The sequence below is a fragment of the Alligator mississippiensis genome, chromosome 4 (assembly GCF_030867095.1).
Source record: "Alligator mississippiensis isolate rAllMis1 chromosome 4, rAllMis1, whole genome shotgun sequence".
NCBI lineage: Eukaryota > Metazoa > Chordata > Crocodylia > Alligatoridae > Alligator > Alligator mississippiensis.
In genome coordinates, this window is record NC_081827.1 from 114,787,270 (window position 1) to 115,317,473 (window position 530,204).

The following is a 530,204-nucleotide window of genomic DNA, read 5'->3' on the forward strand; positions in this document are numbered from 1 at the left end:
TGGGCTGTGCACATATGGTACCTTATTCCTGAAGTGCAATATTGAAAGTGGACACTAGAGAGCTCTTTCTACCAAATACATGTCACTGGTGGGAGGACAGGATCTTTGAGAGTTGCATTTCAAACATTCTCCTTCAATTTATACAAAACAGCTTTGCTCTTTTCATTTTTATACTGGAAAAATTAACATTCCAGGGCAAAGCCACATTTTACAGTCAGATGAATGGCTGCAGTTGCTGGAAAGCGGTGCAGATTTGTAGGAGTTATAACTCGAGAACTAATTATACAATTTAAAAGATAACAGAGAAAATCAAAGGAACTATGACTGCTGGCCTGGAATTATAATTAGTTTTCATCTGTGTAAAATATATATATATACACACCTAGCATTCAATTTATTATTACTATTATTATTATTATATGGAGTACATCTCCTGTGGAGTCACATATATGTAAATAATAATGTGCCTTCTGTGTGTTTATCTAAATTGTTGGGTTATAGCCTTAGATGCACAGTGAATTCTAAATAGCTTCTCTGCAGTCACTTTGCTGATAACCTTAAGCCTTACAACACACAAGCTATTGCTAAACATTACTCTATTAGCAACTGATACAACAAAATGACTACTGGGCCCACTTTTTTTCATTAGCTGCATTTGAACTAGTTATTCCTCCAATTGCTTTTAGACTATCAATTCTTTATACAGCAGCAAAACAAGATCTCTTATGCTGTCACCATAATACACTCATGCTTCTCAAATACTGATACATGTACCAGTTCTCTTTCTAGATGCTTTAGTGATTTCACATTTAGTCTTCCTGTTTCATTTAGGGATCCATTTAGGGATCCTGCTGTAATTCTGGTCTGTAGGTAGCAATGGCTTGTGTTAAGGTATAAGCATTCCATCTTGTACTCCTATCTGGAAGCTTGACTCGGAGTGCAAATACAGGGAGAACTTAGCTTGCTAGAATACCTAAAGGAGTCAGAAACAGCCAAGGCTCCATTCCATTAGTGAAACTCAGTCAATCTAGAGAAGTCTCCTGTCTCTTCTTAAAAGGTGTAGCAATGGCTGCCACTGAATCCATTCCCAGAGTCTATGCTGCCACAGGACCTGCCAAAGTTATTACCAGGGGAGTATACCTGCAAATCTCCACTGATGTAGTGGAGTGCTACTACATTAAAGTGCTATGCATAATGTCTAGCCTTTGTGATGTATGCTACTCTTTCTTTCTCCTATTCAGCTGTGTGCACTCAAAGAAGAGGGATGGCCGTGTGGTAAAGAAATTGGATGAGGATTCAGGAGATCTGGTGTCCATTCTGGCTATATCACAGTTTTCCTGTGTGACCTTGGGCAAGTTATGTAATCTCTCTGTGCGTCTAGCCCGTATCTGTTAAATGTGGGAAATAATTATTTCCTTCTCCCACCATTTGTCTCTCTCATCCAGATAGATTACAAGCTCAGTGGGTTGGCTTTTCATTCTTACTATGAGTTTGTATAATGTAGAGCAGTGGTTCTCAACCTTTTTTGTACTAGGACCCATTTGTAAACACTAGTGACCAGTCCTGACCCACTGCCCCTCACTCCTGACCTGCAGCCCCCAGCCCCCTGGTGTGTGGGATGGGAGAGAGGGGTGTGAGGCATGGGGAGCCCCAAGCAGCCCCTTGTAGGCTGGAACTCTGCCAGCCTGCAAGGGAAAAGCCACGGTCTCCCACATTTTTCTCCTTTAAAGGAAAATCCATTTTTAAAGTTTGTTTATCCATTTTTAAAGTTTCTCCATGACCCTTTCAGATATTCTTGTGACCCACTTTTGGGTCGCAACCCAAGGGTTGAGAAACGCTGATGTAAAGCACAATGGGTCTCTGATCTCACTAGGGGCCAGTGTTAATAGAGCTGTAGGATGATGGTTTCAAGGAGGACCCATGATCTGATCAGCTTTACCTAGAAAGCCAGCAAATCTATATTCTGAGTTTTGAAGAGACTTTCCTTTTGGGGTAGCCTGAATAATATAAATGACAATGAGAGGGAATATTACACTTAGCTTCCAAAAGCAACAGGTGACAATAATAGCTGAAAACCAAGCCATAATAACAGTCTTACTTTGTTCTTGTCAATGCACAGTCCTTTAAGAAGATACTGCTGGAAGATAGATACAGAGAAACTTCCAGCAGGGAAGAGCTCAGGACAGATCCAGCTGGAGCATTTGTGGAGAGAGGCTCCCTTTTGATTCTTCTGAAATTGATTCCTTATATATACCACAAGGATCTGTTTGAGCCTTTGCTGTGTTAATTCTCTCTCTCTCTCTCTCTCTTTCTCTCATGCGCGCGCGCGCACACACACACACACACACACACACACACACACACACACACACACACACACACACACACACACACACACACACACACACACACACACACACACACACACACACACACACCCTCTGCTGAATGGCATTCATCAACACTTCCTGAGTGACCCTGAGCTTTCAAGAAAGTCCTCTTCCACTCCATGGATGGGATTCTCATAATTACAGAAATGGCAATGATGGCATGCTCAACCACAACTTACAAAACCCTGGCTTTCCTAAAAGCAAGCTCTTAGAAAATTGCATTCTATTATTCCAGCCACTGAAGGCTCATGTTACCTCTAAACAAACTCAGACAGGCACTGTCATCTGTCAGTCACTTTTACAGCACCATAACACTCTGAAAAGTTGGGAGTTATTTAAACACGTTTAACAGAATTTTTCCAAGTCAGTTCTCAGAATATGTGTTTGGTGTTCATTGCCCCTCAAGCGGAATGAGATGAGGCCCCCAAAAAGGCATTAAGAGAAATTTCACAAAGGAAATTAAAACACAGTTCCTATCAAGTAACCTCACATAAGCCATCAGTGCTTTTTACATCGGCACTTGAAACTATGTGACACTTGGAAGAATTAAAATGCTAGCTGTGGCTATAGATTTTTTTTTTCCAAACTACAGTTCAGATCAGTGGTCCAGAGAGTAAATCTTTTGGGAAGTATCCAAGGCCTTAAGAGCTAAGAAACTCTTTCTGGAAACTAAATATAACAGCAGTGCCAATTTAGCTGACAGATGTGGTTATCTCAGTGACGAAGTGTGCTAGAGTCTCATAATCCCCCCTTCTCCAAAAAATCCCCTGCTATTGCTTTATTCATCTCCCAAAAAATATCTTGGAATATGAACTTAAGAAAAATGGCTCATTTAATATCATTTTATAAATCTTTTTTTTTAATGCATCATGATCCATAGACTGTTCTTTTCACCAAGACATAACCCACTGTCAAGTCTGACTAATAACAGTTTATAGACCAGCAGTGAACATAAACCGTCTCAGTGACACGAATACAAACTCGGCAGCTCAGTTTACTGCAGCTTAGAATGGATTAATTTCCCATGTCAGACTCCAGGCTCATGCCAAGAAGACTAGCCCAGTCTTCATGATTTTCTGTTCCTAGCTATAGTCAAACTCAGTCAATATGGAAATATCTAGAAATAGACCCAGCTTTTGCAAAGTGTGGATCTCAACTTCCCCAGAGCTTGAGATTCTGCTTAAGCCTAGCTCTAGTATTAACCAGCCCCTTTTAAAGAATTCAGGAGAGATGATATTCTGTTCCTTGTAGGTTTTTAGACCATCTTCATTACCATAGTATTTGGGCTTCTTCCAGAAATACATTAAGTAACATGACTAAATTTTAGGGGTGTTGGTTGTAGCCATGTTGATCTAAGACTATAGGCAAACAAGGTTCTTTGGGTAAATCTGATATTTTTTATTAGACCAACTAAAATAGTTGGAGAAATTCTTCTTTGTACCTGAAAGTGTGCAAAGAAGAATGTTTAGAACTATTTTAGTTGGTCTAATAAAAAATATCAGATTTACCCAGAGAACCATGTCTGCCTATGACTAAATGTTGCCATTCATGTTCCATTTTTTTTCTCTCATTCTTTCCACCTGAGGAAAAATTATGTATGCAGCAGAGTAGTGTCATTCAGTCATTTATTATTCCTTATACTCTTCTCTGTGCTTGTAGCAAGAGAAGCAAGTCAAGGGTGCTCCTTTTACAGGTAGGGCAGAACATGATGAAGGTCCTCAGATCTTGCAGCTCCCCAGCTCCCAAGAAAGTTCTCTCTTTAGCACAGGGGAGCTTCACCTTATAGTAGAAAGTTCCAAGGTGGCTGAGGAATAGAGTTTTTTACTCTGGCATTCATTCTGGAGATTTAGCCTGTAATATAGATATGCTGAGGCCAGGTCTTTGAGCACCTTGAAAATAAAGATCAAGACCCTGAATATGATGTGGTATTACAGTACATTGGAAACCAGTGTAGAGTGAAGGACAGTTTTGATGTGTAGCTGTAGTATTCTGTACTAGTTGATTTGTCTGAACTTAGAAATTCAAAGGTTGAGTGAAACAGAGGGAAAAAGAGTTGGAGCAGAAATAGATAGGTGACATGAGGTGATAGCCATTGATTTAGGAGGGATTGTACAAGTAGATAGGGAAAAGGTCTAGCAACTGCATTTCTGAGCTGAAAATGATGAGTTTATAAGGAGGGATTTAAACCCTGAGAAAAATTTGTAAAAAAATCCTGTCTCTCTTTGTCTCCCAGGGTTCTTTCAGGCACAGTTGAATAACATGTTTATAGCGTGTTGGTGAATATGTTTTATAACTAATGTAGACAACATAAATTGTGTTGTAACATGTGACAAGGTAGCATCTTGGACACTGAAGGGCCGGCATCACTGGGCTGTAGAGGGAGCCCCGCCTACTTTAGCTCAGGCAGAAGGAGTAACTATCATGATAGAGAGAAAAGGAAGCAAGGTGTTACTCTTAGAAGATCTTCAGTTTGCCTCTCTCTGTTCTCACATAGCTTAATCCACAGAATTGGAATTTGCTTTGCTTAAAACTCATTTTATACTGCAATTTTCATCCTGGCCCAACGTGCAGCTCCCAAGATAAATTCCATATATAATTGGCCCCAATGTGTGGGTTGAATTTCTGATATGCTAGAACTGTTTCATCTAAGAAGCTGCATAAGAGCTTTATTGCTTTAATTTTAACTGATCTATTGACTGCCAGAAAATCTCTCAATCACTTTTGTGAAAACAGCAGTCAGCTTGTGGTAATGCTTGCAGAGGGATAGCAAACATGAATGACAGCTCCCTAATTAATGTGGCATTGGAATTGGGTTTGGTGGTTGTAATTGTGCCTGGAACCATTTTTTAACCTTTTGTTTAAAGCTAGGGTAGAGATATGTATGCTGGTGTCACAGGACTTGCAGCTAGGACCATATGGTAAAGCTATGAGCTGTATCAAGGGATGCTGAAAGACATGGTGTTGTACCTGGGATGTTTGTGCAGCAAAAATGCTAGGCAGCTGAGAGCAGTAAAGACAGACAGTTTCCCTTTACAAAAATAAAGATGAAAAAAGGAATCTGAAAAGGAATGTACTATATTCCTTCTTCAGTAGCTTTTTATGGAAACTGTCACCATACTCATTCTACAATGGCTTGATATAACTTATTCTGCACCGTAGGTTCTAGTACTTTACTAAAATTTACTTTAGCTGTTGTTAAACATAGAGGTGTTTTACATTATTGTCTTGAGAAAAAAACTGATTACACTTAGTGATGATTTGTTTATTAATTATTTTAAGACTTATAATCAAATATTAGAGAAAGATCCTCATTGTTAAGGGATATATTTTAATCATGAGGAGTTCATGTTTTCTTGGTAACTAGAGAGTAAGTGTACACCATGTGTAGGGTCCAACTCAATAGCAGCTAGGGATGACACAAGATCTTATATATATGTCAAAGCAACTTTTGAACAGAGGACTATTGTTGGGTTCCAGGTCAACGATGCCCACAAAGCAACTGTCTTAAGTCCAAACAGGGAATAGCTCTGGGTTTCTGTCTTCTTATTTACACACTTGCAAAAAGGTTGATTGCATTGAGGACTGTATTGTCTGCTATAAAGCTTCAATATCAAGAAAGTTAAACTGATCCAGATCCAGCCTCCATTTGAAAAAGGTCTCCAGTTGTCTCAAGCAATCAGATTCTTTCAGGGAATCCAGTTGCTGATGTTCTCCAGAAATGTGAATTCTAACCACTGATTAAATCTTGGTCAGGGTGTCCTGGCAACCAAAGCGAGTGCTCAATATGCTTTTGACAAATTATCCCTAGCAGTTCTGATCCAGCTTGAGAGCTCTGTAGCAATTACATTTGCGCATGGAAAAACTCATAATGGGGGGCCACTTTTTGATAAGCACAAATGGCAGTGAATGCATACTCTCTGTTGCTTTTCAGTGAAATTTAGGCATCTAACTGCTGTTTGTACCTTTTGAAAACCTTCCTTGAAAATGTGCAAGTTATTTGCATTCTTCTGCGTTGACAATATTCCTGTTAAATCCTCTTCTTACCAGCAAAATTCCTGTTTAGAACAATCCATCACCTTCTTCTGATCTGTATCCAGAAATAGAATTACAGACTGGAAAAAATCAATCAATCCAGGATTGACAGTATGTATTGCAAATAAAGGAAACTGGCCAGTTCGAGAATTTATTCATTCAACCCACAGTAACTTGAACTGGGTTTTTCTTTTGAACTGAAATTGGTTGTTCTGACCCAGTAAAAAAAAAAAGGTATAAAGCCCATTACTGGGTAGTGCTGGAAATCCTTACTTCCTATGAATTTGAATTCAACTAGTATTAAATCAGTAAAAGTTGTATCAAGCTTGGCCAACTTCTAAGTGATTCAAGGCCACACACAATGTGGGCCACACCCACAGGGGCTGCACTAGTGCAGGACACAGGCCTATGGGTTGAATCCCATCCCTTGCTGCACTGCATGCACAGGTGGCACCTCCTGCTGGAACCTGCATACGGATGCCCTCCCCACCCCACTGCACTGCATGCACAGGTAGCACTCCCCTGTACTGTGCGTGGGTGGCCCTCACCTCATTTCCTTCACTGCATTGCACCCATTGACTCCCCCTGCACTATGGACTGCGTCATCCCACCCCTCGGGATAGGAAGAGGTAGCAAAAGCTGAGGGAGGAAGGGGGAACCTAGAAACTCCAGCTATAGCAGCAGCCAGAGCAATAGGGGGTAGTGGCCAGGTAGGGCCTCAAGGGCAACACATTAACCCCTCCTAGGCTGTATGTAGACCATGGGCCACTAGCTGGACAGTCCTGTTGTAGGTGATCAGTATCTTTTATGATTAGATCCTATCTGTGATCAGGTGCTATTAGAGGATTTAATATTCAGGTTTTTGAAAAGATCTTCCAGACTGGAATAAAAACAACCTTTCTCTCAAGGAGAGAGAATACCAGGATTCTGTGAGCTTGAGACCTTGCTTTGTCTTTTGAAAATTTCTGAAGTGCTTCTGGAGAATGCGCACAAGGGATCTAGTGCCACTGACAAGAGAAAAATGCCATTTTTTCTCCTTCTGTAATTTGGCTTTATACATCCTAGTTAAGAATACACAGAGTCTTAAGGAAACTGTTATCAGCTAATTGTTGGCCAGATCCTAGAATGGGCAAATGTACAATGAGGATATGGACCTTAAGCCATATTCTACTTTAATTTCACAAAGGAAAAATGCCATCAGTACAACATCTCTCCTCAACCATTGTACTTAATCTGACTTTTTAAACTCATACAGTAAGTCTGGATAATTCTTTTCCTGATAATTCCATCCATCTCCCCTTGTGCTGATCAATTAGTAGAACCTACTATGTTTCACCTGTGACCACTGTGAGCAATTTCGGTGTGACTGCAGCTAAGGCTCAAACTGGGACTCTTATGGCTCAGAGGCATTGAGAAGTTTTATTTTCCAGACCATCTGAAAGGGTAAATACTCCTAGCTAATGTAGTAATAGCTCTGCTAAGTGTTTTTCAGCTTTGAATAATTTCTCATCAATTATTAATTTTAAGGAATATCTGAAATAGGTGAAAAATCTTAAAATGGGTCAAGGAGGAACCTACTTTTAATTACTAAAGGTAGCAGTTGGAGATGAAGCATGTCCACATGAATCTACCAGTCAGTTCTCATTGTCATCCTCATTGTACTCATATGCCCTTCTTGACAGATGGGAAAATTAGGGGTTTTTTTAATTTTTGAAATGAATATAGGACCCAGTTTAGAAGCCTCTGTGAAGAGTTCTAGTACTATACCGTGAGTTAAATTGAAAATACTACTTTTCCAGTGGAAATCAGAGTACATCAAAGTTTGTCTTGAGGTCACTGGGTTTCTTTATAAATAATTAGTGATGTCTTCTAAGGAAATCAGGATCAGAGAATCAATTACAAGATTACTGAGACTAAGATTAACCCCCACTTGAAATGCTGATGGTAGTTGGCCCCAAATGAAATATGAACTGTCACAGAGTTTGAAGATTTTACAAAAGATAACCCTTTTGCTAGAAACAAACCAGGGATGAAGAAAAAGATCATGACAAGGATTTTTTTAGCCCATCTCATTGAAGTGTTTTGTTACAATTATAGTCTTTCTCCTCACCAAAGCTCTTGTTAATGCCACAATCTAAATTCTAGTCAGCCAGACAAAAGTGTTCTCTTATCTACTTGGTTGAACTGTAGATCACATGATCTGTTTTGTGGCACAGTCTCTCCATGCCTCTTCCAATATAACAGTTAGAGAAGGAACACTTTGAGTAAAGGCAAAACCATGCCAAATTCAGATCCAGTTTTTATAATGTCCCTTCAATTAACTACGTTATGCCCTCTAGTAGCTGGATGGGGTTTGGTGGCCAGCTGATTTTGAAATTGTGCTTAATCACATGCAGCCGACAAGAAGCTGTATGATCTGTTTATCAGTACATATGAGGCACAGAGCCTAATCCCAATGCCAATGAAATGAATTTCAAAACACCTAGTGATTTAAATTAAACCGGAAATAATTTGAATAACTTTTATCTAAATGCCAAATCAATACAAAATTATTTTGCTAGATGCCAAGAAGCTGTAGTCAAGTTTACACATGCACATCCCTAGATAGGATTAGTTGTAAATCCTAAATATGCACACTGCTTATTTCCAATGTGCTTTCTGGCACCTTTTGAAATTTAATAATTAGGTATGCATTAATTTAACTTTTTCCTTTGAATTTACTTCATGTAACCAAAGTGAGAAAACAAGTAAACTCTTCAGAACTTAACTTCTAAACTTTAAACCAAGTTGCTATTTCTATCTTTAAGCTGCTGCCATCTTCAAATGGAATCAGATCAATTAATGTTTTAACACTTTGAACTGTGAGCTGCTTTGTATACACTTCCTTATGTTTTACTCAGTGGAAAGGCTGCTGCTTCCCATTTAAGCAGTAATTAACTCTGCTCAATTAGCACAGCAAGTTTTTGATCATTGCATGTAATTAGTTCCAAGGCCTCAGCACTCTGAGCACTCCCTTATTGAATCAATATTATTTTATATACCTGGTGTGCAATAATTCAAACACAGGTAAACAATCAAGTGGCGATAGAGTTTAAGCTATATATATAATTTTGTTATCTCAGGTACCCTATTTTTGAGAAGTAATTTAGATTTAATTTTCACAGAGCATTACATGAATAGTTACACACACACACACACACACACACACACAATGTGGTGGGTGGGTATATACAGTTTTTCATACTTAACCATGTAAAAGTGATATGTCAGTGGGTATGGGCTCCGTAGCTCTTTCTCAAAGTTGGTGCCTGCTTCCTTATGCTCATCTGCCACGCCTTGATGTGATACAAATAAAGGGAAGCTAACTGTTGGAACAAAAAGGGAAACAGCGTTCTCTCAATGGGTAGTATGTCCTTTTCACAGGGCTCCACCACCCCTACACCCTGTCCTCACCACATCTGCCAGGCCAATACCATGGTCCTTGAGTATAGTCAAGTTTCTAGACTGGTAGCTCATTTGGTCACTGCTACTTATCACCCCTTCTCTGAATGTGGTAGTTGGGGTCCGCTCAATCCTTATGTATACCCCTTTTACTGGTGCACATGCTCCATGAGTCCAGCACCCATTATGGGGTCCTCACACCCTCAGTTGAGGGGTTCTCTTCCTCACTCAATTATTCCCTTGCGCAGGCCTCGTGGATCCAGCCTCCATCCTTGTTGGCCTTTCTTTCGGTGGTGCCCTTCAGCCGGCTTGTGGGTTCCACCAACTGATGCCCCAGTGGGATTTCCCAGCTGCTCCCCACACTTCATGACTTACCCATATTCCAGTCTTGGTGCCAGAGGGTGGAGTGGCCTGGTTTTTCCAACCGACACTTCCTCATTAGCTCTCACTCTGGGTGTCCAACGCTCATCTCAGCTGGAGCTCTGGTTTGTCACTCTCCCAGGCTCTTTCTCTGTGCCTCTGCACAGAACCAGACTGATCTCCCCCAGGAGACTGTGCTTTCCCCCCTCTCGGAATCTTGGGCCTCGGCCCTCTCAGTGTTGAGCCTGCTGGGCCTCTCAGGGGCCAATCATATTGAGCTCCCAACCATGTAATTACCAGCAGTTGGGGATTTCCAGAAGCTGGGGCTCACTTGCACTTCTGGGTTCAGTCCTGGTTGGTGGCAGTGGAAACCCAGTATAACTCTTGGTTAGGTCAGGTGGTGACCCAGGCACACCCAGGGGCTTATTCATTATGGTTGGGGGCCGGCTGTCAGTTGTACCTGGATGAGACCACTGGCAGCAGCAAAACCCTGGTGCAGCTCCTGGGTAAGTGGAGTGGCAAACCTGGTTGTACTCATGGTCCCTCTTGTAACAGGGGCCGGGGAGTGGCTTACTGTTAGTGTATTTTCAACTTTTTGATTGCTCTTGCTTTGCTGACAGTTCACTGACTGGCATTTGGGATTTTAAGAAATAGTCTCCAACTCAGTTCATGATGCCATGATAACTGTAGAATTTTAACTGGGTAAGTCATTTCTTCTCTTTGTGGATGGAGAGAGAGCATTATAGGAGTGCTGGTTTTTCAACAGGTCTTGTTGTTACCGATAGATAGACTTCCTTATACTCTCAATCTCTCCAGCACTCTTTTTGTTTGAGGAAAGAAAGTGAAGATCTTTAGACTAGATAAGTCCAAGATAAGGACTTATCCAGGCCTGAGGAGTCCTGCTTCTTGTGGTTTCTCCTTTGATCGAACTTTGACAAGTCAATGGAGAGGCCACATCGTATTTCAAGAGTCTAATGAGAAACAAAGCAGAGGTGTTATTTCTCTTGGGTGCCTCCAGTTTTCATGTCATTTGCAAGTTGTGGGGTGTTTTCAAATTCCAGAACTCATACTATATTTATTTGAATCCTAGATGGGGGTTTCTGCCCCATTCAACATGAGGATAAAGAAACTTCATCTTGGGTGTGAGTATGAGCCAGGGTTAGGTGATTGTTGAGGCTTCAGCTCTGGCTCTAGCTTCGGGCCCCAGTTCCAGCCCCAACCCTAACCTGGAGGAGATTATGGAGTGCAGGGGGGAGCACTGGGGAGGCAGCAGAATGTGGGGAATGCACAGGCAGCAGGCAGGGGAATGCATGGGAGACCATGCAGTGTGCAGTCTGGGGGAGGGAGGGGAGACTGTTCAGTGGCAAGGGAGCTGCTGCAGCTCTGCCTCCTCCAGTTCTGGCTCTAGCTGCCGCTGTGGCCAGGACAGGAGCTGCTGCCATGGCTGCTGCTTCACTGTGGCTGTAGCTACAGTGTTCCCCATGCTCTGGGCTGGAGCTGCTGCATAGGTTAAGTGGTGGTGGGAGAATCAAATGGCCAGGTTTGGGGAGCCTCAGGCACTGTAGAGGGCAAGTGGCAGTGGGGAAAGGCAGCAGGGGGGGAAAATGCTAGGGGGTGCAGTCACTGGGGGGAAAGTGGCATGGGGCTAAGTTTGGGGGGGGCAACAAGCATGCTCCCTGCCCCCCTGCTGCTACCTTCCTTGCTACTTTGCCCTCTGCTGCTGCCTTCTCCTCTGCAGCAGCTGGTGTGGGGGAGAATGAATTTAAGATGAACCTCCAATAATTTGATTCCATACATGGAAAATTATAACAACTTTATAATTTTCCACACATAGAATCTATTGGGGATCATCTTAAATTGAAGTAGTTTTGGGTTTGGGTAAATATGGTAATATATATTCTGGAAATATCTTTTATTGGACCAACTACATAGCTGGGAAAGATGTTAGACATACTTTCAGAGATTAAATAGATTTCTTAGTTTTCTGCTTTCTGAGAAAAAACATGCACATGTGCAAATACTCCCTCCTCCCATGGGTATACCGCTGCCTGGGAAGTATTTTAATAGGGAACCTTAAAATATTGGTAAACACATCCCTTATCTGAGATAGCTAAAAGATTGCATGTTGGAGAAGATGTAGTGCAACATAGGGTGGCCATTAAAATAATACTTCTGAAAGGAGTGTTTTCAGATGATTCTTAAAAGGAAGAAAGATGGGCTGAAGCAGATGTTTAGGGGAAGCAAGTTCCATGTGCTGGAAGCAGCCACAGCTTTTACCTGCCAGCAACAAAACCATGGTGGGATTGCCTTAAATGACAAATGGTGTCACAGTGCAGGACAAATGGTGTCACAGATATCTGTCCAGGAAGAACTCTTTCAGTGTCCCCCACTTACAATCTCTAGTCAGTGGGAAGAAGAAATCAAAGAAGAAGAGGCTAACAGCATACTGGGCTGTAGGAGTGTTGCCATCAGATAGGGGGAAGTGATTATTCCCCTCTGTTTGGTGCTAGCGAGGTCGTATCTGGAGAACTGTGTCCCTTCTTGGGCTCCCCCCAATACCAAATGGATGTGTACAAATGAGAGAATACAAAAGAGAGCAATGAAAATGGTAAGGGGGCACATGATTTCTGAGGAGAGGCTGAGGGAACTGGGCTAATTTATTCTAGAGAAGAGAAGACTCAGGGGGTATTTAATAGCAGGCTTCAACTACCTGAAGGGGGCTTGAAAGAGGATGCAGCTAGACTGTTCTCAGTGGTGGCAGATGACAGAACAAGGAGACAATGGTCTTAAGTTTCAGCAAAGGAAGTTTTTCCTGATATCTACTTTCTCAGGAGGATAGTGAAGCACTGGAATGGGTTACCCAGAGAGGTGGTGGAATCTCCATCCATGGAGGTTTTTAAGACCCAGGCAGACAAAGCCCTGGCTGGGATGATCTACAGGTTTCTCTCGCCAACCATGGGGGTTAGGTTCCTGAATGTTCCCATGGTTGGCAAAACCATGGTTGGCAAAACTGGCAGGATTAGGGGAGCAGGGGCTGTGGGTGGGGGGTAAGGGGCACTAGCAAGGCTGTGGCAGGGGTGGGGACCAGGAGGGCTGTGGGGGGTATTTTCAGACTGTACCCCCCTTCTCTGAAGTGTGGGTACTCAAAATCATAGTTGGCAAAACCATGGTTGCCAAGGGACACCTGTAGTTCGGGATGGCCCTGCTTTGACTAGACGACCTCCTGGGGGGGGGTCCCTTCCCACCCTCATTTTCTGTGAGTCTAAATCGGGAAGGGTTAACTGCAGCAGAGGCTGCTGCCAGGCCACCTTTGCCCTCCTGGTGGAGAAGAAGGACCTTTTGCAGCCCAGGAGAAGCAGGCCTGGGGCATCCTAGAGCAGTGGGGCTGGCAGGGCCCTCCAGAGCTCCTCTAGTCTAGTCCAACCCCCGGCCCGAGGCAGCAGCAGCACTCTGCAGGATGCTGCCAGGGGAAACACCATGTATTTGGGTCCATGAAGGCAGTTTTCCTTAAGCATTCCTGGGGATAACTGATCTTCTGGCGTGGTTTAGTACCCACTGAGGGGTTGGGGCTTAAAGTCCACTTAATGGAAATAGGAGGCTCCTCCCTGGCTTGCTCCTGCCACCATAAGGCTGAGGGTGAGCGAACAGGACACCCGCCAAAAGACTTTTTGGAAGCATCTGAAGCCCCTGGTAGGGGTGGAGGATGTTTGCCGGTGGTAGGGCCACGCATGATTCTGCACGGACTCACGGATTTGGACTATGACTTGCCTGGGAATGCGAACACATTATTAAAAAAATAAAACAAAACAAAAAAAAATGCTGCGGGGCATGGCTACTTTACCCGGGGCCCTACCGGGCTGGCAGCCTCCCCTTCCCCTCTCGCCCTCGAGGCTCGCCCGCAGCCGCCGCACCGCTCCGTGCCTCAGTTTCCCCGCGCGCGGGCGAGGCGAGGGCGGCCCCCCGCAGCCGGCGCAAGGAGCATGCGTGCGGCGGCGGCGGGGCGGGGAGGAGGCATGGCTGAGGAAGGCGGTGGCGGCTTATGTGCAGCCGGGTGGGCGCAGAGGCGGCAGAGCGCGGGGCGCCTTCCTGCCCCGCACAGCAGCAGCATGGGCCGGGGCCGGGCTCGCCGCGGGCAGCAGCGGGAGGAGGCGGCTGCCCCGCGCCCGGCTGGAGCCCGCCCGGTGCGATGGTGACCGGCGGCTGCCGGGGCAGGGAGCGGGGGCTGCAGCCGCCGCCGCCCCGTCCTGCTCCCGTTGGGCCGGGCCGCGCCGCGCCGCCGCCGCCTCTGCTGCTGCTGGCGCTGCCGGTCGGGCTGGGCGCGCTCTGCTTCGGCAACTCGCTGCGGGGCGAGTTCGTGCACGACGACGTGTGGGCGATCGTCAACAACCCGGACGTGCGCCCGGCCGCGCCGCTGCCCGCCCTCTTCGCCGACGACTTCTGGGGCAAGCGCATGGCCGACAACACCAGCCACAAGTCCTACCGCCCGCTTTGCACCCTCACCTTCAAGTGAGTGCCGGCCGGGGCAGCGGGCCAGCGCCCCCGCTCACAGCACGGTGGCAGCCGAGACCCCTCCGCAGCCAGCTCCCGGGGGACAGCCACAGCCCCTGTCCGCCTCGGGCCAGCAACAAGGAGCCGCCCAGGGAGGTGCTGGGGGAAGAGGGCAGGTTGCCTGCATTGGAGGAGTCCCTTTCAGAGCAGCAGCAAGGATGCCCGGAGGGAGGTGCTGGGGGTTTGGTCCCACTGGAGAAGTTCCCCTCAGAGCAGCAGCAGCAAGGGCCCCGAGGGAAGTGCTGGGCGAAGAGGGCAGGTTACTGCTACAGGACTTCCCCATCAGAGCAGCAGCAAAGATCCCTTGAGAGAGGCTGTGGGGATGAGGGCAGGTTGCTTCCACAGGGGAGTTCCCCTTCTGCAGCATCAAGGATGCCCCGAGGGAGGTGCTGGGGAGAAGAGGGTGGGCTGAGCCCTCCTAAGAGGAGTTCCCCTCAGAGCAGCAGCAAGGATCCTGAGGGAGGTGCTGGGGACAAGAGGGCAGGTTGCTTCTACAGGACTTCCCCATCAGAGCAGCAAAGATCCCTTGAGAGAGGCTGTCCAGGTGGGAGGAGTTCCCCCACTAGTGCAGCAGCAGCAGGAAGGGTGCCCCCCCGGGGGGGGGGGAGGAGAAGAGGACAGGTTGCTCCCACAAGAGGTGTTTTCTTGTAGGCATAACTTGCTTGGACAAATTCTTGGAGGAAAGGGGCATCATCAGCTATTGAGTGCTGGAGAGCTTCTGCCTCAGGACTTCCCAAATTTTCGGTGCTGGAGGCTGCAAGGGACAGAGGAACAGTTGGGGGGGGGGGGGGGGGAAACAACCCTGGGCATACCCGGTTGGCTCCCCTTTTCAGCCTCCACTCCCTGACACAGGGCTGCTAGGGCACAGGGGCTTGCTAGGTGGTCTCCCATCCAAGTAGTAGCCAGCCTCAGAACTGTTTAGCATCTACAGTCTGCTGGTATCGGTGCATTCAGTCTGGTCTGGTTACAGATTAAAAAACCCACTGTCAGCACTCAAGGGCTTCTCTGACTGCCTCGGGTGAAGGGTCTCACACTGGGCATGGTGGACCTATGGTCTGACCTGGTCAATGGCAGTTCTTATTTTGCTTTATGAATGCAGGAGCATGGGTGCTCCTTTGGGTTAGGATTTGGTGGGGAGGGGGAAGGCAAAGCTCTTATTTTTTTCTCTCTCTCTCTCTCTCTCTCTCTCTCTCTCTCTCCTGTGCTGTACGGGTCCTGGATCCTGGACAGCTAGCAGCGAGTGAGCAGCAGGATCTTTTATTTCTTTTTTTTCCTTGGCTGTTCCCCGCAGCGCTCAAACCTGCCAAAAACCAAGCGTGTGACTTAAAAAAAACAACCCACTGAGCACAAAATGAGGTGGGGCTATTCTGGTAAAACAAGCTGAAACCCTGGTGCCACAACATTGTATTCTGTCCTCTTAGCTTCATGATTCAGCATTTTGCATGTAAACAATTTGGAATGTGAAAACCACAGTGGATGTTTACGTGAGACTGTGAGGTAACCTTGGCTGCAAGTGTGGGAGGCTGCCGCTTTTGAGAGGGGCACTGCTAATTTGAGCTGTGTAATCTTTAGCAGGGAACTTTCATTCCCAGGGCTTGATTTTTCTCCAAACATGCTGCTGGAAAGCTCCGAGGAGGGAAAATTGGCTTGGCATAATAATCAGGAGGGTGCTTTCATCATAGGATGTAAGGACATCTGCTTTTGGGGGAGCTAATTGTTATCTCTAAGAGGCAGCTTTGGAGAAACAGCTTTTGTTGGGACTTTAAGGCCTTTTGACAGGTTGCCCTATCGTTGCATGGTATGGGGGTCGTGCAGCACTTTGCATACCCCCCCCCCCCCAAATTTATTTCTTGGCTGCATTTGCCCATTATGTAAGAATAAAATCAAATGTTTTAGAAAGTTCTTTCTCTCTGAATAAATCGGTTGCATTTAATTCCCTAATCGCTCTCTTCTTCCTCTCCCCTATTAAAATCCCCAGTCTCTTTGCTTGAAGTTAGGCAAAAGGAGATGCATTTGATTAATTTCTTCTTTTTGAGGGGAACATATAAGAACAGGTGAGGTTTGCTTGTTTGTTTTTAATAACTAATTAAAGGGCCTGACCCAAATACACTGTCTTATTGCTCACTGTGTCTTCCCGATAGCTGCAAGTCTCATGTCAGTCACTGAATTCCAATGTGGCCTCTTCTGCATTAGGTGTCCCTGGTGTATCATTACACAGAATAGGCAGGGAAGGGAAAAAATAAGGAGAACTGGGCGGCCATGAAGTAATAGATAGATTTCTTACCATCTTGGAAGGGAAAGCTGAGGCTTGCTTGGGAGGAAAAAAAAGAGGAGTGGCAGGCTAAATTACTTTCAGTTCATGTAATTAATCTGAGTCCTATTCCTTTTTTATCAAATTTTAATAAAACCTTGCAATATAAAGCATTTATCATGTTTAAATATTTTAAAAGCTTTTTAAATTGGGAGAGTTATAAAGAATTCTTGTTATGGCTAGGTGCCAATGTACAGGTCACGCTTTACATTAAGATTCCAGTTGTGAATGATGAATAGATTTTTATAAGCCTGTTATAGATATAAGTAGTATGGTTTTTATAAATAATTATAATCATATGAGTGTGTTACTGATGGTTTTAAGCAACTTGCTAGACTTTAACATAAGAGCATACATAAGAACTGCCACATACTGAGTCAGTTCATCAAGCCCAGTCTCCATTCTCACACAGCAGCAGAAGGTGGATGTTAGGAGAATGGAGATAAACGGTGCGTGTTCAGAAGTTTCCACCCCTGCTTCTCTCCCACCAGAGCATTCCAGCATCTAGGGGCTATCACTGTCCTCAAAAACCCTCTCATTTCCCTTCTCTCTCCCCCCCCCGCCCCCCCCCCCCCCCCTGTCTCTCCCAACAGACATGTTTTTCTTCAGGTCAAAAGAATTATAGACCAGAAATACCAGAAACCCCTCTGTGCCCCCTGTTGGGACACTGCTGAAAAGCAATACCAAAGGGTGACCTTCAGTGCACCAAGGTAGTATACCTGTTTCAGGGAGGGTTGCAAGCTTTGTATGGGCTGCAAGCTGGCTGGGCCCTTCTCCTATTCAGGCTCATGCAGCTATGGTGGTGCCTGACTCAGGCCCCAGCTCTCCTCATCTCTGGGCTGCCACTCATTAACCATTTATTAAAACTTCTAATATTTATAAACTCTTTAAATGTAGAACCTTTATATAATGTAAGGCCAACTCATGAATATGAAAGACCCTATTATTTATTGGTGTAGAGAATTGGCACTCAACCTTTTGCCCCTGTAGGCCAGATGAGTGGTGTGGGGCCAGTCTGTGGGCTGGATCAGACCCTACATGTCAGGATTGGGCCCCTTAAAGCTTTGGATGGTGTCAGGCCCTGTGCCACCCCTTCATGTCTAGATTAGGCCCCAAGGCCCCTTGTTGTCCCTGTCCTGACCTGCATGCCGAGCTGAGGCTCTGAGGCCCTGAGTTGCCTCCTCCCGGCCGTATGTACTGGGATTGGACCTTGCATACCTAAACTAGTGCATAGGGCTATGGCCCATGAATCTCCCCAGGGGCCTTCATGGAGCCCAGTTGACATCAATGAGTCCTAGTGAAGCCGGAATTTACATTCACGGGTTAGATTGATGGATTTAGTGTAAATGATAGAAATTAGTGAAATGAGAAAAATGAACTGGAACTTTACCATATACATTTTAGATATTTGAGTCTGAAGAAAAAACCCCATGTTTTTCTCTTTTTAAAACCCAATAAGGATGAGTTCAGGTTGGCCTCTGCCCTCAGCTCTTGTCAAAGTCAGTGGGGAGCTAGTTTGTGAGCAGGATTGGATCCAGAAGTGTCTGTGCCATATTTACGGGAATACAAGATGAGATTTTTTTTCATCAGTCAGCATGGCGAGAAGCAGAAGGCCCTTGTCTTATATTTGTATACAAGGAAACCTCATGAAATACATTGTTTATCATTAAACTGCTGCCAAAAGTAGCATGCACTTATTAATGGAAAGCAACTATGAAGCTGATTAAATGTAGCCATCACTGAGCATGACTTTAAAACACATGGCCCATATTGGGCAAGCATACTTATGGGAACCTACCACAAGGGTAAGTTGGTGCAGCCCATCTGAATAAGATGAATGAGTTGGATGAATGGACTGTAAAAAACCTGGCTGAGTCATTGGGCTCAAAGGGTAATAATGGCACAATGTCTAGTTGGCAGCTGGTATCAAGTGGAGTGCCCTAGATGTTGGTTTTGGGGCATTTTGTTCAATATCTTCATCAATGACCTGGAAAATGGCCCTCAGCAAGTTTGCAGATGACATCAAGCTGTGGGGAGTAGTAGATATGCTGAAGGAGGGTAGGGCTAGGATTCAGAGTGACCTAGACAAATAGGAGGATTAAGCCAAAAGAAATCTGATGAGGTTCAACAAGGACAAATGAATAGTCCCATGCACCGGTACAGGGGACCAACTGGCTATGCAGCAGCTCTGCAGAAAAGGACCTGGGGATTACAGTAGACAACAAGCTGAATATGAGCCAACAATATGCCCTTGTTGCCAAGGAGGCTAATAGCATACTTGGCTGCATCGGTAGGAGTGTTATCAGCAGATAAAGGGAAGTGATTATTCCCCTCTATTTGGCACTAGTGAGGCCGCATCTGGGGTACTGTGTCCAGTTTTGGGTCCCACACTACTGAAAGAATGTAGACAAATTGGAGGGAGTCCAGCGGCAAACAGTGAAAATGGTGAGGTGGCTGGGGGACATGACTTCTAAGAAGAAGCTGAGGGAACTGGGCTTATTTCACCTGGAGAAGAGAAGACTGAGGTGGGATTTAATAGCAGGCTTCAACTACTTCAGGGGTGGTTCCAAAGAGGATGGAGCTAGACAGTGCTCAGTGGTGGCAGGTGACAGAATAAGGAGTAATGGTTTTAAGTTGCAGCAAAGGAAGTAGCTAGGAAAAGCTTTCTCACTAGGAGGGTAGTAAAACACTCGAATAGGTTCCTTTGAGAGGTTATGGAATCTCTGTTCTTGGAGGGTTTTACGACCTGGCTAGACAAAGCCTTGACTGGGATGATCTAGCTGTGGATGATCCTGCTTTGAGCAGGCAGTTGGATCTCCTGAGGATCCCTTCTAATCTTAGTTTTGTACAATTTTCTGTGTGGTAGTGCCTATTGCGTAAGCTACACTTTTACTACTTTTTCACTCCCACAGCTGAGCTGTGCCTTTCTTTCCCATTTCCAGTGATTCCTGTTTCTTCACCAGCCTTAAATGTCTGGAAAGCATCACCAGACAAGGCCCCAAACAGTTCACTCAGCATCCCTCTGTCACCCCCTCTTTCAGCTTATTGCATATTATTAGTGTAGCTCTTCCTGTAGAGAGGAAAAAACAGGCTCATTGCAGCTACTTTACATGAGTAGCCAGAACTCCCAGAATCCTCTGGATGAACCCTAGATTGGCTCAAATAGCTGATGTCCAGTTTTGCACTTAGCCTGGAGACTTAGCAGAGCAAAAAAACAGCAGATAGGGAAAAAGACAGGTCAAGAAGTCCCAGTTAAGGATAACAACAAGAAACCAACCTTAGGGAATTAAGAGCAACGAGTTTGTGGTGTCTAAGCTGGAGACTGTAATTGTAAATATTGTTTAGAAAGATAGAACTGCTTAGAAAAATAAGATAGGGTAGCAATGGTGCCTAGCAACCACCTAGCAACAATGATATTGCACCAAGTCATGAAAGATACAGCAAAGGACAACAAAGTGTCTCTCTCTTGGACTGCGTCCCAAGAAACATCGGGTGATCAAAGCAGACATGGGAACCTGGGAGCCTCACCTCAATGTGGCCAGCTGATTGAGAACTCTTGTTAAACCCATCCCAGATTGTTGCAGCACGGTGAGATTCACTTTAACGCATGTGTAGCATTGCTGCATGTGTGTAGCCAATAAAGCTTTGCTTGATCTTTAATTGGACAGGTGTGCCATGGTGCAATCTGTATAACCTCCCTGGCTCACTGCCACCTCTGAGGGGTAGTAAGTTCTACTCCAACACTGCCGTTCATGAGGTGGAGCTGAACCAGGTTGCCCTGTGCATCATCTCATATAAATTTTTGGAGGATCCCAGGACTCATAACAAGAACACCTGGTTCCATTCATGAGTGGAGGGTAATTAGCACATGGATCCTTTGTGGAGGGGTACCAGGAATACACACACATGCTCAGCTGTGGGGTTACCATTCCTTGAAATGCTGTGCATGCTCCTGGGGCCCAGCCCAATGAATGATATGGTAAATTATGAGCCTTTTGGCTTTGGACTAATATCATGCATAATTTGTAATACAAAATTGTTGCTTAAAATTAGTATTATGGAGTAAATAATTTGCATAAAGGCAAATTACTACAGGTATATTTATTTCAAGGCCTTCATTTTTAAATTTGCTCCTCACCATCCACGTACTGAGGGAGAGCAGGATCTGACAGTAAGGAGAGGGGAAAAAGTTGGAGAGAGGCAGCGGGCAAGGGGGCTACCTGCCTTCTGTCTGACCCTCCAGATTTATTTTCCCAGCTGTAGCAGTTTGAAGGGGAGAAATTCATGGCAAAACTTCAATAATTACATTCTATATCTGGAAAATTAGAACAAATTTATACATTTTCCATATATGGAATCTACTTGTTGGGGGTTGTCTTGTATTTGAGTAATTATGGTATTTCAAAATGATCACTATTCCATGTGAATTCAGAGCCAAAGAGTAAGCCTGTTTCTCAGTGGCTAGGCTGAGCTTGGGAGAATATTTGGCTCTAGAATGAAATCTAGGCCAGCTATATGGCCTCAGTAGCTTGGTTAGATTGGGTGTGTAATTTTTTTTCACTCCCCCTCGCCCCTTGCTGTTGCTCTTCCTCTCCCCTTAGCAGTAGAGCTAAGTGGGAAATGAAAAGATCTGTGCAGCAAAAGATCCTCTGGCTGCAAACAGTGGAAAGGAAGCTCTTGCCAAGCAGCATTCCACTGCAGGTGGATGAAACCAAATGCCATGATAATGACTACTGTGATCTGAAAATGGTCTTAATTGTGGATTTTTTTTTTTTTTGTGAGGGAGGGAGCTGATCTGTCAGTCTCCATCTTGCTCAGCAGAACATCGCTGTTTCCACTCCTTCCTTCTGCAAGAGCAGGGACAGTTTATCTCATCAGCAGTCTAATACTTAATAGAACTGGACTGTGTTAGCAAAATTGAAATGAAAAAAAGCTTCCTAATACTCCCTCTAGAGATTAGAGTCCTGCAATAACACTCTAAAGATGGAATGTAGGGACTAAACTACCCATTCAGCCACAAAATTTTGTCTAAGTGCAAACCATGGTATTTTTGGTGCCCAGGCCCTATGTCCAAGTTATCATTTTTATTCCCCCTCCGGTATACTGCAATTCCATTTATATCCATTATATCCAGTATTCCATTTATATCCCTTATTTTCATTTGTTCTGTGCATGTAGTTTGCATTTTGGATCGTGGTATAGCAAGCTGCAAAACAAATCTCTTGGGATTAAATATGCAGCCTGCATCCTAATATAAAAAAGACATGTTATTTTATCCCTTCTTTATCCTTCACTGGCCCTGCCCCTTTTGTAGCTGTGAAATCAAAAGGAAAGATTTGGGATGCCTATGGACTTTTGAATTGTGATTGAAACAAATGCCATGGTAATGATTACTGTAAGCTGAACATGATCTTTTTTTTTGTTTTTTTTGTGAGGGGGCAGCAGAACTCCACCTGCCTTCTACCACTTAGAAACGTTTTAGGTTTACACTGCTGGAACCCTACAAGGCATGATTCAGTACATCTCAAATTCAGAACTCTTAAATGATACTCCTTGATGCAATCTGTTATAGTGTTAGGCCCAAACAGTTAAACTCAAGAGTAAAAGTTTCTGCTGGATTTCACATCTAATATTAGACAGATTTTAAAACAATTTAAAAAATCCAGGCTATAGTTAATGTACACACTAATATAGCACACAGTAAGTATAATTTGTTCAGGTTATATAAATTGTATGACTATTGAGATCAAACTTGTGTGGCTGGTATCACTAGTACCTTGAGCTTAAAGGAACGTAAGAACAGGCTGTGCGCATTCTTTTTATTGTTTCTGGACATCAAGAAAAAGTCCTACAGTGAATGTAAATTCTTGGATTTTAATAAAAGTTTACATAGCATATTTAATCTGCTGCTGTCCCTCTCCTCCCTATCGTATGTTTCCTGACTTTAATAAACCAAATACAATGGTACAACTGGCTTCTTCACAACACATTTTTCTGTACTTTGTTAGTCACTTAAAAAAAAAAAAAAGCAGAATATTTGATCTGTTAAGAGGCAACCCTTTAGTGCTTAGAAAGGGAGTATTTTGCTATGTCTAATGCTGATGTATATGGCTACTTAAAATATAGCCTCTGAAAACTGCATTTGCGTGTTTACTATGTTTCCACTCTTTAAAAAGAAAAGAAGAAAAAAGTGCTTCAGGGTCCAATGTGTGTGTTTAGCTTTTGGCAATTTTCCCATATAATATGTTCAAATAAATATATATATGAATAGAGATATGGATCTCCATTCGTATATTGTATGTGTTAGCTCTTGCTAATTCTCACATATATAGTAACCTCTTAAAAAGAAAAGTCAGAGTAGAATGTTCCTCCTCATGATGTGGAAGAAGTGGAAGCAGGATGGGGCAACAGGGGAGGCATTCTCATTCTTCCTGAGAAATCAGTGCAATTGGCTAGTTACCTTAGGCGTCTGTACCTTAGGTGTCATGAATGCACAGAGCCTGGGAAAGAAGCAGGAAGAATTGGAAATCCTTGCAGAGTTACAGAACTATGAATTGATTGGAATAACAGAGACTTGGTGGGATAGTTCATATGATGAGCACTGTCATGGATGAGTATAAAATGTTCAGGAAAGACAGGCAGGGGAGAAGAGGAGAAAGAGTTGCATTTCATGTACAAAGCTATATGATTGCTTAGAGCTCCAGTATGAAACTGGAGATAGGTATGTTGAAAGTCTCTGGGTTAGGGTCAGAGAGGACAGCAACAAGGGTGATGTCATGGTTGGGGGTCTGCCATTGACCGCCAGATCAGGAGGAAGTGGTGGATGAGGCTTTCTTCAAACAGCTAGTGGAAATTTCCTGATTGCAGGCCCTGGTTCTCAAGGAGGAGTCCAATCACCCGGACATCTGCTGGGAGGACAATACAGTAGTGAGCAGGCAACCTAGGAAGTTTTTAGAGAATGTTGGGGACAACTTCCTAGTGCAAGTGCTGGAGTGGCCAACTGGGGCTTTGCTCTTCTTGACCTGCTGCTCACAAGCATGGAAGAATTGGTGGGGAATGTAGTAGTAGATGGTGACTTTGGTAGCTGCGACCACAAGATGGTTTAGTTTAGGATTGTGAGGAGAGGAAGGATGGAGAGCAGCAGAGTAAGGACATAGACTTCAGAAAAGCAGACTTCGACTCTCTCAGGGAACTCATGGGCAGGATCCCCTGGGAAGCTAGTCTGAGTGGGAGAGGAGTCCAGGAGAGTTGGCTGTACTTTATGCAAGTACAGTAAGCTGGCCTTACTGAGAGTGCAGGAACAAACCATACCAATGCACAGGAAGACTAGCAAGTACAGCAGAAGACCAGCTTGGCTTAGGAGGGAACTCTTTAGTAAGGTAAATCACAAAATGGAAGCTTATCAGAAGTGGAAACTTGGGTAAACAACTAGGGAGCAGTACAAGAGTATTGCTCGGGCATGCAGGGATGGAGTCAGGAAGGCCAAAGTGCAATTGGAGTTGCAGCTAGCAAGCGATGTGGAGGGTAACAAGAAGGATTTTGACAAGTATGTCAGTAACAAGAGGAGGATCAGGGAAAGTGAGGGGCCCTCATTGAATGGGGGGAGGCAACCTAGTGACAGGATGCAGAAAAAGCTGAAGTACACAATACCTTTTTTACCTCAGTCCTGACAGGCAAGGTCAGGTCCCAGACTACTGTACCTGGCAGCACAGTTTGGGGAGGAGGTGAGCAGCCAACTGTGGCAAAAGAACAGGTTAGGGACTATTTAGAAAATTTGGATGTATACAAGTCTATGTGGCCAGACAGGATGCACGCAAGGATGCTGAGGAGGCTGATGTGATTGCAGAGCCACTGGCCATCATCTTTGAAAACTCATGGAGATCAGGAGAGGTCCTGGATGATTGGAAAAGTGCAAATATACTGCCCATATTTAAGAAGGGGAAAAAGGAGGATCCAGGGAACTACAGACCAGTCTGTCTCACTTCAATCACTGGAAAAATCATGGAGCATGTCCTCAAGAAATCCATTTCTAAGCACTTGGAGAAGAAGAAGGTGATTAGGAACAGTCAGCATGGATTCACCAAGGACAAGTCATGTCTGACCAACCTGATTGCCTTCTATGATGAGATGACTGGCTCTGTGGATGCAGGGAAACCAGTGAATGTGGTGTACCTTGACTTTAGCAAGGCTTTTTGATATGGTCTCCCACAACATTCTCTCAGGCAAGTTAAGGAAGTATGGATTTGATGAATAGACTGCAAGGTGGATAGAAAACTGGCTTGATCATTGGGCTCAGAGGATAGTAGTCAATGACTCGGTGTCTAGATGGCAGCCCATATCAAGTGGAGTGCCCTAGGGGCTGGTCCTGGGGCCAGTTATGTTTGATATCTTCATCAATGACCTGGAAGATGGCATAGAGTGCCCCCTCAGCAAGTTTGCAGATTACAGCAAGCTGGGGGAGTAGTAGATATACTGGAGGGTAGGGTTAGGATTCAGAGAGATCTAGACAAATTGGAGGATTGGGCCAAAAGAAATCTTGTGAGGTTCAATAGGGCCAAGTGCAAGTCCTGCACTTGTGATGGAACAATCCCATGCACTGGTACAGGCTGGGGACCCACTGGCTAAGCAGCAGCTCTGCAGAAAAGGACTTGGTGCTTACAGTGGATAGACAGTAAGCTAAATATGAACCAGCAGTATGCCCTTGTTGCCAAGAGGAGTAATGGCATATTGGGCTGCATTGATAGGAGTGTTGCCAGCAGATCAAGGGAAGTGATTATTCCCCTCTTCTCAGCACTGGTGAGGCCACATCTGGAGTATTGTGTTCAGTTTTGGGCCCCCCACTACAGAAAGGATGTGGACAAATTGGAGAGAGCCCAGTGAAGGGCAACGGAAATGGTTATGAGGAGAGGCTGAGGGAACTGGGCTTATTTAGTTTAGAGAAGAGGAGACTGAGAGGAGACTTAATAGCAGTCTTTAATTACCTGAAGGTGGGTTCCGAAGAGGATGGAGTTAGACTGTTCTCAGTGATGGCAGATGACAGAACAAGGAGCAATGGTCTCAAGTTGCATCAAGGGAAGTTTAGGTTAGATATTAGGAAAAACTTGTGCACTAGGAGGATAGTAAAGTACTGGAACAGGTTACCCAGAAGGGTTGTGGAATCTCCATCCTTGGATGTTTTTAAGACCTGGCTGGACAAAGCCTTGGCTGGGATGATCTAGTTGGGGATGGTCCTGCTTTGAGCAGAGGGGTGGACTAGGTGACCTCCTGAGGTCCTTTCTAACCCTAATTTTCTATGATTCTATAAGCTATATTTGGTCCTGTCTTTAATATCTTGTCTATATAGTCCTTGCTTTATTTTGAGAAGTGTTTTTGACTTACTTTATTTTTCTTTCATTTATTTTACCCTAGATTTATTCTTCCATCCTTTCCTTAAAAGGCTTGGTTTTTGACCAACCCATCCTACCAAGTGAAGAATATGTAGTACTGTTGCTGCTGATGTTTTAAGGCATTACAATGCATTTGTTTTGGACTTCTGTGCCTGAGTTTCTGGTGTGTCTAGTATATTTTTCTTACTACGTTTGCTTTTCACTTGTTATACTTGGCTTCAATATACATTTAAGTGCCATGCTCACCACCAGTCTGATATTGGTAGGCTCAGAATTGAAAGAATTATAAATTATTTCCACTTCTTTTGAAACTTCTAAGGTAATCCTGATCATACAGAATAATTGCAATGTAGTGCTCTGCTACAGGTGTCTTCCATTTCTGATAAATCATTACTCTTTTTTCCTTGAACATGTTTTGTTTTTGGTCCCCTTTCTAATGAGTACAGAACAGCCGGTTGTGACTATATTTCATCTATATTTGGGCTATTCACTTGTATCTCCATTTTGGAATATGCTTTGCTCTCCCACTGTTTATTGTGGAAAACCCTCTATCACTGCAGTATTGCAAGATACTATGAGCTGTATTTCTGTGAATTATAATGTATTCTGAGAGTTGGAGAGTGCAGTGATTAACAGTTTAGTTTAACTTAAATGCTTGCTGTCATTTGTTGTGTGAGAGGTTAGTTGACCATGTTAGTCTGAAGTCAGACAAAAGGCAGAGCAGAGTGGTACTTAGGGCTGCCTATATACATGTTCATTGGCGTTTTAATTCGAATGCATCAGAGCAGACTTGATTAATCACGTCTTCTCTGCACTCCAATTAAAGCACTCTAGCGTCACTGCATTATCACATGTATTAAGCCCCTGCACATTTTAAAAATCATGGGACACTTTATCTAAAACCTCGTTGAATGCGGTTTAGATAAAGTATCCTGTGGCCATTTTTAAATGTGGGGGCTTAATACATATGATGGTGGGGCATTTTGCATTAGAGCAGCTGACCAGGAACTGCTCTAATTAAAATGCTCTCCCCCCCCCCCCCCCAAGTATGTGTGTAGGCAGTCTTGGGGTGTCTTTACATGTGCTCTGGGGTGGGATGAAGGGATGGGGGTTTAGAGTGACTCTTGGGAGCCTCTCTAATTAAAGTGCCTGCAGTGTTTCATGTATTCAGTGATCTGCGCTTCAAAATGGTGGTGGGAATGCTTTAACTAAAGCTCTTTCAATGAGTTTTAGTTAAAGTGCGCCCACTGCCATTTTGAAGCATAGGGATGCTGAATATGTGACACTAAAGCTGCTGGAGCACGCTAATTAGTATGCTTCAGTAGACTCAGTTAATCAAGTCTGATCCAACACGTTTTAATTTGAATGTATCGGAGCAGGCATCTGGCATGTGTATAGGTGCCCTTAGTGACTAATTTGTTTAAAGAGGCAAAAGCTTTTGTAGGTGACAGCCTACTTTGTCTAATAATGTGACTGGATTTGCAGATGGCATGAGTACTAAATAAAAAGGAATAAAGTAATTTAAATGTAATGGATAGAGAGATGAGGAGGAAAGGATAAGGGGAGTTGGCACTGCTGGGAGAGGTGAAGGTGGGTTGAAGAGATCAAAAGGGATAAACAAAGCAGTTAACCTACTGGGGGATGTAGGGGCTATAAAAGCTAGTCCAGGTAATGGTATAAGAACCCAGAATCTCTATTAAGACCATACTTAACATAATCTAGTCTGTGGATTTCTTGTTCTGCAACTTTGCATTCAAGTCGTTTTTTAAAGTGTTGTTTAAGAACAGCTACTTTCGTGATGGAAAGCTGAGGGAGGCTGAGGTGTTGTGCCGTGGGTTCTTAATCTAAAAGGATTAGTACAGCTGCCTCTAGTTATAGAACAACAATGGTCTAGTGACAAAGAAATCATTTGTTTGGTTTATACTGCCTAAATTCTGCTAGACAGAATTGTACTACACTAGAAAATTATAAGTACAGGGTGCTTCTAAAGTAGGAAAGAAAATTGTTGCTTTATTTTATCAATAGTGCAACTGTCCCAGTGCTATCCATGGTGTAAATACTAGTGGAGGTGTTTTCACTACCAAGGGTCTTAATAGCATGTTGGTGACTATAATTGAGTTCTCTCTGGGTTTAGTATTTTAACCATTCTTAGCAGTTATACCAGTGTTAACAGTTGCTGGAGTACAGGCTCACATTATTGTAAACTTTCTGGGAGCTTCTACTGTAGACAACTTCTACTGTGTGCTATAATGAAATCTTGCATTGGATTACCTGATTGACCTTTTTCATATACAGTTTCATGACATTTTATTAAGGCAGTGGGTAGCCCAGAAGAAATTAACTGATCAGTGGCATCACCCGCTAAATTAATATATACAAATGTAAAAATCTGCATGTAAATCTTCATCTATATAATTTTTTTCATCAGGTCTAGGGTGATATAACAAAATTTTCATTAAGTAAAGTGTTATTTGCTGACATAAATTATCATTAGTGTGTTGTGCATTTGTACTTCATACCATGTTATATTTTTGTTAGTCTGTTGAATATAATAAAACAGATTACACTAAACCAGAGCTGCCCAGGGATAATAACAAGGTCTATAAAACCAGAAACTCTCCAATTATGGTTTACAATATTGTTAAATCATAAGAGTTTAAAAAAGGGCTTGAATGGGTTTTGTGTCTAAGTGGATGAAGAACACTGAGGACCAAGGGGTGTTAGTGGTTTTGAGTTTAAAAACTGGAATTTGTGAGATGTCACCATTTGTGGCACTGTCCCTATTTAATATGTCATAATTCAGCAAATGAGTTTTTTCTGTTTAATTTGCTACATGCCTTCAGCATGCAGTATGGGAAAGAAGGACATTTTTGTAAATTCTGGACGGAGCTGTTGGCTAGACACGGAAGTAGAGTGCATCCAGCCTCCTGATTGGTGCTATGTCTGGGTTAGCTGTGGTGTGTAGTCCTTGTTCCCTAGCTATTGCCCTATCAAGCCAGCAGGCAGGGTGTGGATAAAGAAAGGTGGGGAGTAATGACAGAGGCAAAGTAGCTGGCCAGGCATGAGAGGTGAAAGTAGGCTGCATCTGTACAAGTGCTGTAGAAATTTTCTCCTGAGAAAAGTCTTTCTCAGTGCCAGTACAGCAGTCATATGCTGCCTCTTACTCAGGGGTTTGGCCTATAGGCAATTTATAATAATAATAATAATAATAATAATAATAAAACTGATGATTTCACCTGTAAAGCTATAAGGAATCAAGACAACCAATCCTACAGCTCTTTCTTTGCCTGTCAAAAAGCAGTTGAAACACAGTTTTCTAATTTCTTGGGAGCAGAGAGCTGGGAATCGCAGAGCCAGTCAGCGCACAGGCATATTCAAGCAGCTGTGTCTTTGTAGGAGAAAAAGAGTACTGTTGGGGATGAAGATGTCACTCCCCAATGGCCAATGGATTCGTAAAGGACACAGATGTACTGAACCACAATTTTGCAATGGAACTGAAGGGAGAAGTAAATTACAGCCAAAAGTCTGTAGTAGGAGCCCGTATCTAGAAGGCCAACACCCTGTTTTTGAGCTTGGGATGGAGAATAGTAGAGGGAATCTATTTCACCTTGTGGTGATCCCTTGTGTTGTATCCCTCCTATAAGCCGTTGCATAAGTGACCAGTATTTGGTTTCCAAGTGTATTCAGAAAGTTCTGTCTATACTGAATATATTTAGAACTGGTTTATATGCTACTGTGATCAGTTTTTATTATACACGTAAAAATAGCTAAAATGAACTAAGGCAGACAAGGTTCCTTGGGTGAATCTGATATCTTTTATTAGACCAACCAAAATAGTTGGAAAATAGTTATTAAGCAACCTTTCGGGTTCAAAAACCCTTCGTCAGGCTAAGGAAGTTTCAGCAGTTGGTGCGTGCTCTTCCTGGATGGAATGAAAAGTAAAGAAGCCAGCGGTTGGGCTGGTATGCATACAAGACAGGTAGTCAGTGAAAATGTAGACTGAGGAGTCAGTGGGTTCACTGACTTCCTGTCTTGTATGCATACCACCCCAGCGGCTGATTTCTTTACTTTTCATTCCATCCAGGAAGAGCACACACCAACTGCTGAAACTTCCTTAGCCTGACGAAGGGTTTTTGAACCCGAAAGCTTGCTTAATAGCTATTTTCCAACTATTTGGGTTGGTCTAATAAAATATATCAGATTCACCCAAGGAACCTTGTCTGCCTATGTCCTTAGACCAACACGGCTACAACCTACACCCCTGTAAAATGAACTAATATTTTAATATTTACATAGTAAATATTACACAGAGGGTTTGATAGAACCCTCAACATTTGGGTACGAAAATGTTTTTGGAACTCCCCAGTGACAAATTTTCTCACTACAACTTTAAAGTCTGTTCCTGAGAATGTACTTACTACAATCAAAAATCATTATGTAGAATTGTGTGTTTGCACCTTGGACAAGGGAAATAAATGTCCAAATTAAAGGAATACAAACACATACCGTTAACAAAATTTGTTGCAGAAAAGCATGAAACAAAAACAAGAAATTTCAAAGTTTGGGCAGGAACCTTTTTTGTTTTAATTTTCTTTGCACAGATTTGGCAATGGTCTCTGAGCAGTGTGTGACACAACTTACAGATGTTCCAATACTTGAGCACAAAGTGGGGAGCTGAGGCCAGAGTCTCTGTTTGAGCGGTCAGTTAACTTGCAGTCTATTTTTCCTGAAGAAGGGAACAATGCATGCTGGAGAATTCACTGGAAACTTCTTAGCCAAGGAATTCTCTCATTAGGGGTGGCACAGGTGACATTGGCTGCCTCATCATAGAAAATATCAGTATTTTCACCTCATTATAATAGCAGATTACCTTCTCCCCCAAATCTGTTCTGAGGCTGTTTGCTTTTGAACTGTGGTTCAGCACATCAGTAGCTTAGGAACTTTTCTCATGGGGAGAGAGAGGGGTATGACATAGGTGTGTTTCCAAACCACAGGAGGCAGCAGTGTTAGTAACAGCAGGCTGGAGGTGTGATTCTGTTTCCATTTAAATGAATTGCAGAACACCCACTGATCTTAATCAGTTAAGTGCTGTAGGTCTCCAGTAATTTCTGCTCTTTTCTGAATGTTTGATCAAGAAGGGAGAAGGATTCCTCAGCTCTTTAAGGACTGGGCCCCATTCCAACTACATGGGGACAGATCATCATAGGCATAGGCGATGTGGGGGGGTATAGGGGACATGTGCCCCCCCCCCCCCCCCCGATTTCTGTGCTGATGGCAGGGCCAGGGCTGCAGCCTGTTTGGAGCCAGTACCTGGCAGTGGCGGGGGTGGTGGCAGTGGCATGGAGTTGTGCCACTTCCCACCCCCCCACTGTTGATACTTATGTGTCATCTATGATCACAAACGTCCTGAAAAATGTCTCCTGCAGGGTAGGAGAAAGCATGCCTGAGAGCTGACTCTGCACGTGTCTTTGTGTCTTCATTTCCTTGTCTGTCCCCAGACATGCTCATGTGGTCACAGCTTGAGGGGGTGGAGGGGCTGTTGTTACCACGTAAACATTTATGTGGAGGTTCTCTCCAGTTCAGCACTACTCCAAGGTGGGGCTTTTTTGCATTACTGCAGTCCAGTCCCAGGAGTGAAATCATTTGCTTTATCTTGGGGATGCCGGTACTGGACACTTTTCTTGACTGTTAAAGGGGCTTGGCCAAAAGGCTCTGTATCTCTATCTAATTACAGGGCTGTAGATGGCTCACTCTAAAAGAGGTGTGTCAACCACATGGAATTGCTACTGAACCAGGGAATTGGAGGACTGGGCTAGTGGGGAAGGACCTGATGCAGAATCTGGGGCTGTGAGGCCCCATTAGACATGACCGGGGCAGCAGGAGGGGTGAGTGAGGGCTGTGTCCACATAGCACCATGCCCGTTCACCCTGCTGCTTCCATCATTGGCTGTGTTGCTTGCACTTCCTCTGATGCCACTTGCCATACTGCTGGCCCCTACATCACCACTGCCACTTGCCCCATTGCTGCCAAGTACAGATCCAGCCTGTGAGGAGCCATGTAGTCTAGAGCCAGGGGGTGAGTTTTACAACCTGGCTCTAAAAGATATGTATTAGTTCGATTAGTAGCAGTGTACACGATGCAAGACTGGTATTGGCTGAGGTTTTCTGCATGGCTTGGCTCTGATTAGTGGCACAGGGCTTAGGGTTTGGGAATATGGCAGGGAAGAGGGTGGCATATTAATGGCCACTACTCCCCCACCGCCAAATCTGTGGGGGAATCTCATGGGCTGGATGCAATGGCTCTGTAGTCTGCATTTGGCCTGTGGCCTGTCAGTTGAGCACCCCCGGACTAGATGTTCATAATGGTTCCTCTGGCTTTAAAATCTGAGACATTAAACAAAATTCCCAAGGTTGGACCAGTTTACAGTTTGGGAAAATGAGAGGGAGGCCTTACTTCCCCATGCTAGAGGTATTAAGCTTCCAGCTAAATTTTCCCATTCATTTGTGTTAGGAAAGTCCTTACTTCTCATGGCAAAATAATTCTGATGATGAATTTTTGCCTTTATTATTCTTCTTCCTTCTCCTGAGCCACACACAGTGGATACTTCACATTAACACTGTACATTATTACAATCATGCCCATTGACACGAGGAGGGGGAAATGAGGAGGGGGCTAGGCCCAGCTGAGATATGACAGCTTAGGAGGCATGTGGGGGAAGGGGCCAATTTATCTCTTCCTCCCCACCATTCTTTGCCCCCACTCTCCCAGCTGCTGTGCAGTTCCCTGTCATGGGCCTTACGTATCAGACTCTTCTGGACAGATAGCTTGGTAAAGCTCATGTGACTTGGAGGACCACAGATGGAGTTTTAATTGGGTGCAGTCCTATTGCTGCATGCAAGCGCGCGCGCACACACACACACACACACACACGCACACACACGCACACACACAATTGATAGTACAACCACTATTAACATCTCCCAAGATTTCTGGTGCGATTATTTCAGGACAAAAGAATGTCTCCTTCGCCATCACTTGCCCTAATTTGTTATGACAGATAATAGCCTTGGCAGAAAAGAAACAACACTGAGTAAAGCACCTGCACACTTTTACATTTAATGGACCACAAATGATGCTATGTAATGTATACACATGCTTGCTTGTGCTCAGATTTTGCTGTTTAAGGAAAGGGTTATCTTAATAGTGTTTAAAGGGGGAGAGAGAAACACAGGGGAGTAGTCAGACCATTAAGTGAACACTTTTTCTTATTTATCAGCTATTCTAAGTGAACAGCCTTAGCTGAGCTCCCTCATTATAGGACGTTCACACTTCACACTTCACCAGGTGTTCAGTGAGATGGGCAGGAGAAATGTGTGTGGCTTGCTAAAAGGTTAGGCCCTGTTGCAGTTGCTGCACTCAAGGGAGCACAAAGATTTTCATGCCCTGCACCCCTGGGACTTTTGGGTCCCAGCACCAGAACTCTTTCAGAATTGTAATGACATAGAGAGAGGGATGACATGTATCTCATGACAGCTGTGTAGTAGCAGGCATGAGGATTTCAAGGAGGCTGTCCCTTGCAAACAGAAAGGCTTTCTTTTCCCTAGTCATGCAACTTTCCACCATCCCTTCCCTGGTCTGTGCCTCACAGACTTGATGTCATAATTTAGCCTTGGGTAAGCATGGTGGGCTGCTGTAATTTGATTTAGGTGTACTGTTTCCTCTCGTTTATTCTGTGAAAAGTATGTTTCTTTTTCTGTCATTTTGTGATAGCAAGAGTAAGGGAGGGAGGACAGCTCATACCACAAGCCCCGGTGAGTCTTGTAAGGAAAACAGAAATGTCCCTTTTTAAAAGAGTTTTTGATTCATACAAACTGCAATATTGTCCAAATAGTTGCATCATACCATACTTCAGAAGCGAAGGACCAAGTTATACCAAAATTGGTATATCTCCCAAACTCCTCAACCTCAGTGATTGCCCCTCCTCTGAAAAAAAAAACCAATTCTGTGGGATCAAAAAAGTGAATATACAAGTAAGACTCCCTCTTCATTAAAGTTAGATTCACCTGGAAAATGCAGCCTAGGGTAGATTACGTTCTGTCAGCTGTAGGTTGTGCACTCAGAAATTATTTATAAAGAACATAAGATGTTCTGGGCTTCACAGACACACCAATTGTCAATTGATATAGGAAAACTGATATGTTTATATAGTAATAACAAGTCAAGGGCATTGCCACGTTAGTCCATGTATCTATCATAGGAAACTGCAGTTTGAATGTTAGTGAAATCAGATACAGGGATGTTGTGCCTTTTAAGACATGATTTAGTCTACATGCAGAGTATCTGGGCTGGCTTTTATTTGGTGTCCTTTCTTTTCTTTTAAATGTCTGTTTAATGTTCTAATACAGGCGACCCTCGCCATTCGTGGGGGATACGTTCTCATCTCCCCCGCAAATGGTGAAATCTGCGAATAAGGCACTGCCTTAAAAAACACAGTGCCCCCGGCGGCTGGGAGGGGTGGGGGGTATGGCTCTGGTGGCAGTGACAGGAGCCTGGTGGTAGTAGTGGGAGCCCAGTGGCAGCAAGCGCGGAGCTCCTGAGGAGCTCCTGTAAGTGTACAAAGTGTATTTAAAATGCGGGTTTAGCATTCGCGAATATTTGGAACCATGAATGCTGAACCCGTGAATAGCAAGGGTTTCTTGTATTATTTTTGTGGAGGTCTTGAGGCTCCTCCATGACCAGCTGACTGTGACCATTTTATGTAGTGGATTGGAGACGGATCCATTTGTCATCCAAACTGGGGTCAAGCAAAGATGTGTCATTGCCCCAACACAGTTGTCCATTTTTCTGACAGTCATCCTGGTACTCATTAAGAACTGCGTTCCCTCTGGAATTGTTATTGAATACCAAATGAATGGAGGGCTTTTCAAGCTGGGTTATTTTCGCTTGAAGAACAAATTATTCAAAACAACCATCCTTGACTGTCAATATACCAATGACTGTACCATTCTTGTGCATGCTGAGGAAAACTTCCAGTCTATCCTATATCTTTTTGGAGAAACCTACTGAACTTTAGGTCTCTCTTTCAACATTGAGAAGACTAAAATACACTATCAGCCTGCTCCTGGCCATGAATGTGACCCCCCCCCCCCCCCCCCCCGCCAAATTAGCATCAAGGGAAAGACTCTGGAGGTAGTTGAGCACTTTCCCTGCCTTGGTAGCCACCTCCCTCAGAGTGAACATTGATGAGGAGATCCAGTGCACAAGTGCCTCTTTTGAGAAATTGCTTCGTTGCGTCTTTATTCATTGCAGTCTCCAGAAAGACACCAAGATCCAGGTCTACAAAGGAGTCATCCTCCCTACTCTCCTTTATGGATGTGAAAAGTGGGTGACCTACCATCATCTCGAGCCTGGAGAGGTATCTCCAGCCATGCCTCCAGAAAATCCTCCACAGCAAATGGGAAGCTTGTCGCACAAATGGTAGAGAAACCAGTGTTACCAGCACTGAGCTGTGATCTTCAAGCACCAACTTCACAGGGTTGGACAATGTATGTGGATGCCTGATTCTTTGACTCCCAAAACAAGTGCTCTGCTCCCAACTTTGTAATATTTTCTCTGGGCATCATGAGATCTCAGGCCATTACTAAGATACAAGGCATACCTAAGAAAATTGATGCTGACATGAAGAGTTGCGAGGACCTATCTGCTGACCAACTCCAGTTGTGCCACAACCTAACCAAGCAACCGCCTGTTTTGAGGTAAAGTATCTTAGCCTCGAAGCAGAGGAGAGAGAGCAGAGGAAGGAAAAGAGGCAGATACCAATTCCATTTTAGTGTTTGAATTATCCATGCCATAAAACCACTGTATAGCTTAGACCAGGGGCGGGCAAAATATGGCCCGTGGGACCCCTAAAATATTTAGAAAATGTATATTTATCTGCTCCTGCTGCCTGTCAAAGATGGCAGGAGATAGAGGCAGTAGGACCCAGGGGGAGCTGGCAGGATCCAGCAACAAGGCCAGCCCAGCCCTGCCTCCCCCCCCCCCCCCCCAGTCCCCTCCTATCCCTGCTCCCCCCAACTGGAACTCTCTGCCTGCTGCAGGTTTTGGCCTGCTCCAGCACCACATGGCTGCATCACCAGACCATGGGAGCATGGGGCCCACGCTAGTACCCCAGGGCCAGGAGCAGGAGGGAGGGTGTGTGTCCATCCATCCATCTTTGCCATGAGGGAGGGGGAGAGAGAGAGACAGAGAAAAATGATGGAGGGAGAGACTCTGTGTGTGTGTGTGTGTGTGTGTGTGTGTGTGTGTGTGTGTGTGTGTGTGTGTGTGTGTGCGTGCGTGCGTGCGTGTGCATACAGTGAGGGGGGAGAGAGAGAGTGTGTGTGTGTGTATGTTCATAGGGCAAGTCCCACATGCACTCCCCACCATACACAAGCACCCGCACCCCCCCTCGCACTGCTATATACGCAGACCCCTACACCCCATCACACATCCCAGCCACCTTCCCCCCACATACGGCCCCCACAAACCCAATACCCACCCACATCCCACATATCCACACCCACAAGCTCTTTCACTCCACACTCACACACTCCCTCACACCCCGCATAACCACACACTAACAGCCCCCCACAAACCTATCTCCATGCCCTCCCCCACAATATACAAGCGTAAGCTTCAGTTTAAGCTATTTTGCAATCACCTCTGTGTATACTATACAAACACATGTAAATCAGGACAAAAATATTTTTGAAATCAAATTAATGAATGTTGTAGATTTTCAATTCTTTAGAATATAATTTGGTATTTTTCTGGTTCTGAGATGGCAAAACCCCTTGCTGAAAGGAGTACTTCTGGGGGCAAGGGGAGGGACTTGTGGTGGCAAAAGTCAGGGGTTAAGGGGCGGGACTTCCAGTCACAAGATGGTGACCAGGGGGTGGGGCGCCTGTCAAGGGTCATGGCTACCAATGCGGTCCTCGACAGCTTGCCAAAACTCAATAAGTGGCCCTCCACCCGAAATAATTACCCACCCCTGGCTTAGACTGCTGTGGAGGTGCCAGCACTGAAAGACCAGAGTTGTTGCATATCTCATGTTGAACTACTCTTGTTGCTGTAGGACCAGGGTGGGCAAAATACAGCCCATGGGTTGGATCTGGCCCACCAAGGGATTTTGTCTGGCCTGTAGCAGGTCCCTTGGCCCTGCCCGGCTCAAGCATGGAGGGTAGCTCAGGCCATGGTGTGTGCAGCTGGTCCCACTGCCTCTAGGCATGCAGTGGGGCCAGGGCAGCAGCTGGACTCTGCTTCTTAGCAGCCCTGATGGCGGTGGCTTCTTCCAGTTGTCGCTAGTGCCGGACCTGGCCCAACTGCCTGGGCACCCTGGTCCATCTGCTCCGCACCTGCTGGCAGGTAGGGCAGAACCCATGCAGGCAGGGCATGCAGGCAGCTGGATGGGATGGGGATGTGAATGGTCAGGGAGCTGCATCCAGTGGCGGGTGGGGCTGCGTCCTGGATTGCAGGGTGTTGACAGTGCAGATCTGGGGTCCAGGGTGGAGTTGTGATCCAGACCCCGCATGACCCAGTGACAGGCACCAGTTCTATGGGCAAAGGGTTGCACAAGGAGCAGATCACGGCTCTGCTTTGGGTCCTGGCCCCAATCACTGTCCCCCAATTCTGGCCCTGGCCCTGCCTGCCTGTCCCTCTCCTGGATGCAGCTTCCTGCCTATCCACAACCCCATCTTGTCTGCATGCCTGGCCTGTGTAGGTCCTGGCTGGTCTCCTTGCTGGGTAGTAATAGCGTGGGGATGGGGCCTGGCACAGAGCTGCAATCTGCCCTTGCCCATGGAACTGGTGCCTGTCTCAGGGGCATGCAGGGAGCAGATCATGGCAACGCCCTGGGCCCTTCACTGTCAGGGCCCCACAATCTCAGCCCTGGCCCTGTCTGCCCATTCTGCTCCTGGATGCTGCTCCCTGCCTGTCCATGGCCCCATCCCGGCCACCCGGCCCAACGCATAGGGAGTTTTGGTGAGCTGTTGGCGTGGTGGGAGGGTTGCTGACCTGGCCCATGACAGCTCACCAAAACTCCCCAAGTAGTCTTTGGGCCCAAATAATTGCCCACTTCTCCTGTAGGGGGAAATGAAACATCACATAACTACAAGAGGCTTGGCTTGCATCTGTGATGTCAGTCTCTTACTTCTGTGTGGATGAAACTTAACAAATTCAGCCACAAATTTTAAAAGCAAAGTAGGAAAACTAGTTTCTTTTTATTCAGATTTAACCAGATGTTCTGAGCAATTTCCCCTAATTAATCTAACAGCTCTTCATCTAAACTCTGCTTTTTGTCTGGTTGCAGTCTTCTAATGTGTCTAAATGATGTTCTGCCATTACAAGGATTCCATGGTCTGGTTATATTCATTAAGGTTTTGTTTGTTTCCTTACAGGCTAAACATATTACTGGCTGGTATGAACCCATTCTATTTCCATGCAGTGAATGTAATTTTACACTGTCTAGTGACTGTTGTGCTGATGTATACTTGTGACAAAGCTGTATTCAAGGACTGTCGACTTGCCTTTGTCACAGCTCTGTTCTTTGCTGTGCATCCCATTCACACAGAAGCTGTAAGTATATGATCCATAAAACAGAGAGAGAGAAGCTAAAAAGAAATGCATGTTACACTTAAAAATAAAACTTTTAAAGAAATATAGGATATACTATTTGCCATGACTTAATGCAATGCATGCTTTGAATGGTTAACAGCAAAACCACTATCATGTTCATTTGTTCTTAACATCCCCTGTCAGTTATTTTGGAGTTAATACTTGCTATCTTTCTACTGTAGCTCTAACTGTGATTCTCATTAACAACCTAAGCAGAGAGGCTAGAAATACAAACATAGTCCTTCAGTTGGAGGGGAAAAAATGTGAAGCCCCACTGTCTCTCAAAACCAGAATGCTTGGTGAGACATCCGTCCTGCTGAGACATTGGTTCTCCCCATTTTTTCCATAGTCTTTAATTTCTGAACAAAAAAGGGTCCCAAGTTATGCCTAATATAACTTTGCATACGTTCTAAACAAGATAGTAAAAACATTTTCATGTGTGTCATGGGTGTTATATGACTCATGAATTTATTCTCATTGCCTTTTTAATTTAAAAGGTTAGAATAGATTTAGGGAAAGTCTTTCATTTAATAAGCTTCAAAATAAAATTATAGTGTGTTAGCTCCTGTTACTGCTTTGTTACGTTTTTTTCTGCTGTTGGTTATAAGAAACGGCAAAGTATCAAAATCTTACATGCTTTAAAATAACCATTCTAGCAACAGATTTATTTTCATTCTCATGAAGATAAAATAGGTGCTTTTCTCTTTTCAAATGAGAATAAAAGTTCTTATGTTTCTGCATAGACAATTATATGTCTAGTTAAGATACCACCAACATTGTACTTCATTGTACTTGAGCTGTCGTAAATGAGTGAGATTGAAATGACTGAAAAGGCTCAGAATTTTTTAGAAGAGATTACTTTAACAACAAAGAGCCATGAGATTTACAGTTACCTCCTGTGTTGTCTCATGTGAGCTAATCAGCCAAGCTCCCTTAGACAGTACTGTTGTATAAGAGAGATTTTAGAGTAGGCAAGCTTTGCATTTATTTTTGTCTAGCTCAGAACTTGGGGAGTTTAAAGAAAATGCTGGAGCATTGAAGATTGCATAATTAAGTTACCTTAAAAAAGCAAAAGCTTCAAAGGGCTTTAATTTCCTGTATGTGCAGTTTCTAGATCTTTCTGAAGTGGAATGCCAAAAATTTTGTAATATGACTTGTTATAGTGAAAGTTGCCAACAAAGCTTGAAAAAAACACTCATACTCATCAAATTAGTGATTGCAGTTTTTTTTCTGTCTCTGCATTGATTATTATGTGACCTTTGGGTAATAAACTTTATCTTGTTTGGTTTTTTCCCCCTTAGGTAACCGGTATTGTAGGCAGAGCAGATGTCTTAGCTTGTCTACTATTTCTGTTGGCTTTTCTCTCCTATAATAGGTATGGAACTTTGATATTAAATGTTATGAGACATTGGAGGCAGGGTGAAATATGCTCAAACTCTTGACAAGCATATTTCATTTAAAGCTGACAAAACTCCTGCACTCTGCCACTGTACTCTACCACTGTAGTGTGCGCAGTTCATTTAAAGCTGACAAAACCCCTGCACTCTACCACTGTGTGCCTAAAAGAGCTTTTAGTCCTGGCAGTGATTTTTAAAAGAAAGAGCCTGACATTGCAAACCTTTAGATGAATAAACCCATTGAAGCTTACAGCAGTACTCACACCAGTATGGGTTTGCAGCACTGGTCCATAGTTGTTGAGAATATTTTAAACTTTGGTAAAATCTTTGTACACCAAGTGAACAGCAGTAACTTGCATCCTTTTGAAACAAGTACTGCAATTATGAAGCTCACTGAGAATCTTGGATTTTTTCCCCTCCTAACAAAATTAATTTCCTTTGGAGTTGCAGGAATTCTCTGCCTGAACTGCATGGAAAACATAGAGTCATAGAAAATTAGGGTTGGCAGGGACCTCAGGAGGTCATCTAGTCCAACTCCCTGCTCAAAGCAGGACTATCCCCAACTGGATAATTTCAGCTAGGGCTTTGTCAAGCTGGGCCTTAAAAAACCTCCAAGGATGGAGATTCCATCACCTTTCTAGGTAAACTGTTCCAGTGCCTTACCATCCTCCTAGTGAGAGAGTTTTTCCTAATATCCAACCTAAACCACTCTTGCTGCAACTTCAGACCATTGTTCCTTGTTCTGTCATCTGTCACCACTGAGAACAGTCTAGATCCATCCTCTTTGTAACCACCCTTCAGGTAGTTAAAGGCTGTTATTAAGTCCCCTGTCAGCCTTCTCTTCTTTAGATTAAATAAACCCAGTTCCCTCAGCCTCTCCTCAGAAGTCATGCGCCCCAGCCCCCCAAGCATAGTTTTTAGCATAGTGCCTAGTCTCAGAGCTGTTGGCAACAGCAGGGCTTAAATTCATAATTGTCCCAGTATACGTAGAACCTGGCTTAAAGTGCTGGAGGGACGTCTCTTCTGAAATTTCTGTTACATTTAGGAACATGCTAGGTGATGCCATTCTTTATTATGTAATAGAATAATGCCCTCTTCTCTCCCTTGAGTTGTTTGCTATAAAACCTTAGTGCCATTTTTCCAGGAAGTTTAAAAGATTGGTGATGGCCTATGTATGGCCTTCCTCTGTCCCCATGAGTCAAATGTCTTGCACTTTGTAACAGTTAGGATTTGTCTCTGACTTAGGAAGGTGTAGATGGGTGGAAGTTTCACCCCCAGACTGTGAGCGTTCTGTCACTTCTTAGAGAAAATCAGCATGAGCCCAAACTAGTGGAAAGCAAGCATCTTTAATTTTCCTGGTGTCATACCTTCCACTTGTTCTGCCTTCCTCATTTGTCCTTTTTAGTACTTCTTTCATGGATCTTCTGCTTCCCACATTTTTTATGTTCTTTCTTTTAGTTTAATTAATATCCTGTTTTCTAAACCATTCTTAATTTATCAGAAGAAGTTTGAAAAACAGTTTCAATACATGTGGGTAATTCCTTAATATATATATATGTGATCTTCTAAAAATATTTACATGTACTTGGAATATGTGTGAGCACTTTTAATAAATATGAAAATAACTTTTAAAAAGGAACTGAAATCTGTACATCATATTTGCTCTGCAGGAGTGTGGATCAGCTTTATGTTGGGGAACATTTCCCTCCCACTGCCTCTCCCTTCTTCTTGCTGCTTAGTTTGTTTCTTGGGACCTGTGCAGTGCTGGTGAAAGAAACTGGAATCACTGTGTTTGGTGTGTGCTTAGTCTATGACTTCTTTTCCCTTTCCTGCAGTGGTCTCAAACTGTAAGTAACAGTTTCTCAAATATTAACGCCTATATATGTAGAATATATATTAACATGTCTATAACACTATGAATGAAGTTCTGGTCCTGTTGAAGTTAGTGGCACAACTCCCCTTGACTTCAACAGAGCCAGTGTTTCTGTCTGTACTTTATTTTTGTTATGTTTTCGCCTGGTACTCTTCTTGTACAGGTTGAATAGACGAGGTTAACTTCAGGTGGGGAACTGATTTTCTAAAAGCAGCTAATGTTGAAAGGATTTTTGTATTTTATTTTTTGGTTGAATTTTGCCTAGGAATATCAAAATATTTTTAAAACTTATTTGCTAAGCTTTCTGCACTCACAGGAAAAAAAACTAAAAAAAACCCTAAAAAAGTTACCCCTCCAAAACCCCCCCCCAAAACAAACCCTCCTCCCCATTGTTAACCAGTGTGTCACAACGTCATAATTACAGAAGTGTAGTTTGATATAGGTTTTGGTGTTACAGTCAAATTTGATTATTTTTCTGTACTATTTTTAAGTATTATAATTGCTACTTTGGAACTCTTTGGATCCTTCAAGCAGTGCCATTTTTACTTTTCTCCTTTTTTGTAAATTTCCATTTATTAAATAGGTAATCTTTATTAGTTTTTATGTGACTGGAGAAATTAGCAGCTATTTGTACTTACTGAAGAAAAATAAAAAATTTTCAAGCCCCCTTATAAAATCCTCCTAATTATGTCAGTAATTTGGTGCCTCCTTACGTATTAAAGAGAAGGCGGTAATAAAAGAAGCTGCTGTGTCCAGCTTGCCTGCAAACTCTGAGCATGATATATATATATGTGTTATGATGTGTGTATGTATAATGCTTTATGCATTCCTGTACTGCATCTCATATTTCATCTCTTTCCACTCACTTCAATGGGGTTGGATAAAACTTTACAGGAAGCCCTCTGGCTTCTTCCTGTACTCCTAGTAGTTTTAGGGGATGATGCACTAGTAGGGTATTTCTTCTTTTTCTTACCTGCGTTAATTCATGGTTGGCACACTATTTTGTGCAGTTACAGATTCACAGGGAATGGCATAAACCATGCTTGCAGACATGGGCAGATCTAGAATTTTGAAAAGGGGCAGAGGGTGTAGTGCATCATTGCATGTAACACAACACCTATTTTTCACTGGGTAGAAAGAAACTAGAATCTTTGCTAGTATGTTAGGGGCATAGCACTATATTATCCAGTTTAAAATCAAATTGTATTGGAATGTTCAGTAATTTACTATATCATATATTATGTATAAAAACCACAACAAACTTGGGAAAAAATAATCAAAATATGTTGTTTCATTAGTTGCGTAGCCATTGGAATTAAATGTATCTCTCTTTAAGATTTATAAAACTAAATCTAGCAGTCTTGAACTTCACTGAAAATTATTTCCACATCTGAGTTAATATCTTTAGCTAGAGTTAAAAACACTCTACAGGTTCATGGAAATGGCAGCTACATCAGAAGCATCTAACAGACAGCAGAATTTCAAAAGAAAGAATAGCTTGATTAGTTGAACATCAAGACTATTAAAAAAGAGAAAGGGTCTTTAACACACATGGCATGAAGAGTTTAGAAGGAATGAAGTCAATTATAATGAACCATGAAGTCAAGTGACTCCCTCACTGCTGTCTGAATAGAAATGCTGCTGCCACTTTTAGGCAGTTGGTTTTAACTTTGGGTGGACCAGGAATCCAAAGGGAGTGTGACTGCACCCTCCCTGGATCTGTTCCTGCTTTCAGTGATAATATTTCTCATGTGTTATGTGAATTTTCAGGAGCTGAATGGCTAAAAATGATGTGATGGTTTTCTGTGCCTCTTTTCCTTTCCTTCTCCTCACATCCAGTAGTCCCTAAATATTATCGTACTTCAGTGATATTAAAGAATTGTCATATCTAGGCCACTAACCTGATGAGAATGAGGCTCCATGGCCCAGATGTGCTATACTTAGTAGGACTGTGAGAAACTTCGGTCGCTAATTCGATTTGGCAGAAATTAAGCCTGATTCAGCGGCCGAATCTCCAAATCTGAATTGAATCAGGAGACCCTTTAATCTCTCTGAATCGAATCGGAACCCTCCAAACCAATTTGGAGAGATTTGGAAAGATTAGATGATTCAGACATAGACAAAGCTTTAAATGTTTTTTCTACATACCTCAAGGTACCAAGCAGCTCATGAATACTGAGGTGCTGGGGCAGATGGAGCATCCTATGGGAGTGCAGGGGGGTTCCCCCGTGCGCTTGGTAGTAGACCCGGAAGTGGAGTGGAAGCAGTTCCAGTCCACTTCTGGGTCTACCAGGGAGTGCTCATGGGACCCCGCCCCCTGGCTTGGTGACTGGTGCCTCCTGGGTCTGGGGGGGCACCCGGGGTCCCCCTGCAGTCGATTGCTGAGCTGGGCCGCAGGGGGACCCTGGGTGTGTGTGTGTGGGGGGGTCCCCCATGTGCTCAGTGGCGGACCTGAAAGTGGACCAGTAAGTACTTCCGGTCCACTTCTGGGTTCCCTGCTGAGCATGCAGGGGGCCCCCCATGCTCCTGTGGGATGCTCCATCTGCCCCAGCATCGCAGCATTCACAAGTCACACCTGGTACCTCAAGGTATGTAGAAAAAACATTTAAAGCTGTATCTAAGGAGAATTGCTGATTCTCCTTATCAGCATCAAATCTTCAGATCTGAATTCAGCCGAATCAAATTGGGACAGTGATCTGAATCAACAAATTGAATCACTGTCCCCCAGTTTGAGCTGAATCCGAGTTGAATGTGGCCCATTTCGCACACCCCTAATACTTAGATGATGTATTGTGCTCTAGTATAGCAGTGTATGACTATCTATGTGTGACTTTTAAGGGGCAAAAGGGAGGCTGCAGGCTCTCAAGTACTGCCAAGACTTGCTCTCCTATCCCTAAGCTTATGCTTGTTTGAATTGGTTTATTCAGCAAGGCAGCTGCCACAAAATATAACTGTTGTGAAATACACTGCATAATTTCTCCTCCTCTCATGGTCTGGAGGAAAGTTTAATACTACTCATATTCTGTCATCTGAGGTGCTCTTGCTCTTTCATTAGTTACAAATTGCTACTAACTATTTACCTGTGATGCCCAGTATTTGGTCACAACTTGGCACATTGTAGTAAATGAGATTTTATTTTGCATTAAGACATTAATATGTCATGAATTTCCAAGATGCTGCCTTATGATGGAGTAGACATGAAACAAAAGGACCACTTCTTACAAGGTTTTCCTTCCCCTCCCTTTTTTGTGCTTCTCAATTCGTTGACTAATCAGGAGGAATGGCAGGGTCCATCAGAGATTCGCATGGCAGCCTGCGGCTTCTTCATCGGCTTCGCTGCAGATTCCTTTGTCCAGCAGGGAAAATGGAAAGCACCGCTTTGCTCAGAAAGGGACCTGGAATTCATGCCATCCCACATCACCTGAAGAGCAACGGAGTAGCAGCCTTTCTGTCTCAAACAAAGCCATGCGGGCTATTCTTAGGTACTGCACGCCAGCAGCAGTTCCCATTTTTTTAAAACTGAGCATTTAATATCTGTGTTTGTTTTACTCATGCCAAGAAGCACTTTACTTATTTTAGGGAAGAGAAGAATAATATCCGAGATGTGTGAGGAGCCCAGGTGTCTGATAAGGTGCTTCTACCCTGGCAGCTTATGTAGTGGGATGAGTACTTAGTTGTATTTCTAATCCTTCCTTTGCAGCAATTTTGAGAAGAAGTTTAAGGGGCTGTGCTGTTGGTCTGAAATTGGAGAACACTGGCATGCATATTTCCCTCTTAAATTCTAAAATTGGGTGGTGAGTACAGGAACATGGTTCTCCACAGCACTACATTATAAAACACTTCAAATACTAACTGCCACATTCTGCCTTGCTCAAGAATTATGGGAAAGTTGGGGCGGTGGAATAATTGAACAATGTTATATCTGGCAGTTAGTGAAGCTGTCAGTGCAGTCACTATGCCTCTTCTCTTCAAACCAAGTCCTTGCCTTTAACAATGAGCCATGCTTTGATATGGGGCAAGAATTCTACATTACCAATTTTAAGAAAAATGCAGATGCGTTATTGTGGTAATGTTTATCTGTAGGTGCATAATATTTCAAAACTAAGCATCTCAGTTACTGAGAGAGATAATTGATGCTGTCCTATTTAAAGAAGCTTCCATCTTAATACTGTTATTTTAAAATGGTTTGTGTGTAGTGGGGGTAGAATTTCCTTTTCTCAAATTGACAAGATGATGATTCTCCAGTACCTTTTAATTTGTAGGCTAAGACAAAATGGTTTTAAAAGTCTGCTTTCAAAATGTAGCTGTCTCAAGCGTGTCAGTATAAGATGAAAATTAATGAGCAATTTATATAAAGAGTAATTTTGTTTTCTCTAAAAATGCCCTCAAAAATTGGTGATAAGACTTAGATGGCTCCACAGTGCAATGCTGTGTGGATCTTTGGTATCTCCACATGTCACTACTGGCTTTTTAGAATTTTACCCTAAGATTTGAGACATAGGTGTAGAGGTCTGGAGGAGGACTTGGAACATGTAGATCAAGCCAGATGCTTCCAGCAGGTAGTCCCAACATGAGATCATATGTACATTCCTTTCAGCAGCCCACATACAAAGAATATAATTATGGAAGGGCTTTAAAAAGTGGAAAACTGAGGCTATCTCATTGAGGTAGCACCTGCATTATCAGTGCCCATTAACTGTATAGTGCAAGCTTGTGGTATGTTTGACAAATTAAGTTTCTTAGTAATTCTATAGGAGTAATAACTCTAACTTTAGGGAAAGTGACCCTCAGTGAGGGGGAGGGTATTTTCTTGTTGAATGATGAAAAACTCTTCCCATTAGATCTTGTGTCTTACAGTACGACTTATGGTCCACTGCAGTTACCCAAAAGTGGAGTGCTGAAGTCTTTTGTTGTCTGAAGATAATCTGAAAATGTCTTTTCATCTGTTGGTGTGTTTTATGATGCATACATTTACATACGTGGGCTCCTGACAGGACTGTGATAAGCAAACACCTAGTAAGATGCAACTCTTCTGATGCCAGTCTTCAAATACCTGGAGGGTGATTATAACAAGGATGGAGAGAAACTAGTCTCTGTGGTCACAGGGGGTCGGACTAGGAATAATGGTCTTAATTTACAGCAAGGGAAGTTTAGGTTGGACATTAAGGAAACCTTTTTCAGTACAAGGGAGATTAAACGTTGGAAAAAGTTACCCAGAGAGGCTGTGCAACCTCTATCCCTGGATGTTTTTAAGAACAGGTTAGACGGACATTTGCCTGGGCTTGTTTAGACAGGGATGATCCTACTGTGACTAGGGAGCTGGACTAGATGACCTCCTGAGGTCCGTTCCAGGCACAGGCGACAGGTAGGGAGGGCACGTGCCCCTCCTGAGATTGGTCCCTGACTTGGCACTGCTCAGGACAGAGTATTTTTTTTGCTGTGCAGACTGGTAGTGTGTTGGGCAGTTTGCGGGGGGGCACTAAGCTGTGGCACAGTAGTATAGGAGTGGATATGGGGGTTTTGGTTTGGGCCTGCCCACAAATTGTGCCCCTCCAGACTCAGGAGGCACCAGTCACCCCTGCTTCCAGCTCTGCATTTCTGTGATGCTGTTCTCTGAAGCTGTATTAAATATATTAATTAAGTAAATATATTTTTCCATGTAGTAAATGGTATGAATGGAAAGGACTATTGATATGTTATGTTATTTCACAATGTATCTTTCCTTGCCTCCCATCAGATTGTCAAGGCTTCTCTGTTTATATTCTGAGGTGTTTGGGCAAAGCAGCAACTAGTCTGCTTGGACTTCAGGTGGGAAGTTCATTTTAAAATATTTTAATAAAGGCCCCTCTAACCATTTCCTATTGAGAAATTCACTCTGTCATGGTTACAGGTCACATCTGAGTTCTGGATCAGATCGTCTGTTGGTATATGCTGACTTGGCTCTATTGTATGCAAGTCCTCGGAGCAATGATAATGCTTTAAAACAGACTAACAATCACCTGATTGATTTATTTGAAGGACAAAGCTTATGCACCAGACACTAAATGAATGATAGCTTTGAGTCAAAGAAAATAGCAGAATGTATGTGAATTATTAAAGTAGGCTTGTAGCAGTATCCTGGTGTGAGACACTGGGAATGAGAACTCCTGTTCACTTGGAGACTCAAGATAATGGCTTTGTAGAGGAGATGCTATGCTGTCCATGCTTTAAAGAGTGTATCCTGTTTCCCTAAGCAGCCTGGAAACAAGCTGTTTCCACTGTTCAGTCACTAAAAAATGCGTTGCCACAAACAGCTGAACTGTCCTCATGTAGAATTTCTGAAGCCTAGAAGAATGGTTGATGGTACCTCTCATATAGCAGCCCTCATTAGCCTGTCCAGTCCTCCTGTCCAGTCAGTATGCATTATATGTAGTGGGTGGTTTTATGCAAATCATTAACATGGCAAACTATGGAATCTGTTTCACTAACGTGGGGGCAAAATAACCTCATATGCAAGTTAAATTCTATTCTGCAGGTTGATGAGTCTTTATCATTTGCTTCGTCATTCACGTTTGGCTGTCAAAGATGCATTCACCCTTGGTTGTCTTTTGTTTTGGAGGGGATGAGGAGGATTGGTAAACTTTTATAAAGGCCCATTCAGTTCCTTTCTGGTCATAGGTGGAGCTTGTGATGAATCTTGGTCATAGTAGGTCAATGAGCTGTCCAAATGCTCTTCCAGATACCCTTTCTCCAAAGCCTGATGCCCAATGAATTGTAATTGGGTAAGAATAGTTAGGGCACTAAAGTTGGGATCCACTGCTGTTTTTGTCTTCTGTTTTATTCCTGCTATTTCTTTCTTTGCCTCTCTTCATCCTGTGTTTTGTTTGTTCATAATTGTTCTTTTAGGTACTGTGATGCAGGGTATCAACATAGGAAAGTAAATAGATGTGTTTCCCCAGTTCTCATCTCGCCTCATTTCTCTTGCTCACTCTTTCTTATTTCTTTATCCTCTTTTCTCTTTCACTCTTCCTTCAACATTTCTTACCACTCCCTTTTTATCTTTTTCTGTCTTTTATCTTTCCCATACTCATTTTTGGGGGATTCTCCCCTTCCATGTGTGGGAAAGCTTCCACACTCCATTCCATTTTCATATTTGCAAGGAAAGTGGCAGAAGCAAAGCTGTGGTGCTCCATACATGATGGAACTGCTTCAGAGAGAATCTGTCAAGTATGTTTTCCTCAGCTGCTTTTTGAGTGTCTGCACATGGTGAATTAAGTTCGGTATGTACTTATCTCTTTTTAAAAGGGAAAACAGCTCTGATTATGTGATCCTTTTCATCTGGTTGTATGTAAAGCACTTTGGAGCTGAAATACAGTTTTGGTGGCTGTGGTTGGTCAGTTGTCTATTTGATAGCTAACAGTCAACTGGGAAGTAGGCTGGCCTGCTTTGGTGAGGCAGATCTATTACGCTAAGAGGTGTGGGAGAAAGCTCTGGAGGGAGTTACTAGATGCAGCTGTAACTCATTACCTTTCTACATTGTATAATGAATTCCCCTAATGATCATGTATGCAGTTAACTGTGAATTTTCTTCTTCCCCATCACTCTTAACATTACATGCCTACCAAAGCTGGTTGGCATCAGTGATATAGCTCAACTTTATAAATGAGGAATTTTCTATACCAATGGCCCGATTCTCTCTGTCTTTTTAGCCACTTACAGTAGTAGAAACCAAGGGTAAAATGTTTATAAATCAGAACACTAGCATTTTACATCCACATTACAGTAACTCTGCCCTGATGTAAAATGTCTGCATCAGATTAGGGGTAAAAAGGAATTAGTGCTTTTATGGTCATGGGTAGTTGTGTTGTTTGAAGCATTGCAGGTACCTCTGAAGCACCCCAGACAGTGAAGGTACAGATGTCCACACCCAAAGAAGCACTTAAAAAAATGGCTGAAGAGCTTCAGAAGTGGCCCTCAAAAAAGGAGGAACACCTTTTCAAGCACTTTATGAAACATCTTCACCCTTCAGTGGAGCAGAATGGGGATTGCTCTGACCTCCCATATCCTACTGTGCTCTGCACCCCACTCCAGCCCATTCCACCCCTCTCTGGGGGTCAGAGAGCAGGGTGGACAACCAGTGAGTGCTCAGTTGACCTCAGGAACCTCCAGAGGTGAAATGTTGAGTAACATTCTGGGATTTCTGCTGTGAGCCCTCTGGCTGGGGAGTGCTACCACTATATGCCCATGCAGCCATTTTGAAGCACTCTGGTTGGGGCTTCACGCCTGCAAGGCACTGAAGCTTGGCGCTGATACACATTTGAAAGCATGATTTGGAGCACTCTAAATGCATATCTGTCCATATCCTATGGATGCAGACAGAACTGCAGCTCCCAGCTATAACTTAAAATGATTTTTACAAAGCCTTCTGAGTTACAGCATTACCCCAGACCAAACAGAAGTTCACTGTCAGTTCCGGGGGGAGGGAAATCTAGTTGCCAGGTGGGAGCCTTGTAGCCAGGTTCCCGTATCAATGGCCAGGACTTTCTGCCAATGCTCACTGTTTTCAGAGGGGGGAGGGGGGAAAAGGCAGCAGAGGGAGCTCATTCTTGGGGCTCCCCAGCTGGTGCTGAAGGGTGGGGTGGGTGAATTGGACCCCCCCCCACTTCGGGGAAGCTTCAATACACCTGCCCCACCCTCTGGGGGAGCTGAAACCCCCCCCAGACTAAACTCCCTCTGATCCCTTTCCCCCGCACTTCCATCCTGAAAACAGTGACAGGCTGGGAGCTCCACAGACACAAGTTGCAAAAGACTGCATTTTGTAACGTCTGCATTTTGTGAGGGGTCAGATTTTTACCTGATAGGCCATTTTTGAAGCTGTTTGCAGCCGTGCACTTGTGTTTGGTCACAGCTATAAACTGCTTTTTGTGGTCAGATCAGGCAAAAATTTTCACTTCTGTCTGCATCTTATGTTTACTGTCTCTGGAGATGTTTGTGTCTAGAATTTGCTGATTTTCCCGGCACATTTATTATAAAGCTTATTGAAAATATATCTGGTGCTATATGTGACTGTGTAAACTGAACTGTGGGTGAACAAAGAACAGAATGATCCTTTGCAGTCTAACACTCTTGCACTTTCCTCTAAAATGAGCAATACTGTGCCTTTCTCTGAAGTAAAAACATTTTTGAAAGAAATGTCTGTGGTAGATGCTTGGCAATCTTTGCTGATTTTGTTTGTGTTCCAGATTCAGGGTTTATCTGGGGTAACATAAAGGTAGATAGGCTGCTATAAGCATGCCTATATTTAATGAGAATATGTGAATTTGGGACTTCAGCAACTTGTCCAGTGCCTGCTTGTTTGAGGCCTAGTTGAGGTGAAAAATAAATGTGCATCTATAATTTTTGCAATTTGAAAAGACATTGCCAATCCTTAAACACATGAAAAAATGTTTGTTGCCTTTACGTATAACAACTAAGATGACCATGGTTCTCAGACTATGGATCATACACTTCTAGCATATGAAGACCTTGCCAGTCAGATGATACTGGCCTTCTTCATGTTTCCATGTGCTAATCCCATTAAAAGAGAAATAAAATACATTAAACACTTTTCCATCTAAGCAATTTTACTTTCTTTTCTGTTGGTGTATTATGTGACCATGAATGGGGAGGTATACTTGAGAGTGAATCCTTCTATTCAAATGTGCTCTACATTGAAGAAGTTCAACTATCCTTATGGAAAAAATGTTTGTAGGTGGCAGCTTTTTGCAATAATGCAGTTCCATTATATCCCATGTATAGTAAGTGTCTCCTCTGTGTCTCCTCTTGAGTAACTTCTGATTGTGATGACTGAAATGTCTGAAAGTATGTCATTTTTAAAGTTGCTTGTAAAAATGGGATTTGAACTCCTAAGTCTGTTAAGCGTCTTTGAAAAAATTTACTTGTTAATTCATGTTTGGGGTTTGTAACAGGGTGGTCTGGCCCTTTCCAAGGGAGCAGACAGGCCTGTTGTAGAAGCCCAGTTGTAGGTTTTTAACTAATGAGAGACCACAAGCAATTAAAAACCCACAGAAGAAAGCAGTGAGCTAGGGGAAGGAGCAGTTTGTGGGCAGGAGGTGGCCTGGAATCCAGATAAGCTTGCTACTGGGAAGAAGGCATGCTACAGTAGTGGATCAGAGCTAAAGGGCCTTTCCTAGCACCTAGAGATGGTCTAAAAGCTTTGTTTACTGTTTGTTAGTTTGGTCTGAAGGCTATGTTTTGTAGTTAAAGGACTGGCTGAGGAGTTCCCAAGGGAGCAAAGCCAGCCTGCAAGGCAGCAGGCTCACCAACTTGTTTAGAGGGTTGTTTTAAGAAACCCTTAAATCCTGTTTCAGCTATTCTTGGTGATTCAGGAGGTGAAGCTCTTTCCTTAAACTCTGCCCTGCACCATTGTTCAGTGTGATATTAGGGAGTAATATACAGTACTGTCATTTCCCTGTTAACATATGCAAAAGATCACATTGACTTTTGCAAACAAAGAATGAGATGGCTGGTCGATCTTGGGCTCCAGCCAGACAGTGGTCCTTTAAATCTACTCAGTGTATACACTAGCTCCACTCTCAGTGTTAGGGAAACCCAAAGCAAAAGAGTGGTCCAAATTCAGAGAAGTTAGTAAGGGTATGCAAGGGATTTCATCTGATTAATAAAATGGCAGCAGTGTTTCCTTTCCTGTACTACAGAGTATATGTAAAATGGAAAGGCTTTTCCATATTGTGTATCCCAGAGAGAGTTGGGTTGAACTGTGGATTGATATGCTATCCAGAAAAGTACGGTGAGATCAAAATGTATCTTCCTTATAGCTCATTGTCAGTCATCCATCCTGCATTTGAATTGAAACAGGTGTACATCTCCAACATGGAGTAGGAAGGGGTGGGTTGGGGGGACACAAATGCCAATGTACATGATGCTGTGACAGTCTACCAGTTGATAGGATTGTTCTGGCCTTTTCTAAGTCAGTGCTAAAGAGATTTGCAGTCCATATGCAGAAATGGCTTCCTTCAAGTAAGACATGAAATAGCATGAAGCTCTTGCTTAAACTTCTGAAAAAGAAAAAACTTGCTTACTTCTCAGTGTCTGCTTTTGCACAAAAAAGTCACCTTTAAAGAGGCCAAAAGTTATTTCAGCTGTTAAAATAATTCTGCTCACAAGGGAAGGCTTTAAGCTTTAAGGCCTTAAACCAGTAAAATGAACATGTAGATAGCATCTTCCAGTGTGGTATGTGCCAAATATGGACTCACTTGGTGCTAAGAAGCAGAACACTGCACCATGCCAGAAATGCCTGGAGTACCTTCCCTTGGGGCTAACAAACAGAATTTTTTAGAGGGAGGGCTGCTCTTAGAAATGATGGTGGAACTGAAAATGTTCTTTCAGGAAACCACAAAACTGTTCATTCCATGGGCATCCAAAGAATTGGATTTGTAATGATGATGTATTGCACTCAGATGTAAATATATCTCACCTATTCTTAAAACTAGCCCAGAGACTGTATTTTACACCGCTAATTCCAAACACTAATTTCCTCTTAAATATATGAGGCCTAGATATGTTTTTCTATGCAGAAAAAAACTCATCCAACAAAGCTTTGGGCCAATGGATGAATCAACCTTTATTTTAAAAGATACTTGATTCATGATCACTAAGTTTTATCTGGAGATCACGGCTACATTGTATCACTGAGTAAATTTGTTTTGGTTTGTTTAGGATCAGTTCCTAATTTTGTTTTTCTGTTTAAATGCACATACGTATATAAATGTTTTGCCTTTTATGTTTTGGGATTTCTAAAGTTTGTTACAAACAATGTTTTCAATGTCTATAAACTTCGGTGAATAACCAGAGTCAGGTACCTGTTTCTGTGATTTCTTTACATTTCCAGTTTCAGATCCCAGTTCTGTAACTGAATCCAAGCAGGGGGTTGGCTCTTATGGATCCGCTTGTGGGAATGAGTCCTAATTGTCAATAACCAATTTGCCCTGACACTTCTCTGTAAAGAAGTACATTTCAGAGAGCAGCAGAGATGCTGACCCTGCCAAACACTTAAGACTATGCATAACTTTGCACATCTGCCTAGTCCCAGTGAAGTGCATAGGATTATTCATGTGAGCAGAATTTTGCAAGTATTTTTTGCTGGAACTGGACCATTGTGTACAATGGCCATTGTTCATTTTAGTTTGCTGTCCATTTTTAAAACTTGGGGTAGTAGCCCTTTGTGGAGAGAATATTGTGCCTCTGCTCTGTACTTGGTTTCAACAGGTCATTGCATCACAGTTGATGAGAACCTGCTGTGTAACAATTTATGAATGATGCATGTGAAGTTACTCTCACGTGCTGTGAAGTTATTGTCAGTTGGGCCATAAGACTTCCTTGTATTGATCTAGTTTATTAAGGAGCTCTGGAAGATGAGCAAGAAGGTGGCACAATGAATGTGAACTAGTATACTCTAAATAAACTTTTAGAGATGTGTCAGGCTCCAGTCTGAAATGTAAAATCTCTCTTGCCAGGCTTGGAACCTGGAGAATAACAAGATGTTATTGTAATAAAGTAGCCATTGAAATTACTGTGGTACCTAGAGCAGTGGTTCTCAACCTTTTTTGTACCAGGACCCATTTGTAAGCAGTGATGGCCAGTCCCGACCCAGTGCCCCTCACTCCCGATCTGCTGGCCCCAGCCCCCAGGCCCTAGTACTCCAGTGTATGGGGTGGGGGGTGGATGTGTAGGACAGGGTGGGGGGTGTGGGGGGTAGGAGGAGGCTCCAGGAGCCCCATGCAGACTGGAACTCAGCCAGCCTTCAAGGGAAAAGCCACAGTTTCATACGTTTTTCTCCTTTAAAGAAGAATCCATATTTCAAGTTTGTGTGCAACCCTTTCATATACTTTTGCAACCCACTTTTGAGTCGTGACCCACAGGTTGAGAAATGCTGACTGAGAGCATCATGGAGTGTAGTCGTATTACACCCCTTCCTTAGTTCCTGTTTAGCCAATGAGAATTTCCTCCTGCTATATTTACAAAGCAGCTAACATGAAGTAGCAAGTTTCGAAACCTGCAGAAATGTGGATAGAGTTTGTTTTGGAGTGGTTCAGGAGAGGAAAGGTAGATCAATTATGAATAGGTGTTGAAAGGGAGGTACTGACCTAGAGGCCCTGGTGAGGAAATTTGGGAGTTGGGACTTCCTTCAATCCAGAGAATGGTGAGCCTTATGGAAAGACAGGCATGTATGCAGAGTGGCCTATTGTATTAATAATTATTTTCTTTTAAGTGCTCTGGTTCTAAGCAAGCAATAGTTTGCTTGAAAAACTCTTTAAGTACAAATTTGGGGTCTGAGCCCAGGTCATATCACCTGAAGTAACAGCTTAATCACAGTGTAGACTGCAATACAGGGCTGGGTGAAGAAGTGGGAGAACTGTATAACTTCATCCCAAAAGACAGATAACAGCCCAGAATTGAGGGAGGCATGGGTGCCTTCAAAGAGGGCAGGTTGGGTCTGAGGTGTAGTTTTCCTGGTGACAGAGGCATGTTCCCACCATGGTGGGAAACCTTTTTACAGCTCCCTTCCATTGGCACTGCTCTACTTTGAGCCTGACTTAGCAATCACTAAGGCTGCATACAGACATTTGGGGAGGTCAGGGTGAGGTTGATCAGGTTAAAAATAGCCACCTGATCTAACTTAGTTTGCCCAGGTGTGGGCCTTACACTAGTTAGGTGGATCTAAGTGGGAACTGTACAGAAGTTCAGGACAGTTAGATAGGTTTAAAAATGGTCGACCCAATCTAAGTTAACCCTACCTCTGAGGTACACTCAACTTAAATTGGGTTGGCCATTTTTAGACTGATTTAACTGTTCTGACCTTTTGTACAGTCCCAAGCGCAGCCCCAGGGCTGGGAAAGGCCAGCTGCTGACCCCAGCCCCAGGGCTGTGCTTTTTCTACCCCCTTCTTGGCACTGGGTTATTTTTAGCCCTCCTGACCCTTTGCCCCCACCCCCTGATGGACAAGCCCCCCCCCCCCAGCCCACCTAGTCCATCATCCCACAAGCCATTCCCAGTGCTGGTTTTACCAGCATTCACCAGTGCTGGGAGTAAAAAAAGTAAGTCAGGGTGGGGGGGGGGAGGGGTAGACGGGATGGCAGGGTTGGTTCATGGGTGGGGGGGGAAGAGAGCTTTCCCATCTCCCACTGCAGACCCCATGAGCTTCCCTGATCCCGCCAAATCCTCCTGGAACCCCTGTACTCCCCTGTGGATCCCACCTGTCCCCCTGATCCCTTTCACAGACTCTGCTTGCCTCCCTAATTCCTCCATGGACACTCCCTGCCCCCCTGATTCCTACACAGTTCCTGCTTGCCTCCCGCAGACCCTGCTTCCCCTCCCCTGATGATTCACTGAGGCTCCCTGTCAACCCCACCCTGTGGACCCCCCTCCCAATCCCTCCCCGGGGCCTTCCCGGCTCCCCTTATTCTCCAACCCCCCCAGTAGTTCGCCTATCCTGAATTACCTTAGATCGGGTGGCCATTTTTAACTCACTCTAACTTCTCTCTAACTTCCTTGAATGTCTGTATGCAGTCTAATATCCCTCAGTGAGATGTATCTTAAAAGCAGTAAGTCACAGGTCCGATCCAATCTCTGAATACAGTTCTTTGGACTAGCTTTTCACTATGAATCCCTGCAACAAGACTAGCCATTACCACATAGCCACTATTCAGGAAGCAATGATATACTTAGATTACCCTCTGAATCTAGTTGTTCTTTTTCAGCTTCAGAAAATGGTGCATCTTTTTATCATCAGGGTAAAACAACAGGCAGGAATGAATATTAGCATACTCCAGCAAGATGTGAGAGGCAGGATGTTCTTAATTTAAACAAGACTGGGAATCTGGAATGTGCGTGTGTATGTTAAAAGTCTTCACGGCAGAAACTGTCTATTACTTTGCTATGCCTATGTACAGCATAATGGTCTCTCTGAGGTACTTTAATACAAATATTTAATAATGGTTGGTTACTAACTGACGTTTGGCAAAAAACCCCTGAAATCTGGAACCCTTGAAAAGCTGATTTTTGTCATGATAGGATTATTTTGATATAATGATATATTAATATTTGTCTTGCGCGCGTGCGCGTACACACACACACACACGCTCATGACATTGAAGGCTGCCAAATAACATGCTCAAAAGTTAGGATATGCCTGAATTAAGGTCACACAGGCAACTCCTTATGTAGCTGCATTATGATACAGCCTGCAATTATATGATTACATTCTCTTTTTTCCACATGCCCTCCATTTCACACAGTGATAGAATGGATGATGCTTCTCTAATGAGCAGCTATTCATTATTTTGTGTCTTCATTGTTTTACAAATCTGTGGCTCCATGTCTTATATACTGCATGCTTTTAAGGTGTAGTTTTGAACACTGAAGTTATGATTTCCTTCTTCGACTCTTCTGTGCACAAGGAACCTTAATGCCAATATTCCTTAACTCGTTTAATTTTGCAGTCTACAAGTTTGGGTTTAGTTTTGTTCTTGTATATATATTCTCTTAGGCTTCTTAATGAACAAAGTGAAAAAGCATATCCCATATTTATCAACGACCTGGAGTGTACCCTGAACAAGTTTGTAGATGACACCAAGTTGGAGGGGGTAGTAGATATGCTGGAGGGTAGGGCTAGGATTTGGAGAGACCTTGACAACTTGGGGGGTTGGACTAAAAGAAATCTCATGAGGTTCAATAAGGAAAAGTGCAAAGTCCTGCACTTAGGATGGATTGGTCCCATGCCCCAGTACAGGGTGGGGATTGACTGGCTAAGCAATAGCTCTGCAGAAGAGGACCTGGGGGTTACAGTAGACAGTAAGATGAATATGAGCCAACAAGTGTGCCCTTGGTGCAAAGAAGGCTAATAACATATTAGATTGCATTAGTAGGAGTGTTGCCAGCAGATCGAGGGAAGTGATTATTTCCCTCTGTTCTGCACTAGTGAGGCCACATCTGGAGTACTGTGTCCAGTTTTGCACCCCCCCCCCCCCGAAAGGATTGGACAAATTGGAGAAAGTCCAGCAGAGGGCAATGGAAATGGTTAGGAAGGGCTGAGGGAACTGGGCTCATTTAGTCTAGAGAACATAGGATTGAGAGGGGATTTGATAGGAGCTTTCAACTACCTGAATGGTGGTTCTAAAGAGGATGGAGCTAGATTGTTCTTAATGGTGGCAGATAACAGAACAAGGACCAATGGTCTCAAGTTGCAGCAAGGGAAGTTTAGGTTAGATATTAGGAGAAAACTTTATCACTAGGAGGGTAGTAAAACACTGGTACAGGTTAGCCAGAGAGGTTATGGAATCTCCATCCTTGGAGGATTTTACTACCTAGCTAGACAAAGCCTTGGCTGGGATGATCTAGCTGGGGATGGTCCTGCTTTGAACAGGAGGTTGGACTAGATGACCTCCTGAGGTCCCTTCCAACCCTCATTTTCTATGATTCTGTGATCCCGTGGCATCACTTCATCAGCTGAATCACCTGTATACTTCATCAGCAGGGTGGGAACCTTTCAGATCCACCATCTAAACCTCTGCCACTTACATTAATGAAGTAACTTAACAGCAGTATTGGATCATTATCTTCTGTATGGAGTAGCATCATCCTAGAGAGGGATGAGATACACAATTTGCAGTGGTTTTGACACGAGTGGAGTGATGAGACTTGAGAATCTTGCATTCCATTCAGGCTTTGGAAATGAATGTGCTGTAGTAGGCACACACTCTTTGGCTAGTCCCCCAGTACTACAACTTGAACCAGTCTGTTCCAGTACTCTCTCTTCTTCACTCCTTGCTCAGTGAGTTTCATTCTCTACCTTTTGGTTTTTTCCTCCCAGTCACAGTCACTTTGCACAGCAAGTCTTAGTTTCATCTGTCAGGACTTTCATTCCCTGCACTCTCTTCACACTGCCAGACATGGGTCACATTTATTTTCTCTATTCTTACTAGCTCTCAGGCCTAGCCTAGTCTTCCTCCCAAGGGATCCTTAGCCAATCAGTGTGCTCTTTCTGGCTTCTTGTCTGGGTCTCTGCCAGATCCACGTGATCTTTCAGCTAAGTTTTCCAACTTCCTTTCCTCCTCTCTGCTGGTTTCCAGGCTCCCTCTCTGTCCTACCCCCACTCACTCCCTGATCTGAGTTCTAGTATCTGGCTATATATGGGACCTAGAAGAGATGAGAGCAGCAAAACCAAAGTATTTAATTGCTTTATTTGCTTCTTTTAATATTGGTAAGTTATTTTAATTATAAACAAAGCGAGTAAGTATGCCCCTAAGCAGAAAGAGGACAGTATGAAAATCTTCATCCTTAATTTGATGTTGATGAAATATAAAATTCAATAGAATTTGACCCTCCATAGCTAGGTTATTTGAGTTACCTTTTTGGGTAACCACTTTATCTCTCTTTAGAAAGGAAACCTTTTTTTTTTTTTTTAAAGAGAAGAGGTGGTATGTAAGTAACATACCCATTAGTATGAGGTGTGCAGAATCCCAATTTTTCCAAAACAGCAAATGAACTAGATATTTAGGTCTCTTATAGGCCTACATGTTTGAGTTACAAGGCAGGGCAGGAATTGTTAGTTACTTACATATAGATGGCTTCATATTAGCCTTCATATTTCTCAGCTAACTTTTTAAAAGTATCTATAGACCTATAGATGGAAACTAAGCTTGAGGAAAAGTCTCACCCTGAAAAAGAGTATCAGGAGCCAAAATCAGGTATAGAGGATTTTTTTTCTGTTTTCCCTTCCTGAGTGATATTGATCACTCAGGGTAAAATTCATCCATATTCATTTGGAATGCACACGAACTTTATTCTACTCAAGTCCCACATAAACCCTCCAGTTGTAGGCACTTACTGTATACACATCCATCCTGTTCCTTATTTACTAATAGAAAATCTCTGTTCAGTTTTTGTTCCAGGGTTGATTTGTGGGAAATTCCATGTATTTCGATCCTTTTCACAGCATTTACTTTCTTTCCAGGATATAAAGTGATTTTTGAAAAAGGCCTTGTATTTGTTTTCTTTGATCTTTTCTAAAGTAATGAAATCCAAGTATTGAGGAAATGACAGTTGAGAAATGGGGGGAAGTATCCCTGACCACCCAAAAAATAAAGATTAATCAATGGTAAATGGCATCTTTGGGCCACATCTCTGTCCAGTTGTGAATCTTTGCACGCCTATGTTTGTCTATAAGTAGGGACCTATGCAAATTGAGGTGGCAGATGGGTGATTTTGTAGGCCAATCATGGCAACAGCTACCATTTTTCCAGATTTATTGCAGCAGAGCCCCCCCAACCTTCCCCCCGCCACACTTCTGATTGGCCAAAGGGCCCCCAGTGGTCCCACCCCTTGCCGCAGATTGGCAGATGGCCTGAAATTGCAACATAATCCTCCTCAGGTTGCAGCATGCAACAACAAGATTCACAGCTGGACAGAGATGTGGCCCAGAGATGCCTCTGCCTGCTTAAAAGATGGCGCTGAAACCCTGTTGTTTCCCTAACTGGTCCTGGACTGGTGTCACAGGCTCAGCCTCTGATTTGCTCCCTTCCCTCAGCCCCCATGCTCCAAGGCTGCAGGGCTTCCCATCCTTTCCCTCCATTTTTTTGCGGAAAAAGCCTAATTTCACATTTTCAGAAAACAAAAAAACCCAGTAGGTCCCTATATCTAAGCCACCTTTTTATTAAAGCTTTTTGGTTGCCTAACATAGTATTGCACTATTTTGACTCAGAAGAATCCAGATGTAGCTTTCCATTGTGCTAATGTCCGTTACTGTGTAAGCTATTTCATAACTCCCTTGTCTGATAGCCTGCGTAGGTATTGCAGGTGGAGTGTGATGGACTCTGAGGGCTAAACAACATATAATTTTGGATTTCCACTGGATGATTTAAACCAGAAGCCAGCAACCTTTTACAAGTCATGGGCTGGAACAGCCCAGCTCCATTCCAGTGTGGTCTGGGTGGCTCTGGTGGCACATCAGTGACTGGGGACTTTTCCTGTGCCCATGCTGGGGCCAGGTAGCTGAAAGCTGTACCTGTACAGCAGCAGCTTCCCTCAAACTGCCACTCCTTGACTGGTATGGGTGCAGCTTCCAGCTGGCGAGGAACTGCACTGGGACCAGGTGTGGCTCCTAGGTGTCTGGGCCCAGTGCAGGCACAGTTAAAGCTTCTTTGCCACTGACATTTTGCTGAAACCATCTGACCTGTGTTGACTGGAGCTGGGAGGGTGGGGAGAAGTGGCAGCAGCCTGGGTGCAGCCAGAAGCTCTAATGCTGCTTAGCCCCAGCCTGGGCAGAGGCAAAGCCAGCTCTGCAGGCCAGATCCAGTGGCTCTGCAGGTGAGATCCAGTCCAAGGGCCATATGTTGCTGACTCCTGATTTAAATGATCCAACCTTTCGAAAACAAGAAGTGCATTCATCGGATCCACCATAGTTTTAGCCAGACTCAACGGACATGGCATACTTGAGTTTTACTGCAAAGCAGCAGTTGAGACTTGATATTTATTTTAAAAAAGATAAAATCAACCAGTGTTCTTAGTGCCTCTTGTATCAATTTCTGTTTTTATTAGGTATATAGATTCTCCTTTGACTATCCATTTAATCTGCATCTTGATTCAAGGAGGAAGAATAATAAATCCACATTTTAGGCCTCTAATTCCATTGTCCCAATGCCTTCTTTTAGCTAAACACATTAGAAACCCTTAATCCTACTCTAGTTTTGAAAGTGTTGGAACACAGATTTTGCTTGTAATAGCAGATACTTGAAATGCAGCTTTTGCTATCTTTCAAGCAGTTTCCAGATTGTGAATGTCCAGGAAGCTTGTAGTGCAAAAGGGACTCTGGTAAATGCATTCCACATTCCCAAACATCCACATCGAAATTCAGATAATGACCCAAGTGAGCCTTGAAAGACGACGTTTGTGCTCATGCTTTTGGAACACTGCTATCAATTGTTTGCTTTCCAAGTCTGACAGGTCTCTTAGCATCTGGCAGCACTCTGCTTTGCCTTATGAATTCTCATTGCCTGTCACAACTTATTGTAAGACAGCTTAAAAAAAAGCCTTTTATTGAAATATGCTGCGATTAATTTTTAAGCTCATTTGAAGCTAAATTTGACTGTTTTAAGAGAGCAGCATTGCCTATTATCTGAATAACCCCATAACCCCTTGTCCTTCCATCCTAAGGTTACTCTTTGCATAACATAGGGCCTCCATTCTGTGACTCTGCTAGTCTGCTTAAGTCCTTTCTGTTATGACCTAGTAATTCCTTGTCTTTGCAAACCAATTGTAGAGCAAGGTAATATTGAACCTAGAGTGCATGCTCTGTAATGAATTGAATTTGCCTGTTAGTTGCCATGGTCCAGAAACTGAAAAAAAAACCCTTATTTTTTTTAAAGACACCAACAGACTTTTTTGGCAGTACTTTGGAAAAAGGAATCTAAGATCTTTTCCGCCTCTCCCCCAATCTTTTCATTTGTTTTTCTTTACAAAAAGCATACTAATACTCAATACAGATGGCAGAGAGAGAATAATTATCAGTCTAGGGAAACAAAACGATGGCAGTTTTGTTTTCTTTCACTTGTGTTTTCATTAGGCAATGCCATTACATATGCTATATTCACTAAGCACACAAGTAATTTTTGCAGAGATAATTTCACAGCATCACTATCTCTGCAAAATTTCCTTAGCATATTTTGACACTTGATTTAATTTCACTTAACAATAATCTCTGCTTAATCTGTGTATAGTGGCAGTTTCTTTCCCTGCTGTGCCTAGTGATACATCTGGAATTCTGTGAAGTGGAGTTGTTTCCATTTTTATTTTGTTAAACATTTCAATTTATTATTGTTGTACTTTTCTCCCAACCCTTTACTTTCTCTCAGTGCTAATTAAAAGGCATACATATTCTTCCACAAGCTCTCTCAGGTAAATTGCAAACTTTATTTGATATAAGAACGGTGGATTTTCATGTTTAAAAGGCTTTTTATTTGGCTGATGATGGCTTCCAATGCTAGTCTTTCAAGTCTCTCTTTATAGAATAGTAATTTATCTGTTGTCTTTTCCTGATGATGACCTCTGGATTCTTGACCATTATCCTATTAAGAAATACAAGTTGTCTTTCCTGGTCTAGTGTTCAGCACTGCCATGACTCCCTCCTTTGTCTTAAATTGTTCACACAAACCCTTGCATTTGTTCAGACTACCATATTGTTCCAATTATAAGTCAACTCCACATTTTCAGGTTCAATTTCAGGGAAAAATGGCTTTTTCTCTGAATATAAACCAATAATTACAAATAAAAACCTTGAACTGTTATTGCTCTTACAAAATCCTACAGGAGAACCAAATAATCAGGGATAGGACCCAAAGGATTAAATGCACTAAAATAAAAACTGTAGTGAAAAATTGATTTGGTCTTTTTATTGCATTCACAAAAGTACTGCACATACAATAATTAGGATTGTTGAGGGCTAGATTATAGGATGACCCTGAAATGTAAGTAGAATGTAATTTTTATGGGTTTTTTGGAAAGACTGAGAGCAGTGCTCTCCCTGATATTCCTATTCCCCTTTCCCCTCCCCTTCCCCTTCCCCTGTCTTAACCCAGTTGATTGATCTATTTACTAAGCCAGGGTTTCTTTTGCTTCCTGTCCTCTTGTTCCCATGACTCCTGCATCCTTATTTGCAGCCCATCTTAAACAGAAGCAACAGAGGCTGTCTTTGCCCAGACTCTTCTCTCGAAGTGGGAGCTGTGGGTTTGAATCCATTGGGTCTCAGAACACACTTCCCAGTTGGTGCTCTTACCATAAGGCTGTGATGTAAAACATAAGTGGTGATGTGCTAAGCAGTACTTGAGGCAGGAATGCCTGCCCTCAGGAGAAGTCTTGGTGTTCTGGGGTGCTTGTACATATGATGGGGATTTAGTCCTCAGGGTTTTATTCTATACCCCCTAAACTGAAATGGTGGATTTTTAATTGGAACCCACCATTTCAATTTTTCTATTACATTACAGCAATTTTTCCATCACATTTTCATCACATTAGAGCTCAAGGCAGAGGTGGCGAGGGGCCCAATCCTTTTTTTCTGTGGAGCCTGCCTGCCTCTCCCACAGCCAGGGGGTTGAGCTGGCAGCTGCCTCATTGCAATTTGCAGTAGCCCTCAGGTCTATACATCTCAAGCTACAATAATCTCTTGCTCCTTCCTTATCCCAGGTCTTTCATGTGACAGCCTGTTGCATTTCTTTGAACTGACTGCAGGAAAAGACAGCTTTTCAATGTGAATTAGTTAAATGAACAGTATTTCTTCTTTAGCCTGCATATCAAGATAACATAAAAAGGTTCCCATATGACACCCTGACATTAAGAAATAGGGGAGATGTTTTTCTCTCTATGAAAATTGTACCTTTAAAATAGAAGGCACTCTGTATCTTGTTTTCTCCTGCGGAAATCCATTTCCTTATTCTGATGGCTTTAAGTCACTCTATTCTGAGAGCCTAGAGATGCATAATTTAACAAGAACCTTTGATGATATCCCAGACCAAATGAACAATATTCTAACAACAAAATTGTAATATTGCAGCATCCTCTGTTTATAGGGTAGTCAGTCAATTATTAGGTGTGAATAAAGAAATGTGTTTCACAGTGCCTCCAGAATTTTCTGAGCTCACTGATCCATAAACAAGATTATTCCCTAATAGACCTTCAACTCTGCCATTGTCACAGAGTGATGTTCAACTTTGAATTAAATGAAAAATAACCACATTTAAAATTTGCTGCTGGCACAGCTGAAGTTTATAGAGACTGGCAGTACTCTTAACTGTTTTTAAATGATACTCTCCCTCTTATTTTGGGAGGAAATCTTATAAACCCCCCATCATAATCCTTATTATCCTTGTCTCTTGGGTAATAATGACTAGACCTGACTTTTTCAGAGAAAACACTGATAGAATTCTTTGAAGAAATTAATGGTACAGTACAGTAGTCTTACTCCTTAAAACAGCAGCAGCTGAAAGTATTGTGCAGGACTAAATTTGGAACCTGAACTCCAATTCCCAATATTGCCTTGTCACTAGACGGCTAGCAATCTTTTCTTTATTAGCTTTTATAGCTTTATAGCTTTTTCTTTATTAAATGAAAGAGCTCCGGACTGTTGGTATAAATATGTTGTGTTTTGGAATATATGAAGGTTGTAAAGAGCTGAAAATGGATTGGAACCATTTTTAGTACTGGTGGAACTGTCTCTGATGCCACAGATTTTTTTTTTCTAGCATGTTTTGTCAAGTCTAGGTTTAAAGCCAGTAAAAGATATGGCTTGTTAGCTTGTATTTCACAGCTGAATAAGTCTCTGTCGGGAAGTACCATCTTAGAGGGAAGAATGTCACCTACTGAATTGCCAGCAGCCTTATCTGCAACACCTGGGCAGTCATTGGAAGTCTTCCATGAAAGCACTGACCTAACTTGATATTTGGTTTTTGAAATCTGGCTGGTTCATAGCACAAAGCAGTATGTCTGTCTGTAGTTTGTGTGCTTGTGTTCAAGCTCATGCTCTTGCGCTCTGCTCTCTCTCTCCTGTCTCTCTCTCTGTATGTATATATACATGCATGCATGCATATGGTTATAATATATAGTTGTTGTTTTTTTCTTTTGACATGCTGGGACAGTTTTTTAGGTGGTGCAGTTAACCATAGCACCATTGAATGCAGGTTGATTTATACCACTCAAAGATCTGGAAGCAAAAAAAAGTTTTATTTTTTTGAATTTTTTTTGTAAGCTTCTGTCATTATCTCCTTTTTAAGCCTCCCACAAATTAGAGGTGCAGCTTGCATAACCGAGAAGAACAATTATTGTTCCATCACCTAGTAATGAAGCACATGCTTGTGTGGAAAAATCCAAATATGATAAAGTTCAGTAAAAATCACCAAAAAAATTGCCAAAGAATAAGTTCTAGCTCCTTGGAAATCATAAACTGATATTTAATGGGTAGCAAATTTTATTTCTGATACCTTGTTTAAAATGTAGGTCAAGAAGGTACATCTGTGAAAGTTAACTTGCACAGATGAGCTGTATTCTAGTTAAAGTCAAGGGAGATATTCAGTGCAATAAACCACAAACACCTTCCTTCCCTGTCACGAGTTGGGTATCTATCCATCCAATCCTGTATTTGCTATGATGTTTCAGCAGATACCAGGTTAAGGCATAGCTACCCAGATGATCCTGCTGGAGCCAGGTGAGTCCAGGGCTTTTAGCACATCTTGTTTATCTACCCAGCTCCCCAATTACTTTATAATAAGGCTTTGCTCTTCAAAAGTATTCAGTAACTTTGTGTAACCCAGCTTTTTTTTGTGTGGTCACTTGACACTCCTGTGGCTCAGTTCTTAGCAGCTCTCAGAGCACATGGCATTGTAGGCAAAGTTCTTTGAGTAGATGTGATATCTTTTATCAGACCATCTGAGTAGCTGGAAAAGTTCTTAGCAAGTTTTTGGGCACAATCACCCTTCTTCAGGCATAGGAAGCCTCTGCTGTTCTGAGACTCCAAAGAATGAGAGAAGCTGGTGATTGAATATGGCATTGTAGATGCTCAGCACCTGCAAAATTCAAGTCATACAGGTTTTGTGTATGGAATGCAAAGCTGTGGATGTTTTTGAGCACTTAACCTTAATATTTAATGCCCTTTGGAAGAGAACTTTTCTGATGATCACGTCTCACCTCTAGCAGATTTCCACAGTTACCTTGGGAGATGTCATCATCATGATTGCTGAATCACTGCAGCAGAGCAGCTGTTCTCAACTGCTATAGCTCCACTGAAGTTGATACAACTGAGAATCTGCCCCTTTCCTCTCATTCATACAAAATGTTATGCCGAAAAGGGGAGGGTAAAGTAAAGATTTAGTTGTCCATGGTTTTGATGCCTTTCTTCTCTCTTACTTTGGTTGGAGGCTTTTGACATGTACAAGCTGTGACATCAATGTACTTATTATTTTGATTAGTTACTCCCTTTTATATTTAAACATAGATTTTTTTTTAAAGGTTGTGTTAGTGTACTTACAGCCTGGTCTGTTCACTAGCCTTCATAATGGGGATGTTGTGTGCATTCATCAAGAGGAGACTTTTTTTACAAACCAGTATATAAACAATTTGAAAATAGTCTTCCAGCAGTGACTTCTATAAGTAGTATTTCTATTATATGTAGATAGAACTTCCTGGGTCTTTGACTTCAGTTTCCTTCTATTGCAGACAGCACGCCATACAACCTTTTTAAACAGACCAAGGTCTACGTTAAAAGCAGGAAGGGGCGATGGGGGCAGAATCCCAGGTGGAAAGCTGCTTGAACTACTCTAATGGTTGGGATCCTTCCAGTTTCCAACCTAATTTATTCATGGTTAGTTTGTGTGCATTGTTTTTTGGTTAAACATTGTCCCTTTAAGCATGTGTGTCCCTCATGTGCAAACAGTAAGAAAATCAAGCCAGGTACCAAATGAGTTATAACATTGGAATCCAGCAGCAAGCCTTTAAGTGATACGTTCTTATTATATAGTATTGGAAAAAATAGATTACTTCAGTAACTGGGCACAGTAGTACTCTAACATTTTTCTCGGTTAGTGTTTTATGGCCAGACTGCATTGCATGTAAAAAGGGCTGAGTTTCTCAAAAGAAGTTTCTTTGCAGTTGTCAGTACATTAAGAGGAAGAGTAATGTTTGAAGATTGTTTGCTTTTTCTTTGGTCATGTGCCATGAGAATTTCAGCAGATCCAGTAATTTTAAGCTTTGCCTTTTGACCTAGCACCTTTATAGAAAGCAGCAGAGACTGGAAACTAAAATATCAACAACCTGGATTATATAGAGTGAGAAATGTAGTACTAACAGCTTAGAGTATTGAAAAGCTGGCAGAGTGAGAAATGCATCTAAGTTCTATCAATAAAGTGTGTCAAAGGAGTGAAGCAATATAACACCTATTTTTAAAAATCTAGATTCTATATTTTTGGGAGAGAGAGAGGAAAAGCTCAAATGTTATTTCTCTGGTGAAGCAGGGTAATTTAGATTTGTTGGTCCTGATTATAGTTTTACACCAGTGCAAAATCAGTGTAAGTGAGCCCATAATCAGGCGCACATTCCAAAATACCAAGAGATTTCTAAGCTGCTTTAATTCAAGATACTGATTTTCTTTTGCTCTTCTGAAATTCGTGAAGACATTTTTTCATCCCAATGTCAGAACCTTAGGACACTATAATTCTCTCTTTATGCATATGACCTGGGTTTGGTTTACCCATTTGAGGAATCACTTTATCCGTTTCCTTGAAAATATTATATTGGTATAAAAATGACTTAGCTGGTAGGTAAATATTGCAGTTAGAAATTACCTGTTACATTATCTTCTTGTCTTCTTATTGTTATACTTCCTGGCAGAAAGAAGTATTTGAAGAAGTCTGCTAAAAGAACAGAGCAAAGACAGATCAGTCTTGAATAGAATAAAGAATGGTGCCTTTGCCAGTATGGCTTATCTTTTTTGGCAAAGTGATGTAGATGGCTATCACCTTGTTCCCCTGCCCAGCCCCTGGGGAAGGGTAGAGGTTCCTTTACATGCCTTGTAGAACTGAATGTCCTTTCTCTACTTGCCATACTATACCATCCAAAGGATTCTCCCTGTCAATTTTTAGGGTTCCATCAAAGCTGATTCTTAACTGGCTTAGCCTAAACATTATGGCATTTCTGCTGCTCTGTGGCTGAAATATTGCCTCGCTAAGGAGGTTCCTCATCTCCCCCACCCTTCATTGGCAAATTTGGGAAATATTTCCTGCTTTAGGGCACAAGAATCTCTAGGAAAGCATAAAAAGCACATCTTATCAAGGTTACATTTTGAAATAAATTAAGCAACAAGGCTAGAGGGTAAAAGACAAAGGTGTAAAAAGATGCTTTGGACAAAAGGTTCCAAAAGCAACTCCCCTCCCCCCTTATTTAAACAAATGTGGATCCTAAAAATGACTATTACCTGTTCTTTTCCATAGTAAATATAAGGGATATGGTGGAGCCCTTTTAACTTAACAGCTTGCACACAGCTGTAATGGAGTGTTCCTTTGGAATTAGCAGGTAAGTGGCTCCATGTGGGTGTTGGCATCCATTTTTCTCCTGCGTAGCAGTTACTGGTATAACACCCTTCCAGTTCTTGGAGCTGGAAATGTATGACTGACTGGTTTCAGCTTGTATTCTCTTGCTTTCCACCTTCCCCAACTCCATAAAAAAATTACACAGTTCCTGTATGTTAAGAAACAGGGGCCAGACAAGGGCTTAACTCTTTTAGGGAAAGATAGGAGGATAAATCCATGTATTTAATTCATGTTTCCCTTTCTCTGTTAAAAAGCAGTTATAACTCCAGATTACTCAGATCAGACTGAAAGATCTTTACTTCAAATATTTGTCACCCCTTTAAAGAAAGCTTCTTGTCAAGTTTAGCACCTCTTTTGCTTGGTGAATTTTAATATACCAGAGACATCCCCGTTGGATAGGATGAAACAGTCACTTTGTCTTTCTGCTTCGAAACACTGAGCTCTTCAGGTTATTTTTTCCATCTGTGAAATGCTTATCAATTGACATTTACTTGACATGTTTTTTTCCTGTTTTTTTTTGGGGGGGGGGGTATTTTAATGGCTATAAATGTTTGTTTCCTTTTTTTAAGAGTAAATAGGTTCTCACTGTATTTTAGACCTTTGTCTTTTACATTCTAGTCTTGCTGCTTGACTTGTCTCAGAATTTCACCTTGACAGAATGTAATTTCTTAAGTTGTTGCTCAAAACAAGTTAAATTGTCAGTGTAGGTCCCCTGGTTTTCTAGAGGCTCTTTGTGCCCCAAAGTAAGGAAATGTTTCCAAAGGATTGGAATAAATTAATATATGCTATGCCATATTGCAAATAAGTTTTAAATAGCTATTTTTTTACTTTTCAATATTTTAGTGGGCAAGCAGGCTGCAGATGGAAATAATTATGCCACGATAATCAAAGTACTACAGATGAAATGCCCTGATAATGAGGTATAGATAGTAGTTACTAACCACTTTGTTTAATACAGTGCTGGTGGTATACTTTGATGTGGTAATGTAGGTGTTCTGGGAAGGAGCAGGAGGCCCAGAATTGGGAGATCCAGATTCAGTCCTTTCTCCAAGGAATTGATAGGCCAACCCTGAAGAGTGTTATGAAGCAAAATCGTCTTCTAGTTAGAGCACTCTGTGGGATTGTTCAGTTCTGTTTCTGACTCTGTCATTGACTTGCTGTGTGGGTGTGAGTAAGTTCCAGAAACTTTTTAGTGCTCTTTCTTTTTCTAGCCTGCTAACTGGGGACAAACACTTGCCCATCTCTTATTGGTGTTGTGAAGTTCAGTTAATATTTTATAGTGTGTTGAGATCCTTGGATAGCAGTACACATTTTGGCAGTGATCCAGTCTTCCTAGAGAAAGGGCATACACCTCAGCTCTAGAAAAGTCAGAATGGACTCTTGGCTTACAAATACGTAATGGAAAGCAAATTTTTTCTTTCTTTCTTTCTATACATACTGGTTTTTCCTAAACTCTGTTGTCAGAGTCCCTAAGTACATAACTGTGCCACTTGAATAAATAGGGTGTGATGTGTTTTCAGAGTTGGGCATATTCCATGTCCATAGGGAAGCTTAGAGTCTTTTCTCAATACTTTTACTTGTGCTCAACACCAGCTCTAGTAACTGTGACAAGGGCGTCTTCCAGGCCCATTGTTAGTTCTGGCCTGCCCCCATTTCTGAGCAAATCTCCCACTTTGCTCACCTGCCATGCTGTGTTGTTAAATGATTAAGATGTTAAGTAGTCGGGAGGCTGCCCTTCGAATGCCCCAGTTGTAACAGGGCACTGTTTACACACTCCAACCATCCCTTACATGTCCCATGCCTCACAGATGTCTCTGCCAGTGGTTTGCACTGGGTCTTTCTTTATACCAGGGGCAAGCAATTATTTCAGGCAGAGTGTCGCTTACCCAGTTTTGGCAAGCTGCTGAGAGCCGCATGGGTAGCCCCGCCCCTTGACAGGTGCCCCGGCCCCTGGTCACCATCTTGGGACCAATGTCCCAATGTCTTGGGACCAATGTCTCAGGGCAAGCACCGGTGGGGTCCAGAGCGGGGCGCAGGCTGGCAGGGGTCTGTGGAGCTGGGCTGGGCTGGGCTGCACCAGCAGGGAGAGCAGGGAGCTGGCCTGGCTCCATAGAGCCCTTGCTGGCCAGGACCCTGTACCCTTGCTGCACTGCTCTGGGCCCCACTGGCGCTGGCCCCGGGACACCAGTGTGGGTCCTGTGCTCCCGCTCACTCCCAGTGCCCCCCAGCCCCGCGGTATTGACGGGGACAGTGTGCAGCCCCAACCCCCTGCTCCCCAGCAGGGAACAAGCTGGTGCAGAGCATGGGGAAAAGTGGCCCCTTGCCCACCCTGTGGCCCGCGTTCCCTGCTGCAGCCACTTGCAGCCTGTATGGGGCTGTCTTGAGCAGACGCAGGCAGCCCCATGCAGGCTGTGAGCGGCTGCAGCGCGGGGTGCCAGCCACTGGGTGGGTGAGGGGCCGCTTTTCCTCATGCTCAGCACCAGCTTGTAGCCTGCACCCACTGCCAGCCTGGGTCCTGTGCCGGCTCTGGGCTCACCCATTGGGACTGTGCATGGTGGCAGCAGCTGCAGTTCCCCCACTTGCCGTGCTGAGTAGTGTTTGCCACCGCTGCCTCTGGGCTGCCCAGCACGCAAGCTCTGGGTGGGCAGCAGCAGCGCAAACTGCCTGGCGCGGCAAGTGCGGGGGCCGCAGCTGCTGCCTCCATGGAGCAGCCCTGATGGGCGAGCCCAGAGTTGGCACAGGGCCCAGGCTGGCAGCAGGGGCAGGTTACAAGCTGGTGCTGAGTATAGGGGGGAAAAGCGGCCCCTCTTCTGCCCTGTGGCTGGCGCCCTGCACTGCAGCTGCTCACAGCCTGCCTGGGGGTGCTTGTGCCTGCTCAGGACAGCCCTGCATGGGCTGTGAGTGGCTGCAGCAGGAAGCACCAGCCATGGGGCGGGGGAGGGGCTGCTTTTCCCCCCCCCCCATTCAACTTTTCCCCTGGGTCCTCCCCCCCACCCCCTTACCCAAGTTTCCGGCGCAGGGCAGCCACATGGTCCCAGGCCAGAAGTCCCTCCTGGGGTTTCGGGCTGAGGGGGGTGGGGATGGGCAGGCCCTGCTCTTGCGGAAGCCTGTTGGGCTTCCCCTGGGTCCTACTGCCCCTGTTTCCTGTCATTTTTGACAGGAATCAAAGACAGATAAATGTTATTTTTTAAAATTTTGTAGGGGCCCTGTGGGCTGGATAGAATGGCCTCGCAGGCTGGATCCAGCCTGTGGGCCATATTTTGCCTACCCTTGCTTTATATGCACACAAACACGTCATAACCCAATGATTTTAAGTGCCTTGGCACAATGGAATTTTCCCGCCACATGAGAGTCTCTGTGCACACCAAAAGTTTTCTGTTGCAATAGAAAACTCCGGTGCAAAGAGTTCCCGCCATTCGTATGCAAATTTATGTCCTATCATTGGCCGATTCTAAATTATTGCTACGTGGCGGCTAGTGACTGGCTTGTTAGCCGTATAAAATTCTGTGCGACTTCCGCCCAAGTCGGAGAACTTTGAGCACGCTGCAGAGTGACTTAAGAGAATTCCTGACTCGTGGCAGAGCGAATCGATAGCCTGATCAACTATCGATTTTTCTCCCCGTTGCCGAACGCTATCCCTCGACGTACCCCTTTTCCTGCATGCCTGGTTTGTTTACAGATTCGCTGGCCTGGGTTTTTGCCAGCTGGAGCAACTCGTGTAATTATTTAAGCGATTGGACCACCTGCATCGCGGCTACTAGCGGCGTAAGTAAAGCCTTTTTGCAACCAATACGTTTTGTCTGCCTCTCCCTTCACCAGCCCGCCCAACGGCCGAGCAATTTGTAGATCACCTCAAGTCGGCTCCGGCCGTCTGAGACAACACACACATACAAACAAACACGTACTGGGCTCCAAGCCCTCGACCCTCTCATTGGGGCTCTACTGGGCCATACATCCATTGGGGCTCAGGTGGCCACAGCCATGCCTGGCCCTAGGGTCTTGCACCCCCACCTCACCCCCTCACTGGGGCTCTGCTGGGGTCATCCACGCCTTGGGACTTAGATGGCCATAGTCATGCCTGGCCCTAAGGTCATACACCTCCACACTGCCCCTCACTGGGGCTCTACTGGGGTCTGCCACCCTGTCCGGCTCAGGTGGCCATAGCTCTGCCTGGCCCTCTGCCCTGGAGCATTGTAGCCTGTGAGGCTCAGGTGGCCACTGCCATGCCTGGCCCCCTCTCAGGGCCTCTGCAACCACAGGACTAACAAAAAGCTTGGGTGCTGCTCCAGCTCCCTCCTGTGACCTGGGCCCTGCCTCAGGGCTCTTGTGAGCCTGGGCTCCCCCTGTGCAGATTGAACCCTCCAGGGATGCATTATCCCAGATATAATTGCTAACAAGAATAATTGTTTGAGGGAGTTCGCATCTTAAATTCTCCTTCCTGACTCCCAACATTAATGGCATTATGAAATTGTTATTTTGTGTTGGATAAATAAATATATTGCTATGAATTCATTGATGGAGTAGAGTAAATCATTACAAAGGCGCATGCTTGGTGTGATTTTGCAAGGCTATTTCCAATACCATAATTGCTATCTAGTGCAGGGCATGAGCCTCAGTTTGCATGTTAAGGGACATAGATACATGACTGGCTCAACATTCTTTTTTTATCTTGAAGGAAACAGTGGAGTAGAACAGCTTCTGTTTGGTGATTATCTGTAGATGAATCTCCTGATGGAATTGATCTATAAATGAGCCTCTTGTTGATGGAATTCCTTAGCTGTAGATGATCAGGCTTTTTCTTATCATACCTTAGCGGCTCAGTACAGTAATACCTCATGAGTTTTAATCTGTTAAATTTCACATCACAGTAATTTTGGAGTCTGGGTTCTTGCTAGAATAGATGGCTGAAGCTCCTTTAGACTGGCAGTCATAAAGCAAGGGACTTCACCTTATTCAGACTCCAGATTAGCTCTGTCATGGCTGGCTCCCTAGGAGCCTTTAGGAATCACAGCAATAGAAGGGACCTGTAAGATCATAAAGTCCAGTCCCTCACTGTGGGCAGGAAGTTATTGGGCTCAGATGAGCTCAACAAGGTGCCTGTCCAGCCTCACCTTGAACACCTACAAGTGGAGTGATTGTACTGTCTCTGCTGGGAGTGTGTTCCAGATTCTGGTGACCCTTACAGAGAATAAGTTTTTCCTTATGTCCATCTTGAATGTACCCTCTATTCATTTATGCCCATTGGTCCTCATCCTCCCTTGAGGTGCCCTCCTGAATAGTTGCTCTCCTAGTTCTTGATGCTCCCCCTCAACATACTTGTAGGCAGCTATCAAGTCACCAGTCACCCTTCTCTTCCTCAGGCTGAACAGGCTTAGTTCCCGGAGTCTCTCCTCATAGAGCCTACCCTCCATGCCCTAACCAAATTGGTGGCCCTTCTTTGTAACCTCTAAAGCTCATCCAAATCTTTCTTGAAGTGCAGTGCCCAGAACTGGACACAGTACTCCAGCTGAGGCTTCACCAACATGGAATAGAGAGGAAGGAGTACCTCCCTGGATCTATTAGCTTTCTGGCAGCCTCATTGCACTGTTGGCTCATATTCATCTTCCAGTCGATTGTGACCCCCAGGTCTCGTTCAGATGCTGTGACAGCCAGTGGACCACCACCCACCACCCATTGTATAGTTGTGCTGAGGGTTCTTCCTACTCAGGTGAAGGACCTTGCACTTCTCCTTGTTAAACCTCATCTGGTTTCATTCCGCCCATAGATCCAGTCTGACAAAGGTCATCCTGGATCTTTGCTCTATCCTCTAGTTTGCCCACATTTCCCCACAGCTTGGTATTGTCCATGGACTTAATCATTGAGTTTTGCACCCCCCCCCCAAGTCATTAATGAATATATTGAATAGCATGGATCTAAGAACCTCTCCCTGGGGGACACCACTGGAGACGGCCCTCCAGGATGAGGCCATCCCATCAATCACCACTCTCTGGGAGCAGCCTCTAAGCCAGTTGTCCACCTACCTCATTGTAGCCTGGTCTAGCCCAGTACTCTCCAGTTTGTTAGAGAGAATCTCATGGGAGACAGTGTCAAAGGCTTCACTGAAAACTAAGTAGATGATGTCAAACTTGTGCCCTCGTCCAGATGGTTAGTGACCTGGTCGTAGAAGGACACAAGGTTCGTCAGGCATAATTTACCCTCAACAAAGCTGTGCTGGTTGCTTTTTAGCACCCCATCCATTACCAGCTTGTAGTTGGTGGTCTCCTTAACCAACTTTTCAAAGATTTTGCCTAGGACCAAGGTCAGACTGACTGTTCTGTAGTTTGTGGGGTCATACCTCTTCCCTTTCTTAAAGATGAGCACCACATTGACGCTCTTCCAGTCATCTGGGACTGCTCCTGAGTTCCACGACTCTTCAAACAGCTTGGCCAGTGGTGCTGCTATAAGTTCGGCCAGGTCTTTCAGGACTCTCAGGTGCAGGTCGTCTGGCCCAGCAGACTTGAAAATATCTAAGCATTGTAGAAGATCTGTCACCTATTCTGGGCTGATTTCATGTAGGCTGTTAACTTCCCTCTGTTCCCTGGGACTCTGGTCAGGTGAGCAGCCCCTGTTGGATTTCAGGAATACCGACACACAGTATGTATTTACGAGTTCTGCCTTTTCGCAGGCATCAACTGTGGGCTGCCCCTGAGTATTCGGTCCCAATTTTTTTCTTGCCCCTATATATCTGTAGAAGGACTTTTTGTTGTCTTTTATACCAGTTACCAGTTTGATCTCCATGCCTCTCTTAGCTTTCCATATTCATATCTGCAGGGCCTGGTGATACAGGTGTATTCCTCCCTGGTTGCTGAGCCATTCTTCTATTGCATATACACTTATTTTTTCTTTTTCAATAGCTCCCTAATATCCATGGTGAGCCAAGCAGGTCTCCTGGCTCCTTTCCTGTTTTTTGCTCACGTGGGGATGGCTTGTTTTTGAGCCATGAGAATTGTCTCCTTAAGGAAGCACACCAAAATCATCCAATTGCCAATGGCAGAGGGCCTCTCCAATCAGCCTCTTGAGTTTGCCAAAATCTGCCTTTTTGAAATTTAGGACTTTTGTTCTGGTGACTAACTGCCCAGTCTTATGGTGGATGGTGAACCTTATCAGAACCTTACTTTAAACATGTATTTCTGTCTCAGCACTATGTATAGTGCCTTTTTCTTCTGACAAGAGACTAGCTGTCCATACACCTCAGTAATGAGACTACAGAATCTGTTACATTTAAGAGTTTGGCTGTACACTGACCTGTAGTGCCTCAAGTGAAAGGCTCTGGTTTCAGAGCCAATCCTACATGCCTTTCAATCAGCCAACATTAGTTTCTTTATAATAGAGAGCAGGATAACTTTGGGATGACAGTATACCATATGTACTATACTTCCCTACCCAATAAATACCAGATGGAGAGGTGGTTTTCTTTGTTCCAATAGCACTGATTTTTTTTTGTTTAATTTTTATTTTAATAATGTGGGAAGCTTATTCTCTGTGGTTGTCATTAAATAGCACTATGGAATTGCTCTGCTTGTACTTATTCCCAGTAGCTTTTCATTATGATTTTAGTATATTAAGTTCTTTATTTTAATGTGGTGGAAAGAATCTATTGAATTTACAGCCAATCATTTGTGTATATGATAAGTTTACAGGTAAGGGCAAGGGATGTTCTTTTAAGGGTCTGAGGATAATGATGTATTCACACAGAAGCTATAAATATTGGGTGTTCTGGTGAATGCAAGCAATGCTGGTAGGACAGGGACAGCATCCAGCAGGATTTTCCCATTCTTTGTTAAGTGGTGGCAGGGAGTGCTATTAAAAAAAAAAAGACATGGAAGAAGATATACTTCCTGCTATCAAAATCAATGCAAGACCTGATTAAGAATGTCTTGCAATTGAAAGCTTGTCTAAATTTATCCCGGCTACATACTTGGTCCAATAAAAGATATCACCCTAAGAAATCCTTGCCTCTCACATTGAAATCAATGCAATTTTTGCCACAGACATCAATGAAAGCATGACTGAGCCTGTAGTGTTTAGCTTTCCTGTTGTTATGTAGGAGATAGCTGATACTGTCTTTTATGGATGTGTGCTTAAAGAACCAGAGAGTTTCAGGAGGTGAGCTGAAATGAACATAGAGAGAATTTGATATGCTATGCTTTTATGGTATCAGCGATTTGCCCCTTTCCTTTTCAAAGCTGTGATTGAAGACATTAAGATTATTCTGAAGCTGTACAGGTTGCTTACTGGTTCCTGTTACTCATGTGTACATGAACACAGACTTCTTATTAGATGGAAATTGTGGGTGCAATCATGAGCCTGGTTGCCTGCCCAGGCAAAAGAGGAAGGAACCCTAAAGAGCCCTCTTTCCACCGGCTTTGCTTTACTTGCCTTGGAAAATACCAGGTTCTGCCAAGCTACCAGTTGTCTTCCTGCACAGATAATCAGGCAGTGGGCAGAGCCTTAATTCTGTGTGCTGACCATCACACAAGATCTGGTGGAGACTGGGAAAGTATTTTGTTCCAGCAAAAGACCCAGTGTAGACCACTCACCCCAGAGCAAGTCCTCATCTGTTACCTGTTTTGCTTCTGAGTATGGTTGTATGAGTAATAATTGCTTTTTGTCTGCCCTGACTTAAAATAAAATCAGCTTGGATTTAAACCAAGTTGAAAATTATTTTCTTGCTGAATTGAAATGGGAGGGATGGGAGAGTGGGAAGGTTAGTTTGAAACAAATCAAAATGTTTTCATTCTATTCAGACAGCTTCAGCAAAAGAATATACAAATAAAGGGCGAGACTTAGACACCATTCACAAAATTGGGAGTAGCGTGTAATTTCCTCTGTTATTCCATAGCACAGTGGTTAGAACACTCACCTGGGATGTGGGACATCAGTGGTAAATTTTTGTTTTTGTCTGAGGGTTTCTGAATTCCCACTCCAAAAGGAGATACAATAGCTACTGTGCTGTCTAGTAATCAGATATGAGTTGTTCTGTTTCCTGTTGGAACTGCTTCGCTTTATATAAATATTGAAATACTCACGGAGTTAGAAAGAATAGCTCGTGAAGACAGTGGTTAGAGTACAGGCCTGGGAGGTGGTGACAGATTGGTTTAAATTCCTGTTGCAGTTAATTTTATTTATGCTATACAAAATTAAACTGTCAACAGGTGAGACTGAGAGTAATCTACCTCTGAGGAGTCTGTAGCCTGGTGATCAGTGATCTTCTGGGATGCGGGAGATATGGCTTCAAATCCCTCAGGCTGGGGAGGGAATCGAACCTGGCTGTCCCACATCTAAGACAAGTAAACAACTTCTGGGGCTGTTGGGGCAAGGGGAGTATGCCCACCACCTTCCCAGCAGAATCTAGCCCTGAAAAAATATTCAGCCAAAACTATTTGGGAAATTTCCTCCAAATTCACAGGTAGTTTCAATTTGATTGAAGCTATTTGGTAGGGGGAGGGTGGGAGAAGCTTTCTCTAGCTTTACTCTGGAGGCAGCAAAGCTATGCTGATTGTATTCTCCAGATCTACTTGATGGAATAGAAAAATGCATTTGGTGTTGACTGTTTTCATTCCATCCAGGAAGAGCACACACCAACTGCTGAAGCTTCCTTAGCCTGACGAAGGGTTTTTGAACCTGAAAGCTTGCTTAATAACTATTCTCCAACCATTTGGGTTGGTCTAATAAAAGACATCAAATTCACCCAAGGAACCTTGTCTGCCTTTGGTGTTGACTGGTATTTTTTCTTTTTTTAAATTTTTGACACCTCCCCAAAACAAACAACACCCCCCAAACAAGCAAAAATTCCCCAGAATTCTTTTTTCCTCTTAGAGGAATTGGGGCATATTCAGAGTGAGAACCGTGACAAATGAAACCAGGCATCATATTCTGATATCACAAAGCTTCCTAGATCTGAAGGCCCTGATTCTGTAAACTACTGGAATATATGCTGATGCAGCATAGTGAGTAAGAATGCTGCTTTGAACTGGGACCTTTTGACCAATTTATGCCTTCATACTGTAGAATCTGTGTGCCACCTTTAAATGAAGAACAGAAAAGGAGGTTGTGTTTACATTGGTGATTCTCAACTAGAGTACTGTGTACCCCAGGGTGCCTTGAGATCCTTTTGAGGGTACTGCAGAGTGCCACACAATGGTAGCACTCAGGTGAGCAAACGTGATTCTCAAAATAAATCTGGAAATTTCAAATAGGAATTAATAGTGCTAAAAAACATTCTGATCTGTCATGGTGTTTTCTGAATTATTTGCACTGGAAGAATTTCTCTATTCTTTTTCTGTAGTCAAAAAAAGAGCTGGCATTTCCTGAGGGGTACCCTTAGCCAAGGTGAGGTGTATCTTTTGAGTTTTAACAGGTTGAAAACCATGGGTCTATTCCTTAGTCTATTTTTACTTATAGCAGCAACCAGACCCCCACATTTGATGTGTTTGGGAGTAAATGAATAATTTAGTTTTATACTGTGTCTGTAGCTTTCACAGCTTCACCTTCAAATGAAATTTTCCTTGAGCACTGTTCATAAGAAAGTGAAAGCATTTGAAATAGCTGGAATATCTTTTAACTCAGGGGTTGGCAACCCCCAGCACACATGCCAGAGCAGTGCACATGAAGCCATTTTTCTCTACACACCACCGCCAGCCGAGCTGCTGCCAGCCATAGAGCCCGGGCTGCTCCTAGCAGGTGGCTGGGAGGCTGCAAGCCCTGCTGCAGTAGCTACCCAGAGCCTGGGCTGGCCGCAGCCAGGAGGCTGCAAATAGTTGTGCTGGGCTCTGGAGCCCCAGCATCGGCTCTGTATTGCTGGCAGGTGCACTCTGAGCCGCACGTGCATCTGCCAGCACAGAGTTGATGCCGGGGCTCTGGAGGGGGTGGCGTCAGTCTCTTCACGGTGCGGGGTGCTGGGCTCAGCCAAGCTGGGAGGCTCCATCCCTCCCCGTGCTGCCACTGCCACTCACCTGCCCCACGCAGCTAAGCCCACTCTGCTCCTGCCTGCTCTGAGCCCAGCCCTGGCGCAGGCCCTCCACTGGCAAGAGGCTGGCGCTGCCCCTACCGGAAGCACCACACCTTTGTGGGCTCAGCTGTGCAGGGTGGGCAGCAGTGGTGGCATTGGGAGTGGTGGCTACGGGAGGGCCAAGGTGAATATATCCACCCTCATCCCCAGCGCCTCCCCTGGGCAGGGAGCAGCAGCAGTAGCATTGCCCAGGCTCTTACTTGCTGTTGTAGCTGTATCAGAGCCTCTTGGCTTAGGGGAGAGCCCAAGGTGAGAGCAGCAGGGCCAGGGTTGCACTGCTCCCACTCCCTTCCCCTCCCAGCCTGTTGCACTGCCTCTTTCCCGCTGCAGCATGGCCACAGCCCCAGGGCAGAGGGCCCCATGCAGCCCAGAATGACATCCCCACCAGGCAGGAGGCAGCTGGCTGTTGGGTGGGCTCCAGGCCAGGGTCTCCATGGGCCGCACTGCAGCTTGGGTGGCCATTTCTCCAGGGAAGCACAGGGGCTCCAGCAGTCCTGGGGCATCGTCAGGTTGGTCTTTGCTCTGTGGCCTAGCATCCTCCTGCATGCGTGGACATGTGTGTGTGCGTGCTTGTGTGTGTTTGTCTGGTTCTATGAGTGTCTGTCTGTGCATGCACACGTGTATCTGGTTCTGGGTGTGTGTGTATGTGTGAGTGCGCTCTGTGTGCGTGTTTACATGTGTGTTTCTGGTTGTCTGTGTGTGTGGTTGTGTGTGTACATGTGCACATGCGTGCCTGGTTGTCTGGGCTTGTGTGCGTGTCTGGTTTTCTCTCTCTCTCCCCTCTCTTTTTTTTCTCTCTTTTTTTCTTTCTCTTCTCTTTTTTTAATTTTCTTTGTCTTTCCCCCTCTCTCTGCTTGTTTTTCTTCTTTCTCCCTTTCTCTCTCTCTCTTTCATCTCTCAGCACAACATGCTTACAAAAAAAAAGAATATGCAACAAGAAAGGTAGTATATGAAGTTTTATTTATTGTCACTAGGTTTCGAATTTTTAGAAAACCTGGTATTTACTGTAAATAAAAAAAGCAACATTTATGATTATTAACTATATTAATATGCAGTGTGCCCTCCCATGTACCCTGTGCCTTAGTTTTATTTTTCTGACATGCTGGCACTCCAGTACATTACAAAGTAGACATTGCAGGTTTTTTGGCACTCCAGCCAAAAATGTTGCCTACCCCTGTTCTAACTGCTACAATTCTATAATCATTTCCCTCCCAGCTTGTAAAACTGGCTCTTTCCAGTTTATTACCAGCTCCTTTCATTTCAGATTGAAAAAAATAAGGGTCTCCAAGGACCATGTGCTTCCCAACTTGTCTACAGATCGATTGGATCAATTTGCCTCTGTGCATTTCAGCATCTCCATCCTAATTCTGGAGAGAGTCACTCTGGCATGCTGTCAGGTGATTATTTTTAAAGGGCGCACAATAAGTGGAGACTTCTGGGTCTGATCAGGTTATTAAAATAAGCCCATTAGAGGTAAAAAAAAATAAAAAAGGCAGTGGATTATTGGGCTGTAAAAGTACCATTGAATTTGGCAGGTTCTTTTTACCTGAGGTAACCAGCCAGTACGGTAAAGCACTATGCATGGTTTGTTCAAGAGTTTAAGCTTGTGCAGATGATTTGCAGCTTCTTAATGTAAGTTTTATTAAGTTCCTAAGGAATTCCATGTTCATCATCATTGGCTTCTTTTTTTTTTTCACTCTATGTTTACTTTTAAAATACTTATTTTCTGGGTTTGTGAGATGTGTCCTAATGTTATCCTTTTACTGAACTGCCAGTTTAAAAATAAAATGAAAAGCAACATGGATTGAGTGTGCCAGGGAGAGAGAAAATTGCTCGGTACTGTGCACTTACCGCACATCAGTCTCTGTAAAGGGAAGTTGCAGTCCAAGCATCAGCCAGTTTTGTAGTTTCCATTTTACCTTCTACTCAACATTTTTCGAAAATTATAAGAACCAATGCATTGAAGACACTATTGGCAAACAAAATACCTGGTTGGGGGAAGGGAGAATAAAAGGGGATGGGATATATTTTAGACAAAAAAATATTTTTCAAAAAGCCTTTTTTTGGTAAAGTTTTTTTCTTTTTTTGAAAAAAAAATCAGCAGTTTTAAAAATGAACAGTCTTATTTATAGTTGCATGTTTAAATTATATCTTTAAAAATATTGCCTCTACTTAACTTGAGTTTCCGTGAGGTTTATTTTTGTTCAGCTGATGAGTATATCAGCTCTTTTTCTTTTAAATTTGCATTCAGAACCAATAGAAAATGCATGATTGGCATGTAGAACAAGTCTTTATTTCTCCAAGAATGTTTGTAAAATAGCATCTCAGATAACAACTACTTCAGAAATGTAACATTTCATCAATAACTCAAATAGGCAAATAATGACAGCTGTCTGTTTCTAGTCTGGATTGAAAATATAACCTGCAGTGTTTTGACTTTTGTATTCAGCCTGCAAGAGCCCATTTATTGTATTTAATAATAAGTTCAAATTGCATGTATTTTTAACCAAAACACTTTTTTTTCTTATAAAAAGAAAATTGGTCAGTTTCCCATGTGTAAAATCAGACAGAAATTTATGCAATGCCTTTTGGATATGAATTTTTAACCTCTTATACTATAAGTGAAATGCAGGGCTCATGTCCTGGAATCAAATGCAATTTTATGGAATCAAATACAGTTTATTTTTTAAATTTGAATTGAATTGCCATAACACTGAGATGCAAAGAATACTTGCTAGTGTGGTGAATTAAACAAACGTCACCATTTATTTTTGCTAGTCTGCTGGAAACCAAGCAGGTTACACTCTTTCTAATACTTGGTCCCTGCAGAATAGGATATAAATAATTAAAATAGAATAATAGAAAAATAGGGCTGGAAGGGACATCAGGAGGTTACATCTAGTCCAACCCCTGCTCAAGGCAGAATTATCCCTGTCTAAACCATTTCATCCAAGTGTTTGCCTAACCTGCTCTTAAAAACTTCCAAGGAACATTTCATAGCTTTATCTGTTCCAGTGCTTAAGTACCCTCATAATGAGAAAGTTCTTCCTAATACCCATCCTAAATTACTCTTGTTGCTATTTAAGACTTGCATCTTGTCTCGTCTCTTGTGGCCATACAGAATAGTCTATCACCATCCTCTTTTTAAATGCCCTTTATGTATTTGAAGACTGTTATCACGTCACCTAGGTGCAGGCATTCAAGGAAGTTAGATCATGATAAAAATGGTCATCCAATCTAACTTAGCTTGCCCAACTGCGGACCTTACACTTAGATGAACCTAACTAGGGATCTAAGTATGAATTGTACAAAAGTTCAGGAAGTTTAGATCAGTCTGAAAATGGCTGATGTAATCTAAATTAACCCTACCTCCAAGGCAGCGTAACTTTAGATTGGGTCTAGTGAGACTGATCTAACCGAACTTCTGTGCAGTTCCCAGTACATCCTTGGGGCTGGGAAAGTCCAGCTGCTAGTCCCAGCCTCAGGTCTGCACTTTTTCTACCTCCCACTCCTGGCACTCCTCCTTGCACCCCCAGATGGACAACATCCCTCCCTCATGAACCAGCCAAACCCATCCAGCCTGGAAAACTTCCATCCCATAAGCTACTCCTGGTGCTGGTTGTACTGGTGTTTGCCAGTGCTGGGGACTAATCATTAAGAGCTTGTTGATGAAGGAGCTTAGTTTTCTGAATGTTAAGTGTCACTCCCATTTTCTTGTCTGCCTCAGTAAAGACATTGACAATTACCTGAAGATATGCTTCCAAGTGAGCACAGACTACAACATCATCAGTGTACTGGAGCTCAATGATTGAGGTTGGGGTGGTCCTGGTTTTGGCTCAGCGATGGCTGAAATTAAACACCTTACTATCCATTTGGTATTATAGCTCCAGTCCGACTGGAAGCTTGTTGGTGGTCAGATGAAGAATAACAAGGCATCTGGAGCAGATGGAATCCCTGCTGAGATCTTCAAGAAGGGGGCTGATGAGCTTACCTCATAACTCCATACCCTCATCTTAAGGATCTGGAATGATGAGGAAATCGGTTTCTCATCATTGCGCTCTCTTATCCACAAAGCCTGTCTTCTTGTCACAGAAGGAAATTAGGTAGTTTAAGTATGACTTGCTCCTTAAAAATCTATGTTGGCTGTTTCTGTCACTTCTGTTATCCTTTAGGTACATGGAAATAGACTCCTTGATGACATCCTCCAGTATTTTGCTAGGTATCAAGGTTAGACTGATTGGTCTGTAATTCCTGGGGTCCTCCTTTTTTCTAGCCTTCTAGAACCTTACCTGATTTTTCCATGAGTTTTCAAAAATAAAAGCCAATGGCTCTGCAATTATTTCAGTCAACTTCTCAAGTACTTTAGGATGAATCTCATGAGGCCTTATTGTTTTGAAAAATAGCCAGCCTATTTAAATAACCTCTAACCTTTTCTTTCCTTACTCTAGGCTGATAATCTACTCTTTTATCTTTACTCTTTTGACAAATGACCCTTCTTGTTAAAAACTGAAACAAAAAAGATTTATATGCTTCACCCATTCTCTGATTGGTCATCATTAGCTTCTCCTTCCTGTTCAGTAAGGGAGCTACACTTTCCTTTGTCTTCCCTGTACTTCAAACCTATTTATAGAATGCTTTTTTGTTGCCTTTTATATTTCTTGCTAGCTGCATCTCTGTTTGTGCCTTGGCTTTCCCACTTTTGTTGCTACATGTCTGTATACATGCTTAGATATTTGGTTATGCCATCTTTTGAATTGATGTAAGATTTTTAAATTTTAAGTCTTTGGAGAGCCCTTTTTGGCCCAGCCAGTCCATCGCTATTCTCCCTAGCCTTCCTTTAGCAAGGATAACTAAACATTTTTGCAAAGTGGGTTTGCAAATCTCTTGGCTGTGACTCTCAGGCCTATCCTATAAATAGTTTGTTTTTATGTGTGGGTTGTACTATAGCCAGTTGCTTACAGTGTCAGGCAATATTCTTTTGGATTCAGATGACTGCAAGATTTTAGAAAGCTTTAGAATTTGTTTGTGACCAGCTTGTAGGATCTTTCATGTAGAAATGTCAAAAGTTGAGCCCAGTCTGGCCAAAATGGAAGTCTACAAAATTATGATCCCCTTACTTCCCTCCTCCTGGTATAATCATAGGATCTAGCTAAGATGATGAACATTTTTTAAATTGCTTACTGGTGAAATACTATCTAGATATCATATGCATTAAAGAAACATATAACAATTTTTATTTTGATAAGATTGGAACATTTGTGTTTTTGATTTCTGGTAATAAATAAAATAAAGCATAATTAGTATTTTTTAATTCAGCCACGTTCTTACAATTACTTTTTTATTGATATGATTTTGACCATCACTATCTGTGTAGAGATTATGTAGAGAATGCCTGTAAATGAAATTCCTTTTTAGAAGCTAGTAATCTTGTTGCAGATTCTAATTTGTAATTTTTAAAAATATACCTTTTATTATAACATGATGATGATAACGTGATGAAAGAGCTAGAGTGCTTTTAAATTGAAGAACTTGGGAATTATTGGGTATGCGAGTGGGAGAGTGAAAGAGAAAAAAAGATGTTGGAAGTGTATTGTTTGGTTCTTTATGCCAAAAGTAATAACACAAGCAGAGCTGCTTTACAGGGTTAATGATAAAATTTGGGAATTGCTTGTTAGTTTCTAGTTTGTTTGTACACAAGAAAATGAACATGAGCCACCAATGCGATGCCGTAGCTGGCAGAGCTAATCAAGCAAGGCTAAGGATGTCATCCTCCCTCTCTACTCGGCCTTGGTGAGATCGCAGCTCAAGTATTACATCCAGTTCTGGGTGCTGCACTTCAGGAAGGATGCGGAGAAGCTTGAGAAAGTCCAAAGGAGGGTCACATGTGTGATTAGAGGCCTAGAAACCAGGTCACATGGGGAGAGGCTGAAAGGCTTGCAACTGTTCAGCCTGGAGAAGAGAAGACTCAGATGGGACTTGGTTGCAGCCTATAAGTATATCGAGGGCATACATCAGGACCTGGGAAAGCATCTATTCACCAAGGCCCCCCCAGGGGAGGACAAGAAATAGCAGGCACAAGCTGATTGAGGATTGTTTCATGCTAGACCAGGGGTTGGCAACCTCTGGCACATGTGCCAAGCATGGCACACAAGGCCATTTCGCTTGGCATGACACAGCCAGCCCCAGCTCTGGGGAGCTGCTCCCAGCAGGGCTTGTAGCATCCTGGCTGCCGGCTGGCAGCAGCCCGGGCTTCCAGCTGGCAGCAGCTCCCCAGAGCCGGGGCTGGCTGCAGCCGGGAGGCTCCAAACAGCTGTCCCGGCCTCCGGCCTCTGGGCTCTGGCATCAGCTCCACACCGGCGCGTGCACCCACGCGTTGGAGCGGGCAGTGAGGGAGGGGCCTGAGGTAGCACAGCCCCGCTCTCTCCCCTGCTCTTGGCACAGAGGTGATGGCAGGCTTCTGGAGCCCAGCACAGCTATTTGTAACCAGCCCAGGCTCTGGGCAGCTGCAGCAAGCAAGCAGGGGGCAGGCTGCAAACAGCTGCGCCGGGCTTCACAGCTCCGGCATCAGCTCCATGCTGGCGGTGACTGCATGGGCACTTCGGGGTGGACAGCAGGGCAGTGCAGCCTGCCCCACGGTGCCCATGTAGTCACCACCAGCACAGAGCTGATGCCAGAGCTGTGGAGCTTGGCGCAGCTGTTTGCAGCCTGCCCCCTGATTGCTTGCTTGCTAGAGCTGCCCAGAGCTCGGGCTGGCTACGAACAGCTGCGCCGGGCTCCAGAAGCCTGCCATCACCTCTGTGCTGGGAACAGGGGAAAGAGCAGGGCTTCACTGCCTCAGGCCCCTCCCTCACCGCCTGCTCTGATGTGCAGGTGCATGCGCTGGTGCGGAGCTAATGCCGGAGCCCACAGCCCGGCACAGCTAGCTGCAGCCGGCCCTGGCTCTGGGGAGGTGCTGCCAGCTGGGAGCCCGGGCTGCTCCCAGCGGGCATGGGATGCTGCAAGCCCTGCTGGAAGCAGCCTGGGCTCCAGCAGCTACCCAGAGCCAGGGTAGCTGCTAACAGCCACAGAGCCCAGGTTGGGGGGTAGGGGCTTTGGGTGGGGGACATGGGACAGTAAGGCTGGGGGGCAGGGGCTTTGGGTGGGGGCAAGGGGCAATAGGGGTGGGGGACACAGGGCAGCAGGGCTGGAGGGCAGGGGCTTTGGGTGGGGGCAAGGGGCAATAGGGGTGGGGGACACAGGGCAGCAGGGCTGGAGGGCAGGGGCTTTGGGTGGGGGGCAAGGGGCAGTAGGGGTGGGGTCAGGGGCTTTGGGTGGGGGGCACAGGGCGGCAGGGCTGGGGGCCAGGAGATTTGGGTGGGGGGCAAGGGGCACAAGCAGGGCATCCTGCCAGGTACCCCTTGCCCTCATTTTGTTTTTCTGCCATGCCAGCACTCCGGCACCTTCTGAGGTAGGCATTGTGGTGTTTTTCGGCACTCTGGCCAAAAAACGTTGCCTACCCCTGGGCTAGACATGAGGAAACATTTCTTTACAAGTTGAGTGCCGAGGGTTTGGAACAGGCTCCCCGCAGAGGTGGTACAATCATCAAAAAGATCATCACTTGGTGATCTTCAAAAAGCATCTTGATGCCCATTTTGCTGAGGTCATCTGATCCCAGCAGTCTTTCTTGCCCAAGTGCAGGCGGGCTGGACCCGATGATCTGTAAGGCGCCTTCCAGCCCCTAACAACTATGAAACAATTTAAACTAGTTAAATCCAGTATCCATTTACTATGTCTCAGTGAAACTTTGGTAAAGAGTTATGTTTGACCTAAAAGATACAATCTTTTTTTCTAAGAATGAATAAATATCTTTTTATCACCTCCCAGATTAGTAACAGAGTTGTATCTGTCATTTAAAAACAATAAGCCATTACTGAAGCTCTATTAAAAGAGCATAATACTTCCAAACAAGAAATGAGAGGAAATCTGTTTCCATTCATGTTTTGGATATTAAAGAGTATTCACAGGCTGCATTTATTTTCATGTTTTGGATATTAAAGAGTATTCACAGGCTGCTTTATTTAATCTGAAAGAAGCAAGGGAGCATGCTAGATCAGAATGTCAGATTAAATATTTTTTTCCTGTTTAGGAAATTCACTTAATTGCTTTTAAAATAACTTGTAGGTGGGCATTAATTTGATGGAGGAAATGCTTGTGGAAAATGGGCAGGGCCTTGTTTCTAACAATGCAATTGGATGTAATGTCACTATTCCTCTTGTTGGTAACCTTTGTTGGGCATGTCTGGAGCCAAACAATGATTTCCACTGTTATCCCCACCCTACGCTAAATCTGATAAACTGTTCAGAAAAAGTCACACAGACCTTTCTGCTTCTCATATATGACACTGCAATTCTATTTAAAATGACATTACTGTTGTAGTAATGCCCAAAATATGCTACCTACTGTACAGACAAGTCTGCACTATGCCAAATACAAAGGGTTCTCTACCTAAGTACTGCAATACAATAATAACATAGAAAGATGCAGTCCATAACCCACAGAGTTTATAATCTATACAGAGTCCATCAGAGGAGGAGGAAGGGGAGTGCACTAAGATGAATGCACAGCTACTTCTGTGCTGAGCCACTAGTTTGTTTTACAGTCCCCATCTTCATACTCATTTTCAATTCTGTCATTTTTTTTTTTTTAAGTATAACTGTTGTCCATTTTCTTTCAAGGTTTACCAGTTATTAACTCTTGCCTATTACATTTGTGCATTGTCTTTAAACAGACTCCTCCTTTTTACACTAGTCTTAGAGGCCCTGTCTATTTGCTCCTCATTGTGACCCTGTGGGCGCATCTAGACAAAACGCTTACTGCGGATTAGCCTAATAATACTGCACAGTAGTGTGTCACAGCAAAAACCATGCTAAGAGCCAACTGTGCAGTGTTATCAGGCTAATGCGCAGCAAGCATCACTAACTGTGCACTGGCAGTACTGTGCAGTAACTTTAGGTACTGCACATTTAGTACTTTATTAAGGAAGTACTAAACTAAATGCCCAGTATCTAAGGTACATTAATGAACATGTAGATGCACCCAGTGATAAGTAATAAACACAATAGTACATTTGACATGTTTGCAATAAAATGCTTGGATTCTATAGCCCATATTCACAAGGAGATCTTAGGCAGTATTTTTGGCTATTGCTGATGTTGGTTCTCTTTAGATTGAATAAGTCAGTGGTTAGGACATTCATGTAAGATGTAAGGCAGTGATTCTCAGTCAGAGAGCCTTGGCACCCTGGGGTGTCATTAGATCCTTTTAAAGCTGCCATGGTGTCCCACTCAGTGTTAGCACTGTTAGGTGTGCAATACACACCATTCAGAAAATAACCCCGAAACCCCCAAAACAAGTGAAAGCTAAGAGCTGGCATTTCCAATGGTTGCCTTGTATCTAATGAAGGGTGCCTTGAATAGAACAGTTTCAGCTGGGTAGACTGAGAAACAAACACCCCGGAATAGATTTCATAGACGTTAGGGCTGGAAGGGACCTCGGAAGATCATCGAGTCCAGTCGCCTGCCCGAGGGGCAGGAAGTCAGCTGGGGTCATAGGATCCCAGCAAAATAAATATCCAATATCTTTTGAAGGTGTTCAATGTAGGTGCATGAACCACCTCTGGTGGCAGGCTATTCTAGACCTTGGGGGCTCGGACAGTGCAGAAATTCTTTCTTATGTCCAGCCTGAAACGGTCTTGCTGGAGTTTATAACCATTCGACCTTGTCATCCCTTGGGGTGCTCTGGTGAACAATCATTCCCCCAGATCCTGGTGAACACCTCTGATAAACTTATAGGTGGCCATCAAATCGCCCCCGAGCCTGCGCTTTTCCAGGCTAAAGAGTCCCATAGCTCTCAGCCTGTCATCATAAGGTCTGTTTTCCTGACCTCTGATCATGCGCGTGGCTTTTCTCTGGACTCTCAAGCTTTTCCACATCCTTTTTGAATTGAGAAGCCCAAAACTGGATGCGGCACTCCAGCTGTGGCCTCACCAAGGCCAAGTACATTGGGAGAATGACGTCCTGGGATTTGCTTGAGAAGCATCTATGGATGCAAGCCAGTGTTTTGCTTGTTTTATTGGCCGCAGCATCACATTGAAGGCTCATATTCATCTTGTGGTCAATCATGACCCCCAAGTCCCTTTCATCTGTAGTGCTAGCCAGCATAGCACTGCTGAGCCTATAAGGATGCTGCAGGTTTTTTCTCCCAAGGTGGAGAACCTTGCATTTTTCGGTGTTAAACATCAGATTCTCGTCTGCCCATTTCTTGAGCCTGTCAAGGCCAGCCTGGATCGCCCTCCTGTCCTCAGGTGTGGATGCTCTACCCCGAAGTTTAGTATCATCAGCCAACTTGGCCAGTCCGCTTCTGACTCCAATGTCCACATCATTAATGAAGATGTTGAACAATATAGGTCCAAGGACAGAGCCTTGGGGGATCCCACTGGTCACAGGGCACCATGACGATTGACTTCCATCAACCACCACCCTCTGGGTCCAACCACGGAGCCAATTCCCCAGCCTGCGGATCGTGGTGGACCCGAGGCCGCAGTTGGCCAGTTTTGCCAAGAGGTGATCATGGGATACCAGATTGAAGGCTTTTTTGAAGTCAAGATATATGACGTCAATCTCCTCTCCCTTGTCCATGTAATAGGTCACCTGGTCATAAAAGGAGATAAGATGGATCAAGCAAGACCTACCCACAACAAACCCATGCTGGCAGACCTTCAGGATGTTGCTGTCGGCCAGTCTGTTGAAAATGGCCTCTTTAATAATCTTTTCTAAGACCTTCCCTGGGATAGAGGTCAGGCTGATGGGCCTGTATTTTGCCGGATCTGCTTTCCTCCCTTTCTTGAAGATAGGCACCACACTGGCCTTCTTCCAATCTTCAGGCACTTCACCAGAGTGCCAGGAGTTCTCAAAGATCCGTGCCAGGGGCTGAGCTATGATGCTAGACAGCTTCTTGAGTACCCTGGGGTGTAGATTGTCAGGGCCAGCTGACTTGGTGTCCAGCCTCTTAAGGTGTTCCTTCACGAGGTCAGCATTGATGGAGGGCAGGGAATCTCTCTCACCCAGGCCTCCCTCACCCAGGCTCCCGTGTCCCGTAGTGGGCAGGGGCATCCCGTGGGACCAATGAAAGACAGATGCAAAGTACCCATTTAATAGGTTGGCTTTTTCCTGGGCGTCAGTTGTCACTTGTCCCATTTGGTTTAGCAGGGGTCCAATGTTGCCCTTGCTTTTCCTCCAGCTCCCCACATATCTAAAAAAGGACTTTTTATTGTCCTTGATACTTGTAGCTAGTTGGAGTTCCATCGCAGTCTTGGCTTTCCTGGTTTGCTCCCTGCAGGACTGGACCACTGCGGAATATTCCTCCTTGGAGGTGGATCCCATCCTCCATCCTTTGTAGGCCTTTCTTTTTAGCCACAGGAGGTCCGCTAGTTCCCTGGAGAGCCAAAGGGGCTGCTGTGCCCTTTTGCTGCCTTTCCTCTGAGATGGAATAGCATTAGCTTGTGCATCGAGGATCACTCCCTTGAGGAGCAACCACTCTTCCTGAGCTCCCCTCCCCTTGGGGTCGTGGTCCCTTAGGGCCTCACCGACAAGCCTCCTGAGCTTGTCAAAGTCAGCTTTCCTGAAGTTGAGACCTTCTGTATTGCTGACTGACCTGCCAGGTTTACGGCAGACGGTGAAGGTGACCAGCTCGTGGTCGCTGTCACCCAGCTTCCCTTCGATCATTAGGTCGCTGATTAGGTCGTCCCCGGTTGCCAGTACCAGGTCGAGCAGCGCCTTACCTCTCGTTGGCCTGTAGACCTTTTGTATCAGATAGAGGTCATCCACACAGGAGAGGAAGCTTTGTGACTGCTCAGATTTAGCCGAGCGCTCTTCCCATGAGATGTCTGGGTAGTTAAAGTCTCCCATGACAACCATGGACCTGAAGCATGTGGCCTCAGCCAATTCCCTGGAGAACTCCTGGTCAAGATCTTGACTTTGGGTGGGAGGGCTGTAGTAGACTCCCACCATTGTGTCCCCCGTGCCATGTTCCCCATGGATTTTAACCCAGAGGGTGTCCAGCCATCCACCCTGGTCGCCAATGTCGGCTTGCAGGGACACATAGCTCTCCTTGACATAGAGAGCTATGGCCCTGCTCCTTTTGTCTACTTGATCTCTCCTGTACAGGGTATAGCCATTTATACCCATGGTCCAGTCATGGGTGGAGTCCCACCAGGTCTCCGTTATCCCTATGACATTGTCATTTTTAACGTTAAGCAGGAGGACAAGTTCTTCCTGTTTATTCCCCAAGCTCTTGGCATTTGTGTACAGGCAGGCAAGTGTCCCCTTGGTGGCCCTTGCCTTGCCTACCGGTTGTTCCAGGGCTGGGGCAGGAGTGGGTTCCCTTAAATGCCTTGGCCTGCTGGCTTTGCAAGGGTTGCTCAGTGGGCCAGCAGTGGTGGTAGTCCCCCCCATCCCCCAGCGGGCTTAGTTTAAAGCCTGGTGGAACAGTTCAGCCAGTCTGGCTGAGAAGAGCCTCCTCCCCAGTGGAGAGAGGTGGAGGCTGTCCCTTCCCAGCAGCTCCCTGCCTCTCTCACCAAAGAGCAGACTGTGGTCATGGAAGCCAAAGTCTTCCCAATGACACCAGCGCCGCAGTCTTTGGTTAACTACCTGAATCCTCCTCTCCCTCCTCAGCCCATAACCCAAGACTGGGAGGATCAAAGAAAACACCACCTGTGCCCCTGGACCCTTTAGCCCCGCTCCCAAATCTCTGTAGCGCCTCATGACCTGGAAGTGAGTGCTCCGAGCCATGGCATTGGTGCCCACATGGATTAGGAGGTGGTCAGTGGGCTGGAGGGGTTTAGGGATCTTCTCTGCAATGTCTCAGATGTGGGCTTCCGGGAAGCAGCAGACTTCCCGGGCTAAGGGGTCGGAGTGGCAGATTGCCCCCTCAGTCCCCCTCAGGATGGAGTCTCCCATGACAAACACTTTGCGTTTGTCTTGGTGAGAGCAGGGGTGGTAGCTACAGTAGTGCCCATGTTGCCTGTGGGAGCTGGCAACTCAGCAGGCTCTCCTGGGGCTGCAAGAGGTTCATACCTGTTGCCTAGCTCCAGTTGGGCAGGGACCTTGGTGTGGTAGGCCTTGGGGCCCTTGAACACCTTGGTCCAACCCCTGGGCTGGACAGTAAGGGAGGTCCCCAAGTCCTCCCTTGTCCTGGAGGGAGACCGTGGTCTACCCTCCACCTCCTGGGGGAGAAGGGCCTGGCAGTAGGAGTTGATCTCCTGCTCACAGTCCCTGATGGCACGCAGTCTCTGGACTGAGGCCTGGAGATCCTCCAGCTGGCGTGCCAGAGACAACAGGAGGGAGCAGACCCCACAAGGGGAGGTGGCCATGCTCCCAGAGCCTGAAAAAGCGACAAGCAGCCCCCGCAGCCGAGAGCCAGGGGCTTCGTCTGGGTGGAGGCCTCTGTGGTGCCAGGGGGGGTGCTGCAGGCCCTGAAGGGACCCTTGGGTTGTGGCACATGCCCATCTGTGTCACCAGTGGGCTGGCTATGGCTGGGACTGGCTTCCCTAGGGTGGGGGTGCACAGGCGGGGCCTCGGGCATTCCTGCTTGCCCTCCTGTGCGAACTCCATGCTAACTCACACGCCAGGCAGACAAGTACGCCTGTTTGCATGGCCTGTTCGCGAGGCTCCGGTTGCGTGGCTCCCTGGGGGGCTGGGCAAAGTAGGGGCGGGGGCAGGGTGAGACCCCCCTTGGCTCTGGTTTAGCCGCCTCCCTGTGGCTAGGTTGGGGCTAGTCCCTCCCACCAGGGGCCCCACTTACCTCTGGCTGCTGCTGCGGGTCATTGGGGGTGCTCCGTGGCAGTTGGGGGTAACTGAGGCCTTTGGGGAGCGGGGGGCACAGTGGGCTTGCACCCACGCATCTTGCACCACTCCCGGAGCCTGTCTGTCTTATGGAATGCCTTATGGTTAGGGTACTCTTCTGAACTTGGGTCTCCCACCCTTCAGATCCCTGCTGTGTACCAGGTAGAGGCAGTTTTAAGCCCAAATTCACCACATCCAAAGTAAATTAGCTGGGACGCAGCAGCGCTCTGTGATAGAAGCCACACGGATACCTGACAGCTGGGGTTGAGCCACACTGTCCCCTGCCATGCACGGGGGCTGTGCCACAAGGCCAAGAGTGTGGCTGCTGTTGCTGGTAAGCAACAAGGGGGCTGGAGCTGGGTGGGGGGCACGCAGCTAGGGGAGCATCCCTGGGAGGAGTCATGCACAGCCCTGCAGCCCTCCCAGTGGTGCGGGCAGGCCCCTGATCTGCATGCCAGATGACAGGACTGGCCCTGGGTTCAGCCCATGCCAAGCGTCGGGAAAATTGGTGCTGTTGCTGGCCCCAGTTGGCAGCAACAGCATGCTGTCATCCCGTGCACAGATCTGGGGGCCCACACCTCTGGGAGAGCTGCAAGGCTGTTCCAGACTCCTCCCAGAGGGCACAGGCCCCCAGATCTGTGAGCTGGATGACAGGAGGCTGCTGCTGCTGCCTTGGGCCAGTGGCAGCACCAGTCTTCCTGGTGCTGGGTATGGGCTGTGCCCAGCACCAGTCCCAGGTGGTAGCAGCAGCCTCCTGTCATTCAGCACACAGATCGGGAACCTACCGCCCCCCGCACCCCAGGACGAGTCCAGCACAGTTCCGCAGCCCTGTCAGGGATGAGGGCGGGCCCCCAACCTGTGAGCCAGATGACAGGAAGCTGCTGCTGCCAGCTAGGACCTGCGCTGGGTGCAGACCGGGCAGAGCGCTGGGAAGATTTGTGCTGCCGCTGGCCCCAGCCAGCAGTGACAGCATGCTGTCATCCCGCACGTAGATCTGGGGGTCCGCACCTCTTGGAGGGCTGCGGGGCTGTGCCAGACTCCTCCCAGGGGGCACAGACCCCTGGATCTGCGTGCCGGATGACAGGAGGTTGCTGCTGCTGCTGCTGCCTGCGACCACTGCTGGAGCCAAGTAAGCCCGGCTTTGAAAAACAAAAACTTTCAAAACGTTTCAAGTGCCCTTGTTTTATTTCAAAGTGGTTTCGAAGGCTTTTGTTTCATTTCCATTTTGCTGTTTCAAGCTCAAAATGCATCAAAACAGCTTTGAAGTGAAACACCTGGCGAAATTTCACACAGCTCTACTGGCATGCCCTCCCCTATCCCTTATGTGCATTTGCAGCTCCTGTTGCTTGCTTCCTTTTCTTACAGTCAATGCATGGAGGATGGTGAAGGTTCTGTTGCCTGATGGAGTTCCCTGTGGGTGGTGAAGCCAGGCCTCATCTGTCCCTGGTAGTTTTAAGCAGTTTCCGATGGGTGGGGGTGGAGGGCATGGTCCTCTTCCTTGCATCTCTTTATTAAAATACTTCTGTCCTTGCAGCATCGGGCTATTGACAGTGCCCTTGTCCCCCTGCTTTACCTGCAGCAATAATGGATGATCCTGCCTGGAGCAGAGGGTTGGGCTAGATGACCTCATGAGGTCCCTTCCAGCCCGGTTTTTCTATAATTCTGTGATTCTTTGCGTGCCTGTTGTATCCATGGGCTGGATGGCTGAGGAATCTTCCTTTACTAGACTTATTTATTGTTGACATTTTTTTCTTATTCGCTCATTTGTTACCAAATGTGCCCCCCCCCCCAGTGGAGAAGTGATGCCTGCAAAGCGCCATGTGCTTGTTTCAGGCTGCTGAAATACTGAAATATGGATCTGGTTTTGTTTATGAGGTTTTTTTGTACAAAACTTGATTTATATCTTGGAATGTTTCAGTGGTGGTGTAAGTTTAATGCATTAATTCCAGTATATATAAATATATCTTTCCCCTCATGCTGAGCACATTGGGCTTAGTCTAAACAGTTGAGGCATTTCACAGTTATTGCTTTTGAAACTTTCAACAAAATAATAAGGGTATCCCCTTATCGCATAGGTTTTTTTTTCTATTGAGGAGGAACATACTTCCCTCTCCTCCCCGTTTTTGTTGAAAGCTTCACAAGTCCCCTTTTAAAAAGCTTGCTTATGTGTGCCTCAAAAAGGAATGGAGAGATACCCAATTCAGGATTTATCAGATGCCAAGTAACTTGCTTTAAACCCACTGAGATTGAGGTTGCACAGATATAGAGGCAAACTTTGATTCAGTGGTTTATCTGAGTAACAGTAATTCATGTCATAAAGTTCTGTGATAAACAGCCAAAGAATGTAGTGAACTTGGCTGTCTTTGGTGCCATTTACCTTGTCTGTAAATATTTAGTGGAGTTGTTGCTTCACAGTAAGCAACTACAATGAGCCCTTCCTCCCACACCAGTCTCAGAATGCTGTATCTGAGGACTGTCAGTTCAGTTTTGTAGGTTTAAAACACAAAGAGAAAGAAGGTTTCTAAGACTGTCCCTCCTTTGGAGGTATTAGGCCCATCTGCTCATCCTCAGTGGGTTAGATGTAGTAGCACAGTTTCTTTATTTAACCTCAGACAAGTTGGGAAGGCTGAACTCCCTTCTGCCCTGTCTGAGTAGTTCTTCCAGGAACTGTTGAAACTGAATTAGGATTTAGATGGTATTGAATATCAACACCCAAGGGCCTCTGGACTCAACAGGGCTGGCTGCTTTGTTAAACTATGATCTGAATACCTCTCTGCTCCATCCCTCCACAATGCCTGATCGTTTTCCTAGCTCCTGTATCAGTGGTTTTCAACCTTTTTACATTTGCAGACTCCTAAAAAATGTTGAATGGAAGTGCAGACCCCTTTGAATTGTAAGTGGGGATATTCACATACTTTTGATTGATCATAGTCATCTTTCATGGAGCCCTTAAATATAGTTTGTGGACCCCCAGCAGTCCATGGACCACAGGTTGAAAACCAATGTCCTATATACTTGCCCATCCTGGTTCTCTATTGTTCTAGCCCTTCTCCTTGGATACTCCTGCACTATTTGTTGTGTTCTTCTGTACTCTAATTCCTGTAATCTTCTCTCTTCCCCACTAGTATAATTTCCTTTGCTTTCCAGTTAGGCAGCTTCCTGCTTTCTGCATACTGTCTTTTTGCAGACTTCCTATATTGAGAACACAGAAGAAACAGATGCTTTGCTTGTACTACAATAGCCTGTAGTGGCCAGGAGGAACAGTTGTTAAGGGAAAAAAAAAAGTCCCGCTCAGCCTCCGAGACCCAGATTGGAGCATAATCAGTACAGATGGGCTCTTCAGAGCATTAAGATGGGAATGGAAAGAAGGCCTCTGAGCATGTGCAAACTGATATTTTTCAAAGGCTTGTGACTTGTTCAGTTTTTTTAGTCATTGAAACAGCAGCAGGTATATCCCTGGCACCAGGGAAGTCCCCTTGCTACATTTCAGTTTCCTGCTGCAAAGTTTGTCAGTGCTAAAGTTACCCAGTAAAATGGTTCTAACAATTTATTAAGGGTAAAATGGGGAATTTCTCTCTAGGCTTATTGTCAGAAATGACTCAATTGTCTTGCCAGACATTTAAAGAAAGTCAGACTCTGACATGGAAAGTTCTTGGATTGATTAAGTAATATTGATATTTCAAATTAATTTAAACGAGATCTTAATTGTCCTGTTACAAAGGCTCTGCTGTCCATAATGGCTGCTGCTAGATTTCCCCCTTTCATGTGTGTGCAGCGAAGGAATATGATGAACATTTTAAAATGTAGTTGTTGTACCTGATGTTCAGTGATTCGGTGTAAAAACTGGGCATGCTTGGATGAGACCTTTTTCCTCATAACCCTGCTCCCCTGTGTCTGTTCATCATGTCCTAGGAATGTCTGGTATGAAGGGAACCTTTTATTTATCTTTTCACCCACATCTCTGATCTGCTAGTGTTGTTTCTTCTCTCTCTCTGCTTCTGGTTTTCTTCCCCTCTCCTATCTCCCACTTGTGCTCATTGACAGGCTTTTCAAAAAAAGAAACTTATTTGTGGTAATATATTAGTTGTAATTTAGGCCTTTCATGAGAAGGCTGTTTGGATTATGTCTTGTTTTCCATTAGCTGCTGAAATTCTCATTTGATCTTTTGCTAGGAGAGTATCTGGAGGAAACTAGTGTGCACAGTGCCTAAGAACAGTCTATTATAGGGTACTTTGGGGTTGTTTAGGGATGAGTGACCCAATTTCCAGGGGTTTTAGTCCCAAAAGGGCCTCTGAAGCCATTGAGAGTTAGAGGGACCCAGCATCTTTGAATATGGAACACACATTTGGACTTCTTGGTTAAAACTAGTATACAAGTCTTATAGAATCTAATATTGAAATGTTTTTCAGGAATTGAAAACTAAGCAATAATATAATAAAAAAGCCAAAGGATTCTTTTTTAATATGTACATTCTAGATATAATAACTTTAACTGTTCAAGCTGTAATTGAGTGATACAAGTGGTCAGTTTCATTTTCCTAGCTGGATTACTATGCAATTCCTGTATAATCCTGATTTTTCAGAAAGCTCTGAAAAATTTGCCCTTTGAAAATTCAGCCCTTCAAACTCCCAACATTCAAATCACTAATCACTCCTGAAAGTGTAACCCTTGCTTTAACAGAACTGAGTTAAAATAGTTCTGAATGGCATAAAATCTGGACGTATTTCTTTAAATTCTCTTTCTGTTTATCTGCTTGTTTATGTGTGTTGCTGGTGGTTTATATCTAAGTGTCTCCAGAAAGATCAAAAGGAGGATACAACCCGTGCTCTAAAGAAGGTGAAGACTAGTCCTAAAGAGGAAATCAAGAAGGCTTTTCCTTTTAATTCCTCCTCAACATTTGCAGCTGTGATTGATATTTTATTTCCTAGCATACACAGGTACTTTAACCAAGCTGAGAAGCCCAGCTATGTCTGGAATATATTTGCTTATTTTTCTAACTTTTTTTCTTTGGGTTAATCCTTACTTTCTCCCTTGAGGATCTTTTAGAGCTACTCCATGATATCCTATTCATAGTAAAAAAAAAAGTAGGCCCGTTTAAAATACTTCTTTGTGCAAAATTTACTTGGCTTGAAATTTTAAGCAAACATTTGTAGGCAGGAAAGTACTACTGAAAAAAAATCTCTATCTTCCTTTCCAAAAATAAATAAATCTGCATTTTGAAAGGAGGAGTCTAATGGGATTGGATTTAGACTTGATTCTACCAATGAACTAATATTTTTACATCCATCTGAATCAGTCCTTTCTCACTTTAAAAAGAGCCCTCAGAGGTGCATGGTGTCTAAACATTATCAAACTTCAGGTATAAACTCCCAATCCCCATCTGTATACGAATACACTAAGGAGTAGATGGTCTAAGACAGCCTCTGTCACCTAGTAGATGGCCTCATGTCATCTAGCTCACGGGGCTCCCTATAGGTCTGGAAATTTGGTGGCAGGGAAGTGGTGGCACTGTTCCCCCCACTGCTAAATTTCCAGACCCATGGGGAGCCCTAGGCCCTGCACCCTGGATTGGGCCCCCAATCCAAGCATGCAGGGCTATGCAGGGTCAGCATCAAGCCCCAGGGCCCAATCCTACGGCAGGAGGGGGCAATGACAGGCCCCTGGAGCCAATCCCAGCTGAAAGAGATGGTGTCAGGCCCCTGGGATCTAATCCCAGAATTCAGGGGCAGAAGGGGGCAGCACCATGCCCCCAGGACCCAGTCCCAGCATGCAGGGGCAGGAGGGGGTGCTGCTGGGCCTCAGGACCCACTCATGGTGCTTGGGGCAAGGAGGGCATGGTGCCTGGTGTGCAGGACTTGATCTGGCCTGCAGAGTGGCCCCTCCCCAGTCGTCTGGCTTTTGGGGCCAAAATATTGAGCACCTCTGGCCTAGGAACATCTTAAGACAGGGGTAGGCAACCCCCAGCATGGGTGCCAGAGCATGGTACATGAAGGCATTTTGCTTGGGACACATGCCTTGGAGCAGACAGCAGGGAAGGGGCCAGGGCTGTGTTGCCACAACAAGGTTCGGGCACCTTGTGGCTCCCCCGCTGTCCTCTCTTGGCACACCAACATCTTTCCCACTCTGCCCAAAAATGTTGCTGACCTCTGTTTTAAGATATTTATATTTACACTATATTCTCACATTACATATCCTTTTAAAACTTACATAGTCTATATCTATAAAGAGAGTTTATAGAGCTTATAATTTTGCTTTATGTTGTTTTAAAGCAAAATTCTAAAATGTGAGAAATGAATAAAGTAGCCATAGAAAAATCATTACATGCTGCAGCAGGTGCACATAAGCTACCTAGTAACTCTTAAGCAAAATGGTATGTAGTGCTTGGTTTCAGTTCACTATGAGATTTCATGAGAATCAGATCTCTGCCTGATTTTCACCTGACACACTAACGCCACTTACTTAGAACAAACTCGGTATGCACCTTGTTTAAACATTTAATTGCAATTACTTTGCACTTTTCTTTTTTCTTTTTTGGTTTTTCATAATTTAAGCTATAAGTAACTGTATACTATACTATACTATACTATACTATACTATACTATACTCCTTCTGTGTATGCATTAACTATTGAAACAGAAAATCAAAGACAGAATATCTGCCAGCAAGATTTCCACCATTAGCTCACAGCCAATATTAGTAGGTCACCATGAAAGTCAGCAAAGCAGGCAAGTGGTTGTTGAATATTATGAAAATGAAAAAAATCACTTGATACATGATGAATTGAGACTTGGAGAAGTCTCATGATGAATTGATACTGGAGAAGACTAACAGAAGAAGAGTGGGTAAGATGTGAGGATGCTGTTTACACGTGTTTAGAGGATATAGCAATTGTGCAATGAAATTATGTCCAGAGATTGCCAGTTTTTCCAAGATCCATGTTTCAGCCTACATTGAATGTCACTGTTTTTTTACATTGGTGATATGTCATTAGCTTGTTAGTACTGTGATGCAAGACACTTTATTAGCAAGAAAACTAGTGACTACTTCAAAGGATGTTATCCCAATGGCAAAGTAAATCTGCCAGATATACATATGCCAGCTTTCCTTGAGAAACTGATTACCTCAAGTAGTGAGCTTGCAAAGCACTACCATAACATGATCCAAAGCTACAACACCGCAATGGTGTTTGCATCTTTTGGACCAAACATACATATTCTCAAGAAATCCAGGGCCATATTTCTTCAAAATTCATGGAGTTGTGTATCATAGTATTGGATCACTGTATCCACAAAAGAATGAGTATTTGAATTATGGTCAGCTTTTTGTAGTGGACACTGATGAAGCATTTAGTTAAGGACAGAAACTGCACATAAACAGGTATAAGTGACCAGAAACTAGTTCAAATATGTAACACAACAGAATTTCAGTGCACATAAACTGCTTTCAAAATGGCCAAAAACAGTTTAGGATAAACCTGGATGGACATAGTATCAGACTTAAATGATTTAAGTTAAATCTGTTTATTGAACTTCTGTCCCAGGTCTCCTCCAGATTCAAGTTAAGTCACAGTTCCCCAGCATCCTACAGTGCTTTGCATCTCCCCTGCAACCCACCCTTTCACAGGGTGAGCAGGCTCACCTTGGCCCAAGCTGTCTGCTCCAGCCAAACAGTGAGGCTTGCTCTAGTGCCCCTGGCATCTGGCCTGGGCCACTGCAGGCATGTATGGATGCATTTCTAGAATCACAAGTGAATGTCTGTTCATTTGCTTAGTGGTTCAATCTATGCATCTCAGACTAACCTGCAAAGATTGAGTTGATTCAGCCTCAGGCTTTTTGACTGTCTGTACTTAGTCAATGAGAGGATGTCAAGACCAGGAAATGAAGGCCTAAAGCTGCATTTACTACAGCACTTGAACAGAATGCTTGAAAGTTATAATTTATACCTTACAGGTTTACAGAAATCTACAAGAAGTTGAACAGAAAGAAAATGCCAGAGAGTGGTGTTTGTTTGTTGGTTACAATGACAGCACCTGAGATAGAAGATGTTATAATCCAGCAAGGGCATCAGAAGCTGCTGTCTTTTTTTCAGGATTCTGTGGAAATATTTTGAAGCAAATGACTTGAAATCTCTTGATAGATGTATGATAACGTTTAAAAGTATCAAAGTTACTACAGGGTGGTCCATGTTTTTAGGCAGAACCAAAGATTTCAAGGTTTTTTACATTAACTTTATGCACATTTGACACAGAATTTGGCTGAAGATCAACAGGAAAATCCAGAAAGAGCCAAATGTTAACAAGAAAAACTATGGCATGGTGGAAGGAAGAAGAGAAGTTGTGAGAACAAATGAAACGAGCTTTGGTTGGTCAGTGGCATAATGCAGCGGTTTTCAACCTTTTACAACTTGCATCCTGCCTACATAAGGTCAAAAATCCTGGTCCCACCAGTCCACTGGGGGTGGGGAGTCCCCCAGAGGCCAGCCAAAGAGCAGGGGGGGGCGATCAAAGTGCGCAAAAACGAAACCAGAAGTCCCACTTCTGGTTTTGCCACCATGACCCAAGTCCCACCTAGGGGTCCCACTGGTTGAGAAACCATGTATTTGATCACGTTACAACGTGAAGCATTTTTAGCTTTATGCCTTCAGAGAAATTACAATTACCACAAGTTTAGTGTGAAGAAATATTTGAAAGAGAATCTTCGGTATAATGTAAACGTGCAGCCACTATAAACATTTTTAGTGAAAATTTGCTGGGTACCCAGTTGCAACTGAAGAATTTTTTTCTATTATGCTCTTTTGCATTAGGATTTTCAGAGTATTGTAATAATGAACGTTTTACACCAGTCATTGGCTTATAAGTTTGTGTTTTTGCAAGAGATATTAAGGTATGAAAATTGAAAAAAAAATGTTCATTTGGGGTGGGCACCAGCTTTAGGGGAGGTAGGTGCTACAGGCGTTAAATGTTTATAGATTTTTTTGTTTGTTTGTTTTTTTTAATGTGTTCTTGCCTCACTCTACCTGACACATGATGTTAAAACATTTTTTTTCTGCTGTTGTGTTTGTATTTCTTCAGTGTCTGAAGAAACTTGTTGGGAGGCCATGTATAAATAAGACTATTTGTGGCTTATCTGGAAAATGATCACTCTGCAAATTGTGGCAGATCTGCAAATGGTATAGATTATTACAGTTGATAGAACCCTGGTAGTTCTGAGATTCTGGCCCATTATTTTTAAACTCTTGTTGCCTCAGAAGTTAAAGGGAAAACAAAAGCTGTCTGTTCCTCAGAGAAGTTTGTTTTGATTAACACAAAGTCCATCTGGTACCAGCAAAGTTTACATTTCTGTAAACTGCATGGTATTGAATTTTACTAGGCCACCTACCCTGCTGTCTTCAATTATAAAATCTCAGAATGCTCTGATGATGTAATTGATTTCAGGACAAGTTGTACTTTTCAGGAAGCCAAAGCTGCCAAATATCTGTCTTGGCCTCTGTTTGGATCGGGTGCAAGAAATCCTTGAATTATTAAGCATTTCTGAATTTATTGTTTATTATGATTAAGGTTACTTCAGGGAGCATTCCCCTAAGGCTTTTATATGAGAGCAAGTAGCCGATTACATGCTGTATTCTGCCTAGGGGGAAAGTTGGCATGAAGATGAGGTGAAACCTCTGTGCAAAAGTACTTTTTTCACACTTGTTTAGCTGACCTGTGAATCCACATTTTCTGCTCTAATTTTATTTGTTCACCATAAAAATCAGAGAGATCTGCATATTGAAAAGTTTAGCTTATACTTATGCCGAGGAGGAATATTTCTTGCATAGAGTTATTTGCAATATATGGTTTTCATACCTATCTCCTACTCTGACTCCCATCTGTACATGTCAGGGAATGCTGGGGATTTTATATTACATACAAGGAGCAGATGTCAGGAAGCACATTTCTTCTGAATAGTGGGATGTCTTTGGTGTTTGGCAGGGCTGCGTGGATTGCAGATGAACAGAATCCTGACCTGTCACTGACTTGGATTGAAAGACAGCTGCTTTTTACACTACAATACAGTGAAATCTTTCGACAGTAGAAAATGGCTGCATTTATTATGGTGAATATCTTGGTTAACTTGCAAAATAAAAGGCATCATCAGCTTTCTTTTTTAAAGCTGTTTTGAGATCAGACTTAATTCCCTCATATGTGTCTGCAAGCTATAATTTTGCGTCGCATATGATGTAATTTCTGATATGTTCTCTTCTAACATCTATCTGCCTTTCAGTGGAATTTGAGACAGGATCACTGTATTATTCCTTGTCCATTTAAACAATACGAAAATCATCTTCCTACTTAGCTTTCCTGAAACAAGGATTACCATCCATAAGGCATCTAGCTATCACACCATTCCTGTAAAACAACACATGGGCACGTCCCCATGAGTGGGAACGTGTGTTTCCTGGGGACAACTAGTTGCAGCACATATTTGGGCTGGCACTAGAAACCTTACCTGGGGGCTTGGGGGCCTCCCAGGGCCCTAGCAGCAGTGATCCGGGCATGTGGAACAAGGGCAGCAGCCAGAGGGTGTCTCTGGCCAGCCAGGCTCTGGTTTTAGGCATTGCATGCTGCCGCCACATGTGCCACACTGCTTTTTTCTGGTATGAGTTTTTTGGTACCGGGATCTCCTAGTGTCAAAAAACCCTGCTGCCCTGCAAATCAGCAGCACAGTGAATGCCTGCATGTGCAGCTTGCAGCAATGCAGATGGGTCTGTAGTGCCACAAACTACATGTGCGCTCTCATCTGGATGTGCCCTTCATGTTTATATTGCTTATGTGCCATCTTTTTCATTCCAATTGATAGGAAGGGCTGGACAGCTGGATTAAGAATGCAGCAGATTTTCTTTAATAGTTTTCTTTATAGATTCCATAATGAAAGTCTCTTTTAAGGTTGAAAAAAACATATTTCCTAATTGAGTTCTCATGGAAGGAATTTCTCAGCCTCAGTTGTGAAAAGGCAGAAACATGTGGAAAAAAATTAGAAAGCCCAGAAATCAGTGAACTCCTATCATTCAGTCCATCCTGAGGTGCTGTTCTCTCTTTTGCTTGATGGTGAATCTTCTTGGCTGCAACCACAGAGATTTCCTTCTTTTCTATATCAGTTACTACTGAGAAGTAAGATTTTGGGGGCCGATACCAATAGCTGATATTTAAGGAGGCATGTCGGCCGATACTGATCCAATATCCGATACAGCTGCCATTAGGTGGTAAGTCCTGTGCGGGGGGAGGGAAGGGGCGTGGGTGGGCGCAGATCAATGCCCCTCCATGGTGAGGGAGGGGGCAGGGGCAGGTGCTGCCCAGCTGGGGGGGGGGGGGCATGGGATGGAAGCGCAGCTGGTGGGGTGGGGGCAGCTCCTGCTGCTGCTTTCACCCCAGGAGGGCGGGAGTGGGGTGGGTGTGCCTTTGGATTTGCATGGGTTTGGGGTGGGCTGCAACTGCGAGGTGGAGCCAAAGTGAACGCTGCACAGGGTTTTTCTTGCTGGGGGTAGAGCTGTGGTGAAATTTTGGGTGGTTGCAGCCTCCTCCCAGCGCCACTGGAGCCTGCTGTGAGCCCAGCCCCTAGCAAGAAAAGCCCCATGCAGCACTAGCTTTGGCCCCACCCTGCAGCTGCTGCCCGCCCTGCCCCATGCAGATCCGGGGGCACACTGCCCCCCTTCCCCCACCCTCCTGGGGTGCAAGCAACATCGGAAGCTGCCCCCACTCCACGAGTCACGCCTCTGTCCCATGCCTCGCCCCCCCGGCTGGACTGCCCCTGCCCCCTCCCTCCCCCACACCCCTTTCCTCCCCACCCTCCTTCTGATTTACCAGCTAGAGGCAGCTCTCCATTCTGCCAGCTCTGCTCTGTGCTGTGCTGTGGCTACATGCAGCACAGGCATTTATCGGCCAAGTTATCGACCCCAGTGTGCCGATATCTGATATAGACTATTTTCTACATATAGACAATGTATCAGTGCACCTCTGTTTGAGAAGAGTCCAAAGAAGAACCACCCATATGATCAGAGTCTTACATGGCAAGCCCTATGAGGAAAGGCTGAGGGATCTGGGACTTTTCAGCCTGAAGAAAAGAAGGCTGAGAGGGGACCTGGTAGCAGGTTACCACTACACTAGGGGAGTACATCATGGACTCGGTGACCAACTGTTCACCAGGGCACCCAAGGGGAAAACTAGCAGTAATGGCCATAAACTTCTGGAAGACCGATTCAAGCTCAACATTAGGAAAAATTTCTTCACAGTCATGGTGTCCAGACTGTGGAATAAGCTCCCCACCAGGTGTTGCTATCACCTACCGAAGAAATCTTCAAGAGGCGACTAGAGGAGACAAGAGGAGACTAGCCAGTTATCTTGCTGGGGTCACCTGACCCCCAGTTATCTTTCCTGCTTGGTGCAGGTGCCTGGACCCAATGATCTTCCAAGGTCCCTTCCGGCCTTACAGTCTATGAATCTATACGTCTAAATGCTGTGTGATTTTTTTCAGACCGGGTTTGGTAAAGTACTGTCTTAAGGCCTGTTCTGTAGTGGGTCTTTGTGGTCTGCAGTCCTCATGACTTCGTGGTGCACTCATCATTTGCTCCAGTTTTGTGGTGAATCAGTATGTTGCTTCAAGTGCTGGATAGTAACGTGTGTTATTACATTAGACAGGATGAGGGTGTGGCATTTGAGTGCATTTTAATTATACACAATACAGGCCAAAATGTCCAAGTCAATAAGCTTCAAGAGTATGTGGGATGATTTGAAAAGAGAAGAAAGAAAAGACTTAAAACACTAATACTAAATAGGAGGATTTGGGCCTTCCAGTACAGAGCAGATTGGGCAGTTTGCATTTATATCCATTTTCTTCTGCTCATCTTAAAAACACCTGGAATATACCAAAGTAGTATGGACTAACTTACTTCTTTTAAATATAAAAGGAGTAATGTTCTGTGCTATGAAGATCCCATTTTATGCTGTATGCTTGGAGCACAGGTCACCAAAAGTGGACCCCAGTAGTCACCAGGGATCCTGGTTTTCCCTGATCAAAAAAAAAAATCACAAATTCTCTGATAAAAACCTCAAAATCCATTATTAAAATGAAAGGCCCCTCACTTCCCCCCCCCCCCCTCCCCTTGGCCCTGCTTATGCCTCTCACTTCCTTCACAGACCCCCAGCCCTGCTGGTGCCCCTCACTCCCTACCCATAGCCCTTTGCCCTCTCAGCCCTGCTGGAGGGACCAACAGCTGCCAGGGCTACAGGGCCAGGGATCCAGGTCCACAGCCCCCTGTTGTCTTGGCAGCTACTGCAGCAGAACAGAGCATGGAGCCTGACCTTGCTGCCTGCCCACTGTGGGATCAGGTGTTGTGGGGGGGGCAGCTCCCCACCACTGCATGCACTCCTAGGGGGGCAGAGGGAACTCACACTCCACAGATCTGTGTGCAGGGTGGGCATAGGCTGCCCACTTTGGGCTTGGGCTCCTATTGTCCTCCCCCGGGGCCTCCACAGCTCAGCAGGTGCAAGCCGGTGCTGCAGGGAACAATGGGGCCATTCAGGAATCTCCGTACTGCTGCAAGCTCCACACTGCCCTAGTGAGGTGTTCCCTATGTGTGTGGCAGCACTGGGGGTGGTGGCATGGGGTTGTGCCCCTCACTGCTGTTGCACGGGTAGGGGACATGTCACCAGGGCAGTACAGAGCTTACAGCAGCAATGAGATCCCTGTGTGGCCTTGCTGTTCCCTGCAGCACCAGCTCGCACCTGCTGGGCTGCGGAAGCCCTGGGGGAGGACAGCAGGGTGGGAGCCCGAGCCCACAGTGGGTAGCTCGCCCTGCTCCCACCCCACACACAGATCTGGGGGGTACAGGTCCCCTTACCCACCTGGAAGTGCTCAGAGTGGCAGGGAGCCAGTCTCACCACACCTGCCCCTTGTATGAGCCACCTGTGGCTCCATCCCACTCGCCACTGGGGCCCTGCGACCATGCATTGCGGCCCCAAGCCCCATGCACTGCCCGGCTGGGCAGCATTCCCAGCCCTGCCCAACTCCCTCTCTCCCTCCCTATGGAGGCCTCAATCTCCTCCCACCCCACTTACTTGTGGGAGCTGCTCTCCAGGCTGCCTGGTGGCTTTGTGCATATATATGCATATGGTGTCCCCTGCCTGTCTGCCCTCCTACTGCTCCCTCCCAGCCCCTTGCAGGCTGGAACTCTTCCAGCCTGCAAAAAGCTCTTTGCAAAACTGCAAAATCTGAGGGTTTCTCTGGTAAAATGAGTGTAAGCGGGCATCAGCTATCCACCCCTCTTTACCTCAGGACTCGCCTGCCACAACTAAGGAGATGGAAAAAGATATGATGTTAATCCCTGAGGAGAGCGGTGGGAAGCACCAGACCACCCAGGTGGTTGTTTCCACCAAGTGCCTATTTTATTGAACTGGTTACAATGTGGAAGCCCACACTAATTGCCTTATTAACACGGGAGCGGTTGGATAGCCACTTAGTTGATTGCAGCTTCTCTGCTGCTCCAGCCGTGAGCTGGTTGTCCCTGGGACCTATTTTCTGGGGTTGTGCCCCTCAGTCCCCTCTGAGATCTTGCCAGTTGGCTTTCTGGCCCCTGCTTTCAGAGGGGAGCCCCTTCGCCGCTCCTTCCCCAACTGTGGCTGTCTCCACGCTGCTTTGGTCCCATGCCGAGCATCCCTGGGGATTGTCCTCCGGGGGATTGTGTTCCCCACCTCCCCAGAATCCTGCCGGCTGGCCACCAACCCCCATCCCTTCAGTAAGTATCCCCTCGTCTCACCAGTCTGGGGTCTTCCTCGCGCGTTGTCATTTGTAGAATCCTCTGTGCTTTACCAGATCCGCGGTAGCTGCTCTCCTCTCCAGTGCCCTGAGGGCAACTGTTTGATCCCTAGCCCTACCTGTTACATATGGCACTGGCTATTATCACCGTCATCTTCTCCTGGTGTGTCAATCTCCCCCTTGCTGGGTCCCTGCTCCCCTATTCACCTATGCCTAGGATTTCCCTCAGTAACAGGGGTTCTGCCTGGGCCCCTTGTTACAATGAGAAATCTGCATTTTTCTCTGGTAAAGGGGGAAATCCATAGTTTTCTCTGTTTTTTTCCCATGGGAAATGGGAAACCCAGCTCCGTGGTGGTCACAGATGACTGTGGCCTTGCTAGTCATTTCATGTTGTGCTTCCACTTCTGAATATTCACTTTCAGACCATTGCTGAGAGGGAATATGTGGATGTTCGTGATTATTGCTGTTTTGTTGTGCCTAAAGAACTTGATCCTTTTGTAGGAGGGTGGATTCAGTGGTTTTCGGAGGGTTCACTTGCACTTCCCTTTAGCTAAATGGCCCATGCCTGATGTGTTCTCCAGGCACACCCACACGTCAGTGTGACTCCTGGCTGGAGCCACACCAGCATGACAACTCTAGCCAGAGGGTTCACTACATATGCACCCCATAGCTGAAGGGGTGGTCCACTTATACTTCCCCACTCCCTCCTGGATCTGCCCATGCTTTTGTACTATGTACTGAAAAAATCCCCACCAAAAGATTCTGCCACAGGGGCCTAGCCATCTAAAATGAAGCTGTGCTTTCTTCACTTAATTTGACTTTTTAAAAGTTTCATAAAAGATGAAAAATTCATTCCAGACTGGAGCATGTCCAGTCCAGATGTGAAGACTTCATTGGCTACATGCTAAGAAGTCTCTGCTGAAAGTGTGTGATCTGCCTCTTTCCCCATGCCACCTAGCCACATGAGTTTTGGTGGGTTTTCACATGTTCAGGAGAAGGCACTTCCCAGACATACAGACCAACCCACATATTTCAACCCACATATTTCAAAGCATAGGGGTGCAGGAAAAAGGAAAGTTTTCTGCAGTGTTTAACACAGGCAAAGTGAAGTAGCTTTCTCTTAAGTTTGTTCTCGGATACGGCAAAGCAAGTGAAAATGGATTCATCTACTGGAAAGTATTGAGCAACTTTGAATAACTGGTGATGTTATCCACTCTGCTTTTAATAATATAAACACAATGAAATCTTTCATTTTTGCTGATTGAATAAAAGTACCTAAAAAGTTCAGATTTCATGAAATAGTCCAATAGGCAGGAGAGTACCAGACCCTGATCCAAGTCCCTTCAAAGTCCCAGGCAGCTTTTTGATTTACAGCCATACTGGGTATGTTTACACATGTTCCAGGTGTCTACACATATGGGGATTAGGTAGCAGATTTGCACCCAGCTCCCTGCAACCCTGCAATGGGCCTCTGCTGCCACCAGGGGAAGCTCCCTTGCTCAGGGGCTGGCAGGGAGCATTGGGGCAGAAGACAGCTCTCTCCTGGCCCCAGGGGCTGCCTGCTGCTGGGCTCCCTGATCAGCAGCATGGGACTTGGAAAGAGCTGCAGGAGAGGAGCAGGTCCCAGACCCTGGCCCAATCCATCAGTGGGGCAGCTAGCAGCGAGATAAGGGTCTCCCAGCCCAAGCCCGGTGAACATGGAGCTTGGGCTGGGAGATGAGGGTCTCCCCGCAGCAGCCCTGTAACTGCAGAGCTCAGGTTGGGAGATAAGGGTCTCTCAGCCTGAGTTCCATGACTGCAAACCTCAGACTGGGAGATAAGGGTCTGTAAGCAGCAGTCCTGTGACCGCAGAGCTCGGGCTGGTTGATAAGGGTGTCCTGGTCCTCCACTCCTGGCTCATGATGGTGGAGTAGGGACTAGGAGATAAGGATCTCTCAGCCCCTGCTCCCTGATCACAATCTAGGAGCAGGGGACTTCAAGCTCCCTGATGCCAGGGTAGGGGAACATAGTCCCTACCCAGGCTTCTGTGGCAGATCCTGCCCTGGCAGCAGGCAGCTCCCAGGTGCAGGGTGCTATCTCTTGCCCCCTGGTGGATGGCTGATCAGGAACAGATTTTGCTCCAGTCAGGTGTCTACATGAGTGCTCTGGTGCCATTACTAATGCTGAGTAAATTTGCTACTTGCATTTTCAGGTAGCAAATTTACTCGGCATTAGGGAGGTTTACTGCGAAGTAAGCATGTGCACATGTAGACACGCATGCTTACTTTACAGTAAAGTATGCTAATGCGAAGTTAAGCATCTCGTGTAGACACCCCCACTGAAACCTTTCATGCCAGTCTAATCTTTCATGGATGGTGAGCTTTGAGCTTCCTTGCACTGGGAAGTTGCAGCCTGATTAAAATCATTAGGAGTCCAGGGAAATTTGCACCTTGCTGCAATTGCTCCTTGAAGACAGGTCTGACATTTAAGTAGATTTTTCACTTATGTCAACATTTGTAAATAAGTCAACATCAAGAGCCTAAGGTTACTTGGCATTCTATACTTTATATAGCTTACTTATTATGTTTAAGGCATGGCACTTATAAGAAATTGTCTAAAGGGAGTATATTTTCTAGGATGCATCTTCATGGTTTCTGCTGTAGTTAAGCAGCAGAGCCTTTCATGTAGGCTCTGCTGCTACTGCTTTTTTCAATAGTGTGATCTTTTCTTGTTATTTCAGAGGTGACAAGGATCACTAACTTTCTGCTGCAGAAATTTTAAACAAAGAGCCAGAAAGTAAATTTTTTTCTTACATGTTGTGACCTCATTTTGTGGTGTGACTCAAAGGATAAAAGTAATTAGAGGTTTTTGTGCATTGTGGGACTTGAAGAAAAATAAAGATTCAGTACACTAACTATATTAGATACTCAGAAAAGGTGACTCTTCCAGCATGTTGAGTGTTAAGTTATATTTAGGTATCACTACCTGTTTTGTAGTCTTCCTAGATGGCAGATGGTATATATTGTGTATCTCAGTACAAGTAGATTTTGCTGATTTACAAATAGCAAGAGAGGAACCTACACATGTTTGTGTTCTTTGTTATTAATTTTTACTTATCATTTGCAATACTTTCTTCAAAGCATGAAGTTAGGAACAGAAAGACTGGGTACAGACATTACATTTTTATCGGTATAAATGATTAGAAACCAGTTTATATCTGTAACATAACAGAAGTTTGGCACACAAAACTGGTCTATGCTTGTATCAGAACAGAAGTTCAGTGCACATAGACTGCTTAAAAAATGGCAGAACCCAGTCTAAGATTTGCTGTCGCCCCCAACCAAAGGGTGAATGTGTGTTCTGTTCTTTATTGATCTAAACTATGCTGCTTATAGAAAACTGCGCAACTTAGATCAATTCCACCTCGAGCTTTTTGAATTTCTGTGCCTAGCCAAGAAGTGTTACCAATTTTCTCTGGCCTCCAGGTTTGGCAAACTTCATGGTCACCTCTGCTGTATTTACTTCCTTATTTTTCTTTCTCACTAGTAGTATTTCAGTATCAACAATGTTAGCTGTAGGGCCATGCATTTGTGTGTAGTTACTGTCATAGTGACAGTCAGAAATCCATATAGATCAGCAAGCTACAAGCCTGATTTAAATAATTGATTTTTATCAAGTTTCCCATTGTCTATATTTTTTGTTGTTTTTTAAAGAAAGGTATATCCAGAAGCCTTCAAGCAATATCTGTTCTGTTGGGTGAAGTGTAACCTGGTAATAATGATTGAACCATGTCAGTGAAATCTTTGTTCTGAACAAACTGAAAGGGAGAATTTGTTGCATAAGCAAACTGAGCCATCTTTTCATCTATGTTGTCCTGCTGGACTTTGCTGGTCCTGATTATGAACTAATCTATAGTTTTACATGATAATGAGAAAAGTGTCTTTTTGGATACAGGTAATTTACCATCGGAAGTATGTTTAGTTGCAGTACTACTGGTGGTACCAGTAGATGATTCTGGAGTTGCGGACGTTAGATGATGGATGTTCGTACTTCCTTACGTCTAAGGTGGATCCTGAAACAAAATGGTTAAAGAATCACTGAGTGTTATTCAGTGTATTAAAAAAGAGACAGAGATTGTAAATGAAAGATCCTTCTAATAGCAGATGTTTTTAAACCAGTGTTTAGATGACATTTTTTCCAAACTTAGTTCTGTAGGGAAAATATTCAATAAATCATAAAAGTTATCTTCTATTTAAACCCTTTTCTTATCAATATAAAACAGCTTGAAAAATTTACATTTTTATTTTAAAATACATAGATTCAGATTAAACTTTCATTTCTCACAGGATCTCTTTACTTAAGGCTCATATATTTACTTACACTGAGGAATAAAAGTCATTTCAGAAGTGCACAGGTAATGTAAAAATATATAATTGACAAACACTCCCACAAACTACCACATCCATTAGATTTTGTACACACACATTTTGAAATTCATAAGTAATGCACCAAAAATAACTTTCATTATTTTCATAAATGTATCATTTACTAGCATTGCAATCTATGGTAGGCAATCCATAAGAATGGTTCAAAAATAGTAAGTGTACCAATCATTTGATCCCAATGTCTCAGACTTATCCTCATCACCATCTTCAAGTTCATTGCCTTCTGAGGAGCATTTTACATAACGTTGCTTCATTTGGACTACCAGGGCTTGCAGCTCTGTTGCATGGTTTACATTTGGCATGTGTTCCTCTTTTTCCCAATGACACAGAATTTCTTGAAAATATTTCCAGATAGGGTCTTTTTCTTGTAACCTGCAGCCATAGCATTTTTTCCTCTGGTTCCAAGGTGCTGAAATCAAGCCTAGTCTATGCTCCGCAGAATGTTGTTCCTTTTCCTATGCTGTCTTGAGCATGGTGTTGGTCCTTTCTGTTGCTATTGTAACCTCTGACCTTGTGTACTGCAGTATATTAGTTTAGAGATGTGGTGGAACACTTGGGCTAAGTATAGACATTCATAAAACCTGAGGCTGCTAGTCTAACCTGTGTAGGTTGAACTGATTTGCAAGTGAATAGACATTCATTTTTTGACTCTGGAAATGCAACCACGTGCCTGCAGGAGCTCAGGCTAGAGACCAGAGGGTGCTAGAGCGAGCCTTCCCTTTGGCAGTAGCTGCAAGGCTGGAGGGAAGCTGAGTTTGTGTAAGGGTAGGGGTGCATGGCCAGGCCCTGGCAGGCCCACTGAGTATGACTGGGGAGGGATTTAAACCCCCACCCTGGCCTGCAGGGACCTCAGGCAGGGCAGATGTGCACTGGGGTCCCATGTGGGTAGGAGAGGGGAGGCAGGGGGTTTAATTTCCCTCCCTCCCCCTGAGTCTGCTGGCGCACCCCCCTCCACACCTCCTCTCCCTCTGCCCCGCCATCTCTACTCCAATGAGGAAAAGTCTGGCAGGGGTTGCTCTGCCCCTGCCAGGCAGACAGGGCTGTGCCAGCCAGGTTTCCCACCCCCTTGTCAGCCAGCTGTCACCGCTCAGGTTACGGAGCAGAGGGGTGGGGCCAGCCGTGCTCTGCTGGAGCAGACAGCACAGCCCAGTCCAGTCCAGGGCTGCAAAGCATGCTGGGTTGCTGGGGGACTCTGATTTAACTGGAACCAGGAAGGGGTCTGGGACAGAAGTTTCATAAACCAGTTTGACCTAAATCAGTTAGGTCTGATACTACATTCAACCAGGTTTATCTTAAACCAGTTTCAGCCATTTTGAAACTGGTTTATGTGCACTGAACTTCTGTTCTGTTACAGGTTTAAACCAGTTTCTGATCACTTAAACCTGTTCGTGTGTAACTTCTGTCTCTAGCCTTGAAAAGTTAAATGTTTACCTCTCTATATATGCAAGGGAACTCAAAGAAGCCCATTTAACTGAAATACCCAGAACCATTCAGAAGCAGGGGGTTGGTAGTTACTGAGCAGATGGTTGTTTTTCCATGAACTGGAGAGTAAGCCTTCATTATGGATGCAGAATCATAAATATTTATAATTTTGAGAGTTGAGTTAATCAGAGCTCAGGTAAAGAGAAGAAAACAGGAATTTGATACCATCCAGATGGGCTAGTGGATACGCCTGATTAAGGAGTACACATGATGGTGTCTGCTGAAGTCAGAGGCTAGGTTTCAACACCAGGGATGACTTTGCCGATCCTTGCATCCAGTGTTATAGACCCTGCATCCCTTGCATGGTCAAGCCCCTAATACATGAAATATCATGCCATATTTTTAAAGCTTAACCTTAAAAGTTAGATTTTTTTCCCCTCTTCATTCTTATATAGAGAAAATCAACCTTTAACTTTAGAGTTTTTAGAAGAGGCTCATTGACTCAATATATTATTTTATTTAAATTATTTTAATAGATTATACTAAGTTTATGCCTGAGCCTATGCTGTATTAAATTCAGATTTCATTTTAAGATGGTTTATTTTTAAGATGGAAAAATTAATTATGATTTAAATAAAACCAAAACCCCTCAATTTAAATAAATCTATTTTAAAAATTTTTTATCCACCTTGTTTTGAAATAATTATTAGAACTCAGAAAACTCTTCTTTGCTATATTAGAATAATTCTGATACATCAAGTTTGAGCCAATATATGCTGCCTTTAATTTTACTTCCTTAGGGACCAGGGAGACTTGAATGGACCATTTTAGACAAAAGAGAAACGTGTTTTTCAGTCCTTGCAATTAAGGAGTCCAGTGTGTTTGGATACCTTTTTCTGTTAGATATTAAAAACTCTCTGCTGAGTATGTTTAATTCAGGGGTAAATTACTGTGGTTTAGCTTCACTTCCACTGATTAGGAGTGGACAGGTTAAAACATTACAATGGAATGGCTGACATATGCCAATTAGTAGGGCCTCCTGCAATAATTATCATAACAACCAAATGCCTTTTAATGGAAGGGGAGCATGTAAAATCTACAGAAAAGAGATGCTTTAAAGATGCTCAGCTTTGTTACATCATGTTTCCCTGTCTAGTGTTTTAAGCAAAAAGACAGAAACAAGGAACATTACATTTGAATTGTAGTTTAGTACAATTTCTCTGCTTTGGGCAAACCATTCAGTCTTTTTCTTGGTTTCCTTTCAAGGGAGAAGGCATAGCAACTAAGCTGTTTAGGGGTTTTGTGAGGGTTGAGGAGTTGATAGTTATAAAAAGAGCTAGTTGGAGAAAAAAACTGCATTTGTTTGAAGGGATTTTTTATTTGATTTCTTTTTTTCCAATTTAAACAAAAATGGCATTCTAATTGGAAAATGCTTTGAAGATGACAGATGATAGCAATGTACTGTTGCACTTGTTTTAATATTAAATACATTCATTTCAGTAAGGCTGTTACAGCAATGGACCAACAAGTCTTTTTTTTTTCCTTTTAGTGCAAAAATGAAGCAACCTTCCAGTAACTACTTAAGTAAATGTTTGTCCTCTTACATTTCAGCTACCTGACTGCAAATCACAACCAGAATTTCTTGTATACTGCACGGCCATTTTTAAAGAGAGCTGCTTTGGTTATAAGCTATGTAAGTATTCTCCACCCCACCCCCCTTTTTTTTCAAAAGTTGTTTTTAGGTGTAAATTATAACAAGTATTATTCCAAGCAGTAGTATCCCTAAAAAAAGAATCAAAATTGCATGTCTTGATTCACAGTTGCATTTGAAAGACAGGGGAAATTTCAGATAGTAACAGACAAAAATGATGTTTTCCCTCCTCAAGTCCTTTTTCAGTTTGCAAATGTTGTAATAGCAATGTCTTTGCAAGTATTTCACCTCTTTCCTATTCTAAACATAGGGAAAATGTACAGTATACCAGGGTAGCTGGCAAGTATTGACTTTTCAATTGTAATTTGTAAGTTCATGGGCAAAATAAGAAGTGTAACAAAACTCCAGTTCAGAGAACAGTTGATCAGTGCACTGTATCCAGAAGATCAGGTAGCATGGCCTGGTTTGTGTATTGTAGAGCATAATGACCTTGTCAACACCTCTGGGTCAGGTATCCTGTATGAGTGTTGTCCTTGAAACAAGCTGTAAATCAAATTAGCAGTAGTCCTAAATTTGCACAAACAGCATGTGAATAACTAGCTGTAAGATGCTTGCCTATGCATGTATCATACCAGTATTTATGGCCAGATACAGACATTACACTTTGACCTGTATAAGTGATCAGAAACCAGTCTACACCTGTAACAGAACAGAAGTTTGGCGCACACAGACTGGTTTAAAAATGGTGGAACCCAGTCTAAGATTTGTTTCCCCCTCACCTCCCCCCCACCCCCCTATGGCTAATGCGTATTCTGTTTGCTACCTATCTAAACCATGACGTTTATAGAAAGCTGCATAACTTAGATTGATTCCACCTTGGGCTTTCTGAATGGCTGTACCTAGCCTATGTGTATGTGTTATGTATCAGTATATCTGTGTGAAATGAGGCTCAAACTGAAGAAATGGACCTAAAGCTGCAATATTCTCAAAGTAATGGAACTCATTAAGTACATGCTGGGAGAGGGTCTTTTTTAGCAGCTTGATATTCTGTACAAATTCCCAACACCTTCACTTAAAGATTCTGGATTTTCAAATGCAGCATGATATTATTAAAATTAAAAGCAAACTATTCAGTAGATTTTGTTCTTCTCTGTAGGTGCTTCTTGTTTTGTATTTCCGTCTCTGGATAATGGGAGGGTCCATGCCGATGTTCTCAGAACAGGACAATCCAGCTTCGTTTTCACCTTACTTACTAACAAGGTACAGGGCCAATAACGGTACAACGTATTGCATTTGTATTTTGGAAATGATTTTTCAGTCAAAGCATTTCACAGACAGTAAATTAACAGAATTTTTTCCTTAAGTTGGACAAATAACTACATTTTTCCTTGCTTTCTGTGGGAGAGAAAAAAATTGACATTCGTTGAACACTGGAGCCTATTACAGTTTTTATAGGGGTGTTCTGTCTTATATTATACTCTCTTGTTGAAACCAGTAGATTTATCTTCATAGAGAGGGTGAGGTTTACAGCTTAGTGGAAAGGTAAGGGAGGATACAAGTGCCAAGTATTATTTTTTTACTACAACAAAGATTTAACTCAGGGTGGTTCTGGCTGTTAGGGAATGATGATTAATAATGTACTAAACTTGTAGTTTATTTTAGCGGAGTGTGGTGCTGTTGTTTTTCATTGCTGGAATAGCACAGAGAAGCAAAAATATGCAACTATGATTGTTTGTAGTCCTAGAATCAAACCTGGTCTGTGATGCTGTTGATGTTTCATTTCACAAATTAAGTTGGGCCAGGTCAATATTTTGGGCTATGGGGGAGCATTTGTAGTAATGTAGTAAGCAACATTCTTCCTTTTGAGTTGGACTCTATTAGTTCCCTAGAATGGTAGTAGATGATGATTAGCATATAAACTGGAGTTGTGTACATAATTCTTTTTTTTTTTTTTTTTTTTGCTTGGGCACTGAATGGGAAACAAAGAACTCAGGAGGAACTAGCCTGAAATAAACTTTTTTTTGTTTCAGTTTGAACAAAAATTTTCTCCCTTGAGGGGTAGAGTTCCCTGTTTAAATCTCCATTCTGACTCAAGAAGAGAGAGCAGATTTGAACTTGGGTCTTTTAGGTCTAAGGAGAGTGCCATAACTACCTGGGGATAAAGTCTCTCTGCTTTCATCTTTAAATGGATATTTAAAAAACCCATGCAGAGTGGAATAGCAGGAGAAGATGAAAAGAACCCACTCCAGAACACTATGTTGCTTGGTAGTTAGGATGCTCAGGTGGGAAGTAAGGCTTCTGACAGATGTTCACTCTAAGGCCTCTTCCATGCCACACATGCATGGCAGAATGCATGATTTTGGGACGGAGTATTAGATCCCAATTGTACCTTACTTGCCAGTGTAGGGGTAGCCCAGGGTCATGATCTTGGGCTCCTGCACCGGCAAGTTGAAAGCTAGGTGCCCACAGTCACCTGATTGTCAAATCCCCAGCTGGGCAGACCAATAAAACATGGTTTTTATCGGTCCTGGTGCATAGGAACTCTGGGATTTGGCTGCCACAGCCTGGTCTTTGAGTCCCTGTGTGCTGGGATGAGTGAAAACAGCATGTGTCCAACTTCCATCCTTGGAGGTTTTTAAGACAGAGCCTTTGCAGGGATGATATAGTTGGGAATGGTCCTGCTTTGAGCAGGAGGTTGGATTAGATGACCTCCTGAGGTCCCTTCTAACTCTTATTTTCTATGACTCTGTGCATCACCCAGCTGGTCACCCACATGTGGCCATAGGTCAGCCCATCTGGGGTCCCCCTGATCCTGTGGCAGGGTGGATTTGATTTAAATTAAATCTATGTAAATCATGATTCTAATCATGATTTAAATCATTGGCCAGGAAGCCTTGATTTAATCATTGTTTTCTACAAAGAGTGTAGTCTTGTTGTTTGATATAACCTTAATACATTTTATTCACAACTCAGAGAGAGGTGTAGGTTTCATTTTTAGAAGGTACACACTATACATTTTAAAGCAGTGATTTATTTTGATATTTTTTCAGGTTAATTTTGCAGCTACATCAGAAAACTGAATTATGATTTGGTTATTTTATTTACTAAAGCTCATTGATGCAGATATTTATGAAGTCATTGGGAAGTCTATCTCCAATTCATTAAATTAATCATGGATATTTGGGGGATATTTTTACCATGCTGTGTTAGGAGGACATCAAATGAGTAGTGCAGCCATACATTATTAGCTTGGGGTATTATTTTCTTTCTTCTAGATTTCTTCTCATCTTTTACAACCTGGCAAGCCTGCTGCCATGGTAGGTTTTCCCTTCTACCATACCATTCCCTCACTAGATCTCAAATCAATGGAGAGGCTATACTCAGAAATTTATCCCTCAAGACTTCTGAAATATTCTGCTCAAATTCTCTTTTGTTTCTACTGCCCCTCCCTCCTTGCATTTATCTCCAGACTCCTCCTCCTTGCCCAGATCTACTCCACCCCCAACAATCCTCTATTCATTTAACTACTTGAAACTTTGCACTTTTAGAGAGAGGTAAGGGCTTGATGGTATGCACACAAACTTGTAGAGAGACAGTAGGGATGACGGGCAGCTAATAAGGGCTGTTATCTCTCATTTCCATATATTGTTGTTAACAAGGTTGTTATCTCTGGAGATATAAATGTACAGTTTGAGAACTGAAACTAAGCATCAGAGAGATACTTAGTGGGATCTTCTGAGCACTGAGTCCCATTGGGTAGAGTGGTTTTGTTTACTCTTTACTAATCTACTGAGGAGCCTCTGAGAATACTATAAGATTGGGCCCCTAATATAGTCCATGGCCTGTTGTGACCTATTTATAAAACTTTTCTAAAAAGGTTACATAAATATATTGTCCCAATAGTATATAATTAGACGTTATAATCCCTATTCCATGATGATATCTTTGAGATTTAATATATCTTAAATTAAAACTATCTTTATATAAGTTTATTTTTTTTAAAAGCATCTTAACAAAAAAAATCAATAATATGATTAAATAAAAAATCTGATTTAAATAAAAACTCTGATTTTTTTCTATTTTTTATTTTTAAAAATTGTTGGTTTTTATCCACCCTGACCTGTGGCCCTGTCTCTCTGGGTCTTTAAAAATCATGGACACCTATACACATGCAGCAATGCTTCTCTGACGTACTGTAATTACAGTGTGTTGGGAGTGTGGTAATTATCATGCTCCAGCAGACTCCAGTGTCCCATACTGAAAAATGGTGGTGGGGGTGCTTTAACTTAAGCTCATATGAGGTTTAGTTAAAGAGCCCCCACTGCCGTTTTTCAGCTGATACATGTGATGCTCTGTGCTCCTGGAGCACATGTATAAATGCCCCATGTATGCAGTTGGCCTGCATATGCAGCTTTCTGACATCCCTGGTGCTCAGGCTTCTGAATCAGGGGCTGGCCCCTTGATCCCAGGGTCTCCAGGTACCAGCGATGTCCAAAAACCACATGTGCAGCCCAGATGCACACATGGTTTTTAAAGGTTTGGGGTGCAGTGAGTCCAGCATCATGGAGACTATTTTTGATGCTGGGCTGACTGCACCATCCATCTACTTCCAGGAGTTGGCTGGGGATCTGAGATCCTGGGACTGGTTCTCTGCCAGCCTGATTGGGTAGGGGACAGCAGTGTTCTGGACCCTGTGGCTGCCCCATTCTGGATCCTGACTCTCAGTTGAGTGTCAAGATCTGTCATGGGCCAGCCGTAACCAGCTACATGTTCCATTTAAGGTGTGATACAAACAAGCCACAAAATTCTTACACCTTATATATGGAATAACTTTGTGACTTGTTTACTGTATTATCATGCCTTAAATTGACACTAACCTGTGGCCAGGTTATTATTTAAGGTATTAACCTGTTAATCATGTCTTAAATGTTGCATGTCAGGGCCTAAATAAGGTGAATTCAAATCCTCTTAGGAAGAATTTGAGCTGAGGTCTCCCTTTCCCCAGTAAGTGCTCTCACCACAGATTTCTTAGGTACAACAGGAACCATCATCGCATAAGGAAGAGGAGAATCTAGCTCTTCACTCCTTTTGTTAAATCAACACCCCAAGAAACAAAATTTTCCAACCTTTCCAGTGTTGGCACTTTCTGAAACATTGTTTCTTTTGTTTTGGCTAAAGTTTTTCTGTGAATTCAACCTGAATTTGGGAAACAAAAGATTCACCATTTGGCCATCCATAATCTGGAGGAGGAGTTAAGAGGTCTCCCTGTAAATCCAGAAGTGTGAGTTAGACCCCCTGGTTGATTTAGGAGAATGTGACTTAATGATCTCTGGGCTGGTTGGGGATCGAAGGTGGCTGGAAGTGATATCAGATATATTGCTCCTTTGTGTGCGATTGGTTACTGAAATTTGCATGTCTCACCCTAGTGAAAGGTCCCCTAGGATCAGGTGGACCTTTGGAATGTTTGACTAATCAAGAAGCCTTGTTTTAATTGATAAAATAATTTAATGTAAGAAGAAAAATAGGCATGGGGGGTGTTTTGCTTTTCAGGAGAGAATATGGCAGTGGTTGAGAGATTTTTGGTGTCCCAAAGTAAAAGGGTAGCAGTCTTGTGTAATACCAGTTTTCCAAGACTCGTCTGTTGTTCTTAGTTCCTGATGTTAAAACACAGTTGAGACTAGCAGGTTGAGATAAAACTCTTAATTCAACATCTGGAGGGAAACTGAACTGGATCTCATTTGAGAAACTGCTATAATAATGTGTCAACAGCTTCCTATTACCAACAGCACTAAAATTACTTCCAGGGTGCATGTTGGCTAATTTGGAAAGTTTTAAATTGTTGCATATGATATGCATGTACCATTTTTGTTAAAGTAGCTAATAACAGATTCCTTATGTCACTTCATAAGACCGTTGCTGGTTGTCCCTTTTTTTAATATGTTAATGCTAATTATAGGGTGATCCTAACATAAACCAAGCAGGCATGACTCCAGTTTGTTTATTCTGTAACTGCAAATGTTCTGTTGTGTTTCCAATTAGCATCAAAAGCTTCTCAGTCTTTGTATAAAATATTAACATTCACTTATTGATACTAAAGGAACTTCTTGTTTTGTTTTGTGTGACATGGCAGTGAAAGAGGGCTAAGCGACAATACTCAACACTAAGCTTTTCTTTTTATCTGCAAACAGGTGCAAAACAAATAACAGTGGGTTGAGCTTCAGTGCTTTTATGCTAGTTTCCTCTAGCCTGAGACCCAGTACCCATTGTGTTTTTAGCTCATGCTGTGGTTGTCAACAAGGGTACCTGTTAGAATCATGTGTTTGTAGGGTATGTGGTTTGAAGCTGTTCTGGGAGCTGGAACCATCCCCCAGAAATTATTGCATTTCCAAAATATTTTTTTTCCAAATCAAAAATGGGGAATCTGAAATAGAAAAAAAAATCTGAAATGTTTTTGAATATTTGGGAGGCTGGCAAGTTGATTGTCTAGCTTAGGAGCCACGGGAACTGGGCAGTCTGCCCGCTAGGCAGATGGGCACCAGTGCCAGCTGGAAGCCCAAGGATTTTGACAGCTGGGAAGCCTGGGATCTTGTGGAGCCAGCTGACTTGCCTGGTTTTCATCAAAAGCTTTGATAATCAACCCAATGTGCGGAATGTGTTGATTCTGTCAAATTAGCATTTTCCAATGGGACACAGCTTCATCAGAAAAAATTTAATTAGTAAGTGTTTTGGACCATTAGGAACTAGACATGGATCATAACTAATTTCACAGTAGCTTACTGTCTATCATATAGATGGTGTAACTTTTCCAGTCCTGAGCAATTGAAGCATATGCCTTAGCTTAAGTTAAAAGTATATTTCCACTCTTCTAAAGCATGTGAAGCAGATGCATCTGGTAACAGTGATCGTTTGAAATGTTGTAAAAAAATGGAATCAAATGTATTCAATCTCCTGATTTAAGTTACTGCAATTGGTGGCATGTGTAGGGTAAGGTCAGAGTCTGAATGCCTTCATGGGTGTACCTTCCTTGACATTACCATGATAAGCAAAAGAATTTGAAACTTACAGTGAGGTCTGCAAGCTACTCTATTATGAGGGACTGTGGCAGATGTAATCCTAGAATGAGAGAACAGACCTTTTATCTCATTTGCTAAAGCAAAAAATAAAATTCTGGGAATCCAGCTTTTCTTGAAAACTGACTAGAGAATGGAGATTAGACCTTTTGGATCCTAAGCACAGGGTACTATCTCTTTTCTATGAATCACCCTTTATAAGCTTAAAGATCAGGTTCTGGTCTTTGCAAGTTGCTATAACAAGATTTGCTAGAGATAAGCAACTGCAGAACAAGAACCTCTCCCAGATCTCTGATACAGCTTCTTAATTGAGATTAGGATAAAAGTGGAGAAAAAGATGTGATTATGAAGGGTTTGAGAGCTGCATGGGTTCTTTCTGTAAACAGTTAATTGAAGTGCAGTTAGAGTATTAGCAGGCATTCAGCTGTGAATTTCATGCTTCAGACATTCAGCACAATGTTTCTTTTAGATGCTATTCTGGTGAGGGAAAAGAATTAGTGTTCTGAATAAAAATGAATATATATCATCTTAGTAATGTTATATTAAGACTGATCAAAGACATCCAACATTATGTCTCATAGGATCATAGAAAAGTAGGGCTAGAAGGGACCTTGGGAAGTTATCTAGTCCAACCCTTCACTGGAGGCAGGATCATCTCTGTCTAATCTAAGTCATCCTATACAGTGTTTGTCTAACCTATTTTTAAAACGGTACAACCTTCTTGCACAACTACCAAGCACAATTCCCCAAAACACTAAGAATAACTGAAGGTACCACTGGCAAAGCAGGGGGACAGTGGTACTGTTAATGTCCTGTCATTGCAAGGACAAGGAAGTAGCTTGTTAAAATACACCCAAGAAATCCAACACAAAGGACCATGCCCACCCCATACCCATCACTGCCCCTGCAAGAGAAAGCGGTAAGCCTGCCCCCTACTCCTAAATGTGGTGATTGGTCTGATCTTGAGCAGAGGAGCAAAGCCGTCTAACTAAGAACTGTCAGGTTTTAGTCCTAGCAGGAGCATTGGCACACCCCAATTTAAATCCACAGGTAAGCACCCAATGTTCCTGGGTAAAGTGAAAGAAAAAATATGATATCTGTAGCAACAAAAGGGGAAAACATTCCTTTCTGGCCCTTATGGCAACCGCCAAAGCCCAGAAATGTAGAAAAAACCAAACACCCTCCATTCTGCTCTGCAACCTGGAGACAGCAAGCATAATTCCACATGACACACCCTAAATGAAGAACTAGAAGTCCCCATTCAGTCATCTTTTTCTCTCCATAAACTTATTCTAACTCCTTGAATCTTCTTTCCTAACCAAGCCAGTTGTAGAGTTCTGCCTCAGTTTCCTGGCGCTAAGCGTGGTTGTCTCCAGTTTCCATCTGCTCTGGGTTGTGGGACTCAACTTATGATCTCTAAGTGATGTGTGGGGGGGGTGAGGAGGGGAGGGGCGGGGGCTCCTGGGTTTGCAATGGTTTCTTTTCATAGCACACTCCAGGCATAGCTTCTCTTAGATCATCCCTGACCGGTGCTTGTCCATTCTCTCCTTGAAAACCTATACTGAAGCATATTCCACAACTTCCCTATGCAGTCTGTTCCAATGCCTCACTGTTCTAACAGTGAAGTTTTTTCTATTATCCCGTTTAAATTTACTCTGCTGCAATTTGAAGTCATTGCTATGCATCCTACTCTCTGCAGCAATTAAGAAAATACCTCTTCTTTCAGACAGCCCTTCTTTCAGATAGATCATGCCTCTTCTTTCAGACAGCCCTTCAGATATTTAAAGACTGCTATCCTGCCCCTCTCTTAATTCCCTTTTCTGCAAGCTCTACATGCCTGCTTCTTACAACCTCTTCTCATATGGCTTATCTTTCAAGCCCTTTTATCATTTTCCAAGACCTTTATCATTTTTGTTGCCTGCCTTTGGACCCTTTGTAACATCTCCACGTCTTTTAAAAAATGTGGAGCCCAAAACGGTACACAGTACACTAGCTGAGGCCTAATCAGTGCAGAGTAAAGTAGCACTATCACCTCCCATGTCTTACACCTAATGTTCCTATTGATGCAGCACAAAACTGCATCAGCCTTTTCTGAAGCTGCATCATATTCCAGATGCATGTTGAGTCTCTGATTCTCCAAGATCCCAAAGTCTCAAAGAAGTTGGAGAGAGAGCAATTATACTGGTAAGTTCAAAGGAAAAATAAATAAGTGTCCTTTCAAGTATAATGTGGTATTAGTCGCTGCAGGCATCTGCTGCGTGACATCCCAAAACCCGTGTCTTGGGGCTTTGAATTAGCCCTTACTATATTTTTTCTTAACTTGGACATTTAAACCACTACTCCTTTTCTAATATGGTTGCTTTGATAGATAGCACTTATGTGTGGCTGAACTGTGCTCTTTGTAAGCTGGCTTTCTTTATGTGTTAGATAAATGAAAGTTTAACACAGTAGGAAATTCAGAATTGTGAAGAAAAAACTATCAAAAATGATTGACTTTGCTTTTTCATTTGGATTTATGATTTTTTTATGTAAGTAATGTTATGCTTCATCTCTTTTGAAGTTTCAAAGGGAATAGGCTGTTGAGTTGAATGTGGCAGATCTATGCTGAGAAAATACCTTAGAGGATAGGGATAGAAATTACATATAAAACAGTATAAGTGATCAGAGACTGGTTCAAGCCTGTACATAAACTGCTTTCAAAATGGCTGAAACTGGTTTAAGATAAATCTGGATGGATGTAGTATCAGACTTAATGTGTTTAGGTTAAATCGGTTTATTAAACTTGTGTCCCTTCCAGATCCCCTCCAGATTCAAGTTAACTCAGTCTCCCAGCACACAGGGAAGTGTGCTCTAGCACTTCCTGGCATTTGTTTTGGGGCACTGAAGGCATATGGCTGCATTTCCAGAATCAAAAGTAAATGTCTGTTTACTTGCTTATCAGTTCAAGCTTAGACTAACCTGCAAGGATTGAATTGATTCAGCCTCAGGCTTTTTTACTTTCTGTAGTTAGACAAGTCTGGCCAGACAAGGGAAGTCAATGCAGCAATCCCTGTGGGATTTGTACTAGACCTTGTGCTAGTACCCTTGCAGTATACCAACCCTTAATTAAGCATCCATAGCGTTCTGTATCTTTTGTGCACTTTCTGATTTGAAAAACTCTTGCTCCATGCTCTTAGATGTAGTTTTTAAATTCATCTTTGCTTAAATACAGTGCATACAATGGACTTTCAAATACCTTTGGGGTAAGAGAGGAAGAAGCTGTGACATCAAGGACTTCTAGCTTACCCACAGGGGGGCCATCCATTGCGCATATTAAAATTTAAAAATACAATTTCTGTTCCAAAAGGACAGGGCGGAGGGATGCCCAAAAGATTTAAAATACGTTCAATCTAAGATGAACCTGTCTACAGCAGGCTAAAGTACTGAGCATTTCACTTTAATTAAGCTTGCATGGTTTCACGAGCAAACACTGGTTGATGTTGCTATTCTGACATAATGGCTGTTAACAGGTATTTATAATGGGGCCATGGTGGCAATTGAAAAAAAACTGCTGGTTTAATAATCTTGTCTGTGAATGCAAATATCTGGCTACCCAGGGACATCTTTGGAGAGAGTACCATAGCTTAAACATAAATATAAATTTGTTCCCAGCAGTAAAGTGTTTCTTTTTTTTAATGTTTTGCTAATAAGGCGTTAGAGAAAACATCCTGCTCCCTGGACACAATTGTTTTGAACGAATTAATCTAGGTGTTGTTTAGAATTAATTTAGCTTCTATTTGTGTGGGGTGGGTAAAATAATAGCAGTTTTTCTGTTGGTCCAGAGACCAGTTTCTGGGAATGGGCGATCGATATTTTAGTTTTTGCTCAGAGGAACCATCCATTTTTATTCCCCTTTGGTAAACCTAGCCAGTGCTTCGGATTGCAACAACCAAGCTGTAGTTTGGGAAGCTTAGATGCCTTTTGAAGAGAGAGGTAGTTAGCTCTGTTAGTTCAAGGTCAGGCAGAAAGCAGAGTAGATTTGCACATTTCTAGATTAACAAAATTAGAGCTTTCATAAACAGGGAGCTTACTTCAGCATCTGATGAAGCAAGCCCTCTACTTAGGAAAGCTTTGACTTTAGGTAGTCTAGTAGTCCAAATCTGCCTTGCTTTCTGCCATTTAGAATCCATTGTTGTCATGCTCTAGATGGGGAAAATGGATGAGGAGAGCAAATAAATCACAGGTTTTCCATATTGAAATGTTGTTATCAGGCTCAGTTTTTATTGGCAGTTCAATTATTAGAATGTCTCATTTTTCAAGAATCTGCTATTTTCAACTATATAACAGGCAGGTTTAGAAAGAAACTCAAATACTGACAGTTGACAGGTAAACATGTACACGTGTAATTTTCCTTGTTGCGAAGAACGGAAGGGTCACTGTTGTTCACATGTACCTTCTGGAAGCCAGAGGTTGCCATCTTGCAATGCAGTGAGCTATTTTTGCTTGTATAGCTGTAGGTTTCTATATCCAGTGGATTTACTACTATGCTGAGAGGCTGTTTTTTTCCTATGTACAAAAGCTCAGGTGATAAAAGGGACAAGGCAGATCCACTTCTCCCTTCTCTCTCCCAATTTTGAGGGCATTTTGCTCTCCTTCAATGTTTTTGTTCTGTTTTGGACCTTGTCTCATACTAACAATGTAGAATGGGGCCTGAGGAAATGGGTATATCATAGAATCATAGAGAAGCAGAGCTAGAAGGGACCTCTAGGCTAAGAACAGAAGTTACACATAAACTGGTGTAAGTGATCAGAAACTGGTTTAAACCTGTAACAGAACAGAAGTTCAGTGCACATAAACCAGTTTCAAAATGGCCGAAACTGGTTTAAGATAAACCTGGTTGAATGTAGTATATTAGACTTAACTGACTGAGGTCAAACTGGTTTATGGAACTTCTGTCCCAGACCCTTTCCTGGTTTAAGTTAAATCAGAGTCCCCCAGCATCCCAGCATGCTCTGCAGCCCTGGGCTGGGCTGTGCTGCCTGCTCCAGAGAGCAGGGCTGGCTCCACCCCTCTGCTCTCCAGTTGGAGCAGGAGCGGGGGCTGTGGCAGGTGCATGGCCAGATACTGGCTGGGGTCCCTGCAGGCCAGGGTGGGTGTTTAAACCCTTCCGCAATCATACCCATGCCTGCTGGGGCCTGGCCACGCCCCACCCCTCATCCCAGCTTCCCTCCAGCCTTCTGGTCACTGTGGAAGGGAAGGAAGGGTTTGCTCTATCAGCCCCCGGCTTCTGGCCTGAGCCACTGCAGGCATGTGGCTGTATTTCCAAACTAACCTGCATAGATTGAATCCATTCAGGATCAGACTTCTTGAATGTCTGTACTTAGTCCTAGAGGTCATCTAGTCCTGAGGCAGGATCATCATTTGTTTTAATTTAAACAAATGGGACCCTACTCTATGTGCACAGAATATACTGGGTAGACAGAAAACTTTATTTTGCAGTTATCAAGAGCAGTATTCAGGCTGACAGGAAGTGAGAGTAAACCAGTGCACAAGATATAAATGGACTGAAAATGCCCCCAAGAAAGCTCAAGTAAATATACCAGAAATTCAAATACAGTACCCTTAAATAACATCACCTGGTAATAATTGCAGCAGCATGTGTTTTACAACATTATCATGAAGTGGCTCATCGAACACACTTGATTTAGGGCTTTGCACAAGATGGAAATGAGCCCAGAGCTAAAATCAGTTCAGTTTTTAATACATAAGTGAGAAACTCTTGCTCCTATTAAAGAAATTCTTGTCACCATTAGAATGAACTAAAACCATCTTTAGAACCTGGCAATGCACATGAGTTGTTTAAATAAGGAAATTAACAAACTGCAGGGTTTCTTGAAATGGCAACAACTTTCTCTATGTTTCTGTTTCTGATACATCCCTTATGTATTTCCTTCCCTGAGAACCTCTTTTCTTTCCCAGCTCCAGTTAATATAAGTGTTATATAATCATTATTTATTGTCTGTCTCCCAGTTATCTTCCTTTTTAGTGTTCTCTCTAGAGTCAGAATGAGTGAGTGAATGAGTGGCTGAGTTTAGCTATTTTAAAATGGTAATAATCCCACTCCCTCAAGGATATGTAGAAAATCTTGAAAGGCTCAAAATACAAAAGAAAAAAATTAAAAAAGTGTAAATTATTTCCCTAAATCTCATAATTTTAGCCAATCTCATAATTTTCATGAGTTTTGACATTTTGGGTTTAGCTATACTGAAACTGGGGCCATCCCATTTTTGTCAGTCTTCATTGCTGGAGTTGGGAAGAGAGAATCCCTCAAGTATTTTTATATCCTCTCTTGTTTATGGGTTTAAATAGTGATCTTAGATTAGATTTCCTGCACTAAAGGATACAAGACAGGGCAGTAAAAGACACCAGTTCAGATAACCAAAAAATACACTGATCTTTTCTTCAACAGAGTCATTAAACATGTCACCTTTTTAAAAATTTGGTTTGGCTTTTCTTTTTCAAGTGTGGTCCCAAATAAAGTACATGTTAGTAAATCTAAATTAAAGAATTCAAAAACCTGGCTCTATATGGCAAATCAACAGCCTAAATTAAAGGTTGTGGCTCAGTATTTCAGGGCCCCTCTACACTTGCAAGTAAAGGCAGGATGGGATCTAATACACAATCCACACAATCGTGCCTCCTGTCATGCAGCATGTGCACGGTGGGAGGTGTGATTATGGGATTGTGAATCAGATCTCATCATGCCTTATTGTCTGTGCAGGAGGAGCCCAATCCCAGACTCTCCCTGCATCAGCAAGAAGTAAACTCCCATGGCTGGGAGTCCCCTCAGCTGCTGGAGACCACCTGCTGGGATCTCCCACCTGAAGAGGCATACCACACCCCCCCCATGGCTGGAAGACCACAGCTTCTGTGATCTTCCAGCCCCATGGGGTGTTTCTGTGTTTGGGAGATCACAGCAACTGCAGTCTCTCCGCCACAGTGAGGTGTGGGGGCTCCTTTGCTGCTGGGAGACTTGTCAGCTGGGAGCTCCCAGGTTTGGGTTTGCACATTGGCCCTCCCAGCTGGGAGCTCTGATCATGTATTTTGTGGAATAAGTTTGTAGTTTATTCCTTTTTTTTTATCATGCCATTAATTGATTGAATGTGTGGCCAGGTGACCATCTAAGGTGCGATTAATTGGTTGAGTGTAATGTGTAGATGGGGCCTCAGAGATTATGGGGCTGGAAAAGCCATATTTGACAAGTACTGAAACAAGCCATGGTAATTTCCATGGATTTCCATGCTGAGTGTTCAATTTAAAAACTGCAAATGGTGTTAACCAGTGTGAGAAAAAGACTTGTCAACTTGTGAGTGCCAATTAGGAAGCAAATTTCTCCAGGTATCTTCTCAGCATCACAAGTAACACTCCATTTTGTGTGGGATTAACTGCTGAAGAGAGAGAGAGAGAGTTGTAGAGAAAGATGTTTGAAGTAGGTATTTTTTCTCCCTTGAAATTCCAGCAGACGTGAGTAGTTATACAAAGAAGAAGGTGATCAATTTAACATGTATTTAATTGTCAACTAATTAAAAGAAAATAGTTACTGATTACAGGGAGGCCCCTAAAATGTAATTCAGTTTTAGAATGATTCCATGAGATTTCACCTCTTTTTAAAATGTACAAGTTTATTTGTACCTTGTGTCAGCTTCTGAAATATTGTTTTTTTTCAAAAGTTATGTTGACATTGAAACCTCCTTGCATTGAGACCTGCTGTACAGAAGACTTTGTGCTGGATTTACTTACAGATCATCATTCATACATTGTTAATGTGAAATCTCCCAACCTCATTTAAAGTCCAAAAGCAAAAAATAAGAACATTTCAAAATACATTTTAGAGATTTTGTGTTTTATTAAAATCTTGTAGTCTTCCTTCTTTATGAGTCTCAGATCCTGAATATTTTATTTTATTTTTTTTCTTTATAAAGTTCTCTGGAAGATCTTTTGCCTTACTTATCTACCTGTTACATCAGAAAACAATTTTGAATGCTACAAAGGTTTACTAAAAGCCATTTGCTTTTTGTTATTGTAACTGCCTGAGAGAGCACATCTGTAGTAAAGACTAAAGAAACAGATTTTGTCATTCCTGGAAATTTTAGAGCCAGATACTGCAGTAAGCAGCAGGTAGCTTTTTCTGTCAACATGGAACCACCTTGGCTATGTGCGGGTACAGAGATCTGGCTGTAGTTACCTCTTTTGTGAGATCTGTGCCTTTGTTGTTAGATCAGAGAGCTGGGATATATATATACAGGACCTTAGTGCTATTCTTGCAAGTGTCACTTTTTATGGAAGTTACTTCAGCCCTTTTGAAGTGTAGCACCTGCCTACCACAAGGGGATGATTTTAAGTTTAATCAGTGTTCACAAGTCCTTTGGAGATCCACAAGGAAAAGCCACAGTCTAAGGGTCTTGTTACACCTTATGCTATGAGCCACACAATTGTTGATCGGTGTTAGTGCTAGCTTGGTGTTTGGGGCAGTCACATGCACAGTCTAGACAGAAGAACCTTCTCTGACTGTCCCCCACTTGCACCACTGTGACTTGCCACTAGAGGACTGGTGAGCAGAGGCAGGACTAGAAGCTGTAGCTGTGTGTTGCCAGTGAAGGGCTGATGAGCCAGGATAGACTTCTGTTATAAGCAGGGATGTGAGAAATCCTGGGATACTGGAGGATTTCAACCTGGGTGGCACATCTGTGGGGAGTGGCCACACCTTGATGGAACAGGAGATGGGTAGTTCAGATCAGAGATAATCCTGCCCTGGAGTGGTGTAACTTTGAGCCACATAATGAGTGCTTAAAACCACTTAAAGGTATTGTGTGGGCAATCCAGGGGTTAAGAGCTCCAGGAGCTGCCCAAAAGTACCCTGTAACAAGGCCTTAAGTGTCATTATTACCACTATCATACTATCACTATCATACTATTATTTTTTAGCCTTGATTTTTATCCTTTATCGCTGTAGTAATGATTTCTAGCGCTATATTTTATGCAACTGACGGAGGAACATTTAAGACTAGACTTCCAAAATTGAAAGATCATCCAGATTTTGCAGGTCAGAAGCATTACAGATGGAATTCTTGCAACTTAGAAAGGCCTGCTGAAAATCAGAGCCCCATGTATCTTTCTGGGATCCTTGGTTTGTGTTTAAAGGCATGCAATTTTAATGAAGGTTTTCAGGATTGACAACAGGAGAAATAGCCAAAGGTTCTCTAAGTTGGTGTCTAGAGATGTGGACCAGCCAACTATTCTTGGCATATAATGTCTGTAATAGGGTTTAAAATAGCTCACTGCTAGTGGAAGAGTGTATTTAAGAAACACAGTGGTATGACTGTTCATAACTGAACAGAATGGTTGTCCTTTGGTAACCTGCCTCTGGCAATGAACTATGCAGAAAGTTCATGTGGAAGGTGAAAATCATCCAAGCCAAGGGAAAATAGATTAATTTACAAACCCCTCCTAATATGCACATGTCCTGAAGGCTATTTTCCATCATTGATCTGATCTAAGCTTTCCAGTAGAGTGAAGTGCTTTAAATTATATTTGGTCATATATCTATTCAGAATTCCTTTTGATTCTCATTAAACTGCCTCAATTTGCTGTAATAACAAACCCCATATATTTGCTACTTGCTGCATAAAGTTTTATCAAGTCTGATATTATGAGAGTGGATGCAGAAGGGCAACTTATCTGTTTTAACTATATACTTTTGGTATTTTGCCCATCTGTTTAAAGTGTTTTCTCCCTCCATCTTGAAAGGTTACAGACACACATGGTGGTCTGACACGTCTTCCTCATGGGCTGGATACTGAGTATATTGATACACAGGCTGCCCAAAGGGCTTCTTAGCTAATATGCATCACTTTTTTTCTGAAAAATGGTCCCCCTTAAGGCTTTGAGCACACAAAACTACCAAATCCTAGCCACTAGTACAGTATTGAAATATGGCATTATTTATTGATTGATATGAATGGCTTTCATTTAGAAATAAAGCCTTACTTAAAAATAAGGAGTAGAAGGATTTCTAAGCTGACATTAAGTCAAGTGAAAGGTCATGAGCAAATTTTGGAAGCCTTTTCTAATCTTCTGTGGCAGTGATTCTCAACCTTTTCAGACTCCAGGCAGCCCTCAGAAAATGCTAGCTCTTACCTTTCACTTGTTTTTTGACTATGGAAAAAACTATAGCAATTTTTCAGTTGTAAAGAATTTATCTGTGGATTTCCATTTGAAAACTCTAGGTTTGCCTTGTAAGTCATGTGTAGGTGTTTGCACACCTAAGGCCCTCTCTACATGTTACACTTAGGGTGTGATTAACCTAGCCACAAGGGTGCACCACCTGCTGCCAGCCTCTAGCTGACAAGGCTTGTGGTGGTGGCAGCATTCCAGTCCTGCTCTCGTTGTGAGCCTTATTAGCTGCAGGGCTTGCAGCAGGGAGAATGGTGCAGCTGCTGTAAGCTTCATTGGCTACGGGGCTCACAGCAGGGTCAGTGTCAGCAGCTGTGGGACTTTCAGCAGGAGCAGCAAGTCTTGTGAGGTGCAAGGCAGGTAGTAGGGAGACTGCTACTGCAACTGTGAGTCTTGCACTTCCTGAGGCTTGCAGCAGTGGCAGCATTCTTCCCACTGTGAGCTGTGCCCTGATAAAACTTGCAGCGATGGCAGCATCCTCTCCACTGTCCTCTCTGCGAGCCCTGCAGTCCCTGCTGGGAGCCCCACAACTGATGAGGTTCCTCCTGCTGTAAGCCCCACAGCCCATATTGGCTGCGGGGCTTGCTTCAGAGGCATGACAGGGAATGCTGCCCCCTGTCAGCCGTGTGGCTCATAGCCATGGGGGCCGGTGCAGGGAGAGCGCAGGATCATGCAGTACTTACCTGCAGTAAGAAGCAAAGGGATCAAACGCACGATCCCACAATTGCAACTCCTGCACATGTGACATCCCTTCAAAGGATCTCACAGCAACCAAGAGTGCTGTGGCACCCTGGCTGAGTACTGTAGTGTAAAGACTACTAACATGCTTCAGTTCCTTGCACTAAATTAGCACTGTTGCAGCCATAACGTGCTGTAGTAATATATAATCTCAGTAGCTCCCAGATACCCTGCTTACCTAAAATCATTGTTAATTTTGTACAGTATCTTTTGCCTCTTTTCGTAAAATATTGGATGGTGTTCTGCTTTTGTTTTCACAGCAGTGGTGCCTGTATGTAAGGTGTAGATGAAATGAACCTTTCTGTATGTCTTTGTACCTCTTAGGGATCATTTTAACAAACCTGTAAGGTACCATAATAATTGGGTGTTTATACATAACAGCTAGGCAGACACAGGTAAAAAAGTAATACACTTACATAAACTCATGTTTTGTCTACGTGCATGAGTCATCACTTTTTGCTTCTGCATATGGCTTGCCCTAATCTAAAACCAATTAAAGGTTCATAATCCTGAGAATATCACAGTTCTGCTCCATGTCTTTTGTGAGACAGCTCTTGTAAATGTGATTTGAAAGAGCAAAATCTTGCAGGTTTACAGGTAAGCAGGTGCGAAGATCCAGTTCTTTACTTGGATGCGCATGCAGTGTTCCTGTTTAAGTTCATGGAAAGCTTGCCCATGTCCCAGATAGCTGCTCATTCCCTTGCCTATAGTCCCAGTCTCTTCTCTATTGGGATTTTCAAAGTAATAAACATGGGAATCTTTAAAACAGATATATAGAGAGATTTTTTAGCTCTCTTTTGCCATCTGTCTGGTGGCCCCAAAGGTCACAATTGTAGTCAGACATCACTATAGCTATTTTAGGCTCTGTGTGCTTGTACACGTGATGGTCATCATGATGTACACATGATGAAAATGTCATTTGTGTGGCATAATGGCATCACACATTACATGTGTGCCAGTTTTGGGAGTTTTAAATATTTTTGCATTGTTGCAGACTGAACTACATCTGGATGTAGTTTAGTTTGCAGTGTTGCAAAATACAGTGATGCAGCTGTCAGTTTGCCTCCCCAGCTGCATGAGAGGTGGGCAGGCTCCACAGAAAAAAAGGATCGGGCCCTTTGCCGCTTCTGCCTTCTGAAGGCAGAAGCAGCGAGAGATCCGATCCTTTTTGTTTTTGGCAGAGCTTGCCCACCACTCCCGTGGCCAGGGGGCAAGCTGCCAGCAGGCCCAGCAGCCCATTAGCTGTGAGGAGCACCAGTCCTTCCCTCTGTGGCAGTGGCGCCCCCTGGGGTCACCCAGGTGGGCTGCTAGCAGGCAGGGGACTGCCCCAGGTTACAGGTAGCACCTGGCCAGATCCAACTCTTCCCCAAGCCTGCCAGGGCTTCCAGCACCATGTGCACTGTCCCCACTGCCTAGGACTGCCTAGGAACAGGGCAGCACGGGGAAGCAGTAGGAGGGTGGTTGGGTGTGCTGGTGGCTGGAGAAGGTGCCAGGGATGGTGCATGGGACACTAGAAGCCTGCCAATCACAAGCTTCCCCAAAACCCATCCAGACTTCCAGCAACCTGTGCACCATCCCCGCCTCCTTTTCTGGCTGTCAGCACACCCAGCTGCCCTCTTGCCACTGCTCTGCATTGCCCCAGGGGCAAGTCAGCCCATTCCCAGGCTATCCCAGCTGGCAGGAAGGTGGCGGGGACAGTGCACTGGGTACTGGAAGCTCCGGTGGGCTTGAGGAACAGTTGGATCTGGCTGGGTACAGCCTGTGAGCTGAGGGAGCCCCCAGCCCGCTTGCAGCCTGCCCGGACAGCCCTGGGCAGTGCTGCCACAAAGGGAAGGACTGGGATCCCCTGAAGCTCAAGCCCACTCAGCCCACTGGCAGCTCATCCCCCACCCTTGCCCCATCCACAGGAGAGGTGGGCAGGCTCCATGAAAAAAAAAAAAAGGATCAGCCCCTTGCTGCTTCTGCCTTCAGCCAGGTGCCTGCTGAAGGCAGTGAGGGGCACAATCCTTTATTTTTATTTTTTTGGCAAAGCCTGCCCATGGTCAGGGGACAAGCTTCTGGTGGGCTGAGCAGCCCCTTAGCTGTGGGGGCCCCTGGTTCTTCCCTCTGTGGCAGTGGTCACCCCCTTGGGTCACCTGGGTGGGCTGCTAGTGGGCTGGGGGCTGCTCCAGCTCAGAGGCAGCACCTGGCCTGATCCAACTCTTCCCCAAACCTGCCTGCTGGAAGCCACCTGGGTGCTGCTCCCCTGGGTAGGTTTAGGGAACAGTTGGATCGAGCTGGGTGCTGCCTCCGAGCCGGGGCAGCATCTGGCCTGTCCAGGCAGCCCTGTGGGGCACTGCCACTATAGAGGAAAGGACCGGGGCTCCCAGCAGCTCAGGAGCTACTCAGCCTGCTGGCAGCTCGCTCCCTGGCTGCGGGGAGGCTCCAGCTCTGACAAAAAAAAAAGATTGGGCCCTGTGATATAACGTGATAAAGTAATTGAAATGGTGGGTTTCAATTAAAAACCCAGTGTTTCAATTTAGAGGGCATAAAATAAACCTTGGGGATCAAACCCCCGTTGTGTTTAGAAGTGCCCTATGCTACCCAGGGATTTCTCTGTTCCAGGGATAATCCCCAAATAGTCAGTTAAACTAAGTCTAGGGCTGCTTTGCATTATAGGAGCCATGCAACAAACAGCCTTAGAAGACCAATGGGTAATGAGTGTTCTTAAATTAGCATTTAATTCTTTTTATATTAAAAAGTTGCATGGAATTAAAGCAGGCCAAGGTTAATAAATCACTTCACAACATAACTGTCGAATGAAATGCAGGTAGTCCTAAGTCACAAGTTGACACACAAGTCTTATACAAGGATAATTGGTATACAGTTATATGGGACATATACATAATAAATGTTGAAGTTAACCAGTGCATCACAGCATGTCTTATGTTTGCCAGGTGATGTGTTGCTGACTGTCTAGATTTCTTTTTTTCTTATGTATAATAGACAATAGATGACCATGCCTTGATCCGTGTGAAGTCATTCTGCTCACAACAGACAGAAAAGCTAACCTGGAACTGAGAAACTTTCTAAATATTGTATTTCCATTTCACTTTGCAGATTTCTAACTTATTCCTACCTTCTGGCCTTCAATGCTTGGCTTCTGCTGGCACCAATTACTTTATGCTACGATTGGCAGGTCGGGAGTATTCCTTTGATTGAGTCAATATGGGATGCGAGGAATTTAGCCACAATTCTCCTGGTGGTGGTTATGATGTTACTTAGTCTGCATTGCATAACAGCATTCAAGGTAATTAAAAAGTATGCTAAAATCATATCAATTAAATATTGTCTTTATTTCCTAGTCTTTGGAAGAAATGACCAATAAGTACAGACAGAAGTTTTTTTTCCAAAAAAGAATGAAAAGGGTTCCCCCCTCTCATTTCCTATAACTTTCATGACCAAACCCAAAAGATTAAATTCTACTATTAGTTGAATGCATCCAGTTCTCAGTGAATTTTATCCATACCTCTAAGGGTACTGAAACCTAAGAATGGGACACAAAATAAGAAAAAGATCCTAAATGATGTGAAATGATAATGCAGGGCATTTTAAAATGACCTGGCAATCATTATTTAATATAAGCTATACATCCTTTCTACTTGGCTTCACAATTCAGCAATTACAATACAAAAGAAAAATGATTTCACATTGGATTTGTATGGGACAGAGGTGTGGCATAGGTTTAAAAAAAACAGAGATCTTTGGTGATTATGGGCAGCTGCATGGTGGAAAGAAGGGTAGACTAACTAAATAAGATGCATATTGAGCACAAGCTTTCATGAACTCAAGTTCACTTAATCAGGTGCTATGAAAGGATAGAACAGAGCAGTGTATAAAATGAAGTGAATGATCTGAATACAAAAGTTGGCAAAAGAGGGCACGGAAGGAGGGAGTGGGGGGGTTCTGGGTGAGGCATACAAGCAAAGAACCCATAGGAACACAGAGGTCACACAAGCTAATCCTGGTAATAAAATAAGGATGTGTAGTCCCTGTTTAAACCATACTTAACACAGTCCAGTTTGTGCATGATTTCTTGTTCTGCTATTTCCTGTTCAAACTGGTTTTTAAAATGTTTTTGCCTGAGAACAGAAATCCTGAGGTTGGCAATGGAGTGTCCAGGGAGATTAAAGTGGTCTGACATAGGCCTTTGTGCCTTTTTCAGCTACGAGGTATAACTCTGAGTAGAAAAACATAGTTATCTAAGGGGTAGTTCTTTTTTTTTTTTTTTTTTTAAGAAATAAAATGTTCCTTTTCCTTAAGTGTACAGGTCAAAACCATGATATGGTAGTAGACAGTTCTCTTGAATTTGGTTGAAATGTGTGGTTCATGCATAGGCTGTTTCCATCACCAGAGTTTTCTCCGTGCTCTTGGAAAGAGAATTGAACTGATTAAAGCACTGTTGGATAGTTAGGCAATTCATTTGGATTCATTTAACACCACTGAATGCCTGATACAAAGGTGTGAAAACAGCTTCTTTATAGGACAGTGTCTCCTTGTTTATAGGAGAACGTCTCCTGCAATTCTCTTGTTTTTGTTTTTAATAGCTGAAGAGATTGATTTGGAATCAAAATCTTTGGGTAGGATTTTCAGAAGTGCTCAGCTTTGACATAAGACTTCCAAGGCAAGTCATAGAATCATATAATAGTAACTAGGAACTGGTTGAGAATGTGAAGGTGCAGTAGAAGGCAACTTGCATGTCAGTTACTGCAGAATGGTAGAGTTCAAGATTCTAAGGAAGGAAGGAAGGAGAGCAGCAGAATAAAGACACTGAGCATAAGAAAAGCAGGCTTGAACTCAAAGAACGTGTAAGCAGGATCCCTTGGGTGGTAAGTCTAAAGGTAGAAGGGGTCTAGAAGAGCTGGTCGTATTTTAAGAAGGCCTTATTATGGGCACAGGAGTAAACTATCCTGATGTGAAGAAAGAATAGTAAGTGCAACAAGGGGCCAGTCTGGCTAAACAGTGAGCCATTTAGTGAGTTGAAATTAAATCTTACAAAAATTGAAACTTGGCCATGTTACTAGGGGAGAGTATAAGAGTATCACATGGACATGCACAGAGAAAATCAGGAAGGCCAATACATGATTTGAGATTCAACTCAAGGGATGCTAAGGGATGAAAAGGGCAATAAAGGATTCTACAAGTTGGTCTAATAAAAGATATCAGATTTACCTAAAGAACCTTGTCTGCCTATGTTCTTAAACCAGGGGCAGGTAATTATTTTGAGCGGGGGGCAGCTTACTGAGTTTTGGCAAGCTATCAAGGGCCACATGACAGGCAACCGGGGCCAGATAAATATTAATTTTCTAAATGTTTAGGGGCCCTGCGGGCCAGATAGAATGGCCTGGCGAGCTGCATCCAGCCCACAGGCTGCATTTTGCCCACCCCTGCTTTAGACCAACATGGTTACAACCTACACCCCTGAAAAATAAGAGGAAGACTAAGGAAAGGGTAGGTCTCTTACTGAATGCAGAAGGCAATCTAGTAACAGATGATTTCGAGAAAGATGAAATACCACATTTACTCACATACCACATGCACTCCTTCTGAGCTGGAATCAAAGCTTATGCATTCAGTGGTGGCTGCATAGGAGCTATAATGGTTTCTGGGGCTCTGTTTCTTTCCCAGCCACAGAAAGGGAGGGGTAGAGTGCAGTCATCTGCTTGCAGCTAATTTAAGTCTTTCACAGCTGCTTCTGTAATATTTGGTTATGTTGTCATTGTCACCTGTGGGTATGGTCATGGTGTCCCAAGGAGGATGAGTTATGGTGTGAAACAAATAACTGTAGCAGATAAACTTCCTAGAACTAAACTGTCCCATTTTTATTTGTATGTTTCTATCATTTTTTTTAAAGTGAGGAGTGGGAAGGAGCACAGAAAATATAAATTGAATTGTGGGCATAATTTTTTATGATTAGACTCAAAACACATTTTGAATGGGAGAGCAGTGGCTGTTTAATGTGACACGGCTCATTTGTAAGAATACAGACCATTCTTCTACCAGGCAAGTGGCAGGCTGTTGCTGCCTAGTTGCAATCTGTATCTAGCATAAGGCACATCAGGTTATTTCACATTTTTTGTTACATCAAATGTTCTCTTTAAAAAAAAAAATTAAAATGTAAATTCACAGAACTGTTGTTTGCCATTTTTCTCCTTTCATAATATGTTGGAATCAGGAAGCGAGGTTACAGTTTGATTAAGGAATGATTTTAATATTAATAAGGCAAGAGTTACAGTATATGTGCATGCATTCATGTGTGCGCGCGCACACACACACACACACACACACACACAGAGTCTCTTAGTTTTTCATTAATATATACTTCATTTTCCATTAATGCAGCATGGATGTGGGTATACACTCTGGATGTTCATAATATTTTTTTTTTCTTTGGTGCAAGGCATAGAAATATTGCAAAAGACTGGCAACAACAAAGAACTTCAGGCAGGAAATGTTATATTTTGTTTTGAGCAAGGAGGTAGATGGGTATGTGTGCATTCACACAGTGAGTTGTGGATTATATTACATCAAATGCATTTACAGAGTGCATGTATTATTGGACTGATGCCTTCATTATCATCGAATTTTAAATGGGACTAATTTGTTGGTGACATATGATGAAGATAATAACCCTTTTGGAATGTACATGTGCTGCTGATAAAAGATGTTTAAGCCATGCAAGTTGATTGTTTTAATTTCATTTTATAAATACTTTATTTTTAAACCCCAACAGGAACATGAACTGATCACGCCAAGGTTTCTTTTCCCCAGTTTGACATATGCCATGCTTGGAATGCAGCCATGTATTTTATTAGAGTGAGTTTTTACACTGAAAACAGCACAAGTCACAGAGGCAATTGTCCAGTTTTTGATCATTTAGAGCAGTGGTGACCAACCTTTTTGGCTGGCATACCACTAGTTAATAGGTCTGTGCGAAGTGGCTAGTATTCACTTTGGATTCGGATTCAGCTGATTCGGGGAACAGTGATTCGATTTGGTGATTCGAATTGCTGTCCCAAATTGAGTCGGCCAAATCTGATTCAGAGATTCAGTTGCTGCCAGATCAGCCAAATCTCCGAATCACACAGCCCCCATCCCCTGCCCACTCTCCCAGCCCCTCCCGACCCCAGCTCCCGGCTCTTTGAAAAAAAAGCCCCCACTCACTGGCTCCTGCTTGGCGTGGGGGGGAGCGATCTCCACTGCCCTGCACTGTGCAAGGGGCCCCTAGAAGCCCTGAGGCCACTGCAGCAGCTGGTGAGCCCGGGGCTGGGGGAGTGGGCGGGGGTCGGGGGACTCATGACAGAACCCCCCACACAGTGTGGGGCACTGGGGGGTAGTGAGGATTGTGTCCCCTCCCCCCCCCCTTGCTGGGCAGCATCCACTGAGTAGGGGCTTTTTTTGAAATAACTGGGAGCTGGGGCTGAGCATGGCAGCAATGGGGGGGGTACTTGGGGGGACTGGGGGAGCAGGCAGGGAATGGGGCCTGGCAGGGGACCCCCATGGTCCTCTCCCCCCTCTACGAGCATCTCCTCCCCTGCCTCCTACTTACCGGCACGGAGTCCATGTCCAGCTCTCTTCTGCCACCATTGGGGACTGCCTGAATTGCTGAAGCTCTCTGAATCTTTTCCGAATCGATTCGGAGAGTTTCAAATCAATTTGGACCTTCTAATTTGTCTCCTGATTCGATTCGGATTCAGAGATTTGGCCACCGAATCGGGCTGAATCTCCTTCGATTTGAATCAGCACCCAAAGCTTTGCACAGCCCAACTAGCTAAGTCCTGAGCCTCCCCAAGTGCTGCTTTGATCCTCTGATCCCAGAGGCTACCTGATAGAGTTTGTTTCCTGGGGAGCTGGAATGGAGGTAGGGTGCAGGATCTGGCCAAGCAATGCAGAGTTGGGAAAGGACACTGCTGTAAGAGAGGTATCACCAGAGCCAGTATAACCCTTCTTTGGCTCTGCAGTTGCCACAGTTTTTATATAGCAAGTGGGATCTAAAGCCCTGAATTTGGTGGCAGCCTCAGGGCCAGGGAAAGGTTAACCTGGCTTGTGACAGTGATACCTGGCAGCACCTCTCACAAAAGCACCTTCTCCTTTCTGCTTCACTTGAGGCTGGACCGCTGCTTCTTCCATTCCTATGCTTTCTTTTATTGAGCACCCAGGGTATTCATGCTACACACAGCTGCCTGTGCCACCATGCCTCAGGTTGGTCAGCCCTGGTTCAGAGGAATGAGAATCACTACTTCTCTTTCCCTTTTCCTCTGTTTCTGTCCATTGCAACTTTGCTTCCCTGCCTGCATAACAAGGAAATGCATCAGCAAATTCTGTTTCTTAATACCCTCTTTAGTAGCCTTTATTAAGTGGGTCTCCTGTACATGGAAGGTTCCTGCCTGCTTTCTAAGCCTAAAAGGGCACAAAGAGCTATGCAACCAGCAGACAGCTGAGTAAGACTTGCTACTCCATCTCAGATTTTAGATCTGCTGGCACTTTTTTGTTGTTGTTGCAATAAACTGCCTTACTGCACTTGACAGCAAATGACAAGTAACAAATTGTTCCTGAGAGGGCTTGGGAAGGGGCTTGTTTTCTGCAGCACTTTCATTGCTCTCTGATCTCTGACTGAGATTTTTGCGGTGCAACTCTTAGGCCAAGATTTCCAGTAATGACTAGATTTTGGATGTCCAGTTTGGGACTACTTTAATGGAGCTTGATATCCAGCAGATACGTGCCCTGCCTTTTCTGAAAATCAGACCTCTCTTAAGTTGTCTCAGCCTGAGAAGTTGGAATCAACAGTCACTACTGAAAATCTTCACCTCACATTCCCTTCTCCAGTGTAGTGATGGAATCACTATTAGAGTGAAAAAATTTCCAGACAGAGCTACTATAAGTATTTAAGTAACTAAATGAATTATATTAAGCTATTTGAAATCTGTGTGTGTGTGTAGAGAAAGGAGGGGTAGGTTAAAGAGGCCATAAAATACCATTGTCAATACTTAGTTATCCATATCTAAAAAATATATATATCTATTTCAGCTGCTGTTTACTTGGTCTACAGCTGTTTCTGAAAGTTTCTCTTTGTTCCACAGGTCTGCTGTCCTTTCCCTCTCCATGGGCATTTATACATGTCCTGTGGAAGTACGTGTGTGGGGGGGAGTGCTTTAATTAGAGCAGCTCTGAGAGCCACTCTAATTAAAGTGCCCAAAATTTGATGTGTATCAGTGTCCCCGTGCTAAAAAAATGGCGGTAGGGGCGCTTTAAAGCTTGTTGAACAAACTTTAGTTAAAGTGCCCCTGCTGCCATTTTTCAGTGTGGAGATGCTAATACATGTGACACTGGAGTCTGCTGGAGCACTGGAGATTAATTAAATCTGCTCTGACACGCTGTAATTACAGATCGTCAGAGAAGCCTCACTGCACGTGTATAAGTCCCCTAACTGACTATTTTCATGTACATAATGGAGTTGAACAAAAGTTATGTTTTTATCTGATATTTGGTATAGGCTGTATCTGATTCTTTCTCAGGGTATTTTGTGGCCAAAGCCTATCTAACTTCTGTCCCAATTTGATATTTGCTGCTGCTGTTGTTGATATTTGAGATCTGCTATTACGAAACAAATCTGTCTTTTTCCAATGAAAAAGGACAGAAGCAGGAATAAATGTTGTAAGCCCAATGTTAACAACAAAGAAAAGAACTGTTCTACCTTCCAGTTTCAGGGTTAGGTCACTTAGGCTAGGGACAGACATTCAGAAAGCCTGAAGCTAGTCTAACCTGGCTAGGCTGAACCAGTTTCCAACCACACAGACAATCTCTCTGGACTGGGGAAACTCAGGCACATGCCTGTAGTGGCTCAAGCTGGAAGCCAGGGCGGCACTAGAGCAGCCCTCCCTGCTCTTCCACAATGCTGAGCTGAGGGGGGCATGGCCAGGCCCCAGCAGGGCTCTGATTAGGTAGGGGTTTGAACCCCCACCCTGCCTGCAGTCCCAGGCTTTTCCCCACTTGCTGCTCAAGGTGCAGGAGTGTTGCCAGCCTATAGCCCTCAACTAGCACTCTGAGGCAAGGTGTGGCGTGCAGTGCCTGCATCTGTTGATGATAGTTTTTCACTCTCCTTCCCTGCTTCTGTATACATTACTGCCTGCACCAAACTGACAGGCAAGCAAGCCAGGGGAAGAGGGGAGCGGGGAGCTGATAACAGTGTTAATCATACTTATCTCACTGTTTATTGCCCCATTAAGAAAACAGAGAGACATTACCAACTATCTGTTGATTCAGCATGTGGTCTGCTAGCTAATGCCTAGATAAGTTCTCCGCAAGGCAGAGGGGAGGGGGGAATTCTTGCTTAACAGGGAGTGGTGAGGGGGAGGTGGGGAGCAAATGGCTCTTAAACAGCTTTTCCAAGGAAGGACATTAAGCTACCTGTTGCATAGCTCCAAAAAGCCTGTTTGCTTTGGTCATCTCCCACAGCATGGACTGTAGCCAGCATGTGGCCTGCTAGCTAATGCTGAGGTGTCTGTGAGGGATGGGGAATGCCTGCTTAGCACAGAGTTGCGGTGGGGGGAGCAGAAGCCAGGCGGAAGCCTGCAGAGACTGCTGAGCTCCAGCCAGGGAGCAGAGGGGAGGGGCCAGCCCTGCTGTGGAGCATATAGCCCTGCCCAGCCAGAAAGCCTGCTGCCGTGCTGGGGGAGTCTGATTTAACTTAAATCAGGAAGGGGTCTGGGACAGACATTACATAAATTGGTTTGAGCCAAATCAGTTAAGTGTGATACTACATTCAGCCAGGTTTATCTCAGACCAGGCTCAGCCATTTTGAAACTGGTTTATGTGCACTGAAAATCTGTTTTGTTACAGGTTTAAACCAGTTTCTGATCACTTAAACTGGTTTATGTGTAATGTCTGTCCCTAGCCTTACAGGAGGGATGCTGAATTCACTGGCCTGGTTTTAAATTCTCACTATGACAGTAAGGGGAGACAGGTCATCTGCTCCCAAATTGTACCCCATTTTGGAACAATACCAGTTCCCAAATGCTTCAAAGATTCTGCAAGGTGGAGAAGGCTATTTATCAACTATATATATATGACTTTCTGGAAAGCACAGTCCTTTTCATAAAAGCTCCATTTTAAATAAATCCTACTTGAGACAGTCAGTGGCAGGGTACAATTGCGGGGTACAGGTCATTTACCTCCATCTGGTCCTGGAGATGGTCACCAGCAAAAGCACTGCATACAGTACTAGACTTCCCAGCTGAGTTAATTGTGGGGGAGAGGGTTGGGGATAGAATGATTCCTATTGTATTGTCAAGACAACAACTCTTTTATTGGCATGTCACAATTATTCAGTGAGCCTGAAAGGAAAACCCTTTAAGTGTTTGAAATGCCTTTCGACATGGCATTATTAGGTCATTGCTTAATTAGTAATGCTATTAAATTGCAACTGATCTACTTGTAGCTGTAAAACGTCCAGAGCATACAATGGATCAGATTCCACACTCCATGCTGGAGAATTATTGGGTGCAAACCCTGAATAGGATCTAGACCTAGTGAGTTTTGTAGAAGGAAAACTCAGGCAGGTGTTGAGGGCAGTTATTCAGAGCACAAGGAATGTGGACAGTGGTAGTACAGAAACATATAACTGAAAGACCCTGGGGGGATTTAGCATGTCTCATGACTGACTTCATTCCCTCTGCCCTACCAGTGAACTCATCTTGTCTTTAAACTCATGATTAACACTGCCAAAGATACTTTTTTTTGTACCAAAGTTACTAATTCTTGTACCTTATCCTTGTCTGCAGAAGAAACTGTCATGAGATGCTGAAAAGACAGAGCTAAAATATATATGTTTGTTCCTAGCTGGAAAAGAAAGGTGATTTATTTAAGACCAAAAAATCTCTAGTGGCCTGTAGGTTGTTTGTTAGTGAATTTGTCATACTGTTCTGCATGTTATAGCTACATAGGATAGGGTGTGATCTTTTTTAGATTATAAATGCTACATGCAATTAAGGAAAAATATCATGCCCACAGGCGCTGACTCTTATTTTTGCTGGGAGGTGCTAAAATGATGAGCCAGTGGAAAGTTTTATGCATTTCAGGTCACAGCCCTCTTTCCGAAGCAGGCCAGAGCCCCCGGGCCCCCACATACTTGGCATCTCTGATTATGCCATTGTATGTATATGCAATTGTCCATTAACTTTTACTTGAGATATTTAAGGTAGAGCTGGCTATGCCATTTCTCCTTTAAATACGGCAGGACATTTTATACTGAATTATAATGTATCTGTGCTTACCTGTGATTTCTTTCTGGAAATGCCCTTTTATACAGTGGTTTATAAACAGGAAGACAAAGCTGACAGATTCCTCAGTCCCACACACTGTGTTCCCTGGCTCTAAATGTTTAATAAGGTCATAGTCAGGGATTGATTTTTTTATATATATGCTTTTTCTATAGTTTTCACTAGAACTTGCTATGTATCTTCTGTCATGCTATTTACAGTAGACTGCAATTCTGAGACTTCTGCATGACTTCCCTTGTTTGGCATTTCTTTAATAAATCACTGTCTATGGACCTTTCTAGGGAGCAATTACCTTTTAAAATTTTCTCTAGTACTAACAGTACATTTTTTGGGAGTATGTCTAGCAAAATTCTTTTGTCACAACCCCCCAAGAACAATACCAGTTCCCAAATGCTTCAAAGACTCTGCAAGGTGAAGAAGACTATTTATCGACTGCATATATCTGGCTAGCTGGAAACCACAATCATTTTCATAAAAGCTGCATTTAAAATAAATCCTGCTTTCATTTTCTTGAGGGTCCACTTGAATTCCTGACAGCGCTGCTAAGGTCACTACTGCTGTTCTTAATACTTAGCAGTGAGGTTTTTCATGCCTCTTTTGTTGTTAACATTTGCTTCAGGGAGGGAACAATTAAACCTTAAAAGACTCTGCTTAGCTAAAACTGAAGGCAGAGAAAGGAAAAATTCCTCACAGGAACTCTGTATGTCTTGCTGACAGACTTTTAAGAGCATAGAAAACTGCAAGCTGATCAGCTAAGCATCTTTGCTGTTGATGGAAAATACCATAAAAGCCTTGCTGGGGTGTTAGGCATGTCAAGCAGAAAATGCAAGCAAAAGGAGGCATTTTTTGTAAGTAACTGTCAACCTGGCAAAAATACTTTCTTTGCATACCTATTTTTCACCCTCGTGATCATTTGAGCTGAAAGAAAAAGCAGGTTAGGACTGCTTTACTGAGTAGGTACAGCTGAAACTGAAATATTTTGTTAGTTTTCAGACAAACAGATATCCTCAGTACCTCACAAGATGGGCTCTTATCTCCTATAAGATTTTTTTTCATATAGATAAATAATGTTGACATTTTTGCTTTTTTGCACTAAAAATGTTGTTTTGGAGTATGTTTTTTTTTTTTTGCTTTATCCCCTGTGCCTCCTCCCTCTTAGATGCTGCTGCTGTATCCTCTTACAGCACCCTCTGATGGGGAAAAAACCCTTGCATTGCGAAGTCTGTTGGGGAGTAAAAAGATCATTCTTGATGTCATTGGGCTTCAGGTTGTGTACAAACATAGTGCTAAATAAAATGAATTAAGGGAAGATGAGATGGTGATAAGTTTGTTTTTGTTGTTGTTGTGCTTCTCCCCCCCCCCCCCCCCCTTTTTTTTTTCTCAGTTGGTTTGTGATGCACAGCTGGGCTCCAAGGTCTGTCCTATTATTTTTATTATGCTCCTCCTATTACTTGGTGAGTGGTAAAACCCTTGAGAAGCAAATTACCTTCACATATAAAACTAGCATGCTCCAGCCATTGTGCTTTATCTTTGTTCTTTCTTCATGCACTACAGCACCCTACTGCCTCTGAATGAAAAAGGAAGGAGAAAAAACATGAAGGTCAAACATTTTTGTAAATCCTGGAGCCAACTTGTTTTTCCTTTTCCTCTTCAGAATGTGACATGTCTAATTTAAAGTATGCCCACCCTACTGCATGCTGTTAGAGAAGACCATTAAGAAGTGCAATTAGAGGTTTTAGGGATTAAGACAGATCAAGTGAATCCATTGAATCAGAAAGCCACTGGAAAGCCAAATAATGAAGACTTGGATGTGATTAATCACCCTGAGTTTGAACATATCTTCTAGCTAGCTACAAGTATAGTGTCAAACCTGTTTATAAATGGATGGAAAAATGACAGATACTATCTACCAAAAAACCCATGTCTCAGTAAATTAAATTCCTGCTTCTTGCACTGGGTCTCAGAATTGGAAATGCCTTACTTTTTTTTGTTCATTATAAAGAGCCTGATTTTTAAAGATGCTGAGCATCCATGGCTCCTACTGACTTTAGTAGGAGTTGTAACTGCAGAGTCCTTATGTAAATCAAGCCCTAGTTCACATTATGGTAGCATTAATTTTGTTTTCTTTTCTAAAAGCAGAAAATGGATATCATTAGATTAGGTCTTATCATGTATGATCCATCCTGAAGACTTCCAGTGAAGTACTCCCTGGTCAGGCAACTGGTGATGATTTCATAGGCTAGCAATCACTTTCTTGCTCAGGTGTGTGACAAGCATGTGTGCGTTTGTGTGTATCACTGTTTCCAATCCAATGAAACTTTTTTTACTGACATTCTGCAGACTTTTTTTTTTTTACTGACAGTCAAACTTTCACTGACACATGATTTTAATGATAAGTGTTTTATATAATGTAGATGTAATTCTTCTGCCAGGCTCTGCCCTGCTTCCAGGCCTCAGTTAAAAGAGTTGGGTTCAGATCTAGGGGTTTAACTGCAACCACAGTAAAAAAGTAAAAAAGTTTGGTTGTCAGTAAAAAATAGTTTTTAATAAAAAATGTTCTTGGTTTGGTAACCCTGTTTGACTGCAGTAATGGTTTTACACCATGATGCCCACCCCACCCCCAGAGGCCCCCTGCTCACTGACCCTTACACCTTGATGCCCCTGACTGAACTCTGCACTATGCCCCCCAACTTCCAGTCAACCCCTGTTGGACCTCCTTCCCCCTGGTCCTGGCGCAGACCCCTAAAGAAGCCTACCTGCAATCCAGCAGTGTTATAGGCCACTGGTGCTGTGCTCCATCGGAGCTTCGACACTGTATCTAGTTGCTTCCCCCCCCATGGAGTTTTAATCAGCTGCAGCTGCTTAAAGTCTTTTTTGGATTTTATGGATAGGTATTCTTAGCCTGATTTTTAAATTTTTTGTTTTTACTGACTCTTCATAAATTAATGGGCAGCTGAGAACCTGTGGTGTGTATACTAGTAGTGCTGAAGAGCAATAAAGTAGGTTTTCTTTGCTGTTGAATGCTAGGAATGGGACAGACCCTGCTAAACAGTTTAAAGTGCAGTTAAAGCAGTTGAATGGTGACTGTAAAACAGTGCTATGCATCTCCATGTTTCTGACCTTCAGTGACTTAATGTCAGATCTCCTTTCTTCTACCTGTGATGAATATTGGTGTTTTTTTTCAGTGCTTGAAAGAGAGATCTCCAAAGGAAAACCAAGTTGTTGTAGGAACGAGGTATGAGGGAACTATTGAACTGAGGTTGGATATTCAAAGGGCATGGTACTCCTGAAGACACTATCTTTTGGATGAATCAGCTAGGGCAGCCCATGAACTTGGGATAATTACTGTAAGACTTGGGGTAGTTCAGTTTCATTCCCTAGCAAAGTACTAGCTTGAGCAGTTCTACTTTGCCAACAATTTCTGCTGAAATCTCAGTTAAGTGTGTTCTCCTTCTCTATGTACCCCATTTCCTGATCTTTTAATATTATTGCAAGCCAGTCAATATCCTGGATTGAATTTGTCATCCCATTTCTAGGCATCTGAAATGTGTGTGTGGGGTTTTTTTACCCCATTTCTCTTGGAAGTAGTGGGTATTAGCAACTACAGCAGCACAGCTGTGGATTCTTTGTCCCCAGCTGCCTTATCCCAAAGGGAGTTAAAATTGCAGACAGGCTACTTGGATTCTGGCTGTCGGCAAAGGCACAGAGAGTTTACAGCAGCAGAAGAACAGGCATTGAGGACATGTCCTTTCTGTCCTGACATGCCTTCCTTTGCTGCTTGCATCACAGCTGCCAAATGGAGTAGCTATGCTACCTCATCTAGCTTTAGCTTGGCAGAGATCTGCCCAGGAACAGGGATGAATCTTCGGCTGACCTAAGTGCACTGAACACTGCTTATGTACTCATTTAAAGGGAATTTAGCAGGCTAGCAAATCTGACTCTAATTTAATCTTATATGTAGGAGGTGCAGCTAGGCATTTGCAAATCCTACTACTTTGTAATGTGGCAAAATGGGAAGAAATGAGATGCAAACAAGTTAGTATTGACCCAGTGAATTGTGAAGCCAAAAACAGTTGAGAAATGTGATGAATACTGTGCACTATAAGCATATGTGCAGCTCATGAAAGCACTGTCTTTTGGATGAATCAGCTGAGGTAGCCCATCAATTTGGAATATTTTTTGTAAGACTTGTATACAGTCTTGAGGGATGCATGAATAAGAGTCAAGAATGAACTGAAGACTTGCCATATTTATTCAAATCCAAAGCAAGGCAGTTTTCTTGATTTATTGATCTGTTGATATAATTTGGTCTTGGAGTGAGTTGCTGAATTCTCTGCAATTTTGCTAGAGAGAGAGTGAGGAATTTCTGTTCTCCCTATAGGAGAACAGTCTACTTTTAATTTTAAGTGAGTGAAGCTTTGCAGATTCTTTTATTTTAAATCCTTCTTTTGCTAATTTTTTTATTACAACATAAGAGAGACCAACCCTACCAGTGGTACTATTTGGAAATCATACTAATTTAGAACAATCATTCTGAGCATTTCTTTGATTAAAGAAAACTGGCTTGCTGTCAACAAATTAGAGTCTTTGTTAACTCAAAGGTGTAAGAATGTGATGGGTGCCATCCTGGGACAAAGTGAAAGTCTATCTAGTCCAGTATCTTGTCTCCAGCAGTGGCAAGTAGTGGATGTTTTAGAAGAGAATAAAAATGGGGCATGTGTTGAGTGATACATCCCCTGTCATATACTCTGAGCTGCCAGAGGTCAGAGGTTTAGGGCTGTCCTGTGCCTGAGGCTGCATCCCTGACTGTTATGTTTAATAGCTTCAGATGGACATATCCTTCATAAATTGGTCTAAACCCTATTTGAGCTCAGTTATACTGTTTGCCTTGACAATGGCCTTTTGCAATATATTCCATAAGTTAATTATTTATTGCTTAAACATGAACTTCCTTTTTGTTTCTTTTAAACATGCTGCCTGGTAATTTAATCAGATCCTCCTAGTTCTTCTGTTATGAGAGATAGGGAAAAATAGTCCCCTATTTATTTCCCCCCCCATCATTTGTGGTTTTATAGATATCCTACCACCCCTCAGTGAACTGTTTTCCAAACCAAAGAGTCCTAATCTCTTCAGTCTTTCCTTGTATGGAAGATGTTCTATACTCCCAATTGTCTTTCTTGCTTTTCTCTGTATTTTTTCTAGGTTTAATGCATATTTTTCTGAAAAGCAGCAACTGGAACTACATGCAGCATTCAAGATGCGGGCACACCATGGCTTTATATAATGGCATGAGGATATTTTCTGATTTGTTTTCAGTTCCTTTCTTAATGATTCATAGCATTCCATTTGCCTTTTTGATTGCTTCTGTATGTTGAACTAATGTTTTTAAAGACTATCTATGACTTCAAGATTTCTTTTCCCCGCTCTGCATGTTAATGACTAATTTGGAGACCATCACTGTTTGTGACTCTTCACCCTCCACTTTGGATTTGACTGTCCAGAATAATTTTCTGTTATCTGCAGTCTTACCACTTCACCTCCTGATTCCAGGTCATTTACAAATATGTTGCACAGCATAGGTTGCAGCTGAGATCCTTGGGGGACCCTACTGTCCCTCTGCCATCAATTTCTTAAGATCTACAATATTGGTTTCTGAATCTGCTCTCTCAGCTCTATATTTATTTATTCATCAGTAAATATAACAGCTTCTCCTGATGAAGAGAGCCTGAAAGTTGTACCTGCTAAATGCATTTGATAGAAAAAGAGTTAATGGGTGCCTGAGGCTGTAGCCCACTAAAATTGTGGAGAGTTTTGTCATTTACTTCAATGGCCCAGGAAATCACTTGAAGCACATAAGAGCCTTTCGACTTCTTTACCTGTATAATGCATATGGACTTTTTTTCTTTTTCTTTTGCATTTAGGTTTATAAGTATATGTTCATGCCTTAGGGATAGTAACTCTACTTTAAAGCTGGGTACATTACATCCAACCCCTACAACGGAACCACATTTCAAATGACCACCATCTATTTCAAAGGCTTTGGTGGTCTCTTCTCGAGTGTGCCCCATTCACACCAAAACTTGGGCCCTGGCTCAGGATTTGAAACAGCATTTCCAGAAATGAAAAACTAGTGTTGTGATATATCAAGCCATCTAAAGCCATCTACTCTGCTGCATCCCTGTTGGGTTTTTGGGGGCTTTTTTTCTTCTGTCTCTTTTTTCATTGACATTGAAGCTCTCCAGCCAAATAACAAAAGTATAAATGTGCTTCAGTTCCTCTCATGAAAAGGTATGACTGATTCACTTATTTCCTAGTAGAACAATTTAGTAGAAGAGTATAAAGGAGTCTTGACCCCAAGTTTTGCCTTGTAAAGGGAAAGCTTAGATGAAATCATATAACACTGACTAAGATTTTCAGATGTAAAAGCTTTCAGGAAACAGTTCTTAATGGATTATTCGTTGTCAACTGATTTCCTTTAACAGTGCATTGTCGGCTGTCAAACAGCATTTATTTTAGAAGTTAGCAGTTGCTACGATACCTTCACTAGTGTTACCATCCTCTTGGGCATATGTGCTGTGCCCTTCTAATAGGATTGTTCTGCTACTCTTTCCCAGGGAGACTAAAGGCACAAGGTGCTGTGATAACAGTACAGAGCTGGGATTTAGATTTTCCACTTCAGCCTAACCAAGTTGTGGGTCCAACCCTGTTTTCATTCGGCATGCTTCTTATTTTTGGTGTGTTTTGTGTCTGTCTTGAACAGATGGCTTTTACCAGCAATATTTTAACTTTGGATATCACCATGTTCTTGCGTAACATCTCTTCCCTCACCAGCTTGATGGATTGATGTTCTCTGAACAAGTCTCGTGCTTGATATGATGATTATTACAGCTTGACAACATTGCTACGTATGGGAGTTCAAGGACATGAGAGAGGGTGCCATTGCAGTCAGCTTAGCAGATAGAGATTTGAAAAATTCAAGGCCAAATCGATCTAAGTTGCATGCTTTTCTGTAAGCAGTGTAGTTTAGATTGGGTGCTGGGGGAGAGGCAAGTCTTAAACTGGGTTTTACCATTTTTAAACCAGACTGTGCACCAAACTTCTGTTCTGTTTCAGGTATAGACTGGTTTTGTGTGCTGAACTTTTGTTTTGAAATGGGCATAAAGCAGCTTCCAATCACTTATACCAGTAAAAGTATAATGTCTATACCTGATCTTTGTGTGCAGTACCATTGTTATATACCCAGTCAATATATATATTACCATTGTTATATACCCAGTCTATATTTAGACCAATGACATGGTTCAATCTACTATTGCAGATACACTGTTGGCCAATATCTGTTACCTGAGTACAATGCCAAGGCAGGTTGTGGTGGTGTAAATGAGAGCAGAAGCTTGCCTTAGGGGTTTTATTGGACTGTGTTAGTTATGGCTTCAGTTAAAGCTTTATAAAGCAAGTTTGCTAACTAAAGTTGAGAGATCACCCAAAGTGATTAGAAAAACAAAAAAAGATAAAGTGATTCAATTTTGTATCTGCTTTTAAATGTCAGAAAGGTAGGCTGCTCAAAATGAATCCTCCTGCATTTCAGCATGTTCACCAACTGATTCAGCTATGGCATTATTGGCCTGGTAAAAGGTAGCCCAATTATCTGGCTGGGAAATGTAATAAACTAAATACTGTTGTTTCTTCTAACTAAGCCTAAATTTTCAGGTTTTTAAATAAAGAAAGTTTGTTTAGATAAATTTGATCCTTGGGGCACGTCCACATGGTATCAAACTCTTCTACAGAGCACCACTGTGAAAGCACACCCCACCCATTCTCTTCTCCCATGTGTGTCAGATGCCAAAAATAGTAACATAGCAATTTTGGCACATGCCCAGTGCTTGCCTCACTCTCAGGCACACATATTAGTAATTCTGAGCACACTAGTACTGCTTTAATGGCAATTACATTAAAGTCTTTTAACATTTGGCCCATGAAGTGCAGGGGTGAGAAGGCAAGGTGTGTTTTCAAGGCTACACTTGTTAGCCTGGCCCAGCATGGAGCAGACATCGATAAAAAGGGAACAGAAGCAGACATCACAAACTGATTCAGCTCTTTGGATTTGAGCTAGAGGAGGAACTGGGTTACCCTGTGTCTGTAAAGGATTGAGACCATGGTTCATAAAATGTCGAGATTTTTGGAGCAGCTCTGCAAATCACAGTTGTTTTGAGGAAACTGTATATGACAATTTCATTTTTTCCTTGCAGAGCAAATTAACGTTAAACAGCCATCAAACTCAAAAACATTGATATTGATGTGCAGTGGGCCTAAGTTTTAAATTTGGATATAGCCATAATGTATGAGAGAGTATAATTTAAATTTTAAATGGCGTCTTCTAAGGAATAAAATTACTACATTTATGTGGAGGTTTGGTTGATTTCATTTATACAAAATGTTTTGCTGTTGGTTCTCAGCTGTAAAGATTTAAGAACAGACGTAAGAATGTGTGTGCACCAGGGCCGGCTCACAATTTTTTCGGGCCCCCTGCAAGATATAGTTTTGGGGCCCTTGATTCATTGAAAAATCAAAATTGCGGTTAATCGCGGTATAAACTCACTGAAATAAAATAGTCGGGGCTGGGCTGCACATTCATGGGCTGCACTGCAGGGGCGGGCAGCATGTGCTGCGGACACCCAGGTTCCCTCCCTGAGGCCAGGGCCGAGCCTGGGGCTGGGGCAGGAGTGGAGCCGGGAGTTTCTCCCCCGCTCGGCCGGAAGAAGTTTCCTTCCTGCCCGCATCGAGCCCTTTAAACATGGTGCAGGCAGTGGGGGGTGAACAAGACATGGCCTCTTGGCTGTGGAGCCCCCCAGGGCCACAAGTTCTACAGGATAGGACGGGCTGGCCCTGGTGTGCACAATATGTGGGTATATATCCTTATCCATATTCACACTATTACATGTATTTTGTTACTTTAATTACATATTGTAATAGTTGAAGTAGTTAATAGGCAGCTTAAAATACCCAGGTACAATGAAATTGGCCTCTGAAACCTTGATAAATCTAATATAACCAGGGGGCATTGTCTGAATTGCACAGGTATCCATTGTATGCATTATAGACATACCAGAAATGCCTTATATGGACAATATATAAATTCAAAGGAATAGGTGCATGGAATAGCATTTACTTAAAATGTGACTCGTTGATAAATCTAATCAGATTAAAATGTCATGCCATGGATAGGAACCTGAGAAAGGAGCAGTTTAATGTTGATTAAAGCTGGATTTTTTTGTTATTCACACACATTTGTTGTGTTGTTGCAGAGACTGGAGCACAGAGAAGTTTTGGTTGGCCTGTTGTTCCTGGTTTTCCCATTTATTCCAGCCAGCAACCTATTCTTCAGGGTGGGGTTTGTGGTGGCAGAACGAGTCCTGTACATGCCTAGGTAATTATTGCAATTGAACTCCTTTCTAAAGAGAATCTTTTTCCCTTTTTTTTAAAAGCAGGTAAGATTTCTTTTTTCCCCCCTCTCTTACAATGATTCAAGCAGGTTTTTGTCCGAGTGCTATATGTGCCTTTGAGTTTTGGGGCAACAATATTAGGCATTTTATTGCTGTCAAGAGCAGATCACTTGGAAAAATCAAAGCTAGTTGAAGTCCATCATTTTGGCTTTTAATATTATATGTCTATAAAGAGAAGTGAATGCAGCTGCATATACTGATGAAGCACGTTCTCTTTTAGACTCCTTTCTTTTCAGATCCAAGTCTTGCTGTTTTACTCAGCAGTACCTCCAACATAAATTTTCCATGGTTTCTAATTTTAAGGACCATGTTCAATGGGTTAAACATTCTAATCTTTTCCCAGAGCTTCCATTTGGTGAGTCCTGTACAAACACATGAGATGTAGCACTTTGTCTAAAGAGCTGACACTCTAAGATGAGGATTCTTGCAATTTCTAGCATATAGGTGGACTGTATGCCTATAGGAGGTCCTGTTCCCCACACACTACCAACTTTGGTTTCCAGGCTGGAGAAGGTGTTCATAGGCCAGCTGGTGGGAATGGGAAAAACCAAGCACACCTCCTTGTATGTCTCTGAGTTTGAGTTTACCCCAGTTTCCAGCTGCATATCATTACATTCTGGAGTGACTAGCGCTTAGAAATGTTTCATGCTTCCTGTTGAGCTTGCATGAAGTATAACTTTGAACTCTTTTTTTTTATCTCTATCATAACCAGATCTGAGACTGAAGTAGAAATAAAGGGCATTTGTCCAAGGCTTAACATGTGATGGCCTCCTTGTTCCAGCTATAAATGAAATTACCTTTGTATACTATTATATTAAAATGTTTTTAAGAGCAGTGGGTCCAATTCTGCCATCAGGTATGATCGGTTAGCTCCCACTATCTAAGTAGGGATTGAATTTGTAGAGCCAGTGACAAAATATGGCCCTAAAGTTCCTTATTATGGAAATAATTGTTATATTCTATCAGGTATATATGTGTGTGAAATTTGATTCCTTATAAAGCAAACAAACGCTAGAAACTTGGAAAATGTATTCCTATACTCCTCATCCTGAAAACATAGAAGTAGTACTGCATCTGGTATAAAGTTAAGCACATTTTTAAGTCTTTACAAAGCTTTGGATATCTATGGCTGCTGGCAGACATGGACAAAAAAAAGCCAGCACTACCAGAAAAGGAGCCGTGTTAGTTTGACCTGGCTTGCCCAACATCTGTATAGATTGTGCACTTCAGTGGGGTTTTTGGCGCTTCTGTCTAATAGCTGATTGATCAGTGCATGCCCAGCAGAAGAGTTGCGTCAGCTTGACCCCGCTCATCCAACGTCTGTTTAGGTCATGTGCTTCAGCAGGGCTTTTAAGTAATTTATCTAATAACTGATTGATCAGCTACTAGATAGAAGTGCCAAAAAGCCCCACTGAAGCACGTGATCTATACAGACGTTAGGTGATCCAGGTCAAGCTGATGTGGCTCTTCTGGGCATGCGCTGAGCTTGGCGTGGGGGCATACCAAGTTGAAAGTAAAGCACCATTTCCTCCCACCCCAACCCCCTCCCCACTACATCTGTCAGTGGTGTATATGTTTTACATAGCTAACATATGTCCCTGTATCCTGTTGTATTTCAAATTGTATTACAGGTCAAATCCTCCTCATTGTAATCATGCAAGTATCCACCATTGAGTTTGATGATCCTACTCAGGAAAGTCAGTTTTTGGCTTTCTGAATTATTTGGAAAATAATATCCACAGTTGGTAGAAATTGTTATTTTATTATTTGAAATTCAAAATTAAATTTATTTTTGCTGTGGGTAAAAAGTGAAGAAATGCATGAAAGCTATTAAAACATATTGTAGAAATGGCTTGTCTAGCTATTTAAAATGCTTCAGTGTTGATTTGTTGCTTTTATGATTTTGAAGAGGCAAAGGCTCAGGGTGGTGCAGATGGCAGGATATCTACAGTTCTCCTGTTGATGGGATTGCTGGTGTTGATGCTTCTGGAAATGTAGAGGTAAAAATGGACACTGCTGCAGGAGATTTTGTGGGGATAAAAGTACAAGTGTACACATAAATACTGCGTATATAGTGCTTTTACTTTCCTATAGGATCCACAAATATACAGTTTATGAGGTAAACTATAGCTAATTTATGGTTCACCTAATTACTCTGTCTGAAAAAAGTTAATGAGAATTAAGTGACTTTTCCAAGATTTGAGTCTCTGTCAGTCTCCTGGTCTTACTCAGTTTTCATTTCTTTTCTTGTATAACACTTTTTTTCATCCCCACTTAGTAGGCAACTAAGCTGGTCTAAAATTAAACACTGATGTGGCTGTTTATCTCAGATTAGGACTCAACAGACTTCGCTCAACAGATTCAATTGTCACAGGATGCCTTTCAAGTGAAAAGGAGTATTCAGAAAAAAAGATACAGTCAAGGTTGTTCAGGGAAATACATTTACCGCTTAAAAGTTAATGAACACTGAAGAATGAGCTCAAGCGCTCTATCTTTGGAAAAAACAGAACTAGGGGAGTGTTAGACTTCCATGAACACTAGTAACTATACTTGGCAGTTTACTGATAGAGGATACAAGACGGTGGGGAAGCATATTCTTTATTTAGAACATTCTTTAGTAACTGTTTCATTTCTTGTAAATTGCAAAATGCATTTATGGAATCTTGAATTTTTTCTTCCTCCTCACCATTAAGAAACTGGAATATTTCAGCCCACTGGAAAAACCTTCTGATGTGAGGAAACTTAAATAGTAGATGGAAAACACATTGACTGTATTATTCCGGTTAATATTTAAGAGTAGTTTTCCACCCTCTTCTGAAATGCAAGTCATTTACCAGTAAGTGTATATCCAGGTGGTTTTACTGTACCTAGAAGGGAAGCTACCCTATTTCCTGGCCTGGAAAGACTTGTTGTAGTTGAGGGTGGAGACCTGTCCATTGCACAGCAGACAGGTACCCTACGGGAGTCTACTGGGGTGTGCAAAACGGGCTGTATTTGATCTGGATTCGGCCCGAATCGGGGACAGTGATTCCATTTGACCAAATCTGAATCTGAAGATACGATGCTGATTCAGGGAATCAGCAATTCGGCCATAGACATAGCTTTAAATGTTTTTTCTACGTATCTTGAGGTACTAGGTCTGGCTCATGAATGCTGTGATGGTGGGGCAGATGGAGCATCCCACAAGAGCACAGGGCGGGGCTCCCTGCATGCTTGGTGGCGAACCTGGAAGTGGACCAGAAGTAGTTCCAGTCCACTTCCAGGTCTGCTGCCAAGCACATGGGGGGGACTCCCCCATGATCCCCCGGCTTGGCGATCAGCCGAAGGGGGGACTCCAGGTACCCCCTCAGACCCAGAAGGCACCAGTCGCCGAGCTGGGGGGGCCCCCATCGTGCTCCCTGGTGGACCCAGAAGCGGACCGGAAGTGCTTCTGGTCCACTTCCAGGTCTGCTGCCAAGCATGCTAGGGACCTCCCCACATTCCCATGGGATGCTCCATCCGCGCTCCCGGGGGACACTCCATTTGCCCCAGCATCTCAGCATTCACGAGCTGCCTGCTACCTAGAAGTATGTAGAAAAAACATTTAAAACTGTATCTATGTCTGAATCGCCAAATCTTTCCAAATCTCTCCGAATTAATTTGAAAGGTTCTGATTTGATTCGGGGAGATTAAAGGATCTCCTGATTTGATTTGGATTCGGAGATTTGGCCACCGAATCGGGCTGAATATCTGCTGAATCGAATCAGCAACAAGCTTCTCACAGCCCTAGAGTCTACTACAGCCTCCCAATGGGAAAATCTCAACTACACATTTAATGGCAATGGGGGATTGCTCTCTGGCTTTCCTTCTAGCTCGCTTCTTTGTCCTTTTGGCTAGGGACAAGCAAGACTTAGGGGGCATCTGAACCTCAACACCTCTGGGATTAGAGCTTGTGTGTAGAAGGCCTGCCATGGATTTGGGAGGATCTGAAACCCAAGACTGAGTCTGGCAGCTAGGTTACTTGCTGGTGGTAGCACCACAGAAACCTGAACAACTGAGCTCTGCTCAGTTGACGGAATTTGGAACTGATTTGGCTAATTTGGCCTGAGTCACTAAATTTAAAAAAAAAGTGTTTATGGAGTACCTGTGCTAAAACTTGCAGCAGTTTCAAAAAAAGATAACATGCATCAATTCTGGATTAACTAAGTATATGGACATTACATGCAAATTGCTACAGCCACATTTAATTTCAAGGTTATTGTTTACAAATATGCTTCTCACTTCCATGGGCTCAGGCAGAACAGAGTCTGACAGTAAGGAGAGGGAGAAGGGACTGCCAGGGGGAAAAAAGTTGGGGGGAGGGGGAAGTAGAGAGCCAAGGGGCTACCTGACACCCCCAGATTTATTTTTCCTGATGTAACAGGGGGACAAAATCAAGGCAAACCTCCAATGATTAGATTCTATACCTGGACAATTGTAACAAATTTATGAATTTTCCACATACAGAATCTAATTATTAGGGGATCATCTTATATTCAGGGTCATCTTCTATTCAAGTAAATGCAGTAGATTAGATCTCAGGAAAAACTCCTGTTTTAATGTTAGAACAGAGAGGTAATGGAATAGACTGCCCAGGGAAGTAGTGGGATCTCCTTCATTGAAGGCTTTCAAGAGGAGGCTGGATAAGCATTGTCCAGAGATGATTCAGGAGTAGCGTTCCTGCAATTGTGTAGAGAGTTGGATGACCAGAAAACCCCTGAGGTCCCTTCTGTTCCTATGATTCTGTGATTAGGTGTTGAGCTCTCTTGAAAATATGTTTCTACTTGTAGGCCTGGGCACCTGAAAATCTAGTCCATGTTGTATAAAACATCACAATTTGATTTTAAAATAAAAAGAACTGTTAATTATACTGCTCTTTAACGTGAAGAACTTAACTGAACATAACTAGGAGCATTAGCTTCTTACTCTGCAATTGGTCCTCATGCAGAACGATTAGATGTACAAGGCCTGCCCATGAGCCTTTCCTATGTGGTACTTGACACTGTGCTCCAGTTGAATTATGAAAAGAATTTGGGTGCTTTGGGTCTCTCGGGAAAAATTCCTCTGGCTTTACCTGCCTGTGACCGTGTTTCCATTTCAGTCATGCCTGGGCATGTTTTGCTTTGATGTCTCCTATAGTTTGACATCTAAGGTTGTTTTTTAAAATCTTACATTTTTTTTTACGCATTTACTACCCTATTTTTTTCTACTTTTCAGAAAACAGTCCTGCAAAAAAACTATAGCCAGACAGTTTTTTCAGATCAAGTGCATCTATGCTGCATATCGTAATGCTTAGGTTGCAGAAGCACCAAATTATTCTTTCGCGGATGACACAGTTATGTCACCACCTATTTTTGCCAGCCATTGGAACCTTCACATTTAAATAAAGGCCCATGGATTTTTCAACCGTAACTGACAAAAACCAAGATAAAATGACTGTATTGAGTTGCATGCCTTCATTAAATAAAGTGTGAGCTGATTACAAAGGGAAAAATCAGGTCACCTTGCTCCTGTGCATGAGTGCTGGAATGGCTTAGCAGGTATTTATAAGAATGTAAGCGTTGGGAGTTTTGTTAGAAGGAAGCCATACGCCTAGTCAAAGAGTCAAGGCAGAGGATATAGACAAGCTAGGATTTTAATTGCATCCAAGGGAGAATTTGAGGGATCTGAAGAACTAATTGCAATAAAAGCGTCATGCTGTTTTGTGCAGTGGAGGCTGGCTTGGACAATGAGACAGTTTTATGTCTCTGTTCTGATTACATTGCTGATTCAGTACATCCTGAAGGCAGATTGAAGGGTGGTCAGAAGTGGTGGTGTTCTAGGAGCTCAATACTGAAGCTGGTCCCCAGTAGTGGAGCCACCTGACTCACTGCCTTTACTCCATCATAAGTCCTCCCTACAGTTTGTGCCCCTTCTACCTGTGGTGGTGAACTAAGTCACCAGTTTCCATTTAGTTGAAAGTACTGCAGTATTTAAGAGCAGCACTCTGCCAGGCAGGAGATGTCATCTTGCCAGTGCCTGCACATTATGTTTGTAGAGGCAATTTACAGGGCACTGTGAAGAGCTCATGCTGAACATTTCCATGCTGCCTACGTGTGGCATTTCCTCAGCTGACAGTATTTAGCTACATGTTTTATTTAGTGAGTCAGAAGTTCATTGGGAAAAGTTGTAAGATCAATACTTTTCTGTCACCTTGTTGTATTTCTAGGAAGGAATCTGTAAGAAAGTTGGAATCCAGATAAAATTATTTATTTTCCCAGAAAACATTGATCTGATCGTGTTCAGCCTTCTCCTAATATTGTACAACAAAGAGGACATACAGATTTTTTGCTGTTTCGTACTTTAAATAAGAGAAGAGCAAATAGCTGTCTTATTCTTAATGCATTCATTTCACTTAGTATAATTTCATCCCTTATTAACATGTGGAATATTAATTAAAAGCTGGAAATTGACAATCATTATGGAAATGAAGTTGGTACAATTTTGTAATTTCTATGAAATTGAGATCCTAAATAAGCCTGAAGAAAAGTCACCTTCCCTTGCATAGCAATCATTTGAAACTAGTGTTTCATAATATACCCATCTTCAGGGAATACTTCGTTCTCCTTTTTATGGTCATTTTGTAAAAGATGATAGTTGAATGTAATGTGATGAGTTTTCACACACTGCTGCCATGCTTTTTTATTTTGTTTTATTCCATCTGTTGACCAAGCTTGAAAATCTAAATTCCTGCTTGCTTTTGTAAGATTCCTTTTAATATTAGATGAAATACTGTAAGTGATGATATAACTTCTGCTTAAAGAATGTTCTTCTGTTACAGTGGTGTAGGTTGTAGCCATGTTGGTCTAAGGACATAGGCAGACAAGGTTCCTTGGGTGAATTTTATTAGACCAACCCATATAGTTGGAGAATAGTTATTAAGCAAGCTTTCGAGTTCAAAAACCCTTCGTCAGGCTAAGGAAGTTTCAGCAGTTGGTGTGTGCTCTTCCTGGATGGAATGAAAAGTAAAGAAGCCAGGGGCTGGGCTGGGGAATCAGTTGCCAGGCAGATTATAATGTATCAAAAATCCATTGTCTATGTTTAGTCCATGATCTCTAGTATCCAGGAGGTTGGTGAAATGGAGCTCATAGGCTCGTCTCTGGGAAGTGTTGTGTAAGTTTCCCTTGAGGATCAGGACTGAGAGATTGGAGGGACAGTGGCCCTCCTGTGAGAAATGTGCCCCCACCGGTAATTGGGTATTCCTTTGATAGCTTTCCGGTGTGCGTTTATTCTGGTGTGCAGTTGTTGTTTGGTCTCTCCTACGTATTTTCCATCAGGGCATTTGGTGCATTGGATGAGGTATATTACATTTCTGGAGGTGCAGCTGTAAGATCCAGGGATGCTGATGGCTCTGTTGTGGGGTGTAGTAATTGTGGGGGTGGTGGAGATGTGTTGGCAGGTTTTGCATTTCTTGTCATGGCACGGTCTGGATCTTTTTGGTGTGTTCCGGGCTTGAGGAAGTTTGCTTCTGGTAATGAGGTTGGCGAGGTTCGGTGCTTGTTTGAAGGCTAGGATGGGTGGCTCTGGGAAGATCTTTTTAAGAATAGGGTCTTTTTCTAGTATGGGTTGCAATTTTTTGAGGATTTTCTGTACAGGTTCAAGGGAGGGGTGATATGTCATCACCAGCGGTGTGCAATTTGTGGGGGGGTTTCTTCTGTACTGCAGCAATTCTTCACGTGGTATCTGGGTGGCTCTTTCAAATGTGCTATCTATCTCTCTGGAGGAGTGTCCTTGCTGAGTGAAAGCATTTTTAAGATTGGTGAGATGACAATCCCGGGTGTTCTCTTCAGTACAAATGAGGTGGTATCTGAGGGCTTGGCTGTATATCACAGCTTTTTTGGTGTGTTTAGGATGATTGCAGGTTCTGTGCAGATATGTACGTTGGTCTGTGGGTTTCTTGTATACTGTGGTCTGTATTTTACCCTTCTGGATACTGATCATTGTGTCTAAAAAGGAGATGTTGGTGCTGGAGTATTCTAAAGAAAGTTGGATGCAGGGATGGTGATTGTTGAATTTCTGATGGAACTCGATCGGAGATTGCAGGTTTTCAGTCCAAATGATGAAGATGTCATCAATGTATCTTAAGTATAGCAAGAGTTTGATGGTGCAGTTCTTGAGGAAGTCTTCTTCCAGGTGGCTCATAAAAAGGTTGGCATACTGTGGGGCCATTTTAGTGCCCATAGCTGTTCCCATCATCGGGAGGAAGTGTTGATTATTAAAAGTGAAATTGTTGTGTGTGAGGATGAAGTGTATAAGGTCAGTAATATCTTTGGGCCTGTATTCTGAGTTATAATCTTGTTCCTGTAGATATGTAAGGCAGGCTTAGATGCCATCCTGGTGTGGGATGTTGGTATATAGGCTGGTAACGTCCATGGTGGCTAGGAGTGTGTTGCTGGGAAGGTGGTCTATGTTTTTAAGTTTCCGTAGAAAGTCTGTAGTGTCTTGTACAAAACTTGCTCTGTGGGTGACAAGCGGTTTTAGGATTGATTCAACAAAACCTGATATTTCCTCAGTTAGGGTCCCATGGTTGGATATGATAGGTCTGCCAGGGTTCCCTTGTTTGTGGATTTTAGGGAGCATGTTAGTCACATTCTTACCACAGTGATATCAGTGAAAAAATCCCATTTACTGCAGCAGGACCAGGACCTCTTGCTATTCCTATCATTTTATGTCATGAATATATTCAGTTTACCTACAAAGATGCCTTTTTGTTGTGTTATGACTTTTAACACTGAAGAGCTGACCAAAGGAGCCAACTAGACTGTATTTCTTGCATTTCATGAACATATTTGATTGCTTGGGTCCCCTTTGAATACACACTGAAAGCAGTGGTATATGAATGTTACTGAGAGCATGTGATCTGAAGGCAAGAGGCCACATTTTTAGCTGGTTCCATTAGTATAACTTTGTTGACATTAACAGAACCATACTGACCCCTCCAGAGTTTCAGCCAAGGTGGTATTGTGGAAGAATGCATGTGCTCGGGTCCTGAGTTATAAACGTGGGCCTGCCATTGAATCAGTGGGCAGCTTTAGGTAAGGCACTCCAACTTCCTTTCTGTTTTTCCATCTCTAATATATAGAAAATATTCACCTACCTATCTCAGAGAGCTTGGGTGAGGATTAGTTCATCTCTGCCTGGTCATTTGAAAACTAGCTCTGTAAAGGTGCTAAATGTTGCAAGTAGTCGGCCTTGCAGATGTGTTCAAAGCAAACTCCTAACAAGTGGCTATTTGTCTGTTTGATATTAAGCATGCTAAAGAAACATCAAAGTAGAACGTTCTTTATTAATACTAGCAAGAAATGCTAGTGCTAGATATTTTGGCAAAAGCCAAAAAAGTTGTGGGAATAAAAGCCAAATAGAGTTATAAAGCTGAAACAAGATTACTTTATGGTGCTTTTGGTCTAGAGTCTACAGTGGTCTACAGTCTTAGTTGCTTTAACTAAATATAAAGCATGCCTTTGGAAAACGCATTGGAATTTGAGTACATACAAATTGTTCAGGGAACAGCTGAGTTTATGATGATTACTTGAATATTAACTTTAATATAAAAATTAGAAAGCTTTTTCTTTTTGTTGTAATGAATTAGGTTAAGGAAATAGCTCTTCAGAAAGCATTTATTGTGATCAGGGTTATTTCCATATAAATAATATGGAGAAACAAAACATAGGAGTTAAAAATATAAAAATCAGTTAAATTTCCTGGAGATAATCAAGTTGATTGAAGCTGAAATTTCATCCTTATTAATTGTACTGACTTCACCATTAAATTTGATTAGGACTTCTCCCTTACAATGAAGTATGTTTCCTTTCTAAAATATGTGTTGTAATCAAAGGCATAAAAAGATCCATATTACCAGGAAGTACTTCAGGTCAGAATCTGTTCAAAGTGAAATCTTGGAACTAAACACTATTATTGAAGTGAGTTTGCATTTGTACGTGACTTCTGTGGGAAAAGGAAGGGAGAGAAGGAAAGTGGATTTTAGTGTTAAGTAGTCATTCAATGGTTTTCTGAATTTCTTACTATTTAGTAACATAGTTTCTCTCTCATAAGGAAAATGGAGTTTTTAGGTAATTAGCCCATGCACATGATGCTGTCTATAGTGCCTACTTTTTTAGCTAGTGTAAATCAGTTGAACTTTATAACCTGGCTCAGTGTATTAGACTTTCTTAATGTAGCTTGAAATAGAGATTGGCTTTTAATTTAACAGTGATTCTATAAGGCTTCTACAGATGTGTGGGGAGCCTGCACTGACATGCTGGAAACCCAGAAATTGATGTGCTCTGGCAGCCTTCTGCATCATGTGTATCAGCATCCCCATGTCCTTGCGTGGAAAAAATGGTGGCTGGGTGCTTTGAAACAAAAAAAGTTTGATGAGCTTTAGTTGAAAGCACCCCACCACTGTTTTTTCAGTGTAGGGACGCTGATACATGTGACATACAGATGCTTTCAATTAGTGTGGCTCACTAATTAAAGTGCCCACGTGGTGTCCCAGAGCACGTGTAAAAATGCCCATAATGTCTTTAATCTGCAGGTCACAAGTTCCATTTCAGATTAAAGTCTGCCTGGCCAGAGTTATGTGTGTGTCTCTCTCTCTCTTTTTTTTTAATGCTAATGCTCTGGGAGCATTCCTGTTGACATCCTTGGGAGTTATTCCATGACTTTGGAGGTGTCAGGGTCAGAGTAAGATTAGAAAAACAAAAGAAAAAACCTAAACAAACCCACCCTGCTCTTTGTAGGGGTGTACTGGGATATTTTCTTTTTGCTTCTGTTAAGGGTGAACAACGAGCTGTTTGAGAATGTTTTAATTAAGCAATTATTTCTTTTGTCTAAAAATGCTTCTTTATCAAAGTAAAACTTTTGTCCTAAATAGTGGGCTATCAACTGTTCTGGATTGGTCCATAACTGTTTTCTTACTCTCTGTCATAAGTACATATGTAAACATGCATTCACCCACTGATTTTCTGAAAATTTTGGGGTCTTGATTTTATCCCAGTGAAGAGCAAAACCAACCCCTACTGTCAGTAGCATGCAGTGGCTCAGGTTGACATTTTTTTAGAACTCCAGCAGAGTGAACCCTTTGTGTCTGTTCCCAAATTCTCCCTCTTCACTGCCTACATTAGTGCATACAGGATTGGTTGTAGTCTTAATGGCATGCCAAATCTGCTTTTTGCAATTGATTGGCCACCATTAGAAAAGTGCTAGAGCAACCAATTATGTTAGAAGTGATTAATTTAGCTTTACAATTTTCTCTTTGCTGTGCTGCTGCTGTGCTTGGAAGTAAAGTTGAATCGATTTATCTCTTTGTCAGTGTGTGGTATAGAGCAGGGGTGTCCAACCTGTGGCCCACCTGCTGCAAATGGCACAGGCAGCCTCTGTGTATGGCATGTGGGAGATTGGGAAGGGGACAAGCAGCACAGTGGCAGATAGAAAGCAGAGCATTTAATCAGGACAGAGTACTGGGCAGCAGCAGAAAGCAGAGCAGTAGATTGGGCAGGGTATTGGAATGGCACTTGGAGAGAATACAGGATTAATTTGTGATACTCAGGTCAAAAAGGTTGGTCCTAGTTGGTATAGAGCAGTGGATCCCAATCTGTGGTATGCGTACCACCAGTGGTATGCAGACAACCTGTCAGTGGTACATGTTAATGGATTGATTATAATTACTTTATATGACAAAACATTGTTGGTGGTACTTAAGGTTGTATCGTTTTAAATCAGTGGTGTGCAATCTGTAAGAGTTTGGGAACCGCTGGTATTAAGTGTCTTATCTCAAGTAAGAGAGCAGCTTTTCTACTTCGTATTTTGAAATAAAAACCAGCAGTTTCAGCTTTGAATTTTAGCATATATTATGCACTTTTTTCCCTCCAAAACCAGTTGCTAGAAATTGCAGTGTGCATTATATGCCCGAAATACAGTAAAAATGCTTTCTTCTGGTTAAGGGCAAAAGTGAACATAAAATCTGCACTAGACTCACAGGGAGTAATAAATAAGCAACAACTAGCAGCCTTTGCTCTCTATTGTTTGCTACTTCGTTACTACAAGGAAATATCTTTTTTCTTTGTTCTAGCTTTCAAAAACAAGGTGTGGGTGATATTCCGGGGCATGTTGTATGCAAGAAAATGCTTGTATTTTTCATCTTCTGGTTTCTTAAGCCCTGATTCACCAAAACATTTTGTCTTCGAGTTGTTTCCTTAATTTCAAAGAGACTGCTTAAAGGCTTTAAATCAAGCATGTCCTAAATGTCTTAACTGGATTGGGACCTTATTCATCTGTTTGGACATGCCATCTGAGGGTTTTGGGGGCACTGCTCACAGTCCCCTTGGAGGACTGTTGCATGCACCTTATGTTTTGAGATGCATATGTTGTGCAGTAAGAACATGAGCACTGTCATACTGAGTCAGACTGATAGTACATTTAGCCCAATAGTCTGCCTCTGACAGGGGCAGAAGTGGATGCTATACAGGGAGAGCGTCAAACAGGATATCCCTAGAGTGATCTATCCCCTACTCAATGCCCTTCCCGGCATTGAATGCCCATCATACATTGACTTAAAGATGCCAGGAGAAACATCTACAGGCACCTGGATGCCTGCTACAGATACTTAGTAAACAAGTCTCATAAAACTCTAATGATCTCCAATAATTAGGAAATGTGAAGATATATGTACCCTGATACGGTGCATATGCAACTGAAGCTTGTAATACATTTCTAAACAGAAGAAAACTATGCGTGTTCATGTTTATCACTCGGTATTGACATCAGACACTGTCCTTCCATGGTGTAGTCTCACAATTCTCTGAAGGATAGCAAAACAAAAATATGTAGTTAATTTATGTGATGCACGAAGGGGTTGAGCTTGCCTCAGAGTAGCTTCAAAGTAAGGTTTGCTTTTATAGAACAGAAGGGAGTCATCTTCAATAACTACTGAAAATCAACAATAAGGTTAGCAGCTACAGAAAGAGCCTCCAGGGTGTTATGGCAAAGTTAAATTGCATCTTCTGTTCTCTGTCTATTTACGATAATCCCTTTGTTCTATTTAGTGGACTCCCATATCCTGTTGTCAGTATGGATCATATAACCTGTATAGGTCCAGATTTTAATCTCAAACCTTGACTAACTCCTGTGAAGTCGGTGGATTTATTCCAAGTTTGCATGCATATAATCAAGATTTCAATCCTTAAAAACCCCCCTCAAAACACTTAGGTTGTTAAAATTTATTAAAAATGCTTGGGGGGGGGGTGCTTATAGGTAGTTGAATCCACCTTTTTTATTCCTAAAATTACAAACCTATCTCTATTGTGTAGTACTGTTCCTTGATAATCCAGAAACATCATTTCAGAGTAATGCAAGTTGTCCTGTCCATAAAAGCAGCTAGGGCTTCCCTGTTGCACAATACTCCGAAATAGAGCTCTTTTTCTTTTTTTTCTGTGATAAAAAATTCTATTAAGAATCGAACTACATTCAACCATGCTGCAAAGACTGAGTCATAGACATTTATTATTATCATTACTATTAGTATTATAATTATTAATATTATTAAAATAACTCCTACATGGTGTTTTTTATTAATAGATCTCAACATTTCACAAAAAAGGTAGGGTGAACTCATAAATATGCAGAGTACTACAAAGGAATGTGTCCCAGGGGAGCGGGGGCACTGGGAGACCCCCGCGGCGGCCAAGGGGTCTGCTTACCTCTCGCAGGGCCGGAGGAGACGAAGAAACTCCACCGGCGCGGGTCATCAGCCGGGCGTTTATCCGGCTGCGGCTGAGCGGCGGGGGCGGGACACGCCGGCTGGGAGGAACAAAAGGCTGCCCCGCCGAAGCAGCGGGGCGGCTGAAGGGAGAGAGCTGGAGCGCGGAGCCCCAGCGAGCAGGGGATCAGCCGCCACCCGCAGAGTGCAGGACGCCGCCGGGTAGAGGTGGAGCAGCCTGCGAGCAGCGCAGCGGAGCACCCAGGAGTGAGGAGACAAGGGGAGAAGTCAGCCCCAGAGGTGGGGCAGCAGCCAGCGGGGAACCCGACACCCGAGGCAGCAGGAGGCGTAACAGCTATCCCGAGAGTGGGGCCAGCTGTAGCCTGTATTACGGAGCCGACGGCGCGGGTAACTGCGGCCAGGACTATTGGGGAAGCAGAGAGGACGTCTGCATACCAAGGAAGGAGGGATCAGGGCAGCACCCCCCACTGGGAGGGGCATACCCGGTCCGAAGACCGTCGGTAGTGGCTAGGGTGACCGAGCCGAGAGAGGACGAGACGAGGACGGGTTAGAGGCCAGGACAGGAAGACCTGAGGTGGCCAGGTGATCTGGCAACTCTCCCATGCGAGCCCAGCGGGGGGCCATTTGGGGCGAGATAAAACCCTGGCCAAGGTGGGACGTTGGTTCTTTTGGCCTGGGATGGGAGAAGAAGTGGCCCGCCGGTGTGCAGCCTGTCCGGAATGTCAGAAGACCCGAACGGAGCGCCCTGCTAGGGCCCCTTTGCAGCCGATGCTGGTCATAGATACCCCCTTTGCGAGGATAGCCCTAGACATTGTGGGGCCCCTACCCCGCAGTAGTTCTGGCCACCAGTATGTGCTAGTCATGGTGGACTATGCAACACGGTATCCCGAGGCCGTTCCGTTACGAACCGCCACGGCTCCTCGGGTGGCAGAAGAACTGATAAAATGGGTCGCAAGAATGGGTGTCCCTGAAGAGATCCTGACTGACCAGGGCCGAAATTTCATGTCCGGTGTCATGAGGGTGGTGTGCCAGACCCTGCAAATAAGACAGATACGTACCGCGGTATACCACCCCCAAACCAACGGGCTGGTGGAGCGCTTAAATGGCACCCTGAAGAGGGTATTGAGGCGGTGCATTCAGGGAGATCCACGGAAGTGGGACTTGTTGTTGCTGTTGGTCCTGTTCTCTCTCAGAGATACCCCTCAGGACTCCATGAAGTTTTCCCCATTCGAGCTGGTCCTCGGGCACCGCCCAAGGGGATGGCTGCAGGTCCTCCGAGAAGAGTGGGAGCGGGACCCTAGGAGGCTGCAGGACCCGGCAGGATATCGCCAGGCTTTCCAGCAAAGGATAAGAACAGCCCAGAACATAGCTCGTGAGAACCTGAGAGACGCCCAGGCGCGGCAGAAGGAGAGGTACGACAGCAGCACCAAAGAACGGGTCTTCGAACCTGGGCAACGGGTGCTAGTGCTATTGCCCACATCCACTAGCCGGTTCCTGACGCAATGGCAAGGCCCCTTCGAGATTCTCCGGCGAGTTGGGCCTGTGGACTACAAGGTGCACTGGCCCGGCCATCGCCGAGAGAAGCAAATCTTCCATGTAAATTTACTGCGAGAATGGAAGGAACCAACGGGCTGGGTAACTTTTGTGGAGACTGAAGGGGAGGATTTGGGGCCCCAAGGGCAGCAGCGAGAGGGGACACGTTCCGACGAGATACAGCAACTAGTCGGGGTAGGGGAAGACCTGTCGGAACTACAGAAGCAAGAAACACGGAAGGTAATTCAGGAATTCCGGGACGTGTTTTGCATAGAACCAGGGTGGGTCCATGGAGCCAGGCATACCATTAAGACGCCTCCCGGGGCTATAGTGAGGGAGAAGTGGAGACCCATACCGCATCACTTACTAGATGCCGTACGGGAAGAGGTGGACTCCATGCTACAATTGGGGGTGGTGAGGCCTTCCCGAAGCCCTTGGAGAAGCCCACTGGTCCCCGTACGAAAACCAGACGGGTCACTGAGGCTGTGCATTGACTATAGAAGGTTAAACGCGTTGGCCACCTTTGACGCATTCCCCATGCCCAGGTAGACAAGTTAATAGAAAAGATCGGAGAGGCCCAACATATATCAATGCTGGATTTGGCCAAAGGATACTGGCAGATCCCAGTGGCACCAGCCGACCGACCAAAGACGGCCTTCGGCACGCCCTGGGGCCTATATGAGTTTGTGAGAATGCCCTTTGGGTTACATGGGGCGGCAGCAACATTCCAGCGGTTAATGGACCGACTGCTGGCCCCGCACGCAGAATACGCGGCGGCCTACATCGATGACATTATCATATACTCGCCAACCTGGACGCACCACAAGCAAGCCCTCCGGGCCGTGTTGTCGGATTTAAGGCAGGCCAGGATGACAGCAAACCTGCGGAAATGCGCTTTAGCGAAAAGAGAGACCAAATACCTGGGATTCCTGGTGGGTAGAGGCACTATCAGACCCTTAGCGGATAAAGTTGAAACAGTGTGAAATTTCCCAGCCCCTCAAAATTGCCGTCAGCTCCGATCATTCCTGGGGCTAACCAGCTATTACCGAAGGTTCGTGCCCCACTTCTCAGAACTGACGGCTCCCTTGACAGAGGCATTAAAGGGAAGGAAAAATGGGGCAGTAAGGTGGACAGAGCACATGGAGCAATGCTTCCGGAGATTAAAACAGGCCCTCTGTGAGGATGTGATAATGCATACTCCTAACTTCGGGAAAACTTTCGTTTTGCAGACGGACGCCTCCGAAACAGCAGTGGGAGCTGTCCTCACGCAGGAGGAAGAAGGAGTAGAAAGACCAATAGCCTATGCCAGCCGCAAGTTGACACCGGCAGAAAAAAGGTACGCCACGATAGAAAGGGAATGCCTGGCCATTCGGAGGGCCATGGACCATTTCCGATATTATTTAATGGGCCGAGAATTCAAACTAATAACGGACCACGCCCCGGTCCAATGGCTGAGCACAGCCCGGACCGATAATGCCCGGATCACCCGGTGGGCATTGACCCTACAACCTTATAAGTTCCAAATAGTGTTCAGGCCTGGAAAATCAAATGCCGTGGCGGATTTCCTGTCTAGGTGCAACAGCAGCGACTCGGACGAAACAACAAAACCGCAGACGTACAAGGCAGACAACGGCTCTGGTGTACCCCGGAAAGGTAAAATAGGAACGCCCCAAGGCATCTTGAGGGGGGGGTTGTGTCCCAGGGGAGCGGGGGCACTGGGAGACCCCCGCGGTGGCCAAGGGGTCTGCTTACCTCCTGCAGGGCCGGAGGAGCCGGCGCGGGTCATCAGCCGGGCGTTTATCCAGCTGCGGCTGAGTGGCGGGGGCGGGGCACGCCGGCTGGGAGGAACAAAAGGCGGCCCCGCCGAAGCAGCGGGGCGGCTGAAGGGAGAGAGCTGGAGCGCGGAGCCCCAGCGAGCAGGGGATCAGCCGCCACCCGCAGAGTGCGGGACGCCGCCGGGTAGAGGCGGAGCAGCCTGCGAGCAGCGCAACGGAGCACCCAGGAGTGAGGAGACAAGGGGAGAAGTCAGCCCCAGAGGTGGGGCAGCAGCCAGCGGGGAACCCGACACCTGAGGCAGCAGGAGGCGTAACAGCTATCCCGAGAGTGGGGCCAGCTGTAGCCTGTATTACGGAGCTGGCGGCGCGGGTAACTGCGGCCGGGACTATTGGGGAAGCAGAGAAGACGTCTGCATACCAAGGAAGGAGGGATCAGGGCAGCACCCCCCACTGGGAGGGGCATACCCGGTCCGAAGACCGCCAGTAGTGGCTAGGGTGACTGAGCCGAGAGAGGACGAGACGAGGACGGGTTAGAGGCCAGGACAGGAAGACCTGGGGTGGCGTATGGCCGGGGTGTAGGGGAGGACGGAGCCCCGAGAGTACCCGCGAAGAGGCGTTCTGGCACCAGGGGATACCCCAAGGGAAGACCCCCCACTGAGAGAGTCATCAAAGTCGTGGCAGGAGAGTTCTGGGGTCCCCCTTAATACCAGCCGGGGTAAACCCTGGGGCGTACCAACGAAGCTCGGGGGTGCAAGATCTCGAGTCCGGGCGAAAGCGGCGCACGAACTCCTAGTCGAACGGAGGCGAGTACAGAATGGAATGAGAATCCTGGGGGGGAGGGCAAAGTGGGGAGCAGGAGGCAATAACTACAGGCTGCCTATAAGGAGGCAACATAATCAAGAAACTGTAATAAAAGCATTCCCAATTTCCCAAACTGCAACAAAAGCATTCCCCCTTTTTTAAAAATGAAAAGTAGGTGCAGTGTGACACACAACTAGATAGATTACATTTAGAACGTTGTCAACAGCAGGAGTTTCTGAAATTAGACACAGTAGGTAAAGAAAAAATGGAGTTGTTTGATATAATTACTAAATAGTAAACAAGTATGCTGCCAGTATTAGATGTCTGCTCTTTGCTTCTTATTTAAACCTTGCAATTTGTGTTACCCTATGGGAGTCATGGTCTTTATGTCACCTCATTCCCATCTTGTTTGTGCCTCACTTCAGTGCACTTGCTCACAAGAGAAATGGTGTTAACAAATTACAGAAATTATAGATGAAAATCTGTCATCCCACAACCCACTGAGTGCACTGTGCCAAGAAATGCATGTAAATGGTGCACAAAGTTTGCCTACTAAGTATAGCCTTGACTTCATTATAATTCGGGACATTCCTAAGATACCATTTTATGTAGCAGGAGGCCAAAACCCCAGGAGTCATGAAACTGTCAGCATGTTGGTGCGTGTGCCAAATAGGAAGCTCATGTGTATATGCTTCCCGTGGGGTTGAAGAATTTTTGTAGCTTCTGGTTCTCCTATAATAATTTTTTTTCATTGTGACATCATGGAAGAACTAGTTAAATGTTTAATTGTGTTGCTATTTTACTTTCATTGCCCCTTCATGTTTTATTCTGTGTGCCAGATTGTGAGGGCCTGTCATTTGGAAATGGTATGTGTTCTGTTCTGTTACAGCAGCAGAGTGTATCTTGTCCCAAAGAGAAAACAAAACCTGTTTTCTTTAAATAATTTGTTGAAAAAATAACTTAAAAACAGCTGGCACATTTGGTTAAATAGCATTTTGGTAAAACCACTGATTCACTCAGTGGGTAGGGCCAGAACAAAGATTGGGATAAAATAAATACATTGCGATAAATACAAAATCTAGCCAAAATAATTAGGGTGCTAAATAAACAACCTCCACCCCCAAAATGTCTAAAAATATATTAGTTATAGTAACCAGTTAAAGTGTCCTGTCAAATGCTTTTTTGATGGAAAATGTCTTTAAAAAAAGACTTTTTGGGGAAATATTAATTTTTCCCTCAAATTTTTGTGAGGAAAAAATATTTCTCAGGCAGCTAATGTTAAGATGAAATATTGACCTCTGCCCATTTGGAGTGGGGAGGGAAGAGGACAGGGAGTCCCTCACTTACTCTCTCTGATAGCTGGCCTCCAACTCGTGCCAGGAATTAAAGCAGAATTCCCCTGCAGTACACGAGAGAGATTGAGAGTAACACGAGATTGTATTCTGGTTTGAGCATAATGGGCCAGATGTTTAAATAGGAATGTAGTCAGTCTGAGCAGTCAGGTTTCATACAGAGGTCCTGAGCACCCTCACCCCATCTGAAGTTAACAGGTATTTGTGTGCTTAATATCTGTTATACCACGGATTCCAAGGGTAGCTTTCCCAAAGGCACTTCTATGACATAAGAGCCCAAGTCTTGCTGATTTTTTTCAGTGGGTATCTGAGTTAGAATATTTTTCCTTTTCTTTCTCTGTGTGAGTGCATGATCCATAGGCTAACCACAGACAATCAAAAAGCCTCAGGTAGAATCAGTTCAATCTAGGCAGCTTCCTTTAAGCTGCGTAGGTTGAACTGATAACCAGCTGAACTGATGATCAGTTTTCATTTGATGCCGGGGGGCTGTAAATTAACTTGAACCAGGAAGGGATCTGGGACAGAAGTTCCATAAATCAGTTTGACCTAAATCAGTTAAGTCATTTGGGAAAGCCAGGGGAGGCCTACACTGACCCGGACCAGTAGGTTGGGGGGTGCAAGAGCATACCTCCCAGCCTTGCCAGCCCAGCCAAGTGTCCCCAATTTTCTCCCTAGTACATGCTCCCAGGGGGTTGAGGAGCCCCCTGTCCAGTTGCTGGCACACCTGTAGGTAGCCTCCCTCTCAAGAGTTTTCCCCCAGCCTGGGTTCCTCAGCCCAGGTAGCCCTGGGGAGTTGAGGGGAATCCTCTTCTTCCCAGCACTGATTGCTTCAGCCATGGCCCTAGGAGGGAATGAGAAGTCCTTCTGGCTAGGTGCCTGCCAGTGCAGCCCAGCACAGGGAGCCCCCACCCTAGCTCAGAGTACCCCAGGTAGCTGAAGGGAATATTTCCCCTCCTGAACTCCAGGGCTGCTTGCTAGGGCTGTATGAAGTTTTGGTCACTGATTTGATTCAGTGGAGATTCAGCCTGATCCAGCGGCTGAATCTCCAAATCCGAATCAAAACAGGAGACCCTTTAATCTCTATGAATCGAATCAGAACCCTCCGAGTCAATTCGGAGAGATTCCATGATTTGGACATAGACACAGCTTTAAATGTTTTTTCTGCATACTTCAAGGTACCAGGTGGCTCATGAGCGCTGAGATGGTGGGGCAGATGGAGCGTCCCATGAGAGCGCAGAGGGGGTCCCCAACGTGCTTGGCGGCAGACCTGGAAGAGGACCATAAGCACTTCTGGGTCCGCTGCAGAGTGCATGGGGGTCCCCCCCCCAGCTCAGAGACTGGTGTTTCCTGGGTCTGAGGCAACACCTGGGGTCCTCCTGCAGCCAATTGCTGAGCCAGAAGGGTGCAGGGGGCAGGGTCTGCTGCCGAGCACGCGGACCCCTCCCCCCCCCCCTCTTGTGGGATGCTTCAACCACCCCACCATCTCAGTGTTCATGAGCCATGCCTGGTACCTCGAGGTATGTAGAAAAAACTTTTAAAGCTGTGTCTATGGACGAATTGCTGATTCCCCAAATCAGCATCAAATCTTCAGATTCGGATTTGGCTGAATCAAATTGGGACAGTGATCTGAATCAACAAATTGAATCACTGTTGCCCGGATCAGGCTGAATCTAAATCCAAATCCGAATTGAATACGGCCTGCTTTGTACACCCCTACTGCTTGCCTTAGCTGCTGCAAGTCTTAGGGATAACCTGGGGCAGCCTCAGGGCATGGAAGAAAATTCTTCCACTCCCTTGCAAAATGTTTTGCCTCAGACTCGCAGCAGCTCAGGCAAAACCGGCTGTGGAGGAGCAAGAGAATTTCCCTCCACTCCCTAAGGCTGCCCAGAGCTATCTCTGAGACCCAAAGCAGCTAAGGCAGAATTCCCCTTTGCTCCCTGGGGGCTGCCCTAGGCTGGGGGACCCTGGGCTGGGGTGGGGGGAAGCCTCCCAAGGCAGGGGCTCCTTGGTGCCCCCGTGCTGGGCTGTATGGGCAAGCACCCGAGGACTTCTTCTCCCTCCCTCCTGTGGTAGTGGCTGAAGCAATCAGCAGCTGGGAAAGGGGAGGGAGGAGGACTGCTGAGGGTGGACAAGCCCCTACCACAGGGCCTCCCCCCCACCATGTGCTTTGTAGACCCTGGCAAGGCAGGGTCTAGGGGTCTGTTCCCCTGCCCCCCTCCTCTTCTGTCCCCTGCCCCTGTGGGCTGATGGAGGCTGACAGAAAGCAGGCTGAGGAGCAGAGGAGTGAGGCAATCCCTGCTCTGCAGGAGCAGACAGCATAGCCCAGGGCTGCAAAGCATCCTGGGATGCTGGGGGACTGTAAGTTTACTTGAACCAGGAAGGGATCTGGTGTAGCAAAAAGCCCCCCTTTTCCTCTTGCCTGCATTTGCTCTCCCCTCTTTGGATATGTTTCTCTTTTTCTACCTTTTCTTCCTTCCTCTCTCTTTCACTTTAAGATAAGGAATTGTGTTTTAAAATCTGTATGTGTGCATTTTGTATCTCCCCTTGTATTTTGGTATTTTTATCTGTTTGTGTGCCATGGCATTTGTAGCTTATATTTTATACTCCTCACCTTTCAACTTTCAACTAAATGTGTTTTAGTAAATTATACATTGTAACAATGTTAACAAGGGCAGGAATCAAACTGCCCTTCCTTGTATCAGGCTGGCCCCTGAAAGAGCAAGTGAATCAGTGATTGAATGTGTAACACAGTAGCAGCAGACAGCAATTATCACCTGGAAGCTGCAGATCAACCAATGGAAGAACTCAATAGAAGACAATGTAACAACCGGGAAATCTCTAAACGTCACTGATCAAGGGCTAGAAGCCCTGGCCTGAGTTAATCAACGCCAGAGACCAACTTTTGGGCTGAATATCTCCAGATTGACCACTCCCAGAGCCCTATTCTAAATTCATCAACGGACTCCCAAACCTGCACGTACATGCGGATGACTCCTGGGGCTGACAGATGCCGTCCAGTAACCACCGAGGGGGGGGAAGTCCCACGAGGGTCAATAACCCCTGGATTGGGCAAACATGAAAACTGGGGAGTCACCAAAGTCTGCCAAGGACAGATAAAAGGCAGTGAAAAGTGACCCTCAGTGGCGCCCTCTTGATCTCCAACTCGACCAGACCTGTCCAGCCAGAAGGACCAGCCGGCGACCCCCTTCTGGAAGGTAACACCACGCTGCAAGAAGCCTCAACGACAGACTCTAGCGCTTGTAGGATAGGTATACCTGACTCTGTAGCCTGCTACTGTGTGTGTGTTTGTGCATGTGTGTGTTTGTGGGGACCAGCCCCCAGGTTTATGATTTAACTCATTACAGTGTTTCAGTCTGCCTAATAAACTAGAATTTTAAGGATCCCGAGTTGGACATTTGTAGCCAACACTGGGACAGAAGTTCCATAAACCAGTTTGACCTAAATCGGTTAATAATACTGCATTCAACCAGGTTTATCTTCAACTGGTTTTGGCCATTTTGAAAGTGGTTTATGTGCACTGAACTTCTGTTCTGTTACAGGTTTAAACCAGTTTCTGATCACTTAAACTGGTTTATGTGTAACTTCTGTCCCTAATGAATTAGAGCTCCTTGATAAGTTACAATCATCAGACAACTTGAGATGCTTCAGCTTTAAATGCTTCAAAAGCTTCAACGTTAGATGCTTTATTAGTTCATTGTTGCTTGGCCTGCTTCTAACATTCCAAACCTCTGAGCTGCTTCAAACAACTCCCATAAATTAAGAGGGGAAAAAACAGCAAGAAAAAATTTTTCCTTTTCCCCCCACTAAGTGCCAAATTTCCACTCTGTACTCCATGGGTTACACTGACCTAAAATGCATGACAGGAAACATTCAGTCCAGGACTACTGACCTTATCAGTGCATGTTTCCATTGCAGTATAGCATAGAAGCCACAACCCAGCCTGGGATGTGCATTGTGCTGGCAGTGTACAATCATAGTAAAAATCAACTCCTGTGCTAACAGCTTTCAATCTAGTTTAAGGCAAGACATTACTGGTGAAACAAATGAATAGGTTGAGGTGTGTAAGTTTTAAAAAGCTGGCAAGTCAGTCAGCAACACGGAAGTCCTTGACTTCAGGAAAGCCGACTTTGACAAGCTCAGGAGGCTTGTCAGTGAGGCCCTAAGGGACTGTGACCACAGGGAGAGGGGAGTTCAAGAAGAGTGGTTGCTCCTCAAGGGAGCGATCCTCAATGCACAAACTAAGTCTATTCCATCTCGGAGGAAAGGCAGCAAGAGGGCACAGCAGCCCCCCTGGCTGTCCAGGGACCTAGCAGACCTCCTGAGGCTAAAAAGAAAGGCCTACAAAGGATGGAGGATGGGAGTCACCTCCAAGGAGGATTATTCTGCACTGGTCCGGTCCTGTAGGGAGCTGACCAGGAAAGCCAAGGCTGCAACTGAACTCCAGCTAGCTTTGAGCATCGAGGACAATAAGTCCTTTTTCAGATATGTGGGGAGCTGGAGGAAAAGCAGGGGCAACATTGGACCCCTGCTGAACCAGTTGGGGCAACTGACAACTGACGCCCAGGAAAAAGCCAACCTATTAAATAGGTACTTTGCGTCGGTCTTTCATCAGCCCCATGGGACGCCCATGCCCGCTACAGGGCCAGGAAGTCCGGGTGAGGGTGATCCCCTGCCCTCCATTAATGCTGACTTCATGAAGGAACATCTTGAGAAGCTGGATACCTTCAAGTCAGCCGGCCCTGACAATCTTCACCCCAGGGTACTCAAGGAGCTGGCGAGCATCATAGCCCAGCCTCTAGCACGGATCTTTGAAAACTCTTGGTGCTCTGGTGTAGTGCCCAAAGACTGGAAGAAGGCCAATGTGGTGCCTATCTTCAAGAAAGGGAGGAAAGTGGATCCGGCTAACTATAGGCCTATCAGCCTGACTTCTATCCCAGGGAAGATCTTAGAAAAGTTTATTAAGGAGGCCATCCTTAATGGACTGGCCGACACCAACATCTTAAGGGATAGCCAGCACGGGTTTGTTGCGGGTAGGTCTTGCTTGACCAATCTCATTTCCTTCTACGACCAGGTGACCTATCACCTGGACAAGGGAGATGAGATTGATGTCATATATCTTGACTTCAAAAAAGCCTTCGATCTGGTGTCCCATGATCGTCTCTTGGAGACACTGGCCAATTGTCACCTTGGGTCGTCCACGATCCACTGGCTGGAAAATTGGCTCCAGGGTCGGACCCAGAGGGTAGTAATTGATGGAAGTCACTCATCGTGGTGTCCTGTGACCAGTGGGGTCCCCCAGGGCTCTGTCCTTGGACCCATACTGTTCAACATCTTCATTAATGATGTGGACACTGGAGTCAGAAGCGGACTGGCCAAGTTCGCCGATGACACCAAACTTTGGGGCAAAGCATCCACACCAGAAGACAGGCGGATGATCCAGGCTGACCTGGACAGGCTCAGCAAGTGGGCGGACGAGAATCTGATGGTGTTCAACGCCGATAAATGCAAGGTTCTCCACCTTGGGGAAAAAAAAACCCGCAGCATCCTTATAGGCTCGGCAGTGCTATGTTGGCTAGCACTATGGAAGAAAGAGACTTGGGGGTCATCATTGACCACAAGATGAACATGAGCCTGCAGTGCAATGCTGCGGCTAGTAAAGCGACCAAAATGCTGGCTTGCATCCATAGATGCTTCTCAAGCAAATCCTGGGATGTCATTCTCCCCCTGTACTTGGCCTTAGTGAGGCTGCAGCTGGAGCACTGCATCCAGTTTTGGGCTCCACAATTCAAAAAGGATGTGGAGAAGCTTGAGAGAGTCCAGAGAAGAGCCATGCGCATGATCAGAGGTCAGGGAAGTAGACCCTACGATGACAGGCTGAGAGCCCTGGGGCTCTTTAGCCTGGAAAAGCGCAGGCTCAGGGGTGATCTGATGGCCACCTATAAGTTTATCAGGGGTGACCACCAGTATCTGGGGGAACGTTTGTTCACCAGAGCGCCCCAAGGGATGACGAGGTCGAATGGTCACAAACTACTACAAGATCGTTTCAGGCTGGACATAAGGAAGAATTTCTTTACTGTCAAGCCCCCAAGGTCTGGAACAGCCTGCCACCGGAGGTTGTTCAAGCGCCTTCATTGAACACCTTCAAGATGAAACTGGATGCTCATCTTGCTGGGATCCTGTGACCCCAGCTGACTTCCTGCCCTTTGGGCGGGGGGCTGGACTCGATGATCTTCCGAGGTCCCTTCCAGCCCTAATGTCTATGAAATCTATGAAAGTTGGCCAAGGAAGTATTATACAAGTGTTATACAAGCTTCTCTTTTGATACACTGGATGAGTATGCATAATTTGTTAATTTGATTTGTTTGTTTAATGAGTTCTAATAATCAGATAGATCACAGGAGTTGGCATGTGTAAATATCAACTATATAAATGCTTCTAGGGGCACATCTGGATCAGGTGGATCTACACATGATTGCCAGCTATATCACCATAGCAGCACACTCCCTTGGTATAGCACTTTGTTATGGCAACAGTAATGAAATCTAACCATGCGCCGCATGCAAGGCTCAGTAACCTCCCATACTACACTGTGCTTTCGTGCTACCAAAAGAAAGTACTAAAGCACAGCACTGTAGCAACATTGCCATATGGCAACATGTAGATACACCTTAGGTGTTCTTGCTTTTTATTAGCTGGGAACATCTACAATGTTTGGAGAATGTGTTTGCCTAGAACTTCAAAAAGTAAGGAACTCCCTGAGAATTCCACTAGAAAAACTAAATTGTTGAAAGCCAGTATCTGTGGTAGAAACTGCCACCTTTGGAGAGTCGGGAAGGACTTGATTACTGAGATTAACTTTTTGGAGACTTTATAATGATATTCAGTATCCATAAAGACTGAATAGCTTGACTCAATGGAAGCACCAGCTATTTGTAACTGAAAATGTCTTGTTGTGAGTAATTTATTGCAAACAGTTTTTTAGAAAAAGCAACATAAAAAGTAAGAAACAGTGCAACGAAAATACAGGCATAGTAAACAAAAAATAAATGTTCAGATGCATCCTGAAAGTATCCTTATGGCAAAATAAAATTGTGCCAGTAGGAGAATTGAATGCTGACATGAAAGAAATGCCAGATGCATAACTCATTTTTAGCTGTTTTGCAGTAGTTGCATAGAGCTAGTCCAATGCTTATACTTGGTGGAAAACTTCCAATTTTAAAAAATGGGGCAATATGAACTCCATTTTCACAGTTAAGTTATTTCTATTATGTGAGCTCTTTTTGTATTGTTTTTCCCTACTGAAACAAAATTTAATTTTTAAAAAGGCTATTTTTGACAAGTTTTCAATTTATTGCAGTAGGTGAATGTTTAGAGGCTATACTTTAAACATAGTAGTGGTGTGAATGAAGCCAAATTTAAGAAGTTAAAAACAGACATAAATATTTGCAGGATCAGGGTAAACTTGAATAAATATTATGGCTGACTCCCCCCAGTACTCATTGTGTGGACAAATCTACTGTCATGTTGGTGGGACTTGTCATGTATAAACATTATTTATACAAATAGGGGACCACCCATATTACAAGCTCAAGCAGAGTGAATTGGCCTGGGTTTTTTTGGTGTAGCCCAACTGGGAATTCAGGATGTGGATAAATGAACAATTATACTGTTTTAAAAGGAAGAGGGGGATCTTACCACTCATGACTGTGTGTCAGTACATCTGTTATAATAGTTTTCTTATGCTCCTATCCTGGAATAAATTAAGCTAAAAAATGGTAACTTAACCCTATTTAATTCAGGCATAAGATGTTCTGGTTTAGCTTGTCCTTGCTAGGGGGTCGGAAAGGGCAGATGAAACAGTTGCAGGGGATTCAGTTGAGCCAGAATAAATCCTCCCCCACCCCCAGACTTCAAAGTGGTATAATTATAAATGTACATGCTTAATTCTGCAGCGTGGTCCCATAACAGTGATTAAGGGATTAAATTGAAGAGGTAGGAGGGAAACACTTCAAGCTCCATTCAGTAACACTGCCAAATTACTAAAGAGAAGGACAGACATGTGAGTGGCATCCAGATGCAATTGGAAAACAGAGTTGTTGCTATATAGCTCTGTGGGCATTCAAGCCCTGCTAAAATGGAATACAATCAAAGAGCTCTTGAGTGTGTCTAAATCCCACAGGGACAGAGCTGATCCAGGGAGATTCATGGCAGATCACACTCATGTTTGACATCTTTGCAGTGATAGGGTGCCACCTGGCATCTCAAGAGGAAAGAGCTATAGAAAATTGAAACAAAACATAATAGGAAACCATTAAAAAATCTGTACTTCCCATTCTGATTTCCAGTTGACTTTACCAACCTGTCTTCTTGCACCTGTGATGACATATCTGATATGGAAATTATGTACTTGGGTTGTCCCTTCCCCCATCAAAACAGTCTCAATGGAAATTTGGAATTTCCCTTTCTCCTTTTGCAATTCTAGGTAGAATCCACAGGAATGTCTGGAGATTTTCTCTGTGCTGCCTGGAGAGTTTTCTGAACTGTTGTTTTCCTTTGTTTCAAGGCAAATATACTTAATTCAGGATGTGGCAGCTTCTGGGAACTGCTTTTGTTTTACTGCATTTGGATTGATTATAACTACATTTCCAGAAGTGTCCATTCCATCGTCTTTCCTGAGGAAGCTGCGTAGATTAGGATTAATTCAAATTATGCGCTTTCAGCCTTGATATTAATTTGTGTAGTTACATTTAGAGATTTTGTATATTGTTTCATTTAGAGGTTCATTAAAGTATATAGAAAAATGTCTTTAAAACTTCACATAAAATGCCATTAACAAAGCAATTAAAGATCTTCATTTTTTAGCTCAAAAATATTACATAATAGACTCTAGTTGCAGAGTTAAGCGCATAAATCAGTTCGACGTTGAATAGCAGTTTGCTTCAAAATACAGCGTGCCTTTGAGGGAACTTCTTACTAGTCTTATATAGAATCAGAAAAATACAGAGGAAATGTACCTGAAAATTCTAAGTAATTCAATGAGATAGCAGTGGTAGGCAATTAAAAGCCACTCAGTGTATTCATTTTAACTATGTTTTTATACTTCGTATTGTAGGCTTTTGCATGCGTCAGAAAACATAACCACATAGTTATTACTTTATTGTTGCCATGTAGGTAAAGTAATACAATTAAAACAATAAAGGTGTTCATTATCAGATTAAAGGGATGGTACAAGGTAACTTGGGAGTTGTGTGGCTTCTGATTATATGAATTAGTAGGAATTATACACTAGAAATGAGATCTGTACTGTAATTACATTGTAACCACACTATAATTAATTTACTGGTATTATGAAATCCATTTCAGTTTCCTCTTGTTTTTCAATAAACTCTCTCTTAGCACATTTAAGCAATATAGGCCCTGTGGCTGTCATAATGATAGTGCCTAGGGGAGTGGTTCTCAACCTTTTCAAGGTCTCTCTCAGAAAATGTCAGCTCTTAGTTTTTACTTGCCTTTCGATTACAGAAAAATAGAGCAATTCTTCTATTGCAGATAACTCAGGCTAGAAGTCAGAATATTCTTAAATGGCAGATTCCCATTTGAAATCTCTGTTTTTATCTTGTGAATTATGCTTGTATGCCTCCCACTGATAGCATTGTGTGGCACCGCACAGCACCCTTGAAAGATTATCATGGAAGCCCTGAGTGCCATGGCACCCTGGTTGAGAAGCCTGGACCCATTGGCCCTAATGGGGCCCATCCAGAGAGTAGTGGTGGACGGGTTGTACTCAACATGGCAAGATGTGAGCAGTGGGGTACCCCAGGGCTCGGTCCTCGGGCCTGTACTGTTTAACATCTTCATCAGCGACTTGAACGAGGGGGTGGAAAGCACGCTGTCCAAGTTTGCTGATGACACTAAAATGTGGGGCGAGGTGGACACACTTGAAGGGAGGGAGAGGCTGCAACTAGATTTAGACAGACTACAAAAGTGGGCAGATGAGAAAAGGATGGGGTTCAACGTAGACAAATGCAGGGTGCTGCACCTTGGGAGAAGGAATCCACAGCATACATACAGGCTGGGGAGTTCTCCTCTTGAAAGCACAGAGGCAGAAAGGGATCTTGGAGTCATTACTGACTCCAAGATAAACATGAGCCGCCAATGCCAGACCGCAGCCAGTAAGGCCAGCCATACCTTGTCATGCATCCAAAGGTGCATCTCAAGCTGGTCCAGAGAAGTGATACTCCCCCTCTTTGTGACTTTGGTCAGGCTGCAGTTGGGGTACTGCATCCAGTACTGGGTGCTGCACTTCAAAAGGGATGTGGCCAGCCTGGAGAGGGTTCAGAGGAGGGCCACCCACTTGGTGAGAGGGCAGCAGGACAGGCGCTACGAGGAGAGACTGAAGAACCTGAACCTGTTCAGCCTTATCAAGAGGAGGCTGAGGGGGGACCTGGTGGCTGCCTACAAGCTCATTGAGGGGATCAACAGCAAATAGGCAGAGCCCTTTTCTCCCCAGCACCACCTGGGGTGACAAGGAATAATGGTAATAAGCTGATGGAGACTAGGTTTAAATTAGAGATCAGAAGGCAATATTTTACAGTTAGGGTGGCCAAAATCTGGAACAACTTCCCAGGGAACTGGTCCTCGCCCCTACCTTGGGCAAATTCAAGAGGAGGTTGGATGATCTCCTGTCTGGGGTCTTGTGAACCCAGCATTCATTCTTGCCTGTGGCAGGGGGTCAGGCTAGATGATCTGTTCAGGTCCCTCCTGACCCTATCTACTATGAAACTAAGCAACGGTGAACCTGATTTTGTTAGGTGATGTACAAACGTAGAGAGATATGCCTTGCCCCCAGATCCAGCTGCATTGAAAATGAGTAATACCTTTCTCTAATGGTTTTTAACACTGAACCAGATCTGGTGCAGTTGGGCAGCTACCAGGAGACAGGAGAGGATGAGATAATCCACAGACATTCTTAATGCTACATAGATCAGCACCTGCATGAAAGCTGCAGAACCCCATTCATATGGCATTGCCATTAAGTGGACTAATTAGCTTTGCTCAGTTGGAAAGTTAATTTGCTCACGTGCAGGACCACACTGCTACAGCTTAGCTGATTCTTTTTGGGAGCTAACACATGCAGAGCTACCTTAGATGAGTCTGCAGCATGCCTGACAAAAAAAGTGACTAGAAAGCTAGATCATAAAGCTGTGCATGATGTTGCAGAAAGACTGATTACCATCCCGATACACTGGAAGACTAGTAAGTATGGCAAAAGACCAGCTTGGCTTAGCAGGGAAATCCTCAGTGAGTTAAAACGCAAAAAGGAAGCTTATAAGGAGTGGAAACTTGGACAAACAATGAGGGAGGAGTATAAAAGTATTGTTTGGGCATGCAGGGATGAAATCAGGAAGGCCAAAGCTCAACTGGAATGCAGCTAACAAGGGAGGTGAAGGGTAATGAGAAGGGTTTCTACAAGTATGTCAGCAATAAGAGGAAGATCAGGGAACGTGTGGGTCCCTTACTAAATGGGAGGCAACCTAGTAACAGGATGAAGAAAAAGTCTGGAGTACTCAGTTTTCTTTCTTTTTCATGTTGTGTATTTTCCTTTCCAAATAGCAAAATGTGATATCTTCCATGTTTCAGGGGTGTAGGTTGTAGACATGTTGGTCTAAGGACACAGGCAGACAGGTTCTATTGGTAAATTTGATATCTTTTATTAGACCAAATCAAATAGTTGGAAAAATTCTTCTTAGCAAGCTTTTGGGCATAAACACCCTTTGTCAGGCTGAGGAAGCATCTGCAGATGGTCTGTGCTCTTCCTGGATAGAGTGGTAAAGCAGCCAGTGGCTGCTTTAAAAAGATATCAGATTCACCCAAAGGATCTTGTCTGCCTATGTTCTTAGACCAACATGGCTACAGCTTGCACCCTTGACTTTAGCAAGGCTTTTGATATGATCTTCCACAACTTTCTTGAAAGCAAGCTAAGGAAGTATAGGTTCGATGAATGGTCTGTAAGGTGGATAGAAAACTGGCTCAGATGGTAGTAGTCAATGGCTCGATGTCTAGCTGCCAGCCAGGATCAAGTGGAGTGCCCCAGGGGTCAGTCATGAATCCGGTTTTATTCAATGTTTTCATCAGTGACCTGGAAGATGGGATGGATTGTACCCTTGACAAGTTTGCAGATAACAGCAAGTTGCGGGGAGTAGTAGATACACTGGAGGGTAGGGCTAGGATTCAGAGAGACCTCAGCAAATTGGAGGACTGGACCAAAAGAAATCTCATGAGGTTCAAGAAGGAAACGTGTGAAGTCCTGCACTTAGGATGGAACAATCCCATGCACTAGTACAAGCTGGGGACTGACAGGCTAAGCAGCAGCTCTGCAAAACAGGACCTGGGGGTTATAGTGGATAATAAATGAATATGAGCTAATAGTGTGTCCTTGTTGCAAAGAAGGCTAAAGTATACTGGGCTGCATTAGTAGGAATATTGCCAGCAGATTGAAGGAAGTGATTGTTCCCCTCTATTTAGCACTGGTGAGGCTACATCTGGAGTACTGTGTCCAGTTTTGGGCACCCCACTACAGAAAGGAGAGTAGTAAAGCACTGGAAAAGTCTACCTAGAGATGTTGTGGGATCTCCATCCTTGGAGGTTTTAAGACCCAGCTAGACAAAGCCTTGCCTGGGGTGGTCTAGTTGGGGATGGTCCTGCTTTGAGCAGGTGTTTGGACTAGATGACCTCCTGAGGTCCCTTCCAGCCCTAATTTTCTATGGTTCTGTGTTGGGAGGGGTGGATGGAAGCCTGCTGTGGGGTGGCAGATAGTTGTGTTGAGGGGTAGGCGGATTGTGGTGCTGTGTATGGGGTTGGAGGTAGGCTGTGGTACTATAGAGGTTGAGAACTACGTTGTTCCTCATTAGTTTGATTCTTGAGGAGTAGGGTATTACCAGTATGTAGCCTGAGTACAAATGACGGGATAGTTAATGTCAGAGCTGTTTGGTGTAAAGCACATTGTACACACACAATGTTATTTAAGCTTTGAAAACAGTAATGGCATCAACTCAACACCTTTAAAGTCTGAACACCAGTGGTTCTCAGTATTTTTAGTCTTAAGGCATACCTCATCAGACTTGAAGCCCCCTCCATAACTTTTTGTGAATTAAGCAGCATCTAAAAAACGAATTTATTTATTACAGTGCTTACTACCTTGCAGAGGAGGCAGGCAGGGGAGCGGCTAGGCAGGGAGAGCCTGAGCCTGCCTTTGTGTTTATCTCCTCACTCCTCACTTACCTCAGCCTCTTATCAGCTTAGATCAAGCGTAGTCCTATGCTTGCCTGGCAGGGGAAATACCATGATCACCATGGTGGCTTCCTAGTCTCACCCGGGGAAGATCACTCTGCTGGCATGGTATAGTACCTGCATAAGTAATGCATAGTTAACCTTGGCTTTATGCCCACTTTATAGAAATAGGAGACTCCTCCCTAGCTTGCTCCTAGGGCCTTATGGCTAAGCGCAAGCGAAACTCAGGGGCATCCGAATCCCAAGCTTCCAGGCTTGGGCCTGCAAGAAGGATGCCTGCCAAAGGTTTTGGGAACATCTGAAGCCCCAGATGGTGGTGGAAGAGATCTTGCTGGTAGTAGGACCACTTATGGTTCTGGACTGACTCATGGATTTGGAATGGATTTGGCTAATTTGGCTTGGAATATGGAAAATTAAAAATCTTGCACTTCCTGTGGCACCCCAGGGTACCCTGGCACCCTGCTTGAGAATTACTGCCCTACACGTAAGACAGGGACACTCTCTGTGCAGGACTTAAAAACTCCTAAATTCTAATCCTGCCTCTGAATATCTCTTGCTGGGAACTTGGAAAAGATGCTCAGTTTCTTAGCCTCAGGTTCCTGATCTGTAAAACAGGAATGATAACACTGCTGAAGCTGTGTAGAGAATTCATTAGAGAGCTGTAAGCAACTATATCACTACTAAGTATTACTAGTATTATGATGTAGCAGATTGCTTACCTAAGTATTATAATAACAATACAATGTATACTGCATACACAACTATTTGGGTTGGTCTAATAAAAGATATCAAATTCACCCAAGGAACCTTGTCTGCCTACTGCATACACATACATTCGTCTGGCTGTGTTATTTACAGTGCTTTTATAAACTCACATTGGTTGTGAATTGATTTCAAGGGAAAAAAGAAGGGACTGTTTAGTCCGAATTTGTTTTCCTGAAAAATGAAGTTAATCTAAATAAAGTGGAATGGAATATTGATATAATCTTGTACACAAACTCTAAAACAAAACCTGTAATCTTTTCCCCTCTCTGTTTGCTTTTCCAGCATGGGGTACTGTATCCTTTTTGTTCATGGTTTTAAAAAGCTCTGTACGTGGTTAAATAAATGTGGTGTTACTGCCATGACCCTCTCCGCTCTGCTGCTCCTGCTGCTCTTCTCCTGGAAAACTGTGAAACAGAATGAAATCTGGTTATCAAGAGAATCCCTCTTCAGGTAGGAATGGCCACAGAAAAGAAATTTCTCTTCAACTTTTTAAAACATCGTTTTTTAAAATAAGAAGTGTCTCACATTTTATTGTTGCATGAAATAGATGTTTTTAAAGCAAAATAAGACTTTTACTACTCTTGCATTATTATTATTTATGTTGTCTTTGCTCTTTGTAAAAGAATGACTTATTTTCTACTTCATGAAGTAATTTGTATAATCACTGTATTTGCCTAGGACAAACTTGGATTTTGGCAGTATGATTTTTATAAAATGCTTAAACAGCTCCTTAGACTAGTAGTTAATGTTACTGCCTTCATTAAAAACACCAGTGCATTCATAGTAAATATGAAAGTGTTGAAGGTATTTTAGCAGCATCTTTATAAAGGTAAAAAATAAATACTACAAAGTGTCAAAAATATATTATACTATGTATAATTCTTCTTGGTTTCTGTTTCCTAAACTGCCTTCTTTTATAGCCTTATATATTTCCTATTGAAACAGCCCACTTTGATATGTGTTTTGTTGATAAATGTATTAAATTTACTTCCAGATGTTTTCAACAATTGTCTAATTATTAGGTAATAATTTTAATGTAGGTGATTTGCAAATGGATTATTTATTGTGTAAACTATTGGCCAGAGCAGTTTTATTTTCTCAGCATTAGAGATTATGAAATTACTTCTAGCTTTGTTTTTATAAATCTTTAAATCAATTTTGCAATGTTGAAGCAGATGAAGCTCTGTTAAGGTAAAGTTTAGAAAGATGTGAAATAGGAAATGAATTGTGTAAAAGTGAAGCCACTCCCATCTCCATAAACAGTATTTTCTACTTAAATAATGGAAACCATGGTGATTATGTCCTTGGCTCAGATTCCAATTAATTTCAAGTGCAAGTTTCAGGCCAATCCTTCCATGATTAATGGCAACAATTCAAAAGAAAGCTGTATGGCCTTATGGTTCTTTTACTTTTGAATAGAGAAAAAAACTATAATTGTTTCTGTGTTAATTCAGATCACATCTGTAATACTAAGCACAATTCTAGTCACCCAGAAGTTAGACCAGAACAGATACAGAGGATGGGTACTGGGAAGTTCAGGGAAAACATGCTGAAAAACAAGGAACTCATAGACTATTTTTTATGCAGAATTTGTAGCCAAAATTCATTCCTCTTAACTCCATCACACTTACTGGGATTACACCACAGATGAATTTAGCTCAATCATCTATTCATGCCCACCAATCTTACCCTTGGCTTGTAGTATTTACTCATGAAATCCAGGCTGAATGTCCTGCCAGCGTAGTCACAGCAGCACAGTGACGTATGTTGAATACATTCATTCCTCAGCACATGGGAGCCAGATGTGCTTTACTGTACAGTTCCAATCTAGTGAGTAAAGAGTAGTACATATGCATTAGCTTATCATCAATCTGAGTGGAAACATAAGAATGAGCTTCAGCTTTTTCTTCAGTGTGATCCCATTATGGGTGGAACATATAGGTAGAAGCTGCTAGTCCTGGAGAGGAGCTGATGCCCGCAATTGGATTGCTAAGGGGATCCATCCATGGGGAGCAGTTGCAAGAGACAAAGGAAACATTTTTTTAAAACAGCATTTTATTTTCGATAAGGTTTGTTTGTTTTTTTGGCAGCAAGCCCGCCAAAAATCACAGAACCTGCCGTTTGTCACAGTTTATACCGTGAATTAACTGTACACAACCTGGCAGATTTCACCCGAGGACCAAAATAAACTTGAGCGGTTGACGCTGAAGAACCATGTCCCATTCCAGGCTGAGAGAGGACATAATAGTAGAAGATGAGAGAGAAAATATGGGGGCAAAAGCAACAATTCATCAAAAGTTGCAGCTGGGGACAGGAAGATCAAAGAATAGCAGGAGTTAGGCTAAATACAGACCTACTATATATATTACACTTGAACTATTAAAAGCCCACTGTAGCCAACAAATCAGCTCCTTGCCTTCAACAAATTTATTCTGTGCTATTCCTACATGACTCTCTTCTGGCTCCCTTTATGTTTTCACTTTTTTTTTCCTGTTGTTCCCTGCTTCTTCCTACTTACATCCTTTACTGGTTCCTCCCCTCCCCCCCCCCCTTCCCTCTATATACAGTCTCCCTTTTGCCCACCCCAGATGGGTGTCCCCCTGTACTTCATTTCTAGGACAAGTATCTATGTCAGAGCTCCTTCCCCTGTAGGAAGAAGGCTTTCATCCTCCCTAGAAGCCCAATCTGAAAACTATCCCAAAACCCCATTCCCCTCAAAAGACTCTGCTCCCCATTAATGAATGCATCATTGCCCACCCAGTCTCAGCACAGACATATCTTTCTTTCAACAGTCTAACTCTCCCAGTAACAAGGGATACCTTCTAAGGGCCTTGTTGTAAGTTAATTTTGAGCAACTCCTGGAGCTCTTAGCCCCTGGACTGTCAATACATTAAGTGGCTTGTTATGTGGCACAAAGTTATGCCACTCCAGGACAGGATTCTCTCTTAATCCAAATAACCCAGCTCCTGTTCCATCAAGGTGTGGCCGCTCCCCACAGGTGTGCTGCTCAAGTGGAAGGTGCGACTGCAACTAGCACTAAACCGATCAACATTTGTGTGGCTCACAGTGTAATGTGTAACAAGGCCCTAACACCTGCAGTCCCAAGTACTCACCACTACCATAATCTAGCCATTAGCTGCAGGATAAGCACAATGGAGTCCTAGCAGTCAGCTGAGGGAGCTGATGGAAGTACTAGTGGGCAAGGAAAGAGGGGGTTCCTGTGAGCTCACATCCGCCTGGTTTAGAGCTCCATTATGCAGACTCAACAGGAAGGAAGAGTCTGTGATTCACCTCCCCACTGACACCGAGGGCAAGGGAAAGAGGCAATATAAATCATTGGGATGTAAAGAGATGGAAGACCTGACTTCAGATTATTGAAAGAACATGTGTGCTAAGAAGGCAGCAGTGGAGTGTCAAATCCACATTATCCTAAATTCTTGCAGCAGCAGTCTTCATGGTGCTGCAGCCTAGCAGCACAGATCATCAGGAGGGAAAGGGGTGGGGGGCTGCCAGCAAGATGGCTGTTGCCCCTGCACCTCACCACTGATTGGCTGAGAAGTCTGCCTGCCATGCAGTCCCACCCCTCCACGAATCGGCAGTGGGGGATGGGTCCACATAACAGATAACTCTCACAACCAATCAGTGGTGAGGGGAGAGGCCATTGGGGCACCTTGACCAATTGGAGACATGGCGGGGCTCACCACACTCAGCCCGCAAAAATGATGGCCGGCCTCGAGTTCTGCCCATGAAATCGGCCAGCCGCCTCCTGAAGTTAGGTAGACCTCTGGTAACAGGTTAGCAATTAACTGTGTTGCACCCTGTTCACATGTACACAGACATGCACGCACACCCACAGAGTAATCCCTTCAGGTAAGAGTGGAAATAGAATGATGTTACAATGAGGGGAGTCTTATACTACGTAAGGAAAAGCACATGGGCAAACAGAAGACGCCTTGTGCAAGGTAGTTGCAAGGTGAGTTAGTTGTAAGTATAATAAATAATAAGGAAAATGAAAATATTTATTTAATGCTGTCTTTTAAAGTTCCAAATCTTTAATTTTGTTGTATTGCGAAGTGCTCAAGAAAGGGATTGTTTGCTGACTGGCTGAGCATCCTGTGGAATGCATAGGGCAGTATTGAACCTAGACCATGTACCTACACCAGGGTGTGGTCAGAAGAGGGCACAAAGAGCCTGTCTTGTTCAACTGCATGACATGATCCTTGTGTTCCTGTGAGCAGGTGGATCCAGACCCTAGCTCAGCAAAGAACTTTAAGCACGTGTATGGGTCCATCCCTATCATTAAGCATTTATCTGTAAACATGTTCTTAAGTCTCACTAAGCATGTATTAAAAATTAGATGTTTGTTTTAGGAAGAATGGAGTTAAGCAAATGCTTAATGCTTTGCTGAATTCAGGGGTAAGTGAGGGTAGTGCTGCAGACACTGCCAACCCTTCCAAAACTGACCAAGGCTGGGAAGCAAAGCTTCCCTCATCTGCCCCATATAAGTCAGAAGGGCTGAGTGGGCTAAACGGGGTATGGACATTTAACTTTTTTCAGAGTTAGTTCAGTCATCAAACTACGACTAATGCTCTCAGAAAATATTTGCATGCTACTCCCTATTTACGGCAATGCCATAATGTGCAGTTCTAACCTGAAAGGCAACTGTGCAAAAAATTACAGTTTCTTACTCAGCAGATCTGCTCCTTAAGTCAAGTCTGCTGACTTCAGTGATTTAAACTAATAATAATAAAAGTTTACTGCTTTGTGCTCTTGTTAACTCTGCAAAGCCAGCTCAACCGAACGGCATGTGTTGGATTTTGTGCCATTTTGCCCATCACTGACAGAGCAGTTTAATACAGCCCAACCGTTTATACTTCTAAATGTCAATTTAAGGTTTTGGGGAGGAGGAGAGAAGGATGTACATGTCATTGAGGGAATAATTTGCCATGGAGAACCTTTTGTTGCTGGTGGTGATATCCAAAATCAAACAAACCCAGCATGCCTTTCCCCCCTCAAGAGCCCCAGGTGAGCAGATGGGTCTTGCTGTGAGAAGTCCATTGTCTTGTAAGCTGAGCACATTTGATGTGGAAATCACAGAAAATCAATAAGCCTGGTGCCCCACAGAGAGTGGCTTTGCAGAATAGAACTTGCACTTCAGAATACAATGGAGACTATTGACAGGAGTGTTTTCCCAAGCACTGACTGAATGGGATTTGAGGCTGATGCTGGCGTTTGAAGTTGGAAATGCAAGTGGTAATTAATAGCACATTTGATCTCATCATTGTGACTTCTGGACATTTGCTTTTAACTGTGGAATGAAAGTATGTGTAAAATGGCGTGCATAGCATTCGTCTTTCACTTACAAGAGTTAAAAGTCATCTTAGTAGTCAACAGGGAAGGAAATCTTTCTGAGAAGTGACCTTTATGCTCAGTGGATCTGTTTCTTACTAGACTTGGGTTGTCACAGTATATTTTCAGAAGAGAAAAATGAAAGTGAGAGAATTTGGAAATGCACGTTGGAAGAATATATGGGGAGTTGTGGGAGGAGGGGGTGTTGGTGGGAAGCAGAAATGGAAAAACATTGTGTTCTGCTTTTGTTATTTATACTCCACCCTTTCCTAGTTGGCTTTAGTTACGAATATTATTGTTTCCTTTCCCAGCTGTCCCGATAGAATTGTTTCATGAATGTAGCTCACCTATGTCCTTCTCTGGTCACTTATTTCTAGACAGAGCAGTTTCAACTGAGTCTTTTCATGGGGCTACACAAAGTAGTGTGTCGCACTTTGTCAGGACCATTATCAGAAGCAGCCTCAGATTCGCATACAGGAGCAGCAAGAATAAGCAGCTGAGTACAAGGGAAGAAAACAACCAAACAACACCAGGGCCAATTTCTGTCCTTTCCACACCCATGTGCAACATACACAAAGCTACAGCTATAGTTTATCTGTGAAATCTTAATAGATTGCTCCTGAGCAACTACTTAAAGTTAAATTAAAAGGGGAAAATGGTCACAAAAAGAATAGTTAAAAAGCTAGCCTTCCAACTATTAATGCAGTAGCTCATTAGAAGCAAAGTACTTTTGAATATGTAATATACTTCTCAACATTTTGCTCTGCTTCAGCAGAGGCCATAACAAGACCAACTCCTCATTACACATAGGGCAAGGAGCAGCTCTGAGATGGTAAAAGCTCTGAGTCCATGTATGTGTCTTTGCATATGAGAGTCATTGGTGTAATGATATGCTTTCCATATAAGAATTAATATCCCAGTAATGCCCAGAAGGTTGTAAGTGTGTAGTTAATGGCTCCCTAGGCCAATGGAAATTAACACAGTCAGAGCATTCACACATTATTTGCTGCTGGTGCAGTAGATCTTTGTGAAAACTAATATAGAGAATTGTCCTCTTAAGAATAGTATCAATTAACTGATTTAATTTAGCAATTAGTCACAAAATGGCTTAGTGCCTTCTGGTAAGCATGTAGAAATACTTTATGGTGAGAAAACCAAACCTGAGGTACTTTTAAAAAGTCTTACAGGTAAAGCACTAGGTCTCTACATTAGTAGTGGATGATCTTTCCTACCAGTAACATTCTCATCCCTCTTCTTTTCTTTACCTCCGCTCCCCATTCATCTGATCTGTGATGCCTGTGCACAGTGATGCCGTGGTTTTACCAACCTTATTCCCTCCAGGCCTACTGTTCTGTCCTTCCTCTTTGTTGCCAAGCCGCCTATGGTATACCTACCACTCTTTTTTTTCCTCTCATCTTGACTTAATCCTCTTGCCTATTTTCAGAGCTTTTGTGTTGTTATTTTTCAATTGGACTGGGGCTTGGTTTCTCCTTTGGGAATTAAAAACTTGCTTGGAGAGCTGACTGGAGAAAATAGCCAAGGCATTGCAGCAAGACTGGAAATCTGCTGACTTCCTCTACTCCTTTCTTTGATGGAAGGGTCTCGGCTAGTGGATGGAAGGTAGAGAGCTGTGAAGCTAGCCTTAACTAGTCTGCAAAGGAGGTATGAGAATGAGGTTTGAGTTCTTGTGTTACAAATTCACCCATTTCTACTCCTAATCATTTAGAGAGCCTTATATTTATATTCTTGTCAACTGTGTTCCTCTGTTAAATATAAAAGCAGGAGAATAGCTGCGTCTCTAGATACTCATAGGAATAAAGGTTTTATAGTAAATGTTCTTCTGTTACTGCCTTCAATCTCTAACATTTTTCTTAGTCATATAAGCTGTGCCCTTCCTTTTGCACTCTCTGTTAAGTAAATAAGCCAACAGACCACTGCCAAGTTTGGTGTTTTATTGAGTTAGCAAAGTATGTGCCTTTTTTTTCTTTTTTCTTCCTTGTATTTCTCTTTGTGCCTCAGTGATGTCCTTTCTCAGCCCCATGCACTCTCTCTTCTCAGTTTTTCTGTGGTGCATCAATGTTTATGTAACTCAGCATACAGTATATACTGTGACTAAGTACAGACAATCAAAAATCCCAAGGCTGAATCTATTCAGATTTTGCAGGTTAGTCTAAACTGCACAGATTAATTTCAAACAGAAGTGAACAGGAAATGCAGCCACATGCCTGCAGTGGCTCAGGCTAGAAGCTGGGGACACTAGAATGTGGCTCTCTCACTGTGTGTTCACTTTCTTTTCCTGCTGCCCCCGAAGTCTCTGGGATTTGCAGTCCAGAATCACAGCAGTAGGACTCTGAAGGGTTGCTCATCACTTCCTCTTCCTGCTTCTAGGTGCCTCTGGGATTTGTAGTCCACAGTTGCAGCCAGCACTAAGTTTGAGTAGGGGAAGGGGTATTTAATTATGGTTACCATACATCTGGGTTTTCCCAGACATGTCATCTTTTTTGGCTCCTTGTCCTCCCATTCTGGCAGGTTTTTAAAGTGTCAGCAAGTGTCAAAGTTTTTGCTTTGCCTCTGCATTTCCTTGGGCCTGGGGGCAGTGGGGAAAGTTAACTGGCTGGATAGCGTGCTCTGCATGCAGGCTCTGGCAGCTGCTGGCAGGTGAGTGTGTGTGTATGTGTGCATACACACTCAAGCAAGCTACGTGGGCAGCAGGGCTGAGAGGGAGCAGGAGACTGCAGATCAGGAGTATAGGGTACCAGCAGGGCCTGGGGGGCAGGAGGCTGTGGGTCAAGAATGTGGGGCACTGGCAGGGCTGTGGGAGGCAGGGGGCATATAAATGCCTTCCCCCCCACAATCATGTACCTCTTCCCCCCCCACACATGTCCTCTTGTTTGAAATTGGAAATATGGTAACTGTAGTTTAATGCCCCTTCCCTGGCCCCAGACCCCAGCTGGGTTTGCTGGGGGGGGGGGGGCAGTACCCACCCCCCATAGATGGGTTGCATCCCCAGCTAGGTTCCTCCCTTCCCACACACACACCTGCTTGTCAGCCAGCCCTCACTGTTCCAGGTAGGGAGCAGAGGGGCAGAGCCAATGCTGCTCACTGGAGCAGACAGCACAGCACAGCCCAGCCCAGGGCTGGAAAGCATGCTGGGATGCTGGGGGACTGTGATTTAACTGGAACCAGGAAGGGGTCTGGGGCAGAAGTTTCGGTTTGACCCAAATCAGTTAAGTCTGATACTACATTCAACCAGGTGTATCTTAAACCAGTTTCAGCCATTTTGAAACTGGTTTATGTGCACTGAGCTTCTGTTCTGTTATAGGTTTAAGCCAGTTTCTGATCACTTGTATCAGTTTATATGTAACTTCTGTCCCTAGCCTATGTGTCCTCCTTTAGCAGAAGAAAAAATAGCTACCAAATGGTGCTTTCACCTAATGCACTTGGCTCAAGTGTTCAAGATATTAATTTGTCACAAGTGATTTTTAGATCCCCCAACCTTTGGGTACTTCACTGAAGTTTTATTTAAGGGACCAGATTTTATAAAGGTGGTAAGCACCTTGCCTTCTGAAATTCAGACTCCTTTATATCTTGCAAGTTGGGCACTGAGAAGTTGATGCACCTGCAACCACTTTTCACTTCTGGCAATTTTTTCACTAATCATCTAGCTCCAGTGAAAGAGGTCTGTGTGTTGGTGCAAAATAGGGTTGCTAATCCAAGAACATTTTTTTTCTGACAGTCTGCGAAGTTTTTACTGATGGCTAAACATTTTTACTGAATGCTTTATGTTGTAGGTAACTTTAAATATAATACTTCTGCCAGGCCCCAGTTTCAAGGGCTGTGTTCAAATTTTTGGGGTTTAACATCAACCATAGTTAAAAAGTGTGGTTGTCAGTAAAAAAAAAAATAAAATTGGATTTTTTTTCTTGAGTTGGCAATTCTGCTTGACTGCAGTGATGGTTTTACAATGTATTGCCCCTCCCCCCCCCCCACAGGGGGCGCTCTACTCACTCCTACATGTTGATGCTCCTGACTGCATCCTGCACCATGTTGCCTCCCCAGCCCACCCTGCAGTTTCATTCCTGCTGGCCCTTCTCCCTCCATCCTAGCACAGACCCCCAAAGAAGCCTACCTGAGACCAAGCAGTATTACAGGCAGCATGGGATGCAGCAGCAGTAGTGAGATGCAGCAGGATGCAGCAACAGCACATGGCTGAGGCAGCACTCTTTGCACAGTGCTGCACTTGGACACCAGGTGGCACTTCTGTTCTCTGTCTATAAGAGCTTTAGTCAATCTGTGACTGCTTAGTGTTTTTACTAGCAGGTAAAGCTTTTTAATGGAGTTTACTTATAGCCATTTTTAGCCTGATTTTTTTTTAACTGGCAATCAGTAAATTTCCTGATAGTTGGCAACCCTGGTACTAGAGACCCAGTGCTCAGTCTTGGGTGGTAGACCATGGTTAAGTGTGAGGCCCAAAACTGGGTACAGTACTCTAGGTGAAGTCTCACTAATCCTGAATAAAGTGGAAAGATCGCTTCCCTTGATTTGCAAGTGACACTCCTGTTAATACAACCCAGTATGCTGTTGGCTTTTCTGCAGCAAGAGCACACTGTTGGCTCATTTAGTTTTTCATTTACTGTAACCTCCAGGTCCTTCTCTGCAGTACTGCAGCCTTGCCATTCATTGCCCAATCTATATTTGTGAATGCAATCATTCCATCCAAAGTGCAGGACTTTTCACTTATCCTTGTTGAATCTCATCCGATTGATTGCTGATCATTTGTCCAGTCTATCTGCATCTTAGCCCTGAACTCCAGGGCATCTGCAACTCCACCCAATTTGGTGTTATCTGAAGATATGTTAAGCATTCAGTCAATCCCCTCATCCAAAAGATTAATGAAGATGTTGAATAATGCCAGACATAGGACAGACCCCAGGGGAACCCCACAAATTGCAAAAGAGAGGGCATGAAGGAAAAGCTGAATCATTAGACTGGAACAGCTAACCTCTTTCAATTTTTGTTTCTCATTTCTAGTTCAGGAGTGAAGACTCAGCCCCATAATGCTAAGGTGCATTACAACTATGCCAATTTTCTGAAAGACCAGGGTCGTCACAATGAAGCCATCTACCACTATAAAACTGCCGTCAAGTAAGTTGCTTGAAGACTTTGTTATGCTTGTAGTTTTCAATTGTTGTTTATTTAACTCTTTCTCTTCTTGCACATGAAGTGATATGTGTGTTCATTTCCCACAACTGCCTTGTGGCAGTTTAAGTTTATCAGGTTGAAGACTCTTTGGCTCAGTGTTCATACATCATTATATGAGGTAACTTGGCCTCCCTCCAACTCTTTGTGTGCATGTTTTTTAATATAGGAGATATAAATAAGTTTCCATAGCTACACATTGAACAATGAGATGCCATATACTCAGCTGAGGGTTCTCTGGTAAGCAGGAGGTAGCTGTCATATATTTGCAGGTTCCCAGACCATTTATCTTGGTAAATTATTAATGGTGCATGCCTGAAAAATGCCAAGTTTGTAACTATCTGAGGTAGAGTAATTATAACATTTAGAGCTTTACCTCTTCAAAAGATTATGCAAGCACTGACTAATTAATTAATCCTCAGAATAGTCTGATGAGATAGGTGTGTAAATAATATTGTCACCATTTTACTAGTGGGGAAATCAAATCAACAGGGTAGACTGACTTGTCCAAAGCCACGTGATATGTTTGTGGCAGAGCTGAGATTATAACCTAAAAGCTGGCAACCACTCCTTGGTCCAACGCCAAAGGACTAATCATCGTTTTAGATATGTCATGGGCTAGGGGGCCTGCTCTTACCATACTCTGTTGAGCAGCTGCTCAGCCAGCTGACCACCCAGCTAGCAAGAAATCTCCTTCGGAGGCAGGGGACCACTAAAAGAGAAATGAACATGCACTCACACACATATTCACTGATCCATGCAGTCACTCATGGAACAGTGATAAAAAAAAACTGAGAAAGGAAAAAAATGAGAGATGTAAAAGAGACAGCAAAAAGGAATGGGTGCAGTAGCTAGCAGAGGCTGGTGCAGGGGGACACAGGCAGAGAGGAGGTGTAATCAGTCAGGGCTTCTGACAAAATAGTCAGGAGTTTTTCCTTCCTGATCTGCTGCTTGTTTACACCCTTCAAGGGAGCAAAAGGCAGAGTTTACATTTGTCCCATTAAACGGTATCTGCTGTATTGTCCTCTGGCAAAGCATGGATCCATATTGATTGCTCTATCCTGGTTCTCCTTGAATGGTACTTGCTGCACCCATGGCAAACTTAGAAAGGGGTCGGACACAAATGCATGAATTCTTAAATATGATAAGCAGTTCAAACCTAAGGCTGGAAGGCAACAGTTGTGTATATCTATCTTGACCTCCTTTATTATGCAGGACTACCTTACATTTACTAGAAGTAGAACAGCTTTTTTTAGAAGACTATCCAATTAGTCTTCAAAAATTGCACAGCCCTCAGTAATTTTTTGCTAGTGGTTAATTGGCCTCACTTAAAAATTTGCACATTGTATTTTGTAGCCTAATTTGTCTATGATCAACTTACAGCCGCTGTGTGTTATCACACCTTTCTTTGGCAGACTGAACTGCCCATTGTCAAACCTTTGTTTCCCATGTAGAAACTCACAGACTAGTGCATATCTGCCTGTATCTTAGGCAGTGTATGGTGTTTGCTGAAAGGAGATTTTACTCCACCATATGCCTCTAGCTCAGCAGCACCCATGTATCATAATTATGGTGCTGTCTTCTGGTCTGCAGTGTTTCAGTTATAAAGGAGTCTGTTTTTTGAACTGATTGCAAACATTTGTTAAATTTTATTACAAAGCCTGTGATGATATTGTTTACATCATAAGTATGCTCAGTGCCTGTGTGCCATGTAAAAAACTAGAAGCCTGCTTTCTCCCCCTCCCCTTTGCCTAAAGTTGCTAGATGTTGTTAGGAACTGGGGTTGTGTGACACCTCTGAAAAGCAGGCTACAGATGCCTCACCCTGCAGAGTTAACATTCTTACCCTGCTAAAACAGGTAATTGGAAAAACAAGTGTGATTCAGTGTTTGGAATATAGGCTAAGAGTCAGGACTCCAAGGCTCTGTTCCTGACTCCATCGGGAAACTGATGCAGCACTTGAAGATCTGGCATGATTTGTTTATTTTGGCCAGCATCACTAAAGGAATGTCTGCACTGTATTTCTAGTGATACTGGGGGGCACCTGCTCTTGAGCATGTCCCACCCACCTGCTCCCACTCACATGCCAAACCCAGAAATGCAACAGTAAAGCCAGTCAGGGGACACTGCCATGGCTGCTCTCATGCAAATGACAGTCTGGGATCTATGGGGATTCACTGCAATTCCAGGTTTGACATGTGCAACTGGGAGCAGGTGGGAAAATGTGTGTTCAAAAGCCAGGGCCCCCACACAGCACCAAAAATATGCCCTTAGTGATACTGGCCAAACTAAATAAATTATCCCAGACCTTCAAATGTTGCATCAGTTTCCAAGGTTGGTACATGTAAATAGAAGAACGCGAGCAGGATGTTCTTGAAAGCAGGCTTCCCTGGGTACACCAGGGCCACACTTACCCTCAGTGAGCTGGTCATGGTGGCAGGTTCAAAGAGACGTTCCCAAGTTATTTCTGGTTATTTTAATGCAGCAGGACACAAAGGTGTGGGTAACTGGTGAGGTTCACATTGGGAAGATATGGACACCTTTTAACTAAATGCCAGTTGTAGGTGCTACTGGTTTTCAACACTATCTCATGGTATTGGTCTCTAAGGGCATCTTTACACGTGCTCTGGGGTGTGTGCATCGGGGGGAAAGAGAGGTGTTTTAATTCGAGTTAAATTCATTCAAGTTTAATTTGGGAGCCACTTTAATTAAAACACCTGCAGCATCTCATGTATTCACTGCCCTGCACTTCAAAATGATGGTGGCAGGGGTGCTTGAACTAAAGCTCATTTGATGAACTTTAGTTAAAGTGCCCCCACCATCATTTTGAACATGGCGACACTGAATACACATGATGCAAATGCTGCTGGAGTGTTCTAATTAGATTCTGATTAAATTAATTGAGTCTGCTCTAACATGTTCTAATTAGAACACGTCAGAGCAGGTGTCGGGCACCTGTATAAGTGCCCTGAAGTACTACCCAGACCATCAGTGAGTGTTGGGCACAACACCTCCTTTAACCAGCCAGATAAAACCTCTAATCTACTTCTTTGACACTTTCCCCTAAACCTTTGACCTGTTTCCTTGACTCTTCCCCAGATCACCAGAATATTGCCCTCAGCTTTCAAGTAGGTACAGGGAGAAAAACAGCACTATCCAGGTTTGATAGAAAAAAACATAGATGAGTGTCATCTGCAGACTGGTAGCACCTCAAAACCTGCCCAAGCTTTGCTCCTTTTTACTATGTGAATGTAAATGCTAAAGATAGGAGGAGAGATTCTCTTCTGGTGCAAGGTACTGGATCTCCATGGGCACTAGTGGAATTCTGACACTACATCAGCAGAGAATTTGACCTGTGAATATGGTGTCTTTGCTGGTGTAGTAGTTTAGTGTCCTGCCAGGTAGGGATCTGGATTAGTCTGGTATCTTGCCTGTCAGACTGTGAACACTACGCTCAGCCCAGGAGCTGGAGGAAGTAACTTATACTGTTTGTAGTCTTCCATAACAACAGCACTATGAGGGTCAGGAGGAAGCCACTAGAAGGGAAGGCTGCCACACTGGAGTTTGAAAATCAGAAGTTTTTGAGTGGGGCGAATGAAAGAAGTGGCCATAGCATTCCAGCAACAGCCCCACAATTGCAGAAGCTCTTAATGTAATAAGGTGACCCAGGACTCTATGTGAAGCATAATGTACTACCATGAAAAATATTTAAGATATTACAGCCTCAGTTCCTTGCCCCTGGGTCAGAAAGACTTAGCCAGCCCCAAGGAGCACCACTGTTGCAGAGGGATGGGCCAGGCCCCCGCCACAGCTCAGGGGCTTCCCTGCCCAGTGGCAGCTCACCCCCAGCTGCAAGGCAGGCGGGGAGGCTCTGCTGAAAGCAGGATCAGGCCCCTCACTGCTTATGCCTTCAGCAGGCTTCTGCGGCTGGCAGAATGCCCAGAAAGGGGCTGGCTTGCCCCATGAGCAGCATGGGGTGTTGGGCAGGGGCTGGGGGGGGAAGAGAGGGGAGGCTGGCCCTGCCCAACACCCCTAGCCTTCCCTCCTCACCCAGCACCCTGCTCTGCCCATGGAGTAAGTCAGTCCCTTCCCAGGTGGCACCAGGCATCCTGCTGACCACAGGAGCCTGCTTAAGGCAGAAGCAGCAAGGGAACCAATCTTGCTTTCAAGGGAGCCTCCCAGCCTGCTGCATGGCTGGGGGGTGAGCTGCTGCTGGGCTGCCCTGAAGCTGTGTGGGGGCCTGGTCCTTCCCTCCGCAGCGGTGGTGCCCTCCAACGCTGATTGGGCAGGCTGACAGCAGGCCTTGTGCTGCCTGAGCTCCCAGGAGGGTCCAGGCAGCACCACTTACATAAGTTGAGGTTGAATTTTAAGAGTAAAAAATTTGGCTTCAAAATTTGACTTATACACTGTGAAATATGGTAATATTAAAACTGTAATGCAAGGAGACCAAGGCACTCGAGTCATACAGCAAATCATTGGCAGTTGGGATTAGATCCCAGTAATCTTGATTTATCAGTGCTTTAACAATTTGATTCTATTCTGAATTTTAATGATACCTAGTGATCCAAATTCTGAATTGGCCTAAAGCAGTGTAACTCCTTTGACTTGGGGACACCTAGTCAGTGGTCCAGAAGGATGTATTTTTCTAACAGTAAACCTGTAGTATAATATACTTTATTAATTAGAATGGAATCTTATTATGTATTGCCTAATAGCAGCAGAAAATTTAATCTGAGACCAAATGTAGAACTATAAATGAACATTATCCTTTTTTTTTAAATTGTCCACTCTGTATGCATAAGTGTGCCAAATTTTCTCTTTAACGCCAGGTTCATAAACGAAAAAGTCTAACCTGGAGGTATGGCACTTTGAAGATTGCTCATGAGCTACCTATAAACAAAATTTTATGAACAGCTGGTATTCTAAAATTGTAATAATAGGTTATAAACCTTTTTGCTTACTTTTAGTAGAACAGTAAAAACACAGGACTGTAATAGACCTCCTTGGCAGTTTGCCAGGCATGTTGTAGTGACCTCAGAAGAAATGTTGCTTTGCAAAAAAAATCCATAAATAAATAAAGGCCACAAAAATACTGTGAGGTAAATAGGTGGGGCAATTTACCCTTAAGGCTAATCTTAAAATACTTGCTGCTATTGCAGAATTGCTACTGTTGCTGGCTGTGCTCATGACCCCTGTTGCTGAGGATCAAATAACATTAGTGTTATTTGAGAGAAAATTTGTCTCATGTATGAAAGTGAGAACTTCAGGTCACTCTGTTGCATGTTGATATGCTGAATATTTACAAACTGCTAATGAAGCCTTTTTTTGTTGTTGTTGATTGCTACTGAGTTGCATTCTTCACCCTCCCCTGCACAAGCAGAGCCTTGTTGATGTGACAGTTTTATTATTCATCAGAAATGAACCCATAGACAGTGGAATCTTAAAATAAACTTGAATAAACAGTAGTGCTATCTCTTTAATAACTATTCTGGTGAAAGAGAAAGAGTTCAAATCTGAAACCTCTCCCCTCCCAATTCAAAAATTAGACTTCCAAAATGTATTCATTCCAGCCCGTGCATTTCTCTGGCTAAAAATGTGGAGGCAGTTTTTTCCAGCATGCTGTTTTTGCTGGTTGAGTTAAGCTTCACCCAAGCATTAGATTTTGTTTGAGCAAATCGAGTATGTGGATGCCTGGCCTGGCCTGACCTGCATGCAAAATCACGTTCTGTGTAATTCAAGCCAAATTTTGACACAGGCAAAAACTTCAGCACCCAGAACTGACTGCTTAGACTATTAGGCATACAAAATGGAGGCTGTCTCTAAAAAATGTCCCTTTCTCAGTAGAACATGTTGTTGCTTTCAAATAAAGCTAGAAACAGGAGAAAAAATATCTTTGGCTGAAGGAAGGCACAATGATCTTCAAATGGCAGACAACCAATTATGACTTTTGGGTGGACTTGCTATTGTGAGAACACTCTCAAACAAGACAGAAAAAGGTGGTGGGGAAAAAGGTAGACGTGGTAGTGGGGAGAGAGAAAGGAAGTCATATCTGAAGGCACAGATTTAGTAAAGAATCCAGAGCTACTCTCCATGGTGCTGCAAAACCACATGAGAAATATGGACAGAGATACAACTTGACCCTCAAGGCATTTGTACACATGCTTTTGCCCGGCACTGCAGTGTATGCAGTTGTATAAGTGGCAAAATGAGTATCAGCACTGAGAAAATGGCAGTGATGCACTTTTGAACTAAAACACATTGGAGGTGTTTTAGTTCAAAAGCGCACCACTGCCATTTTCTGTGCACTGATGTGCATTTTGCCGCTTATACAACTGCACTTGAAAAAACATAGTGCACATCAGCTCGCATGCAGGATAGACTCAATTAATCGAGACTGCTCCAACTGACCAGATCTCCGACATGTTGCAGGACCAAAAGGTATGTGTATAAATGCCCTCATTGACTGTCTGAACTTAAATCATTTTATTATGTAGTGTTTGATACTATATAATTCAATATTAAGGGTCATCAATGAACATTCCATTGTGATTTTCTGTAGATACACACATGATGTATGTGTATATGTGTGTATGTGTATATTTATGTGCATATATATATGTGTATGCATACACATGCAATGGCCTGAAGCTTAGTAAGTGAAATTTAGGTCGGATGCTAGGAGGAACTTTTTTGACTATGAGGGTGGCCAAGCATTAGAACCTGCTAACTAGAGAAACTGTGTAATCTCCGTCCTTGGAAATTTTCAAGAACAAATTTGACAGACGCTTGGTTGGGATGGTCTAGTTAGGTTTGATCCTGTCTTGAGCAGGGGCTGGACTAGAAGACCTTGTGAGGTCCCTTCCAGCCCTACTTTCCTAGAATCCCATAACTCTCCAATTGCATGTGTATAAAATACACACCAGCACATCTAAAATTTATATGTACCAATGCACTTGCAAACACATGCTTCTTTCTTTCCAACCTCCTCCCACCAGGAGAAGAAAGAGGGGAGTTTGCAAAGATCTTGAGAGCTTTTTGCAAAGATCTTCACTGTTCCTTCACGAGATAATTTAGAAGCTTCAGGGCAGCAAGAAGGGGATCCTCGGAGAGCTCTCCATTAAAACAGTAGTTCTCAATCTTTTTGGACTTGAGACACCCCTCTGTAGTGCCTGTGAAATGTGGCACCCAACTTCAAAAACTAATTTATCTATTGCAGTGCTTATCTCCCTGCAGAGGGGCAGGGAGTGGAGGGAATCAACCAGGCCCACCCTGCTCTTATCTGCTTATCTTATCTGCTTGTCTCTTCACACCTCATTCATATCCTCATACCTCAAGTCAGCCTTCAAAGGATCTGATGGCAGTCCAGGGGCCATGGCATCCAGGTTGGGAATTGCTGCTTTGGATGGAATAGTCATTCAGGGCGGTTTTAATTCTTTGGAAACTGAAAATATCAATGGAAATACGAGATTGTACTACTGTAGCAGACTATAGTATCTAGCAGGAAACATACATGTAACTGCAGATGTACTTGCAGGGCAGGGTGAAGGCAAGGAAGGCATTAGGTATATGCTACATCTACAATTCCTACCTCCCTACATTGAGAAGAAAGATGGTCTATAGCCGGTCAGCAACCCCCAGCACATGTGCCAATGTGGCAGATGGGGCCATTTTGCTTGGCATGCCACAGCTGGCCAGGATCTGGGCAGGCACTTGCCAGCAGGCACAGAGCCCAGGCTGCTCACAGCAGGCAGCGGGGAGGCTGCAAGCAGCTGCGTTGGGATCCATGGAGCCCTGAACTGGCTTATTGCTTGTGGTAGGTGCACTGCGTACACGCTTCGGGGTGGATAGCAGGGAAGGGACCAGGCCTACACTGCCACAACAAGGATTGGGCTCCTTATGGCTCCCCCACCATCCACCCCAGCATGCCAAATCAAGGATGCATGTTTCTTTGGTGCTCTGCCCAAAAACACTGCCGACCCCTTGTCTATAACATTATTTGTGAAGGGTGGGAAATTACCCAGCTATACCTCTCTGTTTTTGCACCTCGCTTTAAAAATGAAACCCAGAGACCCAGGTTCCCTGGTAAGCTTTCCCACACACTTACCCACTGGGTTTTTATATATTTTAAATCAACAGTATCTGGGGTTGTTTAAGCTTAGTTAAATTACACTCTCCTTGTAGTAAAAAAAAAAATCATCTTGTTCTCTCAGCCTTTTTTTTTTTTTTTTTTTTTTTAATATATTGCAAATACCTTTCAGCATGGACTGCAGGTGGCCTTGGATACCATCTGTGATTTATTTCTGGAAGGAATTAAAATACCAACACCATTTGTTAGCCTGTTTTTACAGTGAGTTACAATGAGTACTGCTGTTCAAGTGTGATGGCCATGGCTGCAGTCACTCCTAGTGCCTTGCATGCCCTTATGGCATTTAGCTTCGGCACTTTGCAAGCAATCTTTGTAGCTCAGTGCTTGACAAAGCCCTGTTTAGAGAGTGCAATCACAGACTGCATTCTTCAATATAAGTGTAACCCTGGGCGCGACACTACATGTGCCCTCACCTGAATAATGGGATCTTGCGGTACCCGGTAGCCAGTAGCCCTGCCCAGCCCCCCTGGGAAGCTGCTGCAGTGCCCCCGAGCGGAGAGCCTCCCCTTATAATCAAGCACCCTTGCATACCAGTTCTCAAACTATTTACAAGATTTAATTATTTACATCATAACAAATAATCATTAAATAAGCACATGGATATACTGTCTAATAAGCCCTCAAGAACTTATTTACACAGTCTCTCACTTGCACATGGTGTACTGGGGATCCCGTGTGCGCTGCCCCTGGCGGGGTATCTCAGGGAGCGGGACTGTCTGTGTCCCTGCACATGGTCTGTGGATGCTCCCTGGCACTGGTGTCTGTCTCCGTGCTCCTGGGGTCTCCGGGCAGCAAGCAGCAGCTCCTCTGCAGTTCCTGCAAGACAGCCTTCCCCTGCCTTTGCCCCCTTCCCTGGTTCTGCTGGGAGCAGTGTCTGGGCTGCAGGCTATAGCAACCCCCCAGCCCCACACAGCCTCACAGCCCCAGCAAATGCAGCCCCTCCCTGGGCTTTGCCTGCCCGTGGGGCCCCTCACCCCTCAGGGAAACTAGGGCAGACTCCAGCAGTCCCCCGTTCCCCCAGCTCTGCTGTGCTCACCCAGCCACACCAGCTGCAGTCAGGTCTCTTCAGACTTGGGTTCTCCACACCAGCAGTCCCTGCCTGCTCCTGCCCCCGCAGCTTCTCCACTCTGCTCCTGCAGGCCTGTCTCAGGGGCTCTCCGAGGGACCACTGCACTGAGACTCTCAGTCCGGTCTCCAGCCTGTCCCTCATCCCTCATCCCCCTCTCTCTCTCTTGTCTCCCCCCCGCAGGAAAAACTGTTCCCCCTTTTATCAAGCCTCTCAGCCAATCCCAGCTCAGGGCCCTTCCTGGGCTTTTGCTAACGGCTCTCTTTCAAAACTTTTGCTGGGGTTACATCACCCCTCCCACTTCCAACAGGCCTGCTCCCAAACAGCTTCACCTGCCCTCAGAGCCTACAGTGTCCCCTCGGGGACAAACTTTGTCTCTCTGCCAGGCAGCTCTTGCCATTCTGTTCAGGTGGGTCCAGTTTTTAAAGGCTGCTACATCCTCCCCTGCGTCAAGGTTTGCTGTCCCAGCAAACCAGGCTGGATGCAGTCTCAATCCCTTAGTACTTCCACGGTGAAGAGATGGAGACCTCGCCGCTGACTCCTGGCGCATCGTATGTCAGCCGGGATACTCCTTTCCTTATTCAAATGGGCCAGGATGTATCGAGCACTATCTCCTTGGAGCTAGCTTCTTCACTGCCATCAGGACTCCAACCCTGACCACGTGGGGACTCCAACTCCTTGTCCCAGTTAATATCGCCCTCCTGTTCCTCACCGGTGCTACCTGCAGCAGGATTTGATGCGACTCCTGTTGTATTTTGAGCTGGGCTACTACTCTGCCTGGGCTGAGGGGAAGCCCCTGGGATGGGCCCCACACTGGGGTCCACGGGGTCTTCAGGCTCCAAGTTACACCAGGCGACCCCAGTACCTAGGTCTAACCCTTCAGAATAGTCCTCTTCAGACTCACTATTGGGCTCGTGCCAGTGTCCAGTGAGCTCATGCCCTTCCTGCTTTGCACAACGGATCTGCCGCCATGTGGTACTTTTCCATGGGGACTCATGACCCCCTTCTCTTGTCAATGGGGGTCCCACCAACTCCCCTACCGGAAGGAGCAAGTTCCTATGCAGTCTTTTCTGGGCCCCTTCCACTTTCAGGGCGTATTTTGTAGACTGGTAAATTCCCAAGTTGTCTTTCAATACTATAAGGAGAGGGCTGGCACCTATTAGCAATTTTGTGTTTTCCTACCACCCCAAGGTTCCTCAGCAGCACCCTATCTCCAACCTGTAGGCCTTGCGGATGCACTCAAAGGTCATACCTCTGCTTGTGCCAGGCTGTGTTTCGATGGGCAGCCTCCACTGCCAGCCGGTACGCTCGCTGCAGTCTCTCTCTCAGCTTTTGAGCATACTGCCCATATGATTCAGACTCACCCTGGTCCTTGGCAACCCCAAAGCAGAGATCTAGTGGTAGTCGAGGTTCCCTTCCAAACATGAGTGAGTAGGGGCTGGCTCCGGTGGTATCATTTCTGGTAGTGTTGTACGCGTGCACCAAAGCTAGGTGTTGACTCCAACGATCCTTCTGTTCGTTCCTCAGTGTACCCAACATATTAAGTAGAGTCCGGTTAAACCTCTCCAGCTGAGGGTCCCTTTGAGGATGATAGGGAGTGGTCTGTGATTTCCGGATGCCAGCCATCTGGAAAATTTCTCTTAACAGGTGACTTTGGAAGTCTCGACCTTGATCAGAATGGAACCACTCCGGAAGGCCATACACCACAATGTACTTTTCCCACAGAACCTTTGCCACAGTGGTGGCCCTTTGGTCCCTGGTGGGGTAGGCCTGGGCATACCTGGTAAAGTGATCTTTGACTACTAGTACATTGCTGATGTTTTTGCGATCAGTTTCAATAGTTAGGAAGTCAATACACACCAGCTCCAAGGGCTTTGAACTGCTGATGGTGTGCAGGTATGCCATCCTAGTCGGCAAAGTCTTCCGCTGCATGCAGCGTGCACAAGTTTCACATTTCTTTTGGACATCTCTGGCCATCCCAGGCCACTAAAATCGGTTCCGAACCAATGACAGCGTTCGCTCAATCCCAAGGTGCCTGAGGTTGTCATGCAATGCTCTCAGTGCCAGTGTCCGGTATTCTTGGGGCAGCACTAGTTGCTTGTGAGTGCCCCCATCCGGGGTGGTTACCATTCGATACAGCACTCCCTCTATGACCCTCAGTCAGGGCCATTCACGAAGGAGGTGTTGGCCACCAAGTGTTTTAGGCTTGAACTCTTTTGACAAGTTCCCTTTTTTCTTTTTTTCTAAAATTCCTTTTATGTCAGGGTCAGCTTCTTGAGCTCGCCGCCATCCTGTGGCATTGAGTCATGGCAGAGGCGATTGATCTAGAGTCACATAACCCACCGTGGCCCGTGGGACACTGTTTGGTGGCAGGCCCAGCACTTCTGCTGCACAGTCAGGTAGTCTCTCTGCCTCAGATGTTCTTCTTTCCTCCAAACCACAGATGCTCTGCACTTCATCCACTGTTGCTATTTCTCTCTCCTGCTTATACAGTTGTCGCAGTAAAGCATCAGCATCTATGTTTTTCCTCCCTGCTCTATAATGTAAGCTGAAACGGTAATCAGCCAATGCTGCTACCCAATGGTGTCCTGTTGCATCCAGCTTGGCACTTGTTAGCACATAGGTCAGTGGATTGTTATCAGTCCGAACTTCAAACTGGGTCCCATACAGATAGTCCTTGAATTTGTCAGTCACCGCTCACTTGAGTGCAAGGAACTCTAGCTTATGCGTCGGGTACCAAGTTTCACTGTCGACTAAACCTTGGCTGGCAAAAGCTACGGGTTTTAATTTTCCTTGGTGCTCTTGGTATAGCACAGCCCCCAACCCCTCAAGGTTGGCATCCGTATGCAATACAAAGGGCCGTTGCGGGTCTGCATAAACTAATACTGGGGCACGTGTCAAACTCCGGATGGGGGCTCTGAATGCCCGCTCACAATTTTCATCCCATCGCGGCCCAAATGACTCCAATGGGTCTTGCAAACCCAAGTGTCTGCCTGCTTTTGCCTTAGACAGAGCTCCTTTACTTCGAATCTGGCTCCTTTTCACCTGATCTCCCCGAGTGAGGTCATTTAGGGGGTTTGCCAATCTGGCATAGTTCTGGACAAATCATCTATAGTACCCAGCAAACCCCAAGAATCGCTCAAGTTCCTGAAAGTTCCTTGGCCTTGGCCACGTTGCCACGGCATTGATCTTATCGGGGTCTGTGCCGACTCCCCCTGGGACACTATATGTCCAACGTATTTGACTGATGTCTGGCAAAACTGGCACTTGTCCAGGGCAAGCTTAAGCCCAGCAGCTTGCAATCGATCCAGGACTTTCAACAGTCGCTCTTCATGCTCCTCTAGCGTCTTCCCAAATACTATGAGGTCATCCAGGTATACCAGCACTTGGTTCATGTTCATATCTCCCACTACTTTTTCCATTAACCATTGAAATGTAGCAGGGGCACCGGAGATCCCCTGGGGCATCCGCTCGAATTGGTAGAACCCCAGTGGGCAGATGAAAGCTGTTTTTTCTTTATCCTCTTGTGCCAGTGGAATTTGGTAATAACCGCTCTGCAGGTCAAGCACTGAGAACCACTGGCTTCCCAACAAACAATCAAGGGCATCTTGTACTCGGGGAACGGTGTATTGGTCCACCGTAGTGCGGCTGTTGAGGGTTCGATAATCAATGCACATCCGAATGTTGCCAGATTTTTTCCACGCTACCACAATTAGGGAGGCGTATGTGCTATGTGTCTCGGATATTATACCATGGTCCAAAAGTTCCTGGAGGTGCCACCTCACATCCTCCATCTCTGAAAGGGCGATTCGTCGGGAACGCTCCCGAAACGGTCGGGTGTCTTGAAGCCGAATAGAATGCTCCACTCCTTTAGCCAGCCCAACATCCCACTCATGCATAGAGAATACGTTTCCTCGAGCACTTACCTTTTCCTGCAGTCGGGTCTTCCAAATGGCTGGCACAGGAGAGCTCCCAAAATTGAACTTTGCAGGGTCCACAATCTGGGTTTGCGAAGACTGTGTAGGTGACACAGCTACCTCTGCTTCAACCAGTTCAGCTACACATTGTCCCGGCTTCACTGTGATGTCTTTTCCTGTGGGGTTCACTACTAATACAGTCACTGAAGATGGAGCTTGCCCTCCAATATCAACTACCCCACTGGAAACCAGCATCTGCCTTAAGGGTCCAGAGTTCTCAGGTGGCTCTACCACAGCCAGCTTCTTGTGATGGGTCCGGGCAATGCCCTTAGGGGCAGTGAGCAAAAACTGGCTGCCTCGCGCAGGCACCTTTTTGGGAGTCTCGCCTGCATAATACAAAGCTCCCAGCCTGACATCAGTTTCAGGGCTGGCCGAGGTCTCAATCTGCTGATATGCTCCAGCGCAAAGGGCATGCATGGGCAAAGCTTTTAAGTACTGCTTCCTGGCCTTTTGCCGACAATATCGCACTAGCACCTGGAACAGACTGGAATTAGTTCCAACAATTATATTAGCCCCCCGCATCCACTTAGGATCTGGGCACACAAGCACAGCAACAGCCACAGACTAGCATACCCCGGCCACTTCCTTGGGGAACTCTAGTTGGGCAGTAACATACCCACTGTACGGGTAGACCTCTTGGCTTAAGTCACATAGCCCCAGCCCAGTTAGTGGTTGCAGTGGTAAATACTTCAAAAACTTGTCATAGAAGGACTGGAATATGATAGTTACTTGTGACCCACTGTCTAACACAGCAATACACTTCTGTCCCTCTATCACCACAGGGACCTCTGCCCTAGGTCCCACTAGTCCTGGTGGAAACTGAGCTGGGGTTCCCGGACTGTCAGAGCCTGAGGGAGCTGAGACTTGGGTCAGCTTCTTCCCCGGGTCTCGCCACCATTTTCTGGCTCCTCCCTTGTTGCCTGCAGTCGCTGCCATACCAGGGGCGGGTTTCCCTGACTTGTACACTGGTGCTTGAAATGTCCATCTTCCCCGCACCAGTAACAAAATTTTCTTCTCCCCTCAGGCCAGCGAGGCCATTGTAACCTGATAGCCGGTGAGCCTTGGGAGGCCCTGGGCTGATTTCCCCGTGTCACCTGGGCTTGCTGGTGCGGCACGGCCAGTGGCTGTGGGGCATCGTTGTCAAAGTCAGTCGCCATTGGCATCTTGACAACCAATGCTCGTGGTGGGCACGGAGCCACGGCCAATCCCCGGGCTGGTGCTGGTGTTACTGCTTTGATGGAGGCCTTTACAGCTTGTAGGCTTTCAGCCTCCCTGATCCCTCGTGGTGGATGGGTCGATTTCGACCTGGAAGGGTGTGGGCAGTGGGGTCCCACAGTGCTCGGTCCTTGGACCAATACTCTTTAATGTCTTCATCAGCGACTTGGACAAGGGAGTGAAATGTACTCTGTCCAAGTTTGCAGATGACACAAAGCTATGGGGAGAAGTGGACATGCCGGAGGGCAGGGAACAGCTGCAAGCTGACCTGGACAGGTTGGACAAGTGGGCAGAAAACAACAGAATGCAGTTCAACAAGGAGAAATGCAAAGTGCTGCACCTAGGGAGGAAAAATGTCCAGCACACCTACAGCCTAGGGAATGACCTGCTGGGTGGCACAGAAGTGGAAAGGGATCTTGGAGTCCTAATGGACTCCAAGATGAACATGAGTCGGCAGTGTGACGAAGCCATCAGAAAAGCCAATGGCACTTTATCGTGCATCAGCAGATGCATGACGAATAGGTCCAAGGAGGTGATACTTCCCCTCTATCAGACGCTGGTCAGACCGCAGTTGGAGTACTGCGTGCAATTCTGGGCGCCACACTTCAAGAGGGATGCGGATAACCTGGAGAGGGTCCAGAGAAGGGCCACTCGTATGGTTAAGGGCCTGCAGACCAAGCCCTATGAGGAGAGACTAGAGAATCTGGACCTTTTCAGCCTCTGCAAGAGAAGGTTGAGAAGCGACCTTGTGGCTGCCTATAAGTTCATCACAGGGGCACAGAAAGGAATTGGTGAGTATTTATTCACCAAGGTGCCCCCGGGGGTTACAAGAAATAATGGCCACAAGCTAGCAGAGAGCAGATTTAGACTGGACATTAGGAAGAACTTCTTCACAGTTCGAGTGGCCAAGGTCTGGAATGGGCTCCCAAGGGAGGTGGTGCTCTCCCCTACCCTGGGGGTTTTCAAGAGGATGTTAGATAAGCATCTAGCTGGGGTCATCTAGACCCAGCACTCTTTCCTGCCTATGCAGGGGGTCGGACTCGATGATCTATTGAGGTCCCTTCCGACCCTAACATCTCTGAATCTATGAATTTCCCGAAACAACTGCCCAAATGTAGAGGGATTCTCTCTCCTCCCAGTGAGGTTGAGCTCCCTTACCAGTTGCTCATTATAAAGTATTCCTACCCGGAGTTGCTGCAAGCGAGCTTTGCCAGCCATCTCCCGAGTGAATCCTCCTTTGGCCACTAGCTGCTGTAACACTCTCTCTAATCGCAGGATGTAAGCTGAGGCTGTTTCCCCCTTTTGTTGGTATGTCTTATTAAATTCCAGGAACAAAGCCTCAGCTTGCACTGATTTTCCAAAGACACTAGACAGAAGTTCAAGACACTGGAGAATGGAAATGTTGGAGTTTTCCTGCTTAATCGTTCGAACCACTTCAAAAGCTGGATCTCAGAGACTCTCCAGCAGCCGCCTCCGCTTCTCCTCTTCTGAGACTGCCCACGAGGCCAAAGTCTCTGTCACATGGGAATGCCAAGCCTCAAAAGTCTCTTCCCCTGGGGGGAGTGGGTCCCTCCCTGAAAAAATGCGGAGCCTCTTGTAGGCAACCGACTCAGGTGATGGCCGGAGTGCCTCCTTCAGGGCTTTTCCCAATGCCTTTGCCCACTCTGGATCTGGCGCTCTGGAACCCACCCCACTCTCACCTGGGGCAGCTGGTGCAGGGTCTTCAGCTCCTCTGGAGGGGGGTTCTTCGGATTCCCCTCCAGAGTCTGGGTGAGGCACCGGCCCCCTATCTACTAGAGTTACAGCCCAGACTTCCTCACCTGTGACCTCTAGCATCCGGGGAATACGCAGGGCATCCACTGCGGTTGTCTGTTCACATACTGCCATCTGATGGTCCCATCTCCCATCAGGGCGCACTCCACGCACCTGACATAGTCTAAGGCATCAAGAGGATCCCCTGAGCAGATCCTGAATGGCCTCGGCCGAAAGGCCCTTGGGGATGTTGGTAATCACGATCACCCTCCCTGGGCTCACCTGCAGCTCCATGCACCACTGCAGAAGCTCGGCCATGGCCATAACAATTGAGAACCCTCACTCCCACAACAGAGTGAAAAAATATTTGGGACAAGCAAATCAAAACAAAAACACACCCTGCAGCAAGGTGGGGGAGACGCTCAGCTACAGGTACATGGTACCTGTTAAAATGGGTACACGGCCAGAAATCCCGGACGAGCCCCCACAATGTAACGCTGGGTGCGACACTACATGTGCCCTCACCTGAATAATGGGATCCTGGGGTACCCGGTAGCCAGTAGCCCTGCCCAGTCCCCCTGGGAAGCTGCTGCAGTGCCCCCGAGCGGAGAGCCTCCCCTTATAATCAAGCACCCTTGATTGGATATACTGTCTAATAAGCCCTCAAGAACTTATTTACACAGTCTCTCACTTGCACACGGTGTACTGGGGATCCCGTGTGCGCTGCCCCTGGCGGGGTATCTCAGGGAGTGGGACTGTCTGTGTCCCTGCACGTGGTCTGTGGACGCTCCCTGGCACTGGTGTCTGTCTCCGTGCTCCTGGGGTCTCCGGGCAGCAAGCAGCGGCTCCTCTGCAGTTCCTGCAAGACAGCCTTCCCTTGCCTTTGCCCCCTTCCCTGGTTCTGCTGGGAGCAGTGTCTGGGCTGCAGGCTATAGCAACCCCCCTGCCCCACACAGCCTCACAGCCCCAGCAAATGCAGCCCCTCCCTGGGCTTTGCCTGCCTGTGGGGCCCCTCACCCCTCAGGGAAACTAGGGCAGACTCCAGCAGTCCCCCGTTCCCCCAGCTCTGCTGTGCTCACCCAGCCACACCAGCTGCAGTCAGGTCTCTTCAGACTTGGGTTCTCTACACCAGCAGTCCCTGCCTGCTCCTGCCCCCACAGCTTCTCCACTCTGCTCCTGCAGGCCTGTCTCAGGGGCTCTTTGAGGGACCACTGCGCTGAGACTCTCAATCCGGTCTCCAGCCTGTCCCTCAGCCCCGCTCTCTCTCGTTTTCCCCCTGCGGGAAAAACTGCTCCCCCTTTTATCCAAGCCTCTCAGCCAATCCCAGCTCAGGGCCCTTCCTGGGCTTTTGCTAACGGCTCTCTTTCAAACTTTGCTGGGGTTACATCACCCCTCCCACTTCCAACAGGGCTGCTCCCAAACAGCTTCACCTGCCCTGAGAGCCTACAGTTGTCTCTCTGTCACTCTGTCTCTGCCAGGCAGCTCTTGCCATTCTGTTCAGGTGGGTCCAGTTTTTAAAGGCTGCTACATAAGAAACTGACAACATCTGAGTTAAGATGTTGAAGTAGGAATCTTGATTGTACTTTTAAATAAAGATTTGGCACGTGGCTTTTTGGGGTCTTGGTTTTCTTTTAGATATGTGAGCTAATAATAAGTCCCAACTGAAAAAGGATGCCTGATAGCTTAAACCATAGACTTAATGGAGCTCACAATAAAATGCAATGGGGTATTAAGCAAATTGTTTTAACTGATGTCATTTATTTTAAAATCTGTCTTGTGTAAAGGACTAATCCCTGCCTGCGTAGGCTGTATTCCAGCCCCACTTTGCTTCTCTGCTTCATAACCAAGTATTAAGCAGGGCCCTGTTTTGCTTTATTTAAAGCAAAGCAGCATACATAGGAACATGAACAATAACAGAAAACTGCCCTCCACTCAGTGCAGTGCCATTGAGAGTCACAGGGACTGGCTGTTTCTGCCCAGATAGACTCATGTGCAGCCACCCTTTTTATCTGTACTCCCATGATAGGATCCTTTCAAACCAAGGCTCATTCAATCCTTCTACAGAGCTCTATAAGAGGATATTTAACATTTCAAACACCTCTGCTTTGGTAAGGCCCTGTTTGCCTCAGGAATGACCAATAATGGTTTCCTTATTATCACCCTGCCCCAGTTGCCTGACAGTGCTGAAAAAACTGCTATTTAAAGTGTCACTGCTCTGATTACATTTTCAGGGAAGTAAACACGTCTTCCCATAGGAGTCAGAGCTTAAAGATCAATATTTATTCTGCAGGAGTCTTATTGTAAATAGTCTGTACCCCATACACAAACCCAGGATGCAATAATCTGACTTCCTTAAAGTGAAAGAAAAAAGAAGAGATATAAGGAATGGCAAATGACTCTTGTATGGAATAATGGAGTCAGCCAATAATTAAATCCAGAGGTCTTCTTTTTTTCCACATAGGTTTTGCAAGTTGAAACTGGCAGATATTTGGAGAGGTTTCAATGCACTTGACTGTGGGCTAATGTGAACCCCAAATTCTTGTTGCTGAATTTCCCTTTTTTCACCACATTCTACATTCCTCTGCTCAAGGATCCCTGGCACTCCTCTCCTCTTACCTGACCATTCCCTCTTCTGCAGTTATCAGGAATCACTAGCTTTGTACTGAAGCATCAGAAAGTATATTGTTTCTCCCAAGTCTTACAAAAGCTTTTCTAGGAACATCAGCAGAATTGCTTCCTGTCTAGCTCCTGCCCTATGAGAGCATGGTGTCATGATTTTCGAACACCTTTGACAGGAGAGTGCACCTGCACAGCAACTTCTGAGCTCTCAGGTTGGCCCCTTGGACATGGGTGCAATGTAGAACATCTTAGAACAGCCTAGACCTACTTTCATTTATGCACTGGGGGCTGGGAAAGCCCCAGAATTGGGGAAGTGCAGAAATGGCTTTTCCTCTTCTTTCTGTTGCTGCACTGAGTGCAAGCCATTTGCCATGCAGAACCAGAATGCCAGCTGAGCTGATTCTCTCCATATATAGGATTTCCATCCCACTGACCGCGTTTGGGTGTAACAGCTGATTAAGTGCTGGATAGTTTAGGTGCCCACCATAAGGTGACAGAGATAGAGATGACTGTGGAGTAGCTGGCAGCATAGGAACATGGAAAGGACTACATGGGACTGCACATGCAGAACTGTGCTGCAATCTCTCACTTTTATTTTTTATTTATTAGCTTTGTGTCAAAACTCCATAAGAGGACAGTCATGAGTTGTATCAGTATCCCTGCCATGATGATGTGGCTGTATAGCTGGCCCTCCTGCTCTTTGTTGTGTTTTTCTAGATTATGCAGTGATTCTGAAACTCTTTTCTTGCTGTATTAGTCAGGCTTTTCATAACTAAATATGAATGCAGGAATGTAGTTGTTTAAAAGCATCGTCAGGATTCTTGGTTTATCAGTGGATAAGTGTAATGTATGTGAATTCTTGTCATTTGCATGTAGAGGAGAGGACCTGAAGAGCTATTCTTACTGCTGAATGTGCCTAATGGTTCAGCATTGCAGGGAGCTTAGAATTTAGCAAGAGGGTTTTTATTTTTAGCTTCAGTTCTGTGTTTGACACAAAATCCTTCTCGTCTCCTCAGTACTAAATCTGCAACTTTCTTTTCCCTAGTAGGTTCTTAGAATTCCATGAAAATTCATAAAATGAAGCAGGATTTAATGTGGGACAAACTAGTTTTTGTTAAGGTAATGCTTTTGGACATGCTTTTTATACATGACAAGCTTGAGGACTCAAGAGGCTTCTGCCTACTTGCAGATTAAATGTATCTGGCCTTTCTTTTCTTCTTTCTTTTTTTGCTGGTGGAGTGGGGCACTCCCCTGGATATTGGGGTGAAAAACTGGTTTGTCCTGAGCCCCTGACAGACTTTTCCCATAAGGGTGAGGTGGGTTACCCTTCCTTCCTGCGCCCCCCAGTAAAAGGGGCATGGGACTAGCGTAGCAAATCCTACTCCCAGTGCTTTTGTGGGCATGGAGGGAAGAAAGGCAGAATGGTCAGGACATCCATATACCCTGCTGAACTACTACTGCTGTTTTTAACATAGCAGTACCAGAGGGCCCAATGAGATCAGAACCCGCTTTTACTGGGCATAGAACACAAACAGTTTCACCCCTGTAGGGCTTGAAGTCTAAATAAGAAGATAAAGATTGGGAGGAGAAAGGTAGTATTATCATTTTTACAGATGGGGAATTGAGACACAAAGAGGTTAAATGCCTTATCTGGGGTCACACAGAAATGTCAGAGTTAAATGCAGATTTCAGGTTTTAGAGAAGCCTAATGGCAGTTCTCTTCTGACGTACACCTGAAATTTTCAGGCTGAAAATAGGCCAGAACAGGATCAGAGGAATACAAAGGACATCTTTTTACAAACACAGATCCTTGAAGCCAAGGATCTGACTTTCTTGTTTTTACAAAGGACTATGGCTGGGATTTTTGAAAGGGGCTAAAGGGCACCGAGTGCCCAACTTGTTCTGAATTTCAGTGGCGCTTGGGTGCCCAGCTCCCCTCTGCTCCTTCTATAAAGCCCCACTAACAGTGATAATTTTTTCTTAAAGATGAAAGACTCTAACTCTGTCAGAACATAAATGCCCTGTGTTTTAAAGTAATACAAGACGCTTCTTAATATTTGAGTGGGTGCCTGGAAGACAGATTTGGGAAAGACACGGGTTCTGTTCCTCTGACCTGCAAACTTCTGTATCCATGTAGAGATGCCTAAAGGACCAGCATTGTTCTAGCATTAGGTTACAGCCCATTTTCCTGCCAATACAAGATTGTTCCCTGCAGGACAATTATCCCTAGGGTTCTATCGTGTCTAGGTCTAAATCACTGGCACATAATTTTACTTTTAAAATTACATAAGTGCACAGAAATGCATGCGATGTAATATTTAAATTGGCTTTAAATAATGTAATATTGTAAATATAAAGCATGGTGCGACTATAATATGAATATGTATATAGTATGTATTATGCATAAAATTTGACATAAATCATACCATTCTTGTAGCGGCCTTACTTTTGTTGGCAAAATGATATCAATAAAATAGAGAAGGTGGGGCAGCAAGTTTTAAAAACTGTCATCTTGGAAGTTTGTTTTGTTTTGCTGGGATCTGATTCTACCACATTTAATCAGGTTGAGGCGGTGCTGCTGCTTCTACTTGCATTGAGTGTTGCAGTAGAATTTAGGGTGGACCGGAAGAATCTCATCCAGTGAATCAAGAGAAATTTCCTGCAAATCTAAGCATCACCCACCAACATCTAGACCTCAGTTTCCTCACTGCTAAAAGATGAGTGAGAAAAACTCATTTCACAGGGCTGTTCTAGTGATCAGTAAACTGTGGTGGCTTTGAAGGGGAACATTTCTTTGGGAGTGCTGAATTTAACTGAGATCTATAGGCAAAATCTGTATATCTAGTTGAGTGCTCCAGAACAAGTTAAAGACATAAATCATAGATTTCTCTTCATGAATAATGTGGCTGATGGTTGAACCTGGAATCCCCTGGAGTCTTTTGTGGAACAGCACAGGAAGGCTTTACTGGTACAAATATAAAAATATCTTTAGATATAAAAAGGTCTGGAATGACTGTTTTTTAGACTCATTCTGTTCGTAGGTACCAACAAATAAAAAATTCTCCCTTGAAAGCATTTTGTAAGCAAGTCAGGAGACCAGAACACGTTAGGCTCTGGACTTCATCAGGAGCCTCCTTCAAAGGAAAGCTAAGGGTCCTGACTAGGATTACCATATGTCCAGGTTTTCCTGGACATGTCCTCTTTTTGGATCCTCTGATCTCCATCTGGGCAGCTCTTTGAAAGCTGAGCCAACTTCTGGAATTTTGCTCCGCTCTGCTGGTGGAAGCGGGAGAGGGCGATTGGAGGTGGGGGCACCATATGCCTTCCTTCCCTGCCCCCCAAACATGGCTGGCATGCACCTGGTGTGGGGGTAAGAGCAGTCCTAGCAGCTGCATGCAAGTAGGTGTATGAGAGGGCGTGGGTTGGAGGGCCAGTGTTTGGGGACTGTCCAGGTTGGGGGGGGGTGAGGTGGGGCGAATTCCTGCTGGTGCTCGGGAATGGTGTCTAGGCACAAGGGCTGCAGCAGAGGGGTCCTTTGGGGTTAGCAGGGAGATGCATGGCCAGCTGGGCTGGTGGCACTAGGGGCACCCATGCTCACAGGGTGGAGCACCTGGGAGATGTTGCCGGGGAGGGGTGGGGGGACATAGTCAGGCTGCCTGGCATGGTGAGGAGCCCCAGCCTGGGCCAGGGGGTGCTACAGGTGTTCCCTCCTCCCTCCAGCCCACGCAAGAGCCAGAGCTATCATAGCTGCCGCACACATGAGCCGGAGCCACTGCAGCCACCATATTCTGGCCCAGTCAGGATGGGAGCAGGGCTGGGGGGAGCAAGGGGGACTGTGGGTTGGGACTGAGGGGCACCCGGCAGGGCTGTGGGTGGGGAGTGAGGGGCACGGGGCGGGCGGGGGCTGTGGGCCAGAAGTGTGAGGCAGCAGCAGGGGCGGGGGCTGCAGGTTGGGAGTGAGGGGCATGGGAAGGCCAGAGGGGCTGTGGGTTGGGAGTGAGGTGTCCTCCCAACAGGTATCCTCTTTTTTGGATCTGGAAATATGGTAAACCTAGTCCTGGTCAGAGCTACAGCTGAGAGGCACTTCACAATTAGCTGTTGCCTGGACCTACTAACCATAGCTTCCAGCTGCCTCCGTATGAGGACCTTGTTTGAACATGAAATTGTTTTGGTGTTGTTTCCAAAGCCCTGACTCCTATATCTTATGGAGGCTGCTGGAAGCTATGTAGGCCACCTGTGCTCTAGTGCAGCCCTTTAACCTAGTCACGTTTCTTTTGCTTTCTGTCCTTTCAGGCTTATAGCCTGGGGGATAGGGGGTAGAAAATGCATTTTTCACATGTGTGATTTTTTTTTTTTTTAAATTCAACTGCTGGAAATTGAGGCATGAGTTAGAAGCAGGGAAATAGGGTAAAGCATTTTCTGCTTCTGCAAAGGGTGGGGAGAACAGACAGTAACACTGCAGTGCTGCATCTGGAGCTCCCTAGCTGCTGGCTTTCCATCCCCCAACAGAAGACTTCTGCTGCAGAAGCTGCTACTCTGGTACTTACTGCCATTTACCAGTATTTTCAAGGAAAGATCTTTTTTCCTTCATTATTCTTTTCAGAAACAAGGGACACAACTTATTCAGGGGTAGGTTATATGTGAGAAAATACGAGTATAAAAACTGTAAGAGGTTGGGGATACACAGTTGTCCTAGATCCCCTTTCCCCCTTTAAGACCTTTAGCACCAGATCAAAACACCTTTAAAGGCAGTGCCATGAACAGGGCTTGTCAGTTGTTCAAGTGGCTTCACAGTATTTGAGGTAAAAGTACTAAAATTCTTAGTGGATTATAGATTGTATCCATGACAACAAGTTCCCTCTCCCCTTCACTTTGGCAACTTTTTCTTACTGCAATAAAAATAGACACATCAAATATAACCCATTATTTATTAGTACTCCTGGGTTATAGGTACATTGAATGATCACTGGCATTTAATAATTGAAAATTCATTTGTGTTTTATACTCGTAGCGCTTTTTATGAAACTGGAAATCCCTAGTCTGTGCCTGTCAATGAGGGATTTTAATTTTTCACAGTATTAAAGGGAATGGTCCTAGCAGGAAAAAGAAAAACCTGTGGATAATTACTAACAGGAGTCTTGTGCATTGGATACCTGTAATAGTTAAAGGCAAGGCTACTTACGTTTATTCTGACAATTGAGGCAGCAGCATCAGAGTCGTCATCTGAATTATTCATTTTGCCACAGGAAAATGTCTCACTTGTCTTTTCTTCAGAAATCAAAGTCCAACCTGATTTGAAGTGTACTTTTAAGGGTTTTTTTTTTAAGTGAATTGTGCTATTTCAGGACTTTTGCTATAATTACCAGTGAAAGTGTATTCTTAAAGAAAATTCCTGCCATTCCTAAAAGAAGGGAAAAAATTGTTTCGTCGCATGTCCTGCTTGTTGTAAGGAGTTTAATGAAATTCAGCTTTCTTTCATAAATAATGCAGCACTTGCAATTGATTAGGTGAAGCCTAGAGGAAGTTCTACCTAATCAGTTATACAGGAAGAGGGTTAATACCTGCAGACTATGACTATTACCAGTAGCAATAGTACTGCAAATATGTGCGTGTGTTTGTGTGTATGTATCTATGTGTGTGTATCTGCAGATGAAAAGCTGTTTCATAAAAGAAATTATAGAAGACCTCAAAGAGTCACAGCTATTTATATAACAAAAACTTTGTTCTAGACGTGCTTTTATTGTTACATATAAAGTATTATAGTTGCATTTAAAGTAACATATAAAGGCCCAAGCTAAAATTTGAAACCCTAATGTCCTTAGCAGCGTACATTGGGAAGAGTCCCCCTTCCTGTCTTGAAGCGCCTACATTCAAAATAGGCAAAACAGACATGGGATAGTAACTTTTCACAAGTCATCTTTTCAGACAAAAGAACAGCTGCAAAATATGCTCATTTCTGAGTTTGTTCTTTTAAAAATGAAAAAAAAAGCAAAGCAATTCTGCGCATGCCAATGCTGTAACTGCAAATATTGCAGAAATATTTTAGAGTCCTGTAATAATTTTAGCCTTTATTAGTAATTCATATGCAAACTTCATGGTGTTCAGGAAATCTAGACTCAGGGCTATATTCTTCCTGCTCTAGTTATCCTCAGGATGTTGGTTCTGACACCAAGGGAAGACCATGCACAGAAGGCAGAATCAGAGCCATTAGTCACCTAGGGTCTGCCTTTGTTCCCTCCCTTCTCTCAGTCCACTGTGCATCACTGAACTCCATTCAGTGGCACTACCTGCAGAAGAGGGTAGTATTCAATCTAAGTCAGAAGATTAGGTGGCAGAATTGGGCCTGTATTTAAGAAGCTATTAAACACCATGTCATCTTGCTAAGCTTGTATGGTTTATCTGAGATCTCCTCTGCTAATAATGGTTTGAATGTGTGCGACAGCTGTTGTTTTCCCTTGGGGGGTAAAATTGCTGATGTCTCTAACAATATGTCCTCATATTTATGGCCAGATCCTAGCTGGTGTAAGTTGGCAGGGCTCCAGAGACTTCAATAGAACTATGTTGATTTACCTTGGGCTGAAGATCTGGACTTTCACGTATAATTTTTGTAAAGAGCAACAGGACCATAAGTAAATCTAAGCTCAAGAAGTATAGCAGAGAATAGATGGGAAAGATGTGTCTGCATACTTTAATTTGCTGCAATGGATGGCAGAGGCTGTAATGCAGAGTTCAGCAGCTTAGGAATTTAACAATTTAAGGTTGAAACCACTTCTGTTTTAAACTTGTGTTCTCATTTCTTTCAAAATTGGTCAAGAGATCTCCCTAAAGATGGGCTTAAAATGTTGTGTGAGAACTCCTTGACCAGAGGAAAATTTACTTTTGAAAGTGGAGGGAAAAGCACTATTTGGCAGTAAAATGTTTGTGTGTTTCTGACTTTTCCAAGAATAGGCTAAAGTTCTCTTGTGCTCATAACTAAAACAGCTTGCTGTAAGAATTTAAAACCACTTGTTATATATAGAGCTGACTGTCAACTAATTCAGGAACTTGTTTTGAAGCAAGAGGAAATAAAAGCCTTCAAACAGAATACCCAGACCTTGCTCTAGTGAAGTCAGTGGCAGGATTCCAGTGGAAATCACTGGAAACAAAACTGAGCTCTGCATTATTTGTTTTAGGCTAGGTTGAGTCTTCATTCTGTGTCTTGAGTTTGGTATGATACATCCCTGCGTTGTTCCTGGAGAGCAGTTCCAAGAAAGCAGTTGTGACTCAGCCCCTTCCCGTCCCATTGTTTCTGGTGGGAGAAACTTCCTCTCGTATGCTACCCAAATCTGGCCAGCTCAGCTCTGCTGGCCAGCATATCTGAGGAAGGGAGAGAAGGCATCACCTCCACCCACCCTTTTCTGCCCCATCCTTCCAGTCACTTTGTAGGGCAGAAAGAGTGGCTCTGAGCAGTTTGCTCTCCCTCCCACAGCCAGAGGAGTACTCCAGGTTCCCCCTGAATGGATTTGTTGGGCTTCCATGCCCAAGTACACCCATAGTAGGACTGGATGCAATTTGGTCCTTAGCATGTAACTCACTATTTTCTGTCAGAAGGTCCATTAGGGAAACATTTAAATATCAACTAAATGACAGGTAAATATTTGTGTTATAGGTGAACATTTCCCCAATGGAATATTAAGGTGTTCAAGACACAGCTTATATATCAACAATCTGTCAAGTAAACTTTTGCACTTGAATGGGTACAGCAACAGAAGTGTTTATCCATAAAAGACAAGGTGCTTATCTGTACATGAGGGACGTTGACAAAATATTTTACCATCAGTTACAGTGTGTGGCAGCCCCATGTATTCATCCCTTGTCAGTCTGATAAACCAAGTTTTTAGAATGTACCTGGTTCCATGCCTGAAAAATTCAGCAATGAATTACACATCTATTAAATGTCTCTAAGGCAGGGGTTGTGTTGAAGGGATAATGATTTTGAGGCAATGACCTAGAAAATTTACTACAGTTTCTACCAGCAGCAACTCCATCTCCTTCTGGAGTTCTCTTACACCTCCCCAGGTCTTTTTACAAACAGGCTTCCTCCCAAGACTATCCATGGACTAGTGATGGCATAAAACTAGCATGTTCAGTCAGTGATAAAATATTAATGGAAAACAGAAAATGTTAGCCACTGTCCTCCGCACTAGATCAACCACCTTCCCTAGGATTGATGAATATTCCCTACCTAGGATAACTAGGGCAGGGCAAAGGGAATACCCACCCCAAATGCTGATGTGAGAGGGCACCAGAACCTCTCCACCGGGAGTCTTTGCCACTGAAGCTCTGCTGCTCCTGCCCAACCATAGGAGCTGGGCAGAGCAGCACTGCACCAATCTGTGCACCAATCTGTGAGGTCAGGTGGTGAGTGGAGTGAGCAGAATGGTGCCAGGAAAGAACTGCCAAGGCCAGGAAACTCTTGTACAGTGTTTTAAACTCAACTTCAGTTCTGGGGCTAGCATCAGAGCATGTCTGAATATATGTTAGCAAAGTATCCTGCGCAAAGGGGTCTTGAACTTAGCTGGGCTCTCTAAGAGCTACTATAATATATTTACTGCATAACAGCAATAAATGACAGCTTCCTTCTCCCCTTTATCAGGGAACAAAGATGTCAAATCTTACTTTTCCTCACTTTTTCAGGGGGAAAATCCCTTACAAGCTAAAATGTTAATTCAAGAACCAAGTTTTCATTAAGAGCTGAAATGTTTGGGGGACAAATTTCTGTTACATTCAGTTGAATTTGACCCATTACTTCAACATAGAAGGGCTGGATTAGCATTTCATTTTCATAAGGTAGCATGTAAAATGAATGGTAAAAAAATTAACTAGAAGTTAGAGAAAATTCATGTCCAGGGGTGACCAGAAAGGTGTGTTCCTAAACTTTTGGTCATTTTGCTTTGTCCAAATAATAATGTTATGCCATAGCTGATTTGGTCAGTGGGGTAAAAAAAAATCAGCATCTTCTTAAAATGCTGTGTGCGTATTTAAATTGGGATTGTTGCTGATTTTGTGCTTTAACTTTTTATTGCTGAAAACTGAAAATAAATCTGAACTTCAGTATTTTGATTGCCCATGAAAAAGCCATAGATTTAAAATCAAATTTGTATTTTCCTCATTTTTCTGGCTGAAAGCTTTTTTTTTTTTAAAGCATTTAAAAAGAAAAATTATGCCCATTCTATCTTTTGTGGAGAGGACAGAATCTGTGATTGCTTCTATAGTTGATAAACACTCTCCCTTACCCCAACAACCCAAGGAAGCTATATGAGTAGATCTGATTTGGAGTCTTCCTTGGCAAATAACAATATTTCTCTCATTCCCCTACTTTAAAATTACTATTCAATAAATTCAGAGATTCCTCAGTCTTCCTCCTCACTCATCAGAAGCTGGTGCAGGTGAATAGAAAGGCACTGACATCATTCTGGTAGGTTTATTTTCAGTTGTTGAAAGAAAAATTACTGTGTTGGGATAGTTGGGTGTTTGGAGGAGGGAGCATTCAAGGTGATCACTTGGTTTCTGCATGACCACGGTTGAAATTTGTGTTTTCCCAGACTGTACCCTCGTCATGCAAGTGCCCTGAATAATCTTGGGACATTGACCAAAGACTTGGTGGAGGCCAAGGAGTATTACAGAAGGGCTCTTCAGTTAAACCCACAACATAATCGAGCTCTCTTCAATCTTGGAAACCTGATCAAGTAAGTTTAACATTGAAGTCAAATGGCTTTGAGAAAATGAATTTTCCTTTGCTTCACCCACTAAACAATTAGAGTAGCAAATTGCCTGCCTCATGGTAACACGAGAGCGGTGTTAAGTTCTTGCTAGTGGACAAGATTTGTTCAGGGCGTATGTGGCTCCTATGTGCTATTTTTATTTTATGCTAGAGATGAATGTTTCTTTCCACAAGCAACATCAGCTTGATGAGACTTGCCAGGATCAGGGATGAAGAAAGAGTTGGTAATACTAGGCCAGATCCTCAGTCCTCCTAAGGCAGCTTTGCACACAGGGGCTGAGACACCAAGGTATCCTTTCATGGAAAAACTTCATTTGTTCATGTCACCAGAGCCACAGCAAGGGCCTTATGTGCCTTCCAGCCACCACCTGTCCCTGTGGTCAGCAGAAAGGACATGTCTGGTGAAAATAGACTTGGTTGAGACCTCCAGACAGACCTGTGACCCTTGGTTGTTGGACCAGCTCATTTAGGGTACTGGCAATCAATGCAACTTAAGAACACCCTATGCCTGCTTTAAATTGGGAACTGGTGGGGCTCAAAATTGAGACAGCAAAGTTGGCTTGCTTCTCTGCCACTGATTTGCATACCAAGCAGTGAAGTCATGACATTTTATGATGGGTGAGGGCAGGAGCAGCATTAACCCCTTGGCTGTTGGCTGTAGTGGCACAGCAGCTCTGAGACATGTGGCAAGAAGCCCCATGGCCTGGATCTGGAGGTGAGAGTCATGTGGCCAGGCAAGTGTGAGCTGGATGACCACCTGCATGGACTGGATGCAGCTGATAGCCTCCATTAGATTATAGGCTGAAAAGAAAGGGAACCAGAGTCCTGCAAATTAATTTGGCCAACCTTTTCTGAAGCCTTTTAAACCATCTACAGCTGAAATTTTTGCCAGCATAATAATGAGAAGTGTGTTTTTTTTTTTTTTCCGTAATTATATGAACCAGAAACAGCATCAGGATTTCCACAGTTGTTTAGGACCTAAATCTTATATATTGTTAGTTTGGTACCATCCAACAGTCTCTGAGATGGAAGACTGCATTGGCCAATGTGCTAAGAAAGCAGGTGGGAAGTTTTTTTTAAACCAGTGTGGTGCGTGTCGCCTTTTAACCAAGGTGACATTGTGTGCATCCCGTTAAATTGATTGTTTTATTTCATCATTCTTTGTAATGCCATACCACACTATGTCAAAGGAGTGGAACACAGTATGTCAGCTAAAACTTATAAAATAATGCATTCATCCAGAGGCAAGCTATGATGGGTTAGCTTCCATTTACAGTGGGGCAACAGCATGCACATATACAGTTGCTGCAGAGCAGCTGACGTGAAGTAAATCCCTGCCCCCTTTTATCTTGCAGCCACTTGCTCGTGTGCCCCTGCCACGCATCAGCACCTCATTTTCTAAAATTCCTCAAGGCAGAGACTTTAAAAGCAACCTAGTGGATTCAGACACAGAAGTTCCATCCACTGCAATGGAAACTGGGTGTAGGGAGGGAGAGGGACAGGGCTGTGGGCCCGTTGGCCTAATCCGACCCATGGACCAGCCCCATGTCACTTATCCAGCCTTTAGGACTAGATGAGTTTGACACCCTGCTCTACATAAATGTTTTCTCTGGTGTTTTAGCATTGTTTTTCAAACCTGATTGTTGGTACCCTTGATGTTCCATTGGGAGGCTTCTCAGAGATCATCAGTTGAGCCACATTACAAAGTTGTTTAGTAAGATATGCAAATGGGGACCAGGAAGAGTTTCCAAACTGTTCAACTGTATTCTACCACATGGTTTCCACTGTAAATTATAACTTTATAAAAATCAACCCCACATTTTCAGGTTCAGTTTTAGGAAAAGCAGCTTTTCCCCCAATTATAAGTTGAGAGCTAAAGACCTTGAATGGCCATTGACAGTACAAAATCCCTTAGGAGAACTGAATAACAAAGGACAGGGCTCAAAGAGTTAAATTCACTAAAAATACTAAAAATGAAACCTACAATAAAACAAATTTTGAGTTGGTATTTGTACTGCATGTGCAAAAATCCCAGAAATACAGAAGTCAAGTCTGTAGGGGCCCCAATTTATAGACCAACCCCATGTTTAAGTAAAATGTGATCTTTATGGTTTATTTGGAGGTGGAAAAAAGGATAAACTTACGATCAGAACAAGACAGTATTTGGAACAGGGACTGGTTCTGACTGTGTATATGGCAACTAACATGATGGATCTTTCAGATGCTAATGTAAAATAAAAAAGCTGAAAGTATGCAGAGTTATGTAGGTAAATATTACTTTCTTACTAAATTAAAACAATTTGAAAAGTGTTCTGAGTGAGTCAAATTCATGTCTGGGTTATTCAGTTGACTGCAGCATGGTTACAATGCAGTCAAGTGAGCACGTTGTTGATATGTACTTAATGCCTAAGGAACTTAATTTAATAAAATATGAGAGTGAGTAGAATGAGGGAAAGTTGTAACATAACAAATCAGTAACTAGAATTAGGATTTAGAAAGGGCAGTGCAAAAAATTTTTCACGGAAAATCATACTTTCAATAAAAAATCCAAGGTTTTGAGCAGCCCAAATGATAGCTCATTTTAATAATTGGTTCCAAATAAAATATGATTCAGACCCTCTTTAACATGTTCTTTGGACAGTGACTTAATTATTGTCTCTGGCTTATCCATGGGAATCAACTGTTTATTAGACTTAAAGAGGTCTCAGCTCATTCTAGCAAGATGTGCTAGAACTGTATTTAGGAAAGGGGAGACGATGTATAGGAAAGATTTCCATGCAGTAACCCCTACAAGGGAAGCAAATGAGGGTATTGGTAAAGGATATAATGGTAGCAGGTCATATTTATTGCAGTTAATTGCAGTCCTGGGTGAGTTCCTCAAGGATTGCTTTGGGGATTGATATAGATTAATATTTTCAGTAATGACCCAGGCACAAGAAGTGGAAGCGTACTGATGAAATATGATGACGTGGGTAGGAGGCATTGTCAATACAGACGACTGGGATATGGCACACAACTGGATCTTGAAGACTGGCATAATGAAAAGAGGTTGTGATGAAATACATGCAAAAGGCAGGGTAGAGGTGCACCTTATAGATTAATTAAATCAGTCTGTTGTACACAACAGTTTGTGTCATCAGATTCTGTGAAGGGTCATTTGGGGCTAATTAACAAAGACTTTTTTTTTTTTTTTTTTTTTTTTTCTTGTAAGCCAGGTCTCTATCAGCTGGAAAAAAGATTGGGGGAGAAGGACTAGTGCTTATCAGCTGCACACAGGGCATCAATGAGATGCAAGTGTAGAAAGTAGTAATGCTGTTTTACAAGGCCCTGGTGAGACATCACTTGGAACAAGGTGTACAGTTCTGGTCGAGAACTGTACACCGATGTTTAAGAAAGAAAGACAAAATCAAAGTGGAGTAGGGTCAAAGAAGGGGCTACTAAGATGAAATGGAAAACCTATCATGGTGAGATGGAAAACCTATCTTATATGAGGAGACTAGAAGAGCTTGGCTTATTTAACCTAGCAGAGAGCAGGCTGAGAAGGGATATGATTGTTCTCTAAAACACCTTGGAAAGGTTAATAACCAGGGGGATAGAGGAGCTAATTAAACTAAAGGACAGTGTTGGTAGACAAAACAAATGAGTGCAAACTGTCATGGAAGAAATTTAGGCAGAAAAATTAGAAAAATGTTCCTAACGCTTAGAGCAGTGAGGTTCTGGAATGACCTTACTATTTGATTATCAGTGCCAGAAAAACATAAAAAAAATTAAAAAGGGAACTTGCTAAGTTTTTTAAAGGAATTATATACTAAGTTGCCTTCCATAGCGAGGAGCCAGACTCAGGAACCTAGGAGCTCCTTTCTAGTCCTGTGTTCCTAACTACTGCATTTTGATTCCAGTAATGATTACAGATATTGACATGAACATAAAGACACACCACCAGATATTCTGTATCCTGTTAGCTGGTGTAGACATTTAAACTTGTGTAAAGCTGGAATAAAGCTTTGCTTCTGAAGTGAGTGAAAAACATGACTGGATATAGCAAATGACAAAACAGGTTACAAAGCAATATAAGTCAGACCTGTAACACTTACATCCCGTCCATAAATAGGATTACCTACACAAAGGTGCATGATAAATTGGTTCTCTGTGGAGTATTCAGAATTCCCTAAATTGAAGCAAACTTGTTTTGGGGAAAGTTGGTTGTGCTTGTCATTAAATTTAACCCATGCTGGAATTTTGAGAAAAGAAAACTCGAGCATTTTGGAGGGAAAGAGTTGCTGTCAACATAGGAATCTGCCACCCACTACTCTTGGACATAATCTGTCTGTCCAAACAGCTGCTGTTAGTGATCTGAGCTTGAGCAAATTTATTTTGGAATCTTTGGGTTTTCATGGAAGTACTGTATTTTTTTTAATCTAGCCATTTTCTGTTTTGGCCACAGTACAGACAAGTATTTCCCAGAAGATAAATCTTTCCGAGGAAGTACTGCATGATGATGTTTTAATGAACCCCTGGCTTTGTTTACTCACTCAAAAAGAAACAAGTGTGTCATCATTTTCTTGCTTTATATAGATATCAAGCAGAGTATTGCTAAACAGTACAAACTGCCTTCTCCATGAAAAAGCAATAGCCAATGCTTTCACCTACAATGAAAAAAATCACTTTCTTCCCTTTTTTGGAGCCGCGTCTCTCCCTTTGGCTTAATGTTTGTCCAAGTTCTTCAGTATGGAAATATTTAATTCTTGACTATGAATTCAATTCTGATGAGACTTAACTTGAAAATTGAGATAAATATGAATTATTCAGAACACTTCATACAGATTTATTGCCTTGGGGACATTCAGTAAAAGTGGTGGTGGTGGGGAATATTATAAACATTTGAGGTAAATATTTAGGAGAGGAATGTGCACAGGGTTAAATAACCTCAGTTTGTTGTCACAAGAAGAATGGGAAACAACTTCTTTGTTGTATTCCTTCAACTATAAGGAGATATAATATTCAGTAGAGCACTTGTGTCTAATAAAAGTATGTGTACCCCATGCACTGCAAGTAAGTTATAGCTACGCTTTTAAGAAGAAACTCAAATGCTTAGAGGCAGTATTAATTGAAATGTTTATTCATATTCAGTTCAATACCTAGAGGAGCACATGAGATGTCTAGGATGCTTGTTGCAATGATTTAATCAAGGTTCAACAAGATCACCTATTCTGAGGAAGGGGAAGTGTCAGTGTGCCTGTCCTCTGAGTTCCTCTGATGAAGGCTGTCAGACATAAATGGGAATTTGCTGAAGAGGCTGGAGAAAACAGGGGGATGATGGGAAGAGAAGTGACAAGGTATCACGTAAAAGTTAAATTCATCAGAAATTTTTCAATATTAATATTTTTAGAGGTGCACTGGTATATTGGTCCATATTGTATCGGCACCGATAAAAGGAAACTTGACATTATTGGCAGTTGACTTTCTTTGCCTATGTGGCTGATAATGTCACTGAGAAATGCCACATGCATGGGGGGTGGGGTGGTGGGAAGAAGGGGCAGGATGGAGGGAAGGGGCATGGCAGGCAGATAGAGGGCCCCATGGTGAAGGGGGGAATGGGGCTGGGATAGGTGCGGGACGGAGTTGCGGGCAGCTCATCCGGGGGGCGCGGAGGGCAGCTTGTACTGCTGTGCATGCTCCTGGGGAGGCATGGGAGGCATGTGCCCCCAGAGTTGTGCACAGGGTGAAGGTGGGCTGCCCGCTGTGTGCTGGGGCCAGGGGCTGCACCAGCCTCTTTCCGTCAAGAGGGCTGAGCTGTGGCTACGCTCAGGTTGGGTGGGGGTGGGCTGGGCAGCGGTGCTGATGAGGGGAGGGGGCTGTGGGGTGGACTAAACCATTTCAAAATTCACTGTATCCCCTCTGTAGCCCTGTCTCCCAGTGCCTCCCCCACCCACCCCAAGCACAGCCCCAGCCCAGCCCCCCCCACCGGGAAGAGGCCAGTGCAGCCCTGAGCCCCAGTTTGCAGCAGGTAGCCCACCCTGACCCCGAGCACAAATCCAGGGGGCACATGCCCTCCCATGGCTCCGTTCTGTACCTTGCCCTGGCTCGGCAGTGCCTGCTCCAGCCCCACTCCCTCCTTCACCATGGGGGCCTCAATCTCGCTCCCCTATGCCCCTTCCCTCCCCCACATCCCTTCCCCCCACAGACTTACCAACCGGACTCTGCTCTTCAAGCTGCTGGGCTGCATATTGACAGTCAGATCAGTATCAGTTGATATGGCTGTTTAATAATTGGCCATTGGTATCGGCCAAAAAAATCTTTATTGGTGCACCCCTAATTATTTTGTAGAGACTAAAGCATTTCCCCATTCCAGCAAAGACCCAAACTGAACACTGCATTTCATGAACACCATTTTTGGGGTTAGGAAGGGTCTCTGATTTGATACTGTCTAGATTGCATGCAACAATGCTTCTAGGGAGAAGGCAGGGTAGAGGTCTACCTTAGGGTCCCTCTGAACATGTAGGTAAAGGCATGATGGGACTTTTCATTCCATCCAGGAAGAGCACACACCAACTGCTGAAGCTTCCTTAGCCTGACGAAGGGTTTTTGAACCCAAAAGCTTGCTTAATAACTATTCTCCAACCATTTGGGTTGGTCTAATAAAAGATATCAAATTCACCCAAGGAGCCTTGTCTGCCTGATGGGATCTAATGCACAAACTGCACAATCATGCTTTTTGCCATGCCACACAAGCATGATGGGAGGTGTAGTTATGCAATAGTGCATCAGATCCCATCATGCTTTACTGCCAGGGCAGAAGGAGCTTGGGATCACAGTCTTGGGCTCCTTCTACACTGGCATGTAGCAATGTCTCACGACTGGAGGCTGACCAGTGCTCCCAGTCACAAGGATACCCCATGCATCCCCATGGCTGGAAGTCCCATCAGCTAACCCAGGCTCCCAGTCACAGAGGTGCTCCAGGTATCCCCAAATCTGCAAGCCCACAGCTGATGTGGTGTCACTTCAGGCTTCCCTAGAGCTGGGAGCCTACATCAGCTGCAAACGCTCAGCTGCAGGGGTGTCTGGAGTGTCCCTGTGGCTGGGACCTCCATCAGCTCTGGGCTCCCAGCCAGGGGGGCACATGGGCTCCGAGCTGGGAGCCCTGATTAGCTGACTGGTCTCTCAGCCAGGAGGAGCACCTGGTCATATGTTCAGTTAATGATGTAATAGGAACGAGCCACAAAGTTATTATACCTATTTTGTAAAATAACTTCATGGCTTATTTCTCCTTTCATCGCACCATTGATTGGTTGAACATGTGGGTACCAACTTAAGATGTAATTAACTGGTTAATTGTGTCTTAAGTGTAACATGTAGCTGGAGCCTTATAGACCTTATAGTCAGGAGTGCTCAGCCTCCGACCTATGGGCCAAATGTGGCCTGCAGAGCCTTGGAATCTGGCCCACAGGGCTCCCCACAGTGCAGGAGTTCTGACAGCAGGAGAACAGTGGCACTGTCTGCCTACTGCACTACTGCCACCCATCCCTGCTGCCAAAATCCTAAATCCCATGAGGTGGATTGGAACTGGGCCACAGCCCTCTCCCCACGTGGGCAGATTGGGGCTGGGCCATGCTCCCTTCCCTCTGTGCAGCTGGGTTGGGGCTGGGCTGCTCCCTCTTCTCACCATGGGGCCAAACTATGCCCCTTCTCTGGGGACAGCTGGTTCAGGGCCAGCTCGTGTCCACTTCTTCTCCCTCTCTTCCCTCCACAGGGCTTGGACCACATCTTCCTTTTGCAGGGTTGAGCCATGTCCACTCTCCCCACAGGGCTGGGTTGGGACTGGGTCATGCCCCTGCCAATGGGACTGGGTTCAAGCTGAGTGAAGCCCCCTTCTGTTGCCAGGCTGGATTGGGGATGGGCCAAGCGCTCTTCCCCCACATGGCTGGAACAGGGCCAGACTGCCCCCATTCCTGTAGCCATATGGGAAGTGGTGTGCTTGCCGTGGCTGCTGGATTGGGTCCACCACCCTGATCCAGCTCGCAGAGGGATTGAGCACTGCCCATCTGGCCTGCAGACCAAAAAGATTGAGCACCACTGGACTAACTGAATGCTATTAGAATGGAAGGATATAATTTATTTCTGAACCACAGTTCTACGTACCTAATTTTTTCACTTTCATAGGGTAAAATTTTGGAGGCAAAAGGAGTAAATTTTAAATTGTCCATATCTGAAGATACTCTAATTTGATTAGATGTTAATGGATAAGCATAACTACTGAGAAACTTCAGAAATCTTTTGGTTCTGATGTAAAATCAAGATCCCTTCTCCTGGGCTTCAGTAGTCATGCAAGTAAAAATTAAAGATTCCATGTGGGTGTTTTGGGGGTTTTGTTGGTTTTTTTGCTGAAGGAGATGGGATAATAGAGAAATTACACTTATAGCTTATCCAAAGGTTTTCATCATTAGAGGAAAACAGGTTACTCTGCTGTGTCAGGCTGTGTGAGAGCCTTTCCTGAGTGCACAATAGAGCCTTTCTTAATCTGTGTAGTTATTGCTTCTTCATTATCTAGTGCTTTACAAATGTTCCAAATAATTTGGGGAAAAATGCTAAGAAAATCCAAATCCTGTGCTGGTCTTTTCACTACTGATGAAGTTGAGCCCAGGGCTCTGAACCCCTACAGGGCTCCTAAACTCCACATTATGATTTAAATGGATCATAGGTGCCTGCCTGGGGCAACTTCTACCCTTTATATCACAGTGAAGGGGTTTTATTCATTTGGCTCTCCTGCAGCTGAGATCAAATTCATAAAACATAAGTACATCAGAGTCCTGTGTGCTGTGTTGTCTGAGACAAAGCAAACCATGGTAAGCATATTAAAAAAATATCCTTCTGGCCTCTATCCTGCAATGTGCTGAGCATCCTGGCCCTAAGCCAGGAAAGCACTTTAATTCATGATTCACTCTCTGCTCACATGCTTAAAAGTCAAGCATGTGTTTACGTGTCTAGCTGCATTAGGGCCAGAGCACTCAGCATCTTCCAGGACTGAGCCCTAGTAGAGTTTGTCATACCTGCTCTTTTAATATAAGCATAAGAGTGATGTTCATATAATTCACCCTGTCACATAAAAAGATGCCATGATTTTCCCTCCTTCACCTCCTTGTTTTAAGGAGACACGTTGTCCTTAGATCAAACAAAAAAGCCATTAAGGACAAAAGAGTAATTAAGAGGGTGCAGTGCTCAGAGTACCTGCTTGAGGTTAATGGGGACTTTTACTGCTGCTGAGTGGATCACTTAATCCTTTTATTTCTGTAGCTGGCATTTCCTAGGTTTCTGCCGAAGGCTGATACCTTTAGAAAGCAGCCATCTGTTTTCGATTTATATAAACGTGTCGCAAAACTCGAGCCAAGGAATCCAAAAGTTTTATAAATTGACGAACTAGCTAGTCTTTAATTAGTGAGGGGGGAAAGTGGTTCTTTATTTGTTTTTGCTTCATTCGTGTAATTTATATAGTGCAGAGCTGGAAAAAGAAAAAGACTAGCACAACTGTTTTTACTTAACTTAAAGCACAGGCAAAATATCCCTCCAGTTATATAACTCGAAAGGGAAAAAAATCTGCAAAGCCACAAATATTATCAGCTGAAATTTGCACTTATAACAAGATCTGGTTTCTTGACCGTGTTGCTCAGATGAAATCCAAGGCTAGAGCTGCAAGGTATTCACATATTTTTCCATGTTTCAGATTCCTTTGCTTCTTTTGATAGGGTACAGAGTTCATCTTATTCCTTTGTGCACCCAGCACAAGGAAGGCTTATTCCAGTCTAAATTAGCATCCATAGTCAGTCAGAGAAGCTTCTCCCATTTCTAAGGTGGGAAATATGCTTCTGTGGCAACAGCAGATTGCTACATTAGGTGTTTCCAACTATTTCTGCTCATGCCCTGCCTAGGAATAGTGGCAGAGATTTCCTCTAGCCCTCATCCCCAGCCCAAAGATTGTTAACTCACTTAGGACTGGGCTAGTGGCAGTGAAGACATGAAATACATTCCATTTAATTAGTGCAAAATATTTAATTAAATCATGATAGTCTTTGGGTATGCAGCATTCATTTTTAATTAAGTACCTCAAGATGCAAAAGCTAACAGTGCCTTTAAGTGCTATTATCCCCTTTGTATATGTAACCCTTCTGCTGGGCACCAGTCAGCAGCAGCAAGGGCCAAGTTCAAATTTCGGGGTACCCAAAATTTTTTTACTGTGGCTTGAGCCCCCACCCAGAAATCTAGGATTACTAGATTTGACTGTTGTGTCCCACATAAACAAAACTCCCTCCTCACAAGCAGGGTAAACACAAAGGACAGATTTATTAGAGAAAACAATGGAAAACACCAAATGCATCTTAAAACATGACCAACTACAAGGCATAGTTTATAGGATGCGCCCCCTTGGGGAGGTTTCACCATGCCCAGGCAGTCTGGGACTTGCAGGGCTCACCCAAGGGTTAGTTTGGGGGGCTTTCCATTCCTATACCTACTACTCAGCAGGATAGTCCTATGAACTGCTCCTTGGGTTTTGCTGCATCTTGGGGAGCTGCTAGTGAGCATAGGTCCTTCTGTGGTGCAAGGGGCCCCTCAATGCTCCCTAGGAAGCTGTAAAGTAGCCATATCCACTTCCACATGATGTCTTGGGGGTGTGAGTACACCCCAAAATTTCTAGTCCCAAATCCCCAGCTCTTTTCGGGCAAAAAAGTGCAAAAGAACTCAAGAGAAGGGGAGCCAGGCCCATCCTGATTCCTGGGCCTGAACTGCAGATGGACTCAGCTATTCAGCTAGGCTAAGACACAAGAACTGCTATAGCACCAAAAGGGCCCAGCCTCCAAATCCTGACCCACATTTTACCAGGCTCTAATCCTGGTGGTTTGCTCCAGAGATTAATACCCCCACGGTACTATCCTACCCCAAACCCAGGAAAGCAAAAAGGGGACAAAGAAAGGGAGAGGAGAGGCATCCTACATTCAAACTTCCTCTCCCCTGCACCTGAGAGTTCCTCTTCATGTTAGGTGTGTGTATGGTGGGGTGTGTGTGTGTGTGTGTATGGTGAAGTGAGGGAGTGTGGGGGCATAGGGTATTTTGGTGGGTGTCTATGTGGGGTGGGTTGTGGAGGCAGGGTGTGGGTGCATGGTGTTTGCGGGGTGTAAGGGAGGATGGGGGGGCATAGGGATCCCTCCCTACACTCCCCCCATGGCGCATAGCCCTGCAGGCTGTGACAGCAGCAGGCGGGGGTGCTTAGGGTGTTCATGTCTGGCACAAGCACTGGTGCCTGGTGGCTCATGGCACTGGCCAGCACTGTATACCATGGCAAGGAGTGTAGCCCCACTAGGCCACATCTATTACCAGCTTCATAGATTTCATAGATTTCATAGACATTAGGGCTGGAAGGGACCTCGGAAGATCATCGAGTCCAGCCCCCCACCCAAAGGGCAGGACGTCAGCTGGGGTCATAGGATCCCAGCAAGATAAGCATCCAGTTTCATCTTGAAGGTGTTCAATGAAGGCGCTTGAACAACCTCCGGCGGCAGGCTGTTCCAGACCTTGGGGGCTCGGACAGTAAAGAAATTCTTCCTTATGTCCAGCCTGAAACGATCTTGTAGTAGTTTGTGACCATTCGTCCTCGTCATCCCTTGGGGCGCTCTGGTGAACAAACGTTCCCCTAGATACTGGTGATCACCCCTGATAAACTTGTAGGTGGCCATCAGATCACCCCTGAGCCTGCGCTTTTCCAGGCTAAAGAGCCCCAGGGCTCTCAGCCTGTCATCGTAGGGTCTGCTTCCCTGCTCCCTGCCACGCAGGTCCTGGAGTCCGTTGGAAGTGGAAGGGAGCCCTGGTCCCTGCTTCCCTGTGGAGTCCTGGGACCCATGTGGTGGTGAAGGCAGCTTGCTCCAGCACATGGAGCTTACCCCCAGTGGTGCAGGAGTTGTATGTGTGTCGTAGAGCCCCAGTGACAGAGGCGGTCCAGTGGGGCTGCACTCCTTGCTGTGATGTGCAGCACTGGCCAGATCCACGTGCCACCAGGTGGCAGTGCCTGCACCAAGCACAAGTGGCCTGAGTGCCACCGCCTGCTGCTGGTGTTGCTGCTGCTGCCACCGGCAGGGTTGTGCATCATGGCAGGGGTGTGGGACCATCTCCATACCCTCTTACCCTCCTTCACATCCACACCCTGCCCACTCAAGTGCTGTGCTGCTGCCATCTCCCTAGACATGGGCTCTGCACTGCCGCCAGCCCTAGCCCCAGCTCCACGTTCCATGCTCCTGCCCAGATGCAGCTCCCCGCCTGCCTCCACCCCTTTTGCTTCCCTACCTGCTGCCCAGGGCGCGTGGGACACCAGGGCAGCTGAGCTGGTTCCTTGGCGGCTGCAGCAGTGGCAGCAGCAGCCCCACCCAGAAGCTGGTGCTGGCTGGGCCAGGCCCTTCTGCCCACAAGGGTGAGAGTGAGGTACAATAGGGTCTGTTGGGAGGGGGTGAGGTGCATACGTGGATGCCTTGCTCCCACTCCTGTGGGTGAAAGGTCTGGGCAGGGTACAATTAGTTGGTGGGTGTTGCGTCTGGATGAAGGTGCCTGGCAGCCCGTGGGTCATGTTTTGCCTGCCCCTGCCCTGGATAGTAGGCCTAACAAAAACCACAGGTATCTGCCTATATGCAGTATCTCCTGTCTCTTTCCAGCTTGCCCAAGCAGAGGAGAGAAAACAAGATACTCTCATATAGAAAACATAGGTAAATACAGCACAGCAGAGAAAAAGGAATATACAATCATATTTGACTAAAACTATATACAACAGCACACTTTGCAATACAAAATAGCTCGTACATTTTGTGTCGACTACACGTATATAGGGGAAATAGAAGCAAAGAGAGGTTTCCAGTAAGTGTCCTATTCCAAGGTCATTCAGTGAGTTAGTGACAGAAGTGGGAATAGGTCCTACCAGTCAGACATTCTATGCCTTTGACATCATCCCAACCTATAAGGCAAGTGATTTCCTAATGGCTTCTTTGAGAGACTCTTATGTCACAGGTTGTGCACTGTGCTCTGATAAAATTTTCTTTAGTTTCCCCTTGACATAATACCTAAATCCTGACCAGCATTCTACTGGATGCACCAATTTTATAGATTTATTCTGTAGACAGAGTTCAGAATTAAAGACAAATCTTATAGCTAGATTTCCAAATGGACTGGAGGACTTTATAAGCAATAATAAAGTCTGTGGTTTTGCAAGCTGAGAGTACGACACATACCAATTGCCAGGGTGAAATGTTCTTATTCTCTCTGCAGTTCTTCAATGCTAGGTAACAGTATTACTTGTTTGCTTTTGCCTGCACGTAAATCATCAGATAATGGTCACCTTTGTGATCAGGATACCAGACTAGTGGAACAAAGGTATGTTCCATTAAAATGAACCCTATGCCCTCTGGCCTCCCCAGAACATAACCTGCATAGGGAAGGGGAGGCTCCATGAGCTGAAACTCATAGAATTTCCCCTGAATTATTTTGTTAGTTTAAAAGAAATGAAAGAAAACAATCTTAGAAGATTTGCTGGAGATAAGCACATCTGAGGATGTCTCTTGCCTCCCTGCTGTTTATGGGGCCTCACTGGTTCTTGCTCATCCCTTAAAGAATAATGATTTTTTTTTATAACCTTTCCAACCCTGACTGCTTCTGAAACCCTCTCTCTTGTTCAGTCCCTCTTAATGAAAGGATGCAGTTCAATAGCATGGATAGCATGCAAACAGCACAAAACTAGCAGAATATCAGGCTGTACTAAGCTGTACTAGTTTGTGCCATGACTGTAGAAAGGAGAGAAGTCATGAAGGCTTAACCAGCTCCTGTGCATGCTCCCTGCCCTGCTGACTCCAGAGCTGGAATACTTGCAGATGGTCCTTTGAAAGCTGTGGTAGAAAGATGAGGTCCTACATTCCCATTTCTTTTGTCCCTCCCCTGAAAGCATTGTGAAGGTTTCCTGAAATTCTTCCCACCCCCCAGCCCTCCCCCAAAACAACAAAACAACAACAACAAAAAGGTGCTGAAAATGGTGGAGAATTTTTGCAGTGAGTTTGTGCACTGCCCAGCAAGAAATCTGCAAGTGGACCAGGTACAAACTTAACTCATATCCAATAATTGCAGTTCTTCATTACTCCTCTTCAGAGTGGCAGAAAGGCAATGGAATTCTATATTTCCTCAGGAGATTCTGGTTACAGAGGTTGTGGATAGAAGTTAATTATTTAGTCTGTTGAAAAGAACAAGGCAGAGACTTTCAAGCCTCTTTTGAAGTATTTAATCAATAGGTGACCTAAACACATTATTAAAAGAATTGGGTTTTTTTTCCTTTTATGGCTTGCAGGTCCCAAGGGAAGAAGGAGGAAGCTATAACCTTATTGAGGGATTCCATTAAATATGGTCCAGAGTTTGCAGATGCTTACTCAAGCCTGGCTTCACTGCTGGCTGAACAGGTAAGCATCAGTGTTTTGGCTTGCACAGCATTATGCGCCAATGTTACCATATGCCTAGTTTTTGCCAGCATGTAGTAAAAACACTTTTGCCAAGATATACTTACCATACTTATATACCTATCATACCTTACTTTATTACAAAAATGTAATTCCATGGATATCTGGCTAGAGTAGTTGCTTTGTCTTACAATCAAGTGCTTCAGTATGATAAACCCCAACTGAGTAAGTCAACAGATTGAAGTGATTTGAGGTTATGCTGTAAACTTGTTAAAGGAATTGTCCAGTTCTTCCAGCTACTTGCATGGATTCCACAGACAACTATAACATTTTCCTTCTCTGCACATCTTTGATTCTTCCCCAGAGCAGCATCCAACTGCTGCACTGATGGAGGCAGGGATCCTGTGGAAAACACAGTAATAATCACATAATGAGAGACCATGTCTTCATGCATCTTCACAAGAGGACAAATTTATGTTGGTCAAAGCAACTTTAACTCTGGGTTTCATAACTTAGAGGGTATGACTACATACTTTAATAAGGTGTAATAGCATGTCTGTCTGCATATAATTTCCTGTCCTTCTAAGTTCAAATTAAATAGAGTTTTAAAGGTATGTGCTGGCAGCAGGTGAATGGAGAGACTCAGGACCCCTAGATCATATTCCAGGCTCTGGAGGCAATTGTACTGTACTAGGATTAGAGTCTTCTAGCCGATCCTCAACAACTTCCCTTCCAATTAACATGTTAATAATGCCCTAAATTGTAACATGCTACAAGTTCAGCCAAACATGCTACATGTTCAGCCCAATAAATTGGTAAACCAGCCACAAAGGTGTTCTCATGCATACATTACATATACAGGCTTTGGATATACCCCTGGCCAACCACAGGATCAGGCAGGATACCGCTTTGAACTTCTTCAGATGCACATTTGGGATTTGAGGCATTTAATATCCTATGCCAAACATCACGTGCTTGCCACCCATGCATGGCAGGACATACGATTTTGGGGATGAGGCATCTCAATCATGTCAGAATTTTAACATCTGCCAAGGGCCCCAGATTTCAGAGTAAGTGCCAGATTCCATATTCTGAAATAGCTGTTACTGTTGTCTTTTAAAATTGCAGCTTAGACAAATGCTTTTCTGGAATGGTATGAGCAGAGAGTTGGACAAGGTTCCTTCCAGTCCAATTTTTTATGATTCTTTAATTACTAACACAAAATCCACCACCTGTCTAATTTCAGGTCCCTGCTTTGCAGTATGGGGACATTAAAGCTTTTCAAAGAAAAGGTTGCCAGAATGTTAACATTGGCAAAACACATTGTTTCACTTTGCCTTGTTATTGGAATCCACAGAGTCATTTTGACTGAATTTTTTTTTAAAGAACAGCCCAAGTTGTTATATTTTGGCAAAGTTATAAGTAAGTGAAAATAGGGTCTCACAATGGGAAACATTAGGAAACTTTAACATAAACAGTGCTGCTAGCCCAGGGATAGTAATTATGAGTGGCTAGAATGTAAGAACGTAACAGTTGCAATTCACTGTCAGACTATAGGTTCACCATGCCCAGCATCCTGTGTCTACCAGCCCATGCTGCATGCTCTCTGATGCTTACTTCAGTAGATAAAGACTGCCCTGCCACCCACTGCCCTTCCCAATATTAACCAGGTTCTGTACGAGGGCAGTCCCTGCCTACCAGTATCTCTCAGCCCTCCAGAGCTAGTCATGGGGCTGCAGACCCCATGGCGCTCCTTGCCTCACCATCTCAGCAAGCTGGAGCCAGTCAACCTCCAAATAGTCTACTACCACCAGCTCTGCACGCTTATACTTTGCATAGTCCATCATCCAATCCTCACATGCTACCTGGACAAAAAGTGGCAGGACACCTTAGGTGAGGGCAGAGGCAAGGGTCTCCGGTGGACAAGTCTGTATTCCACCCTGATCCCATGAGCCACAGGGGACCTCAGCTGGTTGCTCCTCCCCAGAGCTGTCACCACAGGCATGTATCTAGTGTGCTTTACAGATGCCCCACAACACCTGCCCCTTTTGCCAACAGAGGGAGACCCTGGCACATGCCTACCTTGAGTGAACCAGGTTGTAGCCCCTCTTCCGCCTCCTCCAGAACCTCTTGCTGAGGCTCTGGCTGCACTTCTCTCTGTCCCTTTTTTATTATGCACTCCCCATCTGTGGCCCCACCAAGCCCCAGGACCTCCTGGTCAACCTCCTCCTGGTTCTGGCCAAGGTGGCCATCTACAAGACCAAGAAGGAGACTCTGGCCAATGGGGGACATTGGCGAGTGTGGGGCTGTCTTTCTGTCGCTTCTTCATTTATGTCTCCAGGCAGTTTCACTGCTAAGCATCCACAGACTCCCTCGACTCATTCGGGAGCCAGTGTGCTCTGATCAGGGTCCCCTTCTGGATCTCTTGTTTTGAACTTGTAACCCTCACTCCTGTTACTGTTTTCTTTATTTGTCCCAAGCTATCAGTTGTTGTATTCTGAGTGGACTCCCTTTTTAAGGGGGATTTATAGAAGTTCATGGTGGGCCTAGGCCCGCTTCACCAAATACAAAAAATAAGACAGTGACCACCAGGGGTGCCACTTCCTCCTGCCTGCTGGAGCTTCTGGACCAGGGAGTAGCAGGAGCTTTTCTGAGTTGCTGCAGGCTCCTATTTTCCTCACCATCACCAACTTTGCCTGAACCTACAGCCCTGTTTCCCCTCTTGTGGGGAGGGGAGGTCTCCTGCTTCACCCACCTGCTGCTGCACTCACCTGCAGTGAGAGGGGACCCCACAATGCCAATGGGGCTCCTCCACCACAAAAACCACCTGCTTTCCTGTTAGCTGCTCTGGCAGCACCCCTGTGTTGTACCCTCCTGTGGTGAGTTCTGTGGTCCACTCTCCTTCTAGTTTTTTGCATATGGCTGAGTAAGCCAGAAGTGTGCTTTCCCTTCTCCCTCCCATGTGTCTTTATGTGTGCCTTTTTGTGTTTTATCCTTAGCCCCAGCCCCTCACCCTACCCCTTCCACACTCAGGGCAGCCAGAGGAGGCACCCTGGGCCCCCTTTTTCCCATAGCAAGTCACCCTCTCTCATCTAGTCAGAAGGGGAGTGCACAGCTGCCCTTCCTGCACCCCACTCTACCCCTTTCCACCTAGGCACTTATGGCAGGGCAAGGGCCCCTTGAGGCGGCTGCCATCTCAGTGGCCTCCAATCAGGGGGTAGCCAGTGAGAAGGGTGAAACCCAGGGGGCTCTCCCTGGACAGTCTCCCCTAGAAGGGCCACAGGGCCCCTCCAAAACCAACCAGGACAGGGTTTCCCCAGGCAAGGGCTTTTCATCCTCCTCCTCCACAGGATGTGGGAGAGGCAAAAGGGCCTGTGAGCAAGAACAAAAAAATCAACACCAGCAACACCTCATTATCAAGTGCCCTGCCCACTCAGCCTTCCCCCAGCTCTTCCCTCTGTTCAGCAGCCAGAGTTACACTTCGGCAGCTACAGGGAAGCCTGCAGCCTTGTAGCCTGGGCCCTCCAGTGCCTCCACCCACACTATTTTGGGCAACCAGGATCTCGAGTGCCCACACATCTGTTTTGAAGGAGGGGGGGATGGTCATTCTTGGGCACATAGCAGCACATCCCATGGCACCTGCTGATGACACCATGGTCCCATGGCACCTGCTGGTGACACCCTTCCCAGGAGGGCACTAATCACCAACCGCCTGGTCCTATCCATGCTCCGGCACCATTTCAACACCCTGGCTATGCCCCACAAGCTCCTGGCCAGTCTCTGGAGACATGCATTGGGGTTCTTCTGGCCAGGACAGCACTAGGTCTCTGCAGGTGTCCTGAGCCTCCCATTGCTTTATTTCTTCTTTGTATTTAGTTATGTCACTAGTGGCCTCCCTGATTATAAGGGGTTTTATAGAGTTTTCTTATGGACGTAAGCCAATAGTTTTCTTGGCATAACAAATCTTGCTTGTGTCACACAGTGGCAGAGAGTGGATGCTGAAAGGGATAGTGAACTGGGTATGACCAGTGTTTTTTCCCCTCTTCCTTTCTTGCTTGCAACTTACAGCATTTAAGTTCTAGGAAGTTCTGATGCAGAAGTTGTATTCCTAACTCCTGTGCTCAGATAGCTACTGATGCCATTTTCCTCCAAGAATTTGTCCAATTCTTTTTGTAATCTGGCTAAACTGTCAGTTTCCTAAATATTTGATGGCAATGTGTTCCACACTTTAATTACACACCAATATAAAAAAACTTCCTTTTGTTAGTTTTAAATTTATTACCTACTAGTTTCATTTTGTGGACCCTAGTTCTTGTAAATAATAAATCCTTATTTACTTTTTCTTTACCATTTAGTATTTTGTAAGCTCTTAGCATGTCCCCCTCAAGTTTATCTTTTCTAAACTGAATAGGCCTAGCCTCTTTAATTCCTCCTCATATGGAAGCCCCTCCATACCACTAATCATCCTTATTACCTTTCTCTGTACCTTCTCTAGTTTTTTGATATCCTTTTTTTAGGTGTATGGACCAGAACTGAACATGGTATTCAAGGTGTGGACACACCATGGATTTATAAAGGGGCAAAATGATACTTTCTGAAAGATATTTCTACTTGCTAGTTTTCTATTTTATTTACTTCTCCTTCCTTTTAGGAAACAGTAAGATATTGCCAGATCTTTGCAAGATAGCTAGAAAGATCTGTGATGACTGGCTATAGTAATGTCAGGAGATGTTCTTTGGGTTTTCACTGTCTATGTGCTTGCATATACCCACATAGGGAGTCAAGGAAGAGCCCCCACATCATGTTCATTGCATGAAAACTGAGTTTTGAGTAAGTTCTTCAGTGGAACAGGCTTTTGATAGTATATGAAATGAATCATTCACAAGTTACAAGTGGTTTTAATCCTAATTGAATCCCCTAATTAGAAGCAGTGGTTGTAAGGTTAGCACGGCAGTAAAACCACAGAGCTATAACACCATATGTCCAAGTCAGATTTCATTAACTGTAGTTCCACTACACTAAGAATGCTAAATGCAACAAAAATCCATCTTACTTCACATACATAGTTTGTTTGCCCTTCTATGGGTTGACTTAAGGAGGCCAATAAATAAATAAGTAAATAGATACGGTTGTCTACAGTTTCCTCTGAAAGTAACAAATTCCTTTAAGATTGTTAATGCCTCCTCATTCTAAACTACAGCAGCCCATACATTGAGGTTACTTCCACACACACAAGCAGTCCTCTTGACTTCCTGGTGACTGCACATGCTGTATATGGCTACAGGCTACAGAACTGGACCCTAAATTTACACAGGTCCTTGAGGAATATATAACAGGAAACTCTGGCACTGTAGGCCTGATGGTATATGTGTTGGGAAGGGGAAATTAGATCTCAGCTTTCAGTTTTGTTTTTATTTTGTTTTTTTATCACTTTTGCTTCTTTAAAAAACTTTATTATGACCCTTTCTTCTTAAATGTAACAAACAGTGGATCAAATACTATTAGATACTTTTAACACCTACATTATGCAAAACCTATTGCAGACTTCTAAATTAAAGGTGACTTTGGGCAGCTGTAGAGGGAGTGTTAAAAAATTCTCTCTCAGATGTATGAAAAGGGGGTAGGAGGTGCTGGAAGTTCCCCTTTTAAATTATTCTTGTGAAGTGACCATGCTTATGACAAACTGCTGCTACTGAGGCTTTGTGTTAAGGTTAAGGAGGGAGAGAGCAGGTGGAACTGACACAATGAAATAGCATCTTGATTGCCTTGGCTGGTCCTACACAGCATTTTCTACAGTAATTTAAAGGCTATGAATCTGAAATAGGGCTTAAAATTCCTTTGCTCCTGTAGTTGTAAAAGGTGCACTTAAGAAGACTGTCTCATGCTTAAGGGAATTATCCTGTAACTCAGTGTAATTGCCCACTCCTCCCCCTAAAAGGTGATTTTCAACCAGAGCAGAACCCTTATAAATATGGTTTTGCTTGGCCAACATTTCCCATCATCCTTTTCTGCTTATGAAGATATTTGCACCTTTAATAAAAGCTTACTTTCTTTTTCTGCTTGATCTCATAGTTCAGTTGCAGTTTACTGTTTGTGCTATAACAATCTGTTGCCTTGGCAATTGTGCTGATTCCAGACATTCACAATTCTGATTTCTAACTGCTTTTATTCTGATACAACCCTATTAGCTTGCTGGAGGCACTCTTAAGTTTACCCAGGTATACAGTATTGCTACCTCTAGTATGTTTATAATGCATGTCATGATACTTGGTTGTTTTCTTCAGTTCAGTCTTCATATTTTGGAGTCAAGGGATTTATAAGAATTTCAGTTTACTTTTTTAAAAGATTTTTTTCAAGCCCTCCTGGTTACAGAGAAAAGGTTGAAGATGTGACCCAGTTGTGCCTAAAGGCTCAGGAGCAACCGGAAAAGAAATAAAGATCTCTAAATGCATTATTTTTAACATCTACAAATTCTCATTGATATTTTAAGCCAGTCTCCTGAGTTCAAAGGCCTGATTTCTGGTTTTCACAAAGTTGGGTTTGACGCTATTGATTGCATCAGAAGAATCAGTTCCCTGGGACTTTACTATGATATCATTTTAGAACACAAATGTTCAAATAGCAGGCCTATCTGCAGCCCTTGGGACTCCTGGTGCTGCTCCCTGTACCACTCCTGCTTTTGCTGCTGCCTCAGGAGTCTCCAGGCTTCCCCTCTCTCCTTCAGCTCTGGCTTCCAGGGTGGGCTCACAGGGCCAAGGAAGCCCATCCCAGGAGGCTTGGGTGAGACCCAGGGACTCCATGCAGAACGGGAGCACCAGCATAATGCAGTGGAGGAACATCACTATGAGGTGCAGTAGGATTGTGGCCCCTATGACACCATGTCACATGTGGCCCATGGGGCATGTGGGCTATGCATCATGTGGGCCCCAACCACTGAGAAATGGGACAGCCCTGATTTAAGAGAACACAGGGGAGGGAGCAAGCTCAGACATTAAGTCTTGAGCAAACTCTTCTAGACTTCTGGCTAACATGTTGGAACTATCAAAGGGACTTCCCCAGAGAATGTATTCCAGGCTGTTCAGTGAGCCCGGTGCAAGCTGAGATGGGATGCTGGAAGCTGAGGTAGTGCTTTATGGATACTTGTGCTGTACAGATATGATAAATGTCAGTAAGTCTGCTTACTTGGATTTGAGCCCCCATTAATGCAATGTAATATAAAAGTTCCTTGTTTTCAGCATAAGTCAATTCAACAAGGAAAACACCCTTATATGCAAACACACAAAAAGCTGGAAGTTAAAATCAGCTGAAAGGAAGGCATGCAAACAGCTTAGGAAATGTACCCATTAATGTCTCCCTGACACAGATTTTCTCAGAAAGTTGTTCAGTTATTTTTCTGATGCCAGCTGTACTTTTTCCCCAGCCCCACAAAAATTAAAGGTGTTGTTAATTCCATACAAAAATATGCAGTGTCCAAACTGAGCACTTTTTAAGTGTTTCAACTTTTTATCATGCTCTTTTTTTTTTTGCTGGCTGACCTTTTATCATGTAAATGTGAAAGCATTTAACCATGACAGACCATTTGCTTTCATCAGACCAGTTTTTTCCAAAAACCATTAATTTCAGCTCTCTGTTTCCTAAATGAAAGGTGCAGAGAAGACACTTGCATTTTGAAAAGAAAAAAAAAAAGGAACCTGTAGACCATATTTTGTTCTTGCCCTTCTTAAATCTAGAATAAGTCACTAAAGAAACTCTAGGATTTGCTGGCATAGCTGAGAACAGAATTTGAACCTGAGCAAAATAGCAAAAACATGCTGTTCCCCCCCACAGTGAACACATTTTCCTGTGAAAAGCTACAGGAACTAATATCTCAGTGCCCAACTAAGCACCCTAATGGAACCTGATTTTCAAAAAATGGGGAGCACATGATTTGTCACTTTAAGCCAAGATACTCAAAATAACCTGTAACAAAGCAAAATTAGTCATTGGAAAAATGGATGAGGGTAATGTGGAGCAGAGAGTTCATGACTTTTTCACTTGTTTAAACTCAGATATTTGTGAAAATCCCCCTTGGTGAACTCAGGTTCTTCCCTAGGCTACCTCTGAATATCACCAAACAGCTCATCAAAGTTGGAGTCTCAGGCTGGGATCATGGCTTGGGGTGTTCCAGGTCATTACGGTGAAGGCGCAGAAACAGAATTCGGTGGTAGAAATTTGCACACTGCCTGTCTACACATGGCTTGGCTCTGACCATTACGTACCTCCTGTTCACAAGCATTAAATAATACCTCCCACAGCAGACTGTGAATGGAGAGTGGAGGGAGAAAGCAGGAATGCTTTAGCGCTCTTATGTAAGTGAGCAGGCAGGCCATTTGCTTGTACCAGCTGTCTGGTGGGAAGTGGAGACCTTAAAAGTTGCTGTGTGATCAGAATTTGAGACCTTATTTTCATCTCAGAACCAAGTTGTAAACACACCTGGCTCATACTAGGCAAAATGTAGGTTTTCCTATGCAAGGTATCCTAAAGTGTTTTACAAAGCAAACAGCTGTAGCCTGATTTTCCAGAACTACTGAGTTTCTGAAAACCCCCTTAAAAATCTATGCTTGCTGCAGGTGCTCAGCACATTTGAAAATCAGGCTATTTGATACTGGTGATATCGTGAGATAGCTGTGCAGGAAGAATAGCAGTCTGTGCTCAGTAACTGTATACACAGTCTTACACAGTGGAACCTATTTTATTCAATATCTTATGCCAGCATAACTGCTTGGGTGAATCAGGGGGGACTCTATTTTGGTAAGGAATAGAACCAGATCTTCCTGGCACTGGATAAGAGCCCAGTCTTCATTTAGCAGACTTTAAACCTGTGCCTCTGGCAGTGGGTTTTTGTTGCACTTAGTTTCTGCCACATTCACAGATGAATCACATTGCACATATTGACAAAATCTGTGTTATTTAATCAGAATTTGTGGTTCCCTTCCCCTCCCATTCCCTTTGATCCTGCTAGCACCTCTCTTCTCCCATAATGTTTCCTTCCACCCACTTAGCCTGTTAGGCAGTCCAGGTTTTCCTCTTGCACATATTTAGTGCTTGGTAGGGTGGGAAGTTCTGTAGAGCAATCAGGCAGCAAGACATTGGTTTAAAGAAAAAAATTAATATGTTCCTAAACTACACATTTCCTTACAAACATTGTAACCAAAATAAATATGAGCCTCCCCACCTCCAATCTATAAGCCACACATGTCTGCACCTGACTCAGGGACATGTATAGTAAGCATTACCACTGAGACAGGGGCGAGAGAAGCTATTGAAAAGACAAGCATTTGCCAGCCAGTTACTACTGGTGGGAAAGTGGAGATTATAATGAAAACCACTGAGAGGTAACACTTGGCAAAAGCTGACAGTGGTGAACCTCCTATTGACTATAGAATAAATTCTATGAGATACTGTTGTTTTTATGTATAGATAAGAACATATTTTCATGATGTACATATATGCAGCCAGTAGTAACAATGTTGGCTTTACCCTGATAACAAGTCTTCCTCTGTTTTAAGGAACGATTTAAAGAAGCAGAGGAGGTTTACAAGGCTGGGATAGAAAACTGTCCAGAAAGCTCAGACCTGCGTAACAACTATGGTGTTTTCTTAGTTGATACTGGTAAGTAAAATGAACCAAGGAGATTTATTTTACTTGGTTATTTGATTTGATCCAGGATGATTGAGGGAGTCTGTTTAGTAGTGCATTTTTTAAAGATTGACAGAGATTCCCAGAGCAATGGATGGACACTCATTTATTATAGCATGTAAAACTCCAAAGGTGTAAGTAAATATTGTCCCTGCTTTATAGAGACTGAACATAGTGCTGAAATTGGAATGATTTGTAACAAATAATTGCATTGAGTAACTATGATATTTAGCCTGTGTGTTTCCTACATTTGTCTCACTGTGAAATCTAGAGGTGTCATCTTTAGGATGAGGGCTGCATCACACAGTGGATTGACAACATTGCAGTAATTTACCCTGGGATGCATGGCCACTCAGAACAAAACCACAGACATGCATAGAGGCCCATATCATTTTTGTGGCTATTTACAACCTCAGTTAATGACAAAGCTGCTCTTTGGCTGTAAAGGGTGTAAGCCACCAAGGTAAAATAAACAGGGCTTTGAAAATAAAATCATTTGACAAAACAACCCCCCCTCTCACCCCCTAACCCCCAAGATCCTGTGGAGAGAATGGATTTCTCAGGAGAGTGGTAATGAGATACAAAGCCCTTTGCTTCTGTGCTGCTGGTTCATATCCAGCTTCCATGGCTTCAGGCAGTTCTTGGCGTCCACATAATAAAAATTACCACCACAATTGGCACCTTTTATTGGCAGTATTAGAAGCAAAGCCAAGTTTGAACAGACTTAGAAACTAGATTACCTCCTCACTCCTAAAGAAATTCCCTCCTGAACAGGGCTAAGATACACTAGCAAAGTACTGTAGAGTGAGCTTGGATAACTGATGCTCATTCTGTGTCATTCACATCTCAAAGGTAAATAGTGCCCGAATGACTTCATGCTTGAAAGGGAGTCCTCTGACGGCCAGTAATATGATCAAGAGGGTGGAATGCATGATTTCTGTAGATGGCAGTTTTATCTGAGTTCGTACTGATCCATCTTTGGATCCTGGCTAGCACTACGGATGAAAGGGACTTGGGGGTCATGACTGACCACAAGATGAATATGAGTCATCAATGTGATGCTGCGGCTAGTAAAGCGAGCAAAACACTGGCTTGCATCCATAGATGCTTCTCAAGCAAATCCCAGGATGTCATTCTCCCATTGTACTCAGCCTTCATGAGTCTGCAGCTGGAGTATTGCATCTAGTTTTGGGCTCCACAATTCAAAAAGGATATGGAGAAGCTTGAGAGAGTCCAGAGGAGAGCCACGCACATGATCAGAGGTCAGGAAAACAGACCTTACGATGAGAGGCTGAGAGCTGTGGGATTCTTCAGCCAGGAAAAGCGCAGGCTCAGGGGTGATTTGGTGGCTGCCTGTAAGTTTATAAGGGGTGCTTACCAGGATCTGGGGGAACGTCTGTTCACTAAAGCACCCCAAGGGATGACAAGGTCGAATGGTCATAAACTCCTCCATGACTGTTTCAGACTGGACATATGGAAGAAATTCTTTACTGTCTGAGCCCCCAAGGTCTGGAATAGACTGCTGCCAGAGGTGGTTCAAGCACCCACTTTGAACGCCTTCAAAAGAAATTTGGATGTTTATCTTACTGGGATCCTATGACCCCTGCTGACTTCCTGCCCCTGGGGCATGGGGCTGGACTCGAAGATCTTTCGAGGGCCCTTCCAGGCCTAATGTCTATGAAATCTATGAAATCATTCTACTAGGATATTAGTGGGCACTATGCTGCTGCAAATATACAACCAAATGATAAGAGTGTCTGGTCATGAAAAACTGATCACATTTATTGAGGAAGTTGAGATTTTTATCCTGGCAGGCAAATATCAGACTTTAAATTCTACTTGCTTAGAACATCCCTCAAAATTTCAGGTGGAAATGGCATTCTTCTTTACTTCCAGTGTTGTGTGCGCCTACTGGCCTACCCTATTCCATTGTGTACACAGAGATTTCCCTTCACTCTTGCATTTTCTGCAAAGGTGAAAAGTTACTTTTTCCTGTTCTGTTTGTTACCATGCTTCCCACCAATATAACTGAAAAAAAGCTGACACTGGAAACTTGGGGTATAAATAATTCTGTTGAGAACAGGACACATTCTGCAAATTCTTTAGACAATAAGGTTCTGAAAAATGAGTACTATGCCTGAGCAATGGTAATCATGGCAGCTTTTCTGGTAAAACTATGTATGTGTCCACAGTCAATGCTCTTGTTCAGTAGTAGAACCCTCCATCCTGTAGCCAGAATTATACCATGCCTGCCAAGCAAAGGAAGGCTTCTGACATCTAGTAGACAACTGTGTATTCTCTGGATCGTAGTGTACCCATAAGAGGTCTAGTCAGGTGCCTGATGAGTGGCTGACAAGCCCAATTCAAGAGTGATACACCTTGTTACAAGTTTCACAGATTGTTGTATCACTGTTCAACAGATAACCAATCTCAAGAGCACCCAAAGCAGGAACTTTTTCCCCAACTCTCCTGCCACATCTTGATGTTATCAGAATATTTAAGGAGGGGTTCAGTGGTGTAATAATATGTGTCCCCACTAGGGGTATTCAGTGTGAGTGTGGCTAACCTTGAGGCTCCGCCTTCCCTACACCCTATCCACTCACCAACTGTAGGTGCTTGTGTTTTATCATTTGTTGCAGTAGCTTTGGCCTTTCAGATTCACTCAGCTGTCGTCAACCTATGTCCAGTAGTCTGATGCTTCAGTGGGTTGCCACCGGACTCGGTGAAGTTTACACGGAGCCTTTCCTCAATCACTGGGTGATAAGTCCTGAAGCTGGTCCTTGCTAATGGGACCACAAGAATGTTGGCCCAATGGGCCTCTCAAAATCATAATTAAAGAAAAAAAAGAAGAAAGACTGCACCAAGGAGGAACTAACTATAAAGGGGCTCAGCTAACCCCTTCAGCTTTTATATTCTATATCTCACCCCTTTGGGAGACAGCCTGTGACCAGAGGCTGGAGCTTGAAGCCCCAAATCAGCCTACTGGGGCTTTCCTGATCCACTCTAACAAGGCCCCTGTAGCCCAAGTGCCCCACTGCCTTGGCATTCTGAGGAGCCCTCTGCCTTGGCCTGGTAGCAGCTTCCTGCCTCCTCTCTTAGGCACTGTCAGTGCCTTTTAAACTCTTTGTGGCGATGCCTGTGGCTGACACCATCAGCCAGGCACCACCTAGTTTGATTGACAGCGAACTCAAAAACCAGCACAGCAGTGCCATGCATTGCCTTGGTCCTGGCTCTCCCTGCCCTCCTCACTTCCTTCCAGGACTGACTGCCCAGCCCCCTTGGAGTCAGACTTGGAGTCAGCCAAGCAGGGCTGTGTGAAACTTTGGCAGCCATTTCATTTCGGAGGTGTTTCAGCCCAAAACACCAAATCTGAAATGAAACGGAAGTCTCCGAAACATCTCTGAAACTAAACAAAACCACCTGAAACATTTCGGAGATGTTTCGGAAAATGTTGGCGTTTTGGAGCTGGGCTTGCAGGGAAACAGAAACTAAGAAGAGGGAGGGGGAAGAGAGAGGGAAGGACTGCTCTGACGTTGACATCTATATCTGGCCAGCATCTGTGTTCTGTCCCTGAGGTCCCTTCCCATCCCAGTGCTCTGGGGAAGGGACGGCAGCCTGCTGTCATCCTGCATGCAGATCTGGAGGCCCATGCCCCCCAGGAGGAGTCCAACACAGCCAAGCAGCCTTCCCAGGGGGTGCAGGCCCCCAGATCTGCAGCAGCATCACCAGTCTTACCAGCACTTGGCACAGGTTGCGCCAAGCGCTGGTCTTAGCCAGCAGCAGCAGTCTGCTGTCATCCTGCACACAGATTTAGGGACCCGCGTCCCCCAGGAAGAGTCTGGCACAGCTCCGCAGCCTTCCTGGGGGGCACGGTTTCTAAGTGTGGCAGTCCTGCGTGCTCCAACGTCTCTGTGTTTAGCATTTTGTCTTACCATTTTATTTTCAGGATCTTGTGTAGGCATCTCATGCGGAAGCTATTCAGTCTTCTGATGTGCCTGCCATATGTAATGCACATTTCTGAACCATAAAGCAGGGATGACAGTATGCAAGTCTTGGAGATTAGCATCTTCATCTTAGTTGATAGTTTGTTGTTATTCCATGCATGTTTCTGTAATAGCCCAAAATTCTTAGCTGCTTTTCTGAATCTGTTAGATCAGTCTGACGGTCAAGATTCCTGATGATTTGTAGAACCTGAATAGGAAAAGCTGTCCATGATGCCATGAGATTTACCCTCCAGAGTGATCCCAGGCACTGATTCTTCCAGTGGTACATGACCAGTGTTGGTTCTTCCAGTGGTCTTCTTGAAACTAATTGCCAACCCAAAGTTCTTGCACGATGTAAAAAATCTGTCTAAGAGATTTTGCAGGGAAGATTCACTGTGGGCAACCAAAGCCATGTCATTCACAAATAGGAAATCTCTCCAAACCGGCTTTTTCACCTTGATTTTCACTCTAGACCTTTTAATGTTGAACAAGCCTCCATCTAGTCTGGTTTGAAGATAAATGTCATCATTGCTGTCCTTGAATGCATGAAGAAGTAGGAATGAAAAGTAGATGTTAAAGAGCATGGGGGCTAAGATGCACATTCATTTTTCTCTACACTTCTCTTGCAGTTGCTTGAGTGAAAATATATCAATGGTGGAACATCCTGAGCAAAAATCATATTGACTTTCAGGATAGATTCTTTCACCTAGAGATTGCAGCCTAGGGAGCATAATGCGAGTGACATCTTTTCCAATGATGTTCAACCGGTAGAGTTGTCACAGTTGCTTCTATCCCCTTTGTTTTTGTATAATTTTACAAGCCAAGCATCTTTGAAATATTCTTCTTTCCAACAGAGCAATATAACTTCATGGAACTTTCAAATAATTCATCATTGGTGTGTTTCTAGATTTCAACAGGCAAGCAGTCATTGTTGGATGCCTTGTTCCCAGGAATTGATTTAATGGTTTTCTGCAAATCTTCTAGTGTAGGCTTATTGTCCAAATCCTTCATAACTTCAAACTGTGGTACTCTTTCAAGCTCTTTGTGTTTGATTTCAGTCTTGCTGAAGTACAGTATTCCATAGTGTTCAGTCCAGTGTTCGAATTGTTTTTATCAGTGATGACATTTCAGTTTAAGTCTTCCAGCAGAGCTATTTTCTTCTGGACTGGACCAGTTGCTCATTTGATGACTTTGCAGCAGACTAAGGTATGGTCAGTGTCACAGTCAGCACTGTAATAAGACCCTGTGTGTAGGATTTCTTTCAGGTGGCTGCGCCTGGTCAGTACTAGATCTAATTGGTGCCAGTGCCGTGACCTTGGCTGTTTCCACGATGTCTGTCTTGACAGCTAAGTAGGTGTTGGTAACACAGAGATTTTGATTTGCACATTTGCTGTCCATTTTCACTCATATTACCAATTCCATATTTCCACAGAATACCAGGTTAATTTTCCAAGGTACATCCAACTCTTACTTTGAAGTCGCCAAGTATTATAATGGTTTAATTTCTGTGAGTTTTCTCAATCTCTTCTTGAAGTTGTTGGTAGAAAACATTCTTGTTTTCATCACTAGCTTGAAGGGTAGGCATACACAAAGACACTAAACAGCATGATGAAGCCATTCTGTGTATACACTCTGAGCATCACGAGTCAAATAAATACAGCAATGGGTCTTTCATGGGAAGATAGTAAGCTGTTTCTAATAGCAAAGCCTACTACCTGCTCTCTCCTTTCTCCTGCAGTCTTCCCATGCCAGAGTATGGTATACTCATTCTCTTGGATCAAACCTGTATCTGAGTGGATCAGTGTCAATTCCAAGTCTAACCAGTTCATATTTTAGTAGTGCCGTTTTCTGTAAATCACAGTCTGAATCAAATCTAAGCATCAAAGTTCAAACATTCTGACATGCAAGCTGCTTTTTCATTTTGGCCAGGATAGATTATGTTGTGGCATGACATTTTTGGTCCACCTTTCCTAGGGCCTTCCTCAAGAGAGGCAAGCAGACTACCCCTGAATAGGGCTGCTTGGACACCTTGGCAGCTGCCTCAGGTTCCTTATGCCCCTTGCAGAGTCCTACCACCATCACGCTGAGATCTCCGATGCCTAGGCAAAAGTATGGAGGAGTGGAAGCTGCCCAAGAGCTACCATCTCCCCTTTAGATAACAGAAAGGCCAGACCGAGTTCAGATGTTCCGTGCCACGGCAATTGTAACTTCTGTCAGAGCTTCTGTCAGAGGGTGTGTTTCTCTCATGGTGCCTTACTTCAACTAAGGAATGCCTACAAGGCAGTGGGGGCTAGGGTTTTGAGGCATATGACCAGGTATGACCATAAAACTGAATCCAGCTGGAGGGCTTGGTAATGATGTGGTGGGGCTACTTGAGGCAAGGTAGTACCTATAAAATACCACAATGGTACAAATTCTATAACAGGTTTGGGCAAAATGGCAGATCCAGACAGTGGCCAGACTCCATTTCTCAGCAGCCCCTGCCCGTGTCACTGTGGACGGTTTCCATGGAGATCCCAGTAGTGGCGGGGCTGTGATAGCACAGGGCCAGGGTTTCCATGGAGACTGCCCCTAGCAGCTCTGGCAGGCCACGCGGCTGGGCAAGGAGCTGCTCTTGGACCTGGGCTGGGAACTTGAGGTGGTGACAGCATGGCCCAGAGCCATGATTGCAATGTGGGCAGTGGATAGCAGTTCTGCCCCAGCTCTGGACCACGCTGTCACTGCTGCAAGTTCGTGGCCCTGAAGCACCTCCCCACCCAGCCTCGCACCTCACCAGTGCTGTTGGGGATGGTCTCCATGGAAACCCAGGCCCTACATTGTCATGGCCTCACCGCTGCTGGGGTCTCCAGGGAAACAGGCCTCAGCTACTTGGGCAGGGGCTCCTGGGAAATAGAGTCCACCATGGGCCTGATCTGGCCCATGGGCCGGACTTTGCCCGCCCCTGCTCTAGAGTAAGGCAAGTATAGGGCATCTCAAAACCATTGTGACACAAGGTGCATATAGATGCTCCTATGCCTTTGGCTGGCTGCCAGGATCCTTTCAGCCACTCTCTCAGGGTGCAGTTTGTTCTCAGGCAGTAAAGTAGCTAAGCAAAGCAGTGCAGAGCCACCAGAAACACAGGACTGCGTATGTGCTCTGGTGGCTGAGTAATGGCAGCTCAGACTGAAATGGCTTGCCATAAAATGTGTAGCGGGCTAGATCCTTAGCTAGTGTCTCTATACATACAACTGTATACGGTGGCTTTTACCAACTGAGGAGCAGGCCTAACATTTGCAACATTGCTAAGCTAACATTGTTCCTGACACTTTTCTGTTTGAATAGCTGGAATGAAAACTGTGCCACATTGACTTAGTTTGTAGTTTGTAACTAGCCTCTATGTGGAACATACCACGAGATCCTTCATTACAACTGGCAATGTAGTATATACTAATATATCGTTATCATGAGAATTCATTCTCCAGTGATAACATTCTGGCACCCGTCTTCGGCAGAAGGTGAACTTCAGCAAGTTTTAAATACCTGGGACATTGATGAATTCTTATAGTTGTTCACTTCTTTACCCAATGTTCTGTTTCTGTTCTTGCGCCTAATGAGGTAATGTTTTCAGGTCCCTATTAGTGTGTGGGCAGGTAAGATACAGGGAAGCAGCGCCACCCAATGGTTTCTCTGAAACAAAGTTCTGGATTCTATTCTACAAAGCAGATGTTTTCCATTGATAAATGATAATCGATGGAAATAAAACAGGGTGGGAATTAGCAGGCTATCAGAGTCTGCAATGGGTGCAATGGGAGCCATAAGTACAAAGGTAGGCCAATTTATTTTCAGCTGATAGTTTATTTGCTATGAAATGCAATTTTCTGTCCACCTGAAACTATTTGAATTTAAGTCAAATTAACAAAATAGTTTTGTCAGAAGAAAATGCTGGCCTAGATTCACAAAACTCAAGAGGGTGAGGTGGTGCCTATGCCACCCCCACTCCCTTTTAACCAATAGTTAAACTGATGGTAACAGTTACCCAGATGTGGGAGACCTGGGTTAAAGTCCTTCCTCAACTTCAGGGAACTTTGAACTCACATTTACTGTCTCTTAGGAAGGTGCCTTGACCATCAGGCTATGCAGTATTTGGGGTGGATTACACTCAGCCTTTACTGGCTCTGTTCTTTTCAGAGAGCCTAATAATGACTCTCCAGCCCAGTGGTTTAGGAAGAGAGATGCCTGAGTTTCAGACAGACAGCTTCAATTTTAGCTTCAAACAATATTTAAGCATTCCTAAAAAGTGCAACAGTAGCAACGGGGAAGAACAAGACCAGACCACCCCAGCATGCCCTAGAACAGTGGTTTTCCACATTTTTCATTTGTGGACCCCTAAAATTTTTTGAATGGAGGTGCAGACCCCTTTGGAAGTTTTGAATGGAGGTGTGGACCTCTTTGAAGTAAGTGTACGTATTCACGTACTTTTGGTTGATCATAGTCATCTTTTGCAGACCCCTTAGATGTAGTATGCAGATCCCCAGAGGTCTGCGGACCACAAATTGAAAACCACTGCCCTAGAGCAAAGGGGTTAGATGACTTCACTGGGAGGTGGGATATATAGATTCAGGACCCCTCAGGCAGGTGGGATTAGAATAGGAGTGTTCCACATCCTGAAACGAGCACCCTAACCATGGGGCACTTAGATAAAAAGATGACAGTGGCACTCTCTTCTGCTTTTTTTTTTTTTTTAATGCTGCATGAGTCCTTCTCATAAAATGCCTATGGTGTTTGTGTTTCATGGGGAACACTGTGTTTTGTTTGCATCAAAATGCATTATTTGTTTGTTTTGGCAACTAAAGCCCAACATACTTCATTTAGATTTAATGTTACATATTTTTTCAAGCCTCTGAATCAAAAATCAATTCTTCATGTAGCTTTGGGCGTGAGCACCTGCAACCACCCAGGAGGTGAATGAGTAACTTTCTGATGGACATGCAGGGCAGCTTGTTGCTCTTAGTGTGTTGCTGCTGGACTGGAATTGATCTTCCCCCAAACCATCCCACAGAGCGGTAGAAAACAGTTTTTGCTATTTGTTCTTCCACAGTAGTAGGTCAGAATGAAAAGAAGTGAAATGCATCTTTTCTGTTTCTCCCTAGAGTTGTTTTTACTTTATATGTTGTAAAATAGTTTCTAAAATGTTTTCTTCTCCAGATTGCCAGGGCTTGAGAGAGTGTCTCACTCTCTCTCTTCCTATCTCTGTGGGGCCCACATGTCCTTTCAGCTGCAGTTTATGATCTCTGCTGCTCTTGCATGAGAACATAGCAACTTGTTTCCTGCAGACCCAGTCACAGTAACAAAATTCATTTTAAAACCAGACCTGAATGTCATGTTTACATTTGTGTGCAGTCTCTACCCTTCACGCTACCACAGGAGGAGTGTTGTCTGTTGGGAATCCTTTCCTTGGCAATCATGCCCAAAGATTTTCAGAAATCAGTGACTAAAAGCTTACCTCCTAAATCCCAATTCTGAACATTCAGGCATTACATTTCTATTTGGATGGCAATTTTCCCTTGTGCATAGTCTGCAGAAGAAAGGAGACAGGATTCCTGTCTCACTATGGTTCCTACCCATCAGCTGCTCTGAACACTCAGGAAATGAGTATTTGGCATCCAATGATGATCACTGAAAAGAATCAGAAATATGATTGAATGCACAAATGTTAGAGGCTTTCATGTGGTATCAGATTAAATGATTTTTGCTCTGCAGGGGCTCCTGAGAAAGCAGTGTCCCACTACCAGCAGGCCATCCAGCTCGGCCCAAATCATCACGTTGCCATGGTAAACCTGGGCCGACTCTACCGCTCTTTGGGGCAGAACAAAGAGGCTGAAGCATGGTACAAACGGTAAGGATTTGGGGTGGGAAGGATGACTCTGCCCTTGTCCTTTCGCACATCTGGTCTTTGTTACATGACCTTACAAAAATCCTCTAGTATTTCATGACCTTACACTAACTCTTTAGTGTTTTAGTCTTTCAGTGAGGATTCTTTTTTTCTCTCTCTTCATTTGAGAGAGTGGTTTGCTGCTGTTGCTGGATCTGGCTGCTTTATGAGGGCATGCGGTAGATCAATATGTTTTCATTTGGTTTTTGGCTGTCCTGAGTTGTGCAGCAAGTGTCTTGCTGGGCTTCTCTTGAGCCAAGCCCCCAGGATGTATTGCACTGCTTTGAGCTGAAGGGTTATGGCTGATTCTGAGTTTAGCGGTTTCTCAGTGTCATCGGTAACCCATTAGTGTTCTGTCTGACATACATTGCAGTCTGCATGTGCCACGTTTCAGCTGCACATCCCATCCAGGAATTCAGGACCTCCTTTGTGAATCAGTGGATCTCTTGTTTTACTGGAACCTCCCCCAGTGCCTGCTAAGCAAACAGTTCCTTGGGGTTTGCCAACAATGGGAGGAGAGGGGGGACTTCCCTTGTGTCTCCATGTTTGGAGCCCTGGTCTTTGTTCTCTTTGAAGATTCCTTTTTTTTTTTTTAAGATCTTGCCTTGCCAGCATGGCTGCAGACTTGAATTCAATATGGAGTCTTTCCCTGTGTTTTTGAGCTGACAGGAGGGATCGCTGCTGAGGGCAACCCCTTCTCTGACCAGGGAACCAGAACGCTGCTTAGCAACTCCTCCTGTCTTCCCTGAGTCAGAGAGAGAGTTGGTATGGGATTGAGCCTCAAACTCAGAGTGCTAACTCTCGCGAGCCTATTGGAGGGCGAATCCCACCCGGTCTTCTGCCCTTGTCCCAGCGTCACCTGAAACCTCCTCATTCTTCCCAACACTCAGAGCTTTGAAAGTCTCACGGAAAGCTGAAATCCTGTCCCCGCTTGGAGCGCTGTACTACAACACAGGGCGATACGAGGAAGCTTTACAAGTCTACAGGGAAGCTGCAGTGCTGCAGCCTTCGAACAAGGAGATTCGACTGGCACTGGTGAGTGTAGAGCTCAGACATTCAGGGAAGAGCCATGAAGCACAATGCCTGATAGCAAACACAGGTGTTTGAGGGAGGTCAGTCGGAGTGTGGTGCTCTCCACATAGACCATGTTTACTGTCTCCCTAGCTCAGGGAACTTTGCAAGTCTTCATTTTTAATCTCTTCCTTGGCGAAGGGGTACAAATTGTTTTCTGTATCAAAGGCCAGACCATTCCCCTGCTACCTTCCTTTCTTCTCACGTTTTTATACTGTTAGGTTCCATGTTGTAGTCACTCTGTCTTCCGGTTGAAAAGACCAGAAAGGGCTTGCCACAGAGTAAGGCAGGACTGCTTCTTGACTGGCTGGAGAAATTCCTGATGAACAACATTCAATCATTCCTTCCTTCTTCAAGATGTTACTGAACCACTGCCATTTAGCTGTCCCACATCTTGCTTTCCCAGAAAGCATAAGGCTACAACTAGAAACCAAGTTCTGTCCCCATATATCACGCTATAGCTGGGACATCGTACCAAACCTAGGTGACAAAGATGGGCAGGTTAGCCTGTATTGTCCGCAGCGTGTGTTTAAAGGCATGGGCACTTTAAAAAGTAAATGTGACCCTTTTAACACTGATCTGTAGGCCCAGGTTTTAGCAATGATGGGGCGAACAAAGGAGGCTGAAAAGATGACAAATCACATTGTGACAGAAGATGCTGAGTGCCTGGAGTGCTATCGCCTTTTATCAGCCATCTACAGCAAGCAGGAGAATTATGCCAAGGTACAGTGAACTCTGTGTGTTTCTGTCCCAAATGCACACAGAGGTCTTGGGAGGAATTTTAAACTCTTTCTAGTCAATATACAGACCCTGAACTGAGGTGTGTAGTAGTAGACATGTAGCAGTATCAGTGATCAGTAAGGATCCTGGTTTTTCCCAATAAAAGCTATAAGATTGTGTGATTTGTGATTACAAATTCTGTGATAAAAAATTGCAGAATCTCTGAAAACCCCCCAAAATCTGTCATTAAAATGAAAGGCCACTATCTATGTAGGTATCAGTTGAACAAAATGTTTTCTTGATATATTTACAATTTTAAAGCAATTTGGAAGCCTGGCGGTGCTTCAATCACTATAATAAAATACATTCTAATTGCATATAAATTTTGGCATTTGATTTTCAGTTTTTTATCATGGAAAATCAGAGCTGTCCCAGCCCCCTTAGCTCACAGAACAGAGGTCCAGGCCTCTCACTTCCAAGCCACAGCTCCTCAGCCCTGCTGGTGCCCCTCACTCCTCTCCCACAGCTGCACAGCCCTGCTCCCTTGCCCACAGCCCCCTGCCCCTCCCAGCCCTTCTAGAGCGGGTCCCCAGCTGCCAGGGCTATGGGGCTAGGGACCTGGATCCACAGCCCCCTGCCCCCAGCGGGAGGTGGTGGCTGCTGCAGAGGAGCAGAGCTCAGCTCCCCACCTGCTGCCTGCCTGCTGTAAGCTTGGGTGGGGTGGGGCCAGCTCTCTGACACTGTGCACACTTTCAGGGGATGGGGGGGGGGGGGGAGAGGGAGACCTGTGCCCCCCAGATCTGTGCATGGGGCAGGGACAGGCCTCCTCCCCTGGAGCCTCCTCAGCGCAGCAGGTGTGACCTGGCACTGCAGGGTCCAGCAGGGCCACGCAGGGAAGCTGCTTGCCACTACAAGCTCTGTGCTGCCCTGGCAAGGCATCCCCTGCCTGTGTGGCAGCAACAAGGAGCACAACCCCATGCCCTGCAGCACTGGGTCATATCCACTGGGCTGCGGAGACCCTGGGAGAGGGCAGCAAGGCGGGGAGCCTGAGCCCATAGCAGGCACCCCACCCCAACCCTGCACACATATCTCAGGGGCACGAGCCCCCCATGCCCACCTGGGACTGCATGCACCACTGGGGAGCCGACCCTACCCCCCACTGTTGGATGAGCTTCCTGCGGCCCCATCTCACTCCCCACCAAGGCCCTGTGGCTGCACATTGTGGCCCTGGGCCCCAAACGCCACACGCTGCCCAACTGGGCAGCAGCCCAGCTCCCTTCATCCCTCCCTCCCTATGGGGGCCTCAATACCCCCCCCCCACTTACCTGTGGGAGCTACTCTCCAGGCTGCGTGGGGCCATGTACATGCACATAGCATCCCCTGCCTGTTTCAGTATCCTTTTTCTTTTTCTGCAGGCATTAGAAGCTATTGATAAAGCTCTTCAGCTGAAACCAAAGGATCCAAAAGTCATATCAGAGCTCTTTTTTACTAAAGGAAATCAGCTAAGAGAACAGAACCTTCTGGAAAAAGCTTTTGAGGTATAATGGCTCTAAATCGGGGTTTCCCAAACTGTAGTACACATACCCCTGGGGGTATGCAAGACATTTCTGGGGGAGGCGTTGTGTGGGAGAAATTGTGTAATGGTGGATTCATTTTCATTATAATAATAATTGCCATTTACAAGGTTAAAATATAAAACATATGTTGGTAGGGGTATGTGGGCAGCTGGTAAATCTGGAAGGGGGTATGAAATAAGAAAAAGTTTGGGAACCGCTGCACTATATCATGTGGACAGTCTTATAGCTTAAAGAAATGAACTATCTGTAAATAATTCTCTCCAGGTAGTATACATGATGTTTGTTTAGTTTTATAGCTATTATCCAATACAGATGGAGTTATGGATAGGTGGTATCAATTCCACAGTTAAAATTACAACCAAGTTCCCTTTGTGGACCTGGATTCCATTCCCACTCTCTTCTGTTTTGTAAATATGCCAAAAAACGTGGAGCCAAGACGGAACTTTTCTACTAAAGTTGAAATAACATAGATAAGGGGGTTGTGAGGAGCACAGCCAGACTGGTCAGACCCACAGTCTGTCTGGCACCGGATCCAGTATCTGACAGATTATGTCTATCCTGTAATGACAGCATATCCTGTCAGGGACACTCCAAAACATGCCCTATCTATGCTTTCCCTTTACACTCAAAGCCTAGACATGTGTCAGGAGGCTGTTCTGGGATCATCCTCAGAAGCTGCTTTTGCAGAGACTGAGGGTCTGCAGAAGGATGTCTTGGAGTGGCCTCCTGGGTACAGTTCTGGGTTTGGAGCATGTCAGCAGGAATGAGCAGGTAGGGTTTGCTCAGGAGCAGCTCTTCCAGGACACAGTGACGTTGCAGTGTAGATAGGCTCACATAGCAGGCTCCAAAGAAGGTGCAAGTGCCCCTCCATAAATAGATGGCAGGCAGTCTGTTCTCCTTGCTCCTACACTGGGTATCACCCTGTTCTCTAATAGAGATTGGCTTAAGCTGTGAAACATGAAATGTTTCAAAATTCCTTCCAAAATTTCTGTTGTTAATTAACAGTGGTCATTCTGGATATCCATATAAATGCCTTAGAACCCAACTGGGGGAATTGATTGAGAGTCCAAGTCTTTGAGGAGTTTTCCTCACACTTGTAGAATTAAAATAAAGGCAGGTGAGAGGGATAAGGCTACCTAAGGCCCTTGTTATATCTTCACACAGATTCCATGTTGTGAGAGAGGCTGCAATCAGTAACAAGTTAAAAACCTGCCTGTGTTTTCTCCCTGCACATTCATGGCTATGTGGAGTTGTGGAGACACTTTTATGATGTGAGTGGCCCATACCAGGTGGCGAAGGGAGCAATAAAGTGCAGAGCGTCCCTGCAGATCAGGATCAGCAGAAAATAATGTGCTGTCATAGATGTTGCCTTTTATTCTCCATGGGACACTGCAGACACAGCAAATTTTCTGAGAAAGGCCCTTTAGAGAAATGGTGCCTTTCATTTGTTTCTACTTAAGAATCTGAAACTCAACATGTATTTTGTGCATAAGAAAAACTAAAGGAATAACATAACACAGGAAAGAGAGAATATCTACTTAAGAGATAGGGGAAGGACAGTCACTCTTTCCGCTCCAGTGTGGTTCTTAATTGGAGGCCCAACATTTTTAGCCTAAAGACAATTTTATTTATTTAGAACTATAAACTGGCTGTAGAGCTGAATCCAGATCAAGCCCAGGCCTGGATGAACATGGGAGGCATTGAGCATATTAAGGTAGGAAAATCAGCTGCCCTTCTGTTGAAAAAATCGACCATGTCTATTCTTCAAACCAAAATGGCTTTCAGGCAACCAAGAGGTGCATGCTGAATGTGTATTAGATATCCACCTTTGTGCTTGATCCAGAGTTTGACATCTGTTACAGCCCCAGATGGAGAGCTCAGTCTCTTTGGCTGGGAACTCTTATCAATAATTTAAAATACACATACACTTTGGGCTAATTATGGCTGTACTATGGGAGGAGCAGCATCCCTTACAAAAACAGGCTATTTTGCAGCTTTCCTACCTCCAGCATCATCTTGCTTGAATTAATGTCTGCCTTAGATGTATGTACCTGATTTGCCTCTTTACATTCCACCTTACCTAATCTCTTTGATACTGGCATCAAAGGCATAATACTGATACCAGTTGCTGAAGTATTCAGAAATAAGAAGTCACCATATTTTCAGCTTAATCATTCTGAATTGGCTTTAGAGAGTCTAAGCAGATTGTTTGATAGCCTAATGCTATTGCAGAAGAAGAGTTATATTATCTCTTCATATTGAATGTGTCAACATTATTTATTTCTGCTACTTGTCATTTTCTAGGTGATCTAATTTAGACACAAAGTAAGCTCTTCAAAAATAAGTTACCAGGTTTAATAATGAGTGTTATATTGTTATTACAGGAAAAGTCAAAATTTAGAAATGACTTCCACTAGTCACTATAGAAGTTGCCATTCTCAAGAAATGGTGTTTCCATGTCAGAGAATATGAATGACATTTCCCCCCCCACACTTTTTTACAGGGGAATTATGTCACTGCACGTGGCTATTATAAGAAAGCTTTAGAGCTGGTTCCAAACAGCAAGTTGCTGAAGGAGAATCTGGCCAAACTGGATCGCTTAGAGAAACGGTTACAGGAAGTCCGGGGAAAGGACCACACGTAGAACTGTGATAATGGTAGGAGGAACTTCATGTCCCTTGAAGATAGGAGCATGGTGGAAGCCCGCTGGCATGTGTGACACTGAAAGAGCTCAAATGTGACTCAGAATGAAGGAGGATGAATTTCAGGTGCATGTCTGTTCATCACCAAAGTTTCTGCAGGGTGTGCTGAAGAATGGAGTGAAAACCATGCTTCAATCAAGATTCATGTTTGGGTTGTACTCCTTTCACTATGATTTATGGTCTAGTTGGGAAACTTGCTGATTGCTTTCCAAACTAGGCAGACTGTATAGGGGCAAAACTCTCATCCACTGTGGCAGGAATAGAGTGTTGCCTCTTGATACTCAACACTGATTTATCTAGTCCACTTAGAGTACTACTGATGGGCTCCAGTGCATGTCCCACAAGTTTTTCTAAGTCAGGAAGATGGTAACAGTAATCACCAGAGGCCCTCAGAGGTAATTTAGGAATCCAACTTGGAGGAAATAGTGTTCATTTTTAAGGCTCCAGCAGTGGCTTTAAAATGACCCCAAGAAAAGGGAGACCTATGTCTGGACATAATTCTGTCTAGGAATGCTGATCCTATGGCTTGTACAGCAAGTCCGTTGAGGAAAAACCTCAGCTGAATATTTTTCTCATAAAATAATCCTTTTTGTAACAAGATTCATTATATTACAATTCTGTCAAATATCTGAAGGCTTTTTCACCCCAGTCAGAATAGTTTTCTATGAAAAAATTGAAACCATTCAAAGAAAATAATGTAAAGTTCTAAAATGGCTTTCCCACATGACCTGCCTTGGAGGGGAAAAAAAATCCTGGTCAAAACATTTTATCAGGTAAAGCACAGAGAGATTAGGGAAGATATGAGTGATTGGATTTTTTTTTAATAGCATGGGAATATGTTTATCATGTTGATTTTTTGCCAAGTTCCCCCCCTTCTGGATCTTGGAGGTGAATTATATCTGATCACTCTAAATCTATATATTTTTAAATGTGAGTGGGAAGGCAAGTTTACTTCAGATTAAAAAAAAAAATTCCAAGTACTATTTATTTAACTTATAAATAAAAATGCTTAATATATTTTCTCTTTTTGTAAAGTTGGATGTCATCCTTCACAACTGGCCATGCAGCATGTGGTTGTGACTTTCAACATGGCACCACAAGGTTGTGCTTGAATAAGTCTCCCTACTGGTAGTTCTAGAGCACTTGGATGTAATCTATGCTGGACCAAATTTTCCACATAACAACAATGCCAGCACTGTTGGCTTCACTCGGGTTGCACTAGTTCAGTTGAGATGAGAATTTGATTGATTATTAATAACTGCAGTAGTTAAGGAAGGTAGATCGGACAGTGATTGAGGCCCTGTCCTTTCACTCTGGACAGCAGATCGTATCAAAAGTCTATTGCTTTCATATTAGCTCCTATCAGGAAACCATCACACAGCATTGCCAGGTCTCTGCTGAAGAGAAGCCTAGGGTTTGGAATTGATAGCTAGGTGGGGATTGCAGTGTGTCAGGGAAAGTTTTGTGGCAATGGCCCATAGTATGACTGACTTTAGAAATTGGCAGTAATGTGTCAGTATTGTGGGCTCTAAAGCATAATAGGTAAGCATGATCATACCATAGTTTAGCAGTGACTTTATCTGTTTTATTTCAGGGTTTTGATTTCTAACTGCTGGTTCTTTTGGTGAAGTCAATGACTCCAAACAGCAGTCTCTGAATTAGAGGGACTTCACACAAGCACAGGTGTCTGCCCACCTGGATCTGGTGGCTGGGCTGAGGTATAACCATGGATGATTCTGTTCACCAGGTAGCTGATGCTGGAGTTTAAGACTTTAGCTTCTGCACCTAGCCAGGTGAATCTCCAGGGGCTCAGTAAGGCCATGGAGTCAGAAGGGCTTAGCTCTGAGGACACATTTACACTGCCCCTGTAGTGATCCTAGGAGCACTCTTGAGAAGCAGGCCCTGCCTGCTCACTCCCACCCAGCATGGGCTAAAGTCCAGAATAAGACAGTATAGCTGGTTTAAAGTGTGCTCAGAGTCACATCCAGACTCTTTAAAATGTGCCTCCTAGTCAGGACAGGTTTCTTGGGGCACACTGGCCTCCCCAGAGACATGCAGACAGACCCTCACATTACTCTGCTTCTGCCCCCTCACCAGCCTCACTTCAGCAATTCAGATTAAGGCCAGGTAAACTGCAGCCATGATTTGCCACTGGCATTTTCAGGTGGCAGAGCTATAACGTTTCCCTTCTATCTCTATTCCAAACAACCTGCTTTTCTGTTAAAGGACTTCTTGTCTTTTTGGACTTCTAGGGCATGTCTGCACGTGCACCCCATGGCATGGTTGTTACTGCACCATCATTTTGTACTTGATTTAGGAAGTACTAAATGATGGCACAGTAACAGCCAACCTGGCAGGGCACTGTTATTTTTAGCTTCTACATCGTCATAGCAACATGTTACAGCGATGGAGCGTCAGCATCACGGTTTGTGCTTACTAACGAGCTACGTCACCATAGTGCATCGCTACAGCAATCTAGTGTCACATGTAGACATGCCCCCAGAGACAGAGCAGGAGCAATTATCCTGTCAGTCAGTTTTGGGCAATCCCTGATGATGGCTATACATGCTGTCATGCAACTTGTTAGGTCCCTAGTGAAATCATCACTTCGAAATTATTTGTCTGGGGTAGCTGTAGGGTTTCAGGCTTTTCCGTAGCACAGGGAGGGAGTAACCCAATGTCCTGAATTGTAGCTAACAGGGAGAAAATGAATTTTTAGCTACAAAGTCAAAATTGGCATCCCTGGAGGTCAGGCTGTCAAATGCTGTGGAAAGCTACGCAGTCAAAACCAGATCTAAAATGATCTCTGTGAATTGTCAATTCCCTAGTTGCACAGCAGTGGGATTATAACAAAGTTTTCAAGGCCCAGACAGCATATGTATATTCATAGAAGCCTATAGCACTTTAAATCATAAGTAAAAGATGTTTGGCTACATTTTCCAAAAATGCGTGAAGGGGGTATATACAGCATTGTTCAGATAAAGCTCTGACCCTTTCCCCCCACAGAACTTGCACACTTGGCTGTCAGCAAGGCTTCCCTTTAGAAGAGAAACTTTTCAAAGAAGAATACAGGGATTAATCCACTCTACTCCCATTTAAGCTAAGCATACATCATTTTGAAACTGAGCTTCTGTGTGCGAATTTTAGAGCATAGTGCCTCAGTCTTGCACGGCATGAGCTTTATGCGTGTGCAGAGGATCAGTGAAATCTGTGGGATGCAAGACAAGTAGTAAACATGCCTTGTCTAGATAACTGCAACCTAAGCATGTGAGGTGCTCAGTGTTATCAGCTAATTCTCACTGAGTTTAAAGGGACTGAAGAGCACTCAGTGGTTTACATGGTAGAGCCCTTCATCAGTGATGGACCAGGGTCCTGATGGACAAGGATTTCACTGTATGGTGTCACTGTCATGTACTCTAACTTTGCCGATGTATTGTTTATAAAGATGCCAATATCAATGCTGGAAGCAGCTCCCAGATCAGGAGTGTTCAAGCCATGTTTTCCTGTAACTCAGTACTTTGAGACCTAACTGAAGACACTCGAGGCATGAGAATATGTGGGAATGGAGTGGGTGGGGCACATGAAGGAAATCTTTTGGTAAAAACTGTATAGCATATACATTTTTCCTCAAAAAAAAAAAAAGTAAGATATATGAAAATAAAGAATATATGTTCTCCATGCCACACATGTGGTTTTAAATTGTGGCCAGTGAAGCTATTTTTTAAATTTTAGAAAAGTTGTATTTTTTTAAACAGGATTATTGAGGACAAAGACTTTTTGTTTGAACTTTGGTTGAAAGTTTTTATCAGGTCAGTCAAGGAAGACAAAGGAAGTGTCGTTACCATGATAGCATTTGATTAAGGCCATGTTGTGCTGTGCAAGTACATCAATACAGAACGGCTTTCTGATGTCCGTCCAAGATGCAGGAAAAGATACCATCCGACCCCTGGCAACAGGATTCCAGCACTAGCTTTGCAGAAAGGCAGCACAGAATCACCCCTGTAATGTGTGGTGGGGGATTTAGCAGTAGGGCAGGTGTGTGCTTGTAGTTGTGCTATCTCTGCTTGCTTGCTTCGGCCTTAAACTTCAGTTGCCTGCCAACACATGAGAAACCTGCTGGTATACACTGGCAACATATCAGTAGAGAGTGAGATTTAATCCCATCTGAAATAAATCCTAGCCTATGCACAGCTGTGAAAGGCTGAATATAGACTTTCATGAAGCAAATTTACAACAGTTTTAGGGACAGGAGAAGAGAACTCATTTAAATAATCCCTCTTCCCCCCCACCTCCAAACAGCACTTTCTGGCCCAAACCAATGCAAATAATAATATAAAAACCGGGTAATATAAACTGATCAATTATTCCCCAAGCTTCCCAGAGCCCCAAACTAGCAAAGCATGTGTACAGCTTTAAGTGCACAAATAGTCTCTGGCTTCAATACTAAAATGCTTGGCTGGACTAAGGCTTGAATCTTATGAAGGGTTTACTAGAGGTGAGAATGAACAATGGTGTGTTATTTGCAATAGGTTGTCTCACCCAAAAGGAAATTTTTCTGTGAAGATAAGTAGATTAAGTTAACTTGTGTGCAAATGAATATTATTCTAAATAATTATAGGAAACAGCTGCTCTTTCTGGTTTTATACAGCTCCTAAAAGAACAAAACTATAAATACTTTGGTTTCTGCCTATGAAAGTACTCAGCATGCTTAGCACATTATGAATGCATATTTTGCTGAAAACCATAGTAGGTGGTGGCTCGCTCTTCCATGTATGAAGTGGCATTGTCTAATCCTCTGTACCTGTATAGTGGCATATCAGCCCAGTCCAAAGTGAAGTAACACAGACTTTTATATACTATTTATGCATTTCAATCTTAAATAAAAACTACACAATTCTCTCTCTTTTCTTCTTCTTCTTCTTCTTCTGTCTTTTTTCACCCAGAACAATACTTTTGACAGATGGGGCTTTTGGAATTTTTTTGGTTTGTGTGGGGCTTTTTTAAACATCTTGCTTGTTTAAAATATTGCATTCTTTGCTTATCCCCCTTTCTTTTTTCCATTGTTCAGAAGAAAAGACTTAAGGAGGTTGTTATTTTTATCTTGCTCTTCCACTCTTTGGGCTAGATTTTCATTAAAATGTACAGGGAAAATTGTCCAAATTGACACACCTACACATCAGAGAAAATGGTGCATTAATTCCAGATTGAAAAAGACCCCAAACAAGAGACAGTGGACTCTGTAGGCACAAAGTCATGCTATCCTACATATGGGGGCTAATTTTCAAAGGATGTGAACACCCACCATCCCAAATCAACAGGAGCTGCAGCAGCTTAGCATCTAGCAAAACCAAACAACTATTGGGTATATTTTGCTTTCTTTGGAATTAAGAGCATTGACATGCTGGTTTTACTTGCTAGCAAATACTCTGAGGCTACTTGTATGTGCCTTGATCTCCCCATCCTCAGTTCAGCAAAGCAAATATTTAAGTTCCATTGAAGACAATGCATAGTTACACCTGCTTGAAATGTGTGTGCATTTAATTGATTGCATGCCTGATTCTTGCTTTTCACAGGTAAAAATGGTGCACAACCTTTGAAAATCTAGCCCACAGGGAGTTTTTAGAGGGCTCATGCAATAGTTTTAAAATGTACAATTTTGCTTTCATATGCATTTAAACAGAATAGCAAGAGGAGAAATTCCTTGACATAATATTGTTGCAGTGTGGCAACATTGCTTTAGGTGATCTCTCTAACTTTGTGCAGAACTTCCTTGCCATGTTTGTACGGGCTTGCTGAAAATTTCTTTATTCTGGGAAATTTCCCCAAACAGCATCCCCTGTGAAAGTTTATGGCTTCTACACATTTATTACTGTCAAGATCACTTTGCCTGAAGTGGGTGTCATACTGCATTTTTGTTCTATCATGTGGGAGTTATTTGCCTTGGTTATTGTTCATGTGGTTCTTACATTTGTATCTCTTATTTTATCAGTTGTGCATCTCTCTTTTTTTGAAACAATAATACCAATTAGATATATTTTAAAATTAAATGATCATTAAGCAGCTGGATGTATGTCAATAGTACAGGAATTTGAAGTCTTTGCTTCTTTCACTGTGGGGTTTATGGATACATTTTGCCTATAATGGAGTTATGCTCAAGTCTTTCCAAAAGAAAATGTATGTAATGTCTATTTTATATAAAAAGAAGAAAAAAAAGAACTGATCTGTGTTGTTTTGTTCTATCATAACCAAAGAAGGTTAGCTGATGCCAGAAACCATCACCTGATTGGCTAAGGAAGTAGAAGGTTCTAAATCCTTTAATCCAGGGGTTGGTAACCTCTAGCCTGCAGACATGGGGCTTTGGCAGCAGTTGCTTTCCTAATGCTGGAGCAGGGAGGCAGGCAGTCTTCCCAAGGGAGTGTAGGGAAAAGCAGCACTGGCAGCTGGGTCCTAATGCCCACTAACTGGCCTGCAGCTTTAAGGTTGCCAACGATTGCTTTAATCTGATTGAGTAGCCCTAGACTGACAAAATCATTCCAGGGACTGCTCACAGAGCAAAGGGATATTCAATACAAGTATCAGGATCTGGCCCATAGAATCAAAGAAAATGAGGATTGGAAGGGACTACAGGGCTAGGGACAGACATTACTCATAAACCAATTTAAGTGATCAGAAACTGGTTTAAACGTGTAACAGAACAGATGTTCAGTGTGTATAAACCAGTTTGAAAATGGCTGAAACCAGTTTGAGATAAACCTAGTTGAATATAATATCAGATTAACTGATTTGACTCAAACTGGTTTATGCAATGTCTGTCCTAGACCCCCTGCTGGTTTAAATTAAATCAGACTCCCCCAGCATCCCAGCATGGAATCTGGGCTGGGTGGGGCTCTCTGCTTCACAGCAGGGCTGCCCCTTCCCTCTGCTCCCTTGCTGCAGCTCTGGCAGAGATGGCAGGCGTCTGCCTGGTTTCTGCTCTCTACCTCCCCTCCCCACTCTCTGCTAAGCAGGCATTCCCCCGTCCCTCACAGACACCTCTCAGCATTAGCTAGCACACCACATGCTGGCTACCTCTGAGCTGTGGCACACGGAACAAAGGCAGAATCAACAGTTAGCCAGTAATGTCCCTTTGTTGTTTTCTTAATGAGTTGAAAAACACTGAGTTAGGGGTGATAAACATTCCCTGTTGAGTTGCCCAGGATGGGTGGGAACCCCTCCCTGATCATAGCATCCTGCTGGAGCCACATCCCCCTCAGCTCAGCATTGTCAAAGGGAAGGGAGGGCTGCTTTAGCATCCCCTGGCTTCTACCCTGAGCCACTGCAGGCATGTGCCTGAATTTCCTCAGTCCAGAAAGAATGTCTGTCCAGTTTTGACCAGGTTCAGCCTAGCCAGGTTAAACTAACCTGCAAAGATTGAATCAACTCAGGCTCAGGGTTCTTGAATGTCTGTCCCTAACCCAGGAGATCATCTAGTCCAGCCCCCTGCTCAGAGCAGGACTATCTCCAGATAGATCATTTCAGCCAGGACTGTGTCAAGCCAGGCTTTAAAAACCTCCAAGGATGGAGATTTCACCACCTTTCTAGGTAACCTGTCCTGTGCTTCACCACTCTCCTAATGAGAGAGTTTTTCCTAATATCATCAAATATTTATACACATTACTGCAGAGATAGCACATATGTATTAGGAAATCTTTGTAGGAAATGTGTGATTTAAGGTTATGAGGTATAAAGAGATGGAGAAAAGAAAAACAGGAAAGAAACTCATCCATCACAAGTTTCCTGAGACACCAGTGGTTGTTGACTGAGACCTGTATGCTGATGCATTATGAATGATAAAATCCATCTTTACTGAAACCTGATTTCCAATCCAGAGAAAAATCTGAAGGAATCCACACAAACCACAATGTATTCTACCATGGCGGCATGCACATACTGCCTTTCAGCTTCCATCTTGGAGGCAGAATGTATGCTTTAAAATCCCAGGATAAAGGATAGTGAAATATTTATTAATGTACTTTGTTAGCTAAACTACTCAAGAGGTCAGTTCTTTGTGTAAAAGTCACATTCTATAAGCAATAGTCTCATGGACATGTCTTCCTCAAGGGAGCCCTTTTAGCTCAGGAGTAAAGAGTACTTGCTTTGTGGTACTGTCTTCCATTTGTTGACTGCCAGTGGTCTGATGCACCATAGTCTCCAGGGGCCAAACCTGAGTAGGAGCTGCATGAAAAAACCACAGTTCTTTGTGGAAATGCAAGCAGACCTGTATTTACCATCCTTTGTGGTTGAACTCCTCTATGGCTATCACAGGGCAGCCATAGATGAGTTTACCTGATATTAATACAGTTTCTGCTACTTCCAGAGAAAGAGCTGGGGGTTTGAGACACTGGAGCAACAGCCATCTCTTCAAGATTGTTCCTGTCCTTTCACACAAATCCACCAAGTTTAAGAGGCATAGGATCTAAAAGCTATAGCTGTTTTAATCCCTCCCATCAGAGGGGACACTTCCAGGTAAACTTGGTAACTATAACCTTCCAGGCATGTCTCACAGAATGCCCATGTGTAAGTGTGAAATTTCCATTTGCAGGTTTGGGAACACTGCAAATTGAGTTCCTGGTGGAGGAGAAATCAGTGATGGAGAATCTGCTATAAGTGTGGCTTAGGGGGCATGTTGTCAAGAAATAATGTAACACCATGTAGTTAGCTCTAAAAGAGCTAGTAGGTCTACCCAACACAAGTCAGGGCCATACAGACCTGCTAGCTCATGTCCTAGAATCAATATAGGTGCATTTAGCATGGTGCTCTGAACAAGCTAGTTATAAAGCAACTATCACTATACTCCTTCCCATTCTGGAGCTAGCTGTAGTGTTACATTATGTTGGGTACACATAACCATTTTATTTCATGCCAGTCCTTCAATTGAAGTAGTTACAAACAACATGCAGGCAACCTACTCTAAGTGTCCCTGTCCATATAAAAATATCTTGTTTCCAGACAACTGTCCCAAAAATTCACTCTTGGTGAACATTAAGGAAGCAAGCCAACCTCGTTTCCCCTAAAAACAAATCAACAAAAACCACCACAAGACTATCAACATAAATATTTCTTCAAATGCTATGCTACTCATAGGTTAAGAATGGACTCCTAAGATTAACATTTAAAAGTACCACCTACTGACTCCTCATACATGGCACATGCTTTCTGTGCTACCTTAACTCAGGCTGAGTAATAACCTACTTTGCAAGTAGCCCCATTGAAATTAGAGAGACCATTCCATGTGAGGGTTGGGAGCATCAGATTGACCTATTTAGAGGAGAAAAGATTTCCTTTGCTCTTTAAACGGTAAACCTAAAAAAGAGACAAGGATCTTTTTGGTGATAGCTTTTACAGGACCAAACTTCTGGGCACCTCATGCCCTTCTTCAGGTCTGGGCACTGGTTAAAGAAATCTTGAGGGAGGGGTTCAAATAGGCAGGTGAGCACTTTAAAGCTCCCTTCTGTTGCAGGGCTTGCAGTGGAAGTGCCTGAAAACCTACAACAGGGAGGTGAAGATTTCTGGAAAGGGGCAATACTAAACCCCTTGCCCTGTTTCTAGCATCTGAATTCCAGGCCACTCCTCAGTTTGCTCTGCTCTCAGTCTTGCTCCCTGGGCTACTGTCTAAGGCAGAGTGCTGGCTCACCCCACACACTGGTTTTCTGTCCCCAAGCATTGTTTCTAAAGTGTGAATTTATCAGTCTTGCAAATGGAGTTCCTCTGAGGTAAGAGAACAAAACACTGCATGCATGCCCATCGAGGTGGATCCAGGATTTGGTAATGGGGAGTACAGGAGCAGCCACCCCCACTGCAGAGGTGGCTGCACCCTCATTCCTAGGATCCTCTCACCCCCTCACATAGAGGCACCCATTGCTGCAGCAGCCTCTGGGGACTTTTTTTAAAGCCCCTGAAGCAGGTAAGAATCCTCACCTTCCTCTCCTTGCCCCTTTCCTCACTCTCCCAGGGGCCTGGAAGCTTCAAGGCCTTGCTTGCCTGCTCCAGCTGGAGGATGTGCGGGCAAGGAGCATTAACAGCTGTAGCAGTGCAGTGGGTGGTAGGGTGAATTTTCCTGCCTGGTCCCCTGGGGAGCAGATGAGGGAAATGGGAAGCCCCTGCCCATCACCTGTCCTTTAACTGTTCCTAGCTGAGCTCATCCCAGGAGTGGCTTTGAAGTTTTATCCCACCCCAGACTACAGCAGCAGCAGCAAGAGAGGGAGTGGGGGGTAAGAATAGGGAACATGATGTGCCTGAGCCCGAAGGAGGAGTGGGATTCTTCTATGCTTTGGAGACTTAAAAAAAAATTCCCCAGATGCTTCCAAAAGCTTCCAATCCAAAAACAGGGTGCAACCATGCCATTGCATCCCCTCTGGATCTACCCCTGATTTGCATACTTTGGAAAGCTGACACTGAGGCTGAGATGATTAATCCTGAGTACAAATGGCCGAGATATCGGTATCTCCTGAGTACAAATACCGAGATATCGGTATCTCCTAAACAACAGATAGGATGGTGTCCAGACCTCAGCTCTGTCTGGACTAGATTTGTTTCAAACAAACAAACAAGCAGTGAATCAAAGCAATCTCTAGTTCACTCTCTGGCTAAGCTTCCTCATAGGCAGTTACACACAGAGGTGACCTACAGTGATTTTCAAACAAGGAGACAGTGGAATAAAACAAAGTTGTAAAATCACAGAGACAACGGAATTAGGCTCTATTATGAAGCTACAATTGGCCCAGAATAGAAACTGAACCAGCCTTCTCACTCTATCAAGTCTGCATAGTATTCAACATATATAATATGGACACTACAAAATTATGGAAATATTATGTGTGTGTGAGAGAGAGAGAGAGAGAGAGAGAGTGAGAGAGACTATGTATGTATCATACTTCGCTTTGATAAATAGATGACTGAGACAATGATCAAATTCTTTTTCTGTGTTATAGTAGTACATATATAGTTCTTTGTGGGCCTGAGTTCTGTATTATTTCAGTTATAAGCTACCTTTCAAAATCCATTTAACCTTTCAGAAGGACACAGAAATAGAAGGCAAAAACACTTTGAACACCTGAAACATGAAGCATAAAGTAAGGGGTTCAGTTCAGTAACAATGCTTATTCACATTAGCTCTGTAGAGTCTTATATAAGTCTTATATACCTCTTTGACAGGTTTTTAAATAGTATTTAAGACAACCTATTATGTATATTTTATGTATTACTTGGTCTCTTTTGGGAGAAAGAAGATAGTTTAGAAGGTCTGGAACTGCTAAACTTCCGTTCTGTTTTCTTTAAGGCAAAAAATATAATTCAAGCATACACAAAAGGAGGATAAGAAAAGAATAGCAAAATAGAAAATGCATTTTCTGGGCTGGGTGTTGATTTTCTTTTGCAATCTTACTGCTGGAAAATACAGCCCCAAAATGTAATCTCATCTGCTACTCAAGATTTCCCATACCTTTTAACAGTATCAGGCATTTGAGGTATTGCTCTTTATTGGTTTTTCTAGTTACAAGCACACAGCTTGATTTTTAAAACTTCCAGTCCATGCACCCTGCTGTCTCTTTCAGCAACACCTGAACAAACAATGTGCAAGAACGCTTGGAACCTCATCCTGATACAACTGACCAAGCAAAACACATTTTGCTGATTTCAGCTATAATCTTTTCCTCCCCTTTCCAGAGTCTTTGGATACATTTGTTTATCCATCCCCATGACTCCTAGGAGTCTTGCTAATCCCACATCACAGTTGTTTTACTTTAAACAATCTTGTTTGCATCACTCTATTTATTAGTCGTTGACCTCTGCTGAATTTCATAAATAATATTATGAAACATACAAAGGCCCTGGACAGATGTAACGTTTGAAGCACTGCAAACAGTGAGTCTACAGATGTTCACAGCTGAAAAAGTGTTTAAAAATGATACTCGGAAAAATAAAAAGATCTTTGGAGCACTTCCCAAAATATGTTTGCCCAATGGAGCATGACAAGGGGGTTGCTCAGTCCTCTGGCACGCTCCCCGCCCCCCCTGCTCCGTTCCCCACCCCACCCCCTGCATGGAGGGAATGGGGATGGCTAATGACTCCCCTGCTGCGTGCTTGGCTGTCCCTGGCAACTTCTGGAGCCTGAGAAGCACACAGGGAAACCTTCTCTCCAGCCCTGTTTTTGCATTCCTGCATGTCTTTTGGGCTTTAGTCTTCCAAGGCTCCCATTTCTTCAGGTGAAGGGATTTCCTCTCTCCAGCCAGGTAAATTGTCCCTTGCCCTGCTTTAGGCACCTAGCCTAAATAGACCTAGCCCTAAGGCTTATTTTGGTTGGGATGCCAAGAGAAACAAAATGTCACACAGAGCCCTGGCAGTCCTGAAGAATGTGATGTTGGACAACAACCCCAAAACCACAAGGAGGCATACAATGAAAGTCAGCTAAGGAGATGAGAAGCTCCAATGCTGAGCTTTGCAGAGGCATTTGTATGCAAGGATCATGGAGATGCCAGAGGGAACAGTACTGGAAATAAAAAGCAAAAGCATGAGCACCTGCTCTCCCCATACCTCCCACTGACACTTAGAACTGCTGCTTTGAATGTACATGCAAAAGGAACAGTGTGAACTCACATAACGAATCTGAGTTGACAGTCAGTACCTGAGAAACCAGCACTGTGAAGCATGGGAATTTGCCTGAGGTGCTGTAAAGGAACAGGAGACAGGGCACTGGGGAACATTTGCTTCACATACGACTTTGGAGAAGTCACTTAACCTTTCTGTTGTAGCTGGAATTATTGTAGCACCCCATAGTCCCAGTGCTTTCACAGCTGGAGCTACACCACTGGCTAACAGAGAAGGTCTCTATTCTCTCCGTCTCAGTTTCCCTTGTAAAATGTGCATAATTATGCCCAATCAAACCTTTAGTGATCCTCAGCTGAAAGCTGTTCAGTAGCCTCACCATCATTAGCCTTGCTGGAATTTAAAAACTGTCCATGCAGTTCTTTAGTTTATGAACACACAAATGGCATGAAAAGCATGGTTTTTTCCAAAAGATTGTTTCCTATTCTCCCAGAATGGAGAGCTAAAGGCATCGTTGGTCCTTCATGCATCTGGAATAATGCTGAGTAAAGGCAGCAATGTCATTAGAAACCACCCAGGCTCAGACTGCCTCAGCCTCCCACACCCTTTCCAGTAGGACTAACATCAGAAGAGGGATGTAGCATTACTATGAGTTTAGGAGCTGATCTCAAGCTATTTCTCAAATAGCTATGAAATGCAAAAAAAGAATGGATTTAATTAAACCTGGGAAGGCTGAGATTGTGGGAGTGGTAATGTTGCTGAGAAAGAAGGGGGTAGACAGAAAGCAGTCACTACCTCCTGTAATGCAGTCTCTATAAGGTGTGGAAGTTCCTACTTAGTTGTCTCGTACTGTGACACATTCAGGTGCCAGAAAGGAGAACCTAATCAATAAGGCTCCCTCTGAGTCTTGATAATGAAGGGGTTAAGAAACCTGGGAAGGGAGGAAAAGGGATGGAGCCTACAAGAGGAGGGTAGAGTTCAACAATGGGTGTCCTTCAGCCACTCGCTGTGGGTTGTTTTGACCCTGTTTACTAAACAGGAAACCTTTGGGGAGGAGTATCAGTTCTGAGAGGTTCATCAAAAGGGACAGTTGTAGGAGGTTTGCCTCTCTTGGTAAGCCAATAAAAGGAAAGCTGTGCATAGGTCACTGTTTGGTTGGTTTAGGCCAGTGGTTCCCAATTTCAGGTCATGACCTGAGGGCCATGGGGGCAATGCTGGCAGCACCACACACAAAGGACGAGCTGTGCCACATGCTCCCAGCAGCAGGTCATGGCAAAAAAAGGTTGGGAACTGTTGGTTTAGGCCTTCTTAGCCTTTTTGTTTCCTTGGATGGGGCTGGGAAGCTGGCTTTAGGATTATTTTGTCTGGGCCATGGGAAAACCTGTGTAGTGTCACTGATGTAAGTCTGCTCAGTCTTGGTGAGTAATTTCCAGCAAAGAGTTCCCCACTGTATCTTAAAGGCCAGAAACATCAACATGTTTCACCAAAGGCCAGATAGACTATTATGTAACCACCACATAGAAAAGGCCATGCTGAGGGCTTTGCCTCACACAAGTTTTCCCTCATATTTTGTCATTTCTTAGCGATAGGTAAGTCTACTAAGCTTGCTTTAATTGGTAACCTAAGAAAGAGCTGAGCAAGCCACCACTGAAAGGAGACATTGCAGCTGTCTTTCTAGCTTCTTGTAGGTTCTCCTCTATTAGTTAAAATAGTGTTGAATCTCTCTCTCCCAAGTGTGAAGAAATCCCCTCCCTCACTCTCTGCCCCTCACTTGGGTCAGCCCAGGTGACCCCTATATCTCCTTGCTTTCTTCTTGGTTCAGGCTGGCCAATCTGATGACCTGACCAGATAAAATTCCTAGGGGAGGCAGGGAGCCCTCTCTTCCTTGCAGTGGGCATTTTGAAACCTTCAAGCAAGCACCCCAGGGTGCTGCCTGGTGGGTTTTCTGTAAGCAAAAACCTGGAAACCAGTCAGGAGTTAGGAATTATGTGTAGGCCAGTTGCGTCTTAAAATGATCACCGTATCCAATCTCTGAAAAGACTCGCGTTTGCTGAAGGTGTGTTCTGACTTCCTCATTCCACCCCTCCCCCCCCCGCCCCTCCAACTCTGATCAATAAAGGGAGTCAGGTTACAACCTGTATTGCTGTACCTTGGCTGAGGAGGGGGGCCTTCCACCCCTTGCTTGGCCAGCAAAGTTTTTTTTCCCTTTCTATTCTCCTTCAGTTTTTCCTGGTGCTATCTAGGGATACTTTGGGCTGAAAGAAGCACCCAGAAATATTACAATGGGCAAAGCACCCACAAGGTTTGCAGGTTGTGTGTGCCCTAGGCTGCATAGAGCCCTGCCAGAGACCAGTGCCTGGGTGGTGGCAGTATTACTTCAGGCTTGCGGGTGTTCTTCAGTAAGTGGGAAGCTGGCTGCCCAAGGGAGACTCCCAAGGTGAGTTTTTGGGCCTGGCACAGTGAGGCAGGCGGCTCTGCATAGTAGCACTCCCCTACTGTGCATGCCACACCCTGTCCCCAAGAACTGCAGTGGATTGTAAGGGAATTGCTTTCTCAAAAGTAGTCATTGGTGAGAGAGACTAAAACAATGTCTTGGAAAGATAATAAACTCTGCAGAGAAGGATAATACTGGGTAGGGCTGTGGTCTTCAGAGTAATTAACAAGTCGCACACATGCATGTGCAATAAAATGCAACTGTGACAAGTGGTTAGGATAATTGGTAAGCTAACTTGCCTTCCACTCAATTATGTTACAGGCTACTCTTTCCTAATATCTCCACCTAAAAGAGTGGCCCATTCCTTGTCATCTTGTCCCCCATGAAAGCCTGTTTACTTTAACACTGCTTCTGACATGACTATCACACCACTAAGACAACTGTAGCCTTAGGCATATGCACCCAGGAGAAATCCTGGTCCATAAACCCAACCTACCAGCTATGGATCCAATTACAGATGGGGAAGGAACAAGCCTAATTAGAAAACTTTGCAAAGCTAGTGTGCTGACTAGCTTTTGGCAGGTAATTTGTGACCTCTGATAGAGTGGAGCAGAAACACCTCTCTGGGATCTTGGTTTAAAATGCAGTTTTAAAATATTTGCACCACTTGGTGGGTTGAGACTTCATTTGCTCCACTTCTGTGGAAGGGATGCCTCCACTTTGAGGAAGCTAAGTCCCAATTATTTATCATCAGAGCTCCACTTTTGTAAGACTTTAAATGTGGCTTACCAAAAAGGACTGGGGGAGGAGCAAATACAGCATTTGCCTTGGTTTGAACAGGTATAAAATTTTTAGACCATCTGAACAAGTGAGCAAAACAAGAAACCTCCTCCCACCCCTCCAAATGTGTGTGGAAACTACATAAATATGGGGTCTGAAATGCGTGGAGTTCAATCCCAATTTCAGGGCAGTGTTAGAGTGGAAGGTGAGTGGAGATCTGTTGCATGGTAGCTGGTTGCAAATAGTCTAGGATCTTCTGACCCCATCTTGAGGTGTGCTGCTCCATTCATTAACCTGAAGCAATGCCAGTGGCTTGGCTTCAGGTTTACATCAGTGTAAAAGAGATTAGAATCCCTCCCTTATCACAAGGAAAGCCATGTATAAAGCTTTAGTGACCTGGGTTCCTATATAAGCGGGAACTGACTTGCTTGCATTGCTTTCAGGTTATTTGTAATGCTTCATTGATGAGGCTGGTAGGGAACTTTCCCCTGTCAGTTGTGATAGGAACTGCATTAGACTTGAACTAACTATGTAGTAGTGACAGACTTCTCAGGGTCGGAAACAGGCAGGCTGAGGGATGCAGAAGAATTGTTGCTGTCTTCTCAGCAAAGGAGCCAGAAGCCTGAAGCTCCCTGTCTCTGAAGCATCCAACCTGGGGAAACTGGAACCTGGTATGAGTTCAATAGCTCTTTCCTTTGTATCTCACACTTTTCCAATCACGTATGCCCATGCTGTTGCCTTTCAGTTGAAGAAAGTTAGTTGTGGAACTGACTCCTTTTTTTTTTTTTTCAATTTTACATCCTAGGATAGGGTACGTCAGGCCTATGAAATGAATATATTGTTTCCTGCTGGGTGAGAATTGATTTCTTCTCTCCTCTCAGAAGACACAAATGAGATTGCAGCTCCACAGTTCAATAAAGTATCTGAAACCAAATCGAACATACATATCCTTGGCCAGCCTCAATTCTAAATCATATTTTCCTTCTGCTTGTTCCTCAAATTTTGAAGCTAGAGTTACTGCTCAAATTGGTTAAGAGAAAACTCTGTCTCCTGGGAATTCATCTTGAGCTAAAGCAAAAGATTGTGCACTAGGGCAGCTCAGTTCAGCCAAAAAGAGACAATCTGTCATAAACTGCTAGTTAGCCCTTCTGTGCATTTCAACAAGGACTGCTGCATTAGGGATTTGGCTTTGGGGCTCTTTAGATCTGAAAGCTTGAAGGTAACAAATATTGACTAAAAAGGTTAATACTGCTGGGCCTTCTTGGATTCTGAGGAGAAAAATTATTAGAGGCAACTATATCCCATAGCTTTTGTCCCATAATGCTGCATTTGTTCAATAGTAGTTTTATATCTTTGTCTTCAACTGATGAATTAATTAATATATATATATATATATATATATATATATATATATCCACTTTGATGAAATCTAAATCAAGAAGCTTTATTAAGCACCATAATATTTGAGCATGTAATGACTTGTTAAAGACACTGTCCCTACGTACTGTCCATATTCCTCCTCGGAGCCTGGTTCATTTCAAAAGTCAAATTTATAGAGCATAATGCTACTCACAGCATGTAATACTTAGTGCTGGTTGTGGGTCATTACTTCTGTCTCCAAAAGAGAAACATCAAATCCAACGGCACCCACCTGTATATGAACTTTCACTAAAATATTTTTTATGTCCTTCATGTAGGACTGAAATGTGGAATTTTTCCCATTGACTTGAAGAGTCCAGAAGGTTTTCTGCCATCTGGATTTTTTTTCTAGAATTGTTGGAGGGAGAGACACTCTTCCTGGAGGACAGCCTTGGCTGGTTGGTGCAATGAGTGTACTAACTTCCTGTTGAGGGAGGGGAGAGAAACCTCAGGAAATGAGACTGATCCCAATAGTATTTCTAAACCTGATTCCTCACCCAAGATACTCTCTGCTCTTAATCTCTGACACTGCTAAGCACAAGCTGATTATGACTTTTAAGATCAAATCTTTTAGCTGGTATAAGTTCTCATAACAATGGACTATGCTGATTTATACCATCTGAAGATCCAGTTCTTATTGCTAGGGCTAGGTCTTGAGAGCAGAGATTCCTCAGTTCTCATCCTGCTCTCAGTGCTGTTCCTGTATTTTATCCAGCAATTGCTTAATGTAAAATACAGGAAGAACCATCCTAGCAGGAGCCAGATCCCTGATTTCCTTTATCTGAGGAAAAACACTTGCCATTAGGCTACTGAGTCATGAAGGCATGTGTCCTTTCCCTCCCTCTACATCACAATGAGTACTGCCTTCCTCTCTACACAGTGGCCTAGTTCCCCAGGATGGATGAAAAATGTTTCTACGTAGCCTGCTCTATAGCCCTAGTGGTTAGGGGATGCTCACGGGAGCTGTGACTTTAAAACCCCTCAAGATGAGGAGGATCTAGAACTCGGGTTTTTCATTTCCTGGGAGAGTGCTGCAGCCACTAGCCCAATGGGGGCCCAAACTCTTTGGCAGGCATGCCACAAACTAAACCCTGCACCCACCCCAAGTCCCACTCTGATCCCCTACCCCTGCCTAATCTACTGTCCTGCTTTCTGCTCTCTGCCCTATCAGCTGCTCTGTTCCCTCCTTCTACATGCAGGCTGCCCATGCCATTTGTTGGTGTGTTAGGTAAGCACTGAAAATGCCTACTGGACTGAGCACCCCAGGACACTTGAGTGAAGGAAAACACAGTTCCTGAGTCCTGACGGGCCATAGCATGAGTTAATCAAAATGTTGCTAGCTCTGTCAAAACTAGAACAGTTCTGGACATACACAGGCACACAACTCCAAATGTTGGGAGTACTTTTGACCTAAAAAGTGAGGTCCCTATGGAGTTTGGACACCTCCAAGGCTAGACAGGACCTAAGCAGGAGGTTTTGGGATTCTGACTACTGGATATGACATTCAGTGCATGAGCAGTTCTAAACTCTTGCGCCTCTAAGAAATACAAAAACAGTCTCCTCTACAGTAATAAGAAAACCACCTTTAATAGCAGTACTGCATGCTGGCCCTCTGCAGGAATCCTAAATGTCATCCACTGCTACTGCTTAAGAAGTCCAGTATGTGAATTAACTCTGCAGTGGAGGACTCTATCCAGGTTGTTTTGCAGGCAAAGTCAGTAGCCTTGCTCTGCTGGAAAATTATCTTACTCTGAAGCCTTAAGTATGCATAATGAAAGGATTGGAGGGAAGGCAGACTTTGATTTAGAAGTAAATTAGCAATTTTGGGGTACGGATAAATGATCGAATTGAACTCAGTTAACAGGATTTTCTGAGGAATAACAGATATACGGTAACTGTGCATGTGCCTAAAATGACAACTACAAAATTATAAATAAACTGGGGCAACTTTGCCACGAATGACACAATAATGCTTCGACTTTTCCCAGATATCACTGCAGTGTCAAGGGGCAGCCTACAGTTCAGAAAGCTTTCCCCTTCATACCAGTCACCTGGGATTACCTGTCTGATAGGAGGGAGAACAGTCAGTGTCTCCTTTTCTATATCTCCTTAATCACTCGTGACTTCCATGGGGCTGTGGTGGGGGTAAAGAACATCCTCCAATCTTTGTCAAATGTGCAGCAAATATAATTTGCTTCCTCTTGAAGTTGTGTGACCTTTCTAGATCTCTCTCTAATTGGGTCATTTCCACTTCTGTGGTGGTAGTTTAATCCAAGAAGATGTGGTGGTTACTGCGGCTCACTGTGTAGTCAACCTTGACCAGTAAGTTAGGGGATGTTTTTGGCTTCATCTTTTTAAATAATTTCATTAAAACTGTCTACTAAAGGAACAGTTTGCATGCTGTCTAATAAAGGAAGTTTCCCAGTTAGAGAAGAAAATAACATTAGCACATCTGAGGGAATGTCTGCATTGCAGATTGTGATGAAACATGGAGATACCCATGCTAGCGCTAAACAATAAGGTAAATTAGCTTCTGTACTGCAGGACTGCTTCCAGTACCTGAGGTCATTTGGGTAGCCTCTCCTCCACTGCACTGGGTTGTGTAGATATATCTAAGGTAAAGCAGAGTTGTGTTATGCTTATGTCCTGATCATGGAGGAACAGCATCTAATACACTGTTTTTTGAAACTTTTATATTTTGTAGGCTACTTGCATGGGAAAGAGATCCTGAAGCAGATCTTCCTTTCCTGTGCCCTTAACTGTGCAGCATGGGTTCTCCACTATTTCTTTTCAAGGACCCCGAAGAAGGGCTGTCTGGTTACTGGTGGTCCACAGACTAAAATTTTAAAGCTTCCATTTAATCCATATCAAATCCAGAATGGTGTTTCTCTAGGCCTATAAATTTCACTTTTCCCGCTTATGCTGAATGCTGTCTATATTATATACCCAAATAGGGAATAGCTTGGGTTTCTTTTTTTCTCATTACAATCTTTTCATAATATTGCAGTGTGAATTTAGTGGTCCAAGTCCATTTTATGTCACTAGGGACCACCAGAACTTGGTAACCTGGGCAGAGTATTGAGACTGAATGGCCTTACTACCTCTGGATAATAGAACTTAGATTTTGCAGTGTATTCTATCCATAGATCTCAAAGGACTTTTATTTCTGTTTTATTGATGGGAATCTGGAGAATGGAGGGTGAAACACAGCTCAGAGCAAGAGCCAGGAACAGAATCCAGGTCTGCTGCACCCCAACCCAGTGTTCTGTCTACTACTAGATCTCAATGTCTAATTATTAAATTAACATTTTTCCAGATAGTAACTGCTGGAAAAACCTGAAGAAGGCTTTTGCTGCTTCTGTTCAGCTATCTATCCTGTAGATAACTGAAGGGCTTCATTCTTCAGAACCCCATTCATAAGGTTTGGCACCTTTCACAGGTATTAAGTATTACCTGTGTTATACTATCATAATACCTACTATCATAGGTATTAAGTTCACAACAGGTAGTAGGAAGAAAAATGCTGCACAGCAGGTAGAAATTTCCTATAGAGTTAAATGGAGTAACATGGTGTACTTCTGTACTTGTAAACTACAGTTTAAAATGTACTTTCCTGCTGAAACTAAGTACTGTAGTATGGGACAGAAGTTTGTGCCCTTTAAATACAGAACCCAGAAGCATGCAGCTGGAATGAACTTCTAGTCAAATCCCATGCAGGAGCACCCACATTTAAATCATCTCAGCCAAGTGTTTGTCTAACCGGCTTGTCTAATAAGTGACCAGTTTGAATTCCTTCAGCACTGAGGGGAAAAGAGTGGTTGGGAATCTTTTCATTGGTTGCAATTACAGCTGCATCAGACCTTTATTTTCCAAAATATATGAGGTTAGGTTTGTAGGAGATGTTCAACATCTGACCCTGTTTATGGTGTCTTTTTCTCTGTCATCAGTTCTTGAGGAAAAAGAATTTGTGTCTTTGGGAAGCTCAAAACCATCGTATTCCTAGAAGTAGCTAAAAAAGATTGAATGGAGAGAATTTATGATAAAATCTTTAATTTTTCAGACCCTTCACATTTTAAAAAATGGGACAGAATACATTTCTATCTTAGAACTAGGAAATCTTATTTAGTTCTGTTTTCTTTCCAGGAGAACCAAATTCTCCATCTGTCAAAGGTGCAGAAGCACAGGCAACATTAGCCAAATAAAAGGGTATTATTTACATAGCTTCTTTAGGTCTGTTGAATATGATGAGGGTCAGATGTTATTCCATCTACTGGGCTCTTAAGCACGATCCTATTCCACTCTATTAGAGTTCCTGAAAAACTGTTAATGCATCTACTTCTGTAATACTAAGTCACAAAAAAGTGAGGAAGAGGAGAAGGACTCACCTACCCTTAGCGCCAACATTTTTTCAGGGACTGGAGCAGTATGGAATAAGATTGCCCACAGGTGCTAGTAGGCTGATTAGGATCTGGCCTTAAATATTTCTTCATACCCTATATACAATGGGCATCCCATGACAACCCAATAAATCAAAAAAAACCCAATTCTGATGCAGCTTCTAAAGCACCTGCACCTATAACTAATTATGTTGGGCTCCTGTCCTCTAACATCTAAATTCAGTTTGCTTCTCTGAATCCTAGCACTGAATGTGCTTTCTCAGGCACTACATAATGAGACTGCTTTCTGTTAAGGCAACCTTGCCAACTGTCTTATTACCCATATCAGTCATATTGGCCTCTGTACTTTTGATGCACAACCAGCATTACAAATCTGTGTTAATTGGCAGAAGCAATAGTGTAAGTGGCTATAAAAGAGTTGGCAGTATTGCCTATTATGTAACTGGAGAACAGTTGGCTTCCCATCTATTTCTTGCTGAATCTGAACATTTTGTTTTTTATTTTGTATCAAGTGTACTTTAGCCCAAAGGACTGATGCTGAATAATGAGGACATTGGTACAGTTAAATAGTTTAAAACTTTAGAGTGAAGAACCTCCTTGTTTCCTACATTTGGTGCTAAATTAGTTCAATATCCTTTCTTCCACTTCTAAACACAAAATGCTAATGGGATAACATGTATTGAACGTCTTTTGTGTTGCCAGGCAGAAACTGTAAATTGCAGCTATCACTTGCAGCTATAATGAGAAAGTTCTCTACCAAGATCAAGCTCTTGCAATGGGTAAGACTAGCCTCTGTTGGCAGAAGGCCTGTCACTGATCACAGTTCAAGTGGATGAGAAAAAAATGGGGATGAATTTCCTACAGAAATTTTTTATTTTTTCTCCCCAGGAAAATAAGAAATTCAGATCTTCCCTCTCTCCCTGGCTTTGAGGAAAAAAATCGACACAGAAATTTTACTATTTATCATAGAATTTATAACTTGGGTACTTCACACCCAGTTTCCTGAATCAGGTTTCCTGATCAGACTATCACATGGTGCACTGTAATCTCACCTCCTGCGGGGTGACATCCTGGAAGTCCAATGTCTGCAGTATACCATGGAAGGTGTAGCCCAGTTGGGAGCTTAGCACAGAGGAGGATGGGAGCCTGATGTGTACACAAACTACAGCTGCCATGACACACTGCAATGACATTTTATGAATAGAAAGTTTCAGAATTCAGTTGAAAAATTAAACCTGCTTGGGTTTTGGATGCCTGTCTTTTCAAGGATAAGTCAAATGATTTTGGAGAAAGCATTTGCTTTTTGCAAACTTCCATTTTGAAAAAAGCCTATCTTTCTACAAAACAGATGGAAGACTTTCAAGCAGCCATAACTACAGCATAAAGCCCCATTGTGCTATGCATGCTACAAACTCTTAGCTAGAGAGGGTTCTTCTATACAAACTAAATAGCCCAGGCAGAGTGGGAGAGAAGTAGTATTAGCATTCCTGTTTTATGGGGAAATAAATCCCACTACAATTCGATAGTGGCAAACAAACCTGGGACTTGAATCCAAGGGTCCAGAAACTTAGTCTGATGTAAAATCATCCCACTTCTATGTCTATAATGTTCTGACCAGCCTCCTGTCCAAGTCATGTTTGTGCACAATGTAGCTACTGCAAAGACAATAGTAATTCCTTTTATTTAACATGTAATGTATGTACCATCTGTAAACCTAGAGCACAAGAAGAGTAAATCAGTATACCTTGTAACTAAGTAACTAGTAACCTAGTAACTACATGCAAACAGAAATACTACCAGGCAAGTGATATCTCCGGAAGGACCAACATGCCAACTTTTAACTTCAGTACCATGCTGTTGCAATTCATGTGCCAAACAAAGCCAGAAGAGAGACATGACTCTTTTCCTGCAAATGTTATGCATTAGCCTCAAGTATCTATCACAGCTTAAAGCCTTCATAAAGGTTTTAGTTTTCCAGGTTTCTCTTTTTGCTCCAAATCCCCTCCTCTCAAATGCACTGATTTAAAAAAGAAAGATGAGGATTTTTCTACTAATTTTTGTAGGTCTCCTTAATGATCCCTATCTACAGCATGGCCTTACTTTCAATGATCTATTATTATAAATATTGCCCAGGCCTAACACAAGGACATCCTGGCTTTGCAGGTAACAGGTAAGAAAAAACCTGTCAAGTAAAAGGGAATCCCCAGCTCCTCCCTTCAAACCCTTAACACTAATCTATCATTTTAAAAACTGAAGCTTGAGAGTCTCACACAGAACAACTAAAATAAGGCCCTCAGCCCCTTGAAAGTAGCCCAGTTGAAAAAGGTCCATTATTGAAGGTTAAATTCAAGCCCTCAATGGGGAAGGATGTTGTCATCATCCTTTCCATGTGCTGAATGTCTCTCATTAGGAGGAAAAGCTTGCATATAGCCTATTTTTAAGGAAACTGTCTGCATTGTCTCTATGGATAAAAAGCTTACATATATAGGCAGGCCTCTCCCTCATTAACTTTGCCTTTCTAGCTGTCAGGAATCTAGTGAAGAATCTGATTGTAACCACTGGGGAGCATCACCTCAAAAAGGTGGATGAACAGGGACAGAATGTCCCTGTCTTGCAAGTCATTGCTCACCCAGAGTTCAATAGATTTGGATGCATGGATCTGGATATTACTCTCCTTCAACTAAAAGACCTGGCAAAGTATGGTAAGGTGGGAGGCTGGGTGATAAGGGTGGCAGCTATTATAGAAAAGTGTTTTGCAGTGGGTCCTTGCTGCCTCTTGCTTCCTAGCTTAGGGTGACTTTTTTTTTTTTTTTAATCCTCCTTTGTTCCCAGCACATAGGATGCCTATTTGGCCAAGATTAAAGACACAGCTCTAGGCTGGATGCACTAAATCCACCCTACTATTGAAGTGACTTGGGTCAATTGACAACGGCAAGCATTTGTCTGTTGTAGGAATTCGATAGTCTATTTAGATCTTTGAAAGTTCCTTCATTTCTAGTCAACTTGCTACTGTTAGCCAACTGCTACAACACTGCCGCACCCTGGAGTCTGTGACAGTGTTATTTCACCATAGGAAGAACTGTGATGTCATAAACAGTTGTTCTACCAATCCATGGATGTAGCAAAGTGAGAAGCTAGTTGAGATTGTAATACATGTCACCCAGTATTCTAATATTATAAAAGCCTAAGTCTGTCTGTCTGTCTGTCTGTAACGCTTTATTTGCTCTCCTATTGGCTGACAGAAATAGCCAATCAAAGAGCTCCAAGCATGGGGGGAGTGCTGCCATGATTCTGAAGATGGGCCGAGGAATGGACAGAGGGTGGGGGAGCCAAGGCCAGAAGTGCTAGCCTTGGCTCCCCCACCCCGCTCCCTGCAACAGGCAGAACAGCAGCAGCATGGGGGATTAGGTGGGGCACTCCATCCCAGCCCCCTCCCCCCCCCCGTCAGTCTTGACGGGCAATTGGCTAGTCTATTATATGGACAAAGGTAAACATGAAGGGAACTTTGTCATTTTAATGACTTGCCAGGCTTTCTGAAAAGCATCTAATAGAATCAGGGGGCTGGAGTATCAAGAACCTTCTACTGCTAGATCAAATTCTACCCAAGGTGGTAGTGACTGGGAATAGTTTCCATCAGTTGGACTCTGATTAGAAGCCCACAAAAATAGAGTTTTGATCTTTGTCTGTTTACCATCTCAGAAATCACTGATGCAAATGGCATTACATTTGTATTTTTTGTTTGTTTGTTCATTGGCGAGTACTGAATGGGGACGGGGAACTACTGAGAAGTTAGTTAGACTAGTTAGTTAGACCAAATTACCTAGACAATTGTCTAGGATTGTCTTCTATGTTAATGAGCATTCTACAAAGCATGGCAATGCCACTGGCTAACTTCTGTTTAAGATAGTCAAGTAGTTTTTAATCCATTTCTCTGCTAATGTTCAAATTTCCTAGACCAAGCCTAGACCAAGCCTTCCTTAGACTGGACATTAGGAAGAACTTCACAGTTAGAGTGGCCAAGGTCTGGAACGGGCTCCCAAGGGAGGTGATGCTCTCCCCTGCCCTGGGGGTCTTCAAGAGGAGGTTGGATATGCATCTAGCTGGGGTCATCTAGATCCAGCATTCTTTCCTGCCTATGCAGGGGGTCGGACTCGATGATCTATTGAGGTCCCTTCCGACCCTAACATCTATGAATCTATGAATCTATAAAAGCCATTTGAGTTTTGTATGTCCTGTTACTTTCTCTTCCTATGAAGCAGGGCCCATGTTCTTAGTGATAATACTTCTAGTGTTGTACAGGATCCACAACTGGGCACTGTCACAGGGCCATATCAGAATTGTATGGAAGCCATTCCCTTTCCCAGCTTCTGTATTGTTCTCCAGTTTTTCCTTATCAATTTCCTTTTGCCCTGCTGCTGTTTAGCTTTCACTTGAGAATCTTGAGTTCACGTATCTCTTATTCAGGTGCATTTTCATTCTCGGGGGATGAGGTTCAACTAATCTGCCTTCCTCACAAATTGGAGGAGGTTGGGATATTTTGTGTTGCTAGTGGCTGGGGCACGGTATGTGAGGGTGAGTAAAATGACAGCTTTTTGTGATAACAACCTTGATGATACATGGACAATGGAGGAAAAACAGGCAAGCTACCATTGCAGAAGTAAAGGGCAACATTTGCCAAATGAGAAACCCTCCTGTTTTAATCTTTCTTGTATAATGGCCAATCCCAAAGGCTTTTCCAGAAGCAGGGCATGAACGAGTAGCCTGCCATCAGTGCTGTTTTGTAGATCTCCTTCTCTGAGGTCAGGTTATTCAGCAGCGCGTGTCAAAGCCTCGAATAAACACTGGATTATGCTGCTTATTTTTGTGAACCCAGGCTCTCAGATGAGGGAACTAAGACTCTGTGGTGACTTGCCCAGGGACACAGCAAAAAAGGTCTGGAATAAAAACCGGATCCTCTGATCTCCACATTCCATCATCTAGTTATAAACCATGGATGTTTCTTATCTTCTAAATGATAGTCCTCTGCCTCTTCCTAGTGTCTCTAGTGGGTTATGGAATAGAGAAAATCCCACACAATTTACTGATTCGTTTTGATGCACTGGCTGGGGGAGTAGTTAGCTGATTGCACGATTTCACAATGATTACACACTTAATTTATACAACACAATTTTATTTTAAAATTCTTTGCTACGTATATAACACTGCTTAGCTTTAAGAAACACCACAAACATTAAAAACACAATAATTACATATATTAGAAACAATGCTCTGAATGCACTTCCTTCCCAAACAATACTATAAGAATTAGTGTTACAAAAACAACTACAATTACAACTAAAAGTTAAATTTGAATCAATACTATTATTTTCATAATATACTTACAATCCTAGAATTCCAAGAAGCCAAATACCAAAATATGGTTTCATTCCTCAGTAGTACGATTCAATGGGTTGGCCTCAGTAGTATGGTTCAATGAAATGGGCTCAGCAATACAATTCAATAGGCTGGCCTCAGCAGTGATAGGACTAAGTCCCCTTCCTTCAGTCCTTTTCAGGTGCTCCACGGCTTCAGCGTGAACTAAGAGATTCGTGTTCACGGAGAGGGTGGTTCAGGTGATCAGTCTGAACCGGGCTATACTTGCGATTTTTCCTTCGTTGTTCTACAAGTATAGTCACCTCCAAATTGGGACAGCAAGTTACCGTTTTTATTGAGCGAGTTGCCGTCAGCGGGCTCCTCCTACTCAATATATCATTGCTCCCAAATTTGGGCTTGGATCTTACTCAACAGATTCTTTTACCTTTGTTGAGCATTTTAAATTACCTTTGGGAAACTTCCATATCACTGCAAATGCCCTTTTCTTACCAACCCAGTCAAAAGGCCTCAGGGTTTGATCTCTTGGAATTCAGGATATTTGCTCTCTTTGTAAAAGATTTCTAAAAGATGAAATTTAAATTAAGACTTTAAGCGAAGTCAGGATCTTTTGCACGTAGTCCCAAAACAATGAACTAGATAAGGAGATAAATCTTATCTTCTTCCTGAAACTGGCTAATGGGCAACCTTTACAAACATTCAAACTATTTCATTCAATATGACACCTAGGTATGTTTCAAATGCATAATAGGATCACATGGCTCATCTTCTTTGAATTGCATAATGAAGAAAAACAGTTCTTCTGTGCTGCCTGGGCTCCCAGGACAAATGTTATTGACAAAGAGAACAGAGGCTCCCTGCTTTCATTTTGCTGTTGAGCCCTCTTGTGGCCTCTAGAAACCATTATAAGGAAAGTCTTTTTTTAGCCCCCATGGCCATTGGTACACGCCACAAAATTGGCCTTTAAAGTGGCTTAATGCCCTTTTGCTTTAATGGTGCAGCTGTTTTCATGTGTTGGCAGCATAATGTGCATTAAACGACTTTGGGACGCAGAAAAATAAAACATCTCCAACATGGTCTAGTTTGCCGCGGAGGGAAGCACCCAGCCCTGTGCAGCGCAGGGGCTGTGTAGGCAGCCCGGCGGCAGCCTGTGCTGGCAGGCTCTGCTGAAGGGAAAAAAAATGGCAAGCCTGATATTTTTTCTTTATTTTTCTCCCGGGAGCCTGCCTGCTTGAGCTGTGCGGGTCTGGTGCTTCCCTCCACAGCTGCGGTGCACTCTGGGACTGCTCGGGCTGGGTGCTTGCGGGCAGGTGCCACCTGGGGGGTGCCACCACCATGGAGGGAAGCACCAGCCCCCTCCCCCCCCAGCTTAGGGACTGCTCAGCCCACTGGCAGCTCACCCTCCTCTCCCTGCCACCAAAGAGGCAGGTAAGGATTGGGCCCTACCCTTGTGTATATGCCATGGGGGTTTTACTTTGCCCTAAATTGAAGCATTGTTTTTAAAGACCCACCACTTCAATTTAGGGAGAATTAAACCAAAGTAAACACCCGTGGTGTGTACAAATCTCCCTTAATGCTTGGCTGAGGGGAATGTGCCATTTCCTCTGTGAAAATGGCATACATGCAGGTGGGTTAGTTCTAGGAACCATGAGGCTCAAACACGCTCAATGACAAGAGAGGTTTAGCTGCTAACAACTTTTTAAATGGCTCTACTGAGCATGGCCATACAATTTTTCCTCCCATAGTTTGGCTTGACCAAATTTGGCTATATAGACGTAAAAAAAAGCACAACCTTAGTGTAGGGTTACCCCCTGCCATATTTCAAGCCCTGGCTGTGAAGCAGAGGTGTGTTCAATTTGCTTTAAGAAAGGGTTGCTAGAATTTTTTTAGGAGGGGCCAAACAATGTATTTTTTCCTAGCCTCATTCTCAGAAATGGCTGAAACTTTTTTCAAAACACCTTGTTCTGAAGCAGACACCTGGCAGGGAAAACTTTAGGTCTGAGAAAGATATGTGCACCTGACAACAAGATTTTATGGGAAGCCTGGGCAACTCAAATAATAAGCAAAGATCTAGCCTCCAGTATTTGGAATGAAATTCATGTTGTTTACAAGAGAGGAGGGAATAGCTATGAAGTGGCACAGGGCAGGAAGTCATGCTGCCATGCCAGAGTGGCTTTAGATCATCTGATGTTGCCTGTTTGTTGCTTTTTGCAGCTGGAGAAAAGTCCAACGTTCTGCAGGAGGTGGAGCTTCCCATCATTGACAGCAGACCCTGCCCGGTCCAAGTCAAGTCAGTCCCGAGGCCGTTGTGACCGTTGTGGCACCTTAGACACTATGCATCATTGGTGATTCTTTGTGCAAAATGACCTGGCGGTGCCCATCTGCTCTGCAGGAATGGATGGCCATTGGCTCACAGGAAGCTTATCCACCCTTTGGCAGGTCTTGTTTTCAGTCCTGCTGGGTGTCCACACACCCTCTTCACCTAGGTTAGCCCAGATGGGGGCGCCAGTTTAGTCACCGACAATCTCATCATGGAACAGGCTGTACTGGTCTACATGGTACCAGGTAGCAGATCAAGAGAGATCTGGCCTGCCTGGGAGTGCCTGGTTAGAGGAGATGAATCTGCCTCCAGCAGAAGACTCCATGTTCTGTGCTGGCTTTTCTGATGGCGGGAAGGATGCTTGGAAGCTAAAAGGTAGCCATTGCTTAGTGTCTTCCTGGATAAGTTCTACAAATGATGGCAGTCTTTGGCTTTTCTCACCAGTTCTTCAGCTCTTTTTAAACAGGGGAAGAGGAAGGAGAATAATTGAATTTATTTCAAACTTCTTTGAGTGGTGCTATTGAACCAAGGCTTTAAAGGAGCTTCGGGCTAATGAAGGATAGTTAAACATTGGAACAGGCTGCCCAGAGAGGTTGTGAAATCTCCATCTTCAGAAGTTTTTAAGTTGGGGATTGGACCAGATGACTTCTTAAGGTCCCTTCCAGCCCTACTATTCTAATTCCTTGCCATATTTTGAAGAAATTTTCCCTGGTGAGAGCACTGGTGTAGACAGGGAACTGGCATGTTTAGCTAGCCTCTTCTCAAGGCCTCCCTAAGCAAGATCCAATGGTATGTCTTAGCCCTGTCACCAGCATGTTGTTGTTTCCACCATTGAAACTGGGGAGATGGACTGTAATGGTGGTGGGTTTCTCAAGAGAGGTAAGTTCAGATGCAGTCTCAGGAAAGCTAGCTAGAAGGGAATCTCCATCCATCTTCTTAGTTTAAAAAAACTTAACAGCTTCTTCCTGCTGTATTCACGTATTTTTCTGTGCCACCCGAGCCCCTGTGAAAGCCTGAAGGCATAGATGTGGTAGTAGCTGTGTTTCATCTAAACACCAGCTCTTCCCTCAGTGGGGGGTTGCTTCTATTGCTGAGAAATAAAATGTTTCCCTTGTCCAGCTCTGCACATACTATCCTGTGCAGCTGTTGGCTCACAGAAGTACTACTGTAATGCTAACATTAATCTTGTGAGGTGGCAATCATTAAGAAAAACATAGTGAAACACAACCTACCAAGCAGTCTATCAATGAGCCACTGTTTGTACTCAGCGATGAAACAACAAAGTGACAAGCTGTGTTCATAGCACTCAAACTTCTCTCTCTCTTTTTTCATCCTCCCCCAAACCTATGCTTGACAAGAGTGATTCTGGAGGTCCCCTTGTGTGTACAATGACTAGTGGCATCTGGGCTCTGCCTGGTATTACTTCATGGGGAGCTGACTGTGCAAGAAGCTGGGATACATTGAATAAAAGCACCAGTGGCAGAGGTTCCCCAGGCATTTTCTTCAATGTGGCTGCACTGATTGACTTCATCACCACCCAGAACATTAACCCTGGTAGGTGTAAGAACTAGCAACTTTTCTTTTACTGCTCACTCATTGTCAGGAGGCTTTGAAAGTTTTTTGCTATTTCTCTGCAGCCAGGTATGCTTAACAACTAAAGCTGATAAGCTTGGGAAAACCAAGTTTTAAAACAGAGCTGCCCCCTCCTCTGGAGGACTATCTGGGCCTCTCTGCATCAGTGCTTTCCCAATGGAGGCTTTGATCCACTTATCTATCTGAACAGGCTGCTGAGACTTTATCAAACTGCGGTGTTCCTGGGTGAATGCAATTCCAATAACTTTGAGAATAATTTCTAAGGCAGAGTATAACTGTTCATTCCTAATAACATTTCTTGTCCTTGTTAGCTAGGGACCTGCATTGCTGTTGTAGTGTCCCTAAAATGGCACGTGCTATTTGTTTTCTTGAATGATCTTCTAGGCAAATATGATTTTAAAACCACGTAAGGAGCAGGTCGATTGAAGATTAGTGCAGTTTTAGTCACTTTTCAGAACTGTACTTTTAAAGCTATAAGTGAATCCATAAACTCCCTGCAGCCCCGTACCGCATTTAGCCATGTGCTTATAATTGCAGAACAAATATACTATTGATTAGATAGCAGTTTTGTCACAGGAGTCAGCACACTAGGTCAGAAACTGTATCTGTTTGCCAGGGTACATTGTCAGGGCTAATATTTCTTCTTTTAAAGGGAAGAACAAGTTGTGCAGTATCTCTGACTCTGGGATAATGAACATGTTGGGTAGAATGCACACAGCCAGACATGGAACAGAAGGCCACTCGAACCTTTTCAGCGCAGAACTGGCAAGCTTCACAACACCTTCAACGACACCTCCAGATGGAGAATGAGCAGAGGTTAAATCCTAACCTGAAGTGATACTTTTTACCATAAACATTTCAACATAAAAACACAGCAAGCCCAGATCCTCAGCTGAAGGAAACTGGTATAGCCCCCTGGCTTCCTTGTACCTTGGACCAGACCTTGGAGTCTGTAACTGGGATTCTAAGAAGAAAGTATATAGTTGAGGACCACGCGCAAGTCTCTCTCAAGGATTCAGTGTATGCAGTGGTGTTACTCTAATGGCTACAGTAATTGCAAATGTTATAGAAAATGTTGTCAAAACATTATACGAACTCAACCCCCCCACTGTCTCCACCTCTCTCTTTCTAGCTCCTGTGTCAGATCACCTTTCCACACCTGGGCCTGAAGGATATAGCTTGCAAGGGATTCTGATCTATAGAGAAAGTGGTCATATTTGGTATCCTCCACCCAGCAAGGGTAACTATTTTGATAACAGATATTCACAATAGGTAACCGAGCACTTGGGGCACTGATAGACATGGGGGTGGAAATTGTGCTTTACCAGAAGAAGCGGCATCTTAGTTTGACCCAGCTCCACAGGTGCTTCAAGAGGCTTTTTGGTGCTTTTATCTAATAGCTGATTCAATCAGCTATTAGATAAAAGTACCATAAGAGCCTCACTGAAGGGCCCAATCTATACAGACCTTGAGCAAGCTGGGTCCAAGTAATGTGATGCCTCTTTTGCGCATACACTGCTTGGTGTGGGGGTGCATGGAGTTTAAAGTAAAGAGCTGTGTTGGGGGGGAAGGGGGGAGTTACATCTATAAACAGCCTTGGTTTTTCCACGAGAACAATCCCTCATAGACTTTTTCTTTTAAAGCCAGAAGGAACCACTGTGACCTGAACTCCTGAACAATACTGGCTATAGACTTTCACTCTTAAATCAAGCACATCCTGCAGTGATAGGAATGCTTGTTCCCTAGTGTGTAAGTGGATACAATCAAGTGTCCACTTGATCATCAGGGGCTGGACCCGATGATCTTCCGAGGTCCCTTCCATTCTTACAATCTATGAATCTTACAATCTATGAAAAAGTCAGGACTCTGTGGGTAGGTGTCCATCTTAAAAAGAACTGAGCGTCTAGAAATAGACATCTCTGCAGTGATGTTTGATTGCCTGGGACTCTTGGTAGACAACTACAGTAAGGCACAAAACATGTTAGGAAAAAACTGCTTTTGTTAGTCTCTAGATCAGCAGTTCTCAAGTGTTTTTTCAGTTGTTACCCTTACACTTAGCTTTCAGTAAAATAATTCTGGGCACAGGGACAGCTGTAGGTGTGCATATGGGATTAAATAAAATTAACAGGGGGCAGGGACAGGCTTGTATACCCATTGCTCTACAGTAATTGTGCCAGAAGTCAGGGCAGCATGCAGGGTAGGTTGTCCCCAACTGCCACTGGTTAACTGAGGTGGGCCTGCCTGTCAGCAGCCCCAGTTGCCTGTATAGGTGTGGTTGCTTACTTGTAAGCAACAGCTCTTTCAGTGTCCTGGAAGTTACTTAAGAAAAAACTAGAACTCTTGGTTCCAAAATGATACCTTTTATTAGACCAACTGGAAAATGCCAAGAAAATTGTCCTTTTCTGCAAGCTTTTGGGATCAAAGTCCCTTTGTCAGGCTCTGGGAAAAGTGTAGATGGTACAAGATGGTAAAAAGTCCCCATAGGTAGGAAATAAACTTCATTTTTGCACAGAGGGAGCTGAAGATGGAAGGCTGTCCCTCTGGGTCCATGAGAGTGTCTTTGTGAGCTGTGTTGAGCAGCTCTTTGATGTGTAGATCAAGTAGAATTCCTTCCCTGGAGGTGTCAGATGGCAGGCAGGGAGGCAAAAAAACTTCCTTGTTGTTCTGCAGTGAATTTTAAAATCCAAAATTGACTGAAATTCAGCATCTTCCGTGTTTCAGAGGTGTACTTGGTAGCCCTGTTGGTCTGAGACCAACACGGCTACCAAGTACACCTCTGGAAGTTACTTTGCACTTGGACAGATGTCTTTCTGTCTAGCTTTGGGCTTCTGGATTCTGTCTGCAGACTCCTTGTTCCAGACTCTAGGCCTTGACCCCTACGCTCCAGGTTCCAGGCCAGAGCCTGGTCCTCTGACAGCTGGCTCCTGGTGTGTGGCTTTACTTCAGCAATCACCCACATCCCTGTCACATACAGGTACAGCTGTCTGCTTTGGACTTCCTGTTCCTGCTCTCTCCCCTCCCCCCGACACACACACACACACACACACACACACACACACACACACACAGAGCTAGTAGTTCTCTCTGGGGTGACTGCCTAGGTGCTGGTCAGGAGCTGGAAAACTTTTTGCCCCTGCTTGTATGACAGCCTCCACTGTGGGCCATAGCCCCACACAGTCTGGTGATCAACAGATGCTGTGATGGGAACAGGTAAAAGAAGTCAGGTGCTAGGACCCTGGGAATGCCTCCTCTGCTGCTGTGGCTGGAGCATGCTGCTGATTCCCTGGGTTATCATGTGCTGGATCCAGCCCGTGAGCCACAGGTTGCCAACCCCTGCCTGGCATCAAAGTTGTAACCTGTAACAAACTGTCCCAGCAACCTGTGTGCTAAGAGCTAAACTAGGGCAGCTTAGTTTATAGTCTTGATTCAGTTGGTAGCTTTCACTTACTGCAGGATAGGAGCAGACATGCCAGTAATTATTGTGTCAAGCCCTCCTCTTCATGTTAATTGCAGGCACATGCTACTTCATTTCCTTCCAAGTGGTTACCTACCCACACAGCATGGACTTCTTCAGTGAGTTAATGTTAGTAACTGGGGAAAATTAGTCTGTTTCACTGAGGGCTAAACTGCCCTGGTTTAGATTTCACTAGGGGATACATGAGACCACAGGACATTACTTCCCAACTGCTGAAGTACAGTAAGTCTTGTCTCCTCTTAACAACAGACAAATGAGAATTAGTTCTTGGGGTTCTTGTTTCCATTTGTAGCTGCCCTGACGGCATCTGGGGTTACAACACCTAGTTTGAAAATGGCTAGCCTAGATCTTCATAAATGTATACAGCAGAACTCAGTTTATTCACATCTCAGCGGTTCATAACCTGCTCAATTTTCAGTGGGTCTGTGAGAAAGGCATGAGCTACTCAGCTGTTTGCTGCAGCTTTTACATCAAAAGATGCTATTTCTCCCTTTGCTGCAGCTCTTATGTCAAAGGATGAAGTGTCGCAGCTGCTCCATGAAGCTGATTGGAGCAGCGATGAATTTTAAAAGAAAGTCGCAGCAATCAGCTGGAGCACTTGTCTGTTCCCATGCAGATGATGGCTGTGGGTGTATGTGACCCGTGGCTGGTTCATAAGCCTCTACTTGAGTAAGGCCTATGCAACCTACCCCCCACAAATGATCTGGGTTCTACTATAGTTAAAATATGTTCCTTGCTGTTAAATTAAGCCCTTTAAAAAACCTTAAATTCATTCTTGTGCTAGGTGCTGCACCACTGAAACCATTAAAAGCTTTTCAAGTGGAGCAGAGTCAGTCCCTTAGTGTCTGCTGAGGATGTTTTAGAGCTGGGAAGTAGGATACTGTTAAATGCTAAAGGCAACTTCCACCTGAGACAGGCCGATACTACTTCTGCTAGCCAGGCCGAAGGACCAGACTCCATTTTTGCCTCTGTTGATGGAGCTGCTAGGATAGGCTAAAACAAGTGTTTACTAATGTGTTTTCAGCCCATAATGTAGACCAGACCAGCTATATTTTTAATATGTATTAGTTGGCTGAATAACCTGCTAAACAACCACTAAGGATTTAACTCAATTATTAACACATTTAATAAAGGGCCAATTTTTATCAGACTGTATTTTGGGCATGGTCTGTGGGTCACTGTCTGGGCCTTAGCTGTAGCAGCTCTGAATTTGGTTCGCTATATGCATGGTATACAAAGCCAGCATTAACTATTACCTTAATTGGGTTTACACTGAGGATCAATTTGGCCCAGTTTGGGGGATCTCCAGTAGTTGAATTTACTGTAATAGTTACTGAAAACAGAGATGCTTTTTTTCTTTGTGCAAGTATTTCGCACATGTCAACAGCTGCGTAGGGAAGCTATTCATTTTTGTATTGGTCCTATTCTGCCAGTCACTCAGCACAGAAGAAGACTGATGCTTTTTTCCCATTGCTGTAAAGCACACTGTGTTGCGTTAAGAATGTCATTTGTTACTGTTCAGCTTTCAAGAACTGGTGTTGTTCTAGGCTGATCTGACAGGACTCTGATCTGGCCGTGATGATTGGAGCATTGTGCATGATAGGACACAGGATCATACAAGTATACAACCACCATTGTGGAATGCTTGTACTGAGTATTAACTTGCTATGGATGGGTGGAAGGAGAAGATTGCTAAGCCTCTTTGAATGGACATGAGACAATGCTATGACATGGCCCCTGGAGAGAGTCACGGTGATTTAGGAAAGAACACTGAAAACATTGGGACTTAGGTTGAGGCATATATCTGTGAAAGTGGGTGGCTGTAGTAGTGATGGAGGGCAGAGGAAGAGGAATATGATCATTTCATTCTAAGTATAGGATCATTATCTTGGTATGAAGAATAAGCTACTTTGCTGTATCATAGTGTAGTCTGCCCTTGACATCCTTTAATCCCAGTGGTGGGATCCCAGGGAGAGACCCTTTAGGACCTTGATGTCTTGGTTCTAATACCTGACTTGCATTGCCTCTTTCCTTCCAGCCTGTGCAGCTGGAATATAACAGCGCCAGAGGACAAGATCATATTGATGTAATTCATCAGATTAGACATAGAAAGCCAAATTGGATGTGATCATGACTATGTGTCCATCTACACGAATGACAGCTAATCAGTATGTAGGATGTGTATTGTTTTAACAGGCATAATCTCTCATCTCAACGTCTGGTATGGGGGCAATGAGCAGCATGAAATGTAACTAAAGCTGGCTTCAGGGAAGCTTTTTGTGGTTTAGACTTACAAAGCTATGAGAAGTTTGTTGTCTGAAGCTACCAAACAAAGCAAATGAGGCTTGGAGTAAGGTGGAGGTTTATGTTTTTTCTGGCTGCTAGTATGTGGCTGTAGTCTGAAAACTGCCTCTATAAAAATGTTTTGTTACTATAGGTCTCTAAGCCCCTGTCTGCCTTGTTTCCAACATAATTTTTTCACTCTAGCTAGCTCTGTGATGCTGGATAAATTCATGTATGTGGCCTCTTTCATCAACAAAACCGCCAGCCAGTTTCTGATGCTGAAGGTCCTTCTTCAGGATGCTCAGTCACAATGGTATACTGTGGAATATGCCTTCTATAGTGCTGGGTATCTAAAATATCTTGTTTATGTATTTTTATCTGATAGCACAATTCGCATGCATGCTCCTTTACAGATAAATGGCCGCCATTTTTCTTGGTCAGTCCCTTCTTTACAACTATCCATTCTTGATACCGAATTGCTAGAGAATATATATTTATGTAAATGTTAGTCTCCTATATTGTGAATAGTAGCAGTGGCTATATGCCAGTGCTATCTCACCATGAATCACTGGTCTCTTCCTTGGGGATGATTTGCATTAGAGGCTATGTTGAATGAGATTCTACTCCCTTCCTTCCACTCTCTCCCCACCATCTCTCAATGTTTTATAGGCACCCATACCTGCTACTGCAGTAGGTTGCTTGGATTCTGGGTTAAAAAACAGAACGTTACTGTATGTACCACAGTGAATCTAAAGAACCTGCAAGCTGCTTGATAAATAAGCCCGTGCTCTACCACACTAAACAATGAGACCAACTTTTTCCCCTTAGGTAAAACCTGTGGTGATATGTTGCTAGCCCCTCTACTGAGAGACTCAAATTGAGGAGCTGTAACTTTTGTTTCTGATGGAAGCAATGTTAGCAGTGGCTTTGAAGTCACCTTTATGACTGTACAAAAGGAATCTGAAGCAGGTGGTTTAATATGTACCATATTGCACCATTGTACATACTGTCCCCTTATTCTGACCCCCTTAAAATAAAAAGCGGTGTGTGAGAAACTTAAATTCTATAAAGTAAATCAGTCTTCTTCCCTACCCTGGTGCTATAGGCTCTAGTTACAGGAGTGTCGCAGTGCTGGTAGAAGAGGAAAAGATTGATACTACTAATTACCCTGGCCTGTATACCAGTAATACAAAGTGCCACTGGCTCATTGAAGATCCTATAGAGTATGTCATAAAGGTAATGAAGGAAGAAGCCACTCTTAAACCTTAGGCCTTAGAGCTGTTTGGGAAAGCAGTTCAATAAATTCTGCTAGAAATATATGCAACATAGCCCAGTAAATTGTAAGGTTCCAGGTCGTGGACTTTTTGCAGGGCATATTTTACTAATTAGATGGTGCCAATGAGCTGGTATGCTGAGTGGCTGCTGCTGCTGTAGGTGCTTAAACCCAGTCAGCACTCCAATTCTCTGCGAATAAAGCTGCATCTTGAGAAATTCTGTGCTGGGTTTATAGGGATGGGAGGAAAGATGCAGGGATAGAAGAAAGGGAGGGAGGTTATCTGTGCTTATCTTTCATTTATGCCCTTCACTTCCCATGATAACAAATGTCTCTAAATATTTTATTCTATCTGGGTTCATTTACACATGCTATTAATGCAATAAAGACTTACTGCACAATAAAATATTCCACCTTCCCTGGGAACACGTCTACACATGGTTCCTGTTGGGAGCAGCCTGACAGAGGGCTGCTCCTACCCTACTCTGACCCCTCTCAGCACCCAGGGGGAACCCCAGGTTCCCCTGGGGCGGTAGCCTGGGGGCTGGTGGGGAGCATGGGAGCTGGTCCCAATGCATACGGAGCTAGGAGCACTTTGCCAGATGCAGCAGCAGCTGTCTCCTGGCCCCATGCATATCAAGAGCAGTTCTGATTTGCACAGGGCCAGGAGGTAGCTGCTGCTGCAGAGCTCTTTCAGCCTTGTGCACATGGGGATGAGGCTTCCCCACACAGCTGGAAACTGACTGGGAGCTGTCCCACTTTTGGGGCAGATCCCAGCCAGCCCCAGGCTGCTCAGGGATTTCCCCACCCAACCAGGAGCTGGCTGGGAGCTGCCCCAGAAGTGGGACAGCTCCCAGCTATCCCTGGGCTGCTCGGGGAAGCAGAGAGCTCCCCAAGCCTGGTGCTGCTCAGCTCCCAGCTCCTGTGGGGAGCTAGGGACTGAGCAGCACTGGGACAGGGCAGGACAGAGAACTACCCCATCCGCTGTGGCCCTCTGGTGTTAAGGCTAGCCAGGAGCAAGTCTGCTCCTGGTCAGCACCTACGCGTGTGCTACTGCACAGTATCTATTGTGCAGTTAGTTTAGCTAACTGCACAGTAGACTAATTTAATGCACAGGAGACTAATTTAATGCACAGTAAATGGTGCACACATGTAGACAGTGACAGTAGATTAGTCTACTGTGCAGTAAAGTGTCTCATGTAGACACCCCCCACCCCCAGACCCATTTATCTAGTGACTGCTGCCAATGGTCCTGCTGGAAGTGGATTGCTGTATGCTATCATGACTCTTGTGCTGCAGTTTGGAACCTACCTTGCAGTGACCTACAGTCATTGCAATGGCTCTATTAATGCAGAAGCCTATAACACTATCCAAAGGTAAAAATCAAGTTACTATTTATTCATCTGCTGCCTTCAGGGATAAGCCATTATTAAACCTATACCTTATTAAAGACATGCAGATTTGTTGATTGTTTGTCAGCCCCATGCTGATGCATCTGTTTTGGAATTTACTTTTGGTTTTCAGACATCATAGTTTCATAGTTGGTAGGGTCAGAAGGGACCTGAGCAGATCATCAAGTCCAACCCCCTGCCATGGGCAGGAAAGAATGCTGGGGTCAAATGACCCCGGCTAGGTGATTATCTAGCCTTTTATTGAAGACCCCCCAGGGTAGGAGCGAGTATCACTTCCCTTGGAAGTTGGTTCCAGATCCTAGCTGCCCTGACTGTGAAGTAGTGCCTTCCAATGTCTAGCCTGAATCTACTCTCAGTCAACTTATGGCCGTTGTTCCTCGTTACTCCTGGTAGTGCTTGGAGGAACAGGGACTCCCCCGTTGCCTGCTGGTCCCCCTTGGCCAGTTTGTAGACAGCCACCAGATCCCCTCTCAGCCTTCTCTTGTGGAGGCTGAACAGGTTACTTTTCCTTTATAATAATTTTCAAAATTACTTTTCCTTTTGTACTCACTTGGAAGAGTTCTGTTTTTGTCATTTGCTAGAGTGGCTGCTGCTGCTGAATGTAAGAACTGTCAGTTACTTGGTCAGAGCACAGGTCCATCTTGCCCAGTATCCTGTGTCACATAGGGGCAGAGAGTGGATGCTGAAAGGGAGAGTGAACTGGGTATGACCAGGGTTTTTTCCACTGTTCCTCTCATTTGCAGTCTCCAGCATTTAAGGTCTAGGTAGTTCTGAGGCAGTGTCTGTATCCATATGTATGTTTCAGAATGACTGTGATCCCCAGCTGTGGTTTGGGAGTCTTGTTAGTAACAAGTATAATAATATAAGGTAAAAATGGAAGCTTTATAAATCAAAGCCTATTAACATGATAACAAAAACATACTTCTGTGGGAGTTTGTGGGATTTTTTTTTTTGCCTCTTCAGTTTTGTGCTGATGACAAAAAGTGAAGCTATCCAGAAATGGCAAAGCTGAGGTCCATGAGGACTTCGTGAGAGACCACACACAAACTTCTCCTTACAGTGTTAGTGTATTTTGATGGTGGCTTTATACATGTCACTTGGAATTAAATGTAGTGTGATTATGTTGTTTAGCAAGGGGATTAAAAAGAGGTCACAAATACTAACCCCTCCCCCTTGCTCCCTTTTTTAACTTCTATCTCTCTATTTTCAGTTGGAGTTTGAAGACTTTGCTGTTGAATTCAGCCCAGGCTATATCTATGATACTGTTGTCATTTATAGTGACACAGGAGAGGAACATCAGCTGGGTAACCATGAATCAGTTCAATTTGTGATTTTGAATATAATGTTAAGTAAAAATAAATAAATAAACACTTAATTCAGTGCTGTCAAGCTCCTAAGTGGTTGGAGGTCATGTGTTGCAAGGGGTGCACCAGTGCAAGGAACAGGCCCATCAGGCCATGTGTCCCACTTCTCTGCTCTACCATATGTGCAGGTGTCCTGGTCTCACTTTCAGCTCCCTGGCTGTGGGCTCCCCCAGCGCCATGGGCTCTACCACATTGCCCCCTGGGGTAGGGCAGGCAGTGGAGCCAGAGGACAGAGGGGGAGCCTGGAGATGACAGTTACTGCTATAGCCAGAGTGATGGGAGGAGTAGCAGCTAGAGGAAAGCTCGGGGGCTTCAAATTTACCATATTTACTCAAATCTAAGGTGACCCTGAATTTAAGACTACCCCCAATTATTAGACTGTAGACATGGAAAATTATAAAATTGCTTTAAGTTTCCATGTCTAGAATCTAGTTATTGGAGGGTTATCTTAACCTTAACCCTCCCACTGTTGCCACAGAGAAAGTAGTATCAGGGAAAGCAGCAGTTGGGGGCCAGGCAGCCTGCCCCACACCCCTTGTACCCCACCTTGCCACTTGCCCCCCTGTGCCTGTCCCCCTGCTGCCCATCTCCCCCAATCCCATCCTCCCTCTTCTCACTACCTCCCTCCCCTCTTAACTTTGGAGCTGCTCTTGCTCTATCTCCACTTCCTCCATGCCCTAGGCATCCTTTTCCCCACAACCTTTCCCCCATACTTCTTCTCTGCACTCCCTTGCTCTGTGCATCCCTTCACACATGATCTCCTTGCCACCACTTCCCCGTGCTCCCCACCACATTGTGCGGTGGAAAGAGCATGCAGTGCAGAGGGGAACACAAGGAAGGAGTGCACAGTTTGGGGAGAGCATAGGCAAAGGGAAAAGGGCATGTGGAGAGAGGGGAGCACAGGGAAGGGGGAGTCACGCAGTGCAGGGGGGAATGGGGGGAAAGGGCACATTCACCTCACTCTGCATCCCTTCCCCCATGCTGTTTCCCTGTTCTCCCCATGTCCCTTTCCCTGTGTCCCCTTGCTCTGCACATCCTTCCCCCACCACCCTTGCTCTGCCCTTTATCTCATGCTCTCCCCCATACCATGCATCCTTTCCCCATGCTCTTCCATGCACATCTTACTTGCCACATGAGACACCCTGATCCTGTCCAGAGCTGCAGCATCTGCATGCCTGGCCCAAGCTTGATTGTAAGACAAAAGGTTTTTCACCACCATGTTGAATGGCAGGCTATGGGGAAGGGGGCTCATCTTATATTTGAGTAAATATGGTAATTTCTTCAGGACTGCATGTGGTCTACAGCCTACCAGCTGGACAGCCCTGACTTCATCCTGCAAGGTGCTGAGGTTCATGGCACTCAATTATGGATACAGTAAAGCACTTCTGAATATTGCTGGATGAGGGCGGAGTGCTGGGCACTTGCTGTCTCTGGATCTGGCTCTTTCCTGCCTCCCTTCATTAAGAAGGGAAAACTCAGAGCTAGTCAGAGAAATGCGCAGAATCGTATTTCTTTGGGATCTGCAGTTCCACTGAAATCTGTAGCTGTGCTGGAGTGCATAGGTGGCAGAAGGCTGGGGCCTGGGGGCACTTAGCTCCCCCCCAAATTAATTTTGTGATGGCTGTGACAGCAGCAGCACCATGGAGCTGATCTGTGTGCAGACAGGCCAGCACCCTACGTGCACTCAGCTCCATGAGGCTGAGGAGAAGAAGGCTAACTGCTCATGTATTGCACCTCACAGAGCCCAACGGGTGTTGTAGTTCTCGTTCCGACATATGCATTCAGCCCCCCCTCCCATAAGATTTTCTCGCTCTATGCTGGCTCGTACTTTAGGAAGAAAACCTGGGGAAGCAGTGACCACACTGCAGTGTCCCATAATGACATTTTCAAAATGAAGCACTTGGGTTTTTCATTTTGAAATAACTTTTCACTATAAGTGTTTACTTTACCTAATATAGTCAAAATTAAAATGCTCTGGGCTGAAATGGGACCTTTTAAATATTCCATTGTGAAGAGCTTCAATATTTTCAGAGAACTAAGTTGGGAGACAAGAAACCCTGAGTAGGTTTTGTCAACATCCCACTTCCTGTTGAAATATTTTTTCCAAAGAAAAATTCAAAAGAAAACCAGCCCCAATTAGCACCCAGATATCACAGAAGCTGGGAAACAAACATAGAAAAGAGAGAGGCTCTGTCTCTTCTGTTCAAGGTCCCTAAAACTGTGGGCTGGCCTAATGTGTGCTGGTTTAAAAATAGGCTTATTTGAATATACATCATTAAAGAATTGGATTTGTCATCAATTTAAGAATCTTACTGGCATAGGGGTGGGGGAGCAGTTTATGCAGATCGCTTGTGGTTATCCACATTATGGGAATTAAAGTAGGGTTTTTTCTCGTTCCTAGTTATATACGTAGGATTAATTTAAATTGTTGCTCTTTGCTTTGGATAACTTCCTAGTAGAATCGGTCTTTTTTTTTCTTTATTGAAAGACAAAAAGGCATGTTTGACCAAAGTGAAAATGAGAGATGTTTTCTGTGAAACAAGCTCAGCAAAAATGGAAGCGAGTTTGAAGCGATATTCTTCACTTTTAAAGGCATGGTGGCTTCCTTGCTTTTTTCAACCTCCAGCTCATCTTTGTGGATTCTCCACCCTGTGTCCAGTGCTGAGTCCTGGAAGTGTCATGCTGATACATTTTGGAAGTGATGGGGAGAACAACTTCTGAAGGTTCAAGGCCACGTTCACCTTTGTTCCTTCAAACTGGTAGAAAGATACTAATGAGTAGCAAAGTAGCAATGTCTATACCATCCTCACTTTCTGAATGCCTGTTCATTATATCAGGGCAGCACAAGATGAAATTGTTTCTACTAAAAAAAATTCAATTGAGATGTTTTAGCACTGGAAATGAATCAACAGTACCACATGCTGAGAACACTGATCGTACAATGACATTTTTGTTACCTGAACTAGTAGGCTTGCTGACTCTTCAGCACTCTGAAATGCTTCTAGAAGCATTCCAGTCAGGGAACGATATCCTATTACAGAAGTGCATTGGAATTAAATTATTCAACAGACTGATGCTTGCAATTGTTTACTGGCATTAGTGTTATGCTATCTGCTAAAATAAAGGATCTAGTCTTTATTGGAAGGAAGAACACTGTTTGATTCTTGTGGGGGTGGGATGTTTTGTGAGTAAGTAAATGTAACATTTGTCTTCTGTAGAAGAAGCTGAAATGGAAGGTGCAAAACCAGTGCTTATGGAAATATCCAATCCAAAGGATACCCCCCTAGGTAAGCTGGGCATGAATCCATTGCCTTGTGTTCACGGGTGGATCCTTTAATTTTTCCCAAAAGGTCTTTACAATATGTTTCAGCTCTGGAGCACATGCACACAAGATATGTGTGTATTTTATTTACTTATTTATTCACTTATAAATAAATAAATGTCTTGCGTGCATTTCATATACATGTTGAGTGTATATACATGAGAGAGAGAGAAAAGGTATAAAGCTCTTACACTTGGGGGACAACCTTCCTCTCTGCTTCTTTGCCTATTGTATGCAGTGCCACATTATCCCTCTAGTTTAAAACTTTTCTAATATGGATGGGGGGAGGAAGACCAGAAACTAAGATAAACATTTATAGCATGAGAGTTGAATGTTAACATCAGTGTCTGAGCCATATTTGTTCTTTGAGGTGTAATAGTCTCTTCAGAAGTCAGATTCCCAGCTGTCTGCACCATGCTTGTGTTTCTCTTAATCAAAATAAAACTTGTCACCTACCCTGGCAAATAAAATCTGTTCCCCTGCATCTTTTTAGAAACTCTACTTTGTGCTCTGTTTTCATCCATCCTCTTAGGCTGTCTTGCAACCTGAGAGACCATCTTACAAGTTATTCTGTAGCTTTTTGTTCTGGTTGTTTTGCAGAGATCTGCAGCCTTCCTCCATTTGGTCCCCAGTGGCAATCCAGATGCATTCTCAGGGGAGAATCATAGACAATTAGGGTCCCTGAGTGAATCATGAGTGATTGATCGGTAACTGGGAACATAGCAGCTTAGCAGCCAGACCTGCAGCAGTGTCTCCCCTCCCCGCCACAAGACAGCAGAATGGCAGAAGGTTCCCTCCAGAGCCAGGGCTGCTCCCAGTGGTGCAGTACCAGCTCCCCCAGTCCAGCTGGGGAACAGGTATGAGGCCCTGGCAACATTGGAGTCAGAGGAAGGTGAGGAGGAAGCCTCTGGTGTGGAGGTCACTCCACGCACAGAACTGGCTGAAGGAGGCAAGTTGACTCGGAAGAAGAGACGCCAGGTACTCATCGTAGGTGACTTTATCCTGAGAGGAACAGAGGGTCCCATCTGTTGCCAGGATCCCATGACACATGAGGTCTACTGTCTGCCTGGAGCGCAGATTCAGAATGTGATGGAGATGATCCCAGCCCTCATATGGCCCACTGATTACTACCCCATGGTCCTAATCCATGTGAGCTCTAATGTTGCGGCTGGGAGCAGTCCAGATCACCTGATGAAGGACTACCAAGCTCTGGGGGGCAAGCTGAAGGAGATAGGGGCACAGGTGGTCTTCTCATCAGTCCTTCCAGTGAGTGGACATGGAAGATGCCACGAGACCTGCATCTGGAATGTCAGCTTGCAGCTTCGGGAATGGTGTCTCGCAGGCTTCGGCTTTCTGGACCATGACCCATACTTTAGACCAAGAGACATACTTGGGCGGGATGGAATTCACCTCTCCCCCAAAGGAAAGCTTGCATTCTCTTTCAGGTTGGCAGATCTCCTCTGGCGGGCTTTAAACTAGGCTTGTCGAGGGAAGGGGAGGAGGAGGACCAAGGGAGCCACAGAACACCAAACCAAGAGCAGCCCAGCCAAGACAGGCGATGAGCACAAGAAATACCCAGGTAAGAGACAGGGGCCCGGATAGTCCTGGGATTGGGGGGAAGGCACATACACCCTCAGGAGGTCTTAAATGCCTCTACACTAATGCTCGTAGAGAACAAGCAGGAGGAACTTTCCCTCCTGCTAGCTAACACAAACCCAGACATAGTGGGGCTCACTGAAACTTGGCGGGATCCAGCGCACGACTGGGTGGTAAACATCAAGGGCTATAGGCAGGATAGAACAGGGAGGAAAGGTGGGGGTGTGGTGCTCTACATTAAAGAGCAATACACATCCTCAACAAACAGCACTGGGTCGGAGGTAGGGCAGACTGAGGTGCTCTGGGTCAGAATACAAGGGGGTCAAGGGGAAAGGGACCTAACAGTGCGGGTCTACTACAGGCCACCTAACCAGGGGAAGAGCTGGACCAGGAATTCTCAGGTCAGCTTGCAGAGGCAGTTAAGTCAAGGGATGTAGTCATCATGGGTGACCAAAACTACCCGGACATCTGCTGGGAAGAGCAGTCAGCCAGGTTTGACTTCTCACGTAGGTTCCTAGCTGAGTTACAGGACCTCTACCTAACCCAGGAGATGCACAGTCTCACCAGGGCGCCGCACCGCACTTCAGGAGGGATGTGGATAGAATCAAGAGGGTCCAGAGGAGGGCCACTTGCATGATCAGGGGGCAGCAGGGCAGGCCCTATGAGGAGAGGCTACGGGACCTGAACCCGTTCAGCCTCCACAAATGAAGGCTGAGAGGGGATCTGGTGGTCACCTATAAACTTGCCAAGGGAGACCAGCAGGCAATGGGAGAGTCCCTGTTCCCCCGAGCACTACTGGGAGTAACAAGGAACAACGGCCATAAGTTGACCGAGAGTAGATTCAGGCTAGACATCAGGAGGCGCTACTTCACAGTCAGGGCGGCTAGGGTCTGGAACCAACTTCCAAGGGAAGTGGTACTCGTTCCTACCCTGGGGATCTTCAAAAGGAGGCTAGACAACCACCTAGCCGGGGTCGTTTGACCCCAGCATCCTTTCCTGCCCATGGCAGGGGGGCAGACTTGATGATCTGCTTAGGTCCCTTCTGACCCTACCAACTATGAAACTATGAAACAATTTCCCACCAATTCTTCTCTGTTTGTGAGCAGCAGGTCAAGAAGAGCATGGCTCCTACTTGGCCTCTCCAGCACTTGCACCAGGAAGTTGCCCCCAACTCTCTCCAAAAACTTTCTGGATCACCTGTGCACTGCTGTATTGCCCTCCCAGCAGATGTCAGGGTGACTGAAGTCCCCCATGAGAACCAGGGCCTGTGATCGGGAAATTTCTGCTAGCTGTTGGAAGAAAACCTCATCCACCACTTCTTGATCTGGTGGTCTATAGCAGACACCCCCTGTGACATCACCCTTGTTGCTGTCCCCTCTGACCCTAACCCAGAGACTCTCAACAGGCCTATTTCCAACTTCACACCACAGCTCTGAGCAAACATACAGCTCTTTTACAAACAGGGCAACTCTTCCTCCTCTTCTCCCTTGTCTGTCCTTCCTGAACATTTTGTAGCCATCCATGACAGTGCTCCAGTCATGCGAGCTCCCACCAAGTCTCTCTTATTCCAATCATGTCATAGTTTTGTGACTGCGCAAGGACTTCCAGTTCTTCCTGCTTGTCTCCCAGGCTCCATGAATTTGTGTATGGGCACCTGAGGTAACTACTTGATTGCTTTGATTTCTCTGGAAGTATGAGAGCACCTCCCCTGTTGCCCCCTCCTGCTTGCTCTTCCTCCAAGTCTCCCACTTCCCCACTTCCCTCAGAGCTTTGGTCTCCATCCCCTGGCGAACCTAGTTTAAAGCCCTCCTCAGAACATTAGCGAGCCTGTCTGCAAAGATGCTCTTCCCTCTCTTCATCAGGTGGATCCCATCTCTTCCCAGAGAAGAACCATGTCCTCACTGCTGGCCTTGGCAGAGGGGCTTGTAGTTTTTAGGTGATTACCGGTGTGGACATCAGTACAACATTGATTTTTACAGTGCCCCGCTGTGTACATTTGGGAGTACATCTGGCTGCCAATGTACCCTAAAGCTTCTATGGGAACCAGTACTCCTGTCTGCACAGTGCTTTCCCTCCTCTTTTGGGATAGAGGAATGAAGTGAGAAGGAACCACGTCCCCACTTTCACTCTGCTTTGTTGTTTTTTTCCAATGCTGACATAGAAAGCCCTTCTGGAAAATGCTGGGTTGCTTATTTTTCACAATAGCCTCCCTCCCCTCATCTCTTGAACAAAGCTAAAATTAAATGGGTCTTACGCTAAGTCCACTGAAGTCAGCTGCAGGGGAACAGCTAACTTAGTTCTGCCTTCTGAGCAAAACACTGCCAGACAGTGCATGTGCAAGGGGTGAAGGGGGGTTGTCAGGGTGGTCAATCTTACCTGTCCCGGGGACTCAGAGACCCTGGCTGTTGCTCTGTGTTGCTGTCTGCCTGCGCCTGGTTGCTACTGCCACAGCAGTATGGTGTTTCCCCCACACACGGCTGCTACTGCTACAACAAAGACTCCTGAGGGAGGCCAACATTTCAATGTGTCCTTTAAGTCAGTGCCCAGGGCTCATACTTTCCTCACCACCCGTAGTTACACTGCATTTCAACAGCTTCCTCTTAGAAGAGACTTGGCAGTGGCAAAGATCTTACTTGCCAGCCTAGGGTGAAGATGGATAAGTAATTAAAATGGCTAAAGAGAAACCAACAGATAATGCATGAATACTGACTAAGGAAGATAAGAGGCTGGTGATGGACAGCTCCAATGCATTTTATTTCCATTTTACAGAAGAAAGAGACCACTATATTGGACTGCCATGTCTCATTGGAGACCATGATAGAGCTTTGACAGAGTCATCAGAACAGGTAGAGAATAAGCAAAGCAATGGTGGCTGTTGTATTTCTCCCTTAATCGCTTCCTTAATCACTAAATTAAAAAATCCAATTCTTATAAGAAGGTCAAAATAGCCAGCAAATGACAAATGCTCAAGATGGAAATGATAAATGCAGAGGATTTAAAATAATACCACAGTCTGGCATGTCTAACCAAAAGCCCATTGTGGAGATGCAATTTTTTTGTTATGGCTGCCTGTCATTCCTATCAGGTTTTATTTATTTTAAAAATGCCTACCAGATGGTGAAATGTAAGCTTTAGTGTGTTGCTATCTTTGAACTAAGCAAGACATCTATCCATAGGAAACTTTGAATGATATCTTTCTGTGCAAAAAAAAAAAAAAAAATTATAAGTAGAGAATGATAAAAGCAGAGATGGCTCGTGTTGGTCATCCTCAATTTTCTTGTCTTGGATTTGTGAAATGAACCTCAGTCCTGTTTTTATATGTCCATGGAGTCTTAAAACAACTTGTCCCATCTCTTGGCTCATCTATAATAAAGCTGGAAGCAGATTCACTATATCTGGGGGAGAGAGAAACTTCTTTGTGATCTACATCTTCCCTGATTCTGTCCTATTGCATAGTAGGCGAGAGAAAATATATTTCCAAAATCTATTTCAGAAAAATAGACCGACCCTAAAGGAAGCTAGATTAGTGGGTTGTTGTTTCATCCTGTTGGTACAGGTGAGAAAAGTTGAAAACCATTGTGATGCATCACAACTTTGATGTAGTGAGTTATGACTGATATTGTACTGATCCAGCTGGACGTCCCTTTGGAATACAGTGGTGTTGTAAGGCCAGTACATTTGCCCAGTGGCACAGAGCCACAGTCTCCCCCTGCCCTTTACACTGTGACTGGATTGGGGGAACACCCAAGGTAGGTGGTGTGTTTTCTTCTTCATGGGGAAAATAAGATGGATATGGCCTGTGGAGTGATTCTGTCCCTATGTTGCAGGCTTTAATAAAAGGGGGTGCTTATCACTACATGGGATGGGAGGTGAGTGGAAGGACCTACAGGCCTATTGTAGAAACTTTCCACAATCGCTGAGTTAGCAACCATGCTTCCTGCATGTTGCTTATGGTTGGCTTACAATTGTTCAGGTGTAATTTGGATACTGTCTTACAGGTTGGCAGACCTAGCAATTATCCTTAATTAAAACTCCCATGCTTTGCCTTTAAGTGTGTTCTCTGCCTGTCTCTTTGATTCCTAGGTCATGGAAAAAGCAGTGTCAAGGAAGACACAAAAAGTCTTGCAAAAACCACCAAAGGGTTAAGGATGAGGATAATGAGAAGTTCGTTATTGCTTTGTTTTGTTTTGTCTTAATAAACTTAGAAGAGAGAAAATGGTCACTTTCTAGCACAGGCTGCATTTAAGAGTAGTTGTCATACCAAGCCCAATGTATTGTTGTTACCCCTTTTACCAAGTGACCCTCCACAGTCCAATACAGTGGTGTACCAGTGCAGGCAGTGAGAGGGAGTGCATTGTAAATGGAAGGTTTGGACGACTTGGAGTCAAGTCTAAGTGGTCTTGTCAGAACAGAATTGGTGCTGTTAGTTTGAGAATGTGGGAAAATGTATAACTTCTACTGACTTTTTCAATTGTTTTTTGTCCACAGTCTGTTATAGCAAATTTAGCCCTGCAAATTTACAGTGTAATAAGCGATCCTCTGCCAATTTTTCTCTCAAACAGATGGGAACTTTGCTGTGAGGCTACAGCAGACATGAGTGCCTATACTTAAGAATGTGGTCTGCAAGAGAAGTTGTTATTTTAACCATCCTGGAGGGATCACAGTGAGGATGCTCTGTGCTGGGTTTCCTTCCTCTGAAGGTCAGGATTCCTGCCAGGTGCATTGCTTCTCATAACAAATGTCATTGAAAGTATCCATGTGTACTACGATTCCATTTGGGGAAATGGAAGAACCAGTGCCAGATTATAACTTACTGAGGCCCTAAACTATGTCCAGTTTAATAGGCCCCATATGATAAAAATAATCTATGAAATCCACAAAAATGGATTTTCATGAAATTTTAAGATGAATTATTGTTATTCCTGCACAAATTTATGAACTCAATATTAATAACAACTATGGAGCCATATATATATATTTGTTGTTGTTGTTGTCATATTAGAATGAAAATGTCCTGTTTTTTTTTTTCTTATTTAGAGGCCCCTCATATTGTGAGGCCCTAAGCTGTAGCTTAAGTAGCTTAAACCTAAATCCGGCACTGAGAAGAATCCTATGTATGCCAAGTCATGTCTAAAATGCAGCTCACCCTAATAGTAGCCTGCAGCTTGAATGGTCAATGCCTGTAGCATCAAAAGGAAGATAAAAGCACTTTGCCCAAACTAGAAGTTCATGTAAAAACATGATGCTAAAGCTTTTTAACCACAAGAGCTTAGTGATGAAAAATCTATGGGTGTAAATGGATTGTAAACAGTAAGTGGGATCAGACTGGCTTAAGTCTGAGTGATGAGATGATCTCTTACACTTCCTGAATCCTTTCCTTTATTCTGGAGAAATATTCTAGCTCTCTACTATGCTAGAGTATTGGATAAATGCTCTAATAACCCTTCTTGGGACAGTGTTTAAGTACATTAAGTATAACGACTTCTTGTAACAATACTTGATATTTTTATACAGCTTCATCTGTTCAAATCACAAATCAATCCTCATAACACCCCTCTGCGATAGATGAACACTATCCCTATTTTACTAATAAGGAAATGGAAGTGGAAAGGTGAAATATTTTTTGTCAGGGACAGAGTCAGGTTAGAACTGTGGTTCACTCCTAATATTAACCTTTCATAAAAACTTATAATGCACTTTATAGTGGGATTAATGCATGATTAACCAAGAGGTCAATGGTCAGTAGTTGCTTATGGATGATAATAACGATGCTTACATATACACTGCAGAATTTAAACTACTGATGCCTATAACATGTTACAATCTCTAATCCAGGGGTGGGCAAAATACAGCTCACAGGCCAGATTTGGCCTGCCAGGCCATTATGTCCAGCCTGGGAGGCCCCTAAAAAAGTTAGTAAGTTAATATTTGTTTGCTTCTGCCTGCCTGTCAAAGATGACAGGAGCCAGGGGCAGTAGGACCCAGGGGGAGCCTCAGCAGGACTGAACAGCCCAGCCCCACCCCACCCCCCAGCCATTTCCTTGCCTTCCTGCCCCCGTACTGCTCCAGCACCACATGGCTCCCAGTTGCATTGTCAGGCCAGGGAGCATGGGGTGCTGGTACCCCAGGCGTGTGTATGTGCATGTGCACGTGTGTGTGTGTATCTGTAGGGCAAGTCCCACATGCACACCCCACCATATACATGCAGGCACACACCGCCTCGCTGCCATACACACAGACACTCACACCCCTAACCACACCCCAGGCACTCCGCCCCACACAACCCCCCACAAACCCCATATACACCCACACCTCACATATCCACACACACACCCACATGATCCCTCACCCCACATCCACTCCTATCCACCCCCCCACAAGCACACCCACACCCTCAGCCCCCCCACAAACCTATACATGATCCCTCACCCTCCCATACTCCCCACCCCCCACAATATACAAGAGTAAGACTTAATATTAAGCTATTATATACAATCATCTCTATGTCCATGTGGAGAAGACTTACTTCAGCTGGGCAAGGAGCAGAGCCAGCAGGATACCACACCAGAGCCAGAGCGCAGTGAAAGTGAAACTGCAATGGGCAGAGATGCTGTGGTAAAGGAAAAAAAAACAGCTGAGCCAGAAGGAGTCAGGATTGGCTCCTATGTTGGCGTGGGCATGCTTCATGGCAGTGTGCCAGGGCCAATTAACTCTCTGGACCCCTTAAGCTAGGATAAAAAGCCTGGCAGGAGGTCAGCAGGGAGAACCAGAAGTCAGGTCCCCGACCGGCCTGAAGGGGCCAGATCCAGAACCCAGTCCCAGAACAGGGACTTGGTGCTTGCCTCAAGAAGGGGTTTTCTCAAATACTCAGGGCCAGGGAAGGCTCAAGGACTTACCTGTAGAGATGTTATGGATATCAGACATCCACAGTGCAGACTGGATCCTGGCAGGACCAAGTAGGATGAGAATTGATGGACCATGGACCCACAGCAAGTACAAGGCTCAAGTAGGGAGTGAGACACCATGGGACAAGACAGCTTGGGATCAGGAAGACGTATAAACAAGGCAAGGGATGGTAGGGAACACTTGGGCCAAACAAAGGGTCTGGGAGCACAGGTGGGCTGAGGAGGGAGAGGAGGATCCAGGTAGTTAACCAAAAACTGCAGCACTGGTGTCATCGGGAAGGCTTTGGCTTCCATGATCACAGCCTCTTTTTGGTGAGAGAGGCAGTGAGCTGCTGGGAAGAGATGGCCTCCACCTCTCTCCACTGGTGAGGAGGCTCTTCTCAGCCAGACTGGCTGACCTGCTCCACTGGGCTTTAAACTAAGCCCACTGGGGGATGGGGGGACTACCACCACTGCTGGCCCACTGAGCAACACTTGCAAAGCCAGCAGGCCAAGGCACTTAAGGGAGCCTACCCCTGCCCCAGCCCTGGTACAATCTGTGGGCAAGGCAAGAGCCCCCAAGGGGACACTTACCTGCCTGTACACAAATGCCAGGAGCTTGGGGAATAAGCAGGAGGAACTCATCCTCCTGCTTGGCACAAATAATTATGATGTCATAGGGATAACGGAGGCCTGGTGGGACTCCACCCATGACTGGACCATGGGTATAGATGGCTATACCCTGTACAGGAGAGATCGAGTAGATAAAAGGGGCAGGGGTGTAGCTCTCTATGTTAAGGAAAGCTGTGCATCCCTGCAAGCTGATATTAGCGACCAAAGCAGACAACTGGAGACCCTCTGGGTTAAAATCCATGGGGAACACAGCACAGGGGACACAACAGTGGGAGTCTACTACAGACCTCCCACCCAAAGTCAAGAGCTTGACCAGGAGTTTGCCCAGGAACTGGCTGAGGCAGCATGCTCCAGGACCATGGTTGTCATGGGTGACTTCAATTACCCAGACATCTCATGGGAGGATCACTCAGCAAAATCTGAGCGGTCACAAAGCTTCCTATCATGTGTGGATGACCTCTACCTGACTCAAGAAGTCTACGGGCCAACAAGAGGTAAAGTGCTGCTCGACCTGGTACTGGCAACTGGAGATGATCTAATTGGTGACCTAGTGATTGATGGGAAGCTGGGTGACAGTGACCACAAGCTGATCACCTTCACCGTCCGCCATAAAGCTGGCAAGTCAGTCAGCAACACCAAAGTCCTTGACTTCAAGAAAGCTGACTTTGACAAGCTCAGGAGGCTTGTCAGTGAGGCCCTAAGGGACCATGACCTCAGGGGGAGGGAAGCCCAGGAAAAGTGGTTGCTCCTCAAGGGAGCGATCCTCAATGCACAGGTTAATTCTATTCCATGTCGGGGGAAAGGCAGCAAGAGGGCACAGCAGCTCCCCAGGCTCTCCAGGGATCTAGCAGACCTCCTGAGGCTAAAAAGAAAGGCCTACAAATGATGGAGGATGGGATTCACCTCCAAGGAGGAATATTCTGCACTGATCCGGTCCTGAAGGGAGCAAACCAGGAAAGCCAAGGCTGCAACTGAACTCCAAATAGCTTCGAGTATCAAGGACAATAAAAAGTCCTTTCTCAGATATGTGGGGAGCTGGAGGAAAAGCAAGGGCAACATTGGACCCCTGCTAAACTAGATGGGACATCTGATAACTGACACCCAGGAAAAAGCCAACCTATTAAATGGGTACTTTGCATCGGTCTTTCATCAGTCCCATGGGACGCCCATGCCTCCTATGAGACAGGGAGGTCTGGGTAAGGGAGATCCCCTGCCCTCCATCAATGCTGACCTCATGAAGGAACACCTTGAGAGGCTGGATACCTTCAAGTCAGCTGGCCCTGACAATCTACACCCCAGGGTACTCAAGGAGCTGATGAGCATCATAGCCCAGCCCCTGGCACGGATCTTTGAAAACTCCTGGCACTCAGGTGTAGTGCCTGAAGACTGGAAGAAGGCCAGTGTGGTGCCTATCTTCAAGAAAGGGAGGAAAGTGGATCCAGCAAACTACAGGCCCATCAGCCTGACCTTTATCCCAGGGAAGGTCTTAGAAAAGTTTATTAAAGAGGCCATCCTTGATGGACTGGCTGACGCCAACATCCTAAGGGATAGCCAGCATGGGTTTGTTGTGGGTAGGTCTTGCTTGGCCAATCTCATTTCCTTTTATGACCAGGTGACCTATCACCTGGACAAGGGAGAAGAGATTGATGTCATATATCTTGACTTCAAAAAAGCCTTCAATCTGGTATCCCATGATCACATCTTGGCGAAACTGGCCAACTGTGGCCTTGGGTCCACCATGATCCGCTGGCTGGGAAATTGGCTCCATGGTCGGACCCAGAGGGTGGTAACTGATGGAAGTCAATTGTTATAGTGCCCTGTGACCAGTGGCATCCCCCAAGGCTCTGTCCTTGGACCCGTATTGTTCAACATCTTCATTAATGATGTGGACATTGGAGTTTGAAGTGGACTGGCCAAGTTCACCAATGACACCAAATTCTGGGGCAAAGCATCCACGCCTGAAGACAGGAGGGTGATCCAGGCTGACCTGGACAGGCTCAGCAAATAGGTGAATGAGAACCTGATCGTGTTTAACACTGAAAAATGCAAGGTTCTCCACCTTGGGGGGGAAAAACCTGCAGCAATCTTATAGGTTTGGCAGTGCTACGCTGACTAGCACTACGGAAGAAAGAGACTTGGGGGTCATCATTGACCACAAGATGAACATAAGCCTTCAATGCGATGCTGCAGCTAGTAAAGTGACCAAAACGCTGGCTTGCATCCATAGATGCTTCTCAAGCAAATCCCACAATATCATTCTCCCCTTGTACTTGGCCTTGGTGAGGCCACAGCTGGAGTACTGCATCCAGTTTTGAGCTCCACAATTCAAAAAGGATGTGGAGAAGCTTGAGAGAGTCCAGAGAAGAGCCACGCACATGATCAGAGGTCAGGAAAACAGACCTTATGATGACAGGCTGAGAGCTATGGGACTCTTTAGCTTGGAAAAGCACAGGCTCAGGGGTGATCTGATGGCCACCTATAAGTTTATCAGGGGTGACCACCAGTATCTGGGGGAATATTTGTTCACCAGAGCACCCCAAGGGATGACGAGGTGCAAAAGTTATAAACTCCAGCAAGACCATTTTAGGCTGGTCATAAGGAAGAATTTCTTTACTGTCTGAGCCCCCAAGGTCTGGAATAGCCTGCCATCGGAGGTGATTCAAGCACCTACATTGAACACCTTCAGGAGAAATTTGGATGCTTATCTTGCTGGGATCCTATGACCCCAGCTGACTTCCTGCCCCTCGGGCAGGGGGCTGGACGTGATGTTCTTCCGAGGTCCCTTCCAGCCATAATGTCTATGAAAACTATGAAACATCCTGATCCCACCATCATAAATTTAAAGGGCCAAGGCACCAAAGTGTACACGATACCAACACCGGTGGTCCAGAAAACAACATCTATGGTTGGCGTTAGGCGAGGTGTAGGGGAGGTGGAACCCCAAGCAGGAAGAACAACAGGGATGACCGAGGGAAGGCACCAGGAGAGACGGGACAAACCATCTTCCTCCTAATTAAAGTAATTTCCAACAAAGACGTGGCAAGAGAGGCACCCTGGGAAGCCAACCAGAGTCCAACCCACTAACAAGCTTGTTTCTTCCCTAAAGCAACAGCCAAGTCAGAAAAGACTCCATGGACTCATCGCACAAGTGAATGGCACAGGAGGTTACAGTCCACTACACAAACACATGTAAATCAGGACAAAAATATTTTTTTGAAATCAGTTAATGAATATTGTAGATGTTTGCTTTTTAGAATATAATTTGGTATTTTTTTGATTCCTTGATGGCAAAACGCCTTGCTGTAAGGAGTCTTTCTGGGGGCAAGGGGAGGGAATTCTGGTGGCAAAGGTCAGGGGTTAGGGAGCAGGACTTCTGGTCTCAAGATGGTGACCAGGGGGCGAGGCACCTGTCAAGGGGAAAGGCTACCCATGTGGCCCTCGACAGCTTGTCAAAACTCGGTAGGCGGCCCTCTACTTGAAATAATTTCCTGCCCCTGTTTTAATCCCTTATGAACAAACCATAAATGAAACCAATAAGACACAAAATGTGGCATCTCTTTAGACCTCCTGCTTCCTAATCCTACAATTGTTCTTCCAGCCCACATTGCCTTACTGATGATATGATTCTTCACATTAGTCATCCCAAACACACCTGCAGCCAAGAAACCAGGAGCAGTAGTTGACACTCGACCATTCTCACCTCAAGTTATTTTTTCCTTTAGCAAATGGGATCGATAACTGCTCTTCACTTCTGTGGCTGAGCATAGCAGACAAATGAATGTAAGAGTTCTGTAAAAGGTCCATTAGTTCCCACTTCTGTTTTTAAGGGGAATTCTGGTAGCCCCTTGGCTTGCCATAAAGAACAGGGTCCATTTATTCTTTATGGCATCATCAGCTGGGGTGTTGGTTGTGCCAGGCCTACGAATCCAGGGGTCTACACCAGAGTGACAGTCATCTTGGATTGGATTGTATCTATGATAAAAGGTAACATTTCTGCTCTTACGCAAAGTATGTTCTAAATTACAGTTCATCAGATGTAGTCAAATGTTTTAGTTTAGCCCATAGAAAAATACCATCTTCTGCAGGAAAAACTGAGAAAATGCTTAAGCATTTTCACTGAAATTTCCTTTTTAAATTTGTTTTTCAAAAAAAGGGGGGGGGTGTTAAGTGCTCTTATTAACTTTTTATAATTTATATTCAATTTAGAAGTAAAAAACCCTTACTTTTCACACATTTCCCCCTTCAATGAAAAGCCCTTTTTGTCAAATTTTCACTTTTGGTACACGCAGATCTAGAGATGATGTTATGGTGTGAAGTATTTTGTGTTAGTACAGCTCAGCACCATCCTCTGGATAAATGCATTTTGAACACTCTGGGGAACAAGAACTGTAGAGACAATAATTAATAATACATATTACTGGACATTGATGGAGAACTAAAATACCCCACTAAGAGTGTTTTTCTCTCTCAAAAGGAGACGTGCTAACTCTTACATTGCCATAAGAGTCTTTCCTTGTACAGTGAGTATGTGCTGTATGCTGCCCCTGTTTCTCTACCTCTCTTCCTATCAAATCTTTTTTTTCAATATTTCTCAGGAGTTCCAGTGTTGTCACATCATATGTCTGTATGAATCACTAATTACCGCCCCCCCCAGTTTAAGCAGCTGACTTAAAAAACCCAAACATGTTTAAGCAGTTGGTTCCCCCCAAAAAAGTTTTCCTTTAAACTTGAAATCAGTAGTTGCTTCAGTAAGAAAAGAAAATCTCCACTTTTTTTGTGTCAAAGGCAGCACTTGTTCTTATACATTTAAAAACTGAAGCTAAATGATTTTTCCCACCTGGGCTGGGGCCCTTTTCTTTTCCCCTGGGTCCCCTCTGCAGAGGGGCAGGGGAATGCTGGAAAGCATGCAGGAGCCTGAGGCCAGATGGTACAGAGTATCAGGGTTTTGAGTCAAGTAGCCGTGTGGGGTTTGGACTGGGAACCCCGGGCAGGAGCTTGCCCCCACAGCCACTCAGGCAGGAGCAGAGATCTGTGCTCCCCAGCACCTCTGCACACTTGCATCAACTCACTGAAGGACCCTTTGCAACGCAGAGGGAACTAGAACCCCCAGCAGACAGCGACCGTGAGGGAGATGATGCACCCACATTCCCAGGGACTAACCTCTTTTGGGTTGAGACTCCCTGTGGCAGCATAAACTGACTGTTTATGCCTGCCACTTTAAGGGCCAGAAGGCAGCAGCTGGCAGGTGCCTGATTAGGGCAGCCATTTTAGATTCAGGGCTGCCCATATAAACAGGGCAGTTCTGATGCTGAGGGGTGAGGCAACAACATTGCCTGGCCAGAGGGTTGCTGGTGTCATCTGGAGGTAAGGGATAGGTGGCTCCTGGTCCTGGGTATGACCTAAAGCTGCACCCTGCCGGGAGCGGATGGCCTGGTGGGGCTCTCAGTGGTGTGGGAGCCCCCAGGAAATGCCAGGCCAGTTACCACCCTGGTGAAAGGCGGGTCGGTGCCTTAACCCCTAGCCCCCACGACCAGGTGGGTGACCCCTTTGTTTGGAGAGCCCAGAGGGTGGACCCTTGGGGATTGAGAGTAAGGGCCATAGCCTCAGGCCTGTCTGGTACACCCATGCTGGGGCCAGGACCAGAAGGGTCAAAGGGCCAAGGGCCCACCACGAGGGATGCCTAAGAGCTGAGAGCCTGGGGTCCCAACTGGCCTGGAGGTGGGCCAGGGCTAGATGAACTGAAGGTCTTGGTGGTGGGACCACACCCGAAGGAGAACCAGTTCAGGGAGCTATGCTGCCCAGTATGATGGCGGAAGAGGCCGCTTGAGGGAAGGAATCCAGGTGGGGTTCAGTAGGAGGAATCTGGGGCCTGGTGTGGGGGCAGGTGATTAAAGGAACATTGTGATGCTATCTGTGAGGCTTGGGCTGTGCTGTAGGGGAGGAATGGAGCTGCAGATAGCGCCTTCTGGCATTGGGGCAGAAAATGGGCAGCTTCCCGCTTATTAACAACTCTATTAATCAATTAACATCAAGGCGTGGCAAGTGAGAACGTGGGCGGTTCACCCAGGAATAGGTGGGCTGGCCACAGCAAGATTGGCCCTGAGCAGGCCCCCTGTTACACTCCCCCACTCTCGGACTGCCAAGCCTGGGGTTGAAATTTCACCGATAGGGATAGGGGTGATACAGGGAATACTTTGAACCAGGACTGTGTTTTGTTTTTTCTTGACTGTATGTCTTGTTCTGGTGTTTGCCTCCATAGTAAATCAGGGATTTGTGTTCATAGTGCTTTTGAGGGAAGAATTATTGGCATTATTGGATACCCTAGTGATTTATTTAGTGCTTCCCAGGTGGTCTGGGTGGGGGCTCAAGTCCAAGTGAGATGTATTTAGTACCCCAAAATTGCACCCGGCCCTTGTTGCTGCTGACAAGTGCTCAGCAGGAGGTTTCACTCTTGTTCCCTCCCCTTCATGCCTTCCTCTACAAAAGGCTTCATTTGAAAGGTTTAAAATGGCTGTATCTCTTCCTGAGCAAAGACTATTATTTAACTGGCTCGTCATCAGGATTTAGAAATCCATCATTTTGCCTTCTCAAAGAGTGCACTTTTATGTAGACTATGTTACTGAGGATGTTCTTCTTTAAACTATAGCTTGAAAAGCATTACTGTACATCTCGCTACAGAGACAAACATGTGCACTTCAGGCAAATAGTGATGGACATGAAACTTCAACAGAGCAGCCAAAGAAACAGCCTGCCAAGCTAACAGAAGCTGCCTACAGCCAAGGTAAACTTATCTGCATTAGTACAAGTATGTTCGGTTAGCAAAGCTGCTGGTTTCTCCTCCGTGCTCTGGTGCTCTATAGAAGGGAGCGATGCATGCTATGCAGCATGAAGTTATACCAGAGTCCAAAAGCTTCATCAGTAAAATGCTTTCTTGAAACTTTCTGCTGGGAAGATAAGGTAGGAATAGCTACAGTAATCTTAAACTCTCACCCTATTAAAAGCATGCCAAGCAAATGTTGGTTATCTACATGAGACTAAACTGAGCACATCATTGACAAAAGTGTTTCTTTTCTTTTGAATTCCAGCCAGGGACAGCTAAAAATAAAAATCACAAGCTAAACAAACTTCTTGCTGTTCCCAGACCATGATAATGTAAAGAAAACTATTTTTAATAGTGTGATGACGGCTCTTATGCTAGTAGTTCAAAGCCTGGAGGGGTACAGCAGCCAGTAGGAAAACCACTCCATCCTGCCTGAACTCTTGGCTGGAGGATTCAGTCTGTTTTGGCTACTAACTAGGAAAATAATCCTGCATAGAAAAGGCTAGCCCTTGAAATAATAGGTTTGTTACAAGATTGAGAGTTACTTGAATTAAAATCCGACCTTCCACTTTTTACAGTCAAGACATTGTTCTACAATGACCATTTCACAAGGTGGTAAACTAAAGGTGTCACCAGCCCAGAGTGTAGAGTCTGACACTTAGGGATGAAGGTATGAATCTGTCCCATGAAATGAGGAACCAAGTTCTCTAATTGGAAGCTGTTTGAGAGTCTCAAAGCTCTAAACTGGTCTCCACCAGGAAACCAACACTCCCACTCTCCTGGTGTTGATTTTAGAAGTTGAAGGGTCAGTCCTCAGAGTCCTTAATGAAACATGCTTTTAAGGCCACATGCAGTATTAAAGGGACAGTACAGAGACCAATACTTGGCAGTCCTATGTTAGCAGGACTCTTTGGGGCATGGTGGCTGACTCCAGATGCAGTTCCCTTTGCATGTAATGCAAAATGCATGACTTCTCAGGATTCTTGAGAAGGAAGAAGAGGCCAGGGTGAAGGCGTGATTCTTATAGAGGTATAAAAGGGGTAAATGAAAGCAGAGACATACATTGGCAGGAGGAGGATCCTGTTGTGTATAAGGTTCTGGGCTGAGACCCTGAAGAACTGAGTTCATTTCGTACAACTGCTGCCAATTTCCTTTGTGATCTTGGGCGGCGCATCTGCTCCTTTGTCTTCTCATTTTACAGATGGTGAATGGAGCTAGTATTTCCACTCCTCCAACAGCACTGTCTGATTTGGTTGTAAACTCTTCAGGGCAGCAGTGGCCTCATGTTCTCTTACTCAGAAGGCAGGGTAGAGGTGCATCTTAAAACTAACTGAATCAGAGATTTGTGAGCAAGAGCTCACTTTGTCAGATGGTACAAATGGACATACAGAAAGCAGACCATAAACTAGGTATGATTTAAATATAAAAGACAAGGAAGTGGGGCAGAAGGGAATGAAAGAGAGAGGGTAGTGCTTTTGCCCAGGAAACTGATACAGTTAATCTGTAAAGTGAGCCTCTACCTTGCCTTCTTCCTGGCTTCAGACTAACCTGACTGTCTCTCTCTCTGTCCTTACACACAATGCCTAAAAATAACTGGGGCCCAGTTTTGGTTGGGTCTCTGGAAGCTGTTCAGTAAAAAATGAAATGATAAATTTGGCAGCCAGAGCTTGCCCCTACTTGTTGTGTGCTTAGAAAAATGCTTGTCTGCCATGGATAAGCTGACCGCACTGAAGAATGAATACGTTTGAGAAAAAGGTAAAGAATTCTTAAAGGACACGCAACAATATTTCTGACTGCTCTGTTCAGGAGTAACCTACCAGTTCAATTTGCTTGCTTGCCTGATTTCCAAAGCACTCTGGCATGCAATACATGCTTCTGAGTAGGAGAGATTGGTGCTCTTGCAGATGGTCTCAGCAGGGGTCAGAGATTTAAACGGCCCTAAAGATTGAAATGTTCAAATATTAAAAAGGCTGTCTCCAGGGGAGCAGAGGTGAGGATGCTTGCACAACTGCTGGCTGCTGTACCATACCTTTTCCATGGAAAGAGAGCCACAGTCATCAGCAGAACAGTTACAGCACTGAATTCACTTGAAATAGGTTGAATATAATAAAGAAGAGTAACTGCTCCTTTGCACAGACTTATGATTCCCAACCTAAGCACGCAGGGTGAACTGTGAGGGTGTCTTATTCCTGCTTTGTGTGCCTGGCTGCCTGCAGCTGGATGTTGTCCACTTTAATTGTAGCAGAGCTTGTAAACTTCAGTGTTGGGGGGAAATGACTCTTCTATCTATTGCAACAGCTGTTTTATACAGTCTGGTTTTTTTTAAAGCTGCCGTAGGATATATTTATCTATTCCATATATTTAAAAAGCCCCTGTTTATACACTGGGATTAAAAAGATGCATATTTCTTAGTAGTGGCTTGTTTTTATCCTCTAACAATCCCTCACACTATTCAAAACTCTTTCGTGCTGATTTTTTTTTTTTTCATTTGGCAAACATTGAATTGGATTCCGCTGTGTGTACACATCACACAAGTTGCTCCTCTTCTGTCCTCAGCTGTGTGCTTTCTAAATGGGTGACTTGCCTTCCTCAAAAACATGCTGAGCTTCTTGCCCAAGGCTGGACAGGTCAGTAAGGGGTTAGTGTCAAAGAATAAACTGTCACAACCTGTCCAATTCAATTAATGTGTGAATGCTCCAGCTGCATAGTTTTTCTTTTTTGTCTTTTTGGGTTTTTTGGATGGGGGGGGGGAGGGTTAAGGTTTTGTTCCATCATATATCTGGTCCAGCTGTCAGGGTTGGGCTGAATCATTTGGCTGTCCGGCCAGATTTGCCGAATCATACTGCCCTACCTGAAAGGCATGGTAAGCTGAGTAAGCAGACCCATCTGAAACATTGTCCTTCTTGCTTATAGTAGCTGGATTATTGGGGGTTTGTGTTCATGACATTAAACACTGTGAAATCCCATGCTTGCATCAGTGTGCTCCACAGGTCTTATTCCATGGACTAGGGCAGGGGTCAGCAACCTACATCCCACAGACACATTTGATCTAATCCACTGACATGGGACTTTGGCAGATTTGGGTGGTACGGTCTTTGGCAGCAGTCATTTTCTTATGCTGTCATGGAGAGAAGTGCCAAGGGCAGGCAGGCCTTTTTCCTGTGCCACCACTGGGAAAAGTAGTGGCAGCAGCTAGGTCCTAGTGCTCACCTTCCCACCTGCCTCTTATGCAAACTGGGTCCATCCAGCCCTCAGCCTTAAAAGGTTGCTGATTGCTAGACTAGAGTCCTGGGGAAGGTTGGAGTGCCTGCCCATAGGAACTATACTAAATCCTGAAGCAGAGACAAAATTTGCCCTTGGGTTGTGTTCTCCCATCCAGTGGCCTGAATTTTTGCCTTCTGTCAAGTATCTTAAAACAATCAGTTCTGGCAACACCTAGAAAAAAGGAGCAGCAGCACCCGGTACAAACAGATGACTTTCTAGAATATCATGAATAAATCTTGCTGGGTTTTTGGTTGTTGCCATGTTAGTCTAAGGACATATTAGGCAGGGAAGGTTGTTTGGGTAGATGTCATATATTTTATTAGACCAACTGAGTAGTTGAAAAAGGTTATTTGCAAGCTTTTGGGCACAATCACCCTTCTTCAGGCAAAGGAAGTCAGAACAGCAGAGAGTCCCTATGCCTGAAGAAGGATGACTGCGCCCAAAAGCTTGCTAAGATCTTTTTCCAGCTACTCAGTTGATCTAATAAAATACATCACATCTACCCAAAGAACTTTGCCTTCCTATGGATAAATCTTAATTGATAAGTTTTGTATGAAGTGCTTAACTGTCTAATCCTCTGCTTTTTTTTATTGACAGTGTGTTCTTCTCTGCAGAATGTTCATTTGAAATGGGGCTAGAAGAGCCCAGGGGAGTTATCTTTTGGTGGCTCATCAAGCCACCAAAAAGCTTGAAGTGCTCCTAGGTGCTCAAAGTGTCCCCACAAGGCAAGCAAAGCTTGTAGTAAAGCACCTGTCAGAACTACAGAGCAGAGTTCCTTGGGATTTATGAAGAGAATCAGAAAGGAAGAAAAGTGCTAGGTAACCAATACTCTGATGCCATACTATTCTCCAAATGTATTTATACTTGGAAGCCTCTAAAACTGGCCAGAAGCCAACCAAATAGCTTGGACACATCGCAGTCCAATATTAAACAAAATATCTGAGGTCAGATTCCTTTCTGGATATAGAATTTGTTGGGCGCCAATGAAGTCTAAATACTCCAGCAAAAAAGGGCCTTTGTGTGGTAAGGGAAGGCATATAGAAATTAGGTATAGATACTTGTAGAGATTAGATATTATGGTTTGTGACACCTAATTTGATGGAAAAATGGTCAAGCTTACATGCTTGATGAAGGATTGGAAAACATACCAATGATAACAAGTCTAGACAATGTTTTAGGAGGTTGACAACATTGGTTTCTTTTGAAGGTAAAGATGTGGCAGGAACAGGAGAAAGATTCTTTGCTTTAGACATTAAGGAAGTGTTTTGTGCCTTACAACCTCCCAAACTGCCTTTCCTTGTTTCCTGGAGTTAAGGGGCATGTGTAGGTGAAACAGGGACCCTAAACTGAAGCAGTAGGTTTTTAAAAACGCCTCTTTAGTTTATGGCTGATTTAAACCCCCCATCTCGTGCACACACCTCGCTGACATACCTGCCTCTCCGGTGGTGGGGGAGGGAGGGCAAGCTGCCAGCAGATGGAGTGGTCCCTGGGCTGTAGGGGGGCTGGTGTTTCCCTCTGCAGCAGCAGGCATCCCCCGGGCGGCACCTGCCTGCAGGCACCAAGCTCGGGCTGTCCTGGGGGCACCGCAGCTGTGGAGGGAAGCACTGGCCCCCCGTGCATTTATCCTGCCTTTAATTATCACGCACACATGCCTCTTATTTCCTCTACACATGGCCAAGGTTGGCAAATGAGTTGACAAATAAGGCAAGATTGTGCCTAGATCTAAAATGCACAGAATAGAGTCAGGAAGAGGAGATCAAAGAAAAAAAGGGTGTCAGCTCCAGTGTCCTTACTAGTGTCAAGAAAATCTCTGTGTTTCATGCCTTCACTATAGCTCAGGAGGACAGCATTTAGTACTACACATCCATATGTAAAATACAGCTACATGGCTTGTGGGTGGTGCCACGTGACTGGTGCAGGGGCAGATTGGGCTAATTCCCTACACTTCCTCTGTGTTGGAAAACTTTATAATGCCTGGGCGGTGGATTTTCTTTCCTATTTAAAGGCTCTGTGGTGGGAGGTGTGGTCTGGGTGTGTCTGATAAGGGACAGGAAGAGACCAGCTCCTGCTTCTTCATGAACTATTAAGAGTTCAACTATTGGAAATTTCTGTTGGCAGTGGTCTTCCCAGCATGCCAAGTACAGAATGAGCAGCACAGCAACAATAGCACTAATTTGAAGTGCTTTAGCAGTTATTTTTGGTGTCTTAAGTGCCAGAGAAGAAAGGAGACTTTTGTAGTTAGTAATGTAATACCCCGCTGTGAGGTGCTAACTGCTGCCAGTGGCAATTTGTGGAACCCTTTGGGCACCAGCTAGACCCATCCTTTTGAGTTCCTTTGGTCTAATAAAGAATCTCAGGATCCCGGTACAGGGATACCTCTGGTACCAGCACTCTGACAGAGCAGGTAACTATTTACAATATTTATTATTTACATTCTATATAGATACATATGAATTTTATATTCAGATATTTACATACACACATATATTTATATTTGTATACATACACTGCCATCTATTTTAAGGTTTAATTCATAACTCAGTTAATTTAGGGAATAGTACTAATAAACATAAATGCTTATAAATTTGTAACTTTGTAACAACATATAGGTGGGTGATCACACCCCTAGTAGAGTGACAGTAGGTCTATTCCCTAGGGCTGTTCAAAGCTTCGGTAGCCAATTCGATTCAGAAGAGATTTGGACTGATTTGGTGGCCGAATCTCCAAATCTGATAAAAGGTCCAAATTGAATCATAAGCCTCTGAATCAATTCCGAAAAGATTCGGTGCCGTTTTGCAGATTTGGCCATAGACTAAACAGGCAGCAGCCCTCACCTTGCTGGACACAGCTGCCTTCAGTTGGTAAGTCTGTTGTGGTGGGTGGACAGGGGAGGGAAAGGGCGTGGGGGTGCAGATCAGTGCCCCCACAGTGAGGGATGGGGCATTGGGACAAACTGCCCAGCCGGGATGGGGGACTGTGGGACTTGGGGAGGGGGGCTCCTGCCACTGTGCGCTGCCACGCACCACCAGTCTGGGAGGACATGGGAGCAGGCGTGTGCCCCTGGATCTGCACAGGGTGGGCTGGGCCAGGCTGCACTCTGGATGGTGGGTGGAAGGCAGTGGGAGTAGGGGCTATGCCCTCCTGCTGCTCACCCAGCCTCCCCACACCTCCCGGACAAGCCGTGGCTTTGCCCCAGCTGGGTGAGCAGCGGCAGGGCATTTCAGCACACGCGTGCACCCGGATTGGAGCGGGGCCAGTGGCAGGGGCTATGGGGAATTTTAGGGTGGCTGCAGCCCCCCCCCCCATAGCCCCTGCTCCACTGCACTCTGCGGGGTGGGCAGAGCCACAGTTGCACTCTGGACTGTGGCTGGGTCTAGCCTCCTGGAGCGCAGCTCTGACTCTACCCAGCCCATGAAGCGCAGCCTGGTGGTGGGCAGCTGGGACTAACCTCCCAGAGCGCAGCCCAGCCCAGTCTGCCCTGCACAGATCCAGAGGCACACATCTGCTTCCATGCCCCCTCTAGCCTGGCTGCATGCAGTGCTGTGCAGTAGTGGGAGGCTCCCTCCCAGAGTCCTGTGCCCCCCAACCCCAACTGGCCAGCTTGTCCCAGCCTCAGCCCCAATCCCTCCCTCACTCTGGGGGTGCTGATCTGCCCCACCAAGTCCCTTCCCTCCCTCCTCCACCCACCATAACAGACTCAGCAGTTGGAGGCAGCTGTGTCCAGTGTGGTGAGGACTGCTACCTGCTTAGTCCATGGCCATATCTCTGAAGCAGTGCCGAATCTTCAAATCCGATTTGGCTGAATCAAGTCAGGACAGTGATTCGAATCACCGAACTGAATCACTGCCCCTCCAAATCGGCCAAATTCAAATCCAGAGTGAATACTTGCTGTTCACACAGGCCTACTATTCCCCATACAGTAAGACAACCTTATGTGTGTCCAAAACCTGAAACAAAACAAGGACATCCCCTCTTTGTGTAAAATGATACAGTCCCAGTAGGTCTGTTGTAGACACCCAGAATAACAGTCTTTCAGTTAACTACTATAAACTTGATGTCACCTTAGTTCAAGCATGCATAATCAGTCAGGTGTTGGTGCAATGGGAGCTCCCTTGATGGCCCCAGGGCTCTACTCCTCATGCCAGATGGTGCCTTTGCTCGGCCTCCTGTAACACACAAACACCCTCCTCCCTACGACACCCCTTTCTGCCCCTCAGACAGGGCTTGTGGGTCTACTTTCCTGGTTGCTTACTCCCACAGCCCTCTTTGACACTCAGGATTAGGGCTTCTATAGTGAGGCTCCCCCACCTGTTGCCTTCAGCTGCACTCTCACTAGCTGACGGTGGTATCCCCACAGGGCCCCCCCTTTAATCAGACCCAGGTCTCGCCTCTGGGTTCTGCTTGCTTCCTTCAGTCACACAACAGGTGGCTCAATACCTGCAACCTCCCACACTCACCACCATAGGCAATGCATGGGGGGGGCAATGCATTGTGGAGGGGGCACATGCTCCCCCTGACAGGGCAGATGCTTGCCAGCTCTGGTCCCCCACTGACACCGTTGATGGCATCTACGGATGCTTGCCAGCTCTGCCCCCACCACCAATGCTGCCAATGACTTCTGCGGGTGCCCCCCAGACTCAGGAGGCACTAGTTGCCCATGCTCGCTGCTCTGGCACCCCAGCAAGATCCCGACTGCAACCCTGCAGCCGTATTCGTGAAGCGTTCTTTCTTTCTTTCTTTCAAGATGGCCGCCGACAGCTGAAGCCCTTCTAAGCTCCTCCAGCTCAGGTGCTTTCAGCTCGTTGCCTCGCACTCCCTGTCCCCCTTTTCCTGTCCCCCCCCCCAAAAAAACCCTTGCCTCTCCCCACCCTGTCCCTGGGGACCCCCTCCCTGCCCCTTCCCCCCACTTTCTGAGCCTTTTTCCCCTGGGCTCTGGCAGCCTCGTTTGCCTCTGCCCCTCCCCCACCCCCGCCTGAGTTGTCCCTTTGATTTCTGCTGCCTCCCTCCCCCAGGGCCCCTTCCCTTGGTCCCTGCCATCTCCCCTTGCCTTGGGGCTTGCCCTGAGCCCCTGCGGGGTTGCTCTGCTCCCCCTCAGGCCGATTTTGGGGCGTTTTCAGCCCCCTCCCAGTCCCAGTCCCCGGGCCAGCCTGAGGCTTTTTTTTTTTTTTGCTGCGCTTCGCAGTTTAACCCTGTCCTGGCGAGGAATGGCGGCTCCTACGCCTGGCAGCTGGCATGAGGATGTCTCTCAGGACCTCCCACTGTCTCATGGCCTGAGGGTTCATGCCCCTCTCCATGTGGGGCTCGAGGCTTGCGTGGAGGCTCTGGCCGCCCTCCTGGGATGGCGTACCATCCGCTACGCGGGGCGCGTGAACACGGTCCCGATGATCTATTTGAGCAAGCCCGCCTTGGTTGACAGGGTGTGTGCGGAGGGCCTGGACATTGCGGGCATCCACTACCCCGTCACGCCCCTAGAGACTCAGGCAGTGAGGGTGGTGATTTCCAACGTCCCACCGCACATTTCCAATCGGGAGCTGGCCAGGGGACTCGAGGCCTATGGGGTTCCTGCGAGTCCTTTTCGCCGCCTGCCGATGGGAAACAAGAACCCTCAGGGCAAGCACGTCCTGTCCTTTCGGAGGCAGGTCTTCATGCTCCTCAAGGAGGGCCCCCAGTCGCTGCCTCGCTCCCTGAGCCTCACGCTCGAGGGGCGGCGGTTTATTATCTATCTGTCTGTGGGAGAGACCACGTGCTTCAAGTGCGGGGGCTCCTCCCACCTGGCCGCGCAGTGCCCTCGGGGCAAGGCGGCCGGACCATCGCCGCCTGCGGCAGCGCCGAAAGACGGCGCGTCGACCTCTGGGGCACGCGACAGGCCCAGGGAGGCTGGGAGCTCTTCCTCCCGACCTCCTTCCCCCCCCATTCCATCTCAGGGGACCGGGGTCTCCAGCGGGAAGCCATCGTCCAGCCGAGGGGCTGGTGCTGCTACCGTGGCCCCGCCGCCCCCTCCCCCGTCTGTGGCGCCCCCTGCCCTCGGTGCGGCAGCCCCACCGGGTGGAGAGGCGGACGCCTCCCCTTGCCCCCTGCCTGCCCCGGCCGAAGTGGCTGGGGTGGCCGGGGACTGCGGTGCTGGAGCCTCATCGGATGATGGGGCTCGGGCATCCTCCCTACCACCCGAAAAAGAGAGGGAGATGAGGGGGGCCTCTCAGGACACCCCATCCCTGACAGACCCCTCCTCGGCCAGTGCCGAGGACCCCCCCACTACAGGGCCGGACCCCGTTCCGGCCGCCACACCACCCGCCCCGTCGGATGTAGCCACCGACGAGGCAGACTTAGCGGGTGGGGGGGAGGGGCCTTCAGGGGTCCCCCTCCCCTCGCCTGTCCCCCAGCCCCCGGAGTCAGGCGGCAGCAGGGATAGTGGCGAATGTCTCTCTTCCGGTGGCCTGGCCCCGGGGGTGGCGGGAGAGCCCGCTGCCCCTTTGGTCACGCCCCAGCCTACCGGAGCAGATGGGGACGTTAGCGAGATGGAGATCCAGCTCTCGGAGTCTCGCAAGAGACGTCGTGAGCGGGATGGCCCCTCCCCCCCCAAGAAGACAGGGAATGTCCTCGCGGAGCCGGTCCTCGACTCGGACGACGAGAGGCGGCTGATGTGCCTGGACATCGAGGGGGTCGACGCTGCAGTTGCGGGCGAGCTCCCGCCGGGGGTGCGGCCTCGCCGCTCTTCCGTGGGCAACATGCACCCCAAGCTGGCGGAGCCCCCCTGGGTCTCTCCTGACTATGGGGGACTCCTGTCCTTGCTGAAGCTAACCAAGGGGCAGAAAAATGTAGCGGGGCACATCACCCAGTGGTGTGCGGACCCCAAAGTGTTTGTCAAGGCTGCCAGGGCGGCAGTCAAGCTCATGAAGCAAGATCGGGGCACACGTCAGATGGCCTACCGTCTGGACAAGCTTGCCCAGAGGGTGAGAGTGGAGTGGGGCCTGGGCGGGTCCCTCGACTAGAGTAGGGCACGGTAGGCCTTCCCTGACCTGTCTGTATTGCCTTGCTCTGCTCTTGGGTGCTCGCTCTTCCACCCGCACTCTGCTTTGCTCCTCCTCTCCCACACCCACCCCCATGGCAGCCACAACCATTGGCACCTTCAACGTCAACGGCTGTCGAGACGCGGTGAAGCGCGAGGCCGTCCTGGAGCTCCTGCGGCAGAAGAGGCTGGCCATCGCCTTCCTACAAGAGACCCACTCTGACAGGTTCAACCAGGCGGCCTGGCGGGCTGCCTGGCGAGGACAGGTGTTCCTGAGCCACGGCACCAGCCTCCGCGCGGGGGTCGCGACACTCTTATCGCCGCAGCTGCAGCTTGACGCGGCGGTGCCGCGGGAGGTCGTCCCCGGCCGCCTGCTGACCGTCCGCGTCACCCTCGCGCAACACCGTCTGCTGCTCGTCAACATCTACGCGCCCTCCGATGGCCAGGAGAGGGTCGCTTTCTTTGAGAGCTTGGCTGCCCTCCTGCGCGACGCTAGCGAGGATGATGACCTGCTCCTCCTCGGGGGCGATTTCAATTGCACCACTGCCCCGCGCCTCGACCGCACAGGGCCTGAGCCCCACCTGCCCTCCGCTCGCAAGCTGCAAGCTGCCCTGGAGGGGGCAGACCTCGTGGACGTCTGGCGAGCCCTGCATCCCGATGCGCGCCAGTACACCTGGGCCAAGACGAGCGCCGGCGGTCTCACCATGGCTCGCCTCGACCGCCTTTATATCACCAGGCACCACCTGCCACTCCTGCGCAGCAGCCGCATCGCTCCCTCGGGTCTATCAGATCATGGCCTGGCCTTCAGCGAACTGAGCCTGCCGGGGAGAGCCTGTGCACGGGCACCGTATTGGTGTTTGAACATTAGTCTGCTCCAGGACTCTTATTTCCGGGACTGCTTTGCCCACTTTTGGCGGAGGTGGGAGGCTGCGAGACCGAGCCACTCCTCCTGGAAGCTGTGGTGGGACGTGGGCAAGGTCCAGACCCGAGCCTTCTGCCAGCAGTACACCCAGCTGGCCGCGAACGAGACGCGCCGCCGTATCCGGGAGTTGGAGGAGGACGTGGCGGAGCTCGAGGCTGCTCTGCTGGCCGCCGGCAGCGACGCGGCACTGAGCGAGAGCCTCCGGCTCCGCAGGAAATGCCTGCGCGACTTGGCGGAGAGCGCGGCCCGCGGCGCGAGGATCCGCGCCCGCTGCCAGGAGCTGGTGGAAACCGACGCCCCGACCCGCTTCTTTTTCGACCTGGAGCGGCGGCGGGCAGCGAGCAAAGCCTTGGACCATCTCAAGACTCCTGAGGGCCGGGTCATTACAGAGCCGGGCGAAGTCCGCGAACGTGCCGTCGCCTTCTATCGTGACCTGTTCGCGGCCGAGCCGTCGTGCCCCGAGGCCACGCGGGAACTCCACGAGGGCCTACCGCGTCTCGATGCCCTGGAGGCCGGCGAGCTGGAGCGGGACTTGTCCCTGGAAGAGCTGGCGGCGGCCACGGCCGGCCTCGCCTCCGGCAAAGCCCCGGGCCTCGACGGGCTGCCTGCCGAGTTCTACAAGACCTTCTGGCCTCTCCTCGGCCCCAGCCTCCTGCGCGTTTTCCAGGAGAGCCTCGCCGACAAGGTCTTGCCGATCAGCTGCCGCCGAGCGGTGCTGACCCTGCTGCCCAAGAAGGGAGACCTGGGCTACATGAAGAACTGGCGGCCGGTCTCCCTGCTGTGCGCGGACTACAAGATTCTGGCCAAAGCGCTGGCCACCCGCCTCCGCGCGGTCATGGCCTCTCTCACCGGGCCCGAGCAGAGCTACTGCGTGCCGGGCAGGACCATACAAGACAACCTGTTCCTGCTGCGGGACCTGCTCACGGCCAGCGAGCTCTTTGGCCTCGACGTCGGCCTCCTCTCTCTCGACCAGGAGAAGGCCTTTGACCGCGTGGGCCACGCCTACCTCTTCCGCACGCTGGAGGCCTTTGGCTTTGGGCCCCTCTTCACCGGGGCCCTCCGGGTCTTGTACCGGGACATTTCCAGCCTGCTCAAGGTGAACGGGGTGCTTTGCGCTCCGTTCCCCGCGCGCAGGGGCATTCGCCAGGGCTGTCCGCTGTCGGGCATGCTCTACGCCCTGGCCATCGAGCCGCTGTTACACGCGCTGCGCCGCCGCCTGAGTGGGGTGGCCCTGCCATCGGCCACGGGCCCGTCCGCTGGCCCTCGTCTCCGGCTGTCGGCCTACGCGGACGACGTCACCGTCTTCCTCGCCACCCGGGAAGACGTGCGGGCTCTGGCAGATTGCCAGCGGGCCTACGAGCGCGCCTCCTCCGCCCGCATCAACTGGGGCAAGAGTGACACTCTGCTGCTTGGCGCATGGACTGGCAGGCCTCCGCCGGACTTGCCGGGGGGCCTCGCCTGGCGCCGCGAGGGCCTCAAGGTCTTGGGCGTGTTCCTGGGGCCGACGACCTTCATGGCGCGCAACTGGGACGGCCTCGAGGAGGGAGTGGAGGCCCGCCTGCAGCGGTGGCGCTGGCGCCTGCCCAGCCTTTCCTACCGGGGGCGCGTCCTCGTCATCAATAACCTGGCGGCGGCCACCCTGTGGCACCGCTGCGCGGTGCTGGACCCTCCGCCGGAGCTACTGGAGCGACTGCAGCGGCTCCTGGTCGATTTCCTGTGGGACGGACGCCACTGGCTCCCACGAGCTGCCCTCTACCTGCCCACCGGCGAGGGGGGCCAGGGCCTGATCGATCTGGCCAGCAGGGTGGCCGCCTATCGGCTGCAGGCCCTCCAGCGGCTCCTGTACACCGAAGGCCACCTCCCGTGGCGACAGCTGGCGTGCCGATTCCTGCGGCGAGTGGGGGGCCTCGGCTTTGACCGGGAGCTGTTCCAACTGGACCTCACCTTCCTGAACGGGGCGGTCCTTCCCCCGTTCTACCGCAGCGTGGTGCGGGCCTGGCGGGCGGCCTTCCATCTCTGTCCCCAGGCCAGGCACCTGCGGTTCCCGCAGCTCCTTCGAGAGCCCTTGGTCCACAACCCGGCCCTGCACCGTGTCGTGCCGAGCCTGGCCTCCGCCAGCCTCACGGCAGCTCTCGTCGAGGCGCGCTCCACCCGCCTGGAGCACCTCCTGGACCCCGCTCGGTCGGACTGGCTGTCACCCGAGGCCCTGGCTGCCCGGCTGGCGATGCGCTCCGTCCGCACCGCGGGGCGGCTTCTGCGGGCCGTTAGGGCCGCCCTCCCGACGGAGGCAGCGACCGCCCTGGAAGCCCATCTCCAGACTCGCCGGCCCCTCCCCGCCGCAGACGCGACAGAAGACGCCTTCCCACCGCTACCCGTCATCCCAGCGGTACCCGGCGAGCTGGCCGAGCGGCCCAACACGCTGCTCAGGCTCCCGGTGCCCCCCAGCAGCAATACGGGCTGCCCTTTTGGCACCCTGCCCCGCAAGGGCCTCTACATGTGGGTGGTGCGCACCCGGCACGCCCAGGTGCTGGCCGGCCGCCCGGACACCGCGTGGCGGCGGCGCCTGGCGCGGCCCGGGACCCCGGCGTGGCGCACGCTGTATAAGGCGCCCATCGCCAAGAAGACCGGCGACCTGCAGTGGCGGCTCGTGCACGGCATCCTGGCCACCGGCACCTTTGTGCGTCACTTGGAGCCAGCGGCCTCGGCGGCCTGCCCCTTCTGCCCGGGGGTGCTGGACGAGGACATTTTCCACGCCTTCCTCGACTGCCCCCGGCTGCAGCCTCTCTTTGCCGCCCTGGGCGCACTGCTTCGGGTACTGGGCCGTGACCTCTCCGAAGACGCCTACGTCCACTCCTTTCCATACCGGGCGGCCGAGCGGGCCACGGTCAGCCTGGCCAACTTCCTGCTGGGCCAGGCCAAGATGGCCACCCTGAAGAGCCGGCGAAACCAGCTCAGCGGCACCGGGATGGTCGACGCCCTGCAGCTCTTCCGCCTGCTGGTGCGGGCCCGCCTCTCGCTCGAGTTTGAGCACGCTGTCCTCCGGCGGACGGTGCCCGCCTTTGAGGAGCGCTGGGCCCTCGAGGGGGTGCTGTGCCGGGTCGAGGCGGGACGCCTGATCCTCGCTCTGTGATGCCACCGGCTGCTCAAGCTGCAGAGACGCGTCAAGCGGGCCGAGGCCCTGGACTTTTGCTCGTGCGGGTCGACCCCGGAGGCCTCCATGGGTGTCCCTGCTGGCAGAACTGTAAATACTGTAAATAGTCCTTATGTTCGTTGTGTTGGTTGGTTTTTTTTTGTCTAGAATGTACGGGCAGGCCTTGCAGGCCATGAGCCCAGGCCTTGTCCACGAGGCCCAGAGCTTTGGGCGTCCTTGTACATGCTTTTGACTGGCTCCGAGTCATCACCCTCCGGGGAATAAAGGTCTCTTAAAAGTCAAAAGTCAAAAAGTCTTTCTTTCTTTCTTTCTTTCTTTCTTTCTTTCTTTCTTTCTTTCTTTCTTTCTTTCTTTCTTTCTTTCTTTCTTTCTTTCTTTCTCTTCTCTGCTCCCCAATTGTCCCCAGTGACCCACCTTTCACACCAGATCTCAGCTGCCTGCCAATCCTTGTCGCAATATTCTGGGGCTCTGTCAAGGACCCTGTTCCCAGGGCCTGAAGGCATAATTCCCACTGTCCTTTCATTCTTGAGTCCTCAGGGAGACAAAAAATCTCCCAGGCTCAGCTGGGTTTTGGCTCACTGCGAGACACCCCCTGCGGGAGAGTACCCCTTTTGTTACAGTCTGTTCTAGTGAGAAAAGAGGCCCACCTCCTCCATGAAATACCATAGTGTAAGGACAATGGCGCAGGACTCTACTGTCAATTCTTTTGGCAATTTGCATCCACCAAATGCAGACTTCACTTCTGGTATACCTAGGGTTAACGTTATTTTCAGATCTATATCTACGTTCTTGCACTAAGAAATTCTGTAAACCCTAACACATACATGCAGAGAGGAAACCAGAGATGAGGAAAGTCAGATTTCTCTGCACAAGAGCAAGGGCTACACAATGGGATGAAATCAACCATAGAGACTTTCTGGAGGTTCACATGGAAGGAGTTCTACAGCAGAGAATCTGCTAGGTCCCATTCAAAAGTGGACCACCCAAAGGCAAGCTCAGATAATCCATTTGATCTCAACTATATCTAGGATACAGTGAAAGGCAGTTCTGCCAGCTATCTTGTCTTTAAGTGCCAGAAAGTAGAGTCCTATAAGTCTTAGGACTTCTTTTAAATGTAAGATTAGACCTTGTTTCCATTTCTCCTTAGTTCTCCTCAAAGTGGGTTTAATCTTTTTCATAATTCAGATACAATATTTGTCATGCCAACAGGATTTTTTTTGAGTGAATGATTATTTATAGTGTGTATGGTTTTCCCCTTGGGTTTGTTTCATTATCTAGCTGAACTGTGCAGTGTCTTACAGTCTCCAATAATCATCCTGAGTCCTGGGCCTGTGGTGAAAGCAGTATTTCATTCCTTTTCCCCTGGTGAATTTGGTATGCAATACAAAGTCCTCAGAGTCCAAGGTACAGTAAGATTGTACAGCCATATCTAAAGAGATCTTAGAGGGTAAATTGTTATAGAGGGTAAATTGAACTGTTTGCTAGGAAACCTAAATTAAACTTAAATTGTGTGAATATGTTGCTTCCAAAAATATCTCAGGGGGACACAGATAGAACAGGGGGCTTCTGTAAGCAAACAAAAAAGAAGTCTGCTAACCAAGCATTTACTGAACACAGTAAATGGAGTTTGGTTCACTGGGGCCCTACACATGGGATGGCACAAACAGTAAAATGCTTCATAGAGAAATACAGTGCAGAAATCTGGAGTTGCACTACAGTAGTATTTGGTTTTGTGTGCATTATTAAAGAGCTACATAACCAACAGGAAATTCTTGGATAATGGAAACACAGTATTATGCGTTTTTTCCAGATTTGTCTTCTGGATGTTCTTTGTTCTTTAGCCCAATTTAAAGTGAGCTGTATGTAATTTGCAGCCCTAGCTATTCCATCAACCCCCCTAGTGCAGCTTGGTAGTGCTGTGTGCTAAACAGCCACCCTGCTGTGTGCTGCCAAACATGGCTTCAGTGAATCTGTTTGCTGAAGTGAGTGAGGAGCACGAAATGGAGTTGGATGCCCTGGTGATGGCCTTGGATGCAATTGATAGCATAGAGGAGCAGCTACTGATCGCAATGCAGGGTATGCTGAACCTTCTACTGAGTTGCAAAGACGTGGCAGAACCTAATTACGGCTTGCTATACCAGGCAATAGCCTGTGCAGTGGATTGGGAGAACCGAGAGGCAGCTGCAGAACTGGCGGCTGACAGGGCTCTGTGGATCAACCTAAGAAGCAATGATCACAAGGTCTGGGCCCATGCGCGCAGATCTGACTGGTGGGAGTGAATTGTACTGTCATTTTGGGATTGTCAACAGTGGCTGGAGAAGTTCTGAATGACCCGGGAGACATTTAATCACATAGTCTCGATGCTGGGGCCGCAAATCGTGAGGCAGGAGCATGTCATGCATCAACCCATCATGCCGGATAAGAGGGTTGCCGTGGCCATCATGAAATTGGCCACCCCCACCACCTTTCACTACAACAGGAGCCAGTTCAGTGTGGCTCTCTGCACGGTCAGGCTGATGATTCACAAGATATGCCAGCTGCTACAGGACATCATGGATAACAACTTTATTTGCCTCAATAATCCCTTGGAAGTTATTGGAGGCTTTAAGGCCATGGAGTTCCCTAACTGCGTGGGTGCACTGGACAGCGCACACATCCCTATATTATCCCCATCACAGGTGAGCCTGTCATTCACAAATGGAAGGGATTTGCCTTGGTGATACTGCAAGCCATGGTGGATCATCAGGGCTGTTTCATTAACATTTATACAGGTTGCACAGGCAGAGCACAAAATGCATGTGTGTTGAGAAACTTGCTACTGCCTAGTTTGATGGAAAAAGGACAATATGTGCCTGGAGTCCCAGAGACAGTGATCTGTGGTGTTGCCACTCCACCTACTTATCATAGTGGACATGGCTTACCCCCTCCAGCTCTGGCTTATGAAGCCATATGGTGGACACATTACTGACCCTCAAAAGATGACTATCATGTGAGCAAATGCAGGCTGGCTGTTAAATGTGCCTTTGATGCCTCAAAGCACAGTGGAGGTCACTGAACTAGAGGTTCAAGTTGCAAAATCAGGGGAGAGGTTTTCAGTGAGTCTTGGGCTGAGGAAGTGTGGGAGGCAGTGGGCAGAGATGTGGGTGGGCAGTGCATGACATCCCACACCATCAGCATGGAGACACTGGTTGGGCAGCCATTGTGAGGGATTGCCTGGTTGCATATATTATGGTTGCCACCGATGGGGGTTCATTCTCTCTAGGCCAATGAATATGTTCCTGATACCTACCATTGAGTGTTTCCTCAAAGTAAATAAAATTTTCATTGCAACACAAAACTTCTGTTTGTCTCTTAAGTACATTGTCTGTAGTGGTGGGAAGGAGGATGCGGTGATGGAGGGGTGACTGGAGCTTCCTGAATCTGGGGGGGCACCAGCGGGGCATGACTGGGGGGGGGGTCCCCCAGTGGCCAGCTGGTGACCAGGGGGTTGATACCCCAGTGGCCAGCCAGCAACCAGGGGAGGGGGTCCCCCAGAGGCTGGTCGCCAAGCATAGAGCCAATTTTAGGGGGGACACAAGCGGTCTCCATGTCCCCCCTACCAGCCAGAGCACTCGCTGTCAAGGGGGCCACCAGTGCTCTAAGGGAGGGCATGTGCCCCCCGCAGTGCCCCCCCTATGTCTTGTCTATGGTGGGCAGGGGTTTCCTTCAAGGCAGCTGTGGCTTCCTATAGTTACAGCTGGCTGTCACTGGGACTGTGGCAGGGGATGTGGGGAGGGGAGGGAGACTCCCAGGTGGGGCTTGTTGTTGTGAAGCTGCCAGGTGCAGCCCTAGAGCCACAGCCCAGTGTGGGGGAGGTGGGGAACTTCCCTTGGCCAGGTCACCCCAAGAACCTTTTGGCTGGCTGCGGCTTGAATGCCTCCCCCTCAAACCCCATTATATCTCTGGCCACAAAAGCAACTAACAGGGTTCTGAGAACCCCATCATGAAACTGCAGGGCTGCCACTTTATGAAGAGTGGGTACACTACACCCAACCCTGACTGACACCCCTGGTTCCCCCCTCTTGCTCCCTGCCCTCCGTGCTGCCCAAGGGACGAGGCAGCTGGCTGAAGGAGCTGGCCAAAGGGAGAACAGCAATTAGCAGCAAATCAGCTATGAATTGTGCACTGAGCTTAATTTGATTTAAAGGCTCTCACCTACAAACAATGACATGTTGAAATCAAACAAATAACTTCAATTTTAATGAACCTATTTAATTTAGTGAGGATTAATAATAAACCCCGTCACATGTAAAAGCACCCTATGTCTTGACTTTCTCCAGGGCCAAAGTATGGAAAGGCTGTCAAATTTTCTAAGAACATGAACCAAGAATTGTCACATTGCAGGGATGTCATCCTCACAGACCCAGAAGGAATGATCCAGTCACCAGGATATCCTAAAGGCCACAAAGTATGTGTGTAATCCTAACACCACAAGGTATGTGTGCAAACTTCTTTATAATCACTGTTTGGGACTCTGATTAGACCCTAAAAAGAAACAAACAGGCTGAAGTGACTACAGATCTTTGAATGGTTGACCTGTTACCCTAACCTCAGAAAACAGAACAATTTCCTCCAAAGCAGTTATGGAACATATCTGCCTTGTACATGGGGTTATGAGGACTGGTCATTGAGGCTAATGATAACTGAGTCCTTTCCAACAATTAGAAGGCATCATTTGTCATGCTGGCAGATATTTTCCTGAGAGAGATTCTGCTCCTTATGGTTTCTCAAGCCTTGAGGATAGCTCAGCTGGGTGCTTGAAGGGCACTAATGACCAGCAAAATGTTTTTGCAAGGATCTTTTGGTTTCTGGCTTCTTCCTTCTCCCAGCTTTTCCTGATAAGATAACAGCCTGGTTGCTAGGTCAGTCTCCTGGGACACAGGGTATGCAGGTTCAAATCCTCTCAAGTGAGAGAAGGAATTTAATCTGGTCATTCATATCTTGGACAGTTAATTTAAAACCAGTGCTGGTGGCTGTGTGGTAGAGTTTCTACCTACTGTGTAGAAGATCTGAGTTCAAGTCCCAGCTGGGATGACTTCGGGTGAGTGATGTGGGAGAAATTCTTGTTGCAGTGGAAAGGGGTCATTGTGTTTTGGGCCACGACCTATACTTCAGGACAAGAGACATGCTCGGGTGGGATGGGCTCCACCTCTCCCCCAAAGGTAAGTGCGTGTTCTCTTTCAGGTTGGCTGATCTCCTCTGGTGGGCTTTAAACTAGGCTCATTGGGGGAGGGGGAAGATGAGGACAGAGGGAGCCATGGAACACCGAACCAAGAGCCACCCACAAGAACAGCCCAGCCAAGACAGGCAACAAGCACAAGAAATACCCAGATAAGAGACAGGGGCACAGATAGTCCTGGGTTTAGGGGGGCGGTGCATACACCTCCAGGAGGCCTTAAATGCCTTTACACTAATGCTTGTAGCATGGGGAACAAGCAGGAGGAGCTTGCTTTCCTGCTAACTAACACTAACCCAGACATAGTGGGGCTCACTGAAACTTGGTGGGATCCAATGCATGACTGGGCGGTAAATATCAAGGGCTATAGGCTGTACAGGAGGGATAGAACAGGGAGGGAAAGGTGGGAGTGTAGCGCTCTACGTCAAAGAGCAATACACATCCTCAACAAACAGCATTGGGTCAGGGGAGGGGCAGACTAAGGTGCTCTGGGTCTGTATACAAGGGGGTCAGGGGGAAAGGGACTTAACAGTAGGGGTTTACTACAGGCCACCCAACCAGAGGGAAGAGCTGGACCGGGAATTCTCAGGTCAGCTCGTGGAGGCAGTTAAGTCAAGGGACTTAAGGGACGTGGTCATCATGGGTAACCTAAACTACCCTGACATCTGCTGGGAAGAGCAGTCAGCCAGGTCTGACTGCTCACGTAGGTTCCTAGCCAAGTTTCAGGACCTCTATCTAACCCAGGAGGTGCACAGTCCCACCAGGGGAATGCCTTGTTGGACCTGGTCCTGGCCAGGGAGATGACCTGGTGAGAGGTCTTCGGGTTCTTGACCACCGGGGCGATAGTGATCATCGCCTACTGGGATTCACCATCCAGCGGAGGGTGTCAAAGGCGTGCAGCAAGGCAACAGCCCTGGACTTCAGGAGGGTGGATTTCAATGAGGTAAGGAGACTAGTTGGAGAGGCACTGAGGTCCTGGAGGGGAGGGGAGTTGGGAGTCCAGGAAGAGTGGTTGTTCCTTAAAGAGACGATCCTCTAAGTCCAAAGGGTGACAATCCCAATGCGGATCAAAGGGGGCAAGAGTGCTCAAAAGCCCCCATGGCTCACCAAAAGCATCCAGGAATGTCTTAAAATCAAAAAGGAGGTGTACACCCAATGGAAGGGAGGGGCCATTACCAAGGAGGATTATACCTCCATTGCTCAGGACTGTAGGGGGGCTGTTAGGAAGGCTAAGGCAGAGATGGAACTGGGACTAACGTCCCAGATCAAGGATAACAAGAAGTCCTTTTTTTAAATACATAGGGGGTAAAAAGAAGGTACCGGGTGACATAGGGCCTCTTCAGGATACGCTAGGAAATCTAGTGGTCACACCAGACAACAAAGCTAACCTCTTTAACAATTTCTTTACCTCTATCTTTTTGAGCAGGGACCAGGGCATCCCCCCCCCCCCCACTGGGATCCCTGATGGACCCAGGGGAGGCGCTGACAGGCCCAGGGTCAGTGAGGACCTAGTCAGGGAACTTCTGGTGGGACTAGACATGTTCAAATCAACAGGTCCTGACAATCTCCACCCCAGAGTGCTGAGGGAATTAGCAGAGGTCATTGCGGGACCCCAGCACAGCTTTACAAGCACTCGTGGTGCTCTGGCAAGGTGCCAGAGGTCTGGAAAAGGGACAATGTGGTCCCCATTTTCAGAAAAGGGAGGAAGGAGGACCCGGGAAACTACAGACCCATTAATCTTACCTTGGTACTGGAGAAGCTCTTTGAGAAAGTTATCCAGGAGCACATCTACGAGGGACCAGCAAGGGAGATTATGCTTAGGGGCAACCAACATGGGTTCATTAGAGGCAGGTCCTGTCAGACCAACCTGGTGGCCTTCTACGACCAGGTCACAAAATCCTTGGACGCAGGTGTCGCGGTGGACGTAGTCTTTCTGGACTTTATGAAGGCCTTCGACACTGTCTCTCACCCCATTCTCATTAAGAAATTAGGTGACTGTGGCGTTGATGTCTACAGTCAGATGGATCACAAATTGTCTGGAGGGCTGCACCCAGAGAGTCATGGTGGACAGGTCATTTTCGACCTGGAGGAATGTGGGCAGTGGGGTCCCCCAGGGCTCGGTCCTTGGGCCCACACTGTTCAACATCTTCATCAGCGACTTGGATGAGGGGGTAAAAAGCACCCTGTTCAAAATCGCGGATGAGACTAAGATGTGGGGAGAAGTGGGCACGCTAGAGGAGAGGGACAGGCTGCAACTAGATCTAGACAGGTTACAGGGGTGGGTGGAAGAGAACAGGATAGGATTCAATACTGACAAGTGCAAGGTACTGCACCTAGGGAGGAAGACCCAGCAGCATACCTACAGGCTGGGGAACTCCCTTCTAGTCAGCACAGAGGCAGAAAAGGATTTTGGTGTCATTATTGATTCCAAAATGAACATGGGCTGCCAATGTGGGGACATGGTCAGGAAAGCTAACCGTACCTTGTCATGCATCCACAGATGCATCACGAGCAGGTCCAAGGAGGTGATCCTCCCCCTTTATGCAACACTGGTCAGGCCGCAGTTGGAGTACTGTGTCCACTTCTGGGTGCCGCACGTCAGGAGGGATGTGGACAGCATCAAGAGGGTCCAGAGGAGGGCCACTCGCATGATCGGGGGCAGCAAGGCAGGCCGTACGAGCGGAGGCTATGGGACCTGAACCTGTTCAGCCTTTACAAGAGAAGGCTGAGGGGGGATCTGGTGGCCATCTACAAACTGGCCAAGGGAGACCAGCAGGCTATGGGAGAGTTTCTGTTCCCCCAAGCACTACCGGGAGTAACAAGGAACAACGGCCATAAGTTGACAGAGTTGGTTTAGGCTAGATATCAGGAGGCGCTACTTTACAGTCAGGGCGGCTAGGATCTGGAACCAACTTCCAAGGGAAGTGGTACTCGTTCCTACCCTGGGGGTCTTCAAAAGGAGGCTAGATAATCACTTGGCTGGGGTTGTTTGACCCCAGCTTGCTTGCTTTCTTTCCTGCCCATGGCAGGGGATCAGACTTGATGATCTGCTCAGGTCCCTTCTGACCCTACCAACTATGAAACTATGAAGTGGTGGGTATGTGCAGCTGTTCATGTGGTGTTGGATGTTTAAAAGTTGCTGGCATTGGATCAACTTTGGTTTCTTTATATAATTTATTAACTTATTTTAAAACTGTAAGCTTATTTCAGATACTGGAAATAAAAATGGATTCAAACCAGCATTCCAGGTTGGATTTGAGTCTCCCTTTATAGCTTGGGATTCAATTTCCAATTTTTACAGCAGACTTGAACATCAGGTTTTTTTTCCATGAGCCACTTATAAGATGGATATGATTGAGTGTTCATGAGGTTTGTTCCTATTCCTCTTTGCCTTTGTGCTGCAGTTGCCACTGGAGAATTGTAGCCCCATTAAAATCCGTCATTCGACTAGATTTCCTAGACTTCTGGATTGAGCAGACTCTGACCGATTGCCAGGGCCAGCACAGGGTGTATGAAGGGCTTGGGACAGCTGAACAGTTGATAGGTGAGATTCCTTTTTTCGATATTTCTGGGAATGGAAGAGGCCCAGAGGTCCTGAATTCAATTTTCTTAACAGGGCACTGGAGAGATACACATGGCGATCTGCTGCTTAAAAAGAGAAAATCCAACTGTGCTTTGCTCTTTACTGACTTTAGGAGGGAGTGTTTATTAGCTAGCTAGCATCGCTTCCTTTTTAGATGTTTCTATGATAGAATATCGCTTCCTTTTTAGATGTTTCTATGATAGAATATACATCGGGGATGAAACTGGTAGTGATGCAATGAAAGACTAACCTTCTCTGTCGATACAGTAAAAATTACCATCCCCAGCAACAGTTCCCTCCAGGATGCTGTATTGCTCTGGGCAGGATACTTTCTGAATTGGAAGCAGGACATGTTGGGTGAGGGTGCTGCTATTGAGTGTGGTAGGTATGCTGGGTAGACACGGTCTCCTGAGGCACTGTGTCTGGAATTCATTTTCTGCAAGTCTTCATTGATATGATATAATACACTTTTTTTGCTCTCCATTCTTGAACCTACTCTTGAGATATAACCATCAGGGGAGTGCACAAACATATGAACTATGCCAAGGGAAAAGAGCAGCTACTAATGATCCACCGTTGTATCAAAGCTTTGAGGTGACACAGTCACTTAGTGGCATTACTGTGGTAGGTCATACCGACTTGGTGCTTTGCTCGGAAGGGTTGTACAGGGGAGGCAAATTCATAAGAATGCATCTTTTGGTCGGGAGGAGGAAAATAGATACAAATTTGATACTAGCCTATCCGTAATGAATGTTTTGTGAAGAATGATCTTACTTACATATTTAGTCAATTACAAGATGAAGTTTTTTCCCCCCAATTGGCATGGGGAATATACAAGAAAACCTCATTAAATACATTGTCTATCATTAAACTGTTGCCAAAAGCAGCATGTGTTCAGCAGTGGAAGCCAACTATAAAGTTAATTTAAATGTAGCCAACACTGAACATGCCTATAAAACACATGTCCCACACTGGGGAAATATGCTAATGGAACCTTTTTTTTTGTACGCCTTAACCCCCCCCAAAAAACCCCCAACAACAAAAGGGGGCAGTTGGTCCCCAGGAGGGAATGAGCACCAGGTCTGGAACTACTGCAGTATGAGAGCCTTGGAGGTATTACAATACCAGGCTGGCACTTGGAAAAGCTAGAAATCTCCAATACCCTCCTGATGTCAAAAGTGCTAAAGAAAACCTATCATAAAGATGGGTTGGTATAGCCCATTTGAATAAATATGTGGTAGTACCTATTAAGCATGGTCCTCCTCACCACCAACTCTTTTTCAAATCATGGTGAGCCACAACATTGACTACTTTTAGACTTTCTCTTCACTTGCACAGCTGAGCTGTACCTTTCTTTCCTATTTCCAATGATTCCTGTTTCTTCACCAGCCTTAAATGTGTGGTAAACCTCACAAAATGGGACCCCAAATAGTTCACCCAGAATCCCCCTGTCACCCCCTCTCAGCCTGGCACACATGTGAAGCTGGACCCTGCCCTCCATGAGGTGAAGCTGAACCAGGCTGCCCTGCACCTCATCTGCATATACATTTTTGGAGGATCCCAGGACTTGTGCAAGAACACCCAGTTTCAGTCATGAGTGGGGGGCTGATTAGCACATGGATCCTTTGTGGGGGGTATCTGGAATACATACATGTGTTGAGCAGTTCTGAGTTGTGTGGTTATCATGGCTTGAAATGCTATTGACTCTAGGGGAGAATGCGGGGGCAGCCCAATGAGTGATGTGGCAAATGACAAGCTTGGCTTTGGACTAATATCATGCATAATGTTTTTCAAAAGTGTGTTTATGGAGTACCTGTGCTAAAATCTGCAGCACTGTCACAAAAAGGTAGCATGCATCAATTCTGGATGAACTAAGTGTAGGGGTACTGTTTGCAAATTGCTACAGCCATGTTTAATTCTAAGGTTATTGTTTACAAATTTGTCCCTCACTTCCATGTGCTCAGGGTGAGCAGGGTCTAACAGTAAGGAGAAGTGGGAGGGACTGCTAGGGGAAAAAATGGGGTGAAGCAGAGAGCAAAAGAGCTACCTAACCTCCCAGATTTTTTTTCCCTGCTGTAGCAGTTGGAGGGGGACATTCAAGGCTAACCTCCAGTAATTAGATTCTATTCCTTGAAAATGATAACAAATTTTTAAATTTTCCCATATATAGAACCTAATTATTGGGGGGTCATCTTATCAGGGTTGTCTTCTATTCAAGTGAAGTTTCCTTCCTTTCTGCATGGCCAGAGCAGTCCACGCAGCTCTATTGGATTATAAGGGTGGGTGACATTTTCAGTCATCAAACAGTTTGTCTGAAAGCATCATTTTCCTTAACCCAACCACTTACCAGCATTGTCATACTCTAGTGGCTTATTGGTTACAGAAGTATTATAAGGCTATAAGCAGTATATCTTTAACCTTTAAAAAGGATAAGTCTAGTGACCCCCTTTCTTTTGAAAAGGCCACAGTTTATTTTTTTATACACATATTAAAGTATCCTATAGAATCTCTTTAGGATACTTCTGTAACCCAGTCTGTTAATCAAAGCAGAGTGTCCTCAGGATGGTTGAATATACTGAGAGGTTTCAATCCTCAGTGATACACCTGTATAAACCCATAGTGTCTTGAGATTTAATTTTTTGAACTGCTGTATTATAAGGTCTCATAGTTTGCCTTTCACTCTAACAGTATTAAGAGTGTATACTTCTTGGCAGCTGAATTCTGTGATAACACTTCACCCTATCCTTTAAAGTCTTGTGGCCCAGTGTTGACACTGACCTTCACTCCCAGCACTGATATGATGGTGAAAGGTTTTGTTCTGGTCTACTCTTTTCATGAAATACAACTGGGTAAGTGTATCATAATTTTGCTATTGTGGGGAGGAATGGAGGCAGCATATGAAGCGAGATTGCAAAATTGAGACATGTAGTGAGAATTTCCTGTAGCGGGGTGGGCAACCCCTGGCACAGATGCCAGAATATAGCATGTGCAGGCATTTTGCATGTTTTAGGACTGACAGTGGGGAAGGGGCTGGGGCTGTGCTGCCACAACAAGGATTGGGCCCCTTGTAGCTCTCCCACAATCTGCCTTTGGCACCCCAACATTTTGCAAGTCAAGGTTGCAGGTATTTTTGGCACTCTGCCCAAAAATGTTGCTGCCCCCTGTCTTATATTCACTTCATCTATTTAAAAAAAAAAAAAAAGCACCCTCCTTTTGCAAAAATGCTAATTGATTTATTGTTTGGGGTCCTAAATGTTTCAGACAGGGAACAAGAATCATGGAATTAGACACTTGATTCCAATCCTGACTGTGCTATTGATAAACCATTCAAGCAAGACATGCAGGTCGACAGAAACTTCCCCCCTCCTCCCTGCCTATAAAAAAAGAGATAGAATGAACCTATCCACCATCTATCCCCTCTGCTCTGCTGAACATGTCCACATGTACCAACCTGTTGAGTGCTACTGTGACCATCCTTCTGCTGGGCTGTCACCTAATGCAGCCATTAAGATTTGTTCATTAAAAAACTAAAATTCTTCCCACCATTTTTCAGTTAGCTTTTGTGCCCTTGGGTTGGCAGTTCTTCGGGACAGCAGTGATCATCCCTTGTGTAGATAATGCCTCCCATACTGTGAGTGTTGCTGTAAAATTACAAAGTACTTCCGTCCCCTTAGATCAAGGTGTCCAAGCTGGGACAAACCTTTTGTCCCTTCAGAATTCCTCTTGCTCTTAATGAAAGCAAATAGCTTTGTATCCTTACCTACCTTATACATTTATATTTTCCCCTGCTTGTTATGGTAGGCAATAAAACAGAGCTGTTTGTCCAATTAACAGGATATTCAGAGTAAATAAATGTTTATACGTTCAGTTTTAGTAAACTAGCATCTTGGGGTATTAATATAACTGTCAACCGCATCTTTCTCTAGAACCTGTTGTCTAAATATTACATGCAGGGAGAGCATGACAATCTGGCTTTACTTCCTAAATATTCAAGAGTTCATGTCTACCCACTGAAGCAGAATCTTAAGTTTATTTAAACAACCTATAACTGTTCACATTCAGCAAGACAACTCTTTCTTTTTTAGGTCCAGTATTAGAAAAACCAAGTCCTGATGACAAAGGTAAGACCAACTTTAGCTTTTCAAGTCTGTAGGGAGGACAGAGCAAACACACCATAAATAGCTTTTCTATCTACAAAAACTTTTGTGTCGTGTCTGGGAGATTATTATGGCAGAAGTTAACAGCTGCAAATGCTTTCATATGAGAATATAGTGAAAAATATAGCCAGCTTACTGTTGAATGTGCCTTAACTATCACCTTTCTTTCAACCTGTGTGAGGCTTCAATTGACTTATTTATTTTTGATATCCAATATCTGCTGTTTTCTTTTGTTTCCTGTATTCATGAGCTGCCATGCAAGACTGTAGAAGTGAATTGGTATTTGGAATGCACACAAAACCCTTAGCAATCACGAGTCTCAACAGAATCGGGAAAATAATCCTATCTCTAGCTAGAAGTTCAGGATGCTAAACTAGAAAGGCTGTTTTCATCCTATGCAATGTGCAGGAGCAGAAGTACACTTTCAGGCTTGAAAATGTAGAGTCCTGTCCAAATGTCCATTTCTCCCGCCCCAATTATTCCCATATTGTTCCCAGTGACCACAGCTCTCCTTCCCTTGCCTTTCCACCAAATATACACAAGAATTATCAGTCCGATGTTGTTACTCATTCTTAAACTTAGTACTTAATGCCAAGAAGTTTGTGATGCTGAAACTGGAAGCAGCTATTTACAAGTTACCTAACAAATCTGATGTAAATTAAAAATGGGAAAATATTTGCTAATTCCAGTCCTGCAGCCTTCTGTATCCTGCTTAAAACCCCCCAACAATGACAGTGCATCATTGGTTTCAGTCCACTGAAGCTAATGGATGTATGCCAGTTAGTCCAATGAGAAATTGTACTTTACAGCTAAGGTGCTCTATCTATTGTATGATCACAGTGTTTGGTCTTTGGCTTTTTTCTCCAAGATCCATCTCCATGTTACAGTTAATGCTGCAATTAAGATGTTAATTGTAGTATAAATGGCAAGGCTGCTACACATGCACTCAATTTAAGGTGTCATAAAATAATAAGTCAGTAACAAAAATGTTACATGTATAATATAGAACATTTTTATGGCTGTTTTTATAATGCCTTAAATCGAACATGTAGCATGTCTGGGGTTGCCTCGGGGCCAGTGCTGACAATCAGCTGATGTTTAGCTTCAATCCTGTGTCAGCTCCAAGTTATGCTGGGGTGCAAGTATGCGGGTTTCAACTTGCAGATGGAGAAGGAGCCCATAATCATGATCCTGGCCTTCCCCTGCACTAGCAAGTAGAAAGGGTATGATTTGAGATCTGGCCCCTAAACTGTGCCTCCTGCCATGCACATGGCATGGCAGGAGACACAACTGTTGGGATCAAGGATCAGATCCCATGGCACCTTTAAATGAATGTGTGCCAGGAACCTAACAGCACAGACAGAAGAGCAGCTCCCTGTTATAAATCATGGTGCTTCACAGGAAGCCTCATGAGTTACAAGGATCCCCAGACCCAACAGAAGTTCTCTGTTGGGTCCTGGGGGTTGGGGAATCCAGCTGCTGTTTAAAGCAGCTGCAAGCTTGCAGCTACCCTCCCCTAGCAACACCCCTCCCTCCTCCCAGCCCCAGTGCTGTTTTCAGAATGGAAGGGGGGAAAGGGAGCAGAGGGAGATAATTCTGGGGGTTCCCCAGCCAGTGCTGGAGGGTAGGGCAGATGGATTAGAGCACCCTTGAGGTGGGGAGGTTCCAATCCACCCATCCCACGTTCCAGTAACAGCTGAAAAAACCCCAGACCTAAGTCTCTCTGCTCCCTTTCCCCCTTCCCATTCTGAAAACAGGGCTTGACCTGAGGGTCGACACAGGTGTAAGTTATTGAAGCCACTCCATTTTGGAACATCTTCATCTGAACCCTCATGCCATAGGTTTCAGATTTTCATGGGACTGGGCCTTCTTAAAGCACTCTGCAGCTGTGCAGTTGTGTTTGGTCATGGCTGTAGAGTGCTTTCAGGGGCCAGATCAGGTGAAAATTGTTGCTTCTGTCTGCACCTTAAGAGTTCAGTGAACTTTCCAAATTGTAGCCAGTTTTGTTAAACAGTCCATAGAACTTCTATTCCCTGCTTAAGGCCTCTGGTTCTTTTTCTTGTTAGAAGAATTGCACAGTGTCAGGTTGGTTTGTTTTGCTTTGTATTCCATTCAGATGTTAATAGATGTTGAAGAAGACAGATTTCTGGAAGGGCATAGTCTCATCCACTGCAACTACTCCTGCTTTTATTTTTTTAGCTTGTCTAATATTGGATTTAATTTCATTTGGATCAGTTAAAATAGTATCTCCTAATTACCCCAACTCTTGTCAGAACATGCTGAACTGCAGCTGGAGAGTCTATTCAATTTCAGGATGTAGGTTGAAAATTAAGATCAAACACTTTGAAATAGACTAGAGAATGCAAGAGACTGCATTTGGGCTTGCTTAGACATTTATGATGGACCAAACCATCATTCAAGGCTGCTGGGTAGGTTGATTTAGACCTTAAATCTACAATCTTATGCTTCTCACATCTCTCTTTGCAACAAAAGGGAAGTTGACATATTCCCTGTGTAGGGAGTATCTTCTTCAGCTTCTCATGTAGATATGTGGAAAAGGATGAGGTAAGTGTAGGTTTTCTAAAGGTAATAAGAATGTGTGATGTGTACCCCTGTGTACTTAAGGTGGGAGCAAGGTGGGTTTACAAGGAATACTCATAGCATAATTTAATGGAGAAGGAGCTATTGTTTGAAATACTATGGGGTGTGAGGGAGGGCTGTACCTTTCTAGAGTTTTACGAATCTTCTGATCTATTCTATGTATACATTTGATTTGAAATGCAAATCATGGGCTAATATTATTCTTAGTATTGGAGAGAGAGGTATTTAGCCATATTAGTCTGAATTTAGGCAGAAGGTAGGGTAGAGATACACCATATAAGATGCACCTCTACCCTGCCTTCTGCTTAAATGTTAAATAATGAAGATAATGTTGTTGTCTGGGTATAACAAGATCAGGAATATCTTAGACTGCAAGAAGTGCTGTGCTTGAACATGGCTTCTTTTCTGGGGCTTTTGGGAAGGATACTTAAAGGTCAAGTCCATTAATTTTATTATGCCTTACACACACATGCAAGGTGCTTGACAAAGAATTCTTCCAAAGACAGTTAACAGCTGAATATTCTCGGGAGGGATATTTCTATCCTCTTTTTCAAGGAACTTGCAATAGTCCTTATACATTATTTCTCCTGTAGCATGGCAAACAGCTTAGCTTGAGGCATGGGCAACCTTGAGCAATTAATTTGAGATCTTAGCAGAGCTAGCAAAAGACATCAGAATAGATGATGGCAATCTTGATTTCCATTAAAATGAGTGGGAGAATCAGACTGGCTTAAGTTATACTTTAAAGAAATGTGGCTGTCCTAGAAATAAGTTGAGTGCAATCTGGGATGCATCTACTATATTACTGACTGTAAGTGCTGCCTTTGTAATTTGCAGCTCATTTATGTGCCCAACAAAAGTAGCTTAGCCTTCTATCAAGCAGCAGCTATTTGACTTTGTATTTCAAGATGGATAGGTCTGTGGGGAACAGAGGCTTCAGGCTTCCATTTGAAGAGTGCAGTGACCAATGGCTGGCACAAAAGAGCAGGAGTGTGTGGCAGGGCACCAGTGGTGTCTGCCACTTTAAGGGCTAGATCAAACAGTCAGGTGTTTGATTACAGCAGCCATTTTAGAATTCTGGTCACCTATATAAACAAGAGCAGTTTGCTGCTGGGAGGCAGGCAAGAAACATTGCCTGGTTGAGCTGCTGTATGGGACATCTTGCAGGTAGGAGCAGGAGGCTCTGGTCCTGGGCATGACCATGACCTAAAACTGTACCCTGCCAGGAGTGGGTGCTCTGGTGGGGCTCCCAGTGGCACAGGAACCCCAGGAAAATGCCAAGCCAGTTACCACCCTGGTGAAAGGTGGGTGGGGGTGCCTTAACTCCAGCTCTCAACTTCAGGTAGGTTATATGATCCATCTAATCCAGGGAAGGCCAGGTAAGCTTCTTGTAGTGCCTGAGCCTGCTGGGGTGAGTGACCCCACGGGGCCAGGCACACTTTGTGAAGCACCTGAGCTGGAAATGGGGGACCCTGATCCATGCCTTCAGGCAGAAGGCTTTGACCTAACCTGACTGGTCAATGCTGGGGCCAGGACCCAGATAGGGGTCAAAAGGGCCAGGGGCCTACTGCAAGGGACTCCCATACAGAGCAGAGACGCTCAGGTCCTGACTGGCCTGAGACCAGACCAGGTTTTAAAGGAAAGAGAAAGGTCCCAGGGAAGGGGCCACAGCTAATGGGCGAAGGGGATGGTTGAGTTGGCTGTCTGAGATGCCATCTGTGATGCTTGGGCCATTGTGCAGAGGTAGAACAGAGCCACAGATAGCACCCCCCATAATATTGTGGTGTATAATGGGCAGCCTCCCACCTAATTATCACATCAATATCATTACATCAAGGCATGGCAGGTGAATGAGGCGGGTGACTGACCCATAGATAGGGGACAGGCTGGTGCTTGCACCAGGATGAAAGCTTGCCCCTGTCACAGAATGCGACAGAACTCAAAAGCAAGGGTAAGTGAGGCTCTAAATCAGTGTTTCCAAACTGGTCTCCAAATTACATTGCTCCCATCCTGCCTTCAGCCATGAGAAATTGAGGGTTGACAGCGATGGTCTATTAGTCAGAAAAGTTTGGGAGCTATTGCTCTAAGTCTGCTTATTCCAAAAATCTTTTTTAAAGAAGGGGTCCTTAGAAATGTATTGAAATACACAGTTTTCTAAAGGAATTGTCCTACACTCATTTGAAGATGAGTCTTAATGGTCATCTTTATCTGATGGCATGAGCAGGAACTGGAAGGCAAGACAACCTATTCTGCAATTACTAATTTTTCTTTAAGAGTCTGTCTAGCTGGGGCCCCAGAGGAAGGTAGGGGTGTCTGTCACAAGGCCATGTGACCTGTTGGCTGCAGTGCCCTATGGAATGCTCCAAAATCTTCTGAAGAACTTTTGAAAAGAGGCTTTGTACCTTCTCCCTTTCTTTACTGGATAGCTTCGTCCACTGAATTAGCTTAGCTAATACAAAAGAATTTTTAATTGATGTGTTTTTTCCTTTAATTTCCTATAGATCAACCCTCTAATTGCTCCTGAAGGAAGTAAATGTTGTTTACTTAAGGTTTCAACCATCTCTTCCTACTTGTTCTAGCCCTTTGTGTGGTAAACATCTAGTGGAAAATAAGTAATGCAAAAAGTAGGCTATTCACCTACTTTAAGTTATGACTAGAATTGGTCAGGAATCTTTTTTTGTTAGAAAATGCAACTTTTATAACAGAAAATATTTGTGAAAACACAGTAGTTTCTATAAAATATATATGAAAAACAGTTTTCTTGGTTTCAGGGTGGAATTCCTGGTCAAAACCAGACAGAATCAACCACCCCAGCATAACAAGTAACCTGTTGGGTCAGGTCACATGAATGGGATGTGGGTAATCCAGTTTTATACCATTATACCATTGTTTTAGCAGGAGAGGTTGGAAGGGCATTTCAGTAGATCATTCTTCTCTTGTTGCAGTCTCGCACTGGATAGCCAGAAACATTTACCTGTTTCCTAGACTAGTTTTAAGTAAAATATATCACATATAACCTCAATGAACAATGTTACAAGGACCTTAATTAGAGTTGGCCAGAGATCCTGGCATGGCAGAGGGCTAGCTGGCTGAAGTTCACTCTGACAAGTCTGAAGTGGTAATACTGAGTTGGCAGAAGCGGTCAGAAGAAATGATAGAAACTAGATATTTGCCTGTCCGAAGGCTTCATTCCTGTTGGGTTTACTGGTATTTCAACTTGGAGAGTAAAAGGTCTGGTCTTAGATCCTAATTATTTTCCAGTGATCATGTTACATTAGTGACCAGGAAATCTTTTTAGAGCTTCGTTTGTGTAACCAAACGAGAGTTGAGAGAAGGCCTCTTTCCCCTGGTAATGGCTGGTCCATATGAAAAGCTGTCATTCTACAACTACTTCTGGCTAATGGGCTTCTTTAGTTCATTCTTTAGTGCAGAGGTTCACAATTCTGGTTCCAAGGCTCAACCCTTCCTTGAGGGCCTAGGTAGAACTGGTGGTCGATGCCTACATGCTTGAGATTTCTCATTCTCCTGAAAATGGATACAGGATCCCTTCCATGTAGTGTTTGCAAATGAACGTGTGATGATGTAAGATTCTACAAATGTGTAAAAGGGGAATCATCTCTGCCAAAACTTGTTCCTAAGTTGCATGGTGTCCTTAGAGATATCTGTAATGGCTGAAGAAGTTAAAGGATGACAGGCACAATACAGCTCTTAAACAGATAATCTATTTTTCATCCTGATTTATGGTAATTTCTAGTCTACATTACTTCATTCACCAGGCTGCAGCAGACAGTGGTACCTCTCCTCTCCAGTGAAACCTGTGTGAACTACTGGAAAAAGGATATTACAAGTACTAACATATGTGGCTGAGCTGCTGGAGCAACAGCCTGTATAGTATGTAACTAATGGCAGTTATGAATACTGTACTTCAGACCTAGTAATGGTGCAAAGATAGCTCTCTAGCAAGAGGTTAGAGCTTGGAACAGATATCTGTAGCTCAAGGGATTTATTTAAAAATCCTTTTGACTCCCTACAAGTTGTGGCAGTGAGCTTGTTTTTTAAATTTTCCCCTTCCTCCCTGCAGGGAGATCCTGGAGGGCCACTGACCTGCATGATCAGTGGATGTTATCATCTGCTTGGTGTGAACTGGGGTAATGACAACTGTCATCCAGAGTCACCAACAGTCTACACCAGAAGTTCTGTGTACAGGGACTGGATTGCAGCAGTCACTAATGGAAAAGTATGATTGCTGGACTGAATTTGTTCATTTTTATTTGTTATATACGGGGAGAGATGAGACGTATACTTGGTAAAATATGAGCAATTAATTTGGAATCATTTGTTGCTTCCTAGACTCTCTTTAACCTTCCAAAAGTGAATATGCTAGTGCTTTCTTTGAAGAGACTTAGTCACTTTGCATCTCCAGCTTGAAGAATCCATCTCCTAATAGGTATACATAAAATCATGTCTCTCCAAATAATATGTTTAATTATTAGGGTCACATTTTTGGTGATGTAAAAGAAGCACAGCTTGATTTACTTCACTAATTTATTCCATCAGGCAATTTGTCCTCTAGCCTCCATCATTGTAATATAATAATTAGGTTATATAGCAGTGATTTAGATTGTATAACTACATGAATAGAGTGCAATAAATGATCTCTTAAAAAGAATGTGTAAACTACTATTTAGGCTGGCAGTATCTTTACTATCGGACCTGTTAAGCTTGCTCACATCTGAAGAGCTGCAGGGGGAAGGCAGAAGGGATGGAGTTTTTATGTCCTAGCTGATATATTATTCAGCAAATAGATTATAAGCATACTTTTTTTTTTTTTGGCCAGGAAGCTATCCAGATTAAAACGCACTAGGTCAATGTTGCAGGGCACTAAGGTACCTGCTCCTTTAAGGGCAGAAACTGCCTAGGGAGAGGGCCCTAGCAGTCAGGCAGGAACCCCACAGGTGCAGGTTACTGTGGCAGCAGGGAATTATCCTGCACCTGCAGGATTAATGAGGTGCATTAATGAGGGAATTATCCTGCACCTGCAGCCAGTCAGCTGACTGGAAGAGGCAGGGCCCTGAGCACATATAAACCCCAGGGCTGGGACTAAAGGGTTAGTTCTCTGTCAGCAGCCAAGGGGGAAGGAGCTTTCAGAGAGGAAGCTAACTGGAGATGCTTGACTGCCTGTTCTGCTTCTGGTAGGACTAAGGGGCTCCAGGAGCCCTGACCTACAAGGCACTTAGTGCTGGGGGGAAGTTTGACTCTTTTAAAGGGACCCTGAACTCCTTGTATTATGTTATAGCCCAGGGGCTTGTATTTTGGTTGCTGTTTATAAACTGGTGGACCAGGCTGAAGCTATTGGGGAAGGAGGAGGCCTCATTGGGCACCAAGACAGGGCTGCGGAGAGCCCAGCGCCAGAGGGTGTAGTTATTGAGGCCGGACAAAGCTGAGGCTTCAACACAAGAAGACAACATCTGTGAAGCTTGGGGTGTGGTAAAGGGGTGGTTTGGAGCCACACATCTAACCCATAAGGCTGAGGATGTCCCGTGAGGCATCCATTTTGAGCAGGACCCAAAAGGGGTCCACAAACCCACAGGGTTCAGTGGGGTCCATCAGGACTGTATCCAAACACAAACTCAAGGGCAGCCTCCCTATTTATTATAATTACCAGCAAGACATGGGAGGCGAGGAAAAGGGTGCCCGCTGGGCAACACTGGCACAGTCATGGAACCCTAGTGGTGTCACAGCCATCCCTGAGGACCCCATCCCGTGACAGTCAACTGTTAAAAAAATAAACCAGAGAAAACCCTTTAATGCATATGTGCTAAACTATCTATAAAACAAAATTTTGTCTTGGCCTTTATAATGCAAACAGCTATAAGGATATATTAAGTTTTACAATCCTGATAGCCCAAGAGATTTCTTTTTCCTCAAAATGAAACTTTTAAAATCTTCTCAAGAACATGTCGGCCATCTGCTTTTTGGAGGAAAGAGCTCTTTTATCCTGGAGTTCATACAAACTGATAAAGCAGTATTGCTGTGATACTGCAAACACTGCCACTTAACAAGTATCTAAAGATGCATTTATAGGACTAAATGTTTGGCTCTGTTAAAGCAGTATAGCTACACTGACTTTCAGTATTAACCAATGAAGCTTACTGAAACCCATGGAACTTACTTTACACTGAGGATTTTTTGAAATACAGAAGGAAAACTGGCTGATCTATTGGACTATAATAATATATGCATCTGACTTTCAACAGATGGGATATGATTAGGAAAACACTCACCTTGAGTGTTCACTGCTACTTTAAATTTTTAATAGCAAAATTGATTGTGGATGGATTTTGACCTTGTGTATATGCCAGATATTCTACCAGAGTTTTATGATGCCATCAAAACTGCTATAGAACTGGAATCTTGCATTACAGAACATGTTGCAGTTCTTTTGTTATAGGGTAATTAGTGTAGTAAAGGTGGGTAACTTAATAAAAGTCAAATGAGATTATTTCATTTCATAAAATATAATTGTTCAGACAAGTTCCTCTTTGCCTTAACAGATCCTGATATTCTTTAAAGAGAACTCTATTTTTGTCTGCTCACCCACCCACCCTTCTTGCAGCAATAATCACCATCTCCCAACACAAAGGAAATCATTGATAACCTTTACAAGAATAAAACTTCCAGTAAATTACTTATTACACTAAGTTTTCTACACCAATAGCTACAATGGGTACCAACTTCTGTTCACACCAGCAAGACTGCTGGTTTCAATAGAGCTTGAGGAACAATACTTTCTTATTATAGAGGGGAGTCTGTGGTGGGTAGCTGATGACTAAAACTCTTCTCAAAGAACAGGGGCAGGAAATTATTTCAGGTGGAGGGCCACTTAAGAAGTTTTGGTGAGCTGTTGGGGGCCACATAGGTAGCCCTGCCTCTTGACAGTTGCCCCACCCCCTGGTCACCACATTGGGACTGGAATTCCTGCCCCTTAACCCCTGACCTTTGCTGTCCCTCCCCTTGCTGTTTACTCCTCCCGCCCCCCTCAGTACTCCTTTTCAAGAGGGGGATCTTAGAACCAGAAAAAAACCAAATCATACACTAGAAGTCAACCACCTACTATATTTTAATTTTATTACAAAAAATATTTGTCATGACTTGTAATTGTGTACTATATATTAAAGGGATTGCATAATAACTCAGAAACAGTGTCACTTTTATACTGTGTGTATGTATTGTGGGGTGTGGCTGTGGGTGTATGTGTGTGTGTATGGTGAGGTGTGGCGGGGCTTGTGAGAAGGTGCGGCTGTGTAGGGGGCATAGGGTATGTTGGGGTGTATTATATGTTAGTGGGGGGGGTTGGGGTCGGGGGGGGGGTGTTGGATGTGATGGAGGATGGGGGGTATAGGGACGCCCCCGCTCCCCCCATGACATGCAGCCCCTGCTCTCTGGCAGCAGCAGCAGGCGGGCAGGTCAGGACACTCATGCCTAGCGCAGGCACCTGGTGGGACACGGCTCTGGCCAGCGCTGCACGGGGGGAGGAAGCAAAGCCTACCCAGCTGCCTCTATCACCAGGACCCCAAGCTGCCCACCTGCAGCTCCAGCACTCGCAGAGGGGGAAGCCCTGCGCTGGAGCCTGCTGTCTTCCCCGCCCCCTGCTGCACAGGTCCCTGCACTCCACTGGGAGTGGAAGGAGCCTTGCCCCCTGCTTCCCCATGGAGTGCAGCACAGGGCTTCCCTGCTGCGACTGCGGAAGCTGTAGATGAGCCACATTGAGCCCCTGTGATACAGGTGGCTGGGCCAGCTGCACTGGGGCTGCGCTGCTCACCCCCGGTACACTGCTGGCCACATCTGATCACAGGGCCTATGTGCCCCATGCCCGCAATGGGGGCTGCATGCCATGGGGGGAGTGTGTGGGGGTGGATGGGTGTATGTGTGCGTATGTATGGTGGGGTGTGGGAGCGTTGCAGGGCTGAGAGGGTGTGGTTGTGTAGGGGGGCATAAGGTATGTTGAGGTGTATGTATATGTTGATGGAGGGGGGCAGAGTCTGCCGCCTGGAAGCTGCTGCTGGCTGGGCAGAGCCCTTCTGCCCAAGAGGGTGGGAGCAAGGCACAACAGGGTATGTTGAGGGGGTGTACACGTGGGTGCCTCACTCCCAGCCTCATGGAGCAGGGAGGGGGCAGGGAAGGGCTGAGTGGTGCACAATTTGTTGTGGGGAGCGCCGCAAGCCGGATAAAAGTGCCTAGTGGGCTGGTTTCAGCCTGTGGGCCATATTTTGCCCACCCCTGTCATAGAAGCTCATCTTCTATAGCCTAAATATAACATGAAAATGGAGCCAAAGCCAGAGAGTACTAGCACTATAAATCTAATTCTTATACTTGTCACCAGCTTACATTTTCATATAGTTGTGTTCATATCTAATATGTAATGTCATATATCTTGACTTCAAAAAAGCCTTTGATCTGGTTTCCCATGATTACCTCTTAGAGAAATTGGCCAATTGTCGCCTTGGGTCCTCCACGATCCACTGGCTGGAAAATTGGCTCCGGGGTCGGACCCAGAGGGTAGTAATTGATGGAAGTCGCTCATCGTGGTGTCCTGTGACCAGTGGGGTCCCCCAAGGCTCTGTCCTCGGACCCATACTGTTCAACATCTTCATTAACGATGTGGACACTGGAGTCAGAAGCGGACTGGCCAAGTTCGCTGATGACACCAAACTTTGGGGAAAAGCATCCACACCAGAAGACAGGCAGGTGATCTAGGCTGACCTGGACAGGCTCAGCAAGTGGGCGGATGAGAATCTGATGGTGTTCAACGCCGATAAATGCAAGGTTCTCCACCTTGGGAAGAAAAACCTGCAGCATCCTTATAGGCTCGGCAGTGCTATGTTGGCTAGCACTATGCAAGAAAGAGACTTGGGGGTCATCATTGACCACAAGATGAACATGAGCCTGCAGTGCGATGCTGCGGTTAGTAAAGCGACCAAAATGCTGGCTTGCATCCATAGATGCTTCTCAAGCAAATCCTGGGACGTCATTCTCCCCTTGTACTTGGCCTTGGTGAGGCCGCAGCTGGAGTACTGCGTCCAGTTTTGGGCTCCACTATTCAAAAAGGATGTGGAGAAGCTTGAGAGAGTCCAGAGAAGAGCCACGCGCATGATCAGAGGTCAGGGAAGCAGACCTTACGATGACAGGCTGAGAGCCCTGGGGCTCTTTAGCCTGGAAAAGCACAGGCTCAGGGGTGATCTGATGGCCACCTATAAGTTTATCAGGGGTGCCCACCAGTATCTGGGGGAACGTTTGTTCACCAGAGCGCCCCAAGGGATGACGACTAGGTCGAATGGTCATAAACTACTACAAGACCGTTTCAGGCTAGACATAAGGAAGAATTTCTTTACTGTCCGAGCCCCCAAAGTCTGGAACAGCCTGCCACCAGAGGTGGTTCAAGCGCCTTCATTGAACACCTTCAAGAGCAAACTGGATGCTTATCTTGCTGGGATCCTATGAACCCAGCTGACTTCCTGCCCTTTGGGCAGGGGGCTGGACTCAATGATCTTCCGAGGTCCCTTCCAGCCCTAATGTCTATGAGTCTATGAGTGAGTCTATGAGTAATACACTTCCATCATCCATGACATGGAACATGACAAGCAGTTTTGCAAAAAGGGGTGCATGTGCATCTGTATTCCGTATGTTGAAAGAAATGTAGTGATTTGTAATCCAGAATTTATCTTCCAGCAAGGCTTCGATTTTCTTTTATGAAAAGTTTAACATGTGGCATCGTAATATGTATTTAAAGTAATAAACAAGCTGTTTAATTGCAACACAGAAATACACAAAAGGAGGAGGACCCCCACCAGCAGCCCTTAATCCCAAAAAGAAGGAAAACTTTTGAGTTAAAGTTAATAAATATTGACTTATTCAGGTGATGTGATTGTCAGATGCTGAGAATCCACAGCTCCTGTTGAATTCAGTAGGACTATTCATGCGAGTCCAGAACAGCACACGTGCTGAAGTAGAAGTTGACATAGGAGCATGAAATGGGGAACAGCAAGTTTTTATGGCAAATTCTTATGGTTGAAATAATGAAGAAAGTCTTGCAGACAATCAAGCTGGGGGGGGGGGCAGTGTGTATGTATGCATGCATGCCATGTGCATGCATACGTTCTCCTCATTTTGCAGCCATATTAAATGTATTTAAGATAAGAGAGGTTTACTGATGAAGTGAGTCGTCTGCTTCTTAAAACTTATGCTATATACATTTTTTATTTAGTCTAGAAAGTGTAACTACCCTGACTTCTGCTGAGTTACGGCCAAGTTACAAACTATTCTGTCTTGTGAAACTTCTCTTGAACACAATTGACTAACTGGGAAAGTACACAGCTAAGTGCAGGGGGATTAAAGAAAAGACAAGTGTAGTATACATGTGATCCCAAATCAATGCCTTTCCTGATTTTAGACTTGTAGGCAGAAGGGCAGCTGCCTCAAGAGAAGGATATAGAAGCTTTCTAGGTTTTAAAGGGAAGCTACATACAATTAGTAATTTGATTACTTCCATTTCCAAACTGATTCCATAACCCAACTCAGAAGATTCAGTGTGTTAGTATCCAGTACTCCTGAACTGCCAACTTGTGCAACCAAAGCACCTGCATTAAGAAGTCTGATCTCTACCTTCCTAGCTAAAAACAATCCTAAACCATCCTCTGCTGACAAACCTAAACACAACATCATCCCAGTTCTAGATACTGTACCTTTCCCCACTTCCCAAGAAGATTTTCCCCCTTATCCACAAGTGTCCCTGTAAAACATTGCACTCTGAGAAACTAAGAGGGCTCTTAGGACTTACTAGGTGTTATGGCCTAGCTTTTATGGTTGATGACTAGGGATACTGCATAGATCAGCACTGGATGTACCTTGCATAGGAACACAGTGAGCTTAATAATTCCTAATGCCATAACCAGATAGAGAGATCAAGTAGCTCTGCTGTCCAAAAAATAAGACCTTTTAGCAAGTTTAAACAATTATCATTTCAACTTCCTGCTAACCTCCAACAAGCAGTTCTACTTTGAAAAATGAACAAAAGGGCACTGTATTCGGTTACTTTTGCTCTTCATGGGCCATCATTGTAGACTTGAGTGCCAGAATGAAGTATATGGTGTACCTTTTTTTTTTGCTGGCCTTGCAGAACCAGCACAAGATAGAGTCTTCTCCCCAGGCCTCAACAGCAGAGTTCCAATCAGATGCCCCTCGTGGGTTCCCAGTGCAGGCCTGAGGGTAGCACAGGTGCTGCCAATGGGGTTGTTTTAGCCTTTAAATGGGGGGACAGAGGGAGGGAGGTGGTAGAGAGAGAGGAAAGACCTTGTTATCTTTTATCTCTTGATAGTTGAGATGTAGCCTTCCTAAAATACTGAGGGATGGAGACAGTCAGCCCCAGGAAGCCAGGGAACCTCTATATTCAGATGGAACAGTCATCTTGTTTAGTTCATCTTGTTACATGGGCATTTCCAGGGACAACTAGTGGCAGCACAAGGTGCACCGCTGCTAGTTGCCCCTTGGGAACCAAACATCCACACATGCCTGGATCCGGTCGATAGGTCCCCTGCCCCATGCACACCAGATTGGGCCCCTCTGACCTAGCCCCAGCCCTGTGCATGATGGATCGGGCCTTCCACCCCAGCCCCTATCCTGTGTATATTGGGCCTGCTGCCCTGGGCCTGCCACCCCAGCCCTGGCCCCACATGCTCCATATGTGCTGGCAGAATCCCTTTTGCAGGTCTACGTCATTTGGCCTGTGGGGCTTCCCCACCCACACCTCCCCCAGCCAAATATCTGGACCCTTGGAGAGTCCTGTGGGCCAGAACTAGCCTGAGGACTGGGGGTTGAATACCCCGACCTAATAATCTGTGACTCATTTCCCTATCTCTCAGGGATGCTGTAATGATTACTCCATTCAAATGTAACAGCAGTGATAACAATACTTCCATAGCGCCTCTTCTTCAACTATTTTATTAAATTTGGCAAATGGTACACTGCAGATAACAGAATATGTTTGTGAGACCACATTAAAAAGGTTTTGCTTAGCTGTGTTGCTGCTGCTGCTAATTTTGAAGATGGGCAAAAGAGTACTCCTAATGCCTTACATTCTAAAGCTTGTCTAACTTTATTCAAACCATGCAGTTGGTCCAATAAAAGATATCACCCACAAAAATCTTTGCCCCTAAATATCAGAGACTTGAGCTGGGACCAGAATTCTCACTTATCTCATTTGTCAGATGCTTGTAAGTGACCTTTTTCTCATCTTTCACCTCTGCTGCCATCAAGTGGTTATATCATGTGGTATCATTTAGTTAGTCTATAAGGTGCAAATCTACCCTGCCAGCTGCCTGACTTCAGCCTAACAGCTAACTATCTTTGTAGCATGTTGCTTATTTAAAATTTGAGGAGGCTATTCTACATTTTTTTATATATATATATATATATATATATATATATATATATATATATATATAGTGTTTTGCTTTATTACTCCTGTTCTTTTCTGTCAGTTAGGAAGGCATTCCTCTATTGGCTTTCAAATTTTTCAAGAGGCACAAAACCAGTGATATTTTGATACCATTAAAGTGCTCCCTTTATACCCTTAGAAAGAGGGTAAAGGGGAGAGAACCATGATGGCATATTCATGTGTATCACACTATTCTCCTTCTCCACACTACTAGGGGGTACTTCTGTGGACTTCAGCTGTGACTGTGAGCTGAGTACCAGTATCTTGCATTCTTTGCTCTGTTTGAGACATCTTAGGTTAAAGTCATGCCTAGAAAAACACCTTTTAAAGTGATCAAGTCCTGTTTTCAAAAGTGACTGGCATACAGAGAAACCTAAGTGTCATTGACAGTTGATAGAATTTGAGCTTTGAAGTGTCTAAGTTGCTTCTGAAAATGGGACATTGGTTCCTAAGATGCTTCTGAAGATTTTCCTACTGATGTACAAACAGAACACTACTGAAGCCCACCAAAGTCATGCCTGAATACACTCAATTGAATTTGAACCATAGATAAGGATTAATAATTGACTTTTATATGCACATTGTATATTATCTCCATAGTTAAAATTCTGACCCTACCCCGAGTATTTCTTGCATGTATAGCACAATCAGTAAAATCAACTTCAGCAAAGTTACACTAAAGCCATATTTGGCCCGTAGAACTTAATTTTTATTAAATTTATAGCATCATACATAGGAGCTGCTTGGCAGCAACATAATGATTTCAGTTTTTTCCCTAAACATAAAATGCCTGCAGTTTTGGCTGCTGCAGGAGAGAAGAGGACTTCAGCCTTATTTTGCTTCTGAGGTAATGACTGCATCACACCCCTCATAAACTAAAGATTGAAATGGATTATTTCCTTAATTTCCAATAGTAGATTGGAATCAAGCTGGTGGAGGCAAATTAATGCCACCTGCCCCTGTATTACTTATTCTACACTGAGCATTTCCAGGAACTCTTTTATTTTGGAAAATCACTCTGTTGCTTGCAGGAAATGGAGCATTTTATCAGCCTGCTACAGGATACCTAAAAGAATCAATATAAGTGAAGTTTCATGGAGTGTATCAAATGCCATAGTAGATATGCTAGTCAAATTTTAAGTGCTAGCTGTCCACCATCATGAGCCTATGTCATGAAATAGCTCATTGCTGAATCAGCTCTTGAGGTCAGGAGTATAGAACAGTCTCAAAGTATGGAGACGGTACAGCAGATAACAGAATATGTATTTGTGAGACTACATTAAAATAGGTTTAACTTAGCTCTGCTGCTGCAGCTGATTTTGAGGACAGGCAAAAGAATACCCCTAATAATGTGCATTCAGAAGCTTTCAAAAATTGTTCTTCACAGATCATTACCTACATTTTCTTTTATGATATTTGTAAAAGGCCAATTGAGACCTTGGGACATTACTGTAAGAAGCCCTGTACAAACGCAGAAGTGGCACTAGAAAATGTCTTCATTCCTTTTCTTCCATTTCATTCTCTATCCCTACTTTCTACCCCCAAAAATAGCAGCTAAGGAAAAAAACACCTTAGAAATCTGCTAGTAGCCTACAGCAGTCAAAAGAAAACTAGTAAAATGTCACCAGAAACCTGAAAACTGAGAAATGTCAATGGCAACCAGGAAACCCACCAGGCATTTTGCTCTTGCTGGAGATTTTTACCTGGAAAGCATTTGGATAATATAGTAGGCTGTATTACAGAATTCTAAGATGCACAATATATTTTGACTTCTGTGGAGGTATTCAGGAACTGTATACATTTACATCCCCCCTCCCCCATGGCTATAATCAGCCTAGACCTCAGAATTTTTTTTTACAATTTTCACAGTGCTTTGCATGGAATGTATGAATTTAACACCGCAACTAAATTCCTGTGTATGTGCACATTATGACCAGATACACACTGCTCTGGGACCTTATCCTCTGAAAGTTCCTGATTTTAGACTTCCAAGAAAAAGATACAGCTGCATTGCTGAACTGTGCCACAGATTTTTAGCATTCCTTCCATGTTGCTATATGAGAGACTTTTAAGTACCGGTGGCTACCCTTATCTTGCTTCATGAGGGAGTTTGCTTGCCAGAACCTCACCCAATATTTTACATTTGTGACAAATGATGTCAGCAGCTGGAACCTTTGCTTGCTGCTCTGGGACCACCTGTAGCTGGCAGCTGCACTGCAAAAGTTTTTCTCAACCACAACGAATCCTAATGGATGTTCAGAATTCAGCTGGTGAGTATATTCTCCTGTCATAGAGAGCATGTGGGGAGCACTGTAGACCAGCTGATGAGGCTGGAGGCTGAGAGCCAGGATCTCTTACTGGCTCCCTTTTACTGGCTTACTGTGTAGCATCCTGAAAATCCTACGACTGCTGCTGGGTGTACCTCTCATTAGAGGCAAGGCCAGCAGCTGTGTATGTGTTGTTGTCTGTTAGTGACCTCAGATTGTTCCAGACAGATCCTGGGGGACATCTGACTCAGTATGAACATTTGTCAAGTGTACTGAGAACCTCATCTGTAAAACACTATTAAAGAGAAGATGAGGCACAGGAAAACTGCAGGACATCTAGTGTGCTGCCGAGCCTTTGAATGTGATAGGGCAGGGTGAACCAGGACATTCAGGTGTAGTCTGTCCCAACACAGTTGTTATACAGAGTTCCTCAGGCTCTAGTAGTGAGCATAGCAATGAACCTCCTGAAGGTGTTTCTCTACCTATGGGATATGAGAAGGAAATGCTACTTCTTAGGTACACTTGTCCACAGGAGAGGGCATGAAGATGCCCAATTTTGTTTTTGGTAGATACTGAAGACAGTTTTTATGCTAAATCATTCTCACACAGTCGCACATAATTGTGCAGATGACAGCAGAATTAGGACTGAATCTTTCACCAAAGCAAGTTTTAGACCCAGTAGTTGACTTGTTCAGTACTTTAGATTTGAGAAATGCTTTTGGGGCAATTGAAACAGCAGAAATGACTCAACCACTACTTGTTGTTCTTAGAAGAGAACCAAACCTTATCCCCAACTGGACTGGGCTGTTGGTCCACCTGGCATTTATTTGCAGCCTTGGCAGCATCAAAATGCTCTTTTGGTCCTTGCTGGACTTGTTGGAGGGAAGTAATGAGGTCATCTACAGCAAATACTCCAGGGAGGAAACTGGAGACTAGGAGACAATGCTGGATGATACTGCAGCTAGCTTTGGGGTCTGGGAGCAGGCCTGGAGTCAAAGCAAGAGCAGGGCTCTACTGCTCTGGGAACAGGACTGGAGCAGGCTGGGGGCCTTTAAGGGTTCAGAAGGCTTGGTCCAGAGTAGAGCAAACATTTCTGCTGTGGTCTGGATAAATGCATCCAAATTGTCCAAGAGGGGACTTGACCTCTCCAACAAAGGACAAGCCCAACTCAGGGCATTGCCAGATAAGCTGAAGGTGAGTGTGATGATCATCAGCCTCCTATCAGAAGGGTAGATCTGAGAACATGCAGAAAATAGACAATAGCATTGGTTGAGAAACCCCACAAACGTCGCAGGGCTGCCATCAAAGCACTCAGGCAGAAGCACTTCAGGCTTGTGGGAGATCTGAAAGGCTTCTGCTGAGGGGGTCATGTGAGCAGCTGCCTGGGCCTTCAGGGCTTTGGGCTTTTTTGTTGTTGAAGAGCTTTCATCTGTGTTTGCAATGCAGTGCTTTGACCTTGCAAAGCATCCAGTTCTCTCTGCAAAGCTCTGCATGCAGCTGTGAAATCCCCTTGGGAGACCCCAGTGGTTAAAGGACCCATCATGGGGTATGGGGACTGCTCTGTAGCAGATGCTGACATTCTGGGGGGGTGAAACCAGCCAAGCTGAAAGGACCAGGGCATAGTAGGTAGGCTACCAGGAGAGAGCTAGAGACAGGAGCTAGAGGACCAAGAGCCCAACGAAGGGGATAGAAGTTGGAGTCCAAGTTACCTAGGTAAGAAATTCTCTTCCCTGACTGGCTGGCCACTTGTTAGGGTGGCTGCACTCATTCATTATCCTTTCTGTACATTTTTAAAAGCAATATAGCCCTCAGGATATCCACTTGCATTCTGCAGGAAGTGGAGAAACTGGCTGATTTGCTAGGTGGGACTTAGAGACATGGATGAACTGCAGTGTTTTTGTCAAAGCTGGCATCTTCCCTGCCATACAACCCCTGACCTCTGTAGCAGGGGAAGGCACAGCCTCTGAGGATTCCCTGCACTCCTAAGACATCTCTGTCTGACTTGGGATCTGCAGAGGAAGAGAACGGGGTTCATAAGTACAGAAGGACCGCAACTGCCTCCCACTATCCTTCCACCCCAAGACTTAACTTTAGCTCCATTTCAAGGAAAGTGCCTTTATCTCATTAAGTTCTAGTGAATGAATGATTAACATCTACATTTGCAGGTAAAAATCCAAAATATTTTTCTATCTTTAAAAAGGGGGAATCCAACTATCCTTTTTTCTCTTCTATCCCTATTTTGCTTCCACTGCAATCTACTGAGATACAACAGGTCTTACTGAGGATTACTTTCCTCTACATGCAGTAACGTACTGCAGAAGGATACAGTTGAGAGAAGGGACACAGAAGGTATAAAAAGGAGCTTATAGGACAGGTGTGATATACCCATCTCCTAATTTTTATTATCAGTCTCATGATAGTTCATGTTTTCTTTAAACCCCAGCACCTAAATTCAAAGTATTTGCATGAGAATCTCAGCTCCTATCTGAAAAAAGAAAAATGCTTTTCTGGACCTCCCAGTTGTGAGCAAAAGCTTGAAAACTTCATAGATCAGAAAGGGAAGAGGATACCTTTTAAGTGTGTTACATTTAAAATTCTAAATCTGCTTAAGTCAGGCTTTTATGTTTTCTGAGGGTCTGACTCATGAGTTTTAATTGTTTGTGGTAGTGAATCCTGGAGGTGGTAGAGCAGAGCTGGAAGGCTCCAAGGCAGGGAACCCAAATGGGCACAGATGAACATTGGCTAACACCTGGAGTGTGCGACTGTTAGAAAATGGGGAGCTAGGGGTTGCAGAAGAGAGAAGGATGAAGCACCCAGAGGACTGGAACTCTAGTCCCATCTGCAGGAAGTGTTTGGTGGGAAGGAGCTCCCATTTTTCTGTCGGTCAGGCTGAGCCCTTCACAGGTCCACAAAGCAGCCTTTGGCAATTCTCCTTCAAATCAAGAACAAATTCAGAATAATTGGTTTTAATTTTAAATAAATACTTCCTGACTATTTTGAGAAAGGCAGACTTGGAGTCTTGGCAAGGCCACTAAGGTTGTAGAGGGGACAGAAGTGATGCCTCTGCCAAAAAGAGAGGGTAAAGGAGCCAATGATGTGAAGTGCCTGTCAAGCAGCATATTCAAGCAGTCTCCCTCGACTTCCAGGAGGTGAATTTCAGCAGGGAGAAGAACTGCCCTCCCCCATGGAATGCCTGGCCAGTGAGTGTCTGCTGCTGGAAGCCCTTTGAAAGGGTCACCTCTACTTTGGAAACATCTTTCTTGGGGATGAGCCAGCATCTGTGATCTCCTGAGGGAGAGGTAGGGTGAGACCCATGCCAGGTGTGGGGAGGAGAAGGGTGAAAAGCACCTGTGTAGTATGCCAGTGAAGGAGCATCTTGTACTCTGGGAGCTGGGGCAAGGAGGTTGCATGATGAGTAGGAAACACAGGTGGGGAGCAGCAGAATGAAAGAGTAGCACAGGCTGCAGGGACACAGCAGTGATGGCCTGGAACATCCCAAGAGCCCTGTGGTTGAAAGGGACCTATAAGAGCACAGTCAGACACATTTCAGTCTGGTAATGGGCTGCTACAGGTAAGGCTTTCCTCCTGGTAATCTGGCTGCATTTTCCCTCCTATCTACCTGGAGCAAGCCTTGGAGGTCCCTCTCTGGTCAGGCTTCTCCCCGCATTTAAGTGCCAGATGTTTTCTTTTGGATGACAAAAACAGTGTCCATATCTTTATCTTTATGTGCTTTGGTGTTTTTGTTGATTTGGGAGCTCTTGGCCATCAGAGATGTTACCAGGGATTGCTATGTGGAAGTGGTTCTTGTTGATCCTCCCAGATACTGTGAATGTTCAGGACACAGTTGTTGGGGTCCCCTTATTTCAGTGCTGAAGCATTTTTGTTTTGTCCCACACCAGAAATACAGACTCCCTAAATGGAAGTTACAGAAAGAATTGCCTCAAATGAAGGGGGAATATTTTCCAATATTTTCCAGGAGGCAAAGATTTTTTTGTGAGCTCTTTTATGGCACTGGAGGCCAACCTGTGGCAGGTGTGCCAAATTAGCCTCGCACCCTCCCTGAGTGCCACTCTGATCCCTTTTCCCTGCCCAATCTGCTGTTTTGCTTCCTGCTGCCTACCTGATCTGCTGCTCTGCTTCCTGACCTGTTTGCCATTATGCTGCCTGCCCCCTTCCTGGTCTGCTGTGTGCCACACACAGAGGCTGCCTGTGCCAGTTAAGACACATGCACTGCACTTTGGCCATCCCTGTTTTATGGGACCATCTGTATTGTTGGGAAAGCTGTTGGATGAGCTTTTGGGCAATCAAGTGTCCTTCCTTAGGTCTCAGTGGGTGTGCCTACACATACCTCACATGGCACAGTTGTTACTGTGCCATCATTCAGTGCTTGCTTTAGGAAGTACTAAAAGACAGTGTGCGCTGTTCTGGTGGAGGACAGTTACTTTTAGCAGCTATGGCACCATAGTGATGTGCTATAGTGAGAGAGCTCATCTCTATGGCAATGTAGCATTGGCAGGCACAAACTGAGATGCCAACACTATGTCGCCATAACAATGAGCTATGTCGCTGTAGTACTTTGCTATGGCAATGTAGTGTTATGTGTAAATGCACCCAGTACTTAATATAAATCTCAGTGTGTAACCTAAATCTAATCCCATTTGCAGGAAGTGGGGGATGGCACACATTTTTCTTTGGACATTGGGCTGAGTCCTGCACAAATGCAAAAAACAGCCTCTGATTGTTTTTCTTGGAATCCAGATCAGAGACAGGATGATGAGATTTACTTTTTATTATATGACCTGAGGAAGGGCTCTTGATGTCCAAAAGGTTGTCTAGCAGCTTTTCCAACTACTGAGTTGGTTAAATAGAAGTTATCACAAAAAATCCTTGTCTCCTGTACACTTCCCAGGCCATCACAACTGCAACAGCACGCCAACCCTACTAGTCTTTTCCACAGCACATCCCAGGTTATGGGCAGCTGTGGCAGAGAAAGGCTGACTAGTTCCCTAGTTTAAAGGAGGTTTTCTGTTACAAGCTCTCAGTTTATAAATAGTATATTCCACCCTGGGCATACCTTTCTAGGGTGATGCCTGGAGATTTTGTTATATCCTCTTGCATCCAAAGGTTTTCTGACAGCTGCATTTTTTTGCCGTTTTCATATACGACAGCCCTCTAAACTGCCTTCTGACTTTCTTCTGAAACTATACAGCTGCCTCACTGAATGGCTGTGGCTGATGAAGCAGCCTTCCCATGTTCAATCCTAGTGTTTCTGCGCACCTTGAGTAGTGAGGGGCCAAAGTAACTGAAAAAGTGTTGGAATGGAAAGTGTTCCTGATGTTTCAGGCAGGATACTATTATCCTGTGGTCTTTATTGCAGTGTCTGACTGTGGAAATTACCACATCATCTACTTTTCTATCAAGATGTCACACAATCAAAATGACCACTCTCCTATAATCTTCTGGTTTCTCAGCTTGTCTGCCTGCCACTTTACTTCCCTTTAACATGCTGTATTTCATAAAGGGAGTTCTGCAAGTTTCCTGGGTCTGATTATAGACTATTGACTTGAACAGAGTCACAAGAAAATTTTTAAAACAGTGTAACGGGGAACCCTAACCCTATTACTAGGGAAGGGCTGAAGGGTAGGAAAAATCCACTGGGCCCCTTTAAAAGCAGGATTTTGGGGCTTGCAGGGGCAAAGACTCAGGCAGTTTGAACTTGCATTTCAGATCAATACAAGAGGTACACCCCCCTCCAAACCCAGCAGAGAAGAAGTCTCCAATCAGTGGAGGTGGCAAGGGAGGAAAAGAGGGGTGCATGTGGCAACAACCAGTTGGGGGAAGGAAGGGTAGCAGATGGAGTAACAGGGTTACCAGCTTCTGTGGGAAACAAGGGGTCTAGTGATAGGCTTCAGAAGACTGAGGTCTAAACTAGGAGTGATCTTATGAGCAGCAAGCTGGTAGAGCAGCTGCTTAATGAGGAGCAATTGACTCAGGACTGTGAACCCACCTCTTGCAGAGCAGGTTAAAGGTAAATGAGACTCTAAATTGGATAATAGGAAGCCCCGTGCCAGAGCTGAGACATAGGGATCAGTAGACCAGCAGGGGTGGGATTGGCTAGTATATAGGCTTGCCCCAGGGCAAATGGGTATTGGGGAAGGAAGAACTATACTGCATAAAGTAGGTGCTGGTCCACAAGGTGAGGATGAGCTGCTAGTTAGGCCAGAAGAGCCTTTCCTTGTTGGTGAGTGTGTCTAAATGGGTTAAAGGTTTTGGTTAATGCTTATTCCTGTTCCACCAGCGGGGGTATGTTTCTGTTCACACTCTGGTTATAGAAACCAGTGGCTATATAAGGATTGGTTTGGAGGCCACACAGCAGGGTGCTTGGGAGCAGGCTGCAGTTCTGAGCCCTGCAAGGGTGAGGAGACTTAAGGAGAGAGGCTGTAGCTGAGGGGCTGAAACTGGAGCAGGGGCCATGGCCCAAGTGGGTGGAGGCTGAGACTAGGGCTGGAAGCTTGAGAATTGTAACAGAAACACAAGCAGGACCAGGGGCCCAGGAACTATAGTAGGGCCTAGAGACCTGGTGAAAAAGTGACTAAGGGCCTTGTTGTATGTTACACCCTAAGCTGCACAATCATTTTGTTGATTGGCTTAATGCTGGCTTGCAATCGCAACTTCAACGTGAGCTGCACATCTGTGGGGAGTGGCCCCACCTTGATGGACCAGGAGCTGGGTTGTATGGATCAAGAAATAATCCTGCCTTGAGTAGTGTAACTTTGAGCCATGTAATGAGTGCTTCAAGTCACTTAGAAGTTAACGTGTGGACGATCCATGGGTTAAAAGCTCTGGGAGCTGCCCAAAATTAATATGCAACAAGGTGCTCAGATTCATGAGGCATAGGTGTAGCTATGAGGGCAGCTGGGTATGATGATTAAGGCCTGTGGGTGGTGGGGGGAAGGAGTCAGTGGTGAAATTGGCACCACCAGACTTCCTCTAAGCTTCTAGGGTAACCTTCCTGTATATTAAGATTACATCAAGGCATGGCAGGAAATCACAGGTTGAGTAGACTGCTACTTATGATTTTGCAGAAACTGAAATCTAGTATTGTCCAGCAAAATCAACATAATAAAAATAAAATACTGACTACCCAGTGGGAGCTTCCCCCTGGTCCCTCCCCCTGTACTGGGGCCTCTGCATCAATCAACACCAAAGGGGTGGGCCTGCATGAAGGCCAGCCAGCTGACAAGACAGTGGCTGCCTCCATGTCCCTCCTTTCCTGCTGAGGCCTCTCTGTGAGAGATGGAGGTGGCAGAGCACATCTGGGAAATATCCATGAAATTTGCTCTTTATGCCATGACCAACCCCAAAAAATTGTTTAGTCTCACCATGACTTTAATAGGTCCCTTAATCATAAGGGGACTAGAACAGGGGTGGGCAATGATTTTGGGCGGAGGGTCGCTTACTGAGTTTTGGCAAGCCATTGAGGGCCACATGACAGGCAGCCAGGGGCAGATGTATATTAATTTTCTAAATTTTTCAGGGGCCCCATGGGCTGGATAGAAAGGCCTGGTGGGCCACATCTGGCCTGCAGGCCGCATTTTGCCTACCCCTAGACTAGGAAGTGCAGACTTAGCCTGTAGGTGGGGGCATCTAAGCTAGCCCTTGAGTGGGTCCTGTCACAAGCAGAATTAAGATCTTCCATTAGTTTAAACATGGTTCTGAAAATCTTAGCCTTTAAACTCCAAATGAGTCCCCTGCAGGAAAGCATCTTATTGTTCACCTGGATACTGGTAGTTCAGTTTCATTGTATTGGAGATTATACCATTAAAAATTCAGCACAGTATATTCTTTTCATGCATGTATCCTCAGTGCAAAAGAGTATCGCAGGGTCAAGTGAAAGTAGAAATAGCAGAAGTGCAATAGGAGTTTTCCTTTTCCTTCAAGCTTCCTAAATCCTCACTTCAGGCTCAAAGTCTCACTGCCTTGCAGAAATAAAAATGACCAAACTCCAACCATGTTGCCTACTAAACAGATTTCAGTTTTCAGCTGTGCAAAACACAATTCCATGCCTTTTAGTGAGATTCCAAGTCCATAGTGAAGCATTGTATGCAATCTCCTTCACCAGTTAGTTGGTCATACCAGTCAACACTTTTCCACTGGAGATCCAATAATGGTATCCTTGTGATATCTCCAAAATGTCAGACCTACAGAAGCATGGTCTTCTTTAAGCCTTCAATAACTTTTCCCCCTGTATTACTAGACACCTGATCCAAGAAAAATGGAATACATCTTTCCTGAGACACTTTACCTCTCACTCTTACAGTAATATCTCTTGAATCAAAACACTAACTTCTTCCTTCCAATTTTAATGGTAAAGATTAAATTACTGGAAAATATTTAATGGTAATTCCAGGTCAAAAGTCCCACCATCAGTTTAAAATTCAGTGCATATTAACTTTTAACTATCGTGCTTTAGGATGTTTGTTTGTCTGTTTGTTTTCCAGAGCAGTACCTATGGAATAAATCAAGAATGAGAATATATGGTTTAGTGCCCTTTTTTTGCTTATCATGTGCAAGTATAATGCCTGATTACTTTCTCTATCCTTTCCCAAAAGGTTTCTCCACCATTTGCTTTGTGCTTTAGCAGGATCACTGGGTACCTATATACAAGCTGGGTGGCCGCTCCAACGCACTGTAATTAATGCCAGAGCAGATTCGATTAATCAAGTATGCTGGACCCTGCTCTCTACTGTGGTCTGTACCTCAGGGGGTAAGGGCAGGCTCTGCTGCGGAGGCTGAGGCTGCTCCTGGAAGGTCTTAGATGCCAGCAACCATCCCCATGGCCCCTCCTGGAGTGGTGGAGACAAGCTAGGCTGCAAATCATGGTTCTGTCTATGTCTGCTCACTTGCAGGAGAGTGTACTGGTGAGAGTGGGAAGGGAGGTGGAGAAGCATTGCCTGGGGATGGGGAAAGGTGGTGGGAAGCAGCATCAATCCCCAGAAGAGCAGCCACAGGTGCTGCTGGACTAGCCGGGACAGGCAGAGGGTGCCAGACATGGGAGCAGAGCACTTATTTCCTCATACAGGAGGATCTTGCAGCACCCTAGTATGCTTTGGGTGCTGCAAAGCAGACTAGGAACTAAGATACCCACATTAACTCCCACAGAAGAGGGTAGGAGTTCTATGATATAAAGCCTCCAAATGACTCACCTGACCTACTTGTCTATCTTGGACAGCTAACTGACGGGTGAATAAGACCCACATTTTTCATTTCAAAACACTTTGCTTTAAATGGCATGCATACATCTGAAAGAAACCAAGTAGGGATGGAGAGCCGGTGTTTTTTCTTTGCAAGTTGCCTTTAAAAAAAACCAAACAAACCCAAAAAACAACCCCAAAACCCAAATGTTTGAAAGCTTGGAAATGCATAGTGAAAATCAACCAAACACCCTGAGTCTGCTTTCAGTAGTGATACCCAAAGAATAAGCCAGAAGGTATGACCATATTATCCAAGATACAAATTTTTTTTTGTTTTTACTTGTACAATTGTATAGCCATTTGCAGTTTTATGCACAGGTCAGAGATTCACTTTTTCACGTCCTGATCAAGCTGCTAATTGACGGCAAATGTTTCCCACTACATGTACCTCCAATTATAAGTTTCGTTAGTCAACTAGTTATAGTTAAATGAACTGAATTAGAGTATTAAGATCATAATGGAAACCTACCCTGCATGTATGGGGGCAATTGCTGTATTTACTTGTATACTGTATGCACCTTTTCCTAAAAATCAGTCCTCCAAAACCAGGGTGCATATCTTAAGAAGGGAAGGTGATTCTCATTGCTAGAATTTCACTACGTGGAGGCATAGAAAGGTACAATTCTGTACTATAAGATGGCTGCCAGTTTCTCTGTCTTGGCACCCCACAGTACTATGTATCCCCCATATCCCTGTTATGAGATAAAATTTGCCAAAAACTGGTGCCAATTAGAGGGCAACTGTGAAAGGGTTAATATTAGACTGCACCCCTATATCCTGCTTCCACCTGTAGCACAGTGTCTTCATGGAAAAGCCATCTCTAGGACATGACTCTTGAAAAATCTTTTTCTACATTCTACTTCCCAGAAACGAGTCACATATGTTATTTGGGAGGGAGGACGGATATGAGAAAATATGGTAATCCCAAAGTCTAGATTCACATTTGTCTGATTTGTGGGTGGTATTAGTTTCATATTAATTTAGTGTATCCTTCAGATTCAAGATGTGCACGACCATATTCTGGAGAAATCTTAATATCTTTGTGAAAGACCAATGAAAGAAGGAGCAGAAGGGTTACTGTGTCTTTCCAATAGATTGTATAAATTTAAGATGCTCAAAACTGCAGACTGAAACATCCTTTAAAGGCTTAAAAAATTGTGGGGGGTGGTTTTTAAGGGGAAAAAATTGGACACCTAAAATTGGAAAGAGTTCAAAACTTCAGGGGAGTGTCAGCTATAGTACTATAGAACTGCCCTACATATAGATTCATAGATGTTAGGGTCGGAAGGGACCTCAATAGATCATCGAGTCTGACCCCCTGCATAGGCAGGAAAGAGTGCTGGGTCTAGATGACCCCAGCTAGATACTCATCTAACCTCCTCTTGAAGACCCCCAGGGTAGGGGAGAGCACCACCTCCCTTGGGAGCCCGTTCCAGACCTTGGCCACTCGAACTGTGAAGAAGTTCTTCCTAATGTCCAGTCTAAATCTGCTCTCTGCTAGCTTGTGGCCATTATTTCTTGTAACCCCCGGGGGCGCCTTGGTGAATAAATCCTCACCAATTCCCTTCTGTGCCCCCGTGATGAACTTATAGGCAGCCACAAGGTCGCCTCTCAACCTTCTCTTGCGGAGGCTGAAAAGGTCCAGTTTCTCTAGTCTCTCCTTGTAGGGCTTGGTCTTCAGGCCCTTAACCATACGAGTGGCCCTTCTCTGGACCCTCTCTAGGTTATCCGCATCCTTCTTGAAGTGTGGCGCCCAGAATTGCACACAGTACTCCAACTGCGGTCTGACCAGCGCCCGATAGAAGGGAAGTATCACCTCCTTGGACCTATTCGTCATGCATCTGCTGATGCACGATAAAGTGCCATTGGCTTTTCTGATGGCTTCGTCACCCTGCCGATTCATGTTCATCTTGGAGTCCACTAGGACTCCAAGATCCCTTTCCACTTCCGTGCCACCCAGCAGGTCATTCCCTAGGCTGTAGGTGTGCTGGACATTTTTCCTCCCTAGGTGCAGCACTTTGCATTTCTCCTTGTTGAACTGCATTCTGTTGTTTTCTGCCCACTTGTCCAACCTGTCCAGGTCTGCCTGCAGCTGTTCCCTGCCCTCCGGCGTGTCCACTTCTCCCCATAGCTTTGTGTCATCTGCAAACTTGGACAGAGTACACTTCACTCCCTTGTCCAAGTCACTGATGAAGACATTAAAGAATATCGGTCCAAGGACCGAGCCCTGCGGGACCCCACTGCCCACACCCTTCCAGGTCGAAACCGACCCATCCACCACGACTCTCTGGGTGCGACCCTCCAGCCAATTCGCCACCCACCGGACTGTGTAGTTGTCCAAGTCACAGCCTCTTAACTTGTTCACCAGTATGGGGTGGGATACCGTATCGAAGGCCTTCCTGAAGTCTAAGTATACGACATCCACCCCTCCTCCTCTGTCCAGGCGTTTCGTAACCTGGTCATAAAAAGAGACCAGATTGGTCAGGCACAATCTGCCTGCCATGAACCCGTGCTGGTTTCCCCTCAGCATAATTTGTCCTGCCGGGCTCTCACAAATGTGAGCCTTGATAATTTTTTCAAAGACTTTGCCAAGGATGGAGGTGAGACTGACTGGCCTATAGTTGCCCGGGTCCTCCTTCCTCCCCTTCTTGAAAATGGGCACCACATTGGCCCTTTTCCAGTCCTCCGGGACTTGGCCCATGTGCCACGAGCGTTCAAATATTCCCACCAGTGGCTGTGCAATGATGTCAGCCAGTGCCTTCAGCACCCTCGGATGGAGCCCATCCGGGCCTGCCAACTTAAAGGCATCCAGTTCTTCCAAGTGACTCTGCACCATCTCAGGGTCTACGCATGGAAGTCTGGTGCCTTGCTGCTGCCTCTCTACAACCCCAGCGAGAGACTTGTCTTGCCTCTCGCTTAGGAACACTGAGGCAAAGAACTCGTTGAGGAGTTCAGCCTTGTCCCCCCTGTCCGTCACCAATTGTTTCTGCCCATTTAGCAGGGGTCCTATTCCTCCCTGGGCCTTCCTTTTACTCCCTATATATCTAAAAAACAATTTCTTGTTGTCTTTTACTTGGGTTGCCATCCTCAGCTCCATGGTAGCTTTGGCCCGTCTAACTGCCTCCCTACAAGCACGAGCAGAGGAGGTATATTCGTCTTTGGTAATCTCTCCCTGTTTCCACTTTTTATGTGCTCCCCTTTTGGCCTTTAGGCTGCCCTGGATTTCTCTGGTCAGCCAGGGAAGCCTCCTGGCCCCTTTCCCTCTTTTACCTCGCACGGGGATCATCTTGCTTTGTGCCCGAAGGATCGTTTCCTTAAGGCACAGCCACCCTTCTTGGGCTCCCATCACTTCAAAACTCCTACTCTGCAGTGCGTCCTTGACTAATCGCCTGAGTTCATTGAGATCAGCTTTCCTAAAGTCTAGCACTTTCACCCTACTAGTTACCTTACCCACTCGACGTCTTATGGTGAATTCTATTATTAGGTGATCACTGTCCCCCAGATGGCTACTGATCTGTAGGTCCCCTACCATGTCATCCCCCATTGCCAATACCAGATCCAGTATGGCATTCCCCCTAGTGATATATCTCCATATCACTCTTATGCACTACTGTACAACAGCATATTCTTCAGCATCAATTACAGGTCTTTGCCATGGTAACACTTTCCCTACATGCATCCTATCGTAACTAGACAGGACTCATAAGGATTCTTATCAGTGGTAAGCTCCCTCTGAAGTTTCACATTCAATAAAATAAGAGTCCTTTAATCCTGGGTAGGCCTTCTGAAGGTGAATAATACAATATGCCTGTAGAGATGGCTCTGCCTCTTACACAGAAAAATCCACTCCTAGTTAAATAAATGGCCACCTCAATTGTTCCTGGTACATGAAACAGTCATTTATGTACTGCTGCTCCCATGATATGTCTACTACTTAAGTCGCAACTTGAGACTCTAGGGATAAATCAGCCTGAACCTGACTATAGAGAAAAGTATTCCCAACACTGTAATTCTCTAGCTAGGCCTCTGTAGAATTATTCTATCATGGAACCTGATGTACATTTTTTTAACCGAGATACCACTTATATTTGTGCCTGCATTGCATATCCCCAACAAAATGGATGTTCTGTCATCTTCCAACTCAGCTTGAGCCCCTGCCCTCCCTATTCATGTGTTGCTCTGTGCCCCCACCATAAGTAAGAATGGGATTTATGCCTCTTCCCATACTGCTCTCTTGCAAAGGAACATGGGAGGCACCAAGAGGGGAAGTTGCATGCGTTCTTTGTGATTTAAGACAAAAAATTCCCTACCTTTAGTTGAAGGAAGAAGGGGATGAAGCAAAAGGACTAGTGCGAAGATCAGGTAGGAGTTTACTAGGGCTGTGCAAAGCTTCGGATCATGATTCGGATTTGGAGATGATTTGGAGGCCGAATCTATGAATCCGAATTGAATCGCGGGAAGCTTTAGGCTTTCCGAATCGATTTGGAGATTCAGCCATAGGGTATAATGGGGAATCAATGAAATATCTATAACTTTATTGTCTTTTGGCTGATTCAGATGAAACTTGCAGGGGTGGTAGCCTCTGCTGAGAGCATGATGTGTGCCATGTTTCAAGGTGATAGGTGCAGGGGTTTCTGGGAAACTGCACCCCAAAGTTCTGAAAGCAAAACTCATGGTGTGTGTGTGTGTGTGTGTGTGTGTGTGTGTGTGTGTGTGTGTGTGTGTGTGTGTGTGTGTGTGAAGCCACAGGGGGGTGAAAACTGCAGCAATGGTAGCGCTTACTGAGGCCACAAAACCTGCCAAGTTTCAAGGAGATAGCATCAGGGGTTTGGGGGGAACTCACCTCAAGCTGCTGACAGGCAAAACTCGTGACATAGATGACCCTTTGTGTGTTAAGGCACAGCAGACTGAAAGCTGCAGGTCTGCTAGCCCCTGTTGCGGCCATGAAGCCTGCCAGCTGTCAAGGAGATAGGTGCAGGGGTTCTGGGGCCCTGCACCTCTACTCAACTGTCTTGGGGCTCGGGGGGGATGAGACTGCTGCAGGCCTGGCTGCTAAGCTACTGTTACCAATCAGTCATGATTCACTTGGGGACCAGCTCAATACACAGTAGCTAGCTAATGTAATGAGTTAATAACACCTACAAAACCACACACTAAGGAGAGGAAAGTATCAATATAGACAATCAACTGCCCCAAGACCCGAGACAGTCAGTTGCACAAGCACCCATGTCACAAGATTTGCCTGTCAGCAGCTCGAGGTGCAGGGCCCCAGAACCCCCCTGCACTGATCTCCTTAACAGATGGCAGACTTCACGGCTGCAGCAGGGCCTAGCAGCCAGGTCTGCATTTCTCCCCGCAACCACCGTGACCCAAGACAGACACAATTGCACAAGCACCCATGTCATGAGTTTTGCCTGTCAGCAGCTAGAGGTGCAGGGCCCCAGAACCCCTGCACCTATCTCCTTGACAGCTGGCAGGCTTTGTGGCCACAGCAGGGACCAGCATCCCTGCAGCTTTCACCCTGCTGTGCCTTAACACACACAAGTGTCACCCATGTCGAGTTTTGCTTGTCCACAGCTTGAGGTGCAGTTTGCCCCAAACCCCTGCACCTACTACCTTGAAACTTGGCAGGCTTTGTGGCCTCACCAAGGGTCACCATCCCTGTAGTTTTGACCCCGCTGTGGCTTAACACACGTGACATGAGTTTTGCTTTCAAGAATTTGGGGTGCAGTTTTCCCCAAACCCCTGCACCTATCTCCTTGAAACTTGGTAGACTTCATGCTCTCAGCAGAGGCTACCACCCCTGAAAGTTTTATCCAAAGCAGATGAAAAATAACAAAGTTATAGATACTTCATTGATTCCCCATTATACCCTATAGCCAAATCTCTGAATCAGCTCTGGAGCCGTTTTGGCTGAATTGAAGCGGGAAACTGATTTGGAGCTCTGAATCAAATCGCTGGCATCTGATTTGGCTGAATCCGAACCCGAATTGAATAGTTCCCTATTTGCATATGCCTAGAGTTTACATATTCAGGGGCCCAGGAGTTCTGTGAGACTGCCATCACCCTCTGTGCAGACCCAAATTAAGTCTGATTTAGGTGCAAAGGAGATGGATATGGTGGGACCTTTCCATACTGCAAAGCTTAGAAGCTGCAAAGCTACAGGAAATACCTACTGTACAAAGGTCCTACACCCAGAAGGCTCTCTGCTCGTACAGTGCTTGGTGGACTGGATGGCTAATTTACTATGTGATGGGAAAGATCCCTGCAGCAGCTGGAACTCTTGTAACATCCCACCCCATGTTCCTTGAAACAGCTCGTGTCATGTGTAGGACCATTCTCACTCCAAACCTTGCAGCTAGAAGAGACTAGCGGCAACCATGATGCAGAGATCTGGATATGGCCCTGAAGTATTGTATTTTCTCACATAGCACGCACCTTCAAGCAAGACATGCATCTTGTTTTTGGAAGGTTACAGCTGACTGTATGACACAGTCCTCCCAAAAACACAGATTGTCCAGGAAGTTTGGCATCCCAGGAGGGAACTTTCTGATGTGACCAGAGAGCAACAAGACTAGGCCCCATACAATTGCAAGGGCAGTAGCAACACAGTTACTTTTTTACTGTAAATAGTTATTGTTAAACTTTTGGTAAAGAGTGAAGTGTTATTTCCCCACCATAGGCCTCATCATCAAGATACTACAGACTGTATGTAGATTCATAGATGCTAAGGTCAGAAGGGACCTCAACAGATCATCAAGTATGACCCCCTGCCTAGGCAGGAAAGAGTGCAGACAGATGCCTACCCAGCCTTCTCTTGAAGCCCCCCAAGGTAGGGGAGAGCACCACCTCCCTTGGAAGCCCATTCCAGATTTTGGCCACCTCTACCGTGAAGAAGTTTTTCCTGATGTCTAGCCTAAATCTGCTCTCTGTCAGTCTGTAACCATTGTTCCCTGTTACCCCAAGAGGTGCCCTGGTGAACAGAGCATCTCCAATCCCTTGCTGTGCTCCCCCCCCAATGAATTTGTAGGCAGCCACAAGATCACCTCTCAGCCTTCTCTTGTGGAGGCTGAAGAGGTCCAGGTCCCTCAGTCTCTCCTCATACGGCTTGTCCTGTAAGCCCCTAACCATATGAGTGGCCCTCCTCTGGACCTTCTCGAATCTATCAACATGTTTTTTGAAGTACGGCACCCAAAACTGGATGCAGTACTCCAACTGCGATCTGACCAATGCTGCATAGAGGGGAAGTATCACCTTCTTGGATCTGTTTGCCACGCATCTGCTAATGCATGATAAAGTGCGGTTAGCTTTGCTGATTTCATCACACTGACAACTCATGGTCATCTTGGAGTCCACTATGAGTCCAAGATTCCTCTCCGCTTCTGTGCTACTGAGAGGGTCACTTCCCAGCCAGTAGGTGTGCTGGATATTTTTGTGCCTTAGGTCCAGCACTCTGTACTTGTCCTTGTTGTACTGCATCCTATTGTGTACTGCCCACTTTTCTAGCCTGTCCAGGTCTGCCTGAAGTCATTCCCTACCCCAGTGTGCACTTCACCCCACAATTTAGTATTGTCTGCAAACTTGGACAGAGTACACTTCACACCCACATCCAAGTCACTGATGAAGATATTGAAGAGTACAGGTCCAAGGACTGAACCCTGCAGGACTCCACTACCCACATCCTTCTAGGTCAATACCGACCCATCTACTACCACTCTCTGGGTGCAACCGCTAAGCCAATTTGCCACCCACTGGACCGTGTAAACATCTATGTCACAGCCTCTTAATTTATTTATGAGACTAGGATGAGATACCATATTGAAGGGCTTGCCAAAGTCCAAGAAAACGACATCCACTTCTACTCCTGCGTCTAAGCATTTTGTGACCGTCATAAAATGAAACCAGACTGGTTAGGCATGATCTACCTGCTACAAATCCATGCTGGTTTCCCCGCTGCATTATTTTTCCCACTGAACTCCCATGAATAGGATCCTTCATAATCTTTTCAAAGACCTTTCCAAGGATGGAGGTGAGCAGCTCACTTGCCCTGAGTTACCTCAATTGCTGCTTTAGGTACAAGCTACGGGGTTCACCCAGTAGCTCATGCAAATTTCTTCATGGCTCTGAGTGAGTTAACACAGGACTCTGCCTCTTCTGCTTGCTGGGGCCAGAGAGAAGCAGCAGCCATTAGAGCAAGGCATCTCTATGCTTGTATCAAGAAAATAAGAAAAATCAGCTTCCTAACTTCAGACACAGAAATAAGAAAAATCAGCTTCCTAACTTCAGACACACAGCCCAATTTTGGGGAGCTGATTTGGGTAAGAAAGGCAAGGGTGTGGTTTAACATGTTATGAATGTGCCTCCTCATGCCCTGTTTTGGGGGGCTGGCTACTTTTTCTGTAACCATTTGATTGGGGTGCTTTTTAAGAACAATTTAAATGACATGAGTTCCTCAACTGACTGGTGCAGCAGCATGGAGACCCTCTTCCCTCCCCTCCTGAGGTCACTGCTGCCCTGCTGGAGCTTCAGGACCTGCATGGTTCCAGGACCCTGCTGGCTGGCTGGGCTTCCCGATGGCATGTGTGCTGCGGTGCTGGGCGAGCCCTGCACTCTGGCTGAAACTCTTTGCACAGGTGCTGCACTCAAAGGGCTTGTCACCTGTATGGATCCGCCAGTGCTGGACCAGGGCTGAGCTCTGGCTGAAGCTCCGCCCACACTCACTGCACACATAAGGGCGCTCCCCAGTGTGTACCCGCTGGTGCTGGGTGAGGGCTGAGCTGTCACTGAAGTTCTTGCTACAGACGCTGCAGCAGTAGGGCTTATGGCCTGCATGGATGCGGCAGTGGGTGGCCAGCTGTGAACTTTGCACAAAGCTCTTTCCACACTGACTGCAGCGGTAGGGCTTGAGCCCAGTGTGTATGTGGTGGTGTTGTGCCAAATGTGAGCTCTCACTAAAGCTCTTCCCACATTCTGGGCAGGCGTAGGGGCGCTTACCAGTGTGGAGGTGCCGGTGGGCTGCCAGAGTGGAGCTCTGGGTGAAGCGCTCACCACACTGGCTGCACTCAAAGGGGCGGTCCCCAGAGTGTGTGCGCAGATGCTGGGTCAGCACTGAGTTCTGTCGGAACCTCTTCCCGCACTCAAGGCACTGGTATGGCTTCTCCCCTGTGTGCATACGTCGGTGCTGGATGAGCCCTGAGCTATCAGCAAAGCCTTTTTTGCACTCAGAGCAGTGGTAAGGCCGCTAGCCGCTGTGTACCCGCCGGTGGGTGGTGAGCTGCAAGCTGAAGCCAAAGCACTTGCCACAGTCTGGGCAGGGGTATGGCTTCTCTCCAGTGTGGACGCGCTGGTGCTGTCAGGGATGAGCCCCAGCTGAAGCTCTTCCCACAGTCCCCACACCGGAAGGGCTTCTCTCCACTGTGCACATCCTGGTGCCGCACCAGATTGCCCTTGCGGCTGAAACTCTTCCCGCACTCCAGGCAGCAGTAGGCATCCTCCCTGGCATGCACGCACTGGTGCTTGGCCAGCTGGGCCTCCTGCTCAAAGCCCTTTCCACAATTGGGGCATGCATGCAGCTTCTCCCCCTGGTGCACCTGCTGGTGTTCAGCCAGGTCGGCAGGGAGGTGGAAGCATCTCCGGCACTCCAGGCATCGGAATGGCCTCTCCTCTGCATGGACCCGCTGGTGCTGGATGAGGTTAGAGCTGACGCCAAAGCGCCGGCCACACTGGGCGCACTGGTAGCGCTTCTCACCGCTGTGCACTCCATGGTGGTTATACAGCGTGGAGCTCCGGCTGAAGCTCTTCCTGCAAACACGGCAGGTGTGGGGCCCCAGCCCAGCATGCAGCCCTGGGTGCTTCATGCATGTTGAGCTGTTGGGGGAGCCCTCCACAGAAGCAATGCACGTGCAAGGTTTTTGCCCTGTGTGGATCTTCTGGTGCTGGGTGAGGTGCGAGCTCTGGTTGAAGCTCCTGCCACACTGGGAGCACTTGTATGGACGCTCCCCAGTGTGGATGCGCTGGTGGGTGATGAGAGTGGAGCTCACACTGAAGCTCTTGCTGCACTGGTGGCACTGGTATGGCTTTTCCCCTGTGTGGACCCGCTCATGTTTCACCAGCGCTGAATGGACACTGAAGCTCTTCTGGCACTCTGTGCATTGATACCGGTTCTCCCACCCTGGTGGCCTCTGACAGTTGATGGAGCCTCTGTGTGTGTCCAGGCTCTTCTCAGGGTTTGTCTTGGGCAGAGGATTCTCCTCCTCATTTGCCATCATGATTTTGTCATCTAAGAAGAAAGAGCAAGTTGAATATTCAGACATGACTCACCCTAGAATTGAGGAGAAGAGTGAATCCCATAAATATTCTGCTAGGCCTGTGACCTCAAGCTTAGCATCCCACCTCAGGAAAATCCTTCCTCAGAAAGGCACAAGCGATGGGGATTGGGTGAAAGAAACAGAGGTGAGGAAAAGGACATAGATGAAAAAGAGAGTAGGTAGGTGGCAGGAGAGACTGAGAAGAAAACAGACAGCACCATCTCCCATGCTATCCTTTCAAATTTTTGACAGACATTTATAGCAGAAACACTGTTCTTCAAAAGGCACCTCAAATGCTGCCAGTATGTAGTAAAAGGACTTGACAGGCAAATAAGGAAACAAGATCACCTCTCAAAAAAATCTGGAAAAAAATCTATGGACTTTAAAATTGCATTCTTGAGCATGAGAAACATTTTGAAAATGCAGCCTGGCCTTCTAATTCAAACAGTATCATCTGAATACTGGGTAGAAGTGAGATTAGAGGTTTTTTGTAAGATATCTGAACTTCATTCTAAGTAGAAAACCAAGTATTACCATACTTTGCTACTACTAGCATACTAGGAAGTCTCTGTAATAATTATCTGGCATGCACAACCAGAAGATATTGATCAAGATAGTGAACAACAACAGCAAAACAGTCAAAAGTTAATCTCCTAAATTCCCACTAGAACACTGAAGTGTGAAAATTTATCAAGCACCCAAATGGTCTGGGAACAAAAATGTCATTGGGAACTTGTGCTTGTATATCATTCTCCTAAATTTAGGAGCCTATTCTAAGGCTCCTAGGGTGTCATTACATGTGCTCTGGGGTGGGAGTGGACACTCCTGAGAACCACCCTAATTAAAGAACCTGTAGTGTCTCATGTACTCAGTGTCCCATGCTTCAAAATGGCAGCATGGACACTTTAACTAATTAGCATGCCCCGGCAGACTTGATTAATTGAGTTTATAGGCACCCCTAGATTTGAAATTCTGGGCCAAGATTTGAAATTCTTGTTCTAACATTCAGAACGTTAATACGATCGTCAGGAAATACCTTGGATTTTATTTCAGTAAGCACAGCCAAGAAGTGAGTGCTCAGTATCACAATGGATAGGTGATACTTTCTGTGACATTAACAACGTGCCTCTGCTCTTGCACAGATGAGTCTAGGGGAGCACATGACAGCTGTGTTGAAATTTTAGGTTGGTACCAAGTTAACCACATGAGCTGATTTTAAAATGATCTTTACCTGTACAGGTGGTTCTCAGGGTCTCCCTTTTCTCAGGGCTCTGCAGATCAAAGGCAAGTGGTTCTTTTTGTTCCATCTGAGAAGTCACTTCACCCCAACCAGTCAAACATCTTGGTCCTGGAAAAGAAGAGGGAAGTAAATTATCTTAAAAAGTTACATGCGCTTGACAAAAGAAAGTGACGTTACTCAAAACACTCAGAGAGGAAAACCTATGTTTAACCTTAGAATTTTTCACTCTGATGCTGCTGCCTTCATGTGTCCACTTCCTGAGGAAAGATTCATGAGAGAGCAAAGACATTTTGGGCCCCAGGCTGCAAAGGGATCCATACTGAAGGACTGCAGAAAGTGCTAGTAACATAGTCAGGATTCCATGTGGGCAGAAGGATTCATTCTGGCAAGACATTCATGAAAGTCAGATCCTCCACTTACACTGAAATCAGTGACAGCTCCTTTTGGCCGATGGTACAGGAATGCAAGCTTTTAGGGGCAGGCACCTATCTTTTATGCATTACTACTAAATGTCCAACCCACAACAGGACAACTAGATTCTTGTTGTTATAAAATAATACCCAAACAGAAAAGTATCTGAAGAAATACAAGAGACCAAAGGCCAAAACTAGATGGAAATCAAACTCAGGCACTGCATCTTGGAGTCATTTTAGATAGTTCTCCAAAAATATCAGCTGAATGTGCAGCAGTGGCCAAAAAAGCCAATAAAATTTTGGACATCATTAAGAAAGGAATTGAAAACAGAACGGAAAACATCATGCCATTATACAAATCCATGGTGTTTACGTCTTGAACACCATGTGCAGTGCTGATCCTTGCATCTCAAAAATGATGTAGTAGAAATAGAAAAAGTACAGAGAAGGGCACCAAAATGATGAGAGGCCTAGAGCAGTTTCCATACCAGAAAAGACTAAAAAGGAAAGGGCTCTTCAATTTGGAAAGAAGGCTGAAGGCAGATAGAATAGAGGTCTATAAAATTATGAAGGTGTGGACCAAGTTGTTTCACCAAATCCTGGAATATTAGAACTATGGGTACAATGGGACACCTCCTGAAATTAGTAGATGACAAGTTTAAAACTAACAAGAAAAAGTACTTTTTTATGCAACATGTAGTTAACTTGTGAAATTCACTGCCCCAGGAGGTGGTAGAGCACAGCCAGGTTCAAAAAGGAACTGGATAAATTCATGGATGATTGATCTATTAATGGCAATTGAACAGAGCAGTTGGAGATGTTTCCTTTGGCATCTCTAAACCAATAATAATGGATGCCAAATATCCCCCATGGGTAGCCGTGGGCCAGATGGCCCGGGGCTGTGGGCTGTGTCTGAGTGGGACTTACCTGTGGGGCACGCGTGCCCCCAAATAATATTTTCTTCCTTTGCCTTGGTCTGCGCCCCCTTCCCTCCCCACAGATTTACCTGCTAGAGTGGGGGAGCAGGGTGGCAGCAGCGGCACACAGTAGATCTTGGGATGCTTTTAAATGCCAAAGGGGATCTCCTGCTTAAAAAGGTTGGAGACCACTGCTCTACGGCATCCGTCCTTGCGCCCCTTTTTAATGCTGTGGATTTGAAATCTCTGGGTTCATCTTCTGAATTGTGTCTGTATGCCCAGCACCATGAATGCCATGTGCCTCTGGAGGCTGTGGGGGCACGGTGAGCTCCTGCAGGCAGTGCAGTTGGCAGTGGGAGCGTGGTGGCGGCAAGCGGGGACCTCCTGCAGGCAGCTGTGGCGCTGTCAGCGGTGGGGGTGGCGAGTGCTGACCAGCAGTCGGTGGCAACCACCCGCAGATGCTGCCAGCGGTGTTGGCAGCAGGGGGGTGTTGGAGAGCAGCACCACCCACAGGTGCCGCTGGCAGTGTCAGCAGCGCCTTTTTGCAGGGGGTGCACCACCATGCTCAGGGCTCACTGCCTACATGTTGCCAATGCCCAGTGCCATGGGGCACATTGGGGCACCCTTGAAAGTGTCTCAAGCCCTCCCTCCGCGGCACCCTGGTTGAGGGAGACTCTGGTCGAGAGTCTCCAGTGCCTGGCTGGAGCCTAGGCTACACACAAGTTTAGTGCCGGCACAGCTGTTCGGGTTAAAAAAACCATGCGGCTCCTCAGGCAAGCAGCAGTGAGCTGGGCACTACCCCAGGCAGGGCCACTCCCAGGCAGGAAAAAAGCAACAGCAGCCCTGGGAGGGGAGCAGCCGGGCCGCAAGGCCAGGAGCTGAGCCCGGCCCGAGGCAGGGAGGCGACGCGTCCCCCCCGCGCCCTCAGCCCCGGAGCGGCCTTTGCGGGCGGCGCCACGTGCTGCCCCGCGCCGCGCTGCAGCCCGGCCAGGCGGCTCCTCCGGCCCGGCTCCCGCCCGCGCCCACTTCACCTCCTTTATTGCTGCCGGCTGCCCGAGCGGGGCCCATGGCCGTCTCCCCCGCGCGAGCCTCCGGACTCCTCGCCAGGCACCGGAGGAGGCGGCGGCTGTTTGGCTTTAACTCTTGGCTCCCCTGGCAGGAGGCAGCCGCTCCCCGCCGGCCCTGCCCTGCCCTGCCCTGCCCTCGCAGCCCTGCGCTGCCCCTGCGAGCGGGGGAGGCTCCACCAGGAGCGAGGGGCTCCAGCTGCAGCTGGGGAAGTTTATGGTAGACGTGAGGAAATGTTTCTCATGAGGAGGGTAGAGAAGCCCCGGGACGGGCTGTCCACAGAGGTGGCATCTCCGTCCTTGGAGGCTGTTGAGACCCGGCTAGACAAAGACCTGGCTGGGATCACCTAGGTGGGGACTTCGAGCGCGGGGTGGGCTAGATCAACCCGTGGGGGGTGGTGATGACCCAGAAGTGGGTTGCAAGAATATACGAAACGAATACATTTTAAAAATGGGTTCTTCTTTAAAGGAGAAAAATATGGGAAACTGTGGCTTTTTCCTCACAGGCTGGCAGAGCTCCAGCTGCTTGGACCCCCACCCGCTCCCCATGCCCTACACCCCCTTACTCCACACACAGGGGGCAGCAGGTCAGGAGTGAGGGGCACTGGGTTGGGACTGGCCAGTGATGTTTACAAATGGGTCCTGGCACAAAAAAGGTGGAGAACCACTGGACTAGATGACCTTCTGAGGTCCCTTCCAACCCTCACTTTCCATGATATGTGGCATAGGCCACCGCCAATCTCAGTGCAGGGCGATGGCTGGTGCCCCCCTGAGAACGTGGAGGTGCTGAGAGAAGTGGTGGTGGCACTTCCAGGTGTGCCACCAGCACCCCACCAGTCAGCAGTTGGCCATTGGGAACCTCCCCACCTTGGCCACTGGTGCCCCCCACCAGGATCAGGACACACCAGTCGCCCATGATATGCGGGCTCTGCCAGAGAGGGGGATCCTGCTATTCTGAGCTGCCTGAACGCTGGTGCTGGCCTGGGACTGCATCTTGGGCACTAGTACATGCACGCTCCAAGGAAGGGCCTGTGGCAGGCCTTGCCCTAGCACTGCAGCATGCTTACCTGGTGAAAACTTACTTCTGGTGGTGTCAAAGAACAGAGCTATGAGCTCTGACTCCCTCACAAATCTGGGTCATCCTGAGGGATTCTTCTGGTATCGCCTGGGTTCTGTTTTTTTGTCACTGGCAACCAAATCTGGAGGGTCCTTAAATCCAAAGGACTTGTCCCAGACCTTTCCACTTGATCAGGAAGGCTGTTGCCACTGGCAAATGTCTTGAGAGGGTCAAAAAGAATGAAGCTGCCTGATTCCACCTAATTCTGATTGAGAACAGAAGTCACAGGCTTGCTTGCTACTGCAAGACCAGGAGAATGCAGCTACCCAACTGGAGGTATGAACCATCCACAGCTTCTGACCTGGTCACATTAGAGGCAGGTATGTGGAAGAGTTGATTTTGTCTTCTATTTAAAAGAATAAGTTACATAACTGAAAGAAAAAAAAAAGTGTTTTGTTCAACTTGCTACCAGGACTAGAAACTATACAGGCCTTGTCTAGTGCAGAGGATGAGGCCTAGGATAGAGATGTGGTGCTCTTGCTTGAAATACAGAAAGATCATTACAAGCCCAGCTCTGATGGTACATTCAGGAGCTGCAAGGAGGGCAAGTGGACGTTAGGTCTCGCAGCAGGGACTGACCAGGAGGTTTATCCTTGTGGGCAGCACTGTGGTGGGTGGGTGGCCAAGGGAAGGAGTAGGCTAAGTGGGAGGGGAATGGCATGAAAACCTGCCTGCTTGATAGGGCTGCTGTTTGACCTAAGCTGTGCTTGCCAAAATGACAGTGGGTGCAAACACCCAATTGATACCCATGCAAATAGGTGGAAATAAATGCCCAGCTGTCAAAAGTAGAAAATGGCAGCTCTCCAGAGTACCCTGACATTGTGTACCCTGGTAGCATTTGCCTGGTCTGCACTACTGAGGATTAATGTGCTAATGTGCACCTCTGGGGATGGGACTGTGGCAGACAGTGGGAACACATGGACTATCAGTGACCCTAGCACAATTTGGGAACTAATGGTGGCTAGGAAAGGGAAAGATTTTTGGTCTTTTTTTCCTTAATTGGTACACAGTAACATCCTAGTGTGAGCAAGGCATTTTGTAGTTCTCACTTGTGCATGCATTGAGGTGAATCCTAGGGGAAGAACTGAAATCTGGAAATGTATTAAGAACTTTCATTAATCTCAGATGTTTCCAATGTAATTCTTTAGCAATATGATATTTTGTCCCCTAATATATACACAGAGACATTTTACAACTCCAAAAAAACCTTTTGGCCTCCAAACAGCTCTAAACTGCTGCTGTGTGGAGACTCAGAAAGCTGTAATGGATCGTGACAAACTCCACTCAGATTGCAATGTGAAAAGCTAGCTCCACATCTCTTAAGAGAACGGTGCTTGCAGATTTATGAAAGGAGTATAATTCCATTTCCAGTCACTAGAGCAAAAGATTTTGGAAATTTGACAGTTACCTGAGGTAGATACAATTTATTAAAATGAATATCAATTAACTATATTTATACTTTCGATTTGTATTTTAATATTCTCTTTTTTCCAAAGGAAAGTTCTAATACTTGTTTATGGCGCCGGTGGAAAAATCTATACTTGCAGAAGAAAGGCCTGTCTTTTTCCTGAGGTATATACTGAATCACACACCAGACTTTTGTCTTTTGCTTAGAATGCAGTGTTTATTTTTAATATAGGGTACAAACCCAAATAGGCAACCTGAGTCACTTTATCCATCTGCCCCTTCCAGACTGTATATAGAACAGCTATGACGGCTTCACGGCTACTTTCTCCCAATGCTCATTTCTGTCCTGTCGTTTGTTTTTGTGAATTCTGGGTTGGTATTCTGATGCATGTCTGCATGGTTCAGTGCCTTCAACAGCTTTAGAGAGGTACCCTGCAGTGTTTCCTCTCCTACTTCTGCCAATTTGGTCAGCTGCAGCTGCATTGTCTTCATCAACTTTTGCACCCCGGGGTCCTGTAGTCTCTGGTAGAGGTCCTCCAGGTCAGTGGTGTGCACGTGGGATGCCCTGGAGCTGGGCTGTGCACCATTTTGCTGTCTACTCACAACTTCTTTTCTGTTTTCATTAACAGGGAAGTGTTTTACTGTGCCCACTGGTTGATCTATGCTCTGAGGTATGAAGGTTGAGACGAAGACTATTCTCAGAATGGACTCTGGTGTAGGTGATCCTATTTTAGGAGGAAGTGTTGATTTTGTAGTGGTAGCAGTGGTGGAAGGCTGTATAGGGGGTGGTTTTATGGACACAGGGTTGACACTGATGATCACTTTTCGATTTGGGGATTGCGATTTATCAAGTGTGGTTTGGATCTCTTTTGGGCATTCAACCCTCTATGGAAGAGAAAAGAGGCAACGGTGAGAGGCAAAAAGCACAAAGACCATGCACCCTTATCAGTCTGGTTAGTGGACACTGCACAGTCACAGTGTTCCCATTCTAAACATGTGGAGTTTTCTCATAGACTTGAGGACAGGCAGAGTGATCTTCTGACCTTTTTCCTATGCTGTTTCACCACTTGCCTGTTTGTGACTTCCTATTTTTCTCTCCCTTCTCTCTTTCCTTTCCACTTAGTCTCCTTCCCATCTTCTAGGGACAGGGTTGGATATTTATACCAAGTAATCCCTTCTCTTGTGAATGGGGTCCTAGATTGTGGAAGAGACCTTGGCCTCACCTTTACCAGAAATGGTGGCTTGATTTTCAATTGTGACTGGGGCTGAAGTGCTGAATTTATGCTGGTGACACCATTCTTTTCAGAAGTGAATTGTGAGGGGCTGGGTTTTCCTCTGTTCTCAAATGGTTCCAGAGCCCTCTACTAAATAGTGTCTGTGGGATTTGTATGTTGCTTGGGCCCTTGTGGTTTTTGTTATACCTCAGGTCTCTCTATCTTCCTTTGCCTCATTCTCTACTCTTTTCTTTAGTGTTCCCTACCATTTCCTGCATTACTGTCCTGGACAGTTTTCTCATGATGTAGGTGGAAGACTCACCTTGGCAAAATACATTTTCTTATTACAACGATAAAACGTAAATGTGCAGAAGTCTGGTGAAACTGCGATTTCTGGTATGTTTGTACATATAGGCCCTGGAGGGAGACAAATAATGAAATACATTCAATGATAAACTTCAGTACTGGACAGTTACTTTCTCTAACTCTCTGTGATATACCCGTGTCAGATGATTACCATTCATCAGTGAAAAATCCAGTAACCCCCCAAACCCTACACGACAAAACCCAGCACTGACCGATCATTTCTACATCCTTCATTACGGTCCTCTAGCCATTCTACTTCTTTTCTGTCACACCCAGTAGCAGCCTCAGGGGAGGGTAAACCGGTCAACTGCCTGGGGCCCCACACTTTAGGGGGCTCAAGGTTTTCGGAGGGGTGAAGTTTTTTCAAGGAAGTGACTCTATTTGCATTTTAACACTAAACTATTTTTCTAATTCCCCTAAAAGAATATTAAGATACTTTTATTGCAGATTCATGGATAGGGCAAAGTGAAATTGAAATCGAAAATGTCCAACTTGCTTATAGGTCATCAAAATTAAGCCTCTAAGAGGGCCCAAATGACTCTCTTGCCCAGGGCCCCAACAACCCTAAGGCCACCACTGATCACACCTATATTATTATATCATGCTCATTGTCTGAAGCCATTTAAACAACATTGCTAACATCTTCCAAAGGTAGATTATTCTCTCGTCCTCTTCCCAAGGAAGAGTTGTATGTAAACAGAGCGTTTTTCTGTTGATAAGTGTTTTTATGTTTTAGTGTATATCTTTCACTTCTTTGACCATGCCTTCTCAAATATGACAATATTGCAACGTACATACAAAATCCCAAAGTTAAACAATAACAACAGTAAAGCAAAATAACAACAGAAAAATCCTAAAACATCCCATTCTTTTGCACAAGTGGTTGTTTTCTGGGGAGAGGATTGGGAGGAGAGAGAAAAAAAATGTGATCCTCAAGGTTTAAACCTCATCAGCAGATGGCTTCCTCCTCAGCCCGTGCACAAGAGGGTTTTTCTCCGTCTCTTATCGATCAGTCATGCTTTCATATGGTTCAGACCCCAGTCCTATTTTTGGATGCCATGGTCAGCTTTACCTTGAGGAATGACTCCGTGGTTTTCATACTCATCCAGTTGTTTGATTAAGGGATTCTGGCAACCATACAAAGCCCGCATGAGACAGATAGCACTGGCTCGGCGAGGTGGATTAAGGGGTTTGAAGAACAGGACATACTCCTCTTTTGAAAGTGGTGTCCCTGTTCTCGGTGGGTCCTTATTCTGAGAGTTGGCAGAGGAACACCAGTTTAAGAATACTGCAAAAATGAACAAACGAAAAAACAAATGAGAAGTGAGGAAATGAGATGCTGCAGATGATGGACACTGGAGAGAGTTGAAGGGCTGCATGTGGGAGTGTGAAACCTTCTCTGAACTTCTTGAAGCTCTCTGTCACAACAAGTCCCTATCCTTGTTCCTATTCTGAATCCAGTCAGTACCAGTTCCTCCATCTTGGCTCCTCATTCAATCTCCAGATCTTCCATTTCTCCCTCCCTTGCTCCTTATCCCAATTGATCTGCCAAGCTAGTCCCAGTTTTCTCCCAGACCTGAACTCCTGGTCAGATTCCTTTCTCTTCCCTTGCTTCCCTTCCCTCCCACTCCCTCATACCAATTGCCATGTGTGCCCATTCCAGTCTTCCCTTTATCCTTGCTCCTCATCTTATCTCTCTGTTACTGCCACCAGGCAACTGCTTCTCAGGCCCTGCTCCCAGTCTCCCACTCCCAGCTTGCAGTCTTCTTGCCAAACCAATTCCACTTCCCTCTCCCAGCTCTAAACCTAGTTTCCATCTCCTTGTCCCCATTCCCATTCTCCCCAGACTCCTTACTTTAACCTGTTGCTTTTCTTTCCTGACCCCTCTGCATTTAAATTAGATTGTTTCTTTCTCCATGTATCAAGGGATTATTAACAGAAGAGAAGAGATAGTCTGCCTGGGTTTTAACGATTGGGAGTAGCCATTACAGGCAGTATCCAGTTTTCCCCATAAGGCCCAGGCTGGAGGGACCATGCTCAGTCACTCTGTAAAGATGGCACATGCATTGTCTGGTTAGCATGTAGGGACTGGAAGAAATGTGAACATGCTCAAGGATAGAATCCTTGGAGATTTGGCTGCTAATATTGAAGCCTCTGCTAAGCATGAGTGAACAGTATTTATCTCCTGAAAAGATGCATAGCTTGTAGGGTGACCACCTTTTCAAAATGCAAAAGGTGGATGCATACATTTAAAAAAATCAGGGGAGGGGGTATTGTACCACTGGCACCACCTTAAGGAACAATGATAAGTGAGCATGGGGCAGGGGGTGATGTAGGGTACTGGCAGGGGGCAGGTGGCTAGCAAGGAGAGCCAGCCAGCCTGCTCCCCCAGCCCTGCACATGAACACATGATAGGAGAGGGGGTGCTGCTTTCCCCAGGGGGTACGTTGTAAGGGTGGGTTCATCCTTCTGGAGCATGCTGGGGTCTGATGGACCTTGTGACATCTCTGAATGACATGTGCAGCCAGGGGGACAGAACCCTAAAAGCTGAGAGGTGACACATAGGACCTGTGTCGAGAAGAATCCAGAACAAATGCTGTCCTGGAGTCACTGAGCCCAGGACAAGGACTTAATGTTTACATTTTGGGACTGTCCCACTCAGTTAGGGTTGGGTGGTCACCCTAATAGCTTGGCCTAATTTGGATGGATTTTGTAGGTAAAAAATAATGCCCTCATAAAAAGCCCTATGAAATTTCAAGTACTTGTTCCAAAGCATGGGACACTGGAAATGTTTGGCATGGGCTATATATTTTTATCTAGGCTCATTCTTGGAAATGGATGAACAGTTTTGGTTGAAATTTTTAAGAAGTCCACCTCAGGCAAGTATCTGGCCTATAAAATGTTATCCAAGTTATTTAAGTTTGTCAAAATTAGAAGCAATCAGAAAAAGAATTTTCTGGCAACCTTGACAACAGATGGCACTCTTAGCCTCTCTCTAATCCAGAGTAAGCTCTAACCCAGCAACCTGCAGTTTTTCCACTACTGATTAGTCTCTTTCGGCTGTCTGACTTTAGCCTTTTTAGTAGCAAACTGAAAAAAGCCAAGATACAAAAGTTGCTGTAGTTAGGGTTACATGTCAACAAGTGGGCAGGTTAAGCCATTGGGAGGAAAGGTTATCTAATGAGTTGGTGCTCTGTATATCCAGTTTGAAACAGAGAGAGTTCAAATAATTGGTAAGTAATCCAGTTTTCTCCTTCTCATTTAAGTGCCTCAGGCTTTTGGCTTGCAATGAGTAAGGATGGAGGGAAGGGGGCATTTTTCTGTCCCATATCATACGTTATTTTTGGGAAAGAGGGTGAGGCAGCAAAATCTGTACTCACCAGAAACAACGAGGAAGACCTGCATTGCTAACATCTCATCTTCCTGATGTTGTTTGCACTTATGCAACACACAAGAAATTCTGTAGTTCTCTGCCTAGCTGCAATTTGTCCTTTCTCTTGCCCCTGCTTTTGCCTGAAGTCTGTCAGGAAGAGAGGGCAGGGCCACTCTGAGCAGGGCCACTTCTGCACCTGGGTTCATAATAGGTATCTGGTGACATCACAAACTGTGTGTGACATCAGAGACTCTATTTCTGCTGGTGTAGTCCTGGCACAGCGTCTTCTAATTTGTTACTGTAGAGGTTGCATGAGTCAAGGCTTTTCAAGAGTGTTGTGCTGCTTATACTATGTTTATGTGTATATGTATTTTGCAGGATTTCTTATAAACACGGGGCTTGCACACACTGGTTAGTTGTTATACAGTTTGTTGTGAGAGCTGAGAATATTCTGATTTGTCATCATAAGGACTTCACGGGTTGTTCAAGTTGGGCACACTGGTCTGCTATTTTATTGTTATTTTTCAAACTGCGCATATTGGCTTATGATCGTAGGATATTTTATGACCTTGTAGTTATTATTTAGGATCTCTTTAAAATGTTGAGGATATTTGCACAATTTTCCTCTCTTGTTTGGGTAGGGAAAAACTGCTGAAGATTAAAATGACAAGAAAATAAACATTCCAGAAATGGAAAAGGCCAAAAGCAAATTGCACCCACAAACAATGGATTAAATCTGGCTTTACAGAAGCTAATGGAAGTTTTGCCTTTGACTTTGATAAGAGCCAGGATTTCACACAATATATGTTATAAACTACAGCCAGAAAGCTCATTAAAACTCAGCTCTACTACCTTAGGCAATAACTCACCTATGAAAGGTTTCTCCAGTCAGCTGTAGAGCTCTGATTGGTGGTAACAGCTCTAGAATTCTGTGATGTCATAAGGATGGATGGGACTGGCCAACATCACATCTATATAACCAGCTCTTGAGTCTAGTCATTTCTTCAGGTTCCTGCATCTGTTCTGTCATCTACACTTTGATACCAAATTTAAAACTTGAAGTAAAAATCTACAAAGCAAAGTGGAATCATCTGCAGAGATATGTGTATTTGCTTTTCTGTTATGGACGTTACTATTGTTGAGATTCGTAGTTATCATAGAGAAGTAAGATTGGAAGGGACCTCATGAGATCATCTAGTTCAGTGATTTTCAATCTGTGGTCCGCAGACCCCTGGGGGCCCACAGACTATGTTTAAGGGGTCTGTGAAAGATGACCATGATCAAGCAAAAGTATGTGAATACCTACACTTACAATTCAAAGTGGTCCACATCTCCATTCAAAATTTCTATAGGGGTCCACATCTCCAGTCAAAATTTTTTAGAAGTCTGCAAAAGATTTGAAAACCACTGATCTACTCCAACTAGGGAATCAAACCGGTGACCTTGGTGTCATTAGCATAATGCTCTAACCAGCTGGGCTAAATGTTCCAGGTTCTAGTTCATAGGATGGACAGTTAGGAAAGAACTATTTTTGCATGAACACTAAGAGGATTTAGTTTAATCATCATTGAGGAAGAGAGCATACATAATTCAATTTTTAGAGTCGCTTTTCAGAGGAGAACTACACTTTAAGGCAGGATGTCCAAATAGTAGCCTGTGAGGAGTTAAAATTTGGTTTCTGGGTTCCCACCCAGCCACTGCTCCCCTCAATGCTCCAGCTGCAGCAGAAGCCAGGGGTTCTAGATTCCCCATCCCCCTTCTTGCCTCTGGCCTTGTCCCAGGGGTGTAGGATAGTGAAGCATGACAAAGCCTTTAGTGCCAGGGGAGCCTGCAGTCTAGGGTGCCTGAGTGGTACAGCGTAGCCAGGGAACTTGTGGCCAGGGAGCTAAGGGTAAGTCAGGATACCTGGGTGCATGGTGGAGCAGGCTGGCACCCTGCATGCATGGTGGAGGGGTGTTGGTGCAGTGGGGGCAGAGGGAGGACACCTGTGCACATGATGCAGTGGGGGTAGGGGATGCAATGGGGGTGTGGCCCCTGCTAGTGTGGCCTGAGGGGTGAGCTGCCCCCAGCCACTTAGAAGTTGGATGACTCTGCCCTAAGGTAATGGTTGTTGTGGGGTTTTCAGTGTTTTTGAAAATACCAGCACTTATTTAGATGCCTAACCACAGACTCTCCTTGAACCGTGGATAAGAATTTTTATTTTTGGTCCCTTTCTTAGTTCTTCACAAGTGTAAAAATATTACCCAGGGTTAGGTAGGGGTCTGGGCTCTTCCAGTTCTTTGTTCTTGAGAATTTGGGGCTGAACTTTGTCTCTTACTCCCTTTCTCAGGGATTTCATCAATTCAAAGGATTCCTACTTCCACAAGCAAAAACCCAGGAGAGGTAAACCCAAGTCGCACAGAACTGAAGTGGCTGCTCCTAAGGAGAGCAGATCCACAAATGTTTTCAGCCCAAGTTCTGCCTTTTTTTTTCCTTTGGCAACCTTTCCAGATCTTGTCTCCTCTCTCTGAAGCGCTGTTAACTTCCACTTTGGGACCCCAACAAAATCTTGGCCTTACCCTATTTAAACAAAACTAATCTTTTCAAAGTTCCTGACCTCACCTCATACTCAACCTGGGTTCCTACTGGTAGCCCATAGACTATTACCAATTTTTCAGTCCTGCTTTACAGTGCTCTGAGGGCCTGGTTGCACATTTATCTTAGGTGGCTCCTGGAGCTCTTAACCCCTGGATTATTAGGACATTAACACCTGAAACTAGTTTTAAGTACTCATAACGGGGCTTAAAGTTATGCTACTCCAAGGCAAGTTTCTCTCCAATCTGTGTTACGCAGCTCATGTTCCATTAATGTGTGGTCCCTCCTCACAGATGAGCAGCCCAAGTTGCTGTCTCCCAACAACCCAGGATGCAGTGTACCTGCCCCCACCCTCCTGTGCTGCGTAGACAAACTTTCCACTCCTTGAACTGTGTTATCCAGGGGGCAGTTCTGGCACCAAACCAATTCCTTCCCCTACCCTTGGGGATGTGATCTCCTCACTCCCAGTGGTGCAACCCCATGCAAACAGCATGACAGCTAGCCAGGTCACAAGGCATGGACAGGTCCAGGAGTGGGGTCTAGCAGAGTTGGTGGAGGAAAGATAGGGGGCTTAATAGGTCCCTGTGAGCCAGGGCTTCCTTCCCAGGACAGGGGCTGTGGCTCCCCAAAAAGCACTGCTCCCTCCTCCTAGCCTCACTGCTCCCACCTCCTAGCCATCCTGGGAAGCACGACCAGCACTCCCACACCCCAAACCCAGTTTACTAAAACATGAGGCCTTCTTTAATTTACTGCCTTTATTTCTTTTTAATTTTTTTTTTACTTTTTATTTTATCCTTCAGTGGCAGACTTCCTTTTTTCACCACCCTTCTCCCACCCACCCCCATTTCCTTTCCACCTCCCATTTCATTACTAGCCTACATCTAGGGTGGCCATTGAGGTACCTCAAGAATAGAGGACAGTTGCATTTAGTGCAACTGCCCCCCACCATGAACGTTGCGTGCCTCCCAAGGCTGGGGGGGGCATGGCAAGCTCCCTCAGGTGGTGTCAGTGGTGGGGGCATGGTGGTGATGAGCGGGGAGCTCCCACAGGCAGCTGTGGTGGGGCAGGCCAAGCAGGGAGCTCCCACTGGTGGGGGAGGAGAGAGGGGGGCGCCAAGCAGTAAAAACAGAGGACATAAAGGCGTCCAATTTCATATCAATAGAGAACAGAGGATCAGAAAACCAGACTGTCCTCTATAAAACTGGACTAATGGCTTCCCTACCTGCATCCCATTAACCGTCCACCTAGGGTTGCCAACCCTCCCGTACTGGCCGGGAGTCTACTGGAATCAGCATCGATCTCCCAGTGACTGTTGAATGCAATCCGGGAGATTTGAATAAGATATTTTAAGGGAAAAAATACCCCTCCCGGAATAGCTTCAGTAGAGTTGGCAACCCTATCTCTGCCTGTCAGTTTCATATCCTTACCTTCTTCCCACCCCAACCAATCCCTTACACCCGGGTCTACCTACAGCAGGGATAGAAGCCTGCCCTGGCTCATCAGTCCTGTAGTGGCAACTCACAGCTGCAGCTCCCAGGCAGGCCCCCTGCCTGCCAGCCCTGTAGCTGCAAGTCACTGCTGTGAAGGTAGGGGTTGGTCAGAGGAGGTTTTTAGCCTTAAATTGGACTGCTGCAGACTGGAGCTAACACTAACACGAGCAACATTTGAGCAGCTCAAAGAGCAACCTGTAACAAGGCCCTTAGGCTGAAAGCAGACAATGGGTTTGGTTCAAATTGGTGTGCCTTGTCTCTCAGCAAACCTTGGCCAGGCCCATTGTCCCAGAGGAAGTATCCTAGGGCAGCGTTTCTCAACCCGTGCGCTGTGACCCAAAAGTGGGTTGCAAGAATATCTGAAAGGATTGTGGAGAAACATTAAAAATGGATCAAGAAACTTTAAAAATGAAGTCTCCTTTAAAGGAAAAAACCCTGGCTTTTCCCCTGCAGGCTGGCAGAGCTCAAGCCTGCAAGGAGCTGCCTGGGCCCCCCCCTACGCCCACGCACCAGGGGGGCTGGAGGTCAGCACTGCTTAGGGACTGCCTACTGATGTTTACAAACGGGTCCTGGTACAAAAAAGGTTAAGAACCGGTGGCATGGGGAACACTCGGCCTCCCAGCAGTCCAGGCTAATTCCATGAATTGCCATTTAAACTTCTCGTGTTAACTACTGCCCTGCCTCTGCTTCTAGCCCGACACCACCAGCATAATCAGCCCCAGGTTCAACCACGCAGCTGCTTTTAGCCTTATTTCCCTTCAGGGTACTGGGTACAAACGACTAGCACGTAAAGCACAGCACAAGGCTTGGGGATTTTTAGGTTTTTGCTGCCTTACTACCCAGAGCACACCCAGCCGTCCGCTCCCGCGCACTAGGCTGCACGTCACTGCCGGCGCTAACCCCCACCGCGCCCCTTCTCTCACGCGCGGCCCTCGCAGGGAGCGCCCGAGGCCGGTGCACGTCATAACCGCCATCACATGCCCTCGCCACAACACCCACTTCTCACCCCTCGAACGCTCAGCCTCCCCCATGTCTCCGAATGAGAGCGAGGCGGTGGGCGGGCCCAATAGCATGGCTCGCGCTTGCGCTGTCACCGCCGGGCGGGGTGACGTCAGACTACGGCGGGGGTGGGGCCTCCTCGGCGGTCCGTTCGAAGCGGGAAGCGGGCGGTAGCACGATGGCGTTTGAGGCGGGGGCGGCCGTTGGGGCGCGGGAGGGAGGTGTGCGCTTCCCCTTCCCGTTTGCCCCGTACCGGATCCAGGAGGAGTTCATGGCCGCGCTGTACCGCGCCCTGGAGGCTGGTGGGGTCGGCATCTTCGAGAGTCCCACGGGGACGGTGCGTGCAGGGCCGGGGTGGTGCTGTCGGCGTGCGGGGGGTGTGTGACGTCGCGTGACGTCATGCTGCCTCCCCCTTTCCCCTCTCAGGGTAAGTCGCTGAGCCTGATCTGCGGCGCCCTCACCTGGCTGAGGGACTACGAGGAGCGGAAGCTGCAGGACGAGGCGCGGCTGCTGCAGGAGCCCGAGCAGCGGGACCGGGAGTCATCGCTGGGGGGCGCCCCCGACCCCGCCTCCGGGGAGCCGGCCTGGGTGGCCCAGTTCGTGCAGGGCAAAGCGGCGCGGGACCAGGCCGACAGAGCCAAGGTGGGGGTGGGGGCACTGCCCAGCCCTTAGAGAGCCCCTTGCAGCAGCAGGGCGAGGGGGATGGGGAGGACGCCGCTTGGCGGTGGGTTTTGGTGGGCACCTGGTGGCCTGAGACTGGTGGGCTCCTGCCTACCCTGCTGCCTGCCCTGTGGGATCCTGCCTCTAGGAGGTTGGACGAGGTCACCTCGGGAGATCGCATCCAGCCCTGCTTGTTTACGACTATCAGGACTCTTAGTAGAGATGGTATCTTTTCATAGATTCATAGATGTTAGGGTCAGAAGGGACCTTAACAGATCATCGAGTCCGACCCCCTGCATAGACAGGAAAGAGTGCTGGGTTCAGATGACCCCAGCCAGATGCCCATCTAACCTCCTCTTGAAGACCCCCAGGGTAGGGGAGAGCACTACCTCCCTTGGGAGCCCGTTCCAGACCTTGGCCACTCGAACTGTGAAGAAGTTCTTCCTAATGTCTAGTCTAAATCTGCTCTCTGCTAGCTTGTGGCCATTATTTCTTGTAACCCCCAGGGGCGCCTTGGTGAATAAATACTCACTAATTCCCTTCTGTGCCCCCGTGATGAACTTATAGGCAGCCACAAGGTCGCCTCTCAACCTTCTCTTGTGGAGGCTGAAAAGGTCCAGGTACCCTAGTCTCTCCTCATAGGGCTTGGCCTGCAAACCCTTAACCATATGAGTGGCCCTTCTCTGGATCCTCTCCAGGTTATCCACATCCCTCTTGAAGTGTGGTGCCCAGAATTGCACGCAGTATTCCAGCTGTGGTCTGACCAGCGCCCGATAGAGGGGAAGTATCACCTCTTTGGTTCTGTTCGTCATGCATCTGCTGATGCACGATAAAGTGCCATTGGCTTTTCTGATGACTTCGTCACACTGCCGACTCATGTTCATCTTGGAGTCCACTAGGACTCCAAGATCTCTTTCTGCTTCTGTGCCTCCAAGCAGGTCATTTCCTAGGCAGTAGGTATGCTGGACATTTTTCCTCCCTATGTACAGCACTTTGCATTTCTCCTTGTTGAACTGCATTCTGTTGTTTTCTGCCCATTTGTCCAACCTGTCCAGGTCTGCTTGCAGCTGTTCCCTGCCCTCCGGCATGTCCACTTGTCCCCACAATTTTGTGTCATCCGCAAACTTGGACAGAGTACACTTCACTCCCTTGTCCAAGTCGCTGATGAAGACATTGAAGAGTATCGGTCTAAGGACCGAGCCCTGCGGGACCCCACTGCCCACACTCTTCCAGGTCGATACCGACCCATCCACCACGACTCTCTGGGTACGACCCTCTAACCAATTTGCCACCCACCGGACTGTGTAGTCATCCAAGTCACAGCCTCTTAACTTGTTCACCAGTATGGTGTGGGATACTGTATCAAAGGCCTTCCTGAAATCTAAGTATACGACATCCACCCCTCCTCCTGCATCCAGGCGTTTCATAACCTGGTCATAAAAAGAGACTAGATTAGTCAGGCATGATCTACCTGCTACGAACCCGTGCTGGTTTCCCCTCAGCATAATTTGTCCTGCCGGGCTCTCGCAAATGTGAGCCTTGATAATTTTTTCAAAGACTTTGCCAAGGATGGAGGTGAGACTGACTGGCTTATAGTTGCCCGGGTCCTCCTTCCTCCCCTTCTTGAAAATGGAGACCACGTTGGCCCTTTTCCAGTCCTCCGGGACCTGTCCTGTGCACCATGAGTGTTCAAATATTCCCACCAGTGGCTCTGTAATGACGTCAGCCAGTGCCTTCAGTACTCTCGGATGGAGACATCCAGGCCTGCTGACTTAAACGCATCCAGTTCCTCCAAGTGACTCTGCACCATCTCAGGGACTACGCTTGGTAGTTTGGTGCCCTGCTGCTGCCTCTCTACAACCCCAGTGAGAGACTTGTCTTGCCCCTTGCTTAGGAACACTGAGGCAAAGAACTCATTAAGGAGTTCAGCCTTGTCCCCCCTGTCCGTCACCAATTGCTTATGCCCATTTTAGCAGAGGTCCTATTCCACCTTGGGCCTTCCTTTTACTCCCTATATATGTAAAAAAAACAATTTTTTGTTATCCTTTACTTGGGATGCCATCCTCAGCTCCATGGTAGCTTTGGCCCGTCTAACTGCCTCCCTACAAGCGCAAGCAGAGGAGGTATACTCTTCTTTAGTAATCTCTTCCTGTTTCCACTTTTTATATGCCTCCCTTTTTGCCCGCAGGCTGCTCTGGATTTCTCTGGTCAGCCAGGTCTTTTATTAGACCAAAAAGATTTTTGGAAAAAAAAAAAAAATTCTTTAATTGCAAGCTTTTGGGCACAAACACCCTTTATCAGGCATTGGAGAAAAGGTAAAAGTTCTCCTGGATAGAAATGAAAGTTCATATTTCATAGGATTTCACAGAGGAGTCGATAGATGGAAAACTCCTCTGGGAGTTTGCAAAAATCTTGTTGGTTTAATAAAAGATATCATCTCTACTATGAGTCCTGATTGCTTTTTCCATTAGACTGATACAGCTAGTGCCTGGATACCTTTCTATGACTATGACGGTCATAGAGTGGTACTGCCCCCGGTGCCGCGAGATCCTTTGAAGGGTGCTGCAGTGTCACTGAGTCAAGCTGGGATCAGGCTTGGGGCAGGGGAATGGCAGAGGAGGGCCAGGCTCAGGCTGTCCCTGCTCAGATGTGCCAGGAGGCAGGTGCTGTTGTTGAAACAGCCCCGCTCCATCTGCTGCAGGAACCACCATCCCAGAGGTTGAGAGTCTCAGGTTGCAGCAAGGGAAACATATGTTGGATATTAGGAAAAGCTTTCTTACCAGGAGGGTAGTGAAGCAGTGGGCAGCTTACCCATGGAGACATCTCCATCCTTGCAGGTTTTTAAGATCTGGCAAGACAAAGTCCTGGCTGGGATGATCTAGTTGGGGATGGTCCTGCTTTGAGCAGGGGGTGGGACTAGGTGCGCTCCTAAGGTCCTTCCCAACCCTCATTTGCTACGATTCTGACTGACCCAGGGTGGGCAAAGTGGTAGATCTGGCTGGCAGCTGAGTTCTATTTCCTAGCAGTCCTGGCTGCTGGCCAGTCTCCATGGAGAACCCTGGAGTGCAGGGCCATGGCAGCGTGGGGTACAGAACTGGGGCTCTGCCCCTGTCCAGCACAGCCCTGCACTGTCACACCTCTGTGACGAGCGCAGGTTCCACAGGCATGGGCCTGTGGGCAGTGGATTGCAGCTCTGCCCCAGCCCTGCCCCATGCTGTTACTGTGGCGAGATCTTGGCCCCGGCTACGGAGCAGCTCCCTGCTTGGCCCCTGGCCAGTCTCTGGAGACCCCAGGAGTGTGGGGGCATGACAGTGCAGGGCTGGGCCAGGCCTGGGCAGAGCCCTGGTTCAGCAGCCCTATGCTATCATACCCCTGTGCTCCTAAGATCTCCATGGAGACCAGCCAAGAGCCAGGGCTGCTGGGAATTGGAGTCCCCTGTTCTAACTGCTGTTCTGGAGCAGGAGTGGCCAATGTGCCCTGTACCCAGGGCAGATTCCCATGTGGTCATGAGGGCACTCGGGTGGGCAGCAGGGCTAACAGCTGGTCCCTGCCTCAGATTGCTAGGGCAGGCCCTGCCTCTGCTTGCTGTGCCCGCAAATTCCCAGCATCTCTACCAACACCACAACAGGGGGCAGTTCAATTTAACATACGTGCCCTACAGCATAGCTGCAAAACACAATAATAAAGTGATTCTTGGCTTGCCCTGTAATGTTAGTGTAGTTAAGTGTGCAACATATCCATGTGATTCACAAGACAAACCCTGAAATTTCAAACAGGAATCCCTAGTGTCAAACCATTCTTTTCTATGGTGGCTTTCCTGAGTTCTTTACAGCAGAATAATTGCTCTATTACTTTTCTGTAGTCAAAAAAACAAATGAAAGCTAAGAGCTGGCATTTTCTCAGGCGTGCCTTGAGTCTAACAAGGGTTACCTTGATTCTAAAATGAGTGAGAATCACTCCCCTTATAGCTGCCTGCTTTGTGACCTTGAGGTACCCGCATGTCTTTCTGTTTCGGACCCCAGTGTAATTGTTCAGGGCTGCAAAAGACCAGCATAAACTACACCAACAGGTTTACATCACCCCTGCCTAAAAGTTCTGATCTGCTCAATGGTCTCAGTTGTAGAGTGACGATATTATTTTTAAGGAAATCCAGGACACTTTGTCCCCTGCCTCTCCCTTGATTCCCCCACCTCTGACAGGAGGAACAATGCCCAGCCCAGTCTGCCCCCTGCCTCCAGCTGTTGCTCACGGGGAGCCGGGCTGGGCCGCTTTGGCTGGGTGGTGCTAATCCAGGACTTTTGTTTCCATTTTCACCAGCTGGCTGGGATAGCCTATGAAATCTGGGACTGTCCTGGCCAAACCAGGATGTATAATCATCCTACTTAGTTGGCAGTTCATAAGCATCTATATTTACCCTTGTTTCTGAAGATTGTATCAAGTGTCTTCATTGTTCTACTAATTGGAAATGCAGTTTAAAATTATGAACCTGCAAAGAGGTGTATGTTCTGCCTAACTTTATTTTGAAGACTGCCCTGCCAATTTGTCGGGAGAACATTTAAGAAGGATGTCCTACTCCAGTGGTTAAGCCATTAGGTCATGGGTGTCAAACATACAACCCCTGGGCCTAGGCTATTGGAAGTGCTACTGCCCCTCAGTTCCATGCTGCTGCACGTCCCTGACGTTGCTGACTGGACAGAACTCTGTGTCGCTGGGCAGTGGCATGGAGCTGCACAACGCAAACCTCCAGCTCTGTGCCACTGCCTGGCAGTATGAAGCTCTGGCTGGTCAGCAGTGCTGGGGCGTGTGGCTGCATGAAGGTATGTTCACACAGTGCAAAGCCAGGGACGTGGACGTAGCAGGAACGTGCAGTAGCAGAGAGATGTGGCTGAACATGGCTCCATGCCACTACATATCCCCAGCTCTGTGCTGCTGCCTGGCGAGTTCAGCACCACTGCATGCCCCTGGCTCATGAGATGTGTGCCCCTGGCTCTGCAGTGCACAAATGCAGCTCTGTCCAGCTGCATGCCCCATAATCCACGTTGCCACCCGCCCGGACCCACACTGCCACCCAGGCCCACAGATCCAGCTGAGAAGGAGCCCCCTCCTGTCTGGATCCAGCCCAGGGTAAAATTGACACCCCTGAAATTTGGTGGATGTCATTAGGTGAAGCTGTCAGCAATGAAATAAGGTTGACATGTAAACTGATTCCTGGTGCAATTAAAACCACATTAAGGTGCATTAAGGTGAATGGGATAATGCCCATGTCTTGTTTGGCAGGTTGTCTGACAGTATAATCACACAGAATTCTTATTATATTTGTGGCTTTTTGTAGCCACAACTGCATGCGTTTGTGCTCATAGAAGCTTAGGGTTTAGAAAAACATTTTGATCAACAGGGACACATGAGATCCTCAGATTTCACTGAATTTTGAAGATGTCCTAACCAGCTGCTACATGGCTAGCTGGTGATTGTTAGTATTTGGATTGGAAGAATAGGGGACCGGCTGCAAACTGATACGATATTGTCCTTTCTTAACGTTTAGGCTTTCAAGTGCTCATTCTTTTACTGCTCAATAGAAATAGTTCTTGGAATTCCAAGTGATGAAATGAAGCATTTGCTGCATTGTGAATGTGACTGTCTCATAAGTTTGGCGTGGTTGTTTTAGCAATCTTTAGTTAAAGAAAAGTCCTGTAAAAGGGGAACTTGATGCCCATACCATAATATCAAGTTACTGCAGGCCTGAGCCATGAGGCATATGCCAGCAATAGATACAGAGAGATAGAAATGGTGTGTTGGTGATCATGAGCCAGGGTGCCTGGAGAGGAATTCTGTTTGGCTTTTAGGCCTAAACAAGTGCGTTTCTTTTCTTGCATTCTCTATGTTTTAGGAAGAGCAGATAAAGAGGAAAAAGCGAGAAGAGCGTCTTGAGAAAATTCGTCACAATGTGCAACTAAAATATGCATCTAAAAGAAAGGTGAGTTATCCCAAAGAGCAGACAGGTGTCTGTACTGGTGGCTATGTCCTGCTAACACTTATTTGTGCGCATAATTTTACTTTGAATTGTTCCATTGAAGTCATTGAGACTATTCATGTTTAACTATGTGTGAAATTGTGGCATTAGAGTCTTGAATTGAAAGGCGCAAATTACAGTTAGTCTGTTTTTTTGAAAATACACATGTACACACTTCCTCCCCTCCCCTCCCCAACAATCAAATATGACTTTTGGGTTTTGCGGGGGGAGTGGTTAGAATTTTTAAAAATGCCTAGGCTTGGATTTAAATTCATCTCTTGAACTGTGGTAGCAAAAGAGAACAATCATCTGTGGGTTTTTTGTGTTACTTTAAATTGCCAATTGCTCAAATCAAGAACGAGACCTTATAAAGGGGGATAAGGCAACACACTACGTTTATTGATTACATGAAGCAGATACATAAGCTTGGGCACACCGGTCATACAAACAGACGTACAGAAGCATACAGACAGACAGACAGACATAGACAAACATACAAAACTACTCCAGTAAGATGTTATAGTTACCAGCAGAAGTCACTCAGTGTTAGCACTGGATGGCCAGTCCAGGCTCATTGAGGGTGTTGAGCTGGGGGGAACAGACATGCATGTGCTCCAGGAGGTTGCAGAGCATGGATTCCCCATCATGGCTTGTCTGCATCTCATTTCTATAGGGATTTCAAGTCTTTGTTCAGCATTGGGGTTTTTCCATGCTGTTTTTAATTCGAGGCTGTTTCTTATCCATCTTCTGGTTATCTCAGCTTGAGGTCATTCCAGTAAAGTTGGTATTTCAGTCTTGAAGCAGTGTGTAGTTCAAATGGTAGGATATGAGAAATTTCTTCTTCTCACTATCTTCTTTGCACCTGATCACAGATGAGTTCTTCAGCCATCCATTTATCAGCTTAATTAGTTTACTGTCTGGTAATTCATACATTGGCGCCTTGTTGCTTACACAATCAGTTAAATCTGTTTTCATGCAAATAGTTACCATTCTTTCACCATTTGCCCTCTCATACAGACACTCGCGTACATAGGGCAAACGAAGTTCATTTACTCATGTGAAGCAGGGAACAAGCATAAAATGAAGTTTTAGTTGTTCATAAAAGACAAAAATAAAGCTAATACAATCATAGAGGTTTATTAATTCAATACTATTATCATTTAAGCATAATAACTAATATGCAAAAATTCATAGTACATTTGTTCCTCTATAGGGAATATTTACACTTGTTTTGCTTTACTATATGAAGCAATAGTATGGCTAGTTGGGTGAAGAGAGAGCCTGATTTAAGTGGTGGAGTAAGAGCAGGTCTTAGCTCTCTCGGTTCTGAAAGGAAGCTGTTTAATACTAATGGATCAGATCTGCAATACTGTGTTCAGTTCCAATCATCTTATCTCAAGGAATAAAGCAGAAATAGAAATGTTCCAAAGGTGAATGACTACCAAAAATGTTAGAGGTAATGAAAATATAAGTTTGAGAACAAAAAGAACCAACTATGACTGATTCAAATACAGAGGAGACAAATGGGGTGATACTGTAGACCAGTGGTGCCTGACCTTTTTCCCCTTCTGGCAGATGGATGGCGTTCAGTCCATCTGCAGAACAAATCCAGCTAGTGAGTCTGATTTGGGGCTGCAAGGGGGACTGGGGAAGAGAAAGGTGGTGTGGGGCAGGGGGAAGGGAGCATGCCACCCCTCTGTACAATTTACTAAGTAATGAATAGTGGAAAAATGAATGATGAACCTGAAACCTCTCCATTCTGCTGGGGATGTGGCCGGTAGCTATTCCTTTGTCTTCTGGAGGACACTGCTGTCCTCTGGTCCATGTGGTATGGAGTGGTGGTGTTGGCACAGTCTGTCTTTTTGAGTGACTGATAGTCCCTTGTGCTAATTTCAGAAGTGTGAAGATGACGAGACAGAGCGCCTTCTCCAGCTCAGTAAGGAGATCTTGTCCAAGGAGGCGGGATCAGATGTTCTAGAGCAGCTTGATCACAATGAGGAGGAGCTGATCCTGGCCGAGTATGAGAGTGATGAGGAGAAGAAAGTAGGAGCTGGGTAAGGGCTGGGTGCAGGGGATTAATCACTAGGAACTTGATTCTTATATGTAGTGTGGATAATGTGGAGCTTTTCAAGTTTTTCTCTTTGGTGGATGTGTGGGCTTCATTTTGGAAACTGGTATACCCTTCCTGTTAGATATGAAGTGATGTGCATGTCATAGTGGATCAGTGGACTGGATCTGGCCTGCAGAGCCCCATCATTCAGTCCTGGTGCTGCCCCTAGGTGTCAGAGTTGATTTATAACACAACATATGGTTTGGCGCCTGCACTGTGTGCAGTGGGGGTCCTGGACTGGTTGGAGTGGGTGCTACATGTGGCATGCATCCCAGACTGGCCCCTTTTGAGTACCGCTTGCAGCACAATCTTGGAGTGGGCACTGTGTGCACTGGATCCAGCATATGGGGGGAGGGAGGGGGTGGGGCAGAATCTGGACCAGCCCTGTGTCAGGGGCCAGATAAATTTGACACTCCCCTGGTCCAGGAAATTGACAAACATACAGTTTTACAAAACTACCAATACTTGAGGAGCATGCAATACTTCAGTTTCATCCTACAGTCTCAAAGCCCTGGTAAAATGCATCAGCTTCTCTTCCTAACTTAATGCCCTCAGTCAGCAGTGAACTCTTTATTTATTTAAACTGCTTTTGCAGAATTGCATTTGGCAGAGTTTTTTTGTTTGGCTTTCCTGACCTCTTTGTGTCCTCTGTGCATATGTATTGGGAGTTTTCTTTTTAATTGGTGTACCAAGAAATACTGTAGAACTGACTAGCTGAGATGTGAAGCTCTGGCAGATGCCACAGTTTCACATGTTTAGCTCTCTCCTAAAAAGTGAACGTTTGCCCTCTGCTGTTCATTGTATTTACTTGCTACTCTTAGAAACTTGATTTTTAATATAGCCTCCAGGTCAGGAGTCTGGGGATTTCATGTGAGAATGCAGCTACCTCACTTAGAATTGTAGAAAGTTAGAGTTGGAAGAGACATCAGGAGGTCATCTAGTTCAAACCCCTGCTCGTGGAGCGTCCCTATCCATATCATTCCATACAAGTGTTTGTCTGCCCTATTCCCAAAACTACACAACCTGAAGACACCAGGAGCACCCAGCCTGCAACAGGTGAAGCAGGGAGACAGGGGCACTCTCAAAATTCCACCATTGCAAAGGTTATTAAATACCCTTGAGAAATCTAAGGAAGAGTACTGTGCCTCACCTCTCTTCCCCCCCCCCCCCCCCCCCCAGCCACCATCACCCCCCTGTGCTGCAGAGGAAGGCCAAACCCTCCACATTCTATACCAATTTGACCATGGAGGAAAATTCTTTGCAGACCTTGAATGTGCTGATAGGTCTGAACCTGAACAGTGGGGGCAATTCCCTCTAACCAGGAACCTCTGGATTTTAGTTCTAGCAGGAGCACCCCAATCAATTTGAATTAGTTTGTAGCTTGATGTTGATTTCTCATGAAAGATCACAGCCAGTGAAACCAACTATCTGGAGACTTGCTGAAAGGTAACTCTCTCTTGGCTTTTTTTCTCTCTCATAGGTTGGATGAAGATGATGATGATGATGATTTGGAGGAGGAGCATGTGACCAAGGTAAGATCTGAGGGATACTTAGCGGTGCTGCTTAAAAGAGAGCATGGAAAAACAGCATTGAGATTTTCTTATACCTATGGGGTGAGAAGGCACAAGGGAATTAGGATCTAAGCTAGGTTTTTTCTCAGTCTGTCAACTGCAACTTTATAGACTGCTAACAGCAAAGAATTCTGCAGCTACCATTTCCCTTGGTAAGCTGTTTATGCAGCTTACTCTGTAAAATTTACTCAGATCTTCTGCCTTGGGTTACTTGTAAACATATGCTATATTTATTCCAAGATGAGGTCCCCACCCCCATTCAACAAGGGAATGGAAGGAAAAAAAAGCCTCATCTTGACTTTGAGTACTGATCTGGGGCAAGGGGGAGTTGCAGCTGTGTCTTTGACTGACCGGGGTCTAGAGCCAGAATCAGAGCTGCAGCCGCCACCTGCCCCACAATGGGGCTCGGTCCGGAGCTGGAGCTGTTGCCACTGCTTCTGTCTAGTCAAGGCCGTTTGGACTCCTGTGACAGGGGAGGGAGAATTCAGGAGTTGTGGCTGGAATTTTCTAAATTCTGTCTTAGCAGGTTTTTCCCCCTCTTTTCTTTACTCATATTGATAGTGATAACGCAACAATCAGCTAGTCTTGACTGACTCAGCCTTTGAAAGCAGATTTCAAGCACAAGGTGGTAAATGCTTTGTTAAGATATCCCATTGTCATTATTGGCAATCTGTTTGTGCATCTGGTATGTGAGGCTCTGATGTTGTCCTTGCCACCTTCTTCTGTTTAGCCCTTGCCGAAGGTGCTACAAAAAGACTCCTCTGAAAATTGGTTGAGCTGCTCATTACACTTCCACATGCTTATGACGATGGCTTGATTTTTGTTTTTGTTTTAGTGCTTTGTCCTTGTAGATGTCCCTGTTGTTGCAGGCCTTTACAATACATTTCAAATAAAACTTTGGGAAGGAAGAAGGCAATGGGCAGAACTGTTTTACAATTCCACGATTGTTAAATCCTGTTAATGCCTCCAAGCACGCCCCACCTTGTGTTAGTGAAGGCTTGAGTGATGATGGGCTGCTTGTCCTTCCTTTAGAAGGATGGCTGGAGGGAAGGGGATTGGCTTCATTTGTGTTTCTACAGCTGTTCTTTTTTTACACCATAGATTTACTACTGCAGTCGCACACACTCGCAGCTGTCTCAGTTTGTACATGAAGTTCAGAAAAGTCCTTTTGGCAAGGAGACCCGATTGGTGTCACTGGGATCTAGGCAGGTATGCAGCACTGTAAGGTGCTTTGTAGGAAACTGAAATGCTCTTTCACAAAGAGAGCATCAGCTTTGGAATCCTGTGATATGTGTTATGTATGAGTAAGTGCCCAGGAAAACAAGATACATGAGACTGGATCTTTCTGGGGCAGACAAACTTGTCCAGTCAAAAGTGGCATTGGCAACCATTTGCCCAGCTTCCCCACAACGAAGCAGATAGTAGCTATTCTAATCTTTTTTAATTGGTAGCATAAGTTAGGGTACCTTTGTGTCCCACAACAATCCTCAGGACACTTGCACTAAGGGTTTTGCCCCTCTGAAATCTATGATCTAGGGACTGAACATTTTAATTAAAAATTAGAGCAGCCATGATCCATGTTGCAGAACTGCATGGGCTTCATTTCCCATAGTTTGTGCTTTGGCCCCCTTGACTTAGTTCAAGTCTTGCTTTCCTCTTCTAAGTTGGAGCTATCACATGTGCCCAGACATGTTAGGAAAGCTGCTTATTGTTTTGCTTCTGGTATTAGCTATTCCACCTTCTCTGTTAGGGGATCCCCAGACCCCTAGATGTAAGCATGGAGCATCTTGGGACACCTTTTACTGCTTGTTTATAAGTTATTTTGCAGGGGATTGGATCATTTTTAATAGTGTCCCCTAGTAAAGCATGCTGTGGACACCTGAAATCATCACACATACTACAGGGTTAGCCTTGTGTAGTAGACTGATGGCTGTACAGAAAACAGTAAATTAAAAGTTAGAGGGGGTGTCCTAGTTTTCTCTTTGTCTCTGTCTCAGAACCTGTGTGTGAATGAGGAGGTACGACATCTGGGGGCTATCCAGCTCATCAATGACCGCTGCATGGAGATGCAAAAAAACAAACATGGTATGAGCACTTCCTGACCTGGGACACTGGGTAAACAGCAGCTGCCAAAAGTGCAGTGCCCTCTGTCTAGCTGTTGAGGAAGCAGCACACGTAGGATACAGGAGACTTTCTGCAATTGCTGCCTTGCAACCTATGGGAAGGGCTGTATGGACTGTGTATTATGAATGTTTGTTTCAGGGTCAGAGATGGTCATCTCCAGCTGGACCTCATAGTTTTTTGAAAGGACAGGGGAGAAAAGACTTGTAAAATAATTAAGAGGAGGGACTAGATGTCAGACCTGGCTTTTTAGACCTGTTCACAGCTCGGATGCTGATGACAGCTTTTCTTTAAGGATGCCCTCCACCACTCACCATGGCTCCATACTGAAGACGCAACAGGATTTTTCTCAGCTCCTAAAGGTTTTCTTTGGACCTTAAATCATGTAGCAGAAGGATAGATTAAGAGCCAAGGCACCCCTGTATGCAGTTAGGAGATGCTTCCAAATTTACCAGCTCCATGTGGAATGTGTCAGTTAGCTTCTTCTTGACCCCTGTTAGAAAACCAGCTTTATTTAGGAACTGAGGCTTTTGGTCTGTGGGGTTTGATTGTCTTCCCCACACCACCTGTCCTTAGAGTTTAGTACTTCACAGTTTGGGAGAATAACTTCAAAAGTGCACAAGTGAGGTGCCAGCCTCTGCCTCACTTAGAAGTTAGTAATACTTGGTGGCTTTTGCAAATGTTGCCTGCAGTGATGCTTTTACGTTTTGTTTGGTTTGGTTTTGTTTTAATTGGCTGGTCGTTTTCTCTGGAAACTGCCTGCCTGGAACTGACTGCAGCAAACTAAGGATGCCATGGTGATAAGCTGAATGGCATATAAAAGAAAAGTGCAGTGGTTAAATTCAGGGATGGAGGCTGGGCTTTCATAGCATCCTGTCACTGCAGTTCAAAAGAACTAGAAATGCTTTAAAAGCTTGCCGAGAGAGGCTAGTGAAAGGATAGTGCCAGAGGAAATGAACGAGAGGGCAGCAACTTTTTTTTTCCCTACAGCTCAAGGGCATTGGTCCTTTCAAAATATTAGTGCTCCCTGAATTCTCTAAATCTGTGCCATAGGAGGGACATTCACAATGGAAGGTGCTTGTCTTTGTAACTTGCTGCTAGTACTGAGGAGTCCAAGCATGTGCATTTTGGCAGGCCACTGAAGTTTTGCTGTGATGATAACAGAAGCTGTATGTTGCTGGTGGGGTAAGGTGAAAAACGAAAAGAGGGAAAATGACTAGATTTAGCCACCAGGAAAAGGTAAGAGCAGAGTCTATTGCAAGTCTGAGTCTTAATTTTCTCTTCAGTGCCCAAACGCTAAATTACTAGTTCCTCTGTAAATGCAACAGGTTGGTAGTGGGTGGTTAGCTGGATGGATGAAAGTCTGTAAAGGTGGAAAGTAATTGTTCTTAATTCTGGTGTATGGGTTGCTGTCACTTGTGATTCTTTTCTGACTCCTGTCCTCAGAGAAGAAGAACGAGGGAGAAGAGACAGTAGGGAAGAGAAGGCGTGTGAGCCGGGCTGTGTGTCCATTTTACTCCTATGAGCAAATGCAATTTCTTCGGGATGAAGTTCTAGTTGATGTGAAAGATATTGAGCAGCTGGTGACCTTGGGGAAGAAGACCAAAGCCTGCCCATATTATGGAAGTCGGTATGCCATTCCTGCTGCCCAGGTTAGAGATAACGGCTGCTGTTGAGAAATAGCTCTAGTACTCTTGAAAATAAATTGCCTACCTGTGCTCTCTAATGCTCCATTCTTCAGGTTTCCTAGTAACTAAAGCAAGAGCTGGAAAGTGGAATGCTTTTTCTGCCTCAGCAGAACTAGGGCTGATTGAAAAACTGTAATTCCATTACATGAACTCTTGATATTTCCCCACATGTTTTTGTCTTGATTCAGGGTGAAAAATGAATACTAGTATATTGAGACTTCTTGTACCAAAAATTTAGATTTGGAAATGGCTGCGCATCTCTTGCTCCGCATTCAGGAACATTAAAATGCTTCATATCAATTGCAGATCAAAACATTCCCTTTCCAGTGTGTTGACTGAAATATTTTAAGTTTTTCACCATTAATCTTTCATGTCCACCTGAGTTGCCACAGTGCCTATAAGAGATGTAGTTCAAATACCTCATGCTGCTTTTCTCTGTTATGGGGCAGAGTCCCTGTTAGGACTGTGTCTTCCATGATGCTCCACATTACTGGGACTCCCAAGATGTGAGGTCAGAGAGAAGAAAAATTAGTGAATCATGGGAGATGTCTGAGGAATCCAGACCAAGTAGAAATGGGGTCATGAGATGCTACTGTGGTTCAGAGAGGTTAATGTCAGAGTAACATAAAATGAAACGCTTTATTTCAAAGGTGCAAACTAGGAGCAAAGAGTGGCTACAGAACAAATATTTATGAGGGGTGGCTACAAAGCAAATGAAGCTTGGTAGAATACATGAACTATTTAGTGGAAGAGCAAGACCCTTCAAGAAGGATAAGGGTCGTTATTACCTGTGGAGTACTATGGAGATTAGCAGAGGTAGCAGGTGAATTGCAATAAGCCATAAAGCTGTTTGTTGTCTGTTTAGTCCATGTTTTTAGTATCCAGTATGATTATGAATTCTTGTGTCCAGGCCCATCTTCTGAAGGTGTTTTGTAGATTTCTCATGAACAAAAGTATTGTGAGGTCAGATGGGAGTGATGGTTCTTTGAAAAGTGTCCTGCCAAGAGTATTTGTGTATCTTTATCCTTTATATTCCTGTGATTGCACCAGAATGAACATAGACTTCATCTGGTTTCACCCACGTGTAACTTCCCTGAGGTTATTTGGTGCATTGAATGAGATATACCTTGTTCTGTGATAGATATATATAGGATCTATGGATTCTGATGATTTTGTGGTGGGGAGTGTTTATTGTAGCAGCAATGGAGATATGTTGACTGGTTTTGCATTTATTGTTAAGGCAGGGTTGTGCCTCATTTTGGTGTTGTTCCAGGGGGGTTGCTTCTGATGAGCTAGGACCAGATTTGGGGGTTGTTTGAAGGTCAGGAGCCCTGGGAGGGTTGAGAATATTTCTCTCAAGGTGTGATTTTTTTTTTTTTTTTTAAAGTATAGGCTGTAATTGTTTGATACTCCTCCTTCTTAGGTTCCAGTGTGGGATGGTGTGTGACAGGGGTATGTATGGTCAGTGGGGGTTTTCCTTTTGTATTGTAGTAGGTTACTGCAGAGTATTTGAGTGGCCTATTCAAAGATACAATCCGTTTCTCTTTTGGAGTCTCCTAACTGGGTAGGGGCAGTTTTCAGTTTAGTGTGGTGGGTGTCATGAGTTTTAATCTTGGCAAATGCAATGATATCTGGGGTCTGACTATAAGTTACAGCTTTCTTGGCATGTCTGGGATGGTTGCTGCTTTTGTGGACATAAGTGTGTTGGTCTGTGGGTCTTGTATATAGTGGTTTGTAGGATACCATCCTGGATGCATGTCATAGTGTCTAAAAACATGATATTAGCATAGAAGTATTCCAGAGAGGATTTGAAGTGGTGCTGTAAATCCTCTGGGGCTGAATGCAGATTTTATAGCTAAAGCCTGGGACATATAGTTGGAAGACAAAGGTGGTGCTACCAGCTCAGCGTTTTACTTGCTGTGTGATCTTGAAACAATTCCGTAAGAGCTCTCTACTTTTGTCTTTCCCACTTCTAATACAAGAATAGTGTTACCCACTCTTGCAAAGCTTTTTGAGATTTACAGTTGGAAAGAGCTTATAGGTGTTCACAGGAATGAAGTAGAAGAATTAAGTTGGCTTGGGTTTTGCCTGCAGTTGGTGGTGTTACCCTATCAGATGCTCTTGCATGAGTCGACGCGAAATGCCTCTGGGATCAAACTGAAGGATCAGGTGGTGATTATTGACGAAGCCCACAATCTGATAGACACTATAACCTGCATCTACAGTGCTGAAGTCAGTGGCTCTCAGGTGAGTCAGTACCTGGAAGTTGGTGCTCTGTTACCTGCTGTTGAGTTGTGTAGACTGCCATTTGCAGTGGCACAAATAACTTAATTCCAGGTCTTTACTTTTGTTGTAGCTGTGCTGTGCCTATTCCCAGCTGCTGCAGTACATGGAACGATACAGGTGAGGATTTCTGAGGAGGCCAGCGCCATGAGAACAAGCAGAGGAGATGTCAGAGATGTTTTTGTTATTTGTGGGGTGGGGCCTTGTCTTGCTTTCCCTATGTGGGAGGCTGTTTGCACTGACTTTCTCATAGACGAGGGTGCTACTTCACTATCTGTTCTTAGTAGCCTTGTAAGTCTCACTCCCCAGGCTGGTATATGCACAGTGATGGTGACTTCTTGGGGTTAGTGGCACTTCTTGATCCTCTTAAATTCATTTCCAGTATGTCTCTACTCACTAGTTTTGTAGCCGCATGAAGTTCCAAAAACTCTAGTTTTCATTTTCTCACTTCCCTCCTGGGCTTTGACCCTTTATGTTCCAGCTGCCTTCATGACTGAAACAGTGAATTCTTATGAGTTCTAAAATAGCAGTTGTATGCAGTTTAACAGCAGTAGCCAAACTTTGCATCAGACTAGTCATACCTGAAGCAGTTGTTTATTTCATATATTGCTAATTATTCTGTATTTGCCTAGCACTTGAGCTTTTAGGCATCACTGCAATATAGACAGATTACTTATAACTAGTGTGAGAGGAGATGATCAGTGCTAAAGCTGTTAAACTCTTGGGGGGTTGAAGTGAAAGCCCTGGAGTATTTCAGTGATTGGCATCTGTGAATAGTGTGGTTAGGCAAGAACATCTAGGAGAAATTAGTCTTGGTTCCAGTTTCTCCATAATGAAGGAGTGCAGTTCTTATCAGCCTGGCTCCTTGTTTTTGGAATTTAGGAAACTGTGTGGACTGTAGTTGCTGTGGATGTCTCTGAGGTCTGACACCCATTAACTATTTCATAGGAAACGTCTGAAAGCAAAGAACTTGATGTACATTAAACAGATCCTGTATTTGCTGGAGAGGTTTGTGTCTGTGCTGGGAGGTAAGGAAGCTTCCATTCCTGTTAATGTCACTAGACTCTGAGCCAACTGATTCTTCTTAAATATAATTGCCCATTCTCTCTCCCTCTGGCCTTTGCTGTGGTGGCTTCTTATATCTTAACTCAGTCATCTGGTAATTTTTATCAACCTATTTCATAAGCTCTGGATGAATGTTAAATCTATGTAAACCTGGTTAGGTTGGCAGCAGTTTGTGCTGGATGTCAAAAGGAGAGTGGTCATGGTCCTTATAATTCCAGTTGCTTAGCTTTGACTTTAAATGGTAGGGGGAATTAATGGTGACTGGATGACAGGCAGTTACTACAGCCAAAGAGCCAAATAGAATAGCATTCCTGGACTAGTCGTCAGTGAGGCCCATTTGCCTTGACAAACACTTGATGATAAAGTGTATTCCTTTTGAATATTGCCTTTCCTTCATTTGAGGCATACTCATTTTGTTGTATCTGTAGACCACCTGATTGCTTTTTTATTTCTCTCTATTTGTTCACTTGGTCTCAAATGTGCCTTGAGGGTAACCTCTGCCTTCTGTAGAGAGCCCATCATTGTCATCATTGAGAAGATGCAATTCTCCACTTTCCATTCCCTTTTTCTTTCTTCTTCTTGTGCTCTACTCCCTGCCCCCTTTTTATCCTTGTATTCCTCCTGTATTTCTCCTTCCCCTTGGTTAAATGTGTCCATCAGGAAATACAGTGTGTGCAGTTTCTTGATTTAGGCTACAAAGCTGTATAGCTTCAGGTGGGGATTAAATACTAGAAATAGTAAATAAAGTCAATGGCAGCAGCTAACCTAGTTTTGTCTGTCAGCCTACGGGAAGAACTGGTGCCCCTTTACCTGACTGTCCGTACACATTGCAGCTCCCTATTGTTTTGTCTAGGCAGGTCACCAAATGCCTTTGCAAGAAAGGGCTTTGCAGTCACTGTCCCTTAGCATTCATCATGCAAAAGCTGTGCTGGTATTTGTATGTACTTGCTTACCTGCCTCTTCCCTGTGCAGCAGTAATGCAGACAGTGTTTTACAGGGATGCAACAGAACACTTGTCCTTTTAATGTAGAATTATTCTATGGGGAAAGGACAATAAATTCTTGAGCAGTTTCAGTGCTGGCACTGCATTCCCTTTGAGCCCATTTATGTATGTTGCTTCAATTCAGACAACCCCATTGCTATTCACTTTACCTTGAATAGCTTTTATGTTTTGCAGGAAATGTGAATCAAAATCCAAACACTCAGAGCATTTCCCAGGCAGGTAAGAAGTGTATAGGAATGCTTTGTCTGCTTTGAGCAGACTAGGGAGATGGGTTTGTGGGGTGAAACTCCGTGAGTCCTACAGGTAAAGATTTTCTTTTTCTTTCAGGGACAGAGCTAAAATCTATCAACGATTTTCTGTTTCAAAGTCAAATTGACAATATCAACCTCTTTAAGGTACTGTTTTGATTACCTTCTATGAGGGCAGATGGGCAAACAAATTACTCAATTGCACAGGAAGCTGGAAATAAAACATTTATCTCCTGACTTGTCCCATAATGTCAGCCTGTTTTCTTGGGGACACCTTACCAGTTTGCTAGTCTGTCTTAGGAGATATTCTTTTATGTGGTATTTATGGATGGCAGAATGCTAAAGCTTGACTGGGGGAGCAGATCTCTAGTCGAAACAGCAGTACATTAGAGGAGCTGTCTGTGGGGAAGCAAGTTTGCATGTATGGGATTCCTGGGAGTGTTGAAGGGTGGGCTAATGAGTGATATTTTAAATATAAGGAATTCCCTATTCTGAAACCCAAAGCAGTTTAGATGCGAACGTGGAAAGGTACAGCTCACATAGCTCATTGTCACCACACTGGATGCCCTCTCCCAGAAGTACTGTTGGAAGAGTGACTGGTAAAAATAGTAATGGGGTGAGGTTATGGTAGTTCAGCAGGGACATTGAGCCTAGGGCAGCCGGATGGGAAAGGAGGTGCTGAGTTGTCATTGCTTCTCTGTATTCCTCCAGGTTCAGCGTTACTGTGAGAAAAGCCTCATCAGCCGTAAGGTATTGTCCTCACTGCTCCTTAGTCAGCATGGCAGCTTGTGTAGTGGTGGGGCACTAATGTGGAAGAAGCAGAGCGGTGGGGCACATGGCTATAAGTCTTTTGCTTTACCCTCCAAGTGTGAATCCCCTGCAGGTATTCCTGTGTGCAGGTTGTGCGGTCTTCATGGTGCAATGAAGTTAGCACAGTGCCAGTATTGCACTGCCTCTTGCTCTGACAACCATGTCACCCTCAGTGGCTGGCCAGTGTGGGAGTTGGAAGCACTACCAGCTTCTTTGTAGTTTTGATTCCAGGGTGGGAAGGAGTGTGGGAGAAGAACTGGGAAGCACCAAGGCCTGCCATGTTGTCTGACTTGTGATAGTTAGAATCTAAATGTGAAATGCTGCTTGTGTGTGTGTGGTGTGTCCTGGGTCTTTCTCCTTCGAGCCTCTTACCTTTCTCATTTTGTTTTGTCAGCTTTTTGGGTTTGTGGAGAGATATGGAGCCCCTAGTACTGTAAAGACCAACAAGGAGAACCAGAAGACAACTGGGCTGCAGAACTTCCTTCTAACCCTGCAGCAGGAACCTGAGAAAGAAGGTGAATTCAGATACTGTGCTCTCAGGGGGAGGGAAGGAAATGTGGCTGCAGAACCAGCCCCTAGCTGGGATAAGGGAGAAATTGAGACATGTCTCTGGGAGGGGAAGACTTGTGGCAGAAGCTATGTTAGGGTAGCTCTGCTCTACTTGAGCCTGAGCTCTTGTCTCCTTCCAGTATCTGAGCTAGCTCAGTAATCTTTACACAGCACTACAGTCTGCAGGGAAAACATGCCCCTAGTAAAATCAGTGAAGTAAGAGAGGAGTATGAAGTGAGACTGGTAAAACATGAGCTTTTTTCTTTACTGGTTCTTTTTGCTGCAGAATGGGTTTGGCCTTTCATAGGTAAATGATATCTGAATTAACATGTATGCTATAGCTCTGACTCCTCTGGGAATGGAGATAAAGCTTTGATTGGCTAGCTCCTCCCTCTGCCTCTGTTGACCAGTAGGTGCTCCACCACATCCTTCTGCAGATCCTGAGACTGATCAGCTCAAGATGGCCTCTCCTCTGATGCATATTGAGGGATTTCTCTCTGCTCTCACCAATGCAAACCAAGATGGGAGAGTCATCCTCAACAGACAAGGTACTGGAATGAAGGGTAACGCTTGATGGAGAAGAGTTAAGGGCAACATCAGGGTAAAACCACCAGATCTCACCTAGGTTCTGTATTGATGGTGACTTAGAAATCCAAGTATAATTAGGTAGTAGATTTCAGGACAGGGGCTGTCTGTTACTCTTCAGAAGGTGTCCTCAACCTGTTTTGGACCTGGCAAAAAGATAAGAGTTGGGTGAATCACGCAGCAAGAGTGGCATATCTTCAGGAGAAACTTTGGCAGATTGACCTACTTGGTGCTGCAGCTGGGAATTGAAAGGATTTAGATGAGTTAGCAGCATTCTGCCCCCGCTCTGGATATGGGATTTTCTCTTACCAGAGGAGCTGGGCTAATGGATGTACCACTGTAGTGATTAGGCAGGGGAAGGCCTCTGTCTTTGAGGACAGTTTGCAGAAAAATGGAATACACCTTGCTTTTGGACTCAAGTGGCCATGAGGCTAAAAACCACGGGGGTTCTCTACTTCTGGGTCTGTGGAGTGATGGGGTTGTGAGGCCTGAAGGTGTCTTTTTTTTTTTTAGGACTCTAGACCAGTAGGGGCCAACCTTTTTGTCATGTGCGCCGCAAATTTTAGCCATGCACCCTTCCCTAGTGTCACTGATTCCTTTCCTCTGCCTGGCCTACCACTCTTCTCTACTCCCTGCCCTGTGCTCCCTGTTCAGTTTTCTGCTCTGCTTTCTGCTCTTTGCCCTGTGCTCTATGCCTGATTAGCTGCTCTGCTTTCTGCTTCCTGCCCTATCTGCTGTTGTGCTGTCTGTCCCCTTCTCAATCTGCTGTGTGCCACATGCAGGCTGCCTGTGCCACTTGTCATGTGTGTGCTGCAGGTTGGCCACCCCTGCATCAGTGAGGTTGGGAGAAAGGAGGCAATCTCCAACCTATTGCTATCAATTTTTTAAGCTCTATGTGGTATTCTAAGACTTAATAATAGTTAATTGTTTTACTGGGCTGGGGATTTGTTAGGGTGGGGAGAGGGCAGATATCTTACTTATCCACAAGTGTGTCTGCATTCGAATCAGGCATTTCCGGTTGGTTGCAGCCAGTTCTTATCTATGCATCTGTCTCCTTACTCAGGCACTATAAGTCAGAGCCGCCTCAAATTCCTCTTGCTGAACCCTGCTGTACATTTTGCCGAAGTGGTGAAGGAATGCCGAGCTGTGATCATTGCAGGGGGCACCATGCAGCCGGTAAGGGAGAAGTTTGCTATCTGAAGTTTGCTGTCTGCTATATGGTCTTTCTGGCACCTTCTAACACTTGGCAGCAGTGGGAAGAGATAGATGGCTGATACGATTGGAAGATTTTAACATATGCTTCTTAGTGCTAGGAGACACTAGGGCCATCATTGCGACCCCATTTCAATTAATTTCCCCATTTAATGTCATTACCACTGCGGTGGGAAGAAGAGCTTTTGGTAGGCAAATATTTACTGAAGGGATAGGAGATGGAGCTGAAAACTCAAGGGCTGGAGTGTCAGTCTCACCTTGTGCCCAAGGCTGGATCCAGACTGCAGGGCTCTGTGTGGGACAGATCCACCTGCAGCACGCAGTGGCATCAGCTCCAGCTTTGGCTGTCTGCCCAGCAGCAGAGCTGCCGCCACTGTCGCATGCTGTTTTGGTGGCTCTGGCTCTGGCATGGGGCCTGGAGCAGCCAACTGTGGCGGTGGGGCTGGTAGCCAAACAGGAAGGGCTGCAGCAGTAGCGATAGGTGAAGTAGCTGGAGGGTGACTGGAGCTGTATCAGCCCTTGGTCTCTCTCCTGCCACCAGTTACCATGTTCTTTGGGGCCCAGGGGCCCCAGATTCTGCAGCAGGCCACTCCCCCTGGCAACATCCCTTGAATTCTGGTTGTCACTCAGTAGCCTGGCAGGCCAGATAGAGCAGCTATGTGGGCTCGATGTTTGACACTCCTGCTCTAAGGTAGGGGTGACCACCCTGTGGCATGTGTGTCACAAGTGGCACAACCTCTATGTGCGGCATGCCACAGATCAGGGAGTGGACAGAGGCAGCACAGCAGCTGATAGGGTAAGAAGCAGAAAGTAGAGCCAAAGATCAGGCAGGGAGCAGAAATCAGGGGAGAAGATGGGACACAGGAAGGGGACCAGAGAGGGTGCTGGGTTAATTTGTGGCATGCCTGCCAAAAAGGTTGGCCCCCATTTCTCTAGGGCAGAGGCACTCAACCCATTTGGCCTAAGGAGCCATGTCATCTGGCTCTTAGAGCTTCCTGTAGGTTTAAAAAATGTGGTGGCAGGGGAACAGGGCAGCCTTAATTGCTACTCCCCTGCTGCCAAATTTCTGGACCTTTGCGGGGCCCTGCAGGCTGGATAGCCTTGTCGTGTGCACTATATTGGGTGTATGAGGCCTGGTGAGGCAGTGTGAGGCCCAGTTCAGGTGCTGGTCCTATGGACTGGCACCATGCCACTCATTTGGCCTACAGGGCCAAAAGATTGAGCCCCACTGCTCTAGGGCACCTCTAGTGCATGTGGTGCTTGGTTCTTGCAGTATCTGAAATGTCTTATTTTGCTATTGTGCAGATGAGGAAAGGGAAGGGCGATGCTGAATACAGGGTCTCTGTTCAGTAAAATAGTAGTTATCCTATGGTGTCCTTCTGGGAAATTCATACCCTCAGCCTAACCTGAAACATATTGCAATCATAGTTCTTATTGTAGTGCCTGCGAACCCCATTTATGGACTTGTTAAGGTTCTTGCCAGAAGCCTTGCTCCTGGGAGATTTGGGATCTTGGTGATTTGGTTCAGTCTGTGCTGGCTGATACATCAGGGAGACATTGCATAGTTTTTATACAAGATAGACAGATGCAGCATTATAGAGATGGTGAGGTCTTCCTCTGAATGCTGCACAGTTAATGCATGAAGGGTGTCTAGACTTGCTCTGGGTATTTTCCTGTTGTTTTAACTAGCTAGCTTGAAGGAGTACAGTCTACTCTCAGGAGTACAAAGCAATGGGGAGAGGAGCGTGACATAGGCTGCCAGAGCTCGGAAGGCTTGGGGTGAATGCCTTCGTGGCAGCACCAGTATAGAGATTGTCTGGCTTGGTCTGAAAGGTGTTACACAAATGAGCTGTGTGACCACATGGAGGCACTGCTGCTCTTTAGTGGTCCAGGCAGTGGGAAGCTGTGGAGGTGGCTGGCTGCCGCATTTTTGCCATGCTGTGTGGATGTGCTGCTTTCTTACAAACAAATGGCTCCCTTGCCCTGCTGTGGGGCCTGTCCAAAGTGTTTAGAGACACTTCAGTCACAGCCTGGGCTGTGCTGGCTGTGGAACCTTAGTTTTGCTTGACCAAGCCCCCACTGCTGTGCACTGCAGTTGTGTCAGGCTTCACATGCAGTAATTGAGTCCTTTCTTTCTGCTTTACACTTATAGATTCATAGAGGTTAGGGTTGGAAAGGACCTCAGTAAGTCATCGAGTCTGACCCCCTGCCCTGGGCAGGAGAGCGCTGGGGTCAGATGACCCCAGCTAGGTGCTTGTCCAGTCTCCTCTTGAAGACCCCCAAGGTAGGGGAGAGCACCACCTCCCTTGGACGCCTATTCCTTTCTAATGTCCAACCTAAATCTGCTCTCTGTCAATTTGTGGCCATTGTTCCTAGTTATTCCAGGGGTGTGCCTTAGTAAATAGAGCATCTCCTATTCCCTGTTGCTCTCCCCTCATGAATTTATAAGCAGCCAGAAGATTACCACTCAGCCTTCTCTTACGAAGGCTGAAGAGATCTAGGCCCCTCAGTCTCTCCTCGTAGGGCCTTACCTGCAGGCCTCTGAACATACGAGTGGCCCTCCTTTGAACCCTCTCAAGATTCTCCGCATCGCTCTTGAAGTGCGGCGCCCAAAACTGGACACAATACTCCAACTGCGGCCTGACCAGTGCCACATAGAGGGGGAGCATAACCTCCCTGGACCTGTTTGTCATGCATCTACTAATGCATGATAAAGTGCGGTTAGCCTGGTTGATCACTTTATCACACTGATGACTCATGTTCATCTTGGAGTCAGCTATGACTCCAAGATCCTTTCTGCTGCTGTGCTGCTGAGAAGGTCACCCCCTGGCCTGTAAGCGGTTCTTTTTGACCAGGTGCAGCACTTTGCACTTGTCTTTGTTGAACTGCATCCTATTTCATTCTGGCCATTTTTCCAATCTGTCCAGATCTGCCTGGATCTCTTCCCTACCCTCTGGTGTGTTAACTTTACCCCATAATTTGGTATCATCTGCAAACCTGGAAAGGGTGCTCTCCATGCCTTCATCCAAGTCACTGATGAAGACATTGAATAGCACCGGTCCAAGGTCCCTTGTGGGACCCCACTGCCCACATCTTTCCAGGTTGATATCGAGCCATCCACCACCACTCTCTGGGTGCAACCCCTAAGCCAATTTGCCACCCACCTGACCATGTAATCATCTACATTCCAGCCTGTCAATTTATTTACAAGAACAGAATGTGATACTGTATCGAAGGCCATCTTAAAGTCTAGATAGATGACATCTACCTTGACTCCTGTGTCTAAGCATTTTGTGATTTGTTCATAAAAAGAAACAGGATTAGTCAGGCAGGATCTACCTCCAGTGAATCTGTGCTGATTTCCTTTCAGCATTATTTCCCCTGCTGGGCTCCCACAAATGTGATCCTTAATGATTTTTTCCAGAATTTTCCCAAGGATAGAGGTGAGACTAACCAGCCAATAGTTTCCCAGTTCCTCCCTCCTCCCCTTGAAAATAGGGGCCATATTGGCACTTTTCCAGCCCTCTGGGACCTGACCAGAGCACCATGAGTACTTGAACAGCTGTGCCAGCAGCTCTGCTATGACACTGGCCAATTCCTTTGGTACCCTTGGATGAAGTTCATTTGGCCTGCTGATTTGAACACATCCAGCCCCTTCAAGTGCCCCTTCACTAAGTCTGCGCTAGCAGTTAGTGGGCTGGTGTCCGTCCTATGTCTTCACTACACTCTTCAGCATGCCCCCCTGCCATTGGTCCTCTTTCTTAGGCTGTTGGTCTGGCTCCTCTGCCTCCTTTTTGTTATCTTCCCCATCCACTGCACCTGGTCCCTCACACCTATGCTGGTTAGAGCCTTGCCATGGGTCCTGCCCACAGGCTAAGAGTGCTTGTGCTCTGCTGACTGTCCTTGGTTTATGGTTTATAGGTGGCTGATTTCCGAGAGCAGTTGCTGTCGTGTGCTGGCATGGCTGCTGACAGGGTGGTGGAGTTCTCCTGTGGTAAGTGTCAGTGGAGGGCACCTGACTTCTTTGGAACTCTAGTTTTACTGCAGTGGTGTTCAGTGCCACTGACTTGGGCATTTCTTTCTAGTGACCAGAAAGAATATCTTGCCTGGAAATTGTAGATTGGGAGAGCCAGATTCCTCTTCCCTTCTGGCTGAGTTGGATGTAGTGACCCTGACTAGCATTAGCCAGTAGAGTAGGCACTCTGGAAAAAAAGCTGGGGACTGATTGTAACCATCTAAGGCTGATGTGACTCATGAGCTCTGACGGCCTTGGTCTAAACCTGCTTAGACTTCCCCAGACCAAGAGATCAATATGTAGTGGTGCCATTACATGGTTGTGACCAAGTCTCAGCTGCCTTACAGTCAGTCTGGCTTTGTTTGAACAAAGCTTTCATGCCATCTGCTTGTTTGTCCTCAGGTCATGTGATTCCTCCAGAAAATATTTTACCCATAATCCTCTGCAGTGGACCATCCAACCAGCAGCTAGAGTTCATCTATCAGAAGAGAGACCAGCCTCAGATGGTCAGCATTTCTATTTTGTTCCTTCCTGGTTTTCTGTTTAATTCACGTGGTTTGATGTTCCAAAGGGATAAAGGGGAGAATTCAGGAGCTTCAAGGGTAGGGCAGGGTTTAGGGATAATTAGCTCAAATCTTTAATAATTCACAGTTCTTTACTTCCTGGGCCCACTGCCTCACCGGAAACCTCTTACTCACAAGTCCATACTCAACAACACAACCTTCACATAGTCCACAAAGGGTACATTCACAGTCCTTAAAGGGTCTCTCAGACTCTGACAGGGTGCCTCCCACTGTCTGCTGTTTTTTTTCCCCACACTGCAGTCATCCTCCTCTTCCTCAGGGTGAATACCCTGTCATAGTATTACTGCTTTCAATTTCAAAGCCCTAGGTCTCTTCTCAGACCCCGAGAGTCCCTGGCCTGGCATTGTAGCTGCTGGCCAAGCAACCTTTCAACTGTCTGTCTCTGCTCTCTCTCTGTCTGGCTGTCTCTCTCTCCCTCATTCTCTGTTTCGCACTTTCTGTCACTGAATTCTCAGCTCTCGGTTCTCATTCTCTGGTTCCTTTCCCCAGGAGCCTAACTCCCTCTCTCTTTGCATCTCTCGTTGTGTCGCCCTGGTAGAATTTCCTTTAGTTCCCTTCCCTGGGAGGCTTTTAGCGTCTTGTGGCCAGCCAGTCATTCACTTCAGCTGGCCCAGTCCTCTGAGGCAGCCTGCAATCAGTGCCTAGTGCCTGCAGTGGGGCTGTAGCCTTTGCAAGCCACCAGAGCGCTACAGTTGAATGTGTGCAGTCTGCTGCAATCCTTTGTCAGCCACCCGGCTACAAGGGCATTCCAGAAGAGTGCAGACTGGTAGGGAGGATCCCACTCAAGGGTTTCAGGAGCAGTCAGACTGCGAAGTGAAGCAAACGTGATTACTTTCCAATGTGTAGGCACATCGCAGAGTGGGGAGATGAATGCTCTGTTCTGCTGTGATGTGATCATACTGCTGTGGGAGTGACATGTTTTGGGTGTATTACATGAGTGTCGCAATGATGCAAGATTGTGGTTTGACAGCTGTGGAGAGGTACGTGCATGTGGTGACTATAAAAGTTTCTCCAGTCTTCGTCTTAGAAGGGGTAGTACAAGTGCACTATCAGACTCCAGGCCTAGTTGGTCCTTGTTAACAGGTAGCCGATGTGGAGTTACCTCTGTCATTCTGCATGGACATGTGCCCACTAGGAAATAGACCAACATCTCCCCACACAATTCATAAAGCTGCCCTTGCTTTGCAGCTACCACTGGGACTAGGCTTCACAAGGGGAAGCCAGGTAATGAAGCTGCATGTTTATTCCTGGCCCCTTGAGTCAGGCAGTCCCTCTAGGGAGTTTTCTCAGAACTAGCACATTTTACATGGATTTTTTTTTTAAAACTGGAAGTAGCCATTGGGGGGGGTGTTACAGCTTGTTGGTGAGAATTGCATGTCCTCTGGCAGGGGTGGGACTCTGGGATTAGACTTGTATTTACTGAAACTTGCACTGAGTGTGACATGGCCATTCTTCTCTCTCAGATGGACGAGGCGGGTCGAATCCTTTGTAACCTGTGCAATGTGGTCCCTGGGGGCGTGGTGTGCTTCTTTCCTTCTTATGAGTATGAGAAGCAGGTGTACACGCACTGGGAAGGAACAGGGCTTCTCACCCGGTTGGCTACTAAGAAGAAGGTAATTGTGATGCTGCGGGCGGTTAGTGCTTTAAATGGAGGTTTCAAAAGTCAAACAATTATCTGCACATTACAGGCCTGCCTCTTGGAGTTGTTCTCATACTCTGCACAGCGGAGCGGAGCGGATGTTTATCTAGCCAATCCCTCCAGTAATGAATAAATGATACTTCCCGGGCGGCTGATCACCGAGCTGGGATCTAAATTAGATTAAATGCTGCTGTATGGCTTCTGTGAGTGCTGATACCTTGCAGTGGTCATGTGGGGAGACAGCACTTGCCCTTAGTTGCCAGCCAACGGTGCTACCCAATTCCCTTGCTGGGAGAGGTAGGTTAAGTTTTTACAGGGGATTTGCTTTTGCCAGACTTGGCTGTGCATCCCCTGAGCAGGGAATAGTGTGATTGACTTAGGCTCAGTTGTACATGACCAATTACTAAATTTGCAGCCCTCCATGGAATCTCTTGGGAGGATGTATGGATTATCTGGGTCAAGTGTGAGGCAGATAACTGAAATTTGGAGTTCTAGTCCTGATTGTGTGTGACCTCTATCAAGGCTTGTCATATTTGTGGTTCTCTTCTGTAAAATGATGGTGATGCTTGCCTACATCATTCAACTAATGTGAAGTGTTCTGAGATCCTCAAAAGTAAGATACTAGTCATTGCAAAGCACTCAGTATGCAGCCATTGGAGGTTTTCATCTGTCTTAGGCAGGGCTTAAGGTGTGTTATAGAAGAAGGAAGGAATAGATACAACAGTGGTTACCTGTCCTGCCCTACATTGTTCTCCAAGGTTTCCCTGTGCTGCTTGGGTGGAGGCAGGGACCCAGCAGAACTTAATTATGGAAGTTCATACTGTCTTTAGGTTGTGTTGAAATGTGGTGAGGCTTTTGTAGGGTAAATGTTGCTCTTGAAATTACTGTCTAGGTTTGGAGGAGCCAATCAACTTCACACTGTTTTGGCTTAGACATGTTGACATGCAGGCTGGGTGCTAGCTCCTCTTCTGTTGATGCACCCGGACTGCGTGGCCAAGTCTATTCCTCTGCTGGTTACTGTAACCCCACAGTGTTTTTTTAAATGACTTTAATGGGGACCAAATGGTTTTCTTGGCATCTTGGAAGAGTTATATGACATTCGTGCAACCTTTTGTGCTTTGAAACTTTGGGAATTGCTCTTGCAGCTCTCAGCAAATTAGATTGGAGTTTTCAAAGTGCTTTGGTAGGAAAAGTAAATGTCTTTGAGCTTTCTACACACACAAGGATCACATCACAGAATGAGGAGATCAGAGTTGTCTTCTATATGACTGGTAATATCACAGCTGTATTGCATACCATCGTGTAGAGTGCTTTATTTAAATTGCTGATTTTAATGTTTTAAATAATCCATCTTAATCTTGTTTCTTATTTGCAATTACAGTTATTTTTCTAATGAAAGACCTGATTCTCATTGGAGGGAACACATTTAAGCAGCTTTCTCACTTAATATACATTTATTCAGATTCTTAATTTTAGCATTTTTTATTATTTGTGATTTGTGTGGAGTTGGACTTGGATGGAAATTGAAACTCAAACATACAAATTCAGTATTTTAAAATTGTTTTATTTAATAAGAAAACAGTTCATCAAAATATGGTTTGCACTGAAAAGGAAACAAAGGAAGCATTATCTGTAATCAGTGAATAGTGTTTCTAGCACTATGTCCTTCAAGATTTTAGAGCTAGTAAATCCCTTACCTCATTTTTGTCATAGATTTTGGGAGGAAAACAGGCTCTCCTGCATTTCAGCTCCTAGTCAGGATTTCAACTTTGAATTAAGTAATAAAATAAACTGAAATCAAGGGAAAACTCTCTGCCACCAGTAGAAGAGACTACTGCTAATTTAGCACTTCAACAAACTCTACTTCCAGATACTCTAGCACATGATGGGTTAAGTGGTGGCACCTGGGCTCCTACCCAGCTGCCACTACTCCCATCCCTCTGGTTGCAATAGCAGCTGGAGTGTCTGAGCTCCCCCTCTCTCCTCTGACTGCAGCTTTCTGTGCCTGCACCAGAACCCTGTTGGGGAGAGGAGAAGTCTGGGGGCATGAAGTGCAGGGCGGGGGTTTCAGGCATGCGGTAGCTTTTGGGTGTCAGGGAGCATGGTAACACTTGTGTGGGTGCATGGTGCTACAATGGGGGAGGAGGGGGCAGGTGCACAGTGCAGCAGTGGTCTGGACCCATTGGTATGGGCACTGCTTATGGCACAGTTGGTCCAGGGTGCAAGCTGCATCTGGTGCCTGTGCCAGACCAACCCTGTGATCAGGCTAGGCTGGAGTCAGTGTGAATGGCTGTCTGGCGGGCAGCCACATACAGTGTGCATGCTGTGCTGGCCCTGTGCTGTGAGCAGTACCTGCAGCATCAGGTTCAGAAATCGTGACTGACCCTGGACCCAGAGCTCAGGGCTAGTCTGCTGAGGTACCACATGCTGGGGCAGTGATCACAGGGTTGGGCCCAGCTTGTGCACCACTTGCAGCACAAACCCCAGAGTAGAGCTGGCAGATTCTGCCTGTGAGATGGGGCCAGCATGGGGAGCACACCAAACACAGTGCCCCACTGGACCTATCCTGCTTACTGGCTCCGGTGTGGCCAGATCCAGCACACAGCCTGGCCCAGAGAACATTATCCAGCCCACAGGGCCAGATGAGTTTGACATCCCTGCCCTAAACACTGCTCATACAAGGGTTAGTATCAATTGAGAGCTTTTCCCAGCTCAGAATTCTTACCTTTATGCCATGTTGCTTAGGCATTTTTACCTGAGTTCCCTGAGCATAATTTCTCTTTGTCATCTTATAGGGGCACTTCTCTACCCTCCACAAACACTAGGGTCTAGGAGCAAGGATCCAGGCTAATGTTTCTATAACTGGAAATGTCCCTAGATGCACTGATGGTCACTGCTGCTGCTTCCGTGATGGATTTGCTAGGTCATGTGGCTGCTGAGCAGTTTGATACAAGCCTGCAGTGCTTATCTGGAAGGGCAAAGGATGGGTCACACAGCAATGTGCCCTCTGCTGGTGTTTCAGTTGGTTTTGTGCTGGTGCTGGTTAAGTCCTACTTGTTAGCTTTTTGCATCTTTTTACTGCAATGAACGCATTGTGCCCTTGACAGATATTTCAAGAACCCAAGAGATCAAACCAGGTGGAGCAGGTGCTGGCAGAGTATGCCAAGTGCATTAAGGTAAGTAGGGCTGGCAAGGGGCTGGAGATAAAATACCCTGCAATGCAAGAGCATTGCTGACAAGGGTCATGTGGACTGTTGACAGGGGCTGTGCTCTGGCCAAGGCATGGCAGTTTGCTATGCTACTGATGCACAAGATTTTCTGCTCCGGTTTCTAAGGAGTCCTCGGGTTTATTCACACAGCGCTGCAGCCAAGCGGGAGGCCACATGACAGGGGCCCTGCTGTTTTCTGTGGTTGGAGGGAAAATGAGTGAGGGAATCAATTTCTCTGATGACCTGGGAAGGTAAGTGCATGCCTTGTTTGCTGCACATCTAAGAAGGTAGTATCTGAACAGAAGGCTCTAGTGCTGCATTTGCTTCACCTCCTAAGCTAAGCAGGAAGGAGTCTAGTCAGCATGCAGGTGGGAGGCCTGCAAGTAGCCTCCCCCCCCCCCCCCCCCCCGCCCGGGATCTGTAGGCAGTGGTGTGATTGTTGGGCTAAAATCAGTGTACCCAGCTTGGTGTTGGGAAGTGCCATCTGGCAGAAGGAGCCTTTCAGCCAGAGCATAAAGCTGAGAGACCTGCCTGTCTGTGGTCATTATATTCCCAGGGTGCTTTTTATGAGGATAATGCTGTTAGGCTTGCTGTGGTAGACTAATCCCCGCACTCTCCCTCTGCAGTTTTCGGTTGTCAAACCGCTGCTCTTTATTATTGCCTGTAGCTCCAGAGTTTGCTGCATTTCAGAGACAGTGACGTGAACCTTCTAATTAGTTTGCATATCAGTTTGGGTGAGACGCTAATACTGCTACTGAATGAAGGGTGCTTCTCTTTCTCTTTCCAGATGTGTGGTTATGGTGGGCATGCCGTACCCCAACATCAAGTCTCCAGAGCTTCAGGAGAAAATGGCTTGGCTTGATAAAAACATGGTAATAGTAAGCCACTGGGAGCCCGTCTCAGCTGGTTCACTTGCTCACCTCTTACTGTCAAATGCCCCTCTCACAAAGAACCACTGCTTTCACACAGATTTTTCTTTCCGTGATTTTGCCCATTTCCTGTGCCCACTTCTGTCATTGGGACCATGACAGGTTTCCTTCACTCTTGCTCATGATGCTCTGTAGGTGAAAGTAGGCTGAGTAGGGCTAGACATTAGCAGAGAGCTTGTTAGGAATGGCTCGTGCAGCAAGCTCCAGGGTGATATGGTGGCTGTGGCCCAAGAGGTGTTTATTTAACTCAACTGGCGGGGCAGCACTGCATTCCAGGATCACCGTCCTCTTTCTGACTCAGTGATTCCTGCTTGTTGCCTGGCACAGACTGCATTCTGTGAAGCTGGGAAACTGGTAATCTATCACTGAAGATAGTTCCCTCCTTCAGATGCCCTTGAGCTGGCTTGTTTTGAAGTCACCTTCTCTCACTCCCTTTCCCCTTATAGTGGCCTGTCTGCTCCTGCTGCTGTGGTCACACTTCAGCTGTGTGGACCTGACCGTCTGGTCATTACATTCCTACAGTGCTTTTTATGAAGATGATGCTGTTAGACTTGCTGTGGTAGACTAATCCCCACTCTCCCCACCTGGATTCCTTCTGCAGATAAACTCCCATTTCCTTTTAGTAGCCTTCCTTTGTCCCCAGCAGCTGGGGACAACTTGGCAGCACCATTCCCTAAGTCAGCCAGTCAGTGATAAAGACACCTACCTCTCTGCCTGTCTTCTGTACTGAGCTAGAACTCTTTGTTTGAAATGCATGTCTTCTACTCAGTCTTACTTATTTCTCCCCTAGCCAAAAACTGCTGGTCAGGCACCTAGCAGGGTGCTGACTGAAAATCTATGCATGAAAGCAGTAAATCAGTCAATAGGTAAGAATTCATCTATCTAGAACTGGGGGGGACCAGGATGGAGAAGCAGGCAGGGAAGCGGAGGAGCAGTAGTGGGCTGAGAGGGGCAGCAGGAAGACTTTTTGTGGCACTTGGAGAATAAATACTTGGAAGCTGGATCAAGGTTCAACGCAATTAGGTGGTTCCAGCTATTATGGCCCAGCTTAGAAGATTTTCGTTCAGAGTAGTTTTGCTGATTTTGTCTGTCTGTGTCTGTTTCTGTGTGAGAGAGAAATGATGGAACTGAGGTTGCTTTATTGTCTGTTCAGGGAGAGCTATTCGCCATCAGAAAGACTTTGCAAGCATCCTGCTCTTAGATCACAGGTATGCTCACCCTGCTGTCTTCAATAAATTACCTCAGTGGATCAAGGAAAGAACACTAATCAAGATTGGCTTTGGACAAGCGTTTGCAGAATTAAGAAAGGTGAGTGTCACTTCCTCTGTATGCCGCTTACATATGGAAACTCCTACTAAAGACCCATTTCCCTTTATGCACTCATTTTCCCCATGAGAAGCCTGCTCAGTGACCGCCCTAGCAGGTATCTTAATGTGCCTGCTTAGCCCCTCCCTATCTGCACAGAAGACAGACCTCCTTTAGGTACTGCACGGTTATGATTAGGAATGAACAATGGTCTCTTGGTTGTCTTTCTTCCTAGTTCCATCGAGAGAAGTCATGTTATAGGCCAGCATCTTCCTGAAGGGAGACTAAATGCTTCCTGCTTATGAACCAGACAGAAAACCAGTTTGTCATCCCTGCAGAAGCAGTTGAAGGTTTTCACAGGCTCCACAGTTGTTCATGTTTACTAATCTACTCTTGCCTGTTTGACATCAGTTCATTCACTATCCTTCTGGGCTGGAGAGAGTGCCTTGGTACAGCTGTCTGCCTCCATAGGGCAGCAGTGTGGTAGGGAAGAACCTGCCTCTTCTCCAGCTAGACACTGAGGGAAATGGGGATAGAAGCAAATGCGCCATCAACCTTTGCTACGAGAGCTACCACTTGGTGGTACGTTGCTGGGGTTCTTTTGTACTTGTATTTGTTCCACAGTGTTTTGTAGTTTCAGGTTATGATTTAAATAAACATCTTCACTGAACCCAAAGCCGTGAATGCCGAGTCACTTACCCCCTACGCTTTCCAGCCCTGAGGTTGGGGAAGAGTAAAGATATGCTTTACATGAAATGTGGAGGTCCTGCTAGTGACCAGGAGGGGGGCTTGAGAGAGTATGTAACTAGCTGACCAGTCCACTCATAGGTGCTTATGCTGGTGAATGCAGTGTGTAACTTAGCAGCTTATGACGGGAAGTTGCATACAGCTGCACGTTTATAACCGACAAGGGACACTGAGCAACTGAACAGCAAGAAAATAACTTTGCCATCTCTGCTTTTTAAGCACTTTTGACTATTAGCTTTATCCCTAGAGGAACTGCTTTTAATGAATCCTAGAGAAAAGCAACATTCTCTGGTATCACTGTTAATAATGCTGAGCCTTGATAGAGCCCTCAGCTGTTATGGAGAGTAAAGGGAGTTGGGGAACTGGAAAGACTGGGCCCTTATTACTAAAGGGCACAACTGGAAAGCTAGAGTTCTGGTTCCAAATCATTCTGCATATGCTAATGTTGAAACATTGGAGAGTGGTTAGAAATCCTGGAACCTAAAAAAGTCAAAGCATGGCTGGCACCTGGCTCTACTGCATTGTTTGCTAGCTGAAGGAGCATCTTTTCTAGATTACACAATTGTTTAGTCACAGCTAGCCATCGTCACTTTGCTGCTCTTGCAGGGTAGGTGTAAAGCGCTCACCGTCTGAGTACAGTGCCTTCAAGCTAGTGTGGACAAAGTGTAGAGCTGAAGCATAGCTCTAGGCATGCCTCGCTATTCCACAAGGGAGTCAGTGAGCTCTGCTTTATGGACTGAATACATCAGGCAGTCAGAAAACACTGCATCATTTATTTTGTTTTCCTTTGATCACCCTACTTTCTCTGCAAGCAGCCCCTCCAGCTGTTCAACTTTACCTCTGCTTTTCCTGCAAACCACATTCATGCAGCTTATAGATGAGAAAGGGTAGCTCAAACATGACAAAGAAGAGAGGGTAAATTTAGTTTAAACCCCTTTCTGTATTTGCACACTAGAATAAATGAAGAGAAAAGGAAGGGGCTGCCCCCTCTTAGCTTTGTTATGAACAGTCAGAGGCAGTACAGAGGGTTGCGGCTAAGAAAATCCACACCTGTCGCTCACAGAAGAGTTCAGAGGTGAGGAAGCCCTTGCACTACTCTTGCCCTTCTATAGAGAGAAAGAGAATACCCCCTCTTCAGGCTTACACAAGTGTATTAAATCTTTTTATATGCTTGGTTTTTCTGGAGCTGGACTCTACCTTCCCCTACAGCACAGTGTTCAGGCAAACCCAGCTCTGAAGTGGGCACAAAGTGAAGATTAGACAAAGAGCCAGTACTGTGAGGAACTCTAGGTCCCATCTAATTAGCCCCAGGGGGAGAAACAGCTGCTTATTAAAAGTTATCTGTAGACACTTTGCTGTAGCTGCTTCATCCTTTTCTACCCCTAGTCCAGCTTTCAGGCTCTTGCCTAAGCTCTGAGAAAACCCTCAGGTGTACAGTACCTGGCCCACTTAGCACCTCCAGTCTCTGCCTTGGCCAGACTAGTCTAGAAAATGCATGCTGTTCACTAGCTCTGCCAGAGACTAATGGTGGACAGCTGGGCTTTCCCTGGAGATATTAATTAAGAGCACTCCACTCATCTCCTCAAGTAGGATGGAGAAGAGGCTGCTGTGCATTTGTTCCTGGAGTTATGGTATGATGCATGTAGAAACCATTTGTACTAATAAGAAAGAACACAGCCATAGCTCCACTGCAGTTAGTTGGTTTCATAGTAGCTTCTTCAGTGCTGCTGCTTTCTATTTGACCCACTTTAGGACTGGGTGGTTTCAAATCCCACACATTCCCATCTATTCCCAGAACTCACACGCAAGAGCATCCAGGCAAACAATCGGCTGTCAGCAAGGGGCACAGAGAGGCAAGGGCTGTTTTGCAAGCACAGCTCTTGCAGCAAATTGGCATGTATCACATTCAGAAAGACTGAAGGCCCCTTAATAGGGAGAGATGCTCATTCTGCTTCTTGAGCATCAGCAGCACAACAGCCCTCAAGCTACAGCAGGGTTTATTGAGCAGCAGCAATGGCTGAGATCAAATGTATGATTTGGGGTGGGGAAAGCAAACAGCAGAAGTAACACTCACTGATAACTATATTCAGCAAGGGTTAGAGATGAGCTGGAACAGCAGGAACTAAGAAGAAATGACAGGGTCCCTCTGCCAATCCAGTGCCCACCCTCCAGAGGATATTTCCACAAGCTGGTCCATCTGAGGTGCTTAGCTCAGCAGTGGTGAATTCACTGATGAGTAACAGGAAATCAATCCAGGGCCTGAGGCTGGCACCATTTATGACTCCCAGTCATCTTCATCCTCACCAGGAGGCTGCTGTGGGGGCGGGAGGGGTGGTATCGTGTCCGACACACGTGCAAAGGCACCGGCAGGGCCCCCTGGAGCATCAGCATTTCCTGCAGCTGCTGGCCCCTTACCTGAAATGCCTGGGGAGGAGGAACAGCAACATAAGTGACACAAGAGGTTTAACTGAGCTAAGAGGATGAGAGCCAGAGCATCTCTGTGCCCTGTAGTACACAGAACTACTGCTGCCTCATCACCTGAGTGACCCAGGTGAACAGAAGTGCAAACAAAATTAACCCAGCTGTGCTGGAGCAGATAGACTCATTTAGCAAGCCCCTGGGTGAAGTGGCAGTTCTTGCCTGCAATTTGCAGAACAGCTCCAGCTCTAGGAACAGACAACTCCAAAATGCTTCCTCCTATATTAGAGTCCTCTCCTGGAGAGACCTTAAACCCTCTGCTCAGCCCCTCCTTTTTGTAAAGAGCAGGGACAGCAGTGCTCCCCCTTTGAGTGTTCAATACAATCTATGCAACCAATGCGCAGACCAAACACACACCACAGCATCCCACTGCAGCAGCAGCAGCCTGATGTAGGAGAAACACTGCAGTCAGAAACAGTACATTTCCCTCTGCTCTGCTAAAGCAACCCCCTCCCCGCAGTCTGGCCCACAGACACATTGATTGGCACAAAAACATTCATCTAAATGGCCTGCTGAACTAAGTCATCCCTCCATTTTAACTGCTACATTAGCCACTCAGTCATTGCTGCTGCATTAAGACTAGGGAAATCAGCCCATTGCCCCTTTTCAGAGGTAGGAAAAATATCATTGTGTGCCCCTCCCCCCTTCTCCCATGGTACAGTACCTTTGCGCCTCAGCACCAGTTTGTTGAAGAGGTCTGACATCAAGTCTCCACCTTGACCCGTAGCTCTCACTGAAACAGAGCAAAAAACCCCATGGATGAGGCTAGGGAGACTGAACCCTTGCTCTGCTACTTCTGGTACGTGCTACGGCTAAGGGACTAATGGCAAGTTATAAAGCTTGCACATGATGTCCTCTGCCTGGATCAGAGTCTCCCACCCTTTACCTGCCTCATCCAGTGAACTGGAATATAGTATGGTGCTGTAGGGTACATTTGAGCTGCCTGGCAGAATAGCAGGACATGATATAGACCAGGACTAACCTGGCACTGGGATCCTGCCATTACAGTACTGCTTTCAGATGAAATCTTTGCCCCTCATTTCAGTCAGGGTACAAGGTCTCAGCACCCCAACCCTTCCAGGGAAACCAGCGTGGAACAGCTCAAAGGGAAGAAAATGCTAGTATTTGAGCAGGTTGGCTGGAACTGAAGCAAGTCAGTCCACTGAACACAACCCTCTCATGTCTTAGCACCTCTACTAGCCTCCTGAGGCAGCCAGCCCTGAACTACCTTCAGTGGAAGTTCATGTGAAACTCTTCAACTGCTGCTGTCAAAGGGAGAATCCCCACTCTGGAGCTCTAATGCACTTCTACAAGTGAGGGGTTAACAAGTTCACAGAGCTGCATCCAAATGTAAAACAGACTCCCCAGCATGCGGGGAGAGCTGCAGTCCCTCTGCTTTGAGTTCCTACAGGCTATTGGGAGCATGGGATACCTGGCACATGGCTTTTGTCTCAGCGTTTGCAGAGGTTCCTTTCACTTTTGTACCCCTGATGCCTCCATGAATATCTACCTGGGGAGGGGAAGCGAGGGCTCCTACCCATGTGCAGGCACCCAGGTACCTTGCTCTTGCTCCTTCTGCTTCTTCTTCTCCAGCTTTCTCTCCTTGACACTCCGTAGATTGGCTTTTCCAATGCCCCCAGCCTGACGGATGGACTCCAGAAGAGTGGCTCGGCCAGTTGAAGGGTTCACAACTTCCTTTGGAGCCCCCTGGACTGCAGCTGCAGCAAGAGGAAGAGAAGAAGGTGTCTGACTACAGGAATGGATGCCACCCATGTCATAAGAGCCCAGGGCTTCTGGTCAGAAACTATCCTCCATCAGCTGCAACGTGCAACTCAGCCTGCTCTTTTGGGGCTGTTTGGACTAAGCCACAGGCTGCAGGTAGCCCATGCCTGTATGGAGCAGCATCTCCTGTTTACAGAATGAGGAACTGAAGAGATAAACTCCTAGCCAGGGAAAACCACAGGAAAATCTGTCCCAGATGCCTCTCTCCTTACCTGCAGGCACTGCACTGCTGCTTTCCTCATTTGCTGCCTTGGGTGATTTGGAAAGGGCTGCAGGCTGGGGCAGAGGAGGCGGAGGGGGTGCAGTAGCTGGCATAACAGGAGGTGGGGGAGGAGGCGGGGGAGGAGGCGGGGGCATAAGCACACCATCCGGGAGACCTGAAAAGACAGAGAGTCACAAAGGGACATTCAACCCTTAATTCACTGCCCACAGTCTGAGTCCTCCTCAGACCACAGAGCTTGGTGGTAACAAGAGTAACAATCCTCAGTATTTGGAAGGGCAAATGAATGCCCTCTGCCAAGATTAAGCAGGATCAGTTCTATTCTTGCAATGGGGAAAGCCAAGACCAGCCATTTCCATGTCTGCTGTTCTCAGTGAGCAGAGCACAGAGTTTCTCAGCAAGACCAACCTCAGGTTCTGGTGAAACGCAAGCACCTCCCGTGCTGACAGTGCCAGAAAACTGGGCTACTATTCTGTGCATCAGGCCATGCACTTAAAGGCAAGGAGGCCTGCTCAGCCTTGGTGAGCAAATCACAGGGCTTGGCCCAAACACTTGATGTTGCATAGGGAAGTCAAAAACCCTTGCAGCTAAATCCAGCTGGAGCCTCTTTAACAAGGGACTCCAGTTCTTCCCCACAGTGCAGTACTAGAAAGAAGTCAGTGCCCTCTTCCAGAGCTTGTACTGAGGCCTGAGGTACGTTCCTATCCCCAATTTGCTCGTTGCTCCTTTCCACTGAGAACTCTGCAAGTCCCCTCTATCTCCGCATCCCTGTGCCCCCCCAGGTCCCCCACAGACACACTCCAGGATAAAGGAGCACAAATACCTGGCTGGAAAGCCCCTGCTGACTCTGTACTGAAGGTGGGTAGCTCTGGGATTGCGCTGCTGGGGGCTGAGGGTGCGATGCCAGGCCCCAGGTCTGCACTGTACATGAGATCAGCTGCAATGCCGGGCAGATCAGGCAGGTAGGAAGGCACATCTATCTCAGGCACTTGCCCCAGATCAGGGACGTAGAAGTAATTTTCAGCTACCTGAAAGACACAGGGTAAGAGCTGGGTAGTTAGAGTCGTTCTTCCCTTAAGGAGGCCAGTGACTGACACGAGGGACTCAGCATGCAGAGCTGCCAGGGGCTGTAGAGCTGTTTTGGCAAATCTCATTTTCACCGAAGCCCTACCGCTGGTCACACCAGCACTTTATCCATTCACATAGCTACACGTCCACCCTAAGGTGACACTGGGCTTCTCTACTGAAGAATGTCTGCGGAGGAAAAGTGGGCTTGTGCCCTTCTGGGCTTCCTTCTGGTGGACAAGGACCTGAAGAAAGGCTTGTGGGTTCCCTTCCACCACACCAAGGGCTCTTGATCCCCCGTATTCATTGTTTATGCTAGAGATTCTGATCCGGCCTAGCCTAGTAGACTGATGACTAGCCAGCTCATGAAATGATGACCCACAACAGCCAAAGTCCTGTCCTATTTGTGGGTAGAATCAAAACCACCAAACTCCATGACCACCACTGGCATCTCTCCTGTACAGAAATGGTGCTTCTTTACCATGCCTACTAACCAAACCCTTCCACAGGTCAGGCTGAGAGAAGACAGGCAAGTGCAGGAGATGTAATATGGGAAAAGGTACAGAGACACTGTACACTGCTCTACCCCCACACAATCTGGAGCAGTAATTCTCAACCAGGGTGCCATGACACCCTGGGGTGCTTTGAGACCCTTTTAGGGGTGCCATTGAATGTTATCACTGTGAGATGTGCAAACATGATCATTAGGGTAATCTCAGAAATTTCAAATAGGAATCCATAGTAGTAAAACCATTCTGACCTGTTGTGGTCTTTCTGAGCTCTCTGCAATAGAAGCATTGCTCTATTTTTTTTCTGTAGTCAAATATTGAGTAAAACTAAGAGCTGACACTTTCCAAGGGATGCTGCCTTGAGCCTAAAAAGTTTGAGAACCACCGATCTAGAGCCTGTAGAAACAGCCTTCAAGGATTAAGTGTGTTATCTCATCAATCAAGACCAGCAAGGTCTTTACACATTGACATCTGAGTGAAGTTATTAAGGCGAACAAAATGCTCCACTGTCCACCAGGAACCTCCCAACCTTCGAGATCTGCCATCTGGGTCATTCCTGCACCAGTTTCTGCTTTTGTAACACCTACCTCCCTCTCTCTGCATCTCACCTGTTGATCCAACTGCCCTCTTTTGGTAATAGACAGAGGTGCATCAAAGAGCTTCTCCTCCATCTCAGTTTCCAGAGCAACATGGGTCTTAGTCACCGCTCCTGCCAGAGGGTCCAGGAAGACATACTTCTTATACCTGGGAATGGAGAAAATCCCAGCAATTTCAGCTCAAAGGCAAGAACCAAGTGAAGTCCTTCAGCCCAGAAGCTGGGACAAGGCTTTGGTAGAGATTGGCTTTATCATGTTTGAAATCAATTAAACACTACACCCAGTCACAGCCAGTGCTTGAGCCCACTTTTCCTTCACCTCCGCTGTCAGGAGGCGGCATTTCCCCACCAGGGCTGCAGACTCTGCATCCTATCACTACTGCCAGAACCCCCCACAAGTTTCTCTCCCCATTTGTGGCATGAGGATGGTGGGTATAGCAGTATCTGGAGCAGGGCATCAGCATCTGCTGGAAACACTGTTTGCAAGGCAGGAAGAAAAGCGGGACAGGAAAAAAAAATGTAAGGAGGAGAGGAGCAATCAGGAGGAAGGAATGACTGCTGAAAGCAGCAGAGAGATCAAAGGACGGGCATCCAGCAGAGACCCTTAGACTTGGCCAAAAGAAGGCATCAGGGAGAAACAGGGAAGGGATTGCAAGGGTGTGACTCTGTCCATTCAGTGAGCTTAGAGGGAGATGGGGATGTAGCTGGAGAGCTAGTGAAACAAAGAACAAGAGAACAAACAATGACGCCAACAGAATAAAAGGATGGAAAAGGCTCAGTACAATATGAAGGCAGAAAAGTCAGGGAAGCTGAATATAGGGGCCAGGTGACTGGTCAGAAGATGACAGTAGCAAACACTTCCTTTTCAGAGCAGCATGTGATCAGTGACCCCCTGGGATGAGAACATCCTACCCTGGGGGTTTTCAAGAGGAGGTTAGATGAGTATCTAGCTGGGGTCGTCTAGACCCAGCGCTCTTTCCTGCTTATGCAGGGGGTCGGATTCGATGATCTATTGAGGTCCCTTCCGACCCTAACATCTATGAATCCCAGAGCAGCAGCTGCCACACTGCCACATGTGGCATGGATACTCACAGGTTTTCCGTGGTGTTGAACAGCAGCAGGGAGCTAAGGGAGCTGATGTTCCTGGGGAGGCTGCCAAGGCCTTCTTCTGCATCATCCTCCTGGTGCACTGTGGTGCTTGCACACACTGGGAAGTACTTCAGCTTCTCCTGCAAAAGGACAGAGACCAGTTGGCAAAGCATGACCCTGGAATGGCTCAGCCCCCAAGCCACATGCTGTGGCTGTCATTTCAAGTCACTGCTGGCCACCCCCAGAACTCCATGGCTGGTGGGATGGATAGAATGACTCTGTGGGCCAGATCCTGCCCACAGGCTGTGTGCGTGTGACATCTCTACACTACACCGTTCTCTACAGCCAGGGCAGTAGTGGTGCATCTCCATGTTCCTGCCAGGGCAGTAGTGGTGCATCTCCATGTTGCTGGTGTGATGACACCAATATGTAACAGAGACTCTCTCTGTCACTGCCCTGTCAGTCCTACTGCCTTCACTGGCCTCGGTTGGGAATGGGGGGAGGAAAGCGTGCTGAAACCAGGTGAGGGAGCGGGCAGGGGAAGGAGCAGGCTGGGAAGAGCCTGTGCCAGATGGTTTTGCAAAGCCCGAGGGATTTGCAGGAGTTTTCAACTCTAATGAACCGAAATCTTCTCTCTCTCAGCTCTAAAGCTTCATGTATAATATATAAAACTCCTGATACAGAGGGAGTTATTTCATCTGAACTTTTACAGCATGCACTCTGCCAGCCAGCCCAGATCAGACCAGCAAGCCTCCTAGCCTAGCAGCAGCCTGCACCCAATGCTTTGCAAGACAATGCAATGGCCCCCTGATGGACTGAACTCTGCTGGGCACACCAAAGAGAGAAGATGCAGAGAGAAGATGCTTCCTAAACCCACTGAGGACCATTTGGAGGCAGTGCCACCTACCAGGCCAAACACTTCTCCTGTGTCTGGTTCTGACTCCTCTCCTTGGCCAGCTCATTCAACTCCTGTGTCAGTTTCTCCTGTCTGAAATGAGCTAACCCTTTTCTCATGGGGTGGGGAAATCTATCCTCACACTGGAAAGGAACTGTTCATTCATCCAGCTGTTCTGTCAGATTAAAGTTTTGACCAGTGGGAAAAAAAAAAGTGACCAGCGGTGACAATGTTCAATTTCCCCCTCCCCCCACAATGTTCAATTTGCCTGAAACATCCCCACCCACCCCACAATCACACTCTTTGCTCCCTTGTTGAACCCTCTCAGTGACGCAATCAATTATGCTTTCAAGATAAAGATTCAATGCCAAGTTTGCAGAAATGATTTACACCTGCGATCACAGTCTGTGTAATGAAGTTTCAGGCCTGATATTTGGTGGCCAGAAATGCTGGGAAATGGCTTCCTCAGCTCTATTAGTTCATTAAGAGTTGAAGGTTAAGGATGCTCTGAAGTTGTAAAGTGCCTAAAGAACAAGCATGCTAGGTTTTGAATTTTATTTCTTTTTTATGAGTTATGACTTGTGGAACATACACACACACACACACACCACACTCTGAAATAAACATCTGGCACTTTGGCATTAGCAGCATAGAAAAAATCTGAAATGTATTTAGTGACTACAGAAGTAGGGAGTCAAGGGAGTCAGAAATAAAGGTCCTTTTGCACATTAATATTCATTGCCTAATGTTTAATTTTTAAGCATCATGGAGTACTGATGTCTTTGCTAGAATTGCTCTCATACATTCTCAACCCTTGAGCCATGTATTTTTTTTTTTAAATTCTCTTTGCAACTTTCAATTAGCACTGGAAGCATGTGTCACTTTTGGGTGGAGTGAGAAATCAACCATTACTCACATTTACTTTTTAAAAGCTAATCTTCTAAGGCAGTTATAAAAATCCTAATTTCCCTCCAGTATGAGGCTTTCTATAGTTCTCTTATTTTTATGCTACCTGAAAAAACTGCAAATGGCATTCCTTATGCAACTCCTAATCCTGTCTTGAAATCGATATCATCAGCTGCTTCAGCAATATCTTGCCACTGAGAGTTCCACTAGTTAAACCATGTGAGGTGTAAAAATGGGTTTCCTTGCAACCATTTGAAAGCCCTAATTTCGCATCCTCAGTATACTGAAAATCAACTGAAGTCAAAAGGCACCCAACACCCATCAGAACAGGCTCTTCAGCACCTGGCAGAATCAGCGCTCTAAATTTGTCGTTTCTTTTATTCTCTCAACAGCCGCAGGCTAAAATATATATTAACACATGGTAAGACTTCATTTGTCACCCTCCAATTACCAAGTTTCATTAATATCGTTTATTCAGAAACACTTTAGGGAGTCTAAATAATTTTGATACGAGAGAGAGAGAGAGAAAGAAAACAAGGTAATATTAAAGTTGCCAAGTCAAGCACTTAAAAGGTCAGAAATGTCAACAAGTTTGTTCAGTCTGCCTGGCATGTCCATCCTGCGCACTGAATGGGGACTAAGTGTTATAGAAAACAAGCAGCATAGAGGAGAAAATGAAGCTACTACAGAGAGCTGTCAGGGGCAGCAAGGAAGCAGCTGCCATCACAGCTGAACATACCTACAGGGTCACAGGGAAATAGAGCCCATTGGAAGTGGCAAGTGGCATGGGCGACTGGTGCCTCCTGAGTCTGGGGGGGCACCAGGTTGCCAACAGGGGCAGGGGGTGTCCCCAGTAGCAGATCACCAGAGCCAGCAGTGAAACTGGTAGTGCATGTCCAGTGGCACTGACAGTTTCACAGCTGGTGCTTCCAGCGGGTGCACGGCTGATCTCAGGGGGTGCACATGCACCTGCGTGCGCCCCCTACATGTTGCCAATGGCAAGTGGTGTGTACTGCAAACAAGGAGTGCTCCCCCCAGCTCACGCGGGACATGCCCTCTTCACTTGGGCCTACACTAGACTCAAGATTAAGCATGGGAGAGATGGAGGGAAAAGAAATCAAACCTGTTCCTTATCAAGATACTACTCTCTAGAGAGAGCTCTCTGACAGAAGGCCTGGTTGCCAGCCTGACTCAAGCAGCCTGCTTTCGCGAGCAATGTTCCCTCTAAAGTTTAGCAATCTGTGAGCAGTCCTGGCTGGGAGTGAGCAGGTATCTCAGTATGCCCATCCCTTCCCCCTCCTGCAGCAGCCTGTGGCTGGGTGGTGAGCGGCCAGACACTAAGCCAGTGGCAGCGGCAGGGGGAGCGTTGATGCCCCCTTGCTACGGCACTGGGCATCCCCCTCCAGGCTGGCCCCCTACTGCCCCCCCCCATCGGTACACCACTGTGTGCGTGGCATTAAAAAGTTATTGCGTGGTCGCGCACACACGCAGTTTAGAGGGAACGCTGTTGACGGGCCATTGATAGGTCCCAGGCAAACACCTCCAAAACTACAATAGGGGCCTAAGTTCCTAAGTTCAGGTGTTTCAGCAGCTGTCCTCACAGGCAGCAGCTTTGCTTCCCTGGTCTCTGAAATATTCATGCAGCTTCACTAGGAGAGGCTTTGGTTCCATTAAGACCCAGGAAGCCTTACGGCACTGAATTATTCAGGGGCAGTATTCATTTTGGGCCAAGATGGAGGAAGGAGAAGAGAGAAGCTGTTGTTACCCCCTTCCCCCAACCAAAAGGAGACACCACAATTCCCAGCATCACGCATGTGGTGCATTCCCCAGCAGCTACATATCCAGTCTTAGCCTTTACTAGCATGGTTGCTTTGCATTACAGGAGTGCCTGGAAACCCCTGATGAACCTGAGGTTCCTATTCTGATGGTGATGCACAAACACATAGTGAGAGTGTGTGAAAAGCTTAGAGAGTCTTAACAGCCACAGGTCTGAAGCACAACAAGGGCACAGAAGTGATGGCGATATGCCCGAGGTCACTGAACAAAGCCAGTGGGCAAACTGGAAACAGAACCCGCACCTCCTGGTGTCCAGTCCAGCATCCTCATTACTAGACCATGCTGCCACTCCAGAGAAGAAAGCCCCTCCCCTTACAACACACTCTCACACACTGCACTTGCCCCCTTCCCTTTTCACAAACAAGGAATGAAGGACAAAGACCGATGACCTGATAAAGCACTTCTGGAAGGACCCTGACTCCTACCTCACCAGATTCCAGCTGTCCCGACTCCTTCCTGCATCACAAGAGAACCAGCAGTAACTGCTAATGGCTCGTCACCTACTACAGGGGAAAACCCCTACAACATGCACTGAGAGGAAATGAAAACATAGGCTGCAAGGTGAGCAACGTGATCCCTCTCTGAACTCCAGAGACCTGAAAAGGAAACCCATCACACAGGCTTCTACTGAATCTACCCACCCACAGCTGAGGAGCCAGGGAAGTCTTTCACATGTACCCATCAATTTGCATTTGTGGGGGGGAGCAGAACAGACTAGATGTCTAGGTTTGTTCCCACCTCCCAAAGGCTCACCCTTTTTATCCTATAGCCCCATATGCCATCAGCCAGAGACTTCAATCCCCCTGAGCTGCCTCCCCTGCAGACCCACTTGCCTATCGGCCCTATTCCCGAGTCTCATACCTGCAGGCACTTCTCATCCAGCACTCTGTGCTTGCTCTGAACCTTGTGTTTCTGCCCTTTCTGCTTGGCTGGATCCTCTGCGCCAGCAAAAATAGAGCTGTATTCCTGTAGCTGCTCTGGAGCAGGGTACTTGGCACTGGAAAACACCTGTGGGGAAAAACCAATAGCAGAGTAAGACTGTATCCAGAAATATATGTCTGTGCATACACACACACCCCACCCATCACAGTAGAGCTGAATGGGAGCAATGAAACACCACTGACAGCTCCTGTGCTAAGTGCTGCCTTATTTTCCAGGTACTCAAACCCAAAGGTAGCCTCTCTGTGGATACAGGCAGAGCCAGCAACATTCATATGGGTTCTATACCGGGGTGGGCAATTATTTTGGGTGGAGGGCCACTTCATCACTCATTCATCAAAAGAATGAGCAGGGTTTGAAGACAAGACACTGGAGCTGTCACCCCATCCAAGTGAGAAAGGTATAAAGGATGAAGGGTAACGGAGACAAAGCAGGAGGGGAACTCAACACAGAGGGGGCAGCAGTTACTATAGAATGAGCCCTTCCCTTTCAGGACTAGGGCTGTGCGTAGGGCCTGGGGTCTAGGAGAAGAGTGGAACGACTGTATTAAGTGGCGGGCAAAACCACAGATCTCATCCAGTAATCAGGCCTAGCAAAGTGGATGGACTGTGACTAGAGAAACTAGGGGTGTGATGTGGTCTGTCCTGCTACTGAACTCCCGTTGAGAGGGAAGCCAGCCTGCAAAGACTGACTATAAACAGCATTTCATACCTTAATAGCCTTCTTGCTGCCCTTTATCTTCTCAATTTTAGCCTGAGCGAGAGTGACTCTCTCACCAATTGTCTGCAGCTGCGTCCGGCTGGCCTCTACCCTCTGGGAGATCCTGAGGGGTAAACACATTCCCCCCCAGGGTAAGAATTGAGGTGCTAGGATCCTTCTGCAAAAGCAAGCACCCCACGTACCCCACAGAGAAAGATATAGCTGCTGCCTGTTTTGGTGAGGTAAAGTTAGCGCTGGCAAAATAACCTGGCTCGAGCACTTGACAGACTGAAGCACTCCTATTACCAGCAAACAGTTTGGGGAAGGGCAGTGGCAGTGCAGCCCTCTCTCACCATGCTGGACCCAGAGGGAGATAGGCTGGGGGAAGCTGGAAGTCTGAAACTCAGAGAATCCTGGGCCTCCTGGCAGAGCCTGCCATCAAGAAGGCCCATTAGTACCAATTCCTGAAGTGGTTCAGTAATAAAAGCCTTTAGTAAAGGGGAAGCAACATGGCAGAGTGAACATAGTCCTGGACTGGGACTATATATACATATGTAAATATGTACATATAGATAGGAACTGCCAATCTGCTTACTACCACTCTAGCAGGTCTTCTCCAAATCCTTCTCTGAACAACACAAACTTTTCTTCTCCCTCTAGCGGCACAAAAATACTCATATTTATGTTATCCCAGTTGGATCTGTATTTCTACCTTATTCTGTTTGATATAGGGATAACCAGAACTGAACACAATATGAAACTGCATTTCTCAGGATTGTTCCTCACCCTCTTCATGTTTAATACACCTTGCTCCATGTACTAAGTTTGAGTATGAGACTGTTCTCTATGATTCCCTTTCCAACTGGCTGGTTCCAGATAATTTATACATGGACAGGTTCTCAAATTATTTCAGGTTGTTCCTTTCCACATGCATTACCTATCATTTATCTACAGTGAATTTCATCTGTCCTAGTGTTGCCCAGTTGTGTAGCTTTGTTAGGTCCTTCAGAAGCACTTGGCAGTCTCTAACTCATTGCTAACCTCTACATTCGAATCACCTGCACATTTTTGCCTCCTCACCTCTTGCAGATCCTTAATAACAACTGTATTGATTGACACCATTCCTAGAGCAGGTCCTGGGGGCACTATAGCTATTAACCTCCTTTAATGCTGAAAATTGACCATTTATTCCTGGTTTGCTTTTCTCCCTCAGATCCATGACACAACTTTATCTTTCACCAGTGATTACTTAGCTTCCTTCGCAGCCTCCCGAGGGAAACTTTGTCAAAGGCTTTTTGAAAGTCCCGATATAAGCTTATCGATTCTCTTTTAGCCACTATTCTGTTAACAGCCACACAACTCCCAGGCTGAAGAGGCACAAAGTCTTCTCACAGATGCTGGGCTGCTGTGTGCATAAAACAGCTGGCTGCTTAGATTTAAAACTTGGGTCAGCAGTCCTTTCTCTCTTCCCTCCCCTCCAGCTATGCTCACTATCCTCATTTTATCTTCTGGTCCATTCAATCATTCCCTCCTCTCCCCACTTCATCACCACTTCTTCATGGGAGGGTGGGGGGAGAGAGAGAGATTGATTTTCCCTTCTTCTCCCACCCCAGCTTTTTCCTCACTGTCTGTGTGAAAGAAGAACCTCAGACCTCCTTCCCCCACCAAATAAAGCTGTGGGAAGGGGCACCCTTGGACACCTCAGCAAAAAGCAACTGGTGTGGGAGGAGGAAAGAGGAAACAGCCAGCAGACAAGAAGTTGTGGGGTTATGCACCTGGACTCCAAAGACCTTCATTTCATCTCTGCTCCACTACACACTTCTTGCATGGGCCTAGGAGAGCCCCTTGGTATTTCCGTAGGATGGGAGCAATAGCTCACTGCCTCCATTTTATCCCCTGTGAGGATTTACAGTTGTGAGGGGTACAGCTACTACAGTGATGAGAGCCAGAGTCTTGGAGCATTATCCCCTGCCATTCCAACAGGTTCCTTGCACAGCTTTGCAGTATGCTTAGACAAGGGGATGGCTTAAGCAGAGGTTCCTCAGTCAGATGGGGATACGGTTTAGCTTCTACTAGCCTTGGCTGTATCCTAAGTGACAGTATCCCAATCCCAATTCCAATCCCAAGGGACAGCCAGCTCACCAGCTTCCCATTGCTTCTAGAGTGTTTAGGAAGGGGGATTGGTCCTTTTCCAAACAGTTTGCATGTTATAACTTGTAAGAAAATAATACAGTGGTGTCTGGGGTGGAGAGAAATGGAAGAGAGGAATAAAGCATAGCAATGTCCCACCCAGATACCACGTGAAGAATTGCTGCAGTACAGAAGAAACCCCCCCACAAATCGCACACCGCTGGTGATGACGTATCACCCCTCCCTTGAACCTGTACAGAAAATCCTCAAAAAATTGCAACCCATACTAGACAGAGACCCTATTCTTAAAAAGATCTTCCCAGAGCCACCCATCCTAGCCTTCAAACAAGGACCGAACCTTGCCAACCTCATCACCAGAAGCAAACTTCCTCAAGCCCAGAACACACCAAAAGGATCCAGACCGTGCCAGGACAAGAAATGCAAAACCTGCCAACACATCTCCACCACCCCCACTATTACTACACCCTACAACAGAGCCATCAGCATCCCAGGATCTTACAGCTGCACCTCCAGGAATGTAGTATACCTCATCCAATGCACCAAATGCCCTGATGGAAGATATGTAGGAGAGACCAGACAACAACTGCGCACCAGAACGAATGCACACCGGAAATCCATCAAAGACAGAAACACCCAATTACCGGTGGGGGCACATTTCTCACAGGAGGGCCACTGTCCCTCCAATCTCTCAGTCCTGATCCTCAAGGGAAATTTACACAGCACTTCCCAGAGACAAGCCTATGAGCTCCATTTCATCAACCTGCTGGATACTAGAGATCAGGGACTAAACATAGACATTGGATTTTTGATACATTATAATCTGCCTGACAACTGACTCCCCAGCCCAGCCCCTGGCTTCTTTACTTTTCATTCCATCCAGGAAGAGCACACACCAACTGCTGCAGCTTCCTTAGCCTGATGAAGGGTTTTTGAACTCGAAAGCTTGCTTAAAAACTATTCTCCAACTATTTCGGTTGGTCTAATAAAAGATATCAAATTCACCCAAGGAACCTTGTCTAGCAATGTCCCAGACCTTTATACTTATAAAACATCACTGCACCAAAATATGTGGTTTGCTTTGTCAGAATTATCATCATAGGTGATCACAGTCTCCGGCTTGCATCCATCCAAAAAAGACTGCACCTCCAACCAGATAACAGTCCCTGAATACCACCCTGGGAAGTCAATCAGTACCAAGTCAGATAGCACCCCCTTCCCCTCCAACCCTGAATCAGCAGTGTAATTCCCTGCAGTCCCCTGCATTGTCCTTTATGATCTTCCATGCCAGGATTCACTAGGCCTAATCCTGCTGAGCATGGGGTGGTGGGGCTGACAAAAATCCTGGCCAGGAGGTGGTATGGCTGCAGTATATATCACAGGAACTGTGCACACTGTCCCCAAGAATTAATCTAGTTGTTGCTGACCAAGGTAGCTAAAAATGCTTAAGCCACCTCAATCCTACTAATCCACCGAACTCCATCACATGGGTCGGGACCTAAAAATACATGACAGTTTTATGCGCATATAATTTGAGTCATGTTCGCATACATTAATTTAAAGAGATGCTACAGCTATTTACTGAAGAATACATTAAAGTGCACTCTGGAAGCTTCAGCATTTTCATTGCAGTGGATACATGAGCTTCCTTCAAGGGGAGAGCTGTGTGCCCATAAAGGCAGGAAGCATGATGCCAGGATAGAAAGGTTCTTTCCCACTGATTTCAGGGGGCAAAGCATTCTACCCACAGTGCTGTTAGGTGAGGTGTTTCCCTGTATTTAACACAAAAGGATGAGCAGGCCCTGCTTAATTAAAGGCAAACTGGGGCCTAGGATTGTAACAACAGCACACCAGCTGCAGAAAAATCCCTGCACCCTAAGCTGTTGACAATGCTTTGAGTATTGGAATGGGATGTGCCTAGTTTATTAGTCAGTGCTCTGTTATCTTGCTTCCAGTGCTCCTTTCTGCTTGAGAAGCTTTCTTGGGGAGATTCAATGCGACTTTGGAGTCCAAGGGAGGCTCACAGTGGCAGTGACACCTTTTTCAGCCCGCAGAGAGGGAGCACACATGCTAAAGGGACAAGCAAGGCTGGTATCAGAGTGGGGTACATGAACACAGTACCTACTTTCACATACAGATCATGGATGCTGTCAGCCTAAGGGAACAGAGCCAGATTAATGTTCCCCCCTCCCTTCCTCAGTACTGTGGTGGATTAAGCTTCTCTAGTGGATTATTTTAATTCTGTATTTAGAATCCAAAGAGATTTTAAAGGGGTGTAGGTTGTAACCGTGTTGGTCTAAGGACATAGGCAGACAAGGTTCCTTGGGTGAATCTGATATCTTTTATTAGGCCAACCCAACTAGTTGGAGAATAGTTATTAAGCAAGCTTTCAGGTTCAAGGGTTTTTGAACCCAAAAGCTTGCTTAATAACTATTCTCCAACTAGTTGGGTTGGTCTAATAAAAAATATCAGATTCACCCAAGGAACCTTGTCTGCCAAGAGATTTTAAACACACTTTCAACTGTTTCAGTTCTCCCGTTCACTCTGTCCCACCATGAAAGTAACTCCATACCTCTGACCAGTGCAGATCTCATCTCTTCCAATTTACCCCTTCCAGCTCTGCTTCATCAGAAGTGAATCTCTTGCTGCAGTTACATGGGATCTCGGGATTGTACTAGACCCATCAATGATTCCCAGCCCTACCTCTTCTGTTTTGCTGGCAGCCAATGGGCCAGATACCACAGCAGCACTTTCTCCTACCTCTTTGCACCTCCTCCAGCATCATTTACCCATGCAAATCCTTCCTGGGAGATCCTCCATGATGCATATATTCTTTCAAATCATTTTTACTTCCAGGTACCTCACTCCATAATGGAAGCAGCAGTCACTGCTCCACGCTGACATGGGACTTGACATACCAACTCGTGTTATCGAGAATCAACAAAAATCCTATGCTTCTTTGAAGGAGTCTCCAACAGGGACAATCATGCCTACCCCAGAACACAAAACCTGTGTGACGTATATAGTCTAGTTTGGTTGGGATAAGAGATGGAGGAAGGTGCTTCTGACAAGTGCATGTTAAGCTTGAGAACCAGAATCGGCAGGATTGCTAACTTTCAAGACTCAACCACTAGCAAAGCAGCCTGAGTTAAATCCAATTTAGGTTAAATTACAAGTGGGATGGGTCAAACCAGAGAAAGGTCATTTACAATGAGTCTGTTCGGGACCTGCACCACCTAAAGATGGGGAGTAGGGACCAAAATAGGGGAAGAGGTTAGATATATGCTGAGGCATATCAGAAATGCAAAGAGAGGCTGTGAGTAGACCTCCCTGGAATACCAAGCAACTCCAATTTCATGTCTGAAGTACAAAAGTAAGCGATCAGCCAAGGAGAAAGAACATTACAGAGTGGAATGAGAAATGAGGTCACACAGGAGGATAAAGCAGCTGAAGTATTAAATGACTTTTCTCTAAAAAACACACTGTATATACAAGGGGAAAGTCAGCCTTCTGGCTTGCTCTCAGGTGAGACTCCAGACCTAGGCCGGGGCCCAGAGCTGTGTGGAGCAGACGGAGATACTCACATTATTATACTCATCTGCTAAGCACATTGTCAAGTGTGCACTGTAATCCCTTGGGTGGTTTTTAAGGTGATCCAGAATTTAGTTTAATAAGCTAAAGGTAATAATGTGGATATGGAGAGGTCCTGCTTAAATTCCCCTTCATAGTTGGGGTCAAAGGATTAGAGTTGGAGATAGGAGTGGCTCCTGGTTCAGTACATCTTAGATTTTATAGCAGCTCTAGGACTTTAGAGGTGGCTTGAAAGGGCAACCAGAGGGGCTGGCTGAAGCAGAGAGGGAAGCACACTCCCTATAGCTGGCCCATGTAAAAGTAACTGAAATAAAATGCTGCTGCCCTGGCCAACACACAGTATGGGATTCTATCTTGACAAAGCCTGTGTCCAAGATAATGTAACCTTACAGCAGTAAAAAGTAGACTGGGGGCACAAGGCCTGTGCATATGTCTAGCAAAACCCAGAATCTCTTGTCAGGGATTCCAGCTGCTGAGAACACCTGTGCTGGGATATCCACATTACCAATCAAAAAGAAGCCAGCTCTGTTACACTGGCAACTTGGGGAAGTATTTTAAAGCTCATGAAAGAAAGTGAATGGGTTGTAGGGATCACCATCAGTGACCCGCTCCTTCTACTGGCTTAACCCATAAGATACCAACTTTTGCAAGTCCATTGGCCAGTACTGAGCATTTCAACATGTAGTCTTGAAAGGGAATATATGAACAGTCCCAGCCTTCACCGTTCCCCAAAGTTGCTAAAACAGTAGACACATCAACAGGTGGGGACTTGGGTTTCAATGCTGGCTTGTCAGTCCAGTGCACTATGAAAGCTCAGATTGCTAGCCAGCAGACTTAGGTTTGAAATGCCTATCTAACAGGACCTTGCATTTATGCAATGTTATGCAACATTCAGGGATCAGAGAGTTCTTTAAAGGTGCTTTACTGTAAGGAGTTGTGTTAGGGATCACTCTTTTACAGACTTTTAGGTCAGCATAGAGGCTACACAGTAATCACAGACAGAATTAGGATAAGATTTCCAGTTCTATCCACCTAGACTTTGCCACACAACCCATCCTGCCTCAGAAGAGAGGCGGAAATAGCAAGAGCAAAATGTTGCAAATACATTTGCAATTTATGGCTGTTCAGGGAAGCATTCAAAGTCCATTAACACTGCCAATTCCTTTCAAAAGGTTTAAAGGCAAAGAGTATGAGTGGAAGTTTTCACCAGGAAGCCAAATAAGTTAAATCACTCAGTCAAAGAAAAAAAGATCAACTTGTTTGCCTTTTGATCTGCTTCTCCTTCACATTTAAGCAGCTCCTTAAAGTCTTATTTCATGTCTGAGTAAGTGTAATCAGAAACTGTCATCTAGCACCATCCTTGACAAAAAGAAATCCCAAGTGAGATAATGTAATCAGCATTCCTTCCTCCATTAAGGGCCTGGTTATTATCCTAATTAATGTTTATCACACTTTGATTACTCCTTGAGCCTGATTTGCAGGTGTCTAAGTGTTCGCCTATACAGTCCTGCTTCTATGGATGCCAAACTGCCTCTCAGATTAAGAGAGCGCAGAGCTTTCTGAATTCTGTCAGGCTGTGCACAGTGCGATTGTGTGCACATCCTATTCTGTAGGGAATCTTCTCATGCTCAGCAACAGTTCCTCTTTGCCATTGAGCCTCTGCTTTCAGAGGGTGTTCCCATCTAAATGAGACTCTGAACCACTGCTATTCTGTCCTCTCCCTGTCCTCTAGCTCTCCACGCCAAGGATCTTCTCTACTCAAATCTTAACCCAGAAGACTAGCAACTATACGTCAAGGATGCAATCAGGATGTCATTACAACCTTCACATCTCCCTCTCACCACTAGCTGGCCAGACACTATCAGCAGAGTTTTAAGAAAAATTTCAAAATATATTATGATTTATTCTTCATCTGCAACAGGTTGACTAGAGATAAAACTGACAATATTCCTTTTAGATCCTATCCAGCTCAAATGCCCTAGTCTTTCTGGGCAAACTATCAACTTACAGTTCCAGGTGCAAGGTAGCACAATAAACTTTAAAAGCAACCTCTTTGCTCAGGACTGTCCACATCTTTCCATTGCTTCTCTGTTTTAATAGTTTTCATTAATTTTCAGTAATTTTCTCTGCAATACCTACCTCCATCTCTCCCCACAGCCCCACTTCTCCAGGTTGAATGGCAGTCAATAAATATGAAAGGCAAGGATTTTTTGGGCACTAATCGATTGCATGGTTAGGATAAAGTTAGACAAGCTTTTGAATGCAAGGCATTTTTCATCAGGTCAAAACCTAACGTTATCCCAACCATGGAGCTGGTCCAATAAAAATCACCCAAGAAATCCTTGCCTCTCGCATAATTCCTGTACCATCATGGATGCACTACCAGTCAATATTTTAGATAAGAATAAGATCTTATATAGGCTCATTTGTCCCCTTATCACCTCTTCCAAGCTGGTTTTCTCTGAACTAAGAAGGTACCTGCCTTTCCTGAAGAAGTCCTCAAGATGCCTTCTTACCAATTAACTCTTTTATCATTTAATAGTCCCTCACCTACTAAATGAGCATATGATCAAACAGCATTTTCTCTGCATATTATTGGAAACTGCTAAATGTTTTTCACTCATCAGAATCTAATCCCTAAAATACAATTTTTGAGTTTCTATAAACCTAACAGAAGGCAGCGTATAGATTAACTAAGAAATGTATATTGAGCACAAGCTTTCATGAACTCAGTGACTGATGAACCACTGAAGTGAACCTGAGTTCATGAAAGCCTGTGCACTTGCTCACTCTTTGATTTAGTTAGTCTGTAAGGTCTCTTCTACATGTTACAGGTATTGCACAATTAATTGGTTAATTGTGCAATTGCCTTGAGACCAGCTACACATGCAAAGTACTTACCACATGATAAAAAGCTCCAAACAGCTAGAAAGACAGACCTCCAAAATATGTACTAACTTTATAGCTGATTAACAAGCTTTAATTTGCACATATAGCAGGGTCCCCCGTGGCTGGGAGCCCCATCAGCTGTGGGCTCCCAGCCATAGGGGTTTACTTGGCCCCAGGATCCCCAGCAGCTACAGACTCTGGGTCTCGGCAGCACCCTGCAGTTGCTGGATGCCACTGTTTCAGAGCTGCAGACTTGAGGTCCTTACAGTGTGCCTCCCAGTGCCCAGACCCAGCTGGGTCCCAGCATCCACAGAGCATGCATGAAATGAAACCCCCAGGGTGGGGAGATGGCTGCTGTGGTGGTCTCCCCATCCTGGGGAGTTTCACACACCTCAAGTCAGGGAGATTGCTGCAGCAGTCATCTCCCCACTCTGGGGTTTCATGCACCCCTGAGGCAGGGAGATTCCTGCAACTGCATCTCCCTGCTGCAGGGGTGCATGAGGTGCCCAGGGTAGGGCTCCCCCTGCATCAGCAATAAGATGCAATTGGATCTAACATGCAATCCCACAATTATGCTTCCAGCCATACACGTGTGGCATGGCAGGAGGCACATTTGTGTGAATCGCTCAGTAGATCCCATCATGTCTTTACCTGGACAAGTAGAGGGGGCCTCACTTGCATATCTGCCTGACTTCAGACTAACCCAGCTAAATACCTCTCTGTATAAACCAAGCCACATATAGACTTGGCTTACTGAGGCATAAAGTCAGAGCAAGAGAAACGAGCTTGTCCTGTGACAGAGCTGGTAACGTGCCGATAGAGGTAAAAAGCCTTCAGCTTACCATTGGCAGAAGGGCTGACTATCTTCTCCACCTTGCTTTTGTTTTGTTTTAACTTGAAAATTTATTGACAGCCTTCTCCCTCTCCCCACCAGATCTTCTGAAGGGTCCATCAGGGCTCATAAAGGGTCACTCATCCAAGACATTTCAATCTTTGGTGCTGTGTTCATCTCTCTGTGCGATTGCTGTGGTGATTATCTACCTCCCCTCCCCCAAATCCTTACAACTAATCATATCTAAATCTTTTTCTGCTCCTCCCTGCCTATTTTAATTAAATGTTTTTTTCTACCGGCTCCTGTTGAGCAATAAATATTTTCCTCACCAACCCATAGTCTCTCTTGCCAACTGATTTTCAAATCTCAAGACTCCTCAAAATTTCTCCTAAGCCCAGTAAAGCAAGCAGTACAAAGACATGTTCTTCATCCAATAACTCAAGGCTCCAGCCAGCTGAGTTATGAGTTCATCCCTGCTGACAGTTTACTGCTAGTTAAAAAGTCCCCTTGATTAACACCTTCCCTTTTCTCATCTGTGATTCTAATTGCAGTTCCAAGTACTCTTGCAAATTGATCTTCTCTCCCAGTCTGCAGGAATGATCCCCTCTTAGTGAAGTAAAATTTTTTTCTTATTGTCTTTAAATGGAGTTGTCTTCATGTCACAAGTATCTGCTGACACAGACTGCATTCACACCATCTCCCTTAAAAGATCTTAGACTTGGCTCCAAAGAGCAGGAGTCTCACCACTTGAATGGACAGATATCCTTTTATCATGAATGATGGAAGCAGCACTGTAGCCAACCAGTGATTCACAGCTACCAGTCTGAGAACACCTCTAGACAGGTAATCTTATTACTGTCCACAAAAAGGAGGGCACCACCTTTTCAAGAAATCTGTCCCCAGTAAGGCTTCCCAAGTCCAAATGAGGATTTACTTTAGAAAAAAACCATTATATGAAAAGCATTACAGGATTCCACCTTGCTTGCACCTAATTGATATCAGAACAAATTTGTTTGGCTCACAATATGTTTCTTCTAAATGACAGATCCACAAATTCAATTGGGGCACTGACAGCCACGTTGATCTCTCTCCTTGTGACTGATCACCATAACAATAAGAGTTCTGCTGGCCAAATTATACCTCCTGTAACAGCCACCCATTCCCACTGACAGCTAATGGAGTAGGTACAAGCATAAATAAGAGCAATATTTTGACCTGCAAAATCTTTGTACTGGCCAAGCTGCAGCAAGAACAACCTACGTTAATTCTGAGAAACCCATAATGAGTTTTGCAGGACTAGAAAACAAGCTTATATTAACCCTCTCCCCCTTCCAGCAAACTTGATGTGGAACCACTAAGACAGATGCTGAACTCCAGGATGCCATATTTAGGAAGTCACTTGTCAAGGAGGAAAGAAACTCACTCTGAAACATGAAGAAAACATAAGTACTTACCACAAAACTATGTGCAGTGCTGAGATGCTAAAGGGATAGACAGTCAAGACACCAAAGTCCTTGTTCATAGAATCATAGAAAATTAGGGTTGGGAGGGTCCTCAGGAGGTCATCTAGTCCAACCCCCTACTCAAAGCAGGACCATCCCCAACTAGATCATCCCAGCCAAGGCTTTGTTTAGCTGGGCCTTAAAAACCTCCAAGGATGGAGATTCCACCACCTCTCTGTTCCAGTGGTTTACTACTCTCCTAGCGAGAATTTTTTTTTCCTAATATCTAACCTAAACTTCCCTTGCTGCAACGTGAGACCATTGCTCCTTCTTCTGTCATTTGCCACCACTGAGAACAGTCTAGCTCCATCCTCTTTGGAACCACCCTTCAGGTAGTTATAGGCTGCTGTTAAATCTCCTCCCTGCCCCCCAAGTCTTCTCTTCTCCATAATAAATAAGCCTTGGGAGGCGCAGGACCGGATGTGGGGCAGCAGCAGCAGTAGCCGCATGCAAGCTTTCCCCTGCCCCTGCTCCTGGAAGGCAGCACCGCTGCCTCCCAAAATTAGTATGCACGCAGCCACTTCTGTCACAACCCACTGCCCTGCCCTGTGCTGCTGCCACTCCACGTCCAGTCCCACTTTGTCCCCGGAGCGGCAGCAGTGCGGGGCAGTGGGTGGCATGCATGCTTCCCCGGATGTGGGGCGCCGGGCGGGAGGGCAGGGGAAGCCTGCACGCAGCTGCCACCACCGCCTCCCAGGAGCAGCGGGGGGAAGCTTGTCCCACTGTCCCCTCCATCCCCCTCTGTCAGTACCCCACGGCACCGCCGCCTCCCAGGAGCAGGGCCCGGGGGGGGGGGGTGGGCAATGAGGCCAGCTGGCCTCACCATCATGGCAGCACTCCACCATCCCACTCTGCCCTCTGTGGAGCACTCCGATTGGTTGTTTCAGTAAGCATTGCGATTGGCTGCTGAGACAACTGATCAGAGTGCTCCAAGGGCGTTACAGACAGACAGACAGACAGACAGACAGACAGACACACAGATGGACAGAGTAAGCCCTTTATATATACAGAAGATAACAACATTTCATTTTAATCGTGGATTTGGGGGGTTTTATCAGAGAATTTGTGATTTTTTTTTTATCAGGGAAAACCAGGATCTCTGCCCATAAGTCATGTGCCTCAGCCCCCTAACTTCCACTACTACTCAGCCTCGCAGCACCAGTTACACCAGGGGCAGGCAATTATTTTGGGCAGATGGCTGCTTAGTGAGTTTTGGCAAGCCATCGAGGGCCACATGACAGGCAGCCCAGGGCAGATAAATATTAATTTTCTAAATGTTTTAGGGGCCCCGCGGGCCGGATAGAATGGCCTAGTGGGCCGCATCCGGCCCCTGGACTGCATTTTGCCCACCCCCGAGTTACACACAACTGAGTGGTAGCCACACAGAACGACAGCCCCTTCCCTGCCAGCTCTTTTCCACACCTGAGCCGATCTTGTTCTCATCAAGTATCTCAGCTAGCCAACTGATTAATGATGCTGCAAAAATAAAGTCCTAAAGGTAAAGAAAAACACTATGGGCTTCAATCTGAAAGGATGTACAACTCCAGACAACAAGATTATTGATCTTAGATAAATTAGAAATAAAGCACTGTTCTTGAGGACACTGCACTTCCCACACTGAATTACTCCACTAATTTCTAACACATCTTCTACTTACATCCACCACCTCAAAATGTTTCCATTCCCTGCCCCTTCAAACTAACAAGGTGGTACTTTCTCTTCATAAACTGGATCCTTCTCTCACCCTGTAGGCAGTGTGTTTCCTTCTCATGAAATAAGATTTCTCCTTTCTTATTCTCTGCAAATGGTGTTTTCCTTGTTCTGAGAGAATTTGCTGCCTCCAGAAATAGATTTTTTTTTTGCTGCCATTGATTGCATTTACACTCTGAAATCTCAATCCTATCTTGTTTCAAAGCCCATTGACAGCATCACATTTAGTCAAAGGGAGGACCATGGAGAGAGAAAGCTTAATCCTTCAGTCAAGTGTAAAGAACAGACCTTTGACACTCTTCTCCCCACACATACTCCCATTTATATTGGTGGAAGCCTGCATCACACATTTCAAGCTATTCAGTGTTATTTTCCAGGCAGTTTCCTCCACACTAAATCCCTGATGGAAGTCATGCCTGTAAAATGAAGTGACTTCTCTGCATCTTCTTTAGGGCTGACTGAGTGGATGCAGCTCATCCATATGAAGAGAAAGGGACTCAACCACAAGTGTGGGAGTTCAGGGATGGAAGCTGGTAGAGATAAAGCTATGGCCTTGCATAACAAAAAGAAAAAAAACACGTTACATTAATACATGTATCAGGTAGAGTGGATGTTGGGGCTGGTTCAGGCAATGCTGCTAAACATACAGAATAGGCTTCTTGGGGGGAGGGGGAGGCGGGGAGGGGTTGAGCAGGGCAGGGCAGCAGAAAAAAGATGTTGGGCAACCGTTGATCCTTCCAGACCATGGTGTATGCATGAGAGAGATCTCCCACACCTTCAATGCATATGCCTAGGCAGGAGTTTCAGAGGAGTGGAGGCTGCCCAGACCTTCTATCCCCGCTTTAGACCACTGAGACAGAATCCAAAGGCCAGACTGAGTCCAGACATTTGGTGCCCCCATGGCTGTATCTGTATAAGTGTCTAGGACAGATTCTACCACTGAAACAAAGGGGACTCCAAAAAACGGATGTCGTGTATTGCAAACACCAGGTTGAAAAACAACAGGAGGCTTCCATCCATTAACCCCCACTCTATTTTTGGGCAGGTTCCCAACTGCCTCCTCTTTCACCCAGCGAGACTTGAGCACTTCCATCACACTGCTGCGAAGAACTCTTTGAGGCAGGGCAGGTGGTCACCCAGAATCTTGGTTTTTATAGGGAGAAGAGTTCACGTTCAAATTTGAGTTTGCATGGTGGAAGTTCAGAGGAGGGAGTCCACTAGCATATGTAGCATGTTCCCCAAACATATCTGGTGCAAGGTCATGGCCTCATCTTCTACCTAATTCTTAGAGGGCAGAAAATGTTTGACTGCTGCCTATTTGATGTCGATGTTTGCCCCTCCCACAGCCCTATCTTTGATGAAGCAGGAAATGTGTATTAATCAGTGCCATCAAGGCAGCCCCTTAGCAACCTCCAGCAAGGCTTGAGGTGCCCAATCACATATTCCACAGCCAGGTGACAGCTCCTGAGGCTGTAAATAGTCCCTTATGGGCATCCAGGCAGCCTGCGAATGGCTTAATTGCCCAGGGCTGTAGTGGGTAGGACAGGGCGTCAATTAGCAGCAGAGGTATAGTCTTGTACGCCCTCCACCTCCATGGTGGGAAGGCCAGGAGCAAACTCTTCCCTGCTCCAGCAGTTTGTGGAGGGTGAAGTTCCTGAATAACCTGGCATTGAGCACCTTGTCCAACCAGTTGGTACTGATGAATGTGAAACAGCCATGGTCCACAGCCGTCTACATGATAACCCAGAAAAAACCCTTTCATTTTATAAACTCCTGGCTGAGGTGTGCAAGGAAAAGGGTGGTAAAGTGTGGATCTTGTCAAAGGGCCCACCCTGTAGCTCAGGAACCTCATGCAGGTAGAACTTGCTAGGACATCCCATGGGTCAGCAGCAAGATATATAATCTGTGGTACTGTCACTCATGTGGTCTGTGACAGACACACCTACCACACTGCTGATCCTGCCATATATTTGCCAATGCCAAACTGATTGACCACAGGACTGGAAGCTTTCACACTGTGATGGCAATGTGCTTTCCCATGGTTGAGGGGCCTCTATCCTGATAGTTTGCTACTCAAGGCTGTGGACCAGCTCAGTGAAGATCTTTACACAGGGTTCCTGGGACATACAGAATTTTATCCACCACTGCTTTTCATCCCAGGTCGCCAGGATGATCTGCTCCCATCAGTTGCTGGTCAACTTCCAGATATGATGCTCTATAGTTTTGCAGTAGAGGCGCACTGACACATCAGTCCGATATCAGATTGGCACTGATATAAAGAAAACTGTCTATATATCAGAAATAGGCCTGATGTGGCTGATAAATGGCCCGTGCGTGTGTGCAGATGCAGTGCAGCAGGTGGGCAGTAAGGAGCACAGCCAGGCAGCTTGGAGAGCTGTGTGCAGCTGGTAAGTCTGTTGTGGTGAAAGGGGAGGAAGGCAGGGGTGCAGATCGAGGCCCCCACAGTGAGGAGGGTGTGTGGCTGAGGGAGGAGTAGGTGCTGCCCAGCTGTGGGGGGGCAGGCACAGGACAAAGCTGCAGTTTGCCCGGGGGCATGGCTCCTGGTGCTGCGCGTAGCTTGTGCGGAGGCAAATCCACTCGTCCGGTGGCTCCCGCCACTGCCCCTGCCGCTTGTCCGGGAGAGCATGGGGGTGGGGGGGGGAGGGGGTGACCCTGGATCTGCACAGGGTAGGCAGTGCTAGGAGCCAGGCTATGGGGTGGCTATGGCAATTTTTGGGGTGGCTGCAGCCCTCCTCTGCAACCCCCTCCCAGCGCCGCCACTGCCTGCCCAGCACTGCCTTGGTGCCAGCTCCAGCCCGCAGCTGCAGCCCAGCCAGCCTGCACCCCACACAGATCCAGGGCACACACCACCCCCGCCCCCTGTACCCTCCCAGGGTGTGCGCAGCAGCAAGACCTGCCCCCCCCCCCCCCGCGATGAGCCGTCGCTCCATCCCACACCCTGCCCCGCCCCAGCTGGGCAGTGCCTGCCCCATCCCCACTCCCTCCCTCACCACAGGGGTCTTGATCTGCCCCCCACACCCCTTCCCTCCCCCCTCCCCTTCCACCACAGACTTACCAGATGCATGCAGCTGCACTGGAAATCAGATTGGTATTGGTTGATATGCCTCCTTAAAAATCGGCTACCGGTACTGGCTGCAAAAATCTCTACCAGTGCATCCCTAGTTTGCAGCTATCACCTCTTCAGTGTGGGAGTGCTGGCAGAGAGGAAGAACCAGAGATGGTCAAGGATGTGGCTTTCTGTGGTTGCCAGCAAGTGCCTGGCTGTCATTCCTGTTCAAGTTAGAGGGCCAAAGCCAAATCAGCCTCCATAAGCTGCAGGAGGTGCCTTGAACACAGCATCCCAGTTGTGATCTCCCAAAGCTGGACATTTATAGCCTGAAAGGCCAGGAGCCAATATGAATCTGTTCCACATTCTTGGTGGTAGCAGCAAGCTAGCAGTGGTAGCCATAGGTAGCAACTGTTACTTCCATGACAATTTGATCAGTCACTCCCACTTAGCCAACCATCCAATCACTGCTTTCCTCTATGCTTGGGAATCCCCAAGAACTTTTGGAGACTAGACCACAGTGAGGTATGCTGGGATGAGCACCCTTGCTGAGCATGTAGCGATGGAGAACCACCAACATATGCTACTATTCACTAAATAATGCTTAAAAAGGTGACGTGTCCATGTTGCTACTGTGACATTTTGGTCAGTGTCAAACAGCAATACAAATGCTACATCGCTCCTCCACATCAGTACCACACTGTTACCAGAACTGTGGCAATGTGACAGTGAAATGAGAGGAAGGAAGCTGCCATGCAGGCAGCATGGTGAATAGTTGGTGAGGTGGTCAGGCATAGGAGAGTCATCTGTTTACCCTCCCTGTCACAGTGCACAATTAGATCATGTGCTGCTTCAAAAGAGCTGTATCCTTTACTTCAGGAAGATAGAAAATAATGACACTGGCCCCTTCAGAACATCAGCAAACAAGTGATGCAGTACAGTTGATCTGACTTGAGGAAGTCTTGGACTACAGCTCTGAACTACGTTCTTGTAGATGGTTAGAAACCTACTCATGCATCTCAGTGGCATATTGATCCCTTGGTTCCAAGTCAGGTGAGTATCAACATTATTAACACTTCTACTGATTATAAGAAGGAGGGAGAAGTTGAATATATTCTAGAGAGGTGAATGAACTAAGTGATGGGATTTCATTTGTGCATAAGTGGGGGAGAGCACTATCAACTTTCTTCCCACCACCTGAAGTCAGCCAGGAAGTTCAGAGAAGAAAGACTGATCTTTGTCCAGGTTCAGATCTTCATGTGGTTCAGACTACTGATCTCCGATGAAAGCTAATGCTATAGATGTCTGAAAGAAGCATCTACCATGACTATTACTCTCAGCCTTTGATGCTAACTGAAACATTACAAAGCGGTGTGTAATTCTGTCTCTTCCTCCCAGGGATCCCAGAAGTATTATGAAATGCTTTTGCTTCCTCCTCAAAGGGCTCTTGGGGCATCTGCCAAGATGATCCAAGCAGACAAAGAAATCTGCTTCTGGATGTACCAAAAGTGAGAGACCTGTACGTCTTCACCCCTCCCCCACCAAACACAAGCGCATGCACACACACACTTAAGGATAATAACTAGGCCTGTGCAAATAGGGAAGTATTCGATTTGGATTCGGCTAATTTGGAGGACAGCGATTCGATTTGGATCATGGTCCTGAATTGATTCGGCCGAATCAGCTTCAGAAGATTCAGCACTGATTCAGAGAAATTCAGTGATTTGGATCAGCTGGGGAGAGGCAGGCACAGCTGGGTGGCTCCTCCAGCTATGCCTGCCTTTCCCCGGGTGGGGGGAGCTGCAGGAGAAGCCCCCATGGCTGCCCTGCCCAGCCCCAGCCTAGTACCGGCACTTAAAAAAAAAAAAAGCCCAGCACTCACCAGCAGCAGGAGCGGTGATTGTGGCCTCTGGGCACTCATGGTAGAGGCTGCCTGCATAGTGTGAGGCAGTGGGGGGCAGTTGGGAACCTTTCCCTGCCCCCCCTCCCCCCCCCCCGCTTGGCACCCACTCAGCAGCTGCCCCATGGCGCAGGTGCAGCACAGCTCTGCTGTCTGGGAGCTGGGGCCGCTGAGGTTGAGAGGTGCCGAGTTCTGGCTGACTGCTGGAGCCGCCCCAACTCCCAGACAGCTCCTGCGGGCAGGGGGAAGATCGGGGAACAGGGACTGTGGTGGGGAGAGGGGGGCTCTTCCACATGGCCCCAGAGCCCCCTCAGCCACTGCTGCAGCTGGTGAGTGCAGGGCCTTTTATTTTTTTTATTTTTTAATTGCTGAGAGGCTGGGGCCAGGCAGGACAGGGCAGCCATCAGGGGAAGAGCCAAATGGGGGGGAGGGGGCAATTGGGGAGCGCGGGTTGAGCAGGGAGGCTCTGCCAGGAGGCCCCAGTGCCCCCACAGCCCCTGCTGCCGCCTATGAGAGTGGGGCTTTAAAAAAAAGTGCCAGGAGGCTGGGACCAGGTAGGTGATGGGGCTGGGCAGGGCAGCCATGGGGGATTCTCCCATGGCTCCCCTGGCTGTGCCTGCCTCTGCCCCTGTGGGGGAACCCATTGGGGTTATGCCTTGCTGTCGCTTCCCCAGCCGGTGTGGGGGCAGGGGGCACAATGCAGGCACGGCTCGCTCTGGGCAGCAGCAGGACATAGCCCCCACTCTCTGTGCTGCTGCACTCACCCCCCTGCTTGAGTAATCCCACCCCCACCCTGGCTGGGCAGCTGGTCCCCGCCCCAGCCTCAATCCCTCCCCCAACTCCAAAAGACTTACCAGCTGGAGGCAGATGTCAGCTGCCTGTTTAGTCTATGGCAGAATCTCTGAATTGGCCAAATTTTCTCTAAGTCGATTCGGATGCTTTGAATTGATTTGGAGTTTTTACTTGGCCTCCCGATTCGATTCGGATTCGGTGTTTCAGTCCCCAAATCCAGCTGAATCTCCTCCGAGTCGAATCAGCTAACGATGCTTCATACAGCCCTAGTAATAACCTCCAGTCATTGAGGACCTTGCTACCTTCAACTTGCCTCTTCAGTATCTGCACTGAATAAGAACACAACCTTCCTCCACAGTCATGGCAGAGTCCCTAGAAACATCAACTACTTTGAGCCAACTGTATGTAGTTTCCGATTGGGTTCATCACTCGTACCACAGAAATATCCAGCTCCAAGCAATTCAAGAGGCTAGAGAATCATAAAATCCTACAGTGCTTTGACATCCAGTTATTTACAGGATCTTTTTTGCATCCAACAGAAAAGAGGTCAACTCAGTCACCTCTGCTGCCAGCACCTGGAATTTCCTTGTGGTAATCCATGGCTTATAATGCCTCCCCATCACCTTCTGCCTTTGAAACATTTCCTTACTGCTGTTGAAGTCTAACCAAATGGCTCCAGGTTACACTCGATGATTTTGACCAAGTCCCGTTATTGAATAAACATCGTTTTAGTTTGTCATGCTCGTATAGTCCATGCTCATATAAAAGGCAGGACACTCCTACCTTTTTTGGCTTGTGTGTAACACACCTATGTACTTCAGTGGTAGGGATGAGAGCTGGTAGAGATGATATAGCTATGGCCTTGCATAACAAAAAAGGATGTGGCAGGCCAGTTGGATTAATTTCTTCAAGCCTTCTAAATCTTGGTCCAGAATCTGCCCTCACTTTGACCACAGCATATGTTTACTTTTGAGAAAAAAGGTCTCTTTGACCAGAAAAATTATTTCCTACTTCCATCAGCAGTTTTACCGTATTCCTCTTCCATCCTTCACCATCTCATAACCATCTGTGGAATTATTTATTTTGTATCACAATAGGCAAAGATAACCACTGCACACCTGGCATCTCTGGTGTTTAATTCTAACTGTTTAAACATTTTAGAAGAGTTTTGCTAGGCCAGGGCAGGCAAGGCGGTAGGAAGTTAATTTTATTTTAGCCTTTACACATGTAAAACTTATTGGAAGAAAGTAAAGAACAAAATCAAAGCAGCAGAGTGAACTAAGTATTATTGCACTAAATAAATGTTTGATTAACAGTTTTCTACAGAGTTGATATAAAAGTTGAACAAAATAATTAATAAAATCCAAGATGTGAGGAAGAACCACCAGAGACTCACATATTAAGAGCATTAAGGTTGCTACAGACTCCTTTTTAATCTCTCCTTTTTTTCCTGGGGAACACTTAGCAGCTTGATTCAACACAGGAGAGCAATCAACATTAGATGTGGTAATTGCTCCCACATGCTGAGACCAAGATAACACTATAACACCGTTGGGCTTCCTCTCATTTCAATTCTGAGGATCATGACCAAACAGACTCAGATAATTTCCAAAAACATCATCCCCAAAAGCCATGCCCTGAGTAATTCCTGAAGTGTGAACCTTTGGTTCCTGTTATTCTCCTTCCAGTTTGTCAGTTCCCACAGCCATCTTATGACTTTGTATTTTGTTAAAAAAGCCTGACAATCAAGCTGAGATTGTTCTATGACCAGTCTGAAAACAGCACCCAAGCAATGTAAACTCTGACCTCCACAGGCCAACAAGAAGAACCAGAGGAAATGTTTTCCCGGAAGAGGAGTAAATTCAAGGTCCAAGAGTGGCTAATTGTTTGCTGGCACCCTATGCAACCTAAAGACAGAAATGCATCTTCCTACTCACTCCTGCTCTCTTCTCCAACCCCTTTATACACCTTGCGGCGGGGGGAGGGGGGGGGGGGAGAGTTTGTCTTGTCCTGTTTCAAGAGTCTGGAAAAGAATTTCCTCAGTAGAACTTGAGATCTGCCAACTAAGATTGACTTTCAATCAACAAGACATCCACTGCAATTTGAAAGACTTTCAAGAAAAGTTATAAAAAAAAAAAAAGATTATACCAGGGATTGCAGAGAGCCATTCTGTTGAGTGCCTGTCTAGTAATATACAAGATATGTTCTGATAGCACAAGCTATTGATACAGTTGTGTAAAGTGGATACAAGTGGAGAGAGAACCTTCCTGAGATTTCTACCACGGCACTGGGGAGCAGAGGTCATTCTTTCTCAAGTTTGCTAACCATGGGACTGATAAAGGTAGTGCAAAAGATTCTTTCCTTTAACTTCTGCATTTTGCTTTAGGGGTTTCTTTCTTTACCACTCAGAGGGCATTGCTAAATCAGCAGTTTAGCATGATTGTACCTGAAGTTCTTATTTTATTTTTAGTGACTGAACATATGGCTAAAGACTTGTCATGTTTCCCTTTTCATTCTCAATTGGCCTCTTCAGCAGCTGGACAGTGGGCATTCCTTCATGTTCTTTTCAGACATCAGGTCAAGCATTAAGCAAGATCTTTTCCTTTCCAGCCCTCATTAACATGCTTTCATTACTCCTATGAAGCGATTTCTCAGTTTTTTGAGAAACATCTGGCATTAATAATAGTGCTGATGCTTTTAGTTATTCATTAAAATGTGGCCTCCTCCTTTCTTTGTAGATTTCATAGTGGAACTCAAAGTTTAAATCTGCTTGTAGGAGTACATCAGAGTGAAGCACTTCAATCATTTCTTTAAATTGCTCAGTTTGTGCTACACTGAAGATCTCATTAGCATAAAGAGACTACAAATTTAACAAGCTGAAGTCTGTTTTTCAGGGAGTTATGGACATAACAGATCTATCTTTCCTATTTTGCAAGGATGGATGCAAAAGATACATAGCCTGCTCTGGAATGAAACTGATGTGAAGAGTTGTTAGGGGGCCTAGAATAAGGACTTAAGTAACCATGGCTACATTTGAATGACAATGGCATGGAAAGCACGTCACTTGCTGGATCAAACTCAATATTCCGCTCCTTTACTTTAAAGAGTCATTTAATCTTTCAAACTCCAAAGAACCCGATTTTCTGCATTTTGAGATGTGCACAAGAATCCTGCCTCACTAATTCTTGACAATGAGTATGCTTACTTTAAAGGAATTCTGTTATAATTACTTAACCCTATTCAGAAAATGACTTGTTTCAAAAGCCATCTGAATCTGGCACATTCCCAGGAAAGACACTGCTTCATGTCCACCCCCCATTTTGCACACACATGTGTAACTTCAAGTTTCCCTAACACCTAAATCATGTCCTCCTCAGGGCTTCATCCTTGTCAGCACTCCAGTTTACAGCTTGACCCTGAGGGCTTTGTGAGAGTTAGAATTTTCCTTGTAAACCAGACACACAACAGACACCTGCAAATAACTCCCATCCCTCTAGCATCACCACCCTTAGAGACTTCTGAGTTTTACTGAGTGTCCTTTCAGAGATGTAGGACTCAACTGCAGCCCACTCTAGCTCCTCAATCCTTCTACTCCAGTTGACAAAGGACCAGTGAGAGAACCCCAGCCTGAGAAGATCTAGTCCATAAGTAGCTCTGTCCTCTTTTCACAAGTGACCTCCTGAGCAGCTTCAAATTCTGGCCAGGTAATCAGTTGCTTAACTCCATCTCTGCCCTTCATCCCCAACTTGATGCCACAGAGACTGGAGAAAAATTGATTCTCCTGCCCTACAGCCAGCATGCTGTTCTATAAAGGACCCATTTGAGTGGAGGATCTGCAAGGCTGCAGCCTCTTGATGTGTTTTCCACTAATGGATGTATGGATTTCCCCTAACACTGCCTGGGTATCCCAGATTTGGATGGAGCTACGCTATGAATATAAAGAGCATAATGAAGTTTACACTACAAATAGTGTTTGCAGATTGATCTAGACACACAGTAAGTAATCTGTCACATTAGCACATGAGAACAAAGAGATACGTGGCAATCAATGAGCACTATCACCCATTTTGCTTCTCAACAGCAGCTTTCATGTTTTCTACAGTTAGAAAGACACCCAGTGAGCTCACAGTGAAGTTAATCAGCTTTCTCTACAACCCTATCAAGTGTTCAGTCCATTCCCCCAGAAACTTCTAGACTTGAACAAACCAGATCTCCTAAGAGCTCATATATCTGTCTACCCACTGTGTTCCTCAACACCCAGTAACTAGCTACTTTCACCAATAACTCTACTTCTTCTATTTCCTTTTGACTTGCAGATTTTTCTGCAACATTAATATTGTTTTCTAATGGTTCATGTTAAAAGGTGGCAATGGGAACATTATAGTTCTTCATAGTTGTAAATAAGAACCTCATCTTTTTATATTAAAAATGAACCTTTCAAATATTTAATGCAAAATTAATTTAATTTGGGGGCTTTAATTCTCTCGGCAGGGGGACACCTTCTCAAAATCCCAGTTTGAACAGATGGAGTATATATTTTCAAACAGAAACTCAGTTGGGTTTCTTTTTAAAGTGTTATGTTTTTCTTGTGTCCCTGAATGAAAATAAATCTGAGAGAGAGAATTTCTGGTCAGGGTTGACACACAACTATAGAAACAAGGTGACTGACAAGAAAACCCCAAGCCTAAAGCAATGTTCATCCTATTGCAACAAAAAGCCCAAGTCAGGTAATTTAGAAACTAAAACACCTTAAAATCCCTGATTCTCTGCACATTATGGTATGGAAATAAGCACAAGGTTGATGCTGTAGACAAGAAAACAGGGCAAATGCTGAACTAATGTGTCACCCATTCGAAAAGTATAAACACCCCATGGAGTATTCCAAGTCCTCAACAAGTTAAATCAGAGTCTGAAAATAAAAGCCATTTAAAGGGGAAAAAAAATCACCGAATTAGGAAGCTGAGGGGGGAAAAAAGAGCACATCACTAAATAAGCATTGTGTGTGGTCAACCTGGCTACAAGAGTGAGCATTAGCAGCTCTGAATGAGTGAAAATTAAACTCCTGCCATTCCAGGAGCTGTCATAATTTTCAGATTCATACAAGGCAGAAAATGCATCCTTCAATTCCCTCTTCCATGGCAGGCTAATTACATGCATTTCTCTCCTAGCAAACACACAGCTGAACAAGGCTTCCATTATACTGGAATGTGGTCCAGATAACTATGGGTGCAGATGCTCACTTATTTTCCCCACAGCAGTAGACTACCAAACCTGGTGACAAGAGGACAGGTACATCTCTGGAAAGGACTGGCAGATTACTTGTTAGGAACTGAGCAGGCTTTGGAGGCCATACTGCCACCTCTCCTTCCCAGGTCATGGTCCAAGCATGTTTCTAGCATACCACAGATCAAAATTTTCTGCTGTAACTGTTCTAAAGATTGAAGGATGTAATCTCTCTGCCTGTCACTGGCAGTCTTCCAGCTCTTATCCATCAGTGAGCAAACTCCAGGCCTTACCTGCAGGCCAACCCTCTGTCATTCATTCCCCCTACCCCTCAGTTTTCTACAGGCCAGTTAAACTAATTCCCCTTCTAATCAAGTAGTTCACCAGAGACAGGCTTGTTTGCACCAGAGCATCTGCTAAGGGAAAAACCGGCATAGGATTTTCTGCACTTTTTGCCCCTTTTTGTTCCTAGATCTTTCTAGGCAGCAAGAAGTTGCCCTTTTCCTTTTTCCCCTCTTCCCAAATAGCCAGATCACCTCTGAAAGGGACACAGAGGTGAACTCCAGATGCCCTATTTGCTGGGGATGCAACGAATGCATAGGTGATGGGGCACATGCCCCATTTCTGTGCCGACAGCAGCATGCGGGGCTGCAGCCCAGCTGAAGCAGGGGTGGCAGCACAGCTTCTGCGCTGATGGTGGAGTGAGGGGCTGGAGCCCGGCCAGAGCCAGCACCCAGGAGCAGTGGGGGCAGTGGCGCAGAGTTGTGTCACTTCCTTCATTCTCGAACATCAAAACCCCACATAGTATTCCAGTCCTCAACAAGTTAAATTTTAGGTAGGAACCTTGCAGTCACCATGAAAATAATAATAATAATGCAATACCAGGCAATCTGTTACTATGAAGCATCATCAGAATATCTGCATCTTTCATACCACAAATGTAATGAGTTCGACACACTCAGCTGAACCTGTGGTACTAGACCAGCTTCCCCTCCCTCTCACAGGGAGCTGTCACTTTGCCGTTTGGAACAGGCAGCTTCCCTTGATAAGGCAGCTCTTTCCTGGAAAGGGGAGATAGAGCTGCCTTATCTCAGGGGGAAAAAAAAAAGGTCACTCTCTGCTAAGTGGCAAGGTTCTCACCTTGAAAACCTCTCCCTTGACTGGTACAGAACACCCAAGGTTGTGGAACTTTTAATCAGATGCCTGCATAATTACTAAATCATTATTAATTACATCAGAGAGCAGAGACCTCGGAGGAAAGGCAAAGCAAACAAAGGGCCCGATGAAGTCTCCTCCGTTGTTGGAAAAAATTGGTAATTAAAAGTCATGAGTGCACTGAAGAGTGAGGGAGCAGTGTCGTAGTCAGCGTTCAGGATGCAGGAGTGACTCGCATGTTAAGGAGCAGCCTTGTCTCCCTAGGGAAATTACAGGGCATCTCTTTACAAAAAGCAGCAAGCATGAAAATGAAAGAGCAGTCCCGGTGTAACTGATAGCTTTATTCATGCAAGGAGACCAACCCTGGCTATGGGGCCCCTTCAAGACATCCCCTCCGCATGCTTATGGCTTTTCCAGAGCCCTCTCTTACTTCCCCATACCATTTGAACTCCCACCCTGTAAGGAGCAAGGCAGAAAAAGGGACTCATCTCCACCCTCCCCAGGCTACTCATCAGCAACTGAACGGTTATTTGAAGTAATCCTTGCACTCAGGACTTCTGCTATACAACCATGTGGTAAAATGCTTAGCGTAGGCTAATGACTGCAGAATAGTTTCTTCCCTGTGCAAGTCAGGTTGGATCAGAGGGACAGAGTAAGTCTACCCAGAGGTCTTTCCTGCCCAAGTGCAGGGGGGCTGGACCCGATGACCTGTAAGGTCCCTTCCAGACCCTAAAAACTATGAAACAACCCTTCCAGGATTATACTGCTGCCCACACAAGATGGCCTCCACAGGAAGAGATACCAACTAGAGCAGGGGCGGGCAATTATTTTGGGCAGAGAGCCGCTTACTGAGTTTTGGCAAGCCATGGAGGGCCACATGACAGGCAGCCCAGGGCAGATAAATATTAATTTACTAAATTTTTTAAGGACCTTGAGGGCCAGATAGAATGGCCTGGCAGGCTGCATCTGGCCCCCGGGTCGCATTTTGCCCACCCCTGAACTAGAGACACTCTAACAGCATGAAGGCCATATGAGTCTCTAGGAAACACCAAAATCATATTTCTGTAGGGGACAAAACAGCTTTACAGACCTAGAAAGATGTCAGTAAATGAGAGAACTTTATTTCTTATATTGTATTTAATAGTTGATTTGAAAGGACTATGCAGGTCTACATCATAGATTCATAGATGTTTGGGTCAGAAAGGACCAAAGTAGATCATCAAGTCTGACCTCCTGCCCTGCGCAAAAAGAGCACTGGGGTTAGATGACCCCAGCTAGGTGCATGGAGCTAGGTGCTCCTCTTAAAGACCCTGAAGGTAGGGGAGAGCACCACCTCCCTTGGAAGCCCATTACAGATTCTGGCAACCCTTACCATAAAATGCATACTTAGCCTACTTGTGAGCTACAACCCCTCCTGAAAACCACCGTAAGACCTGTTTAACAACAATTCAATTCACCTCAGACCAAAGTCTGTTTGACTGACAACTCTAGTGAACTCCCTCTTAGTAATTCCTGCAGACAAGTGCTACATGGACAGAACTTGCTCAGAAACGACTGTAGAGAAGAATTGTAACAAGCATCTCTGCTGGTCAATACATGAAAAATAAGGAACTTGATGCCACTTTAAGCAAAGTGATACACACTTTCCCCATCTCAGAGCCCTGAAACACCAAAAGCAGGTTGCTGATGAAAGCTGACACACTAAATATGTGTGTGTGCCATCACTTGTGGGCAGCAACAAGTCACACTTAGACCCACGATACAGACAGGCAATCTATTCAAAGAGAAATAATGCCAAGCATTAAAGCAAGCCTTCAGGGAAAAACAAGTAAATAAGACTTTGGCAAGAAATGCCACGAGTTGTATTCAACCTGAGTTGAATGCTAAACAGGAGCTTTCTTCCAACAGATTGTGATATAGTAAATATGCAGGAGCTCACATGCAGACTCATCTCTCACAATGTACACACACTGGGAGGTGTGAAACACTAGAAACCTAGGGAGGAATCAGACTGTAACCAGCAGAGATCAAAACCAAGAGACATTTTCTACTCCACTGCTCACAATACAAAAAAATCAGCCAGACTCTTCAAGGTGTTTTAAGTAGTAAGCTCTCCCATTTAAAAGTGAGGAAGAAAAAGCAGAGAATGGCTCTGGCAAAAATAGCACTGTAATATGTGGCAGACTGCTGCAGAGTTAAAAAAATTACTACCAAATAAGTCTGTGCTAAAAGCAGCCCCCTCAGGGGCAGCTACGTGATTATACTTCAACTTGACAGAACATGAATTCAGTAAACTTTTACTGGAATGCATCTGGTCTCTCCTCACCCCTTTCCTTGGCTTCCCTGGCTTTAAGGCCTGGCGTGTAACTGCCTCTTTGCAACATTCACTTATTTCCTGCTTGGCACTCACCATCTGCCCCGACTCCCAGTGGGAGAGCATCATACCTGTTGAAGATATCCCCAGACACTTTCTGAAGGTATTGAAGTGCATCCGCAACTTGCAGAATAGCCTCTTCCCTGCGCAAGTCAGGTTGGATCAGAGGGACAGAGTAAGTCTGCCCTTCCAGGAAGTGCTTCTGGGTCACTGTAGCCATCGTGCCTATGGAAGAGAGTGTGAAAAGGTCACTGGAGCATATGCAACTTCTTTTCATTACAGCATTTACTTAAGAACACAAACTACATCTATACTTACCTGGACTGGCAGCAGGCAGCACCCGGCCCCCAGAATATGTACACAACCATGCACTTCTGGCAGCTCCACTTGGCAACTGTGCCAGCAGAGTGGGAAGGCAACTGCTGGCTAATGGCTCTGGATTACCTACACATCAGAAGCCAACTGCACCTGGTAGAAGTGGAGTAACTCTGCTGGCAGATCAGAGGCTCCTAATGCTGCAGAGGGGCTCTGAGGGTGAATGCATTCAGTGTTTTGCCCATAGAACGGGACTTCTGTGGGCAAGACTGGAGTGTAGACTAGGCTCCTAGCTGACTTGGGTAGCCACTCGAGAGAAAACCAAGAAGTTGGTCAGGGAGTCCGACCCGGAATTCTGAAATAGCCTCATGCAATCTGCAGTGCAGCCCTTTCCCTGTCACCCTGGTATTAAGTTAGCATCTGGACTCCACCAAGCACAAGGGAGGAAAACAAGTGAAATGACCTATGAAGAAGGAGGCTTCTGATTTGCCTGGATGTTCTTTGAGGCAAGGACTACATCTCTGCTCTGTATTTTGTAGACAGCTGAACAAATCAGTATTCACATGTTGGAATCATGCTGACACCACTCTTAAATATTCAGGTATTAAATCATTTTGTCACTACCATCAGGTTTTTCCACATAATGGCAGAAGAACTTCCTGGATACCTCTCTAGATCAACATACCTAGTGGGATCACTGATACTACTAGATCAGCAGTGCATAGCCAATCAATTCAGAGAACGAAATGGAAGATGCTCTAATTTACATTTCTATCACAAGAACCCGTCTACTCTCCCTTTCCCAGCATCTTAGCAGTAATGAAATTGCCGCATGCCCTCACAAGCACATACCCTCCTTTTAGGTATGGAAACCACATACCCTCCTTTACGGAGGAAACCCACAAGGGACTGTTCAAACTCTGACTAATCCAGTTCCTCCTCTGTATCTACATGCAAAGAACTCTGCTTGTTGTATATTCCTTTCTTCTACAAGACTTGGACATTTCACTGCAACTCCTCTGCGAAGCGAAGTCCCAAAACCCAAATATGCATGGCGCCAATATCATCACAGAACCACCATCTTCTCTCAAAGTCAGCCTATGCCAGGGATGGGCAAAATATGGTCCACAGGCCGGATCTGTCCTGCCAACTGATTGGATCTGGCCAACAGGCTTGTGTCCACCAATTAGTTTTATCCAGCTCGCAGCTGCCTCTGTGCCATTTTGCATGGAACTGAGCCCCGCCTGCTCCCGTCTAGGGCAACCTGCACTGCCTTCCTGCCTTTGCCTGCCAATGGGTCTGGCCAGTGTACAGAGCTTCTCAGCAGGGCAGCTCCTGATGTGACTATAAGTATTGCTCGGCTTCTCCTGCCACCTGGGCAGCAGGTAGTTCTGTGGGGACCCATGCTAGGCATCACACACCCAGGCAGGTGGTGGGGATGGGGGGGAAGCTGCAGCTGGGTGCTTGCTGCCCCAGCACATGGGGCTCCAGCTCCAAGCTGCTTTCCACCTACTCTGCTTGCCCAGCACAATGAGCAGCCACCTGCAGGCGGCCAAGTGCATGGAAGGCAGCCTGGAGCATAAGCCCCACACGCTGGGGCAGGAGCCACCCAGCTGCAGCTTCCCCACCGCTTAGCTGGGCACGTGTTGCCTGGTGTGCACCCCCATGGCTGCCACTGTTCCCTGTGCTACTTGCTGCCCAGAGCGGTGCAGCAGGAGCAGGAGGGATAGGAGGAGCCACTGGAGGCAAGGGGAGCCCAACAGTACCTGGGTGGATGCAGCTGAAAGGAGCCCTGTCAAGAAGATGTGCACGCTGGCTGAGGCTGGAGCGGGTGAAGCTCAATCCCACATGGAGCTCCACAGAAGCAGATGCAGGCCAGATTGGGGGGGGGGAGGGGGGGGGAAGGGGGGCCAACTACACCTGCATTGCCCGGGCAAGCTCTGCTGTATGCGTCCCCAGCCTTCCTCCCTTTCCCCTTGGCTGGGTCCTGGGACCTAGTGTGTGGGCAGCCCCGCCCCCACACACAATAAATAAGAGCAAAACTTTGAGTTAGTATGCAATTGCCTCTACTATATACAGTACTCAAACACACATAAATCAGAACAAAAAATATTTTTTCAAAAAAAAAAAAAAAAAAAAAAGGTTATAGTACTGTAGGTGTTTGATTTTTAGTATAGGATTTGTTTTTCCATCTATAATTTGTTAAAAGGGTATCTTCTGAAAGGTTTTATGTGCACGGCCCTTGATAGCTCACCAAGGACCTTCCATGGTGTGCCACCAAAAAAACTGCCTCCCCTGGTCTAAGCCTAGGACAGGGTCAGATATTGAAGCGTCCCTAATAAACACCAGCCAACTGTACCTACCGTCCTCCTTGCTTGCTCCCACAAAGCCCTGCTAGGTGACCTTCCCTGCACTTACATGATAGCGTACGGACCCCAGACAAGACATAATAGAGATGTTAACTTATCAAAATGCAAAGAAAAGGACTAATCTTCAATCACAGTTTAGCTTATTAGAAATGGATGAAGCAGACTTCAGTCTTCAGATACAGATGATTTCACAGTCTTTGCAAAACCACCGCAACTTCTTGCAACCCTAATCTTTGCTGCTAGGATTTCTTCCAATCCATTCCTCAGCTCAAGGAGAATGCATAAGATAGTGCACTGCAAGTACTATACAGAGCGTCTAAGGTGGGGTCATTTACATGGCAAAGATAGGGAGAGACCATCATGATAGGGAGAAAAACAATTTATAAAGAGACTTAAACTACACTGCTCTCACTTTCCAGCTTCACAGTAGACCAGCTACTCTAGAGAACCGCCCCCTACGACCACTTACTGTGCAGTTCTCACCACTTTCCACATCATTTGCCCTCTCATATCCAAAATTACCCATGATACATGGTAAGAAAGCACAAAGCTGGGAAGTTACTTCCATTTTCATTTAAACAAATCTGACTATGGGTAAAAGCATCACTTAAGGAAACAGGGAACCAAGATACCTTGCCTGTATCACAGATGGGAAACTTGAGATCACAAATCAAGTTCAGCTGTCAATTTTGCAGACCCAATTCTTCTGTAGACAATCAACAATCGATTCTCGTCCGCTTCACACATCGCTGGCAGAACTATTAGCCAAGCTCTGAATCCAAAATCTTTAGTGATGATGTTTCCACATTCATTAAGCTCTTGACCACACTTATTCTGCAGACTGAATATTGTCATTTTGACTTATAATTCCACAGCAGATGTGTTGTGTTTATCTGAGAAAGAATAATTCTAACAGGACAGTTTTCAATCTCTATTGACTGTAACCAAGTCTGAACCCTTACACTTTCAAGATCAGCCAACAAATTGGAACAAACAGTAAAATGACAGGTCTGTATGTAAGGGGACTTTGGCACGTATCCATCTGAGAGACAAGAGGCACACACAGACAGTAGAGGACCACTGGGAATTTAGACAACCTAAAACATCTAATTTGTTCAGTCATCTGTAGGACATAATCGATTGTCCCAGTCCAGTTCCCTATTGACAAATGTTGACGCAAAAAGCTAGTCCTTTTATCACCAAGTAGTTTTGTTGGCGTTCAGAAGCCACAGACACTGAGATCCAGCTCCCACCCCACTTTGCAAGGGAGGCATAAGAGCAAGACAATGTGGAAGAAGCTTATGTTGCCATTTCCTGTGCTGCCCAGGGTTCGAATTATGCGGGAGCTCGGGGGGGCTGAGCACCCCCATAAGAGATGAGAGCCTTCTGGCTGCCACTGCCACAGACCCCCCACAAGAGTCAGAATATAATTCAAACCCTGGTGCTGTCCCTGTTTTGCTGCTAAACAACTTCAATTTTGTGGATTCCCAGCACCAGACATGCTTCTCTCCTTAAAAATAAAAGCAGGGACTCAGAGAAGGGGGTAGACAGAAATAGTCACATCTGACTTTATGCAAATCAATGTATTAAGAGATGTACAAAGATAAAAAGGAAGAATACAAAAGGAATCCTGAAATGGCTGGATATGGAAAATTAACTCTAAAAGATCTTTTTACTACTTGCTGTGACAAAACCACCAGAGAAAGGGGCACATTGTGCAAATCATACAAGTACCTTGGCCCTGGAAAGGGAACAGGTTTACTCCTCATAGCTACTTGGGTTCTACAGAAACATGGGGACATTTTAAGCCTAGCACTCTTACCTGGAACAATTTCAACTTAGTTTGCTTGCAAGACGAGCATACAAGATAAAGCCAGATCAGAAGTGGGCAAAATATGGCCCGTGGGGCAGATCCAGCCCTCCAGGCTATTCTATCTGGCCTGTGGGGTCCCTCCAAAAGATAATTTTTACCAACCTGCAGCTGCCCCTCTGAAAGCTGGTGGGAGGTATGGGCTTTCAGAGGCTGCGCACCATCAGAACAGGCTGGTTTTGTGCCTCCACTTCCTTGGGGCTCCCAACACTCCAGCTGGGAGCCCCACATGGAGGCACAGACCCGGCCCGCTCCAATGGTGTGCAACTGCCCGTGGCTCCCGGTACTCTAGCCAGGAGCCGGGGGGAGCCACATGCAACTGGGCTGGGCGGGCTCTGCGCCGCCACATGCACCGTCCGGGTGCTGTGCACCATTGGGCCAGGTTGGCTCTATGCCAGCACGCAGGGCTCCTGGCACTGCAGGCAGGAGCTGTGCATCTTTGGGCCAGACCAGGCTGGCTCTGTGCCAGCAAGTGGACCTCCCAGAATTGCAGCTGGGAATGCATGCTGCCAGACTGGGCTGGCTCCACACCTCCAAGCGTGGATCCCCGCTGGAATGCTGGAAGACCCACAAGGAGGCACAGAGCTGGCCTAGCCCGTAGTGCTGGGAGCCCCACATGCTGGCATGGAGCCAGCCCAGTCTGGCTTGAAGGAGCACGCCAGTGAGCCAGACTGACTCTATGCTGCCATGAGCAGCTCCTGGGATTCAGCTGGAGCCATGCGCCACCAGGGGGCTCTGCTTGCTGTAGGCCAGGAGTACCCAGGAGGACTTGCTGCTTGCTGCTGCCAGTGGCAGGGGCTGCGCACCATGGGGGACAAAGAGGAGGCATGTGGCAGGGGGCCCACACTCTCTCCACAAACCCCACATCCACCCCACACACCGTACCCCCACAAACCCCACATGCACCCCACACACCCCACACCCACAAAACCCAAACCCCCCAGAAATCCCACACCTCACACACAATATACAAGCGTAAGACTACTTTGTGCTATTATGCAATCACCTCTATATACAGGTAATCCCCATTTAACACTGTTTCACTTAGCACTATTTTGCTATGACACTCATTTGAAATTGATACCCAATTTCACTTAGCGCTCAGCGAGTTTCGTTATAACGCTCACAGTCACCATCTCGGGTCATTAAAAACAATTGCAGTCACCATCTTGGGTGGTCAAATACTTTCAGTTTTCTTAACATTCGTTTCACTTAATGCTTGGTTTTTCAGGAACCAATTAAGAGCGCTAAGCAGGGGTTGCCTGTATACTATGCAAACACACAAAAATCAGAACAAAAATATATATATTATAGTAGATGTTTGATTTTTAGTATATGATTTGTTTCCGGTTCCGAGATGCCAAACCACCTTCCCAAAATGAATACTTTGGGGGTAGGGGGCTCAAGGGGAGGGACTTCTCGTGGCAAAGGTAAGGGGTTAGGGTAGGACTTGTGGTCCCAGGATGGTGATCAGGGGGTGAGGCACCTGTCAAGGAGCGGGGCTACCATTGTGGCCCTTGGCAGCTCTCCAAGAGAGAAGCGGCCCTCCAACCAAAATAATTGGCCACCCCTGCCATAAAATATTCAGATGCAACTGTGGGCACATCTACATGAGATGTTTATTGCAGAGTTGACTAATTGGCTCCACAGTAAACGTCTTGGCATCTACACATGCAGGGCTAATAGGCTGGAGTAAACTAATAAACTCAGCAGCAGGGTAGTACTTGTAAATGTGTGGGCCGGGAGCGGTCCGAGGCCCTTGGGGGGGTTTTTTGCGCAGCGGGCTGACAGCCCGGACACGCTGGGTCGGGGAAGGCAGGCGGCACACTAGAATTAGGCATGGACGCTTAGTGGTTGATTAAAGATTATTTTACTTACACCGAAGATGGTTGCGGTGCAGGCAGGAAAACTTCCTTGAGTTGCAGTTACAGACAGAAAAGAAGAGAGCCGGACTAGAGTTCCTTCCCGTGAACCTTCTAGCCCAATCCGGTTGAAAGCTCTAAACCGCGAGCCCGTCGTGTCAACCAAAGAAAGTAACTCAAAGCAAAGAGCTCTGAATACACTCACACAAAGTTTGCTAGGCTCCGTGGAACTTGCGCGCAGGGAAGGGTACGTCGAGGGATCGTTCGGCGATGGGGAGAGGCTAGAGGCTGATCAGACCCCTATAGCCAGCTCTAAGGTACACGCGCTGGGTCCGATAGGCTTCGCAGCGCACCTAGAGTTCTCCTCAAGATGTTTACGGAGTCCCCCCTTGCAGGGTTCTCCTCCGGAGATCTCCAACTTGGGCGGAAACCGCTCAAGCCTCTTATACGGCTAGCAAGCCAATCGCTAGCCGCCACGTGGGAATAATTTAGAACTGGCCAATAGTGGGACACAAATTTGTATACGAATGGCAGGAACTCCTTGCACCGTGCATTTCTCTTTTGCAACCTAGAAATGCACCCTGCAAAGAAAGCTACAAGTGGCGGGAAATAATTTAGCAGTGCCGAAGCACACACAAACAAAAAATCACACCCTTGGGTTGTGACATCCCCCCTTGCTGAAGACATAGCTAAATTATGCTGTACGCTCGTCACTCAGATTATTAAGAGCTCTTACCACGGGTTGTTGAACTAAACGAATAAACAAAAAATCCGCTAACATAAAAAGTTCATCCTCTAGGGATTGAATCAAATAATAACCAGCACAAATACATATACACATGATCAGATTCATAACGAAGAACCGCATGATCAGGGCTTCAGTGGACGTCATGGTGAAGTCGCGTGTCAGGCCCCCACTTCTTTCGATGATGTTATCCTTCTTGGGGCTTCTCTTCACCACGTACTCTGAATTCCGGATCTGTAAACAAAACTCTCAAAAAATAAGTTAACGTATAACAAAATATTTACAAAATTTCCATGGAATTATACTATTAATTATAAAACATATAATACAGGTGTTTGCTACTTTAAAACTACCCTCTCTTGCACACTCAACTAGATGAAATCGTCGAGGAGCCGTCGTCTAATTCTTCTAGGTAATGGAAACCTAACTCATAGGCCAGTTGCCATTGGCCTGCGTCCCCTAAAATCCAAAGTTGCCACTTATTGAGTCCAGAACGCTGTAGGAGAAATCCAAACATGTATCGCTCCTCTGGTGTTCTCTGTGGCAATGATGGAAGGTCGGATTCATGATGTCTTGCGCCTTGAATCTCGGTTGGGTGTCGACGTTCCCGATCACTAGACAATCTTGGCTCCATCAGGATACGCAGTCGGGACAACTGACGAAGGAGATTATTCACAGGCTGGTTAACCATTGGGTTAAGCAGAATCCAGAGGAAAGCGATGTTCTTTTGCCCATAAACCTCAAGACAACTATCTATGCTGTGAACGGTCACTGGAACAGTTCCAGGATCTTGTAGATGACGGTGAGGCCATGGTCTTATTCACTGGAGTGATGTCAGTCCCAGCGCACATGCTTTGGGGTTCCAGGCACAGTACAAGACTCCGATGATTGCTAGCATGAGATGTTCTGCACCAGTATGTTCTGGCTGTCCGTCATGCCATACGTGGGCTTTCTGACTGATCAGTCCTGCAACAAGCGCCGGCAGTGGAATAGGCCAGTGAACGTTAACCGCTACCATGTCGATGTCAGTGACATGTCCTCTACTCCACGAAGCTTGTCTTACCAAGAAGCTTGCTTCTTCCTGGTTTAGCAGGACGGATCCAAGTTCTACGACCAAACGTCCCAACCATACAGCTAGAGTTTCTTCAGGTTGGATTCTTGATTCTCTGCACAAATCCTGTAGTTCAGTTCTGGTGCAAGCATAGTAGGCAGTAGCAATTCGGTTAGTTGTTGTTACAGGTTGAACTACTGCTGCAGGAGTCATTGTTGCTGTTATTGCTTCAGGCAGGAGGGGTGGATGCACTCCTCCGCTTGATTCTCCCCTATGTCGGCAAGAAGGCGTGGTCGCCGAAAGCGACGCTGAGTCAGTGGGCGGGGTCGCCGGAAACGACGCTGCGTCGGTGGGCGGAGTCGCTGACCGAACTCTCGCGGGTTCCTCCGAAGCTCCACCCTTCTCTTCCAGTTCTTCCACGCGGTCTCCCTCTTGCTCGGCGCCATCTTGTCGTGGCATTTCAGGATTCTTTTTCACAGCCGCTTCTTTGACCGCTCGAACGGCCATATGCAGCTGGGCTTTCAAACTTAAATTCTTCTGCATTAAATTGGTTACAGTGTGAAAAGTTGCAGTTAACACTCCCCCCTTGTCGTATTGTGGGGCCAGCCTCTCATCCGTGGCGCGTTCCTCCGACTCCAGATCTTCGCGGAGCTCGGATGGAAGCTCGCGACCCCTTAATCTAGACGCCAGCATAAACGGGGTGAACCGGTTGATCGGCACCGGTTCTTCACTCTCCCGATCACATCTTAGGTAACAGGCACACTCCTGGGTGAGGGTCGGGTTTACTTCGCCCGCTGGGTTGACTCTGGCGAGGGACACAGTGTCAAGGGGCCTGAACAGGACCTGCTCATCACCCATTATACACCCGAATGCCGCGGGGTGCAGATACACTTCCCTCTCCCTCGGGGCTCTGTCTTCAGAAGCTCCCTCTTCTCCCTTCAGCAAAAGGCATCCGCTGATAAACGTCTCACCCGTTCCGACCACCTGGTGGTAAGGGATATGCGCCTCCAGTTCCATAAAGTTTTCTGCTTGGCGTTTTCCAGTGCGCCAAGGGCAGTTCTTAACTAATTCTAGCTCCAGCGTGCCTTCCCCTGATCCCATCCTCGTCGCCATGTGCGGGCCGGGAACGGTCCGAGGTTCTCGGGGGCGCGCGGCGGGCTGTGGCCAGCAGCCCTGGCACGCGGGTTGGGGAATGCAGGCTGGCGGGCTAGAATTAGGCACGGACGCTTGGTGGTTGATTAAAGATTATTTTACTTACACTGAAGATGGTTGCGGTGCAGGCAGGAAAACTTGCTTGAGTTGCAGTTACAGACAGAAAAGAAGAGAGGCGGACTAGAGTTCCTTCCCGTGAACCTTCTAGCCCAATCCGGTTGAAAGCTCTAAACCGCGAGCCCGTTGTGTCAACCAAAGAAAGTAACTCGAAGCAAAGAGCTCTGAATACACTCACACGAAGTTTGCTAGGCTCCGTGGAACTTGCGCGCGGGGAAGGGTAGGTCGAGGGATCGTTTGGCGACAGGGAGAGGCTAGAGGCTGATAAGACCCCTATAGCCAGCTCTAAGGTACACGTGCTGGGTCTGATAGGCTTCGCAGCACACCTAGAGTTCTCCTCAAGGTGTTTACGGAGTCCCCCCTTGCAGGGTTCTCCTCCAGAGATCTCCAACTTGGGCAGAAACCGCTCAAGCCTCTTATACGGCTAGCAAGCCAATCGCTAGCCGCCACGTGGGAATAATTTAGAACTGGCCAATAGTGGGACACAAATTTGTATACGAATGGCGGGAACTCCTTGCACCGTGCATTTCTCTTTTGCAACCTAGAAATGCACCCTGCAAAGAAAGCTACGAGTGGCGGGAAATAATTTAGCAGTGCCGAAGCACACACAAACAAAAAAAATCACACCCTTGGGTTGTGACAGTAAATAAAAGCATTAACCTGCCGTGGAGTTTTTTACTGGATTTTTAACTGAGTTTTTTTTACTCTGAAGCACTGCACGTGAAAACGTTGACATGGCTGGCTGGGGCACAAGGGTTCTTCAGTAAGGGGGCTGCCTACTGGCTAGCCCCACAATGGAGCACCCTCATGCCTTAGCCAGCTCCTCCGCAGCAAGGTGAGCTGGACTGGAACAGGCCTAGACTGGCAGGCTGACCTTCTGGGGTCCCTGCCAGCTGGGGCTGCTCTGACCTGGCTCAATATGCTGCAGTCCTGGGTGCACATTCAAACAGCAGCAATGATTGACTCATTTAAAAAAAAGTGTGGCTCAATCTGCTCTAGGTTAGGCACTGCTGGAAGGACAGCAGCAGTGTTGCTTCTCGTGGTCAAAGGACCTCAAGCAGCTCAGGATTAGCAGAGCCCCAAACCCTACCCAGCTCCTGCTTAATTATCAATTCTGCACTGATTTTTGGTAAGCAAGCCTAAGAAGTGTCCCAGTGTTAATTAAGGAACCCAAGTGCTTCATGAAGGTGGGAGAGGACTTTCCTGGATTTACTACCTGTTGGGGTGAGGTATTCTTCAACAAAGTTCTGGCCAAAATTTCTTAATTCACAAATATTCAGATCAGTATTTTGCCAAGAATCCTTTGTGCCTCTGCCCTTCAGCACAGCTGGCACAAACTACCAGGTCAATGCCACTGGCACTTGAGCTGGTCTCCTTTCTTAGTTGCAGCCTCTGTGTTGGCAGAAAAAGTCAGAACAGTAACCATGAAGAATGGATTAGTTTCCTCATTGGGAGGGAGAAAGGCTGCCCTATGGGCATATGCTGGCACAGGGAACGTTGAGCAAACCACGAATAATAGCCATTTGGAACCAGCAGTAGGTCCTGCTGCCCACTTCCAGCAATTAGGGGCATCTGTAAATCCCAGCTGGCTACACCCAGCCGGTTTCCAGCTTCACAACATGGCCAGAGGCTTAGCAACAGAAGCTGCTGTCCTTGCTAAGCAGTTTACCACCCACCAATTCCTTGAGCTCGGTGGGACAAGCACACCCCAAGAACGTTTTTCTCAAGGTTAAGCCCATGAGAGCTTGTTACAGAGCAGATGGAGTCTGTTATTTTCTAGGTGAAAGGAACAACACTCCTAAATCCTTTCAAACACGTCCCTGAGTAGAGGACCAATTATCTAGATAATTATCCGTTAAAAGATGTGATTTTAATACTACTACAAGTAAATGAGTTGATCCTCTGTTTTAAAAAGAACATATAGGATAGCAAATAATGGGAAAGTAATTTGACTCTTCTCACCACAGGCAGAGGCTTCACAATGTTTGCTACATGCATTTACGGAATGCATACTTAGCTGTGAAAATTAGGGAAAATAAAATACGCAGGTTACACTGGATGCTCCCTTAACACACCCCAGGGGACAACATTCACGGGGTTTAGACATTTGGAAGTTGGCGCGTATGCTTTAAAACAGTGGAAATTGCTTCTGAAATTAGTTTGCTGGTATACTGCTGTTACATCCAAGCGAAGTGGCAGGGATCCAAGGGAATGCACTAAAAATGGTATGAATCCTTACTAGATAGATGCACCCAAGAAAGAATGCATCTCCATCAATAGACCTTTCACCTGTGTGATTTCACAATCTATTCAATCCCAGGTCCTTTTCAATATTGCCTGCAAGCATTAGGTGAACTGGTAATACAGATGCATGTGCCAGTAATAAAGAGTTAACTCACCACATCACTACTGCCAGAATGCCCCAGTGTTTGCACAAGTTTGGTACACAGATGGAGACTGGCTGGTTGAAATGAAAACTAAGCAAGACAAAGGTCATACCAGTGAGTGCAGAAAAGCATCTAGAATTCACTGCCACAGTGTAGTCTCTTTTAATTGGAGGTACGCATCTAAAATTGGTCAATATGAGCCATAGCTTAGGAGTACCCTTGGACATCTCATGGATGCCAAGCCTTCAAGGAACCTTGCTTATGGATGCTACCTTCAGTTAACTGGGAAACTCCCTCCTATTCTGAAATGCAATAACCCAGAGTCAGTTATTAACATCTTCATCTCTCATTTGGATTACCACAATGCAATATACTGGGACACAAAGCCACTATAACTTAAAAGTCCAAATGGTACAGATCTCTGCAGTGTGTTGCCTGAACACAGGCTACTGAACAAAGGCTACTGAAAGTACATCAGATCTTTCCACCAAGCTCTTCACTGGCTTCCCATGGAATTCTGAATCAACTTCAGGGATTTGGTCCTCATCTTCTAACAGCCAGATGGTCTGGGCCCAGGCCATCTGAAGACTGCCAACAGCCTCAGGAAGAAGACCACCATCAACAATTCTTCTTCTTCAGCAGGATGGAACTTGGACTTGATGAGGGGGCTGGACTTGATGATCTAACGAGGTCCCTTCCATCCCTACTGTCTATAACTCTACAAGGTGAAAGCTCACCCATGCCATAGAAGGCTTTCCCAGGGAACTGGTTCAAGACTGCATCATGAACTCTTCCAGGAACTAAGGACTATCACAAGTCTCTCCACATGCAAAGTGCATTTCCCTGATCTCCCTTTCTCCAAACACTAATGACTAAGCAAACCTAAATCCCCATCAAAACAAGACACTGCTGTACACGCTCTTCCCACTGTGTAAGTGGATGAGACCAAACCTGACAGATGTGCAGTCACAATGTACTTCCAAAAGACACGAATACTCTGGTAATTCACACACTATAACCTAAAACAGAAGAGAACTGAACCCCTTTTTTACTGTGCAGCAGATTACCATCCTTCCGTGTGTTGGCATTTGTCAGATGGGCTGAAATTTGGTCCTCCAGCTGAGCAGAAGGCAGACAATTAAACCAAGTGGGAGCGCTGGATGTTTTTATGCTGATCCCCAGAAGCAAGAGGAGAGGTCTGTCATGTTTTTTGTGCTAAACCAACCTTCTCTCAGTTTGTGTAACATTTTATTTTGATTGGAGAAAAGAAGAAGCATTTTGATAAGTTAGAAGATGAAAAGTCTATTTATATTTTTTAATTAACCATGTTCTACAGTGTTATTAAGCAGCAATCAAAGATGCAGATGGTACTGATTTGATTGGCAAGAAGTGCACCATGCTGAATATTAAGGATCTCTGCCCCTATAAATAGGTCTAATCACCATCTGAAGCCTGGAAGGAAATGATGGGGAAAAAAAAGCATTAATAAGGCTGTAATTAGGCCCTGCAGCAGCCTGCACTCTGCCATGACTCTCACATTCCCACAGACCTCTTGAATTTTAGCTCTGGAGCCCACTACCTAAGAGATACAGATCTCTGATTTAGGTCTCAAGACCCCCACTTGCCAACTTCAGAGACCAGAGTCCAAGCATGGGCTTCTTCTACCTTTGGAAGGACTATGGCCACCCATGTTCTGAGAGGAGACATAGCCCTTGCGAAGAAGGATTTTGTTCCCTGGCTCCTTGTCCAAAGAGCAGCACTGGAGAAGTGTGCTGTCAGACTGCAACTCCAGCTGTGCCTGCCTTGCCCACTCTCCATGAGCTAATTAAACTTGGCAGCTCAAACTCCCTGGCCACACAGGCAGGCAAAGAAAGCAGACAGCTGGAAAGCTTTAGAGGATAGTACTACCTCTCCAACTCAGAGCAACCTATACCAAGGCTGAGCTACAAAAAGCCACATCCCCACCTTGCTGCAGCGTCAGGGCTCCTCCCTGCACATCCCAGTAGCAATGCTACCATCCCCAGCCCTGTGCTTATGAAGTAAGCAATTTCAACAGTGCTAGACCCTGGCACCAATAAGCACAGTTGTCTTCCTGCATCCTGTCAAAAAAGCAAGTCACCCTTTCTGCAGGAGCACACAGCCAAATAGCCACCGCATATTGGTAAAATCCAAGCAGCAGAGTAGCCCATCTCTTTGTAAAAAGGGAGTCAGCCCCCGACTCCCACCTCTCCCCCTCCACACACACAGCATGCTACAGCCCAAGGCCTCAGGAGAGGTGGGCTACTGAAAAGCTTACCTTATTATGCAGCAGGACTCATGGACTTTGTGTGCATCCCACATAGTGAATTCTCCCTTGCCACAACCATGCCTGTGGTTCAGAAGGGTGGGAAGGTTGTGGCTAGCTTTTATGGGGCAGGTTGCTTGGTTGTTTTAGGTCAGGCATGCTCAACCTCCAGCCCATGGTGCTGTGTCATCCCTGGCCCACAAGGCTTCCCATGGGTCTGGAAATTTGGTGATGGGAGAGTGGTGCCACTGCTACCCTGCTGCCAAATCTCTGGACCCAGGAGAAGTCCTGGGCCCTGTGTGCTGGTTCTGATGCGTGATCCCTGCATGCAGATCCAGGTGGGGGCACTATTGGGACCTAGAGCCCAGTCCCTGTGTGGGGGACCAGGTGCCAGCTACCCTGGACCCAATCCTTGCATCTGGGGTCAAAAGGGGGTGGTCCTGCGCCCTAGGGACCCACTTCTGGCATGTGGGGGATGGAAGGGAATGGTACCAGGCCCCCAGGGCCCAGTTCCAGCACGCAGGGCAGGGAACAGGCCGTACCGGGTCTCAGGGCCTGACCCAGCCTGCAGATAGGCCCGCCCCTCACCTGGCCTGCAGGGCCAAAAGGTTGAGCACCACTGTTTTAGGCTATTAAAGCAGTACAAATGGGAGGGAGGGACTAGTTTAGCAGAAAGCCCTACCTAATCCATATCTAAGCAACAGACTGCTCCCCTAGTCCTTGCTCAACATTCCCCAGGGAATGGGGTTCTGCTGCTTCCACAATTACATCCACTTCCACAATACTTGCAATGTCAGATGAAAAGCAGAAAACCTTAAACTCCACAGTACTCTAGGTCACCACTGAATGCTACTGCTGCTGTACAACAGGTTTTATGGAAGGAACACTGCATGTACATGCTTCCTCCTCCAGGACACCTACACAATGGCTTCTACTCCTCTACACACAAATCCCATTATTTCTACAACCCTTTACCAGCAACCACTGCAGCTGGGTAAAGCAGGGAAAACATGAACTGGCAGGACTTTAAAATGCCAAGCCCTCTTAAATGAATCTATCTACATGCTGGAGATTGCTTCCAGTCCCATCCAACTGAGTCAGAGGGTTTAGATAAAATGGTCACAGTCTGAGTAAAGCTGAGCAAAAACAAGACCTTAACCACCAGGAATGTGATGCCAGAAAAAGAGAAACTCAGGAGAATATACATGCCCATGCACATTTGGGAGCAGCACACTGTCATATAAGCTGCCATCCAAAGTTGGTGGTGTTTCAGTTTGCTAAACTTATTAATTTCCAATACTGAAGTGGCGATATGGGGGTGGATAGTAAGAAATAGGTATCATGCCAACTGGATTCAGGTAGGTTGGCTGGCTTTAAAGCAAAAGCTAAAGTGTCTCCTGTCATTACCAACATGAAGGACTAGATTTGGGAAAGGCGTAAGGGAAGAGGATGTGCTCCTTATCAGAACTGCCCTTCTTCTGCCCTTCCTGCCCCTAGCAATGATACATGCAAAGCAGAACAACCAAGTTACCAATGGCAGGTCAGCCTTGTCCCACTTCTTTCTGAAAACACACTTACCTGTGCAGGACCCTTGTGGAACACTTGGGGGCTTTGAAGGAAACCCCTTGGCTGCTAGGCCATCGCAGCCCTACTGCAAGAGGGAGTCAGCACTTCTATTGATCACATCCTTTTGCAACCCAGGGCCCCAAAATCAATGCTTTTACTGCTGCAGCTTAGCTACTGACCAAAAGGGTCACATGACTCTATGACCCCATTCAACACAGCAACATTAGGATCATAGAGAAGTAGGGCCGGAAGGGACCTCATAAGGCCATCTACTTCAGCCCCTGCTCAAGGCAGGATCATCCCTGACTTAAGCCATCCATGCCAAGTGTCTGTCTAATCTGCTTTTGAAAGTTTCCAAGGATGGAGATGCCACAACTTCTCTAGGTTGCCTTTTCCAACAGCTGACTATCCTCATAGTCAGAAAGTTTTTCCTAAAAAAGCAAGCCAATGAAGGCAGTGAAATCTTGGGATAAGGGTTTGAGTCCCCTCTGGCTCAGCACGGCCTACAACCCAGGTCTTTTACTTCCTGGATGAAGACATCAATCACCAAGGTATTGCACAAACAGAAGACAGCACAAATTGGGAAGGTAGGTACACAAATAAGAGCACCCCAAGTCAGGGGTCTTGAACCCAGGAGCTTAAGACTGGAAATCCAGCAGGCTAGCCACTGGGCTACAGCAACTGACCCATTATTGAAGTATTAATAACGTATTATTATGTTTAATAAGTGTTTTAATATAATTATTAAAGAATAAATATGCATGAACTGGAAGATTTGCCGTACAGCCAGGAATGTTGTCTCTTTGGGTCAAGAAACAGGTCTCAGAATGGGCTAACATGCCTATGAACTTGGCAAAACTACTAATGGAGTCAAACTTTCCCCCCTGCAGCACCCCGGACCAACCCCACCTATGAAATGCCCTTACATTGTATTGGCTTTGCTGTCCCATCCCCCTCATGATTAGGGCTGAGGAGGATGCAAACTCTTGAGTTCCTGGTGTCCTACCTTTCTGCTCACACATGGCAGCTCTCTCTGGAGATGGGAGACTGTTTGTAATGCAATTTGGATCACAAAAATCCAATGAGATTAACTCTCCCGAAGATTTACTTTCAAATAAACAGCTGCACAGCAACAGAGATAAATACCAAGGGGCAGTTATGTGAAGTGCCATTACATTAAATTCTTAGGTAAATAAAACTCTATGGCAGAGGCTAAATGAATTTCAGAAATGTGTTTTAACCATAACTGCTCTGTCGTTGAAGACAGACTTCGATGCTACTTCCTTCCACCACAGCAGGTGAGGGGCTTCCATCCCAGATCCCAGTCCATCTAGCTGGCATCTAGAATGACACTTAGGCACCACCCTATCCCCACACCCTTCAGGAGTCCCTGAAAAATTTAACACATAACATGCCTTCATCTCAGTCTTAAGGTAAAGTCACTGGAAGTGGCAAGGAGGAGGAATACCTACCCACCTTTTGCATTAGCAGTTTTCTCAGAGTCCAGGGTTATAGCCTTTGCCTCTGTCCTTTCACCAGATTGTCCAGTGTGAGGCATCTCATCTGCGCCCATTTCCAGACAGGCCTAGGATACGTCTAAAGGCTCTACAATATCTGAGGCTTCCTGGAAGCCATCAGCCATGTTGAACCATCTCAGCTGGAGAGCCGAAATGCTCAAGAACAGACCCATAAGACCACCTTGGATTCAGCAAAGAAAAATACTACTCGATTTTAATATCATCACATATAGGCATTAATATATACTGTACTCACTTGATTCCAAGAAAAGGTTTTTTTCTCCCTCATTTAAACAGGGGGGAAAAAGTTTTTTCCATCTTGGAATCAATTACAGGGTGGTGTGCCCCCAACCCCCACCCTGCAGACGCAGCCTGCCCCCTCCATCACCTCTGTACCCCCTGCTTCTCCCCCTCACAGCCTTAGGCCCCTGACCTCCCCCCACTGCACCATATCTGCCCCCCTGCAGCCTCAGGGTCTCCCCTTCCCCCACTCTTTGCCCTCCCCCCCCACCACAAAGCCTTGGGCACTCCCCTTTCCCCATCTCCCCCCGACCCCAAAGCCTCTGTCCGCTATCTGCTTCTCCCCTTCATAACATCTTACCCTTGCTCTGAAGCAGGCAGGTCCCGTCCCTAATGTAGCCTGGAGCACAGAACACAGACCAGGCCCAGCCTTGCCATACTGGCATGGAGCCAGCACCTCTGCTACAGGGACAGGCTGGGGTCGTGCTCCATGCCCAGGCTGAAGCAGGGATGGCACCTGCTGGTGTGGAGCAAGGGTAAGCGTGGGGAGGCGCACAGGGAAGAGGGATGCAGAAGTGGCATGGTGGGGAGACAGGGGGGGAATGAAGGAAAAGGGGGGTAGAGCTCAAGACTGCAGGGGGCAATCACAGGAAGACTAAGTATGGAGGGATGACAAGTAGCAGGGGGGCAAGCTACCTGCCCCCTCCACCTCCACACCAACTTCCCTACTACTACTTGCCTTCCACTGCGCATCCTACAACCTGCCCTTTACTGCATTCTCCTCCTGCCCCCCCACTACTGCCCATGCATCACCTGCCCCATTACTGCCTCTCAATGCTTACAGTGGTGGGCGGCATTTAAGACAGTCCTCCAATAATTAGATTCTATAAATGGAAAATTATAACAAATGTATATATTTTCCATGTGTAGAATCTAATTATTGCAGGGCTGTCTTAAATTCAGGGCAATCCTGGTTTCAGGTAAATATGGTATTTTGGACATGGCAGCACCTCCCCAAAACAAAACAGCCAATGACTTTTTCCAACCCAATGGGAACTGACGTTTTGGTACAACAACCAGCTCGTCTCATGCAGGAATTTTGTAAGCTCCTACCCTCTTCATTTCCTGTCCCATTTCCCTCCCACCCAGATGCAGCCAGTATCCCATACTACTTGGTCCCTACAAAAATAGCCTAATATGCTACAGTTCCTGTTTTCCCCACCCTTGTGTTGCTAAGGCTCCAAAGAGGGCATTTAAGAGTTTGCTATCCAGTCTGGTCACATTAGACCCATTAAACCTGGAGTATCAAAGATATGGCCCCCAGGTGGAATCCAGCCTGTAGAGACTATCACCTACCACTAAATTTCTAGCTCCAGAGCTCCTCTGGGGACAAATATCAGTGGCAGGGGCAGGGGGCAAGCATCAACTGCATTAAATTCTTGTGCCGCTGCTGCTCACCCCATTGCCAGGTCTAAATCCAGTTTGCAAGGCTCCTTGTGGTCCAGATTCAGCTCATGTGGAGACCTGTGGATCTAGCCTGGTGAGTTTGACACCCCTGCATTAGGCCAATTCTGCCAACTTTGTATACTCAGCAGCAAAAGGCAAGCTTGTGCTTCTGAGAGAAGATACAGCAACAGCTGGGAAACCCTGAGACAGAAAGAAAACTAAGTTCTAGAAGAGGAAACTTATTCAGTACTGCCAAAGCTAGCAAGCAGCAACACCCCAACAGGGTGGCTTGTGTGGGAGGAACTGTTATTCCTTTAACCCAGCTTTGTGTCACCCTGGAAATCAATAACCTAAAAAAAAAGAGAGACTGCAGGATGGACTGTTTCTTGGCAGAAATTTTCTCATGAAAGGGTCAGAGAGGAGGCGATTAACAACAGAAAGTGCTTTCAAGTGATAAAAATGGTTCTCTTCAAACTCATCTACCATGGCCACAGGATACAGCGTTTCATTCCATCTGAACAGCTCCTCTCAGACGCACAGTCCTCCTCTTCTCCTGCTTGCTATCTTTAATCTTCTGAAAGCACCTGCCTTGCTCTTTCAGGCTTATCTCAGCACTATTTTTTCCCCAGACACCGTTCTTTACCTACAACTCAGGCAGAGCGTGCAGGGACTGCAGTTACCCAGCATTACCAGAGACTGCAGAGAAGTTCCCAAGGGATTATCTGCTTGCAGTTTTCCTGCCACTCAACTCTGGGATTCACGAAGTAAAAGCAGCATTTTTTTTCATCTGAAAGGATGAATATTAACTCAGCCAAGCAGATGTTTAAACTCTGAGTGACAGAAAGAGAGAAGACACCAAGGCTGGCAGTCTAAGCTACTTTTAGAGCTGCATACACAACAGGAATTGTCCTGCCAGACAGGACCCCACTTGAAGATGACGAAGGAGCACCCATGTTGTGAGATCAGGGTTCGGGAATTCTCACCTACTTGCAAGTGGCAGCTCTCTTCATGGAGCTCAAACTTTCACGATCAAGTCCATGCAGCTTAAGGTTGTGCTCAAATAGCTATGGGTGCTTAGATAGAAGTCCAAACCTGGTGCGAGGGTCCCTGCAACGCAGCACGCTCCTCCTGAGTCTGCAGATGGCACCCGTCAGTTTATCCCAGTTCATAATTTTGCCAAGCAGAGTGCACTTAGGTACACGCAGCTGTTTAGCAGCTGCTTTTTTGAGAACTTTATGAGCATCAATGAACCTGACAAGAACGTCAATCCACACTTTTGCTCCTTGGGAAAGCTCTGAGCAGCTGCTGAAGGGCTAGCACTGCAGTCTCTGAACCTCACTAGTAGTGCTCTCCCCTCCACCCACAATTCATATTTGCCTCTTGATAGCAAGTGCTTGGAGAGGTCCCCCCCCACCTTGCGTATGAGCAATGAGCTGGAAAAATCCTGGATGTGCAGGAGCCCTGGAACAGGGAACAATAGCAAGACCCACTTCAGGCCATGTTTCTAGGAGCTCAAGAACGGGAAAAATTCCCTGGTTGTTTTTTTTTCCTGAAGAGTGTGTCACCTTCTAAATCCTTCTGAATCCAGGGAAATGGAGATCAGCCTATAGGAAATATGCACGCCTGAGATATGTTTGTAGAGGGGTAGAGTATCTGTAGATATGTTACTACAACCAGAGCATGCATAACCTTGAACTGCCATGCAGGCTTGATGGGGCTGGAAGCACAGGCATTATTGGTAGAACAAGCCTCCTTGTTCATATAAACTGGACCCAGCTGGAGAAGAGGGAAAAAAAATAAAGTAGAGAGGAATTTAATTAAGGCTTCAAAATGTTGATTGAAATTCAAACTTGGGGGAGAGGGGGAAAGGAATTGTCCCAATTTGATCAATATTAACAAGCTCTAAGATTTAGTCTCTCACCTTCATTAAGAGGAAGATGCAAGAGATTTCAAGTGAATAAAGCACCGGAACGACTGCATCATCAGCATCACTTCACACAAATTCCCAACCCCAAAGCACTGGGAGAAAATTGGACGCTCGTTTCTGTAGCTGTATCACACAGAAGAGCTGTTGTTGTGGAAGATCCACTTTAAAGAAGAGAGCAGGTCTAGCAGCCTAGGGACTAGTATTCTTCTCCAACCACAAAGTCTCTCTGAGGTGCGCCTGTATCTCACCTTCTACCTGCACCAGATCCAGCTGCAGAGTGACCCCATGTACTAGTGTGTTCCAGTGTCCAAAGCCATGTCATCTGGCCTGCAGGGCTCCTCAGGGGTCTGGAAATTTGGCAGTGGAGGAGTGGTGGCAGCATTAATTGCCAAAGCTCTGGGCTCTGCCGTAGCAGTTAATGCTGCCATCACTCCCCCACTGCCAAATTTCTAGACCCATGGGAAGCCTCACAGGCTGGATGACATAGCTTCGCAGGCTGGATCCAGCCTGTGGGTCATAAGTTGTATACAACTGCCTTCCTCCCTCCCTCTCCACATCTTTAAAAATGACTCTGAAATAATGAAAGGACTATGGCAAGTGCAGAAAGAGCTGTGTTTGATGGCTGACCGGGGAGCTATACAAGTAAACAGAACCCACAATGCTGAAAAACAAGCCTCAATTATTTTCTTTGCACATACAAAAAGCTCAAATTGGTTACGCCTGGAAGGAGTAAGGCAGAGAGCAGATCACATCTGTACTCCTGCCAAAGGCTTTGGAGGGGCAGCAGAGCAGAACATAGTCAGTGTGACCAGGAAGATTGGTCGACAAGTGTGAAATAACACAGAAGAGCCAAAGGAATCAATGGGAATAAAACCAAAAACAAGTCAGTGCAAGCAATGGGGTTTGAAATGGGATCTATATTCCTCTGGGAACTGTCAGGCCCCAAGAGGAGGAGAAGAAAGAAGCAAGATAGGTCATTATCAGATATAGCAAAGATACAATCCAGAAAAAAAGCCTGAAGAAATGTCAATGACATAAAGGATCCTGTGACCAGCCCCACAGAGAGGTCTGCTGGGCAAGTGTCACTGGAAAGAAAATGCTGCAGCAAGAGAGGGGGCAAGAAGGCAGAGTAAGGATGAGTTGGCCCAAAGAATACAAGCTAAGCTCCACAGAGTGTCAACATCTAGTGTAGTCTTCAGTATGGGGACAGGGGAATCCCTAGCATAGGAAAATAATCAGTTGGTGAATTTTATCTTCAAGACAACAAGGCAGTGTGTCAGGGAAGGCACCTCAAGGACAGTGTAAAAGCACTGCTCAGGCAAGACTCTCAGAGCCAAATGAGAGAGATCTGAAGAGAAGTTATCTGAGGGGCATTTGGAGGGGCTGAACATGTTTAAGTCAGCAGGCCTGGATGATCTTCATCCAAGGGTGCTGAAGGACTTGGCCAGTGTCACAGCAGAACCACTGGTGAGGTTGTTTGAGCACTCATGGCACTCAGGTCAGGTCCCAGAGAACTGGAAAAGGGCCAATGTGGTCCCCATTTTCAAGAAGGGCAGAAAAGATGATCCGGGTAACTATAGGCCGGTTAGCCTCACCTCTATCCGTGGGAAAACCTTTGAAAAAATTATTAAGGATCAGAGGCGCCGTGTAGGGGGTGCACAGGGGTGCACCTGTACCCCCTGAGACTGCCAGTGCACCCCCCTGCCAGGCTGTGTTCCCCATTTAGCTGGCGGGCAGGCGGAAGCACCAGTGCCCCCCCTGAGAGTGTCAGCCGGGGAGCAGGACCGCCAGCAAAAGCAGCTGTGCCACTTCCAGAAGCGGCCATGGGACTTCCAGAAGCGGGGCGGCCACTTTTACAGTGAGTGTTATCAGCTGCGGGGGATGCCCCGCAGTCAACAGGATAAGCCGCCAGGGGACCAGGATCAGCCACAAGAGGAGGGCTACTTGTACGGTTAGGGCCTGCAGGTAAGATCCTACGAGGAGAGATTGAGGGACCTGAATCTCTTCAGCCTCTGCAAAAGAAGGCTGAGAGAGGATCTTATGACCATCTACAAATTCATTGGGGGGGCAGCAAGGAATAGGGGATACGCTGGTTATAAGGGCACCCCTTGGGGTTACTAGGAACAACAGCTATAAACTGATGGAAAGCAGATTTAGATTAGACATTAGGAAAAATTTCTTTACAGTGAGGGTTGCCAAAATCTGGAATGGGCTTCCAAGGGAGGTGGTGCTCTCCCCTACCTTGGAGGTCTTTAAGAGGAGACTAAGCAAGCACCTAGCTGGGGTCATCTGACCCCAGCGCTCTTTCCGGCCAAGGGCAAGGGGTTGGACTTAATGATCTACTGAAGTCCCTTCCAGCCCTAAATATCTATGAAATCTATGAGGTCTTGCCAAGAGAATGGGGTTCAGATGGATCTGGTGGCAGAGTCTCTATTCACTGGCTTATGTCTCATTTCTAGCCCTTGAGCCCTCTTAATACAGAAGCAAAGAGCACAGGCCATTCAGCTGTTACTGCTATCATGAATCGCTTCAGGGAGCAAGGGAAAGATCTTTAAAAGCATATATCCCCCGCTTTTCTCCCTTGTCTATGTGTGAGTTCAAAAGCATCACCTTTGATGCTGGAAGCACTGACAGACTGGCAGGGAGAGAGTTGAGTATTTCTTTCTTTACAAGGAGTCCCAAAGAGCAAGCAAGTTAGCTCTTTCTGCTTCCCAAACAAGTTGAAGGAAATGACCAAACATAATTAAACACATATCATATCAAGCAGACTGAAAGACCCCCGGTCATCCTTTCCAAATCACAACAGCTGAAGCAGAGCATGAGAGGCTAGTAATACCAGAACAAAATCCATGCAAAGGGACACGACAATGCAGTAAGTTTCTTGAAGGAGACACCAAAGTTAGTTTGCTTCTAGACCTTGCAGGGGGCCAAGGAAATGATTTCTAGTCTGTTCCAGAGCAATCCCTGCGCTCTTGGAAGACCAAATGTTTCAAGGAGTTGAAACAGATACAGAGCCTCTCAGTTTCCCTTTTTTCAAGACACTTTCACCAAGACTCCAAGTCATTACCAATGATGGCTGCCAGGCAGTCTAAGTGAAAGGGGCAGACGCTTCCTCAACCTGACAAAGGGCTTTTGTGCCTAAAAGCTTGCTAAGAAGAATTTTTCCAACTATTTGAGTGGGCTAATAAAAGATATTGGATTTACCCAAAGAACTTTGTCTGCCTAGGGGCTTGTGGTCTCACTCCAGCCTGTAGCTGAGGAACATTTACATCATGTGAAGCACAATGACAGCATGCGCCAATGGGAACCTTGGTTGGTACAGCAAAAAGACAAATGGGTTGGGAGAACCAGCTTATTCTTCCTTAAAGTACACAAGTTTTACTATTTGAAGAACAATTGCAGTGCTGTAGGAGAGATAACGGCACTGAACATACCAACTATTCTGCCAGGAAAGGCTCAAGCATTGTAAAAGTGCTCAGCATTTAAGTCACTTTATAAAACCTCATCACGAAAGGTTTGTGCACGTGGAGAGGAGGGAGATGATGGACTGTGCTTAGTACTAAGACTCGACAGCCCTTTTTTTTTTTTTTTTTTTTTTACAGTATTCATTATGCTGGTCAGCAGTGCCCCTCTGCATACACAGCCAGGTTCAATACCACTGCAATTTTATCACCGTTGGCTGACTCATTCTTCATTTTGAACATCAGAGAATTTTAGTACAATAAATGTATTTCACCACAACAGCATTTGTGTTCATTTTACAAACATTACCAATGCATTTTTATTTGACAAATAATTGCCCCTCCACAGCTAACCGTGACAAGAGCAGTGTGTATTTTAGTCAATGGTTTGAAATAGTCCTTTAAGCACAATGCACATTTAACATCAAAATTTGTATTGTAACGTGTGTGTGTGTGTGTGTGTGTGTGTGTGTTGAATAAGAATTAATTATTTTGATGCAATGCAGAAATAAAAGTTAAGTTTTGCATAATCTAGTGGCATTCTTCCTATTAGCTGACTGGTTAGGAGCAACTGCTTGACATACAGATGAATAACTATTCTGGAAAATTATACATCACAATGCTAATGCAAACTAGCATCTGACTTTCTGGATAATGACAACTTAACTAGCTCACAGCCTGCAGTCCCTTCCCTTGTCCCTCTCTACCTCCCACCCTTCTGGGCTTTTCCTTGGTAGACTGCATTCCTGACAACCTGTTTCAGATCGATTTCCTTCTCTACTATGATGAACATACACAAATCACAATACAAATACCCTTCAGCTTTCCTCATTCCAGGGGTTCCGCAAAAGCCTCACTTCCCACACACAAACTCCAACTCAAAGCTGTGACACCGCATTGCACCCACTATAGGGTTTAAAACAGTAGACTTCACAATTCATTTCTAAGGAATGAAAAATGGGATGTAACAAAGCATGTTCAAAATTGGTCATCCAACCAAACAGGTTACACTGAATGAATCTTAGCACTATTTCATATTACCAGGCATCTCTAAGGCTCAAAGAAATCATAGATATGCCAAGTCTATCACAGCTAGAAGGCATTTTGATTCTATGTAAGACATGTTAGAGCTTAAAACAGTTTGTTAAATACACTCCTAGTGCCCTGTCCATAGCTCTTTGCTTGCCTCAGATCCAACAGGGAGGTAATGTTTTAGTTCTGTGGCACCTTTTGTGCTGGAAAGTCCCTTCAAAATGTTCCCTATCCCCAAGGAAATGTGATCACTGTGCAGGAGATGATAGTGCCTATGGCTCTGGGGAGAAGGCCAAAAGCCTGCTGAATGCAGCGGTGCCAGGCACCGGGTCAGTCTGAGGCACTTAACCGGATTCGCATTCTCAACCTCTATGTCTCCCCTTCCTAGAATGAGACTCTAGTTTCAAGGGTTGTAAAGAAAAGCCTTCCAGCCTGGAGGCAGGCATGAGCCCAGGCGGCACTGAGGCAGCGTTATCATCCACCTGTCCTTGAAGACCGCCTGGACCTGCTAGCTTGGAAGGCATCCTCCCTTCGCTGCAGTGTCCCAGTATTGCTGCCACATCGCTCCCTCGCTCTTCCATCAGAGCAAGGGGCACAGGCACTGAGACCCTCAACCCCTCCCGCTTGCAGAGGGAGAGACCAGGACGCAGAGCGCCAACGCCACCTGCCCAGGCAGAAGCAGGGCACTGGTCTCCTAGCATGAAGGTCACTGCTGCAGCCTGAGAGCTGGCCCTTCATGAACCTACGTGGCATGAAGGAGCACGGGCACAGGATGACTGCGTGAACAAGGAGCCAGGGCAGCCGTACATGGGCCTGACGTATGCCCACAAGTGCCCACAGGCATGCGCGCCACCACACACCCAGGCGTGTGCACACATGAACCCACGCATGCTCGCACACATGTGCATGTTCTCACGCACCCACGCATACCCACAAACATGCTCGTGCACACACGCACCCACGGGTGCTCAGACATGCGCGTGTGCGCACGCGGGGGCACACGCGCACACGTGTGCACACCTGCTCATCCTGCCACGGGGTCTTACACCGGCGGCAGCAACAGGCAGCGGCCGGGCCAGGGCGCCCCCCGCAGCGCAGGGGGCCCAGCCGCCCGGGGGAACGCAGCGCCGCACCTCCTCTCGCAGCGCCTCACCTGCCACGGGCGGGACACGCCCCCTCCCCCGCTGCTCGCCCCAGGACCCGGCGGGGAAGCTACCCCCTCCGGCGTTCATTCACTTCCGCCCCAATGAAGCATCACTTCCGCCCCTACTTGGCATCACTTCCGTTTGCGCCTAGGTCCCGCTTCGTTCTAGAACGGTTCCCTCCTCTACAGGCAGGCAGCGTCCCGCAGTGCGCAGGCGTGATTTGGAACGCGGCGGCTTGGCGGTTGCTGGGCTATTCTGCCAGGGGAGGGGGCAGCTTGCTAGTGGGAGCATGGGGCAGGCTGGGGCTCTTTGCCCTGGGCAGCTGCATCGCCCCCCCTCCCCCCCCCCCCCCAGCAGTGTTGCCAGCATTCACGAGCTGGCCCCTGCAGGGAGCAAGGGTCTTATGGGTTTTGTGGCAATATTTACTGTACTGAGCCCATGCAGCAAGTGCTATGGCTGCTCCTAGTGCTAACACCTTGAAGGGCCTGAGAGGACCACACTGTGCTCCAGAGCCGCGCGTCCCACCTGCTGCCTTCCTCCACAACTTGGGAATGCTGCTGATGCGTGCCTCGAGGTGCACCGTGGCCATACCAACTGCTGGCAAAAGTTCTGCCAAACTGCCTGTGCACCTCTGCACGCTCATGGCACACAGTGCAGCTCTGCTTTGCACCGTGACCTCTGGAATAGCTGGTACCCAGTCCAGGAGTATCTATCTACATGGTGGCAGCGGAAGCCTCGCTCTGTGCTGCAGAGAGGCTGTGCCACCGCAGACTGGCTTTGAGCCAGAACTCGGGAGTTTTGCTGGCAGAGCTCTTGTTGTGGAGAAGAGTCACCTGCCCATGCTTCCCTATCGTAACACCCTTCTGCTTAGCTGTAACGAAAGGGAAGGAGGTCACGGTCCCCTTGGCCTGGTTGCAACCCTCAGGCTGACAGCTTCTACCTTGACAGGACGTCCCTTATAACTAGGGTAGCCATACATCCCAGTTTGGCTGGGACAGTGCTGTATTTTGTAGGTCCTCTTGGCATCCCAGCCGGTTGGTGAAATTGAAACGAAAGTCCTGGAATCGGCCACCTAACATGATTGCTTCTTTCTCTGCTGACTCTACTGAGCATGAGTATACAGCAGCAGAGCCAGCCTTAGGGAAAAGGGTGCCCTGGGTGAACTTGTACTTTGGAACCCCTTTCCTCCCTCCTCCACCCAGGTCAGCAGCGCTGCTGCAGGCTTGGGCATGCGGTGCAGTCCAGAAGGAAGGTAGGCAGGCATTGTTGCTACTGTGCAGGAGCAAGGTGTGCAGACTGCCTCAGGTACCACCCGGCCCACACGTTCCCTGCTTGGCTCCTGAGCAGCATCTGGAGGTGCAGGGGGTCAGCTAGAGGTAGGGGAGCAGGCCAGGCTGGGCACTGCTCCAGTTTGCCCATCTTGCTCCAGCACAGCAGCAACCTGCCTGGCACACCATGCCACTCTTTCACTTGGTTTTCTTTAAAATAATATGGTCATCATGCCTATAGCCATCCTTTGTGTTTACATTGCCAACCTTGCTTCTGGATGCCTTTCTGCTTCTCTCTGTCTCAGCTTTGGGGAAAGATGAGAAAGAAGGAATATCTGGCTTGTGCCTTTGCCTCATCTCCCACCAATGGACCTGGGTGATATTATACTGCCTTTTAAAAGTGATGAACATTTGTTCAAATATTTTAATGAGTTTTCATTGGTTATGCTTGCTCCCTTTTCACATAGACACAGAAAGGAAACCTATCTGAGCAAACAGTGTTTGCTGGCACAAACATTCTTGAAAACTGAATCTCAAAGCGGTATGTGCAAATATTAATCATAATGAAGTTTGAGGGTCCATGTGCAAGTCATCCTGCCAGAGGTGTCTGCATGCACATCTAGGATCAGAAACAATTCCATGCGTCTTATCTAACTGGTTACAACTTAATCAGTGCTATTTGAATAGCAAAGATTAAGTACTACCAAGAATGGTTGATGCATAGATTTAAAGCCAATGCACAGAAAGCAACACCCCCCCCCCCACACACACGGATTACTCAAATAATTTCAAATTGTGAATATATTTAAGGAAATCATGATCTGCTCATGCATATTCACAGGGAAAAGGCTAAATTCATTACATAAATTACTTACTGCACATTTTTCACACTGTTCCACTCATTTGCGGTAGGAACCATTGTCATGAACATTTGTTGCAGGCTAAGGCAGAGAGCATTATTAAATATGATGAAATTGCAAAGCAAATTAGCAGCCAGCAGCCTAACATTTCATGAGCCCACGAGAGGTTAAGTGCAGTGCTGGTGCCTGTGAAGTCTTAATGAGGGGACCAGGCCACTGACCTGTGTAGAGCTTAAAGGGTACTGAAAGGACAAGGAGATAGGGCACAGGGTGAGACTGGGTGAAAATCTCGGAGACGAAGAAGTTATGAGAAATGTAAAAGTCTGCCAGAAACTATGCAGAGAAGGAAAGCAATAAGACCTAGCAGAATCTGAGCAAGGAGCATGTGTGTGGGTGTCAAGACCTGTCAGAAACAGAATAGGGGAGCGGATGTAGAAGCAGCAATCCAATCTATTCTGATCCATTTTTATTTATATACTGCTGATGGAAAGCCCTTCAAGTGCTTTACAATTACTCAGATAAAAATTCAATTCAATACACTCTGGAAATTCAAAGCAAAGAGAGAGGAGGTGGGTGCTGGGTTGGGGCAGCCCCACAGAGAATGAGAGAAGAAAGGTAGTAACAGACCTGCTGCAGGCAGATGGCAGAGAAAGAATTAACAGAATTGGGCTGATAAAATGAAGACTGAGAACCCCAGTATGCCCGGGGGGGGGGGGGGGGGGGGGGGGCAAGAGAGCAGTAAGACTGGGGTCTACTAAGAACTGGTAGCAGGATTGGCATAATCCCAGTAAAACACTGGTGGCAGGTAGGAAGTAATAATATATTTATCTCCACTACTGATTATGTATCAAAAACCTACCCCCTGGAGACAAGGCTCAGGGAACTGGAAGATATGTTTGGACTGGGCCATTAAAAAAATCTTGAGGCAAATGAGAAAAGCAGCTGTTTTACCAGCATTTAATTCAGCTAAAAAAGCAAGCTGACAGGGCTCACATCTGTCTTACTTCATCTCTCTACCCACACAATTTGTCAGCAGATAGAGTGGCATCACTCTCAGCCAGTGAAACAATGGATAAAAATCCATATCTCTCCAGAACAATTTTCTTTGACTGTTTAATGCTCCTGAGGACAGGACCCAGTTACATAAACTGGTACAGAGAGCTGATTAATCCAGCTACAGGCTTCATTCTTCCTGCCAGTACTCCGCATTGGCAAATTTGAGTAAACAAAATAAAAATTGGATAGTATATTGTTCTTTTCCCTGATTAAGGGCATAGTACTGCCCATTGTTTCATAAAATAGGTAAGATATAGAGAGCTCCCTCTCCCTGTGCAATCAACAGGGCCTACTTTTTCTAGAGTGCAAGGAGGTAGGTCTAGCTAATTTGCCAAACCATGCATCACATCCCTGAAAGGGCATTGTCTGTAGGCTAGAGAGTATGTCTGGGCTGGCGTTCAGTCAGCTACTGCACAAGATGACACCCACAGGACACAAGAAGAGCAGGCCTACTATTTGTAATTTGGGGAGCTGTAAATAGCACCTAACACAGTGCATTGTGACATGCTTTTTCAGCCATCTCACTGCTAGTGGCAGAGTGCCCTTAACCTGTTTAACAAAACCAGATGTTTGGCCTGATTCTCCAAGTTGGCTGTCCTTATGCTTTGCCTGCTGTGGCTTGTCAGAAACAGAAGCCTAACTGGGCGCAAGTGGCTGATCTGGAGAAGCTAAAGGGGCACTTAGATTTCCCCATGCTTTTTCAGTACTTTCAAAGCTCTCGCTATATAATTATCTACAGGTCTTAGTCTGTCTGCTGGAGTCTCCATTACAGTAATATTTAAACACTTTCACAGAGTCCAGAGTACTTACAATAGACTGGGCTTTTTCCCCCTGTAAGCTTGACTCACTACTGATATCTATACAGAAATCCATCATTCATTTATACTTCTATCATAGACATAAACTCATGTTTAAAAAACAACACTTGCAATTCATTTGGACAATTTTTCATTTTTGTGAAACTGTACCCTTAATCTAGGAAGTTTTTTCCTAGGTAAAAAATATCAAATAGCTGAGCACCTTGTTTAATTTGTTCTTTCTGGTGCTGCAATGTCCCTTAGCAAACACAGCCACATTCAGCAAGTAATACATACTTCTGTTTTCTCAGCTGAAAAATATGAATAATATTGATCAACCTTTGAGTTCTGACCATGAAGAATCTCCATCTTTGGAAATTTTCAAGCGTAGATTGCACCAACACTTGGCTGGGATGGTTTAGTTAGGGACAATTTTCCTTGAGCAGGGTACTGGACTAAATTCCCTTTCAGTCCTACTTTCTTGTATCCTATGAGATCTTCAGCCTGAAAAGTGCCAAGTGCTATTGTTATACGTTGCACCAAGTTTTAATAAGAGAACTCCAGCAACTGAAAAGAAGGTGTGGAAAAGGAAGGTAAGCAGAACTTTGGGTGTGTGCAGGTACATGTATTTTTTGGAGGTGACTCAAGTTTCTCCTGATCTGTTGAATACCACTTGCCAAATTGTAACAAGCTGATTCTCACCTTTGCACAGGGTCAGGCCAAAGCCAGAAAACAGATCAGCTTTAACTGCAGAATTCCCTGCAATTTGAAATTTCTTCAGATCTGAGGTTTGGAACTGAACTAGCCTGATAGTCAGGGATGTTTGGACCTCAGGCTTTGATTCAGGCCCAACACTAATTTTCCCCATACGGTAACAGACATAAGAATGGCTTACAATAAATGGGGAGCTCTTCCTAGTTCTGTTCCCTAATCAGTTTTGGATAGGTAGCATTTCCCTTTAATGCATAGTATTTCTCAGTACATGCTTCCATAATAGTGGGATCACACAACACTAAACAATGTGTCATATTTGTCAGGAAATAAAACAAAATTTTAAAAGGTGCCACAGGTGCTCATAAATACACATCTGCACCACTGAGGACACCCAAACAACTAACACTGATGCAAAACGGGGTCACTCCTTCCCACCATAACCTACCTCCCAGCCCAGAACACTAAGACCATGTGAAACCTTTTCTACTCTTGTGGCCATGGAGTAGGAAAACTCCAGGATGAGCCAGCCAGAAGAAGCAGGAAAAACAACAGCAGAAGCCACTCGACCATGGATAAACAGCACCAATAATGTCATTATTTGCACAGTTTTGACTTGCCATTTTCTCCTGTGGCTGCATGTACCAGCCTTCTCATGTTCTCTGTTGCTCTTCCTCAGCCTCACTCCACTCCTGCTTCTCCCCTACTCCCTCATTCTTTTCCCTGCCCTGATTTCCTCCCATTCATTTCTCCCTGTTTTCTTTTCAATTTCCCATCCCCTTTTCCTTCCTTTTTCTACTGGTTTTGCTTATTTCCTGACAACTGAACCTCATGGTGTCATAGAACTAACATATCATTTACCAGTGTCCCTTCATTCACACCGTTTGCATGTTACACCACACCTATCTTACCGAATAGATTGTAAACTCTTTGGAACGGGGACTGGTACTGCATGTTTGTACAACATCTAGTGCAGTAGGGCCTCATACTTGGTGTAACTGCTAACCTTAACTATGAACGTATTGCAGCTCCTTCAATGGGCCATGTGAATAAGATGCACTGTGGATTGTTTATTCATGTTTAAAGAACACCTTTATACAATCTGAGATACACAGAGTCTTTGTAGTCTGCAGGTTGGGCAGCTCTGTAGGGGAATACTCTACTCAGTGCAATGTGTGCACACCAGGGGGCAGAGTTAAGGTTGCTGTAAAAAAATCCCAGCTACAGATTCAAGACTATAATGTGGTCAAGAATTCTTTTTTTTAAGATTGCACTGTTGCATTGATGTAGGGGGCTTTTTGTCTATAACTTCCCTGACTTTGATTTTGAAATAACAACATCTTTTAAACATAAATAGAGCTGAGGTGTGGTAACAAAGGGGGGCTAGCACTGCAGGGGAAAAGGTTCCCTTTAGTATCTGAAATAAAACAGAGATTATCACAAAAGATCAATATGTTTTATCCACTGTTTTTTCTCCACCCTCTTCTTTCTTCCTTCCCCCTACCCCTAATGCAAGTCCCGAGCAGGGCTGACCTTGCTTAGCACATAAGATCAGACAGGAGAACAGCCCATAGTAGTATGGCTGCAGGCTAAAACTTTCATTTTTGTAGCAATGAATTCCTAGGGAACCTAATAACAAAACTAGGGATCAAACCCAGGCTTCCTTCATAGCAGAGCAGAGTACTCCCACTAGGCTCCTAGACAAGACATCAAACATACCATGTAACGCCTTTCAAAATAAAATCTGATTAAAAATATATAGAAATATTAAGAGCAACTGTTTCCTTAAGACAGGGGCGGGCAATTATTGCAGGCAGAGGGCCGCTTACTGAGTTTTGGCAAGCCATTGAGGGCCGCATGACAAGCAGCCAGGGGCAGATAAATATTAGGGCTGCGTGAAATTTTGCCAGCCGTTTCATTTTGACACTGTTTTGACTGTCCCAGGGACACTGGTTTAGAAGAGGGGAATGCCAGGGTTGCCGGAGAAACCCAGGCCAAAACAGAAGGGGAAGAAAGCCCCAACTTACTGTTCGCAGGGGCCAGAAGTCGCAGGGGAGCGCGCGCTGAAAAACCACCCGCGCGGTTCATTAGCCACGCTCATATTCAACTGGGGCTAGGTGATGTCAGCAGGAGACACCACCCGGTGGAAACAAAGGGCAGCCCTGAGGGCACAGGAGGTGGGCCAGCGACTGGAGAGCCCGTGGGGAAACCCAAGGCCAGAAACGCGCAGCCGCGGCGTCCGGCAGCCTAAGACAGTGGGGACAGCTGCAGCTGTGGCGGCAGCAAGAGCTGCAGTGGCAAGGGGAGTGGCGGAGAGTCCCTGAGCCTGAGAAGACCGACAGGCGTCAGAGAAGCCGGCAGAGAAGCCAGCAGAGGAAGCAGTGAGAACAGAGAAAATAGTGTGAGCGATGAGAGCAGAGGGAGCAGCGAAAGCGGTAAGAGTAGAGAAAGCAGTGGAAGCAGCGAGCGTCGGGGAAGCCGGAGCAGCTACAGGGAAGCTCGGAGCCGAGGAATAGTGAAGAATGAAGGTGATGGAAGTGAGACCAGCAGGAGCCCCACCTGGGATAGCTGCGGTGGAAGGGGCGGGAGATCCCGAACTGGGAAGGCCAGCGGAGTAAGGGTGCCAGCAGAGAGGCCCATTGCGTCTCCAAGAGGAGTCTGCCGTGGCTATAGGACCTCAGGCGACCATAACTACAGCCCCGGATAGAAGCCGAGCCTAGGGGAGAGAGAAGACCCCCAATTGGGGGCAAGCAGCTGGGCCTGGGGACACTGAGGCACCGGGGAACCACAGGGCCCCACAGGCTGGGGCACTCTATTTTCCTTTTGGGCTCCTTCTTGCCCGACGGTTGCACCTCTCCGGCAGTCACGGTGGTGGGTATTTCACGTTGTGTCACAGCAGGTGTTGGAATAGGAGCAAGGGGCAAGTCAAGGGTCATGGTACCTCTTGTTACGAGAGGTCCCTAGAGCTCTCGGCTCCGCAGAAGGGGCACACGGGGAGCCACTGTCGGCGGAAACTGAAACTAGGGACACTGGATAGTTAAGCTGGAAACCGAGGGCCTCTTAGCCTTCACGCCAGAGCCCCACCCAGGACACCAGGGCCCGTGGCTGTAGGGCAATGGGAGATTCAGAAGAAGAAACCAGTAGGGGCCAGAGATAAAGAGAGGCTTGAAGACCCACGGCAGAAGGTGGAGTTTGGCCGGGTGTAGGGGAGATCGGAGCCCCGTGAGTGCCTGCCGAGAGGCGTGATGACCCAAGAGCTTCCTCAAAGGGGATCCCCTCCACTGAGGATCCATTCAAAGTCGTGGCAGGCGAGTTAAAGGGATCTTTTGATGTCAGCCGAGGTACCCTCTAGGGTCCACTCACAGGCCTGGGACAAACCAGATCGACCGCCCGGGCAAAGGCAGCTCGGGAGCACCTAATAGAGCAAAGACGGGCACATTGACCAATTTCAAGGTCGAAACAGCAAAATCAGAATGAAACAAAGGCTGTCAAAATAGTCTCAAAACAAAATGAGGCTAATCGAAATGTTTCAAAAGTTGAAATGTTTCAACCATAGGCTGGGGATGGGAAGTCAGTCCAGGTGAGCTGACTTCCCATCACCAGCGCAAGATCCAGCAGGGGTTGACTTCCCATCCCTCATGCTAGATCCCCATCCCTGGGGCTAGGTCGTGCTAGGGGTGGGGGGCAGCTGAGCTGCTTCCCCATCCCCGGCACTAGATCACACGAGGGGCACCACCCCCAGTGCAATCTAGCATAGAGGATGGGGAAGACCTCCTGCCCCTCGCACAATCTAGCATGGGGGATCGGGAAGCAGCCTAGCTGGGCTGCCTTGCCGCCCCCCCCATGCAATCTAGCACCGGGGATGGGAAGTCAACCCAGCTGGGCTGATTTCCCATCCCCAGTGAAACGTCAAAACAGCCTTTCTGTTTTGACGGAACCTAACGGAACAACCGTTTCGACTCAAAATGAAATTTGAAACAGAACACTGTTCCATCGAACCATCAAAATTCAAGGTGAAATGGAATGGTGCCATTTCGCACAGCCCTAATAAATATTAATTTTATAAATTTTTTAGGGGCCCCATGGGCCAGATAGAATGGCCTGGCTGGCCGCATCCAGCCCATGGGCCGCATTTTACCCACCCCGGCCTTAAGAGCAAACCAGGAAGCCTAGAACAACAGTGTTGTAGGGTGGTCACCCAGCCAAGTTGTGATCTGGCACAAGTGGCTTAGTTTTCAAAGTCAATACAGGATAAATCATTTTCATAAGGCCTCCTTCTTCCAAACAGCCTCTGCCCTTTCCATTGCAACTCCCACTATTTATTCATACCAGACATACTTACAAATATTTGCTTTCATTATGTGAGGCTTGTTCTTTTTCCAGCATTATATTGAAAATTTGATTCTAGCTGCTATTGCAATGGCACAGTCAAGTCTTCACAACATTTAGCCAACTAAACAAACCTTTCTTGCCATCTTAATAGGGCACCATTGTGGAACTCAGGAAATTTGGCTTCTATTCGTGCCTCTGCTACTGTGACTCGAGCAAGTAATTGAAACTGTCACCTTTCTTCTTCAGACCTACAGTGGAAAAATGCTAAACATTAGAATGGGTCTCAGAAAATGGAAGTTTTAATGATTTTCCATTTGAATGTTGAAAGAATAAGAAATAATAATAAAAAAATTGGTGAAAACTTCACCCCACATTTCAAGCACCTGTAGTGCTTTGATTTTTTTTCTTTTGTGCTTTTAATTCCTATAAAAAAATGGGATGGAATTTTCAATGACATTTCATCCTAGTTTTTCAAACAAGATCTTTTAAATATTCATATATTAATATCTGAATCATATATCTTTGAACTAGGTTTCTTTTCATGGTATTTTATCAGTTTCTTACATTAGCTTCAATTTTTTTTTTAATTTTAATACTTCTAGACATTCGTCACTGTCTGATGCAAATTTAGAGGATCTCTAAATGTATCTAGAAGCCTAATAAAAAGGGGAGTATGAAAAGAGATACAAGTGCCTACATTAAAGGTTACAGTTAGAAATAACAGGAAAAAAATAAAGATTTAATGACAAAGCATACACTAAATATTAGTAGGCAAAAATAATCCACCAACACATGTTTGTTTAAGTAGTGACAGCAGTAACATGATGCATTTTAGGGCAGTGTTTCCAAACAAATTAATGAAGAAAAACAAAGCAAGCGAGCAACATGTATCAATTGCCATTTTAATTAATTAGGGGCATCATCAATTAGAGTTTGATCTTGTGGCACTAAAACAAGTGGAATGTTGGCCATTGACTTCGTAATTCATAGACAAATAAATACTGGGTGAAGGACTTCTCATCCAAAATTTTCCTGCTAACAGTCTTGTTCCTGCAAAGGTCACAACAACCTTTAAACGATTTTTCATCTTTTCAAATACAGAAGGAAACCAAACAAATCAGTATCGTGTGTGAGGAAAAATCACTCCTGTCCAAAGAGTTTCATCCACATTCATTACTCTCAGTAGAAAACTCATTGGCGCATCCACACATGCAGGCACGTGTGCTTGCAGATGCTCAAATAGGACCGGCACAAATCTGAGCTGGGGATTTTTGCTTCAGTGCATGTGCTCAGACATGCACTTTGGTGTGGGGCAAGTCATGCTACTTGGGGCAAAAATAACCCTGACCAGCTCCTCCTGGATCTGCAGCCAGGGGGACCTAGAGCCTGAGGCCAGCACCCCAGTATAAAAACCTGCCCTCTGCTAGCCCCAGCAATAGAAAAAGCTGCCCTGGCAAGCAGCTAAGGGCTACTAGCCCTCAAGAGCTTCTGGGGAGAAGCCTCCTGGAGGAAGTTGGCCAGGTCCCTTCCTGTCTCAGGCTGCTGCTGTTGCTGCTGCTCTAGCTTCTAGGGGAAGTAGATCATGCACCTTCCTACTGTAGGCTATTGCTGCTGCTGTTGCTAGCCTACTTTCAGGAGATTCTGGGGCCACCCTCGCATCTCACCCACACACCAAGTAGTGGGACCTGCACAGCGAGGGCGTGTCTGAGGCATCCTAGTGGCTGAGTCAGTACTCCACCCTCATCCCACAAGCCACTGGGGACCTCAGCTGGCAGCTCCTTCATGAAGCCATTGCCACAGGCATGTATACGGTGAGCTTCACAGACACCCCGATCTCCTGCCTCTTCTATGGGCAGAGGGAGACCCTGGTGCACATGACCCTCGAGTGCACCAGGCAGCAGCTCCTCCACCACCACCTCCAGAACCTCCTCCTGAGGTTCTGGTTGAATTTCACCCACCCACCTTTTTGTTTTTGGTCACCCCATCCACAGCCCCTACTGGTTAACCTCCTCCTGGCCCTGGCCCTGGCCCTGGCCCTGGCCCTGGCCCTGGCCAAGTGGACCCTGTACTTGGAAGGAGGCTTTGGCCAGGATGGTGCCTGGAGACTGTGGAGCTGCTTTCCTCTCACTTGTCTGAGCACGTCTCTGGGCAGAGCACCAGTGGGCAGTGTCCACCGGCTCCTTGGATGCCTTTGAGGACCGGTGGGTGCAGCCCAGGGGGCTCTGCTCAGTGTCCCCCTCTGGAGCACTTTCACATTTGACCTTTTGACCCCCTACATCACTCCTATCCTGTTTTTTTACCTTAGTTGTCCCATGAAATCAGTTGTTCCATTCATCCATTAGCCTCCATATGGTAGGGGCTACTAGTTTACTGGCTGGGCCTTAGAGCCCATGGAAATTTTGAATGGACAAATACACAGGAGCTTCTGAGGCCTGGCCACTTGGTATCTGGGGACACTACCCCTTGTGCCAGCTGGACTGCAGAAGCAGCCCTAACCTGGAGTGGCCCCTGCCCCCTTTACTCACTGCAGCAGTCTGGCAGTGGGGGCTGCTGCTTGGCTATGACCTGCTGCCACCTGCAATAGCATGTGGCCCCAAGGCTGTGTGCCTGCCAGACCCAGATGGGGTATATTGATATAAATACTGATATATTTACAATGTTAAAGGATTTTGGAAGCCTACCAGTGTCTGTATCATCATAATAAAATAAATTCTAAATATCTATATGTTTTGATGTTTGCTTTTGGTTTTCTTATCACAGAACAGAGCTCCCCCTGAGCCCTTCACTAACTAGGATGTGGGAACAACTGCCCCTGCAGTCACAGTTCCTGCCAGAGGTCTCATCCTGTCTGGCAGCTTGACATGCTGGGGGTGTGATCGGCGGATGTGGGGATTGTAGAAGGGAGGTGGGAAGGGGTGTGGAGGGATGTAGGGGGATGTGGGTGGGTGTGTGAGTAGGTGTGGGTCCCTTTCCCCCCACAACACAGGGTGTAGCCCCCACTTCAGCACATGGATTGCACCCCCACAGAGGCCCCAGTTCCCCCACCACAGGGAGCAAAGCTCGCCAACAGGGCCCACACAACAGGACCCCTGCACCACCCACATGTCCCCCTGCTGGGGCTACATTCCCCCCACAGGGCCCACAACTCACCTCCTCCTCCTCCACAGAGGCCTGCTGTGGCCAGAGCCTCCAGTGGCATGGCATGTCCCTGGTGCCTTAGAGCTGGTGCTGCCTCTGTTGCTTGTCCCGGGACCAGGCTGGCTCACCACAGTGCCGCATGGGGCTGTGCCGCTTCAGGCAGCATTGGGGCTGCTCAGGCTGTCACCTGGGGCCCAGCCCTGCATGCGAGAACCATGTATCATGCCAAACTGGGTCCTGCTTCCATGGACCCATCCCAGCCTAACAGCATGCAGGGCTCAGCGTAACATGTGGTCCCCATGAGTGGGGCTGGGCCCTGGGTGATAGCCCGAGTGGCCCCAATACTGCAAATATGCAGTGCAGGGAGCATTTTTTCATTCTCAGTGTGTCTCTTGTGGCATCTCAAACTGGTTTGAGACACAGCAAGAGGTACGTGTGCGCTCGTCTGGATGTGCCCACTGACTTCAGTGGACTTGCATCAGGCCTTAAATCATAGAACCATAGAAAACAAGGGATGGAAGGCACCTTGAGAGGTCACTTATCCCTACTGCCTGCTCAGGAAAGGATCATCCCTGTCTATACCATCCCAGACAAGTATTTGTCTGACTGGCATTTAAAAGCTTCCATTGACAAAGATTCCCCAACCTCTTCAGGTAATCTTTTCTAGAACTTAACTACCCTCCTAGTCAGAAAGTTTGTCCTAATACCTAACCTAAATCTTCCATGTTGCAGTTTAAGTCCATTATTTCTTGTCCTGTCTTCTGTGGGCACAGAGAATGATTGTCAGAGAACAGAGAACACTAGTATCTATGTATTTTTATATCTGAAGGCTGTTATCAAATCTCACTTCAATCTTTTCAAGTAATCATCACAATTCTTCCAGCCTGTTCTCATATGTCCTGTCTTCTACACTGGAGCCAGCCCACAGACCAAACTGATGCTGCTCCTCCAACCTGTGGGGTGAAAAGCCTGGGCACCACTGTTCTAATCATAGGTGACTGGTAGGGAGTGCACAGGGGTGCACGTGCCCCCCATGATGGCTGACATTGATGCTGTCAGCAGGGCTGGTGCCCCCCCTGACAGGGCCACAGGCGGCAGCGGCAGCTTCTGCAGGTGCCCCCCAGATTCAGGAAGCACCAGTCACTCATGGTTCTAATAATCACCCCAAGTGCCTGCTACCTCAATCACCTTGGTGCCATCTGCAAATTTACTAACTGAGCACAGCTACACAAGATGTTTACTGCAGAGTAGACTAATTAGCTCCAAAGTAGGCACATCTGTACAAGACACTAACTGCACAGTAGTCTAATAACACTGCACAGTGGCACATCACAGCATGGACAGTGCTAATATGCTACTGTGCAATGTTATTAGGCTACTGCACAGTAGCATCACTAAAAAGATGTTTGCCAGAGGTACTGCACAGTAACTCTGGGCACTGTGCATTTATTTTGTACTTGATTATACAAGTACTAAATTAAATGTGCAGTAACCACGGAGTGTTAATGAACACGTAGATGCATGTGATAAACACTTCAGTGTCTACACATGCAGGGCTATTAGGCTGGAGTAAATGAGTAAATGCTGCAGTGGGGTAGTACTTGTAAATACAAGTACTATCCTACTGTGGAGTTTTTTACTCCGCAACAGCACACTTATAGATGCTGACGCGGCTGGCTGGGGCATGAGGGTGGTTCAGTGTGGGGGTTGCCTGTTGGCTAGCCCTTCACTGGAACACCCTTGTGGCCCAGCCAGGGAGGCTGGCAGACTGACCCCCCAGGCCCCTTGCCAGCTAGAGTTGCTCTGACCTGACTTAACATGTTGGGATCCCTGGCACATGTATAGATGCAGCGCCTGGGAGCAATAAACTCCAGCGCGATAAGCACCAGAGTTTATTGTGTCACATTAATATGCACATGTAGATGTGCCCACTGCACACTTAATTCCATCTTCCAAGTCATTAATGAGGATATTAGATGGTACAGAACCCAAGACATACCCCTGAGAAACCCCATTTGATACCTTTCCACATCCCAGTTAAGTGTTCTAACCCCTGGACTCTCAGGTATAAGGGAAAGGAGAGGGGAGAGAAAGATGCCAAGTCCTTGCTAGTTGTATGAATGATGCCTAAAGAATTTTTCATTTCTATTTGTTTTCCTTTCGTGTTTTATTCAGCCCAAACTCTTCAGCATTGGTCTAATATGCAGCAGTAGTTTGGAATTGACAAAAATTGCATTTTTAGTGAATAAACTATTTGCCCAAAAATGTTGATTCTATTGAGTAATGCCTAGTCCCTGTGCTGGTTTTGAACACAGAATACATTTAACTATTTAAAAAGAATGCAAAACACACTTCTATTTAGGGGGAGTCAAGATCCCAAACAAGTTCCAATTTTTTTTCATTTCAGCTCTATTTTTAGTGGACAAATAAGGATATGCTTCCAAACCTGTACAGACTACACACATTTTACTGGACTCCGTATTGAAGAGAAACCAGTATATGCCCAGCAATTCCAAGCAGTATTTCTGTTCTTCCCTTTCTCTTTTTACCTAACAATTTTACTACGGGGATAGTGCACTGAACTGGAATGCTACCATAAGCCCACATCCGCCCTGAATTCATAGATTCATAGATGTTAGGGTCGGAAGGGACCTCAATAGATCATCGAGTCCGACCCCCTGCATAGTCAGGAAAGAGTGCTGGGTTTAGATGACCCCAGCTAGATGCCTATCTAACCTCCTCTTGAAGACCCCCAGGGTAGGGGAGAGCACCACCTTCATTGGGAGCCCGTTCCAGACCTTGGCCACTCGAACTGTGAAGAAGTTCTTCCTAATGTCCAGTCTAAATCTGCTCTCTGCTAGCTTGTGGCCATTGTTTCTTGTAACCCCCGGGGGCGCCTTGGTGAATAAAACCTCACCAATTCCCTTCTGTGCCCCCATGATGAACTTATAGGCAGCCACAAGGTCACCTCTCAACCTTCTCTTGCGGAGGCTGAAGAGGTCCAGGTGCCCTAGTCTCTCCTCATAGGGCTTGGCCTGCAAGCCCTTGACCATATGAGTGGCCCTTCTCTAGATCCTCTCCAGGTTATCCACATCCCTCTTGAAGTGTGGTGGCCAAAATTGCACACAGTATTCCAACTGTGGTCTGACCAGCGCCCGATAGAGGGGAAGTATCACCTCTTTGGTTCTGTTCGTCATGCATCTGCTGATGCACGATAAAGTGCCATTAGCTTTTCTTATGACTTTGTCACACTTCCGACTCATGTTCATCTTGCAGTCCACTAGGACTCCAAGATCCCTTTCCGCTTCCGTGCCTCCAAGCAGGTCATTTCCTAGGCAGTAGGTGTGCTGGACATTTTTCCTCCCTAGGTGCAGCACCTTGCATTTCTCCTTGCTGAATTGCATTCTGTTGTTTTCTGCCCATATGTCCAGCCTGTCCAGGTCTGCTTGTAGTTGTTCCCTGCCTTCTGGTGTGTCCACTTCTCCCCACAGTTTTGTGTCATCTGCAGACTTGGACAGAGTACTCTTCACTCCCTCGTCCAAGTCGCTGATGAAGACATTGAAGAGTATTGGTCCAAGGACTGAGCCCTGTGGGACCCCACTGCCCACACCCTTCCAGGTCGATACCGACCCATCCACTACGACTCTCTGGGTATGACCCTCCAGCCAATTCGCCACCCACTGGACTGTGTAGTCATCTAAGTCACAGCCTCTTAACTTGTTCACCAGTATGGGGTGGGATACCGTATCGAAGGCCTTCCTGAAGTCTAAGTATACAACATCAACCCCTACTCCTGCGTCCAGGTGTTTTGTAACCTGGTCATAGAGACTAGATTAGTCAGGCATGATCTACCTGCTATGAACCCACCGATCTGTAGGTCTTCTACCATGTCATCCCCCATTGCCAATACCAGGTCCAGTAAGGCATTCCCCCTAGTGGGACCATGTACCTCCTGCGTCAGATGGAGATCCTGTACACAGGATAGGAACCTGCATGAATGGTGGGACTTTGCTGTCTGCATCTCCCAGCAGATGTCTGGGTAGTTTAGGTCCCCCATGACTACCGCCTCACTAGTTCTTATGGTCTCCAAGAGCTGCCTCAGGAGCCCCAAATCTAGTTCTTCCCTTTGGTGTGGGGGTCTGTAGCAGAGCCCTACCACCAAATCCCTTTCTCCTTGGCTCCATCCGAGGGTGCTGAAGGTACTGGCCGACATCATTGCAGAGCTACTGGCAGGAATATTTGAACGCTCGTGGCTCACGGGCCAAGTCCCGGAGGACTGGAAAAGGGCTAACGTGGTCCCCATTTTCAAAAAGGGGAGGAAGGAGGACCCGGGCAACTATAGGCCAGTCAGTCTCACCTCCATCCTTGGTAAAGTCTTTGAAAAAATTATCAAGGCTCACATTTGTGAGAGCCCGGCAGGGCAAATTATGCTGAGGGGATACTAGCACGGGTTTGTGGCGGGCAGATCGTGCCTGACCAATCTAGTCTCTTTCTATGACCAGGTTACGAAACGCCTGGACACAGGAGGAGGGGCGGATGTCGTATACTTAGACTTCAGGAAGGCCTTCGATACGGTATCCCACCCCATACTGGTGAACAAGGTAAGAGGCGGTGATGTGGATGACTACACAGTCCGGTGGGTGGCGAATTGGCTAGAGGGTCGCACCCAAAGAGTCATGGTGGATGGGTCGGCCTCGACCTGGAAGGGTGTGGGCAGTGGGGTCCTGCAGGGCTCGGTCCTTGGACCAATACTCTTTAATGTCTTCATCAGTGACTTGGACGAGGGAGTCAAATGTACTCTGTCCAAGTTTGCAGATGACACAAAGCTATGTGGAGAAGTGGACACGCCGGAGGGCAGGGAACAGCTGCAGGCAGACCTGGATAGGTTGGACAAGTGGGCAGAAAACAACAGGATGCAGTTCAACAAGGAGAAATGCAAAGTGCTGCACCTAGGGAGGAAAAATGTCCAGCCCACCTACAGCCTAGGGAATGACCTGCTGGGTGGCACAGAGGTGGAAAGGGATCTTGGAGTCCTAGTGGACTCCAAGATGAACATGAGCCGGCAGTGTGACGAAGCCATCAGAAAAGCCAATGGCACTTTATCGTGCATCAGCAGATGCATGACGAATAGGTCCAGGGAGGTGATACTTCCCCTCTATAGGGCGCTGGTCAGACCGCAGTTGGAGTACTGCGTGCAATTCTGGGCGCCACACTTCAAGAAGGATGCGGATAACCTGGAGAGGGTCCAGAGAAGGGCCACTCGTATGGTCAAGGGCCTGCAGACGAAGCCCTACGAGGAGAGACTAGAGAAACTGGACCTTTTCAGCCTCCGCAAGAGAAGGTTGAGAGGCGACCTTGTGGCTGCCTTTAAGTTCATCACGGGGGCACAGAAGGGAATTGGTGAGGATTTATTCACCAAGGCACCCCCGGGGGTTACAAGAAACAATGGCCACAAGCTAGCAGAGAGCAGATTTAGATTGGACATTAGGAAGAACTTCTTCACAGTTCGAGTGGCCAAGGTCTGGAACGGGCTCCCAAGGGAGGTGGTGCTCTCCCCTACCCTGGGGGTCTTCAAGAGGAGGTTAGATGAGTATCTAGCTGGGGTCATCTAGACCCAGCACTCTTTCCTGCTATGCAGGGGGTCGGACTCGATGATCTATTGAGGTCCCTTCCGACCCTAACATCTATGAATCTATGAATCTTGACCTCCATGTAACCTAACCCATAATCTTTCTACTTTCTCCTCTTCTGATTCCGTTTTGATAAGGGTCGATGTATATCGCTCATTGACATAGAGCACCACCCTTCCCCCTCTCTTCCCAACTCTATCCTTTCTGTACAGTTTATAACCCTCAATGTGTACCGCCATTACCATGTGAATGGTAATACGGCATTGTTCTTTGCTTGAAAATGCTTTGGAACACTTTTGCCTGTCTATACAATAGGAAGTAGGGAGTGTGTTAGTGTAGAGACTGGAACTCAAAGGTTGACCTTTCCAGCAAGCATGGAGGTAGAATTGGAACTTCTCTGAGCCTGCATTACCCTGTTTGTTAGATGGGGTTGACAGGATTCCCCAGGGGTTACCTGATTTATGCTTGGAGCAATGCAAAGCAAACTGACTTCTTTGAAATAATTTCTCTTTTGACTAAAGGTTAAATTTTCAAAGGTACCTGAGTAACTGAAAAGCTTATGTCACATCAAGAGTCAATGGAAAGTAAGTTTCTAAGTGCTTCATCACTAGGGGTATGTGAAGCGGGCCCTATTGGATTTGGATTTGGCCCGAATTGGGGGCAGTGATTTGATTCATTGATTCGGATCACTGTCCCTGATTCAATTTGGCCGAATCTGAAGATTTAATGCTGATCCAGAGAATCAGCGATTGGCCATAGACACAGCTTTAAATGTTTTTTCTACGTACCTTGAGGTACCAGCGCAGCTCATGAACGCTGCAATGCTGGGGCAGATGGAGTGTCCCACAGGAGCATGGGGGGCCTCCCACATGCTCAGCAGCGAACCTGGAAGTGGACTAGAAATACTTCTGGTCCACTTCTGGGTCCGCTGGGGAGTGCACTGGCCCCCCCATCCCTGCGCACCTCCGGCTCAGTGATTGGCCATGGGGGGAACCCGGGTGTCCCCCCAAAAGCCAGAGAGGTGCAGGGGGGGCCCCCAGCATGCTCCCTGGTGGACCTGGAAGTGGAATAGACATACTTCTGGTCCACTTCCAGGTCTGCTGCCAAGCGTGTTGGGGAGCCCTCCACACTTCTGTGGAACACTCCACGTGCCCCCAGCATTGCAGTATTCATTAGCCACCTGCTACCTAGAGGTATGTAAAAAAAAAAACATTTAAAGCTGTGGCTATGTCCAAATCGCAGAATCTTTCCAAATTTCTCCAAATCGATTCGAAGGGTTCCAATTCAATTCAGAGATTAAAGGGTCCTCTGATTCAATTTGGATTCAGAGACTCAGCCACTGAATTGGGCTGAATCTCTGCTGAATTGAATCAGGGCCCAAAGCTTCGCACAGCCCTATTCATCACTTCTGAATATGCAACTTTAGGCCACACCTTATGCTGGCATTCTTGAAAAATTTACCAAAAGCAACGGAAATGTGAGATAATATTAGATCCACAGGTTATTTAAAAAATGGGGGAAAATGACAAAAATGTTCCACGCATCTGGTCTTTTAGGCATGGTTCACCAGAAGACAGTAATTTAGAATAAGAATAAACATTTTTAGGTACCCATTAGGCTGTTGGTTAGATCCTATGAACAGACTTACCATATGTCAGCTGAATCAAGGAAATCAATCCCTCCTGGCCAGTGCTGCTCTTATAGAACAAAATTTACCCTGTGCTGTATCCCAAAACAATGCCTTCACTATACCTTGGGTCCTCAAAACAGGACCCCTGTGCATGCGGTGAATTTAATATGCTGTGAGCATGTCTACACAAGACATTTACTGTGAAGTAGATTAATTAGCTCCACAGTAAACATCTCAACATCTACACTTACCGGGGTATAGACTGGAATAAACTAATAAACTCTGCAACGGGGTAGTACTTGTAAAATACCACCTGTTGTAGAGTTTTTTACT

At 45.5% G+C, this 530,204-nt stretch overlaps 6 protein-coding genes, 1 long non-coding RNA gene and 1 pseudogene across 20 annotated transcripts; 4 read left to right on the forward strand and 4 right to left on the reverse strand.

Moving 5' to 3' along the window:
* The first annotated feature begins 14,252 nt into the window (after positions 1–14,252).
* TMTC1 (transmembrane O-mannosyltransferase targeting cadherins 1) lies at positions 14,253–275,289 on the forward strand. Of its 5 annotated transcripts, XM_059726490.1 has the most exons (21): positions 14,653–14,729; positions 35,778–36,223; positions 38,903–39,080; positions 40,421–40,494; positions 42,187–42,363; positions 45,665–45,871; positions 116,688–116,769; positions 117,884–117,987; positions 137,847–138,036; positions 156,370–156,491; positions 190,161–190,328; positions 200,259–200,372; positions 228,785–228,928; positions 243,326–243,434; positions 252,980–253,082; positions 262,832–262,967; positions 263,894–264,038; positions 264,660–264,797; positions 266,210–266,332; positions 268,008–268,085; positions 268,875–275,289. In XM_059726490.1, the coding sequence occupies exons 2-21, from the start codon at positions 36,090–36,092 to the stop codon at positions 269,013–269,015; spliced, it is 2,667 nt and encodes an 888-aa protein (XP_059582473.1). In that variant the 5' UTR covers positions 14,653–14,729; positions 35,778–36,089; the 3' UTR covers positions 269,016–275,289. The 5 variants fall into 5 exon arrangements, with proteins under 5 accessions (XP_059582471.1, XP_014464540.2, XP_059582470.1 ...); XM_014609054.3 differs by lacking the exon at positions 35,778–36,223 and having other exon boundaries at positions 14,254–14,729; XM_059726488.1 differs by lacking the exons at positions 35,778–36,223; positions 268,008–268,085; positions 268,875–275,289 and adding an exon at positions 267,536–268,000 and having other exon boundaries at positions 14,253–14,729.
* A 52,200-nt stretch (positions 275,290–327,489) lies between these two features.
* On the forward strand, positions 327,490–333,260 carry LOC132250165 (uncharacterized). Its single transcript, XR_009461789.1, has 3 exons — positions 327,490–327,574; positions 328,857–328,991; positions 332,892–333,260. It is a non-coding gene; the product is annotated as an uncharacterized LOC132250165 (long non-coding RNA).
* Positions 333,261–382,036: 48,776 nt separating this feature from the next.
* LOC102560632 (zinc finger protein 85-like) lies at positions 382,037–396,987 on the reverse strand. Its single transcript, XM_059726491.1, has 4 exons — positions 396,852–396,987; positions 394,482–394,598; positions 391,938–393,222; positions 382,037–382,198 (listed from the first exon to the last, which is right to left on the reverse strand). The coding sequence occupies exons 1-3, from the start codon at positions 396,886–396,888 to the stop codon at positions 392,165–392,167; spliced, it is 1,212 nt and encodes a 403-aa protein (XP_059582474.1). The 5' UTR covers positions 396,889–396,987; the 3' UTR covers positions 382,037–382,198; positions 391,938–392,164.
* LOC132250059 (zinc finger protein interacting with ribonucleoprotein K-like) lies at positions 391,447–392,115 on the reverse strand. Its single transcript, XM_059726199.1, has one exon. The coding sequence runs from the start codon at positions 392,113–392,115 to the stop codon at positions 391,447–391,449; it is 669 nt and encodes a 222-aa protein (XP_059582182.1).
* Positions 396,988–397,296: 309 nt separating the features above from the next.
* On the forward strand, positions 397,297–398,338 carry LOC106740219 (small ribosomal subunit protein uS15-like; annotated as a pseudogene).
* Positions 398,339–399,598: 1,260 nt separating this feature from the next.
* LOC102560179 (acrosin-binding protein) lies at positions 399,599–409,511 on the reverse strand. Of its 4 annotated transcripts, none has more exons than XM_019489375.2 (5): positions 409,432–409,511; positions 405,231–405,396; positions 402,061–402,276; positions 400,945–401,039; positions 399,599–400,293 (listed from the first exon to the last, which is right to left on the reverse strand). In XM_019489375.2, exons 3-5 carry the CDS (start codon positions 402,137–402,139, stop codon positions 399,727–399,729), a joined length of 741 nt encoding a protein of 246 aa, XP_019344920.2. In that variant the 5' UTR covers positions 402,140–402,276; positions 405,231–405,396; positions 409,432–409,511; the 3' UTR covers positions 399,599–399,726. The 4 variants fall into 4 exon arrangements, with proteins under 4 accessions (XP_019344920.2, XP_014464588.2, XP_019344918.2 ...); XM_014609102.3 differs by having other exon boundaries at positions 405,231–405,391; positions 409,432–409,505; XM_019489373.2 differs by lacking the exon at positions 405,231–405,396 and having other exon boundaries at positions 409,432–409,508.
* On the forward strand, positions 409,465–443,690 carry DDX11 (DEAD/H-box helicase 11). Of its 6 annotated transcripts, XM_006270612.4 has the most exons (26): positions 409,465–409,761; positions 409,851–410,066; positions 415,972–416,058; positions 417,991–418,148; positions 419,685–419,736; positions 420,877–420,984; positions 421,773–421,860; positions 423,343–423,548; positions 425,679–425,831; positions 425,941–425,987; positions 426,816–426,895; positions 428,110–428,154; positions 428,263–428,330; positions 428,895–428,933; positions 429,388–429,508; positions 429,953–430,090; positions 431,191–431,303; positions 435,261–435,333; positions 435,757–435,860; positions 437,402–437,551; positions 440,685–440,753; positions 440,937–441,037; positions 441,574–441,658; positions 442,506–442,581; positions 442,869–443,023; positions 443,256–443,690. In XM_006270612.4, exons 1-26 carry the CDS (start codon positions 409,465–409,467, stop codon positions 443,295–443,297), a joined length of 2,871 nt encoding a protein of 956 aa, XP_006270674.2. In that variant the 3' UTR covers positions 443,298–443,690. The 6 variants fall into 6 exon arrangements, with proteins under 6 accessions (XP_006270674.2, XP_014464560.2, XP_019344913.1 ...); XM_014609074.3 differs by having other exon boundaries at positions 442,869–443,690; XM_019489368.2 differs by having other exon boundaries at positions 429,956–430,090; positions 442,869–443,690.
* An 833-nt stretch (positions 443,691–444,523) lies between these two features.
* Positions 444,524–510,563, reverse strand: WASHC1 (WASH complex subunit 1). Of its 2 annotated transcripts, none has more exons than XM_014609087.3 (11): positions 510,458–510,563; positions 484,035–484,188; positions 456,793–456,904; positions 456,004–456,150; positions 451,509–451,645; positions 450,430–450,565; positions 449,071–449,275; positions 448,240–448,404; positions 447,805–447,963; positions 446,910–446,978; positions 444,524–446,191 (listed from the first exon to the last, which is right to left on the reverse strand). In XM_014609087.3, exons 1-11 carry the CDS (start codon positions 510,534–510,536, stop codon positions 446,043–446,045), a joined length of 1,512 nt encoding a protein of 503 aa, XP_014464573.1. In that variant the 5' UTR covers positions 510,537–510,563; the 3' UTR covers positions 444,524–446,042. The 2 variants fall into 2 exon arrangements, with proteins under 2 accessions (XP_014464573.1, XP_019344916.1); XM_019489371.2 differs by lacking the exon at positions 510,458–510,563 and adding an exon at positions 510,325–510,438.
* Between the last annotated feature and the right edge of the window lie 19,641 nt (positions 510,564–530,204).

Bases quoted from the DNA above. Each gene is read 5' to 3' on its own strand.
- TMTC1 (XM_014609054.3), top strand. From the start codon at position 14,263: ATGTGCAGCCGGGTGGGCGCAGAGGCGGCAGAGCGCGGGGCGCCTTCC. The intron at 14,730-38,902 runs GTGAGTGCCGGC...GTTTCCTTACAG, and splicing joins CTTTGCACCCTCACCTTCAA to GCTAAACATATTACTGGCTG. The intron at 39,081-40,420 runs GTAAGTATATGA...TTTCCCCCTTAG, and splicing joins ATCCCATTCACACAGAAGCT to GTAACCGGTATTGTAGGCAG.
- LOC132250059 (XM_059726199.1), bottom strand. From the start codon at position 392,115: ATGCACACAGGGGAGAAGCCATACCAGTGCCTTGAGTGCGGGAAGAGG.
- LOC102560632 (XM_059726491.1), bottom strand. From the start codon at position 396,888: ATGGGCCCCGCTCGGGCAGCCGGCAGCAATAAAGGAG. The intron at 394,599-396,851 runs GTGAAGTGGGCG...CTTCTTTTCCAG, and splicing joins AGCCGGCAGCAATAAAGGAG to GACCAAGATGTTTGACTGGT. The intron at 393,223-394,481 runs GTAAAGATCATT...CTTTCTTCTTAG, and splicing joins CCTGAGAACCACCTGTACAG to ATGACAAAATCATGATGGCA.
- DDX11 (XM_014609074.3), top strand. From the start codon at position 409,465: ATGAGAGCGAGGCGGTGGGCGGGCCCAATAGCATGGCTCGCGCTTGCG. The intron at 419,737-420,876 runs GTAAGATCTGAG...TTTACACCATAG, and splicing joins AGGAGGAGCATGTGACCAAG to ATTTACTACTGCAGTCGCAC. The intron at 426,896-428,109 runs GTAAGGAAGCTT...TATGTTTTGCAG, and splicing joins GTTTGTGTCTGTGCTGGGAG to GAAATGTGAATCAAAATCCA.
- LOC102560179 (XM_019489373.2), bottom strand. From the start codon at position 409,498: ATGCTATTGGGCCCGCCCACCGCCTCGCTCTCATTCGGAGACATGGGG. The intron at 402,277-409,431 runs GTGAGAAGTGGG...TCATTTTTGCAG, and splicing joins GGAGGCTGAGCGTTCGAGGG to TATTCTTAAACTGGTGTTCC. The intron at 401,040-402,060 runs GTAAAGCTGACC...GTCTCCCTCCAG, and splicing joins CCACGGAGTCATTCCTCAAG to GGCCTATATGTACAAACATA.
- WASHC1 (XM_014609087.3), bottom strand. From the start codon at position 510,536: ATGAACGCCGGAGGGGGTAGCTTCCCCGCCGGGTCCTGGGGCGAGCAG. The intron at 451,646-456,003 runs GTATGAGACTCG...GTCCTTTTGCAG, and splicing joins TGGATGAGAAGTGCCTGCAG to GAGAAGCTGAAGTACTTCCC. The intron at 449,276-450,429 runs GTGAGATGCAGA...TGTGTCTTTCAG, and splicing joins GAGGGCAGTTGGATCAACAG to GTAGCTGAAAATTACTTCTA.